Here is a 576,716-nt window from a genome sequence, read left to right on the forward strand (position 1 = left end):
TTTACAAAACTACATGACACTTTTACTCTATTCTTTCTGACCAGCACAGCTTACATTTATGCCCATCCTTCATGTGATGTAGAAGTGATTCTGTTAGTGTAGTGTGCTTCACAAAAACACATATCCAGCCATCATGTTTCCGAATGTCATGAGCTACGAAATCCGACAGCGTCTACCACAAGCTCCCAATTTCACCCTGTAGGGAGCAACGACCTGCCATGAACTTCAAACCTGTGATACGTGTGGTATTCTCATGGTCATACATGCTTCACAGACTTCCATGATGTTCAATATAACAAAGCTACACACAGACCAAAAACATAAGTGTCGCAATATTTTTATTCTTTATTAAAATAGGAACATTTCATTATTATTATAATTATCAAACAGGAAAAGGCGACGGTTACAATGACTTTAGGGTAAACCAGTGCAAAGTTAAGCACCTGACAGTCCAGACAGAGGTCTCCTCCCTGTGGGGCCTGTACAATGGTCCCATATCATGAGGCGGCAGGAAAACCCGCGCGAGGTGCTGCGAGTCCACCAGTAACGTACAAACAGCCCCCCGGAAAACACAGGGCTCTTCATTCAGATTTTTATTTTTTAAGGCTCTGCGGACTCCTATTCCTAACTTAGGAAAGATCTACATAGTCCATTCAAAGGTGCAAAAAAGTGTATGTACAACAAAAAATGCAACTCGTGTACTAAAAGGCAGTGTGTCGAGATACACAACTTAACAGCTTACTCCTCAGGATGACGACGTAGGTTAGAGAGAGTACTTTGGGCGTTTATTACCCACACAGTACAAACTCACTGGCTCGGCTACAAAATCGAAGTGTTTGTCGGATACTACACAGCTTAAGTCACCATCACAGATGTATTGTAAGTGCAGTGAGCATGCCTTAAAGAAGTCAGCATGTTTCTTAATATGCCTGGAAGTTATTTCTGGCAAACCCTTTTTGTCCAGTATGGACAGGGGATTTAATACAAAAACGGAGTTTTCGAAATAACACAATATTTGCAAACGTACATTCAATAGGAATTCCTATTAGAACCGAGAGAAACTCTTGCACTTCTCAATATCACTAGTCAAACGTGTCAATTACTTTCCAATTAAAACTCCTTGTTATTGGGAGGGGTGGCTGCCTGCTAAGATGGCGGATCACTCAGCATTCTCTTTATTTACTGCTTTTTAACAGTGGAGCTCGAGATGGCAAAAGAACGGCACCCGCCAGTTACACCACAGAGGCTGTAGGCTGGTGGTAAATACAGACCTACGTATACATTACATATTAATTTTAAAAAACAATTCAAGAATAAAACCGCCAATCAGGACCACAGGTGTGTCAGATTTCCAAACATTAAAGAGTATGCAGGCACATGGCGATATATTGGCGCAGTGTCTCTTTCAATGCTGTTTTTCCTGGAGGCATTACGTCGCTGGCTGCTTACTCTCCCGAAGGCTGAAGTTGTGCACTCCTATTGCTCAGATACTTGAAAGACTCCTTGATACCTAGGTTTTCTGTTCTTTGCCTTTTGGAGCGAATATTGCGTTGTAAGGCTGCCGTCTTCTTGGGCGCTGACAAGGCGAGTGTTCCTCTTTAATATATCCTGAAAAAAAAATGTACACATCAGTGAGAACTCTTTATCTGGCACTTCATATTTATATACTATCACATGCTGGGTAAGTAGTGTGTGCCCTGGTCCTAAAGTTGCGGAATAGCACCACCGTGTGGCTGGTACCAGAATTTTATATAAAGTGGATACGCTAAAGCAGCGTTTGGAACACAAACCCAGGGGGTTCGAGGGGCTGATAAGATCGAAAGAAATGTGAAGTTTCAACAAAAAAGCAGCGATCCATCTCTGTGGATGCCGTGCTCCACCGCTGACTTAAGAACCCACACGAGAGTGCACATCATTACATAAGTACAATACACGCTTACTCCAATTACAGAAAACAGTATAAGGAGGTACTCAGTAGAAAGATACAATTACAGACGAGTAAACATCATTCTCCTGTATAGATTTTTTTTCTATAGCAACGCACTGCTATATTTATTTCCCCATACCAGTTGGATGATCCCGGTACACCTGTGGTAATGCCCCAGTACTTCACTTAAAAAAATCTTGCAGCATCTGTCAGCGAGATGGAAAGCGCAACGCCCTTTCAGCCAGAGCGCATCACTGCGAGTGCTCTGTTACTGTAATTCACAGATCTGCTGGAGTGAAATCTGCCGGAACACCGAGGGTCCAGTGTTTTCACATGGGCACTTCGCATGCTCCATGCGCTCTGCTTGCCGTCCACTAGGAGCTCTGATGAACTTCTGCCTGTCAGCCTTGACGCCTGTGAGGAAGCCTCCTCCCAGCCCAAGGCCCAGAGACACAAACACAGGGACCGAGAAGCCCTGGCAACCCCACGCCAAAGGCTGGAGTGGGCTGCCCCAGACCCATGTCCGTTGCAAGGGAACAAAGGAGCGCCACGGCTCCGGCATGTCGACAACGCTCTCTCCCTTCACCAGCATTCACGTATTTTGTTCGCCTTTGTGGCACACCCGCTTGCCCCCTTCCCAATACCTACTATCTTCCATCCAGCGTGGCATGAATACTTACACTTCTCCGCCCCGCGTTGCCTGGGTGCTGGAAGACTGGTCTTCAAGCCATGTTAGGGTGTCCTCGGACCAGTCAGGCCCGGTTCTAGCGGGTGGGCCAGGCCCACCCAAACATGAGCCTGGCCCACCCAAACAGGAGCCTTGGCCCTCGCAGTGAGGGCTTGAAGGCAGGCGTGCAAGGGCATTGACCTCAAAGGGTGTCTGTGTGTGTGCGCCCGGGCTGACACAGCTTCCCGGGGCGCGCACACACGCAGTTTTTGAGATTATCGCAGCCGCCTCCGAGTACTTCACAGGTCTTTAAGACCATTTACATATGAACGAGGCTTTGTTTATTTTAACACCCCATCATCTCCACATGGCGAAAGGCGACAAATCCTTTCTTTGACATGGGTAACCTTTGTCTCTTGTTCTGCTGTGTGGATATTTCTTTTTCTAAGCAGCACAGGAGAAAATAAGTTTGTTTATTCCTATTCACCTTTCCTGACCCCTGCAGCTGCTTATCACATCAGGCTGCCTGTGACACACAGTTTGACTAATGGAGCAGGTAAGAGAATGTGTTACTATTTGTTTTTCTTTTTAAAATCTGCACAGGCCCAGCACCACACATACTTCATGTGCGCTTCATTTGAACAGTTTTTATCATTATCATGGCTGATGCAGGACAACAATTAGACAATACAAAATACCCAGATAACGCTGGTGATTAATGATCCTGCTGGAGAGCAATCATTTGTCTGTTAGTAGTTTTTAAATGCAGATGTACTGTATTTTATGTGGAAGCTCAGTGGGTTACTGCCTTTGTCACAGAGATCCTTGTGTTACTTGCAGTTCAGAAGTTACAATCCTAACATGGGACAGTGACCAATGAATTGTCACCAAAGAGCTGCATACAAACATGAATGGTATAGTTAGAACTTCGCTTTTTTTGTTTTGTGATATAGTTAGAACTTCCTCAGTCTCATTATTCTAATGTTGCTAAACTGAGTATGTTTGGGCAGATATACATTTTTATCAGTAAAGCTGACCCCCATGGAATACTTTGTAAATCCTAAGGTTGTGTTTCCCCAGACCAAACCCTTTTAAGATATCCTGCCCACCAGTATGAATGACATGTGATTCCTACACCTTGTAATACTCATTGGCTAATGTGACATTCCCTGTAGACTGATTTATATACTTGTATGATTCATTGTCTCTGTTTAATGTGTGCGTGGTGTAAAGTACTGACACACACTACACTGATATTAGTAGCGCTATACAACAAATGAACTGCATATGAGAGAGTGGCTACGTAGAGATGAGGGCACTGGAGGAGGGTGGCAGTGAGGGAATCTGAGGAGGAGGTCCACAGGGGGCTACGGAGAGATGAGGGACGCTGGTGGAGGGTGGCAGTGAGGGAATCCGAGTAGGAGGTAGTGGGAGGAGCTATGGAGCGATGAGGGGCACTGTTGGAGGGTGGCAGTGAGAGAATCCGAGGAAGAGGTCATGGGGTGGAGGGGGAAGCTAGGGCGCGATGAGGGGCACTGGTGGAGGGTGGTAGTGAAGGAATGCGAGGAAGAGGTCATGGGATGGAGGGGGAGCTAGTGTGAGATATGGGGCACTGAGGGAGTCTGAGGAGGAGGTCATGAGGGGGAGGGGCTACAGAGAGATGAGGGGCACTGGTGGAGGGTGGTAGTGAAGGAATGCGAGGAAGAGGTCATGGGATGGAGGGGGAGCTAGTGTGAGATATGGGGCACTGAGGGAGTCTGAGGAGGAGGTCATGAGGGGGAGGGGCTACAGAGAGATGAGGGGTACTGGTGGAGGGTGGCAGTGAGGGAATCCGAAGAGGAGGTCATAAGGGGGAGGGGCTATGGGGAGATGAGGGGCACTTGTGGCATGTGGCGTGGCAGTGAAGGAATCCTAGGATGAGGTCAATAGGGGGGGGCATGGAGGGATGAGGGGCACTGTTGGAGGGTGGCAGTGAGGAAATCTGAGGAAGAGGTCATGGGGTGGAGGGGGGAGCTAGGGAGAGATGAGGGGCACTGTTGGAGGGTGGTAGTGAGGGAGTCTGAGGAGGAGATCATGAAGGGGAGGGGCTACAGAGAGATGAGGGGCACTGGTGGAGGGTGGCAGTGAGGGATTCCGAGGAGGAGGTCATAAGGGGGATGGGTTATGGGGAGATGAGGGGGCACTTGTGGCATGGCTGTGAGGAAATCCGAGGAGGAGGTCAATAGGGGGGCCATGGAGGGATGAGGGGCACTGTTGGAAGGTGGTAGTAAAGGTATTTTTCGGAGAAAGGGGTCCGTGGTGGGGCTCTAAAAAAGACTTTCGCATCAGCGCTGAAGCCGGCCCTGTCATGGCCTTTCTGTTTTTATTTATTTAATTAGCAGGTGGGGTCATAAGGGCTACTGTGGAACATACTTTAAAGTGTGTGCTAATTATATTTACTGCTATAGTCAATGTTTTAAGTTTGAAGGTGATTTTAATAATGTTTTTACGGGGAAAAATGAAAGTGGAGCCCAATGGTGCCTGATATGGGACTGGGGCCCAAAGTCAGCTGTGAGATAAGGTGCATTGGGGAGGAGTGGGTATAATCAAGCCTGTAAGGGAGTGCGTTGCAGAGTCCAGGGTCAGGTGGAAGTAGGTATGAAGAGGGATTCTCCCTGAAGGCTCCCACAGAGGAAGCCCGTGAAGTGTCACTTGCCTGATACTCCCACCTCAGAAACCTCCTCTTCCCATCAAAGGGACATTACATGGAAAAAACACTTTTGAGAGTGATAATATATGGAAAGAGATTTGGAAAAGAGTGCGTTTTACTGGGCAGTCAGTGTAAGACTAAGAAGAGATAAAGGAGGGCCCTGAAGCAGGTCTGCCTAGACATATATGCGACAAATCGAGCCCGCAGTGGCCCACCCAAATGCACCCTTAGCCCACCCAAATAAAAATTCATGGAGCCGGGCCTGGGACCAGTCAATAGTGATTCTGGAGGCGGACTACAAAATACTCAACAGGGTTTTGGCGAGTAAAAGTTTGCATGCCCCCCTCATCCCAATTTGGTCCATTTCGATCAAACTGGTTTTGTGCCTGGGAGGAGCAATACCTTGAGCATTGGAAGATTGTACAGAATTATGGATGCGGCTCCCCGTGTGTGGCCTCATTCAGCCTGCAAGGTCCTAGATCTGGAGAAGGCGTTTGACACTCTCGATTGGGAGCACTTGCCCACAGTGCTGGCCAAATTCGGTTTCAGGGAGGCATCATGTGGCTCATTTGGTTGCTCTACACTAATCCTACTACCAGAGTCCAGGCAGGCCGACTTCTCTCTAGACCCTTTGAGGTTCCAAGGTGAACCCAGCAGGGGTGCCCTTGGCCACTCGCCTTTTCGTGCTCACCATGCAACTACTTGCTCTGAGACTGATACTGGAGGGATGTACATGGGGTATCCCGTTGGCAGATGGACCACAAACGGTACGCCGGTCCGGTATGCATACAAAATATTGGTCTAGGCCAACTATATCAAGGGTGATCACGCGACCATGGCTCATGCACTTGCAGTGATCTGGACTGCAGGTTTTAATCCTGACTCTTTCCACTGAGGCATACTGCTACTCCAATCCAGCTCGACCTCGAGGGTGACCTGGTCATGTGGGAGGGTTTCTCTTTTTACTATCAGAGTATTGGGATATAGCACACTGAATGGGATCTTCTAGATGGAAACTTCACCAGGACAATATCGACCCTCAGGGCACAAGTAGCTTTTTGGAGAATGCTCCTCATCTTGGTTATTGGCCATGTTTTAACAAAAATGGTGATGCTAACCCACCTTCTGTAGTACTTCCCCAATTTCCTTACAAGAAAGTTCTTAAGAAACCTACATGATGCTCCGCATGGGGAACAAATATGAACAGTGGCCAGCATAGGATTGCTTAGGCCAAACTGTGTCTCCTGGGAGATAAGGGCGGGTTGAACATTCCGAACACTGAGCATTATTACCTGGCGACACAGTTACAATGGATGAGCTGCTGACTTTAAGGACATTCACTTGAGAAAACATGTTCTACAGCAGTAGTAGTTAGCCTGTGGTCGGGGACCCCTAGTGGTCCGAGATGCCTACTCAGGGGGTCTGTGACTGCTTAGAAAATTAAATAATATGAACAGATTAATAAAGTGTATATAAATAAAGACGCAAAACGTAAAATTAAAATTATAAAATGTTCTGTAAATGTGAAGGAATTTGAAACTGAAGCCTAAAAATTAAGTTGGTATCCTCAGATTGATTTGTGGGAGCAGTGTAAGTACGTCAAACAGAATATAGTATGGACGAAGGGTGACAGCAACTGAATTTAGAAAATCTCCAATCTTCCCATTACAAATAAAATTTAGATTTTTTTTACATATTTGTGAATTAGATAAAATATTTCCTCATTTCTATATTTGTTTGATGAATGCTTGTTTCTGTATGTGTGTGTATTGTTCTGCGGTTCAAATCATCAAAACTGCTTATGCCGGGGGGCCCGGCTTCCAGTAATGACTCAGTGGGGGGTTCTCGGATTCAAATAATGATTAAGTAGGGGCCCACAGAAGTCAAAAGATTAGGATCATCTGCTCTAGAGGACATCCCTGAGACTTGGAAAGCTACACAAGTTGCTTCTCTCAGACTCTAAACTTGGGCATGGATTGCCCCAGTTGCTGTGCACAGCGTTGGACTACTTCAGGCAAAGCCAGCTTCTCACCATGAATATCTTGCCCTAGGACTCTGCTACCCCCTCACTTGGTTTGCCCACATACCATGGACGCCTCGCAGTTGGCGATCTCAGCTGCTGGTAAGACGCAGGTATCACAACATTGGGATACCTCATTTCAAGTGCTCCAACTTGCATAAAGGGCAGTTACTGATGTACCAATTCCTTGTTAAGGTCCTCAAGGCTAATTGGCATGTTATGGACACAAAAACCCACAGCACTTTCCTCAACAGACATTTATTGCTCCAACCCCTTTGGGATGTTTGATGACAGTGAGCTGGAGAGAGTGATCGCATATCCACACATTTATATGCGAAATGCCAGGTTCAAATATATACAATTTGCCATTTTACGAAGGGCCTACCTATCTCCCGATAAAGTAAAAAACTTCACCTCTGCCCATTTTTCCCGCTGCACAGCACCTACGGTGAGTTTCCATCACATGTTGCGGAGCTGTCCAACCTCCTTGGTGGCCTACTGGTCAGAGGTTGCAAATGATGGTCTGCCATAATTAGAATAGCTGAACTGAATAGATGGGAAGGGGGCACCCTCAGACTCGATCTAAGAACCCAAAAATGCCAAAATTACTGCCTGCTTCCTAGACCTGGCTCGACTCTTCCCTAAATGTGCAATTAATATGAAATGGAAGACTGCGGCGCTGCCCACAGTCGACAGATGGCATCAAATCACCCTCAAGTGCGCTGAGGCCAGATTAGAGGTCCGCGCAAGCATCCGTTTGCGCGGGAACGGCATGACCGGTTACCTTGAAAAAGGGATCACCGGACGAAAGCTTGCTGCCATAAATTCCTCATGTATCTTGTTCTCTCGGGCTTCCAAAGGCTTTCCGTTTGCAGGACGGAAAGGAGCTGGCAAATAGTACTCAGAGAACTTGTAGGGTGCCACTCCTGTACCCCGCCTTCAATCTGACAAAGATTCCTCCTACACTGCAGTTCATGACCACTCTCCTCCCTTTTTTCTTGGTCTTGCACACCCACCTTGCTGTATGGTGCTGGTACCTAAAGACTCACTTCCCAGTATCGACTAATGCTGCAAAACGTCTTTCCCTATGCATTAATGCTCAAAACGGCCTGCCGCTCTGCCTCTGGGGACAATGTTTTTTTTGCTTATCGCTTTTCACTTGAGCTAATGTGTACCCTCCGTTTCCAAAAGATGAAGTGGCTAATTTTGATAAAGTACAAATTTTGCATGAACGGCTCCATGTGGTTGCCTCAAGAAAAAAACAGGAAAGCCAGTAAAAATGGTTAAAAAAAAAAAAAAGTCGACTGTTGTCGCATTGCTGGGCAAAGGCTCGGCACTCAGCTAACTTTTATGCTAGTCACATCCACAGCTCGAAGGGGTCCTGCATAATCTGTGTGTGTGCTCTTGGTGCCTGGGGGATCACAACTCAGTTGCCCTCAAGCTTGAGTCCCACTTCTGCACCAAACAAAACCTGCTCCTCTTGAGGTAGAGTTGTTGCCTCGGTGTCACTAGCACCTTAGGATTCTAAAGAATCCAACTTTCGCACCTCAACCCTAAGCGATGAGATAAAATAAGGATCAAAGGTCCCATAATTCTCTACTGTGAACACCACAAGCATTGACATTACTGCATGAGAACCACCAACAGCCCGGACCGCAAACGATGCCTTAGAAAGAGCTGCTTTTGGCGGAAGGATTCAACGTGAAATACATATGAAAAGAACCCTTTTTGAGATCAAATGCGGCATACAGTATATATTGTATGTAACGTGTGCTTCAACTGTATTTAATTGGGTGACCTTTTGTTGCTTAACTGATTTGGATGATGGGTGCTTCCTCCTTCTTTCAAAGCGGTACAAAAATGGGGTAGTGATGGACGGAGCATCTGAACCAATCAAACACTCACACCCAGTCAGGGAGGACCTGGCTTGGCAGTTCGGGCTGGACTGTTCCCATGAGGCACAGGGTCAGACTGATTTGCATATGGCCATGTCTGAACTGGGGTGGCAGAGTGGGCTAAACAACGGTGATGGATTAAACCCAGATCTGTTGACTGGATGTGAGTGTGATTGGTTCAGATGCTCCGTCCATCACCACCCCCTTTTGTTCCCCCCTCTTTCAAAGCATAATTATGCATCCAAGGGGTCATTTAACTTCTTTTTATACATAAACACTCACACTGAGCATTCTCTCATTGCTACACCTATGATAACCGTGTAATATGAACATAGTCTCAGCCTTCACACAACCTTTCAGCTGGGCCTCGACTGCTCCGAGAAGCTCCCTGGGAGAGTCAAGGAGGGCACATTCCTGCCACAGATCAAGTAACGAGTGACCTTTAAGAAGGAGAAGGCACTTTTGATGTTTCTAGGTTGCCTATACACCTGCAGCGAGCATGAGAAAAGCCTGACATTTCTTCAGGGCTTTTCTGATGCAAGCTGGAAGGTTAGAGCGAGTGAACATTCACACAGAGCATTCTACCTTAAAACATGTTTGCATCCCACCTGATGACCAGTTTATCCGAGACAACTGGCGGGGTGACAGGCTGTTGGAGAGAGATGCATATTCATGAACAGCCTTGTGTACAAGACAAAGTTTTGAACTAAATCTGCTGCTTATTTGGCGCTGGGAACCTTCAGCAGAATAACAAAAGGTCTCACTACCACTCAATCTTATATACTTGGGGAAGGCAGACTCCTATACATTGATTAAACCCAAATGGAAATGTTAGACAATCCTACTAGATATTCTGATTAGGGGTGTGCGCAGCTTTTTTTGTTGGAGATTTTCATGAAGGCTAATATAAAATTTTCCAAACCTGGTAAGATTGCAATTTTTTTTGCGTTACTGTGTGAAAAAAATGGTGACTTTCGCAACCATTTACATCACACATTTCCCCGTCAATCACAACAACAATGGTCCATGGATCTCTTGATTTTGTCAGGCTGTTGAAGTTTCACATCAGTACCTTCAGAGTGGTTGCAGGTTGTCGTACCATATCTTAACCATATACCACCGAGGTTACATACAGATACCTTTCCAGAGCTTAGCAAAACACTACTCGATGTGCCTCCAGGCATCCTAATACTGGCAGGGGACAGGAATGCCAGCCACAATGCCCTGGGTCTAGATAGAGCTACGATATCTCTTCGGGATGTTGGTCCAAAGCTGTTGTAGGTGTTCGCGGAGGCAATGGGGCTAACTGGCCTGTGGTGGGCCCATAATCCGACTGCTACGCTGTATAAGCACCTCTTGGCAGCATGTGGCAGCAGGTCACAATTGCACTATATTCTCATACAGTGAGTGCGTGTGGGGCTGTTCCGCTGAGCGCGACATGAAGCATGGGGTATATCGGATCTTCCCCAGTTGAGGTGTTACTACAGGGCCTTGCCCGGGACCACACTCTCCCATCATGTATAGATCCCTGGAACTTTAAAGACCGAGAGTTTAGAGATAAGTTCAGGGAACGAACTGAACAATATTTTAATGAAAATTCGAGATCAGTTGGTTTGCATTGTACCCTGTGGAAGGCTTATAAAGCGGTGGCCAGGGGCTAGATCCAAGAGGTGGTGGGGGGCAAGAGGAAGGAGTGGCGCTCCCGGCGCAATGAGTTCGAACAGGATATTTCAACCATTGAGGCATGGTAGGGGTGGGAGGGGGACCTTGGTTCTACCTTAGGACACCTATTGCCCCTCAAACAGAAGGCGCTACGAGACCTGGAGGATAACGCAGCCTGCTCGCATGCGATAGGCTCACAAAGGCGTTTATATGACCTGGGCGATAAGGCCAACAAAATAATAGCGTGGCTGGAAAGGAGGGACACAAACCAAAATTGGGTCTTGGAGCTGGGGATGCCTGACAGTCCTCCGTGTATGTCTAGAGTGGCCGTAGCCGAGACCTTCGCAGCCTACTATGAAACACTAAGTCGGTCTCTAGTAGAATGGGAGAAGACAGTGCCGAACTGCTCAAGGACATCTCCCTGCTATAACTCTCGACATCAGACAGGTAGGAAACTGATCAGGACCTGACAATGGAGGGGATAGTGGGTGCTATATATAATAGTCTGGAAAGGCGGCAGGCTCGAATGGCTTGCACACAAATTAAATAAATATGTGGCAGATAAGGTGTCTCAGCCGAACATGTTTCAAACTATGCTGAAAGATGGACGATTGCCAGAGGACTTGAGATAGGCCACCATAATTGTTATTCCATAGAGGTGTAGACTCCCGGAGCTGTGTAGCTCCTACCGACCTATCTCCCCACTCAATTTCGAGGCAAAGGTCCTGGCAAAGGTGTTGGCTAACAAGCTACTTCAGATTATCTCTACAGTAATACATCCGACCAGTTGGGATTTATGCCACACAATTGGCACCGGGCTGAATCTCCGATGTTTATATTGAGTCATGCACATGACGGCGATTCGACCGGCTGAAACCGCAGCTTTGCTTTCGCTGGATGCCCGTATGGCATTCAACAGTATAGAATGGCCATACCTGTTCGCAGTCTTGTCTAGGCTGGATTTCGGGCAGAAGTTTTGTGCCTGGGTCGGACTCCTGCATCTTGACCTATTGGCGAGAGTCCGTGTGAATGGGACGGCATCCAGGCCATTCATATTACATAGGGGTACGTGCCAAAGGTGCCCGTTCTCCCCAATGATTTTCGCGCTGGCGCTTGAACCACTTGCGGCATGGGTACGTCAGGACCCTCTCGTCCATGGTGCTGATGGTGGGGTGGGCTGGGAGGAACGTATCTCCCTATATGCTGATGATGTTCTGCTATACGTGCACAAGCCCCGCCAGACGATCCACAGATTCATTCACATATTTCAACTTTTTAGCAGTTACTCGGGCTACCAGATGAACTGGGACAAGTCCCTGGTCTTTCCCCTAGCCGGTGAGATTCCCCCCCCCGTCACGTCCTCCTTTGCAGCTTTGGTACAGAAAAAGGAATTAAAATACTTGGGTATACGGATGACTAAGTCAGAGGAGGAATTACTGACTAAATTACACTGGCAACTGGAGAGATTGCAGGGCGATGTGACTTGCTAGCGGCAGCTCCCCGTCTCTCTAATGGGTAGGGTAGTCCTATTTAAGAGGATGGCCTTTCCTCATCTTCAATATGTGTTGCAGAACACCCTATAATAAAATCCTGAGTGCGTTCTTTTGGGCTATTGAGGGAGAGCTGCGAAGCTTGCTTTGGGTGGGAGGTAGCCTCCGCATAGCGTTGCGCAAATTGCAGCGAGGAGTCTATGAGGGTGGATTGGCAGTTCCAGACCACAGGTGTTATTACCTGGAGTCCCAACTTATTACTCTAAATAACTAAGTTTTTATGCCACATACTGAACTAGTGTATTGGGTGGACCGCCATGACATAACAGGTGTATTTGTATAGCGCACGATTACCCGTAGGTGTCCTGGCGCTAAATAACAGATTTTTATTGTTACCCAACTCAATGGTACTCATTTTATCGACCTCAGATGGATGAAAGGCTGAGTGGACCGGCCGGGATTTGAACCTGTGACCATGAGGTCGAACACAGGTCCCTGCAGTGGCTGCTTTAGTCCACTGAATCACCAGACCCGGCCATGGGAACCAGGAGCTATCCGGCTACACTATAGCTAAAGGGCAGCAAGAAACATCTCTCCAAACACACATGGGCAGTGGTATAGGCATGGCGAGAGAGCACAAAATTACTGGGGTGGGAGACCAAACTGATGGAGCAAACCCTGCTTTGGGAATGTGACCTGCTGAGTGAGGTGGGGCGCCAGCAGGGTTTTCGTAGGTGGAGCCTTATCGGGATAGACTGCCTTGGAGAGGTCTGGCGGAACAGGCCATGATTACATTTGATGACCTACAGAAAAAATATCAAATGGCTGATGGGGAGCGGTTTCACTAACTGCAGTTGAGGCATGCCCTGCGGTGCCACGTGCCGGAGGGAGAACTGCTATCTGCATACTCCCCAATAGAGGACAGATTACTCCTTGATCCGATAAGTGAGAGGTGGCCTTATCCCCTATCGGAAGCTCATGACTAATTCCGCGGACCCTATGGGCCCCACGAGAGACGCGTGGGAAGCAGACTTAGGGCTTCTGGAGGATCAGGACTGGGTGGAGGCATTGCAGAGCCCCAGGGAGATTGCCATACGAGCACACTTTAGATTGATCCAACTCCGAAGCCTACACAGGCCATATGCCGCCAAGACAATCCAACATCGACTGGGTCGTTGTGACTCGGATCGGTGCGCATGGGGCTTCGGGGAGGTGGGCACTTTCTTTCACATTATCTGGGCCTGTCCCAAAATTCAGCACTACTGGGCCTGGGTGGCTTGGGTTATGACAAATGTTGTGGGTCTTTAGGTCCCGGTTGAGGGACAATGGCACCTACTGGGAGTGATGGGGGAGGAGAACTGGCCCAGGCATACCAAACCTGGCTCATGATGGCCTCTGGAGAGGCAAAGAGGAACATTGCGATGGCATGGGGGTCTGCCGATCCCCCCAGGATTGGTGACAGGAAACGTGATTTGGATTGGTGCCAGCAGGCGGAGAAGGTGGTTTACCAGGCTAGGGGATGCCCCAAAAAAATGGAAAAAGATTTGCACCCAATGGGAGGAATACAGAACTCAAATGTGTAGATGGTGGGGATGTATTGGAACAGCTGGGGATGACACTGCACTTTTTCTTTCAAAGACTGTATTAATCTTCTCTGCCCACTGCCGTCATACTGTACCCGGTCTTTGAATTATCTGTAATGGTGTCCTTAGCGACTGTTCAATAAAAACAATGTTTATATTTTTGGTTTTAAGACAGGTGCGGCCTGGCAGCAAACTGCAACTCCAATGCCCTTCAAATAATGATTCAAAATAAAATAAAAAGAATGAAAGTGGAGGCGAGGGGGGAAAATGGAAGAACAGGATTCAGAAAATCAGTGGAGGTGAAACAACAGGGGAGCAAGGGTGGGTTGGGAGGCGAGGTGTTAACTTTCACACAGAATAAAAAAACACAAAGCCAGGAGAGATGGCGGAAATAACTGACTAGCTGGGGTTGGAAGGAGGGAACCCGTGAGGGTACTTAAATGGGGATGCAGCACACAGGTGAGCACAAAAATAAGTGCACTTGCATGGACGGCAGAAAGGAGAATGAAATGTAGTTTCCACAATGTAATCAGTGAAAGGGTACAACTCATCCAATCAGGAGGATGGTGAAGAAGCTATGCTCCAAGGGAGGGACAAACACAAGAAAAGTCATACAATAAAAAGAAAGCAAATGAGATTGATGAGAAAGCCGACCAATGGTATGCAGGGGGGTGCCCCAAACCCCATTTTAAATATTGATACTGTCCAAAAACAGGTCTATGGCAACAACAGCTAAATGTTGTCTGGTAGGACAGACCTACTGAAAAGGAGAAAGGAATAATATGCTTGAATCTATCACTGAAATTAATCAGACTGACCTGCGTCATTCAGAGAGAGACTGCCCAGTTTTTTTTTTTTAAAGAACACCTTTTTATTGATTGTCTATTTAGCAAAAGAATATTATATTTCAACTTCGCAGGCAAATGCAGATTCTAAAAGGTCCTCAGGCAAAGGGTCTTTCTTAGTGAATACATGATTTCCCCCCCAGCCATTTCACTTTTAACTTTCTTTACATCTTTCCTCTCCCTCCCTTTTCCACTACTCATCTTTGGCCATCCTATATATGCCCTCCTTGGACCCCATATTTTATGCAGTTTTCTAAGACACCCTCTTCCTTCATATACTACTTTTACAGCCTTCATACAAATGTCCATTCCTCTTTGCCACTGTTCTACCATAGGAATTATTTAGGCTTCCTAGTGTCCAATAATGTCCCTTTAGGCCACCATGAACCCAAGAAGACAGAAGATTGTTTTGGTCGTTGCTAGCTCACTTTTTGCTTGGTTAGCTGTTGATCTTTCCCTACCACTTCCAATGTCTCCCCTTCTGTACTCTCCCAGAGTTTCTTTTTTGCCTGCCCTCTCGCAGCCCATGTATAGGTCCATCTTAAAGAACTGGCTTGCATGATAATGTGATCTATGTAGTCTTTTTTTAAATAAAATAGCTTAAAATTGGATCTGGTAGCCACTTCTTTTAAGTGTCTAAGTGTGTTGTCTCAGTCGTCATTCTCTGAGACACCTAGGTCTCCTAGCTATTTCTCCCTCAGATGCTTTAGGTTATCCGGGGTACTGTTAATAAGCTTTTTATAGATTTGGAAGCTGGCACCCTCTCGCAGTACTGTTTTTTCTAAGGGGATTTTCTCTCAGAATTCCTTCCATTCATCCAGTGTGTAGAGGGCACACTTTAGTGGTATGTACCTATAATACTGAGAGGGGTGCAGGTAATACCATTCCTGAAGATGTGCAAACTATGTTATCCCTTCCATCCATAATATCTCCCCCAACTCCAATATACTTATGTTGGTCCACTGTTGAAAACCCTTCATCTGTGTCAGGTCTACTATAATTATTATCTTCAATAACGGGGTCTTCAAGGTTCTTACCGAACCCATTTCAGGGTGTCTGCGACTATTTCACATACTTTCATTACTGCTCTTATGGGTTGCGACAGGTTTTCGATTTCAGTTCTATTATATCATAACAGAGAAGTGATTTGTCCGCCATTTCTTGTGTGTCAATGTTAACTAATGGGTCACCTAGGTCTTTTAATTCCCGGTAATTAACTACAAACAGTTGCAACGTCCAGTCATAGAACCAACTGTTGGGGTGTGCTATACTCCCCATACAGACTGTCCCATACAAGGCTAACAATGCTGTGAGACTTCATCCATCTCACATCATCACCCTCAGCTTTATTTCTAGTTCTCAAAAATATGGATCAGTTAGAAAGAAGAGGGTGTTTTGCATTGTATGGAAGAAACACAGTAGCAAGATACTTTTAAAGTGCACCGCTCTTTCCAGCATTTAGAGTGGCGGGGTAATACGTCTTACAAGTGCTTTCATTTTAACTAGGGACAGTTTAAGGCTTCTTGTTAGGAATAACTTTACTTTTCATTAAATAAATTCCTAGGTACTGGAAACAATCTTCCCTGTCTGTCAGGCAAATTGCGATTGTTTCTTAATTTACCCTTTCCAGAGTCCTAAACATTTTTGCCAATTAATTTTATATCCTGAGATTACATTGAATCTTTCAAAAATGTCCTTTAGGGTAGGTATTGTTATATTCAGTTGCATCACATACAGTAGAATATTGTCCTCATAAATAAATATTCTATTTTCAATAATAGACTGGTACCTGAGACTTTTAAACCATATACCCAGATATCCTCTGTTAAATTATTGAGTTAATAAAGAAGGAATGTATCCAGTTAAGAAAGGCTGAAACATGACTAAGGAGCACAAGCTGTATCTGCTTTAGCCCGAGGTATCACAGGGAACACAAGGCAGTTCAAATAGCCTTCTACCTACTGAATAAAATGGGGGAGTTCTTGGTATATAGGTGTGTTGAGTTATTACAGCTTGCAGTCCGATGGTTGGAGGAAAAGTAGTAGACGTCAACCTCATCTCATAGAAGAATTGGACATTTTATTTGAAGAGATAACTTAAAGAAGTAGCTTGCATAAAACTTAACGCTGATGCAAAAATCTTACAACAAATCAATTTTTAGTTTGTGCAATATGGAAAAGAGCAAATGATCTATGCCCCAGAACAAACCTGGCACAAAACTATATCACGCCTTTTTGTCCAGTTTACATAATTTTGAAAGACTGCACTGCCTTTGAAGCATCCTTTTATCACATCTTACTAAATCGGTTTGCTCTTTTTTATATAAAATAGAGGAAATGTATTGAGTAAGATTGGTTTGTTAAAATATCTATTACCCATTTAAAATGATGTGCTAATCCTTACCCTGCATTTTACTATTGTGCAAAATTTCTTCTTTAATATAGTCTGGACAATATTACATAAGGTGCGAAAAAATGGAAGAATCGATTTGCCTTCTTTGTTGCATCAGTGCCTCTAGAGGAAAATGTAGAAAAATGCCAAACTGAAAACCAAGAGAAATCCAAATATGTCAATGACAGATTACAAAGCACACCAGCAGAGAAATTAAATACTCCGAGTTGGTTCAAAAAATATTTTTAAAAGCTTATAGCCATCCAGTCATGTGACTCAGTGTTGTTCCTGAAGGACTGGTTTATATTATGACGATTGTGGGAATAAAGCAGCAGCAGAAAAATAGTTGTAACAAAAATAATATTTTACTGAAAATATATTTAATAATTGAAATGTAGTTAAACAATATAACATTGCATATTATACAAAACAAAAAATGCATGTTTTATACTGGGGTTATTCTTCCGGCACACGGTTAGGGAAAGCAGGGCATTAAGATAAGGATTAAGTTAATGGGTATTATTGAGCATTAGGCTTAAGCATTAGACTAGGGTAGACAATAGAGTTAAGGTGAGGGTTAGAGTCAGGTAAGAGCGTAGGGCTAGGGGATTTGATAGGGTAATGATCAAAGGGTTAGGGTGAGGGCCAGGACTGATTTCCACTAAGGGTTCAAGAGGTACAAGTTGGAAAATTCAACTTTTTTACAAATACATTTTGTCAATGACAATGGAACACAGTTGAACTCACCCTTTTATCATGACCCTGCCACTAAATATTTTCTCTACAAAACTAATTAATGTAACTTTTTATTATCATTTTTTCCACATTCAGTTGAGCAGCATGTAAATCAAGGTAGTACTGTTTAGAATTTGAATAATTTAACTTTTCTGGTCGTTTACGAATTTTGAGAGGTGGTGATACAAGCACAGAAATGTATATAAAAGCTTACATTAGTCCATCTTTTCACACGTCTACTGTATTATTCAAGGCAAAGTCTTGTGTATAAATATTGAAGGTATGAAATACAGCTTTTCATTTGTTTTTAGTTGACAACTGCTTCAATTTTTGTGTGCACATATTATTAACTTTTGTCGACCTAACGTCGGCGTTCGACTGCGTCACCCATAGTAAGCTTTGGCTGGTCTTAGAAAAATTGGGTGTAGAGGAAAATATAGTCTTTTGTCTTAGGGAACTTTACTTTCGAGCACGGGCCATAGTTAGATTTGGTAGGAATGGAGAATGTACTAAGCCTATTAATATCGCAAGAGGAGTACGGCAAGGGTGCGTGATTGCTCTTTTCCTATTCACAATCTACATTAACGATCTGGAAAATATATTGCTCCGGGAGTGCAGGGACATGTCTATGATAGCTAAAAGATCGGTCCCGGCACTACTATACGCGGATGACGCGGTTTTGATGGGCCGGACACCCTTGGCCATGCAAAGGATGATTACATATTTTTCCCATTTCAGGACCAATCTGGATTTAAGAATTAATGGAACGAAAACGTTTTGTATGAATTGTGGTCCCGGGAGACAAAACAAGAAGAAAGTAATGTACATTAATTCTAAACCATTGGAATTTACTCCAACTTTCCTGTACTTAGGTATATTGTTTGATCAAACCGGCCTATGGAATACAACAATAAAGACACAGAGGTTGTTGTTCTGTAAATCCATAATGGCCCTTACAAATTTTTGCAGAAAATTGGGCAAAAAACGATTGGGGAACTTTTAATTGTATATAGAGAGACTTGTGTTTCAATAGTTACATATGGCACAGGAATATGGGGGTATGCAAATGTGAAATCATTACAGGTGGCAGAAAATTGTTTTAGGAGATACCTCTTAACAGTCCTAGACAGTGTGTCTACGTATATTTGTCACCCTGAACTGGACCAACCATATATAGAGGATGTTATCAAAGTCCAACCGGTACTATTGTGGCATAGGGTTTGGACTACGGAGGAGTGTGTTTTTAACCGATCGATATTGAGAGATGTGATGAATCTGGATAACACCAGTAAAATAAGATGGTTATCGTATGTAAAGATGTTTCTCATACAAATAGGCCACCAAGATTACTATGATGACCCGTTATTGCTGACTCATGTGTCCAGGAGAGAATAAAAAAAACTATGCATGACGCATTTGGGGGATCAAAGAATGAGCATTGAAATGAGGAAAAGTACTGTGGTTGCTCATTAATTAATAACGATCACTAGCGATATCCAACCATATGTTAAATTATACATGAAAGATTTTGAAAGGTTTTTATTGATCTGTTTTAGATTAAATATTTTATTCAGATTTTTTAGTTTCCCCAAAATGAATGACTGGACAAAGCAACCTAGCAAATGTCCATGTGACGAACTGTCCAATCAATCGGATATGCATTTGGATTAGCCATCCAAAACCTAGATAATATTTTAACAATCGCTTCTGTCTCTGCCTGTTTTAAAAATGTATTTAGAGTACGAAAATCAATTCATGCTTCACCGTAATCAGTTATTTTCTTTTAATGTGTAATGATGATTGTTTGTATTTACCTGTTTTCTTGTTTTGTTTTTATGCTGTATTTTTAAAAATGTACTTTTATGGTTGTTTTTCCACGTAATAACCAAATAAAGTTAATAATGAACGAATGAATGAGTGTGAAACAGTAGCCCTCCTGCTCCCCCAAAAATGTTTATCCTTCAATAGTAATTGTCAAACGCTCAAGAATGCTACATACTAGTCATTACCTCTGTCCTTGCAAATCTGAGTTGTAGGAAAGCCAACTTCCCAAAAGTTTTCGGGAGTGCTGGGAGGGATGTAGCGGAATCTGTGCCTTGAGCAGGAAGCCAGCTTCTGTGCTCTTTCTTCATCCGGAAGGTCTGCATAATACTAATGATAAAAGTAATATATTCATTGAATTGTCAATGTGTTAGGACATGTCCATATCAGCTGCCAGCGTAGTATCAGTGCTTTCTAATAAACCGAAAACTGGTTACAACACACAGGGCCTAATACACAAAATACTTTGCATTCACCAAGTCAGTTGCATTTTCTTTGCAAATAGAAAGTATCGATTTGTAATGCTCAAAAGGTGGTTTGCAATTGGTAACTGACATTAAAAATTGCAATAAACACTACAATCTACTGCACACTCCACCCTCCCATATATTTCGCAATGACATGCAAAAATGAATTGTAACTGTTTTGCAGTGCAAAGCTTGGAATGGGTAATTTACGAGGTTGACTGTTTGCAACTTATTGTGAAACGTCCCTTTGCCCTGCAAAGAGTGAGTCCGGTCACAGTGAACACTCAAAAAGAAATACTTTGCGCAACCCCTTGGTCCAGCAATACAATCGTCTCTCTCTCTTCACTCTTGTGGGATTCTTGGGCTTTTTGCATGAAAAAGTAATCAATTCTAGACATTCACATTGGCCAGGAATGACATGCCCACCTCCCGTCTCTGTAACGTTTTCCCTGATTCTGCAGCTTCTGATATCTGGGAATATGAATGGCACTCCATCCTGAACTCACCTGGTCTGTTAACCACAAACCCTTGGTACGGAAAGCTAATGACGTCCTACACAAATGGCAGTCCCTTTCCTTAAATGTGATGGATAGGATTGTCCTACACAAAATGATGGTATAGCTGAGGTTCCCAATACTTTTGCATCGGCATATGGATAGGTTGGCATCATCGTTCTTCTAACATAATTCTAGGCCTTCCTCTCTGCCAACGCACTCTGTGCGATGGAGGTCTAGGGATGACCATCTTTTACCTATACTATCTTGCCTCCCAGCTTGTGGTGATCAATAAAAGGCTTAGTGGGGGTTGGTCTGACATTGCCTACCAGCTGGAATTGGCGTCCCTGGGATTTCCTAGGATTATGGCTATGCTATTCGGATCCATGGTCTCCGCCAGTATCCCTGTGGTGACCCAGGTGAATTTCTTGGCCTGGAGGGCCATGCTTCAACACACTAAGTGGGATAGCAAGCTCACACTCCAAATCCCCTTGTGGCATGGCATATGGCTGAGTGAAGTGACCGCACTGACAGGTTTCAGGAAATGGGACCTCATCTGTATATCGCAACTAGGCGACATATGATCTGGGATCCAATTACGCTCCTTTCAGGAACCTCAAGACCCTTAGGAACCCATCTCTTCATAATTCTACCAATACCAACAACTACGCCATGCACAACAAGTCCACATATCCCGTAACGCCTCCCTCAAGGCATTCAACCCTCTGGAGGCCAAACTCCTTGCAGGCACTCTGGGCAAGGGAAGCATTTCGTAGATTTACTGCATCCTTATCAATGCCCCTGGTATGCTTGATCATCTTAGAGCACGCTCGGAAAGTTGATTGGGTCCCCTTAAAGATGACGACTAGCGGGACACTGTGATGGGGCCTCGCATCATATCGATTTCCTCCTGGCTACATCTGATCTAAACCTATTATATCTATTGTACCTACCTCACCCAGGCCAGATTACATTGGGCAGGCCTTCTCCCTGCTCCCACCTGCCCTCGCTGTTACCGTGCCCCTACTGATTTCTAACACATGGTATGGTTTTGCCTTAGTGATCCAAAGATAATGGACGGCTGTGGCCAGGGAACTCTCAGATGTGTTGGGATGTGAGGCGCAGCTCTTCCCATTGATGCTGCTTGGCATCATGGAGGGTTCCGGTGGTTCGAGAGCAGACCAGACATTCTTGGGTACAGACAACATGGTAGGTAAATGCAACATAGCAGCCCAATGGAAAAACCCTGTCCCCCCCCCCCCCCCCTGTTTGCCCTGATTCTGCACTCTTTTTATTTTTTTACTTTTATTACATAGTGTCTATCAGCAGCAGAACAATATTATGCACCTGCTAACTGGTTCCATTGTGGACCTTTGCCCCATTTGTTTTGCTGATGCAATAGAGTAACGCAATCCACCAACCCTCCCCACATGCTGTTTAACATGCTGAATTTGTCCATTCTGCCCGAGGGAGTTACTGCCTCTGTTGAAGAAGGCAATTGTTGTTCCTTGCATAAAGAACTTTGGCCATGATCCATCGGTCCCAGACTCAACAGTATTTTGTGAAAGTGTGGACTGATGGCATGTGGCAGCCATGCACATGTCATTTATAGACACATTAGCTAGAAAGGCCCCTTTTCTTTTTAATGGAATGCACTCTTAATGTATTATCAAGGGCTTTACTGATGAGTTTGCAGCAAGTTTAAATGCTTTGCACGGTCGATCTTGCTGTGACACTGGGAAACCACTATTCCCTAAATCACAAAAAGCTGCTTTTTACTAACACCTTTGTTTCTTTTCATTAAAACAGCACTGCTCTCCTTTTCTACCAGTGTTTTTGATACAGAAAGAAAGCAGGCAACTGTATTGCTTGGTTCACATGGAATTGTGATACAACATTTGGAAAGAATTGATGGTTAATTCTCATTGTTTGTTAAATGATTTTTTATTAACTTTCTGATAAAACTATTGTTACAGTTTCTGGTTTTGAACATATGTTTTTCCATCTTAAATAGCATCCTAGTCATGTAAAGGAAAAGATTACATGGGTTACAATGTTGACATGTGATAATGTAACTTTAGAAAGTTCAATGAACAAACTCCCTCCAAAAGTGTTCAATCGCAAGCCGCTTGAAGCACCTAAGGAGGTGGTGACCAGCAGTCTGGCATTAATGGTATGGGCAAGGACTAGTTCGTCCAACTGTAATGATACTGGCTGCTTCCTTAACCCTCTTTTGTCTTCCCTGTGAAGGGTATGGCTTCCAACATCTGCTCATATAGTCACTGCTTTCCTCCATTCAGCTGAAAGGAAGTTTGGGGGCATTCCACAACAGGTGTAGAAATGTCAAATCAATAGACTATATCTTATTGTTTGGGCGAGTAAATCTGCCTTAAAATAAATCTCTTCATACTGACAAGGTTCGTATTGACATGTGCAAGGTTCAGTTACCTTAGCAAGATCATCTGTTACTTCCTTGAAAAAGAACCCTATTGTAGAGCAGTCATACCCCAGGTGTGTCAACCTGGATGATGTTTGGTGAAATGGAGGGCAGATCGAGGAAGCCCCAGGATATATACTTCCAATCATGTACATGGTTAAGTATGCTCTGTGTAGCATGTTAACAAGTATAGTGGCATTAGGGGAGACTGTGTGGCTAAGTTAGGGGTTTTCACCATTACTTGCCATTAAACTATCTGCCTATCTCAGTTTCATACTTTTCTTTCAGTGGTTCTAGGGGTGAACTTGTATGCTATAGATGTACTTTTTTACTGCACGCTTATTAAAAACCATTTACCATTATATGGAGGGTTTGTAAGACTGCATTTGTTTAGGGTATATTTGATACATGGGATCATGTGTTCCCCAACTCCAAATGTACCCAAGATCTTGAACATGTAACACCAATCAAGTGTCAAAAGCTTTTTTAAGTCAAGGGATAGACAGGCAGGCATGTGAAACCAATGGGGGCTACTATGAGTATTCTATATAGCGTCTGAAGAACGTACTGTATCTGGGAACGAACCCGTTTTGGTCAGTGTGCATTAAGCCCTGTAGTTTGGAGAGGATTTACTACTCGGTGTTCAAGATGAACAGGGGCTTATATGATGCTGTGTTTAATGGGCCTTGGCCCGCTTTCGGACAAATACTATGATGGCTTCATTTAATGTAGGGGAAGATTGCCAATCTCTCATTAAGCCTCATATAATGGAAAAAGTTAAATTACCTGTAGAAATAGTTTGGCAGCTTGAAGACTTTATTCACATGTTGTGCATTAGTTTGCCATCTAGTGGTTGGGCCCGGAATTCTGTTTTTTGTTTTTAAGGCATCATTGGCCATTTGTGACTGGGTCCACCCACTATGACATCAGATGCCTTCCCACAAAGCCCGTGTGCATTGGCGCCATCATCATATTATTTTTTCCTTTTTGTTGTCCTATCATGTCTCTGGGCTTATTACTCTCTTTGGTATAAATCATTCAACTCCTTTGCTTACCCACACATCTACTGAAGAAGAGGCAGAAGGGTTGCATGTGAATTTAGAAAAGCCTTCAAGCAGCAAACTTGCACCTACATGAAAGTTCCCCTTTTCATTTTGCAACATGAATCTTTTCTGGATTAAATTTTTGAGCACTGGTTACAAAGCTGTGCCTCTCTACTAGTCTGTTAATTCATCCAGCTGTGTCTTGTGAAAGTTTGGACCTATGGCCATGGAGGGGTCATGCAGATGTTGTTTACGGATAAGTTAGCTATAAAAGCTACTATGGCTCTCTTCGATCTAGCAGTGTGCTCTTGAGTGTCTTACCAGAGCCTCTATGTAGCACATCCATCTTGCGATGGTTCTCTTTGTGACTGGGAGTCCCTGGTTAGCCAGTGCGAGTAACAGAAAAGATTGGTTATCTAATTATTTTTGTTTATTGCAGATGATCCATCACTGTCTTCTCTACATCTAGAGTGGGCAGGACTCTTTCAGCTTAGTTTTAGGGAAAAGGATTGTAGTGCCTGGTTAATGTGAATGTGCAACATTATTTTGGGCAGAAATTGTGGGTTTGTCCTAATAAACACCCTTGTCCTTGTGTATTTGAAAGTATGGTGCTTCTAATGTGAGAGCATGTAGTTCACAGACTCTCAACAATGATGTAATAGCAATTGTTTCTTCCTGTCCTGAAGCATAGCCTACTTTTAGGGCAATACCTTTTTTTGAATCAGTATTAACTCAGTGAGAGTGCAAGTATTTTCCAACTCACTCATCTCTGCTCCTTCAAATGCACCCCGCACTCCATGTTTTCTCCGTTACACTTCTCCACCCCATACCGCTACATGCTGCTCGCTCCCTCACGCGCTACTCCCCTGCTTTGCTCTTCTGAGTGCACTGCTTTTCCCAATCGCCACCGACTTTGTTTTAATTTAAATATCGCCCCACCCACTCCCTGTTGCTTCAAACACCCCTCCTACTACATTCCAGCACCCTCCACCTCTGTGGTCATTTGTTTTATTTTATTTTTTTGGGTTGACCCAGCAGCTGACATTTGCTTACAGGCTTTTCCTCAGCCAAAAAGCCTTTCACTTTTTCTTTTTGTTATTATTTACTGTCCGAACCCCTTTCAGAGGGTCATGGGGGGCGCAGGGACTACTGGGACCAACCGGTGCTTTCTAGAAAGGGCCTGAAAGAGCAGCTGCTACTATTTTTCTGTTCCAATTTATCAGATGCTGAATCTACAGTCTGCGAAGTGCAACAATCCTGCCTTTGCACTAGGTTATGTGATAGGTAACCTATTTACCTAAACATTTGTTTTGACCAATTTTTCCAACCTCTTCCTGCATAATCTGGACCACTACTTGATTTACTAATAAACAAACTAATAAAGAATGGGAAAAAAGATCACATAGTCCACAAAATCCTATAATATTGCAATTTCCATGTAAACATGGTTAGTGTCTCTTGAATCAGCTAGAGTTAAAGCCACCCTTTGATAGTCTGATGTTGAGTAATGCATAAGCTCTGTCAAAGATGCAGCATGTGCTTAAGATTTATTGGTCACCTTCCACATCCGAGATGATGCGAGGCAGAGCTGGGGATATTTATTATGAGATAAAAACTCTATGTGTAGATTAACTGCTGGGAGATGCACACAATGACTAATTAAATCGACCTAGAGGGTAAGAAGTGACCTAAATTTGGCCGATACTAATTTCGATACAGCTGCTTGTTGAATGTGCAGCAAAGGTCCAATTTTAGTACATTATCATATAGGCAAATGTTGATTTAGGACTCTGACACCTTGCCAAGCATGCTGAGGTTATGGAACCCAGATCCAAAGGCCTGGCTACATAAGGCACAGCTGCTAATCCAACATGGGCTGTGCATTTTGATGTATTTACCTCTTTCTGAACTAGCTCAGTATGATCACTTTCAAAATGGCTTGCCCCAGAATTGGTCATTTCATATGCCAGGCATACAGTCAAACTTAATTCGTATTTCTTAAGTTACAGAATTCAGTTTGGTTGGGTACATAGTGCTAGAGGGTGCATGCCTCGCTGGGAAATCACAGACGCAGCACGATTATTATTGAATCGGATACACTGACTACCTCTGCGGGCGTTAACGTGCAGTTAAAGACTAGGTTGACACGCTACGAGGTTGCCACATCTCCCACGCAGGTCACTGCTGTGTATTTTAAGTTTTATTTTTAAAAAGCCAACAGGCGCTTAATATCTACTATAGCAAAAAAAAGGAGCTCAAGGGGGAAAGGCACTAAGAAGGAGGAGGCAGCCCCCCACTCACTCAGTGTCCAACAATGAATACCTCCGCCAACAAACACCAATATATCAAACAGACCTGGGGTCGAGTTGCACAAAAGGTCATACTCTCACTCAAGAAGTGTGTACTTAACACTAATCTGCAGGCCGTGGTGTGTATGCTACGAAATGCACTACAGTCATATCTACTTCCTACAAGTGGAACAGAAGTGTAAAAAAATGTGAGAACAAAGAGAGAGCGCCTCACGGTAGTAACACCCGAGGGGGTTCCTGGCCTGAAATTGCCAGTTTACCCACTTCTCATCATAGGTCGCTCTCTCCTTGTCGTGACAAAACAGAGAAAAACACCCAACTAATTATGGAAATGAAATTACCAACTTATAGAGAGTGCCGTGTATATAAACAATCTAATCAACCACTCATCTATATCTAAAGATAACAAAAAGTGAGTGTGTGCACCTAAAACCCCTGCAATAGCCAGAACGCGAAAAAGCTGGCCACCGCTGTTAAAATGTGGAACCACTTGCTGGCTATGATAACTTTATTCTGCTGCTGCAAGTAGTCCAAATTAAAAATGGTTCAAATTATACCATGCTTAGACGATGCCAACATGTTTCCTTGCTATTACTTCAGCAAATTTGTCAGGGCAAAATCGTGGTTTCAGAATCGGGTTTTGTTTTTCTCAATTCAAACGACCTGATGGCTGCCCAGAAACTGCATACCAGCAACCATCAGTAGTATAAGGGCAGCGTGTCACCAGATCACGCGCTCACAGGCGGTGCAAATTGCATAAATGTGACCGCTACATGCTCCCGCTTGAAGATACCGCTAGCGTCCAAACTTAAAACCAGACGCCTGGCGTCTGGTTTTAAGTTTGGACGCTAGCGGTATCTTCGAGCGGGAGCATTTGGGACCGGACGTAGCCGGTAGCGGTCGCATTTATGCAATTTGCACCGCCTGTGAGCGCGTGATCTGTTGACACGCTGCCCTTATACTACTGATGGTTGCTGGTATGCAGCTTCTGGGCAGCCATCAGGTTGTTTGAATTGAGAAAAACAAAACCCGATTCTGAAACCACGATTTTGCCCTGACGAATTTGCTGAAGTAATAGCAATGAAACATGTTGGCATCGTCTAAGCATGGTATAATTTGAACCATTTTTAATTTCGACTACTTGCAGCAGCAGAATAAAGTTATCATAGCCAGCAAGTGGTTCCACATTTTAACAGCGGTGGACAGCTTTTTCGCGTTCTGGCTATTGCAGGGGTTTTAGGTGCACACACTCACTTTTTGTTATCTTTAGATATAGATGAGTGGTTGATTAGATTGTTTATATACACGGCACTCTATATAAGTTGGTAATTTCATTTCCATAATTAGTTGGGTGTTTTTCTCTGTTTTGTCACGACAAGGAGAGAGCGACCTATGATGAGAAGTGGGTAAACTGGCAATTCAGGCCAGGAACTCCCTCGGGTGTTACTACCGTGAGGCGCTCTCTCTTTGTTCTCACATTTTTTTTGCACTTCTGTTCCACTTGTGAGAAGTAGATATGACTGTAGTGCATTTCGTAGCATACACACCACAGCCTGCAGATTAGTGTTAAGTACACACTTCTTGAGTGAGAGTATGACCTTTTGTGCAACTCGACCCCAGGTCTGTTTGATATATTGGTGTTTGTTGGCGGAGGTATTCATTGTTGGACGCTTAATATCTACTAACAGCCTTCATGACACTCGATGCGTATCCAAAAATCCAGCAGCCTATCGCCACGAGTACACAAATAAACATTTTTTAACATTTTAGCACATGGCAGGTTATGCAGCAAGCCGTTGGAGTCACTAACGAATCCTATTTTTAATTTATTAGGATGCGTCTGTTTATTGAAGTGTTATACTGGGAAGGCGTCATAAGACCCACAATGACTTGCTTTACCATTGATAATTGTGACACACAGAGCCACACACACACACACACAGAGCCACACACACACAGAGCCACACACACACACACAGAGCCACACACACACACACAGAGCCACACACGAACAGGAGGCTCCCTGGGACGCGGCACAGTTGAGGCTCTGACGCAAGCAGCACATCTGCTTAGGGGTGGACCTGCATCCACCCAGTACATTTCACAGAAAATTACTGGCCAATAGGCCCTCTCGCAAGACCCTCGGACTCCGCGACTCTCCGCGCTCGCTCACGCACCCACCCCCATACCGAATCCACACAGCACAGCGTGAGGCCTGTTAAAGTAATACTGTAAAAACATGGAACATCTGGAGCTGAGTGCGCCCAGAGACGTGACCACGCCTGCAGTGACAAGGGTGTGTCACCGGTGACAGGCAAACAAGGCACTCTCAGACACTGGTGCACACAGGCACACCCCGACGCCCACGTACATACATAAGCAGGCAAACTCAGCACACAACTATACGATAATATATGTACGCAGGCAAGCATATAGAGACACACGCAGGCATGTTCCTGAACACAGCCCTACGTGCAATACACACAGGGGTAGCAATGGGACACACCTACACAGGCAAAGCAGGCACGCACAGGCACACACAAACAAACACACGTTCATGCATACATATGCAGAAGCAGAGAGATGTACATGTAGCCACGCACAGACAGGCACACTCAAAAATCTCCGGTCTCAGTAACACAGAAACATTCTTGTTAACATCTCCTGACATCCCGTTAGCATAAAAAGTAACACCTTTTGACCACTGTCAGACTGGGCGAAACAGGACATTTTCATCTGCGCGTTTCCAGATGACGGCCTCTTCTGCGGCTTGAGTGCATGAAAGGGCACATTGTGTTAGGGGGCGCATGCTTAGCTGGGAAATCACAGGTGCAGCATGATTATTATTGAATCGGATACACTGACTACCTCCGCGGGCGTTAACGTGTAGTTAAAGACTAGATCGACACGCTACGAGGTTGACACATCTCCCATGCAGGTCACTGCTTTGTATTTTAAGTTTTATTTTAAAAAAGCCAACAGGCGCTTAATATCTACTAACAGCCACAATGACACTCGATACATATCCAAACATCCAGCAGCCTATCGGCACTGTGTGCACAAATAAACCATTTTTAACATTTTAGCACATGGCAGGTTATGCGGTAAGCCGTTGGAGTCACTAACGAATCCTATTTTTTATTTATTAGGATGTGTCTGTTTATTAAAGTCTTATACTGGGAAGGCGTCGTAAGACCCACAATGACTTGCTTTACCATTGATAATTGTGTATTTAGCCATTTATTTATTAAACGTCTGATAAATACATGTTTTCTTCCGTACTTGCCACAATTTCAGTTCCATCTGAAGCACAAGAAAATTAAACATTTTCACGTCCTCGTGTTCGTAAGGGTTAAGTTTAGGGGCCGTGCAGAAACTCATGTCCAGGCTGAGCATAAATGAAAGTACTATTACAAAACCACAGGGAGGAAAATGACCCAAACGCATCTTGGCGCTAGAGGGACTCGCTGCACCTGGTGTCTGTTGTAATGCCGGGTATTAGATCGTCTTCTGTGGCTGCTGTTGGTCCCCCCGCAGCCGTGTATGGAACAGGCCTCAACCCTGGCGTTCCAACTGCTTCCGGGACACACACGCCATTAGCGCCCTGGTTATTCCATAGCTGTTTTTGCAGGATCGTCCAGAAGAGGCCAGTGGGTGCTGCTCTGTTCGCGCAAAGTGAATAAACACGTGAATGAATGCACGAATGAATGAATGAAGAGTAGAACCGCCGCAGCCTTGTGTGTATTCATTGGTCGGGCTGGTGGCACTGCGGCCAGGTTTCCTGCTTCACTGCAGTAGATGGAGCACCCGGGAGCGCAGGGGGCACATGCATCTCACAGCTCGTAGGAAACTAGGGGAGTCTCGGGGAAGTTGTAATCAGATCGCAGTTCATGATAAGATGCACCCTGTCTCAATTAGGAATCCCTCATACTGCTCATGGACTCCCAGACCTACTTAAGGGCTCGTATGTCGCCTCCCAGGGCCTCCTCAAATGACCGCTGCCCAGCTGCACGGGGGAGGACTGGGAAACCAGTGACCCCGGCTGTGACCTGCCTGGGGAGGCTCTCAGCCTTTGGACTATAGCTTCGTGGTAAAAGCTTTCTTATCTTCTTTATGGGGCTAAACAGATGGCCCCATAAAGAAGATAAGAAAGCTTTTACCACAAACGTAAGTCAAGGAACACAGTCTGAAAAGGACGGGGCTTAGAGAGAAATAAGAACGTCACTAGGACCTCTTCTCCAATGGCTGTCCACCGTTTAGGACGCCAGCCAATGGAAAAGAGGGGCGGGGCTTAACCTCGCTAGTGAAAATCCCTCTATGCCATTAAGTCTCGCCAGCTCGACTGCGCATGTGCGCAGTCTTTCGCAAGCTGAGACCTAAAAAGAGAAGAAGAGGCTCTGATGTGTTGTAAGAGGTCGTTCTAGGATTTGAGGGCCAGGTAAGAGAAAGTGCAGCCCCCTGCTCTGCTTTAGTGTATGCGGTGCATGTGTGCTAGTGGGGTGTCCGGAAGGTTGTTGGAAGTGAATGCGGCTGGTCAGGTAGGCAGGGGGTGTGGGTGAGGAGTTTGAAGTGTGCACGCTTGTGTATTGGGAGCCAGTGGAGTTCCCTAAGGTGTGTTGTGATGTGGGCTCGGTGTGGAAGGTTGAGAACAAACAAGAGAATGGATCTTCTCAAATACAGTTGGATGACTCTTAAACACAGGTTGAAGCATGCAAAAAATGCATATGTCATCTTTTTCAAACAGTCAGTTTAAAAGTAAAAAAAAAAAGGCTAGAGCACAAAGCATATGAAGGGTGCCCAGCACTGAATGGAAAAAGAGAGTAAACCAAGTCAAAAGAGATGTCAGGTCAAGCAGGCACCCTCACTTCTCACCACGGAGGCTGCCTCCCAAATGCCCAACACTTTGCAGTGTGTTTGACACCGCTTTACTCTGTAGTCTGAATCACTACTTACTACGTTAATTACACCTGCAGCTCTATTAACACAGGGTCCCACTACAGGACAGGGTTCTTGTCTTCCTGGTTTGTGGCGGAACATCAGCCCCTTGACATGTGGGTCTACTACTCTGAAAAGGCCAGTCTGGGTACAGCAGTGATCAGCTCCACAGCGTCTTGGAAGAGCAATCTTCAGTGGGGAGCAATTGGGCCAGGATAAAAGGCTTTGTGGTTAGGGGTAAATACCATGATTACGAGGGGCCAAAAACCAGGGGTCTGAAAAGGGCAAAGATCAAGTCACTTGCAGGGGTTACCGATGTGTCAGTGGTGGAGAGGAAAGCGAACATGTCATAACGCCAGACGAAGTTACACTGTCTACCTAGATAAACCGAATCAATTACCCCCTGTTCCCCACCCAATAGAGTGTTCACAGAGACCAATAAGGTTACTCAGTGGGGAGGTTGACCCATCAAGCTGCTGACACCGACCAGTTCCACCATTGGTCATCATTTTTTCTTGCCCCCCTCATTTGTAGCGAGTTTTCGTCCTAGCCCTCTCATCATAGCATCAGAATTAATAATCACTACCAGGTTGAAAGTCTCTGGGGATGACACCGTGTGCCACCCTGCCCTATATTTTCTCTTTCTCACCGAGCCAGTATGTTTCCCTGTGCAGGAGACTGTCTCCTGACAGGTGCTCTAAATGATCATGGATGTTGCTCGTGTGCAAACGTGGCAAATGCCCATGGATGAACGATACGATTCAGAGCTTAATTATTTATTGGTTTCTCTTCAAGACCCATCTGACAAAACATGCAGCATCTGCATAACAAACAATGGCACACGCAGCGTGCCTCTCTGCCAGCACCGCAATTTGCCACAGGAACTTAATGGATCAACAACGGCTTGACAAGACATATACAGGATTTTTCTTCCTTTTAATTGCCAAAAAACCTCACAATGCTTTTTCTCGTATTACTTCCTTCCTGCACTGCACATTCCCTCGAGGGATATCTGTTTGAACAAATCCTTCAGAGGGAGTTTTCCGTTTTATGTTCATAACCTTAAACTGTCTATAAGGGGGCAAGGTATTGTTTGCTGGTTAAGCAGTACTAAACCACAAAGCAGGCATAACATTGGCAAAAAACACAAGGAAAGTAGAACCATATATTATATTTTTCCAACAAGTTTAACAAAAGATGCCAGCTTGTAATAAGACCTGGCTTCACTAGCAGGAGAGGGGAAATATTCCAGCTACATGCAGAGACAGGAAATGAAAACTTAATTCACAGCAGTTTGGCACAAGACAAGGGTAGCTGTTTTTCGTCTCCTGTTTTCATTCACTATCAAAGCTAAGCACTTTCTGGAATTTACTGTTTTACTTCAGAAGCCAACGTTCACTAATGTACAGTGGATTTAGGAGCAATATCTGTATTTTGTCAACAAAGATCCCCCACCCCCCCGAAATAAAATGTTGCTATGTCTTGGCTATTTTTTCAGTTTCCTCCAAGGGAGCCCACAACCCATGGGAACAGCGTTTGCTACATATCTACCTCTCTACCTAATTACTATCTCTTGCTTTGACTCTCCATTATTGCTGTACATATCCCCTGTCCATTCTGCCTTCCTTTCTTTTTGCCACAGCCACATCTATTCTTCAGCCACCTTAGTGTTTGCTCATGCAGCATTTCAATATTACTGTTGAGACTTAGTTTCTTATGTATTTCACGTCAATTCTGATACTGTGATACTAGATTTACTTCCTCCACTTCCAGGCCCCAACTAATTCATTAACATTGGCCAATATTTGTTGCATAGTGCTCAGGGGTTAATCTCTAATGGACTGGTTTCTGCTTAATAAAAACTGAAATAAATTATATACTTGAGTGGCCCCTAGGCTGTATGCGCTCTGATTGCCACATACAGCAATATACTTCAATGGCTGGAGACACTAGATGCATCCACGATCCCAAGGACTAATGTCTTTCCGTGACCTCAAACAGTATTATGCATCTATGCCCACTGACAGAAATTTTCTTCAATGGCCCATCAAATACCTTGTATGAGTGGCCGCAGAGAGTACATTCATCAATGGCCTTGGAGAGTAATGTGAATCCAAGATCCCGGGCAGGAAGTGCATCAATTATTATAGATAGTAGAGCGCATCAATGACCCTGGATAGTAATGTACATCAGAAGGCCTACATACTAGCGTGCATTAATGGCCCAAAGCATGTATGTGCACCAATGTCAATAGACGGCAACAGCAGCGATGGATCCAGGAAGGACACGTATTAATGGACCCAGGCAGTAGACATTATAAACATCAACAGACAGAACAAACCTCATGGCCCTACACAGTCTCAACGGACCAAGACAGTGCAAATAACAGGCAGTGGCTTCAGGTGCTTCTTGTAGCTCATAGTGTTCTATGCCTCGGGGAGTGCCAACCAGAGTCCAAGCTGCACTGCCCCTACAACAATAATTCTGGTGGTTTTCTGCTTTGCCTCCCCATAACCCTGGTTATAGCAGGCACAGGCCCTCACTGTGGCTCTTCATTGCATGCTTAGTTTCAAAGCCTCGGGTACACAGAAGAGCAGCTTCAGTGGCCTGCTTTTGTACTAAGGATCCCCAGGTCTGTAGTCCCACTGCGTGGATGGAGGCCACTGAAGCAGCCCAGAGCAGTGCTATGATAACGGACCCGTCGGTCAACCCTTGCACTCTCATCGGACCACAGGTCTGCCATCCCCGAGTGCGGGTCAGACTGGGAGGTCCGCTGCGCACCTCCCTGCTTGTGCGACGGATTCCAGCAGGAGTCTGTGGCGGCAGAGGCAGATCGCGCCCGCCGCCCATCTGCCCCAGAGATCCGACCTCAGAGAGTGGAGGAGAGGGGTCTGACCTCGGCGGTTTTGGTGGAGACACGACGGGAGTCGGTCGCTGGGCGAGGTGCGAGCTCCTGAAGTCTGGCACCTGACTTTAAAATGGCGCCCGGCGGTGACATTATGAACCAGGAAGCTCTCCATTGCGCCCCGGGCTCCGAATGCCAACGCAATCTACTCAAGCGACACGCTGAAACCCTCATAGCTGACCTCTACCACAACTCCTCCTAAGGCAAAACTAAAACTGACCTTATCTTCTACACCACCCACCAAGCCAAATGGAGAAATAACCTAGCTAACCACCTGCGAGTTATCAAAGCCACCAGCATCCTCCACGGCCAAAGACTAAGTATCTCCAAGTCTCCCCCATTCCCAATTAACGCCACCATAACCCTATACAGAAATGGCAAATTCATGGTCCAAGCCAACAACTTTAACCTGCACCAATTTGAACTCACCTTTCCCAAGCTGTGAAACTGTATCCTGACACCAGAAAGACCGGACTCCAATCCTACCCCTAGCCCCAAACTACCTAACTCCGTAGACTCATCCCCCTCCCAGGCCCCCAACCACACCTCCCAGCCCAAAAACCAGCCACCTACCCCACCCACTCAGCCCCCCAAAACATCCTACACAATCCCCCTACTTACACGAACTCGAGCACCCACCTAACCTACCCCCGACCCTCGGACAAAACTAGACCTGCTCTCTCGAGAAATACCCTACACAATCCCCCTCACCACCGCCTATCGAAAGACAAACGCCTCTCCACTTCACCTAACCCCCCAACCCCAGACCTCCCCGCCCCAACCCACACCCCCAACCTAACCCGGCACCTAACCCCTCCCCTCCCCTCCCGCTCACCGCAACAACACTCAAAGCCTCTATTGCAACAAACAGCCCAAGTCGGTTACGCCTCCCAAACCCACTCCTCCCCATACCCCGGAAACAAAGGAGGTAATAAACGAGCGCCTCACACACAGAAAAACAACTCAATTCCCTCTTACCTCTGTCCCCGACTCACCTCTCAACCATAACTGAAAACCTGTCCCTACTTCACCTCCAATTCAACACTATCACCCATGCCATCAACAAAATCCTTCTCAACACCACTGCGCTCTCCTCCCCTACAAACATTTAATACTCCCCTCCCTCTCAAACACCAGTGAGCCACCTCAACAGCCTAATCTCAAAACGCACAGCTGCCGCTTCTCCCCTAGCAACTCCCAATCCATCAGACCAAAAAGAACAACCCCTGATATGTCTCCGAGAGAGGCATTGATACTCGCTAAAACCTATGACGCCAGAGAAACCCTAACCACCCCTTCAAACATCCAAGTAATCACCAGTATAGGTTGAGACAACCCTCAACCTAGGCACACTAAACGTCCCTCCCAACGCACAACCATCCCCCAAGCTCCCCCCACCCCCAAGCCCACTCCAACAGTGACTTGGTAAACTGCATGCTTATAAATTGCAGATCCGCAGCCAAGCACGCTATAGAGCTAGCTGATGCCATACTGAGTAACAACACGGACATTGCGTTCCTCACCAAAACCTGGCTCAATGAAACATCTTACTCGCTCCTTGACCTCCTAGTCCCCCCTGGCTCCTCCACCATTAAAAAAGACAGAATTGACCAACGTGGTGGCGGCATTGCCATTATCGACAATAAAAACATCAACATAGCTGAACTCAAAACTCACTCCTTCTCAACCTTTGAATACCTTAACACCATCATAACACGCCTAAACAACAAAACAACAAAATGCCATCTCATCTGCCACCCCCCAGGAAATTCTCTGGCGTTCAGTGACCAAATCTCGGACCTACTATCTCAGTGCTCCCTAGCAAACTCTGACAACATCATCCTGGGTGACTTCAACCTCCCTTGGAACAATGAAAATGACACTGTTATACAGTCCCTAAATGAACTCCTTCTCACAAATTAGCTCACCCAACACTGCAAGGGTCAAACCCACAACAAGGTCTCTACCTTAGATGCTATCATAGCCAAAATCGAAACTATAACCATAAATAACATTCTCCCAATAGACTGGTCAGACCACCACATCATCCTTTTCAGTATCCACCAAACAGTAGCTCCTCCACTCAAGTCTCAAATCACCAATGGCCCAGAAATTTCAAAGACATCCCCCTCCCTGCCCTTCAAGAACCATAACATAACTGCTCCCAACCTGTTCGGACAACATAAACGCGGTTGAGCTCACCACTCTGTACGACAGAACAATGACAACTGCCCTTGACCAACTAGCCCCCTAAAACATAAAAGAGTTAGAGACATCCCCTCCCGAGCCTGGTTTAATAACAACCTTAACTCAGAATGAAGAAAAGTAAGAGTCGCTGAGAGACTCTGGAGAGGGAACCGATCCACAATCAACCTCTCCCAACGCAGGAAAGAACGCAGTAACTACAAAAAAAACCACATAATCGAGGAGAAAGCCTCCTTCTTCCGGAGCGCACTAGACAAAGCCAACAAGCATTGGAAATGCAATAGGGCTCGCATTAGGAAAGTTTGAGCTATTGGTCTTATAAATGATTTTTTTTAATTATGTGTTATTTTTTCAATAGTTAAATTTAATAGCTTTGTCATTTCCAATGCCAATAGTTATAACTTTCGTAAATGTGACACCTATAGCATTTGTAATGAGAAAGGCTCCTTTTGTGCTCAGAGGGTGGGGGAGGGCTCATAATGCGGAGAAGGAGGGGGGAAGCAAAAACAGCTTCAAGGAACACACTGTGCCGTGCAAAACAAAAGAAAGGCGGCACAGCTTCAAAAAGTATGTTTATCCATGCTTCTGTTGAAAGTGTTAGCCTGTGTTATAGAAAAAGCGCGGTATGCGTTCTGGGTAAAATATATATATATTTTTTTAAAGCAGGCGCTGTATTAAAGATAAAGCATGGTATGCGTTTTGCTAAAACAAAAAGTTTTAGCTACACAATGGGCTCTGCATCATGCCACTTCTTTTGCATGTTGGAAGCAGTAAAACATAAGGCGCGCCAGCTAGTATAAAAAACAAGTGGTTGTTTAATTTGGGTGGGGGCAGCACATATAATGGCAGAGTGAGTGGTGGGGTGAAGAATTAACACAGACAATGGGAAGGTGAGCGGAAAGAAGGAAAACGAAAGAAGCAGCACAGGCTGGAAAAAGGAAAGAAGCAGCAGCAACACTGACACTGAGATAGAAGGAGGAAACGGGGGTCAGGCAGCATTTTTAAAGTGGACTTGACGAACACTGCGATTCTGTGGGAAATAATATCAGAGCAACGCTCACTGGATTAGCTACCCCTCAATCTGTAGGCTGAAAAGAGATGTTAAACCCAAAAGGAGGCAAAAATTGCAGACCAAAAGTGACATAAAATGGACTAAGACTAGTTCATAATACCGCACCTGGAGCAGTTTAATCAAAGTTGGCCCATGACCCCCCCCCCCCCTTCCATTATGAATTCCTTCAGTGTTCGTTGTAATAGCGCTGATAATTATGGCCGCTTGGTATGCACGGGGAAGGCACCAGCACTTTAAATGCCCTTTTACTCACACAAACGACACCCAAACTGTGAGCCGGAGATGGATTGGGGGAGGGGGGAGAGACGTGTGGAGGAGGAGGGTGTGAGGGAGAGGTATAGAGAGAGTGAGCGAGAGAGCCCTGCGATGGAGTTTACTGTCAGCCAGAGATGAAGGGGGAGGGGTAGGAGACATGATGAGAAGCGGAGACTGAGAGAGTCGCAGCGAGAGTAAAGAGTACATGGAGTTAATACTGTAAACAGGGATGGATGTGGGTGGGAGGGAGAGAGAGGCAGAGACAGCGAGAAAGCATTGGCATTTAAACTGTCAGCCAGAGACGGGGCTGCAGAAGCGTGGGGGGAGAAAGCGAGGTTTCAAAGCGGCACGGGGAAAGGGTTCCTTTCAAGGCGCATGTCACGGACGTCGAGTCAACAAAAGGACAGGGGTTTCGAAAGGGGCAGGAAAAGGCCCTGTCACTCTTCCCAACTTCAAAGGGGGATGTTTTGTTCAAGTCATTTTTCATGTATTAGCAATCATGAAAAATAATAAATTGCTTAACAGTGTCAGTTTTTGTTTCATGGGGTTTATTCATAAGCGTGCACATTACTCTGCTGAATTTTCTTTTTCTGTGTAGATGGATAACAGTTTGAGACATGAACACTGACTGTTGCTTAAATAAAGAAGAGATAAAATAAAAGGAGACACGGCCTGCCGGCCGTGAAAGTGAAAGTACGGCCGTGCAGATGGATAACAGTTGGAGACATGAACACTGACTGTTGTTTAAATAAAGAGGAGATAAAATAAAAGGAGACACGGCCTGCCGGCCGTGAAACTGAAAGTACGGCCGGCCGGCCGTGAATAATTAGGGGAGGAGAAGCTGCTGGCGGCACCAAGCTGGGGAACAGATGGCTGGCTTTGATGTGCACGCGCTTTTTAGGTCAATGCGCTTGCGCATTGACCTGAAAAGCGCACGGACACACAATCAAATCGCCAGTTTGGTAAGCCCCTATAGTTTCTAACTCTGAATGCGCAAGCGCATTGCAGAGGTCGAGCCCTAAAAACCGCCCCAAAGAACTTTTCAACATCATCCAGACAGTCCTCCAACCCCACCAAAGCTAACCCCCCTGCCTCCAAACTTCAGTGTAACCTGGCTAAATTCTTCGATGACAAAATCTCCAATATTGAGCTCTCCCTAGACCACCACACTCAATCCCAACACAGTAAATACGCACCCCTAATGAAACCTCTCCCATCCCCAGCTCACAACATGCTCACGGAAGCCGAGACCGCTCCTCCATCGACCCCCAAAGTCACCCCTCACCCCAGTCCCCCATCCCCTCCCAAGCGGTGGAAAGACCTCAACCCTCTCTCCGAAGAGGACATTTCTAAAGTGATTGCTAACTCCAAACCCTCCAACCATTACCTGCCTCCTTAGCCAAGAACCTCAACCTCACCCTAACCCCACTGTGGACAAAGATTATTAACAGCTCTCTAAACAACGGACTGATGCCCGACTGCCTCAAACTAGGCCAAGTTACCCCCCTTCTAAAAAAACCTGATGCCGACCCAAATGACTTCAAAAATGTTAGGCCCATCACCAACCTCCCTTTCCTAGCCAAAATCCTGGAGAAATGTGTTCTCTCCCAACTGAACCAACACCTGGAATCTAATAACCTACACAACTCACACCAATCTGGGTTCAGAAAGGGATGCAGCACAGAAACCGCTATACTGAGCATTACAGACGACATTCACAACTCCCTTGACTCCAACAAATGCTGCTTACTTGAGGAGCTGGAACAAGATCACCACCGACCAGCTCACCACATCACTGAACCAGAACCCTCCCGCCAGGTCAACGGATCCCAACCAAGCAGCCATCAACCTCACACAGTGGATCACCAACTGCGCTGACGGCCTCGCACCCCTGAAAAACCATCCCAGCAGGCCCGGCAGCAAGAAAGCCTCCTGGTTCAACGAAGACCTCAAGAACTCTAAGAAGAACTGCCGTACCCTCGAGAAAGCCTGGTGAAAAAACCCGACTACAGACAACATGACCGCCCTCAAGCACGCCACCCGCAAACACCACCAGCTGATCCACACCACCAAGAAGTCAGCATTCAAGGATCGACTAGACAACAACGCACACAACAGCAAGGAACTCTTCAGCATCGTCAAAGAGCTCTCCAACCCCAGCGCCGGAAACAACGACATCACTCCCTCGCAAGACCTCTGCGACTCACTCGCCTCGTTCTTCCACAGCAAGATCGCAGACATACACAACAGCTTCGGCGAACACACCACGCACCCAACCACAGAACCAACGCCCCCCACCACCACCCTCCGCGCCTGGACCCCGGTCAGCACCGAAGACACCATCCACACGATGAACACCATCCACTCCGGATCGCCAACCAACCCATGCCCCCACCAAATCTTCAACAAGGCCGATTCAGTCATCGCACCCCAACTCCGGGACATCATCAACTGCTCCTTCAACACCGCCACCTTCCCGGAGAGCTGGAAGCATGCCGAACTCAGCGCCCTCCTGAAGAAAAAATCAGCAGACCCCACCGACCTCAAGAACTACCACCCCATCTCACTCCTCCCGTTTCCTGCCAAAGTCATCGAGAAGACCGTCAACAGACAGCTTGCCGCCTTCCTCGAGATGAACGGATCCCTAGACCACTCACAGTCCGGCTTCCGAGCCAACCACAGCACCGAGACCGCCCTCATCGCAGCCACCGACGACATCCGAACCCTGCTCGACAACGGGGAAACAGCGGCCCTCATCCTCCTGGACCTCTCCGCAGCGTTCGATACTGTCTGCCACCGCACCCTAGAACAAAGCCTCAGCAACGTCGGAATCCACGAGAAGGCACTGGAGTGGATCATCTCATTCCTCGCTGGAAGAACCCAGAGAGTCCGCCTCCCCCCGTTCAGATCCAAGGCCACCGAAGTCATCTGCGGCGTACCCCAAGGATCACCCTCTTCAACGTCTACATGAGCCCCCTCGCAGGCATCGCACGCCAACACAACCTCAACATCATCTCCTACGCCGACGACACCCAGCTGATCCTCTCCCTCACCAACGTCCCCGCCACCGCCAGTACCAACCTACACGAAGGGATGAAAGACGTAGCCGAGTGGATGAAGAACAACCGCCTGAAACTGAACTCAGACAAGACGGAAGTCCTCATCCTTGGATCATCACCCTCTGCCTGGGACGACTCCTGGTGGCCCCCTGCCCTGGGCAGCGCACCCAAACCAATGGACCACGCACGCAACCTGGGCTTCATCCTGGACTCCTCCCTCTCGATGACCAGACAAGTCAACGCCATCTCATCATCGCGTTTCAACATCCTACGCATGCTCCGAAAGATCTTCCGATGGATCCCCACTGAAACCAGGAAGACGGTCACCCAGGCACTCGTCACCAGCCGACTGGACTATGGAAACGCCCTCTACACCGGAACCACAGCCAAACTGCAGAAAAGACTCCAACGCTTCCAGAACGCCTCCGCACGACTCATCCTGGACATCCCCGACACAGCCACATCTCCGGACACCTGAGAGACCTGCACTGGCTCCCCATCAGCAAGAGAATCACGTTCCGTCTCCTCACCTACGAAACAAGGCCTTCCACGACCTGGGCCCCAGGTACCTCAACAACCGCCTGACCTTCTACACCTCCACCCGCCAGCTACGATCGACCAACCACGCCCTCGCCGCCGTTCCACGCATTCGAAGAGCCACCATGGGAGGAAGATCCTTCTCCTACCTGGCAGCCAAGACCTGGAACTCCCTCCCCATCCACCTCCGCCTTACCCAAAACCACCTCTCCTTCAGGAAGCAACTCAAGACCTGGCTGTTCGAGCAGTAGCGGACCCCCCTCCCCCAAGCGCCTTGAGACCCTCCGGGTAAGTAGCGCGCTATACAAATTTCTTGATTGATTGATTACCTGTCCTCCTCGCCCTATCAGCTGCTTTTGACACAGTCGATCACAACCTACTCTTTGGCGCCCTACAAAAACGTGTCGGACCTGATGGCAATGTCCTAAAATGGTTCTCCTCCTTTCTACATAACCGCTCACAACTCATAAAAATCAAAAACTCAATGCCAGACACCTCCCCCTGAACTCGAGGTGTTCCTCAAGGCTCAGTCCTCTCCCCCACACTCTTCAACATTTACATGGAACAGCTCACTGCCATTCTAAAACAATCAAGCATCGACTACCATTTCTATGCTGATCACACCCAGTTGTACCTCAAAGTCTTTTCCATTAATGACATCCTCCGCCTAAACTCCACTCTTTCAAAAGTAGAACATTGGTTAACTCTCAACCACCTCAAACTCAACCAAGAAAAAAACGAAATCCTTGTCTTCTCAAATCACGAGCAACCAGCTCAGATCCAAGAATGGCTAAACAACCTTAACTCTCTAAACTGCAAACTCACTCCAGCAAACTCAGTCAAATCACTAGGGATCTCTCTAGACCCAAGCCTCAACATGAGTTTCCACAGCAAAAGGCGCCCTCGGCAACTTAAAACTCCTCAACAAAATCAAAACCTTTCATACCCCCCAATGACTTAAAAACTGCAACCCAATCTCTGGTTCTATCCAGACTTGACTATGGTAATACCACTCTAACTGGGACAGCAAGAACACATAAAGCCCCCTTGAGACCGACCCTAAACGCAGCAGCAAGAATGGTCTCAGGGACCAGGAAATATGACATCACCCCTGCTTTACAGGCCCTAAAATGGCTACCCATTGAAGCACGCTGCGCCTTCAAAACAGCCTGCTTCACACATAAAGCCTTGCACACAGGAAAACCGGATTACCTCGCTGCTAAACTCACAAAAGCTGGTCAATCAAGAAACCTAAGAAGCTTCAACTCACTTATCTTAATCCCCCAAAAAGACAAACAAAAAGCCCTCTCCTGCTCTTTCTCTGGGAATGCCCCAAAAATTTGGAACTCTGTCCCTACTCACATCAGGACTAATCCCTCTTTCACGATCTTCAAGAGACAACTAAAAGAATTTCTCCTCAACCGCCATCTCTATGCATCCGGACAATGACCTCGTTCCTCTTGTCCCCAATATCCTTGACAATTCTCACTGTACCTTATTGCTTATGTTTTCCCTTTTTATGTATGCTGTAAAGCGCTCTGATACCCCCGGTCTTGTAAGCGCTATATAAAACTCCGAAAATAAAAAAAATAAAATAAGAGTTGCACCCAAGAGTTGTAAGACAGAGATGCAGTACTAGTGGACAACAAATTGCATCTCAAATAACAGGACTTTACAGGGCATGAAAAGCTGGTCGTGTCTCTGCATACTGGGAAAAACAGAATGCCCCTCCCTACTTGGACTCATCTACTGTACCAATTTATGATGTGCAGAATGAAAGCTTAATGACATGAGCCATGAGCCATATGTTAAAGCAGTGTGCAAACAAATACAATACTATTTCTTTAATCAAGATGTGTAGATGGAGTTGCACATAAAAATCATAGCATAAGAACAGATTTCCCTAAAAGACCAACTCACCCAACATTTAATCCATGAACATATTTATATCCTTGAACTAGAATTTGGAATTCAAGGACACTTAATTGTTTTTCTTTGTAGAAAAAGGCAAAATGACAAATAAAATCTGTACGAGACCTCAAAGGCAAGGCTATTCATACAAAAATTAATAGTAAACAAGGTGAATGTTCCACAATCAAGTAGATTATCGAATAACGTGGTGATTGCCTCTTGTGCCCAGAAATCATTACAATTATGGTGGCGATGGAAGCAACATTAACAATATAATTAAATAAATAATGAGAAGTTAGAAAATGGTTACCATAATAAAAACAATATTTAAAACTCGCACTTTCTATCATGCAAGTCACTTCCTTGATAGCGTCCTGACACGAAAAAAACATGCTTTAAAGCAATTTAATGGTATCCGTTTGTTTATCTTAAACTTATGAGGCGAAGTTGGAAACGTAGGAATTTAGAAATATGGCTCAAATTGCACACAGCTATTTGTAGTGGGTAGTCAGTCCACCTAGCCATCTCACCACTACTAATTGAGGGGTTGTGAATTTTCACGACACTAGACATTCAAAGGGCAAGCAGTTCTGTATCTGGCCAAGACTGGCAGGTTTCAGTGCACTCCCTAAAGTCATGGCGCTTTGCCTTCTCACACAATAATGTGCTACAAAGCGACAGATTAGAGCAGAAGCAGCGGTGAATTTATCAGCAGGTAAATCAGTAGGGTTATGACAGAGTTTTCCAGTTGATAGGCAACTGAAGTCATTTTTGGGAAGTGACGGAACACGTTTGCACTAAAAGAATCCCCCATATTAATCCATATTAGAGCCGAAGCCTAGTGAACTACCAGAGGCACTGCACCAGTGAATGATTCACAAATGTGAATTACATCAGAGCCCCAAGTAACCAACCAAGAGGCATACTTTAAATCTTGAAATTCCTGCATGGGCATAAGCACCATGATTTAGGGGTAAAAAGACCACACTTCTGTCATCCTCGTAGTTGAATCCTGCATACTCCCTTCTCATACATATTCTGTCATTATAACTTTTCTGAACACAATGGGCTGTCATTTTGTAACTTTACAAATCAGTGCAGCTTGCGGGTGTGGGGAGGGGTGGGAATGAGGGTGTCAGAAAGAGGCTGTCTGTGACCTGCTCATCACCTCACCACAACGATGAGGCTCTGAAAGTAATGAGATGCATACACATTGATCAGACAAATAAACACATAATGCATGTACACATGATGCACATACATACCATAGGGTGTACGCCAGGGGTTTCCTAGCTTTTCTGTAACCAGAGCGACTTGTGCTCAATAAACATTTTCCCAAGCCACTAATATTGTTGGCCTTGTAATAGCAACAACATCAGACAAGATTATATTAGTGGCCATGCTCTTCAACATTACCAACAGTGATCATCTCAGTGCATCAGGCAGGGTTGCCAGCAGTAACTTAAAGTCTTTGTTGATTTGGAATCCTTTTACATGGGTAGTACTGTCATGTATTTTAGGATAATCTCATCGATGTATACCCCATTTTACATACGTCATCCCATCTACACGTCTATAACGATTCTAAACAGGTGACCTTTTACCTAATAGCTTGCTCCTTTCTCTTCGAGAACAGGCTCTCAATCTTCTATCTGAATCCCTGTACCTGACATACATAAACATGTCCCCAGGCACGACAGATTTATTCTGTATAAGGGTAACCACTTTTTTTCATCCTTGGCCAACAGCCAGCTGTGCATGATCACACTGGTTTAGAAAAGCATTGGTGATCGTTTTCAAAACATTTATGATTGTTTTCAAAACATCCATGATAGTTTAAAAAATATATCATGACCACTTTAGTATAAAAGACCCTCCCTCCCCCCTACAAATTAGAGGAGAATTTGTTTCAGGTTGAAACGGGGTCCTGCATACCAAATCTGCGACACACATTGGTCTGGCATCCCTTGCGGGCGGTCATCTTCGATGCAGAGACGGAGTCCTTCATTCTTAACCATTAGGTGATGGGGCAGGTTCATCCCTAGGGGTTTCTTGGCTACTGATACACATATCTATACGCGTATAACCTACATAGCCAGGTTAGGCCAGGTACATTTTAACAAATTACTTAGGACGCGCATTTCAGGAATATGCAATTGCTACTGTTTTTATCTGAACTGCTTATGTTAATCTTATTAGCACTATGGTAGAAATGTATCTACTATTCACAATATTGGTACTAGCAATCTCTTTTGTAAGCTTCTGTCTTCTGATTGTAGCAGCACATATGCTTTACACCAGGCTGTCGCTGGACCAATAAATACTTATTGAAATATCCTAATCGCCATCCTGTGCATTTTCTGAGAGAAAGCAAGAGTGTCTGAGCGACACCTACTGTAATGTTTTCCACGAGCCCTGAGGAATCAGGGTTGTCATGTTCAGTGGTTGCCAGAAACTACCTACACCACTGTAGAATACAGAGGAGTGGTAGTGGCACCGTACAGCTAGCTGGTCTAACGGCTGACATATCCCATGGGGGTGACCAGAGCCTGTCTGTACACCAATCCCTCACTTAAGGTCATCCAAAACGCGCAGGTCCGGGGGGTGGCTCCTAGAAACTACACAACAGCACATTACAGCTGTAGCTAAAATGTTCATGGCACCAAGGTAACATTAGTAATAAGTCTTCCAAACGCCACATGATTTATCACTTGGCTTTAAAAGTATTTTGGAAACGCAACCATTTTTCTCCAAACATCTATGAGATCTGAAAATACATAAATATTTATCTGGAATAAACACTTTTCAATTGGATATAAATATATTAAAATCAGCCAAGCTTCTAATTTAGTAGAGTGGGCTGCACACAGGAGAGCTTCTCAAAGGAAGCTGGAGGACCAGTAGCTCACAAGCTACTCGTTGGAGAAGCCTGGTTTATGCACACAAAACACAGGAAGACACACACAACCTCCTATCTCGCAAGCTATCCACTCACTCTAATGTAGCATGGGTAACAAGGGGGCTCAGAGCATTGTGCAAGATGACAGGCCAACCACTGAGGCTCAAAACAGCCAGCATCAAGCAAGGTGTGACTGCTTTCAGGGTATTTAGAGAAGGGAGCAAGCAGAGCAAATGCTGGGAATCTGGAGGTGTTGGGGGGAAGGGGCTCCGGAGGTGAAAAGTGAGCATGGTCTCTGGCGCAGCACAGATACCAGCACAGCGAAAGAAGAAACATAACACATGAACAAATAAAAGAATTACATACTGAGGCAGGCACAATTTAGACACCAGAAGGGGAGCGGAGCTGTTGCCAGACAAATCAGAAAGGGGTCTCAGGCAACAAAATGAATATTTGAATAATTGTTGTAAACCGATATGGTAACTCAATGTGGAATGCAGCCAAGAAATGAGGCAAGAGAAAGAACTCAAGGCTATCTGAGGCATAGCACACAGGTGTTTCACCACGCAATAGAGAAGCCAAACTTGTTTTATCCCAGTTGCAGAGAACCACGATCCTTCTTGTCATACAAAGAGGCTTCTCCGATGACACCTTATACACTGCACAGGATCACCATGCATATGACGCAACTCAATTACACAAGACAAAAACTAAGAGGAAAAACAAAGGTCTTCATTTTTCCCAAAGCCTTGTGAGGTAGCCATCCTTCAAAGATCGGTCGCCAGAGGCTTTAGGTATATCCTATCGCATCCAGGTGGGCGACAAAGATAACACACATATACACACGTAGCATTTGACAGGGGTCTTAAGATGTGCAATCACTGGGTACAACAACATAAGGTAGGCCATAGTGAATAAATATAAGCAGGGTGTCACAGAAGATGATCCAAAGTACTTGCGTCTCAACACAATACCAACAAACAAAAATTCAGGAGAGATGCAGTGCGAGTAGCTGGAGACTCTGGATTTTGTTGAATTTTGAAAACCACAACTTATGCACACAGCAGCAGAATAATTAAAACTGTTGTGTGCGGGATAGGGGAGGAGGTACAACACCTTGAAGCAAAAATGGAATGATCTTTCATTAGACTCAGAGTAAAGTACTGAAAAAGAATGTGGGTATAAACCATTAAAACTCCAAAAATAAAACTATTGCTGAAGCGCATGAAACGCAAATGTGTCAGAAGTATATATGATTATAATGTGTTTGATCGAGAGATGTTAGACTCTACCAAGAACAGACTACCCTGTCTTTGCATCAATTCTTAATGGAAGATTCAAGATAAGGGTGGACTCAGCGCCTCCATCAGGGCCAGAGAGCAGGGACACCTAGACCTACCCACGGACTGATCTTTTCCTTTGTCATTAAACCTCTAATCATTTCTGTGTACTGCAGGTGGCAGGAACGGTAAAAGTTTTGGTAGCAAGTCTGACATAGGCTAACTTTCAGAAACAGGTCCCTCCTGCTTGCTATTGAAAACTGTAATGTGTAGAAAACCATTGTCTAATTTTCCTGTTGAATGCGAATGCTGAAATTCTTACAAAGGTAATAGCCAATCGTCTTCATTATGCTGTCAAATCCAAAACACTGCTTTATCCAGCTCAAACAGGAGTTTGTTCTTGGGAAGTCTGGTTTTGTAGCTCATTTTATTAGTTTGTTTGAACTCCTAATGCAGAGGCACAAGCTCAAGTTTTCAGAAAGGATTATACACAACAGCTTGGCAGTAAGTAGAGGAATGTAACAATTTTTAAATTTTCTGTATATTATAGTAAAATATAGTGATATTTTAGAATGGAGTCGATTGAACAAAATCATACGCATCATCAATTACTAGCAACGGTTTCATTTTAAAGAGGTAAATTAAATGGGCAAGAGAAGGGCTATAATATATGGAAGTAAAAGTTATTAGAACCATTGAAAAACTTAAGTATTTGCATTTCAAATGTGTGATAAACAAGGTTAAGAATGACACTTTGCTGGGGCATCTCAAACCTTTTGAAGTAGAGCAAATTGTATTCAATACGTAGTTTAGCCAAGGAGCTATATTTAGTACAGTGACGGAAAGCTGTTTGGTGTTTAAAACCAGTTAGGAAGGTTAACAATACAATGTACCTAAAGTACCTCTCTAAATTTGGGCACAGTTGTAGAGGTCAGTGACCATGTTAGAAAACATTTTTGCTGTGTATATAAAGTTATTTCTGGGTTTCCGTGTTGTAACCAGTTTCTTACAGATTATAGACAATCTTAAACAGTTAATTCTCAATATGCATATGCTTATCAAGTGAAATGGAACCCGTATAAAGGGAAACAAAGCTCAATTTAAGTCACCAGCCCCTCAAACACAGACAGGTGCCATGATTGGCATTAAGAAACAGTGAATGCTTATAACATGTTTTGAATAATGCTCCCATTGTAGTGATTTTTAATTTCTGGAAAATGTTTGAAAATTAGCCACTCATACTTACTATTTCACATTCTTTGCAAGTGTGCCCAAGCATTTTTCTTCTTTCTTCTTTGTTCCGTACAACCTCAATATGAGGAAAATCTAGGTATCCTTTCTTTCTGTTGCGAGAAGAGATTACAAATTCCCAATGAAATGCTATACAGAAAACTGGCAAGCTCAATTTCAAGAAAAAAAAAACCTGTGACATAGATATGCTAGCATGGTAGTAACACAGAACGTATCCCTTATTTTTGTAGCCGGCTTTTAAATAATAACGTTATGCCTAAATCATCCACCACAATAGTTCCCTCAAATGGTTTAACCTGCTCACACCTCACAATATATTTGGGCAATCTCGGTCATTTGTAGGGAAAGAACATCAAGGGCCTAAAGTGATCTTTGAAGCCTGCTGCAAAATGAAGCTTGATGAATACCGAGGCTGCCAGGCTTAATCCCAGCTCATGACTCTTTCTTACGCCACCCTACAATTCCTGTCTGTACATCTCATTCTTGCAGATGATTTTTCATCCCTACTTTCTTTCCTTTTCACTGGTTTCCCATCTTTCTATTCCTCTTCATTTCTTCCTATTCTGATTTTCTCTCCCATGATCCGAGTCAAAGTCTGATGATGAAATAGAAGTTCTGGGCCTCGGAAATTAATGCCGTGGCCACCATGTGCAATCACTGGCAAAAATTATACACTTAAAGGTACCCCTTTTTGAAAGTTTTTTGCTCAAGACCTTGTGGTTGATTGCAAGTTCAAACCAGTATATAATGCTTGAACTCAAAGAGGTCATCACACTGTGTCTGACACTGAACTACCCAGATACCAGTGTGGCGAAACCTCTACATTGCCACATTCCATATATACACAACCGAATAATGGCCACTGCTTTAACTCTAGTTTGAATGGGCTGGAGTGATGATTTGTGTTACATATATTTTCAATCACAGTCGTCCACAAAATCATAACTGGTTGAGAACAGGTCTGCCATCAATGTCAAAACACATCAGGCATACAGTTAGAAGAGGAATATGGGTCCAGATGCAACCTACATCAAGGTGCTCTGAAAAATAGAACAGCTTACATAACTGGAATCACAATCTTTTGTATTGTGGCTAAACATCTAGAAAGGATCACATTCGAGAATGCCTAGTAAATAAAACACTTTATGAAAGTTGGAAGCAAAAAGTGCTGTTAACCATATGAGATTAGCATTTTACCATGTGCAATGCGTGGAATATTGGTGTATTGCTATGTCTAGTTCCCTTTAAACCATTCAATCTGGCAGATCATTCCATTTTGGTACATTGCTTACTGAGCGCTGCATTTCTATTTAAAACTATTTTTGGATTTTACTGCAAGTGCTGGCACTTTCAGAGATTTTCATAGTGCTAATAAGAACTTGAAATTTGTTTCATTCACCTCCAAACAACAGATCACAGAGGAAGGTACTAGTACACTTCAGCATTCATCATGCTGACATGTAAAATAACTCTGTTGCCAGTTATAATTAACATTTACATGTTCTCAATAATTATCAACGTGGCCCATATTATTAGTTTGTGCAGATGTTAAACGATTATGTCTAACAGTGGATCAGATCAATTAAATATGTCATTAATTTGAAAAATATTGGAAATTCAGGAAGAACTCAGCCTCAAAAATGTTCTGCAGACCTTCTGGTACACATTTAGGTCTGAGTACATTCTGGTGCCCTTCAGACCCCTCAAACAAATGACCGGTTTACCTGTTCTTCCTGTTTAGTGTTCTGATGTAGCACAGAGGAAGCAATAAGCACAAATACAACATATATTAATCATAAAACAGCAGGCATCCTGTAGCCTGGTTAGGCAAAGTTCTCACATTATAACCACACTCAAGGTCAACTTTGAGGAAGTCATTTTACATGGACTGAAGAAAATACTACCTCAGCAGCTGAAAGAGCGCTCCTTTAACCTAGACTACTCTATTGCAAACAACTTTTTTACGATCTCCCAAACACTCCTACGTCCAGTTTTCCAGCTCACAGTCGGATGGTCTCACATGCAAATGGTCTCTGAAAAGGAGCATCGCGGACAAGAGAAGTGTACTGCCTCTCAGTATTTGTGAGAATCTGGTTAAACACTGTGCATCAGGTACAAAAACTACCCACTGTACCAAAAGATACAATTTGCCTTCAGCTTTATCAGTGATTCGCTGGATCAACTATCTAAGCAATATATTTGTTATTCTGCCAAGAGCTAGTGGACCGACTTGCTTGGAAAAGTATTGGATTTTCAGGGGGCATTCGTGTTTTTTTTATTCTCTAGGTTTTTTTCATTCAAGTGTGACACCTTGTTCTTTAGGTTCCAGATTGGTCAGATATTATTGGGCTTCAATAGTAACAATTGGAGTAGTTTATCACCAGTGTCCTAGGGCAAGAGCACTAAAGGTACCCTAAACGGAGATGACCAACTACGCCTCCTTTTTTCCACAAAAACCTAGGCACTTACATTTTGACGTATTTTGGTAAAATCCACTATATTTTCCTACATGCTAGTTGGATTCTTCTTACTTAAAATTAATCTTCAAACTGTTTAAATGTTACCTTTCATCACTCTGAATATATGGCTCCACGAATGCTCTTTGCTTAGTTGCATCTCTCTTCTCTTCATGTTCTGTAAAATTAATACAAAATGAACACAATTGCAAAAGATACATTTGCACACAACGAGTAATGATTGACATAGAAATATCAGAAATGCTTAGCATAAACCTAGTGCTGAGAATATTACAACTGGTTCTAAGTAATTCAAAAGGAGTATGTGCAACTGTTGGTGCTCCTCCATCTGTATTGCACGTATTCAACAGTCAGTCATCGTGTTTAGGTTTTCAAGTTCAGTACTAATTTCATAATTTCCCGTCACACATGTTCCAGTGTGAACAGGTTAAGTGAACCAGGTCTGTTTAATGAAGAGCAGAGCATTCCTAAGTCTGCAGTTTCTTTGAAAAGAGCCACAGTGGTGTTGTCTGTGCTCATGGTTTGCTGTAGATGACAGCCACTTAGCTGATAAAGGAGTCAGCAATCTGGATTAGGTCATCAGTGCACTACATGGAGGTAAGAGGACAGAAATGAACTGTGTTAATTCTACTTCTGACCGGAAGATGGAGAACTGAATCCCTTGGTCTGGCTGAAAGTTTAGTACGGCGTTGGGCACTTTGTGGAGTCCTCATACAAGGAGTGAGAAAGGCACAGATCAGATGTCACATTTTCTGCACCATTTTCTCTCATTATAATAAAGGAACCTGGAGCGGCTTTTGAGAAGACCTCTCACTTAAATGAGCAGTACCCGGGTTCCCTGAGGATTTTTTCCCAACCTGAGTAACAGGACATACGCAGAGGGCCAACATATCATGTAGCCTCCAAATGGCTGTAAGTTAGGGTAAGAAGCACTGAAAAAAAGCTACATGCAACGGAGATGAAGACTTTGGAAATGGAGGCAACCACGCAGGTACCTTTCACCATTTCATGCAATGAGGAGTACTTCAAAAACACACCGCAGACTCTTATCCTGTAACCAGAACACTTTAAATGGCAACCCGGGTTGGGGAAAGAGGGGCTAGAAACATCAACTGATGCAACAGCAGAACTGCACTGAAGTGGTGCTATAACTACTGTTTAAAAAGTCATGTCAATTAACTGGTCCTGAAAATACAAACTTTATAGACAGGAAAGTGTGCTTGTGAGCCTGTGAGAAGAGAGCTTGAGTAAAGAGATTCTGAACAAAAAAAGCAAAATCGAACAAAGTGTTCGCAAAACAAATAGATTGTGCCTTTGGGACCTTCTGACTTTGCCAAAAAGCTTTTTATCTATGCTGTGCAGCGGGATGAGCCACTGTGAAGGCAAGTGTACTCATGACGACATATGCATGCACATGCTTCCCCTTGAATGTGAGCACCTAATGACACAGGTGGTACTTTCAAAACTGAATTGGCAGATAGTTTGCTGCCTAATGATTGAGATATATATATATATATATATATATATATATATATATATATATATATATTTATATATATATCTCTCTCTCACTCTCTCAAGGAGGGGAGGGAAACAAAAGAGCAGAAGCCCAGAGAATCATGTAGAAGCTTGCTGGTGTGGAATTCATAAAGTAAAAATAAAGGGTGGAAGAGGAGGGAAATAGCAGCACATGAGCACAAGAGGGCGGAGTGCTATGGTTGACAGTTGCAACTATTATATTGTGGAATGTCTTACGATATCTGTTACATATGGTTTGGTCACAACTACCTGGGTTCGACCAGGATATGTTGATGTTAAATATGCACCTGAGTGCCTTGTTATTTTCCACATGACGCAATTAAATCCTTTTTTTGCCGTTTGTTTTCGAAATAATAAAAATATATATAAAAAAAGAGGGCGGAGAATGAGCACACTAAGACAGCACTGCAGGGGCAAGTGGAGTAGCACTCAAGGTAGAGTGCAAGATGTAGCACAGGGGACATACATGCGTGAGAGAGAGAGAAACACGGAGCGCTGATGAGAAGCACACGAGAGATAACTGGAAAACACATAAACTGTCATGGAGTGCTTTACCAAAAAGAGAAAAATAGTTTCCTAAAAGTGAGTGATGAAACAATACAAGTCAGCTAATGAAGAGGATGATGAAGAATCTATGCTCCAGTATAGGGACAAACAAGACGGAAAAAAATGGACAACGAAAGCCATTGAATAAGAAGCAAGAACATGAGTGACAATAAAGGAAGCCATTGGTAATCCTAAAATAGGTCTTTTGCAACCAGACAATGAAAGCTGTCATTAATAGGCAAGACCTAACATGCCTAAGGATAATAGAAGGGACCTATAACGCTACTAAGTACTTGGGTACATGTCTCATTAAGGTACTCAGCAAAGGTACGGACTGGGGTTCCAGAAAAGGTCTTTATCTTCACACAGATGGGGGGAGAGGCAACAGAGTTCCCAACAAAATAAAGAGTGAGAAAGATGTAAAATGACAATGGTTTATTGAAATACTCCTGTAACAAAAATACTCTTGCATTCATAAATGTGTCCACCTAGGGTTTGGCTATTATGCTGCCACAAACACACCTTTCGCCCTCAAGACAGTAATACTTTCTAAAGGAACTGACTAGGTCTATGCATTAAAGAATAACAATAATCACCAAAGGTAGTAGGCAATACTGTAGGAGAAATGTTGACGCAACTATACTTCTACAATACAATAAAGTTTATACAGCACAGTAAATAAAGTATACCTGATTTCATTTATATGTTACTTTAAAATGACTTATTACTCCTTGGCAAGTACCCATAACAACAATATAGTAGTTTACTGAAGGAGACTGTAGTGTAGTTCCTATATTCCCAATAGGCTCTGCGCATTGGAATAATATAAACAGCACTGTAGACGTAGGACTGAGGTCGACTAGGTCTCTACTGACTATATTAGACTTAATTAGTTTTACCAGCTAGCTCAGAGGTCACTAGAAACGTTCTCGAATAAACAAGGAGGAGTTTAACTTCCCTGGATAGACAAGAAGGGATTAGCTTCTGACAACCATATAACATGACAACTTTGCTCCCTCAGAATAAGAGTGTATCTCTAGAGTCGTGTGAAAACAATAGACAGCTATGACAACTTTGCTCCCTCAGAATAAGAGTGTATCTCTAGAGTCGTGTGAAAACAATAGACAGCTATTTTACTCAGTCAATCGTGCATACTTAGTTTCACTAGAGTGCAGAGAAAAGAGAGACGGGCGTTTTCAATAAAAGGTGTTATTTATTGAGCAGTCTTCTTTCTCATGCAAGAGAAATGAATTGCCACAATTGCAATACTTAGCATAAAGTAAAGTGCGTACAGTAAAAGGAGTATTATGAAATAATACTGTAAAAGCATTGACATGGTTTCTTAGCCATATGATACTTTAAAATGGATAAAATATATACATACATATATACATTGACTAACGTACTAAACTGGTGCTTCTAAATACGCCTACCCCGGTGTACCTGACCTAAGCCTAATACGTGGGAAGGAGTAAGTAAGGAATATGCTACTTACCAGTATGCATCTGTTCTTGGCATGTAGGGCTGCTGACATTTATATCTATGCATAGATCGCCGCCTAGTGTTGGGTTCGGATGATTGCACATTGTTGTCCTGGAAGAGTCTTCGAAGTATCACGAGATAGGTGGCTCCTCCCCTGGACTACAGCGCGCATGGCCATCCTCTCCATGCTCAGATTGTTTTTCGCCATTGTGGCAGAGATGGAGTATGATACAGTAAGTGATGACCATGCTTGTGAAGAATTCTGAGTGCTACAGCTGCGACAGGCACCGGGGAGGAGGGCGGGCGATATAAATGTCAGCAGCCCTACATGCCAAGAACAGATGCATACTGGTAAGTAGCATATTCCGTTCGAGGCATGTGGGCAGCTGAATTTATATCTATGCATAGAATAAATAGCAGTACCCTCCTTAGCGGCGGTTGCCCGTGCCAGCTGCAGCAGTCTGAAAAAGAGTTCTGAGAACAGCTTGACCTACAGCAGCTTGCTGTTTTGAGTGTACATCCACGCAGTAGTGTTTGGTGAATGTGTGTATGGTGGTCCACGTGGCTGCTGTACAGATATCCTCTAGAGGAATGTTACCTAGGAAAGCCATGGATGCCCCTAACTTGCGTGTGGAATGCGCTCTTGGGGGAACTGTTAATGTGCGTTTAGCCTTTTGATAACAGATCTGTATGCACTTAACAATCCATCTGGCTATACCTGATTTTGAAATTGGGTTGCCCTTGTGCTGTGGAGAGAAGGCAACAAACAGTTGTTTAGTTTTCCTGAAATCTTTAGGCCTGTCTATGTAATACAGGAGAACCCTTTTAACATCTAGTGTGTGTAGAGCTCTGTCTGCTACTGAATCAGGATTTGGGAAGAATACTGGTAGTTCAATAGTTTGGTTAATGTGGAACTGTGACACCACCTTGGGCATAAATTTAGGGTTGGTACGCAGCACGACCCTATTAGCATGAATTTGAATGAAAGGCTCTTGAATAGTGAGGGCTTGCAGCTCGCTAACCCGCCTCAGCGATGTGATGGCCACCAGAAAAGCCAATTTCTATGTGAGAAATTGAATCTCACAAGAGTGAAGAGGTTCAAATGGTGGACCCATGAGCCTGGTGAGGACTATGTTGAGGTTCCAAACAGGTGAAGGCGGGTGTCTTGGAGGAATGACTCGTTTGAGTCCCTCCATAAAAGCTTTAATGGCCGGCACTCTGAAAAGGGAGATGTGCTGTCTATTTTGAAGATAAGCGGCCATTGCAGCTAAATGTATCCTGATGGAACTATACGCAAGATTGCATCTGTATAGGTGCAGCAAGTAACATATGATGTTTTGCGTGGAAGCATCCAGTGGATTGATGTCATTATTGGAACAATAGATGACAAAACGCTTCCATTTTGCTGCATATCATGCCCTGGTGGTAGGTCTTCTAGCCTTCTTGATGATGTCCATACAGTCAGGGGGTAAGTTCAGGTAGCCAAACTCTATGACCTCAGGAGCCAGATTGCAAGGCTTAACTGTTGCGGATCTGGGTGCTGAATGTCTCCATGGCTCTGAGTGAGGAGCCTGGGTGTGAGTTTTAGGCGCTGGTGGGGCACCACTGAAAGTTCTAGGAACGTGGTGTACCAGGCTTGCCTCGCCCACGTTGGAGCAACTAGGATGAGTGTCATGGAGTGCTGCCTCAGTTTGCGCGCCACTAGCGGTATGAGTGGTGCCGGAGGAAAAGCGTACGCAAATCTGTTTGACCAGTTCATCCATATCGCATTGCCCTGAGACTGCGGGTGTGGGAACCTGGCGGCGAAGGTGTGGCATTTTGCGTTTTCGGGTGTGGCGAAGAGGTCTATCTCTGGCTGACCCCACTGCTGGAAATATGGTTGGAGCACCGAGGGATGTATCTCCCACTCGTGCATCTGATGGCTGTGCCTGCTGAGCAGGTCAGCCATCTGGTTGTCTTTGCCTGGGAGGTGTTCCGCCATGAGGAACATGTTCCTTTGAATGGCCCACTTCCACATGCACTGTGCCAGGTGTGACAATTGTGGGGAGTGTGCCCCCCCCTATTTTTTAATGTAATACATTGCAGTCATGTTGTCCGTCCAGATAAGCACGACTTTGTTGCAGAGATGAAACTTGAATGCCTTCATTGCCATGAAGATTGCCATCAATTCCAGGAGGTTGATGTGCAACTGTTTCTGTTGTGTGTTCCATAGTCCCTGCATAGTATAATGGAGGACATGAGCTCCCCAGCCCTGGAGAGATGCGTCCGCTGTGAGCACCACCTGTGGTACAGGCTCCTGGAACGGTCGTCCCCTGCAAAGGTTTTGTGTGTTCCACCAATGCAGAGAGTTGTATGCACGACCGGTCACCAACACTAGGTCTTTCAGCTGTCCGTGAGCCTGGTTCCACTGGCGTGCTAAGCATTCCTGAAGCGGACGAATGTGTAGCCTCGCATGCGGGACTATAAAGATGCAGGAGGCAATCATGCCTATTAGTTGCATGAACACCTGCGCTGGGAGTGAGTGTTGTGGCCTGAATTTTTTAATCAGTACGTGCATGCTGTTGACTCTCGCTGAGTTTGGCTGCGCTGTGGCAGTGAGAGTGTTTATTTCCGCGCCTAGGTACTGTTGTACAGGGGTGGGTTGAAGATGAGACTTTGGGTAATTGAGTGAAAATCCTAGACTGTGGAGGAGGTGAATTGTGCGGGACATGTGGCTGGCACACTGCTGGACCGATTTTACCTGGACAAGCCAGTCGTCTAGATACGGATAGACATGGATGTGTTGTCTCCAAAGATGCGCGGCTACTGTTGCCAAGCATTTGGTAAACACCCTGGGGGCAGTGGGGACCCCGAAAGGCAGGACTTTGAACTGGTAATGCTGGTTGTTGATGGCGACCCTGAGATATTTCCTGTGACTGGGGTGAATGGGAATGTGGAAATAGGCATCCTTCAGATCTAGGGTTGCTAGGAAATCTCCCAGACTGAGCAATGGCAGAACTTGCTGTAAAGTGAGCATGTGAAAGTGTTCTGATAGGATGTATTGGTTTAGGGGTCTGAGGTCTAGAATGGGCCTGAGAGACCCGTCCTTTTTTGGAATTAAGAAGTACAGCGAATACACCCCTGTACCCTGTTGTGCTAAAGGCACGAGTTCTATGGCCCCTTTTTGCAGCATGGAGATGACTTCTTGCTGCAATAAGTGCATGTGCTCTGCGGACATAGGACGGTGCCTTGGGGGTATGTTGGGTGGAGTGGAGGTTAATTCTAGACAATAGCCGTGATGTATTAGTTGTCTCACCCACCTGTCCGTGGTAATGCTTTCCCAGACTGGCAGGAACTGCTGAAGTCTCCCTCCGACCGGTGTGGTATGGTCGGGGGGCAGTGACAAGACGTCACTGTTTGTTAGTGGTGGAGGATCTGGCATTATTATTTCCACGTCCTCTGCCTTTGGTGCTATTTCCACGGTATCCACCCCTATTGTTTTTGTTATAGGTGGATTGTGTGCCTCCCTTGGTGTATTGGGCTTGTTGCGACGTTTGACCTCTAGAAGCTCCCCTGTTACCGGAGCGGCGAAAGGAACTGCCCCTGAACTGTTGAAACTGCGGAGCTCCCATGGATTTTGCGGTTTCAGTGTCTTTTTTAATCTTCTCTAGAGTGGTGTCTACCTCAGGACCAAACAGGAAGTCAGGGTTAACTGGCTGATTAAGTAGAGTAGTTTGGATTTCTGACTTGAAACCAGAGATGCGGAGCCAGGTATGCCGTCTGAGCATTACGCTAGTGTTTATGGCCCTAGCTGCTGTGTCAGCTGCATCCAACGCACACTTAATGGATGCGTTGGAGATCAACTTCCCTTCCTGTATAAGCATTTCTGCTCCCTCCTTAGAAGCATCTGGCAGGTGTTGCAGGAGCTGCTCTAACGTGTCATAGTGGGCCCTGTAATATCTTGCTAACAGGGCCTGTGTATTGGAGATCCTCCAAATATTAGCTGCTTGTGCCGCCACCCGCTTCCCAGAAGCTTCCAAGATCTTGCATTCTTTTTCCGGAGGAGGAGCATCACCAGTTGTCTGAGAGTTTGCTCTTTTACGAGCATTAGCCACCACTAAGGAGTCCAAGGGGAGTTGGCCTTTGATATACGTAGGGTCCACTGGCGCAGGCCGGTACTTCCGTTCAATTCTGGGGTTTACCACCCTAGCTTTAGTGGGCTCTTTAAAAATGTCGCTGGCATGTTTGAGCACACCCTTGAGCATAGGCAGAGTTTTTACAGATCTTTCTAATGTTGAGAACGTATTAAAGAAAAAGTCTTCCTCCACAGGGTCAGCGTGCATGTCGACATCATGGTTAAGGGCTGCCCTTTCAATTAGTGCGTTAAACGCAGCAGTATCTTCAGTAGGCGAAGTTTTGACTGCATATGACTGAGTGTCAGGGGTGGTGTGTGGTTCATCAGGGTCAACAGTGTCAGCCCATGGCTGGGACTCATCCTGATCTGTGTCAATGGGATAGTTAAACTGGTCCTCATTGTCCCCTTCCTCCACATCCTCAGTGACAGGTGTGGGAGAGTAGGCATAGTCTTGCCCATAGGGCTGTATGAGTTCAAAAGGTGTAGGAGAGGCAGTTGAGTCCCTCTTTTTCTTTAGTGGTATCCTGTAAGACTCCATGGGAGTTTAAGGCCTGATTTTCCTTTTATAAACGGTGAGTCGACCTGATGCGGAGTCGATGTACAATTTTGACTGTTCGTCATAGGACGGTGGTTGGAACAGAACGTCTTCCGTCCGAGGCTGGGTGGGTGCATCTCTCGTTGTGGACTTGGATGGATCGGCAGCCTTTGGGATTTGGACAGTTTTAGGCCGTGCTGTGGGTGGCAGGCCATATTTTATCGTCGCCGTAAGCATAGGTGAGGAGCCTACTTGCTTTGAAGCCGTGGTCTTTGATCCGACTGACTCCGACAGGTCAGTGGGCTTGTGGCTCTTTGTCGACTCGAGCCGGTGCTGCGCAGCAGGTACGCTTGTGTGCTTCGACCAGGTCTGTTCCTTTGGGCCGAGTTTGGATTTCGGCTTGAAGGCCTTGACTAACTGCGGCTTCTGAATCTTCGGTTCGATGGCTTTTTGCTTGGAAGAGTCGCCATCTTTGGGGCCGGACGTCGACGTGAGCGTGACGTGTTTAACTGCAGACACGAGTTTTGTCGCTCCGATCTTCGGGTCGACGCCCCCTGTCGACCCCGAGGGGTCGAGCACACGTTTTGACTTGGTAGGTTCCGATGTCGTCAAGCCGATGGTAGTTTTCACCACTTTCGGTTTCGTTTTAGTGTCTGTATGTTTCGGTTTCTGTTTGCCCACTGATTGTGGCCGTTCGACCGATGGCTCATTAGAAATGTTCTTAGTCAGGCCTTGAAGCGGGACTAGAGAACTTGTATGAAGATCTTGGCTAAGGCCTTCCGGCGATGCCTCGACCTGAGCCGTGGAAAAGTCTGTATGGGGCCCCGCTACTGCGGTTGGGCCTAGCTCCTCGTTTGAGTCGTCGTCGACGGCTCCGAGAGGTTGTACGTCGTCTCCTACCTCGACGATGTCTTCATCATGGACGTAGAGTTCTTCCTCGTCCTCATTGTATGGTGAGTCTTGCTCCGATGCGGGATCCGAGTGCTGAGCAGGATCCTCTTCTCGTACACCCTCCTCGCCGTTACCCCCTAAGATGTTTTCTGGATCGGGTGCCGACTCCCGCGCTGTCGTGCCGCGCGTCGAAGACGAAGAGTTTTCTTCGACCTGAATTTTGAACAGGTCATGCAGATGGCCTGGTCGTGGTCCGGTGAGAGACATTTATTGCACATCGATGTGAGGGTATTTCGAGGTGCAAACGGGGCAGCGCTTGAACGGACTCCGTTCCATCGTCGATCGTGCCTTAGGTGTCGAAAGGCAAACAGTCTTCGACGTCGTGTTCCAAGAAACTCGAAACAAGTAGAAGGCACCGAACGAAAGACAATACCGACGCCCCGAAGGCCTTTTGGCCTTGAAAAAGAGTATTTATATATATTCCGAACTTGAGTTAAGAAGGTACATCCGAACCCAATGGCGGAAAAATACAATCTGAGCATGGAGAGGATGCCCATGCGCACTGTAGTCCAGGGGAGGAGCCACCTATCTCGTGATACTTCGAAGACTCTTCCAGGACAACAATGTGCAATCATCCGGACCCAAAACTAGGCGGCGATCTATGCATAGATATAAATTCAGTAGCCCACATGCCTCGAACGTAGCAGTTTAAGTTAAGTTGGTTTTTGCCAAGAATCTGAGTCAAGAATTCTCTTTAAGGGTTTAGTCAGCTCCGTACCTGGGTAATAGAAAGCAGGAGGTCTGGTATCTCTCTCTCAGGACTCGATATCCCAGCAACCCGCAAGGGCGGCTGAGAACACCGGAGCTGGATTTCTCGGCAGGAGAAAAGACAGCGTCTCTCTCAGTGCGTCAAAAGGGAGGGGCGGCGTCCGTGGGCTCTCGCATCAGCTGGGCTCTCGGGCAAGTAGATAGCCGCTCTGCTCCAAACCACCGTGTGTTTGCTTAAGGCAACGTTGGTATATTTATACCTGAAAGGTGCCGGGTTTGACGTAAGGTTGGACATAAGACGTCAATAAAGATGTCACTAAGAACTGGCCGTTCTTACAGTGCTCACAGGAGTTCTAGGACAAATCAAAACAAAAGCCATGGGAATTTCCCAGGTTGCTGGAGGTTTGTTTTGTTTAGAGAACTCGTTGTACTTTCTAGGAGTCTGGGGAAGTAGCCTTTGCTTAATGTGGACCGCATGGGCTACGACTAAATATGGATATGATTCTTATGCCTTTATAAGGATATTATTTATTATAACCACACAAGGGCATAAGTCAGGAATATCGAATTAGGGTCCTAGATAGAATTACAACAAGACAACTAATTATGGACATCAGTAGGGCAGTAAAGTAAATTAAAAAAGCGTGTCAGAATTAGGTCGCACAAACAATGTGCACAAACAATGCATAATAAAGATGCGAGACAGAATGATTTAATGTTGCAAAGAATATGGGTGAACAAATAACTACATTTCCTGACAACCACAATTCGGACTCTATTTTAGGTTTATTTTCATACCATATCTCTCATGTTCAGTAATCAGAGTCACCTTGAGGATCCGTGGCAAAAAGGAAGGGATATAAAGAAGTGAGGATGCAACATCAGCATTAAGAAGATACATTATGGACATGGATCTACTGAAATTTAATTAACATCCAAATAGGTAATTTATTTATTACCAAAACAAATTATGAAATTATTTACACCCAAACATAAAGGCAAGTGTCGCCAGTACTTATGGCGTTTATAATATACACTATATTGTATCTCATGAGCCTTACATTTATGAGGAAAAGCACGGCTCACCATTTGTCAGTGGTATTACGATTAAGTGTTTGCAAATATAACAAGCCTTCTAACACTGTAATGTCCCCACTTAACTTTATGTCAATTGTAAACAATGCTGATAGTCCCAAGCCGTAAAGCAGAAACAAACATGGAGATTGGGCAACGAAAGGTTCAATGGAAACGGATGTGTTGCTAATTATATATCCAACCATTAATAAAATCCTACATAATCCTATACAGTAATTCAATCTGAGGAAAGCCTGGAGTGCTGGCATGGAATTCCGTAGGTAGTTTTCAGAAAACAGCCTCTACAGTCTCAAGGCCAGATGTACGGAGCTTGTTTTTTGTTTGTAAAAAGTCAGATTTCGAGAATCGTGTTATTTGCAACCACAAAAAGGATTTATGATATGTATGTAACCAAAACTACGATTTGATAACATGTTACTGAATCCCAATTTGGGTCTGCAACCTAATACCGAATCAGTATTTGGAAGGGGCCTGTTTAGGGTGTCTGTTTTAAATACTGATACAGAATGGGATGGTATTAATGTTTTGCGACCGAAATCCGGTCGCAAAACATGAATATTTTACAGACTACTCAACTGTAGTGGTAACCCATCTGCAAACAGGAAGGGGTCCCCTATGGACCCATTCCCATCTTCCCCTTTGTGAATGTTGAAAAAACATTTTGTAAGAGTAGGCAGAGACCACTGCCTACTCTTAAAAATGTTATTTAAACTTGATTTTTTTCCCATTTTCATTTAAGGAAAATGGGTTGCATTTTAACAACAATAAAGTGCTGCATTTTAAAGCAATCACAGACATGGTGGTCTGATGACCTCATCAGGCCAGCATCTCGGTGATTCCTAGTAGGTAGCAATTTGAAACCCATCTCATTAATTTTCATGAGTAAGTCGAATTGTGACACTACAAAAAAGGTTTTTGCTAACCGACTTATTAGTACATAGGTAGGTTTGCAAATACAGAACAGATTCGGTAAAAGTCAGTGCGCAACTTGCGAGCCCTTTTACCAAATTCATTCTTAGTACATCTGGCCTTCAGTTTGTTCCCTCTAATTAGCATATAGAGAAACAATGCTTATTGCATGTCTATAGTAGCTAAATGCTTCAGAAAGGTGAACAAAGCTGCCTCAGCTCTGAACTGCAGCCCATGGATGCTTTTCAGGAGGAATGCTGCTGGTATGGTGAATCGCTCCTAATTGAATACCATACAGTGTTAACCCCTTCACTGCGGCGGCTATTCCGCCGCAGTGCTAAGGGGGCGGGGCGGCCGCATGCTGGTGACGGAACCGCTCCGTCACCAGCCGCGGTTGAGCTGTGCTGATGACGGAGCGGTTCCGTCATGGCCCCGCCCGCTCAATAGAACGCTCAGCGCAGGCACGGAAACCGCGCCGCGCAGGCGCGGCGGCAGGGCCATGACGGAACCGCTCCGTCATCAGCACAGCGCCACCGCAGCTGATGACGGAGCGGTTCCGTCATCAGCATGCAAAGGGTTAAAGGAGTAACGCGCTCCCAAATTTTAAATAGTAGAGGAAGTGGAAGGACTAAAAAGTGAGACTCTACAATGCAATTACCAGACATATTTAAATTAATCTTGACACAAGGAATTTACTCATGAAGGAAAATGAAGGCTACAAAAGTTAACATTACAATCACATAATTTCACCAGGCGAAGAAGAAGGCACACTTATCCTACTCTTAATTGGATCAAGAAATAGGCTCAAATGTGACATTAGTTCAGGATGCAAGGAGCTGTTGGAACAGAGGTCAAAAGACATCATCAAACTTCTACAGGGGCTAAAAACCCATCACTATTAAACAACTGTGAGAAATCTAAAGGATAACCTCAGAATTGCTTTTAACACGGACTCTGGTAGTCTAAGGAGTGCTAATTCTGAGAATGTCGACCATACAGTCGATAACAGAAGATGCAGCTGCATCATCGCTGTAAATCAGTTTTGCCACGTCTAGAGGCTCCTCCTGATTCCAACCTGTAGATACTGTACTATCAAGTGGAGGGAATAGAAACCTTTTCAAAAACTGATGCAAATCAAAACACTTAATATATGGCTCCAAACATGTGTACCTACAAAGTAACTACCCTTGTCAGCCCAGCCCTCACTCATGCATATGTGGCCACACAATAATAAACATGAATGTCCCAGGTGACCAAGACCAATTCTCAAACATCCCCAGCAGCTTCAAGAAAATGATCCCTGTGTGGGTCAAGTCAATGTAAAACTCAACTGCTACAAAACTGAGACCACAGTCCTATGTCCAATACACCAAGGCAAATCACAGTGTCCCATCCACCTTCTTCATAGACACAGTGCCGATTAAAGCCTCGGTAAGGAAATTAGGTGTGACATGGGGCACGGAAAGCAATACTCAAATAGATTCTGTAGTCCAATCAACCTTCTACTAACTGAAGCTAAAAAAACAGTGCCCTTCATTTCGTTGGAAATCTCCTCCATAATAGAAGCACACTAGACACCTTGTACCAGAACCATTGCAATGCCCAGCACAATGGCCTGACTGCCTACCTAACATAAAACACCAAAGGCTTGAAACGTATTTGTAAGTTTCATTTTTGGTGTGAGGAGACAACCCTGTTACTACTTAGCTGGTAATTTTTCGTTGAATCCCTGTAGATACCAGAACTGTTGGCCTTCAATGCCTCAATTACAAATATTTAGCAGCCTTGGTGCACACATACATTCCCACCTCCACACATAACCACCCAGAAATAAATCCACTGCTTTCAAATCTCACCCCTCTCCATTCTGACCAGGATATAAGTGCAAAACCAGAGGATGCCGATGCACATCCGCAATACCCCCAATCATGCGCTCTTAAAATCAGAACAAAACCCCCCACCAATTTTGACTTCAATCTACCATGGTGTGAGCTTAAAGTGTAGCCTCTTAATGATTCTTAAAAAGAGACACTTGTGACCTACCTAAATGCTAAATAATACTTGCTATGCCCTATGCATCTGCACAACATGGAAGGATCCAGTCAATGTAAACAAGACTGCATGTCATGAAAAGGTGACAACTGGAGCAGTATAACCTGGCCATCTCTTCTCACTGGTACCCATCTTTGGAGAAGTTTGAAACAAATAGGTTATGCAGTGTCCACAACACATACAGGAACCACTCTGATTTATTTAAGTCCCAGCAAAATTGTTTATTAAGATAATGTTTGTGCAATATGTAGCTGCCTAGTTCGTCCTTTAGCTCAACCATTGTGTCTCTCTAGTCCTAATTTCTAATAAACATTGGCTAGTCATATGGTAATCCTGGTAATAGGATGCACTTATTAGAGTCCCCAAACAAGAAGTGGAATCTACCAAGACTAAAACTATTTAAGACTTGAAAAGAGCTCTATAATTAAAACAAAATAGCTTATCTCATATGAGGAACTGCACAATTAGTTCAACTTACTCTTCACTTTGTGATTTTCCGTCTGCAATAGTTCCTGATCTTCCCGTTCCTCTTCATCACATCCACTCTGATAACCCATTCCAGCTGGGCTTCGTTCTGCGAGACAGGATTCATACTCGCCATACGCTGTTCGATCAAACATTTCTTCTAGACTATCATTTGCATTACTGCCATCTAATGCAAAACAGAAGAAAGTAAATGATCAGACAAATTACTTACCATTGCTATTTGGTGGCTCAGTGTTTCCAAAACTTTCTCCTTCATGGAAAATGTGTTAAACTTATGGGATTGTTCCATGCAATCACATATTATTCTCATGAGATCTCACTGTTTTCAGTCTACAAATGGATTAGTCAATGAACTATGGCTAAACGATCTGTGCTCAAAGGCCAGGCTCTCGGCCCAAAATCTGCTATACACTGCCAAAGCAGAGGTTAGCTGCGCGCAGGGGTTCCTTTGTATTGATACTGGAAATGCAGTACGCCAGAGGGAATATGTTTTTTGAACAAATAACATTACATACCCGAGGTTTGAATCTGCCACACCATAAGAGAAGGACAACAAGAAATAGCTCTACAACTGTAAGATGGAGATCTAGAAGACGAACAGGGAAACTTGGCGGAAACACATTTCTTAAGCCACACATAATAGAGGCAACTGGCAAAAACAAACTGAAAATGATGTGATGAAATGTAGCATCTTAACTACTGAAAAGTAACTAATCTCTTAAAAATGGGTTGTCAAATTTCTTGCTTTAAGGAAAGCAGGTGCTACATCTTGACTACTGAGAAAACTAACAAGACGCACACATGTAGTTGAGCTTTTTAATTGGGATTTTCTGTCTAAATTGATTTTCTGGCTTTTTTTTATTCAGGAAACTGGCTTACTGCCACTGTTTGCGACTTTAAAGGAAACATATGATAAGAGCATGTATGAGGTAAGAGAGGATAGTTGTAATATCGGTTGTGTCCTGATTAAGAATCACACACCTGGCAGACATAACTCTTGTTATGTGATACTGAACTGAAATGTCTAGTAAAGACTTTCAATCATTTGCAAAACAAAGCCCCTGAGCAAACTAAACAAACAGCACAGATATGCTGTTATTACTGCAGGTTAAAAGAAGTATTATAAATAAAATTCAAACGAACAGACAAGCATTAAAATTACACACCTGGACTGTCTTCTCCCAGTGCCTCTTGTTTTCTCACTCTGTACAGCATACTTTCGCTAATGTAGGTGTTGTCCACTTCTTCACCTTCGGCTTTTGCATGATTTTCCTCCTACACATACACAGTATATTGAATACACTTTGGAGTACTACATATACTCGCAAAGTATTCATTATAAGAATTACATACCGATCAGTTAAACCATTATAAAAAAATTCTTCCGTAGGGTGATTGGTAAATATACAACATCAAATGTAGAGGTAAAGTTACTTAAAAGAAGTTTTACGATTCACAATTACATTGGATAACATGAGACTATCAAGCAATAAAAATGCAATAGGTCTCGCCTTTTATTAAGTTAAAGCCATTTGCTTTGCTATACAATACCATTAGCAAAGCAAATGACTAACTTAAAGGCGAGACCTGTTGCATTTTCAATGCTTGTTGTCTATATCTTCCTACCATGACAACACAATTATAAAACAAAATAAATTGTATAGTATTGTAATAGCATTTATATAGCACTTTGTACTCCATCGTAGGGCGCTCAATCACATCATCAGCTTGCTGCACTATGGAGGAGAGGCTTGCTTGGAAGGGTGTGTTCTCGGCTGTGGGCCTTTGTGGGAAGTATTGTGGTGTTGTGTGTGAGTGACCAGAGTGGTGCTCTTATCGTTTCTTGCTTAGGTCAGAGTGCTTAGCAGTGTGACGGAGAATAGTGAGAGACAGAATGTACTCATTACGTTAGTTGGCTGCAATAAGTTACTCTATGTTGTCTTCAAGGTGATTACTATAAACTGACAAACCACCTCCTGAGCTGCTGCAGCAATTAAGACACCCACTCTGTTGACCTTTTGGGTCGACAGGGATCCACCTGGATAGTCTGTATTTTGGTAATTGTTTGAATAAGTATTGGTTGTCAAAGAATGGAACACTTAAACTGTGGGGTATGTGCGCGATCTAGAGGGGTCTATAATACTATTAGACTAATGTATGAAGGCATGTCGCAAGTGTTTTAATGGAACGCGACTAGGGAAAAACACCAGAACTAAGCAGACTGAATAACAATGGGCCCGATTCACAGAACTAACTTAAGACAAAATCCTAAACTTACTACCATTTTGGTATTCACAGAAGGCACTTACTCATTTCGGTATTCACAGAAGTCATTTAGGAGTCCTAAAGTTAGGAGTCCTAACTTTAGGACTCCTAAATGCCTTCTGTGAATACCGAAAGTCTTAAAGTTAGGATTTTTCTCAGTTTAGGAGTAGTAAAGTTAGGAGTCCTAACTTTACTACTCCTAAACTGAGAAAAATCCTAACTTTAAGACTTTCGTTATTCAAAGAAAGGACTCCTAAATGACTTCTGTGAATACCGAAATGAGTAAGTGCCTTCTGTGAATACCAAAATGGTAGTAAGTTTAGGATTTTGTCTTAAATTAGTTCTGTGAATCGGGCCCTATATTCCCCAAAGTGTACTCTATGAAATCGTCCATGAAGAACTGGGATTAGGTTACATCATTGACCAGCTCCGACTTTGCCCCTTAAAACTTTGGCTTTCAATCTGGACAACGGAGAAACTGGATTTTAATAGAGTAATCTTGCAGGATTGTCTGAAATTCGATAAGCCCTCTCGGATTCCGTGGCTGGCTTATATCTCCCATAATATGATGTCTTTAGGGAGGGCCGATTTATATGCTAATCCCAGTTGCATAGTTAGCTCTGATCACAAATGGGTAGTATTGGCGTTTATGGATAGGATGGCAGCGGACCGGGAGGACTCTGCAATATTGAAACTCTCGGTACAACATGCGATTTTAGTTAAAACCGTTAGCAATTTAGAACTATATTTGACTTTTTTTTTTTGCAGAGTTTTATATAGCGCGAACTAGAACCGAACCGAATCAGTTATCCGAGCGCTTTACATAGCACCAGTTACGTTACATGAGGACACACTTTCATTTACATGACACGTCATCAGTGACGCTTACTGATATATTTTAGGTTGAATTTATTCCTACGATTAGATTCCTCTAATCATGGCTGTTTGAAGGATTTCAAATTGCCCCTACGAGACTGTGCCAACGTCTCGGTCAATGACACAATACATATTGTTATGACTTGTTCGAAACATAACTTACAACATAAGCTATTGCGACCAATTTTTAAATCAACAAATTTTACTTAAGTCAGGCCAGCACTGTTGTATTTATAGTTTTAAACTCACCTACAGTATGTTTCTTTCTCATATGTTATCTTTCTGGGGTTCTCTTTTTAACCGACTTGTCTTTTATGATTTTATTTCTAAAATTAAATAAAGATTATGCATGTATGAATGAACAGCTATATAACTATAGATTAATTATTATATTATTATTCCATTTTAATATGACCTGTTGTTATTATGTAGGACAATAAGGGATCTGTCACTAAATAAAAAGAAAAAGTGACTAGTCTGAGAAGGTGGTGCTTTGCGGGCCGCTAGACACGTGCCTCATAAATAGACAGAACTTATGGGTTTATTCACCCGGTTCCCATTGAGTTGGAGAAGGGAACTTTTTATACAAGTACTGGGGAATTGACTCAGATGGCCCACAAAACACCTGTGGAAGATCTTGATTACTGATGTGGGTGGTATACTACTCAGGATGATGACTAGTAATCCGTATTTAATGCAGTGAAAAAGATACTAGCTTAAGATGGCAATAACTTATGGACAGCTGGTCACGTGACTTAGGAAGCGACAAACACCGTATTCCCATTTAATTTGGTGCTGGGAACGATTTATATAAATAACGGTGACTTCATCACTATGGCCGCTGAAATAACCAATGGAGGATCATTTCTATGAATGAACATTGAGCAATCAAGGTATCTGGGGCATATAGGAGATTGCAGGGTTTTCTTTTTGTAAATCAATGTAAGTGACAGCAATGTTGAAGGCAGTGGTGAGAGGACTTTAGTATTAAAGTGTTGCCGGCAGCTTGAAGCACAGTATGACGTTATGAGGACAGTGTGCTAGTTATGACGGCTCATCAATCATGCCATATGCTCTATGAGCTTGATAAATGCTAGTAGTAACGCATGAGCCAAGAATGTTCTCGTTGTTTGATAATAATTGGTGGTTACTAACAAACGGGACTCTGTGTATTAGAGATCTTAAATGGGAGAGAGAATGATAAAATATGGCACATCGATTTATAGCAACTATGGATAGTAGTATATACATTTATTTTTCAATTGATTGGTTTCATATGTGTAGTCTTAGGTTGTCGTGAAGAAGAGTAAATACATCGCATATTTCCAAATGTGTCTGGCGTCTGAGTGATACCGACATATGCCCTATGAACCTCTGTCACGGTAAAAAAAAAATTGAAAGTGTTGTTGATATCAGTTTTGAATAAGGTGTATGTGAAATTAATTATGGCCCTTTTGTGGGTATTCATATTTGTAGGAGGACTTTGTAGGCATAATGCCTCTTTTACCCCTACTGGAAAAAGAGGGACGAGAGCACCATTGACTTCAAGTTTATGGCTAACTGAGGACATATGTATAGGGACTTAAATGTTCTATAATGTGTAAATTTGGCACGTGGAATAGCATGTGAGGCACATTTAGGCCACTGTATTGCAAATGCGGAAGGGCACATGAGGATTAATTTCTCTTGGGTAATCTATGCCTGGGCATATAACACACAATGTCTTTGGTGTTTGAGTCCGTCTAGCCACATGATATTAACTCATGAGAAGTAGTGCACTTGGAAAAATCTGGTGGAATCATCTATGCTAATGGTTTTTAATGAGATAAGTTAACTTTTTGATATTCTACTGACCCACTTAAATACATTAAAACGTTTTTTATTTTGTTCAGAACAGAACCCAACATTTTTTTATTAGGAAAAGGACACTAAGTGAGAGGTAATGAAGAAGGTGGTTATTAGTTATCTCACGCTACCGAAAAACATATGTTGGCCCTCATTGGAGTCCCCTGGCTAAGATACAGCAATGAAAGATTGAAGAAGGGCCTCCTTGGTGTGTTAAGAAGGTATAAGGTGGAGGAGTTTTTGGAGAGTGTATGATTGTGGGTGGCTACTATCAAAGCAAGAATTGATTGGGGTTTGTTCTGTTTTGTTTTATTTTACGGGGATGAATGGTTTATGACGAAATATTGTGTTTTTAATCCAACAAGGAATTAAATAATTATAGTATATGCATATATTAAGGATGTTTTCATATAAAACTGTGGGTCATCTGTATATTGGTAGATATGAATGTCAAATCTTTGAATACATCTAAAAGATGCTCAAGATAGAGGTTAAATGGTAGTGATGCCAGAATCGAGCCTTGAGTTTCAATGCAGATGTTAGTAATGAGCAATTGTTTCCAGTTTTTACTAGGTGGCCGCTGCTGTGGAAGAAGGGTGAGAACTAGGTTACAACTTTAAGGCAAAAATCTAATCTGAGTTGGTGAGCTTCAATAGCCTGACCTGGTCTATGGTGACAAGAGCTGCTGAAAGATCCAGCAGGAATGGTAGGCAGGAGTCACCTACATTAATGATAGATGTTCTTGAGAACCTGCTAGGAAGCAGGCTCCAAGTTAAATCTAGATCTGAAGCCATACTGGTATGAAGTAAGGAGATTGCTTTAATCAACAAATTAGGTCAGTTGAATGGAGACACTTTGATCAATTGCTTTAATTTTCCACAGTAGGTTAGTGATTGGTCTGTAACTGGAGGGGTTGCAAGAGTCTAAGTTGGATGCTCTTTTTACACTTGTGAAGAAATTGGTTCAGATGTCCTGCGCTACAGAAGTACTGATTAATAGACACCAGATATTCTTAATGAGATGTTAACGTGGAATTGATAATTTGGGTTGGATTGTATCTTGGATATGGTTAGAAGTATTCAGAGATTTGATTATTTTTTTAGATCCTCTATAGATATCAGAGTAGAAGAGAGTGGCAGTGGTTTATGGTTGAGGAGCAAATTCCAGTCAAGCAGAGCGTTTTTAGGTCCAATGAGTTTCAATTTGCCACTTAAGTAACCATGAACTGAGGATTCAGCCATGGTGAACTTTGAGTAGTGGGAGTTTTCTAGTGTGTGAGTTTAAATAATGTCTTGGCTTGGTTATTTGAGGTTTTGTATATAGTTTATTTTGGAGTTGACAATGGCTTTCTTCTAGTTTGTCCTGACTGTTTTAAGTTTAGTCGGTAAGACTGGAGATTTGGAGGTGTGGCAAGCCTTTTTTTGGTTTGTGGAGTCTTTTCTTATGGGTAAACAGTTTGTCCGAGCACCAAGGTAAGGAGGGTTTGAAGCGCCAAGGAATGGGTTTCAAGGGTGAAGTTTTATCGTTTTTTACCACAATTAAATAAATGGAACCAGATATTGGCAATGGTGAGAAGAGAAAAAGCTTATTTTAGTCAATTCAAGCAAAATGGTTGTCCCTGATGGAGTATAGGTGGTAGAGAACCCAATATCTCTACAGCAGAGGGCATGACACATTATTTCCCACTGACAAAATGAATACTCAACCAGTGCAATGCTAAAGAAGGCACACAAGGGGAGGAGCCAAGCTCGCGTCCGAGATGGCCGCGTTTTAGCTCGGCTCCGTTCACTCTCCTGTCTGCAACAAATATCCTGTCCTTTATCCTGCCCCGGGAAGTATTCCACGATGTGCAGTGGAACGACGATAACTCACAGGCACTTACCGTTTGCTCCGGTGATTCCTGGGGCTCACGGATCCTGAGTTACGCCCCTGTCTGCTTCGGGGCCTCCGGAGCAGCCGGACCTGGCACTCCCTGGCGGCGCCCGGGCTGGACGGGGTGGCCGGCCCTTGGTGGTGGTGTGGAGTCGGTCGGAGGGGCCGGTGTGCTAATAGACCCCTTGCGGCCTCCCGGGCCTGGTCCGGCGGTCCTCCAGCCTGGTGTTGGGGCGCTGACTTCCATGGACGGGGTTAACCGTACATCTGGCTCGTCTCCCCTTTGTTCTCCGGCCCGGCCTTTTTGAGTTCCTCCGCCAGACTCGGAGAACGGTGCCGGCGGCGTGGGGGGTGCCGGCGCATCGCCTTCTTCTGGTGGCTTCCCTTCCTGCCCTGGAGGCACCTCCGCTGGTGGTTGCCGGTGTCCTGTTTTGCCCCGCTGATATCCGGGTGGGGGTCAGTGTTCGTAGCGGCCCCGCCGGGCTTCTAAGATGGCGGCCGGCCCCATGACTCTCGGCCCTGGTGGGACCGGCGATGCGGATCCGCCGCACGGCACGTTTTCTGAATACTGCAAAGGTGAGCCTACACTTGGCGACATCCTCGCCGCCCTGCGCTCCTGGGGGGCATCCCTGACCGCACCGATCGCTATCCTGGAGAGGGGTCCCTTGGCTGGGCCTGCCGGACCCCCCTCGGTTCGTGTGGCGTCATCTCTGTTGTGTGCTGCCGGAACTTTCCTTGGGGTCGTGGACCTGGAGGCTGCTGTTGGTATCGATGTCCGGGGGTCCGCTCCCCTTCTTCATCCTGTGCCTCCTTTTGCTCTGGAGGTTCGCCAGCCGGATCCAGTATTGACCGACCTCGATGGTTCTCCTTTTCCTCTTTCGCCTCACATGGCCGAACGAAGATCCTGTGACTGCGCCGCTGGACCGGCTTTCTTCGTATTCCCATCGGAACTGTGCCTGCTTTGCCTGAGGTGGTTAAAGTACTTTCTGGATCATCCGGGACGCGATCGCTATAACTTGAGTGTTTTTTTTATTCGAATCCCTGTTATTCACCTCCGGTTCAATGCGATCTGGTTCCTGGTTCGTTGGACTACTACAGTTTGCGAAAAACGAGGACAGGGTTGAGCTGATCTTGCCTCTGTGGACTGTTATTTTGTGGTATGGTTGGGTGATCCGTTCATAATTGTATGATTATGTTTGATACTTCTGTACGTTCCTGGAGCATATCCGTGTGTTTACTATCTTCCCGTGGGCTCTGAGTGTTTTTGGGCGGGGGGTGGGAGCTGAAGGGGTTTTGATTATGTGGCTCCTCTCCCGCTGTTTTTTCCCTGTTTTCCCTTCCCCCCTTTTTAATCTACGTGATTCTTACTTTCTATATTCTTCTATATTTCGGGTTCTACTTAGGGCGACAGGCACGCTGCTGGGGGGTAGGCCATAGCCTTCTGCAGGGGTGCAGGGTGGGCGGTGCGGGGTGGTGGGGGGGTCTGTTTTATTGTATTTTCCCTTGTTCCTTTTTTTGGTTCTATGGCTCTCATGTATCCCCTACTTTCGTGGCGCGGTGTCGGCACGTAGCCCCCCGGGGTGTTTGTGCTGGCATGGCCCTTTTGGTATTTCTGCTGTCACGGTTTCCTATGCATTCATTTCTCCTGTTGCCACTAGTTCCATGTGCCGAATTAGTATTGGGTGCTTTGTTGGCCGTGGGGGACGTGCTCTGATGCTGCGCCCTTACTTTCCCCCTCCCTTTTTTCGATGTCCTTTTCCTCCCTTATTTTCCCTTTCCCCTCCCCATTTTTCTTTTCCTCCCTTGGGTTGTTGTAACGGAGGGCTTTTAGTTCTGTAACCGTATTTTTCGTTGTTTTATTATTATGTGTCCTTGTAGTGGTGGGAGGGTGTTGAGCAGCGATTGTGATTGTTTTTGATGTGGGACTCACGTTCTGCCTTTGCCAAAATATACTGTTCTTTTGGTCTTTTCCTGTGTTCGAGACCTCGGCTTGCTCACGGCTCACCACGGCCCTCTGGCCTTTACAGACTGTCATTATCCTGTGACACCCTATTTTCAATTATAAAATTAACCTACTCTTATCCTGTCCGTGATGGCGACTCGAAGACTTGCTACCTTTGCCTTTCATATGAGCTATTTAGAAATCCTGTTGTCTCTCCTGTATCGCCTCGTATGTCACTTAATTGTGGTGGCCGGCCCGATGGGTTGTAGGCCCGTATCTGTGATCGCCTTCTGTACAATAAAGGTTTTAAAAACAAAAAAAGAAGGCACACAATATGACATGAACTTTGTTAAAAGGAGGAGTTAATACAGGGCTCGAAAAATCAAAAAAATGGTACTAGTCCTGCAGGACTAGTACCTTAAAAAATGTCTTTGACCTAACTTCAACCTACTTGACCTCCGTCTGTGAAAGCGGAGCAAATGTGACAAGATAACAAGATTTAAAGGCATCTTTATTGCTCATTAACTTTGTGAGCAATAAAAATGCCTTTAAATCTGGTTATCTTGTCACATTTGCTGCGTTTTCAAAGGCAGAGGACAAAAGTTGGTTTATTTTCCTACTCTCCAGAAAGGGAGAGTAGGACTTAAAAACAGCTCGACCTTGTTAAATTTAGCTCGACTATGCGAGCGAGTGGAATTTTCGAGCCCTGTAATATAAACCTTTAATTTAGGCAGGGAAATAATGCATATGAAAATGTAAATGACTGATGTTGGAAGCATACACTAGCATTATGTACACTTTAAATGTTAATCTAAATGTTACTGATGAATACTTATTGCTCAAACTTATTTGGTACTCGCAACAAAACAGTTAAAATGACATTTTCCAACACAGCAGTTGCAATTCTAGAAGGAAGCAAGGCAATAGAACTAGTAATAGACTTAAAGATTCATAAAGAATGCAAAGAAGAACAGGCACAAAACTAGTGAAAAGCAAAGAATGAGCCTTTTTGAAGGTAGAGACTCAGCAACCATGAAATTCATAAGAACGTGAAAATTGGGGAGGCACTTTGTAAAATCGTTACAACAACAAAAAGGAGGACATAACGTGTAGGAAAAGGAGCAACAAATCCATTAAGAAACATGTAGTGAAACCCATATTTAAGAACATATACAGTTTCTGTACCTTAGTATCAATCATGGTTACATCCATTTTATACTGGGAAAGATCTGCGCCTGGATCTATACTCCACTGCATGTTCTCCAAGGAAGGTTTACCTTAAAGTACCAAAGAAACAATTCTGAATTACCATTTTAAGGGAAGTAAGAGATTATCAAGATATGGACTAGGATCCATTTGAAATAAAACATGTGCAAGTTATAGTCGAAGCTTTCAAATATGTGTATATAGGCCCTGTCTAGAGTTTCTATTGAAGCACATTTCGCTTTGCTCCCTAGGATAGATATATACAAACACATATACTCAATAGACGTATCTTGTAAGTAAAAGATATATTTGTGAATACCAACAAAAATATCGGTTTGTGGTTGTGCCATGTCTTTCGCTTGCCCATGTCTTTTAACAATGCTTAACTGATGCCTAATCGTAAATGTAGTCCTTCAGAAATCTGGTGTAGTTTTGACTGTCCGCAAATTAATATACTTCGAAAGTGAATAACAATCTCGGAATTTATATTAGGTTATAATTTTTCTACAACTAGTTTCAATCTAGGCAATTTACAAAAGAAAAGAATCAATTTAAGGAGGCCCAAGGAGGTTGCAGCAGTTTTCAGAGTGCACTAACAGCATCACCCCATCATTGATTACAACTTACGGGTCAAAACCAACATCCTAAATATTGCACAGAACAAAAAACTGCTCAAAGATTTCTCAAACAAAGAGAATACATCATCTGAATTAATTTCAACAGCTCTCAAGAGAAAACGGTACACTAGAGCACACAGAAAATGAAACCAATATTTTGTGCATTTAGACCTGACTGCAGGTTCAAATTCATCTTTCATCAACATCTAAATGTGTGGAGAAGATGTTTGACAATGCCCAAGATGGCCGGCTCCCACTAAAGTGCTTGAGCCATCCGGTGCCCCCTCTGGAAAATAGGTCATACCCCGAGCCTCTCACATCGCCACATGGAGCAGACCTGATGCGCGACAAGGGATGCCACTCGAGACCCCTTTTATCGTCCCTGGTGGAGTGCATCACTTCCAACGATCCGGAGACCCCAGGAGGGGTCACCTTCTACTCCACAGGCCTGCACTGTGCTGGACTGGGATGGGTTCCACCTACCTCAGGGCCTGGAGAAGGGCAGGTGAGTGGGAGGAGGACCCTACGTTGTGGTGTTGGCCTGCTGTCAGGCCTAGATGGCCGCAGAGACTGCAGCACAGGGGATCGGCAGGCCTCGAACAGCTATGGCTCCTTGAGCTTAACTGAGGCCGTGGATGCAGTGCTAATAATAATAATTATAATATATAATAATAAAATCATTTATAAAGTGCCTGATTACACCAAGTGGTGTGTCCCCGCGGTAGGAGCTACTTCTTGGAAACAGGTAAGAGAGACTAATGAAAAAAGCCATGCAGCAGGGGCGGATGCGATCCTTAGAAACTCACAGCTGGAAGAGCCAAGTTTTCAAACCTTTCCGGAAAGCGTTTTCTAATGGCTCAGCTCAAAGTGGAGGGGGGTAATGTGTTCCAGTTTTTGGCTGCCAAGTAGCCGAAAGAGCGCACACCCATTCTTGCTCTTTGAATTTTAGGAATTATGAGCAGGTGAGCCCCTTGTTGATCTCACGTGACATGTCGGATTATAAGGGGTAAGAAGATCATGTAAGTAACTAGGTCCCTTACCCAACAGAATCCTATGGTAAAAGCACAAGGCTTTAAAGAGGATTCTTTTATTAACGGGCAACCAGTGCAGGGCATTAAGGGCTTTCACCGATGAAGCTCTCTTCGGTAGATTGAGAACCAGGCGGCTGCCGCATTCAGAATAGGTTGCAGCCTGTGTAGACTTTTTTGTTGTTGCTCCAAGATAGAGGACATCCCCATAGTCCAGCTGTGCTGTAGCAAGAGAGTGAAACAGGGTTTTCCTGGCTAAAATGGGAAGAATATTCAGAGGTTTTTTTTTCATTTTGAGAATCCCAAAACATTTCCCTGTGACTTTCCTAGTATAGGTCTCAAAGGAGAGTTTGGGGTCAAGCCAGATTCCTAGATTTTTAACTTCCTCTTTAGGAGTGGGTGTGGGACCAACATCTGGACCCAACATCAGTGGGCTGAGCCCCTACCCTAGTACGCACACGGGAGGCTTCTGCCTCTCCTCAACCCCATATATGGTAGCTTTGCCGAACTAAATACAGATGGGCCTCTTTTGCTCTTCTGATGCACACGTCCTTATCTGTGGTTTACCTAATGGCTTGTGCCCAGACAACCTGAGGACAGACATACTGTAGCGGTGGACTCCTATGTCTGGTACGACTTCCTACCCCTGATGTTTGAATGCTGACTGCCTGATATATCCAAGGCTGTGTTGGATGGACTACTGATCAAGGTATTGTGCTACTGTGGTGCCTTGTCTCTTCCTGAACACGTAAAGCATACTTACCAGGTGGCCCTATTTGTAGCAGTATAGGACAGGACACCAAACATATATATATCAGAGAATATGTTGAAACTAAGGTGCGATGCTGCTATGGACATTGGGCATTGAGTTCTGTACAGACAACCTTGCATGCTTGGACATCAATCGCCCATTGTGGGTCCACGGTGGAGCCGCAGGTTTAATCTGAGAGACTTTGGTACAGATGCCAGACTCCTGACCATCATACATCCTTGCCCACAGTTATAGTAGGGGAATTGCATATCTCTGCATCAGGTGGGCTCTAAAACCTGAAAATTATCAAATCTGGAGACCACCTACATACCCACGATTAATTTTGAAGGACGAGCCCTCTTAACAGATCATAGATTGCCCTTCCAAATGTCCATGGGTAAAACCCCATGCCAGCTTCTTTTCAATTACATGGTGGCTGGAAAACTGAAAGCCGCTGCATCCACCATGACAGATGTCACTTTGGAAACGTTACTAAAGAAGCTCACGGATATCAAGACAACAATTAACCGGATGCATGCACCAAATCCACAGCTGCCGATCTTAAATCCCTTCGGACGGACTTCAGCCCCCGGCACAAAGGACTTGATGACGCTGATTGTAGAGTGGAGGCAAGTAGTGAGGTGTGCCACCGCCACAGAAAGTTAAAGGAGGTTGAGGACCATAGTTGCAGAAATAATGTCCATTATTTTGGTTAGCTGGAGGCGAAAGACCTGGATGGTTTCCTTACGTTTTTCCTCCCAGAACTCACGGATCTGACCTTCATGCCCGGTTGGAGTTCCAAAGGGCCCACATTATCAGAACGGGGTAACCTGTGTGTCGAAACACACAACAACAAATTATTGCTTGTTTTTTATGACATCACCAGGCAGGTAATTACGGTGGCTAAGTAACACAACAATTCTTTCCTTTATCGTGGTGCCAAAATTCATATCGCAGGAGATTACGCATATGATACAGTGATACTTTTTAATAATTGCTGGCATCATGACCGACCCTACAATGACTGGGTATTCATTAAGCCTCCTGGAACTGGCCAGTTTGGTTCTCTCTATAGATGACATGCATAAAGAGTTTGATGATCCGGATGATCTTGAACAATTCTTGTCCTCACTTCCTGGAACTGACATGAAGATTTTGTGACCTGACATTGCGAGCCAACGGGCAACGACAATGGGATTGGACAAAGAAAATCTTTAACGGGAATGCCCAAGTGTGACACCCCAAAATGGCAGGGGTTGGATACTGTACTGTGGAAGGTGCCTCTAGATGGAGCCGACTCTCCTCTGAGAGGCCCCAATAAGTCGTGCCCACCCATCAAACCCGGACTATACGCAGCCCTCAGTCAATCCAGGGAACTTTGCTCTCTCTCTGAGAGATCACATAGGTGAGATCCATCTGATACTTTGAGAATTGCGGATGGGTGGACATTTATCTGGTGATTATGGGGGCTGGAGTGGAGTGTTTTGTCTCTCTTGTTCTAGGCTGCATGACTGGATTAGCGCCTTCTGGTCGAGTTCATTTCCCTCCTTTTGCAGTTACATGCTGCATTTGCCCGGGGCCTGTTCAGGAGAGGGAGATGGTTTTGGTAAGGCTGTGCGATCCAGAGTGATCCTCGTTTGTAACATGAATACGCTCTTGATGGGGGTCCGGGATGGCGGAGGGTCAGTAGGTTTACTTGCCTGTTTAAAGCAGTTTATATTTCTCATATTCATTAGAACCGCATACTACATTCCTTTCTAGTGTGTTACGTTATTGCTTATTAGAACGCCAACATATACTTGGTGTACAGTGCTTTATAGAACCTATTGTCACTTATTGCACCTCACGTGGCACAATTGTCCAAGAGCCACACCTACTATTGCTGCCCCACTTCGGATATAGGTGTCTGTTTGCTGAACCCACCGTGAGGGACTCTGATCTATCACTAACTCACATGTCTGCCAGAGCAGTCCAAACGACTTTGCATAATCTATCAATGTCAATGACCTCACTAACTACATTAAGAGGAATAAAGTACTGACAAATGTTGCTTTGAAGTCCCCAGACATTGTCTTATTACAGGAGACACATCTCTCAACTGGAGTGCAGCAATAAGACAAAAGAAACTATCATAACATTTAAGGCATTAGTAGGACATCACTTCAAGCATCCCTGCCCTGTGTCAGCTTCCTGATTGGTCCGGCTGATAGATTTTGAGCTCCAGAGAGACTGAATGTGAAATTGAAAAGAACCAATGGAAATACGCGGCAAGATGAGGTGACTTCTGCCGCTCATCAAGGTTGCCGGTTTTCAGATTTTGGCGACAAAACTGAATGCTTCAGCAAGACTTCAAACTCATTGAATATGGCATTGCGGGGCTCTCACTGGCCACATCCGCCTGACCAGTCCCGCTGGAGGATTCCAACTTCCATTTTTATGACTAGGCATGAAGGTAGCTTTGTTGGTGGGGGCAGTAAACTCTTAGGGTTATCTGACCAGCACTTGATCATGGCCGGCTTGAAAAGGCATTTAAGACCTGGTGTCACTCACATCCGTAGACTTCTATTGGAACATTTTGCCATTTAAAGCTAGGTAAGCTTATGTATTCCGATCCTTTATCTGATTTTGACCATTCTTGTCTCATGTACTCAAAAATAATTTCCCCTTTTACTAAATTAGTTTGGGAATGATATCGTTTGATCTTCATGACTTTATAGTTGTTTGGTGCTACTTGAATACATCATGCCTTTGACATGCTTTCTCTGGGGAAGATCTGTTGCTTAACACTTTTGCTGCCAGGGTTTCTAAACATTTTAAGTCCTATTTATATGTTGTACGGGCAGGGAAAGGGCTAAGCCATAATCTGGAAGAAATTAGCACAAGGTTCCTCGTAGAAGCCTCTAGTAACCGGTCAAGGCATTATATTATTATTTTGGTGGGAACATTGAACTCCCAACTAATAATCCAGGCTAATACAGTGACCGAAAATAATTATTTTTATTAATGTACTAAGCAAGCACATACCTTGTTCTCTTTCCAGCGACTTGCTCTGTGGATTTGCCATACATGGGTTCAGCTGAAGCACAGATGCTGGTTCACATATCTTCTTTTCAGTCTTGTTTTTTTTTCTTGGGAGCCCATGCACAGCGGTAACCTACCAAAGAGACAATACAATCAATTCACCACTCTGTTCATCCATTTATCTATACGTTTACCTGTATGTCCATCAGGAGCTGCTAGTTCTGGGAAAAAGAGGCAGGGTGGGGGAGGGGCCAGGGGGTGGGACAGAGGACACCGAAGATAAAAAAAGTATTTTTACAAAAGAGGCAGGGGAAACAGGGGACAACGAAGATAAAAAATTAAAAAATACAACTTACCTGCTGCCCTCAGCATTGCGTCACGCTCTTACGCTTCTCTATGCCACTGCAGGCAGGCACAAGCTACCAGCCTGTCCTGGGGACAATCCTGTAGCTGCTCCCACATGAGAGCAGCTTCAGGGTTGGCCTGAGCACCGATGATGTGCGTTTCAGGAAAGACTAGGAGTATGTGCCTGCTCTCTCCAGCCATGTAGCTGGGGTTGGAGAGGGGTCACTGCGCATGTGGTTTTTGGCCAGCCTGAGACCGCCAGCCTAAAACCACATGCGCAGTGTAGGCAGAGCTCATTACACCCCTTCCAGCCGATCATAACCCTGACCCCGCACCAAGCTAAATAAAACAATAATAAAACGGGTTTAACCCGTTTTATCATTTCATTTTTACATTTTTAAAACTACTGGAGGAGTCGCTGTTGCCATCCATCCACCTATCCGTCCATTCACCCACCCCCACAAATCCACCCACCCATATGTACCTTTACATCATCAAAAAGATGATCGGAGTCATTAGCAGCCTTTAACAAGGGAGCAGTTTTGAAAGAAGAACTATCCTCTTGCTGCAATGTTTTCTCGCTGGAAGTAGTTGCGCCAAGAGGCTGGTGAGTCACCTCCTCGGCGCAGAGATCCTCTGTGAAGCCTCTGGCTCCCTTGTAGCTCCCATTATATGTCTTGGAAACCTGCTGCAGTGCATCATACAGAGTAATTTGCTTTAGTTTAGCTTTACTAGTGCCTCTTGTATGGTTTGTTTCTTTAGAACGAACACCTGAAAATCGGTCTGAAAGATCAAGAGGTTTATCAACTGAACAGTCTGCCCTGGAGTCTGTTCTGACAGGGAAATTATTTTCCTTGTTAAATGTCTTTTCACAGCAGGTATCGCTTTCAGGGTCTTCCTCATTTTTTCTCTTTTCACCTCTACCTCCAAGTCGTTTAGATGGTATGAATAATTCATTCTTTTCAGTGGAATCTTCTTTACTGGGACTTGTACAAGAAAACAGTTCACTTGTACTTCTCTTCAAGACCATGTGCCTGCTTGCAGACGACTGACTGAGTACAGTTTTCACCTCCGGCACAAACACAAGAGGGGCAACAAGGGCTACATCTTCCGATTTTGATCTGCCTTTCAATGTCCTGAAGTCTGATGTGTTGTGTGAGGGGACTGTTTTCGCATTTACTTTCCTTCCAGGTCCTAAGAGAGAAGGGGAAGGGCACATTTCGATCTCAGGGCTATCACTGGTAACAGCTGGTGCTCCGAACACAGGCGAAGCTGGAGCATGGGCCCATTCTGCATCACCTTGTATTTCCTGAGAAGAGTCCTCATACCTGAATAACAATAATATTTATTAATTGTAATATTTTTTACACTTTAAACAGCACTTTTGTGAAAAAGAGTAAAAGCAAATAAAATGTTCACTAATTTTTATGCATACTTTATCATTAAATAACAAAAAAGACAAATTTGTGGTAACAATTATCTGTCATACCTTCAAACGTCTGCTGTAGTATTTGTCACTGTGACAAAGGTGACTGCAAAAACAATTTCTCTTTTTGTGAATTTCATGCATTTTCCAGTCTTTTCCATCTAGTGGTTTTACACATGAAGTGGCTGGATCTAAACTAGGCTGCTTTTGCTTTAACTGAATCTGTCCTCACCAGATTCAGAAGACATCCTAGTGTTTTTCAGGGACCTTACATTTTTTATTCCGCATGCAATATTAGCTGATGAGGTGGCTGGGTTCCCCACACATGAAGCAGACCCTCCCTCCCAGAGGGGGGCCAATACTGGAATGGCTGTTATGGACTTGCAGGGTTTATCAGGGAAGTTAAGGAGAAAGGAAAATGCTACTTACCAGTATGCAATCTGTTCTTGGCATGTAGAGCTGCAGATTCACACGCTATGCATAGATCGCCATCTGGTGTTGGGCCCAGATGTTTGCACTTGGTTGTTGTCTTGTAAGAAGTCTTTGGAAGTCACGAGATAGGTGATTCCTCCTATGGACTATAGTGTGCATGGGCATCAACTCCATCTTCGAATTGTTTTTTTCCACATGAAAGGAAAATGATGGAGTTTTGTGAGAAACAGAAAGAGATGTCCATGTATGTTGTATGTAATTAAGATAATACTGGAACAGATAAAGGTAGCCAGGGAGGCAGGTGGGCATGTGTGAATCTGCAGCTCTACATGCCAAGAACAGATGCATACTGGTAAGTAGCATTTTCCGTTCGGAGGCATATGAGCTGCATATCACACACTATGCATAGATTGTATAGCAGTACTCTCCCTTAGCGGCGACCACTAGTATCTGTTGCAGTAGTCTGAAATAGTATTTTGAGTACAGCCTGGCCCACATTAGCTTGTTGTTTTGCCTGCACATCTACATAATAGTGTTTTGTGAATGTGTGCGGTGTAGTCCATGTAGCTGCTTTGCAGATATCATCTAAGGGAATGTTCCCTAAAAATGCCATGGAAGCCCCTATTTTGTGGGTAGAGAGGGCTTTAGGGGGAATAGATAGTGTATGTTTTGCTTTGTTATAGCAAATTTGTATACATTTGACAATCCACCTTGCAACTCCAGACTTTAATATGGGATTGCCTTTATGTGGTGGTGAGAAGGCTACAAAAAGTTGTTTTGTTTTTCGAAAAGGTTTTGTTCCGTCAATATAGTAAAGAAGTGCTCTTTTTACGTCCAGTATATGAAGAGCTCTTTCTGCTACTGTTCGTGGTTGCGAGAAGAACACTGGCAACTCAACAGATTGGTTGAGATGGAAGAGAGAAATAACTTTTGGAAGGAATTTGGGATTTGTCCTAAGAACCACCTTGTTATGATGGAGTTGTAAAAAAGGTTCTTGACTAGTTAGTGCCTGTAACTCACTGACTCTTCTGAGAGATGTGATGGCTGCAAGGAAAGCGACTTTCCATGTAAGAAATTGTAGCTCACATTTATGTAGAGGTTCAAATGGAGGACCCATTAATCTAGTGAGGATGATGTTTAGATTCCACACTGGAGAGGGTGGTACCCTGGGAGGATTTTTTCTTTTGAGGCCTTCCATAAATGCTTTAATGGCAGGTACCTTGAACAATGATAAATGCTGTCTATTTTGCAGGTTAGCTGCTATGGCAGCGAGATGTAATCTAATTGTTGTGTATGCTAGATTACATCTTTGAAGATGCAGGAGGTAACATATGATGTGTTGAATGGACGCATCTAGAGGATTGATTGTGTTATTGGTACAGTATATAACAAATCTTTTCCACATGGTTGCATAGCAGGCTCTAGTGGTGGGGCGCCTAGCCTCTCTGATAACGTTCGTACAATCAGATGGAAGATTGAGTAACCAAATTCTAGGACTTCAGGAGCCAGATCGCTAGGTTGAGCTGTGCTGGGTCTGGATGTCTGATCTCTCCATGGTTCTGTGTTAAGAGTTGTGGGGAGATGTAGTTTTTGGTGTGGGACTACTGATAGTTCCGTGTAATGTTGTGTAACATGGTTGCCTGGCACATGTTGGAGCAACTAGGATTAGTGTTAGTGACTGCTGTTGCAGCTTGCACACCACTCATGGAATGAGCGGGAGATGCGGAAAAGCAAATGCAAATCTGCCTGACCAATTCATCCATATCGCATTGTCTTTGGACAATGGGTGTGGATATCTGGCGGCGAAGCTTGGGCATTTTGCATTTGAATGTGTGACGAAAAGATCTATCTCTGGATGCCCCCACATTTGAAAAAATGGCTGAAGAACTTGTGGATGAAGTTTCCATTCATGAATCTGTTGGCTTTGACGACTTAACAGATCTGCCATTTGATTCTGTATTCCTGGAAGATGTTGGGCTAAAAGGAATATGTTTTGAGTAATTGCCCACCTCCATATGCTCTGTGCTGGTTGAGAGCTGCAGAAAGTGCAGTCCCCCCTGTTTTTGTAAAGAATACATTGCTGTTATATTGTCCATCCGGACTAAGACAGTTTTGCCTGATGTGTTTCTGGAATGATTTTAATGCCAGAAAGATTGCAAGTAACTCCAAATGATTGATGTAGAGTAGCTTTTGCTGAGGTGTCCATGTGCCCTGTATGGTGTGATGTAGTAGATGAGCTCCCCAGACGGTGAGCGATGAGTCTGCTGTTAGCACGATCTGTGTAACCGGCTCTAGGAACGGTCACACTTTGAAAAGGTTTTGGGTATTCCACCACTGCCGACAGCGATGTGTGGGGCCGTCGACCAACAGCAGATCTGTTAGCTGACCGTGAGCATGGTTCCACTGACGTGCTAAGCATTCCTTTAAGGGGCTCCATCTGGAGTCTTGCGGGAGTTACTATGAATATACAATAGGCCACCATCCCTATTAGTTGCATAAACACTAGAGTTGGAAGCGAGTGTTGTGGCTGGAATTTTGTTATAAGGGCTTGCATGCTTGCTATCCTGGCTGGATTGAGATACGCTTAAACCCAGAGGCAGTGGGTTCGCGGACGCTGGCTGCGCCTGGGATTGCTTCTTGTTATTTTTAAAGTGAACTGTTTTTAAACACTATTTTGTGTTTTTTCTCCCTTACCTGCCGCCGCTGCCTGCCGCCTCCTTCCCGCTCCCCTAGCCCCGGTCCGGCGCGGCTGAGTGCCGCTTGATCCGGAGGGCTGACGGGGTTGCGGGCTCCATCTTTGGTGGGGCAGTGGTGGGTCACGGGTGAGCGCTGTAGTTATCGCGCTCCCATTTGCTCAAAAGGGACGCCCCATGCGCACCCGCAGCGGACGCGCGCATCGGGCGCGCGCATCGGGCGCGCCAAAGGCAAGCCCGTCTGCGCCCGTCCGCGGCCAGCCGGGGCTAGGGGCACTCCACTCTGCCCAATGTTTTACTTTTTCATCAGCCCAGCTTCGAACTATGCAAGGTCCGTGGACTTTGGCCGATTCGATCATTGCCAAAATCTCAAAATTCGGCCTTACGCCGACTTCTCCCACCCCCCATATTCTGGCCCCAGTCCCTCTTTCCCCTGGCCCTTCAGCGTTGCCCCTTCCTGTCCCTGTGACTCCTGCAACCTCTGTCCTCCTTTTGAACACTAGATCGGCGGTCAAGCATTCTCATGAACTCTTTGTTCTGCTAGACACGCACCCACCTGATCTATTGCTTCTTACAGAGACTTGGTTCTGCCCGGACTCTCTCCCAACCCTCTTGGCCACCCTCCCCCCCTCCTATTATGCCATCCGCGCCGACCAGCCGGCAAGGCTGGTGCTGCCGTGGCTCTCATTGCCCGTACGCATCTTCACTTCCAGATATTACCAGCCCCCCCCATTTCAATGACTGACTACTTAGTTGTTCGCTCCGCCTCCTTCTCGCCACATCTCACTTGTTTGCTTGTGTATCATCCCCCTCAAACTACAGCGCACTTCCTCCACGCCTTCAAGGACCTGCTAGCTACCCTAGCAGTCAATAACTCCTCCATCCTGGTGCTTGGCGATTTTAATTTCTGGCTTTCCGATCCAGTTGAGGATTTTTCGTCTAAAGAATTCTCTGACTCTCTCTCCTCTTTCAATTTTGTGTTTCATGTTCACAGTCCCACTCACATCCATGGCCATATTTTAGACCAGGTTTGGTCGCTCAATTGTCCCGTTTCCTCTTTGGTGGTCTCCCCCTGTATTTGGTCTGATCATTTTTTAGTTTCTTTTTCTTTGTGCCCTACCCTTGTTAAGAAATTTCCCCTCCCTAGGAACACACGGGCCCGGAATTGGACTCATGTGGACATGCCATCGCTTTGCCCTCCCTCTCGGTCTCTCGTCCTAATCTTGAAGATCTCCCTTTCCATTGTCAAATGGACTCCCTAAATAATTGGCTCAGCAGAGGCTGCGATCAGGTGGCCCCTCTCAGACGAGTTTCTGCCAGGCGCAATTATGATGCTAATAGGTGGTTTAATACCGCATTGAAAGAGGAAAAACTGGCTCTCCGGCAAGCGGAGCGTGCCTGGCGACGCACTTACAGTCCCACCCTTAAAATTCAGTACACAACTCTTCTGAACCAATACAAGAAGTCCATTTTTCTTGCCAAAACCGAGTATTTCTCTTCTAAAGTTTTGCTCGCCGAAAACCAGCCCAGAGAAATCTTCTCTATTGTGCAAGATCTGGCTTTTTCTGACAGAGTAACCCTCAAACCCTCCCCTTCCCAGACCCTCTGTGATTCACTCAATAGCTATTTCTCAGACAAAATCATAGCTATTAAGTCTAATCTTGTTCCTCCCTCCCCCTCTTATTCGGATCCACAGCCCTTTTCTCCTCAGATGCATCTTGAACACTTTCCCCCTCTGACTACAGAAGCCTTCCTGTCTCTCCTCTCGACGGTTAAGTCAGGTTCCCCATCCGATATCTGCCCTGCACACATTTAAAAACAAATTTATCTGGCCTGTCCCTCCCCTCCGCTCACTTTCCTCAATAACTCTCTGGCTCATGGTACGGTCCCTCAGTTCCACAAATCGGCAATCATCATTCCTATTTTAAAAAAGCCTTGTGCCGACCCATCTTTACTTGCTAACTATCGCCCTATCTCCCTCCTCCCTTTCCTCGGCAAAATTCTGGAACGTCATATCACTAGTACACTCAGTACCTTTGTGGAGGAGAACGGCTGCTTAGCCTCCCGCCAGGCTGGGTTTCGTCCAGCACACTCCACAGAGTCCGTTGTCCTCTCGGTGATGGACAACCTCAGAGAGGGCATGGATGCTGGCCAGCCCCAGGCTTTGGTTCTCCTTGATTTGTCCGCCGCCTTCGACACGGTAGACCATTCCATTCTTCTGTCCCGTGTCGAGGCGGCCGGCATCGGGGGGTCCGCCCTGGTCTGGCTGGCATCCTTTTTGAGGGATCGCACTCAGGCCGTCCATCTGGCCAACTTCTCTGCTTCCCCTCAATCAGTCCACTGCGGAGTGCCACAAGGTTCCTCTTTGTCTCCTTTGTTGTTTAATTTGTACATTTCCCCTCTTATTTTTGCACTTCAGCAGATGGACGTTACCATCTACAACTATGCTGATGATCTTCAATTGGTTTTTAATTTATCCTCTTCCCCTGAGTCTATTCACAACTTTCACTCTATTATGTTTTTCATTAGGGACTGGATGAGCTTTAACCATCTGAAGCTTAACCCCGACAAAACCGAGTTGGTTCTGACGGGAGGCTCCTCCAGTCCCTGGTCCCCTTTTTTTTGGCCTTCTTCCCTGGGTCCCCCTCCAACCCCTTCTTTCTCGGTTAAAACCTTAGGGATTAAACTCAATGCGCACCTCACCCTGCACCCACAGATTAGTTCAGTTGTCTCCTCATGCTTTCTCACTCTTCGCACTATTCGTAAGGTGTCCCGTTTTTTCTCTTTTTGTGCCCTCAAACTCATTGTGTCTGCGATGGTGATTTCCCGCTTAGACTATGGCAACACCCTCTATAACGGTGTCCCCGCTTACAATATTCGGAGACTCCAACTGGTGCAGAATCAGGCAGCCCGACTTGTGTACAATCTGTCCAAGTCCCATCATGTTACCCCGCTGCTTAAAGCTCTGCACTGGTTGCCTATCGGGGAACGTGCCTTGTTCAAGATGGGTTGTATCACCTTCCAGGCTAGGGCAGGGATAGCCCCTCACTTTATTTCTTCCGAGATCAAGGCATACTGTCCCAGCAGAGAGCTGCGCTCCTCTTCACAATCTCTTCTGGTTGTCCCTCGTTTCAAGAAGAAGAGGTCTGGTGGCGTAAAATTTTCTACGCTCGCGCCCACCTTCTGGAATACCCTTCCCCTCTCCCTCAGGTTCTCTCCCCATTATTTAGAATTTCGAAAATCTCTAAAAACATTTCTGTTTGCTCAAGCTTTTCCACGTTAGTCGTCCGGCTCTTCACTCCCCCTTGGTTTGTGTCCCTAGCGCCAAGAAACCGCGTGGTGTATGTGCGCTCTATAAATATTTTAATTTCAATTTTGAGGTGTTTACTGTGGCACCTAGATATTGTTGGATGTGGGACGGTTGTAGGTGAGACTTTGTGAGGTTTATTGTAACCCCTAAGTTGTGGAGTAGTTGGATTGGGGTGCGTGTGTGATTTACACACTGGGTATGCGACTTGGCTGTTATGAACCAGTCGTCCAAGTATGGGAAGACGTGAATTTGTTGTGTTCTTAAGTGGGCTGCTACCACTGCCAGACATTTTGTGAAGACTCTGGGTGCTGTGGCGACTCAGAATGGGAGAACCTTGAACTGATAATGCTGACCGTCCACTACAAATCGAAGATATTTCCTGTGAGCAGGGTGAATGGGAATGTGGAAATAGGCGTCCTTGAGATCTAAGGTGGCAAGGAAATCGCCTTGTTTGAGTAGAAAAAGGACCTGTTGAAGAGTGACCATATGAAAATGGTCTGATTGTATGTAGAGGTTTAATGGTCCGAGGTCCAAAATGGGCCTCAGGGTTCCGTCCTTCTTTGGAATGAGAAAATACAGGGAGTAAACCCCTGTGTTTTGATGATGCAGGGGAACTGGTTCTATTGCATGTTTTTGTAGGAGGGAAAGCACCTCTTGTTTTAGAAGTGTTAAATGCTCTGTTGACATTAGACCCTGTTTGGGTGGTATGTTTAGGGGAGTTGAAGTGAGCTCCAGGCAATACCCGGATTGGATAATTTGTCTCACCCACCTGTCCATGGTAATGGTGTTCCAGACAGGTAGGAACTGTAGCAATCTTCCCCCGACCGGAGTATAATGGTCCAGGGGGAGTGAAGGAAAGTCATTGTTTGGAGGTGGAGGCAGTGCAAGTATTGATAGTTTTGCCTCTACCCTTTTTGATATTGCCCCGTAGCCTCCTCTGTAATAACCTCTGTTTGAGGAGGTCTGGGTGGGATTTTTATAGGAGGTGGAGGAGTTGTCAGTGGTAAAACCTCTAGAGGCGCCCCTATAAGAGGAGCGACTAAAAAAGTCTGCGATTGCAAAGCTCTCATTGATTTGGCAGAATCCGTATCTTTTTTCATCTTTTCTAAAGATGAATCTACACTAGGCCCAAATAAATGCTCCTGGTCAAAGGGTTGGTTTAATATGGTAGTTTGAACTTCGGGTTTGAACCCCGAAATACGTAGCCAAGCATGTCTGCGCAAAAGAATACTGGTATTAATAGCTCAGGAAGCTGTGTCTGCAGCATTCAGAGCACATCAAATAGATGTATTAGTTATAAGTTTCCCTTCCTGGATGAGATCATTGGTCCTTGTTTTATATTGATCTGGAAGGTGTTGTAGTATGGTCTCTAGTTCGTCATAGTGCGCCCTCTCATACCTAGCCAGCAAAGCCTGTGTGTTGGCACTTCTCCATATGTAGGCTGCCTGGGACGCTGTTCTTTTACCAGATGTGTCCAACAGTTTTGACTCCTTATCAGGAGGTGGAGCATCGCCTGAAGTCAGAGAGTTAGCCCTTTTCCTGGAGTTGGAGACTACCAAAGAATCTAAGGGAAGCTGCCCTTTAATGTAAACAGTGTCAGCTGGGGCAGACTTGCATTTCTTTTCCACTCCGGGGTTAATGACTCTAGCCCTTACAGGATCTTTAAAGATTTCAGGAGCGTTTTTGATTACCCCTTTTAACATTGGGAGAATGGAAGTGGACCGTTGAGATGGTGCAAAAGTGTCCATGAGGAAATCTTCTTCTTTAAGGTCTGTGTGCAAATTCACACCGTGGTATTCTGCAGCTCTGTATTTGAGCTGAGTGAATCCTATAGTGTCCGCTGGAGGGGATGGTGTAGATGGGTAGATATCATCTTGTGGTGTGTCAGGAACATCTGGTGTGCCATAATTGTCCCACGGGTCATTTGGGATATTAAGATGATTAGGTTCCCCTAAAGGTTCATCATCCCCTCCCTCCCCAAAGTCGTTATCATCCTGAGGTGGAGGAGATTGTAAGAGTACTGAGATGGGATAGGAGAGATGTGGTGTGGAGGAGGAGGTGGAGAAGGATTTCTTAAAGGAGAAGTGGCAATGTCTCTTTTCTTTAAAGGCAGTGAAGCTGGTGCAGGTTTGTCAATTTTCCTTTTGTTGGAAGGACTAACTATAAGGTGACCTGTGTTTGGGACTATTTCGAGAGTTTTATGGGTTGGATCAGGTCGAAAAAGCTCCTCCTCTGGAGTGTTGTGCTTGGGTGCCGATTTTTTCAGGTCCGGCTGTTTGTGTGGCACAAGTTTTGGAGTTGTTTTATGCTCCTTAGGTTTCAAATCAGGAGTTTTCCTGGGTTCTGAAGGTTTAGTTGGGGTCTTCGGAACTTGTTGTTTGTTTGGATCTGATGATTTTTTCGGATCCGAAGGTTCAGTGCCAGTGGATTTCAGTGCCAAATGCGCCGATGTGGAACAAAACTTCGGTGCTGACAAAGACAGTGGTTTCTCTTTGGGTTTGTCTTTTGTTTTCTGTGCCGGGGATGGGGTTTTGGTACTGACGGTAGGCTGGCTCGATCCCGAGTCGCCTGTAGGCTTATGTGTTGACACGCCCGGGCCCGAAGGCAGGGCGTGGAAAGTTTTGTCTCGGTGTGCACCTAGGCCTGACGGTGAAGGTGTTACGAAGCCTTTTTATGAATGGGTGTGGAGGGGGGGGGGGGGGGGGGGAGGGGGGAGAGGAGTCGACATCAGTACTTACAACCCGCTGCCCTGGAGTGATGTCTTCGAAGTCAGAGTTGTCGGCTTCGGAGGCGCTAAGGTTGCCCTCTTCGATCTGCTCTGGAACATTGATGCCTTCTTGGAAGATATCGTCCGGTATCGATGTCAATGATCGAGCCATAGTTCTTCGAGCCAGACAATCCCCTATTGTTTTCTTGGAGGGGAAAGAGGCACAAGCTGGACAGTCTTTGGCCTTGTGCTCAGACGAAAGACAGAGGTTACACACCTCGTGAAGATCAGCGTGTGGAAACTTGGATCCACAATGAGGACAATTTTTTAAAGGAATCCTTTCCATGAGCCAAAGGGCCTGATGGTGCAGATAGGCCCGAAGGCCTATGGCGACGACCGGATTCGAAGAATGTTAAGTTTGTAGAGTTGCACGTCGAATGGGAAACGCGATAGAAACAACCCCGAAGAATGGGTGAAGGATTGCGTGTCGAAAGGTAACACGGTAACAACACCGAACTGGAGCACGACAAACACATCCGAGCCCGATGGCGGAAAAATACAATCTGAAGATGGAGTCAATGCCCATGCGCACTATAGTCCATAGGAGGAGTCACCTATCTCGTGACTTCCAAAGAATTCTTACAAGACAACAACAAAGTGCAAACATCCGGGCCCAACTCCAGATGGCAATCTATGCAAAATGTGGGATCTGCAGCTCATATGCCTCGAACATATAGTTACTAAGTAGTAAACTTTGGAAGGACGAATTTAGTGAAGGCATACTCCTGCCAGTTAGTGTTGGGTCCGGATGTTTGCAAGTTGTTTTTGTTCGAAGAAGTCTTTACAATCACAAGGTAAGGTGACTTCTCCTTTTGGTGATAGTGCGCATGGGCATCAACTCCATTGTTAGATTGTTTTCCCACAGAGGGTGAGATGACCTGCCCTCGATGAATCTCGCAGAAGCACGAACAAGAGGCAGAGCTTCTTTTTCCCTTCCACTCCTTCTGGCCCCCACCTCACTCTCAAGCACTCCACAGGGGTGCCAGATCTAACTTCGAGCACACTATTCTTTTTGTCAACTTCCATTTTTTCCTCTAAGTATTCCCCCGTCTGGAGAGTGATGGCTTGCCTTTTCCTTTAAAGTGCCTCACGCAAACCTTGCAGTACTAGGGGGCATACAGGGACCCCATTTTGAAAAGTCTCCTTAATCTTCTTCTGGACCAGACAAAATGGCACTCACTCGGCTTCTGAAAGAGTGAAAGGACAAATCACTATACAGCCCTTCATGAAAAGTAAAATAGGACTAACCATTGAAAGAGAGACAGGACTACCCTTTTTCAGTTTAGCCAGTGAAGGATATTGGACCTCCCTTCTATACTGTCCCATTCACAGAAAGAGTGATAGGACTACAATGAGGAGCTACAGACTTACTATGCAGTCATCCCTCTCGACGCCGTCGTCGGTGCAATCGACGCAGGCGGAGAATGGGGACGTTTGCTGGTCTTCCTGCCCCTGGGGAGCCCCCCAGAGGCCTCAGCATGGGCAGAGGAAGCCCCTCCAGACCCACCTTGTGCCTTCAGTCTTCTGTCTTCGAGGCCCTAAAGCCTGATCTTCATCCTATCCCTTAGGGTCCTGCCAGAGAAACCCTGGCAGATGTCACACTCCTCTGGGACATGAGATGAAGGAAGGCAGATGATACACACCTCGTATGGGTCCGACTTGGCCTTCTTCCTGGAGCACTCAGTGCATTTGTCGAATAATGCAGGCATATTGACCTGAAAGAGTGCCCCAAAACACACACCAGGAAGCAAAGCCTCAAAGTACTTCAGAAAAATACTCAAATATGTGAAACAAAGTGAAAAAATCACCAATAAACCCATGAAAAGGGAGAGCTCAATGCTCCAGGGTCCTGCTTGCAGGAGCCAGAAAAAAGAACTGAAAGTAAAAGGGACCTGCAGTGCATTCTGGGATACTGTGAAGTTCTGTAAAGTTCTCTTAAAGGCACAGTATCCTGTTCTGAGCCACATAATGGCAGCCTATGGGGCTTGTCTGTCCATGTCTTCCTCTCTATCATTCCAGAGGGGCTTTGCTGTCAAAGCAAGGGAAATCTGGACAGGCTTTGCTGTTTGTGGATTTTTGGTGGAATTTCTAGTTGAAGTACTGGACAGTGTAGCCTGTGGATATAGGCTGCATTATCTGTCTTTAATTCTCTCTTAAGTGTCTGTGCAGTTCTGCATTTTTCGACACCTTAAGAGATTATTTTTTATTGCTCCGGGGTCCACGCACATGGGCGGGACTATTCACTAGATTATGACTATACACAGAGATCCCCTACTACAGAACCTATCCCCTGAGAACCACACCCGCAAGGCTGACATCACCTCACCCTCACTAAGGATCCATCCAAGTAACACAATGACCAATCCGCCCACTCCAGACCCTAGGTTTGATGAAATCCTACTTTCACTACAATATATCAAGATGATCTCCCCAAGCTATGGAACCTGTTTAGGCTGCAACCCACGATCAGACGACATATGGGTGATAAGTGCAGGAGCACCCATAGCAACGGCCCCACCCCCCAACACCATTCGCAACGTCTTTCCCTTAATCGGCCCCCACCAAGATGGAGAACAATTCCTAATGGCGATTCCTCTTCACGTCCGATTCGCAAGGAGAATATCCTATCCTATATGGACATACACGCCCTCCTCCTCTCCTAAGATCCACCCCCTCAACCTAACCAGTCCACAGTTGTCCCGAACAAACCGAAACAACCCTCTCTAATCGAAACCATACATCTCAGTACACATAGACCCCCGACTCACAACATCAGAGGTATAATCCGACAGAATCTTACGCAAGTTCCATTAACCCCTTCGACGCTCATGACGAGCTGGGCTCGTCATGCAGTAGCCTCCCAGCACGCTCATGACGAGCCCAGCTCGTCATGAATAATGGGTTTTTGTAAATCCCAGCGCAGCAGCAGAATATGATGAGCTTCCAAGTGGTTAACACTCGAACCTCCAACTACCTCCAAGCAGTGTCTCAAATGCATTCTACTAAACTGCAGATCAGCCTCAGCACATGCAGCGGACATTGCTGACCGTATTCTCACTCACGATCCTGACCTCTTAATCCTTACCGAAACGTGGCTAAATGAAGCGTCCAACCCGATCCTTGACATACTGGTCACCTCACCTCACCCCCTCCCCCCCCCCCCCCCAACTACAACATCACTAGACTAGACAGACCATTCAGACCACGTGGCGGTATTGCCTGCATCTTCCGGAACAACCTCGCAGTGAACCGCTCATCCTCACCGGATCTTTCCTCATGTGAATATCTTTGCCTAGCTATCTCTAGTAATACCATACCAATTTGTTCACTGCACACTTTTTACCACCCGCCTGGCAATAACCTCACCTTCATTGAGCAATTCATGGATATTCTGACCACACATACGGATCGAAATGCCCACATATTCCTCGGTGATTTCAATCTCCACTGGAAAGACCCTAAAGACCCGGCAGTTAATAGCCTCAAAACATTCCTGTCAGACCTAGACCGTACCCAAATCTGCAATAGCCCCACACATGTTAAAGGCTCAACCCTCGACCTGGTGATTGCCAACCCAGAGGCCATTCAGCTTAACACAATCCTCCCCTGTGATTGGTCTGATCATCCTTCCATCACCTTCTCCATCATGGTACCAGTCAAACTACGCTCATCACAACCATCAAGCCCCAAAGTATGGAATAGAAACCTAAAAAGGACCCTCCCAGATTTATCCTCATCCACCAATGTCAGTCTCCTGCTTCCCCCTGAAGACCTAACGGAGGTGCAAGCTTTGACACAGCTCCACTTTAACTCCATAACTATGATCTTAGATACTACAGCACCTCTTCAACTGAAGGGACTCTCTACAAAAGACTCTAAACCTTGGTATGAAGGCAGACTCAACGAGGAGAGATGAGTCCTAAGATTAGTTGAACGGAGATGGAGGTCAGCCCCATCCATCGACCACCTAAACTGCTAAGTTCCTCCAGAAACACTTACTATAGAAAGATCAGACACTCGAAAGCAAACTTTTTAAAAAATCCGCTAGATCAAGCCAAGAACCGACCCAAGAAGCTCTTTGAACTAGTTAAAACGCAATCTTGTTGCTTAGCTCACCCTCCCCAAGATGGGCAATGGCCCCCACCCAGCTCCGAAGAATTTGCACGAGAAAGACGGAACTCCTGAAATCAGATCTACTTAAGGCCTTATTAACTCTGATCGACATGCAGAAGATCACCCCTTCTCACACGCCAGGAACCCCAAACAACTGCACAACCAAGCTCGCCCTCAAAAACAACGCCTCTTGGGACTCTTTCACAACCTTAAACGAAGAAATAATCCAAAAAGCGCTCACATCCTTGAACCCCTCCAACCACTTCTCTGATCCCCTCCCTGCTAACTTCCTCAAAGATCTCATACCACTACTAGTGCCTCTTTGGACAAAGATCATCAATGCTTCCTTAGTCCAAGTGATTATTCCGGACATTCTCAAATCGGGACAAGTTTCCCCCATCCTGAAAAAAAAAACGGTGGACCCCACAGATCTGAATAACTACAGACCAATTTCCAACATCCCAACTCTAGCGAAACTCCTTGAAAAATGTGTTCTCACCCAGCTAGACAACCATATCACCAACTTCCACCTGCTCAATAAATTCCAATCTGGCTTCCGGGCAGGGAATAGTACGGAGTCGGCCATGACCCACATCGTAGACGACGCATTAAAAATACTAGATCAGAACAAAGCCTGCCTACTTATCCTACTTGACTTATCTTCAGCTTTCGACACCGTCAAACATGAAAATCTTCTTGACCTCCTCCAACATAGAATGGGCTTATCAGGGTCAGTTCTAAATTGGTTCCTCCATAACAGATCCCAAAGGTTCAAGGTCAACCAATCCCTGTCCAAGACGGTCCCAGTCACATTAGGAGTCCCGCAGGGCTCCTCCCTTTCACCTACATTGTTCAGCTTATTCATGGAACCTCTTACTGAAATCCTCAATTCTTCTTATATCTACTTTCACATGTACGCGGACGACACCCAACTTTATTTAAAGATTATCTCACCGGGCGACATCAAGGCTCTCAATTCAACTCTACAAAAAACCCAGTCTTGGTTGACGGATAACCACCTCAAACTAAACTCCCTCAAAACCAAATTCCTTCTAATCGCTCCACCTAACCAAACAGACACCATTCAAGAATGGCTTAAACAACTTTCAGCGCTAAATTGCCAACGTCTTTTAATCGACTCAGCAAAATCACTGGGAGTAACTCTGGACAGTAACCTAAACATGCAAAAACATATCAGTGCAGCAGCAAACTTTCAGATACACACCCTGAGAAAACTACAATCCTTCCTCCCAGCAAATGACTTCAAACTGGCAGTACAAGCACTAGTACTTCCCAGACTAGAATATGGTAGGGCAACGCTTTGTGGACTCCCTAGATCGACAACTGCCCCGCTAAGAGCATCACTTAACTCAGCGGCCAGACTTATCACAGGTTCCAAAAGACATTGCCACATTTCCCCGACTTCAAAACGCTCAACTGGCTACCCTTTGAAGCAAGAATCCAACAAAAAATTGCTTGCATGACACACAAAGCCCTACATCACAACACCCCGAGTTACTTGGCCCAGAAACTGGAGCTTTCGTGTGGAAACAGATCCTCTAGGAGCACCACCAACCTTCTTTTGAAGCCTCAAAGATTTGCTAAGAAGAAAACTTATAATCGCGCCTTCTCTGGAATTGCTTCAAGGATTTGGAATGCACTACCCCCAGAAACCAGACTCAACCCATCATTTGCTTCCTTCAAAAAAGAAATTAAATCTCTTCTCATGACGAAATTCACATGAACATTATTTTGGATTCCTGGAGCACTCCAGCTGTAACATCTGTCTTTACCTCAATATAATAGGTTTCTTTTGTACAATGCTTCTTTTGTCTAACTACCTCACTTGTGAAGCGCACTGATACCCGTAAGGGTCTTGTTCGCGCTATACAAAACCTTAAAATAAATAAATAAATAGAATAGAATAGAGATGTCCAAGCGTATGTATGTAAAGAAAGAAACTGCAACAACTATAGGTACCCAGGGAGGCGGGTGGGTGCATGTGAATCTACACCTCTACATGCCAAGAACAGATGCTTACTGGGTAAGTGACATAATCAGTTCGAGGCATGTGAGCTGGAGATCACATGCTTTGCATAGACTATACAGCAGTATACTCCCAAAGCGGTGGCTAACCTGTAGCTGTTGCAATTGTTTGAAAAAGTGTTTTAAGCACTGCCTGGCCTACATTAGCTTGTTGCCTTGCTAACACATCTACACAATAATACTTGGTAAATGTGTGTGGTGTAGACCACGTTGCTGTCTTACAGATGTCAGCTAGGGGAATATTCCCTGAGAAGGGCATGGTAGCCCCTATTTTGAGAGTGGAATGCGCTCTAGGGGGTATTATCAAAGTTATTTTCCCTTTCACATATCATGTCTGGATACATTTCACGATCCATCTTGCAATGCTGGATTTAGATATGGGATTGCTTTTGTGTGGTGGAGAAAAAGCAAAAAAAAAGTTGGTTTGTTTTGTAAAATTGTTTTGTTCTTTCCACATAATATAGTAGGGCTCTTCTAACATCTAGTGTGTGTAGACCTCGTTCTGCTACAGAATCAGGTTGAGGAAAGAACACAGGTAACTCAACTGATTGATATGAAAAGCAAAAACCACTTTAGGAAGACATTTGGGCATAGTTCGAAGAACCACTCTGTCTTTGTGAAGCTGAAAGAAAGGCTCTTGTATAGTTAATGCCTGAAGTTCACCAACTCTCCTTAGTGAAGTGATTGCAATGAGAAAAGCAACCTCCATGAAAGGAACTGTAATTGACACTTGTGCATTGGTTCAAAAGGTGGACCCATTAGCCTTGTAAGAACTATGTTTAGGTTCCATACTGGTGCAGGTGGGACTCTTAGTAGTATGACCCTTTCTAATCTTTCCATAAGGTTTTAATCACTGGTACTCTGAATAGAGATATGTGCTGTCTGTTTTGTAAGTATGCAGCTACTGCTGCTAGATGTAAGCAAAAGGATGAATAGGCTAGTCCAGATTACTGTAAATATAAAAAATAACAGATGATGTTTTGCACAGAAGCATCAAGAGGATTAATATGGTTATTGTTGCAATAGACAACAACCATTTCCATTTTGCTAAATAACATGCCCTATTAGTAAGCTTTTTTGCCTCTTTTAGAATATTCATACAGTCTGGTGGTAATTGCAAAAGAACCAAACCCTATGACTTCAGGAGCCAAATCGCCAGGTTGTGTACTTTGGATGTCTGATTTCTCCATGGCTCTTAGCGAGGAGACTGGAGTTGAGATGCAGCTTTTGGTGTGGAACTACAGAGAGCTCCAGACGGGTGGTGAACCAAGGCTAGCGTGCCCATGTGGGAGCTATGAGAATCAGTTTGAGGGATGTTTGTCTGAGCTTCCGAACTACCAACGGAATGAGTGGGAGAGGCGTAAAAGCATAGGCAAATATCCCTGACCAGTTCCTCCATAGGGCATTGCCTTTGGAGAGCGGGTGTGGGAACCTGGAGGCGAAGCTTGGACATTTTGTGTTTTGAGCTGTGGCGAACAGGTCTATGTGAGGAAATCCCCATTCCTGAAAGTAGGGGAGCCGAATTTGGGGATGGAGTCCCCACTAGTGGATTTGCTGTGTGCTGAGAAATTCTGCAATCTGTTTGTTTACTCCTTGAAGATGTTCTGCCAAGAGATACATCTTGTGGTGTATAGCCTATTTCCAAATGGCTTGTGCTAGGCATGACAGTTGGAGAGTGTGCCCCCCACTGTTTCTGTGTATAATATATAGCTGTCATGTTGTATGTGCGGACTAGGACAGATTTGCCTAAATGGTGAATTTAAAAAGCTCCGAGCGCTAGAAACAACCTGCTAGTAGCTCTAGGTGATTCATATGGAGACTCTTGTACTTTAGACTCCACAACCCTTGGATTGTGTGATTGTGTAGGTGAGCCCCCCCCCCCCCCCCCCCCCCCCCCCAACCAGTAAACGATGAGTCTGCTGTTAGCAGTCTGTGGAACAAATTTGATGAAAGACCGCCCTTTGGATACATTTTGTGGATTCCACCACTGCAGAGTGCGATGGGTGCGGCCATCTACCAACACTAGATCCGTCAACTGACCCTGCGACTGGTTCATCTGACCTGCTAAGCATTCTTGCAGGGGACGCATGTGAAGTCTTCCGTGGAGAACACTTATGATGCTAGAAGCCATCATTCCTAGCAGTTGCATGAATACTCTTGTTGGTACTGATTGGTTGGGCTGAAATGGAGTGAGAATGGACAGAATCCCGAGAATTCTGGCTGTATTCGGAGAGGCTAGAGCTCTTTGAGTGTCTATGGTGGCTCCCAGATAAGTTTGTGTGTTGGAAGGCCATGGATGAGACTTCAACACGTTAACTGTAAACCCTAGTTGGTGTAATAAGTGAATCGTGGCTTGAGTGTGTTGGAGACACTTTTGGTAAGTGTTGGCTTTGATGAGCCACTTGATCTGATCTGGGAAGACATGGATGTGCTGTCTTCTCAGATGAGCTGCTACTACTGCCAGGCATTTGGTAAATACGCTGGGAGCAGTGGTGACTCCAAACGGCAGTACTTTGAATTGGTAATGATGAACCGCTATCATGCATGTGAGGTTTTTGCGATGAGCGGTATGAATTGTAATGTGAAAATATGTGTCCTTTAAGTCTAGAGTTGACAAAGTCACCCTGCTGTAGAAGTGGGAACACTTGTTGAAGTATCACCATATGGAAATGCTCTGACAGTATGTATTGATTTAGTTCTCGGAGGTCCTTAATAGGTCTCAAGGAGCCGTCCTTTTTGGGAATTAGAAAATACAGAGAGTACACGCCTGACCCGTGATATTGTAACAGTAAAGGCTCTATGGCTCCTTTTAGCAAGAGAGACTGGACTTTCTGTTTGAGCAGGTGTAAATGTTCTGGTAACATTTTGTGAGAGTGGGGTGGAATGTTTGGAGGATTGTTGGTACGCTCCAGGCAATAACTGTGTTGGATAATTCCTAACACCCATTTGTCTGTGGTTATGGACTGCCAAATGGGGAGGAATTGTAGAAGACGTCCCTTGACAGGTGTTAAATGACCGGGGGGAAGTGTAGGAGAGTCACTGCTTGTTAGATGAGGGGAAATTACGTAGTGTAGAACCTTTGCCCCTACCTTTGCCGTTGTTACCTCTAAATCCTCCTCTAAAGAAGCCTCTTGAGGAAGAGGATTAATTGTTGCCTTTGTAAGAGGCAGCAGTATTGTCGGAGGACGTGGTCTTGGACCTCCCACGATAGAAGGAGCGACAAAAGGAGCCACAATTAGAAGGAGACTGTAGGGCTCCCATTGACTTAGCCACTTCTGTATCTTTCTTTATTTTCTCCAATGACTTATCTACTTCGGGTTTGGGTCAAATGGAGTATTTAAAATGGATTGTTTGACTTCGGGTTTAAAACCAGAAACCCTCAACGATGCGTGCCTCCTCAGTAACAAACTAGTGTTGATCTCTTTTCAAGTCAAATATCATTATTCGGAAAAAATAAATCCATAAAAGTACACAACAAATGCAATGACATACAATACAATACAGAAAATGAACAGCTGGTAAATATAATCTGTCTGATGTGCAAAAATGCAGAAACATATTAAAAAAGACAAGACAATATATACAGTATTTTTTAAAAATTCTTAAAAATAACGGCGACTATCCAAACAAGTATATATATACAAGTTAAAATGTACAAAAATGAAGATGATGTAAAGTGCAATAACAAATTGTAGGTTCCTATCAATCAATATGCAAAGTAGCTCGTGAGCGAACAGCAGCTTTGAGAAAACAACTCACTCTAAATATTATTTCATCGGTACCTAACATTAGCAAGTTCCTCATTGCAATCTTAAAATCTACCAGATCGTATTTCCTGCAATATGGTATTAAAAAGTGCACAGTAAACAATTTATAAAAATCACAGAAAAACATGAAATGCATAAGGCTTTGTTTCATAGTCGGGTTACATGGACAACTTAACGTTTCCAAATGTTTGTTATAACCCAGTGGAAAGTTTAACAAATTTACTATGCTCCCGTCCCGGAAACGGAATAGTAAACTTCTATTCCACCTACCAAGATTTAAACGTAGATATTTCCGGGGTGGGGCAGAGTAACTAGAAGTGAGCTCTGAGTGGCCCAGATATTTTGCAACCGTACATTTTGGAAAGTGTATCCTTTCCCGTTTTTCTCTGTACAGGTTGTACAAAGCCCTTTTAATACACTTCTTATGAGAACGATCTATGAGGTTAGGGGATGTAAACAAATACCCATACCCAACATTCGTTAGACTTTCATTTACTGCTTTTAGCCATGGTATAAAATGTGCCCTATCACATTTTAAGCAGTCTGATATTATGTCTTGGGTCAATATGGCTGCTGGGTTCGTCCATATCTTTAACCAAAAAAAAGGCAGGCCTTGATCTAACAAAGTCCTCAATATAGGGGATGTTTAATTCACTGTGACATATATAACTTGAGGCACAGATAACTCCTCCCAACGATTTTCGGCAAAATCTATTTTCTTCCGTCTGGATATGGAGACAGTTTGTATATCCCCATACCTCTGCACCATAAGTGCCGGTAGGGATGCATTGTGTTTGGTAAATCTTAATTAATGGTGTTATTACATCCGCATGGTTGGGTTGGCGTAAAGAGATTATGGAGTTAATGGCTTTACCTAATTTGTTTCTTGCATGAGAAACATGCGGTTGCCATGAACCGCTGTTTGAGAACAACAGCCCCAAATAAGGGAAAGTACATGTACTGTGTAAACATTCTCCCCTGAGGTTATCCTTGTTATTTTATGCTTTTTTGGACCACAGGACATAATAAGGGATTTTTTAAAATTTGTGCTTAAGCCCAGATCAGCCATAAAACTAACGAAACCTGAGATTAAAATACGCAGGGCCTTTGGAGTGCGGCCCATTAGGACCGCGTCATGAGCATAAAGTAGGGTGGGTATCGGCATGCCCTTGATATACGGTACATCTTTAGTTAAGGTACTTAATGAGCTACTCAATTCGTTAATATATAAGATAAAAAGCAGAGGGGCCAGAACGCAACCCTGTCTGACCCCCCTGTCGATTAAAATGTCACTTGAAACTTCACCAAAGCAGTTAATACGCACCCGGGCTCTTAGGTTGCTATGGAGATAGGATAGAAAATGCACCAAATTTTCATCTAAACCATAATTAAGAAGGGCGGTCCATAAACGGGAACGGTTTACAAAATCTAAAGCAGAACTCAGGTCCATAAAACCAAAATATAATGGGGAATTTTTGGCAATTGTATATTTAGCCATTATCAAATTTAGGTTTAAACACTGTTCTACCGTGCCCACCTTACTACGAAACCCTAGCTGGCTTGGGTGTAAAATGGAACTTTCCTCCGCCCAAGTTCTAATTCTTTTAAAAATTACTCTACCCAAAACTTTCAGGGTGTTATCAATTAATGATATTGGGCGGTAACACCCAGGATCCAGCCAGTCGCCTTTTTTGAAAATGGGGACGATAGTACTGTTTGACCATGTTTCAGGGATGGATTCGTATGTTAGGTTGTTAACCCCTTCGACGCTCATGACGAGCTGGGCTCGTCATGCAGTAGCCTCCTGCTACGCTCATGACGAGCCCAGCTCGTCATGTAAAGTGCATCTGCTGCTTTTCCAGCACAGGGGAAAAATCCCCATAGCGTTCAAGGTGTTAAAAACATTGCATAATATCGGTGCCCAGAAATTAATTTCACATTTTAATTGGTCGATGGAAAGACCATCTGGGCCGGGTGCTTTATTACTGGCAGATTCGGCAATAGCATCCTCTACCTCAAGCAATGTAATGTTTAAAGGAGTTGGGGTAGGAAGATTTACTGCAGGATGATTAAATACAGTATAAATCTTTGAAAAGTGCTCCACCCACGCAGGTCCCAAGATATTACAGTTAATTGATGTTACATTTGAGCCAAGTGATCTTAAATTCTTGACCTCCCTCCAGAAACCTGGAGTGTCTTTTAAGGCGCCTGTACGTACAAGGGATTCCCAATGATCTTTAACTAGTTCATTTGTTCTAATGCGCAGCGTGGATTTATACATTGCTCTCAGGAACCTTACCCGGGAAATATCCCGTGGTTTGGCCATGAGAGCTGCCCTTAGATCCCGATTTGCCTTCGAGCAAGAGGCATCAAACCATTTTGGGGCTTCTTCAACTTTCCTAGATCTTGGCTTGGAAATTTCGCTTTTTATTGCGAAACAGAGTTCACCAAAGGATTTAATCAAATTACCCCCGCAATTATCAATATCTAGACAATCCGAGATCAATGCGGGATGTTTCCTAATCACGGTTCCCAAAACACCCCTATTATCCACCCCCCTCCAAACAACCCTTAATCCATCCGTTGTGGCAGCCAAATTTGCTGCCCCAATTTCCCTATAAGATTTTTCCCCCCTAACAATTTCAGATGAATCACAATTGGGTAGTGGTCGCTATATACGTTGCACAATACCTCTGCCTTTGATAAAACATCGGCAAGGGAAGATGAAACAAATATATAATCGATAGTTGTTGCACTTCCGTGACCGATGTAAGTAGGAACCGGTTTGGTGCTTGTATCATTGCCAACAAACTCCATAGAGTTTATGAGTTCTCTAGTTGCAAGGAGATCAGATAGTTCTACACCTCTCCTGCATGGGGGATTCCTTGAATGGATGTGAGCATTGAAGTCCCCTCCTAGGCAGATCCCATCAAACTTCCCGTATTTACGCCCCTCTACTATATCCATCAAAGAAATTAAACAAGTCTAAAAAATTACAATTGGGATGGGATAAAAAATCGTTATTATAAAAATTAATCAGCATAATTTTACATCTCTTGAATATACCAGTGCCATAAAACTTGGGTTTTTGGTTTGTATCACTTCTATTTTTACCTCTGCTGTTATCTTTACCCAAATTGATAAACCCCCACTTGGACGGCATAAGGGTGGAGACGGCACAATGCTGTTATGACAGCTATACCCTTCTAATAACATATTAGTTGTACTCCATGTTTCCTGGAACATTAAAACATCATGACAGTTTACCCAATCCTTCCAGGCTTTATTTTCTAATTTTGCCTTTAGCCCTGCAATGTTCCAACTTACAATAGACAGATTTTCATTAATACGTGGACAAACATCATAAATGGCGATGGTTGTCAAATTAGCCGAGTCATCACATTGAGGGTTTAATGGCAGAGAAGGGTGGGGTGATGTCAAAGCCATCTCAGAATCTACAGTCTTTAGAGGATCATCAGCAATGGGCACCACTACAACAGAATCTTCCCGAATTGCTGGCAGTCAGTCTAAAGTGCCCTGTTCTGATAGTGCTGAGAATCTATTATGTAACGGAAACAATGGTGGTGGTTGCAACAGTCTGTTGGGGGGTCTGTAGAAGTAACTCAGAGGTAAGGGGGTCACCACAGTAGATGGACCATTCTGAGTATTCTTCCTGTTTAGTAAATATTTTACTACGCCCGGGTTCCTAAAGTTGATTGTAATACAGTCCCCGTTGATGTTTTTAAACAGGGGACCGACCCAGGTCACCCGGCGAGCAGAGAATTTCATTCGTAATGTCGTAGCCAACCCCCTTATGCTTGGTTAACCAGTCAATACATTTGTTGTGTAACTGTACCCAAGATTCACCTTGGCCCTCCCTAAGTGGTGGTATACCGGCCAAAACCAAAACATATGGGCACGACTCAGGAGGAAGGTGTAAAGCAGGGCCTTGATGTTTTATTGGTCTGTTATCCTCCGGTTGACCCCTGTGCTGGTCTGGTCTGGTGGGTAGTTTCTGTTTAACTATACCACTGGAGGGGTTGCTCTTTTTGGTAGTGTTTATGGTATTAGGCAGACTGGAAGATGGTGGAGGAATGGGAGGCGAAGTTTTTGGAGAGTCATTTTGCCTTGTATTAGCTTCCACTGGTGTCAAGGGTACAATATTAACATTTGGGGCCCCTGTGGCCCCTTTAGTTGTAGCTAATTTACGATTCTTATTAGGCTCTCCACTGGATAGAGTACTGGTAATAGACTCTAAGTCTTTTAACAAACGGTCACCTCTGATTTGATCCAAACAAACCATACCTTTCCTCTTAGCTTCATCATTTTTCACGAGAGTCTCCAGTCTGTCAAACCTCTTAAAAATGATATTAAATTGTTTAATCATTTGACCTTCAAGTTGTTTAAAAATTGTATCTACAATAGTCTCTATGAGGTTTCCCTGTGGTTTGAGTTGATGAACATTTTCATTAGGGAAATCCGTCTGTGTGCAGATTGAATTAGTACCATCATTTATTATCACAGTATCACAATGATCCCCCGTGTCCAAGCAAACTGTTGGGACCTCTGTTTGGCGCTTCTTCCCCCTAGACCACATGCTCTGTGGGGTTGGCTGATTAACACTCCTAGGAGGCTGCTTCCTCTTGTTTATAACAGTCTTTGCTGGGCCCCTTTTACGTTTCGCTGCTGTGGTCTTAGTGTTTGCAGATGGAAGCGCTGGTAGCAATTCAAGATCAATAGCAGCGTCAGTTGCTGTGACGCGGGTATTTACTTCCTGTGATACAACAGAAGAACACACCGCAGAGGTAGATTTTACTACGATGACCTCTGGCAGTAGGGGTATGGTATGATTAGGACTCATAATAACGGTCGACTGGCCGTTGATTTGGGAAGCCAAGGACAACCTCCTTTCAGTCTCTGCGATCTCATTGAAGGCGTTATCCAACAAACTCTCAAACGAGAGTTGTAGAGATGCAGGGACTTCAATGGCCTGAGAGTCTATATTGATTGTGCTGGTGGCGATATTAATGCTTTCCCCCATGATAGACAATAAGGCTCACCTTCCACTGGAAGTTAGATGTTAGATGGGTGGCCCGCCCGACCACTGTTGACCTCAGAGGGCCCGCCCTTTGCCCGGCGCAGACCCGCGCGCGTCCCGCGACGCGGGAGATGCTCTGCGCTGTTATAGCGCCTGCGGGCGCAGCAGGAGCATCACGGGAGCGCCGGGATGCCGGGGCTGCTGGGGGATGTAGTCCCTCCGATGCGGCTGGTCTCGCAATAGCCGTTCCCCACACGGCAGGATGTCCGCGTTGCTGGCCGTTCCCCTCACGGCTGAGATGTCACAGAAGACGGCCGTTTCCCTCACGGCAAGGTAAGGCTGCTGGAAAGTGTCCCTTTTGCTGCGGTGTCAGCAGCATCTACAGCACACCTAATAGAGGAATTGGAGATGAGCTTTCCTTTTTGCACTAAATCTTGAGATTTAGCCTTGTGCTCATCTGAGAGATATTGGCGCAATTTCTCCATTTCGTCCCAGTGTGCTCTATCATACCTGGCTAGTAAGGCCTGGGTGTTGGCCAATGATTTGCTGCTTAGGCAGATACTTTTTTTTACCAGAGGCATCTAACAGTTTTGACTCTTTGTCTGGAGGGGGAGCATCCCCTGTAGTTTGTGAATTGACCCGTTTATGGGCATTAGAGATGACCAAAGAGTCTAGAGGTAACCGCCCTTTAATAAAAACTGGATCAGAGGGAGCAGGGTTATATTTTTTGTCTATTCTGGGGGTAAGAAAGCAAGCGCGCACAGGGTCTTTAAAATGATCATCGGCATGTCTCATCATACCTTTGAGCATAGGTAGAATCTGGCTAGCCCTTTGGGTTGTACTGAGCGTTTCAAATAAGAAATCTTTCTCTAGAGATTCCTTGTGTAACTGTACTCCATGATATTCTGCAGCTCCAGCAAGTAATTCTAGACCACCCACATTATCGTCAGGAGGGGAAGGCTTTGCAGGGTAAAGATCTGGGTCGTTATCTGTGGGTAAATTAGTGTTGTAATCCTTCCAGGGATCTACTGGTAAAATATTGTCACCCCCATATTCATCATCATCAGGTGGTGGTGGAGAGTTAGTTGGTGTAATGAGTAAATGCTCTAATGGCGGGGAAGGTGGAGCAGGGGAACATGGTGAAGGAGGAGATGGGTTAGTACCTACATTCTTCCTCTTCAAAGGAATATGATAATGTGTGAACTCGGACTCAGGTTTGCGCTTCTGAGGCGGTTTAGTAAGAACATGTCCTGTATCGGGATTAATATAAAGTTCCTTTTGTTTTGGGTCCGATTTGGGTCGTGGGATGTCCAAAATCAGATCCTGCAGCTTCGGAGGAACATTTTTCGGTTTCGGCACGAGGACTTCGTGCAGGGTTGACATGACATTTCGGTGTGGAACATTTCGGTTCCGAAGCTTCTGAGGCGGTTTAGTAAGGACATGTTCTGTATCGGGATTAATATAAAGTTCCTTTTGTTTTTGGTCAGATTTGGGTGGTGGGATGTCCAAAATCATATCCTGCAGCTTCGGAAGAACATTTTTCGGTTTTGGCATGAGGACTTCGGTGCAGGGGTGAAATGACTTTTCAGTGCGGAACATTTCGGTTCCGAAGCAGTCTTCGATTTCGGTGTCAAGGGTTTTGGCTCTGAAGCAGTTTTAGGCTTAGAGCCTGACCGTTTCGGCTCGGAGCCTGACTTTGGCTGACTCGATCCCGAACTGGAAGGCTTAGCGACGTGTTTTAGTGCCGAGCCGGTCGTCAGAAATATCTTCTTGGTGCCGACCGTGGCCCGAAGATGGGGGTGGAACCGAAGACTTTTGCTTGGTCTGAGTTGGATTTTGTGGCAAGGGGTGATCGGTACTCGTGGGACGTTGACCTGGCGGTATGTTGTCTTTCATCTCCGAGTCCGATTCCGTAACAGATACAAGTTTTTCCTGTTCTTCTCCTGCCTCTTGTGCATCGAATTCCTCTTGCTCGGATCCTTCACCGAAGATGTCCAGTGTGTATTCGATGTTTTGGCTTTGCATTTCACGACGTTGAGCCCGACGGTCGCAGAGCGTTGTCTTCTATCGAATGATTAGCACGCGTCCCAGTCCTGTTCGTTGTGCTCCGGGGATAAGCACAAGTTACACACTTTGTGTGAATCGGTGCGTGGATACTTTGCATGGCACTGAGGACAGAATTTAAATGGAGTCTGTTCCATCGACTGCGAGGTGGACCGACGCGGTTATGTCCAACTGCCTTTTCTGAGTTTTCAGATCGAAATAGAGATTTTCCTCGACCAATACGATACGCGGAGAATTAGGATACGTGTTCGTGGATTGCGCACCGAGCGGAACCTGAAGAACGGTTTCGAACAGGAGCGCAGCAATACACGTCTAAACCAGATGGCGGAAAAAAACAATCTAACAATGGAGTCGATGCCCATGCGCACTATCACCGAAAGGAGGAGTCACCTTACCTCATGACTGGAAAGACTTCTTCGATGAAAAACAACTTGCAAACATCTGGACCTAAGATTAGATGGCAGGAGTATGCAAAGCATGTGATCTACAGTTCACATGCCTAAAACATATATGTTTGTTCTTTGGGGAGTCCATTTATGTTAGTCCCTTCTTTCTGAGTACTACATAAGTAATGTATGTTAAGGACACATAGGAAAAATATAAATATATCCAGAAGCCTAAAACACCACATTTCTCAATATGCAAAATGAATAAATAATTTGCATTTATGGCAAACCATTTTTCATCATTGAATAAATGACCCATTTAGAACAGGTGTAGGGTCAAGCACTTACTAAGGATATGGTTCTTCATCAAATTGATTAGAGAAGGTATGATGAAGTTGTAAAGGTTTTCAGAAAAACGCAAACAATGGAGGCAATGGTGGTGGATCTTACCCAATGTTACCATCATTGTTCCTGGGGGATTCCTGATCACGAGGAGCACTGGAATCTCTCTCTAACAGGGCTTGCTGTACTAGTGTTCTAGAAGGGCTGCCTCTCTGAGAAGACAGCACACTCTCTGAATCCTGTAAGTAAAAAAAAAAGTAAAGAGTGGATGAATCACATTGTAGAGCATTAATATTATAAAAGATAGGAAATCTCAATCTTATTTGAGTTGCTAGAGTGCAATAACATCCTAGGACAAAAAGCAGTGCTGCTTCTGTGATAGATGGGAAAATACAAAGCAATGGAAATCTTAGTTTTATGAGGAATCCTGTAATCATTAAATCTATTTTAATGAATGCAAAATTAACCTAGTACCACCTTACAATAGGATCAAACACTTCTACTGAAAACTGCAATAAAACACAACAGAAAACAGCCAGTAAAACAACAGTTTCATGCTGTGAGCATGGGGCCACTTCTCTTCCAATGGGGCCTTCACATATCCATCTTAGCTTTGTTATTCTAAATCTGCCTGAACAGATATCGCAGAGGATGTAGGTGTGGGTGGTGATTGCTGGTTATTGGTGATAAATACAACAGAGAACTTGGAACAGCACTTGCTAAAAGAGTAGATTTGTTTTTTAAAGGCTCTTTACTACTTACAACCAATTCGGCATATGCCCAATTAGGGAGGGAAAAGAGTAGGAAAGACGACAAAATCAGACAGTCTGCTTTATGTAAATATGGTTTAGAAAATGTTCTGTCCTAATTGAACATTGGCCCAACAAAAAGGTTCTATAGAGAAAGGCCTGCCCTCCAGATGTAAGTAAATGAGACACAAATGTTAACAGAGAGAAGAACCATCACGTCCCTGGGTTTGTATACATGGCTCCAATGAGAACTGTTTAGAACGAGAAAGCATGGAGAAACGATTAATACAATAAATCAGGCTTCGAAACCCATTATACTATCCTCGATATTTTTAAAATGGACACCTTCATGTTGTGGAAAATGACTAAAATCGGTATACATAAGCGGCGTTCATTTATGTTCACCACAGCCACTGTTGAAAGTAGAGCGACAATCATGAAAACAGTAGCCATGCCATCTTGTCCCTTTTAGGTCCCATCGCGAAAGTAGGTGGCAGCCATTTTTGTGTCACGACCTCTCTGCCCACTGCCAATAGCCTGCACGCCTCTCCCCCTCACACCCCAGCCTCGCAAGCATTCCCCCGCGCCCCGGCAGCCCCCGGTTCCTCCTGCTTGGACCATAAGCGCACCTCTAGCGCGACCCTGTCTCCGAGCCACATCCCGTGCTGAACCCCCTCGCTCTTTCATCTTATTCAAAGAACAGGCCCTTTTTGATAACCTCTTCCTCCCTGCCCGGTTGTCCAGCCCGATCCCAGGCCATCACCTAGCCCGGCAGATGCAGTTTATTGCCCCCTACAGTAGGGCCCCGCCTCACATCAAAGGAGCGGTGGTTAATCAATACCCTCACACCTCCAGATCCGACCGATCGCCCCCTTTCCCGTTCCCAGCAGAATGTCCAACTGCGCGACAACCACCACATGCTGAGGTCGAGGTGGGAACTCTACTGTAAATATGTGTGGGAACGGGGGTGAAGCGGGGATTCCGAGGATGTCTTTCCGTACATCAAGTATTGACAAGAATGTGTTTCATGTAATAAAGCAATAAACCTGTGTATAAGAGGCCAGGCCTCAAGGATGCGTTTAGAGCACCTCGAGAAGATACCCTGTTGTCTGATTTGACGTGTTCTGCTCCGTCGGAATAAACTCCGGTTTCCTGCCTTCTGTCTCCAGCACCTGCCTCTTTGTTTGGTAATCTCGAATGGTATGAGAGGCGGCTAACGCCGGGCAAATACTGAAGGGTTCTTGGTCGAGTTCGGCCCTACCTTTCGACAATTGGCGTCCCAAACGTGGGGCCCATCAGCGACGCGTGGATCCAGTGAGAGAGGTCCCAACGACAGAGTGAACGACTGCAACGATCGGGAAGTGCACCTGCCCGATCCGATAGACCCTCGTCTGGCAGCCGATCACCCGAACTTCACCGGTTCCGAGCAGACCTCTCTCGAGTGATCTACGGTCCTGACTGGGAACCATCAGGAGTGCCACAGCAATTACAGAGAATAGAGGACGATCAGGCGCTGGAAGCGGAAGACGAGAAACTGTCCATGCGGTCCGGGTAAGGTCGTGTAAACACGACGAATTGCGAATTGATTGCTTGATTGTTTGAAAATACTAATATTACTCATTTGATTGTTTCTGAGAGATTCCCTATTTGCAAACAAGCACGGAGTCGCCATACTCTGTTTAGTCTTTGCAGATAGTGAAGGGTAGGTAACGCAGGCCTTTGCCCCCGTTGTAACCCGTCGTGCCTACTTCCCTCTCCATTTGATTGATTGTTATCCAAGCATTTACTGTTTTGGAATTGGTTCTCTTTGGATCATTCTCTATTTACAAAAAAGCACAGAGTCGCAATACTCTGTTTAGTCCTTGTGAATAGTGAAGGATAGGTAACGCAGGCTTTTGCCCCCGTTGTAATCCGTCGTGCCTATTTTTATCCCTCATTTGATTGATTGTTTGACCGAACATTGATCGTTCGGAATTGGTTCTCTTTGGGTTATTCTCTATTCACAAATAAGCACAGGGTCGCAATACTCTGGTTAGTCTTTGCGGATAGTGAAGGATAGGTAGTGCAGACTTTTGTCCCCTTTGTAACCCGTCATGCCTATCTTTGCCCCGTTTGTTGGTAGGTGGTTCAGCCCGGACCGTTTATTAGAGGTAGATCATCCGGCTCCGCCGGAGGACGCCCCTAATAAAAAGGACATAAATATATATAAAAAATTGCGGGTTAGCCGCTGTATCGTGCTAGAAAACAAAAACATAAAAATTGTTAGGAAAACCAAAAGGAATCGAGTAAAATCAGTAGGCCACTGATGGGATCTCTTTTCTGACCTCGCTAAAATAGAAACATTAGGAACAACCCCTCATGAGAAATATGAAACTAATGAGAATAATCGAGCTCGGCGCCATGATGGCTGCAAGACAGCTCGGCTCCACCGCCCACCCCGCCCAAATAACGACAAACCCTATACAAGCATTATAAATATATACAACACTCCAGCAAAGTAACACCAGAAAACTCTTTATTAAACAACTATTTAAAACTTTTTATTAAACAACTATTTACATGGCAGCCAGCTGCAACTACAAACCCAACGCATTCGCCGTCTGCTTAACGCTGTTCCTGTCCCGCCTTCAATGTTGGGCTACTTTGAGCTACTTTGTAGTAGGCTTTGGGCTATAAAAAGTCTACAAAAGCCATCAGCCGGCGAGGTAGCGTCGGTAGAGGCCCGTTGTGCGAATAGGCCGGAGGCTACCCAACGCGCCAAGACCTTGCTGGCAGCCATCGGCCGAAGAGGTCGTCGGGTGGATGGCCCGGAAGCACCACGGCCACGATGTCGTTGTACGGGCCTTCCCATCCGTCCGCCCTGAGGTGGCATCCGGACGGCGTGGGGTGCGCCGGGAGGGAGAGGCGGCGCGAACGAGCCTCCCCCACCTCCCCAGGTGGAGGTGCCTCAGCTACACCCCAGCGCGTCGCGCGGCCAACTGAGTTGCGCCCGCTCTTGCGGCACAGTGCCTTGCTCGGCCAGCTGAGTTGCGCCCGCTCTGGCGGAACAGTGTCTCATCCACCATCCAACTGAATTGCACCCGCTCTCGCGGTGCAGCGACAGGCGGCTGCCACGGAACTCACAAAATGGCGGCTGACACCCCGGATTTGGGCCTGGTCCATTGGAGTGGCGCTGGGCTGCCTTGGAACTCGGATGCTTGCCTGCTCGGGCATGAGCCCCACTCTTGAAGACGTCCTCTCAGTTTTAAAAATTCTTCGAAAGTCACTGGCCCTCGGCTCCCGCAGGCTTCCGGTGGGGGCCACCGCCACTGTTGCTCGACTATCCCCCATGGATATGCCACTGCCCCGGGCGACCGCCACCTTATCCACATCTGGTATCGTAGGAAAGGCTGATTCAACGTGTCGGTGGAGGGATACACCTGCTGTCCCGCTCTCCGGAGTGGCCACAACATTGTCACAAGATGGTGGTGCTCTCGTGCTGACACCGGCCTTTGTACTGCCAAACTCGATCAGCTCCGGTGGGACCTCAGCGGGACCCGGTAGGGAAGATTTTACCTTCCTCGCCTTTAAGCCGCAGTCCACGCCGCTTGTCCTCTCTGCTGGCGCTAACGAACTTTTTGGACTACCGAAAGGGATTCTGGTCCGGCCGCTAGTTGTCGGAGGCATTTGAACTATACTCTGGACCCACCCGGCCACGCCCCAAAATGGCGCCAGTATGGGCGAGACTTGCAACTCCTTATGACGTTTTAGCTGCGTAGCCTTGATATTATGGGATATGTATACGGTCCTTGAACACGTGGCGGGCGGGGAAGGGTACTGACAGGCATGCGGACAACCCTGCTGATATTGGTTCTTATTCACTATTGATTATTGTATTTTCGAAGTAATGCTACTCATGATGCTCGCCCATGGTATGCGTATAAACGATTTTGTTGTAACTGATCTTGTTTTACTTTCAATTATAAAATCAACCTTCATTGATCCTGCAACCATTTGTCTCGTTTGAGTTTTTACAAATAAAATGAAGCAATTTTGGTTATGAAAAATTAGAAAGGCATGGTACATACGAACAATGCGAAAAGAATTGTCAAGATCCGTCGTATTTTTGCATTCCTGCAGCATAAGCAATAGGTAAAAGACTCGGATATTTAGATATATCTATGAATAGGACGATAGACCAGTTCCTCTGGGCTGCAATGCCGAGATGCAAGGTACTGCTTCCCACAGAAGATAAGTTAGGCACGTGGTAGGTAAAAACATTTTCGCGTTTTTGCGCGCTGATGTGCTTTGTACGCTGTCACCCCCCCCCCCCTTTCTCTTCCTCTGCAGGTTAATATCGGAATTTCAGCTGGAGTATGGAGAAGACCCAGAATGCGCCGTGTTACACGCAGAAAGAAGAAGAATTGTATGGTATGAATGCACGCGTGGGCCCCGATTTGTGTTGTATGAATGCTCATGTGTGGCGCACGTCTGGGTTGACGGACGAATGCTTTTTTTTTGTATGACTGAGGTATGGATCGAGCGGTTAATGGAATAAGAAAACCAAGCCCGAACATGGTACCTGCATGTGAAGGACGAGAAAGAATATTGCACTTACCCTACCTAGGAACGACTCTCTCTCCCTCTCTGGAGCTAGTGAACGGGAGAGTGGCCTACGCCAGAAGCTTGAAGGGTTATTGTAGTACCTCGGACCCCAACCGATATCCCAAATGAACGCCCTAAATGACGCACACCAGTGAGTCAACTTAATGTGCAGACTAGATGAGAAAAGTTAAGGATACCCCGGGTTGGGATTCATCTAGAATCCCCCCTCAGCCTAGAAATTAGGGATATTGTCATGTTTTAGATTCACCCCCTCTTCTTCCATCCTCATAGAAAAGTCAGAATTGCACCATCGCACATCCGACAGACACCCCTCCTTTACCTCAACTCGGATCGACATTTGTTAGATGTTGGAAGGCCCCACCGTGAGTATAAGCACGACTGGACCAGTGTCCGACCAATTAAAAGGAGTAAGTATTTATTGAAGCGAGGTTACCAACAGAAATTGTCTGCTATTAGGAAGGAAGGAGAACAAAGAGCTCGACCCCCGAATGAATTAAATGGAGTACTGAAAATATGCAACACGCATGAAAAGGCTCTTTCGCCAAAAATAGCCCTCTGTTTTATCTTAAGTTTTCGTACTTGATGTATGTACTGTCGCACCCTATCTGGTATTTGTGTTTACGTACACTATGAATTTATGTTTTCCCTCAGCTTGTGTTTTTTTTTACGTGAAACTGACCCGTACTGATCTATACGTGTGTGCACTGAATAGCCTATTATTGTACATGTCTCTCTATCTCTCTCCCTCTTTTTATGTTGTACGTGTACTAATAGCCTATTTGGTACGCACAACGCTCTCTCTCTCTCTGAGGGCTCCCTTGCTCCCTTTTGAATAAATGACGACACTGTACCTCACCGGTACGGGAATAATTGGCTCTTAGACACGACAGTGTTTGAACAAATTGACAGAAACAAAACGATCGTATTTTTGCCATAGTACTGCCTCTCCTTTCTGTAAAATGATGAAACTTAATTGGCCGAGAAAGAAAGGACAGGTGAGACGACTGATGTCCCCTAATCTGACCCTTAAAAAGGGAACTATATGTCAGTGGCTTTTTCTTAAGTACTTTGGTAACACCACCCTCATCGTTCGGATTGCCTCCGCCCATTGTACAAAAATAGAATGTCCGATACGTCCCCGTTCCTCCAGAATGGTCCTAGTTCTGTACCAGCCGTCCCAGAAAATCTTAAAGACTGTAGCTATAGTCCCATGATAACAGCATTTCACAATCTTTATAAATTAACAGACCTTGAAGAAACATAGCTCAACAGGATTTGTTTTAGACAAACGCGAGTCTCTACTGAAGGAGCCTGTTTTGAATCCGATAAACTATGTAATTTTTAGACATCAGACTTCTTGCCACGTTCGCAACTATAACAAGAGTAAAACACCAGACAGACGTGTTGTTTGAAAATAAAAATGCTTGCCAACCTGCACTACAGCAATGATGCATGCGTTAACAACATACACCGATGTAAGGATTACTAAGCATCCACCCTATCGTGACCAATGAACGTTTCCCCAACTACTTGGGGTTGGGAGAGAAATTAAAGTGTGTAAACATCTTCCCCTGCCAATTCTCTAAAAAAAAAATGTTATACTCATTCAAGGATAACGTGCAGTCGTCGGGAGGAGAGAGGCCGGATGTGACGCACAGCCTGGCTGCAGATCGGGGAAAATCTATGACCTCGACCTAGGGGGAGCCGCAGAGCAAAGAGTTGCGGGACAAGGCACCGTTCTCAGCGTGGAAAGTGAAGGAAAGAAGGGCCACCCAGAAGCCCCTGCACGTTGATGAGCCCGTGTCGAAAGTCCCAGCCCATTGTGCCCGATTGATTGGCCCGCTTGCTTGAAATTTCTGCCCTCCTTGGTCCGTTTCAGATCTGATCCCACTCCACCCTCTCTTCCCTCGGCCTCCCAAAGCACGCCCCCATAACCCCCCCCTTTTTCCATATGGAATTTTTGAACTTGACTCTGAGGACAAACACAGGACTGTGGTCCAAGAGCAAAGAATGACCACACCCTGCAACGCGAGATCTGAAGTAGAGCCGGACGCGTAGCTCCACCGCCGGTGCTCAACAGCGCCAACGAAAGAGGAAGAACGACGAGAGCCTACCAGTGATGGCTCGCTGTAAAAAGACACTGGACAGACGAACCCTTTTTGAACATTGCCACCCCTTGACTGACCCTTGTCAAGTTGAATTTCTCTCCCAACCACTTCATATTGATTACCACCCAATTGAGTTTTCATAACCTTACATCGGTCGCTTTTCAATTGTACAAGGATAACTAAGAAGGCGTTAACTCTATACCTTGATGATTGTAGAACACCAGTTATGCACATGAACATGCTGTTTAGTTTTGATCCCCATGGAGTCCAGACCTCAAGTGATAATAGACCTTATTCTGCCAGAACATTTTCTGAATGACATCATGCTTGTATTCGAACGAATTTCCTACATCGTCTAAATAATGTCCCCGTCTCCAAGGTCTGACGTATGACACAGCTAATGTAATTTTGTATGCACTGCCTCCTCGCCTATCGCATTTACTACATGTGGTTATGCACGATTCTGTCAACATTTATGGTAGGATCATTTCCATCTGCCCGTAATGCATATGGGCTACCAAAGACCTCGATAGACAGCCCAGCCACATACCTCCCTTATTAGTATAACTAAAATGTCAGCTTGTACGTCCTTACCTCAGACATGAACAGAAAATGAACTTACTCATGATAAAAACTGGGGACTGTGGAAAATGACTAAAATCGGTATACATAAGCGGCGTTCATTTATGTTCACCACAGCCACTGTTGAAAGTAGAGCGACAATCATGAAAACAGTAGCCACGCCATCTTGTCCCTTTTAGGCCCCATCGCGAAAGTAGGTGGCAGCCATTTTTGTGTCACGACCTCTCTGCCCACTGCCAATAGCCTGCACGCCTCTCCCCCTCACACCCCAGCCTCGCAAGCATTCCCCCGCGCCCCGGCAGCCCCCGGTTTCTCCTGCTTGGACCATAAGCGCACCTCTAGCCGCGACCCTGTCTCCGAGCCACATCCCGTGCTGAACCCCCTCGCTCTTTCATCTCATTCAAAGAACAGGCCCTTTTTGATAACCTCTTCCTCCCTGCCCGGTTGTCCAGCCCGATCCCAGGCCATCACCTAGCCCGGCAGATGCAGTTTATTGCCCCCTACAGTAGGGCCCCGCCTCACATCAAAGGAGCAGTGGTTAATCAATACCCTCACACCTCCAGATCCGACCGATCGCCCCCTTTCCCGTTCCCAGCAGAATGTCCAACTGCGCGACAACCATCACATGCTGAGGTCGAGGTGGGAACTCTACTGTAAATATGTGTGGGAACGGGGGTGAAGCGGGGATTCCGAGGATGTCTTTCCGTACATCAAGTATTGACAAGAATGTGTTTCATGTAATAAAGCAATAAACCTGTGTATAAGAGGCCAGGCCTCAAGGATGCGTTTAGAGCACCTCGAGAAGATACCCTGTTGTCTGATTTGACGTATTCTGCTCCGTCGGAATAAACTCCTGTTTCCTGCCTTCTGTCTCCAGCGCCTGCCTCTTTGTTTGGTAATCTCGAATGGTATGAGAGGCGCCTAACGCCGGGCAAATACTGAAGGGTTCTTGGTCGAGTTCGGCCCTACCTTTCGACAATGTGTAAAGGCAATAATACATGAATTTGCCCTACAAACAAAGCGGTTGCCATTCCCTACCATGTTTATCGGTATTAAGTTCTCTGTAGATTTTATTTCTACTCACAGAGAACTGGGAAGCATGTTATTTCACAATTGCCTGTGAATAATTTCCACCAAACCACTTTGCAGAGCTCCCAAATGAATCTGCAGAGTTTTACTGGAGTCAGCATGCAGGATCAAATTATATGGCAACATTATTTAGATTATGGATCATAAAAATGCAAATTATGCTGCATGTTCTACGTCAGTATTTTTGTTATTTATTTCGGCAGGCTTTCCTGGAGCCCCTACATAAGTCTCGCCGGAGCAATGTGCAAGCGCATTGGCTCAGCGAGACCTAAAAACTAGAAGTAAAATTAAAACAAACACTCAAGCCCACAAAAGTATTTTGTTTTTACTCCGACATATTTACTCCCACCATCTTTAATTTGCTTGGGTGGTGTGATAACTAATCATATGACATTATTAAGGAATGGAACTTAAAGAAATTGAGAACAATTCTACCACAACTGTCTTCATCCTCCCTAAGAAGGCTTATTTGAGACTGCTTTTTTCCTTGACAGTTAGAATTTCAAGAGGAGGTTGTAAGTGATTTGCAGTGAACAGGATCTACCAGAGTTGGTGAGTTTTTAGGCTAAGCATTGCAGGGTTCTAGAATTAAGTAATTAAAACACTGTGCAGAATTAATTAAATATGCTTCTTGGTTCATTGGGGAGCCATTTGAAGGTAATCTGGATTGGAGTAATGTGATTGGACATTCTTGTTCCTTAAACTAGGTTTGCAGCTCCCTGAGATCATCCTTCAAGGGTGCACTTGAAATTGGAAAGATACCTGACAGTAGGGCATTTTCATAGTCAATCCGACATATTACTAGATTTAGCGCAGACTTAAAATCATTCTCTGGAATGAAAACCGTTGTTCTTCCAATGAGATTGATCCAATACCGTATACCCTTGCCTAGGGTATATATAGGCATAAAGGTTAATTTATTTATCCAGCAAAAAAACATACAGGGACTTAACAAGAACAACAGCCAAGGGCTAGCAGTGAAGCACAAGTTACTTACCTTCGCTAACGATATATATGTAATAAACATTAGTTAGTTAGATTCCTTACTTTAGAATAACCCTCAGGCGTCAGACTGGATCCAGAAAGTTTTCATCAGCAGTACCCCTGCGCGTCGGTAGGCGTAGTCTGCGGCTCCCCGTCTGTCGTTGGTGTCGTGATCGCCGGGATGACATCGTTGGAGTACTTAGACGCCGCCCTCGCGCGCTGACGTCAGTTCTGTACATAGCTTTCCGCGCCAGGAAAGCAGAGCCATGCAAGAAACTGACACTGGTGCCATGAAACTAGGGCCCTGATAGGGATGACCTTAACCCTAGATATCGGTTCGCAGAACGGGGAGGATGGGTGGGGCAGTAAGGAATCTAACTATGTTTCTTACAGCTATATCGTTACTAAAGGTAAGTAACTTGTGCATCTGAAAGAAACACGTTAGTTAGATTCCTTACCTTAGAATAGATACCCCAGCAATACCAACCCCGTGGTGGGTCTGCGAATCAAGATCACACCGGGAAGTCCTGGAGAACCGAACAACCAAAGAAGCCATCCCTCCGGACTTGGTAGTCGAGGCAGTAGTACTTAGCAAACGTGTGCAGAGAGGCCCACGTAGCTGCCTGACAAATGTCCTGCAAAGGGACTCCCCGTTTCAGGGCAGTAGTTGCCGCTTTGGCCCGAGTGGAATGGGCGCGCAGCCCCTCAGGAGGAACCTTTTAGCCAAGAAATAACAGACCTTGATGCACAAAACGACCCACCTAGAGGTGGTCCGTTTGTGCACCGCCCATCTCTTCTTAGCGCCCACGTAGCCAACAAAAAGTTGGTCGTCCACCCGGAACTGTTGTGTGCGTTTCAGATAAAAAGAAAGCGCATGTTTTGGGTCCAGACGGTTGAGCCTCTCTTTCTCTTTCGAAGGATGCGGAGGCGGAAAGAAGGTGGACAAGGTTATGGTCTGGCCGATGTGAAAGGCAGTAACCACCTTGGGTAGAAAAGAAGGATGAGTCCTCAGAACAACTTTGTCCGGCTGGACAGAGAGGAAAAAAGGCTTAGAAGAAAGAGCCTGGAGCTCACTCACTCTTCTGGCAGAGGTAATGGCAACCAGGAAAGCAGTTCTGAGAGTCAGAAGACAAAGAGGACAGTTGTGGAGTGGCTCGAACGGAGCACACATCAGATAAGTTAATACCAGATTCAAGTCCCACTGAGGCATTACGGAAGGAACAGGAGGAAACATGTGGGTCATGCCTTTCAAGAACCTATTTACAACAGGGGACTTAAAGAGAAAAGGTTGATCAGGAAGCCTCAGGAAAGGCTGAAACTGCTGAAAGATATCCCATGATGGTGCCCAGAGCAGAGCCCTGCTAGGCCAGGGAAAGAAGAAAGAGGAGAACCTCAGAAAGAGGGGCGGAAAGGGGATCCACAGCCTTTGCTGTGCACCATGCCACAAATTTGTTCCACCTGCAGGCAGATATCGTTTTTCTGGAGGGACGCCTGGCTGCCAGAATGACATCACAGACTTCAGGAGGCAAGTAAAATGGCATCAACTGCCACTGCTCAATCTCCACGCATTGAAGTGGAGGCTGGACAGGTTCGGGTGGAGGACCGTCCCCTGCTGCTGCGACAGAAGGTCCTCCTGAAGAGGCAGTCGAATCGGGGGAACGATTGACAGACTGAGTAGCTGGGATACCAGTATCTTCGTGCCCAATCTGGTGCCACAAGGATGACTTGGGCACGGTCGCGCCTGATCTTCCTTCAACACTCTGGGCAGAAGTGGTATTGGCGGAAAGGCATATAACAGACCGCAACTCCACTCGCGACGAAAAGCGTCTCCGAGCGAGTGAAGCCTTGGAAACTCCAACGCGCAGAACTGATAACATTGCGCGTTCTCTTCTGTGGTGAATAGATCTAACCAAGGCTCTCCCCACTGCTGAAAGAGACCTTGCGCCACGTCAGAGTTCAGACGCCACTCGTGATCCATCATGCACTGACGGCTGAGTTCGCCCGCCCTGGCATTCAGAGAACCTGCCAGGTGTTAAACCACCAGGGAGATGCCCTGATGTTCCAGCCATTTCCAGAGGCGCAGAGCCTCCTGACAAAGGGTCCACGGCCCCACCCCGCCCTGTTTGTTCGAATGGCGGTGGTGTTGTCCGAGAACACCTGTACTACACTTCCCCAAACAGAGGGAAGGAATGCCTTCAGTGCAAGTCGGATTGCCCGCAGCTCCAGAAGGTTGATATGGAGCCGGGACTCCGCCGGAAACCAGAGTCCTCTGATCTCCGCCTCTCCCATGTGGCCCCCCCATCCCACGAGGGACGCATCCGTCACCACTGTGTGCTCCCCTTGGGGTAGAGAGAGGGAGCCACCACTGCATCTGTTTTGCAGTGCCCTCCAAGATCAGGACGTGGTCGGACAGGCTGCCCTGATGCTGTGCCCACTGGAACTTCAGGTACCACTGCAGAGCCCGCATCCGCCACCTGGCGAGATGTATCTGCAGGAGGCCATCAGACCCAGCAGCCGTAGGGTCCACCAAACTGAAACTTGGGATAAAGGCTGAGAGATCGGAATCAGAGCCTGAATATCCCGAACCTGCTGCTCTGGAGGATAAACCTGAAACTGCGCCGAGTCCAGAACCACTCCGATGAAGAGGAGCTTTTGGAAGAGACTCAGGTGTGACTTCGGCACGTTGATGGAGAACCCCAGTGAATGCAGGAGGTCGGCCGTAGTCTGGAGGTGGGAGATGACTGCTTGGGGCGAGCCCGCTTTCAACAACCAGTCGTCGAGCTACGGGAAGACTGGAATCTCTGATCTGGCAGATGAGCTGCAACCACCGCCATCACTTTCGTGAACACCCGAGGGGCACTGGTGAGACCGAAGGGGAGCACGGTAAACTGAAAGTGCTCGTGGCCTACCGTGAACCGCAGGTAACGCCGGTGGGCCGGCAGGACGGGTATGTGGAAATAAGCGTCCTGCAAATCCAACACTACCATCCAGTCTAAAGTGTCTAGGGAAGCCAAAACCTGAGCTAACTACAGCACCTTGAACTTCTCCTTCCGGAGGAAGCCGTTGCCGCTCCTGAGGTCCGAGATAGGGCGTAGGCCCCCTTTGCCCATCTTGGGAACCAGAAAGTATTGGGAGTAACAACACCGTCCCACCTCTGGGCAAGGAACGCGCTTGATGGCCCCCTTGGCCAAGAGGGCCGTAACCTCCTCCCGTAGAAGTTGCAAATGATCCCCCGACATGCGGTGGTACTGCGGTGGCATGGCTGGAGGGGTCGCCTCTAAAGGGAGGTAGAAGCTCCTTCCGACGATTTGCAGCACCCACCTGTCCGAAGTGATGGTACGCCAGTGGAACAGGTGATGGCAGACCCTTCCTCCCACTGGCGTGGAATGGGCCTGAAAGCTCGGACTAGGAAGGCTTTGAGCCAGATGCTGCGGGAGCGGATGTGGACTGACCGGCTCTCTGTCCCCCATGCTCCGCCAAGGCGGAATGCACGTCCGTGACCACGTTGAGGCTGGTTCTGCGGCCTGTGGCTGGACGAACGTGCGGGGGTGCACCCTTCCGTGGCCACGAAAGGAGCGGAAGACAGTAGGTTGCTGGCGCTGGGCCGACAGGCCCAAGGACTTGGCCGTAGCCCTGGAGTCCTTGAAGCTCTCCAGCGCGCTATCTGCCTTGTCGCCAAAGAGGCGACGGCCATCAAAAGGCATGTCCATGAGAGTGCTCTGGACATCCCCTGAAAAGTTTATGGACCTCAGCCAGGCGTGACGACGAATCGCCACCGTCGTTGCCATCGCTCTACCTAGCAAGTCTGGTGTCAAGTCCACATCGGATGGAATACCGTGCTGCATCCCGCCCCTCAGCAAGAGCTTGGGCAAGCCGTATCCTGGCCTCCTCCGGACACTGGGGCAGCATGTCCGCCACCTTATCCCACAGAGAGCGGGTGTAACGGTCCAAAAGGCATGCGGTATTAATGCTTCGCAATCCCAAACTGAGGGAGGAAAACAGTTTCTTTCCAAACTGTCCCATCCTTTTGGATTCCCGGTCCGGCGGTGCGGTCGGGAAGGCGGTCTGGGACGTGGAGGCCTGGATAACCAGATTCTCAGGGGTGGGATGTACGCACAGAAAGCAGGGGTCACCCGGAGCTGGGGTGTGGTGCTGGGCCACGTTCCGATTCACAGGAGAGACTGTGGTGGGCTTGGACCAAGTGCTTATCAGAACGTCAGTGAAGGCCTCATTAAACTGCAGCAGAGGCTCAAAAAGAGCTTACTGGCAGTTGAAGCTCCTCAGTGAGGAGGTTAGTCCTCACGGCCACTGCAGGGAGCTCAAGGCCCAAGGCCTTGGTGGCCTTGCGCAGCACCACGGCATAAGTCGCTCCATCCTCCGTAGCCACAGAAGGAGGAGAGATAAAACCAGTGTCAGGCGAAGTGTCTAGATCACTGGCCTCCCCTAGCTCATCTTCCCAGTCCTGACATAACTGCCACTGCTGTGCCAGAGGGTCCTCAGACCCTCCCAGTCCTCCCCTTCATCCGTGTCCTAATAAACAGGCAGAAATGACGGAGGCGGGTCATAAGTGAAGGGCTCACCCATCGACGCTGGCGCCGCTCGGACGCCGGATCCGGACTGAAACCAAGGACACCGTGTTCCATTGATGGCGCTGGAAGCGGCATGGTGGGGGTCGGCGCCAGCGGAGTAGTACGGTCAACTGACATCGACCGGGATCCACACCTGGATCCCACGGGGGCCTGCGGCGTCAGGACCGAAGTCGGCGCCGGGGCCGAAGCCGCTGGCTCGCTAGGACCCCCAGTCGTGTCTGCGGGGCCCGAAGGCGCACCGGCAAGCCTCGACGGCGGGAAGAGAGTCCTCATGGCCAAGAGGAAGTCTTGAATCTCGCTCGGAGTCACCTTAAGTCCAGGGACCGGATGTGACTCCTGCGGCTCTGGCGGAGCCGCGCGGGTGGTGCCACCTGAACCCTCAGCCGAGTCGCGCGACTGCGAGGGTAGTCAGAAGAGCGATATCGTCTCTTCGACTTCTTTTTACCATGCCTCAACTTACCTGAGTGCGAGGACTTGGATCGCGCCGAACGGTGAAGACTGCGGCTCCGTGACCGGTCCCTCGACCGGGACCTCGAGCGGCACGGAGCTGACTGCCGGATCTCGAGGAGCTTGCGGGACCGCCCCCGCCTAGCTTTCGACGTTAAGGCCCGGCAGTCGGGGCACGACTTGTCATCGTGGTCGGCCCCGAGACAGTAGCGACACCGGCGGTGGGGGTCGGTAACCGACATCAGTCTGTGACCGACGTCACGCGGCTTGAAACCGGGCATCCCTACCGGCACCAGGAGTCGAAGCCGACACGAAAAAGATAGACAAAAATGTCCAAAAAGTTAGTCAAAAAATGACTAAGGGTACACTCTTCCCGGATCTGCGCTCCCTGGCGCAGAAAAAAGAACTGACTTTAGATTTATATGAAGGAAAGGTTTTATGAGAACTTTGGAGTTTGTGCTTGAGTTATACTAGGGCAAATTCTTAGATAAGAACTTTTGTTCTATGTAGTATTTTTATACAAGCTCTTGCAAACATAATTCACTGGGGCTGTAAGCTCCTCCATGCGCCAGCAAAGTGCTCAAGGGCTCTTTTCCTTATGAATTTAGAATTGGGACCAGCCTAAAACATGATTTTTCATGGTACTTTCAAATGAGTACTGGTGAGTTTAAATGGTAGCATGAGTTTTTTCAACTCATGGAGCCGAGGACAATTGCCATATTTTCTTAAAGTTCATGCTGGAAGGCTAAGTTTCTCCTGTGACACAGAATTAAGCAGTACTTTGAAAACATATATAAGTTTTACTGCTAAGAACAAGTTGTGGTAAAACAAACCCATACAATTTATTACCAAATAGCCCATAAGATGAAACACTTGCTTTTGCACTTACAAATAGGAAACCTTCCCCTCAATAACCTAAAATTGAGAAAGTCGATTCTGTGATTTATAATTTTTGTAAGTCAGGACCTCAAAATGTATTCCATGTACTTTAAACCTTGCCCTTCTCTCTGAGAGATATTACACATAGTTTTTACAGCTTTAAATGTGAAATGTAATCTCTTAACTCATGATGAATCAATGCAATTTATCACACTTCCCCCAACTGCATGGATCTGTTACAGGGTGTGTAGATTTTTTAAGCACTGTCTTCCAATATTTAAAAACAGAATTCTATTCTAAAATAATGAAGTTTTTTTTATCTGTTACAATGTGTTTGTATTTTACATGGATTTCTTAATGATTATTAATGTACTACATTGTATATCTATGCAGAGGTCTAAATTAATTTTAATAAATACATTGAAAGAAACATATCATATTATATGTTCACAAACAGTTCTCAATACTGCCTTGAGGACTGATAAAATATTCGTAACCATCATACAATGAAGAACATAAGCTTTATCATATGCTAAACATATAAGGGAACACAGCAAATGAGGCAGCCTGGATCTATTACCTCTAATCCATTTTTTCATTTATGCCCCCGGGGTCCGACGGTCGGGACCACCAATCAGGGCACAGAGGAGGGTCAGCTGACAGGCGGAGTCACGTGGGTAAGCTTTAAAAACCCTGTGAAGGCTCTCGCGCATTGTGTTGCATTGCTCCTGAGGCAAAGCCGGGAGATTAGCTTTTAATTAACTGCACATTGCATATTTGCACGTCCTGAAATTGTTTTGAATTCTGTGAAAGCTTGCGCGCATTGTAAAGAATTCGCTCCGGAGGCACAGCTGGGAGTTTAGCCCTCAATTTTAACACCCATTGCACATTGCATGCACTTTCCTGGAAACGGTTTTTAAAGTCATACTTGCCTACCTGTATCGTTTTCCTGGCTCGAGGGACAGATTAGGGAAAAGCAGCAATGCCCCCGGGGTACGACGGTCGGGACCACCAATCAGAGCACAGAGGATGGTCAGCTGACAGGCGGAGTCACGTGGGTAAGCTTTACAAACAAGAGGGGATGTGCCGGGGGCGCAGCGGACGGGCGCTCCGTCTGCGCGCCAAAGGCGCGCTAAAGGCAAGCCCGTCTGCGCCCGTCCGCGACGGGATCGCGACCAGCGCCAGAAACGCTGCCGGTGATGGTAGGGACAGGGAGAGGATCTCGTGGTCCAGGACGGACCTATTCACGATTAATACAGCGATGGACTGTAAGGCTGAAAGGGTTGCGTTAGCTAACACCGAACTACCGCTGGTATGTTTACACTGCGGTAAGGCTTTATGTGGGAACTTTATAGCAGCCAACCCGTTTGGCAAATCAAAATCTAAACCTACAGCGGGTCCCCCTAAACTAAGTTTTAGAGCTGGCCTACTGAATTGTAGATCCTTCTCTAGGCACGCTGATGACATCTGGGTACTGTTGATGGACTCGGAGTGCGACACCCTGTTCTTGACAGAAACATCGTTGAATGAAGACAACCTGACCACTATCGCCTTAGCTATCCCTCCAGGTTTCAAAATGAGCTTTTCGAACCGGGAGAAGAACAGAAGAGGTGGGGGGTGGCTCTTATTTTCAAAGATAAATTTACCCTCACATCCTCGCTACCTACCTCGATCACAGGGATGGAGGGGCTTCACATCTGTCTGTAAGTCAATCCCCAACTTTCATTGGCAGGGATAGTCATATATAGACCCCCGGACTGCACTGGGGTCAGTTCAGGTGAAATTATGGACACCATTGTCCAAAGCTCTCTTATACACCCCGACTTTATAGTAGTGGGCGTTTTAATGCTCATGTTGATAGGTTTAGCTGCCCCTTGGCAGATCAGTTAATATCTACTCTGAGAGCAGCTAATTTAACACAAATTGCTACTGGCCCCACGCACAGAGCAGGCCATACGCTGGACCTGATTTTTTTTAGCATCCATGATACAACAGTTGAGACGCCGCAGCCTCTGCTTTGGTCGGATCACTTCCTGATCTCCTTTGCTATTACACTGCCATCCTGCTCTCAGGCCACTGGTAGACGCTCCTTTGTGCTCAGGCACTACCCTCCAGTGCTAACTACAGATCCAAATGCAGATGCAGTGGCAATGAATGGATGGATAGGCGACATGGTGGAGACCATCGCTCCAGCCAAACTCGCTCTATCTCGCAGGGAATCCCCTTCTGCCCCATGGTTCACTACAGAGCTGAGGGCAGAAAAGGGTGCATGCAAGAGACTGGAGCGTGTGTGGCGGGTGAACTATTGTTAATCAGCTAAGGCGCGCTATAGAACAGCCCTCCTCAAGTTGCATAAATCAATAAAAAAAGCAAAAAGACTCATATTGCCACTTCTATCCGTCATGCGGAACAATCTAGCAAAGAAGTTTTTAAAATAGGGCAGTCTTTTTTCAAGCCTAGAATTATTGAAACAGAAGTCACCCCATCTGAGTCTCTCTGTGAAGATATCTCGGATTAATTTGATGACAAAATTAAGAAAGTGTATGGTACCTTCTCCTACTCTCGTCCCACCGTAATGGCTGGTAGTGTTGATAATAGCTCATCTACCCCGACCTTAAGGCAATTTCACTCTATCTCATTTAAGGAGGCACTGCAGGAAATAAAGAGGTGCAAATCGGAGGCTCCAGATGATCTCTGCCCGCCGAAGCAAGGGAGCATGATGGCGGAGCCAATTGTGACCACTCTCCTGCATATATGGAACATGTCCATTACATCTGGGGTGTTTCCGGATTGTTGGAAACATGCCACACTCCTCCCCCTGAAAACAAAAACAAATGGAGATCCGGAGGATTTGAGAAATCTCCGACCGATTTACCCATTGGCTGCCCCAGGTAAAATGATGGAAAAACTGATTCAGCGCCAATTGAATAGTTTCATTGAATAGAATAAGATCTTGCATGAAACTCAATCGGGTTTCAGGCCGGGCTTTAGCACTGAGACCGCCCTGATTGAGGTAGCTGGGTCGGTTAGGTGGTCTCTAGATTCAGGAGCATCTGCTATGCTGGTGCTCCTGGATCTATCGGCCGCATTTGATACGGTCGACCACGGCAGATTTCTGCAGCGCTTAGAGGACATTGGCCTTCAGGATAAAGCACTTGGGTGGCTTCATTCCTATTTGACCAACCGGTCACAGAAGGTGGCGTTGGGCTCTTTTTCCTCTAAACCTAAGCGACTGGGGTGTGGGGTCCCTCAGAGATCGGCACTCAGTCCGCTGCTCTTTAATATTTATTTGGCACCACTTTTCACTATGATTGCCAAATGGGGGGTCACGGCAATCTCATATGCGGACGACACCCAGCTCGTCTTCCCCTACTCAGAAGTGTCGGAGGCAGCCTTCGGCAAATTTAAGGGGTGCCTCCGCGATGTAGCCAGCTGGATGAACACCAACAAATGAAAATTAAATGCTGGCAAGACGGAGGTGATCTTTTTTCAGAAAGGCCTTTGCCCTTCCCCAGATTTGTGGTGGCCATCTGAGATGGGCCCCGCGCCTTCCCCCCGCATAAAGGCTAAAAACTTGGGGGTAAGGTGGCATGAGAGCTTGTCCATCTCCGCCCACATTCAGCAGGTGACAACAGGGTGCTTAAGCAAATTGAGGAATTTGCGCAAGTTCCTCGTGCTTCTCCCAGAAGACTTCCAAAAAATGGTAGTCCATGCGAAAATCACTTCTAGGCTGGACTATGCAAACGGCCTATATTTGGGCCTACCTAAATATTTGATTCAACGTTTGCAGACCGTGCAGAATGCGGCTGCGAGTCTAATAAAACACATTCCTTTCAAACAGCATGTCTCTCCGCATTTGCGCGAGCTGCACTGGCTTCCGGTGGCAAGCAGAATTAAATTTAAGGCGCTAACTCTGGCTTTTAGAGCTCTCTGTGGCACCTGTCCTAGCTATCTCAATGCAAGACTCCCTAGGTATGAACAGGCGCTAGGTATGAACAGGCGAGACTCTTACGGTCAAACTCCCTACTCCAGTTACACGCCCCGCGAGTCAGAAAGGCGCGTTTGGGAGGCAGGACTTTTTCAGCAAACACGGCGAAGCTGTGGAACGCCCTACCGCCTGCCATTCAGTCGGTAACATCAGAGATTGGGTTCAGGAAGCAATTAAAAACTTGGCTCTTTACTCAAAAGATCTGATCCACCGGCATTACTTATTGTTCCCTCTGAGCTGCTCACATAGCGCCGGGACACCTCCTGGCGAGGTAGCTGTTCGCACTCTAGAAATTTCGGTATTATTATTATTATTATTATGGTCCTATTGTGCTCAGTGTCTAACCTGTACTACCTCATTGAGCAACCCTTGAAATGCTAACTACACTGAGATTTAAGTGCTAAAGAGGAGGACTTACCTGCCCATCGAGGTTCAATGGTACCATGGCTTCTGGGCACCAGTGATAATTGAATCCAAATGAGACAAGTGGAGTTCCTGAGAGGAACCTCATTTAACATAAATGTATGGCTCTTAGTCTGCTTGCTGAAAGTGGCTAATGTGCCTTTCCAAACAGGCAGATGCTTTATGCACAGCTATTAATTTGCAGCAATCCATCAGATGTTCTAATGAGCAGACATTCAAACAGATCCCGCTTAATGTAACAAAAGATCTACTAATGACTCCAAACCAGATAGTCATGCCACACTATCAGATCATGCAAGCTATAGCATTTCATGGTTGTATATCTTCATAAAAAAACATTTGTGCCGGTACCTTACAAGTGGTTCTATAAAAGATTTGCATCATATGATAGTTAGACCTTATAAGTTTGAAAACTGTAGGAGGAATTTGCCTCTTTCGAAGTTTGGTTTACAGTACCATGTTAGCAGACTAGTTTTTTCCAGGCAAAATAGAAAAGAATATTCACTCTACATCCACCACTTACAGAGTCTTCTTGAACACCAAGACCGAGAGTTTCAGCCACAACTGCAGCCAAGTTGAAAGCTGGTTTTTCAGCATGGTAATTATCTATCCTCTGATCTATGTAGATAGAGGAGACAGGGTTAGTAACAGTTATGTAACGTACTATACAAGAATGTCAGTAAAAAATGTTACATATTAACAATCTTGCTCTCAAGTGTCCCATGGCCTCTAAATGAGGTTACTTATCTCTCAAGATCTCTCTCTCGGACTTCTCATTTTTACTTTATATACCAGTATGACGTAAGAAAACGGTTCTTACATATGTTGCAAAATAAACTCCACTCAATTCAAAACCAGCAACCCGTTATAATTGACAATCCAAGACTCATGATGATAGCTGGTTTCCACTGTTTTGAAGACCTGTATAATTAGTTGCGCTAAAGAAACAATTCAAGCTGCAAACCAACTGCAACATAACACTTAACATTTAAACTATCTGTCCTACTATTGGGAGTTGCTAGTCATTTAATCTGGACAAGACCATCTCAATATAGTGATGCGTTGTAACACTGCAGTCCTCTGGTGGAGAGAGTTGCAACATAACTAACAAATTCAGGTCTTGTAGCGTCAACAGAGCACTGTGCAGCAAATAATTCACTACAGGCTTCTTTACTTGCTTTGTAAGAAACTGGGCTGTTGGATAAATGAGTGTGTGTGTGTGTGTGTGTGTGGGGTGGGGTGGGGGGAGGATCCTGTTCAAGCAACAGCCAGAATCCCTGTCAGGGTGTACCAAAAAATTGACTAAATTAATCTGTGCTAAATCTTCTGGTAGCCTGGCACAAAAGCAGTCATGCTTAACTTAGAGGAAATGAATTAAGTATTTATGCAGCACACAAACAGTAACAAAGTGAAAATACAACACAAGAAAGATACCATACCACTTTAGAAAAACAGAGTAACTTTTAATAAAGTATTTGAGTTATGAATTTTCTTAGAATAAAAACTAACGCCAAAACGATCAAAGTGCCAACCACAGACATTTTGTCACGCAAGACCGGGACAAAGTCGAAAATATGGCAGACTGTGATGGAGCGCGGGTCAGATACAAGAAGGTAAAGGTCAGTAGGGCAAGATTGCAGGCGGTGTCTGAGGTGGAGGCATCATTGTCGGGCAGTCGCTGGACTAAGTAGTGGTGAAGATAACTATGTTCGGATTTAGTCTCTTTTTTTGGAAGTCGAAAATCTCCAGAGGTAAGAGGCAGGAAGCTGTAGTAGATGAGAGTTCCAGGAAGCTGGGTACCTCTTTGGCAGAAGACCACTGAACAGGATTTGCTGCAGTGGAGAAGAACCTAGCGGGAGCTACCACTAACTTAGGCAGATGGGTGATGCACCTTGCGCAGGTAGACTAGCAGGATGGTCCCACTCTTCTTTTGGTTCGCAGATACGTTTTTAAACAAAAATGTTGTATATCCGATGTTTTGGATTGTGGCTATCTGGATATCTTCAATACCACAAACAAGAGACCAGGACTAAAGGGGCCCGAATAGGTGTTCAGGACTCATTAGGCTGGGTCCAGGTGCATATTCAAGTTGGTAGGAGCCTTTTATGTCCCCGAGGCTCTGATGATGAGGTCAGAAAACTAGCCCTTGGAGTCACTCTGGTACTCCTAGCTTATAGTGATAAAGCAGGGCAGGCCTCTGAGGGTTCAAGACAGGCTCCAGGCAGAAATGCCGTTCTTTCAAGTGAAGCAAAACAGTCTTGTGGTGTGGACAGCAGGCCACAGCAGTCCTCTGAAAGTCCTTTGCAGGTTCAGAAAGCGAACTGAAGAGTCGGTCTGAGGGTCCCCCATGGTGCCTTCTTTGAAGAAGAAGTTTCTAGAGAAGTGCTTGTAGTTTCCTGAACCCCCAGCCCTGTCTCGAAGCTGGCTACATGAACAATGTAGGGGTGACATGCCTTTTGTGTGAAGGCAGAGCACAGCATATTCAGTTCAAAGTGGGGCTGTGCCCAGGCCCTCCCCCACTTTCCTAACAGTTGATTGCCCAACCAGGCACATCTAATATCTCTAATGTGCGGCTGTCTGGGAGGAATAAACAAAGTCCAACTGCCAACTACACCTAGTCATGTGAGTTAGGACAGGAAAATGCCAACTCTCTTAAAGTGTCGTTTCCAAAACTATAACTTAAAATCCCACTTTACCATTAAATAGGATTTTTAATTACAATTTCTCAGACACCAAAAATAAAATGCTTACCAGTTCACAAACAAAGGTTAGCACTTATTAAATGTAATAAAGCAACCAATGTTATCCTATGGGAGAGGTAGGCCGCACAGTAGTGAAAAACACATTTAGACTTCTTTCACTACAAGGACATGGAAAACAAAAGGTGCATGTCCAACCTTTTAATTACAATGCACCCTGCCCTATGGCCTACCTAGGGACAATTGTAGGGGTGAGCTACATGCAATAAAAGGGGAGTTTAATGCTTGGCAAGGGGGTTATATTGCTAAGTCACATTGGCAGACTTAAAACTGCATTCAGGCTGCCATGGCAGGCCTGGGACATGTTTTCAAGGGCTACTTAAGTGGGTGGCGTAATAAGTTCTCTAGGCCCACTAGTAGCATTTCATTTACAGGCTCTGGGTATAAGGTATACCACTCTGAGAGGAACTTACAAGTAAACTAAATATGCTAATCAGGTGTAAGCCATTTTTGCATGTTTACGGGAGAAAGCACAAACACTTTAAGCACTGGTAAGTGCACAGTCCTAAGGCCAACAAAAATGAATTTCAGCAAAACGTGGAGGGCAAAGGCTTGGGGGGTAGACCCTCTTGAGGCTGACCGGAGTAACATCCTCTGTCTCAGAACTGTCTCAACTATTCAACTCTTATCCCTTCAGTCTTTCTTGCATCGGACCAATGTTGTAACCACTCTGAAAAGGAGCAGTCCAAGGTTTCTGAGCACAGCATGAAGGTAGAACTCTAATTTGAAAGCCTGGGCATATACATGTGCTAGCCATGCCACGGCTCAAGCCCCATGTTCTTACCTTGTTCCATTAGCCTTAATTCCTTTCTCTCATTCACAGTGATGCACAAGAGTGATTTCAATGAGGAAAATTAAGCTATACACACTATACCAACATGAAAATTCTTTATGGACTTGCATGCTTACTGAAATCTTCAACATCAAACTTGGAATCTTTGATAAACTACACAGCAAACAAGCATTGGGAAATAGATCTTGCTTTCAAAAGCGTTACTCAACATTTTCAATTTGCAATGCTTTTGGAAGATGCTGTTGCATATCGTGGCTTGATTGTGTGAGGGTAGCTGTAATGAAAAGTAGCGACTGGAGCGCTGGAATGGGGAAGTGTCCGTGATGGTGTGGGGTGTATAAATAAAATGAAGTTGAGTGAACCAAAATATAAGCAACTTAGGACTGGTTAGGGCTCATCAGTTAGGTTTAACTTGATTCCAGTGACCTAGAGTGCCTGTCCTACTTAGGGCAACCACTAAAGTATACAAAAAAGTGATGGATGGAATCAGGCAGTCTAGGAGAGTAGGTTTTCTTTAAGACTTGGAGAAAGTCTCCTATGACAGGGATCACGCTGAAAGAATGTTTGCAAAGGGCCATTCCAGTAAAGCGTAATTGCTTCCAAAGGCACGTTAATAGAACAGTACTCCATCTTTGACATCCAAACGATAGAGAATAGAAGGTATACTTATGGATTTTTGACAGGAAAGTAAATTTTGGTCCGACTTGCAAGAAAGCTTCATTTGTGCACAAAGCACAGGCTGAATGAAGGCTGAAACCCACCATTGCCTTGGCTACTCTGTGGACAGAAGAATCTTCGTGACTTTGGGAGTATTTTAGTTTCAGCAGAAACGTTGCGATAACGGGTATTAGTGACTGAGAAATTTCTCTGATCAGTCTATCAGAAGGGCATTGCTCAGAGAACACAGTTCTAACACTCAGGGGATGAAGTCTTGGCATTTAGCATTTAGAGATGTTGTGAACATCTCAAAATGAGGAGGACGTGAAATGGTCAGGCATGAGAAAAACTGGTCACATCATGGTTCAGATAAAGAGTACAAACCATCTTTTAAAAAAAAAAAAAGATTAAACTCATGATTGTGACCACTGAAGATGAAGTATTAGGCCCGATACACAGTTGCACTGAATTGATGTCCCGGAAACAAACCCTGCAACCAAAAACAGTTTAGGACATTAAGCATTGCTCTGTGGAGCACGCTTCAGCACTTACACATAAAGAAAATGACTGAAATGGTGCTTAAGGGTGATGTTAGAGTACTTTCATTGGCAGTACATAAACTGTACACAAGCACTGGCAAAGGCAACAGGTCCAGATTTAATGTGCTAATGCACACAGCGTTACCAAATTAGGAGACACACAGGAGGGAAATAGCAGGCATAGAGAGATGTATTGTTGTAAAGCAGTCCTTCGTGTAGTTCAATGACAGCATTTGAGACGAGGAAGGGGATACACCCAAACAGCCAATATCATTAGTTTGAGATGGTTACAGCACTGGGCAGAGCCAAGAATTGAGCGACTAAGTCTCAAGCCAACCATGGTGGCCAGCCCTAGCCACCAGGAGCATTGGCAAAAGGTCTCCTGTCCTCTAACGGAACTAGATTTACTGGCTCCCTACACCAGTCTTCCCCTCTTTTGGTTGCTGGTGCTACTCTCCTGCTGGCGAGGGCATCCTGCACTGCCCCATAACTACTAGCCAGCACAGCATCCTCCTGCCTGCATTCCCCACATTCCATAATTCACTGGCTGTCTTGTAGGGCACCCAGGAGTGGCACTGGAGTCCAGGTCTTACCCAACTTCTCCTCAGGGTCTATAAGATGGAGAGACCCATCCACGCCTGGGGTTCAGCTGGAGGCAAAGTCCTTAGTTCATCTTTGCATGGAATAAGGCGGCTTCCCTTTTCAGCTGTCCATTACTATACTGTTGTCGCCTTCCAGGTTCAGGGACTTGTTCTCCTTCTATCCGCTGTGCAGGGATTTCTAAGTGGGGGTGAAAAGCTTGGATGCCGCATACCCCTGCCAATCCAAGGATGCCACATCATCCCTCCACCCCGGTCCTACCCTCCTGAATAGCATTCTGGGGCAATCCAATATGCTGCCACCAGATCTTCAAAGGCAAGACCCTCCTGCGTTGGCTGCAGATGGCTGGGCTTCCTCCTTTGTTCTGTGCATCTGAGTGTGTGACCGCTAATTAACAGATGCAGACTGCTGCTTCACCCCCTCCTCTCCCAGGAACAGACTCAATCACTGATAAATTGCTCCTTTTGTGTGGGGAGGCCGTTGTACAAGTTACTTACCTCCGGTAAAGATGTATCTGGTAGAGACGATTCTAGCCGCAGATTCTTTCCCATAGAATTATCCCCAGGCATGAGACTGGATCCAGAAACTTTTGCCACAGCATACCTGTGCGCCGGGGGGATGGCATGATGCGTCTCCACCCCTGCGTCATCCGCGCACGTGATATCCCATCCTGGCACGCCTACGTCCGTTTTCTTCGGAGAACTTTTCAGCGCCAAAACGCGGAGCCAGCAGAGAAACTGTGGACGCATGGGAACAGTGTGCGAAAAAAAAAGGAATGGTGATGAAGAACACCATAAGGAACAGTGCCAACACGACAGTAACCAAAAGCAGGGAAGTGAGAAAAACAGAGCACAGCCCTGAGCAGCCACCCCGCCAGTCATGAAAGTACCCCCTTAAGACAAGGAACATATGCAAAATGTAATGACAACAGGCAGCGGGACTACAACCCCAACCAAGACCCATGAAGGGAAACCAGTTCCAAGACAAACAGGGAACGACAGACCTCCAAGGCAACCCCAGCAGAGAGTGTGACCACCCCCCACAAGGGAACCAGGGCAGGGCACGGCCAAACAACCCAAGCCCAGAGGGTAGCAGAGGAGCCAGGACCTTCAGAAACAAGAGGGAGGGAAAGAGAGGGACAAAAGAAGGCCAGCCCAAATCCTTGAGCAGCCAGAGCAGAGGAGCCCAGGAGTACCTATAGATCCAGCCTCAACCGTGCCAAGAAGAGGAAGGAACAAAATGCAAGATAACGGCTCGTCAAAGAGCGAAAGAATACAAACACCCAAGTCATCCACCGGGAGGAGAGTGCAGAAGGGCAAGCCAATGGTCCTCGCGGAACGGGGAGGAAGGGCAGGCCGTGAAGGAAACTGCGGCTAGAATCGTCTCTACCAGATACATCGTTACCGGAGGTAAGTAACTCGTACATCTGATAGAGACTACTAGCCGTAGATTCCTTCCCGTAGAATAGGTACCCTAGCCATACCCACAGGGAAGGAGGGCCTGCGGAAGGCCCCCACAGCCTGGACATAGCAGGGAGGCCCCCAGGGGACTAGTCCAATGGACAAGGTGAAGATCCCCGTCGCACAAGTTACTACTTGTGTAACGATATATCTGTAAGAGACATTAGTTAGTGATAGATTCCTTACCTTAGAATATCCCCAAGCGTCAGACTGGATCCGGAAATTTTTGCGTAGCAGTACCCTTGCGCGTCGGTAGGCGTCGTCTGCGGCTCCGCGTCCGTCGTCGGCGCCGTGATGACGTCGGAGTACTTAGACACCGCCTCCGCGTGCGGACGTCAGTTCTTAGACACAGCTTTTCCGCGCCAGAAGCGCTGAGCCATGTTAAAAACCAACACTGGTGCCATTGAAACTAGGGCCCTGAAAGGGGATGACCTTAACCCTAGATATTGGTTCGCAGAACGGGGAGGATGGGCGGGTCGGTAAGAAATCTATCACTAACTAATGTCTCTTACAGATATATCGTTACACAAGTAGTAACTTGTGCATCTGAAAGAGACACATTAGTGATAGATTCCTTACCTTAGAATAGATACCCCAGCAATACCAACCCCGGTGGTGGGTCTGCGAACCAATAATCACACCAGAAAGTCCTGGAGGATGGAACGGCCAAAGAAGCCATCCCTCCGGACTTGACTGTCCAGGCAGTAGTGTCTTGCAAACGTGTGCAGCGAGGCCCACGTTACTGCCTGGCAAATGTCCTGCAAGGGCACTCCCCGGCCCAGGGCAGTTGTAGTCGCTGTGGCCCGGGTGGAATGAGCCCGCAATCCAACTGGGGGCTCCTTATTAGCCAAGGAGTAACATGCCTGGATACACAAGATGATCCACCGCTATATGGTCCGCTTGTGCACCGCTTTTCCCTTCTTAGCGCCCACGTAACCAACAAAGAGTTGGTCATCCACCCGGAACTGGCGTGTGCGATCCAAATAGAATGAAAGCGCACGTTTTGGGTCCAGACGGTGGAGCCGCTCTTCCTCTTTAGAGGGATGCGGTGGCGGAAAGAAGGTGGGCAAGGTGATGGACTGCCCAATATGGAAGGCCGTGACAACCTTGGGCAGGAAAGAGGGCTTAGTACGCAACACAACCTTGTCCGGATGGACAGAAAGGAAAGGGGGTGTACAGGAAAGAGCCTGGAGCTCACTCACTCTCCTGGCAGAGGTGATGGCAACCAGGAAAGCAGTCTTCAAAGTAAGAAGACGGAGAGGACAGTTGTGAAGTGGCTCAAAGGGAGCGCACATCAGAAAGGTAAGAACAAGGTTCAAGTCCCACTGAGGCATCACAAACGGAACAGGAGGGAACGTGTGTGTGATGCCCTTCAGAAAGCGATTTACAATAGGGGACTTGAACAAAGAAGGTTGATCAGGCAGCCTTAGAAAGGCTGAAAGGGCAGAAAGGTAGCCCTTGATAGTGCCCAGAGCAGAGCCCTGCTGGGCAAGAGAAAGAAGGAGGAGAAGAACCTCAGAAAGAGGGGCAGCAAGAGGATCCACAGCCTTTGCTGTGCACCATTCCACAAATCTGTTCCACCTGCAGGCGTATACCGACTTTGTGGAGGGACGCCTGGCTGCCAGAATGACATTACAGACTTCAGGAGGCAAGTCAAATGGCCTCAACTGTCGCCGCTCAATCTCCAAGCATGGAGGTGGAGACTGGACAGGTTTGGGTGGAGGACCGTCCCCTGCTGCTGTGACAGAAGGTCCTCCTGAAGAGGCAGACGAACCGGGGGATCGACTGACATACTGAGTAGCTCTGGATACCAGTACCTTCGTGCCCAGTCCGGAGCCACAAGGATGACTTGTGCCCGGTCGTGCATGATCTTCTTCAGCACTCTGGGCAGAAGTGGCATAGGCGGAAAGGCGTACAACAGACCACAACTCCACACACGACGAAAAGCGTCGCCGAGCGAGTGCCGCCTTGGAAATTCCAACGCACAGAACTGATGACATTGCGCATTCTCTTCGGTGGCGAATCGATCTAACCAAGGCTCTCCCCATCGCTGAAAGAGGCCTTGCACCACGTCCGAGTTCAGACGCCATTCGTGATCCATCATGCACAGACGGCTGAGTTTGTCCGCCCTGGCGTTCAGAGAACCTGCCAGGTGTTGAACCACCAGGGTCACGCCCTGATGTTCCAGCCACTGCAAGAGGCGCAGAGCCTCCTGGCAAAGTGTCCACGACCCCACCCCGCCCTGTTTGTTGCAGTACCACATGGTGGTGGTGTTGTCCGTGAACACCTGCACTACACTCCCCCAGACAGAGGGGAGGAATGCTTTCAGTGCTAGACGAATTGCCCGCAGCTCCAATAGGTTGATATAGAGCTGGGACTCCGCCGGAGACCAGAGGCCTCTGATCTCCGCCTCTCCCATGTGGCCTCCCCAGCCCTGGAGGGACGCGTCCGTCACAACTAAGTGCTCCGGTTGGGGAAGGGAGAGGGATCTGCCGCTGACCCAATCGCGGTCCGTGAGCCACCAATGCAGCTGTCTTGCAGTGCCCTCCGAGATCAGGACATGGTCGGAAAGGTTGCCCTGATGCTGGGCCCACTGAAACTTCAGGTCCCACTGCAGAGCCCGCATCCGCCACCGAGCGTGATGCACCAGAAGGATGCAGGAGGCCATCAGCCCCAGAAGCTGCAGCGTCAACCTGACCGAGACCCGGGATAAAGGCCGAAAGAGTGGAATCAGAGCCTGAATATCCCGGACCCGCTGTTCGGGAGGATAAACCCGAAACTGCGCCGAGTCGAGAACCGCTCCGATGAAGAGGAGCTTCTGAGAGGGGCACAGGTGTGACTTCGGCACATTGATGGAGAACCCCAGCTGATGCAGGAGGCCTGCCGTCGTCTGGAGGTGGCTGACGACTGTCTGGGGCGAGCAAGCCTTCAACAACCAGTCGTCTAGGTAGGGAAAGACTGAAACCCCTAACCTGCGCAGATGAGCTGCGACCACCGCCATCACCTTTGTGAACACCCGTGGGGCGCTTGTAAGGCCGAAGGGGAGCACGGTAAACTGAAAGTGCTCGTGGCCAACCGTGAACCGCAGGTAGCGCCGGTGGGCCGGCAGGACGGGGATGTGGAAATAAGCGTCCTGCAAGTCCAATGCTACCATCCAGTCTTCTGGGTCCAGGGCAGCTAGGACCTGAGCCAGTGTCAGCATTTTGAACTTCTCCTTCCGGAGGAAGCCGTTGACGTTCCGGAGGTCCAAGATAGGGTGTAGGCCCCCTTTGCCCTTCTTGGGTACCAGAAAGTAGTGGGAGTAACAACCACACCTTACTTCTGGCCCAGGAACGCGCTTGATGGCCCTCTTGGCCAAAAGGGCTGTAACTTCCTCCTGCAGAAGTCGCAAATGATCCCCCGACACTCGGTGGTATTGCGGTGGCATGGCTGGAGGGGTCGTCTCGAAGGGGAGGGAGTAGCCCCTTCGGACGATTTGCAGCACCCACCTGTCCGAAGTGACAGTGTGCCAGTGGAGGAGATGATGGCGAACACTGCCCCCCACTGGCGACACATGGGCCTGAAAGCACGGACTAGGAGGGCTTTGAGGCGGATGCCGCGGGGGAAGGTGTGGACTGACCTCGCCATTGTCCCCGATCGCCGCCACAGCGGTTTCCACGGCCGCCACCGCGTTGGGTATTACCTTGCGGCGCGTGGCTGGCAGCACGTGTGGGTACACCCTTTCCGTGGCCACGAAAGGAGTGAAAGGCAGCCGACTGCTGGCACGGGGCCGAGAGGCCCAAGGACTTGGCCGTAGCCCTGGAGTCCTTAAAGGGCTCAAGCGCATGGTCTGCCTTGTCGCCAAAAAGGCGACGGCCATCAAACGGCATGTCCATCAGTGTATTCTGGACATCAGCCGAGAAGTTGGCGGATCTCAACCAGGCGTCGCGACGAATCGCCACCGTCGTTGCCATCGCTCTGCCCAGTGAATCGGTGGTATCCAGTCCACACCGAATAGAATAACGTGCCGCATCTCGGCCCTCCACAAGGGCTTGGCCGAGTTTAGCCCGTACCTCCAGCAGGCATTCTGGCAGCACGTCCACGACCGTCTCCCACAGGGAGTGGGTGTAGCGGCCCAAGAGGCATGCAGTGTTAGAAGACCGCAGTCCCACACTCAGGGAGGAGAATACCTTCTTGCCGTATTGCTCATACCTCTTGGATTCCCTGTCAGGCGGAGCAGACGGGAATGAGGTCTGGGAATTGGAGGCCTGGATCACCAGGCTCTCAGGGGTGGGGTGGGTGGACAGGAAACAAGGGTCACCCGGGGCCGGGCTGTGGCGTCTGGCCACGTTTCTATCTACAGGCGAACCTGTAGCGGGCCTGGACCAAGTGCCCAAAAGAACGTCGGTCAAGGCCTCATTAAACGGCAGCAGAGGCTCAGCCGAGCTTGACTGCGGTTTAAGGACCTCAGTGAGGAGGTTAGTCCTCACAGCCGCGACGGGGAGTTCAAGGCCCAAGGCCTTGGCCGCCCGCGTCAGCACCACACTATAGGCAGCCCCCTCCTCCGTAGCCACGGTAGGAGGGGAGACAAAGCCAGTGTCTGGTGATGTGTCCAGACCACTGGCATCCCCAAGTTCACCTGTCCAGTCCTCCTGGGACTGACACTCCAGTGTCAGAGGGTCCTCAGACCCCTTCCAATCCTCCTCATCACCCATCTCCTGGTACCCAGGGGTGTCAAATGATGGGGCAGGCTCATGAAAGATAAACTCTCCGAACGGCGTCTGAAGCGGCGCCCAGCGGCGCCATGCCGGAGCCGGGTCGAGGGAGGCCTCGGGGACGGCGCCGCCCTTAGACGGCGCCGGGGGTGACACCTGAGGGGTCGGCGCCGGGGAGGTCGTGAGGTCCACCGGCGACAACCCGGATCCGGATCCAGTGGGGCCCTGCGGCGCCAGGCCCGAAGGCGCCGGCGGCGCCGAGGCCGAAGCACTCTGCGGCGTCGGGGCCAGAGCCCCGACCCGCTAGGGCCTCCAGACGGGTCCACTGGGCCCAAAGGCGCTGCGGAGCCCGCCAGGGAGTGAGGGACCTCATGGCATTGAGGAACCACTCGATCTCCTCCTGCGTCGCGCGCGGCCCAGGGAGCGGAGGGTATGGGGCCGGACGCGGCGCCTGCGACTCCGACGGAGCCGCGTGGGCGGTGTCACCGGAACCCCCGGCCACGTCGCGCGAGCGTCGGGGGGGAGTCGGAAGAGCGATGACGTCTCTTCGACTTCTTGTGCTTACCTGACGACTTCGACCCAGAGGAGTGATGTCAACTCCCGGAGCTATGGCGGCTCCGCTCCCGCGACCGGTCCCTCGACCTCCGTTCGGACCGGAACCTCTCTCGGTGCGGGGCCGACTGCCGGAGTTCGAGCTGCTTGCGGGACCGCTCCCGCCTAGCTTTCGAAGTCAGGGCCCGGCAGTCGGAACAGGTCTTATCGTCGTGGTCGACGCCGAGACAGTGGAGACACCGACGGTGAGGGTCCGTGACCGACATTAGTCGGTCGCAATCCTCACAGTGCTTGAAACCGGGCATCCCTACCGGCACCTTACGGAGTCGAAGACTCGTAAAAAGAACGATCAAAAGAGATCAAAAAAGTTTAGTCAAAAAAGACTAAGGTACCACTTTTTCCGGATCTGCGCTGCTGGCGCGGAAAAAAGAAGAACTGACGTCAGCACGCGGAGGCGGCGTCTAAGTACTCCGACGACGTCATCACGGCGCCCACGACGCCGGCGACGGACGCGGAGCCGCAGACGACACCTACCGACGCGCAAGGGTACTGCTACGCAAAAATTTCCGGATCCAGTCTGACGCCTGGGGATATTCTAAGGTAAGGAATCTATCACTAACGTGTCTCTTTCAGATCTCCAAAGCAAGGAGAGGGAAACCCCCACAAGCAGAACACCACCGACCCCAAGAGGGATGTTTGAAGAATCCTGTTCGCTCACAACAGAGGAACCAAGGACAAGGGCAGGGAGGCCGAAGCACCCCACACACCGAAAAGGCAACAGAGCTTCCATCCAATGCCAGGAAGAGGAAGAAAAAGAACCTAGAGAGCCCAAGGAAACTAGGGAAAAGAAGGCTAGCCCAACATAAACGGAAGGCAACAGACCAAACAGAGCCGTATCAGCAATAATAAACCGTCAGAAGCAGGAAGAACAGCCTGGAGCCCAAGAAGACTGAGCAGTCGACGCCTGACAAAGGGAGAAACACAAAAGTTCCCCAGCCTCCAGGACAGGAGCAGGAAGGCGAGGAAGTGCCCGGACACACTACTACTAGGTGTCTACGCACACGGCCTAAAGAAGCATCAGCAACATACATAAATGCCATGGAGAGCAGGGGCTTGAAGGCGACCATAACTCGTTAGAAGAGCACATGCTATACAACAGCTACCACTACCCCACACAGGGTAAGTTAAGTCGCAAGACAGGGGAACCCTCTTTGGAAGAAACGTCCGCAACAGAGGAAAAAACGAAAGAACTACGGGGAAAAAATCCTCCGCGGAAGGCTTATCAAGCAGCCCAAGAGAAAAACAGAAGGCCTAATCTCAGGGCCAAGTCTGTGCAGACAACTCTAGCAAAAACATACAGTCAACAAAGGGCTGTCCAGCAGCCAACCACGCCACAGTACCAGCAGGAGGACTCAAGTGGCCATAATACACACCCCACAGCAAGGGCAACCGGCCCAGAAGAAGTTCCAGAACCAGATCAACTCAGCAGTCACTGAGGAGGGGAAGGAGGAGGCGGGGTAAGGAGGAAGAGGAGGCGGGGTAAGGAGGAGGAGGAGGTGGAGGAGGAGGAGGAGGAGGAGGAGGAGGACGGAGCCCTGCCAAGAACCTCTGGATGGCGGAGTCTGCCGGGGCATGGAATAAGAGGGTGCCATCGAATGGAAGATCAATCAGCCGCTCCCGAACAGTTTCAGGGAACACGCCGTCCCGAAGCCAAGCATGGCGGCGGAGGGCAACTGAAGAAGCCATTGCTGAAAAAGTCACCACGCGGCGGCCTGTCTCAGGGGAGGATGACACCAGTAGGTACCCAACTTCCGGAGAAGAGGGAGATCCGAAGACGAATCCGCGACTCGGCACCTGTCTGGTGCCGTAGAGTCCGCCACCTGGGGCAGGACGTCATCTCCATCCGGCACCGAAGGAGACGCCGGACAGGGCTCCTTCAAGTCACACCGTGCAGGGAACCACCTGCATGGCGGAATGAGAGGGACCAGGGGGGTGACACGAAGCCCTCCGCCAGCCTTGGCCCAGAATGTGACGAAGGTGGTCCGCCGACCCATGCGGTGCCGCCAGGACCTATTCAACCTCCAACAAGGCAGCCACCTGCGCGGAGGGATGAGCTAGCACTGGAGGAGGACGAGGGGTCCCCATCCAGCCTCGACCCACAGCGGGACGAGGAGGGTCCACCAATCCCCGTGGTGCTGCCCGTTCCAGCAGATGCCGGCGCCGTGGCAGCGTCAGCTCAGCCGTGGACAAGGCCACCGCCTGTCCAGAGGGCCGAGCGGGGCTCGGGATGCGACCCGAGCCTCGGTGACCTCCTGTGACACCACAGGGACTCCAGCGGTAGTTTGCGGCGAGGCAGAGGCGCCGTGGTCTGAAGGAGGGACCCCCGAAGGGCCACACCCCAATAGCACCACATCCTCTAAGCCTAGAGCAGAGCCAATCGGCGGCGGGGGCGGAGACGCGGGCAACACTGCGGAGGGCCCCACGCAATGCAAGGGATCCACTGACGGCACAGGAGGAGGAGGAGACGCCAGCAAGGCCTGCAAGGCCGCCGCATATGTCTCCATCTGGACTCTTGATGCCCTTGCACCAGGAAACGGTGGATGGGAGGGCGACACGTGGGCCGCAACACCCGCGGAGAGCCCACGCCCCCGGCAGGCCGAACACCAGCCCCCGGGGACACGCTGTGACACCCACCAGGGAGCGCAGCTCTTGCGACATCGGAGAGGGATGAGGACGCCGACGACGGCCGCTTCTGAAACGGTCTGCCGAAGCTGAACGAGGGGATTAAGCCGACCTTGAAAGACGCACAGAGAGTAGTTTCATCCGGCGCTCCCGCTGTGACTTTTGCTTCAGCTGTTGGCACGCCTTGCAATCAGTGGTGCCGTGATCTTCCCCTAAACACCACATGCAAATGAAGTGAGGGTCCGTCGCCGACGTAAGACGCCCACACGACGTGCAAGTTTTGAAGCCCGAAGACATTCGCACACTGTTCCACCAAAATATAACACAATGATGAAAGAAAAAAGGGGCCAAAACAGGCCCCAACAGAGACCGAATCCGCGTTGCACGCAGGAAAGGAAAAAACTAACGTGGGCACGCCGGGTGGAACTTATGTGACCTGGCTGATGTCACGTGCACTGACGACGCAGGGGCGGAGTCGCGTGATGAAGTCCACCTGGCGCGCAGGGATGCTGTGGCAAAAAGTTTCCGGATCCAGTCTCACACCTGGGGATAATTCTATGGGAAGGAATCTGCGGCTAGTAGTCTCTATCAGTTATTTCATTTGCTGGGGAGCAAAATTAACTCGGCCCTGCACACCTGTAAGCAGATTAGGAGCAGAGACAGAAATATGACAATTCTTGACGTCCCATAAGATGTATATGCGTGTTATTGGAAACTGCAAAATCAAACTCAGAGTGCATGTTATACCCCAGTTTGACACCTTTCTGGACTGTGTTGGCCTAAGTGAAGCGAAACTGCGCTTTAAGGCATATTTCACCTATGACATACTGACCTATCTATAAATGTCCCCTAATATTAAGAGGTCAACCCCAGGTCAGCACATACCCTTGTAGATTTGCTTCTACGCTAGGCACCTGTGAACAATTACTGGGCTGAACACTACCATAGTTTCAAATGTGCATCCTGCACAAGTGTGTGAACACATGTTTGTGTGTAACCAGCCTACTGGCCCTTATCCTAGCTGTGCCGCAGCAGCCTGATCTTAAAATGCAAGCACTGGTGGTAAACACCCTCATGTCGAATTACCGTGATTTAACTGTAACTGAGACTCGGTTAGCGAGACGCACCTAAAGTAAATGTTCAAAAAACAGTTGCTCAAAGCAAAAATTCTTGGTGGACTAAATAGGCAGGGCCTCTTTGAAATACACTATGTATATTATGAGCAAAAGGTCTTTTTGAGTCCTGTCAAAACCCAGATCGAAAAATAGACTGCTGCTAGGACTTCAAAATGAACTGTCATTTTAGTTTTTCTCTTTGCAGATTACCAACAGATTACAATCTGCCACAGAGGGGCAGTAATGTCTAGCATGTTTGCATTTTGGATTTAAACAGCAACTTTAGTTCAACACAAGTAAATCATGTTCTGTAATCATTTGTAAGTAAACACTGTGAAAAAGATAGTGAGCTTACTTGTCATCGTGGGTACATCTTGATCACATGTATCCGCCACAAGAATTTCATCTCCCTTACCCATTTGTATTTGAGTGGAACACTGAATAGGCTTTCCAAATACTGCATGGAATGAAAAATATAGATCATCCTCCATTTACAAAGCATTGACAAATACATAGACACAAACACATTCAACATGGGTGCTATTCGGACAAACCTCAAATGCACTGAGAAAAGAAATATCACAAAATGTGAGTTTTCAATCAGCCTTGTATTTCTTTTTCAGGCCAAGGACAGAATAATGCATTAACAGACTAATATGCTTTTTGTCAATGCTTTATTTTTCCCAAGGGTCCAGCTGACTGATATGTAACTGTTTGCAACCTACGCAAATAACTTTTTAAGCACCTCATACCATAGAAACTCCACCAAATGCATTCTTTTGTTTTTCATTTGTTTTCTCGTTGCTGCCACTTCATCAGTGGTATATCTGTGTAACCATGATCCTTCTGTGCTAGTTCAGAGGTACTTGCAACTCATGCAACACAGTGCTTGTGGTTCCTGCCCATGTGGCACCATAACAGAATAACAACACAGAGTATGTGACTGGGAGGGATGCATACACTGACCATGGGATCCCATTCATATAAATAATATAACCCATAAAGAAAGTGGTGAAAATAAAATTATATTAAGAATAAATATGGTTCATTTGAGTGAGTTTTGAGAATCAATTACCATAAAGGATTTCTAGAATATAACCTAATCCGCTGATACAGAGATTAAGAGGTACTCCGGAGTTGCGAATCTACCTGTAACCAGAACCGGACTCTAAAATGTACTACAATGCACAATCACTGTAAAGAATAAACACTACAAATAAGCATATCAATGCTACTGAAATACTGTTTTATTGTTAGACGGAAATCTATAACCTATTAAAACTACAGATTTCTCAAATATGCCAAGAAAATAGAAGACTGAAACAGTCACAGTACTGTGTCGTTGAAGCAAACTGAAGAAAGGAATAGCCTAAATCACTGTATCCATCTTAAAAAACAAAACAATACTCAACTGAAAGTTTTTTTTTTTTTTTTTTTAAACTCCTGAGCCCTCTATCCTATTTCGAGACCAGGAAATAATAGGAGTAACAGCCAGTCCTGATTTGTGATGCCAGCACACTCTCTACAGATCCCTGGGCCAAGACAGCTCAAATTTCTCCCTGGAGTACGGACAAGTGGTCCTCTGGGAGGCGCTGTAGTGTGGGTGGCATGTCCAGGGGATGTGAGATGAAGGGTAGGGAGTAACAGTGTTCCAAATTGCGGAGCACCAACTGGTTGGATGTGATGCCACCAGGGAGGTAGAAGGTGCTGTGGCCTCCCACCGGGCAATCATGCGGTGCAGAGTGACAAAGTGGTTGTGCAACAGCAACAGCAGGATGCAGTCTGAGAAGGCTGTTCCCTCTGGGGACCTGGATGCCATCAGCCTGATGTACCTTGAAAGGACTGAGAGGCATGCTGTTGCTGTGGGATGCTCTGGCATTGCCACTGCTGGTATCCTCTGCCAAAGGCTCGAAAATGGCAAGGTTGCTGGGGGAGCAGGCTGTGGCCTTGCTCTCTTTAGATCTCTCCAAAGTCAAACCCACTTCCGGTCCAAAGAGCCATCAAATGGCATGCCCATTAAAGATTGGTGGGCGTAGTTTAAGAAGGCAGAGGAGCAAATCCATGCATGCCACTGAAGCACCTAATTTGCTGCGCACTGTCCATTTGTCATTAGGAATTTTATGGATGGCCGGATGCAAGCAGGGACAGCTGGCAAGAGGCCCCCCACTCTGTCCCACAACGCATGTGAATACCACTCCAGGGCGCACCTAGTGTTGACTGACTGAAGTGCAAGGCTGGCAAATGTCTCCACCTGTTTTGACTCGCTGTCTGGTTGAATGGTCGGGAAGGCGATGGCGTTGAGTCTACTCATAGATGCCTGCACCACAAGGCTTTCCAGGGTGGGGGTTAGATGAGAAAGTCTGGATCGCGGGAGGCAGGTCTGAGCATTCTTGCGACTGGACTTTTGTCTGGGGGGCATCAGTACATCAGACAGGTGGTTTGATCTTGATGGACCTCGGTGAGGGCATTAATTCGACCTCTGTGGTCGGTAGCGTGAGGTGTAAAACTTCTGGATTGCTCTGAGTCACTGTAACAAACATGGCAGATTCTTCTGTGGCTGGACTAGGGGAGAGAAGATCCATGTCAGGTGAAGTATCTAAACTACTGGCATCTTGAAATCCCAAAACAAGTTATCATTACAAGGACTCTCATCTTCAGGAATATAGCTGTTATAATACTGTTCTGGGTCTGAGTGGGGATTATAGTCGCAGATTGTCTTTGTTTGTGACCTGGGAGGGAGTTGTGGTAGAACTTCGGAGTCTCATAAAACTACCGGCCCTGCTACTGGCGCCATCATTAAGACTCAGGTTGGTGCCTCTGGTCATAGCACCGAAGGGGACGTTGAATGCTGTGCCTAAGCTGGAATCGGTGGAGCCAAGCTTGAAGATGGGGCTGAGTTCAGGTTGAGTTTCAGTAGTATAGTGACATCAAGGTGCAGCATCAGAATCGGCTCTATAGAAGGGGAGCGACTCTGCGACCTAGAGGTACTTCAGACATTCAGGGACTCTGAGTGGTGGGACGAAGGAGAGCCTTCTTTGGGTTTCTTGGACTTCTTTGACTTTGCTGACTTCGACTATGACTTCGACGACGATCAGTCACTGGATCGGCTTTGGGAGCAGGTTATCAACCAAGCCTTCTTCAACTTACTTAAGAGTTCTGCCATGGCAAGATTGGCTTTGTGTTCACTGATGGCCTTTCGAATCATTTTTGTGCAGCAGTCAGTGTAGAGCGGAGACACCAGCCACAGACATCAGGATTGTCTGTCACTGACAGTTACAGTCCTTGCACGATTTAATCCCTGTGGTTTTTGTAGGGGATATCTCCCTAGCACACTGGAAACTTTATAGGGATGGGAATTTAATGGAGCATGGGATCTGCATCCATAACCACGGAAAGAAACTAACGTCAGCACGGATATAGTAGCCATGAAGTCAAATCCAGGACTGATCCAACGAGGACGCACACAACGCCACCTACCAAAGCACATGAGAATTGTTTTTGAAAATTCTCCAGATCCAGTCTGGTGCCTTGGTTTATTTATAAGATGAGAATCTGTGGTCAGAAGTCTATCAGAATTGATATTTTATCTTTTAAATTCTGAAGCTGGAACCTCTATTATAGGCCTAATACGATGCAAATCCTTTCTCACAGGTAGAACCAACCTCAAACTCCAGGGCACTGTCTGTTATTTAAATTATCTGCCCTGTCACTAGACATGTCAAAATATAAATGGATCTGTAGACATTTCAGGGCAGAGCAAACTTCAACACACTTTGCGCCAGTGTCTGACCTGCAGTGTATGCAGTTTTTTTCTCCCCTTAAAAGGGGGTGCCCATCTCCAACTGTTGCCCCAATGCCTACCCCACCCTGTCCATGCGCATTTCATCACCTCCAATTTACTGACTGTTTAATTAAGGCACTGCGGTGCAGGCAGCAAAATGTCTGTCTCCCCAAAAAAACGCAGAACAAATTTGGCATGCAATATTAATAGACTCTAATGCCACCCTTAACAAGCATTTGGAGATTAGTTATTTCTCCGTTTTCTCTCCAGACCATCAAACAGTTCCGTAAAAGGCTTTTAAATGACTATCAGAACTATCAGTTTCCCCTCATTCTCCGTCCTGAGACACAACGGAAATTGAATTTATTCTAGAAATTCCATCTTGAACATAAAAACGTTTTTTATCTTAAGGTTCTCGGGTAGTCTACTGAATATTCCTCATCTAATCACAGGCTGTAGCTCAAATGACTATATATTTTTACAAGGAAAGGTTAAAAGTCTTGGGACTAAAATTTATCTCGGCTGCAAGTCCTAGGAGAGAAATATATTGCGGTCCGTTTTTTCAGCATCTGATTGCTCAGAAGGGATTACCGCCCTCTTGATTGCAGACCAAGATTGCATGTTTAACCACCTCCCCCTACAACTGCTGCAATGCTCTTCTCTTGTCAATTCTAAAAACCTCACCTCCTACTAAAGAAATCCTTAGGCTTCTCCGCTGTCAAACCCAAAAAAGCAGATACACTAGAAGTAGTCGCCAATAAAAGAGTATTACTTTAAAGATACTCATACTGGTTGAATACTGCCATTTACACATGGTCCCTGGTTATTCGAAAGATCTCCTGTACAGTCATAAGTCTGAAAAATCCCACTGCACCATCAAACACGCTGTTGCTGTATCTTCCATAGTTCTTTCACAGCACTTTTGGAAGACACTCCCTCACTGGGCTAAATCTGGAACATCACAATCAGTCTGTGCTACACCCCACCTTTTTTCCACTAATTGGCCATTTCCTTCTGCCTATTCATTAACCACTCTCTGCAGCCACACTGTTACTAACTGTTTTTAGGTGCTGGCAATACAGCGCTATAAAGATTGTAAAATCAAATACATCAAATGTCGTCCTTAAAGATTACTATTGTGACATTTATTTTTCAAAGAATACACCTGCAACAGGCTCGTACCATTTGTGCAATCTGTTGGCTCTACATTTGACCCAGTATGCTCTACATATCGAACGTGCCTATGCTCTTTTTTTCTTCGCATTCGACTGGCGATGGGGTGAGTATACGAATGAAGGGGTGAATCTGGTATCACGCCATCCTCAGACTCCACTTCTTTTGCTACTGCTTCATGGTAGTTCCCTCTAAAAAGGAGATATAAGAAAGTTGTTCAGCATATTGAACATGTATTATGAGCAGCATATTCTAGAGTGCCTACAATTACAGTAAGTGCATTTAAAAGGTACTTTGTCAATACTTACAAATGAATGTTCAATGGAGAAAGAGCAGAATGGTCCAAGTCTTACTTTATCCAGCTGTTTATTTGATTCTTCATAAAATACAACTTACATTTCTGCTTTCCTTTTCGCTAATTGGATGTGGAATCAGGTGTAAAATCCAGAATGTGTGTTCACAAACTCTTGGATTGTTCTTCTGCAAGCCCAAAGTTTCTATGCAATTACAAACCCCAGAATAATGAGAAAATAAATCTCTGGTGTGCAATACTTTGTGTTCGCATTTTACCTGGACTTAGTGCACGCATCTTCGGTCTGTGAGTGTGCAAGCCTTAGCCCTGTGTAAACCTAAGACTGCATGTGTGAAGAGCTAGAATTTGGGCTGTGTCATATGTCTTATTTATCCAGGGTCTGTGCAAACCTATATCTAGAAACATCAGAGTGGTAGCGAACAAGCACATACAGATACGATGAGACTGGTTATAAAGGAAGTTAACTTCCTTCAATGAAATTGAAGTAAAAAATGGGTGCAAAGGAAAACATGCATAATCTGCTTCTTGGACAGCATCGACAGTGGCAGTAATGTGCTGGCGGGGAATAATGGCAAAAGGTCATAAAATGTTAACAGGGCTTAATGGGAATTGAACAATTTTATTACGCCTGTTAACATATACAGTCTGCCTTTCATAGTGCCCACAACATCATGATGTATTGTCATATTTATTTAGCAAATCATACCCACCTCCCATTGCCCCAAGTAGCACATTACATACAGATAACGTTACTTTTAATTACAAAGCATCAGCACGTTCAGGCCGATTTCCATTTTACCCATTTAGGTAACCATGACCAGTGTCAGCTGCCCCTTTAGTACACTGTGGACAGATTCAGTGATGCCTAACACACCTTGACCAATTTTTATTATGCCCATGTCACATTTCATCGCCAGCGGCCATTATGCCCACTTAATACACATCTGCCACAGTCAATGACGTACGAGTAGCATATTATGGATTTTTGCTAGTGTACCCATTTAACATATCATGGCCATGCTCCACTTTGACCAGCCTCTACATTGCCCTCATGAGCATGTTTGTTAGAACTCTGACTGGGAATGCATTAAGCACATTGAAGATTTTACTGATTAAATATAAAGTAAAGAAATTCACAATAAGGCATCATAAAATGAAGGATGTGAATTAAGGATTGTAGGGTCCCAAATATTTTATTTGGATGAGAGTTGCGTGTGGTGATGGGATTGTGTGAATAATGCAATTTAGGAAATTGAGGTATACACAGAATAGGATCTATGTTTTTAGGATATGGCCAATGGAACCATCTAAGAATGGTTAGGGGATCGAGAAGATAAAACTGCCTAATGTATCAAGGCATCAGTGGGTGTTCGGTGCAAAAAGAAATATGCTGTTGAATTCTTCGATGGTAGTGATGTCGAAAGATTGTGGATTTGGTTCTGAAAGTCTGGGATGGGGCGTTGTACTATTTTTTTTAGATGCAAGTTTGGAGAGTGAGAGAATGTGTGGAGTTTACTTGCATGTTGTTGACAGATTGATCAAATGCAGAGGCACGGATGGTGGGTGTGGAGTAGGTAAGCACAACAGAGCAGGATGAAATCCACGGTAGCTTACTGTGGGAGTGGATAGGCAGCATGTGTGTGCTTGAAAAGGAAAGAAAAGGGTGTTCAGGAGATTATTGCTGGAGTCCTAGTTGAAGTCCCCTACAATCATGTGGGGGTAAAGGAAGGATTAGTTACTTACCTGTAATCCTAGTTCTCATCCAGGGGTATACTCATCAAAGTCATAATCTATGAATAATCCCCGCCCATGTGCGGGATCCCGGAGCATATAAAAAATACATATAAATATATATGTATATATATGTGAAAACATATATTTGTAGCCTAAAACATTTCCTAACTGGCAAAATTGCCGCAAAATTACATAAATTAGCATACATACAGTAGTACTCTTCCAAACCCTAAGGAAGAAGGAGAGCAGAAAACATTTGTATACAACAATGCTTTATTGCCATAGGAAAAACCTGTAATTGCAGGCATTTGCCAGTAGGCTGCAGTAGAGTATAAAGCAAACAAAGAAAACTGACACCTTGCCTTTAAGGCATTAGAGTAGGGGTACCGTGCCTTTAAGACCTGAAGGCAACCCCCTGCTCCCATGGTGCACCACAGGTGACAGTTGGGTCAGTTCTTTTTGGAGGTGCATAACACCTGAGGAGATCCACAATAAAACATCTCATAACCGTGTAACTCTGCTCGTCCGGGGAGGTGGGCGGGAGCTTATGACTTTGATGAGTATACCCCTGGATGAGAACTAGGATTACAGGTAAGTAACTAATCCTTCTCATCCAGGGGATACTCATCAATAGTCATAATCTATGAATAGATTAGCAAGCTCATACCCAAAGTCTCGCGGACGTGCAAGAAGTATAAAAACTTCACAGAATGACTAAGACATATATTGCAAGTACATCTTATGCAAATAAGTTCCTTAACGAGGCCTGCCCTACTCTGGCATCGGCCTGAGTATCTGAGTCCAGGCAATAATGGCGGGAAAAGGTATGGACAGACCGCCAAGTTGCCGCTTTACAAATTTCAGAAATAGGAACATTACGAAGGAGAGCTGTAGTGGATGCTTTCCCTCTAGTAGAATGTGCATGTGGTTTACCCTGCAAGGTCTTGTTAGCTAGTTGATAAGCTAAAGCTATACAGGAGACAATCCAGCGAGAAATGGACCTTTTGGAAGCTGACAGGCCAGTATTAGTACTGCCATAATTAACAAAAAGCCGGTCAGACTTCCTAAGAGGCAGGGTTTTTGACATGTAGAACTTCAGGACCCTCCGGAGATCTAGGGAGTGTAAGGACCTCTCCGGGGGAGTGGAAGGATTAGGAAAAAAGGTAGGTAAGGTAATAGACTGGTTGATATGAAAGTCTGAAACTACCTTAGGCAGGAAACTTGGGTGCGTTCTTAAGACCACCCTGTTGGCATGAAAAACTGTGTAAGGCTCCTTACAACACAAGGCCTGGATTTCGCTGACCCTACGGGCAGAGGTAATCGCCACTAAAAAAGCAGCTTTCCAGGGCAAGTGCTGCAAAGAGGCCTTATGTATAGGCTCAAAAGGAGCACTCATCAGCTTAGTCAGGACGATATTAAGCTCCCAGGGAGGGGAGGGGGACCTCACCGGTGGGAAGACTTTCTTAAGACCTTCTAGGAAATCTTAAACTACAGGCATAAGGAAGAAAGATGTCTGATTAGGAGACTTCCTATATGCTGTGATTGCAGCTAAATGAACCCTGATGGAGGGGTATTTCAGGCCTGATCTCGCTAAATGTAATAGATATGGAAGAATCACCTGCTCTTGGCCATGTACCGGGTCAAGAGAGTGCTCATGACACCATAAGAAGAACCTCTTCCACTTGAAAGCATAGGACTTCCTAGTGGAGGGTCGTTTTGATTCCTTAAGAATAGTCATGCAGTCTGCTGGGAGGTCTAAATGTCGATACTGGATGACCTCAGGAGCCATGCCGTCAAGCGAAGTGAAGGAAGGTTGGGGTGAAACACCTTCCCCTGGTCTTTGGTCAACAAGTCTGGACGGCATGGTAGGCGCCGGTGCGGAACCTCCGACATCTGTAGAAGATCGGGGTACCACCACTGGCGTGGCCACTCTGGTGCTATCAGGATAATTCTGGTGTTGGTCCTGTAGAACTTCTGGATCACCGCCGGGATCAGAGGCAGGGGAGGAAAGGCGTAGAGTAATGTCTGCGACCAGCTGATCAAAAGACCGTTCCCCAGTGATCCCTGTTGGGGAAACCTGGACGCGAAGACGGGGCATTTTGCATTGGCCGCTTCTGCGAACAGATCTACGTCCGGTACGCCCCAGCACCGAAAAACCTCTTCCTCGTTGAGCACCCAATCGTGCGCTTCTACAAAGATTCTGCTTAGGCAGTCTGCTTGGACGTTTTGAATTCCTGGTAGATGAACTGCCACGATGGACAGGCCTCTTGCTAGGAGCCAGTCCCAGATTGCTTGTGCTTCCAGAGACAAGACTCTTGACCTCGTGCCTCCCTGTTTGTTCAAATAGAACATAGTTGTTGTGTTGTCCTTTTGAACCTGGAGGTAGTTGGTGCGCAGAGAAGGATAAAGAGACTTGAGAGCCAGATGAACTGCTCGAAGCTCCAGGAAGTTGATATGGTAGACTTGCTCTACCTCGGACCAGAGGCCTTGAACTTGGAGTCGGTCCATGTGAGCGCCCCAGCCTTGAAGGGAGGCATCCATGACAATTGACTGGGACGGAGGAGGACGATGGAATGGCACTCCCGGAGGAGATTGGATTGTTTTAACCACCATCTGATCGAGTCCCTGGCTTCTTGAGGAAGCAAGACCCGGTCTTCACACTGATCCGATCTCTGAGACCACTGATCTTCGAGGGCTTGTTGCAGAGGCCTCATGTGAAGGCGAGCATTGGGCACGATGTAAATGCATGAGGCCATCGATCCCAGAAGAGAGGACACTTGTCTGGTTGTGGGGGCCTGATTGTCCAGAAGAAGGCGACCCTTCAGGAGCATAAATGACAACCTCTCCTCCGAAGGACACACGCTTGCCTGTAGTGAGTCCAGAGAAGCACCCAGGTAGTGGATCCGCTGGGAAGGGTTGAGAACTGACTTTTTCAGATTGACTTGAAGACCCAACGAGTCCATCAGTTTGAGGCAGAACGACAGATGGTTTTGAAGCAGCTACAGAGTGGAGCTTTTCAACAGCCAATCGTCTAGATATGGATAAACGAAGATCTTTCTTTTGCGAAGAAAAGCAGCCACCACCGCCATGCACTTGGAGAATGTCCGAGGTGCAGATTTCAGGCCAAACGGCAGCACTCGATACTGGTAGTGACGGCGTCCGATCTGAAGCCTTAGGAACTTCCGATGCTTGACTGACACTGGTATGTGGGAGTAGGCGTCCTGCAAGTCGATGGCATACATCCAGTCTCCCTGATGAAGATGCGGGAAGATCTGGTGCAGGGCGAGCATTCAGAACTTTTCTTTTCGTATGAATTTGTTTAGCATTCGAAGCTCTAGAATGGGCCTGTATTCCTTGGCAGTTCCTCGTTTTTGAACCAAGAAATACCGGGAGTACACTCCTTGATTTCTGTGAATGGAGGGAACCTCCTCTATGGCCATCTTCTTCAGGAGGACGGAGACTTCGTCTTGTAGCAATTGACTTTGGAAACGTGGGAGGTGTCGTGCCTGAAGGAGGACTTGCGGAGGAGGAGATTTGAACCTCAGCAAGTAACCATGCTGCACAATATTCAGCACCCATCTGTCTTTTGTAATGGATTTCCACTCTTTCAGATGATGCGAAACACTCCCTCCCACCGGAGTGGCGAACAGACGTGGAGGAAGCAATGGCTCAGGGCTTAGGAGGTTGCTTGGAGGAAGACTGCTGCTTGTTATTGCCACCTCTTCCTCTGCCAGGACGACGCTGCTGGAACTGCGTCTTCTGCTGAGACTGGGATTGCCACTGAGGGGTTTGAACCCTCTGTTGGAAAGACCTCCTGTCTCCCTGGCGAAAGCGTTTCTTGTACTCCTTGCGCTTTTCTAATCCCACAGCTTTGACGGTGTCCATTTCCGCTTTCATTTTGGACACTTCGTCGTCCGTGTGTGGACCAAACCGAGATTTCTCATTGAATGGCAAATTCAAAATCTTCTTCTGGGCGTCTGGTTATTCCCTGTCAGGCGGAGCCAGGCCGAACGAAGGGAACAAATACCATTTGAATAGCCATGGGCCGCAAGGTCGGAGGCACACACTGCGGTGCTAATAACTTGATTGGCTACCAGGCCTCCCTCCTGTATAATCTCCAGAAAGTCTTGGCGATCTTCCTTGGGGAGCTTGTCTGTAAAGCGAGTCAGGGAGTCCCAAAGGGACCGGTCGTACCTTCCAAGCAAGGCAGAGGCACTAGCTGTAGGAGAGTAGGGTCTGCAATCCTATGATCACCCAGATTTTTGCTTTTTGCTTCACTGGTTTACGACTTTCCCTGGCTGTGGGCCTGCTAATCAGACCCACAGCCTAGCTGTTCTCTCTATTCCAAATTGTACCCAGGTACTGAATTGGCACTGGGCCCTCTCCAAGTCCCTGTACCCAGGGCAGAGGTGTACCCAGAAGTCTCCCAGGGGCTGCAGCATGTATTATGCCACCCCTGGGCTGACTAACTAAACAGACACAACTGGCTGCTTGACAGCTGGGGCAAGGTGGTGTAATCACCCTTTGCTTTAGATATAGTATACCTATATCTAAACCTAAAATGGGCACACAGATTTCCTATCAGTCACTCCTATGGCAGGCCTTAACAATCCTGAAGGCAGAGTGCTTGGAATCGTGTGAGATGGTGCTCTGGCATGAGCTGAGCCTGTCTGCGGCTTTCGGGATCTATCCCTTAGCCGTTTCCATGATAGCGTCAGACCATATACTTTTAAGTGCCTTATAATCCTCGCGGTTATGGTAACTTTGGTCTGACAATATCTAAACATGTCGTGTAAGGTGTCATACGCTTTGGAATACTACCCACTCGCCAGTTCTGGCGACGGGGGTAGCATTCCACCCCTCTAGAGGGAGAAGACATGTTGGTAGCCTGTAACCCCGGTTAAAGTTGGACATAGCCTCAGCTCCACAAAATGGATGCTGCCACCGAGACACAAGTCTGACCTCCTGCTGCTGGGAGTGCTTCCAGCGAGGAGTGCTTGGACAAAGGGTTTCCTGTCAGGGGCGGTGCCAGCACCATCCCAGACAGGGTTTTGTGTATCCCAGGTAGGCAGGGCTATAGAGGAAGGTGACTGCAAGTGGCACCCCGGTGCTCACTGTGCATATGCCGGCTCAAACCAGTTCCTGGGGCACACCAGCCCCTGAGCTGGGGAGAGACCGGACAAAGGAGAGGGGTGTAACCACCCCCCTCCTAGTCCCACCCATAGGGCAGGACTTAGTCGCGTGCCAGCACCTTTTCTCAGGATAAAGGTAGGAGCAGGCCCCTTCCAAATCAGATCATCTTTGAATCCTGAAACTACTTTCCACGAAAGGAACTCAAGACTCTTCCTAAGATTTCTCCCTTGTGACTAAGGAGTAGTCACCCTGCAGCAGCAGGCACCAACCAAGCATTGCGGTTTGCTGTAAGTCTCTCCTCCGGATCAAGACTGCCCAGCTCGACGAGAACCGGCTTCCCTGGCACCTCTGACCTCTACCTGCATCATCAGCCCAGCTGAGATTCGTGGGTGTGACGAGACCTCGAGGGACCGGCCATCTTCAAGACTGCATGACGCTTGCCCAGCACGACCACCGAGGGATCCTCGAGTGAGTGCTTTGGGGTTTGAGAAGCCCCAACCCTGAGCAGCTCCAGCACCGAAGTCCAGCCCTCCAGCATCCACGAGATCTGCGTGGGGCCCTTCTGCTCTTTGCTGCTCACCGCGTTGTCCAGGACACTTGCCTGTTGGCTAGTGGCCCTTCTGACGACGAACTACGACGACAACACCGCTGGTCTGGTTGCTCCAGACTGGCCCTTGCTCCCCTCCAACAGAGGAGCACCCCGGACCCTCCTGGTCCTCCCCAGACGCCATTTTGAGTCCACCGCGTGGGCTTGCATTTGCCAAGACTTGTTGCCCCAATCCTGGGTCCAGCAACATCGACAGTAGATACCACCGTGGGACAGCTCGCACCTCCATCCTGGTCGCCGACAACGCCTCCTGGTCCGAGAGACTGCAGAGCCCAGCGTCGCCCACTCACCTGGTCGAGGTGACTTCGCCCGGTGCCATCCTGGTGCCCACCTAATCACTGGCTAGTGATTCAGAACTTGGTCCCCTCTGCTTACAGGTCTTCATCTTCATCGATCCAGGTTTGGATCACAACGAACATCTTCACTGGTCGCCTGCCAGCAACTTCTTCTTTCAGGCTCCATAGACTGCAACGAGGATCCCCGACGTCTTTTCAGACCTATGCAGCCGCAGCCCCTGGGCTAGGTAACCTAAGCATTTCGGTGCTCCAGCATAGCTTAACTATCTAAGTGTCCAGATCCTTTTTGGTTTCAGCTCTACCTAGTCGGATTCGTCCGATAACACTAACTTTGCATTTACTAGCCTCCATAGACTTTGTTCCGCATCCCGCGTGAGAGTGCACACTCTGCATCCGATCTCCCTAGGCCTCCTGCTCGTAATCGAAAGGTTCAGTAGTCTAGTCCTAGCGATCCCAAAGCCTCTGAGAATAGTTACTTACCTGCTAGTAATTCGCATTCCACTTTTGTAGTATATGGTTTTTCATGCCCCTCGGGCATTTGTGTAAATTGTGCGACTTTAAGTATTTTCTTAAGAGTTTTGTGTTGTGCTTAGCTCCCTGGCTCATAAAGAGTTCAGGGTAGTACTGTTATAAATAAATATACTTTTATTTTCATAACAACTTGTGTGGTGTCCTTTCACTTGGTGTTCAAAGGGTAAATGTGGTGGTAAACAGCTGGCTTAACACGCCCTCTAGAGTTTAGCCTAAAGACTGCTCTTGTCCATGCTACTAGGATAGCTGGTCTATCAGGTTGACTTACAACCAATCATCAATAAGGGTCATTTGGAATGATACATAGTGATCACTAGAATAGTGAGCACTGCATATCAGGCCAACTTCTCACACTAGCCACCTTCATAAATGAAGAGGAGGTGTTGCATACCTTCCTACCAAACGAGTCCATAAGTTTACTATCTTTTTCAGGTGGTACTGAGGAAGAAGTAGAGCCTGCATGGGACTTCATGGCAGCCGCCACAATAATGGAGTCCGCAGGAGGATCAGATCTGAGGAACAACGGATCCTCTGCAGGGGCCTTGTACTTTTTGGCTATCCGAGATGGAACAGATCCCACCACTGCTGGTGTGAGGAAAGTAGCCATAGCCGGTTCTAGGAGGCCGGGGACCAAGGGCAGAAGAGGCCTGGGCGCTGTGCGATGATGAAGAGTATCAAAAATCACAGAAGTGGGAACCACTGGAGTATGCAGCGTAATGTTCAGCTTTTTTGCTCCCCTGCTCAGAACATCGGAGAAAGTCGCGAAGTCATCAATTGGAGAGACTCGGGAAGGAGGCGTAGATGAGAAGGTCGGAGAGTAATCTCGGTAAGACGACCTAGATGAGGACGACCTTCTGGAAGATCTTTTACGCCGCCTGGTAAGGGACCTGTCACGATTCCTGCTGTGACAGTCTCTGGACCTAGAGCGATGTCTTGATGGAGACCTCGTCTTGGCCGGATTGGTGAACTTGGTCTGACAGGTTTTCTTGGCCGTACTGGAGAACGTGATCTGATCCGAGATCTTGGCCTGGGTAAAACCCTGGGACTCCGAGGAGATCTAGACGGTCTGACCGGCGTTCTTGCCGTAGACGGAGAATATGTACGGGAGTAACCTGAGCCCGGGCTACTCTGACCTCCAGATAGAGCCCCTTGAGGATGCTGAGACACCAAGCTGCGTGGTCTGTCCGCAGATCGGGGCGAAGGTTCCGGGGAGATTTCCACGATATTGATATGAGATGATGACTTGCCTCCTGAAGATCCGGAACCAGGGGATTCCACCACTGCCGTCACTTGATCCCTGGACGGCGAAAGCCTCGACGTCGAAGATGTCTGGGTGACTAGTGGCGTCGAGTGGTCTGCTCTCGACGGCGATCGATCACGTCGAGAAGGGCTCGACTGAGAACCTCGACGTCGATCCGGCGACTTCGACGTCGATCTCCCTCGACGTCGACGAGATGGAGATGCTCCATGACATCGTATCGACGACGATTCTCGACGTCGTGTCGACGATGACCTTCTTTGACGTCGCGTCGACGGCGACCTTTCCTGGCGTCGCCTCGGCGTCGACCTCCTTGACGTCGAAGGATGGGATCTGACAGTCCCTCTCGACGGCGGCCCGCCAGCGACCTGGATGCCGTCCTAGCTCTCGACGCCGATCCCCTCCGGGGCGGCGGAGAGTGTCTCGACGTCGGCGGAAGCCTCGACGTCGAAGGAGACAGATGTGGTAGCAGCCATGGACTTCGAGCCCGAAGTATGGCGCCTCGACGCCGACTTACTTGACTGCGGCGGAGATCTTCGACGTCGTGAAGATGATCTTGGCCTCTTCGACGGCGACCTCGACAGAGTTCTTCGACCTTCCTTCCTCTTCCTGGGGACAGGAGAAGCGGAATGACGCCGTTTTTGGCTGTGCTTGCTTGGAGGAGAAGATCTGGGGGCTGTAGAAGCACCCACCTGGTGACTTTTGTCCATCTCCTGCATGGCATGAAGTCGAATCTTCTCCCTGTCGCGAAGAGTTCGACTTTTAAACTTTTGACAGTGATGGCACTGAAGAGGATTGTGTGTAGATGGAAGGCACACAATACACACAGAATGTGGGTCAGTCAGAGCCATCTTTTTGTCACAAGAAGGAGATTTCCGGAACAGAGCAGGCATTCTGACAGGAAAATCTTGTGGGTTACCACAGAAAAATAAATCAGAAGCCTTATTTATCCAAAAAATTTCAAATAATAAGAGAAAATTCTCTCAAAAACACAATTTCAGTTGAAAACTGAAGAGCTCAAGCTCCAGGATCCTCACAGAAGGAGCCGGAAAAAAGAACTGACCCAACTGTCACCTGTGGTGCACCACGGGAGCAGGGGGTTGCCTTCAGGTCTTAAAGGCACGGTACCCCTACTCTAATGCCTTAAAGGCAAGGTGTCAGTTTTCTTTGTTTGCTTTATACTCTAATGCAGCCTACTGGCAAATGCCTGCAATTACAGGTTTTTCCTATGGCAATAAAGCATTGTTGTATACAAATGTTTTTTGCTCTCTTTCTTCCTTAGGGTTTGGAAGAGTACTACTGTATGTATGCTAATTTATGTAATTTTGCGGCAATTTTGCCAGTTAGGAAATGTTTTAGGCTGCAAATATATGTTTTCACATATATATTTATATGTATTTTCTATATGCTCTGGGATCCCGCACATGGGCGGGGATTATTCATAGATTATGACTATTGATGAGTATCCCCTGGATGAGAAGGGATGAAATCATGGATGGCATAAAAAACCAACAAGCATTTACAATGCAACGGTCTAGGCATTGCAAAAGTTAGAGCTATTAGCATTGTAAATGAACGCGAATTTAAGGTCTTGACATTGTAAATGACAAGGTCTTTTATTTATGTTTTAAAAACCAAAACATAAATAAAAGTCATTGTCATTTACAATGCCAATAGCTCAAAGTCGCGTAATGTGTATGGCAAACTACAGTAGCCTCCTGACGAGTGCCCTTTCACTTAATTTTTTACAACTGAAAGCCCTGGCATTTTTTTTTTTACAAATTAAGCACGGGTGGTGTCCGTGTCTGCATGGCAGTGGTGGTCTCCGTGTGTGCATGGGAGTGGTGGTGTCCGTGTGTGCATGGCAGTGGTGGTGTGGTGTCTGTGTGTGCACGGCAGTGGTGGTGTCCGTGTGTGCATGGCAGTGGTGGTGTCCGTGTGTGCATGGCAGTGGTGGTGTCCGTGTGTGCATGGCAGTGGTGGTGTCCGTGTGTGCATGGCAGTGGTGGTGTCTGTGTGTGCATGGCAGTGGTTTGACCGTCGTGTCTTCGTTGGGCAGCTGTTTGTTATTGTGCCACTGCTAAATCCGACGTTTTCCGAGGCCTGTGATTAGTAATGGCAGATCCTGCCAGCACAGGGGGCCCCGGTGGGATTCCACGGGGTCTGTGCATTAAGTATATGGTCATATCATCTCTCAAACAGATTTTATACGGTTTACACAAGCCACACAACTGGACCTATTTATAATGCGGCGGCTGCCGGCTGGATAAAGTATTGCACTATTGCTGTGAGCACACCAAACTTATATCTCCACATCACCGACATAAGAGGCTTCATTTTAATTTCTTGCAAAGGGCAAAGTTACCCCCACCACGATCGCCAAAATAGACCCTGACAGATCCTCCAACTTTCCGAAATGTAACCCACCTGATGCTGACTTTGCTCACCTTACATGGTCCTGCCCACATATTAGTCAATATTGGAGCACTATATTCGAACACCTCTCACTGATGATTGACATTGCACTCCTCCCTGACCCCTTCCTAACGCTCTTTAGGCTTTGTGGCAAACATTCCAAAATTGGGGCCATTGCACTATTACTCGCTAAATGGGAGATAGTGCTACATTGGAGTAACAACATCAGCCCGACAGTTTAGGCTTGGATAACAAGCTTAGTCACTTGCATTTCTATGAGCAAAATCTATTCTACACTCCAGCCTCCCACCTCCAGACCTAAGGATATCTGGCAGTCACTGCGGGACTCCCTTCTAGCACAGGACAACACCACCGTAAATACATGCGAGCCTCACAACAACATGAAATGCTTGCAGAACTCCAACGATAATGCTGTACTGTTATCTATCTGTAACCACAGCTGAAATGCAGGACAGAATGCTGTTTCTGTACTATAGAACATTGAATGCTCACCATCCACTGATAACACTATTTAATGTGCCTTAACCCATTTAATGGTACTTTTTTGTATATAATTATTTTGAAAACTATATAAAGTCTTTTTTTTTTAAAGAGTTAAAGCACAACAATGGTTATAAATTAAACCCCAAAAAACAATGAAATTCACAAGTTATGGTTAAGAGTTGTAGCTTTTGACTTCTGCCGATACTCTGATGACAGATTATAATTTTGACAGTGTCCGAACTGAAAATAATGAGTGTGTTATGAGCCTCGTGTCCATACTCTGCATGTAGGCAGGAAGCTGAATCTCTCCATGTCGTATAGAAAGGCAGAGCTCTGAGACAAATGTTAGCAAAATAAAGGTATGCTCTCTCCTGTTGGAGAAGAGTGAGCAGAGAGTCGAAAGAGAGAAATATAAAACATTGAAAATAAGGCAACACTGCTACTACAAAAAAAGCTCACGCGCTGGTATGCAGACTCCCCCTGCATTCCAGCAGGCGCGTGTCGCGATCCGGGCTGCATTAGCACTGTGGAGACAAGACCTGGCCGCGCGCACAACGTTATCCTATGGGGGAACGCTTCGCGCGGCCAGGTCTTGTCTCACTTCGGCGTCTCAGACTGCTAAGACGCCGACAATAGTTCTCGGCGAGAAGGCGCTTTCAGCGCGTTACTAGCCGAGCCCTAAAAAGGAATTTTAGAATAATAATGCCGTTTACATGAGGAGGTGATAGCAATGACTGTGTTCAAGGGTAGGGGGCTACAGGTCTTGGGCTAGCAGGGATGGTAGGTGAAGGGGTGTGCTGATGAGGATACCAACTCCAACTTATTTGATTGTTTTCATACAGGCATGGAATAATGAGGAATAATTTGTTTGGGCGACAACTGGGATGACCATTTTCTGTGGCTCAATATGTGTCAATTAGGGAAAGAAAGCCATAAGGGGGTTAGGGGAGGACAGGAGGTGGGTGAGCCAAAGTATGTGGCTATGTAAGACGTTCTGGTGTAGACAGATCTGCAATTCGAGAAGTGAGTAGATGGTCTGGTAGGCTGAGGAGTCTGCGATGTAATTAAGTTGGGGCGGAAGAGAGAGTTTCATGCAGTCAAAAGGCAAGTATGAAGGCAGCCAGAGTGGTTATGCATATTGATGGACAGGATAAGGAGGAGTTGGTTATGCAATTACCTGGTGCAATTAGGGTACAGTGTTGAAGGTGCTGTGGACATAACCCATGAGGGGGTGGGGAAGAGGGGAGCATTGATACATCTTTCAGGGTCTTGTGCACAACAATCAGCTGAGGAGACACATCAGCAATACGGGACATAAGGAGAAGTCTTCAAGTTTTAAAGTCGTTGGCCATCATGCAGGGTCAAGTGGTGCAGGGCACAGGTCAGAATGTACAGAAGTGCAGGGAAATGCTTTAGTCTGCCTCGCAGATGTATTTAAATCAAATCAAAAAAGAAAAAATATCTTTTTGCTGGTGCAGACATTTAAGCACCCAAGGGGATAACATCATGCACTTTCACAGTCAATTATTTTTTGGCCACTTTTTGCTTCATAGTTCTAGAGAACGGCACATAGTCTCTCAGATGAAATATGTGCTGTATACGAGCAAACCTTTACCAGTTACAGAGCATTTGTGGGTCGAAGTTTCCCCACACCGGTCTCCATGATGTGTGCAACCTTTGCCTCTCACCGAAGCACGAGGCCAGACTGTTCCGCTTGTGCCTCCTTCCGCTCCCAGAAGACGATCCGGGACAGACTCGCTCGAAGAACAATGGCTTGCTCTGCATCTTCAATCCCAGACAACATCTTCTAAGAGGGTGTCGACGTGCCAGAACAAGAACATGGCGTCGACAGTGACTCCGCAGCCGACGACTCAGACGTCGAGGACGTCACTCTGGCACAGCGGGTCGTAAGTACACACGTCGACCCCGACCCTTCCTCGACATCCTCCAAAAAGGCTTCGGTCACACCATCGTCTTTGGGCCTGGGTGCACACCGAGAGACTGCTTCTCATGCCCCGCCTTCGGGCTCGGCAAAGCAGCCTAATAAGCCTTTAGGCAACTCAGGATCGAGTCAGCCTGCCCCCGGTGCCGGCACACACTTAAACTTACCTGCTTCCTCCACGCCAGCTCCTTCCACATCCAAGCACTCTGCACCGAAAAGTGGCACCGGCTCCTCGATGCCAAAACCACACTCTGGTGCTTTCGGTGGCAATTTTTAGCTCGGCTCAGACTCCCATGCCTCTGAGCCGAAAAAAGCTTCGGAACCGAAAAAACCACACGTTCCACCAGCCAAAGACACTGCAAAAGAGCATGTTTCCAAGCCAGGAGATGCTACCGGTTCGGCGCCTAAAGTCTATGGAACCAAAAACCTTGGCACCTAAGGATCTACCTCCCACAGAGGAACTATTTCATCCAGATCCAACACAAAAGACTCTTGTGAAGGACCCCAAAACTGGTCGATTGACTTTTAGTTCTAAAAAACGACCATTAGACATGCCTGCACCGGCTCCTCATCCTAAGAAGGACATTGCAACCTCTCCTCTAAGGATACCTTCTCCTCCTCTTACTCCTTCACCAACTCCTCCCCTACCACATCACTCCCCTAGACCATCTCCTACCCCATTAGAAGGTGATGAGAACGGGGGTAACACATCTGAAGACACAGGGGGGGGGGGGTGCAGATGATGACCCACTAGATAATCCTACTCCTCATGGCTCACCTGACCCTTGGGATGATTATAGCACCCCAGACGTCCCTGACATGCCACAGGATGACATATACCCCTCCAGACCTTCCCCGCCAGAGGACACTATGGGTTTTAACCAGCTGGTCCATAGGGCTGCCCAATACCATGGGGTTGACATGCATACCGATCCAGTAGAGGAAGATTTCCTTATGGACACCTTTGACACCACACAAAGGTCTACCACAACTACTTTACCCATGCTTAAAGGGGTCATTAAGCATGCGCCAGAAGTCTTCAAAGACCCAGTTAGGACTCTAATAATCCACCCCCGAATCGAGAGAAAATATAAAGCTGCCCCCTCCGATCCAGCCTACATTAAAGGGCCTGTACCACTAGACTCTCTTGTAGTCTCCAACGCAAGCAAGAGAGCCAATTCCCAAACATCAGATGAGGCTCCCCCTCCAGATAGTCTAATCTCCTTGACGCCTCTGGCAAAAGAACAGCATCACAGGCCGCAAACATATGGCATATTGCCAATACTCAGGCACTACTAGCATGATATGACGGCACATTATGATGAGTTAGAATCTATAATGCAGCACCTTCCAGACAAGTACAAAAATGGGGCCAATGAACTTATACAAGAGGGTAAAACCATCATCAATACCTCTATTTGTTTTGCCCTAGATGCAGCAGATACTGCGTCCAGGGCCATAAACACCAGTATCCTTTTGCTTAGGCATGCCTGGCTACGTATTTCAGGTTTCTAACCTGAGGTGCAAAGTGCCATAAACAATCAACCCTTTGATGAGCAGCATTTATTTGAGCCTCATGTGGACGTATCCCTTGAAAAGATGAAAAAGGATACGGACACAGCAAAATCTATGGGAGCCACCGGCGTAGCTAGGGGGGGGCGAGGGGGGCGGACCACCCCAGGCGGCACCACTTAGGAGGCGGCTCCGGTGGCCCGTTGCTCGGCCTTTTTAACTTATTTGGGGACACTGACTGACACTACTGTCAGTAAGTGGCCCCAAATAAATTATAAAGGCCAAGCAAGCCTCTAATTAAATAAATAGTTCGCACTGCACGCCCGGCATTTTAATGAATTAAATGGACGGTGCGCATGTCCGCTGGACCCACGGCAGGCCTCTCTGAGCCAGGCTCTTTATTGAATATGGCGCGCCACGCGCGCAGATGTCTCTGCGACTACGTGTGGGGGTGCGTGTCATGCGCAGAAGGCTAAGCGCAATTAAAAGTGCTGGTGAGCCTGCCGCGACGAGTGAGGCGAGGTAAGGCATCGGGATCCCTCCCAAGAGTGAGTGTACTACCCTAGAAAGAGACCGTCACCGTGCCTCGCCCCTGGCCCGCGCATAATTATTCATAGTCCCTGCTGCCTAACTAGCCAGCCTTGCCCTGTCTTCGGCTGCACGAGCGTGCCTGCCTATGAAGCTGCAGGCCGCCCGGGCCTCAGGTGAGTCTGTTCTTTTTCATCACCTGTTTATTCCTATCAGGATTGTGTTATTATTTCAGTAATACGCTATACATTAAGATAAAAACACTTGGGAGTACAGGATTCTGTGGGTAAGGTATTGCAGCAAATACACACTGAAACTCACCATAGAGGACCCGTAAACGCACTGCGATTGAAATTATTTCCTAGTTTTTACAAATTGAAAAAGTGGTGTAATGCAATAATTTATAATCTATTATAGACTTTGCATGATGCGTTAAAAACATGGGTCAAGCAGGCTGATTAGAGGGCAATGAATCTCCTATTCAGCGCCCAGAAAAACATATAAGGGGAGATATAAGCATGTATACAAAAATAGAAAGTGGAAAGGGCTCACAAACTACTGACTGAAAAACGACATTTTGAAAGTAAGCAACGCTTAAACACCTTACCGAATGAGTAATTAAACGGGTAATGCTAACATCAAAACCCATCTTCCTGCTTCAAATAATAATACAATTGTGTCATGGGAACTTAAGCAGAATGCAGCAATATCGTGTACAATAAAAAAAAAAAAACTATTTCAAATTGAAATCATGCATTTTCTTGGGAGGACAATTTTTTCTCCTGGAAAGCATGGTGTCATTAAGAAAAGTTTCTTCACCATTGTTAAGTGAAATAGAAACACTGCATGTCTCACTTTCATTTGAAAACTAAGTTTTACCAAACACTTCTTGAAGGTCAAATTCGCTTGCAGAAGTGGAACCAGTGGAAGCGCTGGAGTTTGGTTATTGTGAGAAAGTGAATTATTAGTTGAAGTGGATGGTAGCCTCTTTAAGTAATAATTACACTATTCCTTACCAGTGCCAGTTAGGTATCAATAATTTAAATTTGAGCTCAACCTTTAGTACCTGTAGCACAGAGCAGGCAGGCTTACAATAGGGAAAGTGTGTAATGCATTTTTCAGGAACCAGAGATATCATTTTTTAAAGTATTAGATGTTTCCAGTGCCAAAGTGCACAAAGCAAGTATCTGGTAGTGCTAGACTGGGTAAAAGACAAAGATTACAACTGATCGCGATGGAGTGTATGTTGGATACAGGGACCAGGTCCGTTCCAATGGAAAGTTTAGCTTCTGATGTAGTCATTTTTCTGGAGGAAAGTCATCGTCAACAAGGTGTTTTGGTATTTGGGTGCCAGCTAGTTCCGAAGAGAATTTTGTCAATGGTGGGTGGTTGAAGTGCAGGATCTTGGTAGGAGCCTTTGCTCTAGCAGACAGTTCGAGACTCTTGATGTCGGGAAAAACTCCAAGCAGGAGATGTCCGAAGTCTCAGCCATGGAAGGTATCGTCAACGATAGGTTGCTGTATGGCGTTGAACGACTACTGAACTTGTAACAGAATGTACACATGAATGAAATATGGAAAGGAATCGAAGAAACAATTGAGAGAAAAACAGCATTTTAAAAATTAGTAATGCTTAAACACCTTTCTGAATGAGCAACTCAATGAATGTACTATAAACTAAGAGTGAAATGCTTACTTCACAAAAGATAGCAATTAAATATCCATATAGTCTTCCCAACATTGAGTGAACAGATTAAAAGGAAGGATGGAGCACTAGAGTATGTGGAGTTGGCCTAACGGCTAGGACGCTTGACCTCGGACGTGGGGATCTGGGTTTGAGTCTCGGTAATAACGCCAAACATCCTGTGACTCTGGGAAAATCACTTAATCTCCCCGTGCCCAACAAAAATGAATGTGTGTCCTCATGTAACGTAACTGGTACTATGTAAAGCGCTCTGATATTCAGTTCGGGTCACGTTCGTGCTATATAAAACTCTGCAAAAAAAAAACCAACAACCTTTTACTGTTTAAATTGCAACCTTGCTAGGATAGGAGGCAGGGACTTACTCATTCAGGTGACCTACCCGTGGACCTGAAGGGGCTTTCTTCTTTGCAAGACTTGAACATGGAGCAGGCTCGGCGACGTCAGCTCTTTGTCCCTGTGTGTTGACCGGCATTCATTTAACCAGAGCTTGCTTTTTGTTTTAACTTTCGCAAAGGCGTATTGAAAACTTAGCAACTTTCTGTCAAGATTTAAACCTTTTTCGGGACGAGTCAAAAAAGTTCTGTGTCAGACGCACTCTTTACAAAGTCGTGTTCTTTCCCTGAATAAATACATTATTGTCCATAGAAAGAAATCCTCAGCAAAGGGTGAACTTGCAGAGAGGAATGCCGTGTGCCTTTCCTAGCTTGGCAGGCAGTTAGGCAGTTATCACACAAATTGTGTTTAAAATTATTTTGGAATTTACAAATAACTTTGCACAGGCAAAAGCGAATAGGGAAACTTCACAAAGCAACAACTTTGATAAAGTTCACCAGTATAAAGCAAACTTTCCTTACCTCTACATAGACCCCCATTTAATTTCAACCACACAGCCCTGCACAGGACATAGGCTCATAAACCCGGTCTGGTGGCTTAGTGGACTAATGCATCCACTCTAGAGGTCTGTGTTTGACCTCCTAGTCACAGGTTCAAATCCTGGTGGGTGCACTCAGCCTTCATCCTTCTGAGGTTGATAAAATGAGTATTATTGAGGTGGGTAACAACAAACATCTGTTATTCAGTGCCAACATGCCCGTGTGGGTGAACGTCTGGTTTACAAATAAACATGCTATGTTTTATGAAGCGACTGGCACTGCACCCTAAGAACTTCTCTTCTGAGCAACGCTGTCACTACCTGTCTTGAGCTAAGGCGGGTTTGCTGAAAAGTTCTCGTCCTGTTCAGATAAACGTTATATTATATACTGAGTTGTATTATGTACAACACATATCCAATGATGTTTATATAGGGTTTGCCTTCCAGATATTGGCCTCTTGACACCAGGTTTTATTCTATCTCCTGAATTTGAGATGGTCCATGGTTGCCTGATTGGTGTGGACCAAAGAGTTACACAGTTTCGAGAAACGGTTGCCTAAGTGCGTATTCACAATAGGCAACAGATTTCATATAAATACCAATCAATAGCAGTATATTAATGTGCATTTGCGCTTGTGATGTGTACATATGTGGGTATAAGAAAAGAGAAAAGGGTATTTAAGTATATATCTATGGGCATCTATGTTAGTGGAACAATATATAGATCTATGCTATGACAGTGAAAATTAATGTGGCTAAATTAAATATGCTAATGGAGAGAATGTATACTAATACATGTATGCCCTCCCCTCACTCCCATTTTATACCACAGAACGAATGTCAGATTTTATGTTATTACCATAGAGCAACCCATCTAATGTGGAAAAAACACCCTTCTTCCTCACAGATTATTTGCTGCTCTGTCTTTAGAGTATACTATCTCTGCTGATGCTTGCAAGGCCTATCCAGTGTGTCTGCATCTCACTGTATGGATTTAATCCACTATCTCCTCTTAAATTTTTATTATATATAAATGTATTTCTTTATAACTACTAAACAAGTCAAACAAAGTATGCAAAGGGTAACGTGTTATGTACTACCAATTTTGAGTTAAGAATAGTCCTCATGACAAACTTGAGGCTTTGCTTCTTGTAAATCACTACCCCTCCCATTCAGAACATTGCTGACAAATAATAGATTACACTTTGCCCATAGATAGAGCGATAGTTAGTTAGATAGATAGATAGATAGATAGATAGATAGATATATTGCGTTTACTCGTTGTTTTCATTCATGCAATTGAAAAGCTTTCTATTAACTAATAGATACAGAAGCTAAAATGAAGCCAGTTAATTGGGGGGGACCATGATATTTGGTCATTTAATGTCAGCTGTAAATGATGGATCCCCAAACAGTGTCATGTATGTGAATGTTTGTATTGTGCTGAGGGGATTACCAGGTATTCGTTCACGCAGCTCTCTGATGGATGTCACATGCATTCTTTTGAGTCCCCAGATAGACCATGCAGTCTGAATTTTCTCCTTTGTGCTGCCTGTCACCAGTATATTCTACTGTGTAGCCTTGGACCGTGTCATGTATGTGCATGTAACTTGCATGATCGAGGTAACTATTAGCAGCGATACTACGTGTCTCTTGGACCTCTTTCAAGTGCTCGCCGTCCTTTTTCCCAGCCCCTGCCCCAGGGGCGGCAATCTGAGGGATAGCCCCGGGCGCCACAAGCTCTAGCTACGCCGTTGATGGGAGCCTAGCAGTCGCAAGGTCCCAGACGCTCTTTTAGACGCTCATACAGAAGCACTACCCGAGGCTACTCCTCAGATAGTCCCTCTACAGGGGCAACAACAACAAAGGCAGTGGCAAAACTAACAACTCCCGCTCTGCCTCCACCCCTGTCCAATGACTTTCCTCCACTTCCCCACCACATTCCACTCCAGTTGGGGGAAAACTATAATTCCTTCCGGTCTGGACCAACATCACATAAGACAGGTGGGTGCGACAAATAATTCAATCAGGTTACTATCTCAAATTAACATCTGCCCCCCCCAAACATACCACCCAAAGCGCCCAATGTCGCAAGAACACTTGCTTCTGCTAAGGCAGGAGGTAATATCCCTCCTACAAAAAAGCGCAATAGAACTAGTTCCACCAAATCAACGAAACAAGGGAGTTTACTCCCTGTACTTTCTTATCCCAAAAAAGGATGGCTCTCTAAGGCCTATTCTGGACTTCAGGCCACTAAACCTGTGCATTCAGTCGGACCACTTCCATATGGTCACACTCCAGCAGGTCCTTCCTCTCTTTTTACAAAACAACTTCCTTGCCTCTATAGATCTTAAGGACACCTATTTTCACATTCCTATTTACACAGTTCACAGAAAGTATCTCATTTGTACTAGACGGTCAGCACTATCAATTCAAGGTACTCCCATTCGGAGTCACAACTGCACCAAGAGTATTTACCAAGTGCCTAGCAGTAGTAGCAGCACACTTAAGGCAGCACATTCACGTCTTCCCATATCTCGACGACTGGCTCATAAAAGCCAGCTCATACAGTCAGTGTGTACAACACACACACAACCATCCAACTACTCCATGACTTGGGGTTCACAGTAAACCACACCAAGTCCCATGTACAATCGTTCCATGTACAACAATATCTCGGTACATCAATAAACACCTCAACAGAGCTAGCTTATCCCTCTCCTGCCAGGATAACAAACATGCAATCTCTTCTAACAAAATTCCAACCGAAATACTCTCGTCCAGCTCGAGTGTTCATGCAACTCATAGGAATGATGGCCTCTTGCATATTCATAGTCCCTCATGCAAGACTACAGATGCGTCCTCTTCAAGAGTGCTTAGCACAACAATGGAACAAGGCTCAAGGTCAATTAACAGACCTAGTGTTAGTAGACGGTCAAACTCACTGCTCTCTGCAATGGTGGAACAGCAAAAACCTTTCCAAAGGACGACCGTTCCTAGAGCCAGTTTCTCAAATAGTCATTACAGCGGACGCATCGCTCTCCGGCTGGGGAGCTCACCTACTGCAGTACACCATGCAGGGCAGGTGGACACCGCAGCAAAAGTTACTCCACATCAACCATCTAGAGTTACTAGCCATATTTTTAGCCCTAAAAGCATTCCAAAAGCAGATATTGAGCAAAGCTGTCTTAATCCGCACAGACAATATGACAGCTATGTACTACATAAACAAACAAGGAGGGCCACACTCTCTGCAACTCTGTTAGCGCAGCAGATCTGGAGATGGGCTATACCTCTAAACATCTTCCCCTTAGCCTAGCATGTTCCAGGTGTGCAAAACAGCATAGCCGATCTGTTAAGCCGTCAGACACAACAGATCTACGAGTGGGAACTTCTTCCACATGTTCTTCTAATGTGGGGACAACCTCCGATCGACCTCTTCGCCACCCACGAAAACTTCAAATGCCCAAACTTCGCCGCCAGATATCCACAGCCACTGTCCAAAGGCAATGCGAAATGGATGAACTGGTCTGGCAAATTTGCGTACGCTTTTCCACCTCTCCCACTGCTTCCACTAGTGGTACGCAAATTACAGCAACATTCACAGACTCTCATTCTTAAGCACACTCTGGTCGGGCAAGGAGGTTGCCTGGCCCAAGATGGCCGACGCCTGAGACATCGCCTGCTAGATCGACGAGAGATACGAAGCTCCTCTTGCCCCTGTTCACCAGAGCACACCGGAGCACGCAAGGAATGAGGAGCAGCACCTCCCCTCCTTAATGGTGTCCGATGTGAGCCGGGAAAGCACTTTAAGCACACCTCGGTTGGGCAAGGAGGTCGCCTCGCCCAAGATGGCCGACGCCTGAGACAGTGCCTGCTTTAAGCAAAAATGATTCGAAGCTCCTCTTGCCCCTGACCACCGGAGCACGCAGGGAATGAGGAGCGGCTTCCTGGCCCTAGTCCCCACCCTGCTTACCCGTGAATTTTCCCTTGGCATGTGAGATCGATCTATTTTGCCTGATGCCCGATGGAGCTACCTGGTTTAGCTATAGGGGAGAAAGGTCGGGGATTCCATCCTAGGACGTCACCTACCCAGTCGGTCTTCAGCCAGACTTCCTTTCATCTCTCCTGTCATCTCTTCCCCCATCCTCCCTCTATGGCTCTCCTCCTCCTCCTTCTCCTTCTCCATGCTCGTTTTATGTTTCCCTTGAGACCTAGCTATTTGGCCAAATCCCAGTGGAGCTACCTGATAGCTATAGAGGAGATGGGTTTTGGGACTCCCCCTCGACCTTCACCTGCCCAGCCGGACTTTGGGCAGACCTTCCTTCGTCTTTCTGCTGTATCTCCCCTTACCCCCTTCCCCTCTATACTCCACTTATCTCGTGCTCTATGATCTTGTAATTGTTTTTCTAGCAACTGTTGTATATTGTAATGGATGTAATCTTGTAATTCTGTTGAACCTCATGTAAAGCGCTCTGATACCTCCGGGTCTAGCCAGCGCTATGAACAATAGTTACTTACCTGTAATCTGTGGTTCTCCAGTATTGGTGTCTTTCATAGATTCACATGCCTGAATCATTCCCCGTCGTCGGAGTGGGAGTCCCACGGTATATAAAAAAGCAATAATATGCTATAATAACATTGGAAAAACCAATAAATACCAACCAGGAAGTAAAGTAGCCCAAGCTACAGTAGAAAAAACTTCCACACTCATGACTATCCTAGTCATTTTGTATAGTCCAAACTACAGCCAATCAGGCGACAGCACCCACCAGAATGTTCTCCCCAGAGGCTCAGGCTCTCAGATTTTCTCGCACAGGAGTGAAACTAAAAACATCCTAGCTTAAAGAGCCTCAGAGGGGAGGTGGGCGGGTTGCATGTAAATCTATGAAAGACACCAATACTGGAGAACCACAGATTACAGGTAAGTAACTATTGTTCTTCTCCAGTATTAGGGTGTCTTTCATAGATTCACATGCCTGAATCAGAGTAGATAGCAGTACCGAAATAATGCTTGGAAGACGCTTTTTGTAACAAATTTGTACATAGCAAGTATATACATTCACATAATAAAATGCCAACATTCATATATGCATGAAAAAACTTGCAAGCACATGAGAATGCAACCATAGTAGGCATGGAATAAGCGTCTGGAAAGCAGTACAGAGGAGGTGGGAAAAACAGAGGCTCATCTTATCTGAAAAGATTGCGTAGAACCGCTTGACCCACTGACGTATCTGCCTCGCTGGCAGCATCTGAACAATAATGCCTGGTGACAGTATGTCTGTTGGATAAAGTCGCTGCTCTGCAGATTTGCTGACGAGGAACTCCAGCGAAAAGAGCAGTCGAGGAAGAAACAGCTCTTGCAGAGTGAGCTCTTGGAATTGTCTGTGAAGGTCTTCCAGCTTGAAGATGGCAAAAGTCAATAGCTGCAGAAATCCATCTAGCTATTGTTTGTTTAGACACTGCTTGTCCTTGCCTTATCTTTCCATAGGCAATAAACAGTTGATCAGATTTGCGAACGGCATAGGTCCTTTGCAAATAGAATTTTAAACATCTTCTGATGTCAAGGGTATGTAATGCCCTCTCCGTAGGGGATTGCGGATTAGGAAAAAACGTCTTTAAGATGACTGGTTAGTTCAGGTGAAAAAACGAAGGCACCTTAGGCATAAACCTTGGGTTTGTAGTACCACCACAGAATTGGACGTGAATTGCCAGAAAGGTGAATTGACGGTGTCAGCTTGAACATCACTGACTCTTCTAGATGAAGTTAATGCTACCAAAAAAGAAACATTCCATGTTAGGAATTTGAAATACACCCTGTGAATTGGCTCAAATGGGTGGTGCATGAGCTGCGCTAAAACTACATTAAAATGCCATGATGGAGGCGGACGACGTACAGGAGGAAACATTCTGAATAGTCCCTTAAAGAACTGTTGTATTCTTGAAGAATAAAGAGAGGTGGACCCATCCTGACGTCACCTTGAAATGGTTGCCAAAAAGACCTTCAACGTTGCATGAGATAAGCCTGATCTTGCCAAGTGCAAGAAAAAAGGTAATATCTGGTCCAGCGTTGCATGAAATGGGTGAACCCCAGCAGATTAACACCAAATGCAGATTCTTTACCATTAAAGTCTGTATGTCTTTAATTTAGCAGGTGCTTTCGCGTAAGCCAGTACCTCCTTACAATCCGTCAAGATTTTCAGATGAGCTAATTCAAGGTGCTCAGAACGCCAAGCTGCTAATTTTAGAGAAGCCGGATCTGGATGGCACATCTGACCATTCTGAATGGAGAGGAGATTCGGTATTGGTCGAAACTGTATTGGATCGCACTCAGAGAGGAGAAGAAGTTCGGTGGACCAGAATTGGCGAAGCCACCTGGGGGCGAAGAGAATAAAGCGACATGGCTCTTTCTTCATCTTCCGGAGAAACTCCCGGAACCAACAGTATCGGAGGAAAGGCGTAAGCATATATTTGAGACCAGGTTATCGAAAAATGCCTTCCCTTGCGAGTCCCTGTGGGTAAGCCAGCTTGCAAAGAAACAGGCATTAGCTGTTCTTTTTCATCGCAAAGCGGTCCAGAACGGGATGACCCCACTGCTGGAAGATTCAATCCGCTGTTGGCTGATGTAATTCCTATTCGTTGTTGGACACCGTTGACCTGCTGATGGTGTCCGCCAGCACATTTGCAACTCACGGCACATGAACAGCCAAGAGATTGATCCTGTGTCGTATCGCCCAAGCCCATACCTCTTGGGCTTCACAAGACAGAAGAACCAACCTCGTTCTTCCCTGTATGTTTAAGTAATGCATAGTTGAAGTATTGTCTGAGCGAACCAATACTGTGGCCCCTTGAATGATTGCACGAAAGGATTTGAGGGCTAAGAAGATGGCACCTAGCTCTAGCAGATTGATGTGCCAAGCCTTTTGTTGAGGGTTCCATTTCCCGCTGACTTTCAGCCCTCGAAGACATGCTTCCCAACCCTCGAGGGATGCGTCTGTAGTGATTGTGTAATTTTGGCGCTTCTTGAAGGAAACGCACACATCTTATACAAATTTCTTTCTTGGACCCGCCAAACAAGAAAGGCCTCTTGCATCCGAGGAGTGATTAGAATGATATCTTCGGTTGAACTGGAGACCTGCAACCACTTCTTGTCTAGCTCCTCTAACAATTTTATCATGTGTAATCTGTAGAAGCACCACCAAGTGGGAGCTGCAGGCCCGTCGTTCGTGTGAGACAAACACCTTTGCTAGGTTTGTACGGATTGATGCTCCGAGAAACGTTCATATTGGAGTTAGTACTAGTTGGGACTGGTCATGATTTATTGAAAACCAGGTTTTGAAACAGTGACTGACAAGTCTGGGTGTGCTGGACTGCTTGTAAATAAGAGCGAGCACCTATTATACAGTTGTCTCAGTAGTGATGAATTTGTATGCCTTGCAGACATAGATAGGGTGCCACTGGTGCCCGGATCTACGTGAAGCCGACCTAAGTCCAAAAGGTAGGACTTTAATTGAAAATGTTTTGTACCTATTGTAAAGTGTAGCCACTTCCTGTGCTTAGGAAGAATTGGCACATCAAAATAGACATCTTGGAGGTTGAATGTAGTTATAAAGTCGTTCTGGCATAAGAACCTTAGGACTTTCTTGAGGTACAACATTGGTAAAGTTTGCGCAAAGATCTAAAATCATGCGCTACTTTCCTGATTTGCTTGTTGAGGAGGAACTGAGAGTAAACCCTAACGCTGTTGGAGATTCGGAACCACTCCGACGGTCCCTGTTTGTATCCATATAGACACTTGTGCAAACGACTCCCGTAGATGAGAAAGGTGGAGGTCCCTTTGGAGGTGTAGAAAAAGGGAAATTTGACAAATTCTAGAGTGTGCCCTTGGGCATGACGTTTAAAAACCCAACGGTCCTCTGTCACCTTTGACCAATTGGAATAAAAGTGAGATATTAGACCTCCGACGTTTTTTGGAGGGAATAAAGGTGGGTTCAAGGTAATCCATTGTTTCTTAGAAGAGTTGCCTCGGCTGTACGATGATTTTCTATGTAGGAACTGTTGGTACTTTGCCCATATGACTGTGTTTGATTTGAGTGACGCAGTTGGTTTTGATTGTAGGAGCCAATACTGGATGGAACTCCCTTGAAAAAAGGACGTGGATCTACGTCCTCGGCACCCCGAAAAGGCTGCGATTCTATATCCAGAGGGTGTGGGCAGTATCTGTGTGCTGGCCAGAAGGGATCCTCAATCAAAAGGCAAGTGAAGTATTGAAGTTGGAACCTCCTTGCGAAAGACGTAGCATTGAAGCAAAAATGTCTTCGCCATGCTGCCCCTCTTGCGAGCTGTCGAAAAACTTGTACACGCAATGTCCGCTGCACAGTGTATTATTAATGATGCACTACTCTCTCTATCTCCCTCCTGCAGGATCTTCAAAGTGTGAGGCTTGGAGGATTCTGGAATACGTTCTACTAGCGCCAACATGTCAGAGCACATCTGGCGGCATACCTGCCCACTGGCTTGCAAGATAATCGCTGAACCACCTGAGTAATGACTGAGTCAGGGTAGGCTGAGAGACTAGAAAAACATGTGAATAGTGGCGAGCTTCACACGTCTTGTCAAGGCGTGGACAAAACGCTGGCACAGAGTTTTGCTCCTGCATGAGTTTAACACCTTCTTCCTAATAAATTCTATGATAGGAAGTGAACGAACTTGCATCTGTGGTTTCCCCAGGACGAGGGGAAAGGGGAAAACCGATTCGCCGCTCTCTTAATAAGGAGGGGAAAACCTCCAATATTCTCCAAGAAGAATAATGGCGGAAGTAAAAAGCCATCACGTGGATGTAGCGGACAGCTGCTGTCGACGAAATAAATCGTCTACAAAAGCACTGTGCATAAAAGTCAATAGTGTGTGAAACCAACTGTCAACGGGCTCAAACGTCGACGAATCCAACAGTTGACAGGGTCATCTGTTAACGAAGTCAACTGGCGTCGAAGCTGAATGTTGACGGAGCTCACCGTCTACAGAGCTCACCGTCTACGGAGCTCACCGTCTACGGAGCTCACCGTCTACGGAGCCCACCGTCTACGGAGCCCACCGTCTACGGAGCCCACCGTCTACGGAGCCCACCGTCTACGGAGCTCACAGTCTACAGAGCTCACAGTCTACAGAGCCCACAGTCTACAGAGCCCACAGTCTACAGAGCCCACCGTCTACAGAGCCCACCGTCTACAGAGCCCACCGTCTACAGAGCCCACCGTCTACAGAGCCCACCGTCTACGGAGCCCACCGTCTACGGAGCCCACCGTCTACGGAGCCCACCGTCTACGGAGCTCACTATCTACGGAGCTCACCGTCTACGGAGCTCACCGTCTACGGAGCTCACCGTCTACGGAGCTCACCGTCTACGGAGCTCACCGTCTACGGAGCTCACCGTCTACGGAGCTCACCGTCTACGGAGCTCAACATCCACGGAGCTCACCGTCTACGGAGCTCACCGTCTACGGAGCTCACCGTCTACGGAGCTCACCGTCTACGGAGCTCACTGTCTACGGAGCTCACCGTCTACGGAGCTCACCGTCTACGGAGCTCACCGTCTATGGAGCTCACTGTCTATGGAGCTCACTGTCTATGGAGCTCACCGCCTACGGAGCTCAACATCCACGGAGGTCACCGTCTATGGACGAGACTACAGTCTACAGAGATCACCGTCGACGAGCCTACCGTCGACGAGCCTACCGTCGACGAGCCTACCGTCGACGAGCCTACCGTCGACGAGGCCACCGTCGACGAGGCCACCGTCGACGAGCCTGCCGTCGACGAGCCTGCCGTCGACGAGCCTGCCGTCGACGAGGCCAGCTGTCAAAGACATTTACATCGACAAAACTCCCAGTGGTCGACGAGCCTGCAGTCGACAAGAGGGCACTGTCCTCACTGTCGTCGACGAAAGCCTGGAGGCGGTGTCGTTGCAGAGCACCAGTGACGGCAGAGATTGTCCTCTGAGAGTAAATCGACCGTATCGTCGACAAGCTGGCACATTTTTACGTAGAAAAGTGCGCAGAGTGAGTCTAGACGCCTGAGAGTAAATCTCGTGGGCGTAGATGTGGGAGGAACAGACTCAAAGAAGGCCAGAGACCCCTTAATTGTGATGTTACTTCAGCTGGTGAAGTAGAGGAGAAGCATCTCTTAACATCTTAACCTGCAGGACAAACAAAAAATCCTCCCACATCAGAAGGGGGGTATAGTCTAAGCACAAGAACAACCCCTTCTCCTCCTACCATGTCAGAGACAGGCAGAGTGCTGGTCCATATACTCTTCATGAGGGTTCACAGAAAAAGTCTCAGCTTTCCACAAGTCACGCAGGGCCTGAAGGTAGACTTCATGTAAGAAGACATTACAAAACTGTGATATTTTGAAGAAAAAATTGAGAAAAAACTATGAAAATTGAAGAAAACTGAGCAGAGCTCAGGGAGACTCCCTTCACACGACGTGCGGTAGAAAATCTGAGAGCCTGAGCCTCTGGGGAGAACATTCTGGTGGGTGCTGTCGCCTGATTGGCTGTAGTTTGGACTATACAAAATGACTAGGATAGTCATGAGTGTGGAAGTTTTTTCTACTGTAGCTTGGGCTACTTTACTTCCTGGTTGGTATTTATTGGTTTTTCCAATGTTATTATAGCATATTATTGCTTTTTTATATACCGTGGGACTCCCACTCCGACGACGGGGAATGATTCAGGCATGTGAATCTATGAAAGACACCCTAATACTGGTGAAATAAAACTCTTTAAATAAATAAAATAAAATAAAATTTGAGCCCCCTTCTTGTGATGGCCAGTTGGTCAGGGGGGGCTGGTTTGTGGATAGGGCGCAAGGCCCTATTGTGATTTATGTGCTTTAAATGTGGTGCTAGGAAATGTAATGCATCTAGTATGTTTTAAGCACCCTGTGTTGATACCTCTAGAGATGGTTTTACCTATAGATGTTTATGTTAGTGAGATTGTACTTCATTGTGATTTACGCCCCTAATGTGAGCTATACTTAGGAGGTAGGGTCTAATGTGTTTAGACTAGTGAGGAGGTTGCCTACTGTATTTATACTGTTTAGGCCTAATGTGATTTATGCGTAATGTGCAATGCCGTTTTGCCTGTGATACCCCTAAATGTGAGTTATGCTGAGGAGGTTGTTTTGCCTAGTATAGTTTATACTAGTGAGTTCATGTCTCCCTGCGTGATCTATACCTATGGTGATTAATATTGTGTAGTGTGTACCTACCTTTTACCAGTGGTTACTGGTTGTGTTCTACAATTGTTATTGTGTGCTACAGTTATTCTAAGTGCTATTTCTACTAAGTGCTGATTCTGACAGTGGCCCACGTGGCCCTGTCCTGGTGTAAATAATCCCTTGTGAGTATTGCCCGTGCCAGTTGGCACCATGTATATTGTGTGATTACTATCTGATGTGTTTTGACAATACAAAAGTTATTTTTAAATAGTCTTGTGTGGAGTTCCTTTTGTAGTGTGCCTGGGATGTTGTTGCTGTGTGCGTGCACAAATGCTTTACACATTGCCTCCGAGATAAGCCTGACTGCTCGTGCCAAGCTACCAAGGGGGTGAGCAGGGGTTATCTTGGCGTGTGACTCCCTTGCCCTGACTAGAGTGGTGGTTTCTGCCTGGCTTTGGCACAAGCCAACCAGAAATCCCAGTTCTAGCAGTCACTCTCTTAGAGGCTAACTCTCGTATCATATCCTCCATCTCCACACTCAGATCAGCCATAGTACCTTCAGGTGTCTCCTCTTATTGGATCTTGAGGGACACCCTACCTGCTCACCAATGTGGTCCTAAAGTCGATTAGCTCTGCAAATGTAGAAGCTGTTAGCATCTGGTCTCTCTCAGGAGACATGCGAATCTCTTTCGGTGAGTGGTTGTTCAGAAACAAGCACTGCAAATCTATCACTACATATTTGCTACATCCCGCACCATTGTGATGACATTGCAAATCTTCATATACATATCTTTACATAAAGCATTTAGGATTGCAAGCAAAAGCTTTTCACCTTTTGTGAATAACTCGGCGCACCAGAGGTGGCATTGTTTGGCTCTGCGTGATGACGTCGTCGGAGCCAGGAGTGAAGTCTGCGTCACCTAAATAGGTGTTAACTCGGAGCACTGACGTCAGTTACTTTTCACAGCTTTCCACGCCAGAAGCATGAAACCATGAAGTATACTGACACTGGCGTGTTTGACAACTAGGGCCCTGAAAAGGGATCAGCCTTGACTCTAGAAACCTGTTGGCAGTTTAGGGAGGATTGGTGTATCAGTAAGGAATTTGCAGCTACATATTGTCTCTACCAGAAAAGGTGTTACAGAAGGTAAGTAACTTGTTCATCTGACAGAGACATATAGCCAGATTCCTTACCTTTGAATAGGTCCCCAGCAATACCATCCCCGGAGAAGAGACTACAGACATATTTCAGACTAAAAAATCCTGCAGGACCGAACAGTCAAAATGGCCGTCCTGGCGGACCGGACTGTCTAGGCAGTAATGCTTAGTAAACGTGTGCAGGGATGCCCACGATGCTGCCTGACAGATATCCAGGACTGGGACTCCACATGCTAATGCAGTGGTAGCAGCCTTAGCTTTGGTAGAATGAGTATTTATACTTCAGGTGGTTGCTCCTTTGCCGGAGTATAGCAAATCTTGATGCAGAGAATGACCCAATGTGAATTGATGCGTTTCTGCACCGCTCAACCTTTCTTCACATCAACATACCCGACGAAGAGTTGGTCATCCACTCAAAACTCTTTTATGCGGTCAAGGTAGAACAATGCTCTTTTTGGGTCCAGGCAGTGGAATCACTCCTCTTCTTTAGAGGGATGCAGAGGAGCATAGAAAGTGGGCAAAGTGACCGGCTGTCCCACAGGGAAAGGTGTGTCCACTTTCGGAAAGAAAGGGGCCCTAGTGCGAAACACCAACTTGTCAGGGGAGATCCTCAAGAAAGGAGGCTTGGGCGTTAAAGCCTACAGCTCATTCATCGTCCTGGCAGTTGTAATTGCCACTACAAAGGCTATTTTGATTGTGAGCAGCCGGCGGAAACAATTATGCAGGGGCCCGAAAAATGCGCACATCAGGAAGGTGAGAACCATATTAAGGTCCCACTGAGGCATAATGAAAGGGGATGGAGGGAACATATGCCTTTTAAGAATCTATGTACAATGGGTGACTTAAAAAAGAGGGTTGGTCTGGAAGCCTCAGAAAAGCAGAAAGATGCCCTTTCAGGGGGCACACAGCAAAGCCCTGTTGGACAAGAGCCAAAATACAAAAATAAAACATCAAAGGGGGAAGCAGAAAGAGGGTCAATAGACTTTCCTGTACAGTATATTACTAATTTCTTCCATCAACAGGCGTATACAGTTTTGGTGGAGGGACTCCTGGCTGGCAGAATAACATTGCAAACCTTAGGAGGAAGGTCGAAAGCAATCAACTGTTGTTGCTCAATCTCCACGCAAAAAGTCAAAGAGTTGACCGGTTCAGGTGGAGGACTCTCCCCTGCTGCTGCAACAGAAGATCCTCCCCCTTAGAGGCAGTCTGATTGGAGAATCGCTGCCAATTTGCAGAAGCTCAGGATACCAGACTCTCCATGTCCAGTCAAGAGGCACAAGGATGACTTGGGCCCTGTTGTTCCTGATTTTCTTGAGAACTCTGGTCAGAAGTGATATGGGCGGAAAGGAGTACAGGAGGGCTGAGCTCCACTCGCGATGAAAAGCGTCTCCGAGCGAGAGCCGCCTTGGAAACTACAGCACACAAAACTGCAGACATTGCACATTCTCTGCAGAGGCAAACAGATCTAACCAAGGCTCTCCCCACTGCTGAAAGAGACCTTGCGTCAACTCCCAGGCATTCAGGGAATCTGCCAGGTGTTGAACCACCAAGCACATATCCTGCTGTTCCAGCCATGTCCAGAGGTGCAGGGCCTCTTGACAAAGGGTTCACGATCCCACTTCCCCTTGCTTGCTGCAGTACCACATGGTGGTGGTGTTGTCTGTGAACACTTGAACCAGTCTTCCCTTGATGAAGGGTAGAAAGGCTTTCAATGCCAATTTGAATGCTCGGAGCTACAGTATGTTGATGTGGAGTCCGGATTCTGCTGAGGCCAGAGTCCTCTGATTTCCACCTCTCCCACATAGCCGCCCCATCCCAGGAATGAAGCATCTGTCACTTCTGCAAGATCTGGTTGGGAAAGGGAGAGGGTAGGCCTCTGAACCTATCGCGGTTTGTTGGTCACCACTGCAGGTCTTGTGCAGTTTCCTCCGAGATCTGGATTATGTCAGAGAGATTCCCCTGATGCTGTGACCATAGGGCCTTCCGGTTCAACTGCAGAACCCGCATAAGCCATCTGGCATGTGTTGCTAGCAGGATGAAGAAGGCCATGAGGCCAAACAGCCCTAGAGTCCTTCTCACCAAAATCCAGGAAAGAGGGTGAAAATCCTTACGTCACCGCTCAGGAGGATAGGTTCGAAACTGCACTGTATCCAGAACAGCTCCAATGAAATGGAGCGTCTGAGAGGGAATCAGGTGTGACTTTGGCACTTTGATATGGAACCCTAGTGCCTGCAGGAGGTTCGCTGTAGTCTGTAGGTGGGAGACGACCTAGGGTGAGCCTGTCTTCAGCAGCCAGTCGCCAAGATAAGGGAAGACTGGTACCCCTGATATGCGCAGATGCACACCCAAGGGGCGCTGGTAAGAGCAAAGGGAAACATGGTGAACTGAAAGTGCTCATGGCCAACCGTAAACCGCAAGTAGCCCAGATGACACGCAGAGCGGGGATGTAAAAATAGGCGGCCTGCAAGTCCAACGCTAGCACACAGTCTCCTGGCTCCAGGGCAGAAAGGACCTGAGCTAATGTGATTATCTTGAATTTCTCCTTTTTAAGAAGTAATTGAGGGCTTGTAGGTTTACAATAGGATTACGACCCTTGTCCTTTTTTCAGGACAGGATGGGAATAGCAACCACATCCTACTTCTGGCGCCGGAACCCTCTGGTGCTCCTTTGGCCAAGAGTGCCATGACTTCCTCCTGGAGCAAAAGTAAATGGTCCTTCGTCACAGCTCGTAGGAAGGAGGCATGGAGGGAAGGGTAGTCTCGAAGGGGAGGGAGTAGCGGAGGATGAAGCTGCCGGGTGTAGGGCGGGCTACCTGACCCATGTGGTCGGTACGAAGGGATTGTGGAACTTGCACAGTTCAGTGGCTGGGATAGGACTGGCGCGGTTGCAAGGCCCTTCTGTAGCCACAAAAGGAGCTTAAGGCAGACTGGGGATGCCGGTGGCAGCTGAGAGGCCCAAGGACTTGGCCATAGGCTGTGAGTCCTTAAAGAGCTCCATCGCTGAGTCTGCCTTGTCTCTGAAGAGACGTGTGCCATCAAAAGGCAAGTCCATGAATGAAGCCTGAACATCCCCTAGAAAGCCAGAATTTCTCAGCTAGGAGTGGCGTCTAATAGTCACGGTCGTAGAGATCACGCTGCCCAGCGAGTCGGTCATGTCTAAACCACATCTAATCGAGAACTTTGCTGCAGTGAGTCTGAAGCTCTGACTTCAGACTCACCAAAGAGGACTCGGAGATTATCAAATTTTCCTCCAGGATTTACACTCCTTATATGTGCGAGGCCTTGTTATTTCACAATTCACTTCATTACTACGGAAAGGCAGCAGCTCCAATAATAGTACTCCTTCACTGTAAAAGGTGTTTAATAAACCTCAAAAAATAAGACTGCACCTAACTGATAAGCCCCATTCAGGCTAACTCCAGTCTTCAGTTTCTTGTGTTGCCGGTCAGGGAGGAGGTGGAATGTTCCTATTGGAGCAGGGTCAAGAATGATTTGCATATGGTTGGGTCCAAACAATGGTGGCATAGGTTGCAAAATAACAATGGACTGGGACGCGGCTGCGGAATTCCCAGTGGGATTATTTCAAGCATTCCATTGATCACTATTCTTTTTACACTTCTGTGCGACGTGTATGTCCACACAGGGGTCCAGTGCTCGCTGTGCCATTGAAATCAAGCTGCACCTGACTGCTTAACCCCAATCAAGGCAAAATCTGCCTTGGGTTGCTGTGCTCCAGTTTAGGGAGGATCTGGCATTGCAGTTCGGGCTGAATTCTTCCTACTAGAGCAGGATCCAGACTGATTTGCATATGGCTGAGTCCAAAATAAGATGGCATGTGTGCAAAACAACAATGTACTGGGATGCAGCCCCAAGTAATTAACAGTGGCTGAGATTATTGAACTAATCTATCATTCTATCCACCACTTTTTTGTATACTTCACTTGGAAAATATGATAGCTGGAATACACTGTGTAACCAAGATTAGTACATAAACCCAGTTACCTCAAATTATTTGTCATGGTGCATTTTCTGTCCCTGGAGTGTGCAATAATGGAATTAATGAACATCACATAATAAAATACAATTTGGAAATGCCTTTCAATAAAATGACTTACAAAATAAATTGCATCTTATATCAGTGATGAAGATTGAAATCTGCATGCCGCTTGCCTACTGGACTGCAGGGGCAAATGTTTTGCTAACTAGAGCGCATACACAAAATATAATGTAGAATGGATCTGTTACTCACTCAATCTGTAACTGCAACTGTTGAAGCTGTTCAGAAAGTTTTTTATTTTCATCCTGTAGACTGTTCTTTTCATTCACTGAAACACATTATAAAAATGGTAAATACAAACCTGTCATATTGTCAATATACCTTAGTTTTGCAGCTCCTTCACATCAACCTAAATCCCTATGTTTCATGATATGGAGAGTTGCGACTCCACTCCAAGCCCCAGTAACGCATCAAGTTACTAGGGTTTGATTTTTCCTTGACCTCCTCCACACTCTCTGACAACCCCACTCTGATATGCTTGGTTTTAATGTGCTAATGCATGTAAAAAGAGGTATGTTTGCATGAAGGTTCAGACTAATTTGGACTACATCTCTGTGCCTCCTTTCTCATGTACATGGTTGTGTTTGCATACTTTATCACATTAAAACAGCAACCAATGACCCACTTTGCACCATCCATGCACTAACCCATTTCATAACTATTCCTTTACCCATTCACTCAATCACTTTTTCATCCTTTCATCATCCAACCTCACTATCATCATACACTCACTTGCCAGGGCATTAATTCACTCACGGACCAACTAAGTCACTCAGCCAATCAGCCATCCAGTCATCAACAGAACCATTCCCCTTTTCTCCCCAACCGCAAATCTGCACAACGAGACTTATAAAATCAGAAGTGTGTTTAATATTGTGAGACAGTTTTATAGTCTTCGAAGAAGAGAACGATTCTTCCAACTACAATTGTATCAAGAACAGTGAATGACCCAAATTCTCTGAGTGGAAACATCTCTACAAGATATTGCATTCAACCCTTTAGGAGAAAGACATGTTATACATAACGATGCTGGGATACCGGTTAACAACAAGAACATGCAGCATTGAAGAATTGTTAGTTGCACCACTTGCACCACTGTGAAAAACTTGCTGTTGAAGTGCAATGTGCTAGCTTAAATCACAGAACAGAAACCTACACGCAGAAAAAAAAATCGACTTCTATTTTCGCTTCTATAAAAATAAAAACTTACTGAGTTCAGTGATCAGTTTCAAATTTTGCTGTCGGATATTTTCAAACTCTTGCTGTTTCTTCCTCATGTGTTCTTCAGTAACTGCACACCGATCACACAGTCCAGCTCTTAATCTGTTGATACAAAGCTGCATGAGTATATACTTCACAACTTGCCTTTGCTAAACAGCCCGTCCATGAGAACTTAAGTGGCACTTACTTTCCATCGATAATTTTATCTATGTTGAGAAATTGGTTTGTGGTGTACAGTCAATTATGACACGCAAGAAAGTCGTCGACTAATCTCTAATATTACTAAATTAACACATACGGTGGAAAAAACAAGAGGTTACCTATTCAATCCTGCTCCAGAAACACAGCGGACAAAGGCCAATTAAACTTCTTTTTGAGTCACATAGGTGCTGAAATGAACCATGGGTTGCATGACAATTTTAATGCATTTCAGAGGTGTGCAACTTAATACTGTTGTAAACTACACTGACCACGAATTTTAACAAGCCCCATTCTAGCATGGATCCCTCACATGGATTGGTGGGCCACCTTGGTGAAGGGGCTTATTATGTATAGTATCAGATAAACGTAGAGCTATATGCTGTATTATTGTTTTGCCAATGATGAAGTCAGTAATTTACAATGCACATGCTGTCTAGAAAGGAACTGATCATCACCACAACAGAAAAATAGAACATTTGTAAGACAGATAGTGACTGGAATCTGAATTTTAGAAGGTACTGAAAGGAGTGCTTGATAGCTACGTGCATGCCTCTTTAGCAATCAATAGTACCAAAGTAGAGCAATCTGAGACTTACTCAAAGAGGTGAGGAGTATCTAGCCCACTCCCTGCCAGATATACAACCCAAACACTATTGCAGTACTTACAGGCCAGGCGCTGCAAGGATCTCTAAACTTGGAGCCCACGAATAATGCTATTCAATAGAAAGTGTTTCCAAAGATAAAAGGAGTGTTCTTGGAAAACAGTCTGCAGCCTCCAGTGAAAGGACTGGGAAAACAGCAGCAGCAAAATCACGGTCATGTAAGGGCACTCTTCACAAGAGTAATGGTTCATCTGGCTACACAGCAAAGTCAACGCTGGCTTTCAGTTAGTGTATCAGTTATCTGGTTTTAGCGGTGAGTACAGGAATTCTATGCTATTCCAATGCACCGGCATCGAACATCTCGGACCTAAAGAACAGCCTGTTGATCCCCCACTGAATTTGTGAAGCGATTAATCCGGGGGGTTTAAGCCAAATCGTCAAATTCAGTTGGCTTGGGGAATTGTTCTGTGTCTGGGAGAACCTGCTGTACAAGAGTTTCATTTATTCAGCGTGTACTGGAAGCAGGGCATGGCCTGCAGCCCTGGCCTGTATAACACAGTTGTGCCATCTATGCACCATAGATGATGGTCTTCAGTGTGAGCAGTGGGTCCTAAGCCCATACACCACTGAGCAACATGAAGGCCATGTGCAGTGGACTTTTCAGTGCCCAACCTTCTGAAGATGGCATTCGACCAAATGCTATATAATGCGAGTTTTAGGTGCACACAAGCCAGTTTCATGAAGTCAGGAAAGTGATTTTTATTATTATAACAGGCTCTAAAAACCTCCCTAACTCCACACCCATCTTTTTGTAGATTAAAAGAGCTCTAAATACGTGCTAAATCTGGGGAGATTTAAACAAATAAATGAAGAAATAAAACTGAATGAAGGAAAAATTGAAGACAGTTCAGGATAAAAACAAAGTGAATAGAGGAAGAACCATATGTGGTTGTCATCGCAGTGAAACACTTGTCCCATACAGAGTATTTAGTCACAATTAAATGTTTGCACTGCACAACATTACATTTTCTGCGCAGGATTGGCTTGCACTGCTGTCTCCTTCTTGATTTCAGGGATGTAGTCACTAGCTTTGGAGAAGCTGTATTGTATGAACCACGATCCGACCTTTCAGGTATGTGAAATCAGTGAGCAACCCATTGTTTTTTAAAGTTTTATAGAAGAAGGATTCAACCTATCTAAAATGAATGACTGCTCATTAATGTAATGCAAGAGCAAACATGCATCTGCCAATGCTATGGCTAGTAACAATATGGGGTCTCTGGGATGTGCTGCAAATTGGTAATGGGGATTCCTAACAGACCGGGGTGAGATGGACTATGATTGATGCAATATACTACAAAGGACAGGAAAGGCTGTGGATTGCCATATAGGAATATTTGAACTTTCAACACGGACCCTTTCACAAGCATAAAATGTCAACTAAGGTTAACCCCTTCCCCGCTCATGAGACGCTCGTACGCTCATGACGAGCTGAGCTCGTCATGTAACGCGGTGTTTTATGAAACGCAGCGCGCAGCGGGAAAACCGCTAGCGCGCATGCGGTTAAAAAGCAAAGGACCCTAGTCACAATTTCTACATGAGCTTGGAAACTTTGTTGTTTCTATCTTAGAAACTTAAGTAGGCAGCTCTTGCGAAGCCTCTTCATGTTTTGTGAAACTATTAAAGTGTTAGGGTAAAAAGAATATACGATGTTCCATCGTGGTGTTCACACCGCAATACATTTACAACGCAGGAATTACAACGCAAGTTGTTACAACGACTTGCGCTGGAGGGCGCTGGATTTAGGAATAGTATGATTTACTATTCCAACCCCAGCCTACGTTACAGTAGGGAAGATGTTGGAATAGTAAATCATACTATTCCTTAGCTTAGAGGGCCATCCAGCGCAAGTCATTGTAATGGCTTGCGTTGTAATGCCCGCGTTGTAAAGGTATTGCGTTGTGAACACAGCGATGTAACCGATGTTTCCCGGGTAAAAACAGTGCAGAAGAAAACTACAACTAGCAGAACGTCATTATCTTCTTACTCATTGCGTCTTTGAGCAGAAGCAATTCCTTTAAATGAGTTTACATTATCATGTCTTAAATATCAATGTTCTTTCTTTAAAACTTTGTTTCCCGATGTATTCTCTTCATACCTGTCTTCTAATACTTTAATGGTGTCATGAAGAGACTTCTGATTTTCCCTCAGCTGTTGGTTTTTGGAGTAAAACTCTTCAAGCCTCTGTGCATCTCTGGAAAAGACAAGAAACATTTGTGTTATACGTTGCTTGGGACTCACAGTGATCAATGGACGAACTTTCACGCCAACAAACTTCCATCTACTTCGTCTAAAAGTGGCAGCAGGTTTTAGTGCTCAGTGCCATTGGAAGCAAAGATCCCTCCTCTTGACACCTACTACTGAAATTAGACTACATTTAGAGATTCCAGCAAACACTATGCAAACCGTTCAATCTCCTTAGGACCACACAACATTTGACTTCAGAAAATGTCATTTATTGCCCGGAAATCTGCACTGGGTGTGGGTTGAGAATTTCATTTCACTTTTCAGTTACGCCTTCGAGATTTTAAACATCTTGAAAAGTGCCTAACAGCCTAGGATTGAATACTACAAGATCCCTTGCACCCAACATCTACCACAGAGAAACTAGCACACTTACTTTGAGCACTGTAGTTTGCACGTTTAGCAGTTTAAAAACCACATGTTCACAGGGTAAACTGAGACTGGAAGCTTTCTGGATATTTGAGAGCTTTAAATACCTGGCCCACAGAATGACACTGCATATAGATTCAAATGATATATAAACTGAGGTACCTCATCATGTAAGAGCCACACAGCGGTTTGGGGATCATATCTCAGACGCAGAAGATGCTGCTGGCGTCTTATAGTTTCCCATATTATTAAGTGTTGCTCATTATTTTAACTGCCCAACAATTCCTCTATGCAAGTAAAAACATTGATTTTAAAAGCTATAGCTTTGATGTCACGTTGAAGTAAGATTAGTGAGCCAAACTGTATGCTAGGTCCAACCCTAGTACTACCTCCTGAAGTATGCTTTGACTGTTAGACCTAGCTACCCTTGAAGAGTCATGCATACAGTAGGTGTAATCTGGTTATTCAAGTAGCATGGAAGCTCACAAGGCCGTGGAGCTGTGAGACAACAGTGCTAACCACAGATACTGTCCAGGACCAACTGAGCACCCCAGACTCAAAGCATAGGGGAGGAGTAATCCTATGCCTAGTAGAGGTTTACTTTTCTTTGTGAATCAGCCTCTGTATAATCAAGTACTAATACTGGGATCGTCAGGAGGAGATGAAAAGATGTCTTCCTTCAAAATATTATCAGTGGTATATTTATACTATCTAAGTTGCTGCATTAGTGGTTCATGTGTTTACTCAGGTTTCCCCTTCTTCTCCATCATCCCTTTGCTTCTTTTCTCATATAACCCCTTCATATGCCTTTTGTCCTCACTCACAAAGCAAGTCTCCTGCAACTGGGCTTGCTGAGTATTTTCCATCTGCCTTTCACTGTCATCTCAGAAATGGCAGAAGAGGCAGGTGTGGTGTTGCAGCTGCTGTACTCCACTACCAACTCGTTCCCAGTGCTGAGGTACAGGGAACATTTTCATAGGGATAGCTCATTCTCCCCTGTCTATTTGGCTGACAAAGCACAGTTCCTGGTGCAGTACACAGGCCTGCTTTGATCTTGCAGCGAGGCCAGAAAGGAGGATTCAAAAGTAAAAGTATTGAAGAGAGAAGAAAGACTGGGAGAAAGAAAAGAGCCATGGTTGAATACCATTTATCAGAGTTTCTGGGTGTGTATATATAGTTTGTTTTTAAATTGAAAATTAGGATTAAAAAATCTGCATCACATTTATTGGATTGCTTGAAAAAAACATACTTAAGTTATTCATTTTTCCAAGCTAAATTAGGCACAGTGTAGTGAGAGGATTAGCTCATGTTCGGTTACATTAGGTCCCTTCTGGAAGTCCTGCCTAAGTATTCAGGGACAGTCTTGGTCATCCCAGAGCAGCAACATGTGATCTAGACAGGGCAAATCAGTTATGCACTGGTGACAACAGGTGAAACAAGCAGCTAATCAAATGGACTAGGCAAATAAGTGCATTTGACAAAACTGCTGAAATTCAATGTATTTGGAGGTAGTGATCACTGTCAAAGAGGGAGCGTTGGTGCTACTTTTTCCGGAATGGATTAATGGGTCCTCTTTCCCGTTATCTCTCAAAGCCACAACCCAATCCAGTATTAAAACACCTCAGGCTGTGGAAATTGCAGGAATTACCGTTCGCATAAGCTGAACCCATTTTGTTTGTGGCATCCATTAGCATTAGCCAAGTGTTAGCCATGTGATTCTGCCGTCTTCACTGTTGCTTGCCTTTCTATTTCGCTTGAGTCATCAACTGTAGTTAACTCCTTTAGTACTGAGCCAGAGCACTGTGCATGCTCAGAAAGGCCTGTAACTGCTAGAATGCACCTGTTTCAGAATGTAACGGTCAGTCTATTCCAACTGAAGTAAGCAGTACTATTTCACCTCCCACTTTGTTGACCAAGCAATTTCTGTCTGCTCATGTTAGTCAAAAACTATTCCTGTATATGCCTGCACCTCCTCTCTGAGTCTCCATGCTTACTCAGCGGTAAATAGGGTATAAAAGACCCTTGGTTTCTGTATTCCAGGGACTACCTCATACATGGCCCGAGGGTGTTGTATTGATGTAGTCCCACTCATGAGTGATTAATAAACTTGTTATTTGATATTCCAGCTTCAGTGCAAATTTCTAAGGACCAGTGGACGGATAAAGGTGAACCTCTGCACCAGTGAGCCCCTAAAAAGGCTAATTTTTCCACAAGGCCGCAAGTGCAAGTTACAGGAAATGTACGCAACATTTATATGGCCTAATCCATGTCATTTGATACTTTGTAAAATAACGGTATAATTTTATAGTAATACATGCACAATGGGAAACAGAAGGTTAGAGAATGGGAGCAAGCGCATTCCTTCAGCACCAAGAGACACACCCAGGTGGTGTGTGCTACATAAATAAAGTCAGTGAATCAATCCTAGAGCAATGCACCGTCGAGTTCTTCCTCATAGTGCAATTACATATAGGATCACAGGATTTTCCCTACTAGAAGACTGAGTTCATATCAGATCAATACTGAGTTATGGAAAGCTCTGAGAGAGTTTCAGTGCAAACCAAAGCAGAACTACTTCCTATAAATGTGAAAAATTCCTTTAAGCCTTGTCCTTCCACTCCAGATAGATTTTTTCATGCATCCTTAAAGCACTACCAGTGAATAAGACCAGCAGCAGACATCAAGTACATCAATCTCTTTTTCAATATAGTAGCAGGGCTGGTTCCTTGAGACAGCAGTGGGTAAAACATGTCCAGCTATTTGGCAGCTTTAGTGGCTTCGCACAGCTCATATAAAATCTTCCATTATACGCAAAGCACCCTAAGCTTAATCTTCTTACACAGCAGAAAGGCTTGCTATTCCAGGTTGTGACTGCTTATCTAAAGCAACTTCCTACTTCACCCTATCGATCACTACACCTCATATAAAACATATCTGTCAACGAGCCCATCATCGGGCTAACTCCATGACTATGAAATGCAAGCCAGAAGATCAGGTAATTGAGTTGCTTCACATCCGCAGATTCTAGGCCATCTTCTCCTTAAATTTACTCAAATCCCCCTCCTTTTTCTCTAAAAACTCTGACCTCAAACATAAATGAATAATCAAATGCATATCGAGCACTAGGACACCCAAAGGGAGTCTTGTTCTGGTGCAAGCTGCTTAGCCTGATCAGATCTGCTGCGCAGCATTACAGCAAAGTCTTAAATGGGCAGGTTTTCAACTGTTTGCGGAAAATGAGGCTACAGGTTGGGGGATAGAAGAGTAACTGGAAGGCTCTTGAACCCTGTCCCCTTGGGGAAAGAGAAATCAGACCCTGCTAGTTGGGTACTATGAATCAAAGGCACTACTAGCAGTTTGACAGAGTAGGTACAGAGAGTGCAAGAGGGATCCTGCCAGACACAAACCTGTAGAAATGAAGGTGCCTGTGACAGACTGTGTGGAGACACATATACTTGTGCAAGAAGATAGCCTGCTTGCAATGTGTAACCAGAGCAAATTTGTGGAAGCCTGATGGTTGAGTTCAGAATGATGAGGCCATAGCATGCATACTAGTTCTACCATACTCTTCAAGTAATTTGGGAAGCACAACTAAAGGGGTGGGTAGTCCTGGTGAAATTAAATTATGGTTAGCACCCAGAAGACAAATTTTAAAGAAAACATTTTCTTTAAGTTTTTGAAAAGGACGACGTTTGTGGAGTAAAAGGCCCCTCCCTATACCCTTCTGGGTGAACGTGCGCATTACAAATGCAGGCTATGTTAATGTTTCTTGCTCCGTCGGTGTGTTTTTTTTCTTCTCACATAATATGTGCGAAAACACAAAAACACAACGGTAGAACAAGAAACATGAACATAACCTGCATTTGTAATGCGCTCGTTCACCCAGAAGGGTATATTGACGCCGAATAACAGATGTTTATTGATACCCAACTTTTATAAGCAACTTTATCGACCTCAAATGGATGAAGGGCTGAGTGGGCCCGCTGGGATTTGAACCTGTGACCATGAAATCGAACACAAGCCCCTACAGTCGACCCATTAGTCCACTAAGCCACCAGGCCCGGCTATCATAATGGATGCAAAGATAAAGCATAATTTTCAGTGGAGTGTTGACAATCACGGCACCACACACAAAATGTTAACCATTTAAAAAATAATACAACACAAAATTTAATAAATAACTTGTGTCTATAGGAGTATTTACGGTAAAACATTCTTAAAGCCTTACAAAACGTTGCAGGCTGCTTGCATCAGGAGAGTGAGTGACATTTTGGCTCTGTCTGCTGATCTGGTAATGGCTCCTGCCCAGCCTTCCCAAGATGATTACCTGGGCGAGCAGAATGGGCAGGGAATAAGGAGCCCATTGTCAGGCTGCTTATCAGCTCTGAAATACTAAACCTCAGGTATTCAGAGAGGGCCAGAAAGAACAAGCGCTCTTATATACGGCTATTGTATCTACAATGAGGTGCTTGTGGAATGGCAGCAGCAAACAATCATTAAGCCGCTTGTTTTGGTATGCATTAAGTCACGAGAGAATGCCATTGATCGTGATCATCTTCCAGGGGTCCTGTGGTCATCAGGAGTGCATCGCTGCTCCATGGAAAATCAAAATGACCCGAGGAACGGCTGGACAAGTGTCCATCTCATCAGAGCATTCGAGGCACAGCGGTCGCACTTCACACACTGACCAAAAAGAAACAATGGCAGCAGTAGAACCTGATCTATCATTTAGATTAACTGCATTTTGAAATATGGCGTACACAGCAGCATAGGGAAATTTTGTAATTTAATGGTGAAAAAAATATGCGTAGCACCCCAAAGCGCTCTCATCTTAATTGGAAAACATGGAAATATTTTAAGGCTTAACGCAAGACACCTTACTTTATGTGTGCAGTTTGTGCTTTAATACTACAAACACTGCCAAAAGGCTGTGCAGCACTGTAGTCTCACGGTCAAAGTAAATTAGTGATTGGAGTGGTAGCTGAGTTCGGAGAGTGCAAATTGACTGTTACTTTATCATAACTAGCATTGGGAATGGGAAAAAAAAAATCACAAATGCAAAAATATCCACCTCAATTACTGAAACACCATTACGGGTTTCAACTAATTAATTCGATTTTTTTTAAAGTGCTGTATGAAGCTAATAGCCTCCCTGGTGCATTTTGAAGATGGTTACATGGTTATTCAACAAGTACAACAGGTTGCCCTAAAGGAGTTGGGTTTCATTCTGAAGCGTCCATGGAACGCCCATCTGAAAGAGTTGAAAGAGGCAAGGAGGGATCAGAGGAACAAAAGAAGTGGCAGTTCAGTAAATCAAAGTCTGCCAAGAGGTCATGTACAAGGACTGTGCAGGCTGATGTTCTATGATAACTCTAGTCCCTTCTGTAGGATTCAAACTAGGCAGTGAGTTCCCCATCATGAATTCCAAAGCATTTGTAATGCAATGTATGCCTCAAAGTGTTCTGTGGTTGGTCAAGTTCCAGAATCCACAAGTGGGACATTCACAACTTTATGCCTCAAAGTGTTCTGTGGTTGGTCAAGTTCCAGAATCCACAAGTGGGACATTCACAACTTTATGCCTAAAATAGTAGGGATGCCAATAGTTTGGGGGACAATGAGCAGGTTGGTCATAAGGAGCAAGAGCTGGTTAATCACTTTCACACTGGTGATGTCTGGGGACAGAGATTATGTTTTGAAGTTTTTATACAACAATCAGCACAAAGTCTGCCATAGAGGTTTCCCTCTGCACATAAACGCTTCGGTGTTTGTGTTCATTTTTTCTTTGATTACTGCTTGTGTCACTGTTTGCCGGTTTTCTGAAGTTCAGTTTCGGCACCAGTCACTTTTTCTCCCTGAGCCCGTTCTAATGTAGACATGAAATGTCAGCCGCTTCAGGCGCTGTTTTCGGGGGAGCCTCTTGATTTAAAAAAGTGGGAGGATTTCCCCAAGCCCCTCCCGCTTTGCTGAATGTTGCTTTAGCGAGACTCGGTCACCTGGCCTTCAGCAGCCTAACCTAGCAGCACAGTTATGGGCAACTTCTGCCTCATTTTTTCCAACACTTATTTATATAATGTGAACTCAAGTGACCCATAGGTGGTGGAGTCTTTACATGAGCGCTAGTTCCAATACACAATGTCAGATTCATTTTTGGGGGCACTTTTAAAGAGCAAAAACTTGACTGACCCAAAGGTATTAGAGGGCTTTACAAAAGTGGCAGTTACACAAGGTCAGGGTTTTTTTTTTTAAGGTGCATAGAGATTAAGTAACTGTTTTGTTGTAGTATAAATGATAACTCAACAAAAGAAATATGAAAGGAAAAAAACACAAGGCCAGATTAGTTTTTTGGGGGCATTTTTATAGAGCGCAAAACTCAACTGCACGGAGGTACATTACACAAGGTCAGTTTAATTTTTTTGTTTTTAGGTGCGTAGAGACTAAGTGATGCAGATGCCGACGCCGTTCCTGTTTAGTTATTATTTCCCCCTCTACCTAACAAATGGAAGTGTTTTGCTGTTATTGCTATGTCCAGTGTTCCAATACCAATGGGGCTGGGACACTGGGCGGGGCTGGGACACTGGGCGGGGCTGGGACACTGGGCGGGGCTGGGACACTGGGCAGGGGCTTGGTTATAAATGGATGGTGCGAGAAGCGCCTGGTGAACAGAGGCCTGGGGGAGGAGGGCTGTGACGTCTCCACAATTGGAAAGTACTTCAATGCTTTTTTTTCCATAGGCTGCTCCATACTCCAGTGATGCAGTCGTAGACAGGATGCTGCACTGCTGTTGACTTGCATCAATGAACTTTTCTTTCTGCCTGTGCAATAAACAGCTTTGGAATGTATCCATAAACGTTTCTGACCCAGTCTGTAGTAATTGTCCAGCTCTTCAGTCCCTGGCGGCACAGCATCCAAGATAATATGCTGCATGACTAAACAATTATAAGGTCCCAAAGGCAAGACCTATTGGTAAGGCAATGCTTGTTAAATACCTATCATTAAATGAAGTACAACCTCTACATGAGAGAATAATGTTGACACCCAACACTCTCACACTACTAGACTAGAACAAAATTAATGTATTCTGAATTCCGGAGGGTGGGAGGGAGGCACAGATTCCTACGGGTGTTGAGAAATTGGTGGACTGGATATATTTAAAAGGACCCATACAACAGCAGCCTATGCACCCATGTTGCTCCTGACATGCATACAGGCCCTCAATACTTGTGGGACAGTAAAGGAGCAAAGACATGGTCAAAAATGGCTAGGGGTTCGGTGGTTAAGGCTTTTTCGAGGCCTACGAAGACGGCAGTACGTATGTGGTAGGACGCAACTAGTTCGATGGGATGGAAAGACCGCTTGACTCTAGTGACCCCGCTTTTCGGCTCGGATAGGCTTGGTAAACTGTGGAAGACCAAGGGATTCGATAAGGGAACCTCATTGGTATTAGTAAGGTGGGAGACCTCTGGGTTAAGGGTCAGGTGAAATCGTTTGAGATGTTAAAGACGGAGTTTGAATTGGGTGACACAGAGTACTTCCGCTATGTTCAAGTTCGCCATGCCTTGATGTCAATTTTCCCAGCGGGGGAGGTAATTCCGGAGTCGTCCCCGCTTGAAGATAGATTGTTGGACGGTCATGTGCCTGACAGTACCATCTCCCTTGTCTACAAAAAATTAATTAACGATAGGTCTGGCCTCCTACTGCATCTTCGGGACTTGTGGACCCGTGACGGCCTCGAGTTAGATGACGAGGACTGGCAGTCTGCGATCTCCTCTCCCAAGGAGGTCGCGATTCCAGCTCGACTTCGACTGGTACAACTTAAGATCCTCCACAGGATATACGTCACGCGCCCCCGTTTGGTTCGAATGGGCTTTTCTGAGGAGGGTCTGTGCAAGCGGGGGTGTGGGCAGGTAGGGACATTTCTCCATATTATTTGGGAATGTCATGAAGTTGCTGCTTTCTGGAGAGGGGTGCATAAGGTAATGAAGGAAGTGACGGGTGTTGCTCTCTTGTCGGAAGCCAGGCGCTGCTTGTTAAATGTCTGGGAACCCACGGATTACAATGTAGCCCAGACTCAGTGGGTGACCCTGGGGGCCATGATTGCCAAGCGAGATATTGCTCAGTTGTGGGGGTCCCAGAGGCCTCCTACAGTCGAAGTATGGAAGGAAAACATGGACTGGTGTATGTTCAGGGAAAAACGGTGTATTTGGCCCGGGGCCGTCCCCGGAAATAGTGTAGAGTGTGGGGACCTTGGAATAGTTATCGTGGGGACATATGTACACTGCCTGCAGTAGATAACACTGATGTCCCACTCTCCCCCTGACCCCACATTCTGACTACTTCATTGTATGTTTATTGAGTCGGCCCCTGTCCCCCTCCCTTTCCTTATATCGATAGCTGATTTTGTTGTACTGTCTTTTCCTTCCTCGTTTGAACTGGTACTTTGTATAACATGTTTTTTGCCTTGCTTGTTTATATTTTAAATAAAAAGAAACAAAAAAAATGGCTGGGTATATAGTGTATTTATATGGGGAAAGTCCTGTTTAAGTTTGCATAGTTGATATAAGTATACAATCTTCTTGTTACTATATGGATCTGTCACCTTTGCATGAAAGGCAGGGCACAATGAGCCATCAAGCACCTGGTGCTTAAAATAACATGCACCAACAATAGCAGGTACAAGCGACGACGCTCATGTATTGGGCACAAGTATATCAAGCCAAAGGTACGCTGGACACTTTAAGGGAAAGGCAGAGAAAAGGCAGGTGTCCGCCCTGATTCCATCGGAAGCGGACGCTCCCCACGACCTCTGGTCTCTCCGGGTATCGTTACTCTGCTGCATTGTACTGCTGGCTTGCTCTGCTACAGAGACTTCGATCTGGTGCCTGCGCTGCTCGCATTGCCCCTCTAGCTGCATCTGCCATTATATTACTCGCTTTAATCAGCTTAATAGAAATCGTGTGCTGCTCGCTCTGTTGTGAATTATTGAAATCGCATTGCCTCTATAATTATTGTTTATCACTGTAGTGACTGTCCGCTTTGCCTCAGAGTGTGTAGCCTGATTGTGCCAGTGCCCCTGCCCACAGCGTAACCCTGCCTGTGCCCCAGCCTGTTCCGGTTTCGTTTTTGCAGCCATTTTGTTGTGGTTGTGCATCGGAGCCCGTCCCCTCCACCACGCTCCCGCCTCCCAGCTGATCCTCCCTCCCACTGAGTGCCTAGCCTCGCTCCGTCCAGCGTAGCGCTGTGTCCGCCCTGATTCCATCGGAAGCGGACGCTCCCCACGACCCCTGGTCTCTCCGGGTATCGTTACTCTGCTGCATTGTACTGCTGGCTTGTCTGCTACATAGACTTCGATCTGGTGCCTGCGCTGCTCGCATTGCCCCTCTAGCTGCATCTGCCATTATATTACTCGCTTTAATCAGCTTAATAGAAATCGTGTGCTGCTCGCTCTGTTGTGAATTATTGAAATCGCATTGCCTCTATAATTATTGTTTATCACTGTAGTGACTGCCCGCTTTGCCTCAGAGTGTGTAGCCTGATTGTGCCAGTGCCTATGCCCACACCGTAACCCTGCCTGTGCCCCAGCCTGTTCCGGTTTCGTTTTTGCAGCCATTTTGTTGTGGTTGTACATCGGAGCCCGTCCCCTCCACCACGCTCCCGCCTCCCAGCTGATCCTCCCTCGCCCCTCCCCCCTCCACTATCCACTTATGACAGATGCTTTTGCGCGCAGCATTCACGCGCAGCGGACGCGCCCCATGCGCGCCAAATGTAAGCACGTCTACGCCCGTCCGCGCCTGGACCGCGCCCAGCGCCAGACCCCTTGGTCCTCGCAAAATCCACTCCGCCCGCATAACGTACGACGCCGCAACCCTATCAGCACTTAATCCCGGCCGGCTCCCAAACTGCAACCAAGCCGCCCCAGGTCAAACCCATGGACCCTTCACCTGCCACTCCTGCAAATTCGACTGCGCCAGGATCCACACCAAATCCACAGACTCCACACAGAACTCCAACACCAACCACCTGAAGTGCATCCTGCTCAACACCCGCTCGGTCCACAAACATGATACAGAAAAGGGGGTGGTGATGAACAGAGTGTCTGAATTAAGCAGACCACTCTTACCCAGTCCAAAGATCAGGGCTTGATCCATCACCGTTATTTATCTCACTGCCCCATCCCAGCTCAGAACCTGGCTATATGCAAATTAGTCTGTCCCTGGCCCAGTGCATCATGGGAACAGGGCAGACCAATCTACCAAGCCAATTCTTCACCAGAAAGGAGACAAGCTACCGGGGACCGGTTTCTGGCATTTCAGCCTCTTCGGCCCGGCTTGCTTGAATCCTGATGGAGCAGTGAGAAAGGGACTCATGTCTGAGTATACCCTGCCACACCTATAGTGGCCAAAAACGATACAGAAAAGGGGGTGGTGATGAACAGAGTGTCTGAATTAAGCAGACCACTCTTACCCAGTCCAAAGATCAGGGCTTGATCCATCACCGTTATTTATCTCACTGCCCCATCCCAGCTCAGAACCTGGCTATATGCAAATTAGTCTGTCCCTGGCCCAGTGCATCATGGGAACAGGGCAGACCAAACTACCAAGCCAATTCTTCACCAGAAAGGAGACAAGCTACCGGGGACCGGTTTCTGGCATTTCAGCCTCTTCGGCCCGGCTTGCTTGAATCCTGATGGAGCAGTGAGAAAGGGACTCATGTCTGAGTATACCCTGCCACACCTATAGTGGCCAAAAACGATACAGAAAAGGGGGTGGTGATGAACAGAGTGTCTGAATTAAGCAGACCACTCTTACCCAGTCCAAAGATCAGGGCTTGATCCATCACCGTTATTTATCTCACTGCCCCATCCCAGCTCAGAACCTGGCTATATGCAAATTAGTCTGTCCCTGGCCCAGTGCATCATGGGAACAGGGCAGACCAAACTACCAAGCCAATTCTTCACCAGAAAGGAGACAAGCTACCGGGGACCGGTTTCTGGCATTTCAGCCTCTTCGGCCCGGCTTGCTTGAATCCTGATGGAGCAGTGAGAAAGGGACTCATGTCTGAGTATACCCTGCCACACCTATAGTGGCCAAAAACGATACAGAAAAGGGGGTGGATCTAGCCCTGATCTCTTGACTGGGTGAGAGTACTCTGCTTAATTCAGAGACTCTGTCCATCACCACCCCTTGTTGTAAATAATTTTGTCCACCCTAAGCGTGGAAGGGTATACTCAGATGTGAGTCCCTTGCTCATTGCACCATCAGGATTCAAGCAAGCCGGGCCGAAGACGCCTGAAATGGCAGAAACCGGTCCCCGGAAGCTTGTTTCCTTCCCAGTGTAAGAATTGGCTTTTGTAGTCTGGTCTGCCCTGTTCCCATGATGCACTGGGCCAGGGACAGACTAATTTGCATACAGCCAGGTTCTGAAACTGGGATGGTGCAATGAGCTAAAAAACGGTGTTGGATCTAGCCCTGATCTCTTGACTGGGTGAGAGTACTCTGCTTAATTCAGAGACTCTGTCCATCACCACCCCTTGTTGTAAATAATTTTGTCCACCCTAAGCGTGGAAGGGTATACTCAGATGTGAGTCCCTTGCTCATTGCACCATCAGGATTCAAGCAAGCCGGGCCGAAGACGCCTGAAATGGCAGAAACCGGTCCCCGGAAGCTTGTTTCCTTCCCAGTGTAAGAATTGGCTTTTGTAGTCTGGTCTGCCCTGTTCCCATGATGCACTGGGCCAGGGACAGACTAATTTGCATACAGCCAGGTTCTGAAACTGGGATGGTGCAATGAGCTAAAAAACGGTGTTGGATCTAGCCCTGATCTCTTGACTGGGTGAGAGTACTCTGCTTAATTCAGAGACTCTGTCCATCACCACCCCTTGTTGTAAATAATTTTGTCCACCCTAAGCGTGGAAGGGTATACTCAGATGTGAGTCCCTTGCTCATTGCACCATCAGGATTCAAGCAAGCCGGGCCGAAGACGCCTGAAATGGCAGAAACCGGTCCCCGGAAGCTTGTTTCCTTCCCAGTGTAAGAATTGGCTTTTGTAGTCTGGTCTGCCCTGTTCCCATGATGCACTGGGCCAGGGACAGACTAATTTGCATACAGCCAGGTTCTGAAACTGGGATGGTGCAATGAGCTAAAAAACGGTGTTGGATCTAGCCCTGATCTCTTGACTGGGTGAGAGTACTCTGCTTAATTCAGAGACTCTGTCCATCACCACCCCTTGTTGTAAATAATTTTGTCCACCCTAAGCGTGGAAGGGTATACTCAGATGTGAGTCCCTTGCTCATTGCACCATCAGGATTCAAGCAAGCCGGGCCGAAGACGCCTGAAATGGCAGAAACCGGTCCCCGGAAGCTTGTTTCCTTCCCAGTGTAAGAATTGGCTTTTGTAGTCTGGTCTGCCCTGTTCCCATGATGCACTGGGCCAGGGACAGACTAATTTGCATACAGCCAGGTTCTGAAACTGGGATGGTGCAATGAGCTAAAAAACGGTGTTGGATCTAGCCCTGATCTCTTGACTGGGTGAGAGTACTCTGCTTAATTCAGAGACTCTGTCCATCACCACCCCTTGTTGTAAATAATTCGGTCCACAAACATGCCATTGAACTGTGGAACCTACTCGACACCACATCGCCGGACGTCGCCTTTCTCACTGAAACATGGATGAACGCCTCATCAGCGCCCGACATCGCCATAGCCATTCCGGACGGCTACAAGATCATCCGAAAGGACCGCACCATCCAAACAGGAGGAGGCATTGCCATCGTCCATAAAACAACATCCGCATCACGACCAATTCCGACGATATCCTCGCTAACGCCGAACACCTGCACTTCCAGATCCACACCGACCCCAAGACCACACTCAGAGGCACCCTCTTCTACAGACCGCCAGGACCCGTACACAATTCAGCGAAGACATCACTGACTTCATCAGCCCACATGTCCTCCCCTCCGAGAACTACATCTTACTGGGAGACCTCAACTTTCACCTGGAAAAGAAAAACGACAGCAATACCACCAACCTTCTAGACAACCTGGCCAATCTCGGACTCAAACAACTTGTTGACACCCCCACCCACCTTGCCGGACACACGCTCGACCCTATATTCACATCCAGCAAGCACATCTCCTTCGATCACACCACAGCTCTTCATTGGACGGACCACAGCTGCGTTCACTTCAACTACAAGAAGACCACCACCCACAACCCCCCACAACCTATTCCCCGAAGAAATTGGAACAAAATTACCACCGACCAACTCTTCGCATCGCTTCACCAAAACCCTCCTACCAAATCATCGGACCCAAACCAAGCAGCCACCAACATCACACAATGGATCACCCACTGCGCCGATGAACTGGCACCCTTGAAAAACCACCAAATCAAGCAGGGTAGCATAAGAGCCCCCTGGTTCAACGACGACCTTAAGAAATCCAAGAAGCTCTGTCGTACCCTCGAGAAAGCTTGGAGAAAAAACCCAACCACTGACAACCTGGCCTCCTTCAAGAACGCCTCCCGCAAACACCACCAACTCATCAGATCTACCAAGAAATCAGCATTCAAGGATCGACTTGACAACAACGCCCTAAACAGCAAGGAACTATTCAACATCGTCAAAGAATTCACCAACCCCACCGCCGGCACCAACGACATCACTCCCTCCCAAGACCTCTGCGACTCTCTATCCTCATTCTTCCACAACAAAATCGCCGACATACATAACAGCTTCAAAAACCAGTCCGAAGACCAGCCCTCTTCACCCACCCCCGAACCAAAACCGCACTCCACCAACCTTCACGCCTGGAATCCAATCACCACCGAAGACACCATCCGCCTGATGAACTCCATCCACTCAGGATCGCCAACCGACCCATGTCCCCACCACATTTTCAACAAAGCAGACTCGATCATCGCACCCCATCTCCGCGATGTCATCAACTGTTCCTTCAACTCCGCTACCTTCCCGGAAAGCTGGAAACATGCCGAACTCAGCGCCCTTCTAAAGAAACCCACAGCAGACCCCACGGAACTTAAGAACTACCGCCCCATCTCGCTCCTCCCATTCCCTGCCAAAGTCATTGAGAAAGCCGTCAACAGTCAGCTCGCCGCCTTCCTTGAATCCAACAAATCCCTCGACCCCTCACAATCCGGCTTCCGAGCCAAACAGCACCGAAACCGCCCTCATCGCAGCAACAGACGACATTCGCACTCTACTGGACAACGGAGAAACAGCCGCCCTCATCCTACTTGACCTTTCTGCAGCCTTCGACACAGTCTGTCATAGCACCCTCATACAACGCCTCAGCAACATCGAATACAAGGAAAAGCATTGGACTGGATCATCTCGTTCCTCGCCGGAAGAACCCAGAGTGTCCGCCTCCCCCCTTTCAGAACAGAGGCCACCGAAGTCATCTGCGGCGTACCACAAGGATCATCACTCAGTCCCACCCTCTTCCAACGTATACATGAGCCCCCTCGCATACATCGCGCGCCAACGCAACCTCAACATCATTTCCTACGCAGACGACACCCAGCTGATCCTATCTCTCACCAAAGACCCAAACACCGCCAAAACCAACTTACACGAAGGAATGAAAGAAGTAGCCGAATGGATGAAGAACAGCCGTCTAAAACTGAACTCGGACAAAACGGAAGTCCTCATCTTAGGTTCACCCCCCTCTGCCTGGGACGACTCTTGGTGGCCACCGGCCCTGGGAACCGCACCCATTCCTACGGATCATGCACGTAACCTGGGCTTCATCCTGGACTACTCCCTCTCGATGACCAGACAAGCCAACGCCGTCTCATCATCCTGCTTCAACATCCTACGCATGCTCAAAAAAGTCTTCCGTTGGATCCCCGCCGAAACAAGAAAAACGGTAACCCATGCACTGGTCACAAGCCGACTGGACTACGGTAACACCCTATACGCCGGAACCACAGCCAAACTACAGAAAAAACTCCAACGCATCCAAAACGCCTCAGCCAGACTCATACTAGACATCCCTCGTTAAGCTCACATTTCCGCTCACCTGAAAGACCTCCACTGGCTCCCCGTCAACAAGAGAATAACGTTTCGCCTCCTCACCCACGCACACAAAACCCTATACGACCTAGGACCCGAATGCCTCAACACACGACTGTCCTTCTACACCCCTACCCGCCAACTACGATCGTCCAATCAAGCCCTCGCAGCAATTCCGCGCATCCATAGATCCACCATGGGGGGCAGATCCTTCTCCTACTTAGCGGCCAAGACCTGGAACTCTCTCCCCACCAACCTCCGCCTCAATCAGAACCACCTCTCCTTCAGAAAGCAACTAAAAACGTGGATATTCGATAAGTAATAGCACCCCCCTCCCCCAAGCGCCTTGAGACCCTCTGGGTGAGTAGTGCGCTATATAAATCTCTGAACTTGAACTTGAGAAGACATGAATAAGCCAACTATTAAAGAAAAGGTTAGGAATTCATACTTCGCAATGCCCACATTTCCAGAAATGACAGATTTAAGCTAATTAATTTCGATCACATTGACAAGGCATACATTACATTCAAGATGATCACCAGAGATTGCTCAGGTTACCAGGAGAAATGCCCTAGATCCGAACCACTACCATATGGGCTGGAACACCACCCTGCATTTGTTATTACGTCACAAAGGGCAAATGCAGATGAGGATAGAGTGATCTGGGAAATTGTTGGAAACTGACTGCCAACTGAAGTGTGAATTAATAATAAAAACAGTATAACGGAGAGTGATGCTCAAGCACGTTATGCAACAAAACCATAATGTTAAAAAAAGATTAACATTCTTTCTATCTTCTGACGATCAGTTGGAAACAAAGTTAAAGATATCTTACGATTATATGAAGTAAATGAGTATACGAACGTAAATATTTTAATTCTACTTATGAATTACATTAATGTAGATTACAAGTAAAGAACTGACTAGATATTTTAGCTGCATGTAGGATGGTTGAGGATTATGAACTCGAGGGATCCCCTTTAAAGAAACACTTTGATAATGAGGGATTTTTTGTGAAGAGCAACTCGTGGAACGTGTAGATGGTGAGCCATTGTATATACCTCTTTTGTTGTTTGCATCTTATAATTACAAATAAATAAAAATAGTCAATTGATAACAGGTTTCAATTTGAATTTAACTTGTGTCAGACAACACACACTTTAACTAAAATATATTACACGTCTATGTAACAAACCGAATTGTAACACTTTATGTAAATGGGTACTTACAAACATCTGTCCTTCTTCAATTTCGAAACTTTCATCTGTAAACCTACAAAAAATGTAATGGGAAAAAAAAATCATTATGAACATTCTCGAGCCCCAGTGAAGAAAGCAATGTCATGAAGCATTCCCTACCCTTGGACACTGTCACTGAACCCCGAACATCATCAGTGGCATATACAACTGGATTCAGATTTAGTATTTCCCGAAAGTACACGCATGTTTGAGCCCCATTTAGTACAGCACAAGCAATGTGCCATTTCGACTTTGGCTCAACCACCAAGATGCTGCTATCAAATTCAACACTTGTTAATGACCATGAACATGCTTAACTGAAGTTCTGCAGACTTCTATGAATTTAGAAAGGACACAAATATCAGTGAAGGTGCAACTGAAAAAACTACAATAATCATTCAAAAAACATATCCATACAAGCTACTATTAAGACGTATGTGTTTTGCAATACTGCTCTCAGTGCAGTTATGCACTGGTTAAAACTTTAATAAAATCAACTCAAATGCATTAACTTATGAAAAACTATTAATTTGATTTAATCAATACTTATTTGGTGCAACATGCCATGGCGATTTCGAACCATTTGTTGATCCCTTACAGGTAAACTTATGCTGAACTGTCGTCTCTGAGAAAGATAATTTTTGACCTTCATTTGGTTTCCACACTTGCGCACTGGTGACACCATGATTAGGAAGCCAAATTATCAGATTGTTGCATATTCATGGTCAACATTAGTGTGCAAACAAATCAAGTTGTCATTTCAAGGAATTAGGATGTGCAGACTTGTACCCTTGTAAATTACTCTGTATTTTGGAATGTCTTCAATAGTACATTTTAAGTTAGGAGTGGGCCTTTAGACATGCTTGTCTGAGCCCACCTTCAAAGAAACAATGGAAACTTGCAAACATATCCATTTGCTGGTATTCACATAGCCTTTTCTGGTAGTTTACCATCCTGCATATGCTCTCAAATTTAGCCATGTAAAGGAGTAAGTGCCTTTCACTGGTGAAAAAGGGAGGGAACCTCCCATATTTCATTGGGGGATGGGTGAAGAAAGTGGGGGAGGGGTAAAGAAAGTGAGGGAGTTCCTCCACAGGAGCTAGATATATTTTTAAATCAGTAACTGTAAGCCCATCCGCCTATTTATTTAAAATGCACCTCGCCTAATATCCGATCCAAATTGTTTTGTTTGTTGACTTATGACATTTAGTGAACCTACCAGTATAGCGCTCGGCTAAAATTACTATTTGAATGAGAGAAATCATCACAATAATTGTGTAATTCAGCTGGCTTTTTTTGTCCACGGTTCTTCATGAACACCTTATAATTAGGACAAATACGATCTGTTGCATTATCACAGTACTCGGTCTACAAACCTTGCAAATCAACCTTAACTTTCTAGATCCGTCTGCAATGTGTAAGGGCACACACTTAATTTGAGATACCAGAACCACCCCACACTGCGCTCCAAGACATGTACCCTAATATTAACTACATCTATGTCACCAAACTAACCTACATGCCTATTAAATCCATGCTCTCATATTGTAATGTGGCCTTACAGCTTTAAACAATGCATTTTAATGACATACCTCAAATTTACCATTTGGAATTCTATGTCAGTACCAGAGGCTCAGATTATGCTTTTCCTTCTTGGCTTTAATTTTATATACAATTTTTCCAGCAGCCAGAAAAGCAAAATCAATGATATTTATTCCAATATGAAGGAAAAAAATAATTTAAGAACATGAAAAAAACCGAACAAGTCTGCCACCAGACTACAATTCCCACGAGTCCATAGGCCACATCCAACAATAGTAGTCCCTTTATAGTGTCCATAACATGTAGAAGGTTCCTCCATCTTAGGTGTCCTTCCTCTTTCTTTGGATTTGTTCTCATTGCGCAAGGACTCCTTAAATCGGACTGTGCTAGCGGTGGAGATTGCCGTGGTAATTTTGTGATTGCGTCACCGTTTACGGATTGCTGATGGCCTCGAGAGCGTTTTCGCCCTAACGCGGCCGTGCCCCTTGTTGCGCAGTGCCTTGGAAGCCCGCAAGTGGGAGCTTGCGCGTCTCGTTGCTCCCACGGCGCGGTCTCCTCAATGAGGAGACGTGCTGCGAGAGCTACGAGCACCGTGAGCATTGTCCCCCCTGCCGCCACAATTGAACGCCACGGTGGGGTCTGTATCACTTCCCTAATCTCGTTCTTGCTCACGACACCGATGGGGGTCAGGACAGCGGCTTGACCGTGTTAATCGCCTACAGGCAGGATTTCTGCACAAGGGTACTTTGAAGCCAACGCGCGATGTAGCGGTTGGGCCCCGTCAGTCTCCTTAGGGCCGGCGCGTGTTTACAGGGCAGTGCAGCCTGAATTGTGGTTTTGTCCCCCATTAAGAGCCTCGCTGTCCTTGGGGCTGCCCATAGTAGAGGTGGGAATTTCCCAACCAGCCTTGCTTCCAGTTGGGTTTTTTTTTTGCGGTGACTGCATGTTAGAAAGGCGACCCCGGGGGAGGCAGAAGATGTCTGGCCGACCACCCCTAGGTCCACCTCTCCTTCGAGAAGTAGCCGAGCGTTACCGAGAGGCCTCCTGGGTGAGGGTCCACTCCTAGGATCGCACAGCAGAGTAATCACAACACTACAAACGGACACCACACAGGAGGTCAAATTCTTAAGCTTTTATAGATAGTAAAGGTTGCTGGGTCTTGGCAGTATATACAGGCAGATCGAGGGATCCGTAAAGTCTCGTAAAGGGGGGTAAGGTAGCGGGACAGTCGCAACCTGGGTTGAAGAAGGGATACCCTACGCACAGCTCTCAATCCTCGAGCTGGGGGGTTCCGAGAGGTCGGGCCGCGGCAGCGCCAGCAGGCTCTCAAGATGGTTTCAGCGAGGTAGGCCGCGGCAGCGCCAGCAGGCTCTCAAGATGGTCTCAGCGAGGTAGGCCGCGGCAGCGCCAGCAGGCTCTCAAGATGGTTTCAGCGAGGTAGGCCGCGGCGGCGCCAGCAGGCTCTCAAGATGGTCTCAGCGAGGTAGGCCGCGGCAGCGCCAGCAGGCTTTCAAGATGGCTTCGGGTTACAGGAAGGATGAGTTCGTCTGGTGTCGGCCGTGACAGCGTCAGCAGGGCTTCCAGTCCAGGATACAACTGGGGTCCTGCTCCGGGGCTGGCCCAGATATAGGGCTGGAGTCCTTTGATGTCCGGACCCTCGCGCCTGGGGGCCGGAGGGGCCGGGATGATGGTGTCCAGACACCCAGCAGGGGGGTGGAGCCAGCGCCCAGGGAGGCCGGAGGGCGATCGATACCAGGCGTCCGGGGATGGCTGGGGACCATCGAAACTCCCCTTTCCTCCGGGATCCGTCGAGTGGCCACTCGACCACCTGGGTGGATCCTGGCGCCTCGATGTTGGGGCTTCGCTGGGGCCGGGGCTAGGGCAGAGGCCACGTGCCCCTGACGTGGAGGTTCCAAGATGGCGTCGGGGAAGGCCTCGTGTTCGGGCGTGATGGGCCTAGGATGGAGCTAGGCCGGTAGTGTTGATCCGGGATGGTAACCGGACCGGCAATGTTGGTCGTGCAGGGTCGGGCTGGAGGGGCTGCCCGAGGCTGGGTGGAGGGCTGATGTCGTCTGGGGCCCTCCGTGCGGGAGAGGTAGGACCACGCCATGAGGCCGGGTCCAACACGCGTCCCCCCCAGCTGAAGGCAGGGGAGAGTCACCCATCTTCTTGGGGGTTCTCCTCGCCGAGGCGGAAGAATCTGGACAGGCCGTCAGCATTGGCGTGGTCGTTGCCAGGGCGATGTTCTACAGTGAAGTCCATCCCCTGCAGCGAAATGGACCAGCGCAGCAGTTTTGGGTTTTCCCCCCGCATCTGCATCAACCACCGCAGGGGCCGGTGGTCGGACTGGACTCGGAAGTGGGTGCCGAAGAGGTAGGGCCGGAGCTTCTTGAGGGCCCACACCACGGCGAAGGCCTCCCTCTCGATGGTGCTCCACCGTTGTTCTCTTGCCAGCAGGCGTCGGCTGATGAAGGCCACAGGCCGGTCGACCCCTTCGGGGTTAACTTGTGACAGAACCGCCCCGATGCCGTGCTCCGAGGCGTCGGTTTGGACCACAAACTCTCGGCTGTAGTCGGGGGCTTGGAGCACAGGGGCGGTGCACATGGCAGTCGAAGGCTGTTTGGCACGCAGGGGTCCAGTGCACCTTCTGTGGTAGTTTCTTTGAGGTCAGTTCTGTGAGGGGCCCCACAATGCTCCCGTAGTCCTTTATAAATCGCCGATAATATCCAGTGAGCCCCAGGAAGGCTCGGACGGCGGTCTGGGTGACCGGGGGCTCCCAGGCCCGGATGGCGTCTATCTTGGGTTGGAGGGGAGCCACTTGGCCGCTCCCCACTTGGTGGCCCAGATAGGTCACAGACCCTTGGCCTATCTGGCACTTGCTGGCTTTGATGGTGAGTCCGGCCCGTCGGAGGGCCGTCAGGACCTCCCAGAGGTGGGTCAGGTGCTCATCCCAGTGAAGGCTGTACACAGCAATGTCATCTAGATAGGCGGCGCTGTATTCCTCTAGTCCGGCCAGCACCTGGTTCACTAGTCTCTGGAAGGTGGCCGGGGCGTTTTTCATGCCGAAGGGCATCACTTTGAAGTGATAGTGGCCATCAGGGGTCGAGAAGGCCGATCGCTCTTGTGCACCAGGGGTAAGGCCGATCTGCCAATACCCAGCCGTGAGATCGAAGGTGCTGAGGTATTTGGCGGCCCCCAGGCGATCGATCAGTTCATCCGCCCTGGGGATGGGATGGGCGTCGGTCCTGGTGACTGCATTCAGTCCCCGGTAGTCAACACAGAACCGGAGTTCCAGAGCTGTTCCGGGGGTGGCGGCTTTAGGGACCAGGACAACGGGACTGGCCCATGGACTGTCGGAGGGTTCGACTACCCCCAGGGCTAACATCTTGGCCACTTCTGATTGGATGCAGGCCCGAACCCGGTCGGGCACTCGGAAAGCTCGGTGTCTTACCGGCGGGCTGTCTCCGGTGTCCACATCGTGGACACACCACCGGGTGACCCCCGGAGTGAGGGAAAACAGATCCGCAAATTGTCCCAGCAGCTTCCGGCAGTCTTGTTGCTGCTCTGGGGTCAGGGTAGAGGAGAGCCTGACCCCTTCGATGGAGCCGTCTTTCTCGGAGGTGCTCATGAGATCTGGTAGTGGTTCGGAGTCGCCTTCAGCTCCGTCATCGGTCGCTAGCAGCAGACTTAGTTCAGTGCGGGCAAAGTGCGGCTTGAGCCGGTTAGCGTGTAGAACCCGGAGGGGGTTCCTGGGGGACTCCATGTCCACCAGATAGGTGACGGGGCTCTTGCGCTCCACCACTTTGAAGGGCCCCGTCCATTTGTCCTGGAGGGCACAAGGTTCAACCGGGGACATGACCCAGACCTGCTGGCCTGGCTCGAACTCGATGGACGAGGCGTTCTGGTCATACCAGCGCTTAATTTCCTCCTGGCTGGCCTCTAGGTTGGCCTCGGCAAGTTCCCTGAACTTCCGAGTCTGGTTGCGAAGCGTCAGGAGGTATCGGTAGACATCCGGTGGGGCATCTCGAACGGCTGTCTCCCAGCCCTCCTTGACCAGGCTGAGGGGGCCTCGGACCCGGTGCCCGTACAATAGTTCAAAAGGGCTGAACCCTAGGGACTTCTGGGGTACCTCTCGGTAGGCGAATAGGAGGCAGGGCAGCAGGACATCCCATTTGCGTCGGAGAGGCTCCTCTAGGCCCTTGATCATCCCCTTCAGTGTTCTGTTAAACCGTTCCACTAGTCCATTTCCTTGGGGGTGATACGGGGTGGTGAACTTATAGGTGACCCCGCACTGTTGCCATAGGGACCGCATATGCTTCGATATAAAGTTGGAGCCCCGATCACTCACGACTTCTCGGGGGAAGCCGACTCGGGAGAAGATGCTCATGAGGGCTCGGCCCACCACGGGGCCGTGATGGTTCGGAGGGGGATGGCCTCGGGATAGCGGGTGGCATGGTCTACCAGGACGAGGATGAAGCGGTGTCCCTGCGAGGTGCGAGGGTCCAGGGGCTCTACGATGTCTATTCCCACTCGCTCGAAGGGGGTAGTCACCACGGGAAACGGCTGGAGGGGGGCTTTGACTTTCCCCCCGCTCTTCCCGCTGGCTTGACAGGTCAGGCAGGTTCTGCAGTGGTTATGAACATCGTTGCGCATTTTCGGCCAATAGAAATGGGTCACCAGGCGGCTGTAAGTTTTGTCCTGCCCCAGGTGCCCGGCGAGGGGCACATCATGTGCTAAGTTCAGGAGGAAGTTTCTGAATCGGAGGGGCACGACCAGTACCCGGCTGGCCCCTAGTTCGGCAATCTTTTGCTCACTGTAGAGAAGGTCGTTGTCCCAATAGGCCCAGTGGGACCCCGCGGGGTCTCCAGCGGCTTGAGTAGCGGCTTGCTGTCGGATTCCCTCGAGGGAGCGGCAGGTTTTCTGTTCCTGCCGGAATTGTTCGCGGGTGGGGCCACCTTCTTGGCGCCATTGAGCTAGTTCTGGAAGGTGGCCAAGCTCGGTGAGATCTTCTTGGCCGGGCCCCTGGGGGCCGGGTTCGGGGTCGGCGTCCTCGGGGACGGCGGGCGGCGGAGGTGCGGGCCACTCCGGCTCCTCGGTCGGGGCTTCCTCCTTTGGGGTGAAGGCTCGGGCGGACATGGAGCGGGTGGTCGCACAGACCCACTCGGGAAGGCCTAGCATCCCCAGGTGCTCTCTCCGTTCGACGCCGGCCCAGGGGGAACTTTCCAGGTCGTTCCCAAGGAGGCAGTCCACGGGGGCATCGTCTCGGACAGTCACTTTCAGCATGCCCGACACTCCTCCCCACTCGAAGGGGATGCGGGCCATCTGGCACAAAGTCTCCGAGTTGTTCGCCGACCGGACTGGGCACAGGACGTTAGGAAGGATCTGTTCTGGGGTCACCAGATGGCAGCAGACCGCCGTCACGCTGGCTCCAGTGTCCCGGAGGGCTTCGGCCCGGCGTCCATTGATGGTGACCCACTGGCGGTATTTCTGGGTGTTGCCTGGGATCGGGTCTCGGGGGATCAGGTCGTGAGTACCCAGGCATGCTAAGGTCATAGCGGCGGGCTCCCATTCGGCCTGCTCGTGGTTGTCGTCCTCTTCCTCGCTTCTTTCTTCACCCAGGGCGGCGGCCGCGATCTGGCGGTTTGGGGGACCGGTGGTGCCGGGTCGCTGGTTCATTGGGCAGAGAGGGTCATTCGCGTAATGGCCCTGTCGCTGGCATCTGTGGCACGTAACATTCGGGCGGGGCCCGGGTCTGGCTGGGGGGCCCCCTCTTCGGCCCAGGGATGGCGACGTGGAGGTAGGGGAGGACCCCTGGGGGGCGTCCCGTCCCCGGCTCTGGCCTCCTCCGCCGCCTCGTGGTCGGTGGTTCCCCGGGGGTCCCCGGCCGTAGTCTCCCATCGGACTCCGGGGAACTCGGGTGCTCACCCATCTATCCGCCTCGACAGCGAGCTTTCGTGGCTCAGTCAGTTTGCTGCCAAGGAGGTGCTGCCGGAGTTCAATGAGGCAGTTATTGGCCAGATGTTCCCATAGAATGAGGTCGACCAATTGCTGGTAGGTGGTGGCCTGGCTGCCTCTGATCCACCCCTCGAAGGCTCTGCTGTAAAAGTTTACGTACTCCACCCACGTGGTATCGGAATCGCTGCCGGTACATCTGGGGGGTGAGTCCGTAGCGAGTGAGGAGGGCGGTCTTCATGTGCTCGTACGAGGCCATCTCGGTATCAGGGAGCTCCAGCAGGGCGTCTCTCCCTTCGTTAATAAACTTCCCCCACAGGCCGGCACCCCAGTCCTTGAGGGGTACTCCATGGGCGGTCATGGCGACCTCATAGGCTTTGAACCACTGTTGGATGTCGTCGTTCTTATAGTACTCTTTGACGACATCCTTGGGTATGTGCACCTTCGTGTCCACCGGGGGAGGTGAGGTCTTGCCTCCGGAGGTGCCGGTCTCGTTTGTCTTGGCCTTAATTTCCAGTTCTTTGAGGCCGCGCTCGTGCATGAGTTTTTTCTCCTCGAGGTCTCTTTGTCTCCGCCTTTCTTCTAGGTCTCCTTCTAGCCGTAGCTGCTCGAGGGCTAACTTCCTTTCTGCCAGCTGGATCTCTCCTTCTTGTCTGAGTCGAACGAGCTCCAACTCGTGGAGCCGGTTCCTCTCTCGTTCTCGGGCGTCTTCGTGGGAGAGGCCCGTGTCTGGGTTTGCGGGTCTCCCTCCCGCTGGGTTCATCTCAGCCTCCGGGCCTCCGTTCGGGCCCGGGTTATCTTCACTCGGGGGTGGCGCGTCGCCGGCGTCCACCCAGGCGTGCAGGGCCGATTTAAAGTCTTCTTTGGTGCTTAAGCCAGTGGTAGCGATGCCTAGGTCTTTGCAGAATTGCTTTAGCTCCTTGTGACTGTAGTCTTCCATTTTCTCTTTCTGGAATTCTGTGCTCATGGTCGTAGTGGGTTTTTCTTGGTAGTGAGTGAATCACTCTCTGTACGATCTGCGTGGGCTCGGATCCCGGCGCTTGCCACCAATGTTAGAAAGGCGACCCCGGGGGAGGCAGAAGATGTCTGGCCGACCACCCCTAGGTCCACCTCTCCTTCGAGAAGTAGCCGAGCGTTACCGAGAGGCCTCCTGGGTAAGGGTCCTCTCCTAGGATCGTACAGCAGAGTAATCACAACACTACAAACGGACACCACACAGGAGGTCAAATTCTTAAGCTTTTATAGATAGTAAAGGTTGCTGGGTCTTGGCAGTATATACAGGCAGATCGAGGGATCCGTAAAGTCTCGTAAAGGGGGGTAAGGTAGCGGGACAGTCTCAACCTGGGTGGAAGAAGGGATACCCTACGCACAGCTCTCAATCCTCGAGCTGGGGGGTTCCGAGAGGTCGGGCCGCGGCAGCGCCAGCAGGCTCTCAAGATGGTTTCAGCGAGGTAGGCCGCGGCGGCGCCAGCAGGCTCTCAAGATGGTCTCAGCGAGGTAGGCCGCGGCAGCACCAGCAGGCTCTCCAGATGGTCTCAGCGAGGTAGGCCGCGGCAGCGCCAGCAGGCTCTCAAGATGGTCTCAGCGAGGTAGGCCGCGGCAGCGCCAGCAGGCTCTCAAGATGGCTTCGGGTTACAGGAAGGTGGAGTTCGTCTGGTGTCGGCCGTGACAGCGTCAGCAGGGCTTCCAGTCCAGGATACAACTGGAGTCCTGCTCCGGGGCTGGCCCAGATATAGGGCTGGAGTCCTTTGATGTCCGGACCCTCGCGCCTGGGGGCCGGAGGGGCCGGGATGATGGTGTCCAGACACCCAGCAGGGGGGTGGAGCCAGCGCCCAGGGAGGCCGGAGGGCGATCGATACCAGGCGTCCGGGGACGGCTGGGGACCATCGAAACTCACCTTTCCTCCGAGATCCGTTGAGTGGCCACTCGACCACCTGGGTGGATCCTGGCGCCTCGATGTCGGGGCTTCGCTGGGGCCGGGGCTAGGGCAGAGGCCACGTGCCCCTGACGTGGAGGTTCCAAGATGGCGTCGGGGAAGGCCTCGTGTTCGGGCGTGATGGGCCTAGGATGGAGCTAGGCCGGTAGTGTTGATCCGGGATGGTAACCGGACCGGCAATGTTGGTCGTGCAGGGTCGGGCTGGAGGGGCTGCCCGAGGCTGGGTGGAGGGCTGATGTCGTCTGGGGCCCGCCGTGCGGGAGAGGTAGGACCACGCCATGAGGCCGGGTCCAACACTGCAGCTACTGGCAGACGGCCGGTTGCCCTGTTCATAGCGCTAATACCCAAGGTGGTTAGTCTTGTACTTACACAATGGAGCAAGGATACTTATGAAGAGGAGGAAGTGCAGCAATACCTCCCATATGACTACGAGTTTTTTGAGGCGGTGGACAGCTCTATCTACCGATGTATGAATGAGGTAGTGGGGCCTATGGAGGAGCGCTTGTCCAACCGCATAGCTGTAGAATGCGCCAAGCTGGAGTATGCCCAGTTAGGGGCCGCAGTCCCCGCGCATGACACTACTCCTGGGGAGAGTCCCCAATCAACCAAGAAAGGTTGTAAGGAGAAACAACCTGAAGACACGCAGGTGTGGATAAGGATGCTTTCTAGCCTCAGGAGCGCGTTTCTCGCAAAATCGGCTAGGCCCCCTCCTGCACGTCAACCTGCTCCACCCCCTTCTGCATCCCTGGTGCCAGGGTCCCTATCTCATGATGAGATCATTCAATCGCGGTCAGCTGCCTGGGCTCCTGGGGACAAGTTGGCTAAGTTTGTGGCGAGCCGCCTCCGCAAACCCTTGGAGAAAGAAGCTAGGGGCTGCCTTTGGGCGGAGTGTCCATGACCTATGTTGGACGGGAAGATGGCCTTTACACCGGAGCTTGACTGCAAGATGGCCACCTTCCTGGCCAAGTATATGAAGGATCCCAGCAAGGGCATTGATCGCTCTTGGCGCTCCTGCCAAGACAAACTTTGGACGCAATAGGACTTCAAATACAAATTTTGGATATGGTGAGGAGGCGAAGGCGACAAGTTCCACCATATCCCCCGACGTTCTGTTGAATTGGGCTGAGAGACCGGTTATCTTTTTAGGTAACTCTAATGGCGCCCTGTTGCTGGAACGGCGGCGTTCACTTTCAATAAAACGGGACCCTAAATTAGGAGACTTGGCCTCCTCAGAGGCAGGTGCGGTGGCACGGGGGGGGTGTCTCTTCGGAGACCCCTTTGTCAAGGATCTGGGCACGTTTGTGGCCACGTTCACCTCGTTGGACAAGACCCAATCCAGCATTAAGAGAGTTTTTCAGTCCCGTTTTTCTCAAGGGGCCGGTAGTGGTAGGGTCGGTCGTTGCGGGGGCCGCGCAACCAGTCATGGTGGTCAGCAAAACCCCGGTAGGGGACAAGGCTCCGGGCGAGGGCAAACTACACCAATTTCTACCCCATCAGGGGGGTCAATGATTCCGGGGCCGTGGCGGTTTCAAGAACGCAGGTGGCGGTGGTACCCACGGTAAGTGTCATACCTGTGGCTCAGGTCTCTATAGGGGGCCGGCTAGCAGCCTTTCAGGAGGCTTGGGCGTGCCTTACAGGAGACGCTTGGGTTTTGCAAACCATCGTTCCACGTCGAATTTTACGACATTCCCCGCCAGGAAAGACCCCCTTGTCCCATCAATTTTTCTGTGGCCGACGCGCACTTGGTCGACGAGGAGGTATCTGAGCTGCTCCGAAAGGGGCCCATTTGTCACTCGGCCCTACACCCCAACGGTTTCCTCAGCAACCTTTTTTTCGTGGACAAAGTAGATGGAGGCCGACGACCGGTAATCAACCTCAAAGAGTTCAAAGGGTAGTTGGTTTACCGGCATTTCAAAATGGAAGGGATTAACCTCCTTCGGGATGTCCTTCTCCCAGGCGATTGGATGGTACGCCTGGACCTAAAGAATGCCTACCTTGTGGTCCCCAGCCACCCTCCGCACTAGCGGTTCTTGCAGTTTCAGTGGAAAGACCAGATTTATGAGTTTACCGCCCTGACGTTCGGGCTTTCTTCAGCACCTTGGTGTTTCACAAAGGTGCTCCATCCAGCGGTAGAGTTTCTCTGGGGACAGGGCATTCGGATGATGGTCTACCTGGATGACATCCTGCTCATGGCACACTGCCCCAAGAAGCTGGTCCTTCAGTTACAGCAGACAGTTTCCCTTTTGCAAGGGTTGGGTTTTGTCATCAACGGAGACAAGTCAGTCCTCGTGCCCGCTCAGACCATAGTGTTCTTGGGTTTTGTGGTGGATTCGATTCACTCTTCCTTGAGTCTACCGTCTCCGAAGATGAGCAAGATTCGGCACGAGTTGCAGCAAACCATCACCAAGACTCATACCTCTCTTCATCAGATTGCCCGGGTGGTGGGACTCCTTTCCTCGTCCATCCAGGCAATCTTTCCGGCGCCCCTGCACTATTGTGCCTTACAGTGCCTGAAAGCGTACCCCCTCAGAAGGGGTTTGTCGTACGACCAGACAATTCACCACTCTCAGAAAGTCAAAAAGGAGATGTCGTGGTGGCTTACCCATATGGAAGCCTGGAACGGTCGGGCATTCTTCGGGTCAGTTCTGGACATAGTTATAGAATCAGACGCCAGCAGGTCGGGGTGGGGGCACCCGTTGCGGAGAATTCTCCACCGGTGGCGCCTGCTCATTAGATGAACAGGCGTTACACATCAATTGCCTGGAGCTCCTAGTGGGGTTGTTTGCAGTTCAGTGCTGGACCAGAGACAGGGTTCGTTGCTGTGTCCTGTTAAATATGGACAATATCGCTGCGGTCCATTATGTCAACCACCTGGGGGGTCCTCGTTCCAGGGCCCTGGCTAATTTGGCAAAGGGACTACTGCCTGAGCCATCACATTTCTGTGACAGCAGAATGTCAGCGGGGCCAAGTCAACCATGTGGTGCACGGGCACTCCAGGCATCTGAAGGATTCCAGTCAGTGGAAGCTGGGTGTTCAAGTTTTCCAGTGGTGGGACAGTTCTCAATAGACCTTTTGGCGTCCCATCTGGATCACCAACTCCTGCGCTTCTTCAGCTGGAGTCCGGACCCCCTCGCAGAGGTCACATCACAAATGAGTGTACCCGGAATAGCATCCCCTCGTGACCCAGGGTTCTCTCTGCCTCATGGCATGGCGGCTTTCAGCCGACGTTGGTCGCTCCAGGGCTTTTCGGGATCAGCTGAGGCCCTCTTATCGAACAATACTTCAAAATGTTACTGTTCCGCATGGACTAAATGGGTGTGTTGGTGTCTTCGACTGGATTTGGATCCCATGGTCGCAGGCCTCGTTCCCATTCTGAATTTTTTGGCGGAATTGACGACGGAAGGCGTACCGTTCCATTAACCTGTGCGTTCTCTGATTTCGGCGGCTCATTATCCGATCGAAGGGGCGCCAGTGGGGGAACATCCTTTTGTATGTAGGGTACTGAGGGGTATCCGGCTTTCGTTACACCCGGAACTGCGCTATTCGGTCCTATGGGACGTCAATGTGGTCTTGAATCGCTTTCTGTCTTGGCCGCCAAATAAGTACCTGTCTTTAAAAGAACTTTCGGCCAAATTGGCCATGCTGTTATGTTTGGTTTCCTGTCGCAGGGTCTCTGACGTGCTTGCGCTGGACGTCTCAGCGCAAGTTTTTTCTCCAGAAGGGGTCACATTTACGGTGGGACGGCGTACTAAATCTTCTTCGAGATCGATCTTGTACTCAGCCTTTGCGGATTCCCCTAAGCTATGTGTGGTGCAGTGCCTAAAGGCATATGAAGACATGACTTTGGAATACTGTAAAAATACTATGTATAACTTTTCTGGTTCTTTCAATTGGTTTCCTGTTTATCTTATATGCACCCTACTCAATATGTTATCTTAATTATTCTTTTTATTTATGTATGAACATTTGTATAACTTGTTTCATCTATTGCTACTGTGGTTTTCTTGTTTATTACCATTGTTGATGTAAAGTGCTCTGATAACCCCGGGTGAAGCTAGCACGATATAAAACCTTTCAAATAAATACTGAGCTAGGCAAATTTCGATTCAGCACACCTCCCAAGGCCGGATCATGTCTGCAGAAAAAGAGGAATGTCTTACCTAGTTCAAGGCAACATCTCTGGTCTGTAAACCAAACTAATTATTCTTGTGTCAAAAAAAATGTAATCAAACCGAGATAAGGCTCTGTAGACCTAAAAGTAAAACAGGTATTGTCCCTTTTTAGAATGTAACTACCTATCCACCAAATGTGCCACTTTTTGACAGATTAAGAAAGAGATTTTGCAGAGCACCTTGATCTTCCATATATCATATCTAGCTAGGGCTCTCAGTAGCACACATTTCAAATAATTTCTCACAGCCATTCAGAACATGAGAGAGAATTCAAGTGCCTCAATGCAGAGGACATTTATATGGGGCTAAGCTATTCATAATAAGACTTGAAACAATCCGATATCTAGCCTCCCCGTATCTTTTCACCTCGTGCCTCTTTAAGTCAAGTGGTCTGCGATTCAGGGTTAACACCCCAACAGAGTGCATGGAGTAGTGTCGAAAATAACTATGGTTTCCCCTATATCTTAACTCCCTGAACTCCGATATGCCTTGGGTTTGGGTCCCCAGTTGCATAGTAACTATGACCCCATGGCAGTCCAAGTGGCAGAGGTACCCACCACGGTAAGGGATGGGGGACATTGGTAACTGTCAGGTTACTGCTTACAGTCTCCTGTTAGAGGAGGTGTAGTGTAGCAGAAAATCATTCTCAGAATTCGTTGTTTCCTGGAGAAGTTATGTTCACCCACAGCATGCATACTTTCTGTCCATTCTCAGAGTAAGTTTAAGCATCTTTAAATGCTTTACAGGTGGTGAACTAAGCAACTGATTTATTTAAAAATGACAGTTCAATGTTGACAATTCCCAATGCAGGTGTCAAACAAACTGCTTGAAGGAGTCTTAAAGCGGTTTTCTTTTTTAAATGAAAAGATATATAAAACTATATATATATATATATATATAACAGTCCAATTATAAAGTGAAATTGCGCACATCACACCACCGTTGGGTGGCGAAACGCGTAGCGGTATCATGGAACAATAAATGGTGATTGCTTAAACCTTCCTCTGAGTGCGCAATTTCACTTTATAATTGGACTGTTATCAATTTTGACCGGCTTGGGTTCTGCATGCATGCATGCATGCATGCATGTGTGTATGTGTGTATGTGTATATATATATATATATATATATATATATATATATATATATATATATATATATATCTTTATTTTTTATTTTTTTATTGTAATCTGATATTTACAGAATGTATCAGTAACAAACAGGTAGCATACCTGGATCTTACAATACACATTGAAGAAGGGAGGAAGCAGACTGCCTTATATCGCAAACCGACGGCTGGGAACAGTACGCTTCACGCGCACAGTTTCCACCCAGACAGTGTAATCAGAGGGATCCCATATAGGGAACTAGTTAGAATAAGGCGCAATTGCACTACAGAAAAAGAGTTTCAGAGGGTGAAGGAACAGTCATTCCAGAGATTAAGAGAGAGAGGATACAAAGAAAAGATTCTAAAGGGGGCCGAAAAGAAAGGTGAAAATCTGGAAAGGAAGAACTTTGATAATGGGGAGAAGGAAACTCGAGACACTGAATCCAGGAATGAGCTGAGAATGATAACCGACTACTCAGCACAGTCATCAGAAATTGTACAGATATTTAGAAAAAACTGGAAGATGCTTAAGTCAGACACAATTGTAGGAAAACATCTACCAGAGACACCCCTTATAATAAACAGGACAGGCCCGGCCCTCAGGGATCACCCAGTAAGAAGTCACTTCACCAAGATTCCAAAGAGGAAAGATGTAGTGACAGGATTCTTTCCTTGTATGAGCTGTAAAGCTTGCAGGAATTGGGCAAAAGGTAAAAGAATGTACTATCCCAGGGAGAAAAACCAAAAGAAAAATAAACAAACTCATGAACTGCAACACAGAGTTCGCAGTCTATTGCCTATTGTGCCCCTGCAAGCTCAACTATGTAGGGAGCACGATCCAACCGGCAAAGAAAAGGGTGCTCGAGCATATGCGTGCTATTAAAAATCACGATGCCACATATCCGGCGGCACACCATTTTCAAGAGCACCACAAGTCCAACCCCAATCTCCTGAAATTCTTTTGTATAGATTGTATTCCAAAAGATGAAAGGGGTGGAGACCGAATTAGAAAACTGCGAAAACTGGAATCGAAGTTTATAATAGAAATGCAGTCTAAGAGCCCCACAGGGTTGAACAACGAGGAAGAACTCTGTATACATATTGCTTGAGAATAGTATCATAGAACTACCGAGATCAACGTAAGGGAGTAATTAAGTGCACATAGGAGATCACCTTATCGATGAAAGGGAAGAGAGAAACTTAATTGCAAATAAGGAGAGCCATTTTAAGAAACTGTATCCCCACCAATAAATACGGAACAAATAGGAGAATGGAATATATTCATTAGGATTATGTGCCCATCCAGGGCTAGATTGTTGAAAATACACCTACGTGACAATATATCCTGAATGTCTAAGTAGACAGTGTAAATACGTACAGAAGGTGGAGAAAAAAATATTCTGTAAATATGGCGAACTGTATATACCTATGGTGTAAATATCTGTATATTATGATTGAACAGGGGTGTTAACAGATTGCAACGAAGGATGTACATAAAACTTGTAAAACGGCCCCCGCAATAGCAATGGGATGCAGGTGATTTGGTTATCCCCCTTTTTGCTTTTCATGACGTTAATGAATTGTGTGCCATTTTTTCACGGCGATGAACTTTATTGTCTGTTATAAATCTACATAGATGGTTTACCTCCCCGACATTGGCAAAGGCGCGAAGCCGAAACGCGCCTGTCGGGTGTGTTTTTTTGTTTGCGGAAATAAACTAAGAAAAGAATAATACCCCTGGTGTGCGCCTAAATTTGACCCGAAAGTGTGGAAGAATGGGAACACGACCTGGACTGGTGCCAAAGGGCTGAAAGAGTGATTTACAAGAGTAGGGGGTGTCCTAGGAATGGGGAAAGATATGGGGTGCGTGGAGGAGCTATAGAGGGGAAGTGATGGATACTCAAACTGTCCCTATGCCGACATGCTGTTATGTATGGATTGCATTTTGGTTGTGCAGAATCATGATGTTCACATTGACCTGTAAGTATTTATTTGTCGCCTGTATGTTCACCTGCCATCAATTGCTATGTACTATGTCATTGTCAAGAGAGCCTATGTTCTGAATAAAAAGATTTTTTTTTTAAATTGATCCGAAAGAGGGATTGTTGTAAGGGAATATATATATATATATATATATATATAAAATATAATATATATAATACTCAGCTCTTTCTCTCTGCATTCTAATTTTGAATGAAATCTAAATTCAGTGTACTCGTCGCCTAAAAATAAGGAAGGAAAATGTGCCGCCAGAGATCATCATGCCTGCTGTTAGTGTGCAAAAAAGGCCTGCCATTCTTTTTCAGACACACCCCTGATGGCGCAGTGGAATCGATGAACACCTGCTGCGGACCCTTCCAGGGTGGCAACAAATGCAGACGACCAGATAATAGCAGCACGAAGGCTACGTCAAAAGGACATTCTCTCTTCTCAGATCCACTCAACACCTGCAGAACACTCTGCTCCGTCATGCAGATCAGACCTGAGAACTGGATTTGTTAAGTCCTCCCTATTCATCAAGTCAACTAGGCATCTGCAACCAGAGCCCAGATAAAGTGTGCTTTAATCCTGCTCCACGCCCAGAGGGATGGAGCACAATGCAGCTCCTGTATGAACAGGTCCCCTGTTCAGCGGAGCATCTGGGATTGCAACATTGGCAACCAAATAAAACGGCAGGGCTCAAAAGGCCAGCTTCTGGGTTACGGTAACGTTATCCCTCTGATGGCTGAACTAGGGAGGGGCGAAGCCAGTTGCTTATCAATAGAGGAGCTCGCTTGGCTGCTGTTTAAACCCGTTCTTGGCCTATTGCTCTTTATGTGGAACTAAAATTCAGAGGAGTGGTAGACAATGACTGGCGGTAAACCAATATGTGGTGAAAATGCTATTTCGAGTCCTTCTGGCCCAAGAGCAAATATGAAACAAGTACTGGAAAAGCCAGCAGGCCTGATATAATAGCTACATTTTTACATTATTTATTGCAAGCATATGCCACAAAAACGAAAAAACACAAGTTGCCACCTAGATGTGGACAAAATTGAAGTTACATAAGTAAACTCCTAGTACAGCTTGGATTCATACAGCGAACTTTTGAAAATGTGCTATCCGTGTGCCCTCTGTTTTTTGGAGTGCCGGTGTACAGAAGCATAAGCCACTTATCAACTGACAAGGGGGCACCACGAATGCACAGCTGTGTCTCCGAGAGATGTGAACTCAATCAATCAGGGGGTGACGCATAGTCGGCTCTCGCGTGGTAGCACGTGCTGCACTAGTTCATAGCGATTTTGTAAGCACGCCATCAATCGCATCACACCCCGACGTGTGTGTTTGTGAATAGATTGGGCAGGACATTATTTTTGTTTTCTACGTTGTCTAGACGGTGTACCTGTGGCTGCTGCATTGAAAGCCATACCTGCCCTCTCGCTCACTGGACACTATAATATAGCCCCTGGGGCTAAATCAGCTTTTTATCTGTCCGAAAGTTGCTAAAAGCAGTACTGGTATATTGGGGTTACTGAAACTTTCAAAAGGAAACAGTAAAAAAATAAAAGAAAAGAAAAAACACTATCTAAATGGGAAGCCGAAATCCCGAGAAACAAATAGCCGTTAAAGAGGAAAAAAAGTAATTAGCTTGGTTAATGAAAAGAAAGGTACTATTTTATGCAGATGTGAACAATGAAGACACGCTACGTACAGTCACTTAAAAGGAAGGGTGCCAATGGGTAAAGTGGGCTGGCCCACATCCCTATGCTCCATGCAGTGGTGAGAAGAAGCAAAATATGAATGACAATTTACCAGACCAATGGATGAATAAAGCCCTCTATGAGTGTATATTATTGTATGATTTTTGGGGGAAAAGTCTGGCGTGACAGCCTAAGAGTGTTAAATTGTTATAGATCTAAAACATGCAGTCACAGCCAAGAATTCTGGTGGAACAGAAGTCTGAAAAAATTGCATAAATCCGGACATGTTGTACACAACTAAAGATTGTTGCTCTTCCCTCGGGAAATGGTCTCACCCCGTAGACTCTCACAAAGCGAAAGAAACGCTTTCCCACAATTATTCCAGTTGAATTTTTAATTTGTTCAAAATTCATATATTTCTTTAACTTATTTTTACCAATGTAGCAATTCCTTGTTCTTCAATATTCATTGTTGCATTGATATTCCATATTCAAACCATTCATAGATTCATTAGATTCAAATATATATTCTACACAGGGTTACATATTGCCCCTATGCATTTCGGGACCAGCCCTTCGTCAGGGGGTTATCCCTAAAACAAACGTAAACAAATGATATCTCATCTAGGCCAAAAAACAGAATGAGTGCAGATGTTACTTTCATCATCACGTCAAATTCAAAGTAAAAGAATGCTCAAAGTGTGTTTCAGAGCAGCCATCTAGGGTGCATATAATATAAGTGTTTCCTGTATTAGGAAGACCAAATGGTGAAAACATTGTGAAAAAACGGAACGTGAACGGTGTATAAAATGGAAACGTGCACTGCTATGAATATAATTACATTCCGTCACTGCGTTGAGGATTTTGTTAATGGGATGTAGAAAGTGCCTGAAAGGACCTAACCAAACGCATAGTGACTGTGAAATATGCTCGACACATTAGATGATGTGGATAAACAGAAAAACAATGTTTAGCTAAATGACGGGCGTAGTTACATGGTGCCAGTCAAGTACGCGGTGCTCGTAGTTTAAAGTACGTATGCCATTTGAGTTCATACCTGTGCATTTTCATTCGCGTGTCTAAAGTAGTTTCCTAGATGTTCGCCGAGTGTAATGGCCAACATAGTATGGTTTGGCTGGCTCGCCTTCTGATTAAAAGCAGAGGTGTATGAGATTAACTTCGGATGTCACGTGGAAACGTGACCTATTGTAGTTCTAAGTATTTAGACCTATGGGAACCGAGAAGGATTGTAGTTCTGCCCGACGGTCTGTGCAAATGTGTATTTATCAATGGGGAGGTTAATGTTAAGAAATACGGCAAATAAAAACAAATAGGGATCAAAATGAAAATGAAGAGTGAGTGTTCACGCGTCCGATATGACGGATATACACACTATTTCACAGTGTGTGTTAAGTGCCTGAATGTTAGAGGACATTTTTTTTTCACTTATAAAGCGCACTATCACCTCGAGAGGCATCCTGGCGCGAGCAGACTCAAGGAAGAAAGGAGATCAGATATTACCAGGCTGAGGATTAGGGAGAGAGGGGAAAGAGCCAGGTTTTTAACTGCCTTCTAAAGGCAAGAAGGCCGTTGACCTGCCTAAGTTCAATGGGCAAAGAGTTCCAGAACTTGGTACATGGTACCTTGAAAAGTGAAAAGAGTGTGCATACTTCTAAATGGCTGGTATATAAGACAATGTCGGAATGTATACACCTAGAGTGTATGAAAATGGAGAAACCTAGTATGTGGATACGTAAAATCAAACACTGGGTCAAAGAGTGATTAAGAGACATAAATAGACATAAATAAACCATTACTGTGAACATCTTGTGCAACGTAAATGGGTGAAAATGTGTCACCAGTTCATACAATCAAACTCTTATGTCACATTTACAGGTGACAACTAAATTCCAGTCTTTCGTTGAGTCCCTTAGGGTGCATAGCATTTAATCTGTGGATCCAATACAGTTCGCGTTGGAGTAAGAATTTTTTGTTGTCTCGATCATCTTTTTCTATCACTTGTTCCAATATTATATACTGAAGTTGGCTGGTATTGTGATTTTTTTCAGCAAAATGTATCGCCACTGTAGACTTTACGTTTTTGTTCCTTATGTTACTTTTATGCTCTATGAGCCGTGTTTTCATTTTGCGTTCTGTTTTCCCCACGTATAGTAAGCCACATGGGCATTTCAGGAGATATACGACAAAATTAGTGTCACAAGTTGCATTTACTTTCAATTTGATAGGCGTTCCTTGTGTGGGGTGCATCAGTGTGTTTCCTCGTATGATGTTGTTGCAATTTCCACAATTATGGCAGGGAATAGTTCCTTTATATGTGTGTTTGGTAGGTTCAGAATTGGTACTTAACATTTGTTTGAGATTCATAGTTCGTTGGTATGCAAAAATGGGTCGGGCTTGAAATAGGTTGTTAAAATCTGGTTCCGATTGAAGTAATAACCAGTGTTTCATAATGATGCGTTTGATTCCAACACTCCGAGTTGAAAATTTGGAAACAAATTCTAGTCGTTCAGTTCTATAAGAGATTGGTCCTTTTGGTCTCAGTAACTGGCTCCTTTCCTTAGTATCCACTCTTGCCTGTGCTTCCTGTATATTATGTAGCGGGTATGCTCGTTGAGAAAATATAAAATAGAAATTTTTACAACTTTTTTTTATAAATCTCTTCAGTTGACGATTTATGTTTCATGCAAAGTAGTTGTGAATTGGTTAATGTCTTTTGAGACTCATCTGGTGAAAACTGTAGAAATGGAGATAATTGTTACGGTCTGTCTTTTTTGTGTATACTGAGGTAACCAATCTATGGTCTCCCAATAGTATTTGGACATCTAGAAAAGCTATTTTCTCTTTGTTGATAGTATGTGTAAATTGAATCCTCTCATCAATTGTATGGAGTTGATTTAGGTTTTCCACTAGCGTACTTTCTTCTCCTTTCCAAATAAGAAAGTTATCATCGATATATCTGTAGTAGGTTAGTAAATGTTGTTGCCATACACTATTAGTTAAGATGTGGTCCAATTCAAAACGGTGCATGTACAGGTCTGCATATGCCGGGTCTGCACAGTTGCCCTTAGCTACGCTCGAGAGTTGTGCAAACAATCTATTGTTCCAAGTGAAATAGCTGTGGTGTAATGAAAACTGCATGAGTTCCATAAGGAATATTTGTAAATTGATGTCTTTGCCACTGTTCACTAAGAATGATTCCATTGCTTGCAGTCCAAGATCGTGGGGAATTGATGTATATAAGGAATTTACATCCACAGTGCATAAGGTCACGTTGGTTTGTTCCTCTATTTTTATTTTATCCAACTTTCTTAAAAACAGAACGCAAAATGAAGACACGGCTCATAGAGCACAAAAGTAACATACGGAACAAAAACGTAAAGTCTACAGTGGCGATACATTTTGCTGAAAAAAATCACAATACCAGCCAACTTCGGCATATGATATTGGAACAAGTGATAGAAAAAGATGATCGAGACAACAAACAATTCTTACTCCAACGCAAACTGTATTGGATCCACAGATTAAATGCTTTGCACCCTAAGGGACTCAACGAAAGACAGGAATTTAGTTGTCACCTATAAATGTGACATAAGAGTTTGATTGTATGAACTGGCAAACACATTTTCACCCATTTAAGTTGCACAAGATGTTCAAAATAATGGTTTATTTATGTCTCAACCACTCTTTGACCGACTATTTGATTTTACGTATCCACATACTAGGTTTCTCCATTTTCATACACTCTAGGTGTATACATTGCGACATGGTCTTATATACCCGCCATTTAGAAGTATGCACACTCTTTTCACTTTTCAAGGTACCATGTCCTCTAACATTCAGGCACTTAACACACACACTGTGAAATAGTGTGTATATCCGTCATGTCGGACGCGTGAACACTCTTTCACTCTTCATTTTTATTTTGATCCCTATTTTTTTTTATTTGACGTATTTCTTAACATTAACATCCCCATTGATAAATACACATTTGGACAGACCGTCGGGCAGAACTAAAATCCTTCTTGGTTCCCATAGATCTAAATACTTAGAACTACAATGGGACACGTTTTCACGTGACACCAGAAGTTAATTTCATACACCTCGGCTTTTAACCAGAAGGCGCGCCAGCCAAACCATACTATGTTGGCCATTACACTCGGCAAACATCGAGGAAACTACTTGAGACACATGAATGAAAATGCACAGGTACGAATGCAGACGGCATACGTACTTTAAACTACGAGCACCACGTAATTTAAACAACGAGCACCGCGTACTTGACTGTCACCGTGCAACTACGCCCGTCATTTAGCTAAACATTGCTTTTCTGTTTATCCACATCACTTAATGTGTCGAGCGTATTTCACGGTCACTATGCGTTTGGTTAGGTCCTTTTAGGTACTTTCTACATCACATTAATAAAATCCTCAACGCAGCGACGGAATGTAATTATATTCACAACAGTGCACGTTTCCGTTTTATACACCGTTCACGTTCCGTTTTTTCACCATATGGTCTTCCTAATACAGGAAACACTTCTATTATACGCACCCTAGATGGCTGCTCTGAAACACACTTTGAGCATTCTTTTACTTTGAATTTGACGGGATGATGAAAGTAACATCTGCACTCATTCTGTTTTTTGGCCTAAGTGAGATATCATTTGTTTACGCTTGTTTTAGGGATAACCCCCTGACAAAGGGCTGGTCCCGAAATGCACAGGGGCAACATGTAACCCTGTGAAGAATACATATTTGAATCTAATGAATCTATGAATGGTTTGAATATGGAATATCAATGCAACAATGAATATTGATGAACAAGGAATTGCTACATTGGTAAAAATACGTTGAAGAAATATATGAATATTGATGAACAAGGAATTGCTTTTTTTTTTTTGAACGAATTAAAAATTCAACTGAAATAATTGTGGAAAAGAGTTTCTTTCGCTTTGTGAGAGTCTACGGGGTGAGACCCTTTCCAGAGGAAAGGGCAACAATCTTTAGCTTTTCGAATACTTTCGCCAAAAGGACAGGAGGCGATAACCTTTAGACCCAAACCTTGGGAATAACTTTAACAACAAGGATCTACCATTTTCCTAATAACCTTTTTAAAAACTTGTGTATAACATGAGTGCGACGGAGCCACCAATTCTATGTTGTACACAACAAAATGTATAATTCTAGACGTTTTCTGATTACTTCACCCTCTCTGAAGCAAGTCGGCCAGCATGGTACAGTCAAAGTGATGGCAGAATGTCAATCTGGTTATGGAAATCAGCATGGCATTGCTTTTGCTAACGACACTACACCTGCTAGATGCAAGCCCTGTTTTGCATACTTGACGTGTCAGGGGTAACCAGAAGCTAAGGAAAGGAGACACGGCTGGTCAAAAACTGCTACCGGCTTGGAAAACTGCAGTCGTACCAGCAAGAGCCATTTCTGTAAAGGTGCAGCTGGCTAGCTACTGCTGCTTTAAAGATATTTGTTGAATTGTTTTAGCAATAGAAACAGTGGAAAAAGTAAAATATGGTAAGGTGTGTAGCTGAAAATGAATTGATTACAACTGTATTGTAGACTCACCTCAAGGGCCAACACAAGCATATGTGTCTATGATCTATGAGCAACCTATTGCTTGGAACACACGCAGACATGATGTCCTGACAGCTTTCATCATGCAAATTCAAGTTCATGCATTTTTGTCTGGACATTCAACGCACGTTTTGTAGGAATACGTTCCTCACATTCAGAAGTAAGTGTTCAGAGGAGTAGGTAAAGCCAAAAAATGGCAAGAAAATCACTCATTATGTTCTCCCTAGCAGAAGTCCTGACACAGAGCTACACAAAAATGTACAAAAGCGCTGCTCCTCAAGTTACACTACTGATCAAATGTTATGTATTCCATAGGACAACATAATTTAAAAAGAGCAGGCATTAAAAAGCATACAGTTGAACAGAGATATATTGTCACTCCAAAAGAGTATTTCAAAATACACTTTAGTGCAAAATGCCATACCTATGAACAGGCTGAAAACGCAAAATGCTCTCTGTGACACTTACACAAACATTCACAGGCAACAATGAAATATTTTGACCAGCACTGGGTGTTTTGGATAGTGATGATAAAAAGTCAATTCACCACTGCTGCACTGGGTGAGGTTGCCTCTCCTCCCAAAAAATCAAATCTTTGAAAGACTGATGGTAAAAGTGATTATCTGAAGAACTCGGGATCCTAACACAAAACAAGCATAGGTAAAGCTAATAGATCATGCCTTTGGGACCTATTGGCTTTGTGCATGTTTTTTTTGCCATGCTGTACAGCATCCCCAATGATATGTAGCATGCTAAACAATAAACATAAAAAAGCACTAAGACACGTCCATTTGTGTCACTCTGAAGGAGCACGCACCTACAAAGTCATGCAGACGACTTTTTAGGTCGTGCCTGCTACAACACCTGAGCTGTGTGCGCTCTCGCTAGCAAGAGATTGTATACAGCAATGGGTGTCTTGCAGTCCACCCACTGCTCATCACTGGTTGTCTTTGTCATTCTCATTTGCTGCCTTCTAATTGGCCAGCATATTCTGGCTTCACTTACTCTTCTTTTGGCTGGAGCATGGACCAAGTACTGATTGTTTCAGCTTGATTGCTGCCACTCCACTGATCGTGCTGTGATTGAGGTACTACTTTTACTTTTTCTTATTCCTGGTCATCCTTGTCATTTGCAGCTATGCTTTACTATTCCACACACACTTCAAAGAAGCCCTTTTCTCCTTTGAAGTGGATGTTTATTGTGACAACAAAAGTTATCTGCTTTTATTGTGACCACGGATGTCATTTGCTGCCAAATGTATTTTCATCAAGACATGGATGCAATTGGTGTCTTTACAAGACTGGATTTTTTTGCCAAATGTCTGATTTTTTTACGCATGAGTGATTTGCTTGGAATCACAGGTGGGTGCCAAGAACATTGGACCCCCCCTGTGAACACGAGAGCATTTACAAAGCAAACAGGTCTAGCTTTGAAGACTATTGGCTTTGCCATTGCCTTTTGTTCTGCATGGACATTACCGACTTTAGTAATGCTCTGCAGCCATGCTGTATAGCAGTGTGGTTAAATTTTTTTTTTTTTTTTTTAAAGGACTAGTAGAGCGGGGGAAGAGAAGCAGAGGCTATAGAGAGGAACATGGGGCTGTGAGGGAAGCACGTGGGCAAGAACGCAATATGGCGGGAGAAGGACATGAAGGTAAGCACAACACAGAAGGGGCAGGGAGACACACATGGCGAGAGACAGCAAAATGCAGCACAAGGGAGGGAGAAGAGAAGTACACTATGAAGACTGCTAGAAAACACATGTACACAGTGGCGTGCTTAACCAGAAAGAGAAAAGTTGTGCTTGAAAAGCGAACAGTGGAAGGAGATCGGCAATGCATTCATGCTCCTGAGGAGGGACAAACGCATAGTAGAGCGACACAAGCTGATGAATAAAAAAACAAGCAAATGTGAGTGACAAAAAAGGCCAACCAATGGTAAACAACAGGTGGGCTCTAAGCCCACTCTAAGCTTACAGCAGGTCTTTTCGCCATCAGCCAGCTTACGTGGTCTGATATAAGAGGACTAAAAAAGAGAGTACTATATGAGCAATCAAAAAAAATAGCCTTATAACGGATAGTACCAGTCTGCTGAATCCACAAAAGCGAAAAAAGTAGTGCTTTCAGAGACAAAAGCATTTGAACTGGCAAAGGTAACAATTCTAGAAATTATGACAGTCACTATACCAATTTAGAAGTGCCACCTTCTAAAGACACAGAATCAACAACTGCCCCTCAAAGAGTCACCAATACAACAACCATCAACACCAACTCCATCAGGTTAATGTGGCGACAACCATCTGATCTCCACCACTCCCACATAACCTCTCCATCCCAGCAGTGACAACTGTCACTGCCCTCAGTCTGGGTGGGGCAGTGAGAGGGGTCTGCCGCTGGGCCAACTGATATTGAGGAGCCACCACTGTACATCTTGTGCAGTGGTCTTCGAAATTTGGATGGAATCAGACAGGTTACCCTGGTGTTGAGCCCACTGAAACTTCAGGTTTCACTGCAGAGCCAGCACATGCCACCCGGCATAGTCAACAAGCAGGCGGCCCAGAAGCCTCAGAATCAATCTCGCCAAGACCAAGGACCGAGGCTTAAACACTAGGATCATAGTTTGAATGTCACTGGCTCATTGCGACGAAGGGAAGGCCCGACAATGCACTGTATGCAAGACGGCTCAAATGAAAGGAAGCCTTTGCGAAGGAGTCAGGTGAGTATTTGGCACGTTGAAGTGATCCCCTCTAATGCGAGGAGGTTCACCGTCGTCTGTAGGGGAATTATGAATGACTGCGGTATGTCCACCTTCAAGACAGTGATTGAGGTATGAGGAAACTGGAATCCCCAGCCTCTGAAAGTATGCTTCGACCACCCCATCACTTTCATGAACACCTCAGGGTCACTGTTGAGGCCGAGGGGAGTAAGGCACATTGAAAATACTCCTGGTCCAACTTTAACTGCAATTACCATGTGTGGGACTGCAGGACAGGTACATGAAAGTAGGAGTCCTGCAGACCCAAAGCCATCATCCGGTCACCTGGATCTAGGGCAAATTGAACCTGGGCTAACAAGAATATCTTGAATTTGTCTTTCTGAAAGAAGGTGTTCAGAGAGCAGAGTTCTAATTTAGGACAAAGGCCTCCACCCTTAGGCACAAGGAAATAGCATAGCAGCCAGTCCATATTTCTGGACGTTTGGCCAAAACGGTATGCATTTCTTGGAGCAAGCTGGACAGGTGGGTCCCTGAAAGATGCTCCGATGTTGGCTGAAGATTTAGCGGGTCAAAAAAGGAATGGCAGGGGACACCCTGTTGAACGATCTGATGGACCCACCGGTCAGGTGTTCTATTTTGCTAGCCTTGGGTGGAAATGTCTGATTCTGTCTCCCACAGGGTCGTCTTGTGCCATTAAGGACAAACTAAAGTGGCCTTAGGCGGAATCTGCAGGGGACTTGGAATGCTGCTGCACCTGGTGGTCTGGGCATTGCCTACTTGATCCTGCCCCCAAAATGACTTGGACGGGGGCAGCCTTTCTGTATGGACGGTGGGGCATTGCCCCCCTCCATTTTACAAAGCATGATTTGAGGTTCTGTCAGGTTGAGCAAAGGGCTGTCTGACAGACACTCACAAAGTCAGGATCAGGCAGGCAGACACTTTACATGCCCTAATGCACAGAAGTCTGGTAGCCTGAGCCAAGATTGCCGGGCTGAACAATTCACATCCTGAAGTGAGTGACACCATCAGCCTGGTGAAGCTATGTGAGGTGCTCACCCTCATGAGAGAGAGTATCACCAACAGAGTTAATTCTGGGTGCTTTAGGATTAAGCCCTGAAGTTGCAAGGGCTGTCCATCAATGAGGCCTCGTCAGAGTGTGATGGGGTTAGCAAGTGACTGACCCTTACCCTATCTCATTTTGTGAGAAGTTAGGAAGGTAGCGGGAGCTCCTCTTTTTGTCTCCCCTCTGTGAAACCTCCTGCACCTCCTACCCCTCCCAGTCACCTCTGCAGTGCAATGAGTGCTTTTTGAATGTATGGGTGAGTGTGTAAGTATTATTGTATGTCTTTTTGCGTGCACAAGGATGGAACTGTGTAAGTGCTTGTGAATTGTGATTGTGAGTGAGTGTGCTTGTGGATCAGTAGGTGTGAGGATGCAGGTAAGCTGGTGAATGGACATGTTGAAGTGATTGTGTAACCATCACACTATTTTCAATTATTATGAGCCACCACTGGATTGGTGAGGTCTAATGTGGGGCCAGGGAGCCTTGGCACTGTCGGTACGCCAGCCCTCTGTAGTAGCCTTGAAAGGGGCAAACTGTTGAGGGTACTGTCTCTAACGGGTAGAAAGGTATACGGAATGTGCCATGGCTTGGCATTTAAATGCTTAATCCTGCTAATTAGGTAGGATCCATCAAATAGCATATTCATTAAAGCTGTCTGCACATCTTTAGAGAAGCCCATTCAAGGAGGACGGAGGACCTTCAAGCACCATTCTAGTGGCAAGTGTGCTGCCCAAGCAGTCGGTGGTCTCCAGGCCTCAATGTATGATTTGGATGAATTCTGACCATCCTGGAAGGTTTGAGTTAGGTTGGCCCAAAATTCCTCCCAGACTGTAGGCAAGATCTGACCAACCATGTCCTATAAAGCTTTGGTAGAATCAAAAGATCCCTTGGGGGACAAATTGATTACTATTAATCAATTCACACAAAATATAATAGCCCATGTATTAGAACTCTACTGCATGGTACGATAAAACTTTTCTACAAAGCAATAATATTATAAACAATTTATATACATCACATTATTTATTAAAAAAGAAGAATTACATAACCTCCTACTTGCAAGCAGTTTTGCAATCAATTATTAAAATTCATTCCATTAAACTACACCAACAATCCTAGTGTGTGCTGTGGTCACTCTAGAGACACTGTGTAGTATCGAAGTCAGGGACACAGGAAACGTGGTGGCTGAATTGGTTGTTTTATTCAGTCATAGGTTTACACAGCGACACAAGAGAGCACCAGGTTTCAACTGGCGAAAATGCCAACATTCTCAAACAGTCATAGAACCCTCATGACAGAGAGTTCTAACTACAGGTGCCAGGGAGGCACAGCACAGAACATTACATTATCCCCTTTTCTATAACCAGAAGAGGAGGAACACAGGGAAGAAAAGAAAAGAGAAAAGACCGGGAAAGAGGGAGCAAAGGGAATAGAAGAAAAGAACAGAAAAGAAAAGAAAGAAACAAAGACAGCGAAGAGTAGAGGAACAACTGGAGCTAACAGCTAGAGTTGAATGAAGAGTGAAACAACTACCTAAATCTGGCAGGAACTCTTGGAACTCTTGAGCTCCTGCGAAGTGCAGGACTACCACCATCTTCATTATTAACATCGTCAGAACACATGGCATCATGGCGAGAATCAGGTTCACTGACATTGACTTTCACAACTTTACTGACATTCCACCAGTGATTGTTGCTAAGACGAACAGCATTGCCGCAAACCTTATCGACAACTAAGGACTCAGAAAATTTACTCCTTCCCTTGGTGACATGAACAGGGCTCTTGATACGCACAATATCTCCAGCACAGATACTATGTGGCACAGTCCTATTCCTTTCATCAAAATAGGCTTTCTGTTTTGCTTGAACCTTCATAACATTGTCCCTTACAAACCCATCTATCCCGTCCATGACATTCAACTTAACCCATTTCGACATCCACCCTGGACAAATTTTTGTGGAGGGTTTTCTCCCTCTTAGAAGTTCGAAAGGAGACACACCAGTGGACGAATGAGCAGTAGTGCGATAAAACCACAACATGGAACGAACGGCATTTTCAAGCACACACTTGCAGGCGATGGCCCATTGCACACAATTGTTCAACACACGATTCATTCTCTCCACAAGCCCATTGGCCTGAGGATGATAGAGGGAACTCTTCCTATGTGAGACGCCACCTTGTTCAAGAAAAGACTCAAATTCAGAACTCACAAACTGCACCCCATTATTCGTCATGACAACAGAGGGAAACCCTTCCCTAAGGAAAACATCTTTAAGAAAAGAAATGACGTTGGCTGAGGAAGGCTCACTGATAAAACGAATCTCTGGCCATTTAGAATAGTAATCAATGGCAACAATGGCAAAACGCGAAGAAGAGGGTAAAAGATTGAAAGGACCAACTAAGTCAACACCAATCCTTTCCCATGCTCTCTCGGGAAGCATAATGGGTTCCAAAGGGGGTATTCTGGGTTTGTAACTCTTGTCAGATGATCTACAGATAACACAACCATCCACCAGAGCATCCACAGAAACATCCATAAGTGGCCACCAAAACACATCTCGTAGTCTTCGTTTGGTGAATGTTTTTCCCAAATGGCCTTCATGCGCCCCATCAACAAGACGTCTCCTTAAACTCTCGGGGGGAATGAGCCTGCCACCCCGCATAAGGATCCCATCTTCAACCGTGAGCTCATCAGCCACCTTAACAAAAGTCTGGAATTGTCCAGAGACATTTTTCTCTTTAGGCCAACCTTTTTTTAAGAAACTTAGGACCTGAACAAGTACCTCATCCTTCAACAACTCCCTTCTCCATTCTGCCTCATTGACCGCACACATCCCCTCAAGATCCAAGGCAGCAACAAAGCAATCTTCTTCCTCGTCATCCCTTTCATCATCGGAATCATGACCAGAAATGGGGAAACGTGAAAAATAGTCCGCCCTGACATTCTTCGAACCTGACAAATAGACCACATCAAAATTGTACTGGAGTAGCTTGGTAGACAACCTCGCAATGCGCGGGGTATGCTCTTTGATCTTGTCGCCAGACAAAATAGAAACTAAGGGATTATGATCAGTGCGTATAACAAAGTGACTACCCCAGAGAAAAGAGTTGAATTTCCTTACCGCCCACCAACAGGCTAAAAGCTCTTTCTCTATCACAGAAAAATTCACTTCAGCACCACGCAACACCCTTGAAGCATACGCAATAGTGTTGTCAACCTGACCACTCTTCTGAGTGAGCACGGCTCCAAGACCAAATCCACTTGCATCTACAGTTACCACACACTCCTTATTTGGATCAAACGCTTTGAGAACACTGTCACTCACCAATTGAGACTTAATCCACATGAAGATTTCTTGGCAGTTCTTATCCCAAACAAAAGGTACATTTTTTTTTTACATATTGGTAAGTGGGTGAACTTTTGACGCATAATCCTTGATAAACCTGGAATAGAACTCACTGAGCCCTATGAAGGACTTCAAACCTGCCTTATCGACTGGAGGAGATGCATCCACAATTGCCTTTACCAAACCTGGACGTGGCTCTACCCCATTGTGTGAAACAACATGGCCAAGAAATTCCATCTTTTCTCTAAGAAAAACACACTTCTCTCGCTTGAGAACAATGCCCTTGTTTTGCATTATTTCCAAAACTTGATTCAAAGAACCATTATGATCCTCAATATTTTGGCCAAAAATCAAAACATCTTTATTTATTTTTTATTTATTTTTTGACATTTGTAAAAGCGCGAACGAATACCCGTAGGCGTCTCGGCGCTAGACTACATTGATGTCCCTCCTCAGGGGAAAAAGTCGCTGACAGGGTGCTGTATTATTGGTTGAAAAGCCAGGTTTTCAACTTTTTCCGAAACTGTAACAGAGAGGGGCAGGTTTTTATATGATGTGGCAGGGTATTCCAGATCTTGGGGGCCGCAGCTAGAAAGCGGCGGTCGCCCCAAGAGACTGTTTTGCTGCGTGGAACCACCAATTGGTTGAGTGAGGTCGATCTGAGCTTTCTGGCCGGATTGTAAGGTATTAGATGGTTTTTGAGAAAGCGAGGACCTTGACCCTGCATCACTTTATAGACTATACACAGGGATTTGAATTTTATCCTGTTTTGGATAGTCAACCAATGGTAGGTTTTCAAGGTATCTGAAATATGTGCAAATTTAGTTTTTTTGGCCAATAGCCGTGCGGCCGCGTTTTGTACTGTCTGGAGTTTTTTGGTGACTCTAGATTGTGCATTGAGGAAGAGTCCATTGCAATAATCTAAGGATGTTAGAACCAGTGAGGTGACCAGGGTTTTGGCGGCCGTATCCGGTAAAAAAGGAATGATTTTTCTTATCATCCTGAGTTTAAAATGGGCCGTTGATGCCACCTTATTGGCGTGTGCCATGAAATTGAGCTTGTCGTCGAAGGTAACTCCCAGATTTCTGACCTTGGTGGTAGGTGAAGGTGGAGTGCCAAAGGCCGATGGCCACCATGCTGCCGGCCAGGCCGGTGTGAGAGTACCAAAGATGACCACCTCTGTTTTATCAGAGTTGAGCTTCAGGCAGTTTCCGGCCATCCACTCTCCGATAGCAGTCATTCCCTTTTGGAACCGTTCTGCCACCTCCTGCCCATCATCCCTGATGGCCAACACCAGTTGTGTGTCGTCTGCGTATGAGGTCAGGCTCATCCCGTGTGCTTTGATGACACTAGCAAGGTCCGACACATATATATTAAATAGTGTCGGACTTAGGGATGAGCCTTGAGGAACCCCACACGGTAGCGACACATTGGCTGATTGAAATGGGTCTAGAGTAACCGCCTGAGTTCTGTTGGCCAGGAAGGAGGCGAGCAGGTCTCTCGCAGAAGACTGGATGCCCATCTTTCCGACACGGTCGATTAGGGTCTTATGGTCGACCGTGTCGAATGCGGCCGAGAGATCCAGTAGTACCAGCAACGCTGTTCCTCCTTGGTCGCGGATGAGTCTGATATCATCCGCCGCTTTGATTAGTGCGGTTTCCGTGCCATGGTTTTTTCGAAAACCAAACTGAGTGTCGTCAAGGCGGTTATTTCTTTCAATGTAATCCGCTAGCTGCTGATTCATGGCCTTTTCTATTACCTTTGCCAGGAAAGGGAGGTTAGCTATAGGCCTGTAATTTTTCAGTTCCTGTTTATCGAGATTTGGTTTTTTGAGCAGGGGTTTAATCAGTGTATTTTTCAATGGGTCCGGGTAGACCCCTGATCTCAATATTGTGTTACAGACCTGGGTGACGACTGGAATGATGGTGTCTGATAGTCTGCCTAGCACTGAAATAGGACAGGGGTCCAGGGGCGATCCTGATTTAATAGATCGCACTATGATCTTAGTTTGATCTATCGTTAAGGGTTTAAAACTTGTCATAGTGTCTTCCAAGATGATCGTGGGGGGTTAAAAATATTACTGGTATTTGATTTTGAGGAGAAGGTTTGGTATATGTTGTTAACTTTCGAGAAGAAAAACTCAGACAAGGCATCATCCTGGAAAACAATTACTCCAGGAGTGTCTTTGAACATTTGACTCATCAGCCTTTGGAAAACAGCTGCCGCCGACGCAAGACCGAACGGCATTCTGCAATACTGGAAGCTGCCAAATGGAGAGACAAATGCAGTCAAATGTTTAGAGGACTCACTCAACACAACCTGATGGTACGCGGAAGCTAGGTCTAACTTGGTGAACCATTTTGCGCCTCTGGTGAGGGATAGCAAATCTGTAATTTTTGGCAAGGGGTGTGAGTCAATCCAGATGTTTTTGTTTAAACTGCGCAAATCCACACAGACGCGCAGATCACCATTCCTTTTCCCGGCGACAACAAGAGGGGACAACCACAAGGATGACTCAATCGGTTCAATGATCCCCTTCTTGCATAGCTCGATAAGTTCGGTCTCAAGACTATCCCTTACACTAAAAGGGACGCTTCTGACTTTATGTTTGACGGGGATAGCCCCATCTTTAACCTTGATCTCATGGCTAAAGTCCTTGATCCTCCCCAGTCCCTTTCCAAAAACAGTGGGAAATTTGCGAGACAGACTCTCAACATAGTCATCGGAGTCAACAACGGCAAGACTCGCAATACAATTGTCGGGTTCAGCTAATCCAACTTGTTCTTTTGCCCCAGGTCTCAGGATTAATCCGAACAAACCACCATGAAACCACCCCAAGATGTTCAACCCTTTGATTGCGACATAAATTTTCCCAAAAATTCTCCTGCCCCTGAACTGTAAAACATCCTCAAAATAACCAAGCAGAGCTATTCTACGTCCTTCAAAAGAAACAGGAGCTCTATCAGGAGGTTCAAGTTTCTTTCCAGGCCATGTTTCCTCAAACAATTCCTGGGTGATCATGGTTACTCTTGCCCCTGAATCTACCAGTAGGGAAACTACTTTATCACCTACACCAAAATTCTCGTAGGGGTCAACACAATCAGAAGGGTCACCAACAATGACTCCATCTTCACGCACAGCCACAACCATCACCTTATTTTCGTTTTTGTCAAAATCACCCAAATCTGGATTTTCACGTACCACTACAACCATATCTCTGAGATCGTCTTGGATGCTGTTAACTGGACTTGTACCCATACTTGTATTATCCAGCATATCGGAAACATTTCCTACTCCATTTACATTGCTTAGACCTTGTGGCTTACTGACAACAGTGGAGTTACCCTGTCTAGAATTCTGACAGATTTTGGCAAAATGACCATATTTTCCACAATTACGACAAACAGAACTCCTAGCAGGACAAAATTTGTTATTCTTGTTGTGTGAGGGATTCCCACATCTATAACAAATGTCATTTCTAGGAAACAGATTTCTTTCAGAACGTTGAAAATTGGGAACGCTGCTCCTCTCGAAGCGTTGTTGTCCAGGAGCTGATCTGTTGTCTCTGTTCTCCTTAGTCCTCACCACAGAAACTGCTTCATCATTCTTCTTTTCGAGCTCCTTAACTTCTTTTTTAGACAACTCGATACTTTTGGCAGTGCGGATAGTCTCTTCGAGAGTAGGATTTCCTAAGGTAAGCAACTTCTGCTGTATCGACTTGTCAGTGCATTTGCATATGTATTGGTCTCTGATTAGTTGCTCCCTGAAACCCTCAAATTCGCATTCCGCGCTCAACAACCTCAAACCTGACACATAGGTCTCAACGTCTTCACCAGGCAGCTGTTCTCTTTTGAAGAATTTATGTCTGATTACCACAAGACTTGGTTTGATGTCAAATCTTAACTCCAGTCTCATCCTCGTTTCGACATATTCATCCACATCTTCTTCCGCATTATTCCTTACTAGAGGAGGTAAATGTTTAAAAATCTCTCGGCCTTCAAAACCCAATGAATGCAGTAATAAAAATGTCTTCCTTTCTGCGCGATATCTTGACGCGCCAATCGCCCCTATATAGGTTTCAAATGCGTCGAACCACTTCCTCCAAGCAATGGGTGGATTACCCGGTGTCTCAAGAAAAGGTGGAGGAGGAGAAACGGATTGCATGGTGTACTAGAGACTTGTACAGAATTGCGTGAGTTTATCCCAAATAAACGCTGTGTCGCTGTGTTAAATAAAGATTTGGGATTAACACAAGGTTTGTTGCAGCGAAAATAAGGAAGAAATGTGTTAGCCTGTCACTGTATGTACAAGGAAGAAGTGTACTCTCTTTCTAAAGGTGCTTTTATTTAAATCCTTCCTTAATTACTTTAGATTAACGTGACTTTGCCTTGTGATTACAGACCGCCGTCTCGAAACGGCCAGTGACGTGCTGGTCGTTGCTGTGGTAACGTTGACTTTACAGCGCGCTGCAGCTAATGCGTGCACACAACGGAGAGTTTTTTTTCTCTTTTTTTTTTTTTTACACACAAAATGGCCGACTCTGACGTCACCGGCGTGTAGCAGCGTTGCCAATCATACGCGAGTCCGTGATGCCAACCACGCGGCTAATTCCCCTTCATTGCGCAGTACCGGAAAAGACAGGAAATCGCTTTTAGAAACTAAACTTTGCGTTGTGCGCGCAGCAGACTTATCTTGATAGAAGCGCTCCGCTCCTCATCCCAAGCGAAGAGAAAGGTCCGCGCAGCTCAGATGGGAAATCAGCTGTCTGGCAACTTCCTCGATATGTTCAGCTGTCAGGTACGAGGCAATTTACGTGGTTTCTCCGCAGATCGTCGCCACGAATATTGTAGTATCGAAGTCAGGGACACAGGAAACGTGGTGGCTGAATTGGTTGTTTTATTCAGTCATAGGTTTACACAGCGACACAAGAGAGCACCAGGTTTCAACTGGCGAAAATGCCAACATTCTCAAACAGTCATAGAACCCTCATGACAGAGAGTTCTAACTACAGGTGCCAGGGAGGCACAGAACATTACACACTGCTTTTAAAATAACACAAAATCTAACTTTCAATATGCACTGTATTCCTATACAAAATCAACAAGAAGAAAATAAGAGACAGAACAGACACCACAATTTGTCATACAGTTACACATCCGGGATTACACTATTCGGGCTAATCCTTATACCAATTAATTCGTGATTTTTAAAGATGAGCTGATTTCCCACAATTGTGTTATGAAGCGTTGACGCGTTTCGATGGTTTTAAAGAAAATGGTCCATCTTTTTCAAGACATTCATTTTTTTTCTCTCGCTAATTGTAAGGCACTCATTGGTTGCCACTTTGCTTTATACCTTATAGCATGTTATTCATTTCTCATGGACAAGTCCCCTTTTCCCGCATTCCTCAGTCTTTTCACTCTTTTGGTCCCAGGCTGGTTCTTTCTTCATTCAGCAAGTATAACTTGTTGTATGCTCCTTCTCTGCATATGATTTGATGGATTTAAAAATAAAGCACGAAACTCCAAATGGTTTCTCCTATTATTACATCCCCGTCTTGTGCCTCTTTGTTCGTTTTGTATTTCTTTTGGCGGTATCAGCGGTTAGTTTGTACCCAGGCCGAACCTCTGTTTCTATTTCTAAATCCAGCAGCAAAAGGAAACGTTCCCCCAGCCTTGAGCGTTATCCACGTGCTTATTCTTGTGTTTTCTATGCTGCACTGTCTGGTATATCAGGAATTGCGAAGAACGCCGTGCCAGTTGCCTGCAGTTAGCTTCTCAGGGCGCATCAAAAAGCTTTGGAACATCTCTCGAGCAAACAGCTAAAGTTGACTGATAAGATGGCTAGACTGGTCGAGGAAAACATCAGTTTCCTGAATGCCTCCATTCGTTTTGAGCCTAAGCGAGGGAATTATTGGGAACGAAAAGAGGTTCACCCTGTTGGTGGAAGCTTTAATCACCAATTATTCAGGTGTAGGGTGCGGTGTCAAGAAGTCCAGACTGCTTGGCGCTGACCCGTGGCACCGGCTAACCTGCCTGATCACTTGCGAACAGGAACAAGGCTTACAGCAAGTGTTCAGTAGGGTGTATGTCAGGGGCAGGGCTTCACTGAATGAAGGTAAAGGCTCAGAGGAGGTCTGTTCAGGTTGCACAACGTCCGTTATAACATTTGCTTTGGCTTCCAAAGTTGGGACCTATAAATATTATGCCTCTGTTGCCCATCTCATCACAATTACAAAGGTGGCATTCTCTTCCGTTGATAGTCCAGGGGAAGAACACATCCCAGTGCCTGTGGAAAGGTGTGGATCTGAGGCAAGATCCACAACCGAGTCCACACACTGAGTCTACGTAAATATATTTGAATGGAGATGAAAATGAGTAAAATGAATTGAACAAAATGGGAGAAATAGGTCGCAGAAAAATGGATAAAGATATGGTACAAGATGAAGAGTTTATTATGAATTTGATTCATTGGACTCGTGAAATTTGCTGTGCAGCTTTATGGGGATTCAAATGTGGTTCCCTTGTGTTCCTACTATATTGCGGCGCAATCGGACGGAGCGTGAAGAAAGCGAGCACGCCTTTCAGGTTTAATTTATTGAGTACATTAAATGAGCAAAGCGATGAAAAAATGATGTGCATCTCACCATCTTGCATTGTTACGATCTGAGGCAAGGGCAATGGTTCTGACTGAGTCGGATTGGACTGTGGCCGGGTGCATGGGCATGGTTCGGCAATGCGACCTCTGTCAGGGCAGAGACTAATTTGGCTTGGAGTTGGATTAGACTATTGGAACAGGGTCTTCCTACGGCATCAGCTACGTTGGACCTGACACCAATGCCAAAGTGACCGGCGTGGATTTTGGTGCCAGATTTCGAGTCAGCGCTGACTGGTGACGGAAGCACAGACAGTACCAAGGGCGGACTCGCTGGTGGTAACCAGACTGGTGACCCCTACTGATCCTTGGACGCGAACGCGCGACACAGGAAGCCAAAAGAGTGCCAAAGATTCTCAACATGGCATCTGCAAGACCGCAATCTGTTGCGATATCGCGAATGACACCAGAAACTTGCAGTGCATCGGGATCAGTGGGGTGGGTGGGTGAGGGGGCAGGCATGGAGGCAGGAGAATGAGACAGAGAGGCACCCTGATGGCCTTGCGACTTTACAGGTTGGGAATGGATGGACTGATATGAATCTTGCTTGCTATTCTTGTGCTCATGCTTTGAATTGCCAGAAGGATTTAACCATGATGAGAACATGTGATGGAAACAGGTCCGCGCCCCTGCCTTCAAACGAAAGTTGGACTTCCATGACTTCTGTTGGTGTTCAGCGACAAGTTCCCAGATCGCTTTTGGGTTCATAAAGCCACACACTGCACAGGATTTGGAACCATGGGCTGAACCCAGATATAAGAGGCACACCTTATGGGGGTCAGCGATAGACATTTAGGGCCTCATTACGATGTCGGTCGAAAAGCAGTCCGACCGACTCCTTCTCAGAATCGGTTCGGATTGGGTACGTAGAGTCCGACCGACTGATTACGATGTCTCCGAGCACCGTTCAGTCGGACTCCCATTGACTTCAATGGGAGCTTGTGTTCTGACAGACAAAACAGGCTCCCATTGGAAAAAAAAGGGTGGTTACGGAAATCCCTGCACCTTGTCACAGGCACCCCATGGTGCCTGCCACACTGTGCATGGTTGTAAAGAGGGGACCCATGGGTACCCCACGGGCCCCAACAGGAGGCCTATGGGTGAAGGGGACCTGCTACTGGCCCCCAAGGTCAGTTTCCAACAGCCGTTCCATGTCGGACAGACTGATTTGGAAAGGCTGTCCGAATCAGACACCATAATATGCTGGTGGAAATGCGGTCAATAGAGCTGTATGATTTGGCTCAGACCGACTAGGATTCTCCGACCGCCGGTTGGAACCGATTCGAAATGAACAAATGGTTACCTTCCATAGTAATCAGTCGGAAATGTTTGAGTCGGTCGGAAACATGGGTTCCGACACGGGTTAGGAAAATCTGAATGCCGTTCGGAGCCTTTCCGACCGACACCGTAATGAGGCCCATATTAGTGACAGTTCCTACAAGGCTTAAAACCTAAAACTCTCAATTATCTTATCAAAATACAAAATATTTTTGCTCTTGTAAATGGAAAACAGGGATATTGTAGTAATGAGTGGTATCGGGGACGCCCACTGTGAAAACCCTACTTTCTTAAAACACGCCTATGATACGTAAAAGACTAAAAACAACTCTCATCTTTCAGACATCTGAAGCAAACTGCTCCTGAACGTATGTTCATGTCACAATAGAAAAGGTATTAAAAATATTCATAGCGTAGATAAGGACATTTTTTGTCTGAAACAAGATTAATAAACTCATTTTACCTATTCTGAGAGAACCTCATTGAAGGCGGTAATCAACATTTACCTTTGGACTTCTTGTGTAATATGTGGTACAAAGTCAGATTCTGTGAGTAACAATTACATAAATTTCATATCTTAGTATAACTGGCGACAATGCCACCTAGCTGACACAAATGTTTCTGTTTTTCATTCCAAGTTAATAGCTTATATACCTGACTCAATTACATATTTACTTCTACAACTTAGATGAAACACAGCATAACCAATATTCTACCTAATGTAGTATCTATAGGAGGCTCTATGGGGCGCTTTGAAAATCGACAAATGGGGTCTAATCATTTACCAAACAAGGGGGAGGCCTTCGTAAATAATACTCTGAAATTTGTTTAAAGGAGTTTTTTTAACAATAAAATAGCAAGGACACTTTTGTATATGATAATGGCGATACCTTGAAGGTGGCTCTGAGTGGTGAAGTGCTGTGCTTGGTAACCACAAGAATTGTGATTATATATTTTAGTAAACTTTACAGGGCACTGGCCACCTCTACTCTGACTTCAGTGAACAAAGTTTCCTCATTGAAGAGACAAACTGTACCCCTCAAATTGCCTTGCTGAAGAAACGTATGTCAAGGTAAATAGCACAATTAACAGCATTCTGTGCAAATTTAACCATACAGGTACACACACACTTTTCTACATATTGAAAATCTGAAACTTGAACATTTAGGTGGATTTAACTTCTCAGACTTGCAGTTCTTTTAGGAACCATTAATCAGTCCACTGAATGTTTCTGAAACTAATCCATTTCTATCAACAAGGATTCTGCCTTCCTCAACGCATACAACCAATCAATTTACAGGGGCAACATGGGAGGCCTAAAAACTCAGGACCAATATTTAGTAATGAAATAAACAATGAAAATGATGGATACCCTACAATGGGACTGTACAAAAGGAAAGAATAAATACGAAGCATTCAATAATATTTAGTAGCGAGACCAAAGAAATGAGAGCACCGTCCGCGCACGCAACAAATTTACTTTTACATTCTTCTGCTTCCACAAGATTTTCAAAATCTTGAGTAACGAATGTAAGAGAGACTTAACTCCAAAGGACACTTAAAAAACAAGAATATCTAAAGTATTCTATAGTGAAAACCTTGACAGCTGTATGAACTAAACATTTCCAACAGATTCCCTGCATCAGATGCCAATTATTTTTGAAAACTTACTCCGATACAAAATCTAATATGAAGCATAGTATTGAAAATCTTAAAAGCCTTACTTTGAACACAAGAATTAAATTAGTATAACAAGATTTGATAGAGAGCTGCAAAAGCCTCAAGATCTTCCAGCATATCACAGTCAGAAGGAATCCATACACCCTGTGATAATAAGCCTTAGGCAACACATAGTTTTAAAATTGTAAAGATCACTTATTCACGGTTTGGTAACTGGGTGTCACCAGTGATTCCGTTCAGAACCGACATCCTGTGGGAATGTATGCACAATTGCTCCAGCTAACTTTGCTTGGAGAGTTTCCTCTGATGGCATCTAACAAACATAACAACTTGTATATCTAGCACTGCTACTGGTGAAACATAGAAATGCCATAACATGGAAATCTCAGTGCTCCACATGCAAGGCTATTGAGTTTGGGTGGGATAAGGTGGGTATTGGCAGAGATCGCAACACTATGCGTCAAGGCAGTCAGCACATCACACCGGAGATGTAGAAGGTGCCCCTATGCAAAATCATCAAATATTCAGATGAAGTGTATCCTTAAACCTCTGACATCACTACAAATGCGACATGAGGTACTATCACTCACAAACTGGACTGAAACCGCTACAATGCCCACACCCCCACACCGATTAGACCTGAATGGATCGGATATCTGCTGCTACAGGAGGCTCAAAACCTACAATTGTAGCACACTAGAACTATCATAAGCATGGAAAATGTTGTAGCAGCTATATTCCGGAATGGAAATTGTATTGTTGAAATGTCTTGATGCTGCATTCATAATTAATTTAATAATGTTCAATGAAAAGTCAGGCATTACTAATTGTTTGCAAATATGAAGGGTTGATAACAACTGTAAGACGGTCAAATACAGAAAAAAACAAAAACATGTGTTGTTTACCTTAGTAATTAAGAAATATGACAAATCACAAACCATAGTCTTCCTTTACTGAAAGTGATCAATGATAAAGTTCTGATATTACTATCTAATTAGAAGATGGGTGACTGCGTTCCAAAAACAGATTTGGAAAAAAAAAAGGATCACTGGTCACTTGAAAAAAAAAGTGGTTACCTTGTATTAATAACTATCATCACCACTTGGTACTTCTAGGTGCCATTCTTACTTGAAACTTTAAAAAAGAATCTCTCTGGTTTCTTTTATGGATTTCGGTTTTATTATATTTTACTCTATTTTTCTAATTCGGTTTGCATTTTGACTTCATTACTGTTTTGCTACTACATAAATACTTTACATATTGCCCTAAATTAAGCTGGTCTGCTCCGTGCCACAGATACCAGGGGATGAGCTCAGGTTAATTTAGTGACTTTAAGGATTCACCTAGACAAGGATTGTGATTATGCAATTATCATTATTGAGTAATACAAATTTGGTAAGATTCTAAAATGAATGAAATGAGAAGCTCATTTACACCTGGACCTGATCCAAAAGTGACAAGGTGCATATTTAAAGTGTCACAAACTCAGATTACTTTTCAAAATTGTATGCCCTAAAGTTACCAAACGTGATTCTTAACCTGATTGCAGACAAAATATATTTGTGTTCTATTAAACAGCCAAATTCAGTTTCCAAAGTTGTAGGTACAACAGCACAGGTTTCCTTATGTTATGAGACTTCAATTAGGGCGCTAAAAACATTTTCCTATAAAAGTTACAAAAACAAATAAACCTAAAGAAATGCAGCATAGATTCTATGGCAAGACGAGAGGCTTCGGACTAGGCTTAAACGTTCTCCATGTATTCACTCCAGCAGCGTTCATCAAGAAACCAAATAAACTACATTTCCCATGATGCAACGGGAAATGGAAAGCGAAGAAGATCCAACAGTAGTGTCCAATCCTGAGGCAGACCATCCAATAATTTCCCCCAAGGACGCTCTACCCTCCTCTTTCTTTGCTGCTCCAGCAGCAGCAAGATAAGTGATGCGGTTTTCCTTCATGATTGCTGTTTTTCGGCTTGTCAAAGTGCAGTTTTGCTTTTATTGGCTATACACGAATGTTCTTTGATGTGTGCTCTACCTGAGGCGCACAGTAATATTTTCTTTGTGATTTAACGGCTGACGGAGTGTCTCTCACTCCTTCGTGGCCGCTCTGTCCTTGTCAGGCTCTCTGGACGGTGGGGCCCTCCCGCCACAAGGGGACCGCGCGCCCAATTCGCGCGCTTGGACGCGTCTCTACCCCCACAGGGCCAGCGAGTCTCTTTTTCTGCCGTGTCAGTTGCGGAGAGACTCACACGGCCACGCTCTTGTAAACACACACGGGGAAGATCTTTTCACTGTAATTATCATTGTTAGACGCTTGGGCCAAGTAAAGAGAGCCCCTGCGGAGAGACTCACACGGCCACGCTCTTGTAAACACACACGGGGAAGATCTTTTCACTGTAATTATCATTGTTAGACGCTTGGGCCAAGTAAAGAGAGCCCCTGCCTGGAGCCTGACACCCGTGAACAGGGTCAGATAACTGCTGTTTTAAAAGGGACCAGCCCAGGCACCAGACTACCCTCAGAACCAGTAGGGAGCAGTGGTCCCAGAACTCAACCCTTTGATATCAACCTAAGGACTCAGATTACTACAGGGTATTTCCCTACTTTAAACCCCCTTTTTCTACCCATAGTCCTTAACTGTAGAGAAGCTAAGGAGGACTTGGAGGAGTAGGAGGACTTGGAGGAGTAGGAGGACTTGGAGGAGTAGGAGGAGGAGGAGGAGGAGGAGGAGGAGGACTTTTTGGAGGAGGACTTTTTGGAGGAGGACTTTTTGGAGGAGGACTAAAAGGAGGACTTTTTGGAGGAGGACTTTTTGGAGGAGGACTTTTTGGAGGAGGACTTTTTGGAGGAGGACTTGGAGAATGAGGAGGACTTGGAGGAGGAAGTTACTTACCTGCCCATTGATGATCACTTCTGCCACGTTATGGACACATCCATCCTCAAGGCGGTCTCACAAGTGGTTGGGCCCCTGGAGAGGAAGATAAATAAACTTCAGGCCCAGTGCAACCAACCCCTTGAACCGAGGGAAGACCTGTCTGGGGTTAAGAACCCCCTACCTCCAGAACAGCCCTCCACTACCACCCTAGACCCCAAGAGAAAGCACACTGGTGACACAGTAGTGGATACCAACGTGTTTGCGCACTTAAAGAAGGCTGTCATGGATGCCCAGATCCCTTCAACCCCCACTAGACCATCAGAGGATCTGGCGGGACCCTAGAGTTACCCTGATCATTTTCCCACGGGGGACTCAAATGAGTCCCTCCAGACCTCTGATGGAGATGGTGAATGGGGCTGGCCATGGTGCCCGGCAAAAGTAGATCAGACAGATCCCGAAGCAGGCAGCGATATGTTGAACCCTGATGACCTCTTACATCAGAGGTCTGCGGAATAGGTTCCGGCCCCTAAGGTAGCAGCTTATATGGCGGCCAGACTTCGTATACCTCTCGACAAGGAGGTTAGAAGCTGCCTAAGAGCAGAATGCCCAAGGCCGGCTCTGAATGGGAAAGTTGCTGTCACGCTGGAAGTGGACCCTAAGATGGCCACGTTCTGAGACAAGTTTATTCATGATCCTAAGAAGGGCATAGAGGGCATGCAAGAATAAGCTCCTGGACACGGCTGCCCCCCTAGCTAAGATACTAGACATGGCAGAGGACGCCAAGGCTTCGGGTAGTCTTACTTCCCCAGTGACTCTCTCTAGCTGGGCACAGAGGGAGGATATTCAGAACGCCGCAGAATGGTCCTCAGACTCCACCTTCAAAAGATTTTATTTTAAGCCACTCGTGTCACTGGCATCTTTGGTGGTGGACAAGCTTTAAACTAGCTTAATCCGAAGTCTCCAGTCCTGCCATAGAATGAAAAATGTCAAGTTTCAATTCTATTAAGGACGTGGAGGAGAGGATTAGCACACCCGTTCAGTTGAAGTCCCTCCCAGAACACCTACGTATGTGAGGTGAGTAAAATATTTACAATATCTTTTTGTCACTGCCTATTTGATGGTTACCTTATTTTCATTCAAGATTTTAACGTTACTGTTAACTGAAGACACATGTGTTGTTCCCCTTTCTCAGTGTTACAACTATCCTTCTTTGATTTAGGTACGGATGCCGGTAAGCAAGAATACTTCGAAGACTTGCTTAATGTGGTTGCAGGAAGAAAGAGGAGGGTAGAGCGTTCTCAAGGGAAGATTTTAGTTATCCTGCCTCAGGATACCACGTTGGCAGGCGACCACGGACGTGCGAGGCGACTGAGCACTGCCTCTAGCCGGTTGCTGACGGCTGATCAGACCGGGGGCCCTCTGCTGCGCAGCGGCACGGGGTCCCGATTGAAGACGGTGGGTGGCTGAGACGCTGCTACAGTCTTAGGTACTCATCCTGGACTTTTGTGGCCGTGCTACAAAAGCGGTCAATGCTCCGTGACGACAGAGAGCCATAGTTGCCAGGTGGTTAGGCACAAACGGCAAGGATAAACCACCAAAGTCCCAAGCCAACGAAATTCTGAATTATGCCCACCCTATCCCCCAAGGCCAGGAAGATCGCGGCGCTGGCGGGGTACCGGAGAAAGAGTCATCGGAGGGGGCAGAAGAGGAGTCTGACCATCATGGACGTGATTGGGGCGGTACAGGCGACGAGAGATGACATGATCCGAAAAATCTACGCTGTAGCCATCAACAACAATCTGCTGCGGTGTGACTTGCGGAAGGTCTTGGACCAAGTGTCGGTCACAGAACAGGACTCTGAGACCCTGAAGAGTGAGGTTAAGAATCTCTGCACCACGGTGGTGGAGCTCAAGCGGCAGGTGATTAAGCTCGACGACCGAGCCGAGGACGCTGAAGGCCGCTCACGAAGAGGAAACCTGAGATTTGTGGGATTTCCGGAGAGGGGGAAGGGGATGCCAAGGATCTCTTTCTGGAGCACTGGATTACCCACGAAATGGCGCCTACGCAGCTGTCGAAATTTTTCAGCGTGTAACGGGTACATCGAGCACTTATGGCCCCCCGAGACCTGGGGCCCCTCCTCGAGCCATTATAGCTAAATTGTTTAACTATAGATACAGAGATCTCCTGCTTCAACTTTTCCATGTCGGACGTCGTTTCTTCTTTGAGGGTCACTCCATCTCGATCTATCCTGACTACACACAAAGGGTTCAAGAGCAGAGGAAGACCTTTATTTCCGTCAAGCAACGACCTAGAGATCTGAATTCAAAGTACAGTCTCATGATCCAGGCGAAGTTGTGTGTGGAAAGTGAGGGCCGGGTTCTGTTCATTTTCTCGGCGGAGGAGGCGAGAGACTGGTTGGACACTAAAGCTCCAGAAGGAAGACGATTGGTCTCCTCAACGGGAACCATAGACTCTAACAACCTGAGATTGCCTGTGAGGAGACAGCGACAGCTTCAGAAGCAGAAGCCCAAAGGGAGAACAATTATTCTAGGCCGGATCACTGTACAGCGGGATGGCACTCTGCAGGCCACAGATACGGAGATCGTTCCGTACTCTGTGGAGGCGACTCCAGAACTGGTATCCGACACGAGCGGCTCCGGTGGAGGGAGAGAATGATCTTCTTGAACTGTAACGTATTCGATGCCTGAACTGAGCTGAGGCATATGAGCAAGACTCGTCCTCTTCTGGGGAGGGAGTGATCGGACAGTGGCATAGTGAGAATACAGGGCCTTGATCCCGTGATTGTTGTACCATGGGGGTTCGCCCTCCTCTTCCCTGATCTGGGGATATTCCCTCTGGTCGGGACAGTATGCGGGTCGAGGGTCTGGTCAAGATATAATGGATAGGGGCTGCCGGTGGAGCAGCAGCGCCCCCAACAGAGACTCGGTTAGCCGGGGAAGCTTGAGAGCGAACTCGCACCCCGGGGTAACCAACTCTCTTGCACAGCATTACCTGTTTTGGGTAAAGGGGGGGGGGGGAGGTCTGAGGGCGGTACGTATGATGGCTTATATGTAAATGTATTTGCTTATTCACTTGGCTGCCCGGGGGTGGGGGGGATGGGTTCTTCAAGTTCTTGTTTTTCTACGTTTGATTTGTTGTTTCGGGATCCACAGGGTCACACAGAACTATGCCACAGTACACCGAGGCGTTTTGAGGGGGGGTGAAATCCGGGGCGGACAGCATAGCGCACCCCAACCACACTATCGCTCTGCCATGAGGACACAAATATTGAAGTTCCTTAGTTGGAATGTCCATGGGCTGATGAATATAGTAAAGCCGCGCAGAGTGCATGCTTTCCTCAAGCGAAATGGAGTTGCTGGCCTCCAGGAGAAGCACATATGGGGAGACACCATTAAAAGCCTACGCAAGCGATAGAGAGGGCAGATATATGCCAAATCATATTCTAGCTTTGCACCTAGGGCGCTGGTGTTGGTGACACCGGGGGTCCTGTTTCAGCATCTACATCATGTATTCGATTCCGAAGGGCGTTATGTTATACTGTTTGGGAGGTGAGAAGGTAAAGAACTCTGTATTATAAATGTGTATGCACCTAACATAGACTGCTGCGATTTTTACCTGGAGGTGCGGAAGGCCGCAACACTATTCATGGGGGCTGAGATACTGCTAATGGGGGACTTTAACTGTGTACTTGAAGGGTCCTTGGATAGGGAACCTCCCAGAAACAATACCAAACCCCGGATGGTGGACTCCCTTCGGGGTGCACTCCTGGGTTTGCAGCTCCGTGACATATGGAGACTACGCTACCCTGGTAAACGAGAGTTCTCTTGTTTTACTCAGGCAGCTAATACCTTCTCAAGGAATGATAATTGCTGTCTCACGGCCGGCCTGATAACCATGACAACGGCCTTCGCCTACTTGCTGCAATATCTGTCAGACCACGCGCCCTTACTGTTGACCCTGATAGCAGAGCCGGGCATACCACCTATTCCTATGTGGCGCCTTCGGGCTGAGGCCCTGTTGGATCCCCCCCTTTGTAATAGCAGTGAGAGAGGCTCTCCAATATTATTTTGAGGAGAATTGGAGGTCCACTGATCTGAGGTCTACGAAATGGCAGGTCATGAAGGTTGTTATTAGAGGGGTCTGTATGAAGACGGCCTATGGAGTACATCGGCAACTCGTAGCGGACATAGACTTTTTAGAGGAGCGTCTGAAGACCTTAGAAGATTCGCTACATCAAACCCCGGAGAATAGAGAGGAGTGGGGAAGGGCTCAAGGAGAGCTGCTCGATGCCTGGTCCCGCCTAGAGAAGTACAGATACACCACGTATAGGCAGAGATTACACACGGAGGGAGACCGGTCCGGAGCATTACTAGCTCAACTCGAGTGTTGCTCCATACGCAGGAGGCGATTATTTAAACATTTGCGACACGCCTGACACGCACTTGTTTGTCGGTACTCCGGGATGAACCTCTTACATTCTAAGACATTTTTGCAGATATAGAGTTCCCCACACTTAGTGAGGACGAGGCGGAGGCCCTGATGTGACAGATTGCCCTGATTAAAATGATGGTTCGCCCCAGATGCCTATATACCCTGCAGAACTCTCTCTATCGTATCCCATGAGTCCATTTTAAACGTTTGGATCATCTGCTGGTCGACCTCTTGTGTGGATCCAAACAGAAAAAAGTGAAGTTACACACTTTACAGAGAACATGGCAGCAGGGTGGGATGGATTTACACACTATTCTATGGCGACACAACTACAGCACGCAACACACTGGCTAGACGAAAGTGACAACTTGGAAAAGCGTCTGCTGGAGGGTACATATGGGGAGACCCCTCTCTCGGACCGCCTTATGATGGGATCACAAGCCCCGGTGCACCTCCTTACAATATTAGACAGGTGGACACTATATGGGAATACGCAGTAAAAACAGTAATGAAAAGAGTGCCATACGCCCCAGAGGCCCTACTTTGGCCAGGTGTAGCGTTAAAAAACATAGGCCGCAACATGTTCACTGCTTGGTGGACGGCGAGAGGCTGTGCCGCTAAGGGAGACTTGTATTTGTATCAACATTTCCTCACCAGAGAAGAGGCCATGCAGGCGTTTGATCTCGGTCGAGGTCAATACCTCCAGTATGCTAAGATCTCGACAACTGCGAGGGAGATATGGCCATCATTCCCTGAGGAGCCACCTATAGCTACCACTCTTAGGACCCTCGTCATGATGGATGGAGCCCGCAGATTGGTGTCACATATATACAAGGCGTTGAGGGAGGACCTAGCTGTGGACCCCATTACCGGTGCAGGGCTGTTGGGACGACCTACTTGAAGAGCCCCTGACAGAGGCAGAATGGGGAAGGGTACACGCCGAAGTGATCAGTTTGAATGTAAGATTTAGGCTTACTCAATACAATATAGTGCATCAATTATATCGAACCCCACACACATTACATAAAATCTACCCGGATAGGCCCTCACATTGCCCCAGGTGTGGCTCAGCTGACGCTACGTTCCTACATATGACCTGGGACTACCCAATGGTGACCCCATTCTGGGAGGCGGTTTTGGTCCATTTGAAACATGTTGTGGGGTGGTTGATTCAGCACTCTGCCCACCAGGTGCTCTTGTGACTTATACCAAGGCCCAAGGGCAAAAAGCTTAGGAGGTTAGTGTTGGCCAAGAGACGGATAGCAATTAGCTGGATGAGAGCGCAGCATCCTACAATGAAAAACTGGTCTAAAGATCTGGTGGAGTGGGCTACAGCGGAGTTGATTCGCATGAGACAAGTCCGGATGGACGAGAAATTAGAAGATGATGCAAAAGCATGGCAGGGTATGATAACAGAGGTCCCGCTAGAGGAAGAGAAAGTGAGATCCCTCTCACAGGTCACGGGTGGGACACAGATTGTCAGACAGGACCTGAACAACCGAGATACTGTATAGATTGCCGAGGGCCGGTGGGTAGGCTATAGGAAAGAGAACCAAAATCAATTCTGAGGCATATGTTAAACGGGTGGCGCATATCCAGGTGACCCAAAGTAGGGGGGTGGGGCGGGGGGGGGGGGTAGTTCACAGATTAATTTGTTAGTTAAGTTTTTAGATACGGTTTCTCCATATTCCAATGTAGCAGAAAATGTGCAGCACAGGATGTACGCTCAACTGCGATCCTTAATTGTATGAATTACACTGTTGTGTTTTCCCAATTTTTATTCTGTTTTATGCCGGTTAGGCTGCCTGTAGCTGGATTGGAGCTATACCGGCTACGTACTATGATGGTTTGTGGATGGAAATTCAATAAAAATATTTTAAAACATACAAATAAAAAAATTTAAATCCTGCCTCAGGATTGGACACTACCGTTGAATCTGTTTCGCTTTCCATTTCCCGTTGCATCATGGGAAATGTAGTTTATTGTTATTTGGTTTCTTGATGAACGCTGCTGGAGTGAACACATGGATAAAGTTTAAGCCTAATCCGCACCTCAGCATCCTTAATAGAATTGAAACTTTCGCTTACCATAGCTAGGAAATGTTTCATTATGGAGACCCAGAGTCGCATGGGCACTGTACCAGGTCAATCTCTCTGTACACAGCTTTAGGATAGGAAATTAAGAAATGAGGTACAATAAAATTAAATATCACCAGACAAAATTTGTGACAATGATTAAGGACCAATAATAGAAGTAAGGTTCCATGTGAATCGTGGTTTATTATACCAGGCAGCCTTATCTTATCTTATCTTAATAGGAACTTAAAAAGCGCGCGGCCACCCAGAGGTTTCATGACGCTGACTAGGCAGGAATCACACTGAGAGAAGTCACCCGAGTGATTGCTCGTATAGCCAAGTTTTAAGCATTCTTCTGAAGGTCAGGAGGTTATTACTCATCCGGATTGGCAATGGCAGAGAGTTCCAGAATGATGGAGCGAGATGAGAAAACCTGCAACGCCCCTGGCCCTTAAGCTTGAAAGTAGGGACGGACAGGAGCTGAAGGTGGGCTGAGCGAAGGTTACGAGAGGGTGTGTGCCTGACTATTCTGCAGCTAATGAATTTTGGGCTATTGCCGTGCAAAGCTTTAAAGATGATACACCCCGTCTTGAAGGCGATGCGTTGGGCCAGAGGGAGCCAATGGAGCTTATCCAATATCAGTCTGGCAGATGACCATCTAGGTTGTTTATGGATCAGCCTGGCGGCCTGATTTTGAACTAGTTGGAGCCGCTCAAGTAGGCCCAGAGGGAGGCCCAGATAAACGGAGTTTGAGAAATCCAGACGTGACAGAACAAGAGCAATCACAACCTGTATTAAAGCAGAGTGAGTAAGCAAATGGGCAATTTTTCTAATCCTCCGTAGCTGAAATAGACAGGAGGAGACCACTGCGCCCACTTGCCCTCTAAGAAAGAGGTCGGTGTTAATAATGACCCCTAGGCTTTTTACCGACGGAGAAGGAGAGGGGGGGGGGGGGGGCAGTCCAGCCGGCCAATAATGGGGTCCCCAGACAAGTGCACTTTTCCCAGGTAGGATTAGTTTAGTCTTACCCGGGTTGAGTTTCAGATGGTTCTGATCCATCCAGCTCTGAATATAGAGCATGGTAGTTTGAAAATTGAGGATGGAATCAGTGGAGCCATCCAAGCTGAAGACCAGCTGGAGGTCATCCGCATAGTTAAAGGTGGTGACCATCATATTTTTAGAGAGTGGATCAGGGGCCGAAGATAGAGGTTGAAGAGGAGGGGCGATAAGGAAGAGCCCTGTGGGACTCCACATGAGGTTGCCAGTTTAGGAGCAGTGAACGGGGTGAGACGGACTGCTTGAGTTCTGCCCTCAAGAAAAGAACCGATCCAGTTGTGGGCGGCGCCCAGGATGCCGGCCTGTCTGACACGGTCCAACAAGATCTTATGGTCGACCGTGTCAAAAGCGGCCGACAGATCTAATAACACCAACGCCTGGGCGACACCACTATCTGCATTGGCTCTCATAGTATCCAATAAGGTCAGAATTACCGTCTCAGTGGAGTGGGCAGGCCTAAAGCCTGCCTGGTGCGGCTCTAGGTATTCTGTTAGTTCTATAAAATTAGATAGATATTTAGTCACGTGCGCCTCCAAAATTTTTGACAGAAAGGGAAGGAGAGAAATGGGCCGGAAATTAGAAAGATTTGCGGGGTCAGCCCCGGGTTTTTTAAGTAGGGGGACAATTATGGCATTCTTGAAAGCTGAAGGGACTCTACCCTGCAACAGTAATTCATTGTGAAGAGGTAACACACTATGTGGTAGGTGAGAGAGGACATCCCTCATGATGTAGGGAGGGCAGCAGTCATTAGGGGAGCCTGATTTAACACGAGTCAGTAGATCCAAAAGTGTTGAATGGCTGATAGGGGGGACATTTTCTACGATAGAGGTATTGATTAGCAGGTCGTCCTTCGGGTCTCTGACCATTGTAGTAGGAATACTGCCCTTGATAGTCGCAATCTTCTGTAGGAAGAAGTTATTAAGGGAGTCACAAGTGTCTTGAGTGGGAGTCTGTTTTAGGATGATCCTTTCGGGGTTGCAGAGATCATTAACTATCGAAAAGATTTCCTTCGACTTATTTTGAGAGCCTAATATTATTTGAGAGAAATAGGTAGCTTTGGCTCCAAGGATGGCGATTTTATACTCTTTCCTAGCTAGGGAATACTGGAGTTTATCTTCTGGGGAGTAAAATAATCTCCATTTCCTTTCCTTTTGGCGGAGCTCGAGTTTCTGTTTTTTAAAGCAGCTGAAAACCATTTTTGAGAATCTGAGTGACGAGAGCGGGTAAACTTTGTAAGTGGAACATGGATGTTACTGGCCGACAATAGCCAAGAGGAGATGTTGGCTTCCATGGTATTAATATCTGAGTTGGGAGGGGGTACTGAACTAGTCAGTCAGTGTGTCCATGAAGGCTTGACTATCTAAAGCCCTCCATTTTCTAATGACTCCCCCCCCCCTGAAGAGATGTTCCTAGGCATTGAAGGCATAATGATATTAAATTGTATTAAATAATGGTCCGACCATATACAGGGAGAGATACTAAGATCTGTTAGAGAGAGATTGATAGACCAAACTTGGTCCAGTGCATGACCTTTGATGTGAGTAGCAGTATGGATATGTTGGACAAAATTTAGATTCAAAAGCATATCAAGGAGATCTGTAGCATGGGGTCCACCTAAGGGGTCGTTAAACCAGTAGTTCAGGTCGCCTATAAATAGAATATTAGTGAAGTTCATGGCTAGATTGGCCAGCTGTTCACATAAAGAGATGGGGAAATTAGGCATGGGTTGGGGGGCCGGTAGAGTAGAATGAAAATGAGGGCGACAGAACTAGAGTCTAGTTTGATGACTAGATTGTCCGCCGCCGACACGTCCAGAGGGAAGATGCAAGTGAAAGTATGGTGTTTCGATATAATGGCAGCAACTCCCCTGCCAGGTCTACCTGAAAATCGATTTGCCTGTAAAATATAATAATCCTGGGGTAACGCAGCTAAAATATCAGGGATAGAATCCTGAGTCAGCCAGGTTTCAGTGAGCAAGAGTATATCTGGTTTAACTGTGGTAAGCAAGAGAAAGATATCGAGTTGGTGTTTGACAAGGGACCGTGTATTAAGATACAAGACGCTGAGAGTAGGGTGTTTCAGGGTGGCAGATACAGACGTGAGGGGGTGATGAAGAATACGCGGAGGGGCAACGGGAGAGCTGTGTGTATAAAGGATACCATTAGCCTTAAGGCAGTTATTGATATCCGTCTTGAGTGGAGGGTTTTTGTTAGAGAGGGACCTGAGTTCCTCTGAAGTATATTTGATTGAAGATCCAGAAAGCCTGGCCCCTGGGCCCGTCGGGGCGCGGACGGGTGCAGACGGGCTTGCCTTTGGCGCGCCCGCTGTGCTCCCGCGGCATTGCTGGCATTTGAACCTAGGCTCCGCCTCCAACTCCTCCCCCCTTGCGGCCGATTGGCTAAGGCCTCAGGGTGGTGTCAGGAGCAGCGAGAGGGCAGCGAAATTTCCTAAACAGGTGCCAGTTCGAGCACACAGACAAAAGTGACACAGTTCAATATTCAATTTTAAAAAAATAGCTATTTTTAAAAGCAAAGAGACGAGCAGCAGCCCGCCAGCAGGCCTACAATCGCCTGAGATTAACGCTGCGGGGAGATTTCTAGCTTTCCGGGTCTAAGCTCCGCCTCCAACTCCTCCCCCTTGCGGCCGATTGACTGAGGCCTCAGAGTGGTGTAAGGAGCAGCGAGAGGGCAGCGAAATTTCCTAAACAGGTGCCGGTTCGAGCACACAGACAAAAGTGACACAGTTCAATATTCAATTTTAAAAAATAGCAATTTTTAAAAGCAAAGAGACGAGCGGCAGCCCGTCAGCGTGATAGCAGGCCTACAAGCCTTAGTCTTCTCCCAACTTTTTGTCTGCCTTGCCCCATTTTTCGGACCCCGCTTTTGATGGTTTTAGGACTCTGCACACTTTACCACTGCTAACCAGTGCTTGGTCTTTCTCTCACAAACATGGTAAAATTGGTTCATCCCAAATTGGCATAACTAATTTACTTATATATCCCTAGTAAAGTGCACTACATGTGTTCAGGTCCTGTAAATGAAGTGCCACTAGTGGGCCTGCAGTACTGATTATGCCACCCACATACATAGCCCCTAAACCATGTCTCAAGCCTGCCAGTGCAGAGCCTGTGTGTGCAGTTTCACACTGCCACGTCGACCTGGCAACTAAGCCCTCTTGCAAGGCATAAACCGCCCCTTTTTAGGTCTTAACTTGGCGTAAACAGCACGCATGTGTGGCTCTCGCCATGCGAGTCCCTCTTGGAATCAATACGGTTTCCAAAGGGGACTTGAAGCCCCGCCCCTTCTTCCCATTGGCTTGCATCATAGCTTATGCTAAACGCAGCCTTTCTATTGTGAAGGAGGCTTTTTAATCCCTCCTTGTTGCAGTTTTGTCCGCTTTTAGCCCTGCCCACCAGGACTGGATTTTTTACTGGCGGCGTGACACTCTGTACTTCATTACTCCGTGTAGGCACTTTGTTTAACAGTACGGCGATAGTGCGATGTAAACTAGCATCTGCAATGCACGAGAGCTTGTTTTTATTCCTTTAATGAGCGCAGCGCCCACTAGGGACACCACGCTCACAGACACGCAATCAAAGTTCAATCACCCGTACTGACAGCAGTAAGACTTCATAATTATGTAAGCAGAATTCAGATCCAGCAATGTGGTGGCACCGTCTGCCGCTCTGTTTTGTAAACTCATAAGCCATTTGGTACTGTTATCACCATTCTGTAGCCCTGTTGGTCCCCCACGCATAAAACTTCCAACTTGCTTCTGCTAAGCTTCTTTGTTTGGCGCCCTACTTTTTTCCCCTGACTCTTCCGGTATGTCCCTCTTTACGTCTTTTGATAGCAGTCACTTCCGGTGGAGCTCCCTTTTTGCATTCCCCTTCCAGATGTGCTTCCGGTATGCTGTTATTGTTCCCCCCCCGTCCAAAAATAGCTTGCTGCTTCTCCATCCTAGGGGCAGATGGCGGCTCGGGCAGTGCTGCTGCTACTCCTTCTTTGGGTGGCCGGTGCCTTCCAGGGGGAGAGGGAGCCCATGTACCGGGACTGTGTGAGCCAGTGTGACTGGAGCAACTGCACTGGTGCCCGGGGACGGCAGTGGAAGGAGCGGCAGCCGTTCTACATGAACTTGACAGGTGAGTGGGGCGGCGAAGGGGGGCATGTGGAATTGCGACTCGGTGGGCATATTCATTTTCTCGACAGCTCGTTTGCACCGCTTACTTTGGACTATACCATTAGTCTCCTTTCTGCATTATAACACTGAAGAAGGTCCCAGCCTTTGACAAGCAAATACATTTCTTCATGGATTGTTTGAACCGCACATTTGCGCAACAAACCACTAAGGAGCGCCACACAACAAACAATACAGAAATGGTATTCTTTTCTCTGTAGTTTTACACGTAACTGAGCAAATGGATTAAGAGTGCCTCACTGACCTTGAGAGATGTTGAGTCTATTTCGAAGTGCGGGTGACATCAAAAGATTGGGGGACGCTTACAGTTTAGGTATTGACCAGTGTACTTCGTATTTAACCAGCCTTATAATTAATTCTATGGCAGCACCACAGGCAATGGTTATACTGTTACTCTTTACAATTTAATGGCAGCCAAAACACAACAACTCTATAATACACCTACTTCCATTGGCTAAAAATACAATAAAGGACCACAATCCGTCCTACAATATTTTCTTACATCTTCTCATTATCCTCTTTCTTCATTGCAGCTAAGTGCTCTCTATTTTATTGGATGCTAGACATTTGCGTGCTTAAGGTAAAGAGAGCATATCTGTCAAGTCCCTTCTTGATTATTGTGCCAATTTGTGAGGGTGATTGCTTGAAGTGGCTTTTGTTCCTCCAGCGCAGGGGTCGATTATCAGTGGCCCTTCCTGTATCCCTTGGGGGGTGCACAGTAATCTCTTCTGCGAGCTGCCCATTAGCCGCTATGAAATCTTCAGCTGGCCCCAGGCTCCCTTTCTTAACTATTCGAAAGGTGCTCGGATTGGCTTAGTTCAGGGGATATGAGTGTGAATATTCCGATCTCTCAACTCTCCCATCGTGGGCACTATGGCATTCGTGCAAGCACCTCTATAGTATTTCCTTTGCATTAGCAGTGCCAACCGAAGTACGTCTGACTATTTGAAATATTTGTTTAGCTTCTAGGCACATGTTCAAAATATTTACCAGTTCGAGCAGGATAACATGGATACATTTTTTTGTCTGTCCTAATTAAAGTGTAGATAATATTTTGTCCTGTGGTCTCCACATAGGATTTTTTTTTCTCGTCTACAGCTCAGTTAGATTGGAGTGCAACATGGAGCAATTGCCATTGGTTAGACTTATAGCAAGATTCCTCCCGTCACCTTTGTGTGTTTGATTCAACGACCTGAGTGGCTAAGGGTATGCCCAGCCACGGGTCCCGAACTCACTGTGCTACTGGAACCAGGCTGCACCTGACTGAAGAGCGGTAATAACGGTGAAACCAGTCTTTGGTTAATTATGCTCTGGTTCAGGAAGGTCCTGGCAGACTGCACTGCCTCCATTGGAGCAAAGTCAAGACTGATTTGTATACAGCTGGGTCCAAACTGAGGAGGACTGGTTGGAAAAAGAGCGATGTGTTAGGATGCCACACTGATCGTTTGCCAGTGGTTACACTTATTGAAAACATTCCTCCCATCACCATTTGTGTTTCTGCGCCATAATTGTACATCTTTAGTTCTACCTTCACACTGCAGCTCTCACTATACCTTGTGTGAACACCAGAAAAAGATCTAAGAAGAAATACTAAGAGAGGGTCTTAACTTCTGCCTACGTGTTGATCTTTTTCTGTACACACTTGATTAGGCAGGAGTTGTGTGCTTCTACTGGAAAAGAGTGCTTGTTTTGCCTTGTGGGAAAGTTTTTGCTCAATACAATGAGCTTGAGTTGATCATGGCTACAGGCCAGTGGCAATAGCTATAAGCTTGATTGGTTTGTCGGGAAAATTTATGTCAGGTGCTATAGGTCTGGTCAATTTACAATGAGAAGGTAGAAGACCTTCCTCACTGACTGAAAAGCATATGTTGAATCCAATACACCTTTTAAGGGTGTGCAGTAATTACATCTGTTAAAGCCTGCACATAGGTGTTTTGTAGCTAGACTCTCACAGGTTAGCATAGTAAGCAAGGGTTTTTGTATTGGTTTTTCCCTCTGACAAAACCTTGGTGGCATAAGATTTGTACCAAGAGAACCTTTTTAGGCTCATTTTTAGGAGAGGTTTCCTATTTTGCCAACTAATTTTGTACATATTTCTAATGTCACGACTATATACCTGATGGTTGCCTTGGCAAAAGCTTTTCCTCAATATAGTAGACCGTGGTTGGTTATGGTGATCAGTTAGTGTTCAAATCTGTAGCTTGGTTAGTTAGATGTTTAGAGTTATGTCTAATGCCATATGTATGATTTATTTATTATAAAAAGTTGTGAGAAAGACAGTAGGCCTGATTTTTCTTTTATTGTGAAAAGCATATGTTAAAACCAATAGTTCTTGAGGTGTGAACTATTTCTCGATGTTAAAGCATGTCAATAGGTATTTTGCAAATAGAATCTCACAGACGACTGTTGGTTACCACTCTCTGAAATGTATAGCCTCTCAAGCAGCAATAGTCAGGTGATTGGGGTGAGACACCCCCCCCCTCCCCCCCCCTGCCCCCCCAGACACTCCCCCCCCCCAGACACTCCCCAGGCCCCCCCCCCAGAGGGTTTAGAGAGGGCACAGAACCACAGGCATGAGAGCGGGCAAAACGGATGTGAATTTCACCGAAACACCGTCTCATGGCGTGCGAGGGTTAACATTAAAAAACAAGCATTGGCATAGCCAATACGTCTCAATTTTGGGACCTTATAAGTAGTTACTTATGCAGAACAATATCCTTGGTGCAACAACATCAACCGCTGCATCGCTAAACACTTATAAAGTCCCATAGGCGAGACCTCTTGGCTATGCCTATGCATGTTATATATGTAAGTCACCTCTAAAATATGCCTGTATAACCCACTGGGCAGGGTGTAATGTATTTAAAGGGCAGGACATGTACCTTTAAACTTCACAAGTCTTTGTAGTGAAAAACTCCCCGTTTCCTTTTTCACTACTGCAAGGCCCATCCCGCCCATAGGATAGCATTGATATCACCTTATTACATCTTTAAAGTGCAACTCCCAATTGTGAAGAGATCAACTTTCAAAGTCTAGTGTCACTGAAATCACAATTTGAAATCACAACTTATGGTCGAGTTGGATTTTAAATACCAGTTTAGCAAATGCTACTGTTAGAAAGTTGGCAATGACTTATCTATTTGGTGCCTTCTGTCGGTCTCTGGAATACACATCTGGGGTGGGTGACAGCTGACTTTCTGCATTCCCTTTAGACAGCTATACACAAAGGAAGGATAGTTGTGCCTGTGTGGTCATCTGCATGCAGCCATCCTAAAGCAGGATGGGAGGGAGAAGCTAACACTTGCACCTGTAAGGGTCCCCACACACAAGATTGAATACCCCCTGTGCTGTGTCTGGAGTCATTGTAGGAAAGAAGGGCCTCTGTGCGCTTCTAAGCTTTCTTTGAAGTCTCCACCACTTCAAAGGCACCACTGGGTATTAGCAATGGACCTCTGGCTCAATCAAATCAGTACACTTTTGAACCTGCGCCTCCTCGGCCAGGAAGAAGAACTGCTGTGCTGCTGAAAGGACTGCTACTTTGCTGGAATCTGCCGTAGCCTGCTGTTTCACTGCCTATGTGAGAAGGACTGGACCTGCATCACTTGAACCCAGAGTGACTTCAAGGGCTTCCTGGCTTGCCTCATGCTGTCTAAGTCTCACAGACACAACAGACTCTCCTGTTCCAGCCCTTAGGCTCATCTGCTTGAGAGTCTGTCCTGCCAAGTGGTGCTACCCCAGTCCTGGAATCTTGGAAGTGGACCTAGGGGTTTGCTCCAGTGAAAACGATGCATCCACTGCTGCAAGAGCAGAATCGACGTATTGGTGCTGTTGCGGGACCTGGACAGGAACGTTGCACTCACAACCGCCGCATCGCACTCAGAACCACAACTTCAGAACCGGTGCATTGCCGCCACAGTGTGGAAAAGATCAATCGGAACCATTGCTTCACTCCCAGACCCGACGCAGCACCACATTTATGTGGAGAAATTCGGCACAACACCTCTCCTGCATGGGGATCAACGACGCATCTTGTGTTGCAACCAAAATCAAGGTACTTTTGCTCCGGGGCCAGCATAGGTCCTAAATCCGGAATTGAGGTCCTGAGAGTTACCTACCCGCCGAGATGACAGTGAGAAAATGATCTGGGTGCTGTCTGCATAAGAGTAAAGAGTTAGCCCGCAGCTTCCACCAGATCCGTTAAAGGGCAGACGAAGACGTTGAAAAGCATGGGGCTGAGGGCGGAGCCTTTGCGGAACTCCTGAAGTAAGTGGGAGGGATTCAGACACCGCATTTGACAAGAAGACCTGAAATGTACAATCTGTAAGGAAAGAAGAGAGCCAGACCAGTGTCATGCCTTGAAGGCCCAGTTGGCTCAATCTGTCGATGAGAATTTTGTGTGGTACAGTGTCGAAAGCCACACTAAGATCCAAAAGGATCAGCGCGGCAGTACCGCCCGAGTCTAGGAGTCATATATTATTTCTTTTATGTCAGTTGTAGGATGTTGTTCCACAAAGTTCTAGGAATGATTGGAATGTGAAAGAGATAAGGTGGCTGGAGGGCCAGGAGGATTAAGCAATGCGATTGCTCTTCTGTCAATGGGTTGTTCAGCAATAAAGAACCTTTTCTCCTTCATTGGTGTAAAAGAGGTTACTATGGATCCCTTTCATGTTGATTGGTTTCAAGTAAGATATCCCCACCATTTTTTACTGAACAATGCTGTGTCTTCTGGTGTGTAGAAAAGAATTTAAAAAAAAATAATAAAACTCATTAGAAAAATGGAAGACGCTAATTTAAAGCATGCTTCAGAACATTCACCATGGTACGGATCAGTAGGCAGAGACACCTTTGATACGACCTAAGCTAATTTCTTATTTTAAGGTGAACACGAGGGTTTATTTCATGCATTTCAAAGCCTATTTGACGGTTTTGCATGCATTATGAATCAAATTTGCAAACTAAATATTGGACTCTGTTTTAGATACGAATGGAAATATCAATGAAAATAGAGATCTGTAAAACAAACAATACTCCCTTTGCATAAAAGTGATGAAATGTAGATGGCTGCTCAGTGCACTATGTAAAGGGCACTAAATATTAAGGAAGGGAGATCATTTGTCTGTCGTTATTGTAATTATAATAAGGTTTCATTCCAGTACACCACAAACGGGTGATGTATTCTTTTCAGGTGTTTGCAGCACTAAAATCTACTAGGCATTCAACTGGAAGTTAACCGTTATTGTTTACATAAAAATGGGATATTTACTAGTAGGTGCTTTTTTTTCCATACAGATGAATGCAAACAAAAGAATCAAAAGCTAAATGTGGGTAAAATCGGACAGAAATGTCTATAAAACGAAATACCATAACAATGGGAGTTATAATTCCACTCAATGTATTCCACCACTCAGGAAATGGAGGTTCACACTTTGTGTCAGCCTCGGGATAGAGACGCCATCTGCACAGCACTTGGGGTAATTCAACAGACAGGTATCCCAATGAACAGACCTCTGTAAACACATCTACAGAAGTGCCACTTGTTAGTAGATTATGAGACAATGATGCAGCAGAGACTGAAGGACATACATCATAGCCAGATGCAGAAACAGCTGGGATAGGGGGCGAGGCCTGAAGAAGAGTCACTGAAGTACTGGTAAGTATTGGAAGCAATGATAACAAAAACATACGTTAGCAAAACAGATCGGCCTGGTTGTATTTAAAAGTGCTTCTTCATTGATTGACAAGTGGGAGATCTATCCATAGGTAAGTGGGCGAGTGTGAGACTGTCAACCGATGGATAGATGAGTAGGTGAGTGCATAGATAAAAGCCTGAATAACAATCTATGACTAGATGAGTGAGTCGATGGATGTAGACGGGTTACATCGACCATACAGTTTTTATAAGCCTCTATTCTGTGTCTTTTGTCAGTTTCCACCTCTTCTATTGAATCTTCTGACACAATTTTGCTCACTCCCTTTCCATCTTCCTTAACTTTTTTTGTTTTTTTTAGCATTGTATAACTGTGCCCATGTCTTTCTCCTGTCAGTAGATTGAATATCCTTCTACCTTCCAGCTCTTGCTAATCTCTCCTAACTTCCCTAGGGCCCAATCACATTTCTTCTCTTCCTACCCAACATCCAAAGCACTGGAACTCCCAGACACTGTGTAGCCTGCACCAACTGCGAAGGAGTTTGCCAAAGTGAAGTACAATTTTATTTCATCGCTTACTGGCAAAATCGTCCATTCGTCTTGTGGCCTTACAGTCACTTTTATGCAGCTATCTAACAATTTAAGCAGAATGAAAGCTGCTTGCTCCAGCAAAATTTGTGTTACCTTCAGCTTTTTAATATAGAAGAGTATTATTTTTTTTTGTTAGTGTTTCTCGACTACTTTCAGGCTGGGTTGCTGAATTTGCCAGAATATACATTGAAGAACGTAACTATCATCCAGTTGCCAAACAGACCTTTTTAGGGCAAAGCCTTCCTGACAGCACAACTGTTGCGATAGACTTCTTGGGCATTCTGGAAGCTGACCTAGGAATGCATTCCGCCGGGTGCTTACCATTGGCTTTGTGGTTTGTAACTCACATTTGCTTGCTTTCAATTTGCTGGTGTTATTTCTTGAAGGCTGTCCTGCATGTATTTGTCCCTGGGTGGAGCACAGCCTGTACACTGTATTTTTCCACATGCCTTAAATTTTGTCTTATCTTGCCACATTTGATGTACATTCAAATATAGAGATCAAATGTCAGGCTCTGTCTTTCGAGGGAGCTTGGACTTTACTTTTATTTCTCTGACTTCAAAGTGAGAGGATGCATCTGCCAATCTAGAGGTGTGAAAGGAAAGGCTTTTTTTCTAGAACATAACAAATTTTAAATGTCTGTAAATTAACAGGGCAAAAAGTTCAGAATATATTAGAATTAGGAAAGCACATATGAAGCACATTTTTTTGTAATTCTGAAGTGTGGTGGAAATAAATTTTAATGCAATCAAAACAAATCAATAAACTTGGAAATGACGTTTCTACACATTATAGATTGCGTGCTGTATAGTTTTAGCAATAAAACGGCATGTGCAAATGTAATGGTCATTTCAATTTAAAATGTGCTGTCTGTATTGGCAGTTCACTTCCACACCATGCATACTCCACTCTATACCACCCTATGCCGCTTTATGGCACACTACTCCAGGGGGTATGACAGGTATGTTTAAACACGCTTTAGGTTCGGGACCTCTCACAGATTAATTAGCTATCCTGAGATGAACGATTGGTCCAGAGAACTACACCCATGTCCCCATGACGATTTTCTGACACAGTCGCTCTACTTTATGACACTTTACTCCAATCTACGCCCCTCCATGACACTCTATGCCCCTCCACTCTACGACACCCTACTCCACTTTATGCCACCCTACTCTCTTCTACGACCATCCACTTTACGATGCTCCACTCTGTGATGCAACACTCTATGCAACTCCCTCTATGCCACTATACTCCACTCTATGTACTCCACGACACTCTATGCCCCTCCACTCTACACACAGCCACTCTACTCCACTCCACTTTAGTTCGCCATACGCTTCTCTACGACACTCCATGGCACTTTAAGCCACCTTACTCTACTCTATGCCCCTCCACTCTACGCAACTCCCTCTAATCCACTTTACTGCACTCTGCACCACTCTACACTATTCCACAAAACTCTACTCTATGACACTCCATGTACAATGCTCCAATCTATGCCAGCCCATTCTACTCTACTTTATTCCATGACAGGCTATGCCACTCCATGACACCAGCTTTCAGTAATGCTGGACAGCAAATAAGCTGGTGTACAACATGGCAAACACACATTGAAAGTAGAATGTAACAGGGGACTGGAATTCGTACCGAAATGTAATATAGCCTCCACTGAGGTTTCGGTGTGTTTTATTTAATGTGTATTAATGTGTATTTAGAGCTGGAGCAAAGTGAAATCATGAACATTCAAATCAAAGTAAGGAATGTTTGAGATTGTAGCTGGTGACCGGAAAGCCAGACTTATACAATGGAACGGAAAATGTTGGATGTAGAATTTCTGAGATTGACCTCTTCCAGGTTGTTTGCAAGAACGTGTGATCACTTCACAACACTAGAACTCACACTGCATTGAACGTGAGCGGATGGCTGCCACAATCCTATCAAATAGCCAGTGATTGATTTGTGCAGTAATCTACTTACTACAGACTGCAAACCTGCTGAACTGCGCAGGGATATTGCTGTATAGGGCAATGTAGGGGGTGAGGACAATACACAGCGACTCCTGCATTCCAATGCGATCAGCACTCCTTTATCCACTCATACTCTAACTTTGATGAGGCAATAACCCAAAGCAGATGGATGAAAATAGCCCAATCGTCTTTGGAGTCTATTAACAATATTAATAACCTACACTCTTATACAACGTCCAGAGTTAAAGCTTAAAAGCATGGATCGGTGACTGGAACAATGAACACTGAGCTTGGTGTAACGCAAAGGTCTGCTCTTGCTCCTCTGTTTAATTTATATCAGTTATTTATAGAAGAACTTGGCAAGAAAGGAAGTTATTGTCTGCCAACATTAGTCTACTTGTCAACTGTCCCCTCCACAGCTTTTTTTAAAAGACAGTATTTTACCTTGAATATCTTAAAAGGTTCAGATCAAACTAGATTTCTTTGGCAAGTCAGGTTATGTGCCTACTGGTGGGGAAAACAATGAGCAAGACAGCATAGCTGGATGAAGAAACAAGCTAATTTATTTATTAACAGCATAAAGAATGGCATCCAATTTTCATGACAAGAAGTCCAGTTATTAGCAGCAATCAAGGAGACTGTAATACATGTTTGGGGACTCTTATCCATATGTTGAGGATGTTATCATTTCAGTATCATATTCTACACAGTATTTGTTGAACAATTTGCTTTGGCAATATTTGTGGGTGGAGAGTATGGTAATGAGCGAGCTATATCTTTGAGAAAACGTCAAAGCAGCATTTTACTTGGGTGAACGTAGACTTGTGAAGGATTGGATATCAAAGGGCACATCTGTTTCAAAAGTGACACACTGACGTAGTTGAATGGTACAGGTAGAAAGCATAAAGTCCGTCTGAAATAGAAATGTGCTTACCAAACTTAGCATGCAGGTTCCGTGTTTCGATATGGAATCCATCTTTAAATTTTGAGAAGAGCATGAAACTGTTGCTGGTGGGAGAGTCCTTTTTTATACACAAAATTATTAGGAACAGGTTTCTTCTCCGCTGTTTTCTACAGTATTATTTGAGCACCTTGTTTCAGAAAAATGTAATAGTCAAGTAAGGGGGGGGGGGGGCATTTAAAGTTTGCCAAATATGCAACAGCTGACAAAAACAGCAGATGTCTCGTCTGGCAACCTTCTGATTTCTCCTGTCTTATTTAGAAGTGAGGGAAAGCAATGCCGGAGATCCAGCTAGATTTGCCGTTGGAAATCCTTGACCCAACTGCCCATTGTGCTGCCAGATCCCAGTGGCGTTCACCTGGCATGATTCGGGGCAGAGTGGCCATCACTCATTTCTCGGATTGGGTCTTCAAAAGAAGCATGGGGATCCGAGCAAGGAAAACCTACAATGGCACCCATGCACAGAGAAAACAGCTCCCTGAGCATCGGGGCCCCTGATTTTGTATTTTATATCAGCGGACTCCTGCTGAATGTGAAGTGAGTGAAAAGAAAAACATGGCACCCTCTCTGCATACAGCGCTACCTTAAGTTCATTTCTCACACTAGCGGGTAGGACAAAGATATGGGTATGCAGGTCAGGCAGGCACCTCTAAATAAGGTAGGCAGCCTACATCACAGGAGCAGAGACCTGGGCCACTGTTGACCTTGTGAGTCACCCTACAATATCTAAATAAGCTTTTAGTGTACAGGCGGGAACAAGGCATTATTTAGGTAATCTGACTATTCTATTTAACAACTTTTCCAGGGTTAAGTTTAGAGTTGAAGAGGTACATCATATGCTGGCTCCAAACAATCTGCGAGAAAGAGACGGTCGACCGGTCTACATGTCAAATTTTGTGTTGATCTGCAATGTTATTTTTTTAGTTTACTTTGCGCACAATAGCGCGAAGCAGCCCTTACAGGCAATTCTACATTCTAAAAGAAATGTGAAACACATAACAAAATGAAGAGACTGATAGAACGTATCCTAACCAGCCTGTATAGTTTACTTACAAATGAGCATTTTTGATTCACTGGAGCCACATTATGTATACGAGCACATTAACAAATGATACACTTGTATATTCATGAAACAAAGTTAATTTAGGGCGCAATTGCCGTTTTCCAGACTGTATGAAAATCGCTTTACCTTGCACTTCTTTGTCATGACACTCCTTCAGTTTGCCCCACAGCTCCTTGAAGATCTCAGACGAGGCTTCGGCGGCGGTTGGGCTCCCACAGCTTCCCCCCGAGACGTTCATCCCGACGCCGGCAGCCACAAACCTCACTTAGGTACCTTTTTCTCCTCAATTACATGGCTGTGTGCTGGTCGCTGACGGGTCGGGCCCTGTAATGAGAGATGCATGTGTCGGTGCAGGGTTTGCAGCCATGGGTGGGGAACAACGCGCATTACGGCCCATTAGCGAGTTATGCTCCTTTGCCGCCATCTTTCATCCTAATGGAGGGAATCAAAGCGCGTCCGCCCTAACGACCACCTCTCAGCAATGAGATGACAAGTCAAAACTAAAGGAAAAGAAAAATAGTGCGCGTCTGTTGGCTGTTTAACTAAAGCCTGGGCATAATTATACCTCTGGGACAGAGCTGAACAGCGTCAGAATAACCTGCCTCAGGTTGGGTTATCAGCAGGAGGAGGTCGCCATGTTTATGACGGAATGTATCCGTCTGGGAAGAGCAGCCTGTCTCACAGTGCACTGAACAAACACCGTGGCAGACAGGTTTAGTGCAGGACAGTCAGCAATACGTGTGTCAAGGCAGTCTGGGAACAACAACCGTGTATAAAAAGAACAGGGACAATACAGGGGTATTGTAAAGGTAATTAAAAAACATACTGCATAACGACAAGCATCTTCTAAAAGATGTGGAGCCTCATATAAACAGCAACTAAATGCTAGCCCCATTATTACAACTTATAAAAAAAAATCCTCTACTCATGGCGGCCTGAACTGAAATAATTTCTCAAGACATACAAAACGATTTTTAAAGTATAACTAAACTGGGTATTAAGTTCCTCAAAAGTGGATGGCTGATATTCACGACACTGTATCGACTGTGCTGTGTCAATCCTCATAACAATTACGTCACTGCTTCATGTATATAGTGCTTAGCAATGCGTCCCGAAAATGTTGTTGCCAATATTTTTACTACTATTGAATAAACGTACAATATATAGTCAATTGACCATGGATAGCCAATTAGTTGTTACTGACAATCACCTGTAGCAATGCCGTATTACGAGTCCATACACTGCAGGCCAGGACAAATGAAAGCGCACAAATCGACATCTCATAACACCACAAAGGTTTAATTCTGTTTTGTAAATGAATACGTATTAAATGTGCACTTTGAAAAAGTATCCTTCCCGGGTTATATAAATCATGCAAAAAGACCCTCTTAGAAATAATATTCCCACTGAGCTTTCATTGGGGTACCGCACTCCTCTCTAGTACCCAGCTTATATATAACTAGTCAGACCCCCCAGGATATAGCGGCATGGATTAGCAAATTTAGCGGCACAAAAATGGAAATTTAGCGGCACAAATATGGAAATTTAGCAGCAATTTTGCGGCATTTTATGTGGCCATTTTTCCTACAACAAACACAGATATCTTAGTTTTTTTAGTTATTTAACAACATGAAGCTATGTATAATTGGTTTCTTTACAATGTAGACACTTTGGGGCAGATTTACAAGCCCCTTGCGCTGCTTTAACGCCGCCGTTGCGTCACTTTTGTGACGCAGCGGCAGCGCAAAAGATGCACCATGGTGCAGGGTATTTACTACGTGACGCATCTCCCAGATGCGTCACGTTGCAAAGCCTTGCGCCAGAAGAGGGGTACCATTGCAGGTCAGTTTGTGTCTTGCAATATCCTTAGAGCTTGGTGCCACTGTACCTGCTGCACTAATGATGGCTATACCTATCGCCCTTTTTATTAGTAAGCACGTTAAATAGTACAGTGTATTTTGAACACGACCTGATATCCCACCGGATGCCCATTCGACAGACCTAAACACTAGAGAAAGAGCAGTCAAAACCGCCAAGTGGTCACTTGTTAAACAGTAGCGAACTGCATGTTGGTACTTGTAGTTTCGTTGCAAAATGTCAGCCTGCAAATCGTCTCCGATTTAAAAGCGGGGACTGGTTGAAGTTGACACCCATGACATGGGGCTACTTGACGCCCGTGTTAAATTTCTCGCCTCTAGGATTTTTCCCATGGCTCACTCCCAGGGGGAAATGGTCTGCAATAGGTGAGCTCAACCCTCTGACTTCATCCCTTGTCCAGCGCGCCTCTGCAGATACCCCGTCCCGCGTGCGCCTCAGCTCTCTCGGCTGAGTGGTTCTGTCTGTTTATCTTGAGGGACAGACATCTCTGCACGGCGCTCCGTCTCCAAGCCAGCGAATAGGGTGACCAACTGGCATTGGTGCAAATTCAGGACGGTGAGTGTAAAAATTCAGGACAAAGGGTCAAAATTCAGGACACAAATTCAGGACAGGAGCTCAAAATTCAGGACAAAACTTCAGGACAATAGGTACGTTTCACAGACACATCAGAGGTCGCGCAATAGTATATAAGTAAGCCCAGCCATTTCCAAACATATTCAACCGTTTGCAAACCTATCTATCATGTATCCTTCCATCTATCATTTCACTCATCCATCCCTTCATCCATCCCCTCATCCATCCTTTCACTCATCTCCATTATCCATCCACCCTTTCACCCTATCCATCTGTACACTTATCCATCCACTCTTCATCCCATCCATCCATTCACTCATCCATTCAGCCATTTACCCTTTCACCAATCCAGCCATCCTTTCACTTACTAATCCTTCCACCCATCCACTATTTTAGTCATCCATCCATCCATCCATCCATCCTCCCTTTCTCTCTCCATCGACCCTTTCAGTTAGCCATCCTTCCTTCCATCCATCCTTTCACCCACCCATCATCCATCCATCCATCCATCCATCTGTCCTTCCCCTCATCATCCATCCTTCCCCTCATCACCCATCCATCCTTTTCCCTCATCATCCATCCATCCTTTTCCCTCATCATCCATCCATCCATCTACCCACCCACTCTTCATCCATCCATCCATCCTTCCCCTCATCATCCATCCATCCTTCCCCTCATCATCCATCCATCCTTTCACCCACCCCCTCATCATCCATCCATTCCCTCATCATCCATCCATCCACCCTTCCCCTCATCATCCATCCTTTCACCCACCCCCTCATCAACCATCCATCCATCCATCCATCCATCCATCCCCTCATCATCCCTCCTTCCCCTCATCATCCATCCTTCCCCTCATCATCCATCCATCCATCCTTTCACCCACCCATCCATCCATCCTTCCCCTCTATCCATCCCCTCATCCATCCTTCCCCTCATCCATCCTTCCCCTCATCCATCCTTCCCCTCATCCATCCTTCCCCTCATCCATCCTTCCTCTCATCCATCCTTCCCCTCATCCATCCATCCTTCCCCTCATCCATCCATCCTTCCCCTCATCCATCCTTCCTTTCATCCATCATCCATCCTTCCCCTCTATCCATCCCCTCATCCATCCATCCATCCTTCCGCTCATCCATCCTTCCCCTCATCCATCCATCCTTCCCCTCATCCATCCTTCCTTTCATCCATCATCCATCCTACCCATCCATCCATCCATCCTTCTCCTCATCCATCCTTCCTTTCATCCATCATCCATCCTACCCATCCATCCATCCATCCATCCATCCATCCATCTTTCCCCTCCATCCATCCATCCTTCCCCTCATCCATCCTTCCCCTCCATCCACCCATCCTTCTCCTCATCCTTCCCCTCATCCATATTTCCCCTCATCCATCATCCAGCTACCCCTTCCACCCATACATCCAGCTATTTACATTTTCTCTCCATCTTCCCCTCTCATCAATCCATCCATCCTCTCTCATTATCCATTTATTCAATCTTTCATTCATCCATTCAACCTTTCAATAATTCATCCAGCCATTCACCCATCCCTTCACTTACTTACTCGCCGACCTTTCCATATTAATTTTGAGCCGAGACCTTTTGAGAAGAGGCCCATCAAGAACTTCACCCTCGCTGCAGGGGCCGTTCCAGGACTGGGACAGAAGCCACCCAGGGCGGAGACAAAATCCACCACTGGGGGGACAAGAGCCATCACAGGTGTAGGTGGACTGGAGCCACAACATGGGGGGACAGGAGCCATCACAGGCGGGGGGTGGACTGGAGCCACCACATGAGGGGACAGGAGCCATCACTGAGGGGAGGGCAGGAGCCATCACAGGAGAGGGAACAGGATCCACCAGGGTAGGCACAGGGGTGGGCATGCAGTATTCTAGTATCATCTTGGGCTCCTCGCCCCCTCCTGCACAAGACAACGAGAAGACAGGCTCTCTGTCCAAAATGCCGTCCCCCACTGTGATGTACAGTACTTACAGGAGATACTCTAAGAGAACTGATTGAACTGATTGTCCTCCATACTTTGTTAATCAGTGTGGGTGCGATTGTGCCATTTCTCTATTTTCTTAAATTATAGACTGCATGTTTGAAGAACCGAGGTTTGCTTACAATTTAGTGACAGTAATTACGCTCTGTGAAGAGAACCACGTGCTGCCTCGGTGTAATCAGGGGTGTAATCTGGCCGAGTCTCGGATGTTTGGGGCCCTGGGTAGAAATGGAATGTGTGAGCCCCCCTCTAAATAGCAGAGACATGACACATTGCCTCGTACAGGAATTCACAGACGCAGGGCGCTTGCCGCCCCAGAGCTCGAGAGACAACCCTCCAACCTCACCTCTCTCCAGCCCCTCTTCCACCTGCTGGCGCGTGCTGCCCTCCTGGGACCCTGTGACCTCTGCGGCTGGCCCCTCTCGGGCTCTCCGTGGCTGGATAGCTGAACCTGTCTGCTCCATAACAAGCACGTGCGAGCTGGGATCAATGGGGCGCAGGCTAGCCACTGAAAGGTGCTTTTATCTGATAATTAGCATCAACTTGGAGACAAATTGATTGTTGGCTCGGGGTAACAAGAGGGAAATGGCAGTCGCGGATTCCACCATCAGGCAGGGCTGTTTGCATCTGAATAGATGTCGCTGCTCCTGAACCTGCAGCCCCTCCCTCTCAGTCACCTTCGAAGCACCTCTTAACAGCTCATCAAGGGCTGGAGGTGTGAGGGTTGCCATCCCGCTGTGCCTCTCCAATGCTGCTGATAAAGCAGACCCCCCAGGATATAGCGAAAAATGCCGCGATTTCTACAAAAATGCCGATTTCGCGGGCATTTTGTAAAAATCGCGGCATTTTTTAAAAAGTGCCGATTTCGAGGCAAATCGCGAAATCGCGATATCCTGGAGGGTCTGACTAGTATAGTACTGCTTGCATGGAGGAACTGTTCGAATTCTCTCCAAATCAGAGCACTGCATTAAATACCACAAGACCCTTCGGTCTGCAAAAGCAGGACCGGTTAAAGGTGATTGGAGAGTTGCAAGGTAGGCAAACGTGGATTAAAAAAAAATATGAACACAATAGCATTTTTTTTTACATCCAGCTTCAAATTATTATATCTTTTTTAAAAAATAATCACACACACACACACACACACGATCCACACCACAGAATCAGATCCACTTCCCCTAAACTGCTATGGCATCACCCTTCCAATAAAATTAAAATTACATTTTCGAGGCTCTAAGTTAATGCGAAGCAGAACCGTCTTAAATTACAGATTTAAGGCTCATGTCAAAAACACACCTTAAAATTAGCACCCGACAAAATGGCTGCCTAAGCTCAGCTCCGCTACAGGGCAGCGCAAATACCAGCATAACTGCATTCTAAATGCTCTGAGAACTAACATTCAAACATGAGATGAACTAGTGGAAAAGGAGATCATAAGACCTCAGAGATGCCATTGGCACATATGGTCTCCAAAATGGCGAACGGAGATCCGCGGACACAATAGATAAGGTGTGTTAATACTCCACTAGGCTATATACACACGCTACTAATCTTTTTGCGCAGACTCGATCTACCATACTTACCCCAATTTGTTCCAACAGAGGGTGCCTCGTGTCTCAGAGATATTGACCTACTGATATAGTAAAGATCTACTGCATTTTTAAAAGTCAAGATGGCACTCATACTAAACTGAACTACCATCTATAGCCCGCACGGGCAAACCCACCAATCTAGCTCAAACTGTTTTACTGCATATCCCACACAGCTAATATTGAACTTTCATTCACAGGAACACATACAGGAATGCCATAATTTAATGCCATACTCTAAACCAGTGACTAAAATGGCGTCTGCACCGACCTGAAATAAATCATACAGCCTGCACCTGCCAGAATGACATTCTGCCCAAGAAGACGCTGCAGCACTTTTTCAAATCAAACATTAGAGATTCTTCACCTACCGAGAATTGCTTGCTCTGCCTTTTCTTTAATGCAAGGGGCAAAATAACACTTTCATTGGCCTGAAATGACCATACTGATCTGATTGGACATTTGGACTGAAATCAGTCCTTTAGCTAAAATTTTGACCTGCCCCCTTGCTAAAAACAAATAAGGGTCGGCATATCATGGCATTACCCACCACCTATCCGAGTGACGTGACTTCTACCATCGTCAGGCAGAAAATCGGATGCTTAAACCTTAATTACCTGCTTAGCTCGGTACCAAGATCAGTGCACCAAAGAGTCTCAGAGGACGCGACTCCACTGCCTAATACGGAGTCAAAGAGAACAACTTAGCACCTGACTGTCCCACACCGAATGCCTTGAAGTATATCCACTGACCCCATATGGGCGAAAGGGGGCCTCACAACAAAATAAACCAGTCTGGGAATTAAATACTCAACAGCGGTATGATAGTTTCACTGAAACCTTTATTTATAAACAACTAAACTGAGCATCACTTCATAGAAGCCCACTGATATACATATCCAGGAACTATCACTTCTGTAAACTCCACACGCCCAATCTTGTGATACAGGACTACCTAAGGACACCAATGACTAACGACAATAGCAGCTTGATCATAGATCAACACTCCACACTCCTATGATCTTACTATGATACACCAAGATTTGAAAGACAAGGAGACAAAAAAAAAGACAAAGAACGAAAAGGTGGGCCATAAAAGATCAAAACAGTAACCTCAGATACCAGACTCTCCCATCAAAGGAAAACTCGATTCTTCTAATAATATGGAATTTTACAACGTCTCAGCACACTATGCGAGTTAACTCATAGCACAAAAAACACAAACATCCTACAGGTGGAACTAATAGGCCCTTAGAAATGAACATAAAAGCCTTGTCAAAACCACACATCTCAGACTTGTACTATCAAAACACATAAGGATCCAACACAGGACCGAAGAAAGACAATTCGCTAAACGTAATCCATACTAATGGCCAACAAACCCCTTAAAATTCTCACAAATACCAAAGGCCTAAACCATCATATCAAATGGGGGGAAGTCCAAGAGGACTCTGCTGGTTTCCCTGCAGGCAAAAAGAAAAATTGATTTATCACTCATCTCCAAAATATTCAATTTAACAATCATTGATTCTACCTCCGATAACAACCGAAGATTAGTTATTTAAAAAAATCAAGACTAAAAATAACACTTCCATTCTCAATATTCTCTCTACCTTGAAACCCTTGAATCACTTCAACAATCCCCTTCCCTCAGAGTTCTTTAAAGAAATGATAAGGCCTCTAGTTCCACTCTGGACCAAGATCGTTAATGCCTTCCTACTTCAATGTGAGATTTCCCGACTGCCTAAAGTCCATGTTAGTTCTCCCATTTCTCAAAAAACCTACGGCAGACCCTGAGGTTCTGAATAACTTCCGTCCAATCACTAACACCCCTACTCTGTCAAACCTCATTGAGAAATGTGTACAGGTACAACTATGTAACCCCATTGAGGAATTACAGCTACTAGATCAATTTCAATTGGGCTTCCGTCAAGGCCACAGCACAGAAACAGCCAGCACTCACAGTTGATGACGCGTTTACCCTACTTGACCGGAACGAATCCTTCCTATCATCAATCTTAGATACGGTCAAACATGACAACCTCCTGAGCCTTCTGTAACATAGGATGTGGCTCTCTGGCGCAGTACTAAAATGGTTTGCCTCCTTTCTCCATAATAGAACACAGAGAACTAAATACAACCAATTCCTCTCCCATCCCAGTCCCTGCACCCTGGGGGTGCCCCTAGGCTCCTCGCTCTCACCCACACTTTTTAACCTATTCAATGTCCCCCTCACCGAAATCCTCAAAGCATCGAACATCCAATACTACATGTATGCAGACGACATCCAGTTGTACATGAAAATCTCCTCGCCTGACGATATCAAGTTACTCAACGTAACTTTACACAAAACCCTTAACTGGCTTACCTTCAACCATCTCAAACTAAACACCCTCAAAACGGAATTCCTCCTTATTTCCCTGCCCAAGCAAGCACCCATCATTGAGGAATACATGAAAAATCTGTCTGCTCTTAACTGCATCTATCAAAAACAACAAGAGAGATAGGGAAAAAGGACACTCCTGTCCCCCACAAGAAACAATTTAAATAACAACAAAGGAGTGAGTGAAATAATATAGAGGAATCGTCAATTCCAATATTAGAGTATGCACACAATCATGAGAACTAATGGTCTCCTATTAAGTGCAGAAAAGTTATTATATACTTAACAGAGACACAGGAGACTAGTTATATGGAATAATTCAATATTTTGGAAATAAAACCCTCACTCATCAACATGGTTGATGACATGCTTCATCATGGGCTTTTACCAAGGAGACAGAATGTCTCCCTGGACTGCTACTACTACTGTATTACAGTGGAGCAGATTCCAATTATATCCCAAGTGAAAAAAGTGTCAAAAGTGAAATTTAAAAATGGCAAGCTGTCCTCCACAATCAATTTAATAAGGAGTCAGATTGTCATTGTTAAAAACAGTGATTCGGACATTAGGTGGCCTTCAATTTGAGTCATCTATGTCCTTAGTGCTTTTCTAAAAAAAGGTCGACATGTTTCTGCTCATATAGTGCTCTATTCGAAAAGCCCATAAATGATAAAGCCAAACACATCCTCCTTAGTAATACAGCAGGGGAAACTTCAGCTAATTACTTCAGTACCAAACAAAATAATCTAAACTTCTCACCCATCAGTAATTCATAAGATATCACTTACCCAGATCCGGAAAAACAGTTAAAATGTTCATCTATTTTACTCCCAACTCTATAGCCTAACCATGCTAAATCAACATAAAAGACTGTGGTACTTATTTTAGTAAATTAAATGTTCAATCACTGGACGAGAAAACCTGTAACGAACTCAATAAAGACCTAAAAAGATCAGAAATAGAGAGAGCCACCCATTCTCTAAAAAGTGGCAAAGAACCAGACCAGAGGGCGTTGCTGCTTCCTTTTACAAAATGTTCCAAATCTCACTACTGGCCAATTTACAAGACCTATACTCGCACTTCAGCACCACAGGCAAAATTTGAGGCACAGCTAATTATGCCACAATAGTAGTTATCTACAAGAACATAAAGGACCCTTGCGATCCCAATAACTACAGACTGATCTCACTCTTAAAGGTGGACTGTAAGATATATGTCAGAATACTTACCCTTCGATTAGAAATGGTCCTGCCACAGCTAACACACCCCACTCATACAGGATTTATTTAAGGTAGATAAGCAGCAGATAACAGAAGACTATTTAGCCACGTGCTAGAGAAAGTAAAATAAGTATCCACACCTGCAATTGCTATGGCACCGGACGCAGAAAAAGCTTTTGATGAAGAGCCCTGCACATTTCTGCGCTCTAGGCTAAATAAATTTAGCCTGGGATCCTTCTTTATACATATGACTATGGCTCTGTATAGCCAACCAACTGTGTGCATTAGAGTTAGCGGAATTAGAGTGAAACCTTTCAAACTGGCACAACACAAAATTACCCATTATCCCCTTCGCTCTTCTTACTTGGCATTGAGCTACTAGTACCAGATACATGCTCAAACGCAAAGATTCGAGGGATCCCATCCCCTTCCAGAACACATTAAGTGGTGGCTATGCAGATGATATTCTCATGTACGCAGAGGAAGCAAATCAGGCCATATCAGCAATTCTCACCATGATTCAAACTTACTCTGTGATTTTAGGCTCTTATCTAAACCATAAAAAAGCTGAAATATTTTCACTCAATATTCTAACTCACTCTTCACTAATTCAATCGTCTGGTTTCAAATGGCAACCAAAACAAATTAAAATCTTGGTACAGAATTCAAAATGTAAACAGAAATCCAGAAACAATATAAAAAATACATCAATCTCCAAGATCAAGAATCTCAAAGAAGTGAGGGGGTGTGGCCAACATGATGGCTGACTAACAGCTTTCCTTGCCGGCTCTGCCAGCTCACATCAAAATCCTGCATTTAACCGGCCCACGAAGCACCATCGAACAACCTGCCCTGTCGCCAGAGTGTGGTGCCTAAGCACGCAACAGTTGGCGAGTCCCTGGTGTTGCCTGGACCCCATTATTTCTGCCTGGGGCGGATCCGCAAAGAAGGCCGGTAAGCATACCCTTGTGGGTGACCGAGAGCCATCCTCAACTTGGATCCTGGCCCTGGCAGGCACGCTGTACATGAGACGCGGGAGCCTGAGCAGTTGCAGGCTCACTCTCCCGCTGAATATCTGCATGGTGAGGCCTCGCTGATCCCGGACCAGAGTGTTATGTTCCATTTAGGTACCCTAATATAGGCTCAGGTAGTCACCTAACCCTTCACCTATATTCTCCCTAACATTACACTACATAACGGCACTTAGTACTGACCTTTTACCTAGTTACGGTAATGTCCAGAGTTGACATGGGGTTTTCTCCGAAAAGCTTAAGCCTCATTAATTCTGCATGAGGATTCTTGGAATCACAGCAGGACAGCAGGCCTACCATCTTCTGCATATTAGCTATGTATAAGGGTCATTCCTTACGTCATCCCAGTCCAACATGACACAGCGAGGTATATCCACAGGGGATATCACTTTGGGTATATATACACCATCTGTTGCTAAGGTAGTCAGAGGAGAAAAGGACCTCCATGCTGACACACTGACGTGAGACACGGAGGCTCCTGCATGCAGACACTCCAGCTTTCAGTGGTCAGACATCCCTTGTGGGGTGTCCATCTCATGACCAAGACGGAGTCCCACAGTGTCTCACTTCAGGTAATGAGGTTGACTTTATCCTAGAGATATTGTTGGCTTTACATCCACATACATGCTAGGTACACTTGGGTACGCACCGTAGGAGTACGCATTTTACTGTCATGTATTTTATATTCTTGCCTGTATTCACCGTTTTAGCACGATGGTAGAAATCTACCATCCTTTTACTCTGTTAGGGCTTATCATCATTTATATCTGTTTCTGTCGGTTGTTTCAGCACACCTATTTTACACTAGAAAGACACTGGTTCAATAAATGCTTATTGAGAATCGTCCCCACCGTTTATTCTGTGCATCTCTCTGAGACAAAGTGAGAACGAGTGACTGAGCGAAAAGTGGTACTGTTTACACGATTCTGATGGTTCAGGGCTGTCATGTTCGATGGTTCCCAAGAACTATTCTCTCCTTGGTAAAAGGAGTTTTTAGTGGCACTGTGAGCTAGCTGGTATACCAGCTGACATATCCGGTAGGGGTGTCCAGAATCAGTCTGTTCCCAATCCTACAGCATATGTTGTCTAAACGCGCAGATTCTATATAGGTTTATAGGAACTACACGACAAGAGGTGTGGTCCGCGGCGATCTCAACAGCCCAGCTGGGGTATCTGGCCTGGTCAATTGGGCTGTCCCGCTGAACCAGTGGGACCAGTGGCTGCTGAGGCCTTCCTCCCCTGTGTGAGACGGTGAAGAGATCGGGGGTTGAATGCAGGGAGCTGCTGGTGACGGGCGTCACTGGCAGTAAAAAGCCCAGAAGGACCAGAGGCAGGTGTCAGGCCTCCGTGAAACTCAACGGAGTGGGACCTGGAGACCCGGTGAGCGGCCCTGTGGCCTGGTGCTGCGAGGCTGAAAGATAGAGCCCTGGCCTGGTTGGGCCTAACTAAACATAGAGCGGGCCTATGCCAGAGTGGCCTCTTGACCAATCGAGATTTCTGTGTGGGGTCGGGGAGAGAGACTGAAAACTGCAGCCTCCAGAGGGTGACCCCAGAAGGATGATGGTACTCCTTTTCCCCGTGGAATCACCTGCAGCCAGTGTGGTAGAGATGTGAGAGAGGCCTGGGAGGAGACACTCTAGACCACCATGTGACTCGCAGTGCCAGAGGCGGCCTCGGAGGGCTGGCGAATGTGTGAGGCCATGTAATGAGGTGGGGACGTCTCCCCCCCCATCCTCCTTCTGCAAGAGATTGGGACGCACCACCTTGAATTGACGCACCACCTTGAATTTTCCCCCATTATCAGGGGCATTATGAAAGCCATATAATGGTAACACAATCTGTCACCTAAGTGTCATTTGCATTGGGGTAGACAACTCTGGACCCCCACGCCAGTGAGAGACTAAGCGGGAAATTAGCAACACCTGTCCGACGTGAAACTGGGCCTGGTAGCGGGCACACACAAGGACGGAGTGGTACTTCGCAGGGATGCCTAGAAGTAGAAGCCTATTGGATACCACTTGTCACACCATCATGATTAAAGGCAAAGACCATAAAACACAGAGGCAAGGAAAATGGGACAGATTCACTGGGGTGGTGGTGCCCACCCATCCAGCGGGACAAGACGAGGGACTGACTGCAATGCCTGACAATGTGCCGCTCCTCTAGGTAAATAATCATTCACAGGATACCTTGGAGGGGAAAATAGGGGAGGTAAGATCGGAGGTCTCCCTACTACGCCAGGATCTTCGCAACCTCTCAGAATGGGTAACAAATGCTGAAAGTAGACTCTCAGGAATGGAAGACTACTCTAAAGATCTGTCCCAGGAGGTCAGGGAGCTCTGCACCTCCCTCAAAGACGTGGCTTGGAGGGAATGGGGACCTTCTTAGATCAATGGTTGTGGGACACCCTCCCTCAGGCACAATTCTCCACATGCTATGTAACTGAAGTCAACAGAACCCTGAATGCAAAACCCTAGTCGGGGCTCTACCGAGATCAGTCAATGGCCATTTTTTGAACTACCAAGACTATGACATGATCCGGATGGAGGTACGGAAAGTAGGGCATGTTTACAATGTCAATATACATTCATGGTTTTCCCAGATTACTCGTGAGAAGTACAAAAACAAAGGCAAACATTTGATTCAGCTTAACAGAAACGGAGAGCCCTGAAGGTACAATATATGTTGCTATTCCCAGGCAAACGCTAGGTTATGTTTGAGGGCAAAAGGTTCTTTTTTCAGGCCCCGGAAGAAATATGGGCATGGCTAGAGGAGCGCCCAATCTGGTACAGAGAAAAAGGGACAATCGAGAGGCACAGTTGTGGTTGACCCGAGAGGGGGCGAGGCCTAAAACCCGGGGATTGGAAAGTGGCTGCGGAGGAGCGGCTGGTGCCAAGAGAAGAGTGAATAAAACTCTCTCGCAAAGAAGGCGAACCTCAAAAACTGGACTTGCTACTGACTTGGATGGGGAGCAGACCTGTTGGTGACTCAAAAAGATTAATAAGCAAGACAAGCCACAAAATGATACCACATCGGAACAATCTGATATGAAGGTTCAACAGACTCTGATGATCAACATCCGTTACAGGATGCAGTAACTAATTTCGGCGACTGGGACCTCTCAGGTTCCGGCAACAGACTCAAGTTGCAACAAGGGAGATCCCAGAAGGGCAGGACACGCAGGTCGGATCGCTAATAGAGAATTCTCGGCACACTACGGGGGCGGGGTAGGGTGCTTGGTGGATTCCCCTTCCTTCTACTTTGAGGGCTCCGACAACCTGTGAGAAGGACACTACACAGTTCCATTACAGTTCCATTACTGGTTGTTGTTATTGTTTCAATGTTTTATTTTCCCCGCAGGTCTCAATTGAATGATCTAGGGACCAACTGAGGGATAGTTGTAGGAGGGAGGGTCTGGGTAAGGCGGGGCTATAGACCTCTTTGGCTTGGCACGTGGATAAATGTAATCAACAGCATGTTCCCATCTACGCAATTCTACAAAAACATAATAAATATAATTTCCAAACTCACTAGACTCGAAATATGTAGAAAAATAGTACGTCTTACTTAGTCTGCCAAACTTTGTACATTACCAAACGGCTTTCCTGGTGAAACAAGCCTGTTGGTGGTTGGACACATACAATAATGACTCACCACCATGTTTAATTAAAGTAAATGATACAACAAAACTCCTTTCTCTATTTGCAATGTTGATACCCGATCCATATAATAAATTAGCAGAAGGTATAGAGGGCCTAGATAAAAATGTCTAAAACAAAATACGAGGATCAGTTTTGATTTCTCCTTTGGCCGAACTTCAATCTTAAAATAGACAACAAAATGATTCTCTGGCCAGACTAGGTAGAAAAAAGAATATAGCTAATTAAAGAGGTTGTAGAAACACTCCAAGATAAGTTTAATCTTAATAACATTGACTTCTACAAATTTCTAAAACTTAAAGCTGTGATTAGCACACTGGATAAACTTAATCAACCAGACGCCATCAACCTTCTTAAAAGAGCATCCAAAATATATAAATTACTAAGTAAGAATAACTAGGCAAATTATAATAGCTCAAAAATAAAAGTGGATATCCAACATGTTTCAAATAAAAAATATTCACCCCCTTTGACAAAGATTGGGTGCATACGTGGAATAATGTATCAGATCCCCCAAGAAATCGCTGGTCCTCTCTAACAGTGTAAATTCGGGGCTTGCAGCAATGCCTTTGGACATAAACCAAACTGCAGAAACTGAAACTAATTGGCTGATACATTCTGGGGATGCTCCAACCCCCAAACTATTATAGAACATATGTTATTTAGCTGCAAATATATACGCCCACTATGGTCTGAATTGAACTGATGATCATTAAAATATTCAACTCCAAATTCACACTAAGCTTCCTTAATATTGTTGCAGGACCGTGATTGAATTACTTTATTCCCAAACTTAAGAAAGAGGGCTTAATAATACTAGACCAGTTACTAACAATAGGCCTCAAAAGCATCCTATTCGAATGGAAACGCCTGAAGAAAGTTTCATGTCATACCTGGTGGGCATAGGTATGCTTTATTCAAGACACTGATAACACAATATACATTAACAACTTTAACTCTAGCTCATCTGAATGCTTAACCCTCTTCTCTGCGGGGCTAATTGCCCCACGGTGCGGGGGCGGGAGGTGAGCGCTGCGCCGCGGTGCTCGTGACGAGACAAGGCCGTCATGAGTCACGGTGGAGCTTGGCTCATGACGGCCTGGTCTCGTCACGACCCCGCCCACTCATTAATTCTCCCCAACAGGCGGGGAATTAACCGCACATGGGCGGAGCGGTGGCAGCTGCGTTATGACGAGACAGCTCAACTGTGACTCATGACGGCCTGGTCTCGTCATGAGCACACAAGGGGTTAAGGGACAATCTAGACATACCTTCAAAAGGTGAAGCCATTATAGAAATGCAAATAAACATACCTAAGCACCTTACCCCATAGCAAGATGCTCCCAGAGAAGCAGACAGGGAGATGTCTTGCCCACTCCTAAGATAACTAGAGCTCGACTAGATTGCTTAGGGCAAAACACAATCCTACCCCTCTCACTTACACTCCCACACGAGTGTCTCCCCACCACTCCCTACCCCCTCACTAGTCTTTAATCCTCTTCCAGGGTTCCTCCTTTCTCTCTCCCTTCCATTCATTCCTACCTTTCATTAGGATGCTACACCTACTTATGCACATGCGGTCTTTAAAATGTATATCATCAAGGCACACATACGATAAAGGATAGTGATTCAATTCAACGGAAGACAATGTATCTACAATATAAACCTTAATACTTTGTACTTCGAGAGGGATAATTGTGTAACTGATTTATAAATAAACGTTTTTGTGGCAAATGTTCCAAGCTGTAAATTCCCTAGCACCATATGTAGTCAATTGTTTCTTCTTCGAGGAAACAAAAGTATTTTGAAATGAAAAAGTTGAGTAAACAGGTGTGGATTGTATATTAATTGTTCCAAAAACACGGCATATTTAATGCTTTAGCACGTAGGTTATCATTGCTTTTCTATGTTAAATGGTGGTTAAATTTTTTCTTGCTTATATTCCTGCATTTTACTTAGAAGCTTTTGTCGCCCAATAGCGGTTGAGGCCAATTACCATGTGATCTTCATAGGGGAGATAATACATCTTTGTATTACCTAGGGATTGCATAAAGTTATTAACAAAGTAGGGTATTTGAAAGATCTGCACTATAAAGAGAAAATAAAATAGGGTGTTAAATACCGCAATATTTTAAGCAACAGGTTGTATTGATTTTGGGGACCGGCCAGCCCCAATATCGGTACCCTCGAATCATAGGGTAGCAATACCCCAAATGTGAAGTTTTTCATTCACACAGAAACCTGTTGGGGTAAATATTTAAAGCTATCCAGGACTCCAGTTCACTTAATACTTACAAACTTTTCCCCATGTTTTTATAAATATTTAACAGGGTTGTTTATCAGCAATTATGATTGGTAGTATCCCTTTCCGTCAAAATTGGTTACAGGACTGACACCTTCAATGCTGCAGGTTTTTTTCCCAGCATAAGCAGCATCGTTTATTCATGCCTCCTAGTGAGATGGGGAAGAACCCCGCAGCACACAGAGTAAAAGAGCAGTCGTGAGGTAACCTTACGGCAGATTCTGAAAGGAAATATGAATTAAAGCAGCGGGAGATGGGATGATGACCCTTACTCATGAGCATCTCATGGTTAGGAGTTAATTACAGTTAGTCGAAAAAAGCCAACTCCAGTGAGGCCTTGCTGCGGCCGAATGAAAGGAACTTTTCTTTAACATTTCCTGGTGTTTTATACTCCCCATTTGTCATGAGTTTTGCAAAAGCCCATCGTTTTGTAAACTGAAATGTTTACTTAATAACAGAATCACATTTGCAATGCAAACCAACATATGCATATTTTATTTGCTGAGCGACGAGACCAATGCCAAAACAGCTGCTCTTCCCACGTTATCCTTTGCATGCACTTTTATTAGCATTCACGACAACAATTTTACAGTGGCGGCTGGTCAGTGCTGGAAATTGGAAGAAAAAAATGTACTCCGTGATCCTATAAATTGAGGTTTTTACAGCAGAAAGGACGGAGGTGGGGTGAGGGGCAGAATCAAGAATAGCAAAGTGTGACAGCATGATTTTCTTTTAACTTGGCAGCAAAGAAACTGACAACAAGGACAGATATGACAGTAGTAATCTGTTCTGGCTTACCTAACTGATTATAAACAGGCTGCTTAAAAAAAAATGTACAGGGTAAAGGCACCTGCTGCAGAGATCAATGTGTGCCCGGCAATTTACACAGGATAATAAGGAGTTAAGATAACACTTTTGATTAACTGTTGTACGAATCTGTGTTTCGTCCTGTCAGTTTTGACTTCTCATTAATGTTTCTCCAGACAATGCATTCTTAACATGTAATGCCTACCAGTAGGGACAATATAGGACTCCTACACCTTCTAACCCTCATTCTCTTACTTACTTTTCCGACATGTTTGAGGTGTGCAAGGCTTTCTGGGTAACAAAAACTGTTGTGGCATCCACACTAGTCACACCACCTTGGACCTTCTCTGCGTCTAGTTTTCAGTCTTGACTAGATTTGGCAGGTTTTCCAGAGTGGAGGCTGAGCAGCAAATTCTGCAGCCACCCGCATTGTTAAAAAGCATGGATTTTACTGTGTGAAATGCAGTACCTCCAGGTGGTATTTTGGAAAATTACGTGCTGCAGTTGCTAGGCACACAAGCGGGGTACCATTTTTAATCAGGAGACTTGTGAGAACACAAAACAGTAGAACGTTTGTGTTATAACATGGTATGCCCTCCCCCTGCTTTCCCTTCCCCACTTGGTCCCTCCCACCTGTAGAATGTTGGAGTGAAGCTCGCCTTGGAATGTTGGGGAGCTCACTCCTGTAGTTGGCACTGAAGCATCCGTTCCAATAAACCCCTCTTCTTCATCTTAACCTGCGTGGAGTTTACTTCTTAACATTTTGGCGACTTTTACCGTGCTGGGGACGGTTGGATTCTTTCCCCTGTGATTGCTGCCAACTAAAGAAGTCAACTGATCAGCTGTGAGGCGTCGCTGAGCAGGACTCACCTCTGTCACTGTTCTAGCCTTGTGAAGAATTCCTTGTGAAATTTAACGAGGTTTGTGACCCTTCGGGGATAAAGAAAGGGTTAATAGACTCTGCCGGTTTCATGTCGGAGCAGCAGTCGTTTCATCCGTTTGAGAGCTGTGTCGGGTGATGTGAAGGTGTTTCCTCGGCATCGGGACGCGGTGCTGGAACATCATGCTGGTGAACCTGCTTTGACCCTTTTTACTGTTCAGTCTCGTCAGATCCCTGCTTACGGAGTTCCCTTGGCAACGGGACGCTTGTTTCGTGCCGACGGGTGCCGGCGGGGGAAGTCTGCGTGAAGAGTCTGCGCCGCCTTAAGGTTTCCTGTCTCGTCAGTTACAAAGAAAGACAGCGAGCGGTGACGGACTGCTCCCACTTCGAGACGAAGTAGGAAAAGGATCTCAGCGTGCAGATCCTGCTTGCCTGATTCCTGCGTCCTCAGTTTACCTCAGGTGAACCACTCTGAGGCAACATGACGAGTTGGCGCTCGTGCTCTTGTCCCGACTTGATCTGTGGTGACTACTCGGAACCTTCCGGGGTGGCACCGTCGTTACAGTAATCCTCCCGTTTTTATTGATATGGGCTAAAGTGAGGTAGGAAACGCTTTGTCCAGCCTTTCTCTTTTGACTGGTTTGGTCTGGGGGATTTTCCAGTGTTAAGGAAGGTTGCATGACTGTTATCCGTCTTCACGTTTGCCAAAGGAACAGTAAATTGTTTCTGGAAGACTGCGCTCGTCATTTCAAGGCGTGTTCAAGTGGCTGTCATAGGGAGACTGTTACTGGCATTTCTTTCTATTGGCGTGCCACCTATTTACAAGTCAGAATCAGTTGTAGTATCATCTATGGCCTTTGACCTGCAAGGATAGTTGGTGCACATGTTTTTCCTATCAAATGTGTGTTTAATGTGTTATTGAAAAGAGTTGGGTGGTAAATACAGGTGTAGGCGCAGTATTTTATAACCTTATGGTCTCCAAATGTAACTTATTTGCAACTTTTACATATAGCTCAGGCTGTATTCTCTTGGTACCATCATATCCGTATAGATACAGATTTATTTTGTCACCCATATTATCCATCTGGTGTTTTCCTCGCTGATGGGCACAGCATTGCCCGTTTATTTCTCCTTCTAGATTCCTACCCACCCTGGGTGTTCATTTCTTCATCATTCTGGTCATATCTCTCTCTTTCTATTTTTCTCCTTTTCTTCTCTCTCTTTTGCTATTATCATGACAGCCTTAAATATGTCTCAGCCACCACCATTTTTGGATGAAGCAGGAGATCCTATTATTTCCTGGAAAAAATGGTTTAATTTGTTTGAATCATATTTAATTGCACTTGGAGGAAATAGATTTTCATTTTTAAGGAAGCAACACATCTTACTGCATAATTTGGGGAAATATGGAAGGGATGTGTTCGAAAACTTACCTGAAGTAGCTGTTGATGGTGCTAACGTCAATGTGGGTGGTGATGGCGGGGTTCAACCTGATGTGTATGAGGCTACAGTGAAAAAATTAGCAGAACAGTTTGGTGACAGGATTAATATAGTTCTTGAGCGCCATAAATTTTTCTTGCGAGCGCAAGGAAAAAATGAGAAAGTAAAGAATTATATTGCAGTGTTGAGGGGTTTGGCAGCCACGTGTGATTTTGGTACACGTTCTGAGTCCTTAATCAGGGACCAATTAGTTAGATGCACATGTGAAAAGAAAATTCAGGAGAGACTCTTAGCAGAAGCCCCTGATTTACAAAGAGCTATTGATATTGCCATCAGCATTGAGCACACAAGCTACTGTATGAATGAAATGAAGGAGGCTAGCGAGGTTAAACAAGTTAATGACAATGGTGTGAACAAAGTAGTTCAGAGAGATGTAAAAATTAAGTCTAAACAACCTGAAGTGAATAAAGATAACGCTCAGCCCAACAAGCCTAAGTGCTATAGATGTGGTAACCCAAACCATCTAGCTAATGATGTAAGGTGTCCAGCGAGGGGAGTCACTTGCAGTAATTGCAAGAAAAGGGCAATTTTTCAAGGGTATGCCACGAAAAGAAAAGTACGACTCACATGGTGGTCCAAGAGTCGGACCAACTGTTGCAGGGGGACATTATTTTTCAAGTGTTGAACATTGGGGAACAGAATGTTAATGCATATCCTGAATGCAACATTTTACTGGACAACGTTGCATATGATGTATTTGCAGATTCATGTTCACCTTACACTCTCATCAATGAGACTGCATTCAAAGAAAATTCAGGAAAGAAAGAGTATAACCTATTGCCTCCTGATATCAAACCAGGGGGATACACTACTGACCCCATTCCTTTGGTTGGTATGTTGTTAATGCGTATTGATTTTAAAGATAGGTCTACATTGGGTAAAGTGTATATCACAAAAAAAGGATCTAATTTGTTGGGGTGGAAACACCAAAAAGACCTAGGTATCAAATTAGATCCAAATGCTCCTGAACAGGTATTGCTTATTGATAGGCCTACGGTTGGGAAGGAGGTTTGTGAGAAATTTCCCGATGTATTTACAGACAAGTTAGGGCAACTTAAAGGGTTCCTCCACAAGATCAAACTAAAATCTAATTTGAAACCAGTTGTACATAAAGCAAGGTCTGTCCCTTTGTTGCTAAGAGAACCCCTGCAGACACAATTGAACAGACTGGAAGAAAACAGAATATTAGAGCGTATTGAAAGCTCAGAGTGGTTGGCCCCCGTTGTGGTAGCGGCAAAAGGGGGGGAAAGGGCATCCGTCTCTGTGTTGACCTCAGGGATTTGAACGCCAACATATGGGTGGACAGACACCCTCTCCCAAACATTAATGAAATGTTGATGGGAATTCGAGGAGCAAAGTACTTCACTGTCCTAGATCTGTCCTCGGCTTACCACCAGGTTGTCCTTCACCCAGATTCAAAGCACCTCACGTCATTCATAACCCCTTTTGGTGCATATCAGTTCTCAAGGTTACCATTTGGACTTGCTTCTGCGGCTGCTGTTTTCCAGCGCATAATGCAAAATATTCTGCAAGGCCTGGAAAAAGTTATCTGCTTCCAGGATGATATTTTGCTCTATGGAGCATCTGAAGATGAGCACAACAAAGTTTTGGAGGTGGTACTATCAAAACTCAGCAAAGCGGGAGTCACGACCCAGAAAGACAAATGTAAGGTTGGGGTGCAGTCGGTGGGGTATCTGGGGCACACTATTTCGAACGAAGGTATCAAACCCAAGGCAAGTTTGGTGGACGCAGTCAAATTTGCTCCTGCTCCGGAAAATATAGAGGAATTGAAGTCCTTTCTGGGCCTGGTTGAGTATATGTCGAAGTTTGTGAAGAACTTTGCCGACCAAGCACAACCTCTTCGTGAACTGCTCAAACTAGGAACCAAATTTGAATGGGACACTGTGCACCAACAAGCATTCCAACACGTCAAAGAAGCCATAGTGGATGCCCCTATTCTACACACATTTGATCCTAATGCAAAGTCCACACTCTCAACTGATGCTAGTAATAAAGGGTTGGGAGCTTCCTTGACTCAAATGATAAATCAGACCCTCCAGTTTATCGCGATTCACGAAAAAATCGCGAAATCGACAGATTACCGCGATGGGCGCGATAATAACCATATTGGCCGCGATATTTAACAGCAAAACAAACAATGCCTTTTATTGGCTGTGCAACCCCCCCTCCCCTCCCCACTCGTGTGTGTCAGCAGCTTCCCGGGACACACACAGACAGTCAGTTTTTGAGCTGATGAGTGGGGAGCGGATTGCGGCGCTGTTGGCACGATTCAAAAGGATTGTTCTGTGAGGAGTGTCATCCCTGAATTTCGAAGGCTCAAACGTAGAAACAACGTTTGCGAATCGGGCGCTTAATAGCAAGTTGAAAGCAATGAATCCAACTTGTTTAACTCCCAGCAGCACAGAGAGCCGTCATCATCGCTCAAACAGGGGTTTGGATAAATCTCTTTCAGATTCGCGGCCACCCCCCGGACAGATGGGTGATTGGCCTCGCTTTGTGTGGGACAAGTTCTTTCAAACTAACCCCAGGTGGTGAGAAAGACTCTCGGACTTGAGATGACTTGTCATTACAGGCCTCCATTAAAACGTGATGGCAGCGCCCTGCTGATGCAGGCCAGGCGGCACCTCCCTGTTGGGTAAAAGGGCTTCAGACCCCCTCCGCCGTGGTGGGGCAGAACCCGATGTACTTGCATCAGGGAAACTCCGGGCAGCGCAGAGCACTGCTCTGGAAGCCGGCGTCGGAGAGGACACTTCATTTAAAAAATAAAAGACAGGTTCGGTGTCTCCGGCTGCTATGAAATGTTTCCCCAGGAAGGGGTGGAACTAACTGCTGATGTACATTTTACTTGGGCGCAGTAACCTTTGAGCTGGAAACACATATGGACCAATGATTGATGATGAATCACGGGCATTTGCAGGCTGAGGGTGGCCAGGGTGAATGTGAGACACTGACTGTTACATGTGGATTTTCACTATGTTCTTTCGATGGATGTCGAGTTGGGGGCAGGAGGCATATATGCACGTGTTGGCATTTGAATTGTTCTTTGTAATATGTTTGTCATTTTTCTGATAAGTGTTGGCCTTATAGGCTCTGTTTTCTACTTAAATTGCAAAATCAATAAAATATGTTTTACAAAAAACAATATCTCCTTCCAAACAACTGCTGTGTCTCTGATGCTAAGCCTTCCCGAAATATTCTGAAGCAGTTTGAGACATATATATCAACTAGCTAGGATCCAGCAAGAGGCCTGAAAGGGTAGCTGTGCGCTAAACAACAACTCTTATGATAAGCTAAGATGTGACCATCCCGCAAAGATCCAGTGAATCATGTGCGATGTGGGTAGGGGTGGCCATACTGGCAAAATCTCATTCTCCTGGGGCAGTGGGAAACGCTCTCAGTCCCATACAAAGTCCATAGGGTACACTGATAAGTCCACCATTTTTTCTTTACAAAGTGTGCCTTTCCGCACACATACAATGCAGGTTTCATCTCACTTGGCCTTTTACTATGTGCAAAGGGATGAGGGCTCTGAAGATCGTAGGTTCTGAGGTGGCACAGATCCTGACAACCATTCCTTAAAAACAGATTGCCGGTCATTGCTGGTATTTTACATAAGTTCTTTGTGAGGGATAGCCACTCACTTCTGGTACCTTTTGTTGTTTATTCCTTGAACAGTTACTCCCTACCAAATCTGGATGTATGTCCCTCCACTTCGAGTATCTTCCTCTATTCCATATTCCAGATTGCCTAATCAAAGTGGAATACTCTGCTAAAACAGTTTCCATTGATTTAAGGCTGAAAATGAATGCTTATGAGTAAAATAAAGTGCTGCTAAAATGCCGCTAAATTTCCATATTTGTGCCGCTAAATTTCCATATTTGTGCCTCTAAATTTGCGAATCTATGCCGCTATATCCTGGGGGGTCTGATAAATGGCGAAGAAAGAGTGATAGCCTTCGCTTCAAGAACCTTGAAGACTGCGGAAGCAAATTATTCCACCATCGAGAAAGAGGCATAGGCGTGTTACTGGGCCATTCACCATTTCAAGTACTTCTTGTGGGGAATCCCGTTCTGCTTAAGGACGGACCACAAACCGCTGATCCCGCTATTTGCTACCAAACTACTAGAGAATACTACTCCACGCATCTCCAAGTGGGTTCTAGGACTGCAAGGGTTCAACTATTCCATCGTACATGTCCCTGGCTCAAAAAATTCCTTGGCGGATTGTCTATCGCGTATGCCAGTTTTGGAAAATGAACCTGAGGAGACCCAAGTTGAAGAAACCATCCTTGCGATTGATGTCCCGGCCATAAAAAAAGAGGATTGGGAGAAGTCACTTCAGGAAGATGTGGTGTTGCACAAATTGAAAGTAATGATTTCAAAGGGCTGGCCAGAGAAAAAAGAGGAGGTGCCAGAGGATCTCCAAGAGTTCTGGTGCGTAAAGGATGAATTATCCATTGGGGAAGACATGGTCTGGAGGAGTAACAAGTTGGTCCCTCCGTCTGGTATGAGAGGTCACATCATTCGGTTAGGGCATGAAGGTCACCCGGGTCGAAGCCTGACGAAAAGTAAAATTCGTCAAAGCTATTGGTTCCCTAAAATGGACACACAAATTGAAGAACTGGTAAAAAATTGCATTGAGTGCGGTGCCAGTGACAAATCCAAGAATGTCCGTAAAGCTCCTTTGGTTCCAGTCACTGTGCCTACAAAACCTTGGGATAAACTAGGGATGGACATTATTGGCCCATTGAATATGTTAAACCTTTCCCAAAAGTTCATGTTCGTTCTGATCGATTATCATTCCCATTGGATAACCACCAAGTTTGTCCCTTCCATTTCCACTGCTTACCTCATCGAGTTCCTTAAAGAGACCTTTTCAAAGGAGGGCATCCCCAGTGAAGTGATGACGGACAATGGGGTGCAATTCACTTCAGATGAGATGAAGGAATTCTTGAACGATTTATCTATTGTTCACATCAAATCTCCATTGTACTCTCCAAAATCCAATGGGTTAGTGGAAAGGGCAAATAGAATGCTGAAGGATACCATTCAACTAGCTGTGTCTACTAAAGATTCCGTGGTAGACTGTTTAAGAAAAATGTTGTGGTCATATCACATCACACCTAATTCAGTGTCCGGAGTCTCCCCATTTACCTCTCTTAAAGGCAGGAACCCAGGTTCTAAGCTCACCCCCAAATGGTTAAATGGAGGTTCCCCTGTGTGGGTTGACAGGAACAAGGTTTCAGAAAAGGTGAAAGAAAATCAAGCAAAGTATAAAGACAAGTATGATGCTAAATGGGGTACAAGGGACAGAGAATGGATGGTTGGGGATTGGGTGGTGGTCAAGAAACCCACTCTAGTGAAGTCTAAACCTTCCGTTTTCTCTAAACCCCTTAGAATAAGGAAAGTAAACAATAATTCTGTTCTGTTAGAAGATGGGAATCTGTGGAGCATGAATAGATTGGCTCGTTGCACTAATGTTCATGTCTCCGAATCCTCTAGCAATGATGACTCTGGCGAAGCGGTAGGTGAATCAAGTATAGGAAGAGTTGCACGGCAACGTAGGTGTCCGGCATGGCAAACTGACTACAGCATGTAATGTATACCTTTTTTTCTCACCGCTGCTCCTCAACTCAATATTGAGATCATTTAAAAAATATATATAGGTTTCCTTCATACCGATTTTTGATTCATCCTATTTTACCATATGAATTGATGTTTGTTTGGTACATGATGAAAAATCCTCATAGACTGCAGCTCAGCTGTTGGTGTGGGGTATTGCATGTTTTTTAAAAGCATCTAAATACCATTGGACTATAAATGTATCCATTTAGACAGAGCGGGGAAGAATGGAGGGGGCATTGGGATCGCCTTTGAGAGCCATCTTAAAGTACAATATCTGTAACACCATGGAACTGGGAATCTTTAAAATCACCATGTCCCCTTCGGAGACATGGAACGGAGCCTTACTCCATCGGCCACCTGGACCAAAAACAAATTTTGTCAACCATCTGACGGAATTTATCGCTATGCAGGGTTTGGCTTCCAGTAAATTTATTTTACTGGGAGACTTTAACTTTTATGGAGAAGACCCGCTGGATCCGGAAGTAATGACGCTTACCTCCAGTATGAAGAACATTGGTTTATTACAAAGGGTGCTCGGTCCCACCCACAGTGCAGGCCATACGCTAGATCTTATTTTTACAAAGCTTATTTTTGGAGCAGTTAAAGATCTATCCCCGGCTTTCTCTTACATGGACAGATCATTGCATGATTTTATTTACTCTCTCATCTCAAACCGGCTCAACCTACATGAATCACCCAAAGCCAACAAAGAGAGAATGGCGTAGACCTTGGCAGAAACTCACCCTGGAAGCCTTTAATGAGGCATTTTCCCTCTTTAACAAGGAACTCGGGCAAAACAATCAGGACACATCTGATTTGCTGGCCAGTTTTAATTCAGTCTTGGTAAAGACATTAGATGTAGTCATTCCGGAATGTAAGAAGAGCCCAGTTACCCGGCGGCGTTCTGCCCCTGATACTCAGGTGATTTGAAAATTTAAAAAAAATCACTGTGCAAAACATTGGAGAGACGATGAAGAAGCACAAAAAACTCTGCTGATAAAGTTATAAACTAGCTTTATCCCACTACCACCATAATATTAAAAGCGCTAGACGCTCGTACATTCTGAACCAAATAGAACAATCCAGCAACTCCTCAAAAGCTCTGTTTAACATTGTTAAGGACTTTGCATCACCTCAAGTATGCAAATAGGCACCACCGGAGTCCAAGGAACTCTGCGACTCAATAGCAAATTTTTTCCAGGACAAAATCTCTGATCTATGCCAACTTTTCCACCACGATCACGAAAAACACCGTCTCCACTAAGGACTTGAACGTTCCTATGACATCTCCTGCTCATCATCTCAATCAGTTTGAGACTATCTCGCTGGAGGAAACAATCAGTCTATTGTCGGCCGCCAAATCTGGCTCACCGGGTGACACATGTTCCCCCAAAATCATAGCTCTTCTTTCCCCTGTGTGTGCTCCGGAATTACAATTTTTTTTTAATTCCTCTATTCTATCTGGATCAATTCCTGTTGTTTTTTTTTTTTTGCAGAGTTTTATATAGCGCGAACTAGACCCGAACCGAATCAGGTATCAGAGCGCTTTACATAGCACCAGTTACGTTACAGGAGGACGGACACACATTCATTTTAGGCACGGGGAGATTAAGTGATTTGCCCAGAATCACAGGAGGTTTTGGCGTCGTGACCGAGACTAGAACCCAGATCCACAGGTCCGAGGTCGAGCGCCCTGGCCGTTAGGCCAACTCCTCTCTAGGTCCGGCCTATCCTTAAGAAACCGACGGCCGACCCTCAAGTTCTCAGTAATTACAGACCTATATCCCTGCTGCCTATGCTGAGTAAATCACTGGAAACTGTAATAAATAAGCAACTTAGCCACTATTTAGAATCAAACGGCATCCTTGACCCATCACAGTCGGGATTTCGCCAGGCTTTTAGTACAGAGACGGCCATTTTGGCTGTCACGGACTCACTAAGACGAACTCTTGATGCCGGAGGATCCACGATACTGATCCTCCTCTCCGCAGCTTTCAATACTTTTTCTCACCGATTGCTTGTGGAGAGACTATATGAGTGCGGCATTAGGGGTCTAGCCTTGGAATGGCTAAAAAACTTTCTATCTGATAGATGGCAAACCATAACTCAGGGCCCGTTCACGTCCCAAAATATTCCTGCTAGACAAGGGTGTACCTCAGGGATCATGTCTCAGGCCCACACTCTTCAACGTGTATATGGCTCCCCTGGCCAAGATTGTCCAACCATACGGGTTTGAGATAGTATCGTATGCTGACGATACTCAGCTGATATTCCCAACTGGCTCCAATCCCACCAACGAGAAACTCCGTTTCTCGGCAGGAATGCTCATCATCTCAAAGTGGATGACCGAATGCTGCCTCCAACTCAATCCCAGAAAATCCGAGATCATGCTCCTTTGCAAAGCCTCCAACATCTGGACGGCTGACTGGTGGCCATCTCAGTTGGGAGAGGCCCCCAATCCCTCCAACTCCGTAAAAAGCCTGGGAATACAACTGGATCACAAGCTTACCATGAAGGACAATATCAAGAACATTACAGGTTCTTGTTATTTAAGCCTTCGCCTTCTTCGTAGGATACTCCCCTACTTACTGTTAGAACATCGCAGAACGGTGGTCCAGGCGATGGTTATGAGTCGCCTTGACTACGGAATCTCGCTACTGGCAGAAGTGGGTGAGACCATACTGGCAAAACTCCAAGTGATCCAAAACACCGCAGCGAGGATGGTCTTAAACCGCCCTCCGAGGTCGCCATCGGCTCCTTTGCTTGAAAAGCTTCACTGGCTTCCAGTGAAAAAAAGATCTTTTTTCAAGATCTGCTGCCTCACTTTTAAAGTAATGAATGGAACAGGTCCCGGTTACTTGCAAAAAAAGCTTTGTAAGCTGGTACCTGGGCGCAATCTAAGGTCAAATTCATTAGCCCTTTTAAAGACACCCCGTATCCGTCTCACTCATACTGGAGGCAGACCCTTTTCATATATTGCTCCAAAGTATTGGAACTCGCTACCAGAGGCCTTACGTAAATCCTCTTCTGATTTGGTCTCCTTTTTACATTCAGTCCCTATCCGGTCCTTATTGTTATCTTCTAGGTAAGCGCTGAGATGCCCCCGGGTGAGTCGCGTGCTATATAAAAGCTCCATAACATTACAAAACCATATGTATTTCCGCGACAAGAAGGATCTATCAGATGTAGCTGTATATTGCTTTTGTAACTCACCCACCATGACAAAAAAAATTGCAGAATATCAATCCGTCACCAATAGCTATTTATTCTACTTTTTCTTCATTTCAACAATTAGTTTCTTTGGGAACACCTGGAGGCCTCTACACAAATGACCAATTACTAAAGTCAGAATTTTCTCCACTGTTCAAAAATGTATAGCTTTCCAAGATCACCCATGGTTTTCACACCTGTTTCCACCACATACTGTTAGTACGCCGAAACCACAGAAACTGGGATAAATGGACTACCTCTAGTAACGCAAAACCTATATTAAATAAAAAAACATTTTTATACAACTCTGCTTGTTCCTGAAAGCTGGGAAGATTGTGACCCTAGCGCAGAAAATCTTTTGTTGATGCCATGAAAAAAAACTGAAAAAAATTCATACTTTCCCTTTGTTACGAATTTTTCTGAAAAAACACTAAAATGTAGCTATATTTTGACTATTTTCTTGGTTTCTTCCAGGGGAATACTCAAAACCCTGGCACCTTTAGACTTTCCAGGATGTTGGCAAAAAGGATGCAAATTTGGTATGGATATCCTAATTTATACTTAATATCTAGCGCTGACAATTTTATATTCTGTGCTTTAAACACAGGTGATGTTTAATAATGAAGGATGTGGTCACTACAGTACTATGGAAAACAGATGCAACGATCACTAGGTAGCTTCAAAGTACCAACTGAGCCCAGGGCTAAATATCCTCCATGATACAATATGTGCAAGGAAGTTTTCACACTTCCTTTAGGAATGGAAAATGGCAACGACCTTAAACAGCAGCTTTGTGCAACTTTGCAATAATAACTTTTCACATAGTGCTCTGTACAGCACCTCGGCCAGTTATAACAGATGTTACTATTACCCAATTTATGATTATCCATTTCCAAATGCTGCCTTTCGAATGGCCCTTATGGCCTTTTAAGTAATATCTCCTTGACAACGCCTGTTTGCCCAATTTGGATTTTTGGTGCTCTATAAATCGAATGGTTGAATGGCTGACTAACCACTAACCTCGAAAGAATGGAGACTGAGTCTGTGGAGTTAGGCCCTTTATAGTTAGTGGGACAATCAAAACTCACTCTTGATAGTATTTGGCTGACTCAGACTGCCTGGGATGGGGCTAAAGCCTCCGGACAGAGCTGCTGTTTTTCCTGCTCAGCCCTTTCACCTTAACATTTGCACTGCACAGAACACCGAAACGATCACGTATTTATTAATTTATTTATTGGTCACAACTTTTTGAGCAGGACTGTTGTACAAAAGAACAGTAACTTTACAAAGGGCAATAATCTGTTATTAGATTTTAACATTCTAGAAGCTAAATTAGGAACTGGCGAGGCATCATAATGTCCAGAATACATTAAATAAAGTCTAAAATCGGTTGTATGATTTTACAACGAATTCCGTTGTAACGCATGCCTTTACCACGCATGCGTTACAACGGAATACAGTCACCACGCACATCCTTTACCACGAAAATACCTTTGACACGCATACTTTTACAACGATTTTCGTTGTAAAAGTATGCATGTAAATGGTATTTTCATGTTAACGGATTTTCACCCTAAAAATGTACTTTTTTATTTTTACTTTCCGCTACACCACCCGCTCATTCCTCCCAACCTCTCCTCTCCTTGTTTTGCCGTGGTGACGTTGTACGTCATTAAGAGGAAGCGGAAGTGTTTTTCAGTTTCCTCTTAAGACGCCGTTCTCCTTCACATCTTTTTCTTTCACAAACAGGTGCGTCTTTTTCTTTTTAAACCCACGCTTTTATTTTGTGGGGGGCAGACCCCCCAAACCCCCCCTTTATTTTTTTTTTACTTTAGCACACATGCCTTTACTACGTTTTTCGTAGTAAAGGTATGTGTGACAAAGGCTTCTCGTTGTAACCACGCATGCGTTGTAATGCATGCGTGGTTATGGTGTGCGTGGAAACGGCCGCGTTGTAGTGGCCGTTTCCCCTAAAATCAAGGTAAACTGTGTATGGACTCCATCGTTAGCGTGAAACTTATGGACACTACATAACTGCTAAAAAGGACACATACTGAAGAATCAGCGACATTGGTCCAATAAGCTTAGATAATGAGAAGAGATGATCCCAAGTGACTCTTCGAATTGTCTCTGCAAGCCATAAAATAGTCAGACACCTTCAACTTGCCCCGTGGGCCTTGAAACTTGCTCCGTGGGCCTTGAAACTTGCTCAAAGAGACACAAAACCGAAGGCATTATCCTCAAAGTGCCACCATGAGCAGCACAAGTAAGCATTTCTCAGCACAACAATAATAGAGAAGCATTTACTTAGTGGAATGCAATTAACATGTAATAATTGCATGTGTCCTAATCACCACTAAAAACTGATTGCGGGGGGGGTGGGCGGGGATGGGGTGCATCAATATATGACCCTGGAGCCTGTCAGCGCATGTGTACACTCACAGGTGACAATTCACGCTCTACAAGTTGACAGATTGATTGTTTATTCCATAAGGAATACACCACATGTGGGCCCAGGTTTTATACAAAAAAAGAAGATAATAATTGAGGGTGGAGGATACTAGATGAAAAATGTGGCTCCGCAAAGGATAATAAAGGATTTTAAAATTCTAAAAACGACTTATGGTCTATCCAAAGCCAAAAGAGAATGTAATAACCTAATAGCAGCAAAGAATAAAAAGTAAAACATTGGAAAAACCAATAGGTGTCATCTCTGAAATACTTAAGCGGATGGTTTGGCAAGGTTTGTTAAACACACAAGATGATGGACAGAACGTTGCACAATGGCAAAACATTCACCCCCAGTCACAGATCTGGGTTTAATCCATCGTTATTTTGCTCACCAAGCCACCCCAGTTCAGACATGGCCATATGCAAATCAGTCTTGACCCTGTGCCTCATGGGAACAGTCCAGCCCGAACGGCCAAGCCAGGTCTTCCCTGGACCGGAATCAAGCATTCTAGGACCGGTTTCTGGCTATCAGCTGTCTTCAGCCAGGATATCTTGACTCCAGTGGCGTAGTGAGCACGGGAACCACGTCTGGGCATACTCTTTCCACATAGGGTGAACAGCAAAACACACAAGATGATGGACGGAATACAGACCATTATGCAAAACCCACTGGGGTGATTTAATATTTTTAATATTTGGGGAGCCACACGAAGACCCACTGGGGTTGGATATTGCAGGACTTCCTATACCAGCATGCCCGGAGGCCGGTGGGCAGGGCTAATTTTGAATAAATTGTTGACTGCATCCTTCGTGTGTCTTGCTCTTCTTGTGGTCAGTGACCAAGGGCGGGAGCCCGAAACGCTTTTGGCCGTGAATTTTAGCATTGTGTGCCTGCCCCTTCTACTGCCCCTCCACAATGGGAGAAGTTACCAGCTAGTGAGGCCTCCTCCTCATGGGCAACTGTGTGTTTTTTTGGATTAATAGGCGGCCTGCTCGGTCGAGGAGTCGGGCTGCCGCGTAATGGCGAATCCAGAGCAACGGAGGACTTGAATGCTTGGGACTGGCTGGCGCTCGATGTCGAGGGGAATTAATGGCAGAGGAAGAGATACAGTCCATTATGCAAAACCCACTAGGGTGATTTAATATTTTTAATATTTGGGGAGTCACACGAAGACCCACTGGGGTTTGATATTGCAGGACTTCCTATACCAGCATGCCCGGATGCCAGTGGGTGGGGCTCATTTTCAATAAATTGTGGACTGCATCCTTCATGTGTGTTGCTCTTCTTGTGGCAGTGACCAAGGGCGAGAGCCCGAAATGTGTTTAGCCGTGAATTTTAGCATTGTGTGCCTACCCCTTCTACTGCCCCCTCCACATTGGGAGAAGCTACCAGCCAGTTAGGCCTCCTCCACATGGTCAACTGTGTGTTTTTTGGATCTATATACAAACACATATATATAAATACATACATATACATACACACACACTGTTGTTGATGCTGAACAGCACTAGCACTAAAAGGTCAAAATTCAGCCCCAGCATGATGACTTATGCACATATGTCATGATGCGCCTGCTATATATATATTTTTTTTTAATTCAGTGTTCCAAGATGGCAAATGCCCATTTTGGAGGGGTATATTTATTTAAAAAAATTAAAAAACAAGTGCACAAAGGTGCATGTAGGGAAAGTAGCTGCTTGATAGCAAATTGCAGCTGCTGAGCCTCCTAAAATGTGAAAAAATTATGATTGAGTGGAGTAAGAACAACAGCGCAACTGGAAGTATGAGAAGGGTCATAAAAACAAAATTGAGCAGGATCGTGTGGGTTAGAGACAGGCACACAGGAGGTAAGAGCAGTGTGGAGAGTGCAGAGGGTGGGGTGTGAAGGAAGAAGAACAGAAAGAGGAGAGACAAAGATTCCTATAGAGGTCAGAAAGCAAAACAAAAAAGTAGCTGCCTGAATGTAAGAAGCGGAAGTATGCAAGGAATCCGATCAAAATGATAGAATTTTATTTTAGCATTTTCATAGCACTTATTACCCCTATGTGGAGTCCTGAAGAGCATATCAACATGGACAGCATGCTACACCATGTGCTGCATGTGTGTTGTATTTGCTGTAAGTCTATGTGGGAAGTGTTTCGGTGATGACCACCGAAGTGCGTTTATCATGTTATGGGATGAAAAGCTTGGCAGTGTAATGGGTAAGCAAGTGTGAGAGGTAGCCGTGCATTTTTCTTCTTTGTAGAATGCTGTCTGCACGGATTAGTGCTGCAAGGATTGTGTAATATTCACTTTTATGTTCTCAATCAGATTTCCTATGCTGGCTGCGGCAGGGGGTGGTCCACTGTGAGATCCGGGGCAGGTAACAAGTGTACAAGAGAAGCACAGATGATCCATGATCTGCCTAGATAGACTATGTTACAGTGCTCCTTTATATGATTGTTATTAAGTGATGTCAAGAATGGGGATTTGCCAAGATCCACTATGTATATATATTTTGTGCACTATCTTCATTTTTTTAGGTCAAGCCTAGGCAGCGCACATGCACTGCTCTAGGAGATGACCTCTTGGAATCGTGCAGGACTTTTCTGAAACTCGCGCGTGTGGCTTTTTTTGCATTTATTGTATTGGCCTTTGCGTGCGTCTTTCCAAAAAGAAAGCACGCAATTGGCCAAAGGCGGGTACATGCCCCACCTTTTTAAGCAAATGTTTCCTCCCATGGCATCCACCTTGCCGGAGCGAGAAGCGGCGTGCAGGGCGCCATCTGTTTTTAATTAGCCCAGTGTCTTTCAGTTTCGCTGCAGCGCATTCACGTTTTTTTTTCTTCATTTCTTCCCGCTAACAGAGCAGAGACCTACAGTATATGTAACAGAGCGGTAAAGTTATTTTTTGGGAACTTTGACATACTCTGTTTCGAGTGACTTAAAATTGTGTTGTGAGCTTAAAAATCCTTGCCTTAAAACATGTCACACTGCATTGGCTGACAGTGAATTTTTTTGTATATATGTTTGAACGCGTGGTTATAAATACTATTGAACCCTTATGTATGGAACTGTTGTCTTGCGCAGCGGGTGCCCCCACGTCTCTTTTTGGCTACGTTATAAAGACAGTGGTAATCCCGTGACGATAATGCAACGTGCCTCTGTTTCTTTGTTTCTGTTTATATGTCAGTCTTTTACTGTCTTTGTTCAGTTATTTGTGTAGCCTTCCTCATTGCCCTTGTTTTGCTTTATCTCTGTCTATCCCTGTGTATGCCTGCGTATCTATCTATACCTGTCCCTCTCTCACTGTCCATGTCTTGCTCTCTCTGTTTGGATACACAACTATTTATGTTGCTCATTTGTGTTTGCTTGTTCATACATTTTTCCCTTTCCATTTCTTTCTGTGTGCACTTTTCATGGCGTGCTAAATGTACAACGTTGAGAGCATAAACAACCCTCCGGATACGTATGAAAATCGCTTTTTTTTAATATAGCTATTTTATTGCAATAGTTTGGAATTGAACCCTGTTTTCTGCAAGTGAGGTTTATTTATAGTTGTAGGATGAAATAAATGTTGCTAAGTGTTCTTGGTCACGCCTATGCTAAGGTAAAGTTGGTACCAAGCAGAGGCGTGGCCCGCAGCCTCTGTTTGGGAATCACTCTTAATAATAAAATATTCTATTTACATACCACTTTTTAAAAGCGGTTAGTTTTTTGTACTATAACATTACGTGCTGTTATTACCCAACGTAATGGTAATGCGCTAATGCTTTTTGAACAGTGGAAAGTATGAAAGTCAGAGTCAGCCCTGCTTTTATTTGTACCTGTGGCTGCTACGTGCACATACATTTCTTCAGTACACGCGTTTCCTCTTCGTGGACTTAGAAAAAGACCGAAATTCTGACCTATACTTCTTTTAAAAAGATGTTGTTTGTGGTGGTATTTAAACAGTAGCAGAAACAAGCCAAAGGTTAGCTTTTTGCTCTGCAGCAAAGTGTGCAAAAACGTAACAAAATGCGTTTTGCGACTTTTTGAATACACTCTACCATATTTAATCTGTGGCAGGCACCGCAACCCTTATATATACGCACACAGCGCACACTGACTTCAGGGAACATAAATTGGGTTCACGAAGAATCTAAGCCTCTGAGGTGGAACCAAATGTAACCCTGATGTGAGCGGGTTACCAAGACTGGAGTTTAGTTGCTGCTTAAAGTGCATAGATGTGCTTTATTAGAGACGAAATATGTGTTTAGTATGCAATTTAATTTGAAAAAAAATTCCGCTCATATACGAATGTATTCACATATTTCTAATATATGTATACTGAAGAACTTACTTTTTAACCATGTTATACCAGCTGCTGTTGCCATGTGTTTATACTATCCCAATCCTTCTGTTAAATTATCTGCCAGTTTAATTTGTTCTTATGTACCCTGCAGTTTAGTAGAAAAAAAAAATATTTAAGTAAGTACTTCTCAATGCAGTTCTATAATATGCCTAATACATATGTTAAAGCTTCCACCTACGATAATGTAAAGCATAACTAAAAACTTAGAAAAGGTCCCAAAGGTGAGTCCTATTGGCTATGCCAATGCTCGTTTATTACTGGTATTATAGGATGATGCTGCTCAGAGTATGTGACTATTCTGGACAAGCAGGGTGAATTCTGTTAGTATTGAGAGGTTAAGCGAGGTATTCATTTAATAGGCAATTTAGCTGCATCTTACTTAGCCTGTGGTCTTAAGTGACTCACTGAGGATGCTTCCAGCACTGCAGTACGAAAGGACGAAGGGTTTCAGGAAGATGGGCCCAAACCACATCCAGACGGAACTATGTGTTTTTTTCTCCATTTTTATGTCGATCCTGGGCAGCGCATGTGCTGCTCTGCGAGGCATGCTGTATTCAGGTATGGACTTGAAGCTCTGCCCATTTTACGTCCATCTTTTCAATTGGCTCCTGTTACAGTCCTTCCTAAATGGTTGCTCTTGATTTATTAATAGGCTTAGTAGTCCTTCCTTATTACCACCTGGTCTACATTTGTAACCTCCCACGAGGACTAGACCTTTTACTTGTGTTGTTATTCTGTATGTTTTATTTAGTCTGTGAGCACTATTTTCTTAAATGATTTATGCTATTCCACCCACGGCATTCTTTCCTGTAACGCAGCAAGGCAATCGCTTTTATATATATTTTTGTAATGGGGGAAACGTCATATTTACAAAACCAGCATGTTTACTAATGTCGTAATGGCGACCACGTCATATTCAGAAAACCAGCTTGCACCTTTTAATCGATATTTAAATGTATTGGCAGCACAGTCCGCTTTGACTATAGCGGCTGAGCTCCTTTCTTTCTTTACTTTGCCACAGCGGTCCACTTTAACAATAGCGGCCATCTTTTCTTTTTATCGTTGTAATAGCAGATGGCAGCTGCACGCCTGGAGTGGGGAGGCGCGCATTTCGCACATTAAGGCATGCGGCTGCCTTTGGCTCGTACTCCGTACTCCCTGATCTCCTGTGCCGTGCCCAACACCGTTTCACCCCTCCTACTAGCCCACCTCCACCACCCCTCCGAGGTCGAGAGTTTAAGCTATTGGCACTGTAAGTGACAATGCCTTTTATTTATGTGTTAGTTTTCTACACAGACGAATAAAAGGCATTGTCATTTACAATGCCAATAGCTTAGACTTTTGCAAATGCGAGACCTATTGCATTGCAAATGCTTATTCTTTATTTGGTTTTAGAATGTATAAATCAGTGCACTAATTACAAAAAATAAAAGTTGCTATGATAATTAAATGGTCTTCAAAATAACTGGCAAACATGATTAGGCTGCATGCAAGTTTGTTTTGGTCATCTTCGATGGTAAAATATGCAAAACTGGACAACGAAAAACAAAGACAAAGGTAAGAAATAAGCAAAGACAAAGGTAAGAAATAAACAAAGACAAGAATGAAGCAGCATGTACAGAACTGTTTCTGGGTCGTCCCAGTGAGTGTGTATCAGGGTTTACCTGTCAGTAGTGCTGAATTGCGACATCGAATAATCCAAAGTTTGTTCACCTCAGTGTGATCACGAACATAAAATCAACAGCAAAACAAGTAGATTCTGGCAGTAAACAGCTGTATGTGTAACATTTCAGGGGTGGTCTACTTACAACTCTGCATGGCCAAGGCTATATGTTCTCAGCTCAGCGTGCACATTCTCAAGGTGGCCTGTTGTCGTTCTTGGAATCAAAATTTGTGATGAAAACATCCCAGACCAACCCCTATAGCCAGAACTAGATTAAGGTAGATACATCCAAGATTCAAATACACAATGGCTTCAAGAAGATATGCTCCAGGGAAGGGAAAAGCACAAGGAAAGGAAAAAAAGCCTTTGAATAAGAAGTGAGTAAATGAGTTTGATAAGAAAGTCAATCAAGGATATACATTGAGCTGACCCGAAGCCCACTGTAAGTTTTGGCAATGTACGTACACAAAAGGTCTCAAGCAAAAGACAGCGAAAATTGTGTGTAGGAGAGACCTTAAAAGGTCTGAAAGCCACTTTGACCGCAATTGATAGGAATGACTGCAAATTGTTCTGTTTAATTATCAAACATTCTGCTGACACTGTGGTGAAAAGAACATTCTATAAATGCAGAAGATTGAGCGAAAGATTGTACAATCATGTAGCGACAGCCAGACTCCGAGTCATTTAATTTTTACTCCTTTATTCTTACAGGAACAGTTTATGGTGTCTGTTCATCTATTGAAACACCAATTTTGAGGTAGATGAGATGCTGATTGAAGATGAAATTCCCCCAATTTGAGTAGCCATGTGCCGGAAATGCAAGGCTTTGTGATGAACAGGATTTTTAACTCTGTGCCCATGAAAAACAGTGCCAAAATCATTGGGGAAAAAAGAGTACTCACAAAGTCTTTCAAATAGTCCTAAGGTGAACCCCTCATTCTATTAGCCGATTTAATTAACAGACTGCCATGCCTAACCGTTTGCCAAAGTAGCCCACAATTAACTGACTGAGAAGACGAAGACAGAAAATATTACAATTGTTGTTTCCTAAAAAAACAATCCCCACTCGTCAATGTATTGATTAGTCGCACAGAGAAGCAAGCATGGCATTTGAAAGCACAAGGAGCTATTTGTTGCTTCTATGGACTGGAGCACAGCCTTCAGTTTGACAATGAAAGATATGACTTAAATAACAAGCATTGGCATAGCCAATAGGTCTCGCTTGTGGGACCTTATAAGTATTTAGTTTTGCAGCACAATATCCTTGGTGCAACAAGGATATTGTGCTGCAAAACTAATACATTTTTGCCGTGGTAGAGCAATGCGGTAACTGTAATTCGACAAACTTATTAAGCTGTGGTGGTTCCGACTATACACCCCGCCGCTTAATTTATAAAGTGACGTAAGTGGCTGCCATACAGATTGTTCCGTGAGGCAGGAGTGGCTGCTAGCTTGCTTCTCTGCCGTAATACACGCAGGGTCAATGATGCAGCAGTGGCACCGGGGGCCAAGAGAATTACGATAATTGCTATAGTTGATTACTCAGCCCGTAAATGGGGTAGCATGTTCATTGTATTTCTTACATTACACTTCACGATTGTGTAAACTGTCCTTTTTCGGAAAACGAGCCTTTTCTAAGCAGGAATTATAATTATAACCTTTGAATAGCAGTACGTCGGGGTTCCATATGTCTTGTTTAAACTTAGTGAAGCTTCAATAATTCTACAGTGCAGTCTTGGTTCATGAATGAAAACACATGGAACGTGTTGTTTAAACTTAGTGAAGCTTCAATAATTCTACAGTGCAGTCTTGGTTCATGAATGAAAACACATGGAACGTGCGCCGGGAAAGGAAGGCAGAGAAGGGGAGGGGGGAGGAGAAATGCGACACGGCGGGCAGGGGAGGGGGCCCGAGTGGGGAGAGCGGCGAAAATGACTAATTAGGAGAGGAGAAGCCGAGAAGCCGCAGAGCGCACGCTGGGCGAAGCCCTTTGATGTGCTGTGCGGCAAATGCAATTAGGAGGGAGGGAGGCTGATGCGCGTTCGTGTTTGATCACGTGGTTCACGTGAACTTCATGAAAACGCCAGCAAAAAGCTGGTGGTTTCATGAGGATTTTGGCTACTTGAATTCTCGCTCCGCTCGATGCGCTTGCGCGCACCGATAGGTCGCGAGACCTAAAAACCTGAAGGATATACAGGTTGAAATGCAAATAACTGAATGTAATAAGGATTAGTCAAACGACTGCACGTCTACTCCTTTAACGAGGCCATGATTCTTTTTAAACGACATAGTTGTTGAAGTACAAACAAGTGCATACAGAGAAAGAAAAAAAAAAGCACAAATAGCTTTCACATTTCTACCTGCCCAGTTATTGCAATATGTTGCATTTAGGACATCTAGTAAAACATGAAGTGTGTCAAATTCTGCAATATTGATATTTATAGCCAAAAGTTTCAGCACAGGCGTTTGAATTTTAAAAAATGGTTTTGTTACTGGCAATGCAAAGCCGATTTCTTTTAATGTTTACACATCAGACCCAAATGAGAGCAATGAAAACAGGAGGCATCATATAGATTTTAAAGGGAGGTATTTATATAAAAACAATGGAACAAGTGGCGAGCAGTTGATTAAAGATGCTGCGTGGTTTTGCAGCATCAATCCCCTCACATATTGGTGGCATGCATGTTTCTTTTATGTTGGAAAGAGATTTTTACAAGCGACTGGTGATTTATGTATTTCCTTTTGGAAACAAGGATGTTTTATGTCAGGACTATCCTGTAATACAAACACAACTGCACGGCCTATATAAATATATTGCAGAATACCACGTGTTGCAATACAATTGGTTTATATTCAGACAGCATTTCCAAAATCACGTTGGGTCTGAGCATTAGAGAACCAAAAACTGCTTGGTGATTGAAAAGAGTCGAGAACACATTTTATTGCTCCCCTATTTTTTATTTTTATCAACAATATTCACCGATTTAGTTTAAGAATTAAATAGATCCCCAAAAGTGGGGATCTGCGACATCAACCATTTTTTGATTGATTCCGTTTTCTTGCAATAATTAAAATGCCTTTCAGAGATTATCTAGGGGTGAAGAAGAAAAGGTGCAGTGCCGGGGGAGTGGACTACATGCTAATAAATTCATAGCTGTAGCTAAATGTGGTTCGGATAACTGGACTTACGTAAGTGTTACATATTGAAATAATGACCTGGAAGTCCAGGATGATCCAGATATTTTGGAAACTAGCAGAGAAAGCAGGAACAATGGAACAAATAGAACATTGAATACTTGGCACTTAACCATGTGCTTCCCACAAAATATCAAAGACAGCCCTCCTTGGATAACATACCTACATGGGACAAAATCCCAGTTGGTACCATGAGACCTAACCAACTCCCACTTGAAGATTAGACACAGTGCTGCAGCAGCAAATACTGTGGCATTTAGTTTCGTTGGGCAGAGTGTGAAGATGCCAATGCACACACGAGGAGTAAGCAACCTTGTGCCAAACTGTGGTTTACAATCACTCGTTACTCCATGAAATGATGAGGACCAACCTCCAGGTCAATTGGATGTCTGCTTACTTCAATGTTTAACACATTACACATGAAGGAATCTAGCCCTACATGTGCCAAAAGCAGGTACCTCCAGAGATACATTCTGAAGTGATTTGTACAATGGTATTTTCAGATGGAAGAAAGAAAAGCATGTAATGAAAACAGCCCTGAAAATGGAGAAGGATCGTACATAACACATTCAATTAACTAAGACATCCTAGGCAGGCCGGATCTTAGGGTGGGTCACAGCAGACAAGTATATGTAGGCTGTGACATCCAATATGATATTCTTGAAATTCAGAAAGGGCTGGGACCTTTGTTGAACCATCTTAGTGAAACAAACCATTTATTCTTAACACAACTGGGCACAGTGGGATATACCTCCACAATATTCCACAAAACGCCATTAACTATGCTTAATTTTACATTCACAAAAATACAGAAAAAGGTTGTAATGTGGGTAAAAATATATATGCAAAGCAAGTTTAACAGTGACTACCTGAATTAATCACTGGCATGTATTGCTTATTTATAGCAAATTTATTTTATATACAAACACAGAGTTCTATTCGTCCTCACTCGATTTGAGAGATGCCCTAATCCTACAAGGTGTCACACAACAAAAACATATCAACAATGCTGCAATGACCATCATTATAACAGAACCACATTTAACATCATCACCGTGACCCTAAAAGGGCTGCATAAAAACATTTTCTTTAATCCTCAGTCCTCCTTTAGGAATTAATAATGATGGTTTTGCAGTTCATTTTATGCACAAGCCCATTTGGAGATAGTTTTTCGAGTATATACACACGCGGAAAACCCTTTGTCCTCGGATCTTTTGAGTGTCTATACCAATTATCATTAACCAAATATTGTTGGATTTGTAGAGACTTCTCCAAAGAAGGTGTTGACGCGTTTTGGCCTACTTATTTTGGCCTCTTCAGGACAAACGGAAGACAGAATGCCTATAAAAGATCCAAATTTCATAAATAACCTTCATTTATCCAATAGCTATCGAAAATCAACCGGCAAAAATTAATATGCCAGCATAGTATTCTACCAAAAATGTGCTATACACCCAGAGGGCCCCAAAAAAGTAAAATTCGAATGTAAATAAACACACAGGCACCCTCAAGTGCATTTATATTATGCTGCCTTGATGGTATCCAAAATATAAATAGAATAGGAAAAAAGGAGGAGAAGATACCGATACCGTGAAGAAGGTATGAAAAATTGTGTCGGCTCATACAACAGTAGATCTTCTCTTAGTAAAGATTGGACTGTAAAACCTCCATCCAAGGAAACGAAGGTAAAGAACGATATAGTGCGCCAGACAGAGAAACGTATGTACCACATTACTGCCCAGATAGAGAAAAATCTGTGGGACTTAGTTGATGTAACTGTAAAAGGACAGAGCATCTGTTGGTATCAATACAACTTTCAAGTTAGAAAGATGAGAAAGATCCCGTCCTCATGGGTGTTGAGTCAATAAAATCTTTCACGTCCTTGTGCGAGGACTACTTATAAATGGGCAGCAGCGCGTTGTCAGTTATATATTCCACGATATGGGTAACCCAGTCCAAATTAAATTAAATCCTTAACAATCCTGTATACAAATAAACCAATAAACCCCATCACAAACGTATCCAATAAGGCTCACTGAGTTAAATCATGTCTAGAAAACTAAGGCTACATTCACAGCATGCCGAAAATGTGGATTAGTTTATTCAAAATAGCACGATTATACCGTAGACTTAAAGACAGCTGAACTGTATACAAGGCAGTGTATACAGCGGAGGTACAGAACAAAATAAAATCACAGTTCCAATTCACACAAAGAAGGCCATCTGAAACAGGCAAGGAGGCTGGTAAATTGTTAGCTTGGAGTAGGAGAGAATAGAGACTGCACTGGGTCGAAAAGTGAGAAATAAGGAAGGGGGGTCAGGTAAGAGACAATGAGGCAACTGCCCAAACCTTTGTTGAGAATTGTAAAGAACTCTACACTAATATTGAGAGGGACACAGGTGCTCAAGACTCTAGATTCCTCTGCCAAACAAAAATCTCAAGTCTAACAGAAGAGCTTAAAGAACAACTTGAAAGCCCAATAAACCTAAACAATAAGGTCAGATACCGGCAGCGAAGACCCCTGGCCAGAATAGCCTACCAAAGGAAATATATTAAAGAGATTTTCTCCATATTGAGACCCCACTTACTTTTCATCTTTATAGAAGCAAAGGAAAGGGGCAGGCACTAGGATGACCTCAGATAAACAACAACAGTGGCTGTACATAAGAAAGGTAATCCTAGAAACAAAAGTTGATACTATTGCCAAAAGTCTCTGCTAAACAAATATATCAATCAGCCATACAGGGACTGATATACCCGAATCAAACGAGATTCTATGGCAGGACCGGAGGCTTCAATTATGCTCCTCAATCTTTACTGCTCATAAAAATAGCAGCCAATCAAAAACACAGTAACATCAAAACATACAGCATGTCCCATGAGGCTTTGAAACACACCTCTTACAAACCCACCAATAGTCTATCGACATCCAGTACAATACAGAAGCACCATCTTCCTGCCTCTTTCTTTGATGCTCAGCAGTCAAGATAAGTACCTCTTTAATTTGTCGGTTTTACATGAAGTACGGTAGCAGTGTGAGGATTGTATAATTTATTATTGTATGCCTGCAGCTTCGCTGCTTAGTCTTCTGCTTTCTTAATCTCTTTTGTTCTAGGGTCAGATCGGTGCTCCTCGCCCGATTAAATCACCAGACCGCTTTGCGGTCAATTCTTTTTTTTCTTTCTATGGTGCGTGTTGCGCCTTGGTGTTATTTATATCAATTGTTTCCCCCATCCCTTCCCACACGCCCGCTTCAAGTCCTGTACCTGTCCTTCTTTCACTTTCTTCCCCAGCATGTTCCGCGCAGCCGCACCTCAGGCGGTAGCCTCTCCCAGGAGCGAGGTCGCGTGTTTAGCCCAAATGGGCTACACACGCACGCCTCTATGGAAACCTGCAAGAGCGTCCCTCTCACACCAGACAGCTTCCTGAAGACATCGTTGGAGCAGTCTTTCACAGGGCTGCAAAAAGAGGGGATTTTTTTACAATCTCTAATTTCCGGGGCATTAAAGAAGACTTGTCTTCTAAGGCTACACAGTGATATTTATCCCTGGCTAAGTCCTGCTATCGAACACGGTGGTAACTTCTTCTTAGAGTCCTGCAGCCAGCTCTTTCCTCCCACTGACGTCCTGATGGAGCTGAGCAGGACTAATAATTTTGCATTTTTTAGGTCTTCTATTCATACCTTAGTATATATTTGGTTGATCTTTGCTTGACTCTGGGAGCTTTGAATGGGGTGTTTTACCCCCTCTTGTGAGCTTGTCTGACTGCGAGACCTTCGACCAGGGTCTGGCAGCCTATGGTACTGATGAAGATTATTGTTATGATGATGATGGCATGGAGCCGATTATTGATAAATCGGTCCAAAATTCTCTTGATAAGGCCCTCAGCTTAACACTTCTACCCATTTCTCAATGCTTAGATGAGCATTTCTGAGCGCTCATCTACCCCCTCGTTCTTCCCCTGCTGCCCAGTCATGGCCACATGTCAAAGTGATTGCTAAGGTGACTAAAGGGACTTAGCCTGATCATGCTTGCAGTGCAGGTTCCCTCCACCTCTTCCCCTGCCACTCATACTGATACCTCGTCATTTCAGGGATCTCAAGCTCGCAAACGTTACAAAAAGCATTAGCGCTTCACATCTCTTTCCATGGTATCCCCTTCACCTTAGACCCTTCTGACATTGTGCATCCTTGGTCCTCCAACTGGGCCCCTGCTCCTCAAGTGGCTGAATATATGCAGTTAAATCTGCGTAAAAGTTTTAAGAAAGAAGTGAGGTCCTATTTACACTCAGCCTGATTTACCTCACAAAACTGCCCTCACCCCGGATATTGATTCATCGATACAGACCTTCCTTAAAAACTACAACAAAGACCCAAAAATGGGCATTGATAGGGTACTACCAGCGTGTCAGGATAAACTCCTTGATGTTTCTGGCCCATTAGCCAAGATCTTAGAATTGGCCTTACAAGCACAAAAGACAGGGGCTCTTATTCAGCCGGAGGTGCTTGCTGGTTGGACTCAGTGGGCAATATGCCTCTTGGGCAACGCTAATTGCGTGCTGGCCTCCGAACACCGCAAGTCCATGCTTCTTCGAACTGACCCACAGTTGGTGGAACTTGCTACAGCAGAACCGGGTCCCCTGACAGAAGGCCAGTTATTTGGGGACCGCTTTGTCAATTATATAGCCAAGTCCGTTAACACATTTACCTCTTGACAAATCCCAAACATTATCAAACAGAACTGTCTCACCCCCCTCTTTTCAAGACTCTTTCCCTCTCACTCTCCTTTTTCCCCCTAACAAGACGAGTCTTTTATAAACTTCGAACTTCTACAACTTTTGTCAAAACAGGCAATTGTGCTGACGTCCCCTCACCCAAAGAGCTTCTGCAGCAACATTTCTGGTACAAAGAAAGGTGGGGTCAAAGGTTAGTTCTGAATCTCAGAAATTTCAATCCTTTTGTGATTTACTGTCACTTCAAGAAGGAAGGCATCCATCTACTGAGGGATCTTATTCAGGAATGACATTGGATGATTTGTCTCAATCTCAAAGATGCCTATCGGTCCCCATTTGTCCATCTCACTGTCAGTACCTGCAGTTTCACTGGAAAGGCCAATGGTATGAGTATCAATCTCTTTCCGTTCTGTCTATCCTCTGCCGCCCTGGGTGTTCAAAGCAAAACCAAAGGGGATGATGGACGGGGTGTTGAAAATTGCAAGAACTCACCCCCAGTCAAATGATCTGGGTTTAATCCATCATCATTCTTTAGCTCACTCCGCGTCCCCAGTTCAGACATGGCCATATGCAAATCAGTCTGACCCTGTGCCTCATGGGAACAGTCCAGTCCGAACTGCCAAGCCATGTCTTCCCTGGACCAGAAACAAGCATCCTGGGACCGGTTTCTGGCAAATTAGCCGTCATCAGCCAGGCTAGCTTGAATCCAGTGGCAAAGTGAGCAAGGAACCCACGTCTGGTCATACCCTGCCAACTTAGGGCGAACAAAGCAAAACCAAAGGGGATGATGGACTGAGTGTATACATTTCACACTTCACCTCCAACTTTCCACCTTGCCCAGAAAGTGAAGCACGGACCCAAATAGTGCAGTTTCAATATTTATTCAGCTCTCGCAGCAACCTTAGCAGCCATGACGAGTTGCGACACTCTTGGTGACAGCAGTCACGGACACAACGGAGCTCTTAGTAGCAATCAAGATTTATTGCACAAATGACCGGCAACAACACTCCGTTGCCGGTCATTTGTGCAATAAATCTTGAATGCTACTAAGAGCTCCGTTGTGTCCGTGACTGCTGTTTTGAGATATCGCAAGACGGCGGTGTTGTTGGATAATTGAGGCTGCCTGCCTCGTCGCGGACCGCTGTCTTAAAGCGGCGGGGGAGAGGCGCTGCAAGCGATTGGTGCTTGTGTTGATTTGATATATATATATATATATATATATATATATATATATACACATATATACACACACATACACAGTTATTTTGTCCCACCTTTCTGCTTCAACGTATGTTAAGATGGGACTCAAGTTATTTCTTTTCAGGATTGGATTCGAAACAAGGTTAACGCCAATGGCCTAACTGTTTCCATGGGTCGGTGTTTCAGGTGCAGTGGCTCTGTTTGGATTTCATCGTTCTGCCTAGACCCCCTTTTGGAACTGTAGTAACTCTCCATTGAGGGTTTTTGAAACTTGTTGCTTGTTCTTATTAGTGGACTGCTTGTTCGCAAAGAAAGAGGCAGGAAGATGGTGCCTCAATTTTGTACTGGATGTCGATAGAATAATTGTGGGTTTGTAAGAGGTGTGATTCAAAGCCTCAAGGGACATGTAGTATGTTTTGATGTTACTGTTTTTTTATTGGCTGCTATTTTAACGAGTAGTAAAGATTGAGAAGCATAATCATCGGCTCCCTGTCCTTAATAGAATCTAAAATTCTTGTTGCATATGCTAAAAAAAAAAAAAATCAATTCATCAGGAACCAATCCACCTGACTGAATCGGTGACTGTTCCAAAACTGGTCTGATGAATGGGAGGGTGTAGAGGGACCCAGAGTAATCCAAGCTCTTGATGCCAAAATGGCATTTGACACCTTTGGAAAGATTTTTCTCTTCTAGGTGCTAAAAGGATTGTGGATAGGCTGGAGTTTAGGGCATGGGTCAAGACACTACATACCGATCCAATGGCAGAAGTAAAAGTGAATGGAATAGCGTCACATGCTTTCAGACTAAGCAGGGGAACAAGGCAAACCTACTCTCAGTCACCACTCCTAGTCACACTGGCAGTGGAATACCTTAGTGGAGAGATTGTGGTGGAAATCTGGTCGGTAAGACAAATATTACTATATTCTAATAACATACTTATCTACGTGGCACATCCAAACCGCACATCACCAAATTTACTGGAAATATTTGAGGAGCTAAGAGCAGGCTCGCATTACAAAATTAAGTGGCAGAAATCAATAATGTTTCGGATCCAAATATTGATTAGTGAAGTGCTAATAGCATCACGCCGAAGGACCTGGGATGTATGATTCAGCGACAGGGGAATGGAGTGAAACCTACAACCGGCCATGACCCTATTATTCCCTACCTCATTTTCTTCATGTAATTCAATCAACCCATATTACATGACATGTAATACAGGATGCAAGAGTCATGCCTTTGTCACTTAGACATTGCTTAGCAGGAATTAACACTCCTTCACAGGAGACCAAATCAGATAAACTCTCTAGCAAAACCCCCAAATTACTACTCATTCCTTAAGCACACACAATGTGGCTTTTGGTGTGCCTAGAAGTGATACAGCACAAGAAGTGGACATCACAAGCTCCCAGGTCTAAACAGAAAGAGAAAGGAACACTTCCGATTGTCTAATCAGTGACAAAGTCAATCCATGGTTCACATGTAGTTCTGTACAAAATCTTCATCTTAAGAAGCTGGGTTTGTCTTCCTTTCCTGTTAGCTGAACCCATTTGAAGAAAAATACACGATCTTGTATATTGTCTAATGTATTCATTTAACATGAAATGGCCAGCTTTCAAAAACATTTTAATGGCATCTCTTTTTTTAATTGAATTTCTCCAACATATTAATACCAACAGTACTGTCTGCATTATTTGAGACAGACCACGTGTAAAATGCTTTTTGCCGCCTACAGCATTACAAGTATTAACGCAGCTACAAGAAACACAATGTTCACCTTCAAACTCCCACCAGAGCAAGCCAAATATTTAGATACCGTCATGTTGATAAGGAGGTTACACTGCAGTTTTGAATATTAGCATCGACTCATTCTTACTGCTATATTTCTCAGCTACTGCACCATTTTCCTACTTGTAAATGCTTTTCATTATTTCAAGTAAATATAAAATCGAATAATAGCAGACAGCCAACTAACCAAAGATATAAACCATTGTGTAACTAAAGAAAAGAAAGGTGGAACACAATAAAAATTGTGTTACAGAATTGGAAAATGAAAATTTGCTAACTGTAGCTTGTCTTCTACCGAACCCATATACCATACTATACAGTTTTAAATAACAAGCACACTGCAAAATGTCATAGGAATTCGGTGGCAGGATTTCTAGTTTTTCAATTTAGAAGGCTACTGTATTGTCAATTATTAAGATAACCTGGAATACAGGCGAGCAGTTCTCTTACCTTGTATGACTAGTATAGTCACACACTCTTGTTTCTCAGTCTTGGCTGTGGGCCCTTCACTGAGCTCAGGTCTGCGGCAAAGTGATAGAGCCGGTCTGACAGTGTCTCCTTTGTTTGCATAAAGGGAAAGTGGCTGAGCAGCATGTGACGAAAGACGGTGATCAAGCTTAAACTAAGATCGCAAGCAATGCATTACCCAGCATGTGAAGCCTAGCAAGACGGTGGAGGTGGACAATCCATACCTTTTCTTGACATATTCCAGAGAGGAAGATTTTTTCATAAACAAAACAAACATAGGAAGATTGTGGAAATAAAACAAGTGGCAGAAAGAAAATGGCTGCTCACTGACTGTGAATCTTCAGAGCACTGACTTAACTCTTCCTTATCACAATCCTTAATATAATTGGTGATCTATAGCCCTAGACAGGAACCTTTCAGCCTCCTATAATTGAACACTTCTTAACCCCCCCACCCCCAAATACAAGTTCATCCACTGTTCAATACATGAGCTGTAAACACTTCGAGGAATTCGCTTCAATTTGTGGGGATGGAGAGAGAGAACGTAGAATTGCAATGGCAATAAGTAGAATTCAGCGTCAATAGGATCAATAGCATTTAATAGGGCTACTACCCGTATATTCCCTGACATCATCACAGTCTTTAATAATAAGGATCCCAACAGCAATAGAAGAGTGATTGTATCAAGAGTAGGACATAATGTAAAACTCAACACCTTATAGAAGCAGAACTGAAGGAGGCTTTAAAATGTGTACATAGAGTTTACAATGAAAAGTGAGTGTGTTAGGTGAAGTCTAGAAATCAGCTTGGTAAATATCTCCCTTAATGGTCCCCATAAGCTGTGAACACGATGCAAAGATGTGCCTGGTGAAGCGATGCAGAAAAGAAAAAGGAAGTGGTTTGCATAGTTCCTCATGTGCCAGAAGGATAATGCCTGATCCATCTAATCAAGATAACAGAAAAGGGGTTGGTACCCTTGTGGCAAGGGCCAAAAGTAACAAACAGACTCAGAACCTGGAAGAGGGCACAAGAACAATGTCCTGACTAAACTGAAACACAAAGGCACCTTTGTCCAAAAAAAAAAACAACATGGCGGACAGCCTGGGTACAAGATCACCTGCTCTTGGATAAAAATCTCTGATAAAGGTCCCTATAGAGTAGGAGGACCCCATATCCTTGATCTGAATTAATAGATAAAAAGAATAGTGCCTTAGATGACAAACATCTTTATAAGGATCTCCTACAGGGGGTCAAATGGAGTGCGTGGGCTTCATGAACCACAGAACCAAAGGAAGCAATGTCCCAAGTGGGTAGAGATTTTTTTAAAACATGCATTGTAATAGATAGAATGATCTAAACAAACAAGAAACATAGCCCTTCACGTCCTTGATTGGCATCTTGACATGAATCTGTTGCTGGACTTCACATTAACTCTCACCAGGCTGGAAAAAGGGAAAGATAAGTAGAAAATAATGTGGCTATCTGAAGGTTTGTAAAATTCAACTTTCAAGTTCCTTAATCCTGATCACTAGAGCTGTGTACTGAGAAAGGGGTGTTCGTTTTATTCACAAAAATGCCCGTAGCTGAATAGCAGAACCTTTCACTGATCAAAATAAAAGGTGTAGATTTGAAGGACAAAATCCAAAGAGGGAGAGAACACCCTGCTGGCTGATTTGCTCTGACAAGCTTGGTGGGGAGTGGACTGAGAAGACATTTCTCTTCCACAGAAAAAAATAAATAAATAAACCTCTCTAACACTAGAGTGCAGTGAATCTTGCACTCCCTTGTAGATTGACATACTTAAATACCATTGAAACCCAACCTTATAAGGAATAAAGTTCCCTCCAACTGTATTTCAAATACCTGGAGGGTTCTCAGGATAGCGGATTATGCTCTCAAATTGGAAGTCCTTGTAGACACTGTTGGGGACCATCTACCCTGGATGTAGCAACCCCTCGGGTCATTCCTTTACACCACTCTGGTTGAGTCCATGGTGGTGATGGAAAATGTACATTCACTTCCTTCGAAAAATACGAGGTAAGTAACCACCAAGTGAAGTTGTGACGTTTTGAGCAGAACGAGTTTGGAACCCATTGCTCGAAAATGTGGAGCACCAGAGACAATATTTTCTTGTATCTGGAGTTGTTGGTGTCCTGTTGCTTCGGGGCAACAGTGGAAAGGAGAATGAAGATGCTCATTCAATGGAACAGATGGTATCAGATCAACTTTATTCGGCTGAACATTCAGCCATAAAAAGTACCAAATACAACAATAATACAATATGATATAATACAATATAAAATAGATTCTAAACATTAAATCACATGTACATTTTGTTTAGTATAAATCTGGGTATCCCGTGATAACATCAATAACAAGCATTGAAAATGCAATAGGTCTCGCCTTTTATTAAGTTAAAGCCATTTGCTTTGCTAATGGTATTGTATACCAAAGCAAATGGCTTTAACTTAATGGCAAGACCTATTGCATGTGTAATACTTGTTTTATTCTTTTTTGACTTCACATTCCAAAATGCTTAGGCACAGAGACTGTCCAGGCCTGGGCTGCAGGTATCTCTTGGCTATAAAATGGCCACATCATTGAATATTAACCAAGTTTAATATGTTTCGTGCAAACAATTGGCAGTCTCGTTTTGCTCGTATTTTCCTTTTTGTAGCAATCGCTTGCAATATATAAACAAATAATTTACTAGTGTAAAGCTTGAGAGAACACTGCACATGGATTTTGCCAATGCTTGTTTTGAAAGGGTGTAACGGATCCAAACAAAAACCCTTTGAATCAAAGGTAAACCCCCAATTCATCACTCACCGCAAAATAGAACAGATTGAAACTCACGTAACAAGCACCCCAATGTGTCTGTCTCCCACAGAACTGAGGCAGTATGGCGCTACTTACACACAAAAGTACCATATGAAGACCAGCTTTTTTTCCAAATAATGGCATGGGGTAGATGGATGAGAGGGAGGAAAGGGTGTTGTAAACGACGTAACAGGATGCCAAATGTAGCTCGATGCAGAATACACAATGCAGATGGACATAAAATTGCAGGCAGAGGGTAAAGAAAAAAAAAGGTGTATGGAGTTCTTCAGTTGGATAAGATGCATGGTCGTAAACAGGTGTAGATGGTGACGGGCAGCACAAGAGTAAGCAGAATCAGTGTAGCGAACGCCAAAGGAAGACTTGGGGGGTGGCGGAACAAGGCAGTAGATTGCAGTTCAGTAATGCAGAGAAAAGGGAGCTTGCAGCAAGATGGGACGCAGAGACAGTTACACGCAATATAGGTGGGGAGAGAAACATTGAAGCTCCTGTTTAGATGCCTCAAGTGTTCTGTGTGGAGGTTTTCTTAAAGTCATCTGAAAAAGGGCTTGGCATACTGGCACCGTTTCTCTTAGTATGTTAAGCTTATGACTGATTCGAGAGTAGGTGAAATAAATTGTCACGAGCGTGAAGCAACTTACTTCTTTGCATTATTACTGGCCTTCCGGTTTCAGTTCCTATGCTTCCTCTTCAATCCCGACTGCTAAACCACCAAATTAAGCGCACCTCGAACAAAATACTCTCTCAGCAACATTCCAAAGGCTGACAACACACAACATTATTCACTTCTACATAACAAGAAAGACAAGACGGAGGGAAGAGAGGGGAGGGGGGAGGAGAAATGCGACACGGCGGGAAGGGGCAGGCAGGATGACTCAGGGGAGGGGGCGGAGCGGGGCAGAGCGGCATGTGGGTGTGAAGAAGCCGGGCCTTTGAAGTGAAGCTAAGCTTCACTTCAAAGGTGTCGGAGGAATGCGGGCGGCTGTGCACGCGCTTTTAAGCTCAATGCACATGCGCATTGAGCTTAAAAGTCACGGGCACTGCAAGGAATCGCCACGATTCCTTGCAAGTTAGATAAAGAGTCGATGAGCCCCTATAGTCTCGCTTGCTCGATGCGCATGCGCATCGACAGGCGAGACCTAAAAACTATTTAAATAAAGTGCTGTACGCTTAATCAAAGTGCATAGAGCATCTAGATCGCACAGCTGCCTTTAAAAGGGGCTTACATTTCATTGCCCTGCATCTGTTTCAGTAAAAGAAGTGCCTACTGCAATTTGCCAGATTTTCAGAATTGATCGATGGAATGGCCCAAATATAGATGGCTCAGAATTTCCTGCAATGGAGAAGACCTGTCAAGAGGCGCAGAACCTTAGTGAGTAGAGTAAATTTGATTCCACTTTCAGGCCGTAGGTCAAGGCCCAGAATTGAAATGTTCTGTATCTGTATGTATAACTCGTTCAAGTGCAGCCAAACAACGCCCTGAGACAAGCTGGAAAAGAACTCTTAGCGAGTTTCAGTTCTGAAGGACAAATACTTCATAAACCCTTAGGTGTAGTGGAGGTCTTTCATTGACCAACATTCTGCCGATGATCTGGAGCACATACAACAGGATAGAGTATACTCCCTGGCTACAGTATACGCTGGAGACCTCAATAATGACAAACTTGCTCAGAAGTAATAAGAGATGTGGGATATCACCGTTTCACACCAATTAGTCAAATTAACTCTGTGTTCTGCAGCTGCTAGTATAGACACTTTTGCCAGAGGTACTAAAGTGTCAAAATAAGTATTATGTAGAGCAACGGTCTGCACTCAATTCAGAGCCTCCCTTCTGGTCCGCAATGAGTTACAGAAGAGGGAATGTGACAAGTTGACAGGGTATCCCGAAGGGATAAAGAAGAAGGAGGCAGCTCTATGCCCTCCCCCCCTTTTAACCACTGCCGAGCGGAATCCTGGGTCACATTATACCATCATGACTTTTTATGAGGGCCTTGGCTCAGGGTTCAGAAGGGCTTGCTTTGGAAGATCGCCTCCTTGCTTCGGTTTGTATCTGTATCAAAAATGTTCATAGGAACTGTAAAGCACCATAGATCAAGACAAATTATTTAAACAAGCATTTGCAATGCAATAGGTCTCGCATTAGGAAAGTTTGAGATATTGGTATTGAAAATGACAAATTTTTAGGTTTCGCCTGGCGTTCGCGCAGGCGAAATATGTTGATCTACACTATGTGGCTATGTCCCGCCTCAGTCTACCATTGGCTAGCTCCATAAATGGAGGCTAGCCATTGGAAGACATTGTTGTCCATCACTCTTTCCCCGTCAGGATGCGAATCAGGGGCGTTCCCGTGTGTTTTTTTAAGTCCCGCCCCCTTTTTCCGTCACCCGCCCCTTTTTTCGTCACGGCATTTTGTCTCGCCGAGGAGTTATCCCGCCGTCAGCGATCCATTTGTTTATCATCCCCGTCCCTCACGTTGGCCGTGCCTTCTCCTTCCCTCCAGCCCGCCCACTGTCTGTGGCTCCTCCCTCCCGCCCACTCCTCTCGCCGAGGAGTTATCCCGCCGTCAGCGATTCATTTGTTTGTCCCCGCCCTCCCTCCCGTTGTCCGTGCCTTCTCCCTCCCTCCAGCCCGCCCACTGTCTGTGCCTCCTCCCTCCCGCCCACTCCTCTCGCCGAGGAGTAATCCCGCCGTCAGCGATCCATTTGTTTGTCCCCGCCCTCCCTCCCGTTGTCCGTGCCTTCGCCCTCCCTCCAGCCCGCCCACTGTCTGTGCCTCCTCCCTCCCGCCCACTCCTCTCGCCGAGGAGTTATCCCGCCGTCAGCGATCCATTTGTTTGTCCCCGCCCTCCCTCCCGTTGTCCGGAGACCCAGAGGCGGTGCCGGAAACCCAGCGCAAGCTGTTCAAGGATCCGGGGCTGGTGGACCGACTGCTGCAGGCTGACGGGATCTGGAGGCGGAGTGACGGGGTCTGCGGCCGGTGTGGCGCTGCTAGAAGATCCCAGTTCCACCGCGAGCTCAATGGCTGCTCTGGGGCATGCCTGCAGGCTCTGTGGACCCTGCAGGCTGGCAGAACTCTGGCATAGGCACGCTTCTATGTACAGGAGGGCTAGGCACCGTGTTTTGCTAATACCCCCCTGTCTGGTCTCTTGACACTGGTCAGCCTGTCCTCAGTGCCCGTTACACACGCACACACACTTTGCTTTCCTTGCACTGCCCCCCTTTATCATCTACCCCTCCACACACAACCGCACTCAATCACTGCCCTACACTGCACGCCAGTCACTATTCCATACCATACCCTGTCCCTACAAACTACCATGGATAAAGAGATGCACTATGGTTTGCATACCTACCACTGCCCCTACACTCGACCTCCATCTCTACACTCTACAACCATCTCTACACTCTACCACCGTCCCTACACTCGACCACCGTCTCTACACTCGACCACCGCAAGCACTCTACAACTGTCTCTACACTCAACCTCCGTCCGGCACTCTACAACCGTCCCTACACTCGACCACCGTCTCTACACTCTACCATCGCCCCGCACTCTACAACAGTCTCTACTCTACCATCATTCTGCACTCTACCATCGTCCCTACGCTCTACCACATCTCTACACTCGACGACTGTCCCTACACTCCGTTTCTATTCCTAAACTCGACCCCGTCCATGCCCTTTACCCCTGTTCTCTCAGTCCAGTTTCCTCTACACAGCCCCCTTTTCTGCCGAAGCGCTTCCTGCCAGGGCACATCTCCGGGGCCGCTGCCTCACCCCCTCCCAACCCCCCCCCCCCCCGCTGAATGTATATCTACCCCACGAGAGTCAGTGCAAGGTACCTCTGCCTGCCTGTATAAAATGTGTCCATATAACGCCTGCTTAAAATGGGACTGCGGTGCATGTGCAAAGGCGAAACCGTTGCATTGTAAATGCTTGTTTATTTATGTGTTGGTTTTGAAAATAGCGAAATTAATAGCTTTGTCATTTACAATGCCAATAGTTATAACTTTCGCAAATGTGACACCTATAGCATTTGTAATGCAATATGTGTTGTATTTACGTGACTTAGACTTAGATGTATTGATATTACAAATAACAATGGCTTTTAATTTCTTTTAATACTTATATAAAAGTTATTGGAATTTATAATGGCAATAGCTTAAACTTTTGTAAATAACTTTTGTGAAGATTATATTCAGTGTATTTTATTGTGACGAAAATCCAAGAAGAGAAGTGAAATATTAACATCTTTTTGTGACATTTGTAATAAAGCTTGAAACATTGAGAGAACATATTTGAACCAGTTGTTGTTGAATGGTTGCAGATAGTGATGCTGTGGCGACAAATAGTGATGCTGTGGCGACAGATAGTGATGCTGTGGCGACAGATAGTGATGCTGTGGCGACAGATAGATAGATAGATAGATAGATAGATAGATACCCCGTAGCGTTTTAAAAGGACCACATGTCTAATATCCCATCACAGGCCTTTTATTAAGGCTAGCCCCCATTGCAGTACAGATACAGCAGAGGGGCACGCTGTTGCAGTGTAATCACAGTTATTGTGGGGATAGAGCCAAGGGGCCTAATCTTGTAATATAATAGCAATAATGTGATGGATAGAGTTAAGGGGCACGGTGGTGCAATATGATAACATCGATAGTGGAGATAGAGCAGAGGAACACAGTGTTTTGTTATGTGATAATAGTACTGGCGAGGATACAGCTAAGGAGCACTTTGTGGTAGGGTGATAGCAGTAATGACGGAGATACTGCAGAGGGCACAGTGTTTTGTTTTATGATAGTAGTAATGTTAAGGATATAGCGAAGGGCTACAGTGTTGCAGTGCGAGTACAGTGACAGCGGGGATAGAGAGGAGCATGGTGTTTTGTGGTGTGGTAATAGTAATAGCGAGAATGCAGCTGAGGGGCACGGTATTGTACTTTGATAGCAGTGATGGTGGAGATGAAGCAGTAGAGCATGGTGTTGCAATATTAGCAGTGATGGCAGACAGAGGGAATGAGCACAGTGTTGTACTGTGATATTAGTGATGGCAAAGATGCAGCACAGGGCCCATTGTGGTAGTGCGATAGCAGCTATTGCGAGGGTAGAGCAATATTTCTAAACATGATACAACATGAATATATAAGCATTTACACAATTTCACAATACGTTTGTGCAGTTTTTATTTGGTTCACGCTATTACCACACGAGTCTGTTAGCAGTACCTTTTACATCATTCTTTGCAATATGAGCTGAGTATCTCTGGCAAAAGGGGGCTTTGGAAGATGGGGGGAGCCGCTATTGTCTTTGGTTTGCTTGCGCAACGCGGTGGGGTTAGGCATATGGCACTAGTGGGCGGTGGTCTCGGTGGGGACGATGTGCAGGAGAGAGATAGATATTGTGCGGACAGCTGCAGAGTTTGTTGATGTTCTCAATGCACAGAGAAGGCGCGCCTTGAATCACAGTGCAGTTTGAGGGACACCAAAAGCAGTATCAATACCGACAACACTGGAAATGTGCTAAATGTATTAATAAGTACACAAAATGAAGCTTTAACATATTACATGTCTACTATTGAAAGCTGTAAAGACCACAATTGATAAACAGTAGCAGAGTGAATTTGCACGAAGTCCTACTGTGATAGCAGTAATGCTAACAAGCATCGAGACAGCTAACTGGAAACTGGGGCATACGCCCCGGTGCCACAAAATACCAGAGAAACTGGTAGCAGTAGAGAGTCGGGCACAGAGACAACCCCCCCTAGGGAGGGCGGTGGAATACTGGTAGCCCACGGACTAGCGTGCAGAGGAGGGACTGCTAGAGACTACTACTTGGGTAGCTTGGAGTGCAGAAAGAGAGTGCCGTAGAAGATGGGTCTTGATAGATGCGAACTCGGCTGTTGAAAAAAGCCCGGCGCTGATCGAAATCCTAAGAGAGGGGCGGAGTAACAATGGATGAGGGAAGGACGTGACAGAGAGAGGGTAACAGAATACGAGGAAGGAGGGCAGAGGGGCGGCAGGCCACAAGAGGAGATATGCTGGCGAGGAAGGAGGGAGAAGCACAGAAACGAGCTACCTCCCCAGGTGCTGGGCGGGCCTTGGAGCTCGCGTAGCGTTGCACGGACCGACTCGGACCTGAATGGCGCTCATCTGCGCATTTAATTTTGAAGAAGCCAGACGGTGAAAGTGCTGGGCCTCTGAGTAGGGAGAGATGGTGCCAGCTTCGTAGCATCTCTTGGCACATCCGGATCCTGGCCCCCATGGTGTGCTGTGCCACAGTGATTGACAGCAGTTAACGACTGCTGAGAGAGGGCAGCCCTTCCCCCCCCTGTGAGTCAGTACAGTGTTTGATGAAAGCCGCGCGCGCGGCTGCCACTATTTGCCCGCTTTTTAAATGTTTCCAGGAACCAGCAGGCAGCTGGGAGTGATATATTGTAGCGGCTAATGCTCACAGCCACTACACAGAGCTGAGGTGATCGTTTTAACTATTTAGGAGCTGACGGCGGCAAGCAGCACGTCTCTCGGAGCACCAGAGAGTCTGTGCACAGGCGCCGCTGGTGGCGCGCACTGGCACGTGGCAAAATATGTGACAATGCATTTCAGTGCAGTGATGCGGATCACCGCACTGAAATGCGCGAGCGTCACGGCTGATGCGTGATACTTGGCAGGACTGCCAGAGCGCGCCACCAGCGGCGCCTGTGCACGGGCTCACTGGTGCTCCGAGAGACGTGCTGCTTGCCGCCGTGAGCTCCTAAATAGTTAAAACGATCACCTCAGCTCTGTGTAGTGGCTGTGAGCATTAGCCGCTACAATATATCACTCCAAGCTGCCTGCTGGTTCCTGGAAACATTTAACAAAGCGGGCAAATAGTGGCAGACGCGCGTGCGGCATTCATCAAACACTGTACTGACTCACGGGGGGAGGGGCTGCCCTCTCTCAGCAGTCGTTAACTGCTGTCAATCACTGTGGCACAGCACACCATGGGGGCCAGGATCCGGATGTGCCAAGAGCTGCTACGAGGCTGGCACCATCTCTCCCTCCTGAGAGGCCAAGCGCTTTCACCGTCTGGCTTCTTCAAAATTAAATGCGCAGATGAGCGCCATTCAGGTCCGCGCCGGTCCGTGCAACGCTACGCGAGCTCCAAGGCCTGCCCAGCACCTGGGGAGGTAGCTGCGAGTCACGGGGCTCAGCCAGGCAGGCACCCTGCGGCTCAATTATTCACTTCGGGACGCCGCATGGTAGTCTAGCAGTCCCTGGCCACCCTCGCACAGGAACTCAGCCGGCTCCGATCAAGGCCCTCGCCCAGGGTGGAGCCACCAGTATCGTTGTGGGAGAGCCCCAGCTTGATCTCAGCAGAAGCTCCACTGGCCCGCCAGTAAAGCAATAGTTTCTGTTTACAGCAGAAGCATGCAGGTGCTATACTGTGGACTGTTGTACCCATCTACGTATTTTCCTTTAGAAAAGCTTTAAAACCCTCTTTTGCTGTTCATATCTTGTTCGACTCCCTCTCTTTTTGTTTGTCGAGTATTAGTACCAAGAGGCTCCTCGAAGTGTGCTTTGCAAATAGTAACCCACAGCCCGCCAGCGCGATCCATCACCGCGGGGCTGGGCAGCAGGCAGTGATGCACTACTCCCCATCTAGGCCAACACATCCTGCCAGGCAAAAAAAGTCTTCTCACAATCTCCCGAGACACTGTGGGTAGCACATAGATTCCTAATGAATTGGCCAAAGATATCTCCTCCCAGAACCAAGATAGCACCCTGGCAGCCCTAATCAGTGCAGACAGCGCCATTGTGCAGTGACCACACTGGTGCCTGTCAACTTTCAGCACGACCGGCGTCACTTAGTTTAAGTCAAGAGCCTGGTGTATATTAGTAGCTCTGGGACTGCTGCACTCGCAGCCTACTTGTATAAGTAGATCTGGTGCTGGGCGGCAGTCAGTATGTTCCAACTGGGGCAGACACCACTAGCAGTGCTGGTAATCACTTTTATTAGGGTTGAACAATCAGTAGTATAGTCAAGGCTAATACAGTGTCCTAGTTGGCTGTAATGTGTGCCTCACACTCCTTATTTCGGGTGCTTTCCAGCAGTTTTAAGATCCTAGAGTTTCTCGTTGCTCAAATGGATGTATTTTCTGATATTTATGTTTAGTCTCATCACTGGATTTTCCTCGCGACAGTGTCACTCATAGACTTTGAAATGTCACTCATAATTACAGTAAAATTATGAAAATATCACACATAGCAATCTGAAAACTTGGCAGCTATGGGGAATGTTCTTTGTGCTGGGAAGTCACAGCCACAGCTTCAGCACTCATCGTGGGATTGCCGATTTCACTTCCGGTCCCAGGGGGCTAAAAACGACACCTCCCTGCAACTTCTGCAGCGCGCACGCTGCCTGCGTTGGGGAAAGCACCAGGAGGCGCTCAAATAGCAGGCAGGGCTCTGGCAGCACGGGAGCCTTTGAACACTTTGTTTGGTGACACTGCCACAGCCACAGCTTCAGCACTCATATCAGGGTTGCCGATTTCACCTCCGGTCCCAGGGGGCTAAAAACGACACTTCCCTGCAGCATCTGCTGCGCACACGCCGCCTACGTGGTGAAGCGCCAGGAGGCGCTCAAATAGCAGGCAGGGCTCCTGGTACGCTGGACGCGCGTGGTCTGTGCCCGGCCAAGGGTGGGCCCGTCCTAGCCTGCAGAGGCCGGGTTAGGCCTGGTTATTAACATCTATAGGATTATTGGATGCCTACGGACACTTGCCGAACTGATTCAAACTGAGTTATTAAGGTACAGGGTTTGAATTCGGACTGTATTTATTTACCAATGCATATCATTTATAGTATTGATCGACTGGTGGGGAGGAAAGTATGAGTAAGCGTACGGGGCAGGGTGTGGTGGGGACTCTGGATGCATTCTTATTTAGGGCGGAGTCGGCTTTAATTCATGAAATTGCACTACCGGAGCGAAGACTATCATTAGAGCAAGTTGTCCCCCTTGCCATTAGACTATAAAAGTCCCCTCCGAAAATATCAATGCCAAGCCTAACTCTCCCTTACCGGAAGATCAGCACTCATTGTCTTCTGATCAAGAGATCACCGACTGCAATGCAGTACCTGGTAGTCTAACGAGACCGAACGTAGTCACCAGGGGCCAAAAAGTTCAAATCAGCCAAGGGACCAATTTGGCACCGCCATCCAAGAAAAGAAAGGAGCAGTGTCCTACTAAGAAAACGTTCCCCCCTTCAAAGGCTATGGGACACAAACAAAAGACTGCGGTGAGGGAGGTTACTACAGGACTTACTATGGCCCTAAAGGACTCTGCTCAAACAGCCCCCATCTCAAGCCTAGACACTGATAATATGGAGTTCTGGAAAAAAATGGAAACAGCCATTTCAGCCCTCTTGAATCCACTAATGCTTAAATTATCTTCACTGAAGACTGGAAAACCTGGTGGGAAGTCCTGGTCCAGCCCCCCAGAGAAGTGTCAATGCAGAACAAAGGCTGCTTTGTCAAGTAGATCCGTGGGTATAAATCCTGGTGAGCCTAGAAACCCGGGGAATGGGACTGCGACCCAGCAGTATCAATTAGACCCTTTGCATAAAACAGATGCTCCTGCTGGGTCCAGATCACTACACCCAAGAGAAGCACCTCCCACTGTTAGGCAATCACAGCTTGTACAGGGTTTGAATAGTGGCAGCGAGCAGTCGCTAAACACACAAAAATAAATCCTCCCCGATAGGGACCATTCTAAAGAGGGAGCCCAGACCCTAACTGATTCACAACGTCAGAATTTAAACAGGGGTAACTTGGCTTGTCTTAGTAACTTGCAACTTCCCCCTGAAGTAACTCCATACACTGTTGTGCTGACCGATGTCCCCCCATGTCATCCAGGGAGATGGAGCATTGGCCGACACTCAGGAATAAGTCCTTACATCTACTCAGTGCTAGGACTGGTATTACAAACTTGTTGTTTGCAGAGTTTAAGATGGCTTGACAGATTGGCAGGGTAGGTAATTATAATAAGACCATAGCTGGAGATTGTGTAGTTTTAACATTTAGGTCTCCAGATTTAGTTTGTACCATTTTAAGTAAGGGGGGAGATCAGTCAGTCAGTACAATGGGGATAAACATCCTACACCTGGGCTTCTTCTACCAACCACCAAGATTTCCGCAGTATATACCAGAGGAAGAAAGAACGTCTGGGCCAAGACAATTTAGGTACACTGTCCCAGTCAGCAATCATTACGACATCTTTAATACTTTAGAGGATATCGACTGACTGGCATCTTGGAGTAGGTACCCGACCAGGGACGAGGGCCTATCCAGAGTTTGTGGTGACATAACTCTCCTAAAACCATTAAGTATAATGGGGTGACCATATAACCCTCAGAACCTGGGTGGGTGATTAGACAAACAATAATGGTTCTGTTGGGAGGAAAAATACAATTCAGCAAGGTATTTCAACCTGTGGTCTCAATCGTGTGTCCCTGGTGGGGTACAGACGTAGTAGCACAAATCATTAAACACTGACCCAAATGACTGAGAAAGTAAATCTTTAGTATTCCACTTTCTCAATACTTTTGACAATATCAAGCATTGGTTGTGCTGTCCATAATACAGAAAGACATACAGTACAATACAACGTATTTTGTGATGGACTAATACAGGTTTACAAAACACAGATACATAAAGGTTGCAATTATTCAAGATTATCAACTGTCAACACAATAGTCATTAGGCAAAATAATTTCTTTTGTTCCTATCCGACTTTGTACAGTTAGATTTATAGCATGGTACGTCGATGTTTCGACCCTAGTGGTGATGCATTGACTACGTGCATCTGGGGCGGGTCTTCATCAGGACTGGGAAAACGGTTGGACAGCTTTGATACTATTTCTTCAGTTATGTTTCTTCCGGTACCTGTCAGCCGACTAGGCACACTGGACATGGATGGGTCACTGCTCCTTAATGTATGTAATGGGTTTCTTCAACACCAGCTGGTCGGAGAATTACTAGTTGTGGACGCCTTGGCTGCTGCTCGAGCGTGTAAGAGGAGCGACCGTCTCCTTGGATTCTTCGTTATCCAACCCTTTTCCCAGTCCTGATGAAGAACCGCCCCAGATGCACGTAGTCAGCGCATCACCACTAGGGTCGAAACGTCGACGTACCATGCTATAAATCTAACTGTACAAAGTCAGATAGGAACAAAAGAAATCATTTTGCCTAATGACTATTGTATTGACAGTTGATAATCTTGAATAATTGCAACCATTATGTATCTGTGTTTTGTAAACCTGTATTAGTCCATCACAAAATACATTGTATTGTACTGTATATGTCTTTCTGTATTATGGACAGCACAACCAATGCTTGATATAGTCAAAAGTATTGAGAAAGTGGAATACTAAAGATTTACTTTCTCAGCCATTTGGGTCAGTGTTTAATGATTTGTGCTACTACGTTTGTACCCCACCAGGGACGCACGATTGAGACCACAGGTTGAAATACCTTGTTGAATTGTATTTTTACTCCCAACAGAACCATTATTGTCTGTCTAAGTAACTCTCCTAAAAGGCAGCACCACAGACCCCAACAAATTAGTGCCTAGACCATTGCCTGCTATATCAGAAATGGAACTGTCCAAGAGAGAATACAGCACTAGTTGAGTAGCCCCAATGTCTGTATCGTGTGAGCCACAAACGCGAATAAACTCTCATTTAGGAAATTCAAATACAACCATTATAACTATAGATGATCAAAATGGACCTCCATCCAATTATGACTTCTGTGTGTACGATTATATCCTGGAATATTGCAGGCCGGCGCAATAAGATAAATGATCAAAACATGGTGTGATTTGATTCTAAACTATGATAAACTCTGTTTCCAGGAAACTTGGACTATAGACCCAATTCACATTAATGGTTTTAAAACACTCCATACATCTGCAGAGAAGGGATCATGGGGTAGAGCAAAGGGAGGGATATATATATATATATATTAAAGTTCCAATAGTCAAAATGGATTCTAAGTGGGTGAATATATACTACCAATTGATCAAATTACATATAAGTCAGACCCATTGTATTATTTTGATTAATTTTTACAACAACATATTACCAGTAGAGTTTGGAAAGGTAGTAAAAAAATATTGCTAGTGACCTTAACGCAGCCAGCAATGATAGTACTAAAGATACTATGACACTCCTAATGGGGGATTTTAAATGCAGAATTTGGTGTTTCAGTGTTGAAGAAGGCACATGTAATACTCATTTCTGCCACACATTGATGCTGTAATTGCTTAATAATTTGATCATCAGTAATGAGATGGCCTTTGTGAATGATTTATTGGCTAGCCCGATCTCCATATCCCCCACATTTAATGGGAGAGGTCTATCCTCGACCATAGATTTCATACTAGTATCCTGTAACTATGCATCAAGGTTGCACTTCTTTAAGGTAGATGATAACCCTATGAGTGATCATTTTCCCCTTTGTCGAACGATTAGTTTGCCACCACATAGGCCTCAAAGGGTAGATAACCCCATAGAAGACCTAGGAACGGTAAAACTGGATAAACTGAATGGTTATGCATTACGGTGGTCTAAGGTGGATCCAGAAGCAGCTATGAAACAACTAGTTATCAAATATAAAATCTCCTTTGATATTTGTTTGAGCGAATTAGCTCCACCCAAGAGTATATTATCTTCATTTCAGACATTATCAACTGGGGTAAGGGAGCTATTATTCGTCCAAATTCGGAATAAAGTTAAGAATCGGGGGTGGTTCGATAAACAATGTATGAGAGCATATATCAACCTTAAAAACGAGTTACATAGGCAGCCCAGAATTCCCAACAATGTCAAGAAGGCAAGAATAGATTACAGGTGGGCCCTTAAGGATAGAAGATGTGCCTGGAGAGGGTAAGCCTCTGAATTCCTTCACAGGGCGGCACTACAGAAAGATGGTGCTGCCTTTTGGCAGGCAGTTAAACAACGTTTCTACAACCTGTGGGTGGTCCCTCCATAGAAATCGCCATATCTGAGGAATCCTGGGTTAGACACTTTTCAGAAATGTACATTGGGCAGGAGTCTCTCAATGCAACACAGATTGTTACGACGAGAAATAATACTCATAAAGCAGACTTGAAGTTCACACTGGAGGAGGTGGAGAGAGCTATTGCAGCGAGCCAGGGAGGTAAAGCTCCGGGTACTGGTGGAGTACCAGTGGATCTATTCAAGTCAAATATTGCTCTTTGGGGGCCCATAGAAACCCAGGTTTTTAATGCCAGCTGTGAGGACACGATGCCAAAGACTTGGGGGGAATCCATTATAGTTCCAATTTTTAAAAAAGGGGACCGTAATGAACCTGGATGCTACCAGCCCATCTCGTTACTGGATTCCATGGTAAAAGTAGCCGGCAAAATTCATATTGGAGCGCCTGCATGCTTGAGCAGATGATAGACAGGTGCTATCAGATATACAATATGGTTTTCCAGAGGGACTGAGAACAATGGAGCAGTGTGTAAACCTTGCTTAAATTGTGTGGAAATATGTCAAGAGTAAAGAACGGTACCTGGTTTCTGGCATTTGTGGATCTCACTTCGGCTTTTGACTCTGTGAGACATGATAAACTGTGGGAGGTCCTTGAGCTTGCTGGTATGGATCCCCATGTTATTCTTTTTTTACGGTATTTGTATAGTGGTGCCGCCGCTAGTGTGCGCTTTGGCATAGGGGTTGAGTGTACACCTTCTTTTCCCGTTAGAAGGGGGGTCAGTCAAGGCTGTGTACTGGGCCCCTTTCTCTTTAACCTGTATATTCATGGTTTGGAACAAGCACTTCTCAGGAATAATCAAGATTTCCCCTTAGGAGGTGGTCGACCCATAACTGCTCTCCTCTAAGCGGACGACGCAGTACTAATGTCTAGAACTCAAATTGGTCTTCAGAGGGTCCTGGACAGTTTTACTGCTTTTATGAAGGACCTAGGTCTCTCTATTGACAAATCCAAGACGTACATTATGAATTGCGGTGGGAGAAGCAAAAGGTTAAGGGGCATGTTTGTGGATGGGCAGAAGTTAGCAATGACCAAGACCTTCTCATGCCTAGGTATTCTATTTAATCAAGGTGATTCATGGGTTCAAGCAATATCCACAAAAAAACTGGCATTTCCAAGAACAACAGCGGCCCTCACTTCTTTTTCTAAGAAGCTAGGCAGGAAACCCCCAGCAGAGCTTATTCAAATCTACAGAGCCAAATGCATTACAACGGCAATGCAAAGGGCGGGAGTCTGGGGTGTTGCTAATGTTCACCCGATCCAAGTAGTGGAAAACTCATTTTAAAGATATTTTTTATCAGTCCCCGCTAGCACCTCATCTTATACCTGCCATGATGAGCTAGGTCTTCCTTTCACTTTGGATCATATAAAACTGGACCTATCCTGTTGTGGCACAGGACTTGGTTAAAGGAGCAAATCAAGTTAAATAGGGAGATACTACAGGAGTCCCTCAAACTAGAGGGGGTTTTAAACATTCCCTGGATTAGGTATGTGCGTAACTTTATGAACGATCTAGTGCACGCAGAATACTTTACCGATCCAAGTTCAATGCGGGAAATCCCTAGAAAGAATCTAAGAAAGGAGGGTCACCAGCTACTGGGCATAATAAGAATGTCAGAAGAGATGTTAAAGCCCTGAGTAAAACAACACCAGCTACTTTTAACCACTCTAGACATGGAACCATATCTAACATTTGTACCAGGTGGTTTTGACAGGAAGCTATTAACTAGGTTCAGGCTGGGTACTGTTTATAGATTAGTGACTTTTCCAACAATGAAGGACTGGTCACGGACACTGTATTTTTGTCCCTATGATAATCAAGCTGAGCAGTCCACTATACACCTAGTCTTATTTTGTCAATTTTATCAAGCGTTAAGGAAAGCGTGGATTCTTCCTCTTTTAAAACAACAGGGGTTAAGGCAATGTCGTCCGGCCTTGATCAAACTTCAGTTCTTGTAGCACGAACACGTAGCATGGCGTATAGCAATGAACTTGAAGAAGGCACTGCATTTTAGGAAAATTATTATAATTGATGAATTGTAATGAAATGGGAATTCGCCAATTTTTAAACTGATTTTATCATTGTTGTTTTTAATCTTATACAAAATCTTACATTTTTTGCTACTCAATTGTGTTGTAATTTTATGAATTGTTTGTATTTTTATGAACTTTTTGAGCTTTTATGATTGTTAAAAATGCAGTCAAATAAAGCTTTTCTTGACTTGCAGCTACTCAATGAAATCAGACAGTTGCCATTTCGACATCCTGTCGCTATCAGAAGCAAAGGTGAGGAGCAGAGCGGGGTATGAAAGGACATCAAAGATAATGAGGACTACGATGTGGCAAGTTTCATTAAATGCTTCGGTGGAATGCTGCAACGAGTAACCAATCGATGTCTACCACACCTAAACCTCTCCACTGAACACTACTGCTGATCAAAAATGCATCAAAATGAGTGTGAAGTACACCTCAAGGAACTCCAAATCACTAGGGAGGTAGCTTAGTTTCATCAAACGTAACCCAAATTCTCTTACACATGTCCCAATTTAACAAAAACAAAACTTGCCTGAACCCAAAGTCCCCTTCCTGCTGACTCAGCCCATCATGCGACACTGGCAACACTTTGGCTAGTTGGTGCAGCTATCACTTTTCCACGAAGCAGCACACGTTTACACATACAGAGAAGCACGCAAATGGCGGCAGACGTGCATTAGCAGAGACCTGCAGCCTGAGTCAGGTTTGACAGGAACAGATGCACAACAACCAATTCAAATACAGCGCCTTCCGCGCGCAACAACTTCCACCCCATCGGAACTAAAGCGGGACGACTTGGTCTCGTTAGAGGACTACCCCTTAGCAACGGTGGGACAGCAAGCTTCCTTTAGAGGAATTAACCTTAGTCAAGCACCCGAATCACGTGGCAAAAACGTCACGTGTGAATTAATGCATCTTGCATTGCGTCACTTCCGCTACCCTCAAGCGAGCTACAGTAAGAACGATTGGTACAGGCTGTGGGAGAGTCGTGGGGTTTAAAAACGCCGTGTTAGCAGCAATGGTCGAAATGCACAGAAAAAGTATGGCAACTGTGATCTGAGTACTATTGGGTCGGGTCAGTGAGTGCCGAGGCGAGGTCAATGACGTGGCTCAAAGAATTATCTATTCAACTTGCATCTAGAGGTGACTACATTTAAATACAATGTGTCCCCTTTAATACAAAGCAAGTGCAAGTTAAATTAATGTGTGGAAAATGCGTTGTTCAGGTAGGAGAGCTCATTTGGTTAATATAGTGATTTCAAATGATTGTGGAATCAGGAAAGTCACTGATCTGAATCTTGGGATGACCAGGTTTTGAAAGCCAAAAAGTGGGACATTTCGCAAAAATAGAAGGACCCAATGAGACATCATCTGAGGGGCACAGAATCACAGTGCTCATCAACATAGAAACGTAGACGAGGCACTAAGGAAGTAAATAAAAAATCTTTAAAAAAAAAAAAATGTTAATGCTTTGTAGCACATAAAAATGTGCCTCCACTGTTTGCAGTTGACCCTCAATGGAAACCGGCACCTGACCCAAAAGTTATGACATCTGCTGGGACACATCGTGGAACAGCGGGACTGTTCCGCCAAATCCGGGACGCCTGGTCATCCTATCGAATCATGGTTGGCGCAACCGGAGTAGTGACATATACTTACAGTACAATTAATATTCATGTGAATGTGTTATTAGTTTAAGAATCACACTATATTGTGAATATGGGTTATTAGTTTAAGAATTAAAATAATGAATGAGTTAATTAAATGCGTCTAAGATAGGCAGCACAGTTAAAAAAACTAATACACACTGGTGCAGTACCTCTCAAAAAGAAGAGCTCGTTGTCACCATGAAGTTTTAAGTGATTCCATCAATTAAAGCCCATCCTCTCATAAGCAGCTGATTAGCCATGCATCCAGGAATTTTCCAATCATTCTATCAATTAAATCATATACTGTTTTGCAACCCACTGATTAACCTTGCACACATTTTCGTTTCTTTCAGGCAGTAAGCACTATGTAGAGAAGACTTCTTTCTTCCTTGGTTCTCTGCCCATTGTTTCATGTCACAGTACAGGACATCCTCTTCTTTTCAGCTAGAGGCACATCAAAGTCAGCATTATTTGTTCAGGAATGGTTGCTTTAAAAAAAAAAGTGTGGGTACTGTTTTGGTACAATAAAAAAAAAAAAAATAGGAGCATAATTTCCAGTAGATCTTCCGACGTTGACCTCTGGTTAGTAGTGCAGAATTTCTAGTGATAAAAAGTTACCTTGTGTTTCTTAGTCAAGCCTATGTTGGTAAGGTGGGCAACGTTCCATTAACTCCTCGTCTGTCTTCCGCGGCACAGTAATTACCAATGAGCATTCTGCTCCCACAGAAACTCCAAGCAAAAGTTAACATACTAGTCTCCCTATCCCTCCAATATGGCCCCCAGTGGCAACCACCAATCACATAATAGGATACAAGACCCACATCACAAACTGTTTTTTTGTTTCTGCACTACTCTGAGTGCTGTTCCTGTGATCAGGTAAGTGGGGGCGGCTGTCCTGCTATAGCGGACTTTTGTGCCCTAAGAGGGTGTGGGGGGTTTGGTTTGCCTTATTGCCTTAAATTGTCTTTCCCCTTGGTTACACTTCCTCCTCGGTCCTGCTGTAGCGGACTCCCGGAGTGTGCCTTTAATTCATGCCTCGTGTGAGGTCTCCTGCCGAGTCCTGGTCTAGCGGTCTCGGCAGGTCTTTAATTTTGTTTTGATGCTCTGCACCTATTGCACGCATTTATCATGGTCCCCTAGAGGTTAGGAGAGACGCTGGGCTCTCCTGCAGGCTCCCTCGGCCCCATTCTCTTACCGGCTTTGCCCGCTGCTACGCAGATTCGGTCTGTGTGCACCGGGTGAGCGTCGGCCGGTGGGGGCAGGGCTTCGTGCCGGCTGCTTGCTGGTCGGCGCGTTGTTACGGCGCATTTTGCTGGGGTTCATTTTAATCTTATGGGACGTTGTGTGCATGCTAGGGGCGTGCCGAAGGCAGTCCTGGAGCGTTTTTATTTTGTGGTTGCCATGGCGCTGGAACGCTTTTTAAGCGTGCTGGCTTGCTGTAGTGAGGTAATCTTGCTATTTTGTCCAGGCAAGTATGGGGGAAGGTGCTGAATTGGTTTCTTCACACACTGGGGAGTGCTCTGGCTCTGCATACGCGGTCCCTTCGCTGGCTGTTATCCAACAGATGAAACAAACTGCAGTGGCCACCGAGAGCGTAAGGGTCGTTTTGTGCAGGGATCGGATCCTTACGATGTCCTTCAGCACACTCGCTCCAACCTGTTATTTCCGGACTCTGAGCTTAATGTAGAGGACACATATTTTTTTTCACAGTATCAGGAGGAGGAGCCTGAGTCTTTACCGCTCCACTCCTCTGTCTTGAAGGTGTTGGAGTCTGAATGGAAGGATGTTGATCGGAATAACTTTCACAGATTTTTGGCCAAAGGATATCCGTTGCAAGACTTTGCTGTTAAGTATCCAGCCTCGGTGAAGGTGGATTCTTTGATGACTGCCATGTCTTGTCAGGGTGCTATTATTTCTGAGGATGCTTCCCCTGCTGACCCGGTTGATAAAAAGGTTGATGCAGCAGTGAAACACACTTTTGCCGCTACCAGTTTTTCTATTAGAGCTGCTACCTATTCCTCCTATGCCATCCAGTCATTGTTAAAGGACTTCCAGTTGTTGGCCGCGTTGTTGTACCAGGGCGAGGATGTTTCTCCCACTCTCGCCCTGATGGAGCAACAAGTGCGGCTTCTTTCTGACATTTCCTTTAATTCCTTGGGGTCAGCGGCATCTACGACTGGGCCTTCTGTGCTGTGATGGTTCGTCGCCAGTTGTGGTTACGTTCTTGGAAGGGTGATGCTGCGCAGAAGGGTTTGCTCATGAAAAACCCTTTTTCTGGCGTTTAGCTTTTTGGTGCTCCCTAGGAGAATATGGTCAAAAAGTCTGCAGAAGATCGTAAGCTGTTAGCTCCAGAGAGAGTGGGGCGTTCCTGTTTTTGGTCCTGCTTGTCAGGGGGCAGGCTCCTCAGCCCTTTCGTGGAAGGGGGCGTGGCCGGGGTGCTTCTTCCTCTGTCAAGCCCCGGTTCCCTGCCACCTCTTCCTCCTCTTCTACACCCTCCAAATCATGACTGGTTTGCTCCAGGAGTTGGTCCTGTGGGGGGTCGACTGTCTCTCTTTGTGGACAGCTGGATGCGGACTGTGTTGGATCAATGGGTTCTTCAGGTGGTGTCGGAAGGTTTTCGCCTTGGGTTCGTCCAGACTTCACCAGACTGTTTTCAGGTCACTCCTTGCCCCAGGGACGCTCTGAAGAAGGAGTCTCTATTGGAAGGCGTCTGTAGCCTTATGGAAAAGGGTGCTGTTCCGGTGCTCGTGGATCAGCGGGGACTGAGAGTGTACTCTATTCTCTTCCTGGTGGAGAAACACACCTGGACCTCAGACCGGTATTGGATATGAAGTGGTAGCATTGGTTCATACCTCCCATCAAGTTCAAGATGGGGTCATAACAGGTAATCCTGCCTCTGATCAATCAGTGGGATTTTCTGACTTCCATCGAACTGCAGGATTCTTATCTCCATGTCCCTGTTCATCTGGACTCTCAGAAGTTTCTCAGCTTCTGTGTCAGGGGCAGTCATTTTCAGTTCAAGGTATTACCCTTTCGCCTGTGTTTCTCCACTCGTGTCTTTACTAAGGATCTGGCCCCTCTGGTTGGGCATTTACATTGGAGGGGGATTAAGATCTTTCCTTACCTGGATGATTTGTTGATTTCTCCTTCTTCTTTCTCTAAGGCGGAGCTCCATGTCCAGGAAGTTTGCCAGGTCTTGGAGGGTCACGGATTTCTGGTGAATCAGAGGAAGTCCTGCCTGGTTCCTTCTCAGGATCTGCCGTACATTGGGGCTCACTTCAGGACTAAGTTGGGTTTGGTGTTCCTGCCTTTTGCACGGAAATTCACTCTGATGCTGGAGATTCAGTCCCTATTGTCAGGGACTTGCCTTCCTGTGAGACCTTGGTTGAGGGTTCAGGGTCTGATATCCGCCTCCTTGTTGGTGGTTCCTTGGGCTCGTCTCTATTTGTATCCTGTGGTGAACCATATTTTGTCTCATTGGCGCCCCTGTGGTCAGGGTTTCAATCGGGGTTCCTGTGTCAGCCCAGGTGAGGCTGGATCTGGGTCGGTTGCCGGACGACGGTCATCTGTCCAGGGGTCATCCGTTTCTGATTGTTCCCTATCAGGTGGTCACTATGGATGCCAGTCTGTTGGGCTGGAGGGCTACTCTGAATGACTCTTCGGTGCAGGGCAGGTGGTTGGTGGCTCTGATGTCTTGTTCCTCCAATTACAGGGAACTGAAGGCAGTTCAGTTGAGTCTCTTGGTGCTTGCTGCCTTCCTGGGAGGTCACCATGTTCAAGTCTGGACAGACAACCAGGTTGTCATGTCCTACATCAATCATCAGGGTGGTTGCAGAGTTTGTTTCCTCAGTTGCCTCTTTTGTTCCTGGACGGAGTCAAAGTTGGCCTCCCTGTCTGCAATTTATCTCCCGGGCCAGGGAGAATGTGGTGGCAGACTGTCTGAGCAGGGTCTTTTCCTCCATGAGGGTCTTTGTCTCTGACAGGTGATGTTCCAGACGTTTCATAGGAAGTTTGGGTGTCCGGTGGTGGACTTGTTTGCGTCTCTGGACAATGCCAAGATCCGTTGTTTCTGCACAGTTATGCCTTGTCCAAGGGCTTGGAGGGTGGATGCTATGTCCTTCCTGTGGCCCGGGGCCTGTTGTATGTGTTTTCTCCGGTTCCCCTGATTCCGGCGGTTTTTCAGAAGATCAGGAGGCATTGGTGATTCCGGTTTGGCACCACCGCCCGTGGTTTCCTCTGTTGTTGAAGTTGACGGTGCATCCAGGTTGGACGTTGCCGTTCCATCCATATCCATTGATGGGCCCTCTGGATCCTCTTCCCGTGTTCTAGTCCATGGGTCTTCAGGCTTGGTCCGTGAAGGGTGTTCCCTGATCCAGAGTGGTTGTTCATTTGAGTTTCCGGTCTTATCCAGCAGTCCAGGTACCCCTCTACTTTGAAATCTTACGCTAAGCATTGGGACACCTTTGCGAGTTTATGTCTGCGTCATGGTTGGTCTGTTGAGGGTTTGGATCCTGCTTGGGTCCTGGATTTTTTGAAGGAAGGTTTTGATTTGGGCTTGGCCCTTTCTACCCTCCGTGCTCAGTGGGCAGCCATTAGAGCTTTTCCTGATCTCCCTTTTGTGTCTGTGGAGCCCTTGGTGGCTCGTCTTTTCATGTCTCTGGCATTTCAACACCCTTGTCCTGTGTTGTCCCCTGCCCCGTGGGACTTTCCGTTGGTGTTGAGGGCGTTGCAGGGGGGTTCCCTTTGAGCCGTTAGAGTCGGTGGACTTGAAGTTTATGATGTTGAAAGTGGTGTTTTTGGTGGCTATTGCCTCTGCCAGACGTGTTGTGGAGTTGGAGGCTTTCCTGTGGTCTCCTCATTTTTTTGCAGTTTTTGGAGGATAGGGTGTTCTTGCGGGCTCATCCTACTTTTTTTGCCTAAGGTGGACTCTTTCTTTCATTGGTCGGCAGAGGTGGTGCTCCCTGTTTTCTTTCCTGTTCTTTCATTGGCGGAGGAGTCTCAGTTGCACCATTTGGATGTGAAGCGTGCTTTGGTGATTTATTTGTCTCGCACAGCTTCTTTTTGTAAGGTGGACAATTTGTTTGTCACTTTTGGTCTGGCCCGGCAGGCCCTGAGACCGTCTCTTTCCTCTCTCAGTTGGTGGTATAAGGAGGCTATCCTTTTGGCGTATGATGTCCAGTCTGTGGTTCCCTCTCATCCGATTCTTGGACGTTCTACTCGTTCTGTTGCTGTTTATCGGGCCGCCTTTAAAGGTGTTTCCATGGAGGATATTTGCATTGCGGCCACTTGGTCTTCCCCTAATACCTTCATGTCTCCTTACCGGCTTGAGATTGGGGGTGGTGCTTCTGTTGCCTTTGCCTCTTCGGTTCTGGACTCTGTGGTTTCTTGAGATGTGTGTCTTTCTCCCTTGTTCTCAATAACCTTTTTTTGTACTGCCTTCCATGTGTGGGTTGTGTTTACTATCCATGAAGCTGATTTTGCTTTGGTATCTGCTCATTGGTAATTAATGTGGCGAGGAAGACGGACGAGGAGGTAATGGCCCAGTTACTTACCGGTAATCTTCATTACTCCGAGTACAAGACTTTCTCGCCACTGTATAGTTTCCCTTCGCTCCCGACCCTCTGTTGTAGCTTCATGTATAAGCCTTTGGATTACAAGTTGTGATGTGGATCTTGTATCCTTTTATGTGATTGTTGGTTGCCACTGGGGGCCATATTGGAGGGATAGGGATACTAGTATGTTAACTTGTGCTTGGAGTTTCTGTGGGAGCAGAATGCTCATTGGTAATTACTGTGGCATAGAAGACTAGGACTCGGAGTAATGAAGATGACCTGTAAGTAACCAGGGGATTATCATTTTGCAGGAAACTTTGTGTGTGTGTGGAAACACATCATGCACATGGAAACACGTCATGCACAGAGACATCAGAAGATGTTTGTTGGGGAGTATGGGACTATGAGTTGAGTAGTGCTAAACACCTATCTTCTAAAGAAGGTCAGATTAAAAGATATACCACAGCCAGAGACTGAACTCGTCAAGAGTGATTACTATTCATACTTCATTCTAATGTCTTTACCACATCTAGGAGGCTGCTTTGACTACTCACTATTGCAGATTTTGAGAGACACGTTTAGATAAGTAATACATCTGGTAGCCAAGTGGAATGAAATAGTCAAACTCTGAAACACCAATGGTATATATAAGGATCTAGTATGCATGTATCCTGGTAACCACCTAATGCCACAGGACCTGGTACAGTAGGCATGTTTTAGGTATAGAATTAAGGCACCAGATGTTTCAAGTGTTTTTGCATTCAAAAATTTCCTGAATGTCAGAATATATATATAAATATATATATCTCAAAACAGTACCCTTTCAGGCTTAGAGTGCCAAATAAATTATGCAAAAAAGGAAGCAGAGAACTCTGGGCAGTTACCAGGTTAAGGTGGAGAGCAGCTCCTATATAGAGCACCCTACAACACCAGTGACACTCTGAAACTTCTCTCCTTAAATTTCTGTTTTAGCAAAGTTTTTAATCATAGGATTAGCACAGTGCCATCCATGCCAAGCTAGAAAGGGACAACGTATTTTGCCATTTCTACAGTAGAGACATAAAGCAAAAGATTAGGGAGGGTCTTGTCCGGCAGTTTTGGGCTAGACTGTTGAGGGAGCTGGGTCAAAGCTGATTTGCATATGGCTGGGTCCAAACTGAGGGGGCATGATGAGCAAAAGAATAATGGGTTGGGATGCTACCCTGAGCGGTTGCATGTGGTTAGACAAATTGCAAGCAATCCTCCTTTCGCCTTTTGTGTTTTTCAAGATATGATCATTCACATCTGGCACACAGGTGTGTATCTTAGATAATAATGTTAGGAGGGTTTGAGTCCGATCCCTCCACAAGATATATAGTGTACCCAACTAGCAAGGCCACGGGGCGAGCTAGTGCAACTGGGTGGAGAGTTAATGGGAAAATTAAAGATGTTGCTTTTAAGTAATTTGAATACATCTAAAAAAAGAAGTCCCAGAACAGCCTTGTCCCTGTGGTCTCTTTGAGAAAACCCATCTCATCTCAAAAAGTAGCTCCTCGGAAGATATGCTTGTCTTTGAGCTCTATTTGAGTTACAGTCTACAAAAACTTGGTTAGTAAGACCTAGTCCTGCCCCTCTGCTTCATCTACGCTAATATTCTGTATGCATGGAAAACTCACTCTTTTGATGCTTCTGTGCTCCCCTGCTTCCAGTGAGCTACTGTACTCCCTCCCACTAAACCTGTAAGGAATGCTCCGAACACTCACTCTGTACCTCTTCATAATATTAATTAAAAACACCTTTAAGAAGTTTTCCACAACAACCCTCCACCCCAGATACCCCCTCCCAAACGACAACAATTCTAGGGCATCTGTCACCCAGGTTGAACTCAGCTACAGATAAACCCCCTCTCCACAACTGTAGACAGTATGCCAGAGTGTTCTGTGTGTATGTGTGCAGACAGCGGTCCCTAAACTAGAAACGAAACCTAGACACTCCAAGTCAGTGGCATTGTGTGACTTAAGAAACCCTTAGTTGGGATCAAGACAGGCCCTCCTGACACTACCAGGTCAAAATCAAGTGTTCGACCTGTTCTCGGGTTTTTATCACCTCAGAGCCTTTCCAAACAGCTTGTTTAATTGTGGCCTTCACATCAAGTTTCACCTTTCTCTGTCCTCTTCTCTGTACCAGGCGAATGCAATAGATGCATGGTTGGGGAAGCTGCAAACCCATTACATTATCTAAGGAAACACATCGATAGGAGCAATAGTGATGCTGATGTGGTAGAAAACAACTTACAACCCCACCAAAGAGGTAGCGTGTGAGTAGCTTTGACAATTTCAGGTGCTTATAGTGCAAACTAATGGTTTCATAGTTGGGTCCTTTAACTGCAAACATTTGGTACCTTTGATGGTAAAATAGATGCGTAGTGTTACCAAAAGAGTAAATCCTGTTGACCAATTTAGGGATGTCTCTACGGACTGAATGCATAACAGGGAGAAATGCAGAAACGTGATGTGTCTCCCAACACTGCAGCACATTTTTTCACAAAATCCATGTCATAATTCCCAGCCCTATGCGTTCCTCTCGACTGCAACTCTCTCCACCCAAAATGAAAACGGAACAATTCCTCCTTACACAAGAAAGATATATATTATTTTTTATTTAGGAGTTTCATAGAGTGCCAGGTTTAGCCATTTAGGTACTCCATAGTGCCGAAGGTGCTACGATAGTCGATCTAAACAATAACAATTTTTGCTAACACAATATTGTAAGCCGTACATCAGCAAAACCTAAACAAGTCGCAAGTAAGTGCAGATTGTCGCCAGAGTGGTATACCAGGACAGCCTCAAGAGCCCCACTTCATGATCGTCGACCCTTTAAGAAGCACTCAAGCATGAATCTACATTTGTAGACAGCACACCACCCCACACCGAGCACATAGCTGCACCCACTGTGCAAACACCCATCTCTTGCTCTGGTCAGTGTCACACATTGACTTTGGCAGAATATTGCCTGCCTTATAACAAAGGAAAAGTTTGGGCAGCAACATGGTCAAGTTGGTGGAAAGGACCCTTCATCATTTTAATTTGACATGGAGAAGAAGGGATGTAATAGCAATGGTGATTGGGGCTGACAGCAATAGAGTATGGTAAGAGCAGGCAGCACTTAATAGGAATGGAGTTGGTTAGAGATGGATCTTTCAGAGATTACTCCATAGTGTGTTCAGATCAAATGTCCAAGACGTAGAGCTTTCTCCTCTCGAGGTGTATTCAGATGAAAAGGTTATGAGTGTGGAATTTCTTCCTGTCTGGGTATGGTCAGGTAGAGCTGTCCTATGCCTGTTGAGGACAGAAAATAATTCTCTCATTTGCCTTTGCATTTCTGTTGAGGGTGGGTGGCTTGTACAGAGAAAATGTCTCCTCCCCTGCTTTATGTAATCAGCAGAAAGGGTCAGGGAAGTAAAGGATTTGTAGATGGTACACTATCCTGGACGTATACTCATATGTTTTAGTGCCTAAGATCAGGCCAGTTAGATTGGGGCAGAGATTTCAGGGTTCAAGCAAATCAAATTCTGGAACTTTCTGCATCTCAATCTGAAAATCGAAACTATCGCATACTTTTGGGACCTGAATGTCCCTTCATGGAAAATGGGTGTGTACCCCTACTCCATGTGACATAAATGCATGTGATATTTGGTATTCTGACTTTTTCTAGTCCAGCCCAAATGCTGTTTGAGCTTAAACCTAGGCCTGTCCTTTGATTCTGTAGTTCAGTGTCTGAGTCCTGGAGAGGGCACCAAGTGTGCTGTCATCAGAATTCTGTGCATTTCCAGGTTGCTGAAACTATGCGGTGGTGGAAGCATGCGGTTTTATGATCCTTTTACTGGCATCCCATATGCAGGTTAGATGTGTGTGTGTGTGTGTGTAACATATGCATGGTAGCAGGATTATTTGTGGATGTAAATATAAGATTACTGAGACTAGCAAGATCCATTTTGGATTGCCCCTGATTTTGCATGGTGTAATATGGAGGTTGTGATACTTCCTCTCAAGATAGTGGAAGTACATTCCTGTACTGAAAGCTGTAACTTTAGACACTAAAGTGTAGAAATATAGAGACATGGCTGCCTTTAGAATTTCTATGGTGACCTTTTAGAAGGAAATTGTTTATTAGTCCTGCCTGAGTACTGTCATTTTGGGTTAATGGTGGATGAATAAGAGTGATTTAGCAGATTCTTTTGTTAGAGGTAGGGAAGTTTTTATGCACAGCGTACCTCTTTTCTCTCCCGCTGAGTGATACTTCAGGGAATGCTAAATGCCAGGTACTGAGGTTTTACCCATCATTGTGCTTGTGTTGTAGGTACTCCTGCTGTGAAAGCCATCACCTTTTACAAAGATTGTGTCTGCACTGCAGAAAGGAACATGAAATATGAAAACGAACCACCTCAAACGGGTTCCTAGGCATTAAAGTGGGATCAACATCCCCTAACTTATTAATTAGTATGGTATGCTTGAATTGAATGTTTTTACATCTTCCTTATCTATCTCACCATTGAACATTATGTTAAGCTCCACCAGGAATTATTATTTAACTTACCACACCCCCGAAAGGTTTTGGAACATTTCATATCAATCTTCAAATCCATCTTTAGTGTTTTCACTTTAGCCACATCTCCAACATTTACATACCATAATCTTCAATCACTGTGACAGGCACGTTTTTCACTTTTTCTTTTTTTCTCTTTTCAACATCTAGCACATTTGGCAGAATTAAGTCTTTAACAAACTGCTTTTCTCTGCTCGTCTAAAAAATTGTGGGAACTCTAAAATAGGTTTGGGATCCTTCAACAACTCCAGTGTGGTAACGCCAATTTTGTTATGCGATATATATGATAATCAGATACATTTTTCATTCAGTAATTCACTACTTCCAAAATAAGTAGATGCCAAATTCAACAGCATCCTTCAACCATACACCTATTAAAAGCATAATACAAGCAAATTCATGTAGTGTGAATTCAACAGAGCACAATCCTTCTTTGTGCCAAGAATTATTTGATAAAATTTGAATATAACTTAACATACATATCTGCCCATATAGACTTTAGAAAATCCTCTCTGTAAAATGCTTTATTTGGAAACTCTAGCCCATTTTCTACAGCAGGTTGCATTATCAATTCACATTTCACACACTTCTAGAAACAATCAGTTAGGACCACAATGTGTTTTCGTTACTCCTAAAATACTGAAAAGGACATGGAAAATCTATGGCTAGTTCTTGAGATGGTCTTTCAAGAAAATCAAACCTCTGCAAAGGTGAACTACAAAACTCTTTTCAGCATTTTAACTTAAAATGCAACACTTATCAAAAGTTGAAACATTTCCATCCATATATCATCACCAAATATCTTCTATCACCTTTTTTTCATGCTAACAGTTTTATCCATACAACCTGTGTTATTATAAATCAAACAGCCACTTTTCTAAAATACGTTGGAGTGAGACACATTTCTTTTAACTCCATTTCACCGACCACACTTGTATCACACCTAACTTTCAAGAAAACATGTAAAGCATGTGCCAACACTATCTACTACATTCCTCTAATCATTCCCACATATCTAAAGTAACACATCTTACCATGTTTTCTCATTGAGAATGAATGACATCGGACTCTGAGCAAGATGGCGGCCGTGTGAAGAAGGTCGTAGGTGGCTCCCACAGGGGGTTACATAGTACACTGACGATAAATCCCCCCCCCCCCCTTGGTACCTTGCACCTCGAGATGCAGACATCCTTTGTGAAGGAGAACGGATCCCTTGTACTCGGCATCAGAGAGTGGGTGGCAGTGTTGATTGCCGGCTGCGTGGCGTTTGAGAGCGGCGTCGCTGGAGTGGCACTGCGGGATCGAAACAGTTGCGGAGCTACAGGAACCGCCTCAATGCCTCCCAAGGGCAGTTTGAAGGGAAAAGGGGGTCCCGTGCAGGCTGCCCCCCTCGGCTCACCAAAAGGAGATGTGGCTGATTTGGAAACGACCCCTGTCAGGAAGCGGAGGCTCCGAACAGAGATTCCCCCGGATGGGAAGGGGCTCACAGCCCCAGCCACAGCGGACCGTTATCGAGCTGCTCCGGGGGCCGCAGACAGCACAGACAACACGGATGGAGGAGCAAGCCGGCAGCCAGAAGAAGAAAGTTTTTGGTAAGCCACCGGCAGGGTCAGGGGAAGTGGTACACGCTACAGAAGTGGCACAGGGGTTGCTACCAGAGGTGGAGGCTGAGATAGTGGCAGTATTTCCACAAACTGATACTGAATCTTTGAGGGACTCCAGGGACCCAGTAGAGCGGATGAGTGTTACAAAGGATCAGATAGATGAACCAGCCAAAAATGACTGTTTAGAGCTCCCCTCTGGGGGTGGCTGCCCCTTGAAATCTTCAATTCTAGAAAACGTCTTTAATGCCACAAAATACACTGGCACCCCTAATTCTGGTAATTAGGGGGGCAGGTCCCCCCAACATGCTGGAGGGGGGGGCGCCGACTCACAAGGAGAATGCTTAATCGGGAGAGGGGCCCTAGGGATCCTCGAGCAGAATAGCAGAATTGGAGAAAGTGGAGCGAAAGAATCCAGTGGGCCAAAAAAAATACACAGGGTGCCAAGGGAGAAGGACGTTGACTCTGAGGCCAATGACTTTTATTCTTTATCGGATGCAACCTGGTCCGGGCTGGAGTCGGAGTCGGGATCTAACAGTGAATCGAGTGAGGACAGTGATTCAGGAAAACGTGCCAGCGGTCGGCAATCCACCAAGGCCACCCAAAAATTAAATACCAGAGCCCCCGAACATACAATCTTAAGTCACAGGAACTAAGATGGGATTACCCCCTTGGGAATCAGCTGCTGGGGTCTGAAAAAGGTGTAGAAAATCAAGTGAATAAAGAACTTGCAGCAACTCAACCCCCCTGACTTTGGAATCTATCCTTCAGTGTGTTGTGGCACATCGTGAAGAAGCTCGAATGGAGAGCAAGCGAGCACAAAATGTCACCCGGAAATTACAAGGGACAGTGAGGAAAATTGGGAGAACATGCAATAGTATCTGTGACAGGATGGCCGAAGTGGAAACAAGAACGGCAACCCTTGAGGAAGATCTTGCAAGATCAAAGGGGAAAGTGGAGGCGCACAAGGCACAACTTGTAGACATCCAATGGAAGTTAGTGGAAATTGAGAATCGGCAAAGAAGAAACAATTTGAACTTCCTGGGGGTTCCAGAACAGAAGGAGGGGTCAGATATGAGAGAATTCATGGTGCAGATGCTGCAAAAGCCTTTCCAGAGCTAGAAGGCTGGAGGTGGCCCGAGGAAATCCAAAGAGCGCATCGAGTGCCTTTCAATATACGCCAACCAAATCGTGCTGATGCGAAACCCCGGGCAGTCCTGGTCTACTTCGGGAACTTTTTACTGAGGCAGCATGTGTTTGAGAAGGCCAGACTTGATGCGCAACTATCGGTAGATGGGTTCTCCTTCTTTACTAGGCCCGATTTCTGCCATATCATGGTGGAACGAAGGTGGCGCCTGCGCTAAATGATCCCTCAGTTCCAGGAGAAGGGCGCTCAAGCCTTCCTACTAAATCCGGCTCGGCTTAAAATTATCTGGAAGGACCGGGTCAGAGTCTTTACGTCTGAGATTAAGGCTAAGGAGTTCTTAGATAGTGGTGGTAACTGAAGACTGATTGGTCTGGTGGACAGGGCACAAGTGTATTTAAGACATAGCAACCATAACCAGAACTCTATGAGTCCTTTTTCTCCTTCTCGGTTATAAGAAATTTTTCTTCTTCCTGTTTTTTATTTCTCCCTTCTCACTGGGTTTGATGCTGAGACGGGTGGAAAGGTATAGGACCAATAACAGGGGGGGAGACAAAAAGGGTGGGGGGGATATCGTCATCCTTTCTTGTGGGTCTTTCTTTTCGATTTCTAGTGTATGTCACTCCAGTGGGGGCACACCCCTAACCATCACTCACAGACCTAGACAGGTCTGTTGTTCCATGATACAGGGTGGGTAGGGAGGGGGGTGGGGAGTTGGAAGGGGCGTGGGGGTGATGGGAGGAGGGGAAGAAGGGGGGAGAAAAACCAAAATGAAAAATTCTGGAAAATAGAGCACTGTATAATAAATGGACTCGTGGGTCAAGTTAGCGGGATGGTTCAGCTCATAAGGCACATAAAGCAGATTAGGCGATGTGGGCATCAAAGGAGATATTGGGATGGGTAAGCTAATGTTTTGCACGATTAATATTGGGGGGTTGAATGATCGTGCGAAAAGAGACAGAACGGGTGAAGCATTGCGAGCTTTGGGCTTTGATTTCCTATGCCAGCAGGACACCCATCTTCGATGGCAAAAGAGAGGTTTTAATTTTATTCCGGGCTTTACACAAACAATGTGCTCTTCACAGACCTCTACCACGAGGGGGGTGGCAATACATGTCTCTAACCGACACCCACCAAGTAGTCGTACACTTTCAGATAAATGGGGTCGGTGGGCAATTGCTGTAATTCCCACCTTCGGTACATTGTGCACTATATATGGGTCTAATTCAGATGACGCAGATTTTTTGACAGAACTTGAAGTAGAGCTCGCTTCCTGGCCTGCCCCACTGATATTATGTGTCGATCTCAACATTCACATGATTTCAGGTGGGTTAGGGGGCGATGGGTATCAAGGCAGGAAGCCACGAGTTTTTCATGCGGTGCAGGCGCTAGCAGATAGCCATGGTCTGGTGGATGTTTGGTCTGTTAATAAACCTGGAGATCCAGGGAACACATATTTCTCATGTCCACTCATGTCCACACAGGAAATATGTGAGGCTGGACTACTTTTACATTCCTGGCTCATTAGTGGATAAAGCCCAGATGAGGTTCTCTCGGACCATAACCCTCTTGTTTTGGATATTGAGATCCAAGGGTATACAAAACCCCCTGCAAAGTGGACCTTTGATAGGAAATTGCTGGTCATTGAGGGGTTTATCGATCATATTAAGTGCTGGACTATACAGTTCTTTGACACCAATAGATATAGTACATTGAGGGAAATGGTATGGGACGCATATAAGTCTGGGCTTAGAGGGGAGGTAATCAGTTTCGCAGGGTTCCACAGGGAGAAGCAACAAGAGGCTATTGGTCTTCTGATGCAGGAGTTAAGTAGATCTGAGCTAGAACATTTGGATTCTATTGCCCAAAAACAGAACCAGCTGCAATCAGAAATTGAATTAAAAATAATTAGCACTAAAGCTAAGATAATTGGGGTTTATAACCAACCTATAGTGGAAAGGTTCCAAACTGCCCGTCAGGATAACTACGAATACGGGAAAAATACACAGAGACTTTTGGCTCTTAGGATTAGGCAAAGATCAGTGGCAAGTAGGGTTACAAAGCTAAAAAGAAAGGATGGTTCAGTTTCCTGTGACCCTCAAGAAATAGTGGGCATTTTTCAAGACTTCTACCAGGATCTCTATAACTCAAGGATACCTGGCACATCAGATGGTGGGATCAGCCCCCCCCCCCCTGTGATTCAAGAGCTAGAGGGAGATATACTATTGGAAGAAGTGAATGAGGCATTGTTGTCCGTGGCTGCCGGGATGGCGGCAAGCCTGTAAAGAAGTAACACTTCTTGTAGGTAGAGAAAAGTATGATTTATTCTTGTAAAAGGATCCCATCCAGTAGGTTACAAAACCCAATGCAGCCAGCCAGCTTCAACTCCAAACTATTTCTAATCATAACATTCTAAGTAGGCTGCTGGCACTGATGTAAGAACATTCTAATCAAAAAGGTGTAGCATCAAGATGCCACACATCTCCCTTCTTACAATAAAGCAATATATACACAGTAAAACTATTTAATAAAGTCTTTCAGATGTGCTGGTTCACGAGTGATCCTTGACGATTTGCGAAGACACAGAGATGGTCCACCATGACGAGATGAACCCAAAGATGAATCAGGATTTAAACCAGAAACGTTACCACTGGAGATAAGATCTTTTCTGATGACCACAACTCTGTTGAGATTCCAAATACGATGATCAGCCGTCTTAATTGCATTTTGGAAAATTGTGATGACCTGAATAGGTTTCATGAACATAGCAGACATCATTTTATTTTTATTAGATGGATTCTTTATGAGAACCCAATCTCCCACCTTGACACAAGTTTTCTTAACACTCTTTCTCGCATCAAAAAGTCTCTTCCTATTTTGTATTCTTTGAGCTTCACGTAATTTCCAGTCAACATGATTATTAGTAGAATCCAACCTGGGTTGTAAATCATTAACCCAGGCTGGTGTTACCAATGTGTTGGCTCTTCTAGATCTAAAAAGCTCAGAAGGAGACTTATTGGTCGTGACATGTGGAGATAACCTATATACTTTAACCTTTTTAAAGATATCACACCTCCAGTCAGTACCTAAAGATTTAGCCATCCTAACAGTCTCCTTAAGTACCTGGTTGAATCTCTCAACTATGCCATTGGTTTCTGGGTGGTATAAAGATGACTTCTTGTGCTTAATGCCATGTTTAGAAAGAAATAACTCCATCTCCTTTGAGACAAATTGACAACCATTGTCTGTAAGTATAGTGTCAGGAATACCTTCCCTGTCAAATAGTTTTTCAAGGAAGTTACTAACATGTTTTGTGTCAATTCCACGCGTAACAGCTATCTCAGGCCACCTTGAGTAAAAATCAACTAAGACTAAAACATACCATTCGGATCCTGATGACGATATAGGTCCTAGAATATCCAAACCCACTTCCTTCCAAGGTGAATCTGGACGATCTCTAATGATCATGGGTTGAGTTTTGGGCTTGGCCACTCTGTCACTTAGAGCACATTGAACACAATCCCTAACTGTCCTTTCTACTTCTAAGTCCATCCCTGGCCACCAATAGGAAGATCTTAACATTTCTTTAGTCTTAGAAATGCCCATGTGACCAATGTGAGCTAAAGCAATGAGTTCATTTCTTATGGACTGTGGTGGAATCAACCTTGTACCCCTCATTAATAAACCATCATGTTCCGCCAACTGATCTTCAACATGCCAGAACTTTTCTAACATTTCATCTCCTTTATTTCTACACTTCCAACCTGTATTAATTCGTTTTAAGACCTCAACAAGAACTGCATCAACTTCTAAAGCTTTGTCCCATTTCTTTCTGTCAATAATACCATCTTGTATGGAACACACCGACTCATCTTCTTCATCTAAGTCATCTTTCTCATTAGACTCTCCAGATGGAACAAGGCGAGACAACGCGTCAGCAACTTTATTTTCTACTCCTGGAAGATACTTAACTTCAAAATCATAATCTTGTAACCCAACAACCCACTTAGTGATTCTACTAGATATAGCATCTATACCTTTCTTCATTAGAATTTCACATAAAGGTTTATGGTCCGTCCTTATTTCAAAAGAAGTTCCCCACAATAAATTCTTTAATTTTTTGACAGACCAATACACTGCTAATGCCTCCCTCTCAATAACAGAGTACCTAGATTCTGCACCTCTTAGACTCCTTGACAAAAATAAAATCACTACTTCTACACCTTCACATTTCTGGACCAAAACAGCACCCAGACCTCTTAAACTGGCATCAGTAATTAAAATAGACTTCTGAGCAGGATCAAAACTATTGAGTTTGGGAGCATAGCTCAATTTTTCTTTCAATAACATAAATTCTTGTTCACACTTGTCACTCCAAACAAAATTACACCCTTTCTTGAGTAAATGTCTCATGTTAACACAAAGAGAAGCAAAATCTTTTATAAACTTGCTATAGTACTCTGCCATTCCTAAAAAACTCATTAATTCTTCCTTGCTGGTTGGTGAAGACATTTTAGAAATGGTGGAAACTAAACTCTCTTTCGGTAGAATACCTCCCCCTCCGAGATAGTATGACCTAGATACTCAATGGAATTTTTCCTAAATTTACATTTCTCAATTTTTACAGTAAGACCAGCAACACATAATGCTTCTAAAACTTTCATAAGTCTTAGATCATGTTCTTCATTATCAGAGCCAAAAATTAGGATATCATCTTGATATATCTTGACACCTTTTAAGTCTTAAAGTACATTCTCTAACGCTCGCTGAAAAACTGAGGCAGCAGAAACTAGCCCAAAGGGGGTGATAAATGCTGTCAAATCTTTTGACTTCTCATCAAGACTAATCTGGTGGTAGGCAGATCTCAAATCCACAGTGCTAAAAACTTTAGCACCTTTCAAGAGAATCAACATATCAGAGATCTTGGGCAAAGGGTAATGATCAGTAACCACACTTTTATTTAATTCTCTCAAATCTACACAGAGGCGTAAAGAACCATCCGATTTCTTCGCTGCGACAATGGGGGCGACCCATTCAGTCCCCTCAACAACCTCTATGATGCCTTCTCTAACAAGTTTCTCTAACTCCGCTTTCACCTGATCTCTGACAGCAATGGGTACATTTCGCACCTTACAACACACAGGAACAGCGTTATCTCTCAACTTAATATGATGTATATAGTTTCTTACACATCCTAATTTTTGTGAAAAGACACTAGGGAATCTTTTTTTCTAGACCACGACTAAATTCCAGATCATCAACTGTAACAGCTTTGAGATCTTGACTAAAAGGCTCTTTCAAAATGATTGGAGGTGACAAATTCGGGTCTAACATAACTCCAAGATCTCTTTGTGCAAACCAACTTATAATGCTATCACCCTCTTGAGACACGTAGACTTTAGTCGTGGTCAACCTTTCTTTGTAATTGATGAGTCCCATAAAATAGCCAGGCAGCTTGATGGGTTTATTACCATATGCCAAGGGTCTGATATCAGGGTGAAATAAACTTGTCATGTCTCTTAAATTCTTTAAATAAAAATCTCTTGCAACTATAGTTATTTTGGCTCCAGAATCAAACAAGACTTTGGTTTGATGTCCATCAACATAGATGTCCTCAGAAGGACAATTTTTGCTATCTTGACTGCTTATAACTTGTACCAAAATCTGACCACAGTCAACTTCCTCAATATCTTCTGTTAGCTCATCAAGATCATAATATATTTCATTCACTTTACCTTTATTATCTTTCCCTTTACACATATGAGATACATGACCCTTCTTTTTACACTTACTACAGGTCATTTTCCAACCTGGACACTGTCTGTCGTTGGCAAAATGTCCCATTTTGCTGCATCTAAAGCATTTAACTTGAGAAAAGTTGAATTTACTCTGAGGTTTTCTAGGAGGCATACTGTTGGACACATTTTCTTCTCTATTTACTTTCTGAGAAGTATTGACTTTGTGATTTAACTTTACAGTGTGGACTATATCTTTACTTTTTGTTTCGCCATTCTTCTTAATTACTTCTACACATTTGATGGAATGTTCAATTCTCTTCGCTATTGTGATGACATCATCTAAACACGGCTCATCCTTTTGCCACAGCTCATCCCTAACCTTTTCACTAATACAACCTAACATAAATTGATCTCTTATACGTTCATCAACCAATGCTCCAAATTTACAACTCGAAGTAAGTTTCCTGAGAGCTGTAATATAATTTTCAATACTCTCCTCCTCTTGTTGAGCTCTGCGACCAAAATGATACCTTTCTAGGATGGTACTGACTTTTGGCAAATAATGTTTGTCTAGTTTGGCCATGCAAATTTCATACTCATTGAGATAACTGTCATCAAGTTCCGGAAGATGGTCAAATACGCCCTGTCCTTCAGAACCCAGAGAGTGTAATAATAGTGCTGTTTTCCTCTCAGCACTAAGACTGGAACCACAAACCCTTGCATATCGCTCAAAAACCCTGCGCCATTTTTGCCATCTAATCGGAGGGTCTCCAGGAGAAGATAGGAAAAATGGCCGTGAGGTGACATTTTGCATGTTGATAAGAGAAGGAATACACAATAGATATATGCTCAAAATTATTCAGTACAAACTTGCCTTGAATAATATATTAAAGAAAGACAATAATATCTTTGAGATCAATTTTCAAACATGGGTGATGTGATATCAAAATACACACCTCCTTGTTAAAATCACCTTCACACTAAATGACAAAGCACATTGAGTTATATATTAAAAACACAAATTTCCTTATTGTAGTCAACAGTGCATTAAAGTGAAAAGTCACCTAATTCGCTAAAAAATAGATGTGAATAGCGAAGAGTACCTGATGACAGTGTGCGTGTCACTGAAATAATAGTAACACGCAAAGGAGTCCAGCACACAGTGAAATTATGAAGAAAGTGAGCGTGTCACTGAAGTACAGGAATGCTCTAATGCAGGATTGAGGAACTTGGCAATAGTGTGCGTGTCACTGGAACGGAACGTCAAAATGGTATCAAATCGAGGATCCTGACAAAAGAGTGCGTGTTACTGAAACGGACCGCTTTAATCTTCAAGTCTTTACAAATACGGCTGCCATCACGTTGAGCGTGATGATGTAGACGCACCGTCAACTTCCGTGCTCGTGAAGCTCCAACTTCCGTGAAGGAATGAAGAAACGGACGCTCGTGAAGCTCTAGAGATGGTGAGTGAAGTAACGCGTGCAGGGTGGAGAACGCGTGCTTGAACGTTGCAGCCCGCGCGTTATAGCTTGCGCGTTTGAAAGATGCACTGCCCTTCTGTTTAAGCAAGTAACACGGTAAAGTTAAAACTTAGCGTAAGACTGCAAGCAACACTCAGTCAAATCTTGGTGAAAATGACAGAACCAATGTAAGCGCACAAGAGGTCTAAATGAAATTGACAGCGCTAATATTTGATAAAATTAGCCCAGATGGGTTACCCATGGAGATATATAAACTTTTGCATAAGGAACTTGCCCCTTTGCTTTGGGATTTGTTCCTAGCAATCCAGCAGAATGGCATTCCTCCCCAATCATGGCAGGAGACCAGCATAGTCATTTTTCTGAAAAAGGGGAAGGCAGCTGAACATCCGGCTTCTTATAGGCCTATTACGCTGATAAACACAGATGAGAAGCTATATTCTAAAATCTTAGCGAGGAGGCTGTCAAAGGTTATTGACTCTCTGGTGAGCCCGTGGCAACACGGTTCTATCCCCGTCGCAATACAACCGACCACATAAGAAGGGTAATCTCTCTATTTAACATTGCTGATATCTCTGGGCAACAAATGTCATTATTACTACTGGGTACCTTTGGCAGAATTTAAGATCAAACGGCTTTGGACCCCGTATACTTACCTCCCTAAAAGCAATGTACACTCAGTCATATGCAAAAATACAGTTGATGGGGCAACAATCCGGTCAGGTTAAGATCGCAAGAGGGACAAGGCAGGGATGTCCTTGTTCCCCTATCCTTTTTGCATTATATATTGATCCCTTAATTAGAGATATCTTAAATGACCCTGTGATTCAGCCGGTGGTGGTCAGGGGGTATAGCATTAAAGTGCTAGCTTACGCAGATGACATTGCAGTAGTTACCCCCGACCCCCAGGCGACAATCAACCGACTTGAAGATCTGGTCCGAGAATTTGGGAAGGAGTCCGGGTATGGGTTAAATGCAGATACAACTAAGATCATCTGTTCTAGGTCAATTCCTTGGCAGGATCCCAGGAGGACCGAGGCAGCAACTTATTTGGGGATTTCAATCTCAGCAGATGTTGATACAATATGGAACATTAATGCAGACCCCCTTCTCAATAGAATAAGGGCTGATTTAAAAAGATTAGATAATTTACATCTATCTATGATTGGAGGGGCAAATGTCATTAAGATGACACTGTTTCCAAAAATATTATATCTTCTACGCTGCATACCAGTGGAGCCTCCGAATCAATTCTTTAAAAAGGGTGAGGCAATTTTCTCACAGTTTATTTGGGGATATGGGAAGGTAAGGAGATCTCTGAAATTGATGTCCCTTCCCCAAAATCAAGGGGGATTGGCAGTCCCAAATCTTCTTTATTTTTACTGGACAATTATGCTGCAACAAATGATAATTTTATTTAGACCTAGGCCGGCAGTAAAAGATCCGTTGAATCCACCATCCATCTTTGAACTGGCCGTGGGTAATCAAGCAGCAGGGGTATTACTCAGACAACTGGAGGGTAGCTATTATTAAAAAAAAAACTCGATTTAAACCATTGATAGCAGCATGGAAGTTGTGGCAGCATATTAGCAAATTGCTAAATATCCCAAAAATCAACCGCTATATTTTATTATGGCGGTCATCTTTCTTTCTAAGTTACTTGTATGATGAGATTAGTAGTAAGTGGGAACAGGCGGGAATTAATTATGTTGGAGATATGGTAAACTCCTCCGGTATTATGTAATTTGAGGAGATTCAGGAGAGATAGACCCACGGAGTTTATTCAAGTTTTTACAATTAAGGGAATCTATCTATTAAATCAGTCATGCAGCACCTCACCTCCAATCTAAGCGCTCCAATCTTAGATATTTTGGTCCGTAAGCAATTCCAAGTGAAGGAAGTTTATGCCCTACTGATGGAAGTCAGTAATGAGGATTTAGTCAAAGTAGAAAGTGTGTGGGCAGTTAAACTGGGAAACCAAGATGTGGATCTATGTAGGTCCCTTGAGCTGTCGAAGGAGATTCTCTTATCGGCTAACTTAAAGGCCCAACATTTTAAAACTATATATAGATTATATTTTACACCAGCTAAACTTTGGGCTTGGGGGAAAAGGGAGTCGAATCACTGCCCAAGATGTGGGAAAGGTCCTGCAGACATGATTCATATGTTCGCAGAATGCCCGGAATTGGGGCAGGTGAAACAGGGGATTGAATCTTTCTTGACAAGAATATTGTACGACCAGTGAAATTGACTCCCACTTTAATTCTGCTTGGTTGGGACGAGTCTCTCCACTTAGAAGTAATTCAAGCGTATTTTTGTTTTATGGCAATATCAGTGTTGCGTATAATGATAGCCTCTAAGTGGAAGGATAAAGACCCCCCCCCCCGACTTTTCAGGCCTGGTATACTAGATTGTTCCATATATTTAATTTAGAGATTGCACTATATAAGTGCAAAGGGAATAGGGCAAGGAAAAAAGGCCAGCAAATATGGGGGTATTTCATGGAAGTGTAGAGACGGGATCAGGGGGGGGGGGCTAGTTGGGGGGTAGAGGGGGGAATACGGTAACCAACTAAACGGTTAAAATGATTGTCTTTTTCTTTTTTGGCATCTTTTCCCCTTTCTGTTCTCCTCCCTCATAGCCCACTGTGCGGCTCCCGCCCTCTGTCCTTCCCCCCCCTCTCCTGCTTCACCGGTCTTTCATAAATAGATGTATGATGTTAATTTTTGCTGTGACCATACGTACGTAATGGATCATAATTCTACTCTGATTTTCCTGAAATAAAAATAAATACACAAATAAAAAGAGAATGAATGACATCACTAATATTAGTAACCGCACATTCCTCAATAGAATTCACATTTCTACTCATTACACTCAGATCCAGGCATTCTTGACAAGTAATCTGCCCTAAAGCTTTTCACTTTAGGGCTAAAGTGTACCTTAAAATTATGCACAAATAAATTGGAGAGAATGTGCAGTAATCTTAATGATGCTCAACCTGGGCCCCTATTATTCTATAAAGCCAGTATTGGCTTGTGGTCCTAATACAAAACTCCTAACTCCACAGATATGTTTCAGTTTGAAAATCTTTTCATAAACCTAGAGAGGTTTTCTGAGAAACCCAAATATGATCTGAGTTGATATCTATTTATTAGTCATGTCGTATTTTCAATTGTCTGTAACAAAGAGCCCTCAAGTTTAATTTCTTTTTAATAAAGTGAATGTTTAGATACTGTTGTTCTCTAGCCCAAAACTGTTTCTTTTCCAATTGGACCCCCATATCACACTCCTGTAAAACAGCCAAAACTTTCTACAACTGTTCCTTTTGTTGCTGAACTTTGCTTGCAAAAACCAGTATATTGTCCAGGAACGCAGTTAGCCATTTCATGTTCCAGAACAACAAAAACATTAAATTATGTCACACGGATGCAGTAAATGCCAACCCAGACAGGATCCTGCAATAATGACAAATTATGTAAGGAGTAATAAAGGTAATAATTTTCCTAAAGCCTGGTGTACAAGCCAGTCGATGATATTCTGCTTTTGAATGTATTGTGGAAAAATATTTGAACTTTTCCGAAATAGGTAACAACTCCTGAATGTTTGTCAAATGCTGGCAATTAATAAGAATGTGTTTGCCAAGAACAAAGGCCTGAACACTAAAGTAACAAGCCAGATTTTTTAAAACAAGGCCATTGGAGGAAAGTCATTTTGGTGCATCTACAAGTTCTATTTCACCCTGATACATTGCATTAAACATGCAACTCAACTCTACCCGAGCACTAAGAGATATGTTGCTTAATTTATGCTTAAACTTAATGGCATAATTTTTTTATTAAATTTGATGAATGAATACCTTGATTCTCCCTGTTTGCAAAATACTTTCTTTTTTTTTTGGTTTTTTTTTGGAAACCTTTATTGGTATAGACAGGATATACAAATCTGAGCCTACAACCAAACTGGCCGGCCACAACACGTGAAAGCAGTCCAGAATGAAGTTACAGAATCAATCATAGAGGAACGTAAGCAATACAATCTTAAAAAAAGGGGGGGAGGATAGAGGATCCAAACGGCCAGCAAACAGGAGCAATGAAGGTTATTTTTTATAATAGGGCAAGAAGGAGCATGACAGGCAGGGCGACAATATGGAAGAATCCGGATTCCCACATCAAACTATTGGTAACAGAAGGGCTAAAGGGCAGCCATGCAGGAATGTCAACACTGTATATATCAGAAGAAAAAAACAGGGCCGTGAACACAAGTCAGTATATAAGTAAGAACGACTTTGTATCCCCACCACCCAGTAGCACATCGGAAACAGAACAAAGGGGGCCGGAATAGCGACAACACCCAGACTAACCCGTCATACTGACCTTGGGAGAGAAGGAAAAAGGGAGGGAGGGGGTGGGGGGAAGAGGAAAGAAGAAAGGGAAAGGAAAACACAGACTGAAAGAAAAGAATGCAGCGCCTAAACAAGCGTCCCGTAGCAAAGAACACATAAAAGAGCGATAATATCGACAACGAGGAGGGCATGGGAGTCGCAATGGAAAGCAGCAGAACTACAAAAAGAAGAACAGCGACATTACAGACCCCACCCCAAACATACCACGGAAGGCAAGGACAGACGTGGCACTCCAATAAAGAGATACAAAAGGGCCATAGAACTGAGGAAAATAAAACATCAAATAAGACCCAACCCACCCATCCCACCCAGCACCCCTGCAGAAGGCTATGGCCTACCCTCCAAACAGCGCGCCTGTCGCCCTAAACCAAAACCCGAAATGTAGTAGAGACAAGAGAAAGAAGAATATAGAGACAAAAAAAGGACATCAAGACAAAAGAAATAAATGGGAGGGAGGAGCAAAAGAGCAGAAACAAATACGGTCGGCCACCGCCCTCCACCCAACCATACGAAAATATTATATGTGAACCAGAACGACACAATCTCGAGCGCCAAAAAACGTACAGGGGGGTCTCCCACAGCACTAAAAATATGAGCAACTTCGCCACAGATCTGTACGTCAATAAACCACCGGGAGCCGTGCATCTCACCCCATCCCTTTTCTAACCACAGTTACCACCCACCACAGGACAGTGTGAAGTAAGCAACACGATGCGAGGCAAGCACACAATTGAAAGAGAGTACGAGCAAAACGTAGGCCAGGGAGGGCAATCAATAAGCAAGTGGGCAAAAGTTCAAATAGGCAGTTCAAATGTCTCAGCAATAACAACAAGGGCAATAATAGACAGGAGTTCAGTCTTGCCATCAGGAAAAGCGGGGGTTTCCCTGCAAAATAGAAACACAACCTCATCAAGGCAAAAACAGGCAGCGGTCCACCATTGTTCTCAGGCACCCGGGGAGGATCGGATCCCCGCACGACATCCAAGTCCCCAAACTCCAAACATCGAAGAGCAGGAGGTTCCAAATCCACCGGCCAGCAAATCCGTCGATGGATAGCGACAGTAACTCTCGTAGCAACCGGGGGAGGCGAGGCGGTGGCATCACTGAGACAAGAGGGGACCATGAAGGAGCGTTCACCCAAGATGGCGGTAGAACGAATCGAGTCTCCCGGAGCACCGGGGGCCAGGGCCGCGCGTAAGGATCGTAAGGCATCAAGAACGTCTCCAATCGTAGGCTCACGCACACACGTCCAGGCCCCCGTGCCGTCCAGCAACCCAAGCCCGTCATCACGAGGAGACCCACAGCACAGGTCGTCGATAGCCATTTTGTGAATTCAGCCTCCTCACCACCCTCCGCGATGCTCGAAACAGTTCACAAATGCGGGCCTTTACAGATTTCCGGGGGGTCCCAGCAATGGCAGCCTCGGTGAAAAAAGGAGATTCGCCCAAGGCGAGGGGCCGTCTGGAATATCGCTGGCGCTCCACTCGAACAGAGTCCTAGGACGAGGGTCCAGGGTCGATGGACGGAGCAGCGGCGGGGGGACCCCTTCACACGATCAGTCCATGGAGCACCGCGTTCCGCACCAGCCTCACGGCCGTCAAGGCGGGCCCGGATCAGGGTCACCGGGATGTTCTCACAACGGCTCTCACCAGTGGCGCAGTCTCTCGGCCGGGGCCGACGGTCACCACAGCGCCAGGCCGGATCCGATAGGCGAGGCCCCGGTCTCAACACCACGAAGGCCCAGGTCCCTTCGGGGGGCACAACTTCGGAACCGCAGCATGCCGGAGTCTCCAGGCCAAACGGTGAGTTAGAGCGAAACGTTGCGGTGCTATTTCTTCGAAACTGTGTCGTCTCTGGGCAGGATATACAACAGGATATGCGAGTCAGGCCAGAGGGCTGACGGAGCCGAGCTGCAAGGCGACCATTACGCTCGCGAGCTGGCTCCTCCTCTGCTTAGTGCAAAATACTTTCTTGCACTCACTGAGCAATTCTTCAACGCCCACTTCTTCGATGTTCAAACAGTAAATGGGAACATACGAACCAGGGTTAAGCTTCATACCTAAATGTCCTTGATGACTCCACCCGAGACAAGTTCATTTTTCTTCCCTACTGTGCAACATATCATCTATAAAGAGAAGGTACTCCCTCATGATTTATAGTTTTTACGTTTTTTGGGGGCGGGGGGGGGGGGTCATATTGGGCAATAACTGTGACTGTTTGACACAGACTACTTTTTGACTGTGTTCTCTCTGAAACATTGGCTTACAATAGCGGATGTCATTTATACATTGGAAATTGTTTCTCTCACTAGCGTTCAAATATACACTGCTGACGATCCTGTTGTTGATTGGTGACAATGTATAATGCTGTGCCCTGTTAATAGTCAATAAAGAAAATGTGACTAAAAAGAGAAGGTAATGGCAAATAAACCTATCATATCAGTCCTACTTCCACTATAGCCAAAGGCTTTTCCAACATTGGGTCCAGTTTTGTACCCACTTTTTTATAAAGGTAGCTATCAGAAACAATGCTACATAGGGTAATTGAATCAGCCATAACACCCATTTCTCTTCCATTAATTTTTATATGACATAATAATAGTGTATGTGGTCCTTCATCCACCATTTACATGTTATCTTCCATTTCATCCTTTTCGCTTAATTTATCATTGAGCCTTAAATACAAATAACACCGTTTGACTTAATTTCACTACTTGACTTTACACTTATAATTTTTCCAGAGTGATTGCAAACATGAGTAAAGAATCGATATCTCTTTACATATACAACACTCTTTTCATATAGCTGGACACTTTTTACTAAGTCCATATGGCATCTCAACCCACATTTTAAAAATGTATTTCTAAAATGAATCCTGTATGCTTGCCTTGCTTGTTTCTTTTCAAGATTTACCCTGAACATTTTTCCATTTGTATGACTTACAGCAGACACTTCAGGATTTACAATTTTGTGTTCATTCAGAGCTTTCACAGGTCTGACAGAAATGTCCACCTTGTTAGCTACTTCGATTACTGAAGCCAACATCATATTTTGGTGTCCCGAAGTTGCTCTTGCATCTACTTGCTGGCACAGTGGACCACAACTTGATCCCTCATGCACTTATCTAGTTTTTTCGATAAATCACAGTTGATAGCAAGCACTGGATAAGCTGCCACATATTCTTCACTGGCTCATTAACCATTTGCTGTCTAGTGAAAATTGTCTGCCTCACCATATTGATGTGTAATATCTTAGTAAAATAGATTTTAAGCCTGACTAAAGTTTTACAAACTTCATTGTCACCAGTACAAAGAGGTGGAGAAACAGATGGTACATTTTCAAAATTATTTTGAACTTTAGTCCTAAATGGTTCAATAATAATAAATCGTTGAAATATTTTGCAATTAATGGCTGACATACAATTGTTAGATAATCTTAGCCATTTTTTAGTAGGCTTGTGTGGATCCTGCAATAATTGCAGAGTCTGATTCTCACATTGCAGGTTGAACTTTGGAACTCATTGATTCATAAAATAAGTAGATGGGATGACTAAGCTAACAACTTACTAAATAAAATTAATTAATGGAGTGAGCTAAGTATCATGCACATATGTCACCTATGTTTCTAAGAATGATTTTCTATACACTTTAAGGAATTGTATTATAATACTGCGAGCTTGTAGCAGAACACCATCAGCAACATATAGCCTTCCTTATTATTAGCTGGATGCACTGTAACACAAAATATGTTGACAGATGAAAAACTAAAAAGACACAATGTCAACATAGGTTTGAAAATGGTGTAATTAGTTTTGTGGGTTCACGGGCTGTGTAGTATTTTGCTTCGCGACATATGCATTGATGTTGTCAGATGCAGGAATGTTGACATGTGAGAATAGGCACTTTATGAATCTGCAATAAAAATAATATCCCAAAAAAAAGAAAATGGTGTAATTATCTTACGTCTCAAATGCTTCCTTTTTTGCAGGTCTATAATTCCCAGGAATTGAATGTGAGACCATACGGGTACATGCAGATCTTGCGTTTGTATTCAAACCCTTTGACATGCGTTACCTGCACCAATAGATGCTCAATCTACTTATCCTTTCTAACACTGCTCTACTGGCTATTAAAAAATCCTGCAACCCCCTGCCAAGTGTCACGTGGGCTTCAGATCTTTTTTTTATTGCCATACCAACTAAGTGTAACAATATGGCACTGACATGATACCAGTTACAGCTCATCTAGCATTACACCAAGGCATGGCGTTGCAAGTCCATACATTCTACAATGGCCACTGTGATTGTTGGCTCATCTTATTTCTGTACTACAAGTTAACAGGAGAGGGCCAACACAAACATAAACCAAACAAATCATTACTGAATGATGAATCATTTCCCCAGATTGGGAAAGGGAGCTGAGGAAGAATGTGCAATAAGATATAGTATCCTCTGGAAAGAGCATTACCAAAGAAAACGTATACCTATGTCCACAGATTCTTTATATATTAGGGACTCCTATAGTCATGAGGAGAGCCACATTTCTTCAAATAATACAGTCTAGAATATGATATTCTGCACAACAGTAAATCTGCGAAGTGATGCAATATGCGAATTTACTGATGTGTGCTGCGAAAGCAGAACTGCATTTACACAGTCTTAATATCAATGCTTCCTTACACATGTATGCCTTAATTTGCTCTGATCTAGTACAAAACTGAGTTTTAATGTTGTTCTAGCATCACCCTGATGTGTTCAGTAGCCGTAACATGCATGCTAATTTCCATGGTTCTCTGAGGTCCATAGCCATTTTATTTCGTGTTGTACGTTTGCACATTATCTGCATCTTGTGGTAAGCATAGTCTTACTTTAAATATTGGCCATCAGAAGAGTGATTTTCCGAAAGTACTGAATTCAGCAGCATGTTTATGTATTGCTCTCTGCACCTCTAGGACTCCTCACAATCTTTCCTTGACAAGCACCTGCTCATTGGTTAATTTTGTGGAAGTAAGAGGGCCTGATTCACAAAGGGCCTCTGCACTTGTGGCAGAGGCCCCGCAGTCGTAACAGGCAATCCGTACTGCAGGTGCTCATTGCGGGCCCCCGCCACGATTGCAGGCTCCCCTACCATGACTGCGGGTCCTCCTCCTGAGTGCGGAGATCCTTTGTGAATCGGGCCCACAGTTTCTATCACATGTTCATGTTCCGATTGACTTGTATTGGGAGTGAAGCATATAAAAAGCTGTCTAAATTAAATAGTAAATAGCATCATATGTTGTAACTCGATTTTGAGTGTGTGCTCTGGCCCATTGAATTCAAAACTGACACTTGTTATTTTGCTTTGCTATTTGCTATTTTTGCTTTATTGTGCATGTCAGACTTTTGCCCCCCTCCCGAAGAGTTGTGTTTTATTTTATAGATGGTATACTATATGCTTGAAAACATCTGTGTTAAAAACAACAGTAGAGCACTGTACCAGACTCCACACAACGGCCCAAGGCACAAGAGGTAAGGGAGACATTTTCTCCAGGAGGACCTTGGTGGAGCACGGCCCAGCACTGCACCTGGTGAATTGGTTAAACAGCGTGAGAGCATGTTGAACCTAAAATGTAGATAAGGTAAACTTTGCTTACTGTATACTTACGTGGCTGCTTTGCATAGCCTGTATTGCTTATCAAGGTCCGGGTAGGATACGACAGGGAAAAAAAAGTTGGTTGGGCAAGCAGGAATGGGAGGAGTCCGGTGAACAGGGGAATATGTATGCATGTGAATCCATGGTTTAGAGCCATAGGGTTCTAGAAATAGTGAGGAAAGGGGAAGATAGGTAGGAGTGCCAGGGCCAGAAGCCTAGACCCTTGAGGGTGGTATCTGTGAGAGGAAGAGGCCCTCTGTGCCACCCTCCCCGACATCTTTTCAAGCCCCACTGGGTATTTGAACAAAGGCAAAAGTGCCAAAAGGAAGGCGATCTTTTGGTGTGACTGTACAAGACCTTCCCTTCCCCACCATGAGATCGGTTGGAAAAAAAATATCTGAGGGAATCCTACACCATCCCATTTCCTTTCCCACCTTCTTTAAGGGATGAGCTGTCTGCACAAGACTAGCAGAACTTTTGTTTTCTACCCATGTGTACGGTAACAGTAGCAGACAGTGATGGAGGGTGGAAAAGCTAAACAAAGCGAGCCCCGACTGAAAAGGACTAATACTATGTATCACTAGTGGTGTAAAGAATGTGTACATATTTACAAAATTGGGTGGGACTCGCTAACATGGATGGGAAGAACTCCTTTCCTGAACATGGTACCTTTGATATAAAACAATTATCTAACTTACAGAACAGACAGAAAGATCCCAAAAATAAGATAGACGGCAAGCAATGTGCACTCTTCCTACAATGGCATGACAATGTAAGTATGAATCTCAAGTCTGTGGCATGAGAATGACCCAGGAAAAATTGAATACTAAATTAGTTACCTTATTTATAGGCTTAGTGCTTGTACTTCAACTGCTCTACTTCCTCAATATCTATTCCATTAATCACTAAAGCACAAGAAAAGGAGGAGAATAAGTACCCAAGTGGGGAGTAGTTGTTGGATATTCTCGCCATGCTATTCTGAGGAGGCCAGGGGTGCAGGTGCAGGTGCATTCAGAAATGGCCAGTAGAGCACAAGGAGCTTAACACGCAACACGTCACCTCAAAGTGAATGAATGAGAGTAAATTGACCTGTAGAGGGGAGCAAGTGCCCAGACTAGATGTTGTTTCCTCTACTCTGGATTGGTCCTGAGTGCAATCTATTTCTGCTGGGCACAGAGACCCCCAAGAATGCAGCCCCACCATCACTAGAGAAGGATTAGGATGTACTGCAGACTTATCAACTGGGAGATGCTTCCCTTCTCTCCATTCATGTGATGCAGTTGATGAGGTCTTTGTCCCTTCTGACTGCCTTCCTTTGAGGTAATAACCCGCAACTGTGAGTAGATTTATGGTCCGGTTTCTGTGGACCCGTTCTTATCTAATGACCATTAAGAAACAATTCCCTATCATCAGATAAAATCCTACTCAGTTCTGAGAGGAGCTTAAGAGTGCTTAAAGAGTAAAGACTGAATTGGACAGATGTGAATTAGCTACTGTGACTGGCCAAGCGACGCAAGAGATGCCAGCATGGCCAAGAGTTGATGATGGACCATTGAGAGCAGCAAAGGATGCATTGTTGAATGCAGTTGCAGATATGTGTCTGGAGAAAACGGATTGGACTAAGACTTCAAACTCTAAGCAGAATAAAGGTGATGCACCTGCTGATTAGTTAAACTCAAAGATGTGTTTGAAAGATACATGGACATAACCTGTCCAACAGAGATGGCTCAGGTAGCTGTAGGTGAAGCATCTGTGCAGTGATTAACAAAATGTAGGAGCCACCTGATTGTGTTGCCGGCAAAGAATTTAGCTGCATTGGTAACGGTTGCTAACCATTCAGTGGTCTCACAGGAAAAAAAGAATGATACTGTTGAAGCAAAGTTGATGTCATTTAAATTGCAGAGCATACAGACGACATTCGGGAATGGGGCATGAAGCCCCTCAAAAGAAGTGATAAAGGGGAGAACAGGGTGGTGGAAGAGTTAGGAGAGGCCATGGAAGAGGCCCTGGGAGCGGGATTTCTTCTTTTGCTGGGACGTAGTAAGCGAGACCGGCCTAACACCATGTCTAGTGCACAGGGATTCCAAGATCCGTCTGAGTTTCATCAGGTCACAAGAACCTCTTATCCTGAGTTTTAGGGCAGCCCGAGAGGTTCCGACTGTGCTATGGATACCTTAAACCCAATAGAACAAAAAGGCCGCTTAGTAGATTGTTTTGTTAATGATAAACATACAGCCTACCTCAGTGACATGGGCGTGACCCACTCAGTTCTAAAAACATCTGAATTTCCCGCTTTACCTTTCTCTGGCATGTCCATGGACGAAGTCATTTCTAACCAATGAATTCCCCGCCACATTTTTGATCCGTTTTCTGTCTTCCTCGGAACCTATCAAAGATTAATTTAGGCTTAGCCTGGCCTCCCCAGCCAATCTTCTAGGCATTCTGACTGGTGTTCCTCTGGATTATAGAAATGTAGCTTCATTACCTCTCCTAATATGGGGGTCAGATACCTTTAGGAGGAACTTTAGGAGCAAAGCATGAGAAATGTTAAGGTAGGCACCCATCTTCAAATTGTATCTTTTTTAACTGTTTTCCCTTTCTTTGCTCTGGAATAGCAAATTGGATGTTCTGAACGTATTTATTCACTCTGTGTAAAATCTCTGGCGTCCTAGAATAAAGCCTTTGTGGATGGCGACAAAATGCAGATAGCAACATCTTTTGATTCAAATGGAAAAGAAAAGACCTCTTTAGGTAGGCTTCCAAGCCGGGACTTATTTAAAAAATGAGGTTGCTAAATGTTTACTAAATATATGGGATACAAATGATCTTAGCCGCCACGGTCAAATCTGGGCTACACTGGGCTTTATGGTCGCAAAAAGAGATATTGCTCAGAAATGGGGGGCGGAAGGCTTACCCACATTGGCGGGATGGTGTAAAAATATGGACCTTGCAATGGTGGCGGAACGGGCGATATACGCAAATAGAGGAAGCCCGCGGAAAGGGAACAAAAGTTGGGCGGCATGGAATGGCTATAGAGGGGATCTGTTGGACTTGCTGCCTGAAAATGACATTGACAGCTCAGACGAAGACTCGGACAGGGAGTAATAGAATACTGTGATTGTGAGCAATAAAGTGATTATATCCGGAATATCATACTGTCAATGTAATGAGGAGAAGTGAAAGTTCAAAGATGTATGATAATGGAGAATGTAATATTGCTATCTACTCAATGTGATAACTGTTGATGATAAATTTGTTTAATAAAAACATTTTTTTTTTAAATGAGGTTGCAGTGTGGTGGAGTGAACATGATCAAAAACAATCTTTTAGGCATTATGAAATGCAACAGATGTGAGTGGTCCCAAACAACATAATGCCCTCAAGAATGCTAGTATCTGGTGCCACACATGAACCAATTAAATACCTTTGATGGCTAAAGATTTATTAGACCTTTCAAGAATTGAGAGACAATATGCTTTTTATGCTAGCGAAATCCAAACTAGGCTAAGATCTCTTCCAAATACCTTGTGACAGTGTCGATGATCAGAACTTCCTAGTTAAATGATAGTACAAATTGAACTTGAGTTGTGAATTTTGCCTATCGATGATTGTTTTCCCATTTCAGCTCACCAGTCTGCCTCCTTTTATTTGATCTCGCTGCATATATTTGTTTTCCAGGGACTCTTGTTGCTAAAAAGACTGCTTCATTAACCTTCTAGCACAGTATACACAGCTAAATGTTTTCTTTTAATCTCCAGGCAGGTGGGTTGAGCGTGCCTATGCTGTAGTTCTTAACAGTTCCATTGGGATAGACGTTTTCAATCCGATAGTAGTTTACATGGTATGTATAAACTGAGTTTTAATATATCTGTGTTTCCCAGTACAGTGTGGTAAGGATATTTGCGGGTTTATCTAGTTTGACATTGCGCAGTTCTTAGCGCATCATGGGTACTAGTGAATTTTACAGCGTAGATGAAAATTGCAAGTTAGGTACAAAACATCTACCATGGAAACAGCTCTGAGAAACTGAACTGGGACATAAAAGCCACATTTATTGTTTTGGCTGTTGGTAAACAGATCCCAATCACTAACTGTCCTCAGAATAATGTGCAAGTCTATTTCCCACACATGGATGGATAAGTATAGTCTTCTTTATTATTATTATTATTATTATTAGTCTTTCCACTTGAGTGTTGTGTATTTCTGGTTGATGATACTCTCACTTGAATCCCATTTTACCGAGTCTCACATCCACATCCTTACAACTTATATGGGTATAGTTCTCTGTCTTACTTCACCTGCTTTGTTTACATAGTGATTTGCGATGGCATTGTCTGTGAAGATCTTCATCTACTTTCCTTCAGTGATAGAAAGGAGACCAGGGGGGCGTGGCTAGCGCCCGATGGGGTTGGCGGCGTGTCCCTGACTCTCCTGGAGGACGGAGGAGACGGCTTCCCTAGTGTTACCTGTTTCCGCCGTGTAATTACTTCTAACTGCGGAATATGCTGCAAGAAGTCTTCCTGTCTTTGAAGATTCGACTTTAGGAATCTTTGTTGGGCTATTTCGGACTGAATGTCACAAGTGAGTGTGGCGAGTCGCCTTTCCAGATGCGGCCGCCATTTTACTTCTACCGCTGACGTGGCTCCGCTCCTATGCGGTTTTTTCGACTTTTTCTAATGCCGCCTTGCTCCTCTATTACGGCCCTGCTAAGCCTCATATAACTTCCCTATGGACCTTTATTTCATTGCTCGCAACTAGATGCTTCTCCTGTGCTGTTTTTCGTCAAGTACAAATGCATGCCGTTTTTCCTCTCAGAAGCGCTGACGGAGTGTTGGTTTCTACGCGCGCTTGCATGCCTGAATGCCTCTCATCAAGAATGACTCTCCTTTCCTCGTCATGAGCAATGTTTACCCTGTGGCATTTTACTTTTCACCACTAAAGTAGTCAGCTGTTCTGCTTTTGTGACACTTTTTTCTGGAAAATACTTTTTATTTTTCCTTCACTTTGGAATATATTGCAATTGCTTTTATTTTTTCTTCACTGACTTTGTTCATCTCGCCAAAAATGTGATGGAGTACCTCCTGCTTATTACCGTTCTGCTCATAACAGCTTCCATGGTTTTATGAAATTTTTCGCAGCCATTACAGTTACCTCACCTAGAGTATGCACCGCGCTGACAGACTTTTGTGCTTTAGGAGATGACACATTAGTCTTTCTTGTCAGACTTTGTTAGTACCACTTCTGTATGGCTGTCCTTATTATATACGATAGTATGTTCAAAATGCAATGAACATATATTGCCATAATACACGATTGATATGGTTTCCTATTTTCTCATTTGCTAATCCCTGTACTAGAGATACTTAATGTTTGTATCCTTTTCACCTGTATGATTTGGTTGTATTCTTTATTGTGCTTTTGCCTTATTGCAACCTGTGCCTCCTTCGCCCTTGATTTCATTTAATTTGTCTTAGTGACTTTCTCTAGTGCAGCTTTACTTTGAGACCTTTGCTATTTTATGGGCTCTTTGACATTGGTTCATATATATGTTTTGACGCCTTATCTATAATATTTTGTACTACTGATTTCGTTGTACCTCTATTTGGTAAAAATTTCTTGGAACCTTCTAATGGGAAAGCAACTTAAGCAAAAGACTCTTTCCAGCACTTCTTCACGTAAATTCTTAATACACACCGGCTCACGCTATCAGTGTTTAGACATGGATAACCCTATCACCTCTTCGCCAAAAATTGCGTCATCAATGGGGAGTACCCCGACTGCTCATGGTGGTAAAGCTTCGACCAAGAGACTGAAAAAAGATCCGCCCTCTCCTCCTACACCAACATCTTCAGTCACCATGGAGCTATTATTAGAGGAAATTAGGGCCTTACGCCCTTTTGTTGAAGAAACTACTACCACCCTTCAGGAAACAAAGTCTACTCTTCAGGAACTTTCTGAGAAGTGGTCTTGTGTAGAAAGCCGAGTCACTACGTTGGAGCAAAATGTCGAATCCTTAAGCTCTGCTACGGCTAAGGTTGACTCCTTGTGTTCTCAGATATCCACCCTGCACAAACAGGTTGAGAATTTGGAAAATAGGAACCGTCGCAATAACCTCCGCATTTATGGTCTGGCGGAGGGATCAGAAGGGGCAGACTCGATTTCTTTCTTTAAGTCTTTCCTACCTAAACTGCTTAAACTTCCAGAGACCACCATTTTAAACATCCAAAGAGCGCATCGCTTAGGTTCCTTGCCACATCACATCTCCTCCTCTTCAACGAGTAAACCACGTGGAATGATATTAGAATATACTGATCTATTAAAGGTTTTGGCTGCAGCTAGAGCTTTGAACAGAGTTACCTGGTCTGGGGATACATTATTTTTTTCCCAAGACTACGCTAAACCTACAGCTGATCGCCGGAAAGAATTCCTTGCAATGAGACCACAACTACGTTCAATTGGTGCAAAATATGGTCTCTTTCATCCCTGTCTATTCAAAGTTACTATCAATAATAAGACTACCACCTATGATGAACCGTTAAAGCTTAAGAGTTTCCTCTATTCCTTTCGGAGTGACTCCATGGATACATCATCCGCAACCACTTCTGCTTAATCTGTTTTGCTTTTTTCCTGCTTTTGCATGTGTATCTCCTTGCTCATGATGTAGATGTTGTTGTTGTGCTTCCCATGAGTTTTTCTGTGTATAGTTGTAGTTCTTTCTAGCTTGATTTTCTGTTTTTCAATTTCTTTTTCCTCTCCAGTCTTGTTTATATACCCTTATATGATTATGATTATGTCTCGGTTTTTCTATTCTTCAGATGATTGCCTTTTCCATATGTATATAACTTTATTTCTTCTTTTCAACAGGTTGTTTTGTCCAATCTTCCTCTTCCCCCTCGTGTTTTTCTGCGTATAGTTCACGCTGTCTCCTTCCCGTTTTCCTCGTGTGAGTTTGGATATCGTCATATCCTCATATGGCCTCCCACCCCTCCACCCTTCGTATGATCTACAGTATATGTAAGTTTTTACTTTTCCTCCTTTCTTTTTCCTCCATGTTCCATCATTTCCTCTTCACCTTTCCCATTTCTCATTTTTCTTTTCTTGTTTTTCCTACCTTTTTCTCCTTACTCTTTCTCTCTTTTTACTCTCTTTTTTCCTCTACTACTTCGCTTTATTGCTTCATTATCTGTTACTCAGTCTACAGTTTGGTTTTATTGATGTCATGTTGTATTGTATGCTTTATGTATTATCATATTACCTTTATCTTGTTACATTCAGAGTTACCTCGTGGAATGTTAAAGGATTAAATAATCCTATTAAAAGACAGCGAATGTTATCCCACCTGTCTAGACTAAAAACAGATATTGCTATGTTGCAAGAGACTCATCTTTCTGATGTTGAAGCTTCTAAACTGACAAGACTATGGGTTGGTAATGTTTTCTTCTCCCCAGCACTAGGGAAAAAGAATGGGGTGGTTATCCTAGTTCACAAAAAGTTCACAGTTTCTGTTATTCATCAAGAATCAGACTCTGATGGTCGTTGGGTGCTTATTAAATTACCAATTGACAATATACCTTTGGTTATTTTTAATGTTTATGCCCCGGTAACAGTGGACAACGCTTTTTGGCCCCTTATCTCTGATAAGTTAGTTTCCCTTGATGATGATTATATCATTTTTGGTGGAGATTGTAATCAAATCCATGATCCCATTCTTGATAGGAGATCCCCTGTTAAGTTTGTTCATTCTAAAATGCATACTCAATTTACCTCCGCCACCCGTCATAAACCCTTAGTTGATATATGGAGACTTTGCCATCCCGACCTCCAAGAATTTAGCTATTTCTCCCCTCCCCACAAGACACAATCCCGCATTGATTATCTTTTTCTCAGTAAATCTTTAGCCCAATGCACTCTTGCTTCAGAAATAGGCTCTATCCTTATCTCTGACCATGCCCCAGTTTTTGTTGATTTTAATCTAATCCCTTTCTCCCCCCCTTCTGGCAGATGGCGTTTTAATAATTCCCTCCTTGCAGACCCTAAATTCTCTGGCCAATTCAGCTCATTTGTTGATGACCTTTTTGCTATAAACTCCACCCCGGATTCTTCTCCGACCATGATGTGGGACTCTTTTAAAGCAACCGCTAGAGGTTTTATCATTAATTACGTCTCCCAGAAAAAGAAGAGATTTGAGAAACAATCTTCCCAACTTTTGGCCCAAATTAAACAGTTAGAACATGCCTATTTTCATTCCTTCTCAGACACCTCTTTAAAAGATCTCATCACTGCTAAGGTCGCTTTCAACAAATTGTCTACTGACGCTGCTGCTTCTTATCTTTTAAAAAGCAGTGCTCGTTATTATGGAGGCCAAAATAAAATGGGCAAACTCTTAGCTAATTATTTGAAAACACGCCGAGATAGAACTCGGATTTCCTCCATAATCGATTCTTGTGGTACTTCTCATTTTAAAGATGATGACATTTTACAGGAATTTGTCACTTTCTACAAAGGCCTCTAAACTCCCGAATCCTCTCCACTTCCCTCTGACTTATCCTCCTACTTTCAATCCATTACGTCTCCTCCTTCTTCCCATGTTGATTTTGCTTCACTTGAAGCGGATATAACCCTTAAAGAAATATCCCATGCAGTCTCAGTTTTAAAACGCGGTAAAGCCCCCGGTCCTGATGGCTTTTCTATTGAATTCTATGATCATTTTTCGAAACCTCTTCTTCCACGCATGCTCGCTTTATTTAATTCATTCATTGCAAATGGCTCTTCTCAAGGTACTTTTCAAGATGCTATGATTTGCCTCATCCCCAAAGATAACAAAGACCCTTCCTTTTGTAAGAATTACCGCCCCATTTCCCTTGTTAACACGGATTATAAGATTTTTGCCAAATTACTTGCCCTGCGTATCGATCCCATTCTACCCGAACTTATAGGTCCGGAACAATCAGGTTTTGTGAAGGGACGTTTGTCCTCTGACAATTCCAGAGTTTTCTTTAATATTCTTAGTCAGGCTTCTTCCCTATCCTACCCACTTGAGGCCATCACATTAGATGCCGAAAAGGCATTTGACAGGATAAGTTGGGACTTTATGTTTCATGCCCTCACTTGGATTGGCTTTCCCCCTAAATTAATCTCCCTCATCTCACTTTTATATTCCGGTCCTAGAGCTTCTATCTTTGCTAATGGGAACATTTCTGATTATTTCTCCCTTTCCAGGGGTGTCCGGCAAGGTTGTCCCTTATCCCCCTTATTGTTTATTGTAGCATTGGAACCTTTTCTCACTAAACTACGAATGGATGCCCAAATCACTGGTTTTAACCCCGGCCCTAATCAAGTTAAATTATCTGTTTATGCAGATGACATCCTTTTCTATTGCTCTAATCCTGAGTCCACTCTTCCTGCCTTTTTACTCCAAGTTGACGCCTTCTCACAGGTTTCGGGATATCGTCTCAATCGTGACAAATGTGAAGTTTTACCCCTTAATGTCTTATGTCAGCGTCATTACTTTGATCATACTGGTTTCTCTTGGCAGTCGACTAAGGTAAAATATTTAGGATTGTGGTTTTCCCCTTCTATACCAGACACTTTGAAGGCTAATTTTGAATATATTACAAAGAAATTAACTGACTCTATTACTAGATGGCATCCCCTCTTTCTTTCATGGTGGGGTCGCTTGGACTCCATCAAAATGATGTTAGCTCCTGTCGTCCTATACTCATTATCCATGATTCCTGTTCGCATACCCTGTTATTATTTTAAACGGTTAGAAAGGAGACCAGCTGTGCTAGATCGATAGCCCTGCTCTCCAAGATGTTCAAATAAAGGCTAGACTCCTGAAGGGGCCGTAATATGCTGATGGAGTCACCTTCACGATTTGCTACCCAACCCAAAACTGCAGCAAACATACCAACTGTACTTAGATGGGAAACTGTTATCTAACTATAAGATAATCTGCTTCTCTGCTTTGTACCACCATTGTAATTTGGCATGTAGGTCTCGAGATGCCACATTTTCTTCCAACAGATCTTTGAACATCTACTTCAACTGACCTCTTAAAGACCAATGAAGAAAATGTATTCTCGCTCGAGGACCTAAAAATACACTATACTATGCCATCTAGCAGATGTAGGAACGGAATTGCTATCAATCTGGTAGAGGAGAAAAAGAGGGCCATCATTATTTTTAAAACGGTATATTTTGCCGAGAAATTAAAAGGCTTCTTTTATCACTGAGCTTAATAAATTAAATTGTCCCTGACAGCCTTGGTTAGGATTTTTACAAATGTATTTAGTATATGTGGAAAAATATGTTCTGTGTGTTTAAGGATGCTGGCCAATAAAGCAGCTCCACAGTTTGAAAGGTTGCCAGAAAGGTTCTCCATCTGAAATTTTGCTTTCGTATACATTTCTTGAGGAAACAAAGAATTCATTTTAGTCTGAGACCTTCCTCTTTGTTCCAAAATGAGGACGTGCCTTGTCCATTTTTGGCCTTACTCTGATATCTGTACTCTTCTGATTGCACTCTTCGAGAGGACCATTTTTACATTTGTCAAGATATTTGTGTGAGGGTGTAGGGATAGGTAATGGCATTATGGAGAATGGAGGAACTCATCCACTGCACTGACGTAATCTGCCACTTCTCCAGAAATTGCACAACCCTCCGGCCTTCACATTAACTATCAACCTATGGAGATTTCTAAGTCATTGGCGCTTTCTACCTATGAATATTCCTCTCCCCTATATTGGTGAATGTACTGTTATAGCTGGGTGCTTCAGGCAGCTGGTTTGGTCTGGACTATTGCATTAAACTGAATCGAAGCAACTTGTGATGGAACTGTCAGGCAAGGGGGACTGAAGCCAGAAACCATATACACTAGTCTACTGTTTAAACTTCATTAGGATGTGGTAAATAAATAAATAATACCTCTATTTTTGGATGAATAAATGAATAACAGATAGCTCAATAAATAAGAGTCAAGATTCGAGGTAGTAGGAGTTTTGTAGGTTTATTACAGCATAAAGGACAGGAACAGGACAACCTGCATAGGAATAGGATGGCAGGGCCCAGCAGCTGCTAGGGCTGGATCTGGGATGAGCGCGCTCACATTTAATAACAATACACGATCATATATACTAAAACAGTTGCATTACAATACATACGATAGGCGTAGCAGTGGGTGGAGCAATAGGCGTGACGCGTAGCAGTCGCGAAAGATAAGGGTGAAAGTAGGTGTAACAGAGGCGTATACATAGACATGTGATGCAAACGTAACAGAATATGTCATGAATGGGGCGGAAACATGGAGGGGGCTACCTAAGGAGCCGGGACCTCTAACCTAGTGGTGCGCGCAAACTGACAATGACGTGTTACTAGGAGAAGCTGGGGGCTATGACTTCTGCGCTAGGAGCAGAGACTGAAGTCTGGAGAGTCAGGGCGACATGTACCTAAACACTATCTAGTATCTGATGTTTAGAGAACATGTTGATGGAATCCAAAAGTTATCGGGGTAAAGGCTAACAGACTCTAAGACTGGGGCATGCATTATTCTACATGTAGTGCGTGATGAAGAATATTAAATGACCATTAATACAGTATTTCTCTAACGTGGAGACGTGAAGGCTAGACAATGACGGAAACTATTGATGCGATTCAGTAGCTTTAGGAATGCAGAGAAGGAGGGCTGTACTGATAACTGGAATCATAACATACTCTTGGCAGACTCAGAGGCAGAGCCAGGCTGAACCGGGCACTGTGAGGCAGGAAGTAAGTGAAGGGTCGAGGATACAGGTGGGGGCTGTATCGCTCTTCAGCGAGGGCTTCAGGAGACAGGAGCTGAATCTGGTGTCCAGGCCCTTTTGAGGCCTAGGAACGGGGGCTTTACAATGAAATAACGTGCACACTGAGAAACGTGGCAACGTAGCTTTATATAGGCCTGATATTCGTAGTATTCACGAGAACTGGAAACTGACATACTAAAGGTGGACACAACTATAATTGCGTCTTTAATCGAACATGGGGAATAACATATGCATATTAATCATGCACATATAACATATGATGGAGGACGCGTAGGGACACAGAACATGGCAAAATTTACTTTTCCACATTCCCTCCTTGTCACTACGTTTCCTTCAGGAAACATCAATATTCATGATACCATCTATCATTTCATACAGTATCATTTGCTCGTCTCGAATTTTCTTGGAACGGGTTTTAGAACGGGGCTTGGGACTAGGAATACATGATGTAGCACAAATGCCGCAAATCGCAGGGCCACATTGTATACAGAGGCAGCAGCTGAATATGATCGCTACTGCAATACCTAGAAATGACAATACTTTCCATCCCCAGGCGGAAACTATATTCCAGAACCAACCGGACCACGTCCAGGTGCCTGGATCTTGATGTAACAGATGGGCAATTTTATGGAGTCTGGTTATAGCTGAATAAACAGACGGCGCGTTATTTGGAATGAAAATGCAGCAACTAGATCCGATGACTCTACAGGCCCCGCCCCTATCGGCCAATATGACGTCAAGGACGAGACGATTCTGTAAAACGACAAATCTCATAGCAGATTGCTCTTCGGTTAAATTACCTAGAGCAGAGGCAGTCTCATTGACTACTACTTCAAGGGTTCTTGTTAACCTTCGGATTAGCTTACTATTCTGGATAGGTCCTATAAAGAAGAAGAAACCTCTATTGAAATCTGTATACTGTTCTAGAGCAGTTTCAGTATAATCGACAATTTGGGACTCGATCTCCCTTCTATGTCTAATGTGTACTAGATGTGTGTTTCTATGATAATCAGGTGGGGCTAGGAAAACTGGTGGCAGTAGGAAGGCAATGTAACAGGTTCCCTCCCAATCGAGGGGCAGACGAACATATGCGGTCTGACCACAAATAAAATAAGAATGACGTGAAGCTTTGAAAATAGATTTCCCACTGTCACTGTATCTGACTATAGTAGTACAATCGCTATGTCCTACATGTACGGAACCATTATTTCGGACACATAATTCGCCTTTGACTGGTAGTACTGAAATTGCAGGTAAGTCTGGAGTAGTATCAGACTGAACATTCAGGACCATGAAATTCGAAGAATAGTTACCTAAATTATACACTTCATTTTTTAGATCTAACCCGGTTCTGTGGGGGAGACCTTGCTTGTCTGGAAAACATGTACTGTTAAGAAAAGACATATCTGTTGAGGATGACGTTAACGTGGACCATGCTCCACACGAACCATTATGTGAAAAAGGATAAGGAAAGAGTGGCAGAACTCCCTTCGGTGTCTGGAAAGGGGGGAGTCGACCACACACCCAACAATTAGTGGCATTGCTGGTCTGGTGTGAATAATGTAGCATGCGGATGAAAGAATTATTTCGCATAGCGAGGCGGTAAGAGAGTTCATGAGGAGGCAGATCACTAAACGTGTGCTCTACTGTAACATTAGAAGACTTATTTACATGAGAAACTGGAAAATACAAGTAAAACGCATAACTGGTGCAGGAAATCATAATACTGAGAAATAATATGAAACATAGAAAAACGATACATCGGATTGAGTTTTGACTAACTCTCTCACTATGGGGGTCTATTTTATACATGTCAGAAACAGTCTAACCGTTTCACCTAGGGGAGGACTTAGACAATCAAACTGGCTGACTTATTTTACTAGACCGGAGTTTCAACTTATACTCCTGCTGCGGAGTTTTCTCTAACAGGGAGGGTGCAGTATCATTGTTCTTAGCGGGACAGTCCTTAAGAATAGTACTTTGACAATCCTTCAAATCCTGGGAAATGTTCTTTGAGACCGGTTTCAGTCCATAAAATTTCTTTACGTGCGAAAGGTGCACCCAGCCTTTGCGTCCCTCCAACTTCACGGCTGTACGGGTGGTCAGGAGGACCTGTCGGGGCTCCTTCCAGCGAGGCTCCAGCAGACTTGATCGGTCAAAATTGCGAACCAAGACCATGGATCCTGGAACGATTTCATGCGGTGCCACCTCGGTGTTGTCTGGAAATGCGGCGGCAACCTGTGAACGACAAGAGTTGAGGGCAGACATCAAGGAGGCTAGGTAATCTGTCAGCATATTACTTGAAACATCGGTAATACTTCGGGGTCTGGGTGTACCCCACATGTTAGGGGGGCGGCCGAAAACGACCTCATACGGGGACAGACCTGATCTGGAATGTGCGACCATGCGCATATAGAACAAAGCGACTGGCAGAGCTACTAGCCAGTCCACACCTTTCTCTTTACATACTTTGGCGATGCGAATTTTCAGGGTCTGGTTATGTCTCTCTACGAGACCTGCTGCTTCAGGGTGGCGTACACAATGGAACTTCCACTGGTACCCTAACAAAAGGGAAACATGCTTCATTAACTCTGAGGAGAATGGCTGGCCGTTATCAGAATATACGACCCTAGGGAGTCCATAACGGGGGAAGAACTCACGAACCAACTGCTTGGCAGTGGTCGCGGCTGTGTAATCTGGGACTGGATATGCTTCTGTCCACCTGGACAAAGCGCATACGACTACAAGGACATACTTGAAACCTCGACATCGCTCCATCTGAATGTAATCCATCTGGAGGACTTCAAAAGGGTGGTCAGGAGGTTGGAATCCACCTTGTTCCACCGGGACACTTTTACCTGGATTAAACTGACAACATATCATACAGGTACGGACTTTCTGCTTGGCTGCAGCTCGTAAATGCTTGTTGAACCAAATGTTCTGGATACTGTCTAACATAGCTTTCTCTCCTAGATGTGCTGGACTATGTGCGGTATTGATAATGACTTGAACCATAGAGTCGGGGAGAAACCATGTGGCTTTTCCTTTCGTTAACCATCCTTGTTCCGTCTGGACCCCTCCTTGTTCGGACCATTTCTTAATTTCTTCGGGAGTAGCATGTAACTGGATATCTATGACATCTTGAGTAGGGTCCTTAACTGTCATACATGTAGTCGGATCTGGAGTGTGTGTCATGTTAACTGGAGTGTCTGGAGTCTGTGCTGTAAGCTTGGCTGTGCGATCTGCTAGATCATTACCTTGAGAAATAGTGTCAGTAACTTTCGTATGTGCTTTGCACTTCATGATAGCAATGGATGTCGGTAAATGTATGGCATCTAACAGAGCTTGAATAAGGAGACCATGCTGAATCTTGGTTCCATGAGAAGTCATGAAACCTCTCTCCTGCCAGAGCACTCCAAAGTCGTGTACGACTCCAAATGCGTAGCGTGAATCTGTGTAAACATTAACTTTCCGGTTCTTAGCGTGTATGCAGGCTTGTGTCAGAGCAACTAGCTCTGCTGCTTGAGCGGACAGGGTGTCAATACGGTGTGTCTCAATAACTTCGGTGTCGGTAGTCACTGCATATGCGGCGACTAGTTCTCCTGTACTTGTTCTCATACATGAACCATCCACATAAAGTGTCAGGTCGGGATCTGGTAATGGAATATCTGTCAGATCTTGTCTTGGCTTGGTCGTGATGTTGACTACTTCCACACAGTCGTGTGTGGCAGGATTTGGATTAGCTGATGGTAACAGTGTAGCAGGATTGAGGATGTTGCAGCGTCTGATTTCTATGTGTGGCTGGAACAGTGTTAATTCATAACCTGTTAAACGTGCAATTGTCAAGTGCTGAGTCTGTGTTCGGTTTAAAAGAACTTCCACGGAGTGTGGAACTTGTACTGTCAGGGAGTGTCCTAATACTATGGAATCACTTTGTCTGATAGCTAGTGCTGTGGCTGCAACTGACTTGAGGCACGCAGGGAGAGCCTGGGCTACAGGATCTAATGTGCTCGAAAAATAAGCACAAGGCTTGTATTGTCCTGCTTGATCTTGTGTGAGAACAGATAATGCTGTACCTTCGCGTTCTGTGACGAAAAGTGTAAAAGGCTTACTGTAGTTTGGTGTAGCTAGAACTGGAGCTTGACATAGGGCTTTCTTTAACTCATTAAAACTAAGTGTATGTTCAGATGACCAAGGGAGGACAGCTGATACGGCTGCCTCCTGTGTCGTTAACTGTATCAGTGGTTTGGCTAGAAATGCATACTGAGGAATCCATTGTCTGCAATAAGAAGTAAGGCCGATAAAAGCACGTACCTCCTTCTGGGTCTTGGGCTGAGGAAGACTCGCTATTAACTGGATACGGTCTGGTGTCAACTGCCTACCCCTCTTGGACAGTAAGTGTCCTAAGTATACCACTTGCTGGACACAGAATTGAAGCTTCGAAGGGGACACCTTGTGCCCCATCTCGGCAAGGAAATACAATACTGTAAGTGATGCTCGCTCGCAAGCACGTTCAGAACGGGCTGTGATCAGTAGATCATCGACATACTGGAGCAGGGCAGTGTCAGTTGGCATGTGAATGTTGTCTAGTTGCCTCTTGAGTGCTTGACTATAAATACTAGGACTTTCTGTGAAACCTTGAGGAGCTCGTGTGAACATATAGCTCCTTCCATTTAAACAAAATCCGAAAAGGAACTGGCTGTCTGGATGAATGGGGACACTGAAGAATGCGTTCTTGAGGTCTATGACAGTGAAAAATGAAGCTTCGGAATCAATGGCTGTCAATAGGGAAGAGATATCTGGGACAACTGGGTACTGGGGAATAATACATTTATTAAGCTCTCGTAGGTCAATCACTAATCGATATACTGGGGGTGCATTTGGATCAGTACGTTTCATGACTGGAATGATCGGAGAATTGCATACATTGGAGTCGGTTTCTACAACCACTCCTTGAGCGATGAGCTCGTCAATAATTTTGGATAAGGCTGCTACAGCCTCAGGTGGCAATCTGTACTGTCTGATTCGTGGTAACACTACACCTGGCTTGAGAGTCACACGATAGGGTGTGATTTGCATATAACCAACATCAGTTGGACCTTGCGCCCATAGATGCTGCGGAACATTGGACAATCTGGGATCAAAATCTCGTAATACATAGTGACCCTTAAAGTCACGCAGGAACAGACGTATTCCCTCTGGGGAACAGCATATAACTGCACCCAACTCTTTCAGTGTTTTAATACCTAATAGATTCTCTGGACATGACTTAATAAGTAACAGATCAGTAGTACGGGACAATGGACCTACTTCTAGAGTAACTGGCTTTGATATTTCATTTACAATGGGTTTTCCTGAAAATCCAAGGGAAACATTTCTTGAGCCTGAGAGCGGAGCCCCTGGAACTTCGGCGTGACTAATTGTGGTCCTACTTGCCCCTGTATCAACCAAAAACTTTCTATCTTTCCCTAGTACTTGACTGTGAACATAGGGACCTTCTTGATCTACAGGTATCTCGATGAGAGGCAAGCCTACCTCCCTCTCCAGGCTGTTTCATGAATATGGCTGATACTCTGGATACTCGGACTGTGCATACTGGTACATTTGCTGTGTAACATGCTGTGTTGCAGCGATGGGCTGCGGAGCTGTAACTGTCTGTGGTGCATTCTGTGGCTGAGGAATCTGTGAAACTTGTTCTTGTCTAGGCGGACGTGGTCTTTCTTTAGTCTTACCAGTAGCTATGTTGTGTTTCAGAACTGCACACTCGTTTATAAAATGACCTGGCTGTTTACAATAATTGCAGTTCCCTTTAACGGAAGCTGCAGGATGACTGGCTTGATTCGGACCCCTCTTCTGACTGTCTTGAGGAACAGATTGTGCAACTAGTACTTTCATTTTCGTGTCTTTCATACGTTTTCTCTCGTGTTCTTGCTCTTCCCTGATTCTATTCTGGTGGTATTGGAGCATCTGTAACATCTGGGACGGGGTATTAGCTTGCCAGGTACTTTCGACTTTCAAAACTCGATTCTTAATTTGTTGACTTGAATTCTCGACTAATTTAGTAACAAAAAGGTGAGGGTATGACTCGCTACTTGTCTTGAGGCCACTGTTGATGCTAAAACATTTCTCAAATCTAGAATAAAAATCACTAATGTCTTCGTCTTGTTTCTGTTTACAGGCTGAGATTGCATCCCAGTCTTCTTTTCTAGTTGTCAATAACCTAGGCAAAACTTGTATTAACAATTCTGGTAATTCTTTACATTTATCTCCAAGACCGGTACCTGGTACTCGTGCCTTATCTTCGGCTTCTAGAACTGCCCAATCGATCTTTTTCTCTCCCACCTCCCATTCTTTTTCCTTGAGCTTTTCATACACCCCTGCGGGCAGCAGAACCTTTAACATTTTAATTATATCTGGATACGTGTATTCTCCCATACGGAGCATATCTTTTAATTCTCGATGGAACCCTGCTGGATCTTTATCATGACAGGGAATTAATTTTTTCATCTCTAAGAGTTCCATCTTTGTGATCGGGGTGTAAACAAACACTCGTTCTAGTTCGCCACCCGTTCCTCTAACTGGGTGGACTTCTCGTAACGGATTCTGTCTCTCCATGTAAAATGGTTTACTTTCTGGGGGTGAGACATGAACAAAATGCGGGTTCAAAAACGTTCTATATTTGTGACGCTGTTCTAAAATGACACTAATTAAATCGGTACCTAAACCTTTCCATCTATACTGGAGTAACTCGTTCAGGATATCATGTAACGGGCCTGGATCAGAGTGCTGACCCTCATACAATGTAATGAGGTGCTGAATCATATACATACCCGCCAGTCGTTGCTCGGCTGGGGGCATTTTCAGAAACATTTGTGCCACTATTTCGTCTGGAAAAGTGGTAGAATCAGTAGTCCATCGGACTGCTGATCGGGCTAGTTCTTGTTCATGCATAGTACTTAACTCACTGTAACCGATTCGTGATTTCAGAATGTGATCGGTAGCTTGAAACACTTGTTCTAGAGAACCTTGTTCTAGTGCTGGATGATGGAAAGTTGACTTGTGTTCTAGGCGTAAATGGCGATCTGGAAATCTAGATTTTCCTACATACGCTATTCTGGCGGGATTCTCGTCGTCTACCTCTTCCGTATCAGAGTTACTTTCTTTCTCGCTTACTTGTGCTGCTTTACGTTGATCGTGTAACCTTATTATTTCTTTACGAATTTTCTTGTACATACTTTCCATAGCACTGATGGTCCTGTGCTTACCCTCGGCTATATTATCACTCCACTTTGTCAGGGTTCTCATTTCGGCTTGATCTTTGGACGGGTAATCTTGTTCCCTTATTAAACAATTAATCAAAAACTTTAGTATCATGAGCTGGATCTCGGCTTTCCTTTGAGACATGACTTCGCCAATGCTTTCTGGATCATCCCCTGTACAGATGAAACGATATATTCTGTCTAGATCTTCTTTCATATTCGGTAGGGTGACTAGATACTCGGCCACCTTTCTTACACGTAATGAATATAAAACCATATTATCCTCGCCTGGGACTGGATCATAGCCGCATTCATTAAGGGCTTTTCTTATTTCTGCTACAGACTGATGTCTGGGCGTACGCTGTGACGCTTGTGCATGTAATTCGGCTGACGTTAAACGCTTATGTGGCGGCGGGGTCTGAGGAGGACCTCCTCCTGCGGCCCCTAAACTAGAATCGTCGACTGATCCTCTTCGTCCTGGCAGAGTGGGAAATGGAAATGCAGGCTGGACTTGTATGGCGGCCTGGACCGGGGGTACCGTAACAGGTACTCCGGTGTCTGGAGGAGCGGGGAGTGCCTGATTTACAGGGACTGGCGGAGCGCGAACAGGATTTGCATATTCTGGGACTGTGTCGTCCAAATAGGACGAAATGAAAATATCAGCTGCGGTCTGTTTGTGACGTAGCTTGGTCGGAACTAATGGTGGCGGAAAGTTACTGGATGCCTCCGGGGTCGCTTTTGGCAAGCCCTCGGCAAGAAGAGGATACATACCCTTAATAAGAGCATGCCTCTGTCTGTCTGACTGTTCGGTTTTAACTCGTTCACCAATCTCGATTAATTCCTTTTCTTGGGCTCGTTCCAAGGATTCTCTACTTAATTCTGACTTTCTGATTTCTTTTTCGGTTCTTTTATGAGATTCTTTGCGCCATAACTCGATGGCATCTTTCTGTGACTGTCTGGCTTTCTTTTTCCATAATGCTTCTTCTACTCTCATGATGCACTCGGCATCCCATGTACCCGATACGGGCCATCTATACTTTTCTTCTAACTGTTTGGTATACTCTACCCATAAATCTAGATATAATATGGCGCTTATGCCATGCTTCTGATACATAAAATGACCTGGACTGTCCCTAGGCGGGACAGGAACTGCTGCTTCTAGCAGACCTTTTCTAGTTCTCAACTGACGCAGTTTTGAAAAGAGCGGCATGACTGAACTATGATCTGGACACAATACGATACACAATAAACACGATAACTACTTCACACTCATTCCACGACATCAAGATACATGAAGAACATTCAGAATAACAGTTCGAACAGAATACTACCTGGAATACGGAAAACAGAATACATGAATTTTCTCGAGAACAGAACTGACTAGAACAGAAACTAGATGCACTGCTGAAACAGCACGAAACTTACCGGTCTCATACAGAGACACGTCAGGACCCGCATCCACCGGAGTGGACACTTCGTTTGTGGGCCTGTGTACCACCAACCCACGGACCAGAGTCAATTAAATTGACCCTGTCTAGATACTACCCCAGTAATGGTACTCACCGGGCAGTAAGAATGGAAGGCCTCGGACTGGACTGGACTGCTTCGACGCTGGACGGACGAACTTCGGACTTCTGTTACGGGTGGGCCTCCGGATACCTCGGACCTTGGACTCTCAGCTTGGGCTCTGGTCGGGACTCGCCGCGTTCCTCCACCGTCTCGTCTGGATGCTGGACCGCCTCCTCCGTCTCCTCCGTGGGCCTGAGGGATACTTGAAGCAGAAATATCTGCCGGTGCGCAGAAGAGTTCCGTCACGACTGCAGAGGGTCAGGGGGTCGGCGTGGCTTCACCGACGCGTGGGGAAAGGGCAAGTCCCTATTCGGGCGCCATTATGTGGTAAATAAATAAATAATACCTCTATTTTTGGATGAATAAATGAATAACAGATAGCTCAATAAATAAGAGTCAAGATTCGAGGTAGTAGGAGTTTTGCAGGTTTATTACAGCATAAAGGACAGGAACAGGACAACCTGCATAGGAATAGGATGGCAGGGCCCAGCAGCTGCTGGGGCTGGATCTGGGATGAGCGCGCTCACATTTAATAACAATACACGATCATATATACTAAAACAGTTGCATTACAATACATACGATAGGCGTAGCAGTGGGTGGAGCAATAGGCGTGACGCGTAGCAGTCGCGAAAGATAAGGGTGAAAGTAGGTGTAACAGAGGCGTATACATAGACATGTGATGCAAACGTAACAGAATATGTCATGAATGGGGCGGAAACATGGAGGGGGCTACCTAAGGAGCCGGGACCTCTAACCTAGTGGTGCGCACAAACTGACAATGACGTGTTACTAGGAGAAGCTGGGGGCTATGACTTCTGCGCTAGGAGCAGAGACTGAAGTCTGGAGAGTCAGGGCGACATGTACCTAAACACTATCTAGTATCTGATGTTTAGAGAACATGTTGATGGAATCCAAAAGTTATCGGGGTAAAGGCTAACAGACTCTAAGACTGGGGCATGCATTATTCTACATGTAGTGCGTGATGAAGAATATTAAATGACCATTAATACAGTATTTCTCTAACGTGGAGACGTGAAGGCTAGACAATGACGGAAACTATTGATGCGATTCAGTAGCTTTAGGAATGCAGAGAAGGAGGGCTGTACTGATAACTGGAATCATAACATACTCTTGGCAGACTCAGAGGCAGAGCCAGGCTGAACCGGGCACTGTGAGGCAGGAAGTAAGTGAAGGGTCGAGGATACAGGTGGGGGCTGTATCGCTCTTCAGCGAGGGCTTCAGGAGACAGGAGCTGAATCTGGTGTCCAGGCCCTTTTGAGGCCTAGGAACGGGGGCTTTACAATGAAATAACGTGCACACTGAGAAACGTGGCAACGTAGCTTTATATAGGCCTGATATTCGTAGTATTCACGAGAACTGGAAACTGACATACTAAAGGTGGACACAACTATAATTGCGTCTTTAATCGAACATGGGGAATAACATATGCATATTAATCATGCACATATAACATATGATGGAGGACGCGTAGGGACACAGAACATGGCAAAATTTACTTTTCCACAAGGAAGAAGCATGCTTTCTAACCAAACTGCTGCTTCCCATCAATAGGCATGACCATCAGATGTGCCTGAATGTCCCATGAGAATCATGCCAATCTCATACGGGTATGGTTGTACATAACAAGTTCCACGTTCAAAGACCTTGTACTGAATACATTGAAGCTACCTAATGATAATTTTGTACACTTTGTGAGAATGATTCTCACATGTGTTCCAGCAAATTGTTTGTGATTTGTTCCACCGGATTGGTGTCACTACAACGCATGCTTTTACCACGCATGCCTTTACAACGCGGTTTTTACCACGCAGTCAATTACAACGCATAATGCTTTTAGGCGCTGGATAGTGAATTATTTAATTTACTATTCCAACTCCAGTCCCCGTGGATAGCAGGGAAGGTGTTGGATAGTATATTAAATACATTCCCTATCCTAGAGCGCCCCCCCGCGCATTGCGTTGTAATGGTTTGCGTGGTAAAAGTTGCGATGTAATGGTAGTGCGTTGTAAAAAATTCGTTGTAACCGTGCTACACCGTTCCACCATGTCCCAAATAAAAGGGATGACCTTGTACAAAAGACATAATTAGCCATCCACGGCTGCCTCACATGAAAACGTTTATCCCAGTTTCATCAATCTATTTGATGTATGAGACAGCTCTAGAGCCCCACGCTTTCATGAGTCAAGAGTAACGTTAGGGTCTAAAGGTGCCGATCTGTGTCTTAGTGCAATGGGCCTGTGAATAGCTGGAGTAAAGTTTGTTTTCAGCTGTGTCACCATAATGGGATCCAAGAGTTCCTCATTAAATGGTAAAATAATACCTCATGGATAAAACCTCATGATGCAATAATTATGTGAGGTACAAATACCCCCTCTACCCCCACCCCCTTGAATTCAAAGCTACCATATCAAGCATTGCATATGACAGCTGGACAGCAGAGGGTATTTAAGGATCCATATTTGCGAGAATTCTGCAAACCGTATACGGTTTAGACACTGAGGTCATTGTAACAATGCCATGGGCAGCCTATGCATGTAGTAAACCTACAACCACTTTAATGATAGGCTTTGAGACCTCTTGGGTAAAAGAACTACTCTTTTAGTCCAGTGGCACCAAATAGAGATACCCACCAGCATTCAGGCCACTGTCATCTCCATGGAAATCTATTAATGTGTATGCTTCAATCCCCAATGCAATCAGAAAGCTGTAAATGTAATCTTGGTCTTACCCACAACTCGATTTTACCTCCATTGCTAAAATGCCCTTTGCAAGTATTTTATTCTTGTCTTAGATCAATGTTAATTGGTAAATCTTCTACATCCATTTATTCTATGTAAAGTGCTCTGACATCTTCTTGAATCATGCCCACGCTGAAAAAAAATCTCAATAATTACGATTAAAATAAACATAATGGTTAATGTTTTAATTGTTCTTGTATAAGTACTTTATTAATACTTTTAAACTGTTGTTTATTTGTTAAGCCTGCTTGGAGTCTGAACACACAGAATTGGGCAGACCTTTGCCAGATGGGAGCAAGGAAAAGTTAAGTAATTGTTCTGATGCCAATTGAAAGAAGTGTGCCAAGAAGAGCCCTACTGTCGTAGAACGTAATTAGTTCAAAAAGGATTAATGCCTTTTTTTATATAGCACTAGCTGCACGCTCCAACATCTTCAGAGCACTATAAATGTAGGGTGCCCATGTGCCACCAATGTGCAGATCCGCCCCGCCGATTTCACTAAATTCAGCACGTCACCGACGTTTTTAGAGAGGTATGACTGACACACAAGGAGGTAAGCTTTTATATGTTCCAACGTAAGTTACCAGCCTTTTCCCAAAATCAATCTAATTGACACTGATTATACTCTGTGTGAAAGTTACCTTTAATTTAATCCAGTGAGTGCCTCTTTGTCTGCATTTCTGTATTTTCTGCTATCTTTTAAGTCAATCTGTGCGCCTTGGTTGATGCAAAATTGTAGTCCTATTCCTAATTTTGTGAAATGGCCCAGTATATTAGTTGTTAAAAACAGTTCACTCTATGTAAATGTCTACATTTGCTATGACCAATGTAGTTCTGTTCATTTTATTGATGTATGGAGAGTGAAAGTCTTAGCCCTTGAGTGTCTTGTAAATTAATGATCCTTGCAAAAATACAAGTTTGTGCAAGGATCACTATTACAAAAGGTGGGATGTATAATGCTCCTGGAAATTACTGTGTGTGTTAAAGTGTGCACCTTTGAAATCTCCCCCCAGAGCTGACCTTTGCTAAGGTAGCGCCCTGTGCGTGGGCGAAGAGAAATTTGGCGCCCTTGCTGATGGTAGTACATGGGGCAGCAGGGGGTCCCGTTTGTGTTCACTGGTCAGTACCTGGATACTGACCCCTGAACACAAATATCCCTGGACAACTACCTCCCCCCCCCCCCGACCCACACCCCCCTGGTCACCTAAATCACTGATTGCTTAGCTGCCTCACGCAGATGATGGTTTTGTTGATATGAGCAAGCAGAGGTCAGAGGTTGAAGAGAGGGCAAGGAAGGAGGCTAAAGGGATGTAAAAAACATTGCCCGCTGCATGATAATCAGCTGTGGCTCCTCAGCTAAGGTGGAGAAGCATTTCCAGATTGCACTTAGAGCAGTGAAAAAGGGAAAAAGAAAACAATAATAACAAAGTTATTATTATTTTATATTTCGTTGCTGCGGGGCTGGGTTAGGGCTGGCGGGGATGGTGACTCAGGGAGAAGGAGTGGTTTGTACACACTTAGGGGCCGATTATGATGGCGGACGGACCTGAGTCCGTCCGCCACCATAGAGTAGGAGGGACCGTCCGCAGGGGCGGCGGCGGTCCCTCCGTGCAAATTAGGATGTGACCGCCACCCTGGCGGTCACATCCTGTATTTTTAATATTGCGGCGGGTGCTGCTTGAAGCAGCACCCGCCGCAATGTTAAAAATGAAAGTTGTGCATTTGCATGCACAAAGCGGCAGGCACCGCGCGGTGCCTGCCGCTCTGTGCACGCAAATGCAGGGGGGTACCATAGGTATCCCCCATGTGCACCCCCTTCACCCCTGGGGGCCCGCAACTGGCCCCCAAACAAGAATCCGTATGCCTTTGCACGGCGGACATGCCGCCGTGTAAAGGCATTGAAATTCAGACATCCTAATATGGCTGGCGGTGTCTGAGAGACACCGCCAGCCATGTTAAAGCTTTTCCGCCGCGGTCGGAAGGCGACCACGGCGGAAAAGCTGCGGACTGAAAAACGATCCCCCAGCCATCCTAATCTGGCGGGGGGTCTTTTTCAGTCCGCAGCGGTTTTCCCGCATCCTCTGGGCCGGCGGTGGCTTCCGCCGGCCCGGAGGATGCGGGAAAACCACCATCATAATCGGCCCCTAAGTGCGCATGACTGCTAGGCAGGCCGTCTTGGGCTTGCCAAACAGTAATGCGCACTTTGCATGTTCCCCACCAGGCTTTAATGCACTGCCTGGTGGGAAACATGCACAGGCTGCTTGTCCCCGTCTGAGCGACCAATCACGAGACCCTAGTCTACAAGCCATTGGGCCCTGCTGGCTCTTTTTTTAAATCTCTTGATCAAGCCATCACACACTTAGCCCTTAGATATGCGCATTTCATTATCTTAGGTTCTTTTAACATACACTTAGATAAAATAGACAACGTGGAAGCTTTGGTATTCCGAGATAATGAATTTGCTCAGTCTTAGCCTGTATGCGGTGAAATCAACACATCAAGGAGGTCACATGCTGGATCAAGTTTGTTCCAACCACTGTCTTGGTCGGATCACTTCATGATCATATTTTAATGGAAATGACCAGTTACACAGGACCGTTCCCAGAACGGGCTGACCCATAATGGAAAAGCTTTCAATAGAATAGACCCGCAGGAATTTTGGTGCTAAAGCAACATCTCCCAGAAATATCTGGCATTCTGAATGACAATCTCACAAAATAAGACAGTTGGATTAGAAAATCTGCAGAAGATTTGGCCCCCAGCTTTATGGAGCAGAGCACATAGAAATGCACCCTCTAGTCAATGGTTTTCAGCTGCCCTCATCATAGAGAAAAACACTAGAGCGTAAATGGAGGAAGGACTATAATTCAGCCAATGAAGAGATATTTAAGCCAGCACAAAAGGCATATTATGCGGCTATGACCAAAGAGAAGCAAGCTTATTTCAAGGGGCACATAGGAAAGGCAGGAAATAGATCTGAAGAGATCTTCTGTATTGTCAAGAGCTTTATGTCCCGAGCGGCTTGCACCTATACTATTCAGTTGGACTGCACGCTGAGGGCTCTTAAAGCCATTAAATCTGGCTCTCCCAATGATCCATGCCCCCCGAAATTACTGACATTGGTGGCATAGACTATCAATCCAACTGTAAACTCGATTGTAAATACCTCAATAAGTACAGCTTCAGTCCCTAATGATTGGAAGCAGGCGAAGGTCTTTCCACTTATTAAAAAGCCAATGGTGGACCCGGCTAGTCCGGCCAATTACAGACCGATTTCTTTGCTGCCAGCCTTATCCAAATTATTGGAGAAGCAGGTGAATAAACAACTGTCAAACTTCCTGGAAGCTAATACTGCATTGCTTGAGGTATCAGAATACATCAAAGGAACCGTGGTTGGGGGAAGCTGCTGTACATCGTAGAGCACCAGAAGTTCCATAGAGAACTGAAAACCTGGCTTTTCCCAAGTAGGATTTCCTGTGTTGTTTAATCCTCCTTTCTTTTCTGTCTGTCTTTTTCCATCCGGTTCCTTGTGCTGCAAGCGCCTTGAGACCTCACGGTGAAAAGTTGCGCTATATAAGAAACTCTGACATTGACTTTGATCATGTTAGACCTGTCTGTGGCCTTCGATATCGTACCCCATTGACTGCTGCTTGACCGTCTGAAGGATATTGGAGTAGCAGGACATGCTTTGGACTGGCTAACATCATTTTTAGGAGACAGAAGCCAGCAATTCTGGATTCCACCCTGTTTGGCTAGCCCATGGAAGGTGGACACCGGTGTTCCCCAAGGTTCGGCCCTAACTCGAACACTTTTCAACTTATACCTTACACCCTTGGCATTTCTAGCAGAAGAATTGGGAGCGAAGGTGTTAGCTTATGCAGGCAACACTTAATTGCGTTTCTCCTGGAGTAAGCGATCTGAGCCGACCAGAACTCAAATTAAAATCTGAATACTGCCAAAGCTCAACTCAAATGCAATGAAGAAAAAACAGAGATCCTCTTTGTTGGGACTTTTCCACCAAACTTCAGGCCAACTATTTGGCCAGATGATGCCTCCCCTCCTGGCCCTCTAAAGGACTCTGTAAAAAACCTGGAAGATAACCTTTGACATCAAACTATCCTTTTGTCCTCAAGTCAAAAAGTTGGTGAATACATGTTTTGGAATTTTGAGGTCTCTTAAGACGTTTTGGCCCCTGCTCTCCATCAGGACAGTCACCCAGGCACTAGTTACATCTGGATTAGATTATGGTAAAGCTTTATACCAGCTCACACTGAAATACCCAATTGAGAAATTGTAGTCGATCCAGAATGCGGCACCTCGCCTTCTGCTAAATGTGCCAAAAAGTCAACATATTAGCCCACATCTGCGGGGACTTCACAAGTTACCCATCAGTGAGAGGATCAAATTTAAGGCTCTCACATTGGTTCATGATGCTTTGTATCAGACGGGCCCTAGCTAGATTCAGCTTCTATAGCCTATCTAGACATTTACGATCTACCAACAAACTACTAGCTGTGATCCCAAAGTTCCAGCGTCAAAGATCTGGAGGTAGATCACTAACATTCCTGGGCACCTCAGCATGGAATCAGCGCCAATTGGAGCTACGTTCTTTTAGTAACGCATCGCTGTTCAGGAAGAAACTGAAAACCTGGCTGTTTGTGCAAGTCTAATGTCCACCCAGCGGACCTCTCTATGTTAGCGCCGGGACACTCCTGTCATATCATATCACAATGCTGCATTGCAGCGGTGTGATTGGCTTAGGGGAGCCTGTTTGCTTCCTGCTTCTTAAAGACTGGAGTCAGGAAGAGAAGCAAAGACGATGTGTTTAAAAAATAATAATTTCAAACCCTGTCCTACCCCCCACCCTACCATCACTGTTCCCCACCAGCCGCCACTGATGATAATGAAGGACTAAAACCACTTTCAACTGTCAAATCATGCAGAAACAAATAGGCAGGAACGTGGACAAGGCTCTAGCAAGATGAGAAGGGCACTGCTGTTGGCATAACCTTAATGCACACAGCTCCATGTGCCACTCAGAAAATTGTCACCCTGGGCCGGGACCCAGCTTGCACGTGCTAAAAGCCAGCCCTCTGACTCCACCTCTTTCCCCTCAACTGGTTAAATGTTGACAGGTTAAACCTGCAAACTGTAATGGGGAAAGGCCTGGTAAATAACAGGATCTCTCACATTGTGGTGTGAAAAGTACCCAACTCTTCATTAACTCTTCATGCTGTTCCCCATTGCAGAGGTCTCAAATTTCAACAAGTGAAATGTATTGCACACTTTGAGTTCTGAACCCTGGCTTATCGGTTTTCAACGGGTGTGCTAAATAAATATCGCCTCCTCGAGGCACTCGTAATCAAGGCATAGGTAGCCTTACTAGTATATAAACATGTGACGTGCAGGCAGTGCTTAATTTGAACCAGTGGTTTCCTTAATGGCCAACGCCGGTGCTTGTGGTAGTCTGGCTAATTTAAAGACCACAACAACAGGTAATTATTAATTCAATATACATTAAAAATGACTATTACTGTCCACCCAAACCATTCTTATATAGCTTTGGGGGCCCAGTAATAGTTTGAAATTGTCATACTTGTAGGAGTATGACGGTTAGTACCTGTGTTTTACTCTTATAGGCAGCATGGCAGGGGCAATGTGTGCTGCAAGCGGCAGTGGCCTTCTGCCGAGAGCCCTGGCACTTCTGCATTTTTTTTAAACAAATTAAGCACTGCATGCAGGTGGTTGCTGCAAACTAAGCAACACTTTATTTTATGTTCGGCCCTCGTGCTTTGGCTCTAGCTTGTTTGAAATCCAAGTGCGTGGCGCTGTAACTTCCTGGGCTGTTTTTTCTTACAGCTTTATTTACTATTTTGAAAATATGCATGACCCAGGATTATGCGGTTGGCTGCAATGCTCATACAATGACAACAGTCTCCTCAAAACGTTCACCGCAGCGCATAAGGCACGCTGCGTCGACAAATAGACCTTCCCTGGGAGCTTAAGTGTGACCGGTTGGACTGGAACTGCGCGTCGTTCACTTCAACGCTTGTAAACACACACACCTCGACCGTACCACTGTGGGAAAAAGAGGCTGCCATTGTTGCAACCGGCAGAGTTCCCATACGCTCGTGGCCTGCTTCCAAAGTATGTTTCCTGCTAATGGGTCATTGTTTTTTGACCGCACAACCCGATAAGGAATCTGGGGGTTGGGTAAAGCGCACGAGGCTCATAACTGCCATGCACATTTCAGTGACGCAGTTTCGCAGATAAGAGTATTTCAACAAAGCATCATTATCTCCCCCATTACTTCCCCATTGGTGGAGACATAATCCTACGAAGAATACAATCGCCTAAAAACAAGTCCAACCCCCCCAACGAAAAAAATACATACTAACCATGTCCCTTCATAAACCTAGGCGATACAATCTTCCAGGATTACTAAATGCCTTTCTGATAACTAACTTCACAAGTGCGCTGTTCACACAGAGGCAACTGTTAAAACTCTATAAAGTTGGTAGTATTCTGCCATCAACCAAATACCTGCCACCTCTGAAGGTTTGTTCAGTGTGCCGTTATTTTTTTTATTTATTATTGTGTTGAATTTTCTTTGAAAACCGTATAAACATAAAATTATAAAACCACCGTATCAAACATTCAAGCCTTACAAATATATTCACGATTTCAAAATGTTTATAACACCAATAAATACAACAAAGGAGCTAATCAAAGAACTGTCCTTTCCGTTAATAATAAAATACAATGAATTCTCAAAGAAGTTATCTAATTTTACAATAGACCTCTAGGGTGTATTACTGCAAAGGAATAGGATATAAAAGAAGGCATTGGCAAAGCCAATTGGTCTGGCTTTAGTTGCCAGCCTTTTGACTTTGTTAATGCTTGTTTTGTTTTGTCATGGTGTTTAAAAAACTTTATTGTGGGAGGAACTGCCAGGCCATCACCAATATAAAAATAACATTGCCTAAAAGCGAAAATATTTTTCGGGCCTCAAAAAGTACAAATTGCCATAGTAGTTCCCGGAACTAAAGAGAACTCATTTTTGTGCGATCTTCGAGTTCTGATAGAACAGAATGCTGTCGCGGACAGTGAAGTTAGCCAGTGGCCGAAGTTGGCTGACCCATTGCTTCATGCTGTTGTAGAAGAGAGAAAAGTGAATCTCCAGCAGATCTAAATGTAGATCTTATGTTTAGCCTTATGGACAGTTTTAATCTCAGTGCAAAGGAAAGCAGGCTTCCAGGCTCCATAGGCACGACGTTGTGAGACGGACCACGAGAGGCCCAAGGAAACGAGCATTTGAAACAAGCATTTGCAATGCAATAGGTCTGGCATTTGCAAGAGTTTGAGCTATTGGTATTGTAAATAACACAGCCTTTGATTTATCGGTTTTGAAAAACAACACATAAATAAAAGGCATTGTCATTTACAATGCCAATAGCTCAAACTCATGAAAATGTGAGAACTATTGCATTGCAAATGCTTGTCTCTTTTTTGCTCTGGAATAAGGTCTGTTGAGGAAAAATAAGAGCCGATCCTGAAAAATGGGGAGTGGTGGAGCTCACCCTCGCCCACCGGGTCAGATGACTGACTGGTTCAGAACGAGCTGATTTTCATCCATTACAAAGTCCTACAGAGGAGCATGTGTAATGCGATGGCAGGGCAGTGTCTGGTGTGTGTATGTGAGCGTGTGTGAGGCTACATTACCACCGCCTGTGCTGTAGCTGATGTGCATTCATGTGTGTGTGGGCACTGGCTATGCAGAACCTGTAGGTTGCGAAGGAAACTTACTCTGTCACAAGCTGCCTGGGCAGGACCCTGGGTGTACACACATTTGTGAAGGCAGATTACAGTGACACTGTCTGTGCTGAGCCTGTACTGTATAAAAGAGAAACGCGCACTGGCACTGCACATGCTTCCAGGCGAGTGTGCATGTGTGTGACGCTTGCTTTGCTGCTGCGTAAGTTATACCTCCTCTCTACCGGACGGGCGTTTGCCCTATCACTGCCTGAGCTTTCCCTGGTGTGTTGCAGCCTGAGTGAAATACATTTAGCGGTGGGAGTCTCAGCGCAGTTCTCACAAGTGCACCTCAAGTGATAGGGTTTAGTGGATAGGTAACCTGTAGGATTAAGAAGACCTGTGTTGTTATCCTGGCTGCCCTCACTTGACCAGGTTGTGGGATCCTACTCATGACTTGCTCTTATGTACTTTTCAAGAAAAGGGCAGGATGTAAGCAGGCCCAACGTTTGAAAATAAGCAAGATGCAATCTAGTTCCTTGTCGCATACTTTGGAAGCAGAAGACTGGCGCTGTCAAATGTAACTTAATTTCCTTATCTGTGAATCAGTTCACATAGTGGGCTACTCTTGAACATTAATGAATTCATTCAAGAAGTTTACGCTGCATGTCACATAGGGAATTCATGCTCTGTAAGAAAGAAAGCCAGTTTGCAGGGCGTTCCTCATACATGAGTATGCCTCGGCTGAAGAGTGTCCCCACTGGTGAATCCCTCATGCATTATAATAACATGCAGATACATTCCTCATGTGGTTACCATGCTTAGATTGAATTCATAAAGTACGCTTTTGCTAATTGTCCAAAGGAAGATGCACAAAACTTTACAAGAAGCATCAATTTGCGACACTTTTTAAAAAGTCCTACAGAGGAGCATGTGTAATGCGATGGCAGGGCAGTGTCTGGTGTGTGTATGTGAGCGTGTGTGAGGCTACATTACCACCGCCTGTGCTGTAGCTGATGTGCATTCATGTGTGTGTGGGCACTGGCTATGCAGAACCTGTAGGTTGCGAAGGAAACTTACTCTGTCACAAGCTGCCTGGGCAGGACCCTGGGTGTACACACATTTGTGAAGGCAGATTACAGTGACACTGTCTGTGCTGAGCCTGTACTGTATAAAAGAGAAACGCGCACTGGCACTGCACATGCTTCCAGGCGAGTGTGCATGTGTGTGACGCTTGCTTTGCTGCTGCGTAAGTTATACCTCCTCTCTACCGGACGGGCGTTTGCCCTATCACTGCCTGAGCTTTCCCTGGTGTGTTGCAGCCTGAGTGAAATACATTTAGCGGTGGGAGTCTCAGCGCAGTTCTCACAAGTGCACCTCAAGTGATAGGGTTTAGTGGATAGGTAACCTGTAGGATTAAGAAGACCTGTGTTGTTATCCTGGCTGCCCTCACTTGACCAGGTTGTGGGATCCTACTCATGACTTGCTCTTATGTACTTTTCAAGAAAAGGGCAGGATGTAAGCAGGCCCAACGTTTGAAAATAAGCAAGATGCAATCTAGTTCCTTGTCGCATACTTTGGAAGCAGAAGACTGGCGCTGTCAAATGTAACTTAATTTCCTTATCTGTGAATCAGTTCACATAGTGGGCTACTCTTGAACATTAATGAATTCATTCAAGAAGTTTACGCTGCATGTCACATAGGGAATTCATGCTCTGTAAGAAAGAAAGCCAGTTTGCAGGGCGTTCCTCATACATGAGTATGCCTCGGCTGAAGAGTGTCCCCACTGGTGAATCCCTCATGCATTATAATAACATGCAGATACATTCCTCATGTGGTTACCATGCTTAGATTGAATTCATAAAGTACGCTTTTGCTAATTGTCCAAAGGAAGATGCACAAAACTTTACAAGAAGCATCAATTTGCGACACTTTTTAAAAAAAAGCGCTTCAAATCATTATTTTATTCAGTTTGAAAATAAGCCATGGGGGACCAGATGAAAGTCATTTATGGGGCTGCAGAAAACTTTACCGAACATCCCCGACAAAATGGTCAATTAAGCTGAGCAAGTAAACACGTTTTAAAGGAGAATATAAGTGTACTCAGTAGCAGCCTGCAGGTTAAAAGACTATGGGGCATATTATCAAGAAAGGTGATAAAATTATCGTCGCTTTAGCGGCAGGAAACTGCTGCTTAAGCGGCGATAATGGCCTTGATAATATGTCCTTGTGAATTCCCATAGCAGCCCAGGTTCTGGTGTTAACCTGGGCTGCTATGGGAATTCACAAGGGCACATTATCAAGGCCATTATCGCCACTTTAGCGGCAGTTTCCCTCCGCTAAAGTGGCGATAATGTTATCGCCTTTCTTGATCATATGCCCCTATATTCCACAAAATGCAACAACCCCCTCGTTCCAGTAAATTTTATCTTACTTTTTTCCTCTGAAATTCGTTTAATATAAAACAATTCAATTGATGCAGTGTTGCAATGTTGTATTGTTCTGCTGAGCAGGTGCCATTAACCAAATTACAGTGCGAATGGCGTACAAAGATTCTGTCTGCTGTAGTGCCTGTGGGGGCTGTGGGCACAGATCATACTCGCCGAGTATGGACTGTCGGAGACCCGGAGCAGTGGGGGTCATGGAGGAGCAGGGGCGCTATTACAGGATCAAATAACAAGCTGCTGGGTGAGGAAATACGAATGGGAGGAGGATGGCAGGGAGGACGCAACAGGCTGTCTGGAAGCTGCAGGCAGAGAGAGAGCTCTGTGTCTGAACCAAGCTCTTCACAAAACAAGTTGACCCCGCGCTGAGAGAAATAAACTTGAAATGTGGAAAATGTACGTTAATGACCAGCGCAGCGGCCGTGAGATGGGTGCCGCGCTGAGCGAAATCAATGCCTGTAATGTTGGGGGGGAGTTAGGGACCAGCGCAGTGACTGTGAGATGGGAGCTGCGCTGAGAGGAATAAACTTTTGAAATGTGGGAAAATTATTGTTACTGACCCGCGCGGCGGCAGTGCCCTGAGTGAAATGAATGCCTGAAACGTGAAACGAGCATTGGCAAGGTCATAAAGTTAAGTGGGCGCCTGCTGCAATATTAAGCATGGCGCCCGTGTTGCTAATGTTGAAAGCGTAGCTTGCGACCGGGGGCGGGGCAGCACTGCACCAATTGAAATAGAATAATACATTTAAAAAGCAGGAGCGTGTTTATTTTTGCATCGTGCTTTAAAGTGAGAGCTAATGCAAAAATGAAAATGCTGCTGTCTCGGCAGGAAAACACAGAGTCTGCCGGGATCCCCCTGTCCTCCCCGTGACACCATGCGCCTCCACGCTCCATGCTTGCTTCACAGCTGTGGTGAAGAATTGTCTTATCTGCTTGTTAAATAAACTAGCAGATAAGAAAAGTCTTCACGACAGCTTCAAAGCAGGCTATCGTGTCCCGAGGGGCAATCCGAAAAGCGGACAGGGTGTCAACCAAATACCCTCTTTTCCAATGGGAAGCCAGCGTTTACCATAAACGCTGACACTACCCAATGGAAAAGAGGGGCGGGGCTTAGAGTCCCTTTTACAAATCTTGTATTTACAATATCTCTTACAGAGGCGGAGGAGCGCTTTGCGCTGCCACGCCCTGGCGAGACCTAAAAATAGCTGATTGCCGTTCCCGTTTGAACGTATGGTTTTCGCTGAAGGTACCAGCTCCATTATAAAGTACATCAACATCAAATACGTTAGTAAAAGCCGCCGCAAAAAAAGGTGCATTTAAAAGGATCTGGCCCCTCGAGTTCTGGCATAAAACCATAACGTTGTGACAGATATACACAGGATGCCGATCGAGTCGATATATAATCACCATTTCGTTGTATAATGAGAATAAGAGATACAAGTCTGCATAATAATTGATAGTGTCGTTCATTCTTTGATTTTTATGAGAGGAAGCCATATATCCAAGTGCCTAAAGGATTTTAAAGTGCAACCATACAACTGCAACTTTAAGAGAGTTTCCTATGACTTGGTCTTGATAAAGATTGGACATAAACAGTAACACCATCAAAACGCGTCAACGCTATAGTCTCACAATTCGTGAAGGCCACTGCATCTGTAGATATTATAAGAATTTGTATTCCGTCAGATTACAGGATAAAAATGTGCTTAAAACGAATGTGTCACACTGAATGACAAAATGTACTGTCTGTTTTGTTTCTCTCTTAATTTTTAATATATGTGTTTGCTTTACTGTGTAAGGATTTTGGGAGTGCATGAGGCTCTTGAAACTCATTGTGTTTACCAATTGTAATAATTTCTGTGTATGTAATATCTAAAATAGTTTTTTTATTGTATTAAATGCTTTGCTAATTTTATATAATTAAATCTGCTTTTTATACTAAGAATTGAAACACTTTCACAATATTTTGTTGTTGATTTTAAAGTGTGTAGATTTGGATTATGTCTATTTGTATTTCTAGTTGAATGGTGAGGTGATTGTTGTGGTTCTGCCTCTAGTTAACAAATAACTACCAAGAGGAAATCTCAATTTTTACTAACAGTTTTAATCCTAGCCCAAGATTCCCTTCTTTGCTCAATTAATAGTGAAAAACTCTTGTTCAACACTTCCAATCGAACCGTAAAGCTCGAGTTAACCTCTAGCTGAAATCATATCAGGTCAATTGGTGTGCTACGTCACACTCCCTCAGAGCATAAATTCTAAGCAGTCTTTGTCGCCATCTCCAAATAATATTAAAAAAAAGGGTGGCCACAGGGGTGCTCCATTGGGTAAAAGCAACGGTGGAATGCTGTATGCTTTCTTGACTAGGGGATCCAGGCAATTTATAAGCCAAATAAAATGGGTATGGGTAAGGATCCACCGCTGACGCACTCCAGTTTTTATAGGTCTCATGAGATTTTGCAGAGTACAGCTCAGATCTTAATGTGCAAATTGCCCAAAGTGGCAGTGAATATTTTAGAAAACACAGGCTGGCTAATCTATTCCACAGCAGGGCCTGATCATTATGGTTTAATGCTTTAGGTCAATGAATGTCCAACGCAGTGACACCATGCCATTGGCCAAAGCTTTACCGGCCAGAAGCTGCATTGGACATTGGTGATATCTCTTTGCAAATGCCTGTTTGTGTGCAAGGAAATAAGTTATTTTCTTCTATGCAAGCAATCAAGCCATCATCCAGCCGAGTCCTGGGAAATAATTTAGCTGGAGGTGGAAGCATTGCTCATAGTTGTTGATCAGAGGGCTCCCATACATTCCCCTTCTTGAAGAATGGCATCAGTTCAGCAGAGATCCAATCTTTCGGGAACGTGCCTTCCCTCAGTATGGCATGAAAGAGGGGAGCTCCTGAAGAAGACTTTAATTTAAGCTGATTATTAGAAAAAACACAAAGGGCAGTAGCTGCTGCAATTGTGCAAATTTGGATTTTTTGGGTGAATCGAGCAGTAACGAGGGTCATATCTGAGAGAAATTTAAGTAGAATCTTTAACGTCATTCTCGCTATTATATGTGCATGTATGTAAGTTTTTTTAAATCCATGATATAAGGCATGTAAAGCTTTAGGTTGCATGTTACAACAGCCAAATAAGGTAAATGAAACACTTCTAGTGGACATTTCCAGTGTTGCAGGTGGAGTGGTAGGCATTGGATTTTAACTTGCCTTTTAAAAAGCAACACTATTCCTGAAAGTGATTTTAAAATCTTAAGCAGCCTTACCCTAAATCCAGAATCACGTTCAGATAGTCGGAACAGCACCTTTTCAGAAGCAACCAATATGCTGTGTTTTGGTCAAGTTACTTACAGGGATGGTATGGTACAGTAGATTAAAAATACATTTCAATGCAGGCAGAAATTAAGTGATAGAAGCCAGATTCTTATAACTTAAAACAAAAGAAAACAGTGGACGACAGGCAGGATTCTGGCAAACAGTAAAGGGAATACAAATAGTCCAAGTGCTCCATTCCAACATCATGCTGATCCCAATCAGGGTGCAAACTCCTGTTTGTGACTAAATCAGGATTGTAACTGATGCAGTAACAGCATACCACACGGGTTTATGACCACACAAACAACTGCATTGTTCAACACCACACATTCTTAGACGGTACACATTGGAAGGGGGGCAATATCATTGTATGAGAATGTTATTAACTATTCCAAAGCCTGAAACTTGGAATTGATAGGCATCAGAAAGTCATTGTCAGAATACTGCCTGATAAAAACATTGTGTCCTACTTTTGGTTTGCAAAAAGGCCGCCCCTTTTGTCCTAAAGGGTCCCGCACCTCAGCTTCCAGCGGACTGCCTCCTGAGGATTACCGATGAACCCTTTAAGTATTTAGGGATCTGGATCACACCTGATTATGATGCTTTTTTTCGTCATAATTTAGAACCCCCACTCGACCGCTTCCGGGCAGATGTTAAACACTGGTGCTCCCTGCCTTTGACGCTTCTGGGTAAAGCGGCTTTATATAAAATGATGACATTGCCCAGATTGCTGTATGTTCTTGAAAATACCCCTTAGCCCGTCGCCCCGAAGTATTTCAAGTCAATAGAGGTGATGCTTTCGAGCCTCCTCTGGGGGAATAAACTGGCCCGTATATCGCGACAGAAATTGGTCAGAAGCTGGTACGACGGGGGGATCACCCTCCCAGATATTCAATTGTACTATTGGGCAGCCCAGCTAAAGATTATTAATTACTGGATGCATGCCCCCCAGGAAGAACCGGCATTCAAGGCAGATAGATATGACCTGGATGGGGCGGGTGTCCTTGGCGCGCTCTATGATAAAAGAAGCGCTTCAACCCTGCTCGGCCCAACGGCGCATACTGTCAAGCTGTGATACGTGGCTCAGGCCCGTCTTAAATGCATGGACACACTTACTCTCATGACACCACTTTGGTCGTCTCGGAAGCTGGGCAGCCTGAGACACACTAAAGGCTTTGTGACATGGGATTTGATTGGGATCTCAACGGTTGGAGATCTGTGGAAACAGGGCAACATTCTGACATTTGAACAACTTCAGACGCAATGCGACTTAGCCCTCAAGGAGCGATTTCGCTATTTACAGTACGTCATGCCCTGGGTTCGATCATCCGTCCGGGTGCTGTTGTGCCCGAATCCACTCCACTTGAAGACAGGCTCCTTACGGAGCATATGCCCAAAAAAGCGACATCCTTTGTATATCGTAAGGGTATTAATAATTGCCCTGACCCTACCCTGAAACTTAAAGATTCCTGGGCTCACGAGGTGGGAGAGCTTGATGAAGCGGACTGGCAGACTGCGCTCTCCTCCCCTAGGGAGGTGGCTATAGTATCTAGACATAGGCTTGTACAACTTAAGATACTGCATCGGGTCTACTACACTAGGACTACTTTATATGCGATTGGGAGAGCCACGCATACATTTTGTTTAAGGGGATGTGGGGAGGAGGGATCTTTTTTTCACACTATTTGGGACTGTCCGTTAATGACTACATACTGGGCCAAGGTCATGAGGACCATGTCGCAAGTGGTAAAGGTATCAGTGACTCCGGACCCTAGGTGTTGTTTGCTGAATATTTGGGAGCCAAACGACTTAACGCGCTATACGCAGTATTGGATGACATTGGGCATCATGTATGCTAAAAGGAACATAGCCAAATTTTGGGGGTCCACGGTGATGCCAACACTAAGAGATTGGTGCAAGGATTTAGACTCCGCAATGTTGGCGGAACGGGCTGTGTACTTGCACCGGAAGTGGATCCAATATGGGGTGCATGGAATGAGTACCGGGGATATTTGTGTGAGCCGCCAGTGTTGGAAAGTGAGGATGAATCGGAGTGAGGGGGGGTGATAAGAAGCATTGGTTAATTAATACGGTGCCAACGTTCCCGTCCTTTTGGATTACTTGTGTAGTTGCCAGCTCTGTTCTCGATTTCCATGTCCCGAATGCTGAATGATATAACTGTAATGTATGATCACTTTATGCCCTATGTTCTCTCTATATTATAAAATAATAAAAATGGTTTAAAAAAAAAAAGGCCGCCCTTTTGGAGTTAATGATAGAAAATCTACATTCAATGGGGTGATATTTTTGTAAGTAGTATTTCAGTCACAATAATTATGCCAGATGATATAATATGTCTGCATGATATTCTGGTAATCACAACGCAAGAGTAGTTATGACTACAAATGACCGCACTAATGCTAGTCTTGTAAAATAATAGTTGTAGGCACTCACTCTCTAATTTTCAAGGTACTCGAGTCGACAACCATAGATACAATTGAACAGACAAAAACACGCAAAACGGAGTGCCTCAAGAGTCCAACATTTGTATTGTAGAGCTTGTTCCCTTTTTTCTCCTCCAATCACGAAGAACGCATAATTCTATGGTGTTGATCCCAATTTACTCTTCTCTAAGATCCACATAACATTGGAGCCATAGTATGAAGTCTCAAAACAATTATCTTTATTATTCTTCAAAACATGAATGCACCATCCAGGCCAATGCATTTCGTCCTCTGAAAGGACTTCATCAGGGTTTATGTATTTCTTTGCTGTGATATTCCGTCGAAATCTAAGTTTGAGGAAATCAGTTCTCCCATAAATTGTTGGAACACTAGTATTGCTACTATATTATAGTAGAAAAATAACTGAAGGTCATATATTAATAATGTAGCTTAATATTCACACCCCATTAGGGTCTGTAAGTTCAGACCGGATAGCACGACGTGCCATCACCGTCAAGTGCCTTCTTCTGAAGAACCTAATGGGGTGTGGATATTAAGCTGCATTATTAATATATGGGCTTCAGTTATTTTCCTTCGAGTAAAAAACTTATAGGCCGGGCAGTTTCATTGATGTTTTGTACCCACAAAAGTGTTATACATAGGAGTCAAAAGATTAAATTGGTGTTGAAAGTCAACTCAAAAGACATATGTTAGTCCTGGCATCCATGCCGTTTTATTCCCCATACGTTTTGTCTTCACCCCTCCTGTTTGCTGAATTGGTTTTTGTTGGCTGTAGGATTTTGACACTTCTAACTAGTGCTAAAGGGCTTGTGGTCTCACCTTCAACCGTGGTAAACCTTGACTACACCCAATTGGCACTTTTATTTTACTTGTAACTTCCTAGTAAATGGGACTATCAGTACCCAGGCCCTGTAAATTAAATGCTACTACGGGCCTGCAGCACGCCTTGTGCCACCAACTATAGTAGCACTTTAAACACTTGTCTAAGACTTGCCACTGCAGCCTCTAGTGCAGGTTTTACACCGCAATTTCAGCCTGGCAAAATAAACCTTTTGCCAGACCTAAACCTTCTTTTTTAATACTTAAAGTTACCCCTAAGGTGGGTCCTAAAGGCCCATAGGGCAGAGTGTGTTATTGTTAGAAAAGTAGGACATGTGTGTTTCTGTTTTAAATGGCTTGATCACGAAAAACGACTAAAGTCATTTGTCACTGTTGCAAGGCCTATTTCACCCATTGAATAACACTGGGTTATCTTATTACATTTTATAATTGCTAACTTTAGATTTAGAGCAGATAGAGATATGCTGTTTACGGTCAAATGCATTGTACTTTAAAGTCATCTTTATTGGTAAAGTTGGATTTTAAGTAACAATTCTCAAAATGTACTTTTGAAAAGTTGGCATTTTCTTGTCCCAACCACCAATACCTTTTGCAAGTGTCCTGAGTCACATGACTGTGAATGGCTCTGCTGTTGGGGTATGTGTATTACTTCCAGACAGTAACACAAACTGGGCTTCGGTGTGGACAGGATTAACCCAGCCCCATGTACACTTCAATGGGCTTTGCTTCCTGCGCACACAAAGGAAACTTACACCAGGCCTGCCCTGCCTTTTGATACCCCAGATGGTTTGGAGCCTTGACTGGGTAAAGGGAAGAACTTTCCAGAATCAGATTAGGGGTAGGACAGGGAGTACCCCCACACAAAGGCAGGCTCCAGGTATAAATATTAGACCTCCAGAGACACTCATCAGAACATCCCTGGACCTGTGGATGTTGCAGAGAAAGGACTGCCCTGCTGCCAGTGGACTATCTTTCTCCTTAAAGGGCTGCCTAGCTGTCGGAGAAGGAAGATTGGATCTGCTTGTCTTCATACCAAGCTAGTCAGAGTGACTCCAAGGATCAGTTGGCTGGCCTCCTGTGTAAGCTTCAGGGACACAACAAGCTTCAGACACCTCCCTGTGACTGCACAATTGACTTGCTACAACTGGACTGCCTGAACCCTGCTGCTGGCCTCTGCTGGAGTGAGTCTTGATCCCTAAGAGGTCCCCCCAAGCTCCTGGATCCTTGTCTAACATCAGTGGGAGCTCCTCCTGAAAGAAAAGTTGAAGTTTGGGCAGACAGGTAATGCAAAGCTCTGGTGAAAGCTACTCTTTGCTCTTACGACTGCCTACAGTGACTGTCAACACAAGACTTGCTCTTCACGCCACAGCGACAACAACACACAATGACTGCCAATGTAAAGCTACAGCAACGACCACTTGCAATGCCTAACCAGCTCTTCATGCTAGAGCAACGACCATCTGCAATGCTCACCCTCCTCCTCGCGACCTCCTCCAATGTGAACAGAACTCTTTGCGCTGCACTTGAGAAGGTAACTCTTGAGTGGGACTAACCTGTGCCCTGTATCCGACCCACATTCAATTGTGGTCAGCCTCAACTTGTGATTTTCATGCAGTCTGGCACAACAAGATGACCGTGAGTGGTGCTTTGTGCTTTTAGGTGCTGTTTTCACTTAAAAATGTAAAATCAAATATCTCTAGTTTACCTGTTTGGATTTTGTCATTCTGGTATCTTGTGTCTCTTTATTAATGTTTGTATGTTGTAAGTTTAGCCTGACTGTTTTTGTGCCAAGCTACCATATTGTTAACAACAGTTTAATTTAATGACTTTGTGTTTCACTGTGACAAAGAGGGTGGCTGTTGCATGACTATGGCTTCCACCTCCTCAATCAATTACTCAGCTTTTTTTTTGATAATCAATTTTTATTGAAATTTTTGGAACAAACAAATTCATTGGTAGCAAGTCTTACATCACAGTTAAAACGCTTACCCTCCTTGACGACGACACCGGTATAGTGGATCCACCCTGAATGGTTACTTTAACCTCCATATAACACAGCCACATAGCAAGACTTGGGCATTCACAATGGTATTAAGCCGAAACATTTACTCAGCTTTTTAAAGATTACACAACAAAATATTGTATGGTAGATACGTTTAACAAAGGGGAAGTATTTTGTTACATCTTTAATGAAGCCTATGCATGCACATATCTTCACTTTGTGAACTAAAAAAGGAGTAAATCCATTAGCATCCAATCATGTCAGCAATGTAAATCAAATGAACATGTAAAGACTGTTAGTGAATAGTACCATGTTTTATGGCAGGCTAGCTCATCCAGGTTAACAGCACTTTTCATTGAAATAGCCGTAAATTAGCAATGAAAATGCTGTTGTTCCAGCAATGTAAATAAATTGGAGGAAGCACACTGACTATCGATTACAAGCTGCATGCCATGTCATATCAGAAACCTAACAAAATGACTGTTTGATGCCCCACCACCAGTACCCAATGGAAACAAAAATGTTACAATGTAACTATCCACGAAATGCCACAGTTTTCATGGACAGCCCATCAAAGCAATGGTAAACCATAAAAAATACATGGAACTCAGTGGCAGAAAGGGGCTGACCCAAAGCCACTCCCTCTCAGTATTTTTTTTGTGACAAATTGAGGGTATTAAGTGTTCTAGACAACTGAAGGTGCAGGTAGTGGGACCTGAAAAGTGCAATCATAACTCATATTCAGAAGACGGCAGGGCTTACATTCAGGTATAAATAGGAGTGTCAGGGAAAATAATATCCTGGGAGATCAGAGATGGAAAACAAGAGAGACATTTAACACCTATAGATAAACAGTGAGAACCAACATAGGAGGAACTTGGTAGTTATCCTAGAGGTTCAAGGAAGGAGGAAGCATGTGAAGTGCAAGCAATTTTCAAAGGGAGAGGTTAAACAGGGACAGTGAAGCAAAGGGAGAAGCAGGGGATTTAGTAGGAAAGAATCAAGGTTGGACTTCGAAGTTAAGTAAAAAAACAAATATGGGGTAAGGGATGAAGCAAATTTCAAATACATTGTTAAAAGGTAAAGTTTTTCATTCACACAAGGCGGTAGGGATGTCAAAGGTGACATAAAAGGAGGAGACAAAAATAAAGCTGAAAAACGAATGTGAATAGAAGTGGCTATAAAGAAAATAGTGTAGCCAATGCGTTTTGTCCATTCACAAAATACTTCTTCAGGGCTAAAAGAATGCAAATAATATATTCATAATTAAAATATGTTATAAAAATCAAAGAACTTTTTTCTTTTTTGTGAAAAACAAACTTTAACCACAAAACACACATTACAAAGGGTTGCTGTATTTGACATGCCTGTGTATTGCGCAGCTTCGACTAACTAACAGGACGTGTAGTTCTGCACACACCCATGTACTTATTTGGAGGTCGTAATTGCAAGTTAGACAAATACAAAGAATTCTATCCAGCAGTGCTGCAGGGGTTGACTGAAATTCAGAAAAATAAAATGAATATATTCTTATTAAGAGTGAAACCAATGATAACAATGCTGAATTAGAGTTTACAAGATGGTGGCCCTTTATGAAGTCTTTCTGCAATTGATTTGGCCGCGTAACCAACCAACAGGACTTTAACAAGCTGGCGGGGTTGAAGCTTCAATCCTTTGACCCGCGTGTACACACAAGCTACAGCATTTGGGCTCAGATTAGCGGTATTAACTAATTGTTTTATAATATTGAGATTAGATAGCTAACTTGTATATTGTCATTGGGCATACCATTCCGCCCATTGGGAAATGGCACGGCCCTTTAAATATTGATTAGGGGTTTGAGTCTTTTTCAGGTATGAAAAGCTCTTTTTCTAGCTATTGACAGGGTGTTTTGATGTATTTTATACTTTTCACACCAACTGTTATGCTGGGAAACCAAGCTGCCGTCTTTAATAATAATTTTGACTAAGGTGTGTCCCCACCATCATAAACTCACAAGCTTTTGGGTGGGTTCATGAAAGAAATATAAAAAGTGATGAATCTAATCTGTGATACTTGCTTTGCATTTTTTTAGGGATCTCTTGGGGAACTACAGAAGATAGTGGCCTAAAGGGATAGAGAGTTAAACACATGTGATTGCACTATCTGTGAGAAAGGATTCACATATTGAATTTTGATCATAATGATGGTTCCCCTTCCTTTATTCAATGGGGAAGGAAAACAGAAAAGAAGAAAAAAATTGTCATATGCCATGATGATAGTAATTATGTATTTAGGAACATATCAATTCCTGCCTATAGCTTTATGACAAGTTAATATATAGTTTCAGGTAGGTGGTATGGAGGGTATAAATTAATTTTTATTTGTTTATGATTTTAACAGATTTTGATGCCAACAAAGGCACTCTACATCTATTGGGAGGGACCGGACTCCAAGAACACAAGGGATACCCAGATACGGTTATAAGAGGTACAATGTTTGTTAACTTCCCGTGCAAATCAATGTTCGTAATATACCTGATTGGATAGATAATGCTAATGCAATTTAAGTAACGGGTTCTTTATCAATGCGATTATCTTAGGGTAATAAGTGCATGGGACAAGCAGGATACATGCTTTATCTCTTGGAGAAGATGGAATTCCCCATTTGGAAATGATACATTCTAAACAAAAGAACAGGATTGATGATACTTCAAAATATTTAAGAACGAATCAAGGTACATTATCATGTGGAACCTGTCTATATTATAAAAATAGTGTCATCTGAAAATGTGTTTCATTAATATGATTTTCACGCACTTGAACTAATTAGTCATGTTCCGAAAAATTTTGTAAAGAATAAGGCAATGAAACCTATGACATAACAAAAGAATGCCTGTTGGAAGTTTTGCAAGTACCCTCTCTTCTTCTTTATTTAAAAAAACAGAGAGTTTGGTGGCCTGCGTAATAGATGAAACATGAGATTAAGCGATTACTTCTTTAGTATCTCCTGAGTCGAATACACAAGTGATACAATTTGAAATTATAGGAATTTATTCATATTGTGACAGCCTCACTTGTAGAAGATTTGGGTGTTATAAAATATGATATCTCTAGCAGATGGGTTGCACATACATTTGGAATGCTTTATTAAGGATTATTAATATTGTTTAAAATGTGTTGGAGTTCAAATGATATATAACTATATAATGTGTGTTTTGTGCTTAAAGTTTGTTTTTCACAAAAAAGAAAAAATGATTTGATTTTATAACCTATTTTAATTATTAATGTATTATTTGCATTCATGAAGCCCTGAAGAAGTCTCTTGAGAAGAGACGAAACGTGTTGGCTATACAAGAAATCAGATTTTAAGAAGACAAGAATAAAGAAATATATTTTTATATAAAACAAATAAATATCATACAAAAGAAATTTGTGCAACCCATGTCTTAACCCCTTCCATGCTCATGACGAGCTCAGCTCGTCATGCAGTACACTGCTCCTGTGCTCATGACAAGCTGAACTCGTCATGAACAATGGGATTTAGGAAGGATCAGCACCAAGGATGAATTGCCTTAGCACTGATGTGGTTAATAAGATGTCATAATAAGATATACATCATATATTCATAAATGTGTGTGCTGATCATTTTTTGCTAAATAACAATATGAAGTTTAACTCCTGTTAGGGAGTCTAGGAGGCTGTTCTTCCAGATCAGAGCACCACACAGTTTGATTGAATTAACTTGTTGTGATCGGTGCATTGCCTCAGCCTCATTTTTTGCAACTCACTCAAGGCCAATAGTGGAGTGATGGGTGGTGTCAGGAGGGGCACCTGAGGAGAATAAAATGCATGAATATGAGCATTAAAATAAGAGAAAAAGATGGATTTAAACATAGATTTGTAATTCATCTGTGTGTAAGGTAAGGTTGAAATCCAATTAGAGAATAATAGGCCAGACAGAATTAGTACTCATATGCAACTTCATTTAAAACTGAGTAGTAGCATGTGACAACATAACTGTTAAGAGTATGGCGAGAAACAGTAAAAATGGACAAACAAAGGCAAAGAATGGAAAAATTAGAGGAAAGTTGGTTATATGCATGAGGCTACTAGAACACCATTTTCAATGGATGACACAAAGACACCTAAAAACTATAGAAATGTGGGGGCTGATTTTAAAAATGTTGTATGCCCATATGTGTCTTCAGAGTCAAAAACAGCTGAAGTTACATTCACAATTCTGAAACTCTGATTCACACAATCAGAAACAGCAGACTTTTCCATTCATGAATCCCAATTAAAACAAGTGGAAAATCTGCCAAATTGGTGAATTTTCTATAAGTCAAGATTCTTTCTCATCAGAGATATGGAATCAGGTGTAGGACAAACTAGGGCTTGAGAGTTTGAAAAATGGGCTATGGAAACTGTAAGGACTTAAACAGTTGACCGCTAACCTGATGTTTAACTGTAGACTATACTCATTTCTTAATCATAACGCACTTCTAGTACAGAAGGGGTAGAATCAGTATTTAAGAGTCTAGCTAACATGTAGATGATGTCTTTCAAAGTATTGTTATTTGCTGTGGTTTTCCTTATGTATTGGTTGGCATCCATTTTTGCACCACTCACCTTTTTGTTTTTGTCTTGTTCAGTTCCCTCATGTCCCCAGTCAACTCCTTCCATCCCCTTGTGGTTTACTGAGTACCTGGTATCTTTGGATAACCTCTCTCTTACTTCCTCTGCTCCTGGCTGACTTTTTTGCAGTGCTGTTTTTGGATCTCTTCCTGGCATCCTGGTTTGGAAGGGGGTTGTCACAGCAACATCTACCACTAAATCTGGTAAAGGGAAGTCTGATCTGTGCTTTTCTTGTATGCCCTCGACCAGTACCCAATACTCACATAAACCTTAACTTTGGGTCCTCAATCTCTTGTAGTTGATGCAGTGATGTACCATACTTCCAACAGCGAATCCTCCTGTACCGCTCCTGACCAGTCCGAATCCAGCCAGATAGTGAAATCCAGTCCAGTGTTTCTCTCTCACTACCTTCCATGTTCATCCCAGAGTCGCAACTGTGAGTTATTAGTTTCTTTGTTTGTTCGTGTAGTACTTCATGGATGGTGAGGGCCTTCAGTGGGTCTATGCACCAGGAACATGATACGATTGTTTTAAGCATACAAAGAGGGGGGTGAAAACGGATGTTTCATGCAAGGTTCCCCTGACAATCATGTAAGCCCTCAGGGGTGTGCTATATTTATGGATTAAGACCCTACAGCTGTGCTGTGAGGCCAAAGGAGCATCCAAAGTGCCCCCTTCTTGGAGAGATTGGCTACTGCTCTCTCTACCCATATTTTGTGGGGTTAGCAGTGGGGGCATGGTCATCAGTGGTGATGGGGCAGGACTTTTTTACCGGTGTCCTTCAGGCAGATATGTCTACTGGCCTCCCATGTAAAAGGTCAACCAGCCTCCCTTAACCAGGGTTACTTACCTCCATACATGGAAGAATAGTGGAAAGTGCTTGTGCAAATCTGCCTATCTTGTGTATGAGGCCTGGGCGTGCTTTTGACAGGGTGCACGGTGGAGTCCATTTTGACTCAAATTGTATTTCTGATAACCTAGAATGGTGGAGGGCTTTGAGAAAGGCTGCTACTATCTGTGCTTACCTGGAAACATGCACTTTTGCAATCATTGTGCTCCTGTCCCTTGTGATTGAGGCTGTCAGGCCTCTAGCCTCTGAAGTTGCTCTGTGCCTCTGCAACAGTACTCCCAGCCGATCCCCTGTTCCTGCCTTCTTCGATATCCTTTTGACATGCAGGCTGCTGTCTGGACCCCAATAAACATTCCTCTTCGGCCATTTAAGTTGAGCCCAGGAGACTTTTGTAACATCCATGACCCATGTTTGTGATGATCATGCCTTCTCCTAGCACCCTGTTATGGGAGGAGCACTACAGAACTCAAACATTGCAAGACAGCTTATTGGCCAGCTCTCTACATAAGAACTGGCTATTTTGCTCAGTATCTTGTACTGGGGGTTCTGAAGGATGGATCTGATCACCAACTGCAGTTGGAAAGGACTATGATCAGAGTTAAAGTTGAAAGCTGTCAAGGAGCTCTAGAGATATTCAGATTTGAACCTCTAGTCTGCTATCTCCAGCATTGTCTGGATGTGAGAGATGGCCAACATATGTACTCAAACCATTGGATCCCCATACGCCATACAGATTGAACCATGGCCAATTCTTTCTGAGATATAGGGCCTTGCAAATAACGTGTGCCTTACCTGGCACTGTACCATCTTTAGTCACCCAAACACTGGCCAGTGGGCTTGCGGACTCCAACAGGGCTGGCCCGCGCACCTTACAAGTGACCGTTTTGCTTGTCTGTGCTGTGGTGGGTGAAACTAGTTACTGTTTGGACTGTGCACTCTTGGCGGAGGGCTGGTGCTGACTCTGAAGTTATAAAAACACTGGCTCCTTTTTCGTCATTAAAAATAATGGTCATCAGCCCAGGAGTCTGGGTACAGAATTGACGGAGTTGGGCTGGCGTCTCAACCATTTCCATAGGCTGTCATTGGCAATCAACTCAAAGTCAATAGATAACATAGAACCTGGCGCGTAAGTGCTCTAAGAGCTTATGGAATAGGAGCTGTCGATAGTAATGAGATGGACAGGCCTATTTTTTTATCTATTTAATTTCTTGTTTAGTATTTTGCCATATGTTTCTTAAGTATATTTTTTTATATACTAAAGAACTGATTGGACATCAACTGCGTTAACTGGATCCTGTATAAATAGACACCATTTTCTAGTGAAATATTTGGACTGTCTGTTTCATACCATAATAGAGTTAAGTGTTGACGTACTGAGTTATCCAGTTTGGTGTTCAGTACTAGTGTAGCACCTGCGTGCCGGTGACAAACAACCCCAATTGTTACAGTTGGAGCCCAGTAACTCATGACTGCCCGGGGACACCAGGAACAAGGTTGTCCCAGGGGTGTAAGAGCAAGTACAATCAACTCGCCATGGTGACTCTGGTACATCAAGTTGGCAACGCTCTCCCTTCAAACCATTCACTCTCCCTTTCAGTGCGCTCCCTTTTGTAGCTGTATGTAGTTGTAAATGCGGAAAAAAGCAAATACATTTAGAAAACACAATGGTGTGCTAGACCTACTGTTGGACTTCCATACTCAGCGACTCGATGCTCTGAAATAGTGCTGTGATATCTGTCCTTACCTAGGGGAAGGAGCTACCCTCAGTGTGAGTAACGGCAGTTGTATATAATAGACACCTTGTGCTGTCTAGCTCAGAGTACATTTATGTCACCATTTCACCACTCATCCATCTTGGCAGTGTCTGAAAATATGTGACATCTGGTGGTCTAATGTGATAAGACAATGTTCTGGCGTAGGCGCTGGACAACACCCGAGCTGTTAAACTATAGACTAGAACTTAAAGAAATACTAAGCTTACCCAATGCAGGGAAAATTCCTTGGCTTATGTATATCAAGAATGAATGTGGGAGGCTAGGAGTACCTGCTCTATGGTATGATCCCGAGAGCGGCTGCAAAGCGGTCTCACGTAAACTCCTATCGAGATTGTTTTATGATAGTAAACTCACTGCTGCCCTTCATAATCCCCTGGCCGGCACCCTAACTGATTCTTTTTCAAGGGTCAAATATTTTTATCATTTTGAGAATTTCATGGATGACATTTACCCTATTTTAGCCAGGAAATTGTATCAACAATGGAGATATGGTACCCTACCGATAAGAGCCTTTACTAGTAGATAGTCTGCTACCTCTCCAAAAAACTGCCCTGGTTGCAACTGTGATTTAGAAAATGATCTACATGTCCTCTTCTTTTGTCTGGCATACTGCAAGTCCAGGAGGTATTGGCTCGTACCTCTCTGCAAAAACTTGTGTTTTGCACAGTGCATGCATGCTCTCAGAATACTTAAAACAGAGACAACCAGACCCATTGTATTTGCCGTATCACAATTTCTGGCAGCCATGTGTCATAAGCGAAGGCTCTTAATTACTACCGCCTACATTGTGCATAGCAGCTAATTGTAAGAAACAGCTTCAAATGAAATAATGGATATATTCCAAGTTGTATGTTTTTATGCTATAATATTTATTGTCTATTTTATATATTCATTTGTTTCAGCAATGCTATTAACTTATCACGTATGTAAAATGAATTGATTCGTCATCCATGTATATTGTATTCAAAACATGCTTTGGTTTTCTTTTATGGCTAAAACGCCGAAATAAAGATTTATGAATGGATAAGACAATGTGACTTCACTTACATTTCCTGTGGCAAGCTGCCTTAAGCTACTGTTTTGTAGTAATGGAAAATCACTTGCAGAAGAAGCTAAGGAGTTCTCAGGGCTAGAACATGCCCTTGCTACCTGGGGTGGGGAGTTTCTGCTCTGTGACCAGTCTGCTGATATCCAGGAGATTTCAGCTTTTAAGGTCATCAGCCTCCATGAGCTCAGAAGCCAAGAACCAAAGAAAGTAGTATTTAACGTACTAATCTATTAAAGAGTAAACAGATATTTTTGCATGAGGGAAGGAACACCACTGTGCCTAACTGTTGTTTCATCATACAGCCCTCAAATGTCAGAGATTGATCATGAAAGCCTCCATTGGTGTCACATGGTGGAGGGACAGCTGCCACTTTTGAAAGTCTACAGTCTAACATGGCTTCTCTAAGCAAAAGGTATGTGTGAAAAAACTGACATTGGCATTTCAACCCATACTTCATCATTGGAGAAGTCCATGTTTTCCCTTTACTTGACTTCAGTTAAGAGTGTTAGTGTCTCTTAATCATGAAGCCTATACCGTGTGTCTTATATGAATAAGGTAGTTTTTTGCTCCCCATTCTGTACCAAATGTTCGTACAGGCTTTTATGTACATAAGATTATTTTCCTTCCTGCTTTTAGCTCAGACCATACTTCAGAAGAATCTTTCTATTTAAGTAACACAAAAGCCTCAAATCCTCAGATGACTCTTTGTCACTCACAATAACTCTTATCTTGGCAAACAGGCTGACATCACCTGTTTTGCTCTGAGTTTTCCTCTGTATTTGGAATATTACTCTGCCAGGACCTTCCTCCCCAGCACTGTATTTGTACTCGTACAATCAAGGGTAAGGTAGTGTAAGTGGCTTTCGAACGACACATTCCGATGTATGTGATCTACAAAGCGCTGGGATACCTCAGGGTGACTACGCGCTCTATAAAAATAAATAATAATAATAATAATAACAAAGCGGCCACTTTGGCAATGCCACACTCTTTCTGTAAACACTATATGTTGAATGTCTGCTCCAGAGCTAAGTAGTTTGTTTAAACCTTCTTCAACGTTGCCTTTGGAGTAGGAGAGGCAGCCACTTCCCCTCTTCTAGGCTATATGGAAGTTGTGTGATCTTGCACTCACTTAGTCTGAAGGAAGTTGTCCGTAGTAAGGTGTTCAAAAATGCTGTGGTCTCCTCCCATACTGGGAATCATGCCCCATAATCTGGAAGAAGGGGTGTATTATGAAAGTTCAATTGTCATTACAGTTAGTAGTTTGCACCTTCTGCCAAGATTTGCAGTGCACCTTTAGGTCACCCATTTGCTCGAGCTCATAGGGGTAGTGTTGACAAATCTGTGGTAGCTGAAGTGCTTAATTAGAGTCTATGGTTTCCGGTGCTCTGCAAGTCACTTAACTGTCATCACCAGCACTTATGACAGCTGCCACATGGTGGCGCTCTTTGTGCAATCAAAAGATGAGCAGAACAACAGTTGTTTATTAATTCAATATCCATTTACACTTTTAATACCAGCTGCCCAAGCCATTCTTATAGCTTTGGAGTCCTCAAATAGTCTGAAATGTCCCACTTGTAGAAGTGGTATGGTTAGCAGTTATGTAGATACTGTCATTGACTGAGCTGGCAGTGGCGATGGATGCTGCAAACTGGGGTGGCCTTCTAACGACGGTCCTGGCACTTATTCTTTTTTTTTTTACAAATTAAGAACTGGATGTGGCAGCTGATATGAAAAGAGATGAGTGTGATTCTAGGTCTCAGTAGTGCTACATACCCTTAGGCTACTAACTGGCATGAATAGACGGTAGTGGCGTAGTATGCTACCCACCATAAAGCGCTTCAGATCCTCGTCAAGGGTAGTAATCGCTATACAAGTGCAATTACAATACACTACAACTGCCCTCTAAACCAATGGAGTTGTTGTCACCAGTAGAGGTAAATTGGCGTGACTTGGGGCAGGAGTACCGATACTATCACAACCATACTCTGACTAACCTTTTGCTACATTGAGGGTATTAGTTTCCAAAGCTCCCAATTATTACGATAACCCAATTGGTGCTCTCAGTGAGGTACATTGGTCTTTGCTTTTATCTGCTAAAATTTGGTAACAGTAACACCTCTTATTTTACAGAGTTTAGAATCAATAACAGTGCTGTGTAAAACAGGTTAACATGATTATTATTAAAAAGCCAACAACATATAATCGTCAGCTTGTACTACACTTTGTGGTTAAAACCAACAGCTTTATTAAAAAGCAAACGTGTGTTTTTTGCTTGAACAGGTTAAAACCGTTGGGGCCACCAGTGAATAAAGAAAGGTTCCCACTTCTGTCATGTGGCAGAAGAAATATCTCGAGACGCCCAAGTTACCTGGCAGGACGGAATCGAAGAAGATGTTTGTATAATATAAATATGTGCTGCGCACATGCTTGGTTGTGTACTTTACCCAGGTTTTATTGACAGGGTTATGGCTTTAAAATTCCTCAACTTTTGGGGTGTGGCTACGGTGGCACGCAAAATGGCTGCCTAGTGGACGAGTTCTGCTACGTCAGGACCTTCCTGCAATTTTTTTGTTTGTCAGCTTGGAGACTGTGCAGACATCTACCTTCATAAGGAGGAGCTGGCGGAATGCGAAGAGATGCTCCGCTAAGGCTCATCTCTGCCCTTAAACAAATATGGGCTTGTAATTCTCATCACAGCCGTTTTCTCAGAAATGGCCACCATCTTGAAATTTTCCTGAATGACGATTTCGGTATGAATAACGCGGTCTGAACTACTGGAACTTCTTTGCTCTCTTTTTTTTTTTTTATTGTGACAGCTTTATAAGTCTGTTTTGCTGCTAATTAATTAAAGACTCTTTTCCTTTGCATATGAGTCAATGGGTTTGGCTTCCTTCATATAACCCTACTGCCTGGCACTGATGAGGACTCTTTGGAGGCTTTGAGTTCTGATTACTGGCGGCTGGTCTTTGACGCTGAATATAATTGTTTTTAATCTTCTATTATGGGAAGATTAAAAAAACACAGTTTGTGTTTACACCTAAAACTCAGTCTATTATTACTTCTAATAGTAGTTTTGCTACAGATAATATACTGTCAGAAAAGTTTGCTTCCTCTGGAGAGATGGCCACTTCTGCTGCTCCACGTACTTCCTTCATTCAAATCTCCTCAAGTAAAACTGAGTCACCCTCTTTAGATAATAAGAGGTCAATCTCCATCTTCGATCACTTTAGAAGTATTATGTGAGGAAATTCAGGCGCTGCGCCCATTTGTAGAAGAGGCTAATAAACGTATCCAAAATGTGGATGATAAATGGGCATCAATGGAGAATCGTATGTCCTTGGTGGAACAGCAGGTAGTGGATTACAGGATGAGAAAATCAAAATGACTGACTTGGAAAAAGAGGTTGGTCAACTTAAGAAACATGCTGAAGATTTAGAGAATAGGAATATACATAATAATCTCTGCATTTATGGTCTTCCTGTGTCCCTGGAAGGTGATGATCTGGATTCCTTCTTCACATCCTTCCTTCCAAAATTGCTGGATATGCAACCTCCACCTCGCTAAACATCCAGAGAGCTCATAGGGTGGATCCTAGTCTTACTTCTTCTATGTCACCTACAAAACCAAGAGGAGTCATCATATTATTTTTGCAATTTTCCGATTTGCGATCAGTTCTTGCAGCAGCTAAAGCTAAGAGGCAAGTGTCCTGGTTGGGTAGCAAGATCTTTTGTCTCAGGACGTTTGTAATGTCACTGCAGCCCGAAAAAAAGGATTCCTTAATCTTCTAACTCCTTTAAGGAATTTATGTGCCAGATATGGTCTGTTTAATCCTTGCATTTTTTAAGTGACTTATCAAAATAATGCTAATGTGTTTGAAGATCCAGCAGAACTCAAAATGTTTATACAACGTCATACATTGAATACTATGGATACTGGTGATTATTATTTTAGTTGATTTTATTTACTGATACTGTTTTTTCTAAGTTGAACTTACAAGTCTATAGATCTTTACATCCTGGTTATTGTGGTTGCACTAGGTGCATTTCTGAGTTGCTGTTTTCTTTTGATATGGTAGTTAAATGTTCTACTAGATTTTCTTTATTCTTTATCTTTTGATATATAGTTATACTTTGTAATATAATTTATCATATTGCTCCACTCTTTTTTTCACAAAATCGTCGTCTTCGTCTGCAAAATACAACATCCCTCCTGAGTATATTGTCCTGGTGTGGCATGGGTTCCTTCCTTCTGGGTGTGTCATCTGTTTTTGTGCTGTCATCATGCCATTTTCTTTTGTTTTTCTCTTCAGGTATGTGTTCTAAATCGACCTCTTTGTATGTACTGTCTTCTCTTCTGGCTCATTGTTTTCCTTCCTTCTTCCCCCGTATCTTCCTTCCTTACCCTTTTTCTCCTTTTGGGTATTGCTTTTCCCTTTCTTTATCTCATTTTTCTATATTATTCTTTTTTTCTTTTTTCTTTTTCATATTCTGTGTTGGGTGTTTCTTAAATGCCTTAAGATTCTTAAACAGTTATTATATATCTTTATTGTGTATAAATCTGAATAATATCTTGGAACATTAAAGGTTCTCTTAATCCTGTTAAACGGCAGAGGGTATTATCTCATTTAGGCAAATCAAATCCTGATTTGGTTCTTCTTCATGAGACCCACCTTGTTCACTCTGAAGCCTTGAAATTTAAGCAAGCGTGGGTGGGACATGTGTTTGACTCTCCATCATTGTATACAAAGAATGGTATGGTCATATCGTGTAAAACAATCCCTTAATATTACTACAGTGTCTCAAGAAGTAGATGATATAGGAAGATGGATTATTGTAAGTCTTATTATAGACGATGTTCTTGGTACTAGAATGAATGTTTATGCTCCTACGCAACCTGATTTTACTTTTTGGCCCTCCATTGTGCAGAAATGCACGTAATTTTTTGATACATACTTTGTTTTAGGAGGGGATTGCAATCATAATAAAGATCTGTTTTTAGATAGGCAATCTTTGGTTCAGTTTGTAAATAATAAAATGTATAAACAATTTCATTCTGCTATATCTTAAAGTTCCTAGGTGGATTCCTGGAGATTGTCTAATCCTACTGCTCGAGATTATACCTTTATTCAGCTTCTCATGGTACACTGTCAAGATTAGATCACATATTTCTTTCCAAATCTCGGAACAGTCCACTTCTAAGCATCAGGATATTTTTGAGGAATTTCTCTCTTTACACCCCAGACTCAACTTCTCATCCCTCTCTAATTGTAGATTGCTTAGAACATTGGGGAGAGGAGTTGCCCTAACGGCTAGGGCATACGACCTCGAATCTGGGGACCTGGGTTCGAGTCTCGGCAATGACGCTGAACATCCTGTGATTCTGGACAAAACACTTAATCCCCCCGTGCCTAACAAAAAGAAATGTGTCCACATGTAACGCAACTGGTGCTATGTAAAGCCCACTGATACCCGATACCGGGTCAAGTTCCCGCTATATAAATCTCCATAAAGAAAAAAAAAACATACCCCGCCTCCTATGCCCCTAAAACTGGATTTTATCTGTTTAGAGAATGATCTTACTTTTGAGGAAGTAGATGCAGCTCTAAGATTGCTGAAGTTGGGGAAAACACCAGGGCTGGATGGCTTCACGGTAGAGTTTTACCTTCACTTTTCTAATATTCTTCTTTCTTATTTACTTAGTATATTTAATAATTTCCAATTCTTGTACTTTTCAGTAGGCCATAATTGGTCTTATTCACAAGGAAAGTAATGATCCTCATGAGTGTAAAAGCTATAAACATATCACCTTGTTGAATGTTGACTATAATATTTTTGCTAAACCCTTAGGTCTTTGTTTGGATTTCTATCTTCCTCACCTTATAGGGAAAGAACAGTCAGGATTCATTAAAGGGAGACTTATATCAGATAATGTTAGATTATTTCTTAATATTTTAAGTTAGGCCCCTTCACTTAAAACCTCCCCTGCAGCTATTACAATAGATGCAGAGAAAGCATTTGATAGAACAAATTGGGTATTTTTGTTCCATTCATTAAAGAGGCATGGATTCGGACCTAAAATGTATTGCTCTAAATTCCCTTTTATATCATGCCCTTCCGGGCATCTGTAGTGGTAAATAGCCTGACATCTTCCTATTTTCCTCTCTTTAGAGGAGCAAGGCAAGGTTGCCTGTTTTCTCCTTTATTATTTGTTTTAGCTCTTGAGCCCTTTCTCTCTCGGATTCATTATAATTCTTCTATTTCTGGTTTTCCTTATGGTGATCATTACCCAAAGTTTTATGCCTATGCGGATGATGTTCTTCTATTTATTTCTTCTCCTGATAGTTCTTTACCTCCTCTTTTTCAAGAAATATTTTTTTTCAAATGTTTCTGGATATAACATAAATAAGGCCAAATTGAAATTCTTCCACTTATTAAATATATGTTGAGTCATTCCTATTCTATTACTAGTTATCAATGGTCTACATCCACCAGAATCAAATACTTGGGGACTGGTTTACAAACTCTATTTCAGATACTCTCAAAATTTTTTTTTAAAGAGCTTAATACCAACGTTGATAGTATTCTTTCCTCTTGAAACCCTTTATTTTTATCTTGGTGGGGTTGTTTAGATTAAATTAAAATGATGCTTTTCCCTTTATTGTTATATCTTCTCTGCATGTTGCAAGTGCATATTCCCATATCCTACTTTAAAAAAATGTATTCTTCACTTATTAAATTTCTATGGAACAATAAAAAGCCAATATTAGCTTTAGTTACTTTGCAACGATCGAAACTTACGGGAAGGGTCAATTTTCCACATTTCTATTGTTATCACAGAGCTTTTGCCTTACATCAAGCAGCTCTTTGGACTCATGATTTGACTTTGTCCTTCTCTACATTATGGCTTGATATTGAAAAAGCTTCTCTTCTTCCTTTCACTTTTAAGGAGGTGTTATCTTTGTGTTCTACCAAGTTGTTTCTTCACTCTCCTCTTTTAAAGAACCCTGTCTCGATGTTTACATCCACATTCCTCCCACTTACTTTGACTAAGTCTTTGTTTTTGAAAATGCCAATTTGGTATAATTCTTTAATTCAAATTTATAATAGGCCTGTTTTTGGCGTACTTGTAAGCAGAAGGGTCTGATGTAGGTATCTCAATTGTTTTACAATAATTCTCTGATCTCTTTTCCTCAATTTTATCATATGTATCACTGTTCTAAATCTTTCTATATTTTTTATCCTTGATGAATGTGATTCTCGATGTTTATTTCTCTTGACAGAATTCCTCAAATATAGATCCTTTTTCTTCTGGCAATACTGGATTTCTGGCCACGGGACCTAAAGCGTCAGCTATTTAAAAATTCCTTTCTCTTCCAGATCCCTCTAGAGCCAAGTGCAGTACTGAACTTTTATGGAAAAAGGATTTAAGGGATTCTCGAAGTGTCCCTTTTTGGAACAAGGTGTGGGCAAGTATATATAATATTTCTAGATCTGCAAGTGTTACACAGTCTTTATTTTCTATTTATCACCAGCTTTATTTTACTCCTTTACGATGCTCTAGGTTATCCTCGGACACTTCTGCTAATTGTTAGTCTTGTCATTTTCCTGTTGCAGATTTTGTACACATTTTGTTCAAGTATTCCGACAAAAAAAACAAAGTATCCCAACACTCTTGCTTTCTGGCACAAGATATGGAATCAAAAAAGATTTTTAATTTAGGTCACTCTTTTAATATTCTCTATCTTCTTTTAGGAATATTTTCTAACTCTCTTATTCCATCTCTCCCTCAGGATAAGTGGATTATGGATTATGGTGGATTATGGAAACGCCCTATATCTAGGGGCCCCTGCCGCGGTCATCCATAAGCTACAGTGCGCACAAAATGCCGCCGCAAGACTCTTAACAGGGACCAAATCCAGATGCTCAGCCAAACCAGCGCTCAAAAGCCTACACTGGCTACCGGTCAAAGAAAGGATCAATTTCAAGACCCTATGCATCTCGCATAAAATAATGCACGGGAAAGGCCCGCCGATCCTGAGTTGCCTGGTCAAACCCCATCAGTCGAACAGGCAGCTCAGATCGGACTCCCTCTCACTGGCCAGCGTCCCCAGAATACATAAGGCCCGTTCAGGAGGGCGCCTGTTCTCCTATAATGCCCCAAAGTTGTGGAATTCCCTCCCAATTGCTATCCGAAGAGAACACAACCTTCTGGCCTTTCGTAGGCAATTAAAAACGTGGCTCTTCCCGTAGTACCCTTTCCCCTCCCCTGGAGTATAGGTCTACTGTTAGCGCTGGGACGCCTCAGGGTAGCTACGCGCTGTATAAATCCATATCCAAATCCAAATCCAAGTTACTAGATATTTTATTAGCAATTTATCTTCAACACATAAGTTTGGTAAGTTATCATATACGGTTTGGTGTGATTCGGTACGTGTACATCATAAGTTAGATACCATGGACACTGTGCACTATTTACCCTCATAATTCTCAATTGTTATGGTTACCTCTTACTACATTTCTAAACCATCTTGAAAGTGATATTTCAAGCACTATACCTATATTATCTGAAAACTTTTATCCTCCTTGAATTTGTTGTGTCTCTATGTCCTTTTTTGCAGTGGAAAGTTATTGTTGTATTTATATGGTTATTGTTCAATTTGAGAAGCTCAATTTCAAATAAAAAACAGTTATTCTTTGCCATTACATTTGTGATATACTAGATGATGTTTCCCGTTATACCTTTCTGTGTTACCCTTCCTCCTCCCTCTTTACCTTCATTCCTCTTAAAATTATAAAGACTTTAATGGTTTATCCCTAGGATTGTAATACAGCCTGTTAATTAGTAATTCATTATTAGTTTAGTTTATATTTGTATTGCTGTATATAATGGATTTAATAAAGTCTTTTAAACACATAAAATTCCTCAACTGCTGTACAGATGCACCTTCACTAGAGATGTCAAATATAATGTGGTTTCTTGCGTTAAGAAATTCATCAAAATGCTTGCAAATTTTGCCCATTATACTTTTGAGTGCATTCTTCGATTATGTGGAAGCAAACGTTGCTTTGGTATGCCCTGGCATACAATGTAAGAGGACAGGTTGCTTCTGTGTTCGGTAGAACAATGTGTGCCAGTAAACACTTCTGCATGTACTTAAGTGACTGGATGCCAAGACATTCCCTTCTCGTTTACTTCTGTAGAATTCTTAGGCCATGCCTTCCTGTAACACCTGAACATTCTCTCATAATTCCTGAGATTTCAAGGTCAAAATGCTTGGGTCCTGAAGGTTTCTGAAACTATCGCCCAAAATGTATGGTTTATTAATGTAAAATGATGATGCAAGCTGTCTAATGCATGCACAGTGTTGTCATCAATGATGTCATTTCATATGTCATCAGTGATGTTTTTCATGATGTTATACAGCTTGTCATGCAAGATATAGTATATGAGGTCATAAGCATGGCATGGCGAGGACGCAAGTTATAGTTTCTTTAGCTAACTAACACTGGTGAATTTCAGTGTTTTTTGAAGTTTAAAATGTTTTTTTTTTAATTACCTTTACATCTAACTATAACATTACTTTAACCTTTGTTTTTTTTCAGTGAACTTGTAAGGTTTTTGTAAATGTCTTGTCTGAGTAGCTGTTTAGTTTTCCTATGGAAAATTGCATGAGGAAACTGTGTTTTGAGTCACCCCTTTTTCTCTGCCCCACTTGAAGGATCACCCTAAAACTTTCCAGAAAAGAGCTGAGGTGTCTAAGAATATTTCTTGGAAAGTTTCACGAAGATTGGCCAAACTGTGCTAAAGGTATTAGCTAGCCAAAAATCAAATTCCTATGGCTGTTATAGGAGAACAAGTGTTCATCATAGGAGCGTATGTGCGTGAGTTGCACTAAACGGCATATTTAAACCTGCCGAATTTCTGAAAAGGCACTTTTGAATTTCTGTAAGGTGCTTAGTCATGCTAGTATAGTAAGTTGGCTAACTGTTATGTTCTCCAAGTGTTTTGCAATTGTGTCTCACACAATTTGCCTTATTACCTGTGACATTTTGGTTGTATCCTGTCCCAATACAAGCAATCTATGAAATGGGAGATATGGTTTAGCCTAGTCAACCATTATTTGATTGCCATAGACAGTATAATTGTCAAAGCAGAACTGAAAAAAGTGATTTTACCTGAGTAATTAGGTGGATAGAGCTAAAGAGTTTTTTTATAATTTGACGCTATGGATGCAACAGATAGGAATTGTTTCAGGTGGCTCTAATGAGTATGTGAAGAGGTCAGCATCTTGTACCATCATTTGCAGGAACAAATTGAAACTTCTGATTCGTTTTGAGAGAGCTTTCTGCCAGTTGTGACTTCTGAAATATTACTGAGCAGTAAATTGAAAAGCAATTCATTGTGCATTACACAGGCAAAAGATACAGGAAGAACTTCCTTATTATAAAACCTACCTCTAAGAGCAAAGAGGTGGAAATTTCTTTCAGCTCTGTCAAGCAATTGGGTGGAGATGTGAAGAACAAGCAAGGCACAAAAAGATCAGAACAAAGCAAGAATTAAATGTCAAAAAGTGTGATAGGGCTTCAGAAGTCTTACAAATGTGGCTAAAAAAATCCCACATCTTGAGATGTGTCCATCAATGAACAAGCAATGTTTTAGTTGTCAGTCAGTCAGTCAGTCAAAAGATCTTTGTATCGGCCATTAAGACCATAAAAGCACAAATAAAAAAATACAGCACAATTCGTTCATTCAGTTTTCCTGCTAAAAACTTTCATTAATCTAAATACAAATAGCTCGAAAAAGTGCATGTGCATTACAGTATTATTTCATCAACTTTTTAGGTGTAATAAAGTAGCTAATTTTGCAAAAGTGTTTAATAGCTCTGGTAAAACCATGCATGACTGACACATATAATTGTGTTTTGAGGAAGTTGGTGTGTTAATGAGGCCTCGTGCTAATCTCCATGGGACATAGCTATTGATAGAGGAACATCGCTTCACCTTGCTCTTTCCTAATTGCCATTAACAGAGACTATTTTTTCCATTACAAGAAACTGCAGTCATCCAATATTAAAAAAGAAACAGGGTGGGGGAACAATTGACAAACAAGGGTTTTTAATAAGCTTCATACGCGTAATGGAATACAAATTAAAGAGAGAGTGTACACGGAATGCAGTGGACAGAATATTTTGGGTGGAGACATTAAAGGAACCTCAAACCAAAGTTCGACTATAATGCCCAACAAGTGTGAGTCACCCCAGATTATAAAACTTGCTGACAGAATTCAAGGAATATTTTAGTAAACAATGATGTAAAGTTAAGGGGTTTTCTCATAAAATAAAGTAAATAAAATGGCCCATACATACTCGGTCATAAGCAGTGCACGGCGGGGGTGCAAGTTATAGTTAGCTCTGCTAACTATAACTAATGAACAAAACGTTAATGTTGTCACTGACATAGTCACCTAACTGAAACGTAGCTTTAACTGTTGTTTTTTTCAGTGAATATATACACAAGTACATATATATGCATATAATATATGTGATTCTGTGTTCCCCGTTTAAAATCCTGTCCCTAATTTCTTTATAATAGGCGACTTGTGGTGTATTATAAGGGAATGACAACTGTAGTAACTTATTAGTTTAGAGTTCTGACATCACAATGCCTGTTGCCTGAGCTAGCAGCCAGAGGAACAGCAGGTCACAAAGCAAAAATTAAAGCAGCTGTTTAAAGAACGAAAATGTTTCTTTTCTTTCTTTTTTTTTCTAGCTGCATATTGACAAGCAGAAAGAAGATATTTATGGCACCATGTTTAGTTTTTGCTGTCCTTAGCTAATCATAGAAAGGTTAGATCCTTTCTGCATGGTTTTACACATATCGAGCTCTGGTGCCTTTATTTATTTGTTAAACTCACCTGTACTAAAGTGATTTTAATATCTGTTTGCAACAAATATTGAACATGTGTTTTATGTTTTTCATTATGCACTAGAAGTTCTATTTTTATTCTTCAGGTTTGCAAACATGCTCTCTCTTTCATATGAAAGAGCTCTGCACCAAGGATTCAAGTGGTTTGTGAAACAGGTAATGGCGTGACCATGTATTACAAGGAATAAACTACCCCCTGCAGTACATGATAAGGATATTGCAAGTCACCTCAGACTCCCACCACCTTATAAATGAATGTACAGCAGGGGATACTTTATCACACACACACACACACACCCACACACACACACATAAATATCTCTATATGTATCGAGATGTGTATTGAAATTCAGATATGAAAGCATTTTTTATTTGTGTAACTGTGCAACTAACTTAAAAAGAACTTAAACATATACACACACAAACACACTGAGAGTCTGCTTGATGCGGGTGTCTGTACTATAGATGATGTATGGTTTCTGTCTTTGTAAATCCATTGGTGTACGTGTAAAATAGTTTTACTAACTGTGAGTGGGAACACCAGTCGGTCGTACACATCAGTTCATGTGGCATATGTTAATTAGGTAAACAGATTATGCAAACAACTGCAAGCCTTTTCCGTGGAACTGAGATCATGTCACAGTTTGTTTTTAAGTTCAACACTCACAAACCGAGAGAGCGTATATGGGTGGAGGTGGGAATCTTTTGTTTCTTAGAATATCAGCGACATGGATTTCTATAACCTCTCATCAACCTTTTATAAATTGTTGGCTAAACATGCATTAGGTTATGTGCATTTTGGCTTACGTTCTCATTTACCATTCCAAACAGCTATCATCTACGTAGCTGGAAGCTTAAAATCCTTTTCTATAAAATACCATTGTTTCTGACTTCTTTTCTGTTTATGAGCAGTGGACCTCTGGCCCTTCTCCATGCTCTATATATTGCCTTGAGGCATATGTGAACATTTTTGCGAGCATCTTATGCAAAACGTGAAATGGGTTTCCTCATCCAAATTCTTCTAAAAACCCAGAAACACAAATCTTACTTCTCCGGCACACATATTCTTTTTTTCAGCGTTTTGATTATTTTTCTTGAGTTGGCTAGCATCAAATCTACCATTAGCAGAATAAATTAGTTCTTCTCCTCCTTCAGAGGGAGGGTCTCCGAGGTCACCAACCAGTTAAGTCATGTCTGGCAGATTGTATGTAGGGGTTGCTATCAAAGTTGCTGGATTGATCCATTACACAGAGCAAAGTACCTTGGCCTATGTAAGATTGCTATAGTCATAAGCAGTGCTTGATTTTTAAAAACATAAGTGCCAGGGTCCTCATCAGAGGCCACTGCAGGTTGCACAACCCATTGCCCCTGCCAGCGCTGCCAATGACAGTACCAACACAGCTACTAACCATCACACTGCTCTAAGAGTGGCAATTCAGACTACTCTAGGGCCCAAAGCTATAAGAGTGGCTTGGGTGGCAGGTATTAGTCATTTTTAATGTATATTACATTAACAAGCATTGGCATAGCCAATAGGTCTCGCCTTTGGGACCTTATAAGTATTTAGTTGTGCAGCACAATATCCTTGGTGCAACAACATCAACTGTTGCATGGATAAACACTTATAAGGTCCCAAAGGCGAGACCTATTGGCTATGCCAATGCTTGTTATCTTAGAAACATGCTGAATGAGGAGTGTTTTCGTAAAAACCCACTTGTTTAGTTTGTTACAATCTTGTCCCTTGATTTGCTTCTGCCTGCAGCACCAGGACACTCTCTGAGTAGCCATGCGCTCTAGAAGTGTGCACATTTATTAATTATTTGATGCATTCATATTTTCATTAATCAATACCACCTTGATTTTTGTTTACTTTAAGCGATTAACCTTTAATAAATCTTCATAGTTTGAAACTTAAATATTCTCTGCCTTTCTTGTGGAACCTAATGTGCTTCACATTTAATGACTGTATTAATTGGTTGACCAGAGTCAGTTGTGAAATTGAATCCACCTGATAGGGCTTTATGGTCTTGGATCTTGCACAAAGAAAAAAGGCTAACACACTCTACCATGCACATGCCATATACTTTCTTTATCGTCCTGTAGCTTCTGTGATGGGGAAGCAATGAGAGGAATGTGAGAAGCTGCTAACGTTCAAGATTTCAGCATCAGATTTGGGTTGAATTCCAGTGTCTCCCTTTGAATTAATTGTGAATTCCTGGGTATGGTTGTTTTCCCATGGTATTGGTGTAGGGAATACAGAAGGGAGCAAACATAGAGAGAGAGAGGAACGTGGTAGGAACTAACAAACGGGAGAGATTGCAACACGTAAATGGGGAAGAAACAAACGGGTGAAAAAGGAACACAAAAGAGGGATTAGCACACAAGGACATGGATGAAGACCAGAGGCAGAGAGCGCAGCATAGGTGGAAACGCACAAAAGGGAGAGGATGGAGGATGACGGCACGCTGAAGGGCGAGGGAGGCGAGGGAGGGAGGAGATTGAGAAATGCGAGAAATGTGTGAAGCAGGGGGCGGGGGTAGCGGATACCTCTGAAGTGAAGCTAAGCTTCACTTCAAAGGCTTGTTGGCACAGCGCACGCTGGGGGATGACTGTGGGAGGGGGCTGGTGTCTGTGCACGCGCTTTTTATGGCAATGTACATGCGCATTGAGCGAGCTTTCACGGGCACTGCATGGAATCGCCCGATCTCGGTAAGCTCTGTTTAAGCCCCTTAATATCTCGCTCCGCTCAATGCGCATGCGCATTGATAGGTTGCGAGACCTAATTAAAAAACTGTTACTGTACTCATCTCTGTATTAGAAAACACTGCCATCTTGTGGCAGAATGTCATAAGTGCCGGTGTTGACAAGTAAGTGCGGAACAACGGAAAACACTGGCTCAAATTAAGCACTGGTCATAAGCCTCCAGGAAGAATGCAATTTGGACCTGAAGATGTTAGTTCTTTACTGACCAATTTTGAATCTCTCATGCTCAAGTAAGCTTTATCAAAATGCAGTAATGTATTAACTCCAGGGTTGCGAATGAGAAAGAGCCCAGCACACAGTTTTCCAGGTGAAAGAATCAAATAAGGAATTTTGCTGCATAAAAAGAGAGCAAAAATCACGGACAAAAAGCATCTAATTGGATGACGCACTTGGTGAAAAATAGAGAAATAGAAGTGCTGTGATGCATCCTTCTCTGACCAAAGCTTCATTAGATATGAGCAAGGTATGAAATACTATAACACCAAAAAAAGGTTTTCCCTATCTTGGACTGGGAAACTCTGAAAACAAACACTTTTAGTTGCCCATCTTGGATAGGAATGGATATAAGACTAGCCATGCCTGCATCTTCAGGAGAATGGCCTTTCCTAGAAATGGTAGGCAAAAGAAGAAGCTAAAATGTTATATTTTTCTTTTCATTCATGCTCCTGCATTTCACCAATTGACTTCCCAGGCTAGCACTTCACTCTTCGTGTGAAAGAGCGTGATGATGGTGAGGAACTTTCTAGGCTGCTGAGGGAAAGTTGACAGAGGCTAGGCAGAGCAGTAACTACATCATCACCAAGTCATGAATGAAAAGGGCAACAAGATGCTTTCCTCTGCTGTAGATGTGAGACTAAACAACATCACCACTTCTGCTTAATGTTTTTCTCAGGTGATACAGATAGCCTAAGACAATTTCAATATATAATATTGATCAAAGGTCTGAAGAAGTAGATGGGGAATTCTGTAATAATTCCTCCACGTTCATAACCAGAAAATTTCATTTGGCTTAATATTAAAGATCCTGTGCATTCTTCCAAATGGGTCTGCCATGCCATCCTAATGGTTCATTGTCTAAATGTTACCTTCACTTCAAGTCGGGCTCAATTTTTAAAAATACGCAGGTGGACACTGTCTGTGATGATGAAGAGACATAAAGTGTGTACTTTTTTAGTTTTCTACAATGCACTCACATGCTGCATTACCTCTGTCTCCCACTGGCTTCCACACTTCTTTTTTCTGCTTAACCTGAACCACAGCGCTTGACGCCAGTGGCCCTGGCGATCATGTTTTGAGACCTTGGGATGCCCAGTCAGCTCCATTACAAATCAGCGCTCTGCCCTGGAGACAGTATAGAATATTTATGTGGCCATGGGCAGCCTATGACTGGGCTAATATTTTCCTGGTAAGTAAGGTTCATGGACGGTAATTATTTCTGATATGTCTGTTCTAGTTGGTGAATGACTTTAGTTAGAATCTACAAACACCTCTGCACAGCCTTCTTAGCATCAACATTAGCGACAAGATTGCTCATTTTTTTCATGCTAAAATCGTCGACATCTCTCTCACCCTGGAAGCACAGAGAGACCTTTTGTGATCCCGTCCTCCCCAGTCCCCTTCTGCTCTAGAACCTTGGGCCAAGGACCCTTCTAAGATTTTGACCAACTTCCCACCCCTTACGCTTGACCAACTAGACTCCCTGCTAAACAGGACAAAATCAGGTTCTCCTATGGACCCCTGCCCTTTGAAGGTTCTCAAAGAGTGCAGGGAAACCCTGTTTCCCCCGCTTCTTGAGGTAATGAACCTGGCCATGACCCAGGGCCTGTTCCCTGCTTCCTGGAAACAGGCCATAGTCAAGCCATTGCTTAAAAAACCGACTCTGGATCCGGACACCCTTAAGAACTTCCGGCCGATTTCCTTACTGCCTGCTCCAGCCAAAATGTTGGAATCACATCTCAATCATCATCTGACCGCTTTCCTAGATGCCTCGGGGTTCCTGGACCAGTCTCAACATGGCTTTCGAAAATTCCACAGCACTGAGTCGGCCCTCACAGTAGTGACAGACAACATACGATCTAAGGTCGACCAAGGCCAGACCACCTTTTTGGTCCTCTTGGACCTGACCGCCGCCTTTAATACCCTATCTTCCTCGACTTTAACTGCTCGTCTGAGGGAGATAGGGGTGGAGGGTCCTGCATTGAGCTTGCTGTCCTCTTTCCTTGATCAGAGAGAACAGAGGATCAAGCTAGGAGAGTTCCTCTCCCCTGCCAAGCCTGTGCAATGTGGGGTTCCACAGGGGTCGGCCTTGAGTCCGACCCTCTTTAACATTTATGTGGCCCCACTTGCTAGACTTGTAAGAGCTCAGGGGATGGAGGTGGTGTCATACGCCGATGACACCCAGATCATGGTGTCCCTCTCCCACTCTGTGAGTACCTCCGCGCTCAGCTTCAGGAATTGCATGCAAGCTGTCTCCGATTGGATGATTTTAAATACCCTGAAGCTGAACGGAGAGAAAACAGAGGTCTTGATCTTCGGCAAAGATCAAAACAGCTGGTCTTATGAATGGTGGCCTCCTTCTCTCGGAGCCTGTCCCGTACCGTCAAATTCCGCCCGGAATCTTGGCGTGATTTTTGACACCTCTCTAGATATGTCACTACAGGTCAATAGAACTGTTTCTACCTGTTGGGGAGTGATTAAGGTACTTAGAAAATTTGCCCACTATCTTTCCCCTCAAGCTCGTAAACAGACCGTGGTGGCCTTAGTTACATCACGGCTGGATTATTGTAACGCCCTTTATGCAGGCATTAATAAAGGCCTCATCCAACGCCTCCAGATTATCCAGAACGCGGCTGCCAGATTTGTTCTGGACGTCCCTAACACCGCTTCTGTCTCTCTTGCAAGGAAGAGCCTTCATTGGCTCCCGATTCAGTCTAGAGTCTCTTTTAAAATTCTATGCCTAGTTTTCAGTGCTCTATCCGGCGGCAGCTCTGAGGCCATAAGCTCCCTTCTGAGTCCTTACACTCCCAGCAGAAACCTTCGCTCTGCTAATAAGAACCTTCTCACCGTCCCTCGGACAAACAAGGTCAGATGGGGCGGAAGAGCTTTCTCATCTGTGGCCCCTAAATTATGGAATGCCCTCCCCGCTGGGATCAAATCCCAACCCACCATGGTTCTTGTTAAGAAAGCGTTAAAGACGTGGTGTTTCATCAAAGCCTTCCATTAATCATGCTCTTTGACCGTACCACTTCATTTGGCTATGCGCCTTGACGCCCTCTGGGGCTAAGTTGCGCGTTATAAAACCTGCTTCATTCATTCATTCATTCAACATGGGCCCTGAGTAGTTTTTTAATTGGATTTTGAGTCCACATCTCTTTAGTTCTTATCACCCACCACTGCCTATTACAGGTTTGATTGTTAATATTATTTAAGGTACCCTATGGACTCTGGTGACTCATGGGCACAATATTGAAGAACAGGGAGGTGAATAAAGGATTTTCTTTCTCTTTTAAAACCCCAATATTGGTCCAAATTCAAAAGCAATATCTTCCTAAAGACAATCAACTTGTGTCAAATACTATATTGTGTAGCTCAGCTGCCGTGGAGCTACCGATGGAGCTAGGAGTGGTCATCAATACGTCAGGGGCGATTCTGAAAAAACTCATCTGGCTCATCTGGCTCAGCTAGGATGCTTAAGAAAGATATTACCTCGCCAACACATTCTCCCACCCCACTAACACTAGAGGACCTGATGGAAAAGATCAAGGTACTTACTTGTTAGTAAGTAAGTAAGAGTGAATAGCTGACTTTTCAGCCACATCTATCAATCCTCACCTGACTACTAGACTGTCATGGTTATCAGTTTTAATTTTACTTAAGAATATTACATCTTCTACTGATTACACTCTGGATCGCCTGGCGGTTCCAGTGTCAGACAGGCCACTGGCTCAAAGGTTTCTGATGGAAGAGTCAGCTCAGTCTCCGCCAGCAAAAACCCTGCAGTTCCCTCACCTCTAAATGGGGCAGAGGATCCACAAAGTAGGTGGACGGGGAATTCCCTAGGCTCCAAATGATTCCCTTTGATTTCTCTTGGGTCTTCCTCTTCCCTGAATGCTTAACCAGATAGAGTCTTGTTTGCCTGTTATCCTATTAGGACACCAAATATTGTATCAAGATTTATAGGTGCATTGTGGGGCAAAGGATATGCAGTAAAACTGCCTTGACTGCCACGTACAACTGTAATGCACCCTTGGTAGGATATTAAACAACGTAATGCTAATGATGTCAGTGTTAACCAGAATGTATGAATTAAAGGGCATTGTGTTAGAGAATGTAATTATGTTCCTGGAAGTTACACCTTATTGACAAATATGTTCCGCAATATGTCCGGAAAACATACTTACTAGAGTTGGCAGTTATTCTACATAATCAGTGTATTGTCTTTCTTATCTATACCATGAAGAAACACAATACCTTCTACTGAACCTTAATTAATCAATTCATTAATTAATTTGCAAAGCTCGTGTAAGGTATATTTGGTCCAGGGTCCCCTTCATGACGGCACATTTTGCGCATAATATAAATAACATCATATTGCTGGGAAATGGGTGCATTTAGAATCAGTTTAAATGTGGGAACTGTAATGAGCAGAGGCAGAGGATACTGGGTAAAACGTTTCCGCATTGTGACAACCATGCCATTAGCCCCTTTCTTAGTTTTTACTGACTTCCCTGTTTGCTTTTCCGTCGGAGTACTTCACAGTCTGTGAGTCCACTGTCTGTTCCATCTGTTTTCTTTGACTGTCTGCTGCAGAACATTATGGTTTCCTGAGCAGGGGGCATCCAAAATGCACCCCTGTCTATTACAGAGCGAGGCAGCTGTCACTCAAACCCAGCTATGAGGTGATTACTAGATGGTGACAGCTCGATCAATAGTTTGGGAACACAGTCTGTTTTAACGGTACACCTGTGAGGAGAAGGTCTACTACCGCAGGTAAAATTCACTCAGATCTCTCAAGTGGAGTCCTTCATTCCCCCTGTGAGTCTGTGGTGGGCTTTATAGTGTAACACCCTTTTGTGCCGTGTGTTTGGACGCATGTGGTGTGATGGAGTGGGGGTGTGGGTATCCACTCCCAGGATATATTGCATGCTGGAAAAAATGGCAGTTTCACTGCACAGGGAAAATGCAATTTTGGGTTCTTGTTCTTGTTGCTGCCCCTATTTCTGGGCCTTGGAAAAACCATAGCAGTTTTAACCTTATTTGGTTTCTTGTTGCTACAAGTATTGGGGACCATTTGTTGTTCAATTCGAATGAATTTGTAAGCGTCCCTAACACGGTAGACCTTCACAATCGGCACAATGCTTCCTCAAGCACTGTGCACCCACAAATAGTATCTCAAATCTCAGTCTCTTAAAAAATAAATTTTCAAGGCTGCAGGGCCTTTCTTTCTACTCTTCAAAGGCAAAATATATCTCTCTGCTTATTCTGCTGTGATTTTATTTCAGGTGCTGGTGCTATGTGCTAATAGATTTTGGTGCACAGGTCACATAACCCTCAAGAACAAAAGAACTGCCTTTACCCCTTATATATCCCGACTTACGGAACTACCTGAAGTTAACCCTGTTGAGGCTTAGGTTCTTATGGGGGAGTTGGGAGACCATAAGATTACGAAAATATACTGTACGATCATTAACAAGACACCTACCACCTTACATAGAACTAGAGAGGCGTGGCAGCAAGATTTGGGCCCCTTAGAGGAAGATGGCTGGGTGGAAGCTCTGGAGTCCCCGCGTAGTGCGGTTATCGCGACCCACCTGCGCCTTATCCAGTTTAAATATCTCCATAGAGCTTACTTTACAAGACACCGATTACGGCGTGCTGGGCTAATTGCATCTCCACATTGTCTGCGCTGTGGATCATCGGAGGGTACCTTCCAAAAAACTGTGGTCCTGCCCTACCCTGTTGAGGTTCTGGAGGGGGTGCTTACATGCCTGTCTGAATGGAAAAAGGGTTTGGACATCGGTATGGGCGTAGAAATCTCTGTCTTTGAAGCGAGGTGGTTCCCCCAAGAAACATTTTAAGATCTGGAAAAGGTGGGCCGACTATACAGGTCTATATTTGGAGCCTCCTCCCTCCCGCCTGACACCGCAGACTTATTGCTGTGAATCCAGCGCACTGGACTATGTGCTATGTACCTATTAGATGTGATTCCAAGTGGCATGGACTTTCCATATGTATGCAACAATTCTCTCTGTCTGGCGGAAGCAACGTGGCACAGTTCTTTGTTCTCTTGTTATTATTTTTCTTTGTAACTATTTCTTTGTGTGACCATTGTCATGAGCACGCTGAAAATGTTGATGTCCATCTATGTTATGACATACGTGTATTGTGGATGCCGTGTGAGGCATTCCCTTTGCTTTGGCTGTAAACAATAAAATTCTACTGTGAAAAAATATAAGAACAAAAGAACTGTCTGTGGATTGTCTCCCAAACCAACAAAATGTCCAACATGATTTGGCAAGATCGGTGTCCAATGCCTACAATTTTGGAACCACTTGTGATGAGGTTGGTGGTTTCGGAGTCAGGGTGAATTCCTCATACTACCTATATGTATCTCCAGGCTAGGGGTTGGAGTTGTGGTACTACTTGAGACATCTGGAGGCAACTGGAAGCTACACAGAGACTTACTCACAGTATATATTGCGTCAGGGCAAGCAGAAGGCTCACTCTTTTCAGTAGCAGGTGGCTATGGCCAGGGCCGTCTTAACAGCCTTATAGGCCACAAGGCAAAGCAGTGCACTGGGCCCTGCCTACACAACTACTCACAGGAATAAAAATGTTTAATGGAAACTTAGTGTTAAATTCTGGTCCGCTTGGGGACCCTATGCTTGTGGGGGTCCTGGGCAACTGCCCAGCATGCCCATGCGTTAAGACCGCACTGGCTATGGCTTGTTCCCTGGGGCCCAGGTGATGCAGTCTGTGGAGTCTATGGTCCTATTGCAAACTCGCGAAGCTGAATGGTGGGTGGAACCTCTTGTTCCGTAGCTGTGGTAGTCCTACAATGGCTCCCACAATTCCTTTTCAATCAGCTGGGCTCTGGCAGGTGGGCACACCATCTGAAAGGCATAGACCAATATCCTCTGCTTGCACAGGACCAGGGCCGGACTGGTAACAGAAGCCGGCCCTGGAAAACTGCTCAGTCCCCTGTTTTTTTTGTTTTTTTTTAAAAAAAGATCTTTATTTTGCATAAGGTTGACATCATACAGGTTACAATTCACGGCCGTAGGGGCCGGCCGTGTCGAGAGCGATCAGACAAATTTTAACTAAGTAACAGCCATTTAGCCGGCAACCCGGGGGTCCGGCGGCGAGTCTCATGAACCTGCATCTGTAGCCATCTGGTATCTAGCTATGTAAGTGACAGATCTTATGATTTTATCTTTTCTTTGTCATAAGTACCATTGCAGTATCCACCCAGCATTAGTGCCATGATGATAATCACCCAAGTCCCCACAAATAACCAGAGAGACAGCTATGGTTGGTCGATGGTGGGAGGGGGGGGGTCAGCAGTAGGTGGTTCACTGAGTCAGTGTCCTTAATGCCGTCTGTGAAATGGCATAATGTGTGTTAGTACAGCTCACTGTGGCATAGGAGCAAGCGGGTATGCTCGGCAGGGGAGCCTGCAGCCGTTCCAAACAGGACTCAGGTATCTGCCAGTACGATGTCTGTGTGCCTTCCCAGTTTCGGTGCTGAGAGATCGCGAAGGTCGTGTCAGTGGCTAATGTACAGCGCAGCGAATTCTTGGCTAACACGTGCGAGGCTGAATGCTAGGTCGCACCCCTCATAGTGTGTGGGTGTCATCGTGTCCCCGACATTCGTGGGTAGCATGAAGTCAATCGGGTATCGCTTCTTGGCAATGTCATGTTGCATCTAGTGTCCTCTTTGTAAGTAAGAAAGGGGGCCTGGTCAGGGAACTTGACCAGCGAACAAACTATTCCCTACGCCCATACAATGGCGGGGAAAAAACCTGGGGCCAGGAGAGCAGAGGGGAGAGGAGGGGGGGGGAGATCGTCGCGGGTTCTCACATATGGTAGTAAGCATAAAGCGGGGCCCGGCAGGGCTTCCTGCAATGTAAGAGGGGAAGTGGGGGGGGCTTGTATTCCGGGTAGGGGCTGGTAGGCGCTGCCCGTGGCACATAGGCAGCTTAAGCTGGCGTACCGTGGGGCATTGGTGCAGTCCCCCTGCTGGGGGGGGGGAGAAAACAAGGGGGGGCGCCTCTCTGTCAGTATCTATAGTCAGCGTGGGCAGGCTAAGGCAAAGGCAGTAATGTGTGCGTAGAGTCGTAGAGGCGTCTGGCGTGTGGCGGAGAATCGCAAGTGTCTGTTTCTGGTAGCGCAGGTCGTGAGGTCAGAAGAGGTGAGGGGGCGGGGGAAAGGGGCGCTGGGCCGCTCTCTGAGTTGATCGGCATCGCTAAGGCGGTTGCCTGGTGTCTCAAGTGATCCCCCGTTCCCGGCAGGTGTGCTGGAATGCCTTAAGGTAGTCGTTCCAGAGCTGGGCAATAGGGAATTTACGGAGTCCCGCCGTTTCCTTCCGGAGGAGCACCGTGCCCTCCGCTCGTGCCCAGTTGGTAAAGGAGGCGCGCCAATGCTGAGTGTGGGGAGGGGTCGCGGCCTTCCAATGTTTGGTAAGCAGGCGCTTGGCTGTTATAAGCCCCATGTCCCAAAAGCGTGTCCTCACTTTGTTAAGTTTCGTACGTTTGTACAACCCCAAGATGCATGCTTCCCACGTGTGCGGTATCTGTTCGCCAGTGCTGCGTGTGAGGAGCGTAACGACTTCGTCCCAATATGCTTGTATATTCGGACAATGCCACAACATGTGTAAGAGGTCTGCTCCAGTCAGAGAGCAGCGTGGACAGGCAGCGTCATTGGTCGTGAAGTACCTATTTATTTTATCGGGTGTGAGGTAAGCGCGGTGTAAGATGTAGAGTTGAATGATTTTGAAGCGGGGGTTGCGTGGGACATACGTCGGTCCAGCCAGAATCATCGCCCATTCCCCATCAGTTGCTCAGTCCCCTGTTGAGGGGGCGCTGTGCTTAGCAATACCTTCTGATTAGGGCAATGAGGGACACTTTTGCCCGGTGATAGAGAATCCAAGGAGGCGGTCAGGTGGTGTGGGGGTGCCAAAAATGATTCTCGCACGAGGCGCCACCAGAGCTAAAGCCAGCCCTGAGCAGGGTATAAAGCATAGGGCATTACAGGTCCCTGGAGTGCACAAACCGATGCTAGCATGGAGACTCCAGCACAATGAGGAAGACCTGGCAGCTATGTTGGAGGGTTTGGTTTAGAAAAAAACTTTATGGAAACATTTACTTGAACCACAGTGAAGAAGTTTCCTATTTTTCTTCTTGTTGAGCATTCGAGTTCTGAGGCTGCGCCAAGAGTGGGCTAAGGGGTAGTGTACAGGCGAAGGCTTCCTCTATTGACTTTACACTTGAGGGCTGGTCAGACGTTTTTGCAAAGGCAGGCAAAAATTGTTTACAGGGAGTGTAAGGCAAAAGGCTGAATTTGGGTGTTTAACTAAATGGTGGCGTAGTCATGGACGCCATTTAGGGGCCGCCGCTTGTGTCCCCTGGTACTGCCTTTGCGACCCTAGTGTCAGCAGTGGCAAAATCAGAGCGAGGAACAGAAGAAGCTCGTCTTATCGACGTCTTTGATGCCTTCACTCTCCTCGTTTTTTATCAATTTTTGATTATACTAATAGTGAATAATATTACATGATTCGCTATTACTTTAATAAAAACTGGAGTGCAAATAGCTGGAATATGACTTTCCCTGGCAGCTGAGGTAAGTAAAAAAATGCTTTTAAATGCATGTATGTTTTGTGCATTCTTGCAGTTGTTAGTGTTTTTAAGTAAGCGTGTGTGTGTATATGTGTAGGCAGAGTAAGTGTCTATGTGTGTGTATGTTTGAGTACGTGTGTATGTGTAAGCGCGTGTATGTGTAAGCATATGTGTGTGTGAGTGAAAGTGAAGGTCAAAGGGCATGTGAAGCCTCTTCTGCTACCCCTGGCATTTTGGTTTATTGACTTCCATGGGCTAGTGTAGGTTTAGATTGAAGTTTAGGAGGCACATATTATGGCAGTATTGCTGGAGGAGAGGGCAATCAGTGGCTGGGGCTTCACAGATCCTGAAGGGGGTAAGTTGGTACACCTATTCGTTCATGAGGTTCTCGATGAAGCCTAGATGGAAATTAAGTCCACACTAGTGTGGCGGTGGCGTGGCAGCAACACTTTCAGCTTATTCACCCACCATGCTGGCAGGTGAAGAGAAATCGAGGTGACAGTAGTTGGAGATCTGTATGGGCAAGGGAGTGCTGGTAGTAACGGCAGAGGAGAGGGCAGCAGAGGTGGGCCTGCATGACGTGGCGGACATTGCCCGCCTCTCGAATGCTAAGGCAATGAGAAGGAGGGTACTAGCAGGACTGACTGAAGTTAGTGTGGCGTCCCAAGTGGAGGTGGTTAGGGATGACATTAGGGTGGGGATGCGGCAAGAGGCAGGGTAGTCTGGGACAAGGTAAGAGTGAACGCTCAAGGTCACATGCACAGTGTCAAGTCAACAAAACTTTATTCAAATTCTATCTTAGAAAATCATAAAAACACATAAAATCACAGTACATTGCAGAATAAGAATAAAAAGTAGCAAATGTAAAATTAATTCATATTATTCCGCCACCTAACTCCTATAAGATATAAATTCATTGTTGTCATGTTTTCTATAAGTCAGGTATTCATATTACAATGGTTTTCCTTCTTTTAAATACACTTTCTAAAAACATTGATAATCTCCATACTACGTGTTCATTTTCCAAAAGTTGTAATCATATAAAAGGAGGATGACATTGTCTAAGACTTTAAAATTGGTAAAATCCATACTTTCCTTTGCTCATTGTAATAATTGAAAAATTAAACAACATGAAGTGTTGATTGTTCTGAATGATCATCATAGGGACACAAGTGCATAACTCTTGACCAGTCATTCATTCTTGGGAAGCTTGTTAATCACAGTTTGGCAGCCACAATTGTGGCAAACACTGCTGGCTCCTTCGCCACCACCACCAGACCTGTTTGGCTCTCTTTACCTGCCAGCCTCCTCCACCTCTTTTTGGTGTAACACTGTGGCATGCAGATGAGCAGGCTAATTCCTAAGCCGCAACGCCAACTATCCTACCAGCCTGGACCTAATTTGCACCTGGCTTCCTCAAGCACACTTTGAGTGAGTAGGTACTACCAGTCCACACCACTTAGAGTCCACCCTCACTTCTTGTAAATTTGAGTTTTAGGGGGGTCTTTTTACTTGAGCAGTTGTTATTTATGCGTTTGTTGTAACAGGGCAGCCCACCAAGGTATTTTGGTAGAGAATTGTTTGGCTGCTAAGGGTCAGGTTTGCGGAGTGGGTGTCTATATATGGTTGGGTAGTATGGGAACAACGTAAGACGGGTGAAAGGGGGTTCCTCAGACATTGGGCTAGTTAGCTGGGTGCTTGATTGGTCTGAGGTGGATTAAATCTTCATGTTCTGGTAAGGACTGGGTGGGAAAAGGACAACGGATTTAACGGGTCAGAAAACATGGGTTGACGAGGAAATGGTAATGAAGTTAGGAGGCATGGCAATTGGTGAAGTCAAGAGGACAGGTCAGTGTTACTTAATGTGGGTGTTTATGAAAGGGCTTTAAGACTTATTTGGTGGTTCAGAGCACTAGCGCATTCTCCTCAAATCTGTGTTTGGCGTTAAGGTTACGGGTCAGATTCCCGGTGGGCTCACTCAGCCTTCCATCCTTCTAAGGTCAATAAAATGAGTACCATTGAGTTGGGTAATAATAAGCATCTGTTATGTAGCGCCAAATCGCCCTACGGGGTGAGCATCTGTTTTGCAAAAACACAGTTGTGTTGTGTTAGGAAGTTACTTTGTGTTAGCAAGGTTGGGTGTTTTTAGGATGTATGCCGCTGTTGATATTTATTTATTGTAATCAAACACCTGGGTCGTGTCATGACCAGCTGCGAAACTCAGTGCAGAACAGAGCACAGCACCTCTTTTTATGTGCCTGCACTTTTAAAAGTGCATTCATATATCCCTCTATTTCTCTGAATGAGTGCGTTGTATTTAGACGGCACATCTCCTAACAGAAAGAGGCAAACACTTGAAAGCTGTGCCATTTATAAATCATGCTTTATATCTGAGAAATGTCGGGTAAATGAATGCACATTATGCTAGTGGTTAGTCAACCCCCACTTTAGCAGGTTAAGCGGAACCAAAACATTAATTTGTTATTTATGGTTCTCTTCTGTCTCAAAGTCTATAGACAAAACGCTAATAAATAACACCATTATCGAATAGCAAGACAGAGGGGCGTTGCCAATGGGCTGACATGTACATTTAAGGAAATAGAGAAAGAGAAAATGATGAAAAAGGAGACAACGGAGAATAACAAATAGAAAAAGTAAACATGTGAGAGAAAAGTGAGAAAGAAAAACTAAGCATAAGGGTAGATATATAGATGAATAAAAAGAAGGTTGAAAAGGTGATGGGATCTCTTCTGAGGAGAATTAGGTTTCCGATGCGGTATGGTTCAAGTACAAGCGCATGAAAACAGGCGCACACCACTATGATGTGACACCAACAGCTATCATGATACGGTCCTCTTCTATAAAAGTAGGCTTTTACACCCAGTTCTGGCGTTTGAAGAAGTTGTGACATGATGTCTTAAATCATCCTTCCCCTGTGCTATGCTCAGTGCACAGTGGAGGTTGGCGCTCCTGGGGCCATATCATGAAGATCTGCATTGACTCTGTGCCTAGTCCAGTGCTTGTTTTTTGCTTTTTAGGTGTCCAGTCTAAAGTTCATAATTATAACACAGAATTTCTCCAAATTGGTGCATTAACTGCCGACAGCACAAGTCCTAAACAGTGACAGTGAGCAAAGATTGCCTCGCTCTGTTTCCGACTTGTGCTGTATAACCCCTCAGGGCTTATTTACAAGTCTCTAGCGCCGCTGGTGGGTCAATTTTAATATGAGAAAAAGTGACGTACCAGCGGCTTGTAAATAAGCCCCCACATGTGTGAACGCAAATCATTTCTGAGTTATGCGCATGAACTTTAGACACCTCATAGGCAGGATGTGGTGTAACAGCCTGAGCGGGGGACTTTGGCGCTGGGGAACCAGGTTCAAGTCTTCGCGTTTGCTCAACATCCTGTGATTCGGGGCAAAATCCCTTAATTTCCCCGTGCCTACTAAAAATGAATGTATCTTCGTGTGCAATGTCACTGGTGCTCATGTAAAGTGCTCCAATAACTTCGGGTCGAGTTCGCGCTATATAAAACTGAAAAAGCAGAAAAAGAGACGCCCGGCTGTGCCTGAGGGAGCACAGCTTTTCATGCCACTGCCCCAGGAGTTAATTGGTGACCAGCTTGCTTAGTGACTGCGCTGCTACCTACACGAGTGTCCTGTGTCTGCACACACGCTTCTCACCACATTTTAGTCACACTGACACGGTAGCGTCGATCTGAGACTTTAAAGACTTTGAGTAGAGTTTATTTCACACGGAACACTTTACTGCCACATCATAATTTCATTATACAGTTAGGAAGCGAGTTCGTAAGGAGATCAAAACAGTAGCTAATAAAAATGTACCTCATAAAAAAATTGTCCTTCCACATAGCAAAAGATTGTATGTATATGCACAACACCGTTTCATGTAAAAGTAAAATCTTCATTTGAATTAACCTGAGAGTTTAGGAGGCTGTAATTAGATTTAGCAGAACGTCCGGTGACTTGAGGACCTGGAGCCCTAATGAGAACTATATAAGCGTGCTCAAGTTTATTGCCCGGGGGCACAACTTTAGTAAGGGGAAAATCCAGTGTGTTATGTTCATTATTACAGAAACAGAAAATATGGTGAAAAAACGTACTGTCTCCATTTCTGAAAAGGTGACATGGCGCTCGCTAGACAGCAGGACGGTTTTGCAAAAGTGAAATCTCCGGATTCGACCCCAGCTCACTCACCTTTTTTGTTGCTAGGCTGATTGGCGCTTCTGAGGCTGGAGGCTCGAGGCTGTCCGTCACGTGCACACAGGGGGGTCCAGGTGCACCTCCAGGCGCGCTGCAGGGTAGGCTCGCGAGCAGCTCTCGCGCACAGCACGCAGCCACGCACCAACTTCACCTGAGGCACCTAGCGCGCGGAATGAATAACCTAATGTGTTTCATTCAACTGGCTGGGCAGGTTTCTGCATTCTGCCGAGCATGGAATCATACCACAATTTGTTGGCATAACAGACCGGTCCGACCGGTTTCCCCTCGACCAGGAACCCGTCCAACCAGTCTGCATCAAAGGCCAGCTCGACATGCTGCGTCTCAGCTCAGCTAAGCTTCATAGACAGAGAGTGATTCACGCCTCTGTCAGCTCCCAGCAAACAAACGGGAGAAAATGTTGTAGCCTCCAGCAATCTAGTCGACGGCGCGAGGAGAGGCCTATTTTAACTCCAGATCAAGACTACTCCTTGTTGAAGCAGCTCTTGATTTACAAGATTTGGGTTATGAACATATACAGGGAAGCAGCACCAGCCCCTGCAGCCTGTAGTGATCACGAGGTCGGCGCCACAGCTAAGCCCTACCAATCAGAAAATATGTGGATAGCATACATACCAACATTTGAGAAGAGGAAAGTGGGAGATTTTAGAAAAATAATTGGGAGAATATATTTCTCCCATTGACTATATTGAGGCTTGTATTGGGTCTGTTGTCATGTATGGGACTTAAAAGTGTGCTGCTGCAGGACCAGATGTCAGAAATGCAGATACATGTTTGTTTTGCCTTACCTGTCAGGAGCATGGAGAAAGCACAATGGCAGAAACAGCGCATGACAAAAATGCACAGGCCTGCAGGAGCAGGTTATTGGCAGTGAATACCACGAATCTCACTAGACCAGTCCCAGTTGGCAGAAGTCCACCGAGGAATCAGGTTTTTGCATGCGGAAATCAGGAGGTGGGAGACTAGCCTTTATCGGTAATCTCCTGTCTAAACTAGGAGTATATGGCATGTATGGAATAGTGTGTTATATGTGCCGGATGGCACACTACATTCCTCTCCAACATAGGTTACCAAACAGCAGCTAATGTAATGCAACAACTTATTAGCCCACAGTCTCAGTAGTGCCATTATAGGCAACATTCCCCTCCCACTGCCAAAGCATGCATGACGAATAAATAAATACACAACACAACTTTTGTTTGGGAAAATATTGCTGCAGGTTTATTCCTTGTCTCCAGATCGCCCTGTTACACCGCCTGCAACTCAAAAGAAAACATTACAAAGTTCCACCTACTCAGCTCACCAGCCACACGCCGGGTAAGCGGTAGAGCGGGAGACGTCATGTCCGGCACAAAGAGGACGCCAGAAAGGCAGGGGGATGTATAAGTACCTCCTGACCCACTAAGCGCCAGAAGTAATGCGTCTAGCGAGCCGTGCAGAGGGGCTCCCCACTGAGTCCCACAACTAGAGGGGTGATGGTTGTGCCTAATTGGCACTAAGGGGGCCGCCCTTTTAGAGTGGCCCACTGCATGGGCAGCGGGCAGCCGCATAGTGCCATTATTGGCAACATTCCCCACCCACTGCGAAAGCATGCATGACGAATAAATAAAAACACAACACAAGTTTTGTTAGGGAAAATATTATTGCAGGTTTATTCCATATAAAAGTATGCAATATGGTGGACTATCTTACGGGAGATGCAAGGGCAGGCAGCGGTAACTAACCTATGCTGCCCTGCCTACCTGATGAGCCAACTTGCACTGTGGCAAACCCAATCAGTGCTACGCATTATAGAGTGAGCCCCTTCCCAGGACCACGTGACCTATTGGACCATCTTACTCATGCCCCTTTCAGGGCGGAGTGTTACAAGGCAAGACCCCGGTTGTTCAGGCTTACACCCGCCCTCAGGACTAGCGGGGCGCCAACAATTTTCTTCCAGGGACCAGCCACAAGGACTCCTGGGATTTGGCCCTGGCACCCCTATTGTGCTCCTGAAGAGGTACCCTTCTGTACTCTTCTGTTTCCAGATCGCCCTGTAACTCCGCCAACGCTCTGGGGGCGTCCCCCATCGCCTACAGAGGCCTCTACCAGCACTGCTACTTTCCTCACCTGTAACCCGCTATTTCCAGGGCTTTCTTCATGTCCCGTAGGAACAGATCCGTGCCCACCTGTGACAAGTGCACCCCATCTTTGTCAAAATAACCTTTGATGTTCTCCTGGATTAGCCCATGCCTGATGAAGCCAAAGCCCCTTGGCACAGCGAACTTGCGCATGGAGCTGTTATCCTTCTCTGGGAATATTCAACTGGCTCACATGACCTGTGGGACTGTGATGGCCTCCCAGGAGGGAGCTCTACTCTTAACCACAGCTATATTACCCTTCAAGCTAATGTAGGCTCCAACCTCCTGCAACCTGTAGTTGCCATCCTTATAGCACTTTATATTCCTTAACCTTGTTTCCCCAATTTAAGGGACAGCAGCACACTTGTTAGATGACCGCTTCTACAACCACAACTTACTCAACACGTAACCTGCCCTCGGAGCAGAGTGCACATACTTTGTTGAAGTTGACCAGACATTAGCACAGACCTTTAGATGCTAAACCATAGCGAATAGGAATGTTCGTATTGCGCCCCTATTGCAGTCACAGCATCCTTTTTGGAGTGACAGCTTACGCCACCTACCAGGCGTGCTTAACTAAATCTCGATCACCGATACACACACATACCTGCCAACCAGCCGTGACCCTTGGTGCTCTCTCTAGCCATAGACCTAGTTCACTTTGTTATCCCTGGAATGATTGCCCTCCACCAAATCAAAGCCGCATTCAGCTTGCCTACTAGTCACCTTGTAATTCAGGCTGGAGCATTCTTACCCTGCATAACCAGGGAGTGATGCGTAATACAAAACAATGATAATGTTGGAATCAAGATTCCCCAGTTTCATGTTTTGCCGCAGCCCCCTTTTGTTGGTCTGCTGGTACCAGACTACATTACTGCAAGTAACGTCGCTACCTCATGCAGCTCCCTTAATGCACTTGCCTGTCACTGAAAGACACCTGGCAACACTTGGGCACTGCTGCTCGGTGAAGATGGTTATTGAGCTGGATGTACCCCATTGTGTGTTTTCAGCATTATTCCCCTTAAGAGGCTTAAAAGAGGTTCCAGTTCGAGGAGGGCTGCGGTCCGATAAGGTACTCCTAATATGTTGCTTTGTTTCAAATCCTTAATGCCTGCAAAACCCCTCAGTGTGGCTGTGATCATCAGATACTGTGACACTAGTTGGTGTCCCCCACCCCAGAGATGCAGCCCATATACAGCTCATGCTCAAGGTATACCAGGGTGTCAAAAAGGTTTCCAATGTTATACGTATTGAGGACATGGAGTAAAACATATGAGCAATTTACTTGCCCCTCCATAAAGTTGACTGCAATTGGTTCTGGTAGTTTGTCAGCATCCATGCTCCAAACCCATTTTCCATCCCTATTGGGGTGACAGCCCACTGTTCGGAAATTGTCTGTATTTAAGGTAATATTCGTGCTCAAACTAGCCTCACCCGAAATATTAAACCTCTAATTGGACCAATGTTGTGTCATAGTCCAGTACCAGTGGGTACTTGCCTACTGTGCATCGCCCAGTCAGTCCCTTCCTCAGAATAACTTATAAACTAATACATGAAGTGTCCGGCGCAAAGAGGGTACCAGAAAGGCAGGGAGAGGAATAAATACCCTTCCCGACCCTCTTAAGTGCCGGAAGTGACGTGTCTAGTGCTCCATGCAGAAGGACTCCTCCCCCCCACCCCCGAGTCCCACAACTAGAGGGGGAATGGTTGTGCCTAATTGGCACTAAGGGGGCCGCCCTTTTAGGGTGGCTCACTGCGTGGGGCTCCGCATTTACCTTGTGTAATCTTGTTGCCTTTGAGATAACTGCACATTAGGCTGAAAGCAGCATGCGCTTACCTTATGCCCTACAGGCGTGTTTGGCTGTGCCCTGACTCGTTCTGCTGTTGGCTGGCTAGCGGCTACTTTAAGGGCTTTGAACATACAGGTGTCTTTTCGCTTCTACCCAGGATGCCTCAATCATGTTGGTGGTGATCCCTTGAATATGGCCTCCCACATAACTTGCAGGCTGCCAGCTTGTGAAGAATGAAATGCTGGGGATGATGATTGTGTGCCATCGTTGGGAAATCACCAGTGTCTCTTTCCTTTCTTGTCATCTTTAATTTTCCTCTTACGTGATTTAAAAAAAAAAAAATTATTGCACAGTGCTATAAATATATACATACATTTATGAATTCATCCTCAGGATAACTGTGCATTTTTTATTTTCCAACCAGGGGCTGGTGAGAGGCACCTATTCCAAGTACTTTACACAACCAAAGCCAAAATTCATATAAATCGGGTATTTCATATACATTTCTTCATTTCTACCCAAATAAAGTGCAGTGTGCCATAGCGCCAGCATCAAAAATTCCACCTAATCTACCGATGTTTCTCTACCCATTCTGACAGTGGCACCCACATTTTTAAACCTTTCATTCGTGCCCGTATCCCTCTTCTTGCATAACCAGCTTTTTCTAAATTGTAAGTTGCCAGAAATTCAGAGAGCCACTGTTGGATTCCCGGGGGATTGTAATCAAGCCAAGCCGAAGCAATACATAATCGGAATACGCCATCCCAATAAACACCAACTCTTGATCATCATTGCCCAACTCTTTTTCCGCCACCCCCAGCACGAATAAACTTGACGAAAGGGAGCATTCTATTCCCAAAGCTTCCCTAAAGAATTTGGTGATATCATGTTTTACTTTTGTGAGCATACTACTGGAAGCAAAAATATGAACCAGATCTGCCTGAAATATTGCACACATGGGGCAATATGTCCCTTTGCCACTCCCCCATTTAGCTATCCTATGTGGGGTGTAATATAATAATGATTATATGTGAGTCTAGGGAAAACCCAAGACTGAAGCAAGGCACAGCTTGAAAGGCACTAAGGCCTACATTTTATGAACACATTTTTTTTTCTAGTTATTAAGCAAATTCATTTACTCCAATGTTCTCAAAATACATCCAATATAATACAAAATTCAAATTAGACTGAAATCCGTGTACATTTCAGAAATCTGATCAATTTCTCAGTGTTGAAAAATACATTTAACTTTTTAGTAAATATCCCAAAAGAAACGTTCATCAACAACCCAATACATTTCGGGTTCATCCTGAACCCTTCATCAGGGGAATTCACATTGCAAATATCCACATATTTATGTAGTTTAAACTCCTCGGAGCCAGTCAGATTGCGAATCTACAACAAAGAAATACAATAGCCTCAGTTACGATAAAAATAAAATGCAATAGTGTTCAACTATGATTTATATTGCTGTAGGTTTTACATGCTAAAGAACGACATTGATACCATGAAGTATACAATTAAAAAGTTCAAATTAATGAAGACTAGTAAAACTAAAATCCAAAGATAAAGTGTGCCTACACCACATGACCCATAGAACAAGAAATAGCCTTGCGCCAAGTAAAGAAAGAACTGTGACCGCATACTCTATATGTTATTTCAATGCCACACACCAGTGTAATCTAAAATAACTATCGCCATGCAATACACCTAAATGACTTTTGTATATGAAATACCTTCAATATCCAGGTGGGACCAGAATAGTGTCATCATCTTACCTCTGAAAAATTTGTAATTTCCCCCTCCGTATTCCTTATCACTGTGTCAAGAGAGTATCTGAAACCAACATAATAGCCTTCGGTAAGGGCAAAAATCCACTAGTAGTAAAAAGATAATCGGTGGAAAGTTAGATTCTCCCTACCTTCAAATTGCAAGAACGCCGTCCGAAAAAGACTGACTGCTCCTCGTGTATGCTGCGCTGAGCATACTCTCTTGACATAGTGATAAGGAAAAAGGAGGGGGAAATTATAAATTTTTCAGAGGTAAGATGATGACACTGTCACCTAATCGCACTGAGACTGTTTGAGTAGGACTGTACATTATAATCACTAGTTCATTATTATTTTTTAGTGATTCACGGCATAATCATCGTTTCTGACCGTCACTTTGGATTTGAAACTGAAGCTTTTTTGTGAGTACCTAGTTCTATGCTACTGTTAGTTGATAGTGAGTTTTTGGCTGGATTAATAAGGTTAAGCAACACTACTTCATTTACTTTAATAGGAAGAACTGCTGTCCTTTGCATATATGTGACAGACTATTCTGGTCCCACCTGGATATTGACGGTATTTCATATACAAAAGTCATTTAGGTGTATTGCATGGCGATAGTTATTTTAGATTACACTGGTGTGTGGCATTGAAATAACATATAGAGTATGCGGTCACAGTTCTTTCTTTACTTGGCGCAAGGCTATTTCTTGTTCTATGGGTCATGTGGTGTAGGCACACTTTATCTTTGGACTTTAGCTTTACTATTCTTCATTAATTTGAACTTTTTAATTGTATACTTCATGGTATCAATGTCGTTCTTTAGCATGTAAAACCTACAGCAATATAAATCATAGTTGAACACTATTGCATTTTATTTTTATCGTAACTGAGGCTATTGTATTTCTTTGTTGTAGATTCGCAATCTGACTGGCTCCGAGGAGTTTAAACTACATAAATATGTGGATATTTGCAATGTGATTTCCCCTGATGAAGGGTTCAGGATGAACCCGAAATGCATTGGGTTGTTGATGAACGTTTCTTTTGGGATATTTACTAAAAAGTGAAATGTATTTTTCAACACTGAGAAATTGATCAGATTTCTGAAATGTACTAGCATTTGAGTCTAATTTGAATTTTGTATTATATTGGATGTTTTTTGAGAACATTGGAGTAAATGAATTTGCTTAATAACTTGAAAAAAATGTTTTATTCATAAAATTTAGGCCTTAGTGCCTTTCAAGCTGTGCATTGCTTCAGTCTCGGGTTTTCCCTAGACTCACATATAAGCATTTTTCGCGGGGGATAGGTTCCTTCTCCTACAGCACTACACGCTAACAGTCAAAACAATCGTGTTAATTTACTATATAAGTTTGATAAAGAGGTGTGCAGACCCACCCACATTAACTTGTAATATAATGAGACACAGGTCTTATAATATTGTGCCTGTAGCCGAGCCGAGATTAGAATATTCTGTGCTATTTTAAATGATTGGTGGAATGTATACTCTGATATACCAATTCTCTCCTTCCATTTCGAAGACCGTAGTTCCATATCATCTTTCATCAGGGAGTTGAAAAGATTATAAATAACCCGTATGGAAAAGTCTCTATACCAATTTCTCAACTATGGCATTTCTAGAAAATCCAGTTGGTCTGCCGCCCTTCTTAAATAAAAAGTCAGATATTTGAAGAAATCTCTCCAATCTATCTCAAACATCTCTTTGAGATCTTCAAAGGAGACAAGACCCTCTAAAGAAAAAAAGGACCCAAGTTTAGTCAAGCTAACATCCCCCCATCGTTTATTCGTATGGTCCTTAAAAATTTCCCCTGGAAGGTTTGGATTGTCTATTAGGGGTGTATAGTAACTGAGCCTGGCAATGCAAATTACTCTTCGAACTGCTTTCTGGACTATTACCCCCCCCCACTAATGTTTTAAAGCAAACTTTTTTTAAGTGATTATCATTTAAATAGTGCCACAGCCATTCCCAGGCCTCTTCCCCCATTATATGTTCTGTTGGGGTCGGGACCTCTTTAGTTTGTCCTTCAACTGTTTTTTTCTTGTAGCAGTACCAGAGTATACAATAGTGTAGTGGCCCAATAGTAAAGTCTGAGATTAGGTAAAGCCCTCCCCCCTCTTTACCCGGGCAGTGTAAGATATTTAAAAGCCCTTCGTGGTTTGGCGTATGCCCAGACAAATAGAGAAAATAGGTCTACTAATTTTTCAGCCAGTCATTTGAAAAGTCTAGTGTGATTGCCCGAAAAAAATATAGCATTTTAGGAAAGAATAGCATTTTGACTATATTGCATCTACCAATGATGGATAGATGTAGATTATTTAACCTAGATAAGTCCTATTTGGTTTTGGCTAGGAGAGGTTCTACATTATCTTTAACAATATCATCCATGTTTGCTGAAATATTGACACCTAGATAGGGCGCATTCTTAGCCACTCTGATGTAATTCATCGTTATATTCCCATTGACCACTTCTTGTGTTTTACTGTGATTGAGTGTATATCCGGAGAGCTTCCGAAACCTCTCTGCTGCCTCTTCTTTTTCCTGAGGAGCGATAGTAGGGTCAGGGGTCACAAGGGCAATATCGTCAGCATATACCAACACTTTTGTTTTTCAGCCATGTGTCACAATAGGTCTGATGGCCTTATTGTTTTCTAATTGATGTATGAAGGGGTCAATATAAACAGCAAATAGCAGGGGTGAGCTCAGGCAGCCTTGCCAGGTCCCTCTAGTTATTGCAAATCGGTCAGAAAGTGCTCTATTGACAAAAACCCTTGCTGCTGGATGATAATGGCTTGTAAGAACCCGCCCTTAATTATAACCCTTGACAGGACCTCACATAAAAAGTGCCACAAGACCTTGTCAAAGGCTTTTTCAGCATCCAATAGGATTAAAGCCATAGGGTCCTTTGATATTGTTGTGGCATCTAGGAGTGTGATAACCCTCCTTATATGGTCAATCGTCCCGCTCCCTGGAATCAATCCATGCTGGTGATTTGAAATCACCTTGTGAATGATTGGCGCCAGACGGGCTGCCAAAACTTGGAATATATCTTACTATCACTGTTGGATGATATGAACTCGGCTCACTTGCTGGTTTATTCTTTTTCAGAAAGATCACAATTTTTGCAGAAGACCAGGAGTTCGGAGGTCTTCCTCCCTTGAATACATGGACAAACAGCTGGGTCATACATTCTTTGAGTTGCTGTGAGAATTTTTTGTAGAATTCGATGGGAATACTATCCAAGCCTGTAGCCTTACCATTAGGAAGGCTATTGATACATAATAGCATCGCAATCCATTGTGGGAGATCATCCAACAGTTGTTGATCTTTGGTGGATAATTGTTCTCCCAGAATTGAGTCCAGGAATTCATTAACTTCTCTAGGATCCCCTTGTAAATCAGCTTGATATGAGGTTTGATAGTACGAATAAAATGTGTTCCAAATGCTATCTGGGTCTGTTACTATTCCCCGCACGGGATCCTGTATCACTTGTATTAAGTTTTGCATAATTTCTTTGTCTTGCTCTTATCGCCAAGTGATGCCCTATATGTTCACTGCACTCATATGCTTTCTCTCCCCACACCATTAGTTTATGTGCAGCGTCTGCAGCTATTACTTCCATAATAGAAGATTTGGTAACTGCCACCTTTGCCTGTGATTCCTCCACGCCCCCCTTGTATTGTCTTCACTAAGTCCTCCTTTGCTTGGACCAGCCTAATCTGTAAATCATGTATTTGATGTCTTTTTTTAATTAGGATTCAAAGACAATCTAAGAGTTTCCCCTTGTATGCCAGCTTTCAATGTATCCCACATCTATTTCAGCACTACCTATATTTTCCTTCAGAAACAGCAGGATCCAGTTCCTCATGTGGCACAGTATTCTTTGTTAGCCAGCAATGCTCGCTCAAAGCTCCAGGTTTTATCCCTGTGATTAGAGTTGTTTCCCTTATTCTCAATCACTAAAGGGTTGTGATCTGAAAGTATGCGTGGGGCTTTCTCTATGGTGCACTCATGAAGCAGGGAGTGGGACACGAGAATGAAATCAAGACGGGCATGAACTTTATGTGGAATAGAGAAGTACGTGAAGCCTGGATCTGATGGATTTTGCCAATTCCAGGCATCGCTCAGCCCATGATCTTTACATAATGCCCTTAGTGCCCAAAACACTTTGGGTTTCCTACCACTATATGACCAATTAGCTTTTGAGCTCAGTGTCTTGTTGGCGGGTACGTTTATGTTAAAGTCCCCACAAAGAACAACGGGGAGCGGCCAGACGGCAAGCTCGATATTTACCTGCTTGAATACTCCCTGATCTTCCAGGATACTACCATGATTGAGCAGATGGTAAACGATTCCCCAGTACTTTTACAACATTCTGTTATTACCCATCATCCTAACTGATCGGCTAATGTTCTGGTAAATTGTAACACAGTAGTAGAAGACAGAATCGCCACCCCTTGTGTCCGGGTATTTTGTGTTGTGCCCCCAACCAGTCTGTAACCTAGCAAATTCAACAGGTACAGTTGAGCACCTTCTATATGGGTCTCCTGTATGCATATTATGTCTGCCTTCAATAATCGTAGCCCTGCTGCAGTATTGCATCTTTTCTTAGGGTCATTTAGGCCACTGATGTTGATATTGACTATACGAATTTTACACATCGGAGACATCTGCAAGTCCATTCTTATTGGACACCTCACCCTCCTGCCAGCCCCCTACCCTGGGCCCCCCTGCCCCCAACTCACCCTCCTCCCTCCACCTGTAACTGAGGTGACCTGGCTCGGACCAAGCCAGGATGATGTTATCTGAGTAATCTCAACCTCGTCACCCCTCCAGTCTTTTCCCCAGCCACCTTGAAAACAATAAATCCCAATTTTACTAAGTTCCTAAACCGTTCCAATAGAATGAGCCACCTCCACAGCTACCCACAAAGCAATACATCACATATTTACTTAATTCCTAAACAGATTCTACTGAGTGAGCCAAAATATTGAGATTCCACAAATTGAAAAGCCACCATAACAAAAACCATAGGTGCCTTTGTGTTAAATTATATGGTCTATTATCTATTAGTCCCCATTCTCAGGTCTTCCAGAAATCGCCTTTAGATATGATTGAGCCTGAACTTCTGAAGTAAAGCAGCCTGTTGATCCCCTGAAAAAGATTTTTAGTCGAGCTGGGCCCTGCTGGTAGACTTCCGTCCCCAACTGCTGAAAGGGGGAGGAAAGCTGTCTCAGTCTCCACCTCCGCTCCACTGTGGCATGAGCAAAATCTGTCCTTGTGAAAAAACTCACTTCCTCATATTCCTATTTAGCCGTTGGCCGAGCTAGATCATAGAGAGTCTGAGGTAGCAAAAAGCACCCAAAGTATAACAACATAGCCCGTGGGCATTCAGGGGCGTTCACAGGGTGTTTTGAGGACATTAAAGGAAACCTGTGGCTCGCTGGATTTCCTTGTCCCAGTCCCAAATACTCAGTTCGGGAAAGGCACAACTCACTTAGTAGGGATACCATGTATTTCCTGGGCTTGTTTCTTTCAATCCCTTCTGGGATTCCTAAAAAGTGGAGGTTGTTACGGCATTGCCTGTTTTCTTGCTCTTCCATTTTCCAAGCCAGATCTTTAACAATCCCCTCATGTGCATCACACTGTGGCTTTAGGGCAACAACCTCCTTCTCCAGATTTTTAGTCCAGTCTTATACAGATGCCATTCTATCCGCTATCTCTGCACAGGTTCTTCCAACTTTCCGCACTGCCCCTTGCTGTTTTTTAACAGCCAGACGAGCTCTCAGGTTGTCCATCTGTACGTCCTCATTAAAGCCCTTGATCAATTGGGGAAACAACCTTTACAACGCAACTTTTACAACGAACTACCATTACAACGAAAGTTTTACAACGCAAAAACTATTACAACGCATGTATTTACAACGCATGTTTTTACAACGCAGGTACCTTTACAACGCATACCATTACAACGTAAGTATTGGTAAGTATATAATTATATTTAAAATGTTATATTTTTGGTTTTTTTAAGGGGTATTTTTAGGGTTCAGGGTCAGTTTTCAGTTTTTGGGTAAAGGGGTATTTTTAGGGTTCAGGGTCAGTTTTCAGTTTTTGGGTAAAGGGGTATTTTTAGGGTTCAGGGTCAGTTTTCAGTTTGTGGGTAAAGGGGTATTTTTAGCGTTCAGGGTCAGTTTTCAGTTTGTGGGTAAAGGGGTATTTTTAGCGTTCAGGGTCAGTTTTCAGTTTTTGGGTAAAGGGGTATTTTTAGGGTTCAGGGTCAGTTTTCCGTTTTTGGGTAAAGGGGTATTTTTAGGGTTCAGGGTCAGTTTTCAGTTTTTGGGTAAAAGGGTATTTTTAGGGTTCAGGGTCAGTTTTCAGTTTTTGGGTAAAGGGGTATTTTTAGGGTTCAGGGTCAGTTTTCAGTTTTTGGGTAAAGGGGTATTTTTAGGGTTCAGGGTCAGTTTTCAGTTTTTGGGTAAAGGGGTATTTTTAGGGTTCAGGGTTAGTTTTCAGTTTTTGGGTAAAGGGGTATTTTTAGGGTTCAGGGTCAGTTTTGGGTTTTTGGGTAAAGGGGTATTTTTAGGGTTCAGGGTCAGTTTGGGGTTTTTTGGGTAAAGGGGTACAGGATAAATTAAATTAAACTAAATAATTAAATTAAATTAAATTAAAAAAATTTAATTAAATTAAATAATTAAATAATTAAATTAAATTTAATTAAATTAAAATAATTAAAATAAATAAAATTAAATTAAATTAAATTAATTAATTTAATTAAATTACATTAAATGAATTAACTTTAATTAAAATAAATTAATTATATTAAATTACATTAAATTAAATTAAATTAATTAAATTAAATTATTTAAATTAAATAAATTACATTAAATTACATTAAATTAAATTAAATTAATTAAATTAAATTAAAATTAATTAATTATATTAAATTACATTAAATTAAATTAAATTAATTAAATTAAATTCTTTACATTAAATAAATTACATTAAATTAAATAAATTAAAATAAATTAAATTAAATTAATTTTAATTAATTTACATTTCAAAAAATATTATATACTTACTAATACTTACGTTGTAATGGTATGCTTTGTAAAGGTATCTGCGTTGTAAATACATGCGTTGTAATGGTACTTCGTTGTAATGGATCCTGCGTTGTAAAAATTGCGTGGTAATGGTAGTCGTTGTAAAAGTATGCGTTGTAACGTCATACATCCGATCAATTGCTGTGCCAATGCTAGGGAAGGGTTGTTCTGCTTCCTAATCCCTGAGATCTCTCCATTACTTGTCATTGTGAGATTCCCCTCAGTTCTGGGAGTTTGTTCCGTTAGAGTGGTTAATTGTGAGGCCGAATAGTCCCATTTCAAATCACCGATACTGCCACAGTCGGCGGAATCACGCAGGTTTTTCATTCTTCCCTTTTATGCTAGGGATTTTCTTTGTTCTTGTGCCTTTGCAGGGTATTCCGGCCCAGTGCTGCTGTTCCAATTGTCCCCCTCTCCTTTACTGGAGGCTGATATGCTTACATTCGAGATCTCTGATTCGTCTGGTACAAAGTAAAACTTTTCGTGGATATCAGGAGATCTAGTCTGAGGTGGCGGAATGATTCCTACTTTATTTCTGACTTCTACACCCCAAGGTGGCTTTTATTTTTACTTGATGCCTGGTAGCTTTAGCTAATTTATCATCATTCTCGAGGACTTGGATGAGGCCTGCATGGGGGGGAGGATCACCTGCATCCGGTTCGGAGCCAGGGTTTATCTGGAGATTGGGTACAGGTTCTGCCACAAGGGTCAGTGTGGTACCAGCATCAGCTTGTTCCTCGCTTCTCTTCCCCTGTGCCACCGACCCTTGCTGACCTACCCCAGCTGGCCCAAAAAGATTAGTGATTAATTGTTTGCAGTCCTCTACATCCTGAATGTTTCTCTGTGGGGTTTTCTTGATTGTTTCCAATTTGTCTGCAGTTCCCCCCTTGCATCTGCTCCCAGCACTCTTTTACCACTGGTACGATTTTCATGAGGCGGCTCTCTTTGTGTGATGGGCAGGCCGACAGCTGCTGTTATGGCCATGCTTGGTTGAGTGCTCCTAGTTTTAGCAGCTTTGCCACTGAGTCCTGACATACCTAGCTTTAAGGTATGCTGCAGTGTAAATACTAACAATCCCTGGCCCCCTGGTACGGTAAGGACCAATACTTTCAGCAGGTCTTGGTTTGATGCGTATACATGCCACAGGTCTATCGGGAGCACAGAGAGCGTCCGTGGAAGCAGCTGATCTGTGACAGGGTGCTGCCGCAGGCAGAGAGAAGCTGTAGATGCCTTGAGCGATCAGGGCGGATGCCGGGAGCTGCCTAGCACCGCTCGTACTGAAAAATCCTTGCGAAACAGGACGATGTTGGTGTGCCATAAGGATCTCAGCTCGCATGTAAGACAGCGGTGGTATTTTTAGCGCAGCATCAGCGTGATTAGGGGTTAGACTGGAGGAGAGCCTTGAGTGAGAATTTACTCAGATGCCATCTTGCCTCCAGACTGTGCGTGATGGTTCTGAACCAGAACCAAGTCCCTTGGTTTGATGTTGCTCACTCTCGCTCTCTCTCCTCGCCATGCTGACAGCCTTTTTGTTCTTCTCCCTTCTTCTTTGGCTTGAATTCAGGGTCTAACGGGGCCAGGTTGTCGAGTTGGGAATGACGAATGTGGTTGCCCAAACATTACTAGGACTAGGTTGATGTGTTGTTTTACTGGTGTTTTTTTATGCATCATAGTCCTTTGAAAAAAATGCTAAAGGCTTATATGATAGCGTCGACTGTACTTGAGTGGAAGCCAAATACAAGAGATCAAGTTCAATTCTTCCACTGTCAAGCAGCTGATTGATAGGCCAGTTAATGTGGTGACTACAAAGAACTTCTCGCGACAGCTGCTGGCACAACAAATAGGCTTGCAAGGGCAAGTGGTTCTGAGCTTCCATGTGCAAATATCTTGGTGCTTGTAAGATCAGAGATGATTGTCTTGTTCTCTAATCATGACGTTCACTGATGCCCCTGTATTGAATAGTTTTGTGACCCTTAGGCCTTGTATCTCCACTTGGCATTTTGGTTGGCTGGGTTTCCGGATGGGGTCTACTCTAGCGAATTATATCATGAACACCTCATTTCCTCATCTTCTTCTGTCTCTATTGTGGGGCGTCTCCAGCTGCATATGGGATGCTCCTCTTCCCTCTTCTCTATGACCACGTGCGGATCTTGACCTGGTGTGCGTCACGTTCACATTGCATCTCTCACTCTGCAGACTTGAGAATATGTTTGGTGCTGCTCCAGGTCGAGCAGGTTTGTCCCTCACTGGGCATTCACTTATCAAGTGCAATGACATCCCACATGTCCCTCATTCTTTTCTTTTGTTTATTCCATCTTCCTTAGTCTTTGATATACCTTGGAACAGGCCCCACTTTTCTGACAGCATCCACACTTTCTTAGTCGAGGTACTTATTGTTCGTGCTTGATCGATATATTAGTTAACATCGATATGTTTTGCTCGGGTATTTGATAATTTATGGATTCTCACCAGAATAAGTATTTCTGCCAGAGAGATGCCTGGCTTTCGGAGAAAGAAGCACCATAGGGCTGCCAACCCGCATCCTTGGATTATTGGATTATTTGCACCCCCTTCTCTTTGTTCTGGTCACTCTTTTCACTTTTGGTACAAGTGTTTGCTACATTTCATAGTCTTGTGTAGAACAGATCTATTGAGTCACCCTCTGTCTGGTAGGCCTACCTCAATTTTACCACTTCAAAGACCAGGCTCATTTGTGGGTCAAAGTGCGCAATGAAACTCCTAATGGCTTTCTAATATTCATCTTCACAGCTGGTATTCGGGATGTGGTGGAAGAGTTTAAATATGTCTTCTCCCGCATAGTGCAGTAAAAGGGAGCATTTGACTTTAACATCCGCCTACTTTGGGGCTTTAAAATAATAATTGAGGCGGTTGACAACAGGTGTCACCTGAGTGCTCTAGTGGCTGGGCCACTAAATTCGCTAAAAAGGAGTGCGCCTGAGGTGCTGCCAACTTGGTGAATATCGCTGAGGGTCTATCGTGCCCCTTGGTCAAGATAAAATGCTATATGTACTGGATAGGGTCAACAGGTAATTGGGGCATTTGCTGGGGGGGTGTTACCAGGCAACCCTTTTCATTATCACCCATACTAAGAGGATGAGTGTGTTGGCACAAACAGCCATCAAGCACAGCATGCTTACTGGTGCCTGATGATGAATATTAAAGAATGTGTGCACAGAGGTCTTACTTTTGGTTGAAGCAGTAATTTGCTAGTTTGTGCCCTTTATCCTTTAATTCTTTTTCTCTATTTTGATTTGGTAACTTTTGTTTTTCCCTTTTCAATTGTCCTTCTTTTGTTTTACTTTGTTTTAGTTGTTTGTCTCTTTCTTTGGATGTGTACCTTGCTCTGCACTTTCGCTGTTCTCTTTTTTTTCAGTACTTCTTCTCTGGTCCTTGTGTGTGAGTGCCAAGGTCATGCAGTATGTTGGGCTTAGCCACTAGATGGGGCTCACAAGCACTCTTTTCACTTAATTTTCTGGGTGTGGATGTTGGGGGCTGTCATCCCTGTCTTGCAGGGAGCCAGTTGTGTAGTTTAGGTGGGTGGGTGTGGGGTGAAGGAGTACAGGGCGGTTGCTCCGGGTGCAAAATTCTTAGGGGCATTTTTAGGGGTGTAAAATTTAAAAAGAAAAGTGGAAGGATACTTGCTTTGCCGAGGGCGCTGGCAATCCACGCTACACTGCTGAAGGCAGCTTTGCCGCTTCTCTGCCTGAGGCACTGGTGCTCGATGCGTGTGTCTCTGACAACCCATGCACTTGTCCCTGGGAAGATACGGCTTGCAGCTCTGGGTGGGGAGATACCTCAATACTAGATCCACTGCAATGAAGCGGGAGCCAGTAGCCACTTGTGCTGGGCAGAGGGAAGGTCTGTGTGTTTACCTAATGCCCACCTATGGCATGGGTGCCTGCCCTGCTTGCCTCCTCTTTCCCAGTGGGGTGAGTGCAAGGATGGCGCAGTGAACAAGGCACACCCACTATTGGGGTCTATATCCATGATTGAGCCTGTGCGCTCAGATGCCCTCTTGGTTCACTCCTGGCACAACGCCCCTATGTCATGGTGTATGGATGCATGAACACTGTGATGCCCCAACGTCAAGGTGCATGGATATGTGGACAGTGTAATGAGTTTGTCCCTAAAGACAGGGTTTCTCTGTTGTAGTCAGTTTTTTCAATCTTTTGTCAAATGTTAGTAAGACCTTGATCACACCATTTTGCTTTATGTGTTCAGAACATAGTGTTTTGCTCCTGTGGGGACTTATAATTGCCTAGCGTTTACATGCCCTTTCCCATAATTCACTGCCCAGAGCTTGTTGCTGCTAGATTGTGGGTTTTGCCAGTTGACATCTCCACATATTGGGGGAGATAGTGAGTCACCCCGTGCTGGTGTGATTGTGAGTCATGTGTTAGTGTTCATGGTGCATTGTCAGCTCTGTAGGTAAGTTATTTTAGTTTGACACCAGTATCTCACTATTAGCGCGAGGCACGCCATTCTTGTGCCACCAAGTGTGCCTCTTGCACTAATACTTCAGATATCTGGCTTGTTGTTCAAATAGGCCTAGATTTAGAAAGCTTTAATGAGTAAACACAACAAGTACTTCTAGGTGTTCTTGAAAGATCACACAGGTCAAGAAGAGCTTTTTGCATTCTGTGTTTCTATTCTACCTGGAATGCTGGAGCTTTTCTGCCAGGCAGTCATATATAGTGTGGACATACTCGAAGGGCTTTGAAGCCCTTTACAATGAGAACAAAACAGAGATAACCAGGTTATGTTGTCTGAGCCCTGTTACAAGTCTTGACCGCTAGAGTTTTCCTGCATTCACCAGAAGTTTCTCCTTGTGTCTCCCAGTCCAAGTCAAGTCAATTTCTTGCTTACTTAGAGTTTCTGATTTGTATATTCCCACATTCTCTTTCTGTATATTATGGCTTAGGCCAGTGTGATGCTGTTTCATGTGTGAATAGCACTAATCTCATAACCTGAATCTGAAAGATTGATGACAATCTCCCTGCTTCCTCGAGCCAACTGATAACCAAGCATAAGTACTAAGCAGGTCTGCAGTAGATCTGTGGAAAAGAGAGTGAGATAAGAGGGAGAGAGAAACAGAGACACTGGATATCTTCTCTCTGCTGATATTTACCTTCTATACATCAGAGCTCAGAATCATTCCTACCATAACAAATTAATCCGCTCAAGATGGACGATTGTGAAGGAACTCCCTCCGGATCACCACTGGCTTAAATCCCTCATAAGGCCCCATCATCGAGCTCCCATCTAGAATTGAATGAGGGAGCTGTACGTTTTTATTTTTATTTTTGATAATCAACTTTATTGGCATTTGAAAAAACAGACAAATTAAAGACAGCATACGATTACACAGTAGGTCAGAGTCCATCCCCGGCTGACAGCAAGAGTCCCAATCATAAGTGAAAAATTGCAAGATAGTCATGTCGTTTAAAAAACAGTATAGTGATACAAGAGGAAGGACATGCACACATCTCAGGACAGAAGATTCAACCATTTGTCCCATATTTTCTGAAATTTCTCAGGGCATCACCTGGCCTCAAAGAGGGGTTCTTGAGACGTGCACCAATCCACACCCCGTTGCAGCCTTCTTACGGTAGGGGTTTGGCTTGGGCCCAGGCCGTCCGCGATGTCTCGCTTGGCCACTGCCACCGTCGTGCCCAAAAAACACTTATCGGCTCTAGAGCCATCTAAGCCATCAAAAACTCCCAGAAGAAGGCATATGGGATCGTGAGGGACCTGCCAGCCCATAACTTTCTTACGGTACAACTCCACACCTGACTAAAATGGAGCAAGGGCAGGGCATAACCATATCATATGATAGAAATCGGCCGGGGCATGTCTGCAGCATGTGCATTCTGGGGAGGGGTGCAGTATTGCCCTGTGTAGGTGCGCAGGGGTGAGATAAGCCATACAGAGGTAATAAAGTTGGATGAGGGGCAGTTTAGAGGAAGTCGTCAGGGTTTTAGGTGCCATAATGGCATTGCGCCGGTCCGCCTCCTCCGGGGGACCCACCCAAGCCACCCAGTGGGCACGTATCACATCTAAGATGGTAGGGTCATTGTTCATGAGGGAACGGTATATCCGGGACACCCCCTCTGCCCAAGTCCCCCATCATACCCTGAGCCTCTAGTGGGCTAAACTCAGGAAGCAAGTACCCGGAGTGATGTGTGTAAAGAGGGCGTGGTGGAGTTGGAGGTATCTGAAAAATTGGGCCGTATGCAGGGAGTGATGCTGTTGCAGATCGTGGAAGGCCCTGACATGATCACCCACCCAAACATCTCCAAGCACCGAAATCGTAATCAGGTCCTACTGCCGAAAACCCTCAAGGGGCGCTGCCTCGGGCAGCCACGTGCCTTGCCACAGAGGTGTATGTTGGGTAAGTTTCTTATCCCATCCCGTGATGCGCAGGGGGAAGCTCCAGGCCACCAGGACAGCTCTAGTGATAGGTGGAATAGTTTGTGGAATGGGGGCCCGTACAAGTAGGATTGGATTTGTGGAAAGTCCATGGTAAGAAGCTCGGTCCAGTAGGCCGGGTCAGACCAGCTGCCAGTAAACCAATCATGGACGACAATAAGCTTGGTGGCCAAGTAGTAGTGATGAAGATTTGTCACACCCATACCGCCATGGAAAGGAGGAATCCGGCAGCAGGCCAAAGCTATACGTGATCTCCCTCCTCCCCACAGGAACTTGTTAAGCACCCCATCAAAATCTCGGAAGCAACTGCCCGGAAGGTGAAAGGTGACATTCTGTAAAATATATTGGAAACGGGGGAGAATCATCATTTTAAAAAGAGGCCTCCGCCCAAGGGGGTTGAGGGGGAGAGATTGCCATTGTTTGAGGTCCTGCTTGGCTTTCGCAATCAGGGGTGTAATGTTAAGGGCCCACTACAACTCCAGGAGCAGAGCCACCCAGATCCCGAGATATTTGAATGATTGCCTCCGTAAAGGTATAGTTGACTGGCAGTCAAAGCAAGTCCTCGAGGGATGGAGGGGGACCAGAGTGGACTTCCTCGGGTTGAGTCTCAGGCCCAAGACATTCTCAAAGGCCTGAAGCACCTCCAGACAATGCGGACCAGATCGTTCAGGGCCAGCCGAGTAAAGCAGGATGTCGTCTGCGTACAGGGTGATCTTGTCCACCTGGTGGGGGTCGCAAGACCATCCCTAAATTTGGGGATCAATATGTACAAGGCAGGCCAGGGGCTCCATCGCTAGGGTGAAGAGGAGTGGTGAGAGAGGACACCCCTGACGGGTGCCTCTCCGAATCGGGAAAGCTTCTGAGAGGGCACCGTTGGTCAACACTCTGGCCTTGGGGTCAGAGTAGAGGACACGGATAAGATGCCTGAAATGGGGGCCAAACCCATCATGGCGAGAACATCGTCGAAGTAGCCCCAATCTACCATGTCAAAGGCCTTCTTGAAGTCAAAGAGAAACAAGGCCAAGTATGGGGCGAGGAGGTGGCTGTGGGCCAAAGCAAGGTGAAGGCGTCATATACAATGCAGAGTACCACGAGCTGGCATGAAGCCACATTGGTCCGGATGAATCAATTGGTGTAGCATTGGGGGGCGATGTTGGGCCAGGGCTGTGGCAAAGATTTTTATTTCCGTGTTAATTGAAGAAATCGGACAATAGTCCGAACAGGAGGGGGAGAAGCGTGGCTCAGTGGTTAGAGGCGGCAGACCCGGAAGCTGAGATCGGCCATGGACCAGGGTTCGATTCCCCGCCTCGGCGGGTCTCGGGCTCAAAATTCCACGGACTCGACAATTCTCGCTCCGGTGCCTACTCGACTCACGGGGTCACACTCTGCGACTCTGGGCAATAGCTTGCTTAATCTCCACTACGGCCCCTCGGGATGCCTGGCTTTCACCTTGTGGATATCCTGCCGGGGTATCTCACAGGGGAATACCAGGACGGGTTCCCTAAGCAAGCGCTTAGATACCGTGTTGGTGATTTGCGCATAAATACATGTACATTTACATTTACATTTACAGGAGGAGGAGGGCTTTTGGGTCTTGAGGATGACCACTATATTGGCTAAGTCGGTCTCGGAGGGGAAGGTGCCAGTCTCGACCACGTGTTGAAAGAGGTCAGCAAGGTGGGCACCAATAAGTCTTGGTACACCGCATAATACTCTTGTGGGCAGCCATCCGGTCCCAGCGTCTTCCCAGAATGCAGTAGGGAAATGGCCCCATGAATTTCCTCTGTGGTAAGAGGGAGGTCCAGGTCAGCCAACTCGGCCTGAGCGAGGCAGGGGAACCAGACCCCCACACGGTCCAGCAACCCATCCAAGGAGGCCCTGGGGGGGCGGGCAGAGTAGAGCTGTGTGTAATAGCCCGCAAAGGCCCGGGAGGTGCGATGGAGGGTGCCATCAGCGTCCCAGACTTCAGGGATATTTCTGTTAGCTTTGGGGTAAGAGACCAAGTTATAGAGCAATTTTCCATTCTTGTCGCCCCATCCATACACACGGGCCATAGAGAAACGCCATTGCATCTTGGCCGACACTATGGAGATCAGACGGATCTCGTCCTGGATTCCCATAAGCTGTCTGGCGAGGTGAGCGTCATTCGTTTCTGCGAGGGTCACTTCTAGCCGCAGGGCTCGTGCTTCAAGTTGGGTCAACGCTCAGTCTGCGCCGCCCGTTTCACGTGTACAAGACCTTTGGCTATTCCACGCAAGGTAGCCTTGCCGGCTTCCCATATTATGGCGGAGGAAGGGACCGAACCTTGGTTGGAAAGAAAGTATTGCCGCAGTTCAACTTCAAGCCCGTCCTTAAAGTCAGCGTCTTGTAAAAACCATGAATTCATGCGCCAGACCGAATGCATCCCATCCACAGTGTCTCCCAGGTGGAGGGAGATGACAGAGTGGTCCGAGATACCGTGGGGGAGAAAAGAGATGGTAGAGACCTTTTGGCAATCAGTGGCAGGCAGAAGGACTAAATCAATTTGGGAGTGGGTATGGTGGGCCGCTGAGGTGTGAGTGTACTGTCTCGCCCCAGGGTTCCAGATCCTCTAAGCGTCGCAGAGACCCAGGGCGGCCAACCTATTGGATAGTCGCCTAGAGCAGGTGAGACGCGAAGAAGATGGGTCACCCGTTATATCGAGTGATGGCTGCATAACTGCGTTGAAGTCCCCTCCGATTACGGTTTGACCTTGGGCAGGGTGGAATTTACTTCTGTAAGGTGGCGGAGGGTAGAGGGAAGTGTGGCAGGAGGGATGTGTGTTGATAGCAGATTTAGCCTTAAGCTTACCAGATATGGCAATGTAGCGACCCTGCGCGTTGGTCTTTAAACAGATAGGGGTGAAGGGGAGCCCCCTCTGAGTCAAGATGGCCACCCCTTGAGAGCCCCGCACAAAACCGGAGTGCCACATCCTATCAAATCCATACCGCGTGAGGAAAGAACAACGGGTGCCCAGGAGATGAGTCTCCTGAAGGAGGAGCACGTCAGGCTCGTGACGTTGGGTGCACTTAAGGACCACCGTAGGTTTGAGGCGGTCCAACAAGCCGTTCCCATTCCACGACAGGACGTGGAGGGATCTACCGGGAGTGAGCATCTGGACAGTGGGTTATATAGAGGCGCAGAGGACCAGGCCGTTTGGGTCCCAGGGAAAGTGGCACGGCATAGTTAGGGTGGAATGATGTGGCATGGATAAAGTGGCATGTAGTCTGCCGGTGACTGTTGTGTGTGCAAATAGTGTGCTGTCATCAAAAACATAAAACAGTGACTCATATGAAGCCAGAACAAAAGAATCGGGGAGCAACGGTGTCCCTCTTCCCAACCCCTCCCAACTCCCCCCTCCCCCCTCCCCATACTTCCTGAATAGAAGCATCTGTTGCCCTGAAAAGAAAAAAATAACAGTAACAATAACCAGGTGCTAAGCTAAAACGTTTAGCAGGGCAGATTCGTGGCAATGATGGACCCCTCCATACAGACTGATAACATAGTGTTGGCAGCTACACAATTGATTCCAGAATTGTGGGTCCCCAGGGTCAGATTCCCACGTCGTCTCCGGAACCTCGAAGCGCGGGGCTTCGAGATAAGTCAGAATCGGATATGGCGGGGCGCAATGTCTCAGAGGGGTCAGGGACATGGCTCAGATCGATCAAAGTAATGGCTCGGCTGCGGTCCCCAGGGGCCTAAGGAATTTAAGAGGAGATTAACAGCAGGGACTCCGCACCAGGCGATCATGATGCCCCTCTCCGACGGTCTCCTCTCCTGCAGGATCGATTGTGTCGTGACTGTGGCTTTGGAAGAGGTGGATAAGACCGTGCAGACTCCAGTCGGGCAGGGGGGGAGGGGGAGCGGATTTTGAAGGGACGTTCCTCCATGAGCCAAGTCCAGGGAGAGCCAACGCCGGTCTTCTGCACCGCTATCTGGCACGGCAGCCGATCCCCAGGTCCAACCCCACTCACCGGGAACATGCTGGTATAGACCACGGGCCGGCCCTGATCTTCCTTGGACGCCGGTATTTTATGTACGTGGGGGTGTGGTCACAGCACTGGAGCGGTCCACAGACGGTGGGGGCACAGGCAAGGGCCAGGCCTGCTGTCCCGGGAATTGGGGTGCAGCGCCGGCTGGTCTCGCAGGATAGAGACACCGTGTTCACTGGCAAGCCACGATGAAGTTCGCCATTTGGCGGCCCCAGTGCATCCGGAAGCTGGATACGCCACCTTGGGGCAAGGATGACTTGATGGGCTTCCTGCACCTCCACCCCTGGCCTCAGGGAAGGATTTACCCCCGGTGGAGGGTTGTCAGCACAAGGGTGAGCAATGCAGGTCGGCGAGGGGGAAGGGGGCGGGTGGGCCAGCGTCGGTCTCCCACACTGCTACCCGACAATGGCAGCCAATCCTCGGGCAAGCCCCAACTCCTGGGGAACACCAAAGACTCTGAACAGCAACAACGGGGGCCTGCTTACTGCTTTCTTCTGGAGATGTAGGTGCTGAAGTCTTCTCCCTTCTGTCTGGTGCCCTATCATGAGGGGCACGCAGACCACTCCTGTTCTCCCCCTTCTCCAAATAAGAATAAGGGGAGGATAAAACAGTGCCGGTTGCAAAAAAGGGGGGATAGTGAACTGATAGGCATTGAGTATACTATCCAGAGCTGGAACGATCACCTAGAGCACTGTTCCAAGAGTTAGAAGCAGCCTCTTGACCACTATGCACAATGCTGAATGCTTCTCCCAAAAAGCATTTTTTATTTTGTTTTGCAGATTTATATAGCGTGAACTTGATCCAAAGGTATTGGAGCTCTTTACATGAGCACCAGTTAAGTAACACAAGGACACATTAAAAAAAATTTGGTAGGCACTGGCCGATTAAGTGATCTGCCCAGAATCATAGGTTCTGGAGTCAACCCCAAGGCTCGAACCTTGGTTTCCCAGCTCCAAAGTCGGCAGTCTAGCTGTGAGGCCCATCCCCTCTGGTTATCCCCAGACCCACCCTCTGAATACCATATACAATTCTGGAGACTACTGATTGATTGACATCCCGCCAAAGCCCCCTCATGGTCACCGTCACTCTACTGAATGCTTCACCAAAAATCGAAATTGGCTGTCCCTAGTAACATCCTCTGTGTTCCCTATCAAGTTCTGGAGACTACTAATTGGTCAATGTCATGCCACAGTCCCCCAATGGAAAGTTACGGCCCCAACTGATACTGCATAACATTTCCAAGAGACCTCTCCAAACATGCCGCTAAAAACTTCAAACACAAAATTCTCAAACAACACCCAGAGACACTAGTAACAGACTTCTTTTACAGTCCAACATATGGAGGGCTTAAAACGGACTTCATCTTCTACAACAAGAAACCCACCAAATGGAGAGAGAACTTCCTTCAACACCTTCATGTAACCAATACTTTCAATGTCCCTCATGGACCTAAACTTACTATCTCTCCATCCCATAACTTTAGCAGAGAACTGTCCATAAACCATTTACAGAAACTGGAACATCCTAATCCAAGCCTCTCAACAAAACGTATCAACTTTTGATCACCACTTCCCTGATCTCTGCGCCTCCATGCCACCCGCTCCCATCACCACCCACCCATCCATCCTCCGCTAATTGCACCTTCTGCTCCCAACCCCCTTCACATGGTCACAACCCCCACACCTTCTCCAGCAGAACTCCTTGACACACTTGCCCCTCCGAACTCAAGAAATCCAGACGTATCCCTTCCAGATTCTTGTTCAATAAAGACCTTAACAACGAGAGGCAACAACTTTGATTGGCTGAAAAAACATGGAGACAACAACACTCTCTAACCAATCTCTCGCTACTCCGTACTAAGGGCCAGATGTAGGTCATTCGATTTATCGACTCTTAAATACCGACTCATACCGAATCGGTATTTAAGAGTCGGTAAATTGGAAGGAGGCAGATGTAGGTAAAAAATTACCGATTCTGTAAGATCGGTATTTACCGATTCTGTAAATACCGAATCTGTATTTCCCATTGATTCCTATGGGCCTTGAAGCCCATAGGAATCAATGGGAAATACAGATTCGGTATTTACAGAATCGGTAAATACCGAATCCTGGTAGGAGGAACGGGGTGTCACTTTGACACCCTGTAGCACCCCAAATGCAGGCTTGTGTGCCATGTGACACACAGACATGCCCTTAGGGCATGTCTGTGTGCCACATGGCATAGGTGTACATGCACAGATGTGCATGTACACTGGAATTCGGTATTTTACCACCCAATAGGATTGGGTGGTAAAATAAGAAATCCTAAGGGCCTGTGGCACTGCAAACTGTGCCACCTACATATGGATTTACAGAATCGGTATATTTACCGATTCGGAAAAATACCGAAGTGGTAAATTTACCGAATCGGTAAGTATACTGATTCTGTAAATTCCGACCCACCTACATCTCAAAAGCAAATTACCGAAATCGGCCGTTACCGACCGGTATTTGGCACCCCATCAAAATCTCGGAAGCAACTGCCCGGAAGGTGAAAGGTGACATTCTGTAAAATATATTGGAAACGGGGGAGAATCATCATTTTAAAAAGAGGCCTCCGCCCAAGGGGGTTGAGGGGGAGAGATTGCCATTGTTTGAGGTCCTGCTTGGCTTTCGCAATCAGGGGTGTAATGTTAAGGGCCCACTACAACTCCAGGAGCAGAGCCACCCAGATCCCGAGATATTTGAATGATTGCCTCCGTAAAGGTATAGTTGACTGGCAGTCAAAGCAAGTCCTCGAGGGATGGAGGGGGCCCAGAGTGGACTTCCTCGGGTTGAGTCTCAGGCCCAAGACATTCTCAAAGGCCTGAAGCACCTCCAGACAATGCGGACCAGATCGTTCAGGGTCAGCCGAGTAAAGCAGGATGTCGTCTGCGTACAGGGTGATCTTGTCCACCTGGTGGGGGTCGCAAGACCATCCCTAAATTTGGGGATCAATATGTACGAGGCAGGCCAGGGGCTCCATCGCTAGGGTGAAGAGGAGTGGTGAGAGAGGACACCCCTGACGGGTGCCTCTCCGAATCGGGAAAGCTTCTGAGAGGGCACCGTTGGTCAACACTCTGGCCTTGGGGTCAGAGTAGAGGACACGGATAAGATGCCTGAAATGGGGGCCAAACCCATCATGGCGAGAACATCGTCGAAGTAGCCCCAATCTACCATGTCAAAGGCCTTCTTGAAGTCAAAGAGAAACAAGGCCAAGTATGGGGCGAGGAGGTGGCTGTGGGCCAAAGCAAGGTGAAGGCGTCATATACAATGCAGAGTACCACGAGCTGGCATGAAGCCACATTGGTCCGGATGAATCAATTGGTGTAGCATTGGGGGCGATGTTGGGCCAGGGCTGTGGCAAAGATTTTTATTTCCGTGTTAATTGAAGAAATCGGACGATAGTCCGAACAGGAGGGGGAGAAGCGTGGCTCAGTGGTTAGAGGCGGCAGACCCGGAAGCTGAGATCGGCCATGGACCAGGGTTCGATTCCCCGCCTCGGCGGGTCTCGGGCTCAAAATTCCACGGACTCGACAATTCTCGCTCCGGTGCCTACTCGACTCACGGGGTCACACTCTGCGACTCTGGGCAATAGCTTGCTTAATCTCCACTACGGCCCCTCGGGATGCCTGGCTTTCACCTTGTGGATATCCTGCCGGGGTATCTCACAGGGGAATACCAGGACGGGTTCCCTAAGCAAGCGCTTAGATACCGTGTTGGTGATTTGCGCATAAATACATGTACATTTACATTTACATTTACAGGAGGAGGAGGGCTTTTGGGTCTTGAGGATGACCACTATATTGGCTAAGTCGGTCTCGGAGGGGAAGGTGCCAGTCTCGACCACGTGTTGAAAGAGGTCAGCAAGGTGGGCACCAATAAGTCTTGGTACACCGCATAATACTCTTGTGGGCAGCCATCCGGTCCCAGCGTCTTCCCAGAATGCAGTAGGGAAATGGCCCCATGAATTTCCTCTGTGGTAAGAGGGAGGTCCAGGTCAGCCGACTCGGCCTGAGCGAGGCAGGGGAACCAGACCCCCACACGGTCCAGCAACCCATCCAAGGAGGCCTCGGGGGGGCGGGCAGAGTAGAGCTGTGTGTAATAGCCCGCAAAGGCCCGGGAGGTGCGATGGAGGGTGCCATCAGCGTCCCAGACTTCAGGGATAATTCTGTTAGCTTTGGGGTAAGAGACCAAGTTATAGAGCAATTTTCCATTCTTGTCGCCCCATCCGTACACACGGGCCATAGAGAAACGCCATTGCCTCTTGGCCGACACTATGGAGATCAGACGGATCTCGTCCTGGATTCCCATAAGCTGTCTGGCGAGGTGAGCGTCATTCGTTTCTGCGAGGGTCACTTCTAGCCGCAGGGCTCGTGCTTCAAGTTGGGTCAACGCTCAGTCTGCGCCGCCCGTTTCACGTGTACAAGACCTTTGGCTATTCCACGCAAGGTAGCCTTGCCGGCTTCCCATATTATGGCGGAGGAAGGGACCGAACCTTGGTTGGAAAGAAAGTATTGCCGCAGTTCAACTTCAAGCCCGTCCTTAAAGTCAGCGTCTTGTAAAAACCATGAATTCATGCGCCAGACCGAATGCATCCCATCCACAGTTTCTCCCAGGTGGAGGGAGATGACAGAGTGGTCCGAGATACCGTGGGGGAGAAAAGAGATGGTAGAGACCTTTTGGCAATCAGTGGCAGGCAGAAGGACTAAATCAATTTGGGAGTGGGTATGGTGGGCCGCTGAGGTGTGAGTGTACTGTCTCGCCCCAGGGTTCCAGATCCTCTAAGCGTCGCAGAGACCCAGGGCGGCCAACCTATTGGATAGTCGCCTAGAGCAGGTGAGACGCGAAGAAGATGGGTCACCCGTTATATCGAGTGATGGCTGCATAACTGCGTTGAAGTCCCCTCCGATTACGGTTTGACCTTGGGCAGGGTGGAATTTACTTCTGTAAGGTGGCGGAGGGTAGAGGGAAGTGTGGCAGGAGGGATGTGTGTTGATAGCAGATTTAGCCTTAAGCTTACCAGATATGGCAATGTAGCGACCCTGCGCGTTGGTCTTTAAACAGATAGGGGTGAAGGGGAGCCCCCTCTGAGTCAAGATGGCCACCCCTTGAGAGCCCCGCACAAAACCGGAGTGCCACATCCTATCAAATCCATACCGCGTGAGGAAAGAACAACGGGTGCCCAGGAGATGAGTCTCCTGAAGGAGGAGCACGTCAGGCTCGTGACGTTGGGTGCACTTAAGGACCACCGTAGGTTTGAGGCGGTCCAACAAGCCGTTCCCATTCCACGACAGGACGTGGAGGGATCTACCGGGAGTGAGCATCTGGACAGTGGGTTATATAGAGGCGCAGAGGACCAGGCCGTTTGGGTCCCAGGGAAAGTGGCACGGCATAGTTAGGGTGGAATGATGTGGCATGGATAAAGTGGCATGTAGTCTGCCGGTGACTGTTGTGTGTGCAAATAGTGTGCTGTCATCAAAACAGTGACTCATATGAAGCCAGAACAAAAGAATCGGGGAGCAACGGTGTCCCTCTTCCCAACCCCTCCCAACTCCCCCCTCCCCCCTCCCCATACTTCCTGAATAGAAGCATCTGTCGCCCTGAAAAGAAAAAAATAACAGTAACAATAACCAGGTGCTAAGCTAAAACGTTTAGCAGGGCAGATTCGTGGCAATGATGGACCCCTCCATACAGACTGATAACATAGTGTTGGCAGCTACACAATTGATTCCAGAATTGTGGGTCCCCAGGGTCAGATTCCCACGTCGTCTCCGGAACCTCGAAGCGCGGGGCTTCGAGATAAGTCAGAATCGGATATGGCGGGGCGCAATGTCTCAGAGGGGTCAGGGACATGGCTCAGATCGATCAAAGTAATGGCTCGGCTGCGGTCCCCAGGGGCCTAAGGAATTTAAGAGGAGATTAACAGCAGGGACTCCGCACCAGGCGATCATGATGCCCCTCTCCGACGGTCTCCTCTCCTGCAGGATCGATTGTGTCGTGGCTGTGGCTTTGGAAGAGGTGGATAAGACCGTGCAGACTCCAGTCGGGCAGGGGGGGAGGGGGAGCGGATTTTGAAGGGACGTTCCTCCATGAGCCAAGTCCAGGGAGAGCCAACGCCGGTCTTCTGCACCGCTATCTGGCACGGCAGCCGATCCCCAGGTCCAACCCCACTCACCGGGAACATGCTGGTATAGACCACGGGCCGGCCCTGATCTTCCTTGGACGCCGGTATTTTATGTACGTGGGGGTGTGGTCACAGCACTGGAGCGGTCCACAGACGGTGGGGGCACAGGCAAGGGCCAGGCCTGCTGTCCCGGGAATTGGGGTGCAGCGCCGGCTGGTCTCGCAGGATAGAGACACCGTGTTCACTGGCAAGCCACGATGAAGTTCGCCATTTGGCGGCCCCAGTGCATCCGGAAGCTGGATACGCCACCTTGGGGCAAGGATGACTTGATGGGCTTCCTGCACCTCCACCCCTGGCCTCAGGGAAGGATTTACCCCCGGTGGAGGGTTGTCAGCACAAGGGTGAGCAATGCAGGTCGGCGAGGGGGAAGGGGGCGGGTGGGCCAGCGTCGGTCTCCCACACTGCTACCCGACAATGGCAGCCAATCCTCGGGCAAGCCCCAACTCCTGGGGAACACCAAAGACTCTGAACAGCAACAACGGGGGCCTGCTTACTGCTTTCTTCTGGAGATGTAGGTGCTGAAGTCTTCTCCCTTCTGTCTGGTGCCCTATCATGAGGGGCACGCAGACCACTCCTGTTCTCCCCCTTCTCCAAATAAGAATAAGGGGAGGATAAAACAGTGCCGGTTGCAAAAAAGGGGGGATAGTGAACTGATAGGCATTGAGTATACTATCCAGAGCTGGAACGATCACCTAGAGCACTGTTCCAAGAGTTAGAAGCAGCCTCTTGACCACTATGCACAATGCTGAATGCTTCTCCCAAAAAGCATTTTTTATTTTGTTTTGCAGATTTATATAGCGTGAACTTGATCCAAAGGTATTGGAGCTCTTTACATGAGCACCAGTTAAGTAACACAAGGACACATTAAAAAAAATTTGGTAGGCACTGGCCGATTAAGTGATCTGCCCAGAATCATAGGTTTTGGAGTCAACCCCAAGGCTCGAACCTTGGTTTCCCAGCTCCAAAGTCGGCAGTCTAGCTGTGAGGCCCATCCCCTCTGGTTATCCCCAGACCCACCCTCTGAATACCATATACAATTCTGGAGACTACTGATTGATTGACATCCCGCCAAAGCCCCCTCATGGTCACCGTCACTCTACTGAATGCTTCACCAAAAATCGAAATTGGCTGTCCCTAGTAACATCCTCTGTGTTCCCTATCAAGTTCTGGAGACTACTGATTGGTCAATGTCATGCCACAGTCCCCCAATGGAAAGTTACGGCCCCAACTGATACTGCATAACATTTCCAAGAGACCTCTCCAAACATGCCGCTAAAAACTTCAAACACAAAATTCTCAAACAACACCCAGAGACACTAGTAACAGACTTCTTTTACAGTCCAACATATGGAGGGCTTAAAACGGACTTCATCTTCTACAACAAGAAACCCACCAAATGGAGAGAGAACTTCCTTCAACACCTTCATGTAACCAATACTTTCAATGTCCCTCATGGACCTAAACTTACTATCTCTCCATCCCATAACTTTAGCAGAGAACTGTCCATAAACCATTTACAGAAACTGGAACATCCTAATCCAAGCCTCTCAACAAAACGTATCAACTTTTGATCACCACTTCCCTGATCTCTGCGCCTCCATGCCACCCGCTCCCATCACCACCCACCCATCCATCCTCCGCTAATTGCACCTTCTGCTCCCAACCCCCTTCACATGGTCACAACCCCCACACCTTCTCCAGCAGAACTCCTTGACACACTTGCCCCTCCGAACTCAAGAAATCCAGACGTATCCCTTCCAGATTCTTGTTCAATAAAGACCTTAACAACGAGAGGCAACAACTTTGATTGGCTGAAAAAACATGGAGACAACAACACTCTCTAACCAATCTCTCGCTACTCCGTACTAAGGGCCAGATGTAGGTAATTCGATTTACCGACTCTTAAATACCAACTCATACCGAATCGGTATTTAAGAGTCGGTAAATTGGAAGGAGGCAGATGTAGGTAAAAAATTACTGATTCTGTAAGATCGGTATTTACCGATTCTGTAAATACCGAATCTGTATTTCCCATTGATTCCTATGGGCCTTGAAGCCCATAGGAATCAATGGGAAATACAGATTCGGTATTTACAGAATCGGTAAATACCGAATCCTGGTAGGAGGAACGGGGTGTCACTTTGACACCCTGTAGCACCCCAAATGCAGGCTTGTGTGCCATGTGACACACAGACATGCCCTTAGGGCATGTCTGTGTGCCACATGGCATAGGTGTACATGCACAGATGTGCATGTACACTGGAATTCGGTATTTTACCACCCAATAGGATTGGGTGGTAAAATAAGAAATCCTAAGGGCCTGTGGCACTGCAAACTGTGCCACCTACATATGGATTTACAGAATCGGTATATTTACCGATTCGGAAAAATACCGAAGTGGTAAATTTACCGAATCGGTAAGTATACTGATTCTGTAAATTCCGACCCACCTACATCTCAAAAGCAAATTACCGAAATCGGCCGTTACCGACCGGTATTTGGCTACCTACATCTGGCCCTAAGTTCCTAAAATACAAAAAAAAATCTTCGGTGAAAAAGGCTTCTTCTTCCAAGACCAACTTGACATTCTAAGAACAGACCTAAAGACCTCTTTAACATCATCAAGCAACAAACCTCCTCTTTTCCTCAACACCCAATTAACGTCTCAACTAAATGCTGTGAAGAGTTTGCAACATTCTTTTCTGAAAAACGAACTAACATTGAACTATCATTATCCCCATCCACCTCCCCAACCCTTACCAGAGATGCCCCCTCTCACAAGGAGGGTCCACACAAAGCCCTACCTCCAACCAATGGATGTCTCCCTAAACTCTCCCCCTGAGTAATCCAGAACACCAACTGCAACACCCTGCAACTGAAAAATGATGCAGCCTGGACTGAATTCACAATATCTCTGAAGACGAAGTCCTCAAAATACTGGCTTGCATGAAGCCAACATCGCACCTCACCGACCGCCTTCCTGCTGCGCTGAATGTATGACATTACATCGCATACATTCACTACACCTGGCTTTACCACGCGTGCCATTACATCGCAAGTTGTTTCAACAACTTGCTGTAGGGGGTGCCCCAGACTTAGGAATAGTATTAATTACTATTCCTACTCCAGTTTGTGCAACAGCATGGAAGGTGTTGGATTCAAAATCCAACACATTCCCTGGTGTTGCACGCCCCCTACAGCAAGTCGTTCATACGACTTGCGATGTAATGGCATGCGTTGTAACAATGCGGTCGTTGTAACGACCGTGTTGTAACGTTACAGCGTTGTGTTTACAGCATTGTAAACACTGTTTTCTGCTGCCCTGGTCAAAAATCGTAGTCACATAATTTCTCCTATCTGGACCTACATCATCAACTCCTCCTTAACGAGTGGCTCCATGCCAGACTCCCTCAAACTCTGCCAAGTCACCCCCTCTTCAAAAAGCCTGACACCGACCAGATTGACCTCAACAATTTCAGACCTATAAATACCCTCCCTTTTCTGCCCAAAACTATTGAAAAATGTGTACTTGCACAACTCAACAACCATATTGAAAAATACAGTCTGCACGACACCTTTCAATCTGGGTCCAAGAAAGGCTGCAGTATAGAGACTGCAATGCTGAGCATCATTGATGACCTATGCAGCTCTCTGGACGATGGCCAGGCCTGCCTCCGAGTTCTCCTAGACCTCTTGAGTGCCTTTGATACCATCAACCATGACATTCTCCTAAACAGCCTCTCATAGCGTGCAGGCATCAATGGCACTGTCCTTCAGTGGTTTGCTTCATTCCTGAACCAACACTCGCAGCTCAACAAAACCAAACTCATCTTCTTTCACCCAAAAGAAAAGCAAAGTCTTTTCCCATTGATTTTTTTTATTTTTTATTTTATTCCTTATATACCAATATGGGCATTCTGGGTAGAGAAACCCAACTTCTCTCCTCTACTCGAGATGTTCCGGCTCCGTTGTTTGCGGCCCGAGGAGAGAGAGAAGGGAAAGCCCCTCCAGTAGCTACTGTTTTCTTAATCCACACCATTCTCCTCTATCTGGATGACCATGTGGTAGTTTGGAGGCAAAGAACCAACAGTGCCCAGGTGAAATCATTGGAATACCCTCATCTGTTCCGCCATGCCACAAGGGCCGCCCAGATCTTATCATGACTTGTAGTATCACAAGCCATGTCAGACTCGCTTGTGTAGATGATGTATTTCATGCACTCTGAAAAAGTGGGGACATTCTCATCCTTCCAGGCCCTGCATATTTCTCGCCTTGCCAATATGATAACATAAAAAATAAATTTGGACGGCATGTCATTAAGATGGTAGTCTATGGCTAACCCAAACAGAATCAACCCCGGGGTAACCACTAGTTGTATACCTAGTACATCAGCCAGAAAATCTTGTATTTTTGATCAGTAATTTTTTAACATTGGGCATTCTACAAACATGTGGAAATCATCCGCGGCCAACAGTTTACATCTTGGGCAAAAATGTTCTAGACTCGTGATTTTAACAATTTTTTTTGGTGATATATACACTCTGTGCATTGTGAAAAGATGATTTCTTTTAAGGGGGGCTGGCTTGACCACTGCATTTAGCATAGTGAAAGAGTCCACCCAAGGGTCTTTCAGGTTATTATGGCTTAGACCCATAACGCTGCCCAACAATCTTTGAAGTTCGGGTTCTGTCACTCCCTCTGCCTCAATCAAGGCCCAGTACCAGAAGGATAGCTCTTTTTTCCATCCGCCCTTTCTGCTTACTAGATCAAACTTTGGATTGGATGCGTTAAAATCCCATGACATAGTAGCCCACCAACCTGACAGCTGATAGTACTTGAACCTAGTAAGAGTCCCGCCTGTCAGTCCAGATAAAGATTCCCAATCCAAAAGCAATGAATCCTTTTGCAAGTCACGCCAGAGTGTTATTCCTGCTAATTTAAAAGGGCGTGATAGCTGATCATTGAGACAATCTGGCGTCCCTGGAAAATCCCATATCGGGGCCTGAGGCGCATAGTAGGGAATTCCCAGCCTTTTCCTAATAAATATCCAATTTTTCAGGGCCGCACCCAGGATCTTTAACCTCACCTTCTTATAGAACCTTGGATCGCCGTACTTAAACAAAAAGTATTAATGCCCTTGTGGGATATCATGGAGTAATGCCTGGAACAGTAGACCTAAGGAGGATGCATCAGCCTTATCTGCCAAAAGTCTAAAATTCTTGAAGTGAAAAGAGTGACAATAGATAAGTAGGTCCGGCAAAGCTAACCCTTCAGTTTTTAGATTTCTCCTCAATTTTTTCCAAGAAATTCTTGGTGTCTTCGTGTTCCAGATGAAAGAACCAATTTTTTCCTGTACTTTGGCTATGTCAAAGGGACTAAACATTAGTGGTATTGAATTGAAAAGAAAAGTGATTTTGGGTAGAATGATCATTTTAATTAGATTCACTCTTCCAAAGATGTTCAGCCGGAGGCCTGACCAGCGTTGCAGAAGGCCGCAGATATCCTTATATACTCTATTTAGATTTATTTTCGATATCTCTGAGATATCCTGAGCCAGATGTATTACAAGGTATCTCATACTCGACTTTACACCCAGGGCCACCACCTCCTGGTTCTATTGCATAATCTCAGTTTTTTCTTTATTTATTTTATAGCCCGAAATTTCCCCAAAAAACTCCGCCTGATCAAATAACCTGGGGATGGCCACTTCCGGGTTAGAGGTAAACATTAAGAGATCATCTGCGTATAGGGCAAATTTTAAAGCCAGATCTGCGATGTTAAAAGATTTACTTAAAGGGTCTGATCTTAGCTTACAGACAAAGGGTTTAATGTACAAGTTGAACAAAAGCAGGGATAGGGGGCACCCCTGCCTAGTTCCACGCGATATACGGACCCAATCTGTAAGGAGTCCGTTTATAAGAATTTTTGCCCTGGGGCTGGAATAGAGTGATCTAATTGATGTTATAAAATTCTCCGAAATTCCAAAGCCAGATAATGCCGACCATAAGTATGGCCAATTTACTTGATTGAAGGCCTTAGCGGCATCGATAGCTACAATAGTCAAGGGGAGTTTTTTTATCAGTAGCGAAATCTATGGCAGCAATAGCTTGGTAAGTTAGTTCGTTCAGCTGTCTGCCCGGAATAAAGCCTCTCTGATCTTTATGAACTATAGATTTAATAATTTTAGCCAATCTCGCTGCCAAAACCCCCGCAAAGATCTTGTAGTCGGTGTTTAGCAACGAGATTGGCCTATAGGACTCAATAGTTAGGGGGTCCTTATTAGGTTTTAAGATCAGAGTGACTGTAGCTTCTGACCAGGTTTGTGGAATAGTCTCACCTGACATATGTATCTTATTGAACAAGATCGTAAGGGCAGGGACGACTTTATCAGAGCCTATTTTATAGATCTCTACCGGGAGCCCATCTGGGCCGGCTGCCTTTCCCTTGGCCATTTTTTTTATCTGATTATGGACTTCACCCTCTTTGATGTTTGAACTCAGAAATGCTCTATCTGCCTCTGTTAACTGTGGTAGTTCGAGCTGATTTAGCCAGTCTTCTGCTCTTTGAGCTGGAGGGCCATTCTCTTCTGTATAGAGGTTTTGCATGAACAGTATAGCCTCCTCAGAGATCACAACATTGTCATGGGAGATGACCCCAGTGCTACGCACGATCAGACCCTTGATCTGGTTTCTGACCCTGTCAGACCTTGCCTTCCAGGCAAGAAATCGTCCACATTTTTCCCCGTAGGAGAAATTTTGCAATTTACTTGCATCCCACCTATCTTTAATTATTTTATCAAGATTGGCCTGATATTCGGCCCGTAGGGAATCTAGCTCACTCTGTATAACAGATAGATTAGTCTGCTGGTCTAACGAGGCCCTCTGTAGCTGCTGTTCTTTTTGTTTTATTTTAAAGAGAGAGTCTTCTTCCGCTTTTTTTCTGGATCTATTTCTCCTAATCGTTAGAGTAGTTAGGAATCCTCTCAAACAGGCCTTAAAGGCCTCCCATACAGTTTGATCAGCTGCGGTACCGCAATTTATCCTAAAGCACACGGCTACCTGTGTCTCTAGATCGACTTTCACCTCCTCTTTCAAAGGTATTGATCTATCAAGAGTCCATCTTCTTAGTTGATCTCCCTGCATAAGCTTGATCGTTAATTCCACCATAGAATGGTCTGATAACAGGGCTGGAATGTATGATACAGTGTTGACAGTAGGCAGTAATGCTTGATCTAGGAGAAAAAAATAAATTCTCGAGTGAGGCCTGTATCTGCGACTATAAAAGGAATAATCTCTTCCATTGCCATTTTTAACCCTCCAAATATCCAGTAAATTGCAGTCTTTCATGATATTTTTAAGCTCAATTTGTGACTTGCATGGAGGGGTAAACTTGGCCCTAGAAGTGCGGTCCAAAGTTGCATCGAAGATCAGGTTGAAATCTCCTCCCATAATAATGGGTATTTCCAAATCCAAGAGGCTGGTTTTTAGACTTAACAGAGCTCCTGGGGAATCGAGATTAGGCCCATAATAGACTGCGCATGCCAACCGTGAACTATCTACAACTAGGGATGTAGTCAGCCATCTGCCTGAACAATCCATCTCAAACTTCTCTTCCCTAATCCTGCTATGTGCACGGATTATCATTGCCACTCCTCTAGTATTTCCTCTCTGATTAGAACAGAGGAGGTCCTGAATCCACCTTTGGTTCCTAAATGCTGCCGTGCACTCTTGTGACTCTAGGTGGGTTTATTCTAGAAGACGGATGTCAGCCTTTGATTTATTCAGAAATTTGCAGATTCTGGAGAGTTTCCTATCTTCCCTTAGCCCATTAACATTCCATCTTACTATTTTTATTTTATTGATTGTACTTGTCATGGGTAGGGAAATCCAGAAGAGAACTCAAAACTATCCCGGATCTTTTTCCTACTGGGGAGTTGCGCCTTGATTTTCTTTGCCTTCATGGTTACATGAGGAATATTTTTTCCCTTTATTACTCCCACCACCCTCTGCTCCCACCCACCACCCTTGAGGACCCCCCCCCTTGTGAACCTTGGCGATCTTGTCGCCAGTTGAGAACCCTTGGTTCCAGCCTGGGATCTGCCTCTGTGTCAGACAAATGTAAGGAAACCTGTGGGTCTAACTGTGGCCCCTATCCGCTATATGTGAAAAGAAAAGGAAACAACTAACACGAAGATTTTTCCATTTTTCCCCTTTCTTTTATTTAGTTGCTTAGATATATGGACTACCATTTGTGTACTATACCAATATTTAGTCTATTATACCCTATAGTGCTTACCACACCCAGGGCCAGATGTAGATAATTCCGATTTACCTACTCTTAAATACCGAATCATACCGAATCGGTATTTAAGAGTAGGTAAATTTGAAGTGGGCAGATGTAGGTAATTTTAATTGCACAATTACCGATTCTGTAAGATTCGGTATTTACCGATTCTGTAAATACCGAACAGTATTTCCTATTGATTCCTATGGGCATTGAAGCCCATAGGAATCAATGGGAAATACCAATTCTGTATTTACAGAATCGGTAAATACCGAATCCTGGCAGGGGGAGCGGGGTGTCACTTTGACACCCTGTAGCACCCCAATTGCAAGCTTGTGTGCCATGTGGCACACATACATGCCCTAAGGGCATGTCTGTGTGTCACATGGCATAGGTGTACATGCATAGATGTGCATGTACACTGGAATTCGGTATTTTACCATCCAATAGGATTGGGTGGTAAATACCGACTCCTAAAGGGCCTGTGGCACTCTTGGATGTGACAGCTACATCTGGATTTACCGAATCGGTACATATACCGATTTGGTATTTTACTGAATCGGTAAATTTACCGATTCGGTAAATTTACTGTTTTGGTAAAATTCGGGCCCCCTACATCTCAAAAACCAATTACCGGTCGGTAACGGCCGAAATCGGCCGTTACCGACCGGTAATTGGCGACCTACATCTGGCCCTAAGTCCTTTTTTTTCCCAGGGAGATAAGCAGTAAAGGACTAGGTGGACTAGGTGCAAAAAAATATATATATAATATGTGAGATCCTATTAGTAGCCCTATCAGAACAAGAAGTTCTAACATTGAGTCTCCTTCATACTGATTAGGAAAGTATCAACTTCCTGAGGAGAGGTGAAATTGTATGTTTTATTTCTCCACATCACCATCAATGCTGCTGGAAATTTCATCATCACCTGGGCTCCCTGACTTCTCAAGTCTGACATCCGGGACCCCAACTCCCACTGCCTTTGTGCTGTAACTCTGCCTACATCAGAGCGAATTAGATATTTAGTGGAGTCTATCTGGAGAGAAGGATCCACAAGGGCCCTGCCTAGTATCAGCTCTTTTATGGCGTAAGTGTGAAAATTAACCAGTATCTTTCTTGGAGCTTTCCTATCTGGGTGTTGCCTAAATGGGTCCCTATGTGCCCGCTGGATTTCCCCCTCAAGATCGATATCTGGTTTATCTTTCAGCACTCCTCTCAGTAGTTTACACACCAAGGATTTTACATCTCCATTTTCTGCTCCCTCAGGTATTTTCAAAAATGTTAGATTGTTCCTTCTGGCATGGATCTCTAGTCGTTCCATGTCCATTTGCAGTGACTTTTTTTGTGCTTTTAACTCGGTTATGTCCCTAGAGTGGGCCAGGGAAACTCGGGAGAGAGTAGCAACTTCCCCTTCTAACACCTCCGTCCGAGTACAGATATCGTCTAATTTATTCTCCAGACTGGTGCACTTCTCGTTGATCTCCTTCTGGTTCCCTTCGGAGATTTCAAATTTGGGAAGTAATTTCGAAAGCAAGTCCTCGCATAGGGATTGGAGGAGTAGCTCAAGCTGGGACTGATTGGTTCCCTTCTCTGTCGCCTCAGCCCCCAGAGAGTCTATTGCAGAGTTATCACAAAAAGATCTATCTGTGAGCTGGGGACTATCCTCTGGTAGTACCTGGGATGATGACTGGGATGGAGAACCTTCCTCTGCCTCCAAAGTAGGCGTAAGGTCTACACCTAAATCTTTCTCCCGCTCTGAAAACAATGGGGAATACCTATTCTCAAGTGCGACTGATACATGAGGAGTTACGAGGGGGGGCACCTGGCTACCCATCTGCTTGCCTACCTTATCTGCACTCGCAGTGGTATTGGTATTGGAGGGGGTCTTGAGAGCAGGGGTAGTGGTAGAAGGGGGGGTCTTGGGGGCAGTCACTTTTTCCATTATTTCAAAGTAAGACTTGAGTGAGGGGGCAGGTTTTGATATATTTAGGCAATATTTGAGTTTCTTCACTTCCCCTGTCTTGATTCTTTCTCTCCTTTCCCTCCTTTTTGTCGTGGAGTAGGAGGGACCACCCCTCTTGTGCCGCCGGTCAAGGGGAATAGCTGCTCCTGCACAGGCTGAGAGCGGAGAAGGTATCTATTTCTCACCACTGGGGGGGCAGACTGTACTTCAAATTACTGTTTTTCACCTTCTCTCCCTCCAATATCCTCCCCCACTACTTTCCCCCTCTGATGTACTTTCTGCCTAACAGAGCGCTCTTCAGAAGTAGTTGTGATGGGCTGCTCTAGCTCAATGTCCATCCCTTCACTCTTCTTGCTACCACGCCACACAATAACCTCCAACCAGCACCCAACAGGTCCTCCACAGCTCCTATTGGCCTCAGAAGCACTGACACCAGCGGCTCCTAACATGCGATATTTGCCTCTCTCCCCCCGAACCACCGTCACTGACAGTGCATCAGAAGTCCCGACTCGAACCCGACTCACGGCCCCATTCACTGGTCGGAAATTAATCCTCGCTGCTGCCGCCCGGATTTTACACCAGAGCCTTGCTCCTCTTCGCGCACAACAGGCTCCGACTCCTATTTTCCCATTGATTTCTAGCTCGACAACCTCACAGTATTAAACTGTAAATTATCCCTCTCCAACTCTGTCATATATCTAGGATTACACTTGACAGTAACCAGAACATGAAAGAGCATATTAACGCTTCTACTAAAGGTGCCTTCTACATGCTGAAGCACCTTAAAAACGTAAACCCTTCATCCCCCTAGAAGAACTAATGACCGTAGTGCAATCTCTAGTCCTCTCCAAGCTGGACAACGAAAATGCTGTGATCACGGGCTCCCCAATAACATACCTCATCCCTCTGAAAGCTACACTCCGCGCAGCAGCCAGCCTACTCTTGGGGATGAGTTGCTTTGATCACATCACTCCCTCCCTCAATAATCTCAACTGGCTACCTATTGAGGCAAGATGTGTACTCAAAACTGTCTGTATAATATGCTATTCTGGATTTATTTCTGTGATCTTGATGTCATTGCGATGTTTTCCCCCTATCCTGCTCATGTGCTATGTAGCTCTGAATGGTGCTGTTTCTTGTCAAATTCAAAACTCAATAAAATTGATTGTAAAAAAAAAAACTGTCTGTATAACCCACAAAGCTCTCTACACTGAAAAACCAAAGGACCTCACTAACAAACTATTGAAAGCCAGCCAAAAGAGACCCTTTTGAAGCTCTAACACTCTATCCTGATTCAAAGATGCTCCTTCCTCGCCCCAGCCACAAAAATCAGAGCTTCACTACCTCAGGGAACAAACTGTGCTGTTACTCTCCCCACCTCTGCACCACCCTACCATATCTACCTCCGAACTATATCATCCCCATATTGTATTATTTTTCATTTTCTTCCTTTATATTCTGTTCTATGTATTTCTTATGTACTCCGTATGTAAAATGTGTAATTGCTGCTATGCTAACTCTGTAAAGCACTCTGATACCTTTGGGTCAAGTTTGCGTTATATAAAACTCAACAAATAAAATAAATAAATAATAAAGATTTAGCATAAGTTCAGGCCACGGTAGATCATCAGGAGTTTGCTCAACGATTATTTGAGGTAACGATAGCTAAGGCAGAGGCTGTAGAAGGAATGGCAAACAAGGCGGCTAAAATATATGATACAAGGAGGGAGAATTGTTATGAGTGTAGTGAAAGGGTTGGCCGGACCCTAGCAGCACGTACTAGACAAAGGCTAGCGAAAGGGGAAATAAAAGAAATAAAGGATAGTAGTGGTAATATACAAACGGACGATAAGGGGATACTTGAGGTGTTTAGGGAGTTTTATAGTAAACTTTATAAGGAAGAGCAAGTTAGGGGTAGCGAGGAAATATTGGACTACTTACGGAATATTCCTGCCAAAGTGTTAGATAATGAAGACAGAGCATACTTGGACGCCTGCTTAAGAGACGAGGAAATTAGTGAAGCAATATTGGGTTTACCCTCTGGTAAAGCAGCTGGACCTGATTTGATACCGGGAGAGTTCTATGAGATATTCATATCCCAATTTTTCTGGATTTAGTGAGAACATTTAGGGGAGTACAGTCGGGGTCATCGACCCCAGCTAGTTGGGCTGTGGCAGATATCGTAATATTACTCAAAAAAGGGAAGGAGCCAACAGAACCAGGCTCATATCGTCCTATAACCCTGATCAACGCAGACTTAAAAATATTCTCCAAAGTATTGGCAGTTAGATTTTCTAAGGTAATAGGGCAGATTGTTAGTACAAATCAGCATGGCTTTATACCACATAGAGGTACCACGTTGCATATCAGGAAGATGGTTACGCTATTTGATGTTCAGGGCACGGAGGGGAACCCTATGGCTGCTATGTTATTAGATGCCGAAAAGGCCTTTGACAGGGTGGCTTGGGAGTTCTTGTGGGCGGTGTTAAGGAGAGGGGGAATTGGTGAAGGGTTTATTAGAGTGATTCAAACATTATATACAAAGCCTATGGCCTGCGTTGGGGTAAACTCAGATCGCACCTCACCCTTTGCCATCACCAGGGGCACAAGGCAGGGGTGTCCATGTTCACCCCTCCTATTTGCTATGTACATCGATCCATTGATTTTGAGACTAGAGCAAAACGTAAGAATCTGGCCATTAACTACTCGTATGGGGGATATTAAAGTCCTTGCTTATACGGACGACATCGCGGTTATCACACCTAGGCCGGCGGAGGCAATTGGAGAAATTGAACTAGAGGCAGAATTATTCGGGCGGGTGGCAGGGTATGCCCTGAACAAAAGCAAGTCTCAAATTATAAAGAACTCCCATACAGACTGTGTAGATGAACGGGTGACTAGTGAAGGGGTGTACCTGGGCATTACTATCACGGCAGAATTGGAGAAGCTGGTGGAGATCAATATGGACCCAATTATTAATAAAGCAAGGAAGGATCTAGATAGGGTACACAACTTGCACATGTCTATAGTAGGTAGGGTAAACTATGTAAAAATGAATTTACTGCCGAAATTTTTGTATTTGTTTAGAACGATACCACTTTTTTTTAATATGATTTGGTTATCCAAGATAGAGAGCATGGTGAATCGATTTATTTGGTCACAGGGCAAGACCAGAAGAGCTTTGAAATACATGTCCTTGCCACGAGACAGGGGAGGATGATCACTTCCAGACTTTTAAATGTATTACTGGGCAGCGGCATTACAGCAGATGACAGGCCTGTTGGGAGGTGCTGAGAGGGAAAGGGAAAACTTTACAGGATCTACAGAGGTGTACGGATTAATTCTTGGTGATGAGACAAATAATGCATTCCTTAGATATTCTGAACCAAGTTACTTTAAACGAACCAGATTCAAGACGCTAGAAGCTGCATATAAAGTCTGGAAGGCGTTTAAAAAGAGTTTTGGTCTGGGAAGGTATCATGCACATACTAGGCTTACAGAGGATCCTATGCTACCTCCAGAGATTTTTGCTGATAGTATATTTAAGGAGTGGGGCAGATTGGGGCAGATTGGGAGTTAAAAGGATGGGTGACTTAATAGGGGAATCAGGGGTACGGCAATTTATAGAAATTCAGCAGACATTCGGAGTTAGTACAAGGAGTTTTTTTTAAATATTTACAGATAAGAAGTTTTCTGGGTAGTAAAAGAGGGGGCCCAATGGAATTCACGGACAATCCAATACTACAGATAATAGAAGGTGGACAGTCGTGCATAATAAAAAGGTTTTATGCAGAACTTATAGAGCATAGAGGAGATGATTTAGGAGAATTTGAAGCTAAATGGATGGAAGCATTAGCAGTATCTGAAGGTGTTTTTGAAAAATCATTACAGTTAGGACAGGATATTCTTTATTCATCGGCTCTACAAGCTCAACATTACAAAACTTTGTTCAAGTTATACTATACCCCAGCCAGAATTGCTCAGTGGGGAGGGACGCAGGGGATTAGGTGCCCAAGATGTGATAGTTTGGAGGCTGATATGAAACATATGTTTGCAGAGTGCCCAAATCGCCTCCCTCTAATAAGTAGTATTGAAGCATTTTTTGATAAATCTTTGAACTATAAATTGAAGTTGTCTTCGGAAGTAATTCTATTAGGGGTGGAAGAAAACATTTCCCAACATCAACTGGGGTACTTTATTTTTGTGGCTACGGCTGTTCTTCGCTTATGTATAGCCTCAGCGTGGCGAGATAAGTTACCACCATCGATGCAGCAATGGTTGGCTAGGCTATTACATATGTATAATCTGGAAAAGGCTATCTACGCTAGGAGGGGGAAGAAAGGCAGAGCATTAGGCTTACAGATCTGGAAGCCAATTGCAGACTGGAAAAATAGGATGTTGAATGAATAGGAAGTGTAGAAATTGGACAAAATGTACATGTATTTCGTTTTTTTCCTTTATCTTTTTTTCCTCTTGTTTTTATCTGGTGTGGAATGTTAGTATATTATTGAAATTATCATTTAGTGGTATCATATTTAAAAGTTATGTAAAGTCTACTTAGGTGTTGCTAACCCTCTTCTTTTTTCCCTGTGGGTATATTGAAAGGTGCGGGGGGGGTCTCCACTGAACTCTCCACTGAACTCTCCTGCCTCTGAAGGAATGTGCAACCATGGTCTTCGTCAGAGAGCACTTTCTCACCTGCCCTGTTATCACAGGTGAGTGTGGTCTGCAGATCATGACATTTGGGGGCATTTTTACAAGAAACTAGTGGAGTGCGGTGTTACGCCAAAATTTGTAACGCCATGCTCCGACAGTTTCAAAACGCAAGAATGCGCCGTATTCTCAATAATGCGGTGCACCCCTGCATTACCCCTAGTGCTGACGCAAAAAAACTGCCTAGCGCCAGCACAAGCACCCTAGCACCATTTTGCTTGGTGCCTGTGCTGCAGGGGCAATTGTTTATGTGCAGGAATGGAAACCTTCCTGCATATAAACAATCTTTGCAGGAGATTTGATCTATCTATGTGTGATGCAGAATGCAGCACACATGGAATGAGCAAAATATGAGGAGAAATAAAACATTTCTTCTTGTATTGCCTCCTTAATACCAGGTATTCCCTGGCTGTATTTTTGGTGCTCCCCATACATTGTAAATACGGGGCAGTGACAAAAAGCAATGGCTGTTGTGGCAGAACGCCCACTGCAACACCTACTGCATGCCCCTTTCACGTTAAGTGCTGCGGGAATTGGGGCATTATTTACAAGGCGGTGTTAAGCCATGGTAAGTGGCTTAACTCCACCTTGTAAATAAGGCGAAGGAGTTAACGCCACCAGAACGTCGGAAAAGTGACTTCTGGTGGTGTTAACTCCTTGTAAATATGCCCCATGGTATTTTGTGGTATGCTGTAGGATGCTCAGTTGCTAGGGTGTCTTGTATGCAGTGGTCTTCCATGGAATGTTATGTTGTGTTAGCTACTGTACTGTTTTGTGATGTACAGTAGTATGGTATTATGTGAAGTCCTTTGATGCATTGTGGTGTTGAATTGCTCATGTTCTATGGGTCGGTGTGGTGGTCTGGTGTTCAGTGATATTGTATAAAATTGCACAGTATGATGAGGTGCAGAATTACAGTGTGGAGCTTAATTGTAGAATGTGGCAGCTAGGTGTGTTAAATGGTGTGGTGTTGCATGGTGTGGCATTCTGTGATGTGAAGTGTTACCTTGTGACTATGATTTTCATTTACAATCTTTATTATTATTTCAACCATTGTACATCTGTTTCACTCCAGTATTATTCAGAGTTATACCATCATCTATCACTGAAATCTGCTGAAGTCACATTAGTGTACATTAATCACATGTATAGCCCCATTCTTGCTTGAGGCCCTTGTATGTCTCATAACCCACCCACCTAATACCTCTTCCTGTCTGTGAAGAGTTTGAGTAATCATCATTTAAGAGTACAACATAACATTTAGGTGTTTTCCTATCCCCCCCCACTGACCACTGCAAACAATCTTTTATCTCATTTGTTTAACATTTTTCAAAACCCGCTGATATAACCATGTCCAGTTTTTTTTCTCTTCAGAAAATGAGATTTCTGGTGTTTACGAGAAAAGGATACCTTAAGCAGCCTAATGGTGTAATCTATGTGCAAGGACCTGGTCATAGACACTACTCTCAAATCATATTGAAGTGACCCAGCTGATCATTCAGTTTGTATATCACTTGGTCACATGGTGCTTCCCTAGACATTTCGAAATCCCACTCCTCTGACTGCAGTAGAACAGGCTATGGTCAAAGACCTGACTATGTATTGTGTAGTATGATAAAGCATGGTGAGGTGTGTTGTATGGTGTGAGATGATTTGGCTGGGTACAGAGTGACCTGTGCAGGTTTGCGTGCAGTATATGGAGTTTTGATGATGTTTGGATGCGGTGGTGTGGTATAGATGATGCAAAGGAATAGGAGATGTGATGTTTGCTCCTGTGGGATTATGTGGTGTGGAATTGTATGCATTTGTTGTGGTCTGATCGTTCGGTGAGTGACGTATGATGGTGTGATGAGCAGTGTGTTCTATATAATGATGTGTTGCTCCAGAAGGTGTCAGGTCCCTCCTGAGTCGGAAACGATTACTTTGAAAAGTTTCCAACCGTCCATACTATAAATATGTAACTTCCTGCCAACATAGCTGCCCAGATTCAGTTTAATTAGAAACAAATTCAAACTCCCCTGGCACGAAAAGAGATGAAATGATTTGTAATTGTCAAAATATGGCTTTCGTAGGCCAAATGTCAAGTTAATTTTCCCTACGTATTCGAAAGCTGTTGGGATTGTGTAATTTGGAATGGTGGGTGTGGCGTGAAAGCACAAGGTTCTTTCATACTTCTTGATTTCCTTGGCTGTGATCATTAACTTCCCAATGGCAAGAAAAGGTTTCACGCTTGCTATACTATGTTACAGATAGTTTATATGGCGCATTGCTTGACAATAGCATGGCCTCGTGAGGCTATGCAATCATGTGTGCGTGCACCTAGCACTGGAATGTGGTATTTATTTATTTATTTATTTATTAAATTTATATTGCGCACAGCTACCCGTAAAGGGTTTCCCGGCGCCAGGGACAGACAAAAGAAGAGAGACAGGCAATTGCTGAGAAGGAGAAGAACAGGAGCAGTGACCGGACTAAAACAGAAAAGTTTTCAGTTTCTTACGAAAAACAAGAAGGTTGGTCTCAGTTTTTAGCGCCAACGGAAGAGCATTCCACATCTTCGGCCCCAAGTGAGCGAATGAGCGACCTCCCATTTTTGCCAATCGAATTCTTGGAATTACAAAATTGGCTTTATTTGATGACCTGAGAGGACGACTGGGCTGATATGGCTGAACGAGATTGTGCAGGTAAGTGGGGGCAGAACCCTGACGAATCTTAAACAGGAGACACAAGGTTTTGAAAGCCACGCGATCAGGGATTTTTAACCAGTGAAGGTCACACAGGGCTTGCGTTGCAGACATTCTCCGTGGAATATTGCACAAAAGACGGGCAGCCGAGTTCTGTACAACCTGGAGTATATTCATTGTGGCTTTATCGGCTCCTAGATAAAGCACGTTGCCGTAGTCGATACGGGACATTACAAGGGCCTGAACAACAGTTCTTCGAGTAGACTCAGGCAACATCCATAGGATCTTCTGCAACCAGCGTAAGGTATTAAAGCAGATTGCAGCGACCTTGGTTGCCTGTTGTCGCATCGAAAGTTTCTCGTCGATTAAAAAACCGAGGTTACGAACAACTGGCACGGGGGTAGGCAGTGGACCCATATCACTGGGCCAGTGTCTAGGGCCCCACAGATCTTTATGTTTGCCTAGTATAATAACCTCAGTCTTATCTCCGTTGAGCTTTAGCAGATTGACTTGCATCCAGGCCGCAACACGAGAAAGGCCGATTTTTAGGGCAGAAATGTCCTGAACCCTGCTGCCTGACAAGGAAAACACAATCTGCGTGTCGTCTGCATATGAGTATATGGACAGACCGGCGTCCTCTACGATAGTAGCGAGGGGTCTGATGTAAATATTGAACAACAGAGGGCTCAATATAGACCCTTGAGGGACGCCGTAAGCAGATGCACAGATCGCCGATTCAGCTTTGTTTGAAAATACCTGAAATGTGCGCTCATTAAGAAATGAGGCCACCCAGGCAAGCGCAGATCCAGCAACACCAAGGGAGTGAAGGGACTCCAATAGAATGGAATGCGACACGGTATCGAAAGCCGCGCTTAAATCCAGAAGGATAAGCGCAAAGGTCTCACCACTATCAATACCGTGTCGGAGTCGCTCAGTCACCCCTAGGAGTGCGAATTCGGTGGAATAGTTGGCGCGAAAGCCTGATTGGGATGGATGAAGATATCCCGTATTTTCAACAAACTCATTTAGCTGGAAGTTGACATGGCGTTCCAGTATTTTAGAGCAAGCTGGCAGCAGGGATATAGGCCTAAAGTTGGCCAGGTTAGTAATGTCCGCACCAGATTTTTTTAGTAGGGGAACGACCATGGCATGTTTCCAATCCTGTTCAACCCGGGATTCACTGAGGGAGATGTTAAGTAACCTCATTAGGAATCTTCGAGGTTCAAGGTCAAGTTGGTACATCCAGTACCAGTTGGCCTAGGATAGACTTTGCTCAGATAAGCAAGCCATTCATTAGTGCCTGAGTCCAGAACTTCACTGTCTACACAGAGAAACAACTGGGTGGACCAGCCATCTTGAACCTGGGGAGAGTGGAAGGGACTCAGCTGAGCTGAGAGGGTGTTGAAGACAGTGCTAGAGATTCTGCGACTAGAAGAGTGAATCTCATCTGTAGAATGCATGGTTCAGACCATCAAGTGCACTCAGCCAATTTTGCCAGTGTCCGATGAGTTCAACTTGGTAAACACACGACGAGCTGAGCATTGGTATTCTTGACCTGTTGCACTCTGGGTGGAGCCGATTGGCGTAGTAGGACCACGACAGTGATAGCCGTCACTTTGTGTATGGGAAAATCATTCTGAATGTTTTTAGAACAAAACAACAGGTTTTGCCAAAAGCGTCAGTATGGAGCAGTGAGAGACTGGTGCCCAGAATAACATCAGGGTGTTTTGCATGGTGCTCTGGCTCAGGACAGGGCCCCACGTGTGCAGAATGCAGCCTGGTTTTCAGAAAATAGGAAAGGGACAGAAATTGAGACCTTGGTCTCCTGGGATTCAGAAGGATTCAGTTCACTCTTAGTTCTTACTCTTATATTATTCTTTATCTCACCCACCAATTGAGCTGTTGCAGGAGTGTGGATAAACACCCAAGCACAAGACGTAATGCAATCAGAGGGGTGACCAAGACGAGCACTTGACTCCAAGCATATTTGGACATCAACAGGCTTACGTCCACTCAGACAGATCTCTCATTTTATGAGGAATAAAATGCACTTTGATTACCACACACTTTGTCATTAGTTATCCAGAAAGCACATTGGATACATGAATTGCAAGTGACCATTCTTGTGACAAATTTAACACTAATACAGTCGAAATATTAGGGCCCTACACTATGAGTCTGTTATTGCCCTGGCCCACCACCTTAAATGTGAGCCATGATACTAGCTCATTTCTGGACTCTGGGGCACAGGTGGCTGCCATAGGCAGTGGGCAATGACAGACAACATTTTCAGGATGCACAGAAGCTTTCAGGGTCCTTCTATGCAGCACCTCTTGCGCCACCGCTAATTGCAGGATGTGTGAGCATGATGGACGGTGTACAAATGCACGATCAAACTTGGATCCAAAGTGGAAGTATCTTTTTTTTCAGTATAGCCAGACAATCTTTGCAGACGCTAAGGAATTCACATTTTGTTCCTTGACACAAATGGATTAGTGGCTCAAGAGCTCTCACCAAAGGGACCTTCTCTGAAAGGCCTGTCAGGTCCAATATTGAGAGACAACACAATACAGACTCACACAAGCAAGCTGTTCATTTGAGCATCAAAATACCAATTTACTAGATATAAACGGATATAGGGGCTGATTGATGAAACGGGGTTTAGAAGCCACCATAGTAAAATATTCGTTTTTTTCTGAGAGCCAGATGCCTCTACTTCCATTCACACAATCAAATTACGAGGCTAAACTCGTCAAAACTATAAGATAGAGTTCGTCACTCCTAATGGAAGGAGACTTTAGTATGAACCGGTGAAACCTCAGTTGCTGTCGCAGTTACTTTGCTACTATCCTCTCACTCATACACCAAAGCCTTTTTCTCCCCATGCAAAAAAATGAGTGAATAGTTCATTAGAGTAGAATTGTCTGTACATTGTCTCTACGACAGGACATTTGGTCACATGACCTAGCACTGATTTAACGCAAACTATTCTTCTAGCTAAAACTATTACATCTTAAGAAAGGAACTGTGTGGTCTGGATATCTTATGTACCATTCGGGCTTTGTACTTGCACTGTCAATAAAATTAAAGGGCTTTCTAGGTAAACCATGGATTTCCTAAGAATCATGAACAGTCACATGTCCATTCCTTCTTTTTCTTCCCCTTCGCCACAATGGTTGCAACCGTCTTGTTTCAGCACGTTCCTATCTTATTCTATACTAGGGTAAACAGGAGAAATATTTTTACATTGCCCTAAAATTTACACAATTTTCACCAATAATTAAATAGTAATAATTATTTTTCCTAATAATTAGTGCCTTATAGTTGTAATTGTATTTAGGTAGCACTTACTTTCCCTGACGAGATGTTGAAGTGCTTTTAGTTGAGTAGCATGCTACTCCGGAACCCAAAAATAATTAATGGTGGATTAGTATAGGAACATATAAGTTGTTAGTTTGAACGGTGGATATGTGAGTCTGTTAGTTTCATTGAAAAGGATATAGGATAAAGGAGGGATAGAGGAGGGAAGAGTCTAGAAACGGATATTAGGGAGATCATAGTTATGAAATGAGGTTTGGGATTAGTCAAAGGAGGGATAAAGGAGGGATGAGTCTAGAAAGTGTTATTTGGGAAATCATAGTAGTAGAACGAGATTTGGGGTGAGTCAAGGAGGGATAGAGGAGGGAAGAGTCAAGAAAGGGTTGTTAGGGAGATCATAGTAGTAGAATGAGGTTTGGGATGAGTCATAGACTGGAGGTAGAGGATATATTGAGAGAGGTTTGTTGCTGGTTGTTTCTTGTACATTTGTGTGCTACTTCAGCTATATAACCTGTTTATAGATGTGTTTTTTTAAAATAAATTTTCAATTTTCTGGCTTATTGTCACCTTTTCCTAAAACATACGGCTATCTTCTTTTTATTTTGCAATCCATGTTTACATATATGTGGTCTGAATGCTGCTTTATCCACTTTCTGGTGCGTTAATGTTCGAAGTATCCTTAAATGTGGTTTCATGATTCTGTGTTATATCGATGTATGCATTTTCCAAAAGTGATAATATTTTGTTAGAGAATAATCACAGAAAACACATTCTAGTGGGTGCCCATGTGACAGCAAAAGAGGCAAAATGAATATTTTGAACGTTGAAAATGCACATGCCTGTGTGAAGATGAATAGAGGTGTCTAGTTTCATGCCTGCAGGCATATCCCACATAGAATGCTTTCATGTGGTGTACCTTAAAGATGCCAATTGCAAAAGAGCATGGGAAAGACGAGCAGAGCCTTAAATTAGTGCTGCTTGTACCTGTCTGCTGACGCAACTGCGATAATAATACAAGTGACGACTTTTCCTATTGTTCTTACAAAATTGTCTATGTATTTTGTATTTTCTTCATTTTTAGATCTGCTATTAGCCAAGGCCTTTTGATTTGACTAAAATTATTTGTATAATATACTTACATAGAGGGGCTTATAGAATTTTGTTGTGTCATCTAAAGTTTTCTTTCGTTCACTACAGCACACAGAATGGGGCAGTGGGGCTGCCCACTTTAACCATGGGGTAACTTCCCTGTGAGTGACGGCATTCTTTCACAAAAAGCACATCTTGAAAGAAATGATTTCCATGCATTGCCAAGGACTGCTATGGCAATATGTGCTTTTCGACACCAAACTCAATTTTCCTTTTAGACAATTATTTTATATTAACGAGGACCCAGCAGCAACCCCAACAATAAAGTAATTCAGAAACCATGACAAAACAAACTGAGTATAACAAAGCCAAAAGGTAGGACCTCGTCTGGCAGTTTGGCCTAGATCAATGGCGTAACGAAACTTGAGGGGGGCCCCCTGTAAAGAAGCAAGGACGCAGTGGTTAATTGATTTAAAGGTTTATTTCTCCGGAGCGCCGGGGCTGGCTACCTCTGGCGGTGAGCGCCAGAGAAAACTAAATGCTCCGCCTACCACGTCCTGTGACGTGGTTCCTGTTCCGCTCCTGGAACACTAGAGCGCTGCCACATCTCCCCCCTTTATGCACAATAAACAAAACTTTAAAAGTCTTACTTCCAGTCCATTTCATAGTCCTTGAATCTCTCCGGTACCTTGACTCTCCGCCCTGCTCGAGTTTCCACTCTCTCAATCTTTCTCTCTCCTCCTGTAGTCTCTTGTTCCCTTCTCTCTCTCGCACCTTCTGTTTTCCCCTCCTTGGCCTTCTTCTCACTCTCTTCTACGCCTCTGTTCTTTCCTTCCGTTGTCTCTTTACTCACTCTCTCCTCCTCTGCTGTTGTTAGTCCTTCCGTTCCGTTCACATACTCCTCTTGCCTTTCTCCACTTACACTTCCTCCATCCTCTGCGACATTCTCCGTTCCTTCTTCCGCCTCGTCTTCCCATTTCAGTATCTTGCTGCATTTGGCCATTCTGTCCATGGACCAAATTTTTCCATCGCTCAGGAGAGCTGATCTGGCATAAGGCTCCACCACTTTGAGGGGAGGTGAAAACTTGCTCTCTCCTTTCTTCTTCATGATGGCTAGCTTCACCCTCACCCAGTCACCTTTGTCCAGTTCTGTACTTTGAGTGTTCCTTCTTCTGTTGTAGTGTGCCGTGTAGACATCCTGGGCTCTCTCCAGATTTTTCCTTACCACCGCCGGTGACCATTTACTCTGGACAATCAGCTTCCTCCATGCTGCATTGTCTTTGGTGAAGGCTTCTCTGCCTCTTAAGATCTTGAAGGGGCTGTAGCCTGTGCTACCCGGTGTGATTCGGTATGCCCAAATCATCTTCTCCAGCTCCACTTCCCAATTCTTGCCATCTTCAATGGCAGCCTGTATGGTGCCCATAATCACACGATTAAAGCGTTCCACCTGGCCGTTCCCCGCCGGGTGGTAGATCGGGGTGTGCTTCACTTCAATTCCGTTTCTGTTGGTGAAGGCCGTCCACTTTTCTGAAGTGAACTGGGGTCCATTGTCGCAGGTGATGATCCTCGGAATACCTTCGCTGATAAAGGTGGTACGCAAGAACTTTATCACTGCCTCAGTATCCACTCTCTCCAAGACTTGTAGCTCGGGCCACTTGGAATACCTATCAATGGCGACCACCACGTACTTTTGAGTGCCTTCCTTGTTCAAAACTGGTCCCATTATGTCCACTGACAACATCTCCCACGGGCCATCTGGAATCGGAAACCTTCCCAGCGGGGGTCTCAGCATGCTCTGGGCCTTGTCCGATTTTGCGCAAGACTCGCAAGAGCGCACATGTCTTTCTACCTGCGCGTCGATGGCTGGCCACCAGTATGTTTGTCTGGCCAAGGCTTTCGTTTTTGTGATGCCCTGGTGCCCTTCATGTAGTAAAGACATCAACCGTTCCAGAATGTTCCTGGGTGGAATCACCTTGTCCCCTCTGAGTAAGAACATTGGGTTTTCAGCTAAAGACAGTTCCTCTCGGACTTCCCAGTATCTCTTCAGTTCCTCCTTCAAGTGTCTCTTCTCAGGCCAGCCATGAACAACATATCCTTTTACGGCCTCCAAGTCTGTGTCTTCTCGGTATGCTTCTTCCCAGTCCTGGGCGCTTATTACCTCTTCAGTGTCCTGGATGGTGGCAACCACATATCCTTCCCACTCTTGTCCTTCTTCATTCTTTGCTTCGTCCATGGCAGCTGCCCTACTTAGGAAGTCGGCCACTTTGTTCTGTGGCCCTGGAATGTGCTCGACGTCATAGACAAAGTCCAATAGCCGTAGGGTCATCTTGGCAATCCTGGGCGTGGCATGGTCATGTCCACTTGATGTCAGGACACGAACTAAAGGCTTGTGATCGGTTTTTATGAGAAACTTGGCACCCCACAAGTATTGCCTGAATTTTTCTACCGCCCAGACCACCGCCAGCATCTCTTTCTCCACCACACTGAACTTCTCCTCATTGGGCGATAACGAGCGGGAGGCGAAGCTGACAGTCGACGTCTCTCCCGACTCCTCTCTCTGCATTAGTACAGCTCCTAGGCCTCGGTCACTGGCGTCTGTGGTGAGAATAGACTCAGCTTCGGGGTCGAATCCCTTGAGGGGAATGGCCGTACCCATTTCTCGCTTGAGTGTGTCGAACTCTTCTTGCTCCTCTTTACCCCACTGAAACCTGTTCTTCTCCTTGAGCAGTTGTCGTATGTAGTGTGTCTTTGTTGCGAAATGAGGGATGAATTTGCTGTAATACTCGGCCATCCCTAGGAATGACCGAACATCTTCCTTTCTTTCCGGCGTGGGCGCTTCCATGATGGCTCTCATGTTTGTTTTCTTCGGAGTTATGCCTTGTCCACTCACCTCATGGCCGAGGTATGTGACCGACTGCACTCCCAAATTGCATTTCGTCCACTCGGCAGTCAATCCACTGTCTTGCAGTTTCTGCAGCACCTTGTGAAGTTTCACGTTGTGATCCTGCCTCGACTTCCCCATTACCAGAATGTCATCCTGGAAGAAGAGGACATCCTTAAGGTCTTTTAGGAGTTTATGCATGATTTTCTGGAACACGGCCGCGGCAGAAGCTAAGCCGAAGGGCATCCTCACGAACTCATAGCACCCGAAGGGTGTGATAAACGACGTGAGGTGGGTGCACGACGGATGAAGCTTAACCTGATGATAGGCCGACGAAAGGTCCACTGTGGAAAACCATGTGACGTCCTTTGTTTTCGCCAGCATTTCACTGATGCGCGGCAAGGGGAATCTGTCTATGACAATGTTTTTGTTTAACTCCCTTAGGTCCACGCAGAGACGTACCTTGCCGTTGGGCTTTTGGGCTACCACCAGGGGAGACAGCCACTCCGCGCTCTCTATCGCCCTGATGACTCCCTCCTTCTCCAACCTGTCCAGCTCTATTTGTACTGCCTCTCTGCTGCGGAACGGAATGTTCCTCACTCTGTGCACTACTGGTACCGCCCCTTCCTTCAGTTTGATGAGGTGCGTGTACTTGCCCAGCTCGCCAATCTGCCCGTTGAACACTTTGGGATATGTTTTCCTCCACAACTGCACATCTTCCCTGACCGCCATGTCCATGAGTAGGATCTTCTCTATGCCACCAGGGTTGAGCTGGATCCCCAATGCTCCTTGATCCTTCCAACTCAGAACAGACGGCCCTCTCTCCGCTACGTACAGCTTGCACTGCGCATGACGACCTCTAAATTCAAATAAGAGCGGGCAGTATCCCAGCATGGGGATCTTCTGTCCAGTGTACGTTACTGGTCTCACATCCATGGGTAGGAGTGTTTCTTCGATCCTCGCTGCAAAGTTGTCTTCCCATACCTGCCTCTGGACTATTGAGATGGGCGCTCCGCTGTCCGCAATCATCTCCAAGGGTATGCCTCCTATGTGCATGTCGAGACGAGGCCTGTCTGTGTTGGAACCGTCCATCTCTAGAACTTGGACATCAATGTACAGGAATTCCTCCTCTTCACCCTTGTCGTCTTGGTCACTGGAGTCTTCTCTCTGATCATGGTCTACCAAGCGCACTATGGCATTCTTCGGTTTTCTGCGACACACTTTCTCGTAGTGTCCAAAGATGTTGCAGTAGGAACACCTGGCCTTGAAGGCGGGGCACGCCTTGTCGTTTCCCATGTGGTTACTGCTACCACACCTGTAACACTGGTTTCTATCTTTTCTGTGTGTCTTGCTGTCCGTCTGTGATTTAGTGGAGAAGTCAGCTCTGTTTCCTCCCTGCATCTTCCGCGTCTCATTTTGCTTCCAACGGTCGTTTCTGTTTGGCGCCATTACCCTACACACTGCTTGCGATTCCTGGGCGTCCCTCTTCGCTGCCTGGGCACACCTTTTCGATAGTTCGGCCTTTTTAACCATCGCCCAGATCTCCTTGAGTGGAGCGTCGCCATTCACCCACAATTTCTCCTGTATGTGGGTACTGGAGGTATGCATAATAATTTGATCCCTGATGAATTCATCATGCAGTCCCCCGAATTTGCACGTGACTGCTAATTTCCTCAGTGCTACGACGTATTCGTCCACAGACTCTCCGCTCTTCTGTTTCCTCTGAAAGAAGTTAAATCTGTCAATGGCGACACACACTACAGGCCTGTAATGTGCGTCCAAGTCTTCAATGGCGTGATCAAACACCTCCGTGTCCGCTGCGGCTCTTTCTCCTTTCACTATGGTGTCATAGATCCTGAGCCCTTCTGGACCTAAGTTATGGAGAAGGATCTTCTTTTTCCTCAGACTCGTGAATGCGGTCTCGCCTTCCTCTTCTAGCGCTTCCAGATAGTTAAGGAAGTACCTCTTCCAGTCTTCCCATTTCCTTTCCGGTTCTCCGCTTTTCGTGAGGAATGGGACGAGTTGGGTGAGAGACGTGCTCTGACTCGCCATGGTTGGAGCCTTCCTCCTGGTGTTAGGTGTGACAACAGGTTTCCTGGATGGACTCCCTGGGGCGCTTTGATCTCCTCCCTCGTCTTCTCTGTTCTCACACTCACTGTCTTCTCCCGGTCCACCCTCTGTGGTGAGAGATTCCGCCTCTGAGCTGCTTCTTGCCTTCGCAGTCGATGTGCCTGCAGTATCCGCCAGCGTGCACCCCTCTTGTCTGTGCTGGGGCGCCTGTGAGGGCTCACAGTGATGCAATAAGGCTGGTTGCTTAGTTGGTTTCCTTCAGGTGTCTTCCTCTCTCTAGCTGTGCTCACTCTCCACCTTGGGGTGTAATTTACCCGTGCTGTGGCCTTTACTGGGCTTAAGGACAGCTGTGGGGCCCCCTCCTGGCTCGTGGCTGTGCTGGCGCCGTTTTTCGCGCTTCTTCCCGCCTTGCCGGCTCCTCTGCCGCGCTCCGTTATGCTTCTCACGCGTAATGCGTGTAATTAATGGGGTCGCGTGCTGATCCCGACTCGTCGCCACTGTAAAGAAGCAAGGACGCAGTGGTTAATTGATTTAAAGGTTTATTTCTCCGGAGCGCCGGGGCTGGCTACCTCTGGCGGTGAGCGCCAGAGAAAACTAAATGCTCCGCCTACCACGTCCTGTGACGTGGTTCCTGTTCCGCTCCTGGAACACTAGAGCGCTGCCACACCCCCCTGCAGGGTACGTGGAGGAGCCCCCTCTGAACTTAATCTGTAGCTCTCCAGCCGAAGTGCTGTGCTGGGGAGACCCCTGGAGGTAGGGGGCCCGCACTGTGGGGGATGCGAGGGACTGTGTTACGCCCCTGGTCTAGATTGTTCCTATTGGAGCAGGATCAAAACTGATTTGCATATGGCTGGGTCCAACCTGAGGTGGCTTGGTGGGCAAAAGAACAATAGATTGAAATGCTTCCCCGAGTGATTGCAAGTGGTTAGATTTATTGAAAACATTTCTCCCATCACCTTTTGTGTGTTCGATGTACCATCCTAAGTGGCAAGGGCATGACCTGACGTGGGGCCTGTGCTCACTTGACACTGGAACTAAGCTGCACCTCAATCACTAGCCCCAATCAGAGCAAAACCGAAATTGTGTTTTTTTGTGTTCCAGTTCAGTGAGGACCTGGTGTGGCAGTGGATGCTGGGCTGTTCCCATGGGAAAGGGTGAATACTGATTTGCATTTGGCTTTTACAAACTGAGGTGGCATAGTGGAGAAAAGATCGACGGGTTGGCAGGCTACCCAGAGTGATTACCAGTGGTTAGACCTATCGCAAGCATTCCTGCCATTATCTAGTGCTTGCTTGAAAGCTAAAAGGTAGACAGTCAACATCAGACTTTTGGCTTTGCCAATGACTGCTGAACAATGACGTTTCCAGAGTACCGGTTCCGTGGACACTCTCTTCACTGAAAATGAAACACTGTCTCTGTATTGTATTGTATTTTTCTGTCCAGTGCTACTGTTTTGGACGAATACCTTGATGTCAGTTTCACTGTATCAGCCATATCGTGGGGACTGAGCTGGATACCTGGGCCACCGCCCCTTTAACGATTGCTTCTTCTCCAGCTCCGTAGACCCGAGGAGCTTACTGAACATGTATGCTGGCTCACCTAAAAGCTTGGTCTACCATCGGTTCCATTTTCCTTGTTTAGTTGGACCACAAGCACATTTTACCTTGCCAAACGGCCTTCGCCAGTGTTACTCACCAGGAAGCTTTTGACCATCGCATATCTAAGGAATTGTTGCACCCACAGATCTGGCTTCGGCAATTAGTGTCTCTGGCACATACAATTGAGTCCTGATGATGATTGAACCCCCGACTCTAAATGTTTTATTTACTAAGGATAGTATTGGTACACTGAGTAATTTGTGACATTATTTACTCATTCATTTAGCAGTCACTTTTGAAACTGTCTGAGCTTTGTAACGTCTTTCGGTGTCTTGTGTGTTTCCCACTTCTATTATGCTTTTGTTTATTTTAAGCTTTAATAAATTCTTGTATTATCTCATTGATTTCGTTCTGACATAGATTTTATTTAACCTGTATGTCTATTGTTTAGTGTATCTATGGTTAGGGACCATCAATTCCTTTATAAATAATTGTACCCATGGTCCCTTACATACCTTTAGGTTCCCTTGTCTATGAAAGTACTAAAAATTGAGATGTCATCAACTCGCACTTCATGGTAAAAGTGAAAGCCGACAGCAGACAAACCCCAATTAAAAACTGAAAAAAGGGACTGCAGGACACATGTTTACATGCTTCAAACAAGCAGTGAAATAAGGAGATTATTTTTTCATGTCTTTACGAAAGGCTCTCAGAGACTTCATGTTATGAAGGCTAGTGGGGTAGTCCATTCCACAGCTGCAGTGCCAATGTATCAAATGCCTATTCCCCAGGTTGATAGAACTGGACCAAGGGACCATGGGACTGGTCTGCCTCAACGGATAGCACGAGACAGGTTCTTGATAAGAGTGTGTCTTATACTTCAAATAATTTGGTGTTGGGCCTTTATTGTAAACTTTTGAAGGCAAAATACCAAGTTCTAAACATCACTCTTTATTGAAGAGGAAGCCAGTGTATATATTGTATCAAAGGAGATCTGGGTGGAGTTTCCAGGTACTAAATATTAGGCAACCTGCTACTCTTTGTATGATATGTAAAACTCCCCTACAGAGAGCCAATGAACAATGGCACCATGTATTGTACTCCCCAGGGTGTCAACTAAGAAGCTTGCCCCTTTACTATCCAAACATAGGGGCTGATTAGGATGGCATCCCGACAGGGGCGGAGGTCCCGTGCGGCGAATTAGGATGCCTCCGCCACAGTGGCGGGTGCATCCCGCATTTTTAACATTGCGGCGGGCGGTGCTGAAAGCACCGTCCGCCGTAATGCTAAAAATGCATGTTGTGCGTTTCAAAGCACAACATGACAGGCACTGCGCGGTGCCTGCCATGTTGTACTTTGAAACACAGGGGGGTACCATAGGTACCCCCCATGTGCATCCCCCACCCCCCTTCACACTGGGGGCCCGCAACGGGCCCCCAAAGCAAAGACCGTATGCCGCCGTGGAAAGGCATAGGACCGCCGGCATCTTAATATGGTTGGCGGTGTCTTGCAGACACCGCCACCATATGTAAGCACTTTCTTCGCGACCTGCGGAAAAGCGGCGGACAGTCTTGCTGTCCGCCGCGGACTCCCCCGCCATCCTAATGTGGCGGGGGTCATTTCTGTGAGGATGGCGGACGGATTGTCCCCGCCGGGCCGGCGGTGGCAACCGCCAGCCCGGCGGGGGCAATCCGTCCGCCATCCTAATCGGCCCCTAAGTCTGATGGTTTCTGACATGTTTTGGTTGTGAGAGGCTCTCATTCTGAAACCTTGCTAGTATGATGGAATCTGAGGCCAAGGTCTCTGACTGTGACACACAATTAACCTGACAAACTGAGGGCCTGCTTCACAAAGATTTGTTGAGAGTAAGTGTGACTTACTCTTAGAGCATTCCTGGGTTATTCCTGGAATTCAGTAGTAAGACAGAGGTCCTCGAAGAGTAATTCAAGGCAAATTCATTGTAAATTGAGCCCTGACACTATGAGAGTTGATGGCTTTTGTACCATCCTATTCTAAGATATAATTAAATTGTCAGAACTTTAGATCTCTCAAAACCAGACACTTTGAGACCACAAGGGTCTGAAAGTCAACAGCTCCTTAGACTCTGGGTGCTTCAGAGTCAGACCCATTCAATCAATGGGCGTCCTATAGTTACAGCTCTCAAGGCTGAAAGTCAGGATATGAGGTTCCTGAGAACATAAGGGAGTGAAAGCCACTCGGGCTTCTAAGACTAGGATTGTGGCAATGTAATTATATCTTAGAATACATCATCTGCAGTGGAAAGAAAAAATCATGACATGCAAAGCAACCTCAAAGAATAAGAGTTAAGGTCTCTTCACCTAAAACGTATGAAAGTTGACATTCAAAGTGGCATAAATATTAGACTAACTTAAGTTTGCAAACATTTTAATTGAGGTGCTGCTTATAATAGCTAAATATGGTTATTTACATGAAATTTTACAATTAATATGCACACATTATTTAACATTATAAATCACATTTTGTTAATAAATGCGTTCAATTACGAAAATAAAATCATGCTCTCCCAGATATTATGCAGTGTGTTTGCTTCAAATTTTTGAAATGCAGTTTTTTTTTACTGGAAATAGTTACAGCTGCTAATTGTAGACATCTCATGTTGCTGACAGCTTATTAAAGAGTTTATTTTCCATTGTGATACCTGCTGTCATGAGTTTTCTTAACATAAATGTTTGGCTACAATACACAGAATGCAAAAGAGAAAACTGCTCACACTTGACATGTGCCAACTTGACATCTCTTTAACCAGAAGCTGTGGGATGCGCATGTTCAACCAGGCGCACCCAAACAATTCCAACTTTCAAAGAAGCTGTATTTCTTTTGGACCACAGATTATTAGAGGTCAAAATTGTCCTTAAATGTGTGGGATGTCTAAAGCGAGTGGTACAGTAACATATGTAGGGTAAAGTAGTGAATGCTTAAATAATGGCGTCATTAGGGAGTGCTTGAATAAACTGAATGATTAGAGTGACTGTCACCAATTAGTTTAGCCAAGAAAATAGCTTATTATGGCTGTGTATCCTGCGCACAGGTGCCTGGGTATTTGTTCTCCTCAATCAATACAGAATTTGCCATTGGCACTCCAGACTATCCTGACAGTTCCAGTTGAGCACTTGGAAGATATGGCCCTGACATGCCTGAGAAGAGAGGTGGTGTTACTTGTGACCATTAGCTTTGGGCATAGGATTGTGAAATTCGGTGCACTGGTTGTCAGAAACTCTGTAGGTATGTATGTGCTGGTATTTCTAAAAAATGTTGCTGCTAGCAATGGAGTGCTATCTAGAGACCAAGCCTCATTGGTGATATACGGAGGCACAGGGGCAGAAAAAGGACATAGAATTAGTGGAAGGGGTAGGAAGTGAGCCTATCTGAGTTAGTGTTCCTTGAAGAAGTGAGTTTTCAGTTTCTTTTTTAAATGTTCTGATGTTTGAGGGGATGTTGGTTCAGACCCAGGAGGCGTAGGCTGGGAGGGCTTGCTGTCTCCTTCATGTACAGTTTTGTTTCTCATTTGGCTATGTCAGAACTCCTCATCTGACATTGACATCTAGATATTGTTAGCGTGTCAGCTATGTAGATAAGGGTCTTGGGGTAGAGGGCCTTTTAAGTGATGCAGCAGCACTTAAAGATAATCTAGACTTGTGAGGGAAGCAAGTGTAGAATCTTTAGCATGAGGGTACTGTTTCCTATCCAGCCCCTTGATGAGCTGTGGTGCTGTGTGAAAAATTATTTTTACAGGAGTGAGGAGGGTCTCTAGGAAGCCATTGAGCAGGCTGTTGCCGCCATCTAAGTGGGAGAGAACCAGGGTTTGACCTCTCAACCTGATGTCTTCCCCTTGGAGAAATGATTTCACTTTTTTCGGGAGTGAGAGTTGGAGTCAAGATTTTTTGGTCATCTTGGCTATGAGTTTGTTACGAGGTTTTAGTCCAGGGTTAGTCCGAGGGATTTACCTGTCCTTTCAGTGTGGATGTGAAGCCCATTTTCCTGGGAGCCATGATGGAATAAGAGAATGTTTAGCATTGTTGCCAAACCGGAGGAATTCAGTCTTTTTGCGGTTTCGCATCAGGATAGTTTGACATCCAGTTTTAAATGCATTCAAGGCAACCTTTAAGTCTCTGAATATTGCTGGATTGCTGGATGAAGAGATTTTGAGATACAGTTGGGCTTCATCAGCATGCGGATGGATCCTGATGATTCTGTCTGCAAGGATGGCTTCTAAGGGTTCTATCTTGATATCTTTAGGCTGAAAATGATTGATGTATGGATGGAGTCCGGGTAGACTCCTCAGGTGACACAAAAGGTTCTGGTTGTTGGTGAGGTAGGATGTGAACTATTGTAGGATTCTGCCACTGAAGCCTTTGTGAGTGTTCAGGGTGTGGTCCAATGCTGGCTAGTAGATAAAGTCAACATAATGCCTACAATCATTGTCTCAACCAGAAACTTTATTAACCTGGTCCGGGATTTCCATCCAGGATTACCATCCTTTCTGCATGTTCAGAACATCATTCTTTCTTTATTTTGTTCTATTCCTTCGGCTCCAAATGAGGTGCTGCTATGGTAAGATGTCAAATGGCCTCTATCTATTTACTTGCCTCATACTGATTTTTCCAGTAAGTTGAAGTTCTTGATTGCCCCCTTTGGTCCTATTGGTAAAGATAAAAATCATCAGTAGCTTCTCATAAGTAGATATCATTTAAACTAGTCATTTTTTAGCCACAGCAAGGCTCCATTGCCACACCAATATTTTACATTTTAAGTTGGTGATCAATGGATGCCAGTTCAGTTGATTGGTTTTGGTTCTAAATGTTTTTTTCTTGACACATCAGCACTTTGCTCTTCTTTGAAATATTTTCACTGGACTTTTCAGTACATTTGGTTAAGCTTGTGGATATCTTTATTACTCTGCAATCAGGTCTTCCTAGCCACTGTCCTTGTGTTACCACTCTCCCAAATCACAAATGTGGTATGACTTCAGTTTGACTTTGTATATAACAATCTATAGTTAGATGAGTGAGAATTCTTTGAATCAAAGGAGGTATAGGAGTCAAAAGGAAACGCCATTTTTGAAGTGATTCTATGAAATTTGCTTCCATTATGTGTAAGGTAGAAGACAAACTATATGACAGTGAGTTTCATTAAAATGATATTTAATTATGTTGTAATATCAATAATTTTTCAGACATTTGATGTTACTGCTGGTATCTGAATGAAATCAATTTCATTTGGAAATGTGCTATTATGATTTTGCAAACCAAAAAAAACATTTTAGAGAAAAAATAGGGTTTTATTTGCTACTGTAGGTTTAGTATTTGATAGCATCAGAAAATGCAAGCCTTTTACTTGAGCATATTTGTAACAAGCTGTAGGTGTTTTCATAAATATTTATTTATGCCTGGTTATTACTTCTTCAGAGGGACATTGCTGAGCCAACAATGAAACTCTTATTTTCTATTATGCCAAGTCTATTGTAACTGAGACGTTTGCATGGACAGTGCGATCCAGAATTGTAGAATTTTAAGATCTTTTAATTCCCCATTACCACATGGATTTCCACATGAGTACTGCACACAGTATCAGAAACCACTGAACAATGTATACATATGGAGAAGTAGCATTTCTACTAATACTATGTGGGCAAATAGGGACAGATGATTTCAACCAGAAGGATCACAAAGTACACTAACAACATTCTAACCAATTTTTGTTTTCCTTTTATGGGAAATCTCAATACCCTGGTATTTTAGGGTTTTAGGTAGCCACAAAAGCCTGCATTTAGACAGAGATCGTTATCGCCATCGCCATCGCCATCCCGGACGGATACAAGATCACCCGGAGGGACCGCGTCAATCAGACAGGAGGAGGCATCGCCATCGTCCACAAGAACACCATCCGCATCACGACCAACGCCGAAGACACCTTCACAGCCGCCGAACATCTTCACTTCCAGATACACACCGACCCCAAGACCACACTCAGAGGCACCCTCATCTACAGACCCCCAGGACCTCGCACACAATTCAGCGAACACATCGCAGACTTCATCAGCCCGCACACCCTCGCCTCCTCCGACTACATCCTCCTAGGGGACCTAAACTTCCACCTGGAGAACAACAACGACAACAACACCACCACCCTGCTGGACAACCTCGCTAACCTCGGACTCAAGCAACTGGTGAACACCCCCAGCCACTACGCCGGACACACGCTCGACCCAATCTTTTCCTCCAGCAAACACGTCTCCTTCAGCCACTCCACCGGGCTCCACTGGACAGACCACAGCTGCGTCCACTTCAGCTTCAGAAGGACCACGACTCACCACCACCCGCAACAAGTTCCCCGCCGGAGCTGGAACAAGATCACCACCGACCAGCTCATCACATCACTGAACCAGAACCCTCCCGCCAGATCAACGGACCCCAACCAAGCAGCCATCAACCTCACACAGTGGATCACCAACTGCGCTGACGACCTCGCACCCCTGAAAAACCACCCCAGCAGGCCCAGAAGCAAGAAAACCTCCTGGTTCAACGACGACCTCATGAACTCCAAGTAGAACTGCCGTACCCTCGAGAAAGCCTGGCGGAAAAACCCGACTACAGACAACATGACCGCCCTCAAGCACGCCACTCGCAACCACCACCAGCTGATCCACACCACCAAGAAGTCAGCATTCAAGGATCGACTTGACAACAACGCACACAACAGCAAGGAACTCTTCACCATCGTCAAAGAGCTCTCCAACCACAGCGCCGGAAACAACGACATCACTCCCTCTCAAGACCTCTGCGACTCACTCGCCTCGTTCTTCCACAGCAAGATCGCAGACATACACAACAGCTTCGGCGAACGGACCACGCACCCAACCACAGAACCAACGCCCCCACCACCTGCCTACGCGCCTGGACCCCGCTCAGCACCGAAGACACCATCCACACGATGAACACCATCCACTCCGGATCACCAACCGACCCATGTCCCCACCACGTCTTCAACATGGCCGACTCCATCATCGCACCCCAACTCAGAGACATGATCAACGCCTCCTTCAACACCGCCACCTTCCCGGAGAGCTGGAAGCATGCCGAACTCAGCGCCCTCCTGAAGAAACCATCAGCAGACCCCACCGACCTCAAGAACTACTGCCCCATCTCACTCCTCCCGTTTCCTGCCAAAGTCATCGAGAAGACCGTCAACAGACAGCTTGCCGCCTTCCTCGAGATGAACGGATCCCTCGACCACTCACAGTCCAGATTCCGAGCCAACCACAGCACCGAGACCGCCCTCATCGCAGCCACCGGCGACATCTGAGCCCTGCTCGACAACGGGGAAACAACGGCCCTCATCCTCCTGGACCTCTCCACAGCGTTCGATACTGTCTGCCACCGCACCCTAGTACAACGCCTCAGCAACATCGGAATCCAGGAGAAGGCACTGGAGTGGATCATCTCGTTCCTCACCGGAAGAACTCAGAGAGTCTGCCTCCTCCCGTTCAGATCTAAGGCCACCGAAGTCATCTGCGGCGTATCACAAGGATCATCACTCAGCCCCACCCTCTTCAACGTCTACATGATCCCCCTCGCAGCCATCGCACACCAACACAACCTCAACATCATCTCCTACGCCGACGACACCCAGCTGATCCTCTCCCTCACCAACGACCCAACCACCGCCAGAACCAACCTACACAAAGGGATGAAAGACGTAGCCGAGTGGATGAAGAACAGCCACCTGAAACTGAACTCAGACAAGACGGAAGTCCTGATCCTTGGATCATCACCCTCTGCCTGGGACGACTCCTGGTGGCCCCCTGCCCTGGGCAGCGCACCCAAACTAACAGACCACGCACACAACCTGGGCTTCATCCTGGACTCCTCCCTCTCGATAACCAGACAAGTCAACGCCGTCTCATCATCGTGTTTCAACATCCTACGCATGCTCCGAAAGATCTTCCGATGGATCCCCACCGAAACCAGGAAGACGGTCACCCAGGCACTCGTCACCAGCCGACTGGACTACGGAAACACCCTCTACACCGGAACCACAGCCAAACTGCAGAAAAGACTCCAACGCATCCAGAACGCCTCCGCACGACTCATCCTGGACATCCCCCGACACAGCCACATCTGAGAGACCTGCACTGGCTCCCTGTCAGCAAGAGAATCACGTTCCGTCTCCTCACCCACGCACACAAGGCCCTCCACGACTCGGGCCCCAGGTACCTCAACAACCGCCTGACCTTCTACACCCCCACCCGCCAACTACAATCGACTAGCCACACCCTTGCCGCCGTTCCACGCATTCAAAGAGCCACCATGGGAGGAAGATCCTTCTCCTACCTGGCAGCCAAGACTTGGAACTCCCTCTCCATCCACCTCCGTCTTACCCAAGACCACCTCTCCTTCAGAAAGCAACTCAAGATCTGGCTATACGAGCAGTAGCGCCCCCCCTCCCCCAAGCGCCTTGAGACCCTCCGGGTGAGTAGCGCGCCATACAAATTTATTGATTGATTGATTGATCCTCTGTTTCGTGAGTCACTGAGTCCAAGGGCCATAACCTCGACTTGGACCAGTGAGACTTTGACCTGAAATATTGCCAGACTGTTCTAGTATTTTGAGCATGTTTGAGAATACAAATTCAGGGTCTCCTAAATACAGTAGATTATAGTCAGCGCATAGCAACACCACATTTAATGCCACCTATTATGATGACTCAGTCCCCCATATTCGCTTTCAAGGTATTTGCTGTGAACTCCAAATTTAGTGCACCAAAGCGGTATGAGTGGACAGCTATTACATATCAGTTGGTTCAGTTCCCATGTGTTTGAGATTGTTCCACAAGTCCTGCCTCTAGCTGTGGGCCGTGAGACTAGTAATCTAATCCAGCCCGTTACAAAGGGGCCAACTGACATATCTCCAAAAGGTCTTCTCTTTGTCCAGGGAGGTTAAAGTGGATTCGCCTTCACACAGTTTCAAAAACTAATTAATGTGAAAGTCTACATAGATTTGAGATTATGTTCTTGCAGCTAATAAATTCTAGAGTGAAAAATAATCTTTTATTCACTCTTGGTATAATAAGAAAATGCCCTCTAGCAGCATCCTAAAACATATTTGCTAGATTGAATGTCTGATGTCTGGTGAAGGTGCACAAAGGTGCCTGCACAAGACATCAGAAATTATCTAGGGATGGGGAAACACCCTAGGTCAAACACCCCAGCTCTGACCTCCGGCTCCTGGATCGCCCCAGTGCCTCCCAATCTGTGACGTGGAAAAGTGTCATAGATAAAGATGGGTGTTGCAGGTTTAAGCCCTGTAGTGTCCATGGCTACAGTCACCCCACCCTTTCCCAATTTGTGACTGAGTTGGGAAAGGGTGGGGTGAATCAACAGAGACCGGTAACTCAAAACTGCGTCTGCGCAGGTTTGAGGTTTCAGTTTCATGTGTCTGAAGCTGAAAGAAGCAGCAGGAGTCCAAACAGGACCTGCACAGAGAGGAAGGTCAGTAAAACATGCTTTTAAATACTCTGTATGTAGGTGGGAGAGTATGCATCTGTTAGAGAGTGTATGTGTGAGCATACATGTGTGTCTATGTGTGTATGTGTGAATAAAATTGAGAGTGTCAGTGAAGGAGTGAGTCAAAGTGAGGTCAATGAGTGATAAGACGAGTAAGTATAAGTGAGTACAAATGAGAATAAACAAGTGAGGGAGAACGACAGGAAGTGTAACTGAATGACATTGTTAATGTTAATGTTAAAAAGTATTTATTGAGCGCACTGCCACCGGTTGGTTTCCTAGCGCTAGAATAGACACAGAACGAATCCTGAGGCGAGAGGAGAAGGCAATCAGTGATACGCTTGTTTAAAACATGTTTTTAAGGCTTTCCTAAAGGACATGAGATCCGGGCAAGATCTGATCTCCAAGGGGAAAGTGTTCCAAAGGCGAGGTGCAAGAACAGCAAATCTGCAGCCACCAGAGCGTTTGCGTTTGAAGGCAGGTGTCTGGAGGAGGGCTTGGTGCGCAGAACGCAGATTGCGGGAGGGGGTGTACCTGATAAGGAGATTGCCAATGAATTTAGGGCTTTTGCAATGAAGAGATTTAAAGATCATGCAACCAGTTTTGAACGAACAACGTTGGGCCAGGGGTAGCCAGTGGAGGTCCCTAAGCAGAGGAGAGGCTGAGTGCCATCTGGGTTGCGCAGTGATCAGCCTGGCTGCATAATTCTGGACCTTCTGGAGACGCTTTAAGAGATAAAAGGGTAGGCCTAGATATATGGAGTTTGCATAATCCAGGTGGGACAAAACCGTTGTAATCACCACCTGGGTCATGGCTGCAGGAGTGAAAAAGCGTCGCACCTTCCGGATTTTCCTGAGCTGGAAGAAACACTTGGAGACCACTTGACCCACTTGAGTTTTTAAGGAGAGGTCGCTGTTCAAGGTCACTCCAAGTGTCTTTGCGGCAGGGGTAGGGGTAGGGGCTTTGCCCATATCGGATGGCCAGTAGTGAGGGCCCCAGAATTTGGCGCTGTCCCCTGTGAGCACCAGCTCGGTTTTTCCAGGGTTTAATTTTAAGTGATTTTGGTTCATCCAGGTTTGGATGAACCGCATGGTAGACTGGAAATGAGAGATGGAGAGTGTGGAGTTGTCGACCGTGAAGAGCAATTGCAGGTCGTCTGCGTAATTAAATACAGATACCTGCATATCTCTTAAGGCCTGGATTAACGGGAGAATATAGATGTTAAACAGGTGGGGTGACAATGATGAGCCCTGAGGGATTCCACAGGTAATGGACCGTTTAGGGCCAACCAGGGTACCAAGACGGACCGACTGGGAACGATTCTCCAAAAAGGACTTCAGCCAGTCTGCGGCTAGGCCCCTGATGCCAGCCTGGTTGACACGGTCGATCAATATGTCATGGTCAACCGTGTCAAAAGCGGCCGACAGATCTAGGAGTACCAGGGCCTGAGGGGAATGTCTGTCAGCACAGTCAAGGAGCGAGTCGAGGACCACAACTACCACTGCCTCTGTTGAGTGGGCAGGGCGAAAACCTGCCTGGTGGGAATCTAGACCGTTTGAGCTCTCCAAGAAGTTGGACAGATGTTTCTCAACATGGGCTTCTAAAACTTTAGCCAAAAAAGGGAGCAGGGAAATTGGCCGGTAGTTTGCCATACAGGAGGGGTCCGCCCCAGGTTTCTTCAGAAGTGAGATGACTGTAGCCTCCTTAAATGCCAGGGGTACTAGGCCGGAAGTGAGAGAAGTGTTCAGTAAGGTATGGGCCGGCGTGGGGACGGAGGACAGACATTCCTTGAGAATGTAGGGGGGGCATTTATCAGAGGGTGCCCCGGACTTGACTCTTGTCAATAACTCAGAGAATTGCTCTGAGGTCATAGTAGGAAACCTGTTTAGGGTAACCTCGATGATGGGGGAATGGTGAACAGAGGGGGTGGCGCTAGAGGAGCTGGGAATGCTCGCATTGATGTCCACAATTTTATCAATGAAATATGTGTTGAGGGCATCGCAGAAGGTCTGGGTTGGAGCTACCTTAGGGCGTACGCTATCTAAGTCAGTCAACTCATTTAAGATTGAGAAGGTATCCTTGGGTTTGTCGGTTGAGTTGAGAATACGGGAGGAAAAATAGGCAGATTTGGCGACCAGAATGGCCTTCATGTATTCCTTCCTGGCCGTGATGAACCCAGATTTTAGGTCTGGAGAATAACAGCGGCGCCACTTTCGCTCAAGTTGGCGCAGAGATAGTTTTTTAGCTTTTAGGTCTTGGGAAAACCAACGCTGAGCGTCAGCTCGCCGGGCCAGTTTAATGTCTTTGAAGGGTGCATGGATGTCACTAGCATTTTGGAGCCAGCCCGCTAGGTTGGACTCGATAGAATTAATATCAGAGTGTGGGGGAGGAATCGTATTGTTTAGTGTTTTTATGAATTCTGGTTTATCAAGTGTTTTCCATTTCCTTGCCCTGCAGCAAGTTAGAGCAGTGGGTGATTTGACCGCAGACCAAGTAAGTTCGAATTTGAGGAGAAAATGGTCTGACCAGAGGCAGGGAAAGGTGAGTGGGGATGTGTTGAGTGGAAAGTTGGACCAAATGTGGTCTAGAATATGATCTTTACAATGGGTAGGCAAGAGAACTTGTTGGGAAAGATTCAAATTTGTGAGGAGCTCAGTGAGCTCACAAGATTGAGAACCTTCCGAGGGGTCATTGAACCAGTAATTAAAATCACCTGCCAAAAGGATCTGAGAGTGATCCATGGCTAAGTTGGCGATTTGTTCACTAAACAAAAAAGGGAAGGATGGCATAGATTTAGGAGGTCTGTACAGAAGTACACACAACATAGTAGTGTTAGGGGTTTCGAACTTTAAGACAAGATTGTCAATGTCTGGTAAGTTGATAGAGGTAAGAGTGGTAGTTTTTAACTCATTGTGTGAGTCAGAGTGAGTGTAACTGAGTAGGACTAGGTAAGAATGAGTGGGACTGGTTGTGTATGAGTGAGTTACAGTGAAACAGAGTGAATCAGAATGAATAGGACTGAGGGAATCAGGGAGAATGAGTGAGTCATGGGGGGAATCCTAAGGCAAACTCCGTGAGAATAAGTGGGAATGAGTTAGCCAGAGTGAGACTGAGTGAAACTCATTGAGACTAAGGGTCTGACTTAGATGTTGGCAGGACTCCCATCATCCCTCCATGGCAGCAGTTTCAAGTACTCTATCGAGCTTACGGCATCCTGCCTCAAGTATTTAGATGTGTGCTAGCTGAACCGCCATACTGATGGACAGACTGTTTACCGTCCTCATCAACAGACTTTTCATCATCGCGTAAGTCTCCATTGCTAGCTAATAGTACACCGTTGCTGTCAAGCCGGCGGGATTGCGCCGAGTGATTTAGAATTCCCCTTTGTGCTGGCGTTGTCCTTACAGCAGTTTCCTGATGGAGGGAGTCCCTGATAGAGTGGGGACTGGTAATTACTACTTTTGATATGTGCCACACACTACAGATATAGGTTGTGCGTGGTATAAATATAAATGTAGGTATTGTGTCATGCCCCTTTTTGTAGACATATAGCATAGCAGACATACAACATTCACAGACTATTGAATGTACACACACATGCACCACAAACACAACACCCACCACAACAAAAAAAATTCTCAATACAGGTGTGTTCATTTTACAATGATTTGTTGTAAAATTAACACTAATGCTTTACACATACATTCAAATTTAATGTAAGGGCAATGTAAAAATACACGAGGCCAAAAGAAATGTTAATACGTGAATCATAGTAAGACTTGTAAAAAATGCACCTTTTATTCTGGCAACAACGGAGTTAATTAGCATTGTGATCAAGTTGTAGCAGTAATGGATGGGCCTGGACAATGGGTATCAAGACAGAATCGGAAGTGGGAAACATGAAAACAGGTACGTTTTTACCCCAATTCCTTCTAATCTGCCTACTCATGAATGGAGGTATCCCTGCCACAATTGTCGCAGCGGAAAGACACATTGTGATTAGGCCAGCAGTAATCCTGGCTGGACTCCCTCCGACAGCTGCTTTTGCCTATGATGCCGTCGATGTGGGAGGGAAATCCTGGCAGAGCCGGCAGCACTCGGACAGTTTTTCATTTATAGACCAGCCAACATTTAAACTGAGTGGGTGGACCCTAAAGTAGGCCGACTTTAAAACCGTCGAAAAGTGATGGCAGGATCAGGTCTGCCAATATCTTTGGGGCATATGTATCAAGCTAAATTGCGATGGCAAATGCTGAAATTAGCAGAATTTCAGTGTTTGCGATCGCAATTTAGCTGTGTGCAATGTATGAAGAAAAAAACACTTGCAAAATAAGGAATCGCAAAATTAGCGATTCCCTATTTTGCGAATGCTATTAAGGAATCGCAAATTGTGATTCCTAAATGCAATGTAGGAAGCACAGAAAAACTGTGTTTGGCCTTAAGGAATCGCAAATTACCACCATCTTCAAGTTGGTGGTAATTTGCAATTTCTTTAAAAAATGCACTTTTGTGCATTTTTCAAAGTACCATGTGGCGCACATACACGCCCTTAGGGCATGTATGTGCGCCACATGTGCACATATTCATATTTCAGGGGTGCAACAGGTTGTCCTTTTGGCACCCTTGCAACCTTGAAATTGCATTCTCAAAATGCGATTCTCTAATTGGTCTTCGCAAATTGAGAATGTCTTCCCATTCATTCCTATGGGCCTCCTAGCCCATAGGAATGAATGGGAAGGTATTCCTTATTTGCGAATCTCAATTTGCATTTTGCAAATAAGGAACATGTAGGATTTGCAATTTTTTTAGCAAATCCTAAATACATTGCATTTTGCGATTCTCTAATTGCGATTCTCTAAGAATCGCAATTTGAGAATCTCACAAATCTTTTTTGATACATATGCCCCTAAATGAGGCCCTAAGTGAGACTAAGTGAGTCAGAGTCATATTGAATCAATCAGAATGATTTAGAGTGAGTGGAATTGAGTGAGAGTAACTGAGAATGAGTGAGCCTGAGTGTGTCATAGTGAGAATGAGTGAGATTGCATGAGTCAGTGAAACTGAGTCAGAGTAAGTAAAACTGACTGCAAGTGTGAATGAGACCAAATGACTAAAACAGAGTAAGAATAAGTGAGAGATTAAGACTGACTGCAAATGAGTGTGAGCGAACCACCCAAGTAAGTAAGTGAGTCTCGCTCACTGGTATTTAAGCCTTGGATTGCTTCACCACTTTTAATGGTCACCAGCCACCACTGGCCATTGGGGTGTGATATTCTCATATACCAAATAAATGTGGATCAGAAATTTCTGTCAATTGATTAGTGTGTTTATGTTCATTCCTCACTCTGTGGTAAATTCTGTTTTTTACAGCTGTAATTGCCAGCCCAAATTATAGTGGTTTCTGGTTGTGATGATAGCAGGTTTGAGGAATAATATATTTATTCCAGCTTTTGTTGTATAACTTGCATACATACTACAAACTGGGGTTGTACTATTTTTAAAAATAAAGTATTTACTATTGTACTGTAATACAATATTTATATAGAGATTACTACCCCAATATGGGATGCTGAAGCACTTGCCTACATGGATAGTACACAACACCATATATGGTTAGAAGTGTGTAGTTTTTGTTTTGCTCCTGTGTGGGAAGTATTACCATGTTGTATGTTATGACCACCAAGGTGCAGCTATCATGTTAATGGATGTAGCTATTAGCAGAATGATGGATGAAAAAGTGTGAGAGAGAGATTCGCAGTTTATGGTTTTCAGTAAGCTGGCAGCTTTGAGCTGTTCTTCAAGTCTCCTCATAGTATTTTTCACAATCATTGCACACTTAACTGGTTACTGCATAAGGGTGTCCTTTTTGCTATATTTTATTTTAAAATGTTGAACCTGAGGAGACAGATTAGAGAGAAAAATGGTGGAGAGATCTGCTGGATTGACTTTGTAAATATCCTATTTTTGATGGTCATTGTTGTTGCCACACGTACTGACCGGACCGTTGCTGCCGTTGCCACGCCTGCACGTGTATTGGCTGAACAACGCGACGCAGATCGACACGAAGCAGCGCAGGAGGAGAAGTTGGCCGACTGCCAGGACCCTGTCAGGACAAGAGAAGGCTGAGTGCAGCCCCAAAACACGGGGACCCCGGTGCTGCTGCCAGAGCGCAGAAGATCACGCCTGAAGGAGGGGGGTGTATCGATTCCCTGCCCCCGGCCGAGTAGAAGGTTGCAAGGTAATGTGTGGCAGCGAGGGGCATGAGGCTTGCGTCGGTACCAGGCCTGTCCCCTCGGGATTCAGGCACACCAGAATCGCCCTGGACTGCCCCACCTGGTAACAAATAAGGTCATCTGTTATAGTGAAAGCACCAAGGAACCTGTGAAGGTGAATGAAAAAAGGGTTCGAATTCTACGTGGCAGTTGCTTACGTCTACAAAAAGGAATCCTGGTGGAAACTTCAACGGCACGGCACAAGTCAAGGTCAGTCAGTCTACGGCACAACAGAGGTAAGTGTTTGTCTCCTTCTGATTTGGCTTCTTCCGCTATGGCTAATTGAATAGTAGGGATCCAGTATCAATAATCTTGTAGTAGTGGATCTAAAAGGCTGGGAAGCTGCCAGGAAGGCCAGTGTTGCATAATAAATAAGCACCCTCTTGGGTGTATCTGGGCTAATCTACACTGGACATCTGCACTCAATAACGTATTTTAAAGTTATTTTAAGTACGCGCTGAACACTGATGGCCCCCAAGGAAGAATAAAGCCAGTAAAGAGAATACAGGGCAGGGACATGAGACTAATGAGCCCTCTATGGAAAATAGGGCTTCAGGGGAGAGCATGGAAAGCCAAAGAGAAAGGGCAAAAAGGGCACCAGCGAGAGAAGCAAAGAAGGAAGCTGCAAATGGAGCCGCACAGGGAACACAAGGGGGCGCGTTAGCATCTAAGTCAATAAAGGACTTTATGGGCAAACACTTTAAAAGGATATATTCACCAATGAAGCCCCTGGATGTAGGGGCAGACCAGCAGAAAGTGAACGATTCAATTGAGCACTGTGCCCAAATATTAGGCTCATCTTTTTTGATTAATCAAACGTTTTCAAGTCAAAATTACCTCATTACAGAACCTCATTTATCTTCATCCCCACAAATTTTTTCCCTGCAGGATCACAAAGTGATGGCGATAGATCCGATTGAGAACAACAGCGATGGATCAGGGATTGATCTGGGTTATATTTCAGTAACAGCCTCAAGGCCGAACTTGAATAAGAGTATAGAGCAGCCTGGCAGTCAGAGAACTGAAATGACAGAAGGGTCCGTGCGAAACACCACACTAGACCTAGATATTTCAGCAACCCCCTCGGTTTCAATGTTGGACATAATGTTGATGTTGCAAAGAACATTACTAGGGTTACTAGAAGTCACAATGTTAAATAATGATATTAAAAAACACCAAAAAACGCAACTACAGAATTATGGGAGAGCTACGAGATCTTAGGGGCCAAATGCCAACCATAAAAAGACCAGTCTCCGATCCGCAGACCCCCGAATCTGCTGGTGACACAGTGATACCAGAAGATTTACAGAATGTGCATATCTCAAGATGCCCAATGTTGATAAAGAGACGGGGTGAATATTCTAGGTACAGGCCCATTAATCACATGAGACGTATAGGAATAGGAAGGCAGGCACAAAAGCAGGGGGAGGTAAAGGCACAAAAAAGAGGGAAGGAAGAAGAGGGCTCATCAGAAATTGTATCCCAAGGGAAGAGACCATCTAAAAACCCTAGGGAAGTAGGAAAAAGGAAGGGATTAAAAAAAGGAAGAAGAATGTTGCAGTGGAAATAAGGAAGGCCCAATTAGAATCACCCCCGAAACCCAGAGGGAGAGCCCGAAAGTACTAACTCTGAGGCAAAACCTCGGAAGAGAATCTTACTTCAGGAAAATAAGAGAATATAGAGGTGAATCTAAGGCAAGCACCAGGAAAAACAATTGACAGGGAAGTGCGAACCCCCACAAGGTGGAAATGGAGGTAGTAGGAAATAAGTGGCTACATTTTGAACCCGTGCAAGCAGAGAAGGGGAGGGTAAACAAGGAAGATTTTACCCCTAAACAGTTGAGAGGAATTAGAACTAAAGACCTGTGTCAGGTGGGGTTTTGATATAACTGCAAAGGGAAGGAAATCACCAAGGTCTTATTGTACTCCGATCTGGTGAAGTTGGCAGTTGGGAAACCAGAGCGAGAGGTCCTGAAGGAAGGGATAAGGATAATCCCAGATGGAGAACTAGAGGAGAGTAGTCAACAAGGAGGAGGGTTCCTAAAGTGTCATGCAGGATTAGGTAAGAGGTAGGTGAGGCTGTTAGAGGAAGAGGGGGAAGATAACAAAGATTTCAATATAGTAGTTAAGAATTCAGATATCTGCAAACTACGGGGGAATTGAAGCCAAAGAAGCAGCCTTGGAGATTGAGGTCTCAAGAGAGAATCTGAGCCCACGAGATACAGTAATCCCACAACAAGTAGAGTATCCAAGGCGGGTGACAACGAGATTAGCAGATGAATATATACCAAAATTGGCAAAATTACAACAGGAGCTAGATTTGGGAAGTGCCAGAAGGTAAAATCTGGAATGGTTTGAGAGAAAAATCGAACAGGTAGTGCAATGCCTTTGAGTCAAATTAAAAAATAAGAATACAAGGGCGAAGAACCAGCAAATAATTCCGGCAAACCAAGCCAAGTGGTTCTCCGAACAATTTTTAAAGAAGAAAATGGAGATAAGGAGCGAAGCACGCATCCTTAGAGTTAAATATGATCTGGATAGGTATATAAAACTTAAATAACTGAGAAGTGAATACAACATGTTAGTTAGAAGCTTCAAAATAATTCACAAAGGGAAATGCTGGGAAAACCTGTTGGAAACCATCAAAACAAAAATATACAGAAGTTCTGGAAGCTGAAACAGGCAGCATCAGAACAACCAATTGGGGCCATGAATTGTGTGGTAGAAGAAGCTGCATGGAAGGAATATTTGAAGGAATTGTATGGTACATGTAGCACACCTGAAGTAGGAGAAACGTTGCACTGGGGTGGGCTAGTGGAAGACTTAAAAATAGACTTTACAGTAGAGAATGTGAAGAACACCATAAAGAAGTTACAGCTAACCAGAGCAGCAGGACCCGATAACCTCCCAGCTATTATAATAAAGTTCCAGTTATATTGGTGGGCTGAATTTCTGTCACATATGTTTTTAGCTATTTTAGCTTCAGGTAGAAATCCAAAGAAATGGAAGGGTGCGGTAATTAGACCTGTGCATAAGAAGGGTGACATGAAAGCCCGTAAAATTATAGATTGATTACTCTGCTGGACATAGGGGAGACAATCTTTGCAAAAATAATATAAGGTAGACTGAAGTATTGGGTGGAGCAGCGGTTGATTGTGCCGGTAGAACAGGGTGGCCTCTAGTAAGGCCACTTCACTATCGACCATTGCTTCGCCCTATGGGCAGTGGCACCGGAAGTCAATTGAGCAAAGAGGGAAATTATATTGCTGCTTTGTGGACTTCTGGGCAGCGTTTGACCTAGTGGACCGTAAATGTTTACGGGAATCTCTGAAAAAATATAACACCCCGGAAGGTCTGCTGGTCATAATTCAAGAGCTACATAGAGGGAACTGGGCGCAGCTCATTAAGGATACGGTGGGGTCCTTGACATCGAAAATAGCTATTGAGAACGGTCTTAGACAGGGCTGTGTGCTGGCCCCCGTACTCTTTGCCATTTTTCTAGCAGATTTGCCCTCAACCTTAGAGGTTGATAGAAGTGTCAGCTCGAAAATGAATGGTAAACAACTATCATGCCTATTGTATGCAGACGACCTAGTAATTTTTTATCAGACCGAGATAGGACTCCAAAGGAAGCTAAATGCATTCCGAAAGTACTGTCTGTGTGTCAAAACATTTAACTGTAAATTTGGATAAAAGCAAAATTGTTATGCTTTGGTAAAAGAGACCCCAGGTGTAGCTGATTGTTGGGCCCGTTAAAATTAGAAATTGTGAGTAAATACAAATACCTTGGGGTCTGGTTTGATAGTACCCTAAAGTGGCACACACATTTAGAAGCCCAGAAAGCTAAGGCCTTTACATCGGTATGTGGGTTGAAACAATAGACTATGAGGATATGTTCCATAGACCGTTGTTAAAGGCCTATAGTGCAATGATACCCCCCCAAGTATTGTACATAGCAGACATTCTTTACCTAAGTGTGAAAAATGGCTGGGATTTTGAGGAAGGGAAGTGTTTAAAATCCCTACTGTCGTTACCAGGCTAAGCAATGATTCAGGCCATCAGAATTGAGCTAGGAATTATATCTTGGAGTATACAGGCTCAAATGGCCCTGTTCAGGTTCTGGAAACTTCAGGATCCCGGAGCAGTACAAAAGGTCTCTCAATGGTGTAGAAATGGGATTCACCTCAGTAGTTTGAGGGCCAAGGAGACTAGAAAGAAACTGTACACGGTTTGCGAGAACTTGAACTTTAGAATTTGTCAACACTCACTCCATGTAGAAATTACCAAGAGTACACTTAGATCCCCAGAGCAGGAACTGTCTAAGAGGGTAGATGTGGAGTACCTGAGCAAGAATAAATTGGTACAATTTATGAGGGCTACCTGGCTGAATGAAGCCTGGTACTCATACCTGGACACGTTACCTTATTATTATTGTCTCAGATGCGACATTTTAAGATTAAGAATTGGCATTAACCTTTGGATGGCAAATGAGAAAATAAAAGCAGAAATGATGCAGCCCGAAGGCAATTGTATATGCACGGTAGGAACGAAATGTAACATTCCACACATATTAGTAGATTGTGTGACAGTTTTAGCCCAGCGGAGATTATTCTTACGTCCCATTTTTCAAAAATATGGTACTGTATCACAGGCCCATGCTGTAGACCTACCCACTGATATGCCTAATCTTGATATTGCAATTGCAATTGGAAGATATATGACGGCTGTCAAAACGTTTTTTTATGGAAAAATACATTTGAGAATATAGGTGCTAATTGAACTGGGTCTATAGCGATTTTAAAGAATGAAGCCTATCAATTTGCATGTATTTATTAATATACATTTTAAAGCAACTATTAACCTTTTATCTTACTTTTAGTAGGGGTGTGCTGATAATGTTTACATTATGAAATTACTCTACTTTGCCACTCATTGTATGGATATTCGTGTTGTCCTTTATTCACTGTTCATAGGTTACCTATCTTAGTGGAATTATTGATGGAATGGTGATGATTTTAGGCTATTTATAAAAGTTGTTTTTATGTTGTTTGAAGATCGACGGTCTAAATAAATGTTGCTTTTTGACTTGACTTGACTTGATTGTCATTGTGAGATGCCATGAAGTGGTTGTAGAATGTAGCCTGTTGGGACCTCCAAAAATAGACTAATTTAAACTCCTCTGCTGAGGCATGTGGCAGATCTCTTCAGTTATTTCACACATGTTCAGTTGGTTGTAGCTGGTTTACTGCTGTGACCTGTTACAGTACTGGGTGATGGACATGTCCCACAGAAGTTTTGTCTTATGTGAGTGTAAGTGTGTCAGGGAGTAAAAGGAAATTATTATGAATCTGCATGAACTGCAAACAACTGCACAAGTGCTGAGTGTTATGGTGTTAGTATTCAGGTGGGTCAGGTGGCCTATATATTGTATTGAGGTTGTATTTATATAGAACTTAGTACCACTGACAAGGCATAGTAGAACTTTACTTGGAAAGTTTTTATCACTAGCACACCTAAATATTATGAAATTGAACTCTTTGATTGTGATATGAACGCTTTTTTTATCCTACTGTTGCGTGCCATTGGGGGTCATAGGGCTGCCTATCCCTAGGTTTACTCAATTTTTTGAATGGAAGGTGCGAGACATATTGTCACGACCTGACCCAATGCACAGCTCAAATCAATTTCTTCTACTTTTCACAGTTCAAATTGATATCACTAAGTAAACATATGACTCAATGTGCTTATATCGTTTGATGCTTGTATTTCAGCATTTTCTGATAGTCATACATACATACTTCGAACCAATGTACATATAAATCTTGTATTTACACCATACAGATTTTTTTCATAACATAATTCTTTAAGCTTTGTTTATCATTAACAGTGTTTCAAAATCCAACTCTTTGGAGAAAATCCATCGAAGAATGCGATGGTTTCTTGACTGGCCCGATGCATTTCGGGACATACAGTCCCTTCTTCGGGGGCCTCTGTTAATAAAGAACATAATCAGAACCAACTGAATTCTGTTGCTTATTCACATATTTCTTTTAAATACATTTAACATAGCCACTAACTGTCGGATCTCTCACTGTGTGTAATAATGGAATCAGTGATAAAATCGGTATTGCACATGCGTTCTTTTATTAAAACACACAAAATAGTGCTTTAAGTGTAATATATCATCCATGTCAACAAACGGGTGAAGGTGCTATCTGGTCTGATCTATGGTAGCTACTAGTTTTCCCTTTGAAAAGATGGCCCATTCAGGGCTACATTATGAAATCAATTGACAGACCTACTGGATAATCATGAATTAAGCGAGAGCACCCAGATTGATATTATGTTGTGTCTTCAATTTGAATGATAGATATATTTTTTGCTATCAAGTTATAATTTCATCATGTGACTGCAACGGACAATCATTCTTTATATTTCGCAACTATTCATTCTGTGCCTCGGTTACGTATTATGAATTTTGGTTTAAGCTGCGCTCTAACGCTGACATACTACGCCGCTTTTTCTTTAATAACAATGCTTTATTTAATTGTTTGCGTGTAACATTCGTTATGCCTGACATCAAGATGGCGCTTCTTAGTGACACATCCCACGTGACTTTATGATGTTTGTTTTGTTTACTTAATGAGAAGCGTCATGGCGGCCGCCTTACACTGACGAAGGCGTACCGCTGAAACGCGTTTGTGCATATTTCCTTTGTGTCCATTTTTCTGAGCTTTATATATATATATATATATATATGTATATATATATATATACATATATATATTAGAACACAATCTGACTATCCTTCGTCAGAGAAACGGCAAGCACTCAGGAATTCCGGTGTAAAGAATTTTATTCTGCAAACCCCCCTCACCCCAGACGGACGCGTTTCGCTGTAAAAAGCTTCGTCAGTGTCAGTTAGTGCTCAAATTTCAAAGCCATTTTAAAGCCCACCAGCCTCTAATGTTTACATCAACATAAAAGACGGACAATACATGCAAAGAATTGGGGCGGCCATCTTAGAGTGTACCTATCCACATACATTTCTATTGCTTTTCAATGGCTAAGAGTATAAAGTGCGTAAAGTGCATGATACAACTACATAACATTAACACAATAATAATCTCATATATGTACATACTTCATTTTCTTGTGTAAAACATGAAATTTCATCTTTTTATAGTGACTTATTTCAACTTTTTCATCAACATGATGTTGCATTGTGGGGTGAATCCCCCTAAGTCAACTATTCCTGTTTTCTCTTTGTCTTTTTGCCCTGTATGGGCTATATTTTCTATTTCTTCTATTTCTAGTGAGCTGCAACACGATATTGGGCAACAGTATATTGGGACCTGTTTTCTCTCTTTTTGCGTTTCTGAAAAATATATACAATCACAGTTTCTGGCATAAGCCATGTTGTATTGTTCTACCTTCCCCTTCCTCCGTTGATATTACAGGTGAACCCACATCTCCTCATCATTATTCAGACCCCAAGGTGTTATTGTTTTGAGATCAATAATATACTTTGACTCCAGGATTCGGAGTGCCCTTTCTCTGTTGCCGCCTCTTTCTGCTTTAGAAACTTGATCCATGCAGTAGAAGCTGAGAAGATCCCTGTTGCTCTGATGGTGTATGGCAAAATGACGAGCGACCGGATAATTCTTATCCTTATTCGTTATTGCTCGCATATGTTCTAAAATTCTTAGCTTTGTGGCATTTATGGTGCTGCCAATATATCTTTTCTTGCATGGGCATTCAAGGCAATAGATCGTATGGTCAGAGTTACAATTCAGGAGATGTTTCATTTTTCTGTAAGGTCGGTCTTCACCTGTTCTGCCTGGGAATTCTAGAACTTTTTTGCTGTTTTTGCAGGCTTTGCACCTTAAACAAGGAAAAAAAACCTTAGTTTTCGTTAAGGGTGCAGGTGGGGGTTTGGAAATGAAATGACTGTGGACTAGATGGTCCGATAATGATTGACAGCGGCGATAAGTAATTAAAGGCCTATCTGTCAAATGTTTCCTTAAGATATTGTCCGTGGTCAAGATGTGCCAGTTTTTTTGAAAACTCCGTACTAGATCACCCGATTTGTTATTAAAAGTAGTGAATATTCTCACATTCTCATCTTGTTGGGGTTTGTTTTTGACTACTAGGAGATCCCTCCTATTTACAGATGATGATTTCTTAACTGCTTCTTTGAACAAGTTGCTGGAATAGCCCCTGTCTTTAAACCGCTCTCCTGCCTCAGTTTTCGCTTTTGTGAAATCATCATCTATTGAGCAATTCCTTTTTAACCGTAGGAGTTCCCCATATGGGACATTTTGTACAAGGCTCCTAGGATGGTAACTTGCCGCATGTAGTACGGCATTGCCCGCTGTAGGCTTCCTATAAAGCCGTGTATGTAGTCTTTCATTATATACAAAAACCTCCAAATCAAGATAAAACACACTGGTGGTACTTATTGTGCTAGTGAATTTCAAATTCCACTGGTTCTCATTAAGAGCCGCAATGTAAGCCTCAGCTGAGGATTGGTCTCCCCACCACACTATAAAAAGGTCATCTATGTACCTAGTCCATAACAATAAGTTGTCATTCCATATTTCATTGGTTCCTCCCCATGCCTCGTGCTACTCCCACCAGCCCACAAAGAGGTTTGCGTAGCTGGGGGAGAAGCACGAGCCCATGGAAGTCCCCCTTATTTGTTTGTATATTTGTCCTGCAAAAAGAAACATATTATTGTATAGGCAGAAACGCATCATGCTAAGAATCATGCTACTGTGTGTACGGTATTTGTCTGGTTTCCTGTCAAGGAACCATTTGGTAGCTGCTAGACCATGTTCATGTTTTATACAAGTGTATAAATTAGTTACGTCCAGCGTGAATAAAAGCATGTCAGGCTCCCAAGAGATGTCCATTAATCGGAGAAAGTCTTGAGTGTCTCTCACGTATGAGGGTAGGTCTTTGACAATAGGAGCAAGGAAATGGTCAATGAAACGGGAAGTGTTTTCTAGAAGACTTCCAATTGAAGATACAATTGGACGCCCTGGTGGTCTCTTGGCGTTTTTGTGGATCTTAGGGAGATGATAGAAGGTGGGTAAAATGGGAGCATCACATTTAAGGAATGAAAGTTCTTCCATATTGAGCATGCCATCATTCTTCCATTCGTCTAACATTGAATGATATTTTGTAATACTGTTCACATACTCAATTCTTTTAATGGTAAGATAGCACTCAGTATCTTTCAGTTGTTTTAGTGCCTCTTGTTCATAGTCCTCCTTATTGATAATTACGATATTCCCACCCTTGTCAGAGGGCTTTATCTCAATTGTTGGATCATTTTTTAGAGCTTTGATTGCCTCCCAATCCTTTCTTGAGATATTTGATGTTCTCATATCCATTCTAGTTTTTGCCATTGTCTCCATGTCCATTAACACCGCTTCATTGAAAACATCTATTGCATCATGAGCAGAAATTGGCAGTTTTCTTGATTTGTTTTTCAAATTGCTAGGTTCTCTGATTTGGTGTGTTGTTACAGATACAATATTCGCTTGGCCAGCATGTAAACTAAATACATATATATATATATATATATATATATATATATATATATATATATATAAAGCTCAGAAGCAACAAACGCATTATCATGTGTGAAGATGGGTCACTGTACCACAATCTGACTGTTTTGTTTTGTTTGTTCCTCATTGCGGGACTTGGTGTACTGTGCCCGAGGTCTCATGGTTGGGATTACAGCGACATTTATCTTCGGAGGAACTTTCCCTGTCTGCTTTTTACATCTATGAGTGCCAGCCAATGAGAACACTCGGTGTATTTAAACAGCAGCCCCGCGAAATGAATCACCGTGACACATTCAGCACTTACCTGGCACTGATGAGGCACACACCGAAACGCGTCTGCCAGACGCTGTAATTGTGGACATCGCGACGTTTGGCAAAAGTGCACCGGTGGCATTAAAACTCAGTTTGGCAACCCGAGCATGTGTCAGACCTGTTTTTACTAAAAGCAGGATTGGAGGAGTATGTGAGGCGGAGGTCGGCTCTGCATTTTCTGACACGCCCCTCGTTCAGGAGCACCGCAAATAACCGACAAAACTTTTTGCTTTGAGTGCTTAGAAGGCACATTGCGGCGCCCCCCCCCAGCCTGAAGTGTCTTGGAGGTACTGGGAGAGGGAGCAGGCAGTCTGTCTGCTTAAAGGAAAGACCGGCTGAGATGATATTCCACCTGTTCGTTCCCGCAATATCTAAAGGAACCGGCGAAGCAACAAACGCATTGTCATGTGTGAAGATGGGTCACTGTACCACAATCTGACTGTTTTGTTTTGTTTGTTCCTCATTGCTGGACTTGGTGTACTGTGCCCGAGGTCTCATGGTTGGGATTACAGCGACATTTATCATCGGAGGAACGTTCCCTGTCTGCTTTTTACATCTATGAGTCCCAGCCAATGAGAACACTCGGTGTATTTAAACAGCAGCCCCGCGAAATGAATCACCGTGACACATTCAGCACTTACCTGGCACTGATAAGGCACACGCCGAAACGCGTCTGCCAGACGCTGTAATTGTGGACATCGCGACGTTTGGGAAAAGTGCACCGGTGGCATTAAAACTCAGTTTGGCAACCCGAGCATGTGTCAGACCTGTTTTTACTGAAAGCAGGATTGGAGGAATATATATATATATATATATATATATATATATATATATATATATATATATATATATATATATATATGTATTTATATTTAGCAGCGCCAGTGTCCTCTCAGCTGCCGAACTCTTAAAGGTGGGTGCTGTTGAGGTATCCCGCATAACATAAAAAGGATCCAGAAAGCACTCGCGGGGTGAAAGATGACATTTATTATGCATACGCGTTTTAGAAAAACTTCCTTCCTCAGTGCTCAAATGTCATTACAAGCGCATGTCGTTCACTCCATATTTATACTGCAGACGCCCTACTCATTGACGCGTCGCAGTTAGTGGAAAGCGAAAAGGGGGAGTTGCAGTATCCTATTCAATCCGCCATATTGACGGGACAGTGTATTCCGTTTTTTTATAGTGTTGCTCATTGTGCCCTATATGGGCCTATATCTCATGTCCTGCTTTGGTGGTCTGGATGGCTGAGAGTGGGACAGGTTTGCTTGCTCCTGGTGGGCTCTGTCTCCTTGGATCATTCTAGGTGGACCCATAATTCCTCGTCATTATTCAGCGCTATAGGATGTTTACTCTGCAGATCGATAATGTACTTAGCACTCTAAGCGCCTTGACCCGGTCACCACCCCTCTCCCTTCTATCTATCTGATCCAGGCAGAAGAAGGTGAGTAGATCACGATTACTGTTGTGGTGGGTCTCAAAGTAGCATGCCACTGGGTAGCTCTTATCGTGGTTTGTTATCGCCCGCATATGTTCCAATATGCTTTTTTTCACCGGGTTAATTGTACTACCAATGTATCGTTTGCGGCATGGGCATTCTAAACAATAGACAGCGAAATCAGAGTTGCAGTTTAGGAATTTCAGAATTTCTCTAGATGGGCGGGGATCATTGGGTCTTCCTTCATATTTCGTTCTTTTCCTGCTACACTTGCAAGCTTTTCAATGCATGCAGGGAAAGACACCTTTGACTGGATTGGTCTTAGTTGGTTTGGGCGGGTCCTTGAAATGGCTCTGCAGTAAATGATCATTCAATGATTGACAGCGCCTGTAGGTTATAGACGGATGTGGTGGTATGATATTTTTCTGAACGGCATCCGTTTGTAAGATGTGCCAGTTATTGTTAAATATCTGAACCAGTTCGTTCGATCTCATATTGTATCTGGTAATCATCCGTGTGACCCCCCGAATCTTTTTTCTGTTTCTCTTTCAGGAGGTCCTTCCTGTCGATCAGGTCTACTCTGCTTGCTGTGCTGGCAAGCAGAGATCTGGAATAACCTCTTACTAGAAATCTACATATTGCAGCATCCCTTGCTTGTACGAAATCTGTCCTGTCTGAACAATTCCTTTTCAGACGAAGCATTTCTCTGAACGGAATGTTACGGATCATGCTTTTAGGGTGATGACTGGCTGCATGCAGCACAGTATTGCCCGCTGTGGGCTTTCTGTAGAGTTTTGTCTGTAGAGTATTTCCAACTACATAGACCTCTAGGTCCAGATAATGTACTGAGCTCTCACTGATGGTGCTAGTGAATCTAAGATTTAGACCATTACTGTTTAGGGCGGCTATATAGTCCTCAGCCGAGGCTCTGTCACCGCGCCAGACAATAAACAGGTCATCGATGTACCTGGCCCAAATCATAATCTGGTCAAGCCACTTCTCATTGGTCCCGCCCCAGGCCACGTGCTTCTCCCACCAGCCAACGAACAAGTTGGCGTAGCTGGGGGCGAAGCACGTGCCCATCTCTGTCCCTCTAATCTGACGGTATAATGTACCCGCAAATAGGAAGATGTTTTTCTCGAGACAGAATCTAGTCATTTTCAAAAGCATGCGGTTGTGTTGGTGAAATTTCAACGGTTTCTTGCCTAGAAACCATTGTACTGCGTGGATGCCATCCTCGTGATCTATACACGTGTACAGATTGGTGACATCAAGTGTGATCAGGAGCATATCTGCTCCCCATTCGATGCCGTCAATTCGCCTGAGAAAGTCCTGGGTGTCCCTTACATAAGATGAAAGATCTCTAACAAAGGGAGCTAAGAAGGTATCGATGAATCTAGAAGTGTTTTCTAACTGACTGCCAATGGAAGAGACTATGGGTCTCCCAGGAGGATTTTTGATGTCCTTATGCACCTTAGGGAGGTGATAGAAAGTGGGGATGACAGGATTCTCACACTGTAAGTAGTCAAATTCGTTTTTATTTATCATTCCCTCATCTCTCCATTTCTCTAGTAGTGATTGATACTCAAGGGTGCATTCTACATAGTCCGTTTTTAGTAATTGTCATGTAGCAGTCTCTGTTCATCAGTTGGTTCATAGCTTCCCTTTTATATTTCTGCTTGCTGAAAATCACCACGTTGCCACCCTTATCAGAGGGTTTTATTTCAATTGTGGTGTCCAATTTGAGTGATTGTATAGCTTCCCACTCCTTCTTTGAAATATTAGAGTTCTTCCTGGTTATGTCCACAGTGTTATTTGCCATTTTCTGAAGGTCTTGTAGAACTGCATTGTTAAATACGTCTACTACATCATATCTGGCATGTGGAAGGACCCGTGACTTCCTTTGTAGGTTGCTTGGATTGCGTTTCTGATTTATTTCTTCCCTCCTCAGTGTGTTCATAGAATTAGGGATATCTTCTATTCCAGCTAGATTGTGCGTAGTCATAAGAGTTTCTAGGGCATTGTCTCTGAGTTCTGTTTCCTTGTTGTTACTGTTAGTAGAACTTATGTTTGTGGTCATTGCAGGTTTGATAGCAAATATCTTCTGGAACTTTAATTTGCGGACAAACTTAAAGAGGTCAATTCTTGTTTCCACATGATGAAATTTTGCTGTGGGGCAGAAAGTTAGGCCTCTTTTTAGGACCATTTCTTCATCCGTCGTGAGCTTCCTGTTTGATAGGTTTATGATTGTGTTCTCCTCACCTACCATCTTCCTCTCCTGCCCCTGCTTCGGGTCACCATTGGGGTGGCTGATTGCGCGTCTGCCCCTCCTACCGCGCCTTGTTTTTCTCCTCTTCTTTGTGTTGTTGGCGGAGGTTGTTTTGATTTTGTTTGGGGTCGTTGTCGCGTTAACTTTAAGACCTGATATTCGTCTAAAAAAGGAACCACAGATGTTTTTTCGGTGCTTGCTCTTTTTCCCTTGTTAGCGCTTCCTTCTTCCTCTGAGGCTTCAGCCTCCAATTCTGAGGTATCCCTGCTGGTAGGTTGTTGATTACCCTGTGCCAATCTCTTTCTTGTGTCATCAAACTTGCGTGCAAACGTTAGTATCCGCCCAGATAAATAGTCCTGTTCGTCCCTTTGAAATCTAGTTTGTTTTCTCTTTTTGATTCCAGTTTCATAGTCCTTTAGTCGTTTTATCATTTCTTTTCGCAGATCCTCGCTGGTTTTTGTGTTTTTATCCTTTGTAATGATATCCTCTATTCTTTGTATTTCGGCTAGGGCTTTGTCTCTATCGCTCCAAGCGTATTTTATAAGCATAAGTAGCATTCCTTTCGCAGAGTCCGCTGTGTATGCTGCCCAGTCTTTTAGTAGTTGGGGATCTGGGTTCTCGTATGAGGGAACTGTAAATATATATATATATATATATATATTCATTGAAAAAAACAGTCATGTTATAGTTAGGAATTATAATTTTAAAAACCTTTCAAATTCACTGAAAATAACATAGGTTTTAAGGGTGTTATAGTTAGCTGGACATTTCACTCATACAAAACCATTGAAATTCCACTTGCGCGCCTGCAATCCACTGCTGATGATGTCACATATTACATCATTCATGACATAGTCAGTGCCATCACTGATGACATCACTGATGACATCTCAAATGACATCACTCATGACATCATCCAGTGAAAGTTGTTTGGTTCGATATTTAAATATGTATTATATATATAGCAATCTGCATTGAAGAATGAGTGGATATATAAGTGACTCGATGGAGGATTTAGTAGCACTGTGATTGACTGTCTCAGTGACTAATTTAAAGTGTCTCACTAAATATATGGGACAGTGATTCAATTGTGTGGATCTCTGTTTCACTTTATCTCTTGTTGTGTAAACTACTACATAAGTTGGTTACTAGGTGTGTGAAAGTTTGTAATAGTATTAATTAGTTAAGTGAGTATTTGTATGGGATAGTGAATGTGTGTGTGTGGTTGAGTGGGGTGTGTGACTGTCCAAAGATGAGTAAATAGTTGATTTAGTAGGTATATGAGGTTAAGACTGCACATGGAAACACTTGTTTGGGTGACTGAAACTCTTTATGGGTGTGGTGATGAGTAAATATATTTCTCAATGATACATATCCAACAAAGTAGAACTATAAAAGGCACTGTATGTGACAGTTGTTGTTTATAAATAAGTATACATAAGACTCAGTGATTGTATCAGTGACTATATTGAAAACTGTATACTTGTAATAGTGATTTTATAACACACTAAGTATGAGTTACTATTTATGTCAATAAATAAAGTGGTGTTTGTAGAAGTGTGTAGCTGAGTAAATATAAGTATGATCAATTGTTTGCATAAGTGAGTAGGATGACTGCATAAGAAAATAGGATGTGTGCTGGTGTGTAATGTCGATGTAGGTGTATAAGTATATTTAATAGTTTTATCTTTGTTAGCATGTATGAGTGAATATACAGGTAAGTGTTTAGATGTGTGTAGATGTAGGAATCACTGAGTACGTTTTTAGAGACTTGTATTGGTTTGTCAATGGTTTGAAATATGGTATTCCATATTTTATAACTAGTGTTGACAGGTTATACTAGTGTATGATGAGGTGTATCATATTGTCATGTGGATGATGTCATCAGTGATGTCACCTTCCTGCACAAAAACAATCAGTAAAGGCATTTTTCTCCTTCAATATATGCTGTGCTTTGTAGCATATACTGAAAGAGAAAAAAAGAAAAGTGAAAACAATTCTCCTTGTTGTGCCTTGCTACACCAATTGGAGGATGGTGCAGCATTCACACACATGTCCAGATTCATCATTTTTGATAAAACTGGACATGCGTCTTGTTCTATGTGTGTTGTGTGCAAACATGCCCAGCAACACCTAAAGAACGCCTTTCCAACGCAAAGTAGTGTGTATGATGAGATTATATTTACATGGAAAACAAAAAGTATACAGAATGCCTTTTCCTCACCTTGTAAATATGAAAGAGAGTTAATGGCTAGGCCAATTCCTATTATAGGAGTACATTTGTACTGCTAACAGAGAACAAGATACATTTATAAGTACTTATGTTTTAGGAAACTTATAGCACATATTTATATATGACTGAAGAGAAGGGATCGGGCCTAATGTGACATGTGCAAAACACTCAATGATATGCTTTAAGTTAAATAGTTTTATTTCTTATAATTCTGAAATTACCAGGCCCTACAAGACCACCATATGTCTCTATTGTGTACTATACCATGTATCTTGCAGACAGGTGCTCTGAAGCTGTCTCCTATTTGAAACCTGTTTGCAATAGAATTCTCTGGCACAAATCTACTCCATCCGTCTTCCCTTTTTTCAAATGTGTGCAACCACATGCCATTCTGCATTTTAAGACTTACTTAAACTTACCTCAGCAGTAATACATCTAAAAAATGCTACACATTTTATTCAGTTGTTTTTTATAATGTAAACTGTGGTAAACTGCTTATTTTAGAATTAGGATCTGTGAAAGAAAAGAAAAAATATTTATAACATGTAATTATATATTTTTACTAACACAGCATAATTTAAACATTTTACAAAGTAATTTCTTTGCCTTTTTTGCTGTTCTCAGAATATATTGAATGTCACTAGAAACAGTGATTTCAATCGTACTCATCACATAACAGCAGGCAAAAAAAACAATCAATAAGATTGTTTAAAAAAAAACAAGAATCCATCCTCAAAAATATACCGTATAATACAAATCACACATATATAAAATCCTTACTGCTAAGAAAATTTCACAACTTTAATTTATAAACTCTGTAAATGTCATCACTTTAAAGGATACACTGAGACAATGTGCAAGAAAAAGTCCATAATTCAAACAGATACCTTTCCATGAGGCCAAATTATATTTTTGCACTCCTTTTTATGTAAATTATCCAATGGTAATCCTATTAAATCATAATAATAAATTCCTCATAGGCTGAATTATCTTCCTAAAACTTTGGCTTTAAAAATATTAGGTAGGAATTTGGTAATTCGAAAGGCAAACGTTGTTTGAAAACCAACTGAGCATCATTAAAAAGTGTCCAGCCTTTGTCACTTTTTAGATAGGCAGTGTAATGTCCAGATGTTGTGGAAGGACCATCATGGAAAATTATTGCTACTGCTTCAAAAGTCCTTCCTGATATTGATAGTTGACTGGCTACAAAATGTTTTATTAAAGTGTCCAATTTTCTCCCATCAGCTGTACAGTGTTGCATCATTAAAATTATATTGTCTATATCTTTGTATAAATAATGTTGGTAACATTTCTGATTTTCATTGGCCACACTCCATGTTTTGATTTGCTGCTTTAACTAATTTGTTGAAAGATACTGATTTATAGTCCGATAATGTCAAAGATAGAAATCTTTCAGTGTCTACATTAGTGCTACATGTATACATACAATTGTCACAATGATGTTCCCATTTCTAACAAAGGCCAAAAATATTCTCTACACCTTCTTTTTCCAATACAGTAAGCATATACATAAAAAATTCTTGAGCATCTTGTTGGATATTTTGCTTAAATTGTGTACAACCAGAACATATGTCCAAAAGATTACTAACATCACACACGCTTTGTATTTTACTTGCATCAGTTCTCAATTTTTCATAAACGTAATGTAACAAGGAACAAAATCTTTTCCCCGATTCTCCATAATTTGCTGTTGCAAACCTTCAAGAAAAAAAAACAACATTGACCACTACATTAGCATAGCAGTTGACACCTGAACTATTTTCAAACTGATAACCAAAAATCTCTTAAACAGTGTCCTTTTTCTTTTGCTTCCAATCACAACATTAACTTGCTTTTTTTGTTCTCTATACCTTTACTACAGATGTTCTCATACCTTCTTTTTTGACCTATCACACGGTTTTCTAATACAAGATATTGACCTAAATTGGGAGCATACACTCTTCTTAACCTATTATACTCTTTTACACAGTTTGCATCTGCAGTAAGCTTTGTGTCATCAAAATCAATCAAAAGCAAACCAGATAATGTTCTGACTCGCGACAAAGCAACATATGCCATACCCTCTTTAAACACGGTACTTCCAATGTTCACCAAAGCACTGTCTACACGGACATATAAATCTTTAACAAGCAAAAAACGAACTGAACAACGACCAATTTGTTTCACTTCTTCAATCTGATCAAATTAAATTTTTAAGAATTCAATACCATGTTTATTCTGATAATTAACAAAATCCACAACTTTGCCCATTGCTCCATTAACTAAACCTTTTTCTACGTCCAAATTACGCCTTAAAATGACTCAACAGTTTCTACATGCATATAGATTCTTTTCTAAACCAGCAGTTTTCGATATCGATTTTTCTAAAGAATCCAATTTTGTCTTCAATTTTTCTGACAAAATAATAGTGATTCCTTCATGCTCTATTTTATCGATGGCTTCCATTTTTATTATTTCTTCATTTTCTAGTTTCAAAAGTTATTAGTTGAATATACAACACTTGCGCAGTGTTGGCATTAAGCAGATTACAGATTTGTTTTCTGCAATTTTCATGTATATTTTCTCAGGAACTATATCTTCATTTGTAAACAAATTGGAAAGTAATCGACTCTTCAAAGCATGTTTTCCATGTTCTGTCAGTAGTCCAATTCTTATATCTTGAAGAATAGTTCCGTAATCAACATCATTTGCCTGTCACATATTTGTAATGAGTTCTTTGTGTTCATAATATGACCAAATGTTAACTTTTCCAACACTACCCAGAGACCTTCTGGTGTCTTCATGTGCAAGTACTGGTTGTCATTTTACAGTAAGTTGCAGAAGATCTCTGAAAACTATAACATGTTTTCCTCCAACTAACACGTCATACTCTGTTTTAAGAATTTGCTGCATTCTTAAATGCACAAAAGCAAGCATTAAGTTTGAGACCATGCTTACCTCATCAATAATCAGAAGTTTCATTTTCTTGAGGACTCTTGAAACTTCACAACAAGCTTCTCCAGATAGCTTGTGGTATTCCAATTTGTTTTCATGCTCCACTGGTAGCATTAGTAAACGATGCAAAGTAATTCCTTTAATTTTGTGTGCTGCCAACCCAGTTGGAGCACTTACAACACAAGACAAATGCGACTCAGTTGTTTTCTGTAGATAACTGGTGATTACTTGAATTAAGAAACTTTTTCCTATTCCAACTTGTCCACTCACATACATTTGGATAGGTTGAAATTATGTACATGTGCATTCTTTCCTTTCATGAAGAAACCCATGGTCAATCTGTTATCTCACTTGCTGATATATTTCTTTCTGTTCAACACTGAGTTCTTCTAAGTTTGCTAAGTCCGTTACATTTTCTTGAGCTTGATGCATTGCTGTTTCCACCTCATTCATGGCCATCGCTGCTTCATTTTCACCAATTGGTTGTCCTAGTGGATCTTGACTCAGCGCAGCAGAACTTTGACTGTCTTGAGAACTGCCTCTAGCAATCTCAGCTGCATTTGTAGCTTCGTGATCAATTTCATCATTCAACATTTTCACATAATTTGCAAAAGCACTGCATTCTATGCTATCTTTACAAGCATTGACACCCCCGCGCCGCACGGCCACCAGCTGCTGCGTGTGCCCCCAGTGCCTGCCTCTGCCTCAGCGCCGGCCTCGCTGCCGCCCTGAGCGCTCTCCTTTGGTTTTCCCCCGTTTTTTACCTGAATTTGTGCTTGTTTTCTTCCTGTGCCCCAGATCGTGTGTCACTGTCTTTTTCCCCCGTTTTTACCTGAATTTGTGCTTGTTTTCTTCCTGTGCCCCAGATCGTGTGTCACTGTCTTTTTCCCCCGTTTTTTACCTGAATTTGTGCTTGTTTTCTTCCTGTGCCCCAGATCGTGTGTCACTGTCTTTTTCCCCCGTTTTTACCTGAATTTGTGCTTGTTTTCTTCCTGTGCCCCAGATCGTGTGTCACTGTCTTTTTCCCCCGTTTTTTACCTGAATTTGTGCTTGTTTTCTTCCTGTGCCCCAGATCGTGTGTCACTGTCTTTTTCCCCCGCTTTTACTTAAATTTGTGCTTGTTTTTTGTATTTGCCGTTTCTCGTCGTGTTTTGCCCACCTCGCCGCCCCCCGCTCCCGCTTCCCGCCACCGCCATTAGCCCCGCCCCTTTTTCTCTTCTGTTTCCCTCCCCGCTCCCGCCTCCCAGCTGCTCCGCCCACCCGCGCACTTCGCCTTAAATGGCGACCGTGCGAACGCGCAGCGGTCACGCGCAGCGGGTGCGCCGATTGTGCGCCGAAGGCGCGCCAAAGGTAAGCCCGTCTGCGCCCGTCCGCGACCGGACCGCGACCAGCGCCAGGACCCCTGGCCCCCGAGGAGCCCGACCGACCCGCCTGACGTACTCCGCCGCCACCCTCACCGCCCTCAACACCGACCGACTCCCAGATTGCCATCAAGCCACTCCACGACGTACCCACGGACCTTTCAGCTGCCACGCCTGCAAGTTCTCCTGCATCCGGACCAGCCTCGCACCAGCACCCGCCAAGTCGAACACCAGCAGTACCCACCTCAAGTGCATCCTGCTCAACACCCGCTCCGTCCACAGACACGCCATCGAACTCTGGAACCTCCTCGACACCACAGCCCCTGACGTTGCCTTCCTCACGGAGACCTGGATGAACGCCTCCTCAGCTCCCGACATCGCCATCGCTATCCCAGAGGGCTACAAGATCGTCCGGAGGGACCGAAACGCCAACCAGATGGGAGGAGGCATCGCCATCATCCACAGGAACACCATCCGTCTCACGACCAGCACCGATAACACCCTGACCAGCGCCGAACACCTGCATTTCCAGATCCACACCAACCCGAACACCACCCTCAGAGGCACCCTGATCTACCGACCCCCTGGACCACGCACACAATTCAGCGAGGACATCGCCGACTTCGTCAGCCCGCATGCCCTCCCCTCCGCTGACTACATCCTCCTGGGAGACCTCAACTTCCATCTGGAGAACAACAACGACCGCAACACCAGCACCCTGCTCGACAACCTCGCCAACCTGGGACTCAAGCAACTGGTGTCCACCCCCACCCACCTCGCCGGACACACACTCGACGCCGTCTTCTCCTCCAGCACAGACATCGACTTCAGCCACGCCACAGAGCTTCAATGGACGGACCACAGCTGCGTCCACTTCACCTTCAAGAGAACGACGACCCACCACCACCAACAACAGGCCGCCCGCAGAAGCTGGAACACGATCACAGCAGACCAGCTCGCCACCTCCCTGAGCCAGCACCCTCCTGCCAGCTCAGCGAACCCCAGCCAGGCCGCCGACTACCTATCGAAGTGGATCAGCAACTGCGCGGACGAACTCGCCCCACTGAGGACCCCGCCCAGCAGACCCGGCAGCAAGAAGGCCCCTTGGTTCACCGACGAACTCAAGAGCTCCAAGAAGAACTGCCGAGCCCTCGAGAAAGTCTGGAGAAGGGATCCGACACCGGACAACAGGACCTCCTTCAAGCTTGCCACCCGGAAACACCACCAGCTGATCCGCGCCGCCAAGAAAACAGCATTCAAGGACAGGCTGGACAACAACGCACACAACAGCAAGGAACTCTTCAACATCGTGAAAGAGCTATCCAACCCCAGCGCAGGAAACAACGACATCACCCCATCGCAAGACCTCTGCAACTCCCTCGCCTCATACTTCCACAACAAGATCGCGGACATACACAACAGCTTCAACAACCAACCAACGCACACCATGACCAAACAACCACCCCCCACCACCACCCTCCACGCCTGGACCCCGATCAGCACCGAAGACACCATCCGCACGATGAACTCCATCCACTCCGGATCTCCGACCGACCCCTGCCCTCACCACGTCTTCAACAAGGCCGACGCTGTCATCGCACCCCATCTGCGAGACATCATCAACACATCCTTCGACACCACCATCTTCCCTGAGAGCTGGAAACACGCCGAACTCAGCGCTCTACTCAAGAAACCAACAGCGGACCCCACCGACCTCAAGAACTACCGCCCCATCTCGCTCCTCCCGTTTCCAGCCAAAGTCATCGAGAAGACCGTCAACAAGCAGATGGCCGCCTTCCTCGAGACGAACGGATCCCTCGACCCCTCACAGTCCGGCTTCCGAGCCAACCACAGCACCGAGACCGCCCTCATCGCCGCCACCGATGACATCCGAGCCCTGATGGACAATGGAGAAACAGCGGCCCTCATCCTCCTAGACCTCTCCGCGGCATTCGACACAGTCTGCCACCGCACCCTAGTACGGCGCCTCAGCAACATCGGAATCCAGGACAAGGCGCTGGAATGGATCATCTCCTTCCTCGACGGAAGAACACAGAGAGTCCACCTACCACCGTACAAGTCAGAGGCCTCCGAAGTCATCTGCGGCGTCCCTCAAGGATCATCTCTGAGCCCCACCCTCTTCAACGTCTACATGAGCCCCCTCGCGGCCATCGTACGCAAACACAACCTCAGCATAATCTCCTACGCCGACGACACCCAGCTGATCCTCTCCCTGACCAACAACCCCGCCGCCGCCAGAGCCAACCTGCACGAAGGGATGAAGGAGGTAGCCGAGTGGATGACGACCAGCCGCCTAAAACTGAACTCGGACAAGACGGAGGTCCTCATCCTGGGACCCTCACCCTCCGCCTGGGACGACTCCTGGTGGCCTCCCGCCCTGGGCTCCGCACCCAAACCAACAGACCATGCACGCAACCTGGGCTTCATCCTGGACTCCTCCCTCTCCATGACCAGGCAAGTCAACAACGTCTCCTCGGCGTGCTTCAACACCCTACGCATGCTACGGAAGATCTTCTGGTGGATCCCCACCGAGACCAGGAGGACCGTCACCCAGGCCCTCGTCACCAGCCGACTGGACTACAGCAACGCCCTCTACGCCGGTACCACCTCCAAGCTCCAGAAGAGACTCCAGCGGATCCAGAACGCCTCAGCCAGACTCATCCTCGACATCCCATGAACCAGTCACATCTCCGGACATCTCAGAGACCTTCACTGGCTCCCCGTCAGCAAAAGAATCACCTTCCGCCTCCTCACCCACGCACACAAAGCCCTACACGACCAAGGCCCGAGCTACCTCAACAGCCGAGTCAACTTCTACGCTCCCAAACGCCACCTTCGATCAGCCAACCACGCCCTCGCCGCCGTCCCCCGCATCCGAAGAGCGACTACAGGAGGAAGGTCCTTCTCCTACCTGGCTGCCAAGACCTGGAACTCCCTCCCGACCGACCTGCGCCTGACCCAAGACCACCTCTCCTTCAGGAGGAAGCTGAAGACCTGGCTGTTCGAGCAGTAGCGGCACCCCCCCCCCCCCCCAGCGCCTTGAGACCCTACGGGTATGTAGCGCGCTTTACAAGTGTCATTGATTGATTGATTGATTGAAGGAATCTTCATAGCTCTGGAAATCTCCAAGTAATTCCAGTTCTGAACACCACGGTTTGAACAGTTGGAAAAGGGCTAAATAGTAAAATTACCTTTTATCAGCAGTGTCGCAACTCAGCTTCCTGTGATTAATCAAATTTCCTTTTGTTTGTTTTACTAGACATCCTTCGGAACCAATGACTCCATATTTTCCATCATTGATGTTCTCTGTAATATTCCGTTTAAAAGTGTTGTTTTGCAGCACTTCATAGAGACACATGTTCTCAAGATCATGACTTCAGTTTGGGTAATAAGTGTCCAACATATTCGTTTTTAAAATATCAGTACTTTCTGGATCTTTTTCTGCTAAATATTCAGTTTCTTTTTTTTTTAAAACTTTTTATTGAATTTTAAAAACAAAGAAACAGAGAAACAAAACAAGACAAGGCATTACAATAGAAGTGTGTCACCATGTGGCCCATGGGGGGGTACAGAAGTAAATCAAATATCATAGCAAACAATAAATCGGGGGGGAGGGGGGGAGAGGAGACCAGAAGTACACAAAACATCTATATTCCTGCGGAGGAAACATCAGGGTCGGAGGAAGACAAGTCAGTATCACATTCCGACATGGGGGGAGCACATATATCTCCGCGGTACGTGTTCCACTGAGACCAAATTTTCCCCCATTTGCCAGGCTTGCCACGGGAAACATAAACCGTTTTTTCTCGAAACATGCACCAATCCATGTTTTGTTTCCACACCAGGACTGTCGGAGGCCTCTGGGCGCCCCATAGCTGAGCAATGTCACGCTTGGCAATCATGTTACCCAAGGTCGCCCATCGAAGCTGCGCCAGGTTGTAGTCATTCGGCTCCCAGACATTCAACAAGCATCTCCGCGCTTCGGGGATTAGCCGCACACCCGTGACCTCACTCATTACAGCATGCACACGATTCCAATAGCGCAACACAGCAGGACATTCCCAAATAATATGGAGAAATGTGGCCACCATACCGCAGCCACGCCTGCACAATCCATCCGCCGAGAACCCCATTCGCACCAGACGCGGACCAGTCACATACACCCTATGCAGAATTTTGAGTTGGACAAACCGAAGGCGTGCCGGGATAGCCACCTCTTTAGGGGAAGAGATCGCGGCCTGCCAGTCTTCATCATCGAGCTCCAGACCATCACTGGTCCACAACCCCCGGAGGCCATCCAAGAGATCAATCCTGGTATTAATCAACTTTTTATAAATGAGCGAGATCGTGCTATCAGGGACATGCCCATCCAGTATTCGATCTTCAAGCGGGGATGCTTCCGGCACGTCCGAGCCTAGGGGAAAAACAGACAAGATTGCGTGCCGGACTTGCGCATACCGAAAGGATTCCTTATCATTCAGCCCATACTCAACTTTCAATTCTTCAAACGTCTTGACCCTGCCCTTGATCCACACATCATCGACCCTGCTGATCCCAATCACGTCCCACCGATCAAATCCCTTCGACTGCCAAAGGGAGCCAAGTTTATCCGAAGCATAGAGAGGAGTAGCCCGGGTCGGCCTGTCAGTCCATCCCGTGGCCGCCGTAGCCCGATACCACACCTGCACCGCTGTTTTAGTGGGGCCCGTAAGAGATCCGCCGGCCGACTTCGCGTATAAAGCCCTATTGTAATCGCCACCGGGTAGCAACCATTTATCCATCGCAAAGGCCGGGTTTAGTGAAGGATCATAGGTGCCGTGATTGATGGCCCCTAATTGAGAGGCCCAATAATAGCGACGGATGTCCGGGAGTGCAATGCCGCCATCGTACCAAGGGAGCATGAGCTTCGAAAGGGCAATACGAGAACGGCCCCCCCATATCAATTGTCGCTGTAGACTTTCAATCTCCCGGAAATAACTAGCTGGTACTACGTCAAGCGTGTTTTGAAGCGCATAAAGAAATCGGGGGAGCGACATCATCTTAAACAACGCCGCTCGTCCCAGAGGAGAGAGAGGGAGTCTGCTCCACGTCTCTATATCTGCCCGAAGGCGTCGGAGGGGGGGCAACAAATTGCGCGCGTAACGAAGCGTGGGGTCCAGGGTAATAAAGATTCCCAGATATTTGAATCCCTCAAGCACCACCGAAATAGGACATCCACGTGGCAGTAGGGGAACATTGCCGGAGAGAACATAGACGCAAGACTTTGACCAATTGATGACTAGACCGGAATTTTTACGGAAAGAAGTCAAAACGTCGAAAAGGACGACCAGCGACTTCCGGGGCGACGTAAGGTACAAGAGGATATCATCTGCATACAGAGATATACGGTCTTCAAATTCCGGAGACCATCTAATACCTTTCAAGGATGGTTCTCATCTCAACCAAGCCGCCAGTGGCTCTAAAGCAAGGGCAAACAAAAGTGGGGACAGAGGACAGCCCTGGCGCGTACCCCTACCAAGCGCAAAGGAGGACGAAACACGCCCATTCACCACTACCTGGGCTAACGGGTCAGCATAAAGCAGCTGCACCCAACGGACAAAGGTGGGCCCAAAACCGAATTTAGAAAGGACCGCCCAAAGATAAGGCCATTCAAGCGTATCAAACGCCATGGTGGCGTCTAAAGATACCAAAATGGCCGACTCCCGCAGAGTCCCCGCTCGCGCAAGGACTCCATGCAGGCGCCGAAGATTAAGTGCCGTATTGCGATGTGGTATAAAGCCGGACTGGTCCGGGTGAACAAGATCGCCTATAACAGACACCAAACGAGTAGTGAGAACTTTGGCCAGAATCTTGGGTTCAGCATTGATCAGGGAAATAGGTCTGAAAGATTCACAGCGGTCACGCGGCTTTCCCTCCTTATGGATAACCACTATGGAGGCCAATCTCTGATCAGGGGGAAGAGACCCTTTCTCCAGTGAATCCAAGAACATCGATCGCAGATACGGCGCCAGCGTGTCCGGACGGAGCTTGTAAAGCTCAATGGGGAGTCCATTAGGTCCCGAGGCCTTCCCGGAGCGAATCGAACGGATAGCGGTCGCAATTTCATCAACCGTGGGCGGAGCTTCCAGCAGGGCCCGCTCCGGGTCAGACAAGCACGGCAGCGAGATATCACGTAGAAGCAAGTGGGAGTCCTGCTCAGGTCTATCGGACACAGGGGAGTACACTACCCGAAAATAATCAGCGAACCGCGCGACGATCCCAGCAGGGTCAGTGATACTTTCACCATTCACATCAACTATGACAGGGACAACTCGACTCGCGCATTCTCTCCTATCCAACCAAGCAAGCAATTTACCAGCCTTATCCCCAACATCATACAGACGCCCCTGCTGTTCACGACCCATCTCCTTCGCTGCGTCAGTCACTAGTGCTCTATATTCATGCTGTTTTAGGTCCAACAAGTGCAGCTTCTCAGGGGAGGCCCCAGATTCCAACTCTCCCTCGAGGATGGCAAGTTCAGTCTCAAGACGGACAACCTCCTCCCGCCTACATCTCTTAACATTACCAATCGATGAGAGGGCTTGTCCCCAAATGACAGTTTTATACGCCTCCCACAAGGAGACAGAAGAGGACACTGAACCCACATTTTCAGCAAAATAATGATCGATTGCCTTAAGTAGTTCCACTTTAATCTTAGGATCACGGAGGTACCATGGATTTATCGGGGCAACCCGACCTTCCGATCCCAGACGTGCGTTCACAACCAACCATAGTGGGGAGTGATCTGAAACACCCCTGGCAAGATGTTTCACCTCCCCTATGAGGGAAGCCTGGGAGGAGGGCATCAAAACATAATCCAATCTCGAAAGGCTGCCATGGGCCCCGGAGGGAAAGGTATACTGTTGTTGCCCAGGATGATGCAAGCACCAGCAATCGGTCAGCCCCAGCGCCTCCAGAAAGTCCCCCAGCCAGGATTGAGACTTAGCGAGTACACGGGGAGGGTAACGATCATACGTCCCAGACACTACAGAGTTGAAATCCCCCCCTACTACAAGCAAACCTTCGGGGACTCCCAGGATCACTTTTCCCAGGTCAGCATAGGTCATAGTTTGAAGGCCTGGGGGTATGTAGACCGAGAGCAAAGTAATTACCCTCCCCTCCCAGCGCCCCACAATGGCGGCATAACGCCCCCTATCATCAAGTATGATGTCGTCAATGGCAAGAGGGAGGGAGGTCCGAACTAGAATGCCCACCCCTCTGGAGCCAGAAGTGAAACCTGAGTGTGCCATGAGACGGTAGCCACGCCTATTCATGGCGTGGCACGTATTACCAAGCAAGTGCGTTTCTTGAAGCAAAACCACATCAGGAGACAAGCGTCGTAGCAGCTGTAAAACCACCCCCCGTTTAATTCTATCTCCCAACCCATTTACGTTCCAACACAGTATGCGTAGTCCCCTATCCCCCATCCCAGAATCCGTCCCAGGTCCCCCCCCACACCAGCCGCGACACTGCAACACAGAAGACCATCAGCACTATGCCTTGAATAAAACAGAAAAACACAAACCTAAACCCCCTAACCCCCAAAGCAACATCATACCCCCACCCCGCACCCCTGCGTAAGACTCAGAAGCCACCCCAACTTGCAGTGTGCCTGTCGCCCTAACATACAACTAATCTACGAAAAGAACCCCAGAGAAGGAAAACTCACCCGACCCCCACCCACACCCCATTAAGACAACACAATAGCGAACAATAGTAGCATAGCATCAAACCACTGCTGAAAGTCAATACGTTGGTCCAGGAGCCGATGCACTCCCTATTCCTGCTCCGATGGGCCGCCCTCCGCTCCACCGGAGTGTTCCGAAGAGTCAAATTGTCCTCGTCCCGGGGGCAACGAGTCCAACCAGTCACTAGCCGCTCCAGGATGGTCAAAGAAAAATGTTCTATCATTGTGGACCACACGCAATCGAGCCGGGAAAAGCATGGCATATTTCATGTCTCTGTCCCTCAGTCTCTTCTTCACCCCCTGAAAACCCAGTCGCTGCTTCTGAACCTGCTGGGTGAAGTCCGGGTAGAAGCTGACCGCGGCGTTCTCATATTCCGTAGGGCCCGATGTGCGGGAAGCCTGCAGGATCGCATCTCTATCGCGAAAGTTAAAGATCCGCGCAATGATGGGGCGCGGAGAAGCTCCCAGCTTGGGCGGGCCTCCCGGGATTCGGTGGGCCCGTTCCACTGCAAAAAACTTGCTCAGGCCCTTGGGCGCTAAATGATTCAGGACTAGGTCTTCCACCAGGAGGTCTACAGCCGATGATTCCGTCTTCTCCGGGACACCGACCAACCGGACGTTGTTCCGTCGTGCACGGCCTTCAAAATCGTCCAAGCGTCGAGAGAGGTAGTCACGGGCGGATCTCAAATTACCGACCTCCGTCTGCAATTCAGAGACATCGGCGACAAGACTAGATGTCTTCAGGTCAAGGGATTTGACCTTCTCGTTAGTCTTCGCGAGGTCCGCCCTGATCAGGGTAACATCTATAGCAACCGTGTCCAGCTTGTGGGTCAGGGCCTCATACTGTTGTCCCAGCGCGGCCTTCATCCCAGCAATGGCGCCCATGACGTCTTTCAACGACGGTTCTTCACCCAACAGGGATTCATCCCCAAAGATGGCCGGGGGTTTAGTCATGCCACTCGGAGAGCCCTTAGTGAGGGTATATCGATCCATAACGTTGGACTGCACAGGACCTCCCCGAGTCGCCGGTCTGGTCTTGCGCCTCTCCAACTCGGGCTTAGTGGCCATTTCAGGTCGTGCGCCCCGGAGGGTATTCTGAGACCTAGTAAAAATGGCTACACTCGATGCGCCCGCAGCAAGTCGGAGAATAGGTTGAGGGCCAGCCACTAATCAAAGAGCAGTGAAAGTCCGGATCGCCAAACGATGACGCGATAGTAGAAAGAGGCAAGTGACCAAGGCGACCAAGACAAAGTCAATGAAGCCAGACCATAAGAATCGAAACTGAAAGTAGAAGACCGGGCAAGGGAGACTCGCATGGGCCGTTGTTATTCAATTACCACCCGGCTGGCAGAAAAAGCAAGCCCGGGGCAGTACCATGGAGCGGGCCAAAAATGTTCAAAAGTCCATATCTTCGGTTCCCGGGGGCCAAATCGCAGTTAGGAAACGGATAAATGACCAGCAAGGTCTCGATCACAAGAGCCCGTCGTCTGAATCAGGATAAGGTGCAGGATGACCGGTGGAGGTGGCGAAGGTCCGGGAGCTCTAAGCTCACGCGACCATCTTGGGTGCGCGCTAAGCTCCTCCCCCAATATTCAGTTTCTTGAACAGTTTTCAGTATCCGATTTCGCATTGCTGCAAGACCTAGACCCACCCAAATGATTCTTCTAGATTTGGAGTAAAGACTTGCAGATGATAACCAATCTGAGCATTTATATGCTCTAATTTCTCGATGCGATAGCATCTTCAAACTGAAACTGTATAATTTCTTACTTAGAGTCTTTTCGTGAGAAATCTCTTCCCACATTTCTTTCAATTCCGTCTTTTCTGATTTTGTAATATAGGACGTTACATAACAGCAATGGAATTGTCCGCAACGTACTCAATATCCATGTTAGCATTCCACATGGACAGAATAACTGGGCTGTAGTCATTTATGTATTTTGACTCTTCGTTTCTTCTTCAGTTGTAGGTATTTTTTGGAGCCTTTCTTGTGATGGTACAACGCACACAACACCAAAGAGCTCTTCAGCATCGTGAAACAACTCTCCAACCCCAGCTCCAACACCAACGACATTCCTCCATCTCAGGTCCTGTGCGACTCCCTGGCCACCTTCTTTCACCGCAAGACCACCGACATCCACGACAGCTTCAACTCCGACACCCCCGCACCCACCACCGAGACTATCACCTCTGCGACCCCCACCCGCACCAACCGCCTGACGGCCTGGACCTCCGTCAGCGACGAAGACACCATCAAAACCATGAACTCCATCCACTCCGGATCCCCATCCGACCCCTACCCTCACCACGTGTTCAACAAAGCCAGCACAACCATCCCACCCCACCTCTGGAAAACAATCAACACTTCCTTCGAGACAGCAACCTTCCCGGAAAACTGGAAGCACGCCGAGATCAACGCCTTACTGAAGAAACCCAAGGCGGACCCCAAGGACCTCAAGAACTTCTGCCCCATCTCCCTGATCCCTTTCCCGGCAAAAATGACAGAGAAGATCGTCAACAAACATCTAACCCGATACCTCGAAGACAACAACATCCTGGACCCTTCCCAATCCGGTTTTCGCAGCAACTACAACACCGAGACCGCCCTCATCGCCGCCACCGACGACATCAGGATCCTGATGGACAAGGGAGAAACAGCCGCCCTCATCCTCCTAGACCTATCAGCAGCCTTCGACACGGTCTGCCACCGCACCTTATCAGCACGCCTCCATGACGCCGGAATCCAAGAGAAGGCCCTGGCCGGGACCACATCCTTCCTCTCCGGCAGAACCCAGAGTGTCTGCCTCCCACCCTTCCGCTCAAAAACCACCGAGATCATCTGCGGCATCCCTCAGGGATCCTCCCTCAGCCCGACGCTGTTCAATGTCTACATGGCACCACTTGCCCACGTCGCACGACAACATAGACTCAATATCATCTCCTACGCCGACGACACCCAGCTGATCATCTCCCTCACCGAAGACCCCCACACCGCCAAAGCCAACCTCCACAGAGGAATGAAGGCCATCGCCGACTGGATGAAGGACAGCAGACTGAAGCTGAATTCAGACAAGATGGAGGTCCTCGGACCCACCCTATCTGCCTGGGGCGACTCCTGGTGGCCCACATTGCTAGGCACTGCCCCGAAACCCACCGACCACGCACGCAACCTGGGGGTCATCCTCGACTCCGCCTTCTCCATGACCAAGCAAGTCAACGCCGTCTCCGCGTCCTGCTTCAACACCCTCCGAATGCTCCGCAGGATCTTCAAATGGATCCCCCCCGACACGAGAAAAACCGTCACCAAGGCCCTCGTCACCAGCAGACTCGACTACGGGAACGTCCTCTACTCAGGAACAACAACCAAGCTCCTGAGACGACTACAACGAATCCAGAACGCCTCGGCACGACTGATCCTCGACGTCCCCCGATGCAGCCACATCACACCCCACCTGAGAGGCATACACTGGCTCCCCATTAACAAGAGGATCACCTTCAAACTCCTCATCCACGCACACAAAGCGCTACACAACACCGGACCCGCATACCTCAATGACCGACTCAGCTTCCACACCCCCACCCGCAGCCTCCACTCGGCCAGCCTCGCCCTCCTCTCAGTTCCACATATCCGGAAGACCACCGCCAGCGGCGGGATCCTTCTCCTACCTAGCCACCAAGACCTAGAACGCTCTCCCTACCAGCCTACAATAGACCCAGGACCTACTGGCCTTCAGAAGACTTCTCAAGACCTGGCTCTTCGATCGGTAGCAATGCCCCCCCCCAGCGCCTTGAGACCCTCACGAGTATGTAGCACGCTTTAGAAATGCAGTGATTGATTGATGGTATGTCGTAAAGATGACATAAAACTGTTCGCTCTTCCTTTGGATATTACAGGCCGTGGAAATGCAAAACAACATTTGGTGTAGAATTTATCCTTAGACTTGTACTTTCATCGACAGTATTTTCCACATCTGTGGCTTTGGAATCGTAAGACTTGTTGTCCTAAGTTGTTTTCTTCTGTGCTTTTGGGTACAGTCAATGTGGCATATTGTTCAATAAATGACAAAACATCATCATCCGCATCTGTTCCAAATTTGGGGGCGTCCTTGATCCATAACAGCATATGTATATGAGGAGCACCTCTTGCTTCATACTCCTTTCTCCAAAAGAAATCCACAACTTCTCCAAGAGGAGGATTTTTTTTATTGCAGATAAAATACATCATAGCTTCAAATCTATGATTGAAATACCTGCATACATTAACAGGATCCAAAGAGCACAATTCCCCAGGTGTTTTGTATTAAATATTTTTTATATTGGAATTTGCCTCTTGAAGACATTCAAGCAAATCATCCCAAGCGTACTCAGCACAGCTTAGGGTAAGGAACCATGTGTTAAGACACACATCGGAGCACCGTAGTGGAGAAAACCGAACTAAGAACTGCAAGACCCAGAACCACACCCGCCCCGAACTACACTTCCCAGAGGGCATAGCGCGGGTAACACACGCGGAGGGCGTCACCATAAAAACAACCGGGAAGCCAGCAGTCGGCGTCGGATATTTTGAATCATAGACGCGAGTCCGCATTGCCGACGCTTCAAGTAAGGTGAGCTCTGTATTACGTGTGCGAGTTGTGGAAGCGCAGGACGCTATTGTTGGAAGGCGGCCACACACAGACAGGACCCTGCATTTCACGGGCGTTTGTGACCCGTCCACTCCGTTGAACTTTGCCTGTCCCCGCTCGAGGGTTATCGAGCGCTTGGGACTCCGTCCCTTCACAGACCCGTACCTGTCCCCGTTCGAGGGTTATCGAGCGTTTGGGACTCCGTCCCCTCACCGACCTTTGCCTGTCCCCGCTTGAGGGTACTCGAGCGCTTGGGACTCCGTCCCTTCACAGACCCGTACCTGTCCCCGCTCGAGGGTTATCGAGCGCTTGGGACTTCGTCCCCTCCCAGTACCTTGCCAGTCCCCGCTCGAGGGTTATCGAGTGAGTGGGGCGCTGTACCCTTATTGAATACTGCCAGTCCCCGCTCGAGGGTTTTCGAGTGCGAGGAACAATACTGGAATTCCGTTCATTTTTGTGTTTGTTTGCCCTCCGTTGGAGCGTGTCAGGACTGACACGAGTGCGGAGGACGACTGTAATAACACTAACCAGCTTAATCTTTAATCGAGTGGCATTGTCGGCCATTACTTAGCACGGTGTCCTCTGTTGGTGGATGCTAGGACTGGCATTCGTGCAGAGGACGGTTAGAACATCTACCGTAGCCCTACATTGTATAGTATAGTATACTGTTACTACTGGTGGGAGCAAGCTGTAATAAAGAGCTGGTTTACTTATCAAGATACGTCTGTTCTGTGTTCTGTAGGTACGAACAGGGGGTACTAGGGTGGTGTTAGAGTTACCCGATCCCGAGGAATCCAGGATTACACCATGTAGGAGTTCCTAAGTTCCGTAGCATACATTTCAGTTCTCCATGACGACGGTACCAATATTCATTAGTCCCACGCTGACATGCCATCAGATTAATGAGCTGAGATCCTAAATGATCATCTCTCTGGTGCACTTTATCCATAAAATCTTTTTCAGATACATTTTGCAGATGTATTCCAGTTTTTAAAATGTGATTGAGTGCATATGAAAGTCCAGACAAGTCACTTTCAAACAAAAGATGAAATATATAAGGAATACATTGTCGAAATCTTGGATCTTCTGCATATAAACTTGTTTTCTGATATTCAGATGCAGGAATTTGCACAGGACGTTTATCATATCGTCCTCCTTTTCCAGTTGGGAACAACTGCGGAAAACAACGAGCTTCCAAGCTCTCTTCCCATACACTCATGGGACTTCCTTTTGCTTTTTTCATTTGGAACAACTCAATAGTGTTCCCCATCACTTCTTTTGAATGAAGTGGATGCACACTGTAATGTTCATAGATTTCTTCACATTTTAACATGTCCACTTTTTCAATTTGACCACTTGACATTTCAGTATCTTCTGTTAAAAGTATTTCTTCTTCGCCCATATAAACATTTTTATAGTATGTATTGTTTTTTTATCAAATACAAAGTTGCCTTCTGTACTTTCCGAACATCCACTAACTCCAGCCAGATTTTCTTATTCCTAGTCGGCACACCATTAATAAGAATAACTAGTGGTTCACTTTCAACACTCTCTACACCAATAGTTTCAATATTATTCTTTAAATCTAACGGTAAATACACAACTCTTCCTTTTAATCCTCTTTGTAAATCTGAAGGAGGCAATTTACCTGTTTTAGGCTCCATACGAACAATAGCCTGAAACGGGGGCAGACATTGAATGAGAATAGATTCATAGGTGTTTAAATCTATCAATTCTGGAGGAATAGCAACTAACTCTAAATTAGTATGCACAGCTCTAGCGGGGATTTTATTCTCATCTAATTTGTTATAACAATATTTACAAATACGCTGATCAGAACCCAAATCAAAACCATTCTCTACCAACAAATAAGTTGCAAATTCCTTCCACTTATCATTATTTTCTTTTTCACTTTTTAAATACAGATCAACACTCCTAGTCTGATTTTTATAGTGAGTTCGCCGACAACAAACACAAGAAAAATTTGGCTGTTCACTTGAAATCACCTTAAACTTTGTAATTTCACCTTCAACATTTTTTGTACAACTATGTTCAACATTATCTCCAACATTTTCTTCTATTAATGCCTGAGTTTCTTCACTCTCTTGTTCAGGACCAAAGTAACAATACTCAATGTCATCACAAATCTTCTTCACATCTGAAAGTGACCCACGCAAAAGAGCACTGTTCAGCTCGTTTAACTTTAGTTCTGGACTTTTTGCATAATACAATCTTCTAACTAACTTCCGCCTTTGAGTATGATGTACTGCCAACATCCTGAAATGATGAAAAACACTTTGATAAACTTTCCTAGAAAGACAAGCCAGAGAGTGACCTTGCAAACCAGTATTTTTTCTTATTCTACAAGGGTCTAATCCTTGCAACAGCTTAATCTTTTGTTTATCACTTTTTTTACTGTATGCTCGTAAGAAATTGCATAATTTATTAATAGATTCTTGTCGTACGCTACAAATACTACTGCAGTCCCAAGTGTACACTGGGGCTTTAGGACGTCTGGCTAGAACTTCATCAGCTACCACTTCTTCTGCATTTTCTCTTTGTCAATTGGACAACCATTGCTAACTTCATAAGCTCGACCATGTGTGTCATCTGCATGCAACAAATCATTGGTCTGATAATAACTCTCTTCATTAAAAAAAAGGCTCAGAACTTGAACTGTGTTTCCATTCCCCTAAAAAAAATCACAAAAATTACTTCTGTTAAGTACTCTTTTCCTCTTACTTTTGGCATTCATTAAATGGATTGGTTTATCTAGTGATCAAATTCTGTTTAATACTAAAATGAATAGTTTTCTTTTTACTTCAAAAGTCTTTTCAACAATGGATTCGATATGCTTCTTCTTTTTATAAAATAGTGCTCTCTTTTTATATTTCTTTGTATCTTTCAGTAAATTATGTACTACTCTGTTGTACAATATTTTTTTGCGTATTTCTTTATACTGATTTTGTCTTCTTTTACCATACATCGTGTACTTTAACTGTCCGTAATCCATGGGGTCGCACACTGCTCCACCCATCAGCGGGTTCGCCCCTAAGCATTATGGTCAATGCGGTTGGATTCAGCGTGTGTGCTTCTTGTAAAGTCCCGAGTGTGTTCACCGTTGTGCTGGCCATCCCGGGACACGTGTTTCTGGGTCGTTACCCTTCATCAGCAGGGAATAGACGTACGTATGGGGTTGCTGTGTAGGCTGCCAAAAGTGTTCTCAGGTCTGGTACCTCTCCACGGTGCGCAGGTGCGTGATCCCGAGCTCGTCAGCTCAACCGGCTCAAGGGAGCCTTAATAAACAGTAATCCATGGGTCACACACTGCTCCACCCACCAGCGGGTTCGCCCCTAAGCATTATGGTCAATGCGGTTCGATTCAGCGTGTGTGCTTCTTGTAAAGTCCCGAGTATGTTGACTGTTGGCCTGGCCATGGCCATCCCTGGACACATGTTTCTGGGTCGTTACCCTTCATCAGCAGGGAATAGGCGTACGTATGGGGTTGCTGTGTAGGCTGCCAAAAGTGTTCTCAGGTCTGTTACCTTTCCACGGCGCGCAGGTGCGTGATCCCGAGCTCGTCAGCTCAACCGGCTCAAGGGAGCCTTAATAAACAGTAATCCATGGGGTCGCACACTGCTCCACCCACCAGCGGGTTCGCCCCTAAGCATTATGGTCAATGCGGTTCGATTCAGCGTGTGTGCTTCTTGTAAAGTCCCGAGTGTGTTCACCGTTGTGCTGGCCATCCCTGGACACGTGTTTCTGGGTCGTTACCCTTCATCAGCAGGGAATAGACGTATGTATGGGGTTGCTGTGTAGACTGTCAAAAGTGTTCTCAGGTCTGGTACCTCTCCACGGCGCACAGGTGCGTGATCCCGAGCTCGTCAGCTCAACCGGCTCAAGGGAGCCTTAATAAACAGTAATCCATGGGGTCGCACACTGCTCCACCCACCAGCGGGTCCGCCCCTAAGCATTATGGTCAATGCGGTTCGATTCAGCGTGTGTGCTCCTTGTAAAGTCCTGAGTATGTTCACTGTTGTGCTGGCCATCCCTGGTCACGTGTTTCTGGGTCGTTACCCTTCATCAGCTGGGAATAGGCGTACGTATGGGGTTGCTGTGTAGGCTGCCAAAAGTGTTCTCAGGTCTGGTACCTCTCCACGGCGCGCAGGTGCGTGATCCCGAGCTCGTCAGCTCAACCGGCTCAAGGGAGCCTTAATAAACAGTAATCCATGGGGTCGCATACTGCTCCACCCACCCTCGGGTTCGCCCCTAAGCATTATGGTCAATGCGGTTGGATTCAGCGTGTGTGCTTCTTGTAAAGTCCCGAGTGTGTTCACCGTTGTGCTGGCCATCCCTGGACACGTGTTTCTGGGTTGTTACCCTTCATCAGCAGGGAATAGGCGTACGTATGGGGTTGCTGTGTAGGCTGCCAAAAGTGTTCTCAGGTCTGTTACCTCTCCACGGCACGCAGGTGCGTGATCCCGAGCTCGTCAGCTCAACCGGCTCAAGGGAGCCTTAATAAACAGTAATCCATGGGGTCGCACACTGCTCCACCCACCAGCGGGTTCGCCCCTAAGCATTATGGTCAATGCGGTTCGATTCTGCGTGTGTGCTTTTTGTAAAGTCCCGAGTGTTTTCACCGTTGTGCTGGCCATCCCTGGACACGTGTTTCTGGGTCGTTACCCTTCATCAGCAGGGAATAGGCATAAGTATGGGGTTGCTGTGTAGGCTGCCAAAAGTGTTCTCAGGTATGGTACCTCTCAACGGTGCGCAGGTGCGTGATCCCAAGCTCGTCAGCTCAACCGGCTCAAGGGAGCCTTAATAAACAGTTATCCCTGGGGTCGCACACTGCTCCACCCACCAGCGGGTTCGCCCCTAAGCATTATGGTCAATGCGGTTGGATTCAGCGTGTGTGCTTCTTGTAAAGTCCCGAGTGTGTTCACCGTTGTGCTGGCCATCCCTGGACACGTGTTTCTGGGTCGTTACTGAAGAACTGAAATCTTCATTCTCAGGGAATACTTACTAATAAAAAGAACTTGGCACAGAAGCTGAAAATATGAAAAGACATCTTTATTAAATTTATTAAGTGAGGACACGTCACACAGAAGCCGTAGCAACTGAATGAGGCAGTCTGAAGAATACAGAAAACAGAGGCCTTTTATATGTTTAGGGTTACAAACTTCAGCATATAAGTAAGGGGCAGTCCTAGCTTTTGCAAGCATGAAAATGCCTAACATTCCTTCTTACACAAACCGGACAAACCCATAATAAAAGGACCACAACCCATATCATAAACAGACCATAAAAGAATGAACAGAAACAGATAAGAAACAGGATAAGGGGTGTGTGTGTGCATACCAAACTCTACAATGTCCTGTGCTTTGATCCTCAATCTTGATCAGCTAAAGGGCAGGAACTGGTTTAACAAGGTCAGCTTCAGGCAACAGGGTCAGTTCACTCAGGTCAAACAGGAGTCAGCATGAACTCGAGCTAAGGTCTACATGTCTTAAAAGACTAGTTCAGCCACAATCATGGCCTATGTGAGGGCAACCACAAAATGGCTGCCATACACAAAATGGAACCCACGGGTTCAGGATTCACAGAACCTCAGACCCTCCTTTTGCCCTTACATAGGCAATCACTAAGTCTGTATCTGAATAGATATCAATATTATCCGTTATTCCCTTCACTAAGGCATTATTACTCGAGTTATCTTTCATGGAACACAAGGGATAGACTTCGTTGGCATAAATAAACATCATCTGATATGCCCATACAGACCCATTGTAACTAAATGACAGAACCAAATAGGGAATACCTCTCTCTGTAGTATGTGGCATAAGACCACACACCCAACAATTAGTGGTGTTCATTACTAACTGGTGTTGATGCAGAAGCTGTACAAAGGAATTATTAGTAAACTCTGACCTCCGAACCAGTTCATGGTCAGATAAAATATGGAAAGAATGCGAAGAAGTAGTAGTAGGAAGAGACATAGGTTGGGAGGTGGGTACAGATGTCAATTGGGTAGCAAAAATAATCCAACCCACAAAAGACAACATCATGCTTAAAAATACTAGAAAACATGTTATTAAGAACATATGGACAACAGGAGAAAGTAATGACCACTATTACAAATAAAAGTATCATTTTTCACAACTCTAAGCAGAAAGCAAATGCTAAAATTATCTAGTAACATTTTTTATGTTTCCTATGCATTTCAGTAACTCATTATATGTTCAGGTGAAACAGTGGTGATCCTTATTAATGCTCTCAGATGAAAAGGGATACTCTTCCACAGAGAATGGACTTTATTCCGCTTTTACTAAACAGAATACTACTTTAAAACAATGCCAGCAAAACAGCAAAAAATTAGTCTCGTAACACCCATTGTATGCGATCGCACGGGAAATACCCAGAGTCCGTCCAAGCCTCTCCGGCAGGCTTCTATTGTTCATCAAAATCCTCTTCTGTTGTTTTCTTCCGCATGGGCCTCTTCATTCAGGCTTTCATGAAAATTGTCCTTCTCAGTATCCATTGGAGTGCCCCCCTGGCAAACACATGCAGCTTATTTGAAAGTCTCAATGTCTCAAGGCAGTGCACCAATATCTCTTCTCTGCGGCAGGCACTACAGATAGTGTGCTCTCCATTGATCAAGGGCACAGATCATCTCATGCAGACCCAAGTACTATTAATTAGGAAAGAGCAACAGGCTTTCATACTCAGCAACACTTTCAGACTCCAACACTCGCTTTTCAGTGTCAGAGGATGCTCGGGCTGCTCTTCCATTTAATCATAGGTACCACAATGTAGTGCCTTTTGCCGGTCTTGGATCCTCCGGTGCACTGCACTTCCGTTGGAGCAAAGGAAAATGGGGTGTGTGGCCAAAACTCAGGCCAAGGGGCTCAATGGACTGCCTACTGTCAGAGGTTACCAGCACATGACAGGTGAAAAACTAAAGCCTCGAAGCAACAAGGATCCTTCTCTTTTGCTCTTTTGCACAGAAAACTCTGGTTCTGTGGCAAAACCAGCTACTCCTTCTCGCTCTTTTGATGTTCAACGCCTTCTGATGAAGCAAGCACAATACTTTGGCGATATTATTGATGGCACGCTGGCGATCGCTGTCTGGGTGCTGGGACTTTTCATCTGTTAGCTGTCGCTAATGGGATTGTGGGTGAGTTCTGCAGGTTATTATGACTTAATCCCGCAGAACCTAGTGACGTAGGAAATGGGACACATTTGTTATTTTCCTTCAATTTAGTACAAACACAGTTCATTTAACAAAGGGACTGCAAACAGGTGGCCTGCAATCTTCAAAGGAGTGGCTATACGCCATGGAACTATTGTGGTCTAAAATACACTGTCATTCTCATAGAATACAAAGACAAAGGCAATAAGCAAAACAGTGCCTCTAATCTCTTCTATTGGGTTTCCATGTGAGAGCATATCCTCTACCATCTAAGGGTAGATAATGTGGAAACAAAAGACAAGAACTAGAGAGTCCTGGTATTTCCATTCTTTGGAACACATCTAATCCACCAAAAACTTAAAGCAGCAGAAAAAAGGAACTAAAAACCAAATTAGAATAGGCATTGAATTTGTCATATTGAAAAAAACGTAAGGTGTCTCCTATTGAGGTGGAAAACTTATCTTACTATAGTATTGAGTCGGTTAACCAGTCCATCACAACCCTGACAGTCAGACTGGAAAACATCAGAGTAGGCCTAAAGAAAACTCTTTAAAAACCAGTGATTGTTATACAAAAGGGATTTATACATAATATGGGGTTCCTAGTACATTACTGCAATCTGGAAGTGTGAACCTAATACAATAATAATAATAAAAGAAGGCTAACTGGTGAAAGGAATATGGAAAAGGGAGAATGGGACTAGGACACAGCTAAAATCCCCAATTACTAGGCACGATGCAACATCAATCAGGGGAAAAATTAAGCCTTGTTTCCTTTATGGTACAAAGCCATATACTATTCAGGAAGCAGAACAAAACTGACTAATGTAATATAAAAATTAGGTCACCATGTACAAGAGTCACAAATCTATAATTTATCCTTACGTCCAATTCAGGATACATAATTTTAGGGCTGCCTGTTCCTTACAGGAAAGGGGGCAGTAACGTGACTGTAGGTGAAACCTTGTTTCCTGTATATCTTTTTTATTTTTGTTCAAATATCATTATAGCCAAATTTGACATGCACTGGTGAAGTGTTGTCTGTCTTGCTCACAGGATGAAAAAATATCATATCTGTGAAATTTAGCGCAAATTCACCCAGCTGTTGTACAGGATACACATCGTCATGTATATCCCTTCACAACACAGGTAAACTTGTAATAGTATCATAAGCAGCAACATAAAACAAAAAACATGCAACAAAAACGCACAAAACGGACATGTCAAGCCAACAGATATACTCGCTGTATATCAAGCACAAAAAGCATAGACAAAACAATAGCATATATAAATGAGCGGTGACGCATAACACAGTGTCAGGTTTAAAATCCTTACCCTCCTTTTTGACAATAGATCACCAATTAGTGGATATCTGCTGTCAAATACAACTTTCAGACACAGAGAACCAGCAAGAACAATTCATGATAGAACCAAATACACAAACATGAAAAACGCATGGACATTTCTTTCCAAAGGAGTTACGCAAAAACACATCTCATTTCAACCAACCAAACTCACGTGTCTTGTCAGCCTTCAAATCACCCAGAGCAATCCATGGATGATCTGTGAGCAGAAGTAAAAATAAAAATAAATACACAACACACAAAAGAGAGACATTTCTCATAACAAACAGACATCAATTATAACTTTTAATCAGAAGACAAAACATAATACATATGAACAGACACAAAAATAAATTTCCATTACTTAACTGTTACCATCTTGTCAGTCACCTTGCAACATGAAGCCTTTTTAACTTTCCAAAAGTAAAATTCTTTCACTGACACTCCATGTTAGCCTTGCTCCACAATTCGTTCTCACTTGGGCATGTAGCCTTCAAAATTTGAATAAAGAGCTTCTTCTTATTTTCTGTCTAAAACTTAATGCAATGCCTCATTTTCTGTCAAATAAAATCAACTAGCGGACATCATTTTTTAGAGCAGAAATACAAATGTATCATTTCTGCAGAGCATTTAGCATGATGTGGGGACTTTCAAAGAAACCTTTTTCATATTTTCCCTTTGGAATTAAGTTCTTTAATTTTGTGGAGAAACCAGAAACCCTTCCTTTTAGAGGCCTGTTTAGCAAGGTCATTCTGCGTTTCACAGAGACAAGTCCCTAATTTAAAATGTTACAAATGTCAACATGACAGCCTCCTTCCATTGTTTACAGGGAAACTAAAGATAACACCTCAGCGGGACTCGAGCCAGCCTCTGCAGCTGTCCTAGCCCCCAGCTTCTGCTCACTAAGAAGTTTGTCAAAGACAAAAGGCCTTCCGGATTCCTCCTAACCTGCAATAATTCACTCTATTTAAAACACATGTTATATATATATTACTCCTGTTAGGGGCTATAATTTATTTCTATACTTATATTATTAAAACATTTACTGTGAATAATTCGCAGAACATAATAACACACATACCAGTTTTTAGAACAAATGCTTGTTTGCAATGGTACTCATTTCATCAACCTTAAATAGATGAAGGTCTCAGTTAGGTCCAGCCAAAGTTAAAAACCTTCAACCCTGATATTAAACTCAAACCTCTGCACCAGGCACATTGGCTCACTGAGCCATTAAACACAACCCCAAATGGGAACAACCTGCAAATTTGTGTTACCTAAATGTATGCATTTACTGAAGCCTAAAGCACTTTAAAGCTATCATAAACGGCAAGAATGCTGTTTTAAATGGTCTATTTTACCCAAATTCGACTTTGATGTTTGGGGCACTTAAAAATAAATATCCTATACTTGTGATACATACTAATCATCCTCAGAATGTTCTTTACAAATTATAGAGATTTTTAATCAGATATATCCCATGTAAATCTTTAGAAAAATGAGTTTTGTACGCCTGCGCTAAGTGAAATTCCATATGCTAATGTTCTCATTATGCGGTATAGCACAACTTAAATTAAATTTTAATGCTAGGATGTCATAGTATGAGCTTTAAGCTTCATGAATAGTAAAAAACAAATTTTGTAGCACTTATTTTTAATAATTATTTTTCATAATTAATAATTTTTTTAATAAACCCAATTATTTTTGATAATTCCACATATAAGAGCAAGCTGCATCCCTTGCCTATCATTTTTAGACACATTCATTTATAAGCCCAAGCACAGACGCCTAACTTGAAACATGACAAAATGTTTGCGCCATTTTTTTTCTTTCTTAAAAAGGACAATTTTAGTTAGCAACAGACCCAAGAATATGCTTACAAGATGTTGCTTAATAGACTGAAAACATCAAGAAAAACCACGAACAGACATTGAGCTCATTTCAGACATAAACAGAAAGGGGTCAAACACTCAGGACACACAATACAGCGCGCTTTAGCCATGCATTTCGTGAATAGCGCCATCGCTATGTACTTACAGAAGTTGCACTAATGGGAAACCCACATAGACACTTAAACACACATTTAACCCACAAATCAATACTCAGGACAGAAACCAAGGACAGCCCACAGACTGTACTTAAACCAAACCATTTGTAAATACTAGTTGTAAGTCATATTTACAAGAAACGCTTCTCAATTGTGTTCCAAAAGACTGCAAAAACAGCCCAACAGACTGATGTATGTCCAAGAAGCGAAAATACACTCAATTCACTAGCTTTGGCTAGCAGAACACCAAACAAAATCGTTCTGCATATCTTCATTCATAAAACTGCGCAGAACAAAGGATCCTTGTTTTATATTATGTCATATTTTAATTCCCTGGGGATACAAAATCACCAAGGAAGAAATATGTTTGTAAATCTAAACCTATTTAGATATTCCCTTTAGGGGGGGGGGGCGGCTAATTTACTTCACATCACACTATGGTACCTTCCAAAAAAGCAACACATTTTTCCATGTGAGCTTACAAACAGGCATGCCAAAAATACTGCAGAATACGCAAGTATTATCATCAAAGTGGCGCTTAAGGTACTTTTCGTACGTGCACCGTTCAACTAAACCAAATGGAGAAATATCTCCTCATTACCTGCCTACACAAATTGCAATTCGCATATCCAAACCTATACAAATCCAAAAGTTGGCCAACACAAATTCCAAAGTTCCAAAGCTACATTCCCAAATTTGCTAAGACCAGCCATCTTATAGCTCACTAATCTAGCTTCAAACTTCAAGGGGTTATCAAAAACTATATACTCGCAAATGTACAAGCCCCTCGGCTTTGGTAATTGCAAAGACCAAATCAAAAACCCAAAGAACCAAAAACTAAGGACTCAAAGAACCAAAACTAAGGACTCAAAGAACCAAAAACTAAGGACTCAAAGAACCAAAAACAAATGACTCAAAGAACCAAAGAACCAAAGAACAAAGGACTGGGAGCGACCCACTTATACTTAACTCTTACTTTTACTAATCAAAAGGTTATCCAAATTCTAACTGTCAAGTTCTACAAGACCTAACGGTCTTTTTTAGAATACTCACGCCAAAAAGGTTCTCAGTCAGGAGTGACATCATGTGGAGGATCAAAATCAGGAAGATCAGAAATATACTGGGCTGCAGAATCAAAGAATCTCCAGAATCCCTGTGCACAGAGTACCTCCTTAGTAGAATCCTGTTCTGTCCTCCGCAGTAGATTTCAGTCCTCTGACAAGATCACTCCCACAGAAAGTCACTTCTCTGATGTAGCCCACGTTGGCCGCGCCATTTGAAGAACTGAAATCTTCATTCTCAGGGAATACTTACTAATAAAAAGAACTTGGCACAGAAGCTGAAAATATGAAAAGACATCTTTATTAAATTTAATAAGTGAGGCCACGTCACACAGAAGCCGTAGCAACTGAATGAGGCAGTCTGAAGAATACAGAAAACAGAGGCCTTTTATATGTTTAGGGTTACAAACTTCAGCATACAAGTAAGGGGCAGTCCTAGCTTTTGCAAGCATGGACAATGCCTAACATTCCTTCTTACACAAGCCGGACAAACCCATAATTAAAGGACCACAAACCATATCATAAACAGACCATAAAAGAAGGAACAGAAACAGATAAGAAACAGGATAAGGGGTGTGTGTGTGTGTGTATATACCAAACTCTACAATGTCCTGTGCTTTGATCCTCAATCTTGATCAGCTAAAGGGCAGGAACTGGTTTAACAAGGTCAGCTTCAGGCAACAGGGTCAGTTCACTCAGGTCAAACAGGAGTCAGCATGAACTCGAGCTAAGGTCTACATGTCTTAAAAGACTAGTTCAGCCACAATCATGGCCTATGTGAGGGCAACCACAAAATGGCTGCCATACACAAAATAGAACCCACGGGTTCAGGATCCACAGAACCTCATTACCCTTCATCAGCAGGGAATAGGCGTACGTATGGGGTTGCTGTGTAGGCTGCCAAAAGGGTTCTCAGGTCTGGAACCTCTCCACGGCGCGCATGTGCGTGATCACAAGCTCATCAGCTCAACCGGCTCAAGGGAGCCTTAATAAACAGTAATCCATGGGGTCGCACACTGCTCCACCCACCAGCGGGTTCGCCCCTAAGCATTATGGTCAATGCGGTTCGATTCAGCATGTGTGCTTCTTGTAAAGTCCCGAGTGTGTTCACCGTTGTGCTGGCCATCCCTGGACACGTGTTTCTCGGTCGTTACCCTTCATCAGCAGGGAATAGGCGTACATATGATGTTGCTGTGTAGGCTGCCAAAAGTGTTCTCAGGTCTGGTACCTCTCCACGGCGCACAGGTGCGTGATTCCGAGCTCGTCAGCTCAACCGGCTCAAGGGAGCCTTAATAAACAGTAATCCATGGGGTCGCACACTGCTCCACCCACCAGCGGGTTCGCCCCTAAGCATTATGGTTAATGCGGTTCGATTCAACGTGTGTGCTTCTTGTAAAGTCCCGAGTGTGTTCACCGTTGTGCTGGCCATCCCTGGACACGTGTTTCTGGGTCGTTACCCTTCATCAGCAGGGAATAGGCATATGTATGGGGTTGCTGTGTAGGCTGCCAAAAGTGTTCTCAGGTCTGGTACCTCTCCACGGTGCGCAGGTGCGTGATCCCGAGCTCGTCAGCTCAACCAGCTCAAGGGAGCCTTAATAAACAGTAATCCATGGGGTCGCACACTGCTCCACCCACCAGCGGGTTCGCCCCTAAGCATTATGGTCAATGCGGTTCGATTCAGCGTGTGTGCTTCTTGTAAAGTCCTGAGTGTGTTCACCGTTGTGCTGGCCATCCCTGGACACGTGTTTCTGGGTCGTTACCCTTCATCAGCAAGGAATAGGCGTACGTAAGGGGTTGCTGTGTAGGCTGCCAAAAGTGTTCTCAGGTCTGGTACCTCTCCACGGCGCGCAGGTGCGTGATCCCGAGCTCGTCAGCTCAACCGGCTCAAGGGAGCCTTAATAAACAGTAATCCATGGGGTCGCACACTGCTCCACCCACCAGCGGGTTCGCCCCTAAGCATTATGGTCAATACGGTTCGATTCAGCATGTGTGCTTCTTGTAAAGTCCCGAGTGTGTTCACCGTTGTGCTGGCCATCCCTGGACACGTGTTTCTGGGTCGTTACCCTTCATCAGCTGGGAATAGGCATACGTATGAGGTTGCTGTGTAGGCTGCCAAAAGTGTTCTCAGGTCTGGTACCTCTCCACGGCACGCAGGTGCGTGATCCCGAGCTCGTCAGCTCAACTGGCTCAAGGGAGCCTTAATAAACAGTAATCCATGGGGTCGCACACTGCTCCACCCACCAGCGGGTTCGCCCCTAAGCATTATGGTCAATGCGGTTCGATTCAGCGTGTGTGCTTCTTGTAAAGTCCCGAGTGTGTTCACCATTGTGCTGGCCATCCCTGGACACGTGTTTCTGGGTCGTTACCCTTCATCAGCAGGGAATAGGTGTACGTATGGGGTTGCTGTGTAGGCTGCCAAAAGTGTTCTCAGGTCTGGTACCTCTCCACGGCGCGCAGGTGCGTGATCCCGAGCTCATCAGCTCAACAGGCTCAAGGGAGCCTTAATAAACAGTAATCCATGGGGTCGCACACTGCTCCACCCACCAGCGGATTCACCCGTAAGCATTATGGTCAATGCGGTTCGATTCAGCGTGTGTGCTTCTTGTAAAGTCCCGAGTATGTTCACCGTTGTGCTGGCCATCCCTGGACACGTGTTTCTGGGTCGTTACCCTTCATCAGCAGGGAATAGGCGTACGTATTGGGTTGCTGTGTAGGCTGCCAAAAGTGTTCTCAGGTCTGGTACCTCTCCACGGCGCGCAGGTGCGTGATCCCGAGCTCGTCAGCTCAACCGGCTCAAGGGAGCCTTAATAAACAGTAATCCATGGTGTCGCACACTGCTCCACCCACCAGCGGGTTCGCCCCTAAGCATTATGGTCAATGCGGTTCGATACAGCGTGTTTGCTTCTTGTAAAGTCCCGAGTGTGGTTACCGTTGTGCTGGCCACCCCTGGACACGTGTTTCTGGGTCGTTACCCTTCATCAGCAGGGAATAGGCGTGCGTATGGGGTTGCTGTGTAGGCTGCCAAAAGTGTTCTCAGGTCTGGTACCTCTCCATGGCTCGCAGGTGCGTGATCCCGAGCTCGTCAGCTCAACTGGCTCAAGGGAGCCTTAATAAACAGTTATCCATGGGGTCGCACACTGCTCCACCCACCAGCGGGTTCGCCCCTAAGCATTATGGTCAATGCGGTTCGATTCAGCGTGTGTGCTTCTTGTAAAGTCCCGAGTGTGTTCACCGTTGTGCTGGCCATCCCTGGACACGTGTTTCTGGGTCGTTACCCTTCATCAGCAGGGAATAGGCGTACGTATGGGGTTGCTGTGTAGGCTGCCAAAAGTGTTCTCAGGTTTGGTACCTCTCCACGGCACGCAGGTGCGTGATCCCGAGCTCGTCAGCTCAACCGGCTCAAGGGAGCCTTAATAAACAGTAATCCATGGGGTCGCACACTGCTCCAAATAATGCCTAATCTCTGCTGATGACAGATAATAATCTAGAAACACGTGTCCAGAGATGGCCAGCACTAATCTGCACCCACCTGGTGAAATACTCTAAAGACTTTGCAAGTGTACTCGCTTGTCGGACTGCATCAACCATGATGCTTAGGGGCGACTCTGCTGGGAGGTGTAGCAGTGTGCTCCCACACCTATTTTCTACTTTAACTGTACATTTGCTTTTTTTCCTTTCCTATTATTTTGACTATTTTTTCTAGTTGAAGCATTGTCAGTAGTTTTAGCATTCTGTACATTCTTTCTGGCCCTACAAACATTTTTAATACATTGCTTTGTGGTCTTACCAGAAGATTTTGTCGTTTTAGCCACATTATGTTGGACATCCAATACTTGTGGTTGAGTTTTCTTCAAGTCACTCTCCTTTTTCTGTTCTTTTCTTTGTCTTATTTTGTCCGGCATGATAACTTTATTTTAATGATGATAAATAGTATCTGTAAAAAATAATGATAAATAAGTATATTTTAATAACTTTATAAATTATACTTTTCTATTACTATACGAACACATTTCATATACATTCTGACTACATGCATACTGTCTGAATGATAACAGTACTATAAGGAGAGACACTGGGTAAATTAATAATTGGTTGAGTTTTACTTTAGTGAATGGATTAGTACATGGTACTGAAACATTCACTATGGCATTGCAAGAGCAGTCACAGGGTGTTTACTGTAGTGTATGGATTACTGACTAGAGAATTTTAGGCCTGAAACACAAGTGAAAACATGGTTAGACTACTACATGCATAGTGCATAGCAGTTTGAAGCACTCCATAACCCTAAAGCCTAGCTCACTGCATGACTACATGCTTACTGACTGAATGATGACAGTACTATAAGGAGAGACACTGAGTGAATTCATAATTGGCTCAGTTTTACTTTACTGAATGGATTACTACATAGCACTGAAAGAGTCACTATGGGATTGCAACAGCAGTCACACTGTGTTTGCTGCAGTGTATGGATAGTGACTGGGTAATTGTAGGCCTGAAGCACAAGTGTGAAGTTGGTTAAACCACTACATCCATAGTGCATAGCAGTTTGAAGCACTCCATGCCCTAAAGCCTGGCTCACTGTATGAGCACATGCTTACTGACTAAATGATTACATTACTGAAAGGAGAGACACTGGGTGAATTAATAATTGGTTGAGTTTTACTTTAGTGAATGGATTACTATATGGTACTGTAAGAGTCACTATGGGATTGCAACAGCAGTCACACTGTGTTTCCTGGAGTGTATGGATAGTGACTGGGGAATTGTAGACCTGAAGCACAAGTGTGAAGGTGCTTAGACCAGTACATTCATAGTGCATAGCAGTTTGAAGCACTCCATGCCCTAAAACCTGGCTTACTGCATGAGTACATGCATACTGACTGAATGCTTACAGTACTATAAGGAGAGACAGTGGGTGAATTCATAATTGATTCAGTTTTACTTCACTGAAAGGATTACTACATGGTACTGAAAGAGTCACTATGGGATTGCAAGAGCACTCACATAGTGTTTGCTGGGGTGTATGGATACTAACTGGGAAATTGTAGGCCTGAAACACAAGTGTGAAGGTGGTTAGACTACTACATGCATAGTGCATTGGAGTGTCAAGCCCTGTATGCCTTAAAGCCTGGCTCACTCCGTGAGTACATGTAATTATTTGCTTGCAAACACATCAAGCAACAAAATGATTCTCTCTCAATTTTTCCAAATGCACACTGACTCACAGTGTGATTCTAGACAAATAACAATATCCCTTGCACTTCACTGAAAAAATTACTACATGGTACTGAAAAAGTCACTATGGGATTGCAAGAGCAGTCACAGGGTGTTTGCTGGAGTGTATGGATACTAACTGGGGTATTGTAGGCCTGAAACACAAGTTTGAAGGTAGTTAGACTACTACATGCATAGTGCATAGGACTCACAGTGTGATTATAGACAAATAACAATATCCCTTGCACTTCACTGAAAGAATTACTACATGCATAGTGCATAGGAGTTTCAAGCACTGCGTGCCCTAAAGCCTGGCTCACTGCATGAGTATATGCATACTAACTGAATGCTTCTCTCAGAGTGATTCCTAAATGCACACAGACTCAGTGTGTGATTCTAGACAAACAACACTATCCATTGCATTTTACCAAAACACATTTCATAGTCTGGAAAGAGTACTGCATTTTAGTGTAGAAACTTGACTTATTTAGCAAATACATGAAGAATAACTGCTTTCTAATTGTACCAAAATATTAAAACAACACACATTTTTAAACAGTTATCTGTCTGCAAACACACATGAAATACACAAATGCTTATCTCAGAATGGGTTCTAAATGCACAAACACTCACAATAAGATTCTAGACAAAAAAGTACTCCCTGCACTTTAGCAGGAGAAACACATTAATCTTATTAAAAACAAACACACTACATACAACCCCTTACAAATTAATAACTCACCTTTCAAATTCTTTTGTAGATTAAGAAGTATGTCGGTCACACCAGATTTTCTTATACAGAATCTCTGTACTGTGCAGCTGTCAGCAAAACCAAATAATGGCAAAGTTTCCCTCTCATTTTCAACACATATACATGTAAACTTCAAATCACATTGCTTCCCATATTAATTCAAAAGCAAACACACATTTCTATTGGTTACACATGTCAACCCTTTCTAAGTAACATAAATTTGAACCCTGCCCCCAATATGCTCACTGCCTGTTACCATAGAAACAGTTCATGGAACACTTAACTGAACTCATAGGTCAGAAGTTCAACACACAATGTTGCAACTCTAAACAGGAAGTGTGCTTGACTATTCAAAATATCAGCGTATCATATGTAATGTACCTTTTAAATACTTTTTGTAAACCAATAAAAAACATGCTTTCAAAAAACAGAAACAAGCACCCTACTTTGGAGACTAAAATAATCTCAAACAACCAATCAATTTGTTTCTTTTTTCCAAACTGCATCTTATCCACCATTTTAGAAAAATCTCACTTCTTAAACTGCCATTTCACATACAGAGACCATCTGAGTGCATTGAGACCTCCCTTCAAAATGCTTAGAGTGTGGATTGTGGGACACAGCTATATTTTCTGGAGCCAAAGGTATGTAGAAAACAGAAACATGGATAAAGACCTAGGTTTACCAAATGTAGACGTTAAATGGATTGGACAGAGAGGGTTATAGTGGCTCCAATTGATGCCATTGGTTACATTCTCTTTGCATCTCCATCACCCTGACCACATAATTGTGCACTGTGGTGGCAATGACCTAGGCACTTTCACTGGGGTAGGTCTGGAAATGCTTATGAAGGACACCTTTAGAGAATTTATGTCACTTTTCCCCCAAACTACCTTTGTCTATTCTAACATATGCCAAAGGCAGAAATGGAACTGGTCCAATCAATTTTGTCCACAGATTGAGACAGCTAGGAAACATGTCAATAAATCTGTTTCTGCTTTTCTCCGAGATTATTGAATGGAGTCCATTTACCACAACAATCTGCGTTTCATTATGGATGGCATCTATAGGAGAGATGGTGTACATTTTACAGTTGAGGGTAACAGAGTCTTCCTCTTGAACTTTAGACTTTGCATAGGTACTTACTTGTAGTCACCAAAATCTCTCAATAAACACAAGGGCTCTTTTTAGAGCCACCTAAGAACTAAACACAGCTGGGCCCCCATTATAATTAAAAAAATTGCCCCCGGGATTTGCCCCCCCCCCGGGGGCTAATTACCAATAAAGCGGCTTCGGGTTTTTTTTTTCGTGGGATAGGCGTACCCTACGCGTATCCCGCGATTAAAAAAATAATAATAATAATATTTGGGCCTTGGGGGTCCTTGTGGGACCCCCTGAGCAGGCCTAGGGGGTCAGGGTGTTTCTACCCTGCCCCCTTTTCTTGTTTTTCGCGTTTCTTTTTCAGTTTTCTTATGCCTCGGTTCTACCGAAACACACAAGATGATGGACGGAATGTTGCACAATGGCAAAACATTCACCCCCAGTCACAGATCTGGGTTTAATCCATCGTTATTTTGCTCACCAAGCCACCCCAGTTCAGACATTGCCATATGCAAATCAGTCTTAACCCTGTGCCTCATGGGAATAGCCCAGCCCGAACTGCCAAGCCATGTCTTCCCTGAACCGGAATCAAGCATCCTAGGACCGGTTTCTGGCTATCAGCCGTCTTCAGCCAGGATACCTTGACTCCAGTGGCTTAGTGAGCACGGGACCCACATCTGGGC

At 45.0% G+C, this 576,716-nt stretch overlaps 1 protein-coding gene across 2 annotated transcripts; it reads right to left on the reverse strand.

Moving 5' to 3' along the window:
• Positions 1-321: 321 nt before the first annotated feature.
• On the reverse strand, positions 322-451,334 carry RBBP8 (RB binding protein 8, endonuclease). Of its 2 annotated transcripts, none has more exons than XM_078687426.1 (19): positions 450,913-451,334; positions 273,580-273,777; positions 207,817-207,859; positions 191,045-191,140; positions 188,073-188,185; positions 187,055-187,130; positions 151,088-151,269; positions 146,480-146,581; positions 130,797-130,891; positions 109,939-110,069; positions 81,931-82,774; positions 81,105-81,234; positions 75,664-75,755; positions 66,845-66,953; positions 65,671-65,844; positions 51,349-51,418; positions 48,780-48,876; positions 19,914-20,055; positions 322-1,608 (listed from the first exon to the last, which is right to left on the reverse strand). In XM_078687426.1, exons 2-19 carry the CDS (start codon positions 273,689-273,691, stop codon positions 1,511-1,513), a joined length of 2,706 nt encoding a protein of 901 aa, XP_078543552.1. In that variant the 5' UTR covers positions 273,692-273,777; positions 450,913-451,334; the 3' UTR covers positions 322-1,510. The 2 variants fall into 2 exon arrangements, with proteins under 2 accessions (XP_078543552.1, XP_078543551.1); XM_078687425.1 differs by lacking the exon at positions 450,913-451,334 and adding an exon at positions 340,425-340,695.
• Between the last annotated feature and the right edge of the window lie 125,382 nt (positions 451,335-576,716).

Source organism: Lissotriton helveticus, chromosome 4_1, assembly GCF_964261635.1.
Source record: "Lissotriton helveticus chromosome 4_1, aLisHel1.1, whole genome shotgun sequence".
Lineage (NCBI taxonomy): Eukaryota > Metazoa > Chordata > Amphibia > Caudata > Salamandridae > Lissotriton > Lissotriton helveticus.

Bases quoted from the DNA above. Each gene is read 5' to 3' on its own strand.
- RBBP8 (XM_078687426.1), bottom strand. From the start codon at position 273,691: ATGAACGTCTCGGGGGGAAGCTGTGGGAGCCCAACCGCCGCCGAAGCC. The intron at 130,892-146,479 runs GTAAGCTCACTA...CTATCTACATAG, and splicing joins AGATGTACCCACGATGACAA to ATCAGAGGATAGATAATTAC. The intron at 65,845-66,844 runs GTGTGTAATTTT...GTTTTGCATTAG, and splicing joins ACTGGGAGAAGACAGTCCAG to ATGGCAGTAATGCAAATGAT.